At 37.9% G+C, this 540,718-nt stretch overlaps 1 protein-coding gene across 6 annotated transcripts; it reads left to right on the forward strand.

Annotated features, from left to right (window-relative positions):
* Positions 1-5,810: 5,810 nt before the first annotated feature.
* RALYL (RALY RNA binding protein like) lies at positions 5,811-485,089 on the forward strand. 6 transcript variants are annotated; one of them, XM_075213728.1, is made up of 10 exons: positions 5,811-6,250; positions 150,160-150,245; positions 225,273-225,550; positions 402,686-402,761; positions 434,483-434,530; positions 454,413-454,576; positions 461,878-461,991; positions 475,057-475,226; positions 476,876-476,931; positions 484,222-485,089. In XM_075213728.1, exons 3-9 carry the CDS (start codon positions 225,295-225,297, stop codon positions 476,915-476,917), a joined length of 870 nt encoding a protein of 289 aa, XP_075069829.1. In that variant the 5' UTR covers positions 5,811-6,250; positions 150,160-150,245; positions 225,273-225,294; the 3' UTR covers positions 476,918-476,931; positions 484,222-485,089. The 6 variants fall into 6 exon arrangements, with proteins under 6 accessions (XP_075069829.1, XP_075069830.1, XP_075069828.1 ...); XM_075213727.1 differs by lacking the exon at positions 5,811-6,250 and adding an exon at positions 6,268-7,095; XM_075213729.1 differs by lacking the exons at positions 5,811-6,250; positions 434,483-434,530 and adding an exon at positions 6,266-7,095.
* Positions 485,090-540,718: the final 55,629 nt, after the last annotated feature.

Raw genomic sequence — 540,718 nt, forward strand, 5'->3', positions numbered from 1 at the left:
AGAAGATTGCTGTTCCGAATAATAACATATAAGGTAAGACTCCAAATCCTAATTAGTCCGCTCAGCCTGACCATTGGTTTGCGGGTGGTACCCGGAGGAGAACTTTAGGCTGATACAGAGATGTTTGCAGAATGACCTCCAGAATCTGGAGACCAATTGAACTCCGCGGTCAGAGATGATCTCGCTCGGGCAGCCATGGAGGCGGAAAATCTCTTGGATAAAAAGAAGTGCTAGTTTGGAAGTAGAATGTAGTCCTTTGAGAGGAACGAAGTGAGCTAACTTAGAGAAGAGGTCAACTACCGCCCAGATGGAATTGTAACCATGGCTAGCAAGAAGGTCCATAAAAATCCATGCTAATACTGACCCCAAGGAATCTGGTACAGGAAGAGGATGGAGAAGACCTGCAGGAGATCTCCTTGTTTTATGCCGGGCGCAAACCTCACAAGTTAGATTGTATTTCTGGACGTCGGAGACCAATGATGGCCACCAATACAAACAGGACAGTAGAGCGACAGTCTTTTGACACCAGCATGTCCAGCGAATCTGGCATTTTGTTGAGACCATCTCAAGACCTTAATGCGCAAGTGAGCGTCCACGAAAGAATGGCTAGGAGGAGTCTTGATGGAGGGCTTAGCCAAAGCCAGAATCTTAGACGGGTTGATAACAGGTAGAAGAAAAGAGAGAAATAGCATCAGAGGAATCGAAAGATCTAGATAAAGCGTCAGCTCGGGTATTCTTAGTAACAGGCCAGAAGGTCAATATCAGTTGGAATCTGTTAAAGAATAACGACCAGTGGGCCTGGCGCGGATTCAAACACTGTGCAGACGAGTTGGGTATGGGTGATCCGTGCACAGTGGCCTAGTGGTTAGCACATCTGCCTCACAGCACTGGGGTCATGAGTTCGATTCCCGACCATGGCCTTATCTGTGTGGAGTTTGTATGTTCTCCCTGTGTTTGCGTGGGTTTCCTCCGGGTGCTCCGGTTTCCTCCCACACTCCAAAAAAAAACATACTGGTAGGTTAATTGGCTGCAATCAAAAATTGACCCTAGTCTCTGTCTGTCTCCCTCTCTGTCTGTCTTTGTGTGAGTGTGTGTATATATTAGGGAATTTAGACTGTAAGCTCCAATGGGGCAGGGACTGATGTGAATGAGTTCTCTGTACAGCGCTGCGGAATTAGTGGCGCTATATAAATAAATGATGATGATGATGATGACACCGTGGACTCCTCCAATTAAAAGCCAAATCTGTAAAAAAATGATTTAAAGAGAAGCATAGACATACCGATGTTGGAGATGTCCGACTGGCGCAGGATGCTGACTTCAAGTGACTCCGACTACTGATGTGTCCGTCAGAAGACTTTAAGGTCATTGCAACTTCTATCCCTTTTAATTTAAAGCAGCAATGTCAAACTCCGCAGGTTAAGTGTTTAAACACTTGACCAGACATTGGCGCTTTAAATTTTAAAAGTCATAGACGTCGCAATGACGTTAAAGTGTAGTGACGGACAAATCAGTAGTCGGAGTCACTTGAGGTCAGCGTCTTACGCCGATCGGACATCTCTAACGTCGGTATGCAAGTAAGTCTGCTTCTCTTTAAATCGTTTTTTTACAGATTTGACTTTTAATTGGAGGGGGCCATCGGTGTCGTTATGGTGGTAATCGTGAAAACAATTACCACCAGTGCAGAATGCAAGTAGTTAAGATTCTTGTGGTTTGTAAACACTGTGACAGGAAAGTGGGCACCCTCCAACAAGTAGCGCCATTTTTCAAGAGACACTTTGATGGCAAGGAGTTCTTTGTTGCCAATCCCATAGTTGGCCTCACTGGCAGAGAACCTCTTGGAAAGGAAGCCACAAAGTCTAGATATGCCTGCAAGAGTCTTTCTGAGAAAGAACAGCCCCTACCCCCAAGGAGGATGCGTCTCCTTCCAAAAAGAAGGGACTTCTGATCCGGTTGGGACAAGACAGGTGCTGCCATAAAGGCCTCTTTAAGAATCTGAAATGCCTGTATGGCCTCTTGGGTCAATGTTTGGTCTGTCCACCTTTCCGAGTAAGGAGCGTAATAGGATAAATAAGAGTGGAGAATCCCTTAATTGGCAAAAATAATTAGTAAAGCCAATAAAATGCTGGGTAGCCTTTTGACCAGTGGGTTGGGGCCAATTGCACATGGCTTCCACTTTGCTGGGATCCATCTGTAGGCTGGTACCCGAGACTTGATATCCCAAAAAGGGTACATGGGGGCAATTGAAGAGGCACCAATTCTCCAGTTTGCAATATAAATGACTACTTCGTAAGCGGGAAAGAACATCTTTAACATGCCTAAGATGAGACAAAGGGTCTTGAGAAAAGATCAAAATGTTGCCTAAATAGATAACCACCGACTGATAAAGTAGATCTCTGAAAATTTAATTAAGAAAATCCTGAAAAACTGTAAGGACATTACAAAGCCCAAAAGGAATAACCAGGTATTCGTAGTGTCCGTCTCTGGTGTTGAATGCAGTCTTCTAATTATCCCCTGTTCGTATTCTGACCAAATTGTAGGCACCTCTGAGGTCCAATTTAGTAAATATTTGGGCTCCACAAATACTATCAAACAATTCCAAAATACGTGGGAGAGGGTAATGGATCTTTACCGTAATGGCGTTTAATCTCTGGTAATCGATGCAGGGTCTTAGAGAGCCATCTTTCTTTTTAACGAAAAAGAAACCTGCTCCAGCAAGTGATGAAGGCTTACGGATAAACCCACAGTGTCCACAGGACAGGGTACAGCAAACAGGAGCAGGTTAGCAAGACTGGGTCAGAAACGATATAACCGGCAGGGAGGCTAAGCCCTCCCTGCCTTAAATATATAGAACAACCAATCAGGGCTAAGACCTGTAAGAATACACATGCCTGGACTAATTAAACAAGAGCCGCATTTCAGCCAAAAGGCTGGGGAGATTTCAGCGCCTGCGCCCGGCTGTCCTGTTTGCCGGGGCGCGCTGTGCAGGGAATCGGTGTCCGGCCATTGTCTTAGCAACGGTCGGACCAGCTGGCGGAAGTGATGTCCCGGTCACTAAGGATATGGCCGGGACGCTCAGCGTGGTAATAGATGAGTCGCGGTGGTGCACATGGCCGCCGCGGCTCCTAACATAAAGCACATTTGAAACATGTAAGACAGACGTACATTCAAATAAATAAAAGCCTTTGGCAGGGCCTGATGAAGGGTTCAGGCTGCCCTAGGCTAATATGCTTGTAGGGCCCCCTCGCCTCCCACGATAGGCTAAAGGTAAAAACATTTGAATTTCTTTATTTTTCTACCCCACCAATTTTTATGTTACTGTTGTTTCGAAACTCAGCTCCACTTGACTTTTCAAGTGAGTCACAGAAACCGTTGTCACTTATTTTGTTTTCATTAAAATCCGAACCGTATAGCGTAATGGAGGCGTCAACAAGCATTACTAAGGGTGAAGTCGTGAAGGTGGAGGCTGTCGTACCTGTGCCTGTGGCCATCATTATCTATTCTACTCGACTGTCCTCAAGTGCCCGTCCAAGGATATTTCATTGTCTTCAGCCTTTACCTTGCAAATGAGTCAAGATTAAAACCTTACTAAATTTTCTTTCATATTTCTTTATACTTTGGAGATAAAATATTCACTTATATTTTTAAATGAATTTCAGTTTATCTGAACATCTGCCTGTCACAATTTTGTACCCCAAAAAGTCTTGCTCCCCCCAAAAGCCTAGGGCCCTAGGCTGCAGCCTTGTCAGCCTATTGGATATTTAGGCACTGGTCGTTGGTGCACTTACTGAATGCATCAGCTCTTCTAAATGCTACACTTGATTCCGTCCTATGCAACACATTCCTTGTGCATCTTTCATCACCTTTATTTATTGCTAATCACTATTTTATTCATATTTTATTCATATAATCTGTCTGTTGCTTGACAGCTTTTCAAAAGGTTTGGCCTCTAGTAAAAGCCTGTTTAAGGGTTCCCTGGATTGAATGGAAGAGAGAGGGTGGGTCTCCATTCCTGAAGGCCAGTTTGAATGTTCTCTACTCCTAGTCAGAAAACAGGTTGATCAGTGACAGAACCTATACTGTTTTCACATTTTACGACGCAATAAAAACAGATGTTCCCAAAGACCATTTATAATGAAAGAAGTATAATTCCCTATATTTTAGTTACAGTATGCATAGAATTTTAATCACAAGGAAAACATGTTTGTTTCTAGAGTTACACACAAGCATCAGTAGGAGGACTTTGTTTTGTAAATTATTACTATTGTTATTAATAGTAAATTTTCACGACACTTCCGTAAGGTTTTACTAAATGAACTAGGATGCTTTTTAGTATATCTAATGCCAAATGATATGCAGTAGATCATCATATGAAAACACCATATACAACCTATACCTCTCCATATGTACACACAATATATTATCTTACTACATAAATAGTATTAACACTCTTGCAAACATTGTATAATATATATATATATATATATATATATATATATATATATATATGCGCATTAATAAAATACACAATCCAGCTCAGTAACTACTACATAGTAATACTGTATGTGCTGCAGTAACAGTTTCTACAAACGTGCAGACTACACCAACAAACTACAGAGCCAACTTTATCCAGATAAGATTATATTTTATTTTGAACCATCATAGACTCATTCAACCTAGGAATGTAACTTAGTAACTGATTTTGATTAGTCTGAAATATATTTGGGATAAATCTGGCAATTTATACAATGGTCCTGCAAATAGCACATGTAGATGTCCCACAAATCGTAATTAAAATTCTAGTGGGAAATGTGCAATAGCATGTGTAATAACTGGACTGTTCATAATAATTAACTTATATCCACCTTGCTTTGTATTTTCTGTGACCTAAGCACAGAGCCTGTACTGCAAAGTTTTCTTATAGTTGCCAGTGCTAAGACAGCAGCTAGATACTGCAAGGAACACCGGAAAATACAAGAAAACTAAGAAGTTAGTGCTACACCTACTGACTGAGCTGCAGAGGACAGCGACGACTCCTGTAATGAGATGTAACTATGATATTTCTACACACACCTCTCCTCCTTCTGCTGCACCAATACACTTGTATTTGTATATACCTAGGAATACAGATTCTAGCAATGTACACATGTGACCATATTGACGAGTGCATGCAGAATGTATCAACAATAAGATAAATACAATGCGAAAACTGATCTAAGCACAAGTGTGCTATGTCTGTAAATATTATTGTCAGATATAAACGGATGCACCTCCCTACCATTATTACTAAACAATAATAAATAAAACATTGTGGTATTACAAGATGCAACATAAACAAAACTTTATAAAAACAGAATAGAGAGAGAGTAGGGGGGTACAGAGAGAATGTTGATGGGAGAGGGGGATAGAGAGAAACATATAGTAAGATAAATGTTAATTTAATGTACACTGACAAGTATAGCTGTTATATAAATTATTGTAATTGCACTGCATAAAACTAACAGGTGTGCCACACACACACACACACACACACACACACACACACACACAGCCAGCTGCACAGTGATGCATGCTCACACTGGCACAATGTCCGGTACCCAGGCTGGCACAGGGATGAAAAGGGACATTGCAGTGAGCTGCATCTCTTCTGTACAGCTCTGCCTGTACTTGTGTTGCTTTTTTTTCCCACTCCACCCCTTCCTCCCCACAGCAGCCTCCGTGTCAGCATCAGCAGCACAAGGAGAAGCAGACACCGTCCGAGTGACTGGCAGCTGTAAATACCGTCACTGAGTGAGCGGGGATCTGAGACCGGAGGGGGGGGCTGTGTGGGAAACTTGTGCCGGACTTGTCTGATGCTCTGCTCCGTTTGTTTTTGCATCTAGAAGCTGTTGGTGGCAGCAAAACAAGAAAAACCAAAACAAAAAAAAAAAGGCACCTGCTTCCCAGTATCTCCCACCTCCTCCACTTCAAGGTGGCAGCAACCCGACCTGAGCACTGCCGAAGTCTCTCTGTGCCTCTATTCACCCACCTCCAGCATCTCATTACCTTACCCCTACCCCAAAAGCACCCCCAATACCTCCATCCCCTCATCCCACCTCCTCTGCCTGCAAGTCAGCCTGGCTCCAAGTCACGTGTCAGTGCCCGAGGCAGACACCGAGAGAGAAGCTGTTCATTCCTTCTCCCACCGCCATACTGTATTTTACTCCTAAAAAAAAATCCCATTTTTATTACAACATTTTACTCCCACTCGGTGAGTACCTTCTCGGTGACATTCTTGTCTTTTTTTTTTTTTTTTGTCTTTTTTATTTTTTGTTTTCTTTTTTTCTTGTTATTATTTTTTTTTAAAACTTCTTTGCTGATTGTTTAAGATGGGAGCTGGGGCATGCTTTTTAACCCTGAGTGCAAGTTTTTGTAGCAGGCTGGGTGCTAGAGAGAGAGAGGTGCTGAATCTGATAGCTGCTGGGAGAGAGATCCACAGCTCAATATATGCAACTGGTTTTCATTGACAATGTGAAGTAGATGTAGTGTTCTTATTTTTAATTAGTATCATTTTTTTTTTTTAAATCAAAAAAATGCCAAAGCATGTCTGTAAACTCTTGATTCTCTTTTTTGCTGCTTTGTCTTTTTGTATATATTTGGATTTGCAATACGTGTCAGTGTTTCCAAGAGTTGGTCTTCTTGTTACCTCTGGTGCAAGATGTTAAATTTCTTTTTCTTTTCTTGAAACCTTGGCAAAAGCACCATTTTTTATTTTTGGTTTTGTGTTTTGTTTTTTTTCTTCTTCCCTCTAAATTTCTATTTAACCCTTTCATAAGGTGACAACTTTTTCTTACAATTGTGATCATTTTTTTTTTTAATTATTATTCTTACCCCTTCACCCATTTGATTGCCATTGACTTCTACATATTTTATTTGTCCTCTCCTGCAATAATTTTGGGGGTAAAAAAAAAAATATATATGTCTGCTTTGTACACCAATTTACAATTCCAATTGATGCAAGTGGAAGGTATTTTTTTTTTTCTGGAAAAATGAAGTGCGGTTTGGTTTCCTTGTCAACAGAAGATGAAGGGAACATCTGAGACGCTCGCAGTGCAGGTACTTCATCCCTTGAAGGCGTTTCCGCTGTTTGCAATCACAAGAGCAGGAACTAAACTAGCTATTGCCTTTCATTGTATATGTTTGTAATGTATGCATATTACTTAATACTGTTGCAACATAGCTGATCAATTACTTTGTAACTTAGTGGCAGTATTTGTTTGTTTGCACTAGTGTTTTCCCAAAGAACAAATGAGTTAATAAGTTTAATGTTGGTCCAGTCCTGAGCTTGTTCTAGACTTGTATTGGACGCATATTGTTAATTCTGATACTCATTTTGTCTTTCACATGGACTTCACGTGATATGTGTAAGCCCTAACTAGAATATGCACCAAAGTCGCTCACTTTGTTAGTCCATCTAGAAATTAAGTGGCATTCTCTTAATTAGTATGATAGACAATCTTTCTGCTTTCTGTGTGTGTTTTTGTATTTTATAACAAGCTACAGCTCTGCTAAGGTCAATAGACATCTCAAGAGTTATGCTAACTGCAGGCTTTGTGAAATGCATCTCTAACAATCACATTTTTACCTAGTCTATAGAGGATGAATAGCTTAAGCATCATCTCACAATTGTTGGAATTGGTTTAGGAAATTGCTGTATATCAACATTAGATGCGTCATTTTGGCTGCCATGTATTGTGTAGTTGTCACTCTTTTAATATCCTTGATGATTTAATAGTATCCGGAGAACATACCAGCATATTACGTTCAGTGTTTCAATGCCACTTAGTGTTTCAGGGCTTGCAGGTGTATTTAACATAGCTGAAGCAAGCAAATAAACAAACAAGCATAGTTTACTTGCTATGCAGAGGTGCAAACCATCATTCAACAGGGAAGTAATGTTGCCCCAAGCTTTTTCAGACATGGATAGTGATGCTGTCATTTAAGAGGTTGACATATGACAAGCAGGATGTAGAATCAGATTTATGACACAAAATGCCTTTCCATTTTGAGACAGGTTTGCTGTAAATTATTATCACTGAATACAAAATAAACTTTTAGACATTGCAGTTGAAGGATGACACTGTAGAAAGTCAATTATAGACTTATTCTGTTGATAGGATACATTTGCCTTTTCTTAGAAGTACAGTAATGTAACATGTTTTATAGATTTCTCAGAATGATGCTTGACCATAGATAAATAAGGCACGCCAGCCTGTAAATATTTGTTGGATAAATGTAACTATAGTGTATGTGGTGGTCCTAACTTCTGTGGTCATGGTAAAGATCAGGTAAATGCATGCTATATATTTCAAGGAGCGGTTTGACAGTACTTTGGAAAGAATTGTACATTTATTTGCACTAACTATTTTGATGGGCATATAACACTTCACAAGTTAGTACCCACTGAACATGCATTTTACATAATGTACTGTATTCATATTAAACATGTTATAATGACATAATAATGGATGTCAGATATACGATAAGCACTTGTTACCTAAACTGGTTTATAATAGTTTGCTGGATTTTGTTGTTAATTAAATAAAGACTCAGTGGTGTTTACTAATTGGAAGCAATGGACAACAATTAGTGCTGTCATTGGTATATATTGCACAAGTGATGTTCATATATGTATAAACTCCTCTAAATAATATAAACAGTGAGTTCTGATGTCAGTGCTCATACTTGTCGATTTCTGTTGGCATTACAATGTTCATTAGGAAAATGTGTACTGTAAGGTATAGTACCCTCTACTGACATTAATACGGATAGGTGAAGTCACTTTGGATCCTTGAGACCTGTATAAAAGTGCTCTGCCTATAGCTTTTATATGGTCACACTTCTCCTCTGTGACTTCTAATATCCATATCATTTACAGTAGGGAATGCCTTATCCCATATGTATTGTAGTTAACAAATGTGGATATGTGGCTGGCATTTCATACCTGTAAACTCATCACGACACCCCACTGGGTTCAGTGGCTTACCACTGTGGCACGGCAGCAGAGTCTCAGACAATATAACCAACTTTGCTATATTCCGCTCTGAAGTTTTATAACTGCAAAGTGTCTTTCACGTCAATGAGCCTTAGGCATCAGATAATTATTGATAATTGCAAACTGCAACAATTCCAATTAAATGTATGATTGATTTATTAACAAGACCCAGAACCTGAAAGTACAATGCCATTATTTTCTTGTAATGTTTATAGCACAAAAGTTAGTCTTACTGCTTTTATACAATTAAAATATACTTTTTTTTAATAAATGAAAACAAACTAACATTTTTTATACTTAAGGGACATTGCTTTGACTATTCTTAAATATTAGGTATGTAACAGAAGACCATCGTTAATACCCCTTTCATGTTGCACATAAGTGATGGTTTAATTCCCTACTATACCAATAATCAGTCCTCACTGATCTGGAAAGTAGTGACTCACTGCTAGTTGCCAGTTGTGTTAAGAACAAGGTACAAAATAGAGAGCATGCCAATGGATAAATAGGAGAGTTGAGTAGTCATTAAATATATGCAATGAAAATATCCAAAATCAGGTTATAGCAAAAATAGAGACTGAAAAGTTGATTGCTAAAGACAGCAAATCGCAAAAGGTTTTTCAAGTGGATACATACACTAGAATTAGCTGGTAACTAAAACAAACAACATTTGGTCACTACAATATAAACTGTATAGCTCAATTTAAGGAGATAAATATAAAACGTCCCACTTAAATTTGTACTTTTCACCTGTTTTAAGAGAGGAATAAAACTCCTAGAACATATTTTGAGTTGCAGTAATCCAGGGACATCATTAATCATTATCTCTATTGACCACTGTATGACTGGATCAGATGCGCTTTGCAAAGGACCAGTCATGCCAAACTTAGCTGAGCAGTTTTTATGAGGAGGTAAGTTGCAGACTGGACCTTAGTGATGTGCTAAATGTGAGATATTTGGGGTTTTCAAAGGCCTTTGATATGGTTGTGTACATGAGATTGGTAGACAAGATTAGAGCACTAGAAAAAATACATGTATGTGTATGAATAAATAATTAGCTCAGTAATCAAAATCAAGGCATCATTTTATATTAAATCATATTCAGATTGAGTTAAAGTGGATTGGTACATACTCAGAGTTCAGTAGTGGGCCCTGTCTCTTCAATCCTTTAATTATCTATTATATGGCCTATATAGTAAGGTATTTGCATTCGACAGTTAACTATGTAAGAATTATTAACACAGAGCACATACCTGTAGAAAATGGTAGTTTGGTCACACATATGATGGGCAATGTATTAGTTAATGCATTTAAGCCGTGGTTATAATTATGATGGATTCATACTCTTTTCCTCACGCTTTTCAAATGCTATTCCTCTCTGCCTGTCTCTATACTGGCTGCCTATTATACACACAGTTTACAGTTCTAGTTCCAAGCTACAAAACCCTCAGTAAAGTCATACCTCCATATATCTCCTAGTCTCCAGGTACTCTCTGAAATGGAACTTCAATTCTGAACATGTTCTCCATCCCTCAGACTCACTGCTCCTCTAGGATATTTCCCTCACTCCACCAGGATTTCATTCACGCTACACCCATTCTCTAGCACTCTCTTCTTTACACCATCAGACATTCACAAAGTCCTGAAGCCTTTACATGATCCCTTAAAACTTATCTATTAAGACAAGTATATAATCTGATACAATCTGATACAATCTGAACACATAGCAACTCGCCTCACTGAAATGATCTGTCTGAACTTTTCTCACCATGATCCGATTTGCAATGTACACTCACTCTGTCTCCGTACATGTTTCCTCACCTCTTGTTTCCATCCCTTTTTCCTTAAGACTGTAAGATCTCTTGAGTAATAGTCTCAATCCGATTGTGCCTCCATTTATGTAAATGTTAACATTTACATAATTATTATAATGCTCTGTGCTATCTACTCTGTACAGAGCTGTGGGAGATGTTTACACTTTATGTGTTAATTAGTTAATTAACGTATTAAATTAATACTAATACTACTTATGAAATAAATTTGATATAGTCAGGGAAATCAGAAAGAGATCATAATTTAGAAAACCTAGTAGAAAGTAAGCCCTGTAGCAGCACTAATATTTCAATAGATTGTGGGGAAATAATGTCTGGAGATGCAACAAAATGTAGAAGAGAAGACACCAAATACTTTGTATACGTCACTGGTTCAACTATATATTGAATATATGATGTATGTTTAGAAACTTGTCAATAAGAAAGAACATAACAGAACCTGGGTGTATTTAGGGGCAGGTAACTTTACTAGTTAAAGGAAGGTACAGGTCAAGCTAAACATATTGGATTTGTTAATTTTTTTAAAATCTAACTAACCTGTAAAATATATTCAGTGTAACTGCAAATATATTATGCTCTAACTATGTTACACGTGTACTGTACAATGTCACAGTGCAATGTATCAAGTGAGGAATTGCCCTGGTATGACTCATTACTGTGTTCTATTAGTTATGTCATACTCCTTCATGAACTCCAAATCAGAACTGCATTGAGTTGTCATGAAAGCAACTTTGCTCTTAGTGGAAATAATTTACAAAATTCACCTGATGTGCCTTGCGTTTGCACCAGTAAACTTGGATAGTCCACCAGCGCAGTTCAAGGTGCATGCCTACTCTCAGCTTTCTGGAAATAGTCCACCAGCGCAGTTCAAGGTGCATGCCTACTCTCAGCTTTCTGGAGATAGTCCACCAGCGGAGTTCAAGGTGTATGCCTACTCTCAGCTTTCTGGAGATAGTCCACCAGCGGAGTTCAAGGTGTATGCCTACTCTCAGCTTTCTGGAGAGAGTCCACCAGCACAGTTCAAGGTGTATGCCTACTCTCAGCTTTCTGGAGATAGTCCACCAGCGGAGTTCAAGGTGTATGCCTACTCTCAGCTTTCTGGAGAGAGTCCACCAGCACAGTTCAAGGTGCATGCTTATGCACAGCTTTCTGGAGATAGTCCACCAGTGCAGTTCAAGGTGTATGCCTACTCCCAGCTTTCTGGAGATAGTCCACCAGCGGAGTTCAAGGTGTATGCCTACTCTCAGCTTTCTGGAGAGAGTCCACCAGCACAGTTCAAGGTGCATGCCTACTCTCAGCTTTCTGGAGAGAGTCCACCAGCACAGTTCAAGGTGTATGCCTACTCTCAGCTTTCTGGAGATAGTCCACCAGTGCAGTTCAAGGTGCATGCTTATGCTCAGCTTTCTGGAGAGAGTCCACCAGTGCAGTTCAAGGTGTATGCCTACTCCCAGCTTTCTGGAGATAGTCCACCAGCTCAGTTAAAGGTGCATGCCTACTCTCAGCTTTCTGGAGATAGTCCACCAGCGCAGTTCAAGGTGTATGCCTACTCTCATCTTTCTGGAGATAGTCCACCAGCGCAGTTCAAGGTGCATGCCTACTCTCAGCTCAGCTCTGGAGATGTTTCCTCAAACTAGAGGTGCTCCTCAGTATGCAGAGATTTAAAGCCGCAAATGTCACATTGAACTGCTACCACTTTAGTACCATACCTTTCAATAAAATAAACTATACTGACTTTATCACATGTCCATCTTTTGTGTGTGTGAAGCTTTTTATTATATGGAAATGCACTTCTCCACTGATGTGCAGTATGCAGGCACAAAATTTAGTTACAAGTATAAGATGAAACCATCTCATAATCTCTCTCCACCAAAGAAAATTTTAATTCATCACTGCTCCATGAACTGAGGCGCATCAGCGTCCTTACTCTGCTAGCAATCATCATCATCATCATCAGTTATTTATATAGCGCCACTAATTCCGCAGCGCTGTACAGAGAACTCACTCACATCAGTCCCTGCCCCATTGGAGCTTACAGTCTAAATTCCCTAACATACACACACAGACAGACAGAGTCTAGAGTCAATTTGATAACAGCCAACTAACCTAACTGTATGTTTTTGGAGTGTGGGAGGAAACCGGAGCATCAGGACGAAATCCACGCAAAAACGGGGAGAACATACAAACTCCACACAGCTAAGGCCATGGTCAGGAATCAAACTCATGACCCCAGTACTGTGAGGCAGAAGTGCTAACTACTTAGCCACCGTACTGCCCAAATGCCGTTATTCTGTCCAACTCCTCCCCTCTGTCTGTGCAAATTTTTCTCCACAAGTCCTACCATCTTGCTCCATAAACCTATTCATGCTGTATAATATTAATCAGGGGAATAAGCCCAGCTACTTTCCCCTTTTCCCCATAGGAAACACAATATTGGTTGCCAAATCAAACATAGAAAAACAACCCAGGTTCTTAACACACTATGAGATTAGAAATCGAGACTTGTACAGTGCATACACTAATTTCCAAGAGGATGGGAAGACCAGAATAGGCACTGAAATGGAGATTAGGGTGGCAGCTGGACTCTTGTTTTCATTTGGCAGAAAGTCAGCTGCAGGAGAATAACAATACTGTCACATGAGCCAAATTCTCAAGCTCTAGGGTCATCCCTTTATCTCATTGTCCAAAGTGACAAATGAATATGTTTATTACAATGAAGGAATCCCTTTTCCTTGGGTTTGAGTTTGTAGATATATACAAGAGAACAATATATAATGCAGTAAATATTGTTGGCCTAAAATAATAGAGTGTGGTGTCAGCATAGCAAAGATCATTTTTATACAGATAAAGATAAAATGCTCAAGGACAAACCTCTGTAGTACAGTTATTAGCATTGCACAGAGCAAATGCTGTATAATAATACATAAACCTAATATGTTAACCTCAGTGTTGCATACCTGTCAGATATATTTAATTCTCTTCTTTAATTTATTAAGCAAATACTATACTACAATGCAAAATGAAAACTGCTATTATTGCCACTACAGGATAGGTATTGTAGAAAACAAAAGTACAGAAGTGCAATGTCTAAAATGCAAAAGTAAATTAATACCTAATACACTAAGAAATTAAATGGGTTAATAATGTTATGTGCCAATTCTTAAAAAGGTATAAAGCACTAAGAGCAGTAGTAGTACATTGTGTTTTGCATTACATTAGCATACAAAGTGCTGAGTATAAACCTGTGTTCACAAATCAAAAATTAAACACAAACACTATAGAAAAAGAGACACACTCAGCTAAAAAAAAAATAATCTACAAAAGTGTAGAACTCATCCAGGTGAGCAAACTTCCAGGGAGACCTTATACTGCTCTGCATTCCAAACTGAACATGATACAACTTAACTAACGTGACATTACTGATAGCTACAGTTCTATTTGTAACTCAATGCAACTTCTACCTACAAAAAGGGGCATTTCTAGAGGAGCCCTTATATTGTTCCATGAAAAAAATCAATCTGACCGATATTTCAATAATATATGAATACATGCAAAGTTGATTTGTACAGAACACAAAAAAAATATATACAAAGAGGTCAAAAAGGCATTACAATTTTTACAGCAAAAACAGGTAGACATCTGATAAAGTGGTGGGATTGGAGGGGAAAGACAAATTTTGAAGTGTGCAAATCAATGGACTCGTCTATAGTATTCTCCTAAGTGTTCCACCTATTTCAATGACAGTTACTTATTGATTTTAATGATAGTAATTTTCATATAGAAAGTAATGGTTAATGCTTGGACAACAGTGATATTGATCCACATAAATATATTAAAAATGGGCAAAGGATACCAGAAGAATTGTCTTCACTGTGACATTAGTGTTAAAATTATAAACCGCAATAAAACTTGTAGAAGTTTAAAACTACACTACAGTGTGCTTTATAAATAGACAAATATTGTCATTTTGATTTATCATAGTGGAAAATATGTGGAAACACTATTTAGATGCATCCTAAATAGTCACTATAGATGTAGAGAAAATATTATCTGATACAGCTACTAAAATGCCGGCAAGACAGATATGCTGAGATAATGTACTGTAGGGCTGTCTACCTGGCAGTCCACTAGCCGATTATAGTCACCCAAAGCTTTTCTGTAGCCGTCTAACTACTATGCAGCCTCATAAAACTCTGTTGAATGACAGCATTTATGAATAATATTCCATCATAATGAATATATAACAGAAATGTGGCTCTCTTGATAAGAATAGAGAGACAGCACAAGCCTTTCAACTAAATCTGAATCTTTAATGGAACATTTGGGGCCTGATTCTAGTTAAAAAAAGAGCTTGAGTGTAGTTCTGACCGTTTTCAAATCCTAGCGTATCACAGGGCCATCTTTTCCATTGGGCACGATGGGCAGCTGCCCGGGGGCCCCACGGGCAAGGGGGCCCCATAGGCAGGGCCTCTTAATGAGAATAAATAATCCTGCAAAAGAAAAAAAACCTGCAAAAAAAACCTACAAGGGTCACTGAGCAAGTACATCTATCTATCTCTATATATCTATATCTATATCTGTATCTGTATACATCTATATATCTATATCTATGTCTAGGGGCCCCGGTGCACTGCTTTGCCCGGGGGCCCATAATGTTGTTAAGATGGCCCTGGCGTATCAAGATACTTTTCGATGTGAATCTGAGTGTAAGTACGCTCTGGTTAGATAGTACTTGACATATGTAGACATACACAACAGACTACAGTTTTATGCACATACATAAAGGTTACATCAGAATGCATTAAAAAATGTTGTAAAGTTTAAAAACAACTCTTAACAGTATAATCATGTATATAAATATTTATTTTTAAACCTTTTTTTTACCCTAAAATAAATAAAGGTGCTTGCAATGTGTACTGTACATACAATGTATTTTTATAGTGTACGTATATTACTTGCATACACATGTTCTGTGCTAGCTTGTGACACAAATATGTGGACTTCTTAAATCAAAGACTATGCCGTGTCAGTCATGACTATCAATCCACATGTACACCTATCTAATTTCTTGGGAGCAAATGATACGGGTGAAGCCAAGTAAACTTTTGAGAAACCCAGTGCTTGAATCAGCCACATCTGCGTCAGAATGCTCTTACCGTACATGGCCTATTCTAGGCCATCTCTTTCCTCCCCTGTTCCAGCTCCCAAATTGTAGTGTCATTAGCATTCAGTCATGAATTGCATGCAACTCTGTTTATTGGTATAAGGTCCGTTTCTGAGCATGCAGACAGCTATTTCATTCAAGAATCGGCACGCAAATGTCATGTATAACGCAAATAAAAAGGAATGGAATACATTCTCATACATTTTATGGCATTACACAACCATTCTAGTTGATAATATCTACATAATATCTACATTACAGCACTTTCTTTACCATATTTTATTATTTAACTATTTTATATCTATATATTTATATAATATATTTAATTAGTGATTTTTATCTTTTTATGTTTTTTGTTTTCCATTATTTTGTAACAAGAAAATTAACTTTTACATGTTAGGCATTACTGATAAACATAGTTTATCTTTTTTTTTTTTCCATTATTACATGTTTTCTTAGGTTTTTTAATTTTATCACACCCCAAAGAGGTGCGAGATAAAACAGCATATTGGCCTGTTTAACGCGCCGCGTTAAATAACAATTGAATAGCTTTTAACACGGCTGCCTCTCGCACAGCCTATACTTCCAATAGACCTTCTACTGGAGTGCGGGAGGACCGTTTCATGAAAAAAAACTGAGCGTTAAAAATGGAATTGAATTGCGGGTAAAGTTAACCCACTCGAAAATGATAATAAACAGCGTTAATATGACTGAACGCGGTGCTAAAAAATATCTTGCGGTCAATTGAATTCCCCTCTTAGGGCTAGATATACTAAGCTGCGGGTTTGAAAAAGTGGGGATGTTGCCTATAGCAACCAATCAGATTCTAGCTTTCATTTATTTAGTACCTTCTACAAAATGACAGCTAGAATCTCTGATAGGTTGCTATAGGCAACATCCCCACTTTTTCAAACCCGCAGCTTAGTAAATCTAGCCCTTAGTGTTTTGCCAAATTGATATAATTACAAAGTCTGTGTATGTTAAAGGGATGCTCAAATTTTCTGTGCTTTTGCGTAGCAAGGGTAATGTATAGTTTTAGACATAATTATATTTAACCCAAGGAGTATAGAATGAACAAACCAGGGCTAGTTGTGTCTTCCACTCTTTCCCTGCATTTCTGTCATATACTTAGACCATGATCTGGACTCTATGGCTGTTAGACCCCACTTCCAACAATGTTTCATGTATCTTGACCAATTAAGCCATATCTCCTATTTTATTGTGAGGCAATTATCATACCTCAATTAGACTAACAGAAGAGCTATGGGAGGTGAAAATGTGGAAGATAAAGCAAAAATAGCAAAAGTTGATCTCTGCAAGCAGACTTCCTAGAATAATTTATAACAACTAGCTAAAGTTATATAACGTTATATAACCAGAATGCTTTTATACATCATCCTTTAATATTTGTATCATACAAATACAAAGGAAAAATTAAAAAATAGAGTAAGAGTCTTATTATCTTAAAAATCTCTTGCATTAGAGTTGAGAAAGGATATTAATGTACATCTAAATGGATGAAGAGCAATTACAGATGGAAAGGAATCCTGTAGGAAATATTCACTGTGGAATTTTGTAATAATTTATAAGACAAATTACAGGGTAATTCTTTTGGTCCAAGCTTTAGTGCACAAATCAGAATTCTGAAAAGCATCTCTGGGTATCAGAGGCAAATGCAAGGTTATGGAAGTATTACTGACAATACCAAACTTAGTGAGATTATTTACTCTTCTTAAGAGCATGGTGAAAGAAGCATTGGGCCAAAAACAATTACAGGGCAAACCAATCCCCCGCCCCCTTTCATTCAGCATCTGTCAGTCTTCTTACAGCATGCATTGTTCACAGAGAGCTACATGTGACTGCTCACTGGCACTACAAAGCATTAGCTTCATACAGTTATTGCTGTGTTTGCCCCTACATGACTTTTCTCCCGGAAAGTCCAGGATACTTCCAAATTTTGGGGAGTCCTCCTGACATCCTGGGAGAGAAGGCCACTCTCCCACATGCCTCCCTACAGGGGTCATGATTGCACTATTTGCTATGAAACATGTCATCATGGTTCCGCTGCATAATGACATAAATTGCACCATTGCCAACCTCGCACTTATCACTTATACCTTATCTCAAAAAAGTTGCCATGTATGTATTTGCCTTAGCTGCGCATTTTCAGTCTTGATGGGGGCAGGAAAATTCTGGGTTGCACTATATTTTTGATAATTAATTTGATTAATGTACTTAATTGCTTACTTTTCAAACAACTTATATCATCTGTCTGTGTGGATTGGCAAAACAAATATAATGCTAGTTGATACATCATATGATAACACCAGAGTACCACTTTAACAGTGACGTTTTAGTGGCCAGGGGCCGTCACAAACCTTTATCCAGTCCTGCACTGAGCATGTGTGTTCTGACTTTAAAGTGAAGTCTTAACTTCTACCATAGTCTCTTCCCTGATTACTACACATTTTTTTCCATTTTCATCATCATCATCATCATTTATTTATTTATATAGCGCCACTGATTCCACAGCGATGTACAGAGAACTCATTCACATCAGTCCCTGCCCCATTGGAGCTTACAGTCTAAATTTCCTAACACACACACACACAGACACACAGACTAGGGTCAATTTGTTAGCAGCCAATTAACCTACCTATGTTTTTGGAGTGTGGGAGGAAACCGGAGCACCCAGAGGAAACCCACGCAAACACAGGGAGAACATACAAACTCCACACAAATAAGGCCATGGTCAGGACTTGACCCCAGCGCTGTGACGCAGAAGTGCTAACCACTAAGCCACCGTGCTGACTTTAAAGTGCAGTCTTAACCATAGTCTTTTCCCTGATTACTACACACTTTTTTCCATTTTGCAAGAGAAAATGCCAGCATATAGTCATTTCAAGTTTGTATCAAAAAGCAATAACAGGATGACCAGCTTGTAGATTCTTATCAATGCTCAGAGCAGCTGGTAAAGACCCATGAACATCTACTATAGATGGCACAGTGTGTACAGGCAGAAAATCTTCCTATAATTCTCTAGAAGTGGAAATGATGTCATATCTAAAATAGCAATGTGTAACACTTTTCTTACATCCAGAATGATTCAATGTAAGAAGGTGGTCAGACACAAAGTACACCTCCCAGTATCACCATAGACAGTCCAGATTTAGTTCAGGCATGCAAAGAGAAAATGTGATGCTTTTTCCACATTTCTAAAACATTTTACACTTAGCAGCATTAGTTTAAGGGAAGTGGAACTTCTTAAATATTCTAAAGTTGTTTAATTTTAATGATGAACTTATTTATTACATGCATTCAAACATTTGAACCAGTTTAAATGCATGTAATTGATATATTATATCAAACAACAATTTTCCCACTGCCTCTTTCACAGTATAACATAAACAAGATAAAAATAAACAATACATTGTTTAGAGTCCATGGGGTATATTTGCTAAACTATGGTAAAGTTGCCTATAGCAACCAATCAATTTCTAGTTATCATTTATTTAGTGCATTCTACAAAATGACAGCTAGAATCTGATTGGTTGCTATAGGCAGCATCTCCACTTTTTCAAATTTTTCCATTGAAAAGCTCAATTTTACCAAATTAAGATGCAAAACATTATATTTTACCCTATTTCTCATTTAACTTTGGATTTGTAGTAATATTTTCTCTTTGACTCAAAAAAAAAAAAAAAAAGAAAATTAAGGAAAGAACTGCCACTAAATAAATGTATGATGTGATTAAAAAACAGATCATACACTAGTATTTAATTTAAAAGTAAATTAAAATAATATTCGGTAATCAATTTATTATCAGGATGGTTTTGTCCAGACATTTTCTTTCACTGGGAATTTGAACGCACTGTGTTTATCACATTTTAAATTGAGGACATTATTATTTATCCATGCAAGTGAGGTTTGCTTGCTGTTCTTCCACCAAGCATAATTTGTAAACACTATGAAAAATATTTTTTAAATATCATGACATTTTATAGTTTGCCAGCAGTATATTATTCCTTTGCAAGCATCATTTGCAAATAGTTATCTGTGCAAGTGCATTTTTCATGCTTTAATCCCAAGGAAATGTTTAATTATATATAGCAAGATATATATTGCATAATAAGAAATATTTCCCAACATTTTAAATACTGACTGCAGAAAAATAGTCTCAATACAGTTTACAAATAATAAATTGTAACTAATTATTTGTTGCCCATATAACATAATAATCATCTGATCTTGGTGTGTAACATAGTAATAAACAATGTTATAGTAGTATACTACACACAAGATATCAATGATAGGAGAGCATACTGTTAATGATGTAGGATTTGAAAAGGATAGAATTTTTAAAGAAGACTGTTTTACAAAAATGGAAAAGAGATATTGTGGAGGACACTAACCGGTGGAAGGTGGTGTATTTTATTTATTTGAAAAGATTCTTCAGAGGCTTAAATCATGCGGTGATATTAGTCAAATAGTTCTATTTATGGTAAATCAAGATAACATAAGTAATATCAATTTAAAATGTAATTATGTTTTATGTGTTTTTATGTTTGATGTTTCTGATAGGATTTGGCATTTAAAAGAGTGATTTTGTTCCAAATCTGAATATTTTTTTTTTCAGTTTTTACAAATCTTTGGATAAAAAGCAATGAAATCATTCCATCTCAATCTAATTTTCAATCCTTGTATCCTTTTCCTGGTTAAAAGGGATAGCAAAAGTAAATGATCCAATTACAGATTTTAATAAGGGTATTTGGGGAGGTATTTTTGGTCTTTTAGGGGGCCTAGACATTTCCAAATGAAACTCAGATGTGCAGCCAGTTATCCTTGACAAGATTATATGATTTGATTGTCATCTTTAGATTTCATGGGGCCTGTCCTCATTTGGAGAGGATTATTTAAATATTTTTTTCAAGAGAGCATTTTTCTGTAAGTTTCCCTATCTTTACATATTGTTCTAGTGAGGATTCAGCTATGGCTTGTCACTTGTCCCAGCGATAAAAATCTAGTTTATATTATGAAAGTTATCTTGTCAGGAAAGCACTGGTGAAAAGTGTCTGTCTCCCCAGAGATAGCTTTTGGCGCTGCAGAAGTGTTCTCTACCTTGCCTTTGAAGAGCTGAGAGTATTTCAGCACCTTGGACAGTGGGAAGCTGGTGAGCTGGGCTGTGGAAAGATTGTTAAAGTCAGTAGCAAAGCAGTTTTGGCAACTTCCCCAGACCAGACTCCAATCTAGCCTTGTAACTTCTCATTGGCTCTCTGTGGAAATAGGTCCTTGAATCTCTGGACTGCATCAAGAGTAATGGACACAGCATAGCAGTAGGTTTGCACATCTTACTCCTAATTTGTATACCAAAAGTACTTGCTACAGGACGTACAAACATGCTTTGGATAAGTTACTACAAATTGTGCCTTATACAACACTGGGAAAAGTTTCCGTGGCTGTAGTAGAGATACTGGTTTATTTAACAAGTCATCAACATAGATTTGCCTTATAAGGTTTCTTATAAGTGTTGTGACAGTCCAATAAACCGTTTCACTGCCATTGGACTCACCTTGGGAAGCTAAATGTAATCATAAAAGTTTGATAAAGCTACATATCTGTTGCACTCTTGTCACTTCCTTCCTGCTTGTGACCCTCAGGTGAGACCTCACCTCACACTGGAGCCATCGGCAGGTTCAGTGTCTTTCCCACAGACCTGGATTGTGTGATATCGGGGAACTTGTTGGGCTCCTGTCAGCGAAGCACTGTGTCCTACGATATGAGAGCCTGTTGATAGTGAAGATTTGACATCTGCAAGGTGTGTTGCTTGGTTGAAACATGTAAATGGTTGTAAGCCTTGGAAGGCCCTGAGTAAATGGTGCTGACTAGCACAGACCTATTCCTGAAAGTACCTTGGCTTCTGTCAACTCTTCCTTCCCATATGACTGAGTCATGGCATCTTTGTCCTACACAAGGGGAAAAGAGCAGAGCTTCCCAGAGCTGCAGGATATGGTATATTATAGACTGTTATTCTAGCTAAAAGTGAATATTGAATGGAGACTCAGGACATGACAAGCACAATCATAGGTTATGTGACCCATGACTGTTCACTGTAAAGTTAGATTGGATTTTGTATTGTGCACCTCTATCCTTGACATTAGTTGTGGGAAGTACTTGTATGCTTTGTAGTTTATTAACACAAATCACTATACTTGAAAAAATTAGAGCTTTTTCAAGTGAAACTGTTAAGGATATTTTCTGTCTGATCCTATAAATTACTCAAGTTTTACATAATGCACCTGAAAAAGTACCCTTTGTTCTTATGTAACTGCATTAATTGAATGAAGCTATTCCAGCAATTTTTTAATTGTCTGTTATTCTTAGTTGTACTGTAACCTTGTGCTTTTATGTGCTCTTTCCTATCATCCATGTGGGCTCATTCTTAAAGAATGTGTTTCCTTTCCATTTCTCTTCAGCTGCCAAGCTGGTTGGACCTACCTAAAAATACATGACAGCTAGTCCTCGTCCCTTCTTCAGCTCATAAGGACAGTTGGGCTTCATAAACTCACACCACCCTGAAACACAGTGGAATTTAATAGTTATTGCCATCCATAATTGGCGTTATCTTTTCAAGAGAAAAAAATCCAAGTGATGAACATTTAAACTTTTCACCACTTGTTAAATTGACACTTTTCAGCACCCCATGGAGCTCTATGAGGACAGCTATATGCTGAAAAAAATGAGATAAGTGACAGAAAAATCAGTGCTTTCGTCTGTGATAACCCTTTAATAAATTGGCTGAAGCAAAAAAAAAATTGCCTTTCTCTGGTGGAAATGGCTTTTAAGGCTTTTTATCAAATAATAAATAGACCCATAAGTCTCCCTATCACTATTGTTTGTTCTATTAAAGTTAAATTACAAAAAAAAGCACATGTTAAAGAAAAAAAGGACTAATTCTTTGCACATTGCCTAGCACCAGCAGTATATATAATTATAATATATAATGAACCTATTGGAATTACTAGGTCCTGACAAAAGTAGCAGTAGTAGTTGTAGTTCTCCTTCATTAGTGTTATTTAAGGACATTATGGAGCAACTAAGTATATTGCAAGCTTGTGTATGGAGTTGGATCTTGGGTTTTTCAAGACAATAGCAGCACTCCATAAAGACTGCATTAGTTTGAGGCTTCAGGTAAACCATGGAAAAAAGGTATATATATGCTGTGTACATATATATATATATATATATATATATATATATATATACATATATACATATATATATATAGTGATAGTGACATGAACACCCTTCCGATAACGCACACATGAAAATTTCTTGCTATGACTTTGCACTTTTAAGGCCTGAGTCATTAAGGGGAGCGTTAAAACAAAAAGTAAATTTGATCCTCGATGCACCATGTTACAATGCAAGGGGTGCAAATTAGTTTATTATTTTGAACTTAAAGAAAATACTGGCTTTTTTGTCATGTTGCACACAAATACTTGATAACTTTATTTTTACTCTGTAATTTAAAGTTGAACTAGGACATGACCTATCCCAACTATACATCTGTCCTCACATTTCAAATGTACATTCCCGTCCAAAGCAACATGGTTTTGCCAAGGTGCAAATTACTCATTTTTATTGCTTTCCTCTCCTTAATTACTCAGGCCCTTATTGTCATAATGGCAGAGTAGTTCACAACACAATATACCACACCATTCCCTTGTGACCCTAATGCTAAGTTTAACAGAGACAAACTCCATAGTTACCAGTCAACTCGTTTGGCATCAGTCTCTCTGCAAAATGGACAACTCACGCTTAAATACTTTACACTATAGCCCCCCAGCTTGATGGACAGGTGACATTCCCACCTGGTCTTTATAGAGGAGGTCTCTTCAGGTGCTCTGTTTGATCAGCCTCACTGCAGCCACACCCTGTCAGCTGCTGTTAGCTGTGGAGGAAAAAATACACCTAAACCACCTCAAAATATGTAAGTTAAGTCACACTTGATACTTTTACTTTGTCACACATATGTCATCCATCTGTAAATCTAGGTGCACTGTTGTACAAAGGTGTAACCCTGTCTGCAGGCTTGCCCGGCGGACTGTCAACTCCAATCAGAGCTTAAAATGTACTGTGTTGAAATAAAACCTTGGGCTTCTCTTACCTGGGGAGCACCATTTGCCTCATATAAAAACCATTGTAATTCCTATACCGTTCACCTGATTTGGATGTAAATTCCCTCAAATTAAAGCTGAAGTTAAAGCACATCTTGTTAGTTTAATTTCAAATCCATTGTGGTGGTGTATAGAGGCCAAAATATGAGAATTGTGTCGATGTCCCAATAATTATGGACTTGACTGTTGATAGGCTCACAGGTAGATGGCTCGAGCAGCGACGTTATTCCTACCCCCATTGAGTGCTGTTCCAGCTGTATACACATGCATTTGCCCAATGACAAAGTGATCCAAGAATTTTTATAGGAGTGTTTGTTATGACGAGGCCTATGCAAAAATGATTATTTATGAAATTATCTTTTATACAGTATATTTTGTTATAATCAATTCAATTTTGTAAAACAAAATAGTTTAGGATCAACTAGTTTTATCACGAAATCCTAGCATTAGAATATCAGATTGAAGAAGCCACAGAAGCATAGATCAAGGACTGGAAGGACATTGGAGTCAATACTTTAGATTACTTAATGATGGGGAGACAATACATCAGAGTGGTCGAGGAAGCCAGCAAGGTGCTTTTTTTGTACAGTAAATGCAAACTGTATTATTGGCAGCTGAAAGCTAGAGGTGGTAATGTAATTTTATAGATCATTTGTAAGATCTTAAATTACTACAGTGAGCACTTCTGGAGGCTACATCTGCAAAAAGTCGGACTATGAAGCAATGAAAAGAAACATTATTAAGATAAATTATGGTCTGTACAAAACAGCTTAAAGTAAGAAAAACATACACAGCATGAAAGAGTGAAAAACAACAGGTAGATCATTTCAAAATGGATTGAAAAAAATAAATGACATAGAATATAAGTATGAATTTATTAATGGGTTTCAGTAGCTATTTTTGTCAGAAAATAACATTTTTAAACTACTAATGGTTATGATAGCAATTTAACATCCTTCATCTAGCCATTATAAAGTAATTTGACTTACTTTTTCCTGGTGGAAATGTCTAGAGAAACTAAAATGATTGAGCTGACTTATAATTCCTTTGAATTTAGCTGGTCTAAGGACCTCAAATGATCTTGGCTTTTGGGCCTGTTTGCTTTTAGTAACGACTGCAGTGGTTCGAAGTTTGCAGCTTACAGTTAAAACAAAAGATCTTAATATAAACTATTAAATGTTTCTTGTTTAAGCTTAAATAGTCACATTTTATAGTGCTTTAACATTATTCTAATTTGAACAGTAAATATTACTGTGTGTTCATATTTGTTCTCATGGAAAACCTTAGAAATACTTTACAACATAGCCCTTTTGAATCCAACCCATTCTCCTTGCTCAAATTTAGCTACATTTTTTTAGTTTATTTAAAGTTCAATAATTTATTGCAAATAAACTTCTAGAGCCAATTCAGCAAACTAGTTCGAAAATCACTTTGAAATGAATCAAGCATCTCTAAATAATGCTATAAGTTTAATACTTCATGATCACAATGACAATCAATACAGAGCAGCAAAGAGAGTATATATAAAATATTCCGATGTTGGATACAATAGAATAACTCCATTTATAAGGTTGTACATTTTATAATTCTCACTGTAGAGGTTGCTCCCAAGAGAGAACCACTTGGCTGGGATAGCCGTCAAAGACTCACCGCATCCGGCAAAGCTTCTTAGTCCTCAGAGGATGGTTTGTGAAGACAATGGTGAATTCAAGGAGTTGGAGATGGTAGAATAATGATGGATGAAGCTGAAGTGGATGGGTTGAAGAAGGTAGAATAGTGTGTATACGTATAATAGTATATGAGGTGCTTTGTTGGCCCACAATAGTTTATACCCGCACTTTGGTCAGTGACCAAATTTCTTTTATTTATGATATAAGTAATAAAACTTCAGGTTTTATTTACTTCTGTTCACACTTTCTATTAAAATGTAATGTAGATTCTTCATTCTGAAGTTACCATCAGGATGAAGGGCAACTCTTTGCAATCCATTCGTTGCAAGATACCTAAGAAACAGGTGAATTCAGCACCCACTGAGGCACAGTAGATTATTCACAGTTTTTCTTTTCTTTAATGACATGCAAGTTTTGATACTTGATATTTAAAGTTGATTAAATTATAATTTGCCGTGGTCAGAAATTTGTGTCGTCTTTCTAATTCATAAACTAAAAAAGCAAAAATTCAAATAGTATTTGGTGCAGTTAGAGCCTTTCTACAAACTACTTGCTATGGATGATATAAAATTTAAATATGATATGTTGTAATATATGAAAAATTATTAGTTATCTTTACTTTACACAAGACACAGATATCATACACAGTATAGGACCGGTGGACAAAATAATATTTCAATCTGCTAATTGGTTTAGTGGCTGTAAAGCAGTAGAATATATATGTAGCCTTTTCCCAGAATATAGTCATGTCATTAACATTAACTATTATATATAGCCCACATACTCCTAATCACTATAAAACAAACTAATGAATCAAACATATATTCATAGGAATATATTAATATAAACTGTGACCTAAATAAAGGGAGGACAGCTTGCTGGAGTTTGCAATGTTGGGGCATATTCAATTAGGATTACGAGCAGCTGCGCATGTAATGCATCATTACGGTACCGCAAAATAGGAGTACTCATGAAAATCTGCAATGTTGTGGTACTGGGACCCGTACAGCCGTGAATCCTAATTGAATATGCCCCTAAAAGGGAAAGGAAGGGAGTGAGGTTTATGGACATAAAGGCATGTGCAGTAAAAAAATGTAGGAGTACAAAATTGTGCTCAGGTGTACTCAACAGCGGTGGGTGGCACCAGAGGATTTCAAGCAATGAAATAAAGTACTTTTTTTTGGAGAAAATGTCACAGGAGGGTAGTAAATGTGAAAACTGGAAATAAATTCATCTGTGTGCTATTTTCTATTGTCTTTCTGCTTGATAGGAAGCTTCTGTTCTCCCTGATCTTGTCGTAGAATACCTGCGTTACGTTTTGACAGATGTTCCACCCTACTCCAACTCCCCACTGGTCCTCTACAATCATCAAAAATATTATGGAACAAAGATAGGTAGCAGTAGAAATATGGACTAGCTGGCTAAGCATTTTACAGTCAGCATTGCTGGCCACACACCTGATTTTGGCACCTGTGTGGTACCAAAATGACCACAAAGCCTGATAATGATCCTGTCATACTTTATAGGCTAATTAATAGGCATGTTGGCAAGTGAAATTAGAAAAGATACCTCATTGCCTTTGTGTGCCGTTCTTCATTGTCACTAACATTCCCTGTGATGCTGGAAATGATCAAGCATGGATGCTCATACATCGTTGCCATCTACATACACTCTGTAATCCCTCTGGTTAATGCACACGTGTTTTTTTTTAAGTTTGTAGTTGCAATGACATTTATTTTTGAGTGTTATTGGTAGCCCTTCTGTATAAAAGTACATATGTTATACTTTTTGAAGTGCTTTAATTTTTAAAACAATATCATTTTCGTTTTGAAATTTTTGCATGACACTACACATATGTCTGATCCAAAAATGTGCAATGTCTTGTAAGACCTGCTCACGCTTTAATGCCTGCTGATCTGGGCGGCTTTATACACATAATTTGAACACATCTGGTGTTTTCACATAGCTGGTGAGCTCCCTGCTGCATAGCATCAAATATTCAGGCTTTAGGCTCAAATACAATTTTAAGATATCTACAATAAGGTACAGAATCAAGTTACCACATACTGTATATGGGTGTATTGTAGTATAAACTTTGCTGCTAGAACTTAAAGTATTTCAACATCTGACATCTTCATGTCATCTAAAATGCACGATAGTGTATTTTAGTCAGTATCTTTATTTCTGTGTATAGTACTGTAAATGCTAAATAAGGGAAACAGACATATTTTATGTATAGTTTGTGTACACAATATACACAGGACTAAACTTGGACTGATAATTAGGCAAGACATACAGAACCACACATGCCCACATCTGTGTACGTGATCAAGATCAGTTTACTTATACTCCACCTAATATAATTACAGATGGCTCCATCATCCACTGAGAGGTTTCCAATTGCATCTACCTTCTGGCATCTTTCCATCCCAGTACAGTAATATGGGTGAGTGCAAAGAGTAAAGCACTAATTTATTCAAAAATAAAACAGTGCTAAGATGCTGACTAGAGCTTACCAGCCCATCAATATCCTCAGGCAGCCTGGCACTTCTGGTAGATGCCAGTGTTGCCATCTTGCCAGTTCGAGATGTCTACAATAATAAAACTACATCATATCATTTAGCATTTGTCACACAGTTCATGTTATATTATGTTATCCTAATCAGATTAAATGGCAGATGTGTCCTCTTGCAGGAATGCTTGGCTATGTTTAGCAGCGTTTTTCGTTGCTCTCCTATAGTTGTATGTCAAAATATGTTGGGTGACTGTCAGTAATCAGTCAGAGATGATGCGTTCACTCACACGTGCGGACACTTACACGCACACATACATACATACACAATTACAAAAGTGGAAGCTGCTCAAATCAATTTATAGGCCATAACAGGTGCTTGAAAGGGTAGGGTTATCCTGCAAGGAACATACACACAACATTTTTTCCCCCAGCACACTGCTATAGCCAGCAACAGATCTGCCATTTCTACTGTAGATAAAAATGCAAAAGTCTTTGTTGCACACATTTGCAAATGTATGTTTAAGCCATCCGCCACGCCAAGGCGCTTTTGCTAATAGGATGGTCCTACTCTAAACAATGAGAGTCCCATATATTTGGGCCATATATATGTGTTTTTAAATTGAGAGCCAACTTACCAAAGAGGTACCCCAGAAGCCTCCAAACAGCAATTCAGTGCCAGTACCCCCTCTCAGCTACTGACACCAACATGCCTCTCAGACAAATACAAAAGTGGAAGCTGCTCAAATCAATTTATAGGCCATAACAGGTGCTTGAAAGGGTGGGGTTATCCTGCAAGGAACATACAGTATTGCCATCTTGCCAGTTCGAGATGTCTACAATAATAAAACTACATCATATAATTTAGCATTTGTCACACAGTTCATGTTATATTATGTTATCCTAATCAGATTAAATGGCAGATGTGTCCTCTTGCAGGAATGCTTGGCTATGTTTAGCAGCGTTTTTCGTTGCTCTCCTATAGTTGTATGTCAAAATATGTTGGGTGACTGTCAGTAATCAGTCAGAGATGATGCGCTCACTCACACGTGCGGACACTCACACGCACACATACATACATACACAATTGCAGACAGTGATTGTAATTTGATGCAAACACTTTTTGCAGTAACAAAAGAAGCTCTGATCTATACTTCCCTTGGGAAAATAAAACAATATTAGAAAATGTTTTGTGTACCAAACATCAAGATCACCTCAAGTTTCTTTTATAATACAGCAGAGACAGATTGAAAAAGTCACTGGACCAGTTTGTATTCAGTCGCAGGTGCTAGTTTAGTAATAGAGCTTTGTGCCTCGTTTTTGTTGATTCCAATCTGTAGGTCAAGCAGTGGTGGCACACTGATGCCTATATTTTAAAAGGGAACAAACAGGAAATTATAGACCGGTAGCTTTAAAGTCAGTTTTCATAAAACTAACACAAGAGATGGGAAACGATTTATTTGAGGAATGTAAGATAAGATGGGTTAGATATAATATCAGTCCCACACACAGTTTAGTTCTGCTTGTATTATATTACTATGCTCTGTCCGTGAAAATATTTAAATCAATATTAAAGGCTGCATAGTTATCATATATATATATTTATATATACATATATTTATATATGTATATCCTACATATCATGTAATATTTTACTGAGATAATATTTCCTCATTCACCTCAGTATTGATTAATTCATCTGAAGCCAATTAATCTACCAGTATGTATTTTGGCTGTGGGAGAAAATCAGAGCACCTGGGGAGACGACATTTATAAGGATATTACTTCTTTGCCTCCAAACTACTTGAGTGATTAGTGTACAAATGCCTGTCTAACTTTCTCTTTTCTCACTCCATTCTCGACTCTCTGCAATCAGGCTTCCATCCCCAACATTCCATGAAACTGCTCTCACAAAGGTGATTGATGTGCTGCTTATTGCAAAGTCTAAAGGTCATTTCTCCATACTTATTCTCTTGGACCTCTCTGCTGCTTTTGACACTGTTGATTACCCTCTTCGCTTCTCCTAAACACACTTCACTCCATTGGTCTCCATGACACAGTTCTTTCCTGGTTCACTTCCTACCTATTGAACCACTCTTTCAGTGTTTCTACCTCTGGTACATCTTCCCTTCTACTCCCACCATCTGTTGGGGTCCCACAAGGCTCTGTTCTTATCCCTTTACTTTTTTCATTGTACACCTCTTCTCTTGGGGCACTAATTTGCTCATTCAGGGCCTCATTTAGAGTCGGACGCAATGTGCGCTAAGACGTACATGAAAGAGCAGGAGTGGGAGTGTGCTACAGCTTGGTAGGGTAATACGAGTGGCATGCAACCCCAGTTACGTCCGACTCCTAATACCCTACTAAGCTGCGACCAGTTTCCACAGCTAGCTAACTACTTGTGCCACCTAATTCCTGCTGCACTTTTTTGACGTGTGTTCCGGCTGCGTCTTGATCCGATTAGGGGGATTTTTGCGGGTAGACACCCATAGTATCTCAATTATTCTTGGTCACGCCTACAGAACTCCGTGTTCCGCTCTTTCACTTGTACTGAGACGCAAGCTGTTACAAGTGTACACTGCACCTGAAAAGCAGACGGAACTGCAGGGAACTGTTGCTTACTGCGCATGTCCGTCAGTGGAAATGTGCAGGATGTGCCTGAAATGGACTTTACGTCCGACTCTAAATGAGTCCCTCAGCCTCCAGTACTACCTCTATGTTGATGACACCCAAATGTATATCTCTTCTGTGACCTTTACCCTTCTGTACTATCTTGTGTAACCAACTGTCTTTTCAGCTATCTCCACATGAATGTTTCAATGCTACCTACAGCTCAACATATCCAAAACAGAGCTTATTATCTTCCTTCCTGCCAGAATCACCACCTCCCATCATATCTCCTTCACTGTGAATAACACCACAATTTCCTCAGTCTCTCAAGTTTACTGCCTTGATATCATACTTTGCTCTCTGCTTTATTCCTCACATCCAGACTCTCTCCCAGTCCTGTCGACTCCACCTTAAAAATATTGCCAGAATACACCGTTTTCTTACTCAACATGCTACCAAAACTCTTATCCATTCTCTCATCATCTCTCGTCTTGACTGGTGCAGCCTCCTGCTATCTGTCATTCCCGATACCCATATTTTCATACTTCAATCCATCCTAAATGCTGCTGCAAGACTGATCTTCGTCTCTCGCTGCTAAACATCTACTGCACCACTTTGAAAATCCTTACACTGGCTCCCTGTTTCCTACAGAATCAAATTCAAATTACTCACCCTTACCTACAAAGACCTTAACAACACCACCCCTTCATACATCTCAAATCTCATATCAAAATACTCTCCCTCCCGCCCTCTTAGATCTACCTCAGACCTGGTCCTTGTCTCATCCCTGGTAACCACCTCTCACTCCCAGCTACAAGACTTCTCCGGTGCTGCTCCCACTTAAGAAATTCCCTACCACGCTCAATCAGGTTTTCCCACAGCCTTCAAATCTTTAGACGCTCTCTGAAAACCCATCTATTTTTATAGAGCTTACCTTATCCTCGATAACACTATTCACACTAATACACCCACGCAACCATCCCAATCTCTACTCTGAGCCACATTTGCTCCTCTTGTTTCAGCTGTGCCCTCTTTCACTTAGAATGTAAGCTAATGAGCAGGGTCCTTCATACCATTTGTTATTTATGTCTGCATTTATTTTGTCTGCCTTGTATGTCCTTGTTTTATGTATGTCCTGTTTTCCCTACTGTACGATGCTGCGGAGCACTGTGGCGCTTTACAAATCTACGATAACAATATTAATTCTGATGATCGTGTCAGAAGCCTTTTTACTTGCACTGAAATAGGAGCAGGGCACTGATGGGAGGAAAGTGCCTCACAAAATGCTGTAAAACAAACAGCACTGCTAAACACAGATCAGTGGAAAGTGTACTTGCTCCTTTTATATTTAAGGTTCCTCTAACTAAAATTTTAGCACTTCTCTATGTGTGAGCAGCACCCATTACTTGGCACTGGGATTAATTAACTGTAGTTTTGTCTAAATTTTGCCTTGTTAGCATTTCACAAAGGGAGTGTAGGACAAAGGGAAGGAAAGGTGGGAAGAAAGGAATGAGAAGAAGGAAGGGAAAGACAGAAGGAAGAGAAGAAAGGGAAGGAAGGATGGACAGGAAGGATAATTCATGTGCCTCTTTTGAACACTTGACATGTATATCACTTGGAAAGGATTAAGAATTCTTCAAAAGGACTCTTTATAAGGATTGTCCAATGGTGGGAGGAGGAAAAGGTAAAATGAAAGGAAGGAAATTAATTTTAAACTGGTGGCTCTGTGTATGTGCTATGCTCAACATAGAGCTGCATATAATGTCATAGAATAGTATACACATAAAGACAATGTCACCTCCGGTATTTTTTAATTCCTCAATTGGTTTTAAAAATATCTGCAAACAATTTTATTAATATGCTTTCCTTTGTAGTTAAGAGTGAAAGTTATCAGTTAATCTACCGCTTTATCACTTATGCCTTTTGCAGAGAGCAGATTCATGGTTGCAACAGAGTAGTAAAAATAAAAATGAATTCTAGTCCTGGCATGAAGGGAATCATGAAGGGAACAGATTTGAGAGGAAGGGCTGTTATCATTTCAAACTGAATGGGTGGCATCTGAAATCTCCAGCCCACAAGTATATGAGACAGAAGCATCATAAATATATGGATTTTTTTACAGCTAGATACAATTTTTTCCCCCTTTATCGGGAGAAATTTTAGAATGAATGGTTAAATGGGATAGATACTATTGTCCAAACTGCATTACTTAATGCAAAGGTTAGGAAGTTTGGCTACAATTGCTGTACCTGACTCAAGGGGATGTGACATGAGTGGATGTGAGCCAATCATGTGATAGTTCCAAACAGGTATCCATCCCCTTAAGCAGAGATATAAGTGAAAGAATTACAGTGATATTTACTGATTTTATAAATCTAGGAATCATTTCCCAGGCACAGAATTTATAACATGCAAATAAAAAGAAACTTTCTTCTGAGCTAACTCAAATGAGATGATAAAGTGAAATTGCATTCTCTCCCTGATTGCCTAAAGGAATGATAAAATTCATGGGAAACTGACAGAGTCAAATTCAATAGAATGTATTTTGAGCGATGACACTAATGAAGGAATAGCTTATTTTTTATTTTGATGTAAAATGCATAATGTCTTTTATTGATATGCAATATGTTGATATCTCAGTGTAAGATTAAACTATTGTTCAATTTATCAACTGACTTATACTTTAATAGGAGATTTTTTTATATGATTTTCATAATTTTTTTATATAGCAAGATAGTATGGAAGATAGTATGATTAATATAACTTATAATAGGAAAAAGGGATGTATGGTTGAGGCCGCACTTCCTGATATGTAGGGGTGCTGTCACAAATGGACCTACATGATGTTCGAGGGGAGTCCCCAACCTCCGAAAGAAATAATAAATGCAAAATTGGGTTAGGTACCTGGGCGCATGGCAATATGTACATAAAACTTTGAAAGGTTAAAAACCAAAATTGGACGTTTTATTACATAATATGTCATTAACAGGTTCTGGCCAGAACAATAAAAACAATGATGAGGAAAAATATTGAAACATGCAAGGTGTATAATATTCAGCTGCAACAAGGTAAGTCCTGTATTGAAGGCAGATATAACAAGAAGCAAATGTACATTCAACTGCAATAAAGTATATTTTGTATTAGTTGCAGATATCTCCAAGAGCAATTATGGTTCTAATGGTTCCAATGATGGTAGAAAAGCAATGGCAAGTCTATCTGGATTCCAAACGTGTCCAGTTTATGTGTTTGGAGAACCATTATAGTACATTAGAAAACTCACAATTGTGTAGAGTCGTAGTTCCGTCAGCTAGGGGTGTCCTTCTCATGCAAATCGGGAATCCAATTACTCGCCCTGATCCGGGTAGATGTTTTTGTCGGACCCGCTGTGAGGTGTAATAGAAGGGTGGCGCATGAGCCCTCCGATCACCCGGACGCTGAGTGCGACTCTTCCGGTATTCTGAAAAAGTACTTGGAATGCCGATGATATGGCTGGCATGAATATTGAAAAAAAAAAAAAAAAAAGAAAACAATTAATAATAAAAAAATATAAAAAGTATGGAAATTAAATTTAGGTCAAACCAACGTGTTTCGCCCGTGGTATGCAACTGTGGGCTTCCTCGGGGATTTCTAAAGGCCAGTATTTGTAAGTTTCAGTCACTGTTTGCAGGTGCTGGTAATGAATGTTAAACGACTTTGTGGGTGAGGGGTGGAACAGCTGACTCCACATACATTGCACACCTGCAGTATGGGAATTGTCCATAGGAATATAAGTTATTGGTGAACACACAGGGCCTGATTCATTAAGGAAAAGAAAGCAAAAAAATTAGTAACTTTGAACCTTGGCGAAACTATGTTGCAATGCAAGGGGTGCAAATGAGGTTATTATTTTTCATATAAGGAAAATACTGACTGTTTTTTTAAGTAGGGCGCAAATACTTGATAGCTTAATTTTCACACTGACATTAAAAGTTGTTCTAGGACATGCTCTACCATAATTATAAATCTGTCCTCATTTTTTAAATTTACCTTCCCTTCCAATGCAACATGGTTTTGCCAAGGTTGAAAGTTACTCTTTTTTTTTTTGCTTTACTTTCCTTACTGAATCAGGCCCACATTGTTTTCATTTTAAATAGCTCACGCATATCTTCTCCCTTCTTGATTGAAAATACGTACTTCAAAACTTTAAAGGGCAGAGTCGATTGAGAAAAAATTTGTGGAGGTGTGCACCTCTATGCACCCCATAGAGGTGCAAGAAATAATGAGCGTTCATCTTTACCCTGCTACCAGTAAAATATGCTGGCCAATTGAATATTCCCCAATGAACTGTAGAACTGAACACTTACCATAATTATTCTAAGAAAAGAACAACATAAATTTTCAGATACATTATTTTAATGAATAATTATTGAAATTACGGCACATTGATATATTGATTAAAAATATAATGTGCACATTAATTCCTACAATTAACTATGTAAATATATTGTAGCAAGAGCCCGCTACTGCAGAAGCACACATGAACAACTTCTTCCTTTTTATGGTGCTTTATTGTCAGGATGGTAAAAGCTTTGACACCGTATACTTTCACAGCAATTATGGAGACCCTAAACGCTATCTATACATAGACCAGCTCTCTCTCAGGACCAGCCAGCTTTCCCAGCGTTGGTCTCAGTGAACAAATGGCACAAACAAGCTTTTATACATGATACTCCTCCCCCAGCCTTAGCTTGATGGACAGGTGACACACCCACCTTCTCTTTAAGAGAAAACGCCCATCACTGGCTCTGTTTCAACTAACAGACACACCCTGTCTGTTTGCTGAGAGGAAGCAGCTTTTAAGTCATGTAAGTTAACCAACTATAAACTACACATAAGTCTTTACTTGGTTTAACCTGAATCTAGGTGCATAACTGCGCCAATGTCTTACTCTGCTTGTATGTTTTCTTTGCATATTGTCAGATAAATGCCTCCCTTTGTCACAATATATACTTACTATATTTGCTGTATACTGTATGCATTATAATAGTATGCACCATATTAGATGTTTTTAGAAAGTCATGTTTTGTGTTGCTACATATGACATGTTTAAGATGGTGACTGCATGCCCATATGCAATTTCTGGACACACACTTTTAGATATTTTTAGTATATATTACCATTGGTGTTGTGTGATTATTTTTGTTTAATTTATCCTTGTACAGCCATGCACAGCAATAGTGGGCTCCAGTATGTCACTGGTTTCCAGTGTTTCCAATGTAACTCCTGTTTTTCCTATAGCCTCCTTCGCTAGAGAGAACATATAAAGATGTGTGTCCACGTGATTTAGTAAACGGCTCTACAGACTGTTAAGAGTTGTTCCCCATTAGGTATATGATCATAATATTGTTTTCTAAGCTCCAGAACTACATGAACTTTTATTCTTCCAGTTGTTTTCATACACTTGCATACAGTGACAGTCATAGCATTAAGCATGATGCTAAAAGAAAGACAACATGGGCATAAGTGTAAGCAGAAGCGGCTGGCCATTAAAGCTTTATCACAAACACTTAGATCAGGACATATCTCAATGAACTGATGGAAGGCATACCGTCATAAAAAGTAAGAATGGCAATCAACAAAAAGAGCTGAGGTTTACTAGAAGGTATCAGATGTATGCTAACTGCATGTAGAGTATGTAATATATCCAGTAGTCACATGATGTCAGAAAACATTTGTGCTTTTGTAAGTGAGCTTTAGTGATATGTTGTTTGTCTGTTTACTGGTTAAGGCTGTATGTCCACTTTCTAAACTTTATTTAAATACATCACATGGGTGTTTGCTGTGAAAACAAAAATAAATTGTAGATTTGGAAGAGAGTCCTGCGGTGTTTGCACTCCAAAATAGTGGTGATGCAACTATTCTCTTTTTGAAACTTAAACTGAAACTTATAAGAAGCAATGTAAGACAATCAGTGTTAGGACAAGGTCTTAGGGACGTCCACTGCTCCATAACATTAATTACAATAGAATTTAAGTTAAACAATTTGTTTTTATGGGCTGTAAAAATTGTGGGTGAAGTGAGAGTGCTGCGAATTGGGGGGACCAGATGTGAGGAGGCCTGTCTCTGATTCCTCGTTGATGCCCCCACTCTGTTCTCAAAAGAGCAGAGCAGCGACCTCTTCCGATGATGCACCAGCTGTCTATTGAGAGCAGAGAGGGGGGCCCAGAAGACAAAAATGGCCTCACCGGGCCCATATCCCTATAGTTATTCACTCCCTGCCTTAGCTTCTCCCTAGCCTTGCTGCTGTATTGTCAACCCAATGTGCTGACATAGTTCAAGACGTTAATTAAGGTTAGTAGCACTCAACATGCTGGTCAACCAGAGGAACAGGAGGCTATGAATCCTCGCATTCACCTGTGAGGGCTGCATACATGTCACGATCAATGTTTCAGCTCTCTTTGCTCTTTCTCCTGCCCTGTTAGAGCTGCTGGAACTGGCCACATTTTGATTCTCAAACTGTTTCGTTGAGTCAGTTCTAAAATATGGTGTTTTACACTTTTTTATGTTCTATGGTGTTACATTGGAATTTGATTATTTTTTATGTGCGCCAATAGGGATTCTTTTTATTTCTTTCCATTTTTGATTTAGAAGTCCTGAAGATAATGTAAATGCTTTGTAGTATCATGGCCTGTGATAACTAATAAACAATGGTAGGACTAAGTAGGTGTTTTATACCAGAGTTTCTCATTTTGTTATTTTAACATGTACCCCTGTGTGATGGCAGACATTTGCCAGGCACGCCCTACAGTGTGTTCTCATATGATTAATTCCCCCAAAATGTGTAAATGTATTCAAAGTCCCACTTTAAATCAGTGATCCCATAAAAAAAGGTGTGTTTTTGTTAACATAAATCAGGCTATAAGAATAATATTATTATTTACCATCTCCCCTTGGTTTTTTCTATTGGCTGCACATGGCACATGATCTAGTGAGTAGAGAGGCTTTGGAATGCCCCTCTGAACTCTGTCTGCTCTGTGATGTCCTTCTACTCTTTCTTCCCCCTCTGCCTTCACATGCAGAAAGCCTGTGTCTGTGTCTGGAAGCCATATTTGTCAACCCTGATTTTGAAAAGGAATGAATGGTTTGTAGAACAGTCAATACAAATAGATATATGTTTAAAAGGTACTTAACTTGGTAGTAAAAGAAAATCCTCTATGTGGGTTTACTGGTCTAAATATTGTATAAATACTCCTGATCAGTATTGTATATATTTTAATATCTACATATAAATACTGTACCTACCATAAATTGATCATCTATGTTTTAGCCAGTAACTGTACACAGATCATAGCATCTACCGAAGCTGCATGCTTCTCTCAGTGCCAATTCACATCTGCAAACAAATTAGATAAAACCCAGGAGCAAGTGAACTGGACTCCTGAAAGCTCTCCTTTTTATATCGTCATATGGTATTTACTGTTTTGTAAATGTGTTTATGGGGGAAAAGTGTAATACTATATTTACTGGAAAAATAGCTTCAGTATTGTGTTAAGATCACACACTGGTTAAAACATAAAATCAGTTAGTGTATAAATTGATTATTTATACAGGGATATGAGTTTGAACAATGTATTTAGTTCACCATGATTTACAGGTCTTCAGTTAAACTTGTCAACTTTATTGAGAAATAAAATATAAATGCAGAGTAAGGCAATTTAAAGGTTATAAAAAACACAGCATTGTGTGCTAACATTATCTTCTACTATTTAATAAAAATATAAATAAAGTTACGAAGACTATTATATACATTATGAAATCCACTGTATTTTAGCTGTGTTATGTGTTCTTCAGTATATAAGAGAATTCTCATTTGTAACCTTGTTGTTTCAAAATTAATAAATCCCAAATTCTAGCAGCAAGATTAGAGTACTTATTTTTAAGATGAGCAAAGACAGAATTTAAGATATTACATATGGATATTTCTGTGAAATACACATTCTAAAGGGTGTAATGGGTGCTGTAGGGAGACGGACGACACAACTGGGAATCCCTACCCTGCACCCCAGGTACTTATCCGATCCTGAGGGATGACTATGGGAAGAACCGTACACTCCTCACTACGTACCCCATGCTCCAACCTCATCATACAGACTCTTCAACATGTCAGTCTAGGAAAGAAACCAGACAAGTTACTGAATGGTAGGAATACCGGAGAGAGGGAGAGGGGGTGTCCAAGGTGACGGCAAGGAGTAGAAACATTCTACCCCGATTACCCACACCTCATTTTGTTCTGGGCCTGGACTTGAGATTATGGATAGTTGGGACAGGGAAGAATCTCGCCCAAATACCCTACTCATCATTGTATGGGTGAGGGCCCACCAAATGAGAGATGAAACCGGAAGATAATACTTACCAAGGAATGGTCGCCTCCTCTATATGGTCATCTGCAACCCTCCAAACCAGTGCCTAGGAAACGTGAGACACCACAGCGCTCCCACAGAGCTACCCACTGTCTAAGATGTTCCTCCCACCATAGTGCTATCTACAGAAACAACGAAGTAGCACCCTGATCCTAACAACAAAACTATGTGATCAGACACTATAACACTACTTGGACTAGGTGTTGTGCACTACCCTAGCTTGATCCCACGTACACATACACCAATATAAAAGATGCAGACAGAGAATATGGATACCAAAGTCTACCTTTAATGGGGGCCTGATTTCTGGATCCCCGAAGGGAAAATACTTAAACAGGCTTCAAACCCACTTGTACCCAGGTGTGACTGTGTCCTAGTCACTGGGGCTTACTGTGGAAGCTACCCCTCCACTCACTATGAGATGCTCACCCTCTCCAAGGTCCAACTGACACTCCAGACAAATGAGAGTCAGCCAAAACAGCACCCTTCAGCGACTGCAGTAGGAACTCAAATGAACATCACCAACATCTTACGGAAAATATCGCCCAAACTGGAACCGTTGAAATCTCCGCCGGAACTTAAAAATAGGCGCCCCAATTGGAACCACCAGCAACCGCCACTGAAACTCAAAGGGGGCTGTGCTGTACTGCCAACTGGGAACCTGCCCACGGGCTCTTCAGATGATGTGAACACCTCAGGGGACTAACAGGCCTCAGGGGCTTAACACTGGCCTGATTGGATATCCAGGCAGAGACTTACCGCTATCTATACAGTAACCTGTAACAGGAAACAGAACTAAGTACTGAATTACTGTTAGCCATTAAACCCAACAATATGGCTACCTTTGGACTATTTCAAAATGTCTGATGTAATAGAAAACCTAGACCTACTGCTGGAACGGTTTGGGCCACAGGCCTAAACCAGGAAGTTACTTGTCACTACAAGCCTAATGCCTGACTTAACTGTCCCACAGGCTAATCCTGAATTACACTAGTGCCTCAAGGATAATTCCAGAATTAAATTGGTGTCTCAGGCCTAATGACTGAATTAAATTGATGCCTCAAGCCTAATGCCTGACTTAATGCCTCCACAGGCTTAAAGCTCGAATTACAATGCCCCACGGGCCTAAAACCTTAATTTAACTGCTGCCATGGGCCTAATGCCTGAAATAATGCCTCCACAATAATCCTAAGGATCCAGGGCCTTGTACCCACTAATGCAGCTCGGGCCTAGGCCCAGATTTGGCCAGGTTCTTGTGCCCACTGAGAGAGAAGAGAGAGAAGAGAGCAAAGAGTGCAGTGGCAAGCCTGGGAGAGGTATGTCCACAAGGCCCTTACCAGACTCCGGCCATCTCAGATGGAAATCATCCCTGTCCTGTAGCCAGGATCCCCACTACCGCCATTCTCAAGGCTCCGCCACAGTTTATCTAGATCTCAATGCTGTCTGCTGCTTAACCCCACGCCTACTGTGGTACTTAATTGAATCACAGAGGCATTTACAAGGTGAATAATGTTGTATAACAATTCGTATATTAAAGCATTTTGAATTACAGTTACTGAGCGATTTGTTTCAGTGAATAGAGGCATTCATAAGACAAATTAGTGTCGCAATTAGAATAAAGTGTATAAAAAGGAGTGTTTGACCTTTGCTGTTAAAACAGTTTAGCAACTAGCAGCTAAACAACTGAATGGCTTTCTAGATACCTATGTCCTACTTGGTCATCTCCAATCTGGTTTCCACACAATTTACTCAACAGAAGCAAAAGTGGCCAGTTACCTACATATGACTGAATCTAAAGGGAATAATGCCATACAATTCCACTTGGACCTTTCAGCAGCATTTGATATGATTCACCACTCCTTTATCACTCAAGTTCTCGATTTCCTTAGGACTCATGGCACTTCTCTTTTTTGGGCAGCACGGTGGCTAAGTGGTTATCACTTCTGCCTCACAGCGCTGGGGTCATGAGTTCAATTCCTGACCATGGCCTATCTGTGTGGAGTTTGTATGTTCTCCCTGTGCTTGCGTGGCTTTCCTCCGGGTGCTCCGGTTTCCCCCCACACTCCAAAAACATACTAGTACGTTAATTGGCTGCTATTAAAATTGACCCTAGTGTCTCTTTCTCTGTCTGTGTGTGTATATGTTAGGAAATTTAAACTGTAAGCTCCAATGGGGCAGGACTGATGTGAATGAGTTCTCTGTACAGCGCTGCACAATCAGTGGCGCTATATAAATAAATGGTGATGATGATAATGATGTACAGTATCTCTTAACTTCTTCATGTTTTGGCTTTTAGCTTCCTCTGTGCAGGTGACATACAGGTCTATTTGACCATACCAAAAAATACACCTTCAAACAACAATTAACAAGTCAGGAATTTCATATACTATTAGTAGCGCTGCCCAGCTAGTAAAGGGTTCTCCCTACATTTGCAATCTGTGACTCATCCTTACTAATGTGCCTCATATATAATTTGTCAACTTGGTTTTGAAACAATTTCCATCTTTATCCTAGCTCAGTAATCAATGGCAGGCTTGGTATATTTACCGTAAATTGATTTAGCCAGCATATATATCACATCAAATGTTGATATTATTGTTCTTCATTCAGACAGGCATAGCGTTTGCTTTCACATTTTCTTCAATTATACAGAATGTGAGCCAATGTCTTATACAAATAAACCTATTATCATACTAAAATATTGCATTCTAGATTTATTTCTTGAAGGTTGTCCAGCATCCAAACCTGTTTGTTGTTTTCCAAGAATAAAATGTAATTTGATGGCAGTCGCTGCCTTTGCAGGAAATTTTTCTTAAGTATTTTTTTTTTTTTTATCTTCAACCCTTTTTCTTCACTGTTGAAGAGGATAAATAAACCAACGCATATGCATGTGCCTGCAAGAATACATATACACACATTATGATTTTCAATCATTTTTTAATATTTATACAAAATATAAAAATAGATATTCTTGAATTGTGTAAAAAGGTTACATAAATAAATTCTGTGTTTGCATGAATTAGCATGAAATAGGGTCTAGATTAGAATTTGTTAGGAACCAATTAGACTAAGGTGAAGCATAACATAAGTATGGATCCAGAATTTGGTTAGTGTTTTTTTTTTTTAATGACTTTAATTTGTAATTAGTCTCTGTTTTGCCAACCCAAGAACTGTATTTTAAACTCACTCAATTTGTATGTGATCCAGGGGCGCAGGTAGGATTTTTAATAAAATAATTTAAAAAAAATCTAGAGAGCGCTGCTGCCCCTCTATAGCGGCACTGTACTATACAGCAGCCGCGGCGCTGTCAAAGAAGCGTCCGCGGCGGTGCTGTACAGCACCGCTGCTGTATAGTACAGTGCCGCTATGGAGGGGCACCTCTTTAGCGGAGGGAGGGGTTTCTGGAGACCCAGAAACCCCCCCTGGGTGTGCCCCTGTGTTCTGTAGGCTTTCATTAAACATGTCTTTACCTTGTGTCACGTGATACATTTTTAAAGTGTTACATGGTAGAATGAAAAAATGTCTTATAAGAAAAAATATCTCCAAGATACATGTTACTGAAAGTACAACATTAGACATATGATTACCTACACTTGTCGATAACCTTCTGCAGCAGTTCACACTTGCAGGTGTGTAATTATTTTATGCCTTTATATGCATGCCTCTTTCATGACTTTTTCATATAAATCAACTCTTTGCTATGTTTTGGTCTTTTGAGAGGGGGGAGAGAGACACAAAGAGAGGGGGGCGAGAGAAAGAAGGGGGGGCAGCAGAAAGACAGAAAGAGAGGGGGAGAGAGAAAGAGAGGGGAAAGAAAACAGTATAATTTGAGTGCCTTATTGTATTTATTATATATATATAAGTAAATAAATCTTCTCACAATTCACTCTATAGTCCTCTTAATATTGAAACTGCATAAGTAGTTATACAGATGTTTAGCTTTCTCCTGATAATTGTACAAGGCATTTTCAGTCATTTCCCATTTACTTTATGTCTTTGGTCAAACAAAATAATGCCATTATATAGCTTTACTTGATGATCTTTATTTATTTACTTTTTAACCAACATGAACATGTTTATTAAACTGATTAAAGACAAAGATCTCAGTACACAGCTTAGTCTGATTCTCTTAAGTTTGTCAAGAAAAGTAATTCCTGTACCATGAAAAAGAACATGATTTCCCTGGAGTGTGGTGCATTCCAGACAGAGATCTAATACAACAAAATGTATTGGTGCCAAGTGTTCAAACTGTTATTTTGTTGTATCAATTGTATAACAGCATATCATAGAAAATGCTCACTTATTATAACTCCAGCAATGGGCCAGAACAAACAATGCCATTTTATAACACAAGGACAAAATGATTCCAATATGTCCAAGAAATCCCACCTTTCATGTTAGCAATACCCACGACCTCCCACTCACTCCCCATTTTACCATGATTATGCACCCAATACTTTACCATGATGTTGAACTCAATCTTTTACCATTATGATGTTCTTATGACCTTATAGTTTTATAAGTTACACTCCTTTTGCTTCCGTGAAATCTGAACTGTGCTGAAGAAAATTGGGGGTATGCAAATCAAACCCCATTAGGTTCACTACCACATTAGGATCTTTATATCATTTGAAGATGTTGGGGGTTATTTGGAAACAAAGTGCAAATATCCAAAACCGATACCAAGCAATCAAATATTTGACCCTAAGCTCATTTCTGGTTTCCCACAAAGTTGCACTTTTTTTTTTTTGTTTTTAGAAAGTAACCACAGTGTGTTAAGAATAGAAATTAATATTTACAATTGCAGCAGCTTTTCTTTACTTTCACTAAATTACAATAGGAATATATTTAGGTGCTGATTCTCTCTGAGGTACAAGTTGGTACAAATTGTTTATCTACTTGTGCTTGAGGCCAACTAAACTGACATATTGTCACTCAAGACACAGGAATGTATAGCCATAAATCTTTATGCAAGATATAAACCAATGGATTATGCAGTGTAGGACTTAGAGACTACTGTCACAAAATATCCCAAAAAGTTGTGCTGTTGTACTTATAAATGATCATTTAAGTGACAATGAATGGTTTAGCACACATAACAAAATTGCCATGTTGTGTCTGGTGTATTAACTAAAAAGAAAATGATGTGATAAGTGAAACATTTTGACAAATTTCAAATTTGTGTAAATGTCATTATTTCATGGTCATTGAATCAGTTTGCAAAGGCTGCAATGAAATAAATGATTGTCATTACAATGTTATATTTATCACACCGTATGAGATGTGCTCATCTGTAGTTACAATTAAAGAGTATTTATATTTCTTCAAATAACTAAATGTAAATCATACAATATATTTGATAACTTTTTTACATTAGGCTGCAAAATGTTGTAAGTTTTTGTTTTTTGAAAGTTTTGCCCCAAATCACATTATGCCCCATAGTTATGCCCCCAATCATATAATGCCCATATTTGTGCCCCCAGTTCATGTTCTGCAATATAGTTATAATATATTATGCCCCATAGATATCTATACAGCCCCATCCCTAGTTAACACACACACAAACACACACCCTGCTCATCGCGCCACAGCCCCGCACCATCTGCGCAGAGGGGAGCAGCCCCGACCCTACGCTGTGCTGGGGCGACAGCGCGTGCCCACAGAGAGGGCTCTGAGTGCCCCCTCTGGCACGCGTGCCATAATTCGCCACCCCTGCTCTATAGGAACTAATTCTAGCACCTAAAACCTAAATTTAGATGATGATAACTAATACAGGAGACCATAGAAAGCCTCATCAATATCTTTTATTTTACCATGTTAAAAGAAAATGTTAGCATGATTATTGAGAAAGGGCTTTTTGAACCGAAAAAAATTGCAAATACATCAGTTTCTCTACCAAGCACATGCAATCGCTATTTGGATACTATTTTCACTAACCGGACATAGGAAGTTTGGTTTCTTTTAGAAATCTGCATGTAGATTTACTTATGTTTTGCTGAATTTTTAGATTTCTTGCAAGAAAGCTGATGTATTGCATTTATTCTCCTTTGTGAAAATATTACATCTCCTATTAGTTTGATTTCAAAATTATTTAAATCTTTGTTTGCATATGTTAATATGTGTGTGGTGTACAAATAAATGGTTACCTTGGAAGCAAGCATGTGACATCAACAGTATTTAACTTCTAAGTTTATTTTACTTTAACCTATAATAATAATAATTAGAAGAAGAAGAAGAAGAAGAAGATGAATCATCATCATCATCACATATTAACCAATCATATTGTAGACACATTGAACCTTAACCTAAATTAAAAGACACTGGCAAATATAGAGTCTCCTAGAAGATTTTATTCAATAGTAAATTGATAATATAACAAATAATATAGTCAGTATTGTTTTAAATACATTTATGAACAAGTGGCATATGTCACACTGAATTTCCCCCAAATCTCTACTGAAATCAAATAGATTGTTCTAGAGAAGTATAATGACAGTCTGTTAGTTTAAAAAATGTATAGCAGGCAGTCTGACAAAGCCTGAATTGAAAAGATAAATTCTCAGCTGAATTTTCATAACTCCCCGTCTGTAAATTTTTGTGAAATATTTTAGATTGTTTTAATAATGGAAATAGCATGGAAAAATACAGAAAAACAGCACTGTTTATGAAAGTGTAGCAGACTAAACTATTTAAATGCTTCAAGCAAAATGTAAATTTAATATATGCCTTCCTTTATAATTTGCATTGTGCCTTAGGCGTGCATAAATTGACATAACATTAGCTGGACCTTTCATTTTGAAGGACATTCTGTGCTTTCACATATGCACAGTTCTTTATGTAAAAAACTTTGATACCAATGTCTATCTAAAACATTGAAATGGTATGCAAGAGAGATAAATAAATCCTCCATAAGCAAATCACAATCAACAAGCTATAGCAACAATAACTAAACAAATCTAAAAGCTAGCTTAACGTTTATACCAGTGGTCAAAGTGCAAATTTAGAATTTGTAGTATGGAAATTTAGAATTGGCGGAATGAAAAATGTCATGGGAATGTGTGAATTGAATTTGATAGTTTTACAATGAAGGTAGGAGAAGTGGCGGTATGGGATACCACAGTATACACCCCCACTAAGACCACTGTTTTATACTATATTATAATAAAAATCATAATCATAATAATTTGTATAATTATACAAACATGCACACATCAGTGTATGCTCTCCTGTACAAGTTGTGAAGAATAAAATAATTAAAAATGTCTACATAGTTCACAGTTAAGGGTGATCTGTCCACATGTTGCTAATATAATATATTAATAAAGCATCACATATAAAACATAATTAGTGCATTAAAATTACATACACAAAAATGACAATCAACACCTTAAGTTTAGTAGTTGAAGTTTAAAAATCCCCAAAGTAGAGTATGCTGTTTTGATCAGTTTTCATTACTAACAGGATTAATATTAATCAAGATAGTCAGTTTGACCACTTTCTAATGTTCTTTATTTTACATGACAGTTAATAATAACCCTAAACCTATATATTTTTTGGTTCCAGTCTAAGCCACTAACTCACTGAATAGCATTGGACAAATATAATAATGTACAATAAGCTTTAGATGGAAACAAATGTTTAAATCCATATCTATAAATAGTATTAGTGTCTAAATTTTGTTATAAGCTCTGAGCCACTGAGCATTATTGGGCCTATATCTGTAGTGGGTAGTGTATTGCAGAGGGAAACAAGTATGAATGTACAAATGTTATATTTGGTCTAAGCACTGGTATGCGGAGTCAAGTTTGACTTATTTCTACACTTATTCACTCAGCACCAGAGGAAAAATAATTGTATCTCTCTCTCTATGTACTTGACAATGAAAGCTCTGGCATGCTGAATAATATTGAGCCTAGTAATATGATTTATCTGTTATAATATATAGAGTAAAATATATTTAATTTAAATTTGCACAGACACATGTAGTAGCGTTGGGCCTATAACTAGCAGCAGCAACTGCTCCCAGGTCATAAGACTCTCCGTCCCTCAAAGCAGATTCTCCAAGGTGCAGGTGAGAGAGCTAATTGTCTGGTTGTAGACAAGGGCAAAAAAATAATCTGCCAAACTAGTGAGATAAATGCTAATTCTAAATTTTTACTATACATACTTTATGCAAATAGAGGCTTGTGTTAATGTTAATAAACCTATCCACTAATCGCCCACAATTACATATTTTACAATTGCTGAATATTTTATCTGTAATACTATATTTATGTTTGTATATATATATATATATATATATATATATATATATATATACAGTCAGAGAGAGAGAGAGAGGTAAAGAAGAAGAAAGAGGGTGTCTAATAGTGTAGTGTTTAGGAGGAGATGATGCTTAAGCATACCAGAAAAAAGGAATAAGAGCTCATCTGTATTAGTTCCTGATGCTGCTGTACATCTTGATCTTTCCAAATACCTCTAAAATGAGGAGATGATAGTTTTTACAATCACAAAAGTTTTACAATCACATAAACATAATAGTGTTACAGTCACAAACATAGTTTAAAGTTTTCTTATCTGGAATCCTGGACTAACATGCCAAACATAGTTGTTGAGGGGATTTCAGCTGTTAATCCCCTATGCTGGACCCATGGGTACTGTTTCCCAGCTCAGTTTCCACAAATGTCCAATAAAGTCCCAAATCGGTTGTGATACGCTCAGTCTCATAGTGTTTACCACAACATGTTTTGTCTTAACCGAGACATATCACTGGAAGCATGTCTCTCCCATTGGAACCCAGAGGTCTCCCTTTTCTCCAACCTACAGAGAGAACGCTATAATGAGAAAAAAAAATATTTTCCCCCACAAACAGCACAAGGGTTGGTTATGCTGTTTGGGAGGGGGTTTCACACCTTTTTTTTTTTAATGTAATTTTTTTCTTTATTTTTTTAATACATCAAGGTCTCTTACATCAGCTGAAAGCACCTGCAAAAGATATGTCTCCTAGAGACCTATTAGCGCTTGCTTTTAACTCAAAATAGCATGTACAGAGCGTGAACACGTCTTTACATCATACTTGCCAACTCTCACGGAAAGTCCGGTAGACTCCCGAAATTCGGGTGAGTCTCCAGGGCGAGCTGGCTTTTCTCCCGCATCCCAGGTTGACGCGATTCTCAGTGATTCACACCATTTTGGAGGGCGGGAGGGGGCGGGGCGAGGCCAATCACGTCATTTTGCCCCCCCCCGCCGTGACCCCCGCCCCCTCCCCCCCCACTGCAGGGCGGGGCCAAAATGACGTGATTGGCCTCGACCCGCCCTCCAGTCACGCCCCCTCTCCTGGAAACTTATTTCCGGGAGTTGGTAAGTATGCTTTACATTGCTAGGCTTGCCCACTGCCTCCCCCGTTCCACCTCTCTAAGGTGCAGCGAGGAGATCCGTCTCGGTTGGAGTGCAAACTGAGACAGATCTTTGGCTAAAAGTGCCTTTTGCGCTGAACATGAGGACTTGCGTCCGACTCTAAATGAGGTCCTATGTGCTTATAAATTTGAGAATCCATGTATGAGAAATTATTGTGACCTATACAAAAATCAACTTACATGAAACGGTAGATTACTAAAGCTAACATATGAAATGTATGAGAGGTATCAGCATACACTATATTACTAGTATAAAAAATTTGGGTAAATTTTACGGTTCCTCATTTTGCTTTGAGTCGGTTACTTTACCATAAAGAAGAAAGACCAAGGGCTAGATTTACTAAACTGCGGGTTTGAAATAGTGGAGATGTTACCTATAGCAACCAATCAGATTCTAGCTGTCATTTATGTAGTACATTCTGCAAAATGACAGCAGGAATCTGATTGGTTGCTATAGGCAACATCTCCACTTTTTCAAACCCGCAGTTTAGTAAATATTTCTGCAAGACTTTTTAGAATTTCTAAATACTCCATTAAATCAGTGATGGCTAAGAAAGTATGAGAATTCATATTATACTGTAATTAGATGGATAAACAACACTTACTAATTACTATTTTTCCGTCAGCTAGATATATTTAAGGTAGTTTTAATATTTCACTTTATAACGAAAGGGTTTTTTAAAGAGATTAATATAAGTTCAAGTTTTATTGTGTCTTTGTGTTTGGTTTTCTTGGAGTGGTCCTGTAATTAGACACATAGCTAGAGACCGAGTACTACACCAATTTAGAAGTTAATTCCTCACTTGACCCCAGGTGTGCCTCATCACATAAGTAGTTTCCAGTTACTCTCTATGGGCCTGATGTTAAGTTAGAAGCAGAGCAAAAATAAAAGGAGTAAATTTGCTCCTGGCCAAACCATGTTATAATGCAAGGGGTGCAAATTACTTTATTTTTTTGCATGCAAGGAAAATACTGGCTGCTTTTTTGTGTGGCACACAAATACTTGATAGTTTTATTTTTACAATGAAATGTAAAGTTGATCTAGAACATGCTCTATCCCAACTATAAATCTCTTATCTCTTTTTAAATTTACCTCCACCTCCAATGCAACATGGTTTTGTCAAGGTGTTCTTTTTTTTTTTTTTGCTTGGCTCATAAATCAGCATCAGGTCCTATGTATCTATATGACGAATCTACTACTTGAAAGAATCACTTTTCACACATTTGTATTCTCTAATCAGTAAATTGTGTATGTAGGGTCTCAGGTGAACTTCACTTTAACATCTGGTTCTTTAGCCATACTGTAGGTTTGCAGAATCATGGAGGAAAAATATGAAGGAAGGGAGATTAACCATGGATCTGTTAGCTTTGTGTTTCTTGTCAGTCACTCTGTGTCTGCTCTGTTAGTAAAGCACTTCCCTCCTAACATGCTAACGTCCGGCAGAAAGAGAGCATGGATAACTTTTTGATCCTCATTCACTTGTAAAATCAACTGCAGAATTCTCTCTGTTAAAAAAAGATTGTCCACTGCAATTAATGTGGTGCCAATGTACAAAGAGATTTAATTGCCAAATATAGCAAAGTATAACCAATACATTATACTACACACTGGATCCAGTAACCGTCATCAATCCTGAAGCCTGTGAAGAGACCGATACTGTGTCCAGTGGCCTGTTTTATACAGTTTTGAGTTGTAAAACAACAGTCATGATGTCACAATCTACACAAAGATACCACTAAGATCATTTTTCATAAGCTTCACAGTTCAGGATAGTTCAGTACAACGCAGGTCATAGGTCAATTCAAACAATGCTTCTCCAGAGGTGGGGGCAACTCACTCCAGCAGCTGTATAAGTTCTTTGCCTCAGGGAACCGCCGAAAAGTTTAAACTAACCTATTAGCCTCTCAGAGTATTATTGATTACCAATCTCATACTAATCATAACTAGCAATCGCAATATGCGATCACTAATCTGATGATACCAGATTCCTGATGGTGAAATGTGGATTAGTATAAGACCAAACGCAATACATTTCTTATGTCCTGAACCCTAAATATCTTTTTTATAGGTTTACCATATTGCAAAAAATCCCTAAGCGCTTTATATTAATAATAAAAGAATACCAGTTGAAAAGTTTTTTAAAGTGAACTATTTACAAGTGTAAGTGTGAATGTAAGTGTATTTACTGTGGTTTACTATGCAATTAACCTTTGTACGCCATTGCGTACTAATCGCAATCACTCATGAAACTATAACAACTGATATTTATTAATCTAAACGACTTCATCCAATTATTTGACTTCGACATAGTGTTAGGAGAAAAGCAAAAAAAAGTACCAAATTTGCACCTTGGCAAAACCATGTTGCATTGGAGGGGTAGGTAAATTTAAAATATGGGGACAGATTTATGGTTGGGATAGGGCATGTCTTAGAATAACTTTAAATTTCAGTGTATAAATAAAGCTATCAATTATTTGTGTGCTACATGAAAAAGCAGCCAGTATTTTCAAATAATTTGCACCGCTTACATTGTTCAGGAGCAAACTTGCTCCTTTTTTTTGCCTTGCACCAAACTCAGTGTCAGGCACTGAGCGGGTAAGTAGCCAGTTGCTGAAATTTAACAAATATAGGTCAAAACTGAAGTCTGGCTAGTAATCCAATATTTATTTATTTGTATTTGTGAATGTACTGAGGAGTTGGCATACTGTCAAATACAATTATATTCATTGTTTTGTGAACATATGGTAACCCAGTTTGTGCTATATCATTGTCAGGCCTGTGGCGCAGATACATTTTATATTCATTTCAGACTTTTTTTTATTATGTCTGAAGTGTATTTCTGAAGTGTTCTGTCCTTAAATTGGTAAAAATGAATATTATTAAAAGAATATGTACACGGCAGACTTCTGTTTTATCCATGTAATATGTAGTGATGCAATTAAATCAGACACATAATTCTTCCAAAATATCACATAATTCAAAATGAACCTTTTTGACAGTAATAAAAGGAAAGCTCTTATAAAATACACCTCTTATCATTAATTCTGTATATTCATGCTAAAATCTAATTACTAAAGGTGTTGTGCGGCTGCATATTGAAAATAACTGCAATTATGAACAGACCAGCTTGTCAAACAGTAGACTCAATTTATTTATTAGGAACACCGACTCATAATTGATCTATCTGTAGAAGGGTTCTCCGGGGACAAGAGAGCAATCAATACATTTCTTGTTAGTGCAAGCAGAGGAATGTGGATAGCTGCTTGAAGAATATAATTTTTCTTATAACCATTAATTTTTCATTTTCACCATTACACAGCTTTCACAAATTACATGGGAATTGGGAATGGAGACACTTTCATTCCTGTTTACCCAAAGATAAAACAACTGATACTAAGTGTTTCTACCTTATTGTCATTTTTCTTCAGCTGCTTAAAGCTCTTGATGTAAATAGAAAAGTCCATATGATTTTAGAAAGAATGGGTCTTCATTTAGTTAGAATAATAGTTGCTGCTATTGTTTATACAGCTGTGCAGAATATTTAGTCAGTTTTCTAATGTAACATTTTTGCATTGACTGTTATGCTTGCTGCAGAGGTAGAATAGTCCATTGCTGGGTGCCATAGAAAAATTTGGGTAGGGGCCCGGTGGTGCCATTCTCGTTTCCAGGGCCCCCTTGCTCTGCTCTCAGTAGAGAAAAGTAGGGCCTCTTCTGGGCATGCATGGTCTGGTACATGCACCTAGTGTGCATGCGGAAGCCTCTGGGGAGAGCCAGGGACTTGATGGGGGGGTAAGTCGCCATTGCTGGACACCCCTCACCTCCAGGCCCCGTTCGCTGCACCCCCTTACACCCCTAGCTTGCTGTATTACTGCTTACTGTTGAGTGATAAGTGAAGCAATTTGGTTTGAATTGTATATTTCACCATTTTGGACAGTCCATAGATTACAGCTATACATAAGTTTAGCATAGATGGAACTTAATGGAATATGGGGAAAACATATGTTACCTTTCTAAAATGTGAGTTGGAAAAGTATTTAAAAGTTAATTGGGAGAGGAAGTGACATAAACTGATTGTAATATTACACTAAAATGCTAGTTTTTTTTAAATACTATAAGTTTACTTAAGTGTTTATGGAAAGGAGAAAAATATGTAACTGGAGTATAGTTGAAATGATCTGTAAATGTATTTAATTGTATTATTGTTTATATATATATATATATATATATATATATATATATATATAGCACCACCATATTACACGGTGCTGTACAAATGATATTGAATCATTCACTTTAGTTCCCGTCCCATAGGAGCTTACAATCTAAATTCTCTACCACAGAAACACACACATTAGGATGCATTTTTATCAACAGCCAATTATCCCATCAGTGTGTCACTGGACTAAAGGGGAAACTCCATAGTAACATGAGAAACACTGTGAGACAGCAATGCTAACCACTGCACCACCATGCCACCCCATTGATTTGAACCATTGTCATTTATACATTAATACAGTACTACTAGTTTTAATAGATTTGCTTATTATACAATACATTAAGCATTGGATCTGTTAGTGATGGCAATTGTTTAGCACTTTGTCATCTTTTGTTTAGCTCTCTGTTTCTTCTAAACTTTAATATTTGAATTTTGCAGATTATTATTTTATTGTTTTAGACATCATCATCATCATCTATTTATTTATATAGCGCCACTAATTCCGCAGCGCTGTACAGAGAACTCATTCACATCAGTACCTGTCCTATTGGAGCTTACAGTCTAATACCCCATTCATACTACACCAAAAACCCAGGTTTTTGCCGGGTCGAGGTGCAGTATGAATGGTCCCAGGTCTAATTCCAGTGTCATCAGTCCCGAGAATTAGAACCGGGTCTTTTGGTGGGGTAATTCCCAGGTCTCCCCCGGGAAGCCTTCACTATAAATGGTGTGATGAGGGTTTTTCAACCCGGGTCTCACCAGACACATTGTTAAAGTAAAAAAAAAAAAAAATCACAAGAGGAGCCAATCAGAGCTCCTCTTGTGATGTTGCTATGGAGACTCCGGGCAGACCCGTGTTCAGTATGAACGCGGTCTACCCAGGAATTTGACTCAGGGGAGCCTCTGCCCCCCTTTGTCCCCCAGCAATATCCCGGTTTCATATACCCGGGATATTGCTTGGATGGCAGTATGAAAGCGGTATAAATCCCCTAACATACACACAGACACTGATAGAGATTAAGGGCAATTTAATAGCAGCCAATTAACCTACCGGTATGTTTTTGGAGTGTGGGCAGGGCCGCCGAGGGGTGGGGAGGCGGGTACTAATTACCCGGGCCCGGGCAGCGCCGAAATTTTTTTTTTTAATATTTTTTTAAAAAAAAAAACACATTTTTTTCTTTTCTTTTTTTTTTTTTGCGGTGGGGGGGCTTGGTCGTTGGTGGGAGAGCAGGGTAGTTTAAAAAAAAAAACCACTCACGTGAGCGCGGCGCCGGCGTCCCTCCTCTCTGCTCCTCTGTGCTCCATTGCTCCAGACTGACTGAATGCCGGTTGTGACGTCATCATGTCACGCCCAGCATTCAGTCAGTGTGGAGCAATGGAGCACAGAGGAGCAGAGAAGACCAAGAAAGAAGAGAGAAGAAAAGGTAAGTGAAGGCAGGAAAACGGAGGGGGGGCACAGAGGGGTTAAAAAACGAGGGGGGGCACAGAGGGGTTAAAAACTGAGGGGGGGCACAGAGGGGTTAAAGAAAAGATGGACAAGCAGCATGGCACAGGGGGTTAAAGAAAAGAGGGACAAGCAGCATGGCACAGGGGGTTAAAGAAAAGAGGGACAAGCAGCATGTCACAGGGGGTTAAAGAAAAGAGGGACAAGCAGCATGGCACAGGGGGTTAAAGAAAAGAGGGACAAGCAGCATGGCACAGGGGGATAAAGAAAAGAGGGACAAGCAGCATGGCACAGGGGGTTAAAGAAAAGATGGACAAGCAGCATGGCACAGGGGGTTAAAGAAAAGAGGGACAAGCAGCATGGCACAGGGGGATGAAGAAAAGAGGGACAAAGACAGCATGGCACAGGGGGTTGATGAAAGGAGGGGGCAAAGGCAGCATGGCACAGGGGGATGAAGAAAGGGGCAAAGGCAGCATGGCACAGGGGGATGAAGAAAGGGGCAAAGGCAGCATGGCACAGAGGGATGAAGAAAGGGGCAAAGGCAGCATGGAGGTCACAGTGTGATCATAAGGGGGCATAGCGTGGTGATGATAAAGGGGCACAGTAATGTGTGTGTGATGGCACAGGGAGCTTTTGGCAATGTAGTGTGTGTGTGAGGTAGATGGTGGCTAATTAATGGCTGCTATTTTGTTTGCGGGGTAATGGGAATACTATTTTAATGTTGGGGCTGGAGGAAGGCCTAATTATTAATCATGGATGCTATTGATTTAACGGTGGGGCTGGCTGTAATTTTCTAAATGTAGACATTTTTTTTTCCAAATAGGTCCTCCAACATTCCAGGATCCAGACAAGCCGCAACTAAAGAAACCAGCAGCCACATGTGGTAAAAGTGAGAAGAACAGGTAGGACAGAGCAGCATAGTGTGTGAAATGTTGTGATTCTAGTAGGGACAATGCCAATGTTTGGTGAGTGTTTGGTGAGCCCAGTGGGCGCAGGCCAAAACTGAACTCTTTCTGTACAGACTGCATTCTTCCTATACTACACAAGGGTGCTAGATGTCCTGAAAGTCAGGAGTGCTTGGACAAATGTCACGCTCCGGGAAATTTACCCTAGTGATTTTGTTGTGCTAGCCACGCCCCAATGGCTCATTGTCACGCCCCCAATTGTGTGACCATACCCCTAAAAAAAAATTTGCTTAATCAACTATAGAGGGGGGGGCCCCATCAATTTGTTGTACCGGGGCCCTGAATTCCTCTTGGCAGCCCTGAGTGTGGGAGAAATACAATTGGACAATAAACAAAAACAATTAGGCGTGACTTTGGTCTGCATTTGGCCCTGTTCACAGAAAATTCACTTATCAGGGATTATTTATACGGACATGTTCAGAATTGGTGCTTAAACTTTTTGAACTACTTTTTAAAAAAAAAAAAAAAAGAAAAAAGCAAATATAACTGTTCAGTTTTACCCCATCTCAACAAATTTACACTAAAAACACACTCAATGTATTTAGCTTGAATCAGGATTAAACATTTGACCATTAGCACAATATTCAAGCACGAGAGATTCATCTATCTGGTTTGTTAGGTAACATAGTATAGTGAGTGATTTGAATTCAACATTTTCTTTGAGTTTCCTGGTCACTACCTAAGGCTAGTTTGTATGACTGATGAATAATTCAGTTTATGCTTCTTTCAAAACCGCTTTGCCAGTCTCACCAGTGAGTCTAATAAAAATGGCATAATTTCGTGCAATCTTAAGTGCGGTTTTGTAAATCGGCACTTTATACATTTATACATTGCTCCGTTTGTATGTATGGTTGTAAAGCCGGAACTGCAGTTTGCAAAATGCCAAGTTGAAAAATTGCCACTTTTATTTTGTCAAATTGCATGGTTTAAAAAAATACACAAAAAGCTGCATTTTAGTTAGGGGTTTGGAAAAAAACATCTTTTATCATCCAAAGCTATAATGACTATGTGGAAGTAAACATTTTAGAGTGGTTTGTCACTGGACTTCTTGTCATCCACCAGTAAAATTTAATCATTGGATTCTTCATATCCAAAAGGTCAAAGGTGCTTCTATCAACTATTTAGTCATGTCTAGTGGCCGAAGTGGAAATTTAGAAGAGGATGTATGGAAAATGTAAGTGAATGGAATTTAATAGTCTTATACGTTCAGGTATGGCATACACCGGTATACCAGCCCACTTCGACCATTGGTCATGGGGTAGAAAATGCCATGCATTAGAATTTTTAATATTTTTAGATTTGGGGCACTGGCCTATTTCAGTGGCTCATTTGTTGCATCATCCAGGCACATTTTAGAAAGGAAAGCATATTTTTATGTGCAAACAAAATGCATTGTAAAGTACAAATGTGACATAAAATAAGTATTTAGGAGAAAACTGGAAAGTCTGTAATTGAGGGTGTGGCCCAAAAGTTATAGTAGCCCAAAATTTTGTTTTTATTGTTACTGACATGTGCAAAAGAAGAAATGGGGCATTTCACAAAACAAGGAGGGGGCGTGCACAGAATGGGAAAATGTGTGGCAAAAATGCATTGCATCTATGTCATTTCATTCTTATATTATATTGACTGGTGAGTCTACAAGAAATGCAACAAAAGCCTTACACAAGGGCACTGGTAAGTCATCTACATAACATTATATTAAGTAAAGCAATAAATATTATTAATTAGGGAATATAAAAAAAAAAGTCTTACACCTTGATCTAATAACATATAACTTAAAAAAAAAGTCTAGATATTCATAGTAATAGAAATAGTCTTATACACAGAGTTTCTTTCCTTTCACAATACATTTACAGTTTTAGAAATGTGGCTGATTAAAAATCACTTAGTCACTAAGTCACAGTCTGAGCACACCATGCAAAATCTTTGACTTTTAGGGAATAAGGCCCTAACTTGGCATTTAATGCCTTGCTGAGATTGATAAATTGTGCTCATAAAATCCCATCACTGGGATAAAGTAAAGTGATAAATGAGAGTTTTTCATTCTGATGCTTTTCCTACTTCAGTGCAATCTAGGTTGTTAATGCTTGATTCATACAACTGTCAAGCAGAGCAATTTATACAGAGAATGGCAACAGAAGGAATGCTGTGTTTGTAGAAAGCTGCAAAACATTGATAGCATGAGCAAATACCAAGGGGTTCTATTAAGGAATATTTGAATTGCATGCAAGGTTAAAAATAAACACTGGCTAATGTACACAGCAATTAGCTAATGTGTAAACTGAAATATTATTTTATGTCTTGCTTAATGTACGTTTATTTAGACGTATGGGAATATGCTGTATGCAGCCAAAATCTAGTTCTGAAATATAAGACTCACATTCACCTGTGTTTGAGCGGATAGTTTTATGTTTTATTGCTATTTTTATGAAATATTTATGACACTTTTCACTCTATGTGCTGTAACAAGAACAAAGGGAAAATCCTACTTAGGCAACCTATGGTGTGTAAGCTGTTCCTTGAGTTACAACTCCCAACATGCTCTGCCGAAGAATGCTGCCACAACCCAACCCAACCTTTTTTCTCTTTTTTTTATTCCCATGTCCACTCTATCAAGTTGATTGCAAATAGTGCTTCATTCAATGAAAGATTAAAGGGCTGATGCAGAGTGAGGTATACTGAAAGCCCTATTGTGGCTCCACTAGCATGCTCAGAAAAGTAAGGGCGTCTGCTGGCGCGTAAAGTAGATACACATTACTGGGTTCATCATCATCATTTATCTACATATCACCACTATTTCCTCAGTGCTCTACAGAGAACTCACATCAGACCCTGCCCCATTGGGGCTTGCAGTCTAAATTCTCTGGCATGCACACACACAGAGACTAGGGTCAGTTTTGATAGCAGCCAATTAACCTACCAGTATGTTTTTGGCACGTGGGAGGAAACCCACTCAAACACGGGGAAAACATACAAACTCCACACAGATAAGGCCCTCAAACTCATGACCCAAGTGCTGTGAGGCAAAAGTGCTAACCACTTAGCCACCATGCTGCCCATCCAAAATTTTACTATGGGGCCCAGAGTTACACCCCTGGCTCTGGGATAAACCTATTGTTTTTTTTTTTTTATTTAATACATTTTTTATCTAAATAACTGTAAAAAAAAACTAACTGTTCTAATTAAATGATAATTCCACCCGAAACAAAAAAATATAGATTTGGGTACAATTAAGTAAGAGCGGCCCAGGGGCTTTGTTAAATAGGGATTTCTTCTCTCCATTTGTTAAATAGGCAACATAGAGAGGAAAAGAAGGGAGAAAGATGAGAAATGTACCTAAATAAAGTAAAGGAATATACAATGGCTAATATATTTTTCCATGATATTTGATAAAATGCAATTTCATTAATGTTGGTTAGTTGGTTGTTGAAAGACTGACTGTTCTTCAAAAAATATTACATGAATGGAAAGGCAGATAATTTTTCCATTATGTTTTATTTTTAATCTCTTCTTTTTCGTGTAAACAGACTTACAGTGATACAGCTATGCTAATTTAAATTCCTTTGTAGTTAAAAGTCACACATTGTTAATGACAGAAAGATACAGGTCATTAAGTTTTAATTAATAGTACAGACTGATTAGCAATGGTTCAATAACATTGTGAAAAGTACTTAGTAACAAGTTTTTAATAATATTTAGGTGATGCACATGAACATTTGAGAATTATTTTTAAATTAGCTTCAAAATAGTTTATGTAGTTGACATAGATCAATTATATTCAGGATACATTTATGAAATGCAAATTTGCCAGTTAAAACTATGAACAGTTTTAGTTACCAGCACTTTGTGCTGAATAGAAGTCCAGTATGCTCATTGTATGACATAAAAATTGCACAAAATATGTTTTGTTGTACCTCCTAAAGGTTGTTTTGCTAGTTTTGGTTATCACCATCGCTGTAAAGGCAGTCCTGTAGCTGTGTGTTGGGTTTGGTGTTTTTTTCTACCAATCCAATTAATTCCCTGCAACCCTCATGCCCTTATAAAGATTGAGGCTGTCAGCAAACACTTTGATCTCAGCCATGAGATATGAGATTATGGTGTCTGTTTTGTGCGCTAGGCACAAGGTTTACTCACTGTTAGTTAAATACTTGTTTATTAGTAAGAGCAGGATAGGCAATGTTTTTATTTTCATTTTTTGTTTTGCACCTATTTTCCTACCATCACCTATTAATAAAACTAGATGCAAATTAGACAAACTTAACTGGTGGACTCTGCCAGTTTTTCTTTTGTGTCTATTCTAATGTGCCCTTTCTACACCAAGAGATAGGGATCCTAATAGACATATCCCTTTCCCTTAGTGTAAATATGATATAAAATTAATGGCAAATTGTTTTTCCAAGTGGGGGCTAAAGTTGATGGATTGGCCGCTGACATTTTTTTCCTTGTCCAGCTGGGCTCGTTCTGAGTGTCTTCCACAATTTACTTAGGTTGTGGGTTGGTATATTAGACAATATCGTGCTGTAATCTGTTTATACAGGCTTCAGTCTGTACCTAGTCTCCAGGAGGTGGTTCATTGATCAGTGGCAGAACTACCACAGTGCACGGCCTATGAGGTGAGGGGGGGCTGGCGATGCTAATCTGAGACCCCACTTCATTCTTCTGAGCAGACGCAAGGGCTTTTGTATGCGCAATGAAGCCCCATTTCAGTCTGAAAGCCCAATCTTTACCGTATATGTACCGGCCCCTGCACTTTTGTTCAGAAGAGCGGTCGGGCCCAGTGATGCCAATGGACTGGCACCACCTACAATTGATATCTTTTGGTTGATTGCAAAGAGTTTTTATCAGATGCTCTCTGTGGAATTTCTGGCTGCCCTTGGCTAGGCCCCTTGTTCTGTCACTTTATATTCTGGGACAAAGTGAACCACAATTAATGTATGGGAGAGGAGGGCAGGGGTTATCTCAAATCTTGAGTAACAACACTATTGTTTAATAGTTCAAGGATTCTTTACAACTGTGTACTCGTTCAAACAGTGGGTGGTGATGTTATTACACAGTGCTCCAAAAGTATATGCAATAAAGCTGATATACACTGGCTGCACCAGCTACTTGGTCCAGCCTTTAGGTAGCTCAATCTCTGTATATATGATTTGGTCATATATGTACATATATGGTAGATCTGATGGAGCTTCTTTATTCGCATACACAATCAGATGCAGTCATCATCCAACTCCATCTATTATAGTTCCTGTTTGAAATCTGACAGCTCCCCATGAAATGTAGATCAGGATCAGCTGTTTTTCTGTGCTTATACGCTGCAATTTGCAGCCAATTTGGTCATAACATCCTAACAGAGTGGATCTCCAAGAAGCCAAAGAGACGCCAAAGAGACAATGTTGTTACACAATTAAAGACACAACCCTTGTAGTATTGTGCAGTGAACCAGGGTAAGCCCTGATATGGTAGATATAGGCATTATAGGCTGAGCCCTTTAGTGCCCAAGCTGGGCCCCGCTGTATCTATCATTATTATAGGAGTGTGAAATTTATACTTCATGTGTGCTAATTTTATGATTCATAAAATGTCAATAACATTCTCTTATGTAATATTACATTTGCTGTCTAATTTTGCTTTCACTTCTTCAACAAGATTTTTTTTTATTTTTTTGACGAGTGCTTTGATCTTAGAAGTTTATCTGAGTTGTAGAGTTGCTAGTGGGCTCAAAAGGCTGGATAGAATTTATTCTTTACAAGGTAGAAAACAGAGATGAGATGGTAGACTACTGGGAGAAATACTGTAGCTTCTGAAGATAAAAATTGAGTGAGAACAAGAAATAAGACATGCCAGAAAATATCACTGTAAAGGGGGAATATACAATAGTAAAAGGAAAGAATATTATGTACAACTGGGATACAAATTGATTTGTAAAATATTCGTGGTTCCTGTTTACCGAGACAAGTGTCTGAGGCAAAAATCCAAAACTACACACAATGTAATAAATGTCATTTGGTTTGGAAAAATATGAATTTCTGGATTATTTAATATTTTTATTCTATAATGTGTTATAAAAGTAAGGAGCATCTCTCAGTACCCTCTCCTTGGCTACCATAAAGGTGTAATGTTCGTATTGTTACTATCAATAAATATTGTCCGATGCGATTAATGTGGTTCCAAAACACAAAAGAGATTTAATAGCAAAATTAAACAGAACACAATGATAGATCAAAGTACAACCGGTACATACGCTGCGCAGCCCCTGGATCCAGAAACAGTCCATCAATCCTGATATCTGTGGCTGTTCCTTAATCAGAGGCTGCTTTTATGTTGTTAGATTTAGAAAAAAAAACACTGATGATGTCATGTACACAAAGATAAACTTAGTTCTTTCTTCATTGGTTCAGGGGTCCAGTCAGTCCAGTACAATGCAGATCATAGATCAGTTCAAAGGATTCTTCTCCAAAGATGGAGGCAGTTCACTCCAACAGCTGAGCACATGTGCCTGAGGGAACCGACCTAACCCAGTTTAAACCAACCTATGAACATGTGCTACCTCCAGTATTATAGAGTATCAATCTTCTTTTATTCATAACTAGCTATCTCTAGGTGCGATCGCTACTCTTTTAACCCTGTATTTCTACTGGTGAAATGAGGAATGATATAAGACCAAACACCATACATTTCTTAGGGCGTGAACCATAAATACCTTTATTATAATATTATCTGTGTATAAATAACCTTTAATTAATTTAAGAAATAATCAAGTGTGAATTGGAGCTTTTAGAAAATGTGTACTATTTACAGATGTAAGTGTGAATGCAAGTTTGTGTGTGTTATTAACCTGTGCGATTACACATGGTGTACTGATCGCAATCGCACGGAAAACCAAAATTAATTAATTTAACCTGTTTGAAAAACTAAGGGATGTGATTGCAACATGGCTTATGCCGTTTGGACTCTCCTGAGGATATGTCATTTATGATAACGCCACCAATATTGTGAGAGCATTACAGCTGGGTGAAATGCATCACATTCCCTGTTTTGTTCACACAATCTACTTAGTGGTACAGAGCTTTTTGAAAAATCATAGGGACGTGCAGGAGATGCTGTCTGTGGGCCGAAAAATTTCGGGACATTTTCAGCATTCTGCAACATCATGTAGGAAATTGCAGCTGCTGCAAGAACAATTTATTTTGCCACCAACTGAAGCAAGAGGTATTAACAAGGTGGAATTCCACACTTTATATGCTTGTGAGGATGGAGGAACAGCGAAAAGCCATCCACGCTTACTCCACAAGCCATGACATTGGGAAAGAAGGGGATATGTATTTTAGTGGAGAATACTTTCCGTGTTGTGCAAGATGCTGAAACGTTTTTAAATAGTCACCTGTGACCTGAGTTCAGAAACTGATAGCTTGAGCAAAGTGATTCCCTTAATTCGACTTTTGGAAAAGCATCTTGAAAAATTGAAGGAGGAGACGAAAGAATTTATGCTACGTATGCTAAGTATGTCGGAATTGTAGATGAAGTACTTTAATCGTTTCACGATGATCTAAGAGTTATCAGCTCCTGGAAATCATATCACTACATTTTGGCGACTATGGTTTAAGAGCTATGTCTTCTCTTTATTTCTTTGTAAGATCCATTACAAGGGTGCATGGGAGGGTCGCAAGGACAATTTCATCTTGTACCACATTTCCTTTTAGCTACCACTGTGTGCCTATGTTACTTACATGTGCTATAAGCGCTGAAGTTTATTTTCAATCATCCTTTCAATTGCTTCTCTCACGTACATGTGACCACATTCTTTGTTTTTCACTGGATTCACAATCTCCAACTGTGGTATAGGAGTACTCTGGGTGATGGCAATCTCATCATCTTCATCTTCCAAATCTGGTGGGAGGACCCAAGGATAATTCCATCTTGCCCCACTTTTCTTTTCTGCCACTGCTGTGTGACAATGTTTCCTAGATGTGCTATGAACTGCCGTGTGTTTGTGTCGTTGCTCTGTCGCTCAGTATCCAGCCAGGTCGCTGTAGTCTTTGTCCAAACGTGGATGAAAATTGTATTGTGACTTGTGAGGAGGTCAAAATTGACTGGAAATTAGTGTTATTGAGGTTATTAATAATGTAAGAACAAAAAAGCAGCAAAATTATGTGATTTTAGCATATTTTAGCTATTTTTGTAAAAAATACATAACCAAAACATGAACTTAATCCAGATCAAAACCAAAACACGGGGGTCAGTGAACATCTTTACTAATAACGTGAAGTAATACACATAATTCACTGATGCTCTGGTGTATATACTTAGACTGGGCCAAGGATTAAAAAGTATATTAAATTATGAGAAACATGTGTTGAATAAAAAGTTCTCAGTCCAGTAGCACCCCGTTTCATTACATTCCTCACGCACTTTTTATACTTGAGCCCCAGTCTCTTCCGCAACCACTGATGTAGGTTTTATGAGGTCTCCTGCGAGATGAACCAATTTCCTGCTGGGCTGTGCAAGTGTTCACTTGTTGTACCTTATTGTATTCTTGTAGCCCTCAGCACCGGTCAATTCCCAGAGCCTCTGCCGGAAGTCTCGATCTCCTGCTCCAGTAGCTACTCTGAGACCTATTGCCTGAGAGATCTATTGACTGCTTTTCCCTGGTTGTCTGAGGTCCTGCCTGGCTACACCTCAACCTCCTCCAGTGCCTTCCTGCTCTGGAGTTACTCATTTTCCCATTCTGTGCCTGCTTACGGGTTGGCTTCTTGCAGGAATCCTAAAGCAACACTATATCCTACGGGGGCTACTGAGAGTAAAATCGTGCAGTCATCAATGTTCTGCTTTCTACACTGCCTATTCTCCTTCTGTCTCTAACTGTCACTCTTGCAGCCCTGTCCTTACATGTTCTTACACTCTGCACAGTTGGCTATGTAGCAGTCTACATCCCTTGCTAAGCCTAACCACATGAACTGCTGCCTGAGCCTGGCTCATGTTTTCCTTTTTCATCAGTGATCAGTACCCCCTTCCCCATGGGCCTGAGCTATGACCTGTTCCTGATATTCATGTGGGACTACCACCCTGTACTTATGATTTGTGCTGAACACCCTATACAGTAACCCATCCAACCAAGCACATTCATCTACCACCCCAGTCTTAAAAGACATATCTGCTAGTGCCCACATCCCTTCTAGATCCGGATCTAGTAATTGGGCTTCTTGTAGTCTAGATTTATCCTCCTCTCTCAGGATGGTCTTGGCTACTTACCCTCAGAGGACTGGAGATGGAAAAGAGAAGTTGCTGAAACCTGGTTGTCACTGGCGTGTAGGGGTGGATGTTCCTCCTCTGCCTGGGATTTGCCTTTCTATGGGGATTTTTTCCAACAAAATAATTCCCGATGTATTGCTTCAAATCATTGCCTAAAAACACCTCATTGGACATTCCCATTATAACTTCAACTTCCACCATGTTGTTACAATGGCCGCAATACAAGTGAACTTTCGCTATTGGAATCTCTACTCATTGCCCATCCGCCATCCTAATTTTAAAGTACTTGTTGGGGATAATTCATCTGGAATCCACCAACTCGGGACTTACCAGGGTGATGGCTCCCCCAGAGTCCCTAAGTCCTTGAGCTTTCTGCCATCCACCCATACAGGTTGCAAGTGCCGGTAAATGCTTCCTCCTGTTGTTTGCCTCATGCCAGCCACAGCTTTGCAAGTGACAATTACCCCCCTCGCCTCTTGCTCATCATGGTGGTAGTGTTTGTTTCTCCAGCGATGGCTCCTGCCACCAACCCCCGTCGGTTGGAAATTATCTGATTGACCTCCTTTCCTGGGACACTCCTGTCCAAGATGTCCCCGGTATGCACATCGATGGCACCACTTCCAGACTTGTTCCGAGTGTGGTATAGTTGCTCCTCAGTTGCTGGGTCGCTTTCGGCTTTCACTGTGCCCTTTTTCTTTTATTTCCCGGGACTGTGGGTTACACTTTGCCACCCAATCCTGAAGGCTGGGTAAAATCTCAGTCAGCCCTTGTTTTTCCAGCTCAAGTCCTTTTTTCCGGATCCACCAACCAAGGACTTTGTACAGCTCTTGGTGAAGCTGACCATAGTCATAGCTTCCACTGCTGACTGGCATGGGGTGAGGGATGTCTGTATGGTAGCTGCAATCTCCGGAAACCTTACTGGCTATTCCTGAAAGAGTAGGGCAAGGTCTAAGGGTTGATTGAACTAAAGGATATTTTAGACTTGGCTGTGGCCGACGGGGTTATATCCAGGGATGAAATGAGGTTTCTGTTTATTTTGCACCCAGTAACACCTATTTATTATAATTTATCCAAGATCCACAAACACCTCTCACCTCCAGGAAGACCTATAATTTCGGATATGGGTTCACTCATTGCTAATCTTTCCAGTTATGTTGATTTTTATCTACAGCCTCTGGTGACCACGCTAAGATCGCACATCCATGATTCCACCCACTTGCTAAACTTATTGCAAAATATATATATACACACAGCAAATTTGCAAACAGGCGCCAATCATCTGTAAGTTCACCAAAATATATAGAATCAAAAAAGTCCAGAAAAATATATGTATAAATGTAGAGGAAGTCCTATGTTCCAAAAGGCACAGTAATGGAATCTTCTGATCAAGTCAAGTGTTCCAATATTCCTCATAGGTCATACATGTAAAAAAGAAGGAGAAAAAAACATAGTGCAATCCACATATATATAGAGAATGTAGATGGAGGAGAAAAAAAAAAAAATCCCTATGTACTCCGTGCAATAGTAGATAAACGGGAACACCTCACGTGATGATGGGTTAAACTTAACCCCTCAGGGTTGCGCACTCACCAAATAGTATAATAAAAACAAGCCTGTACATAAGATAGAACTCCCCAGGCTCGTCGGTCCTCCAATCCACAATATCACTCGACAATAACGGACAGGCAGCGCAATCAGATTATGTCCAAGATGTAGCTCCCCACAAACATCGATCCAGCAATGCAGAGCTTCCTTCAATTAAATTGGACTCCAAAAAAGGAAAAATGCTCCATAGTGTGACAACATATGGGTAATTTATTACAGACAATTACAGATGAACAAATAAATAAAACGTCAGGCGGGACCTGATCAGTAGGGATAGATGGACCCTTACCGTGCTCAGAAGGGCAAAAAGCGTGTCTCAATGTAATGAGTCTAGTCCCGGGAAACTCACTACAAAGCTCCGTTCTGCCAGTAATCACCACTCGATCAACGGAAGCAGGAACACCTCTCACTGCAGGTCTCACGTCTGACGTTACAAATCTCCCGTCAGCCAACGCGTTTCGGCTCCTCTAGAGCCTTTCTCAAGGCATATACTCGGGATGGTAGTCTATACCACTTAAATAGTGGCCGGATTGGTGATACATCCAATCAAAATCTTCATTAAATAATTGGATGATTGACCTCCTTTCCTGGGACACTCCTGTCCAAGATGTCCCCGGTATGCACATCGATGGCACCACTTCCAGACTTGTTCCGAGTGTGGTATAGTTGCTCCTCAGTTGCTGGGTCGCTTTCGGCTTTCACTGTGCCCTTTTTCTTTTATTTCCCGGGACTGTGGGTTACACTTTGCCACCCAATCCTGAAGGCTGGGTAAAATCTCAGTCAGCCCTTGTTTTTCCAGCTCAAGTCCTTTTTTCCGGATCCACCAACCAAGGACTTTGTACAGCTCTTGGTGAAGCTGACCATAGTCATAGCTTCCACTGCTGACTGGCATGGGGTGAGGGATGTCTGTATGGTAGCTGCAATCTCCGGAAACCTTACTGGCTATTCCTGAAAGAGTAGGGCAAGGTCTAAGGGTTGATTGAACTAAAGGATATTTTAGACTTGGCTGTGGCCGACGGGGTTATATCCAGGGATGAAATGAGGTTTCTGTTTATTTTGCACCCAGTAACACCTATTTATTATAATTTATCCAAGATCCACAAACACCTCTCACCTCCAGGAAGACCTATAATTTCGGATATGGGTTCACTCATTGCTAATCTTTCCAGTTATGTTGATTTTTATCTACAGCCTCTGGTGACCACGCTAAGATCGCACATCCATGATTCCACCCACTTGCTAAACTTATTGCAAAATATATGCTGGAAGGATAGTTATGCATTCCTTACATTGATTGAGGAATCTCTTTATACCAACATCCTCCATGCAAAGGGGGTAAGTGTCATTGAAAAAGTACTTTCGAGCAGGACCTCAGCCCAGCACCAGAGGTTTCTTGTAGACTCCATTTTGTTTATTCTTACTCACAATCACTTTCTTTTTGATGGTCAACATTATTTACAGGTGAAGGAACAGCCATGGGGGCACGCTTGGCCCCGAGCTACGCCAACCTATATGTGGGCGAGTTAAAGGAAGCCCGCATGTGGGGTGGACCTTGTCCTCTATGGCCATTATATAGATGATTTGTTTATTATTTGGAAAGGTGGTGAAGCAAGAGCACTAGAGTTTGTAAATTTTCTAAATGATAATGATTATAATTTGAAATTCCCTTTCAAATATCACACTATGTATATGGAGTTTTTGGATGTCTCCTTGTCGGTCACGGACAACACTATATCCACTTCCACCTATTTCAAAAAAGTTGATTGTAATAACTATCTACATTTTTCAAGTGCTCCTTATTTCAAGTGGAAGAAAGAAATTCCGAAGGGGCAGTTTATGCGGCTCCTACGGAACTGTTCAAATGAGGATGTATTTTTAAAACAGGTTAAGTTTATGAGAGAAAAAAATTCTTGACCAGGGGTATCCAATTAAATTGGTTGATCAAGCACTTAAGGAAGTTGAATTAATGAATAGAAGTACCTTACTGTTACCGAAGATAGCATCTATGAATCCGATGGTAAATGAAAAGAATATCATTTATGAATCAGTAGATACCACTGAAGAAAATAATGATGCTAGTAATAAGTCAGAATTGACGTTTGTTTCAAAATACAGTAAAGCATCATTGAATGTTAAGAGAAGTATTGCCTCTAATTATATAATTCTGAAACAGGACCCATGGTTATAAACCTTGTTACCTGAAAAGTCAACGGTGATTTTTAAAAATGCCAATAACCTTAAAAATTTACTAACCCCAAGTTTTTTAAAATCCAAAGGCAATACTTGGAAATCTAATAACTCATTAAATGAGGAGTGGGATGAGACGGGTTCAACGTGGTTTTCCCCCACCCCAAACAGTTGCTATAAATGTGGTGGTCAACAATGCATTGCATGCAAACATATCTAAGCAATAGGTTACAATTTGTTATATCTGGTGATAAAGAACTAAGGATAAAGAGTTTTATCAATTGTAATTCTACTTTTGTAATCTATTTGTTAAAGTGCAGCTGCAATCTATTACATATAGGCAGAACAACTAGAACATTAAAAATAAGGTTTAATGATTTAATGATCATAGACGCTATATCTTAAATGGTTACAGGGCACATAGTGTCTCTCGACACTATGCGGTCTAACATAATTGCAACCCAGATTGTTTGTCTGTCACCAGTGTAGAACAAATTAAACCTATCCCAAGAGAGGGGGACAGATATAGGAGATTGTGTAAACAGGACGTTTTTTTGGATGTACCAACTCAATACCCTTTCTCCGGCAGGGTTAAATGAAACAATGGAATTAAATGAGATTGTCTAATTGTATATATTATAAAAGCTGTGGATATTTGCGATGAGTTTTAATCATAGTGACCCCAGAACTATAAGATGGAGTGTTCAGCCCATACTTTCCTTACTGCCCCACATTGGGAATTCTCAGATATACTGCTTGGTGTATGACGAACACTAATATTTAGTCTATTGATATTACACTAGATTTTCTAATTCTTTATTTTTGTCCCCGATATATAAGTCCCATTCACTATATTGGCTCCCCATGGCCTACAGAATTAAATTTAAACTCCTCACCTTCAAAGCTCTTAATCAATCCTCCCCTCCCTACATCTCCAATCTCATCTCTACATACACTCCTAGCCATCCCCTCCGCTCTGCCTGTGACCGCTGCCTCACTGCTTCACTGATCACCTCTTCTCACTTCCATCTCCAGGACTTTGCCCGGGCTGCTCCTCAGCTGTGGAACGATCTTTCAGGTTCCATCAGGTCAGCATCTACTCTCAAAGACTTCAAGCGTGCCCTTAAGACTCATTTCTTTATTAAAGTCTATCAGCCCTCCTCCTAACTCCCTTGTCCCGGCTCTCTCCCCCAGTTTGTACCACCCTATGTGTGTCTCCCCCTTTCATTTAGGGCCCTTTTTCCTTGTGTGCTCCTTCTACTATTCCATCACCATCTGTATCTCTTGGCCTGCTTCCCAAGCCCTGTTTTCTTAAGCTTTGGCCTACTTAATGCTGATTTCTACCATCATTTTCACTCATAGTCCCAGTAATAATTTGTTTTGCATTACCATGTTACCTGTGTCTGTATATATATATATTTTTATTCTTGTTTTGTTCTTTCTGTATCATGTATCGAGCTGCGGACCCTTTGTGGCACCTTATAAATTAAAGATAATAATAATAATAATTTAAATTTGAGTTTAATATGTTGCTTATATATATTTTTTGATTATCCTCCTTGTTCTTGTTTGTCTCCTAAGAAAGAAAGTACACATAATAGAGTCTACTTTGATTGACATTATGCTTATGCTCCACTGTAATTTTCTGTATTTAAAGAGTGGAAGCACTCAGTATGTATTTTATTACTTTTTATATACATCTTTTTAATATAAGTTATTTATTGTCTGTAGTGATTGATGGATTAGATGTATGCTTATTAATTGGTAAAAAAGAAATCCTATCAATTGGTAAAACTAAAGTCTTTACATAGTCTCATAATGTGTTTTCCTTACAAATGTATCAATCAGGTTGGTGGTCTGTGGTAAAACTGAGGGTTAGTGTCCTCAGGTGTGAAGGATTTTAATTAAGTGCTTGACTATATAGGGAAGTCTATAAATGAGCTCAATATGTCTCTGATGAAATCGCCCTATAGCGATGAAACGTGTCAGTCTGTGAGTGGATACTCTGAGAATGTGAGCGTTGAGCACTACGATCATAAAGCTATTGCTGCCAGCAAACTACCAATATCTCTATTGGGACCAACACTTATTAAAGGCACCAATAATACCTAAGTAGAGGCCTGTGCATGGACGAATTTGGATATATTATCAGGAACTTCCTGCGAGCGAGGGAGGAGGAGTTTTAATACAGCCGAACTTCTGCATAACCGAGGGTGGTCAATATCGTAATGCACACGGAACTGTGCTGAGTTCCATCACTGCTCTCCTCCCAATCTGTAGGTGAGAATATCGACTAATGTGACTATTACCTTGTTTGGAATTATTTACATTTGATACCTACACACAGTAAAGTTTCCATGGTCTTGGTGGCTACGTTGGTCCCTGGACATTATCTGAATCACCAAAGTATTTTTTAGTCCAATGTTGGCTACTTATGGAACATTATGCCTAAGGTTATTAATGACTGTGTTTAGATCCAATATAATACTTGGACTTTTATTCCACTTATTTGATATCTAAAAGTTTGCAGTATATATACCTTTTAGGGTTTTGGTCAATATTTTTTTGAGCTCATTAGGAATATTTATATTTTAATGTTTTTTTATGTTTTATACAATATATGAATTTATATGTGAATAAATATTCTATATTACCACAGTCTGTCTACATGATTGATGTTTGGTACATTACACACTGTTGCATATATTTTTTCTTGTGAAATTTCCATTTTTGGGGCTAGCAGACCTCTTGCATACTAGTGTGTGATTATATTAGCCTATCAATCGCCAGAGGGTATTTCTGTGTCAGATCTAAGCTACACCTCATGACAATGGACATTTGAGTAATTACCTTAGCGTTTCCCCCCCTGACCAAAAAACCCCAAAAAACCCATGAGAGCAGCTGCGGCGCTGCCAAAGAAGCGTTCACCGCTGTATACAATACATCACCTCCACGGATGCTTCTTTGACAGCGTCGCGGCTGCTGTATAGGACAGTGCCGATATGGTGGGCACTGAGTTAGCGCAGGGGGGGGGGTTCTGGATACTCAGAAACCCCCCCTGCGTGCGCCACTGGTTATATCAGTTTACTGAAGCACAGACACTCAGTTACAGAACATGAGGGAGCAATGCACTAAACAAACACAATCCAGGCATTGTAGGTAATCATCAGAATACAGTCCATGTGTGACAGAATCCGGGTGTGGCTGGATAAAAATAAACAGTCTCTGATCATAAACTGGATAACAGGTAATTTGCAAGAACAAAGAACAAAACTTACAATGCAATAGATTACTAGGAATAGGCAAATGCTGGGAACAAGGTGCTGAATGAGATATTATTTATAGAGTTTATACACCTCTGAATGTCACTTGTTTATTATTTTGTTATTATTGCCAGTAGCCCAGTATATTATTTTTTGTTAGGAAAATGTCTGATCCGTAATTAGATTTTTCACAGTGTCTGCCAATACTAGTTCTTGCGGGGTGCCCCTTTCTTAGAAACATGTTTGTTTTTACTAGAGATGGGCGGGTCCGGTTCTCCGAGAACCGAACCCACCCGAACTTTGGGTATCCGAGTACCGAGCTGAGCAGCTCGGTACTCTCCCGCCCATTCCGAATCCAAATCGAGGCCGAACGTCATTGTGACGTCGTCGGATCTCGGGACTCGGTTCTCGCGATACTTCAACTTTATAAATACACGCCTCCACAGCAATCCATCGCCATTTGACAGAGGGAGAGAGCAGGGTGTAGTCATAGGCTAATTAGAGCAGGGACAGAGAATACCATATTGTTCTTGCAATTGCTCTAACCAAAATCGCTAGTGCAGAGAGGAGGATAGAGGTTTATTATTTTTTCTTCATATTTGGCACTCCCCAGCGCTTTTGGGGTGTCCCCCATAATTGTGCATTAATATTTCTGGCTGTCAAAAGTCATATCTGTCAGCAGTATCTACTAAATAATTTGTAGCACACCTCAGTGTTTTTGGGGTGTCCTCCCTAATTGTGCATTAATATTTCTGGCTGTCAAAAGTCATATCTGTCAGCAGTATCTACTCAATAATTTTTAGCACTCCTCAGTGTTTTTGGGGTGTCCTCCCTAATTGTGCATTAATATTTCTGGCTGTCAAAAGTCATATCTGTCAGCAGTATCTACTCAATAATTTTTAGCACTCCTCAGTGTTTTTGGGGTGTCCTCCCTAATTGTGCATTAATATTTCTGGCTGTCAAAAGTCATATCTGTCAGCAGTATCTACTCAATAATTTTTAGCACTCCTCAGTGTTTTTGGGGTGTCCTCCCTAATTGTGCATTAATATTTCTGGCTGTCAAAAGTCATATCTGTCAGCAGTATCTACTCAATAATTTTTAGCACTCCTCAGTGTTTTTGGGGTGTCCTCCCTAATTGTGCATTAATATTTCTGGCTGTCAAAAGTCATATCTGTCAGCAGTATCTACTCAATAATTTTTAGCACTCCTCAGTGTTTTTGGGGTGTCCTCCCTAATTGTGCATTAATATTTCTGGCTGTCAAAAGTCATATCTGTCAGCAGTATCTACTCAATAATTTTTAGCACTCCTCAGTGTTTTTGGGGTGTCCTCCCTAATTGTGCATTAATATTTCTGGCTGTCAAAAGTCATATCTGTCAGCAGTATCTACTCAATAATTTTAAGCACTCCTCAGTGTTTTTGGGGTGTCCTCCCTAATTGTGCATTAATATTTCTGGCTGTCAAAAGTCATATCTGTCAGCAGTATCTACTCAATAATTTTTAGCACTCCTCAGTGTTTTTGGGGTGTCCTCCCTAATTGTGCATTAATATTTCTGGCTGTCAAAAGTCATATCTGTCAGCAGTATCTACTCAATAATTTTTAGCACTCCTCAGTGTTTTTGGGGTGTCCTCCCTAATTGTGCATTAATATTTCTGGCTGTCAAAAGTCATATCTGTCAGCAGTATCTACTCAATAATTTTTAGCACTCCTCAGTGTTTTTGGGGTGTCCTCCCTAATTGTGCATTAATATTTCTGGCTGTCAAAAGTCATATCTGTCAGCAGTATCTACTCAATAATTTTTAGCACTCCTCAGTGTTTTTGGGGTGTCCTCCCTAATTGTGCATTAATATTTCTGGCTGTCAAAAGTCATATCTGTCAGCAGTATCTACTCAATAATTTTTAGCACTCCTCAGTGTTTTTGGGGTGTCCTCCCTAATTGTGCATTAATATTTCTGGCTGTCAAAAGTCATATCTGTCAGCAGTATCTACTCAATAATTTTTAGCACTCCTCAGTGTTTTTGGGGTGTCCTCCCTAATTGTGCATTAATATTTCTGGCTGTCAAAAGTCATATCTGTCAGCAGTATCTACTCAATAATTTTTAGCACTCCTCAGTGTTTTTGGGGTGTCCTCCCTAATTGTGCATTAATATTTCTGGCTGTCAAAAGTCATATCTGTCAGCAGTATCTACTCAATAATTTTTAGCACTCCCCAGTGGTTTGCGCTCAGAATGGATTCAAAGCAGTCCACATATGATCTAAATGAGCAACCAGGTTCTGTCACCAGTCCTGATGTTAGTGTTCCCAGTACGTCATCTGGCCAAGGCGATGTCAAACAACAGAGTGTTTTCAAATTAGTGCAAAAAACAAAAACCAAAAAAAAATTTACTGTATTGAAGCGAAAAAGAAGTGTAACTGAGCAAAAGTTAAGTGACGATAAAAAAAAAATTGCAAGCATGCCATTCTACACACGCAGTGGCAAAGAGAGAATGAGGCCTTCACCTTTGGCTATTAGTGGCAGATCCCAAAAAGTTACCCAGGCTACAATTGGTGCACAACTACTGTTACGCGTCAAAGCTGAGCTGCAAGATACCAGTGAGGCATTACAGGAGAATATTTGCTCTGATTCACAAATGACAACAATCCCTGTGGAGAGTCCATCCAACAGTGGGATGTCTAATCGTGAGCATTCTGCTGATGTGTGCCTTAATAGCCCGAGTGTAGCCGGTGATACCCAAATTGAGGATGCCACTTTGGAATTAGAAGAGGATGAGGGGGAGATTTGTGTAGGCGACGAGGGCGCTAATGAGGATGTTGATGAGGATGAGGTTGTTTGTGTAAGTCCTGCACCAGTGGCAGCAGTTCTGGCACGTGACAAGAAAAAGGCCATTGTCATGCCTGGGCATAAAACAAAAAAATCCACTTCTTATGTGTGGAATTATTTCTACCCAAATCCAGACAACAATTGTATAGCCATTTGTAGTGTATGTGAAGCCACAGTCAGTCGAGGGAGGGACCTTAACCATCTTGGAACCTCGTCTATGTTACGCCATTTAACGAGAGTTCATGGCAAAGTGTTGGGAAAAGCTGAAAGTTCTTCCCAAAAGAATACAAGCACTCCCTCATCAGCTAAGACCCTCCGCTCACCGACATACCGACGGCTACAAAATACACCCACCACACCATCCTCATCAATATCCTCAGTAGCGCTCGGAGTTAGCCCGGCATCCCACTTAAGGCTGGATGACTCCGGCACTATTATTGATTCCTCTGAAGAAAGCGTTAGTCCTGCTGCTGCTGTTGCTGCTGCTGGGGGTGAATCGTCATCCCAGAGGCAGGTGAATAAAATGAGCAGTCCTACATTTCAGCAATTAACTGTGAAACAATCATTTGCGAGGGGAAGCAAATATGACAGCAGTCACCCAGTCGCCAAGCGAATCACAGACGCCATGGCTGCAATGTTAGTGTTAGATCTGCGTCCAATCTCCACAATAAACGCAGCTGGTTTTTCACAGTTAATTGAGGTTTTGTGTCCGCGTTACAGAATTCCATCGCGACACCATTTCTCCCGTAAAGCTATTCCACAACTATACCAAAAAGTGTGTAAAAATGTAGAGATTGCGCTGAAAAATGCCATTCTGCCCACTGTTCACTTAACCACAGATATGTGGACAAGTGGAAGTGGCCAAACCAAAGACTATATGACTGTGACAGCCCACTGGGTTGGTCATTCACCTTCACCAGCAGGAACAGCAGCAGCATGTACACCACTACGTAACATTTGTCACAGGCAGGCCACTCTTTGTATCACCGGCTTCACTAACAGGCATACGGCTGACAATTTGTTACGCAAACTGAGAGATGTGATTGATGCATGGCTTATACCACTCGGACTCTCCCCAGGGTATGTCATTTCAGATAACGCCAACAATATAGTGCGAGCATTACAGCTGGGTGATTTCCAACATATTCCCTGTTTTGCTCACACCATCAACTTGGTGGTGCAGAGCTTCCTACGAAATAACCGTGAGGTGCAGGAGATGCTTTCGGTGGCCCGTAAAATTTCAGGCCATTTCAGGCATTCAGCCACAGCATGTAGGAGATTACAGCAGCTCCAAGAGCAGTTTAACTTGCCCTGCCACCAACTTAAGCAAGAGGTGGTAACTCGGTGGAATTCCACCCTGTACATGCTTCAGAGGATGGAGGAACAGCGCAAAGCCATCCAAGCATATTGCACAAGTCATGACATTGGGAAAGGAGGGGGGATGTATTTCACTCTTGCACAGTGGGGAATCCTTTCAGTGCTGTGCAAGGTGCTGAAACCATTTGAAGTTGTGACATGTGAGGTCAGTGCAGACTCTGCTAGTTTGAGCCAAGTCATTCCTTTAATTAGACTATTGGAAAAGCAGCTTGAGAAAATGAAGGAGGAGCTGAAAGCAAGCAATTCAGCAAAGTATGTTGGCCTTGTCGATCAAGTACTTAATTCGCTTCACAATGATCCTCGAGTTATTAAGATCTTGAACTCGGATCAGTACGTTTTGGCCACTGTGCTTGATCCAAGGTTTAAAAGCTACATTGAGTCTTTACTTGTAAATGAGCGAGATGTGAACTTTTGCAAGGAGCTATTGCTCAGCAAGTTGGCCGCTGAACTGGGCCTCGGCTTGACGACGTGTCCTCCTTCACTTTCTCAAGCTGTTGCTCGTAAAAAATTAAATTTCCAAAAAAGAAGCAGGGAAGACACAGGGGGCAGACGAGAACAATTTAACATCTGGGCTGGTTTGAAGGATTTTTCAAAAAAATGTGTCACTTTGCCCATAACTCCATCCAATATGAGTATAAACATGCAAAGGATGGTGGAGGATTACTTTCAAGAGGTAGTTGATATGGAAATGTCAGACAGTCCCTTTCCTTACTGGGAAGAAAAGCAGGCCATTTGGAAACCCATGTACAAACTTGCTTTGCAATACCTAAGCTGCCCACCCTCCAGTGTGTACTCTGAACGAGTGTTCAGCACAGCAGGGAACTTAGTCAGTGATCGCCGTAGAAGGTTACTTCCCAAAAATGTGGAGAAAATGATGTTTATAAAAATGAACTACATCTTCCACGAGGAAGGCCTTCACCATCCAAGACATCCAAGCACTGACTGTTCTCTAATGGCGGATTCAAGCGGCGATGAATTGATAGTCTGTGATGATGACGTACACACTGATGAGGGTGAGGATGAAGCTGAAGATGATGCCGATAACATCTTTTTAAAACTTTCTATGTAAGTGTAGGGTGCAATCTACCCCCAAAGAGGAAAGGGACTTGTGGCATTTCCATATCACATACCATCTTGAAAGGCTGCTGTTAGGGCAATTTATCCTTAAGGGTAGGGTGTCATAGACAGAGTGACCCTAAACTGGCTTTGTCCATTTTTCATAATATTGTACAGTCTATAATGGCTGAATTTTTTAGTATTTTATACAAGTGGAGGGGGGCCTAGAGAGACAGAAACCAAACTGGCTTTCTCCATGTCAATTAATATTGTACAGTCTATAATGGCTGAATTTTTTGGTATTTTATACAAGTGGAGGGGGGCCTAGAGAGACAGAGTGACCCCAAACTGTCTTTCTCCATGTCAATTAATATTGTACAGTCTATAATGGCTGAATTTTTTAGTATTTTATACAAGTGGAGGGGGGCCTAGAGAGACAGAAACCAAACTGGCTTTCTCCATGTCAATTAATATTGTACAGTCTATAATGGCTGAATTTTTTGGTATTTTATACAAGTGGAGGGGGGCCTAGAGAGACAGAGTGACCCCAAACTGTCTTTCTCCATGTCAATTAATATTGTACAGTCTATAATGGCTGAATTTTTTAGTATTTTATACAAGTGGAGGGGGGCCTAGAGAGACAGAAACCAAACTGGCTTTCTCCATGTCAATTAATATTGTACAGTCTATAATGGCTGAATATTTTGGTATTTTATACAAGTGGAGGGGGGCCTTGAGAGACAGAAACCAAACTGGCTTTTTCCATTTCTTTACATATTTAACTATAAGTGTAGGGTGTAATATACATTCAAAGACGATGGCTGCATTGCCAATATGCATAGATGGAGAGGAAGACAATCTGTTTTGTGTGTAGAATAGGCCTACCAACGAAGAATTAAACTGTTTTTTTGGATGATTTATTACCTCAACAATTAGATTACTTGTCTCTAAAACAGTTGGAGCACTAAATTGGGTTAATTTAGGCCCAAAAACATGGATTTTCCCAAAAAATAGCAAAACAAAACCAAACAAAACCAAAACCAAAACCAAAACACGCAATGGCGGTTTTGCAAAACCAAAACCAAAACCAAAACACGACGGTAATCCAGATCCAAAACCGAATCCAAAACCAAAACACGGGGGTCAGTGACCATCTCTAGTTTTTACACAGCTGCCTGCACATATATTTTTCTCTTCAAAATGTATGTGATATTTCTACACATATACTTTGTACTTTGAGATTGATTTCATTGAGTTAACATTGCAAAATTAAATGAGGTTGTGCAAATTGTCAAATGCCATGTGCTCAATCTTTTGCTGTCTGTCTTATTCATTTGTGTGTAGTAATAAATTGATATTGAGGGTTACCTATTTTAACTGCAAGAAAAAAAGAATAACTTGTTTTTCAAAAAATCTAAACCTGAAAATGTAAAATTTTGAGATATTGCCAAACTGCAAATGTGTTTTAGCTGTATTAGCATCTGGGGACAAATAGATCAGGACAGAAGCCCTGGGGGCTTCTTCGTGTACTAGCTTTTCTGGGGCTCTGTGGCTTGTTTCACAGCTTCAGATGAGAACCTGGGCTATGTCATGATATGGAGGCAGGTATGAGTGGGAGGGCCAATCTGAAGACACAATCACAGACGTTGTGGCTTCTGATTGGTCCTCCCGCTCACAAAACATTCCGTGTTCACCACTGTACAGTAGATGGCAATGCAGCTATCACTTTTTCTGCTGTTTAATAGCTGGACGCTTTTTCACTAATTAGTAGAATTTTGGGCACGATATTACACGGAAGTTCCATTCTTTGAAATTATATGCTGTATTAATCTTGCAGTCCTCTGGGAGGTACAAGACTATGACATCCCTTGTGTGGGGGGAGAACTATGGTGCACTTTAGACCAAAACTGATTGAAAGAAAATTGTCTTTAGCAGAACAAAAGTTAAAATATAAAACATTAAGCAACCTATTTACTTATACACTGAAGCCGTCTATTTCCTGTTATCAGAAGCGGCTGCACATTTGAACGCATTACTCATGTCACAATGCCATTAGTATAAATAGTATTGCTATCTCTTGAGGTCTTTTAGTTTGGTGCTCTGAAATCATTAACATGTTGGGGTGGACCTGTTACAAAAGACATGTCTTTGTTGATAGCTATCTCACCAAACAAATTAAGTCTTCTGTATGCATGTCCGGCCATCTGCCTCTTGCACGGGAAACTGTCATCTCTTCTCTTCTCTTTTTTTTTAAAATAATAAATAAAACACTTAGCCGTTATTTGATGGGCTTTTACGTGTTATTTTTTATTTTGTTGCACAATTACTGTAGCAACGTGTAATGTACAGCAGCTGGTTATTTAATGTTTAGCGATGTTACATAAAATGACAGGGTGTTTGCTACACCGTGAATTTGCCACAGGCTGCTAGTATTGATAATTAGTATATCATAATTAAACGTATTGAGCTGTTACACAGTAATACATCATTTTTTGATTCTGTACAAAGAAGTAAATAATTTAGTATCTGCAATAAGACGCAAATGCTATACTTGTAATAATGAAATGTATGTAGCAAAATATAGCATATAAATGCAGTTAATAAACAGATGCTTGTACATTTAAAAAGGAAGAATGCAAGGGAATTTTCATTTGCTACGACACTCACGCCTCTATTACTGGGGAGCACGGTGGCTAAGTGGTTAGCACTTCTGCCTCACAGCGCTGGGGTCATGAGTTCAATTCCCGACCATGGCCTTATCTGTGTGGAGTTTCCTCCGGGTGCACTGGTTTCCTTCCACACTCCAAAAACATGCTAGTAGCTTAATTGGCTGCTATCAGAATTGACCCTAGTCTCTCTCTCTCTGTATGTACGTTAGGGAATTTAGACTGTAAGCTCCAATGGGGCAGGGACTGATGTGAATGAGTTCTCTGTACAGCGCTGTGGAATCAGTGGCGCTATATAAATAAATGGTGATGATGATGATGACATGACATGAGCAGGTCATTCCAATAAGGCTTTTCTTTTTCTAAATGTGCTTATTAAATTAAACTCAACACATAAAGAGGACTATAGTAAACGTAGAAAATGGAGAGACTCAAATTGTGTTTTCTTTCTTTTGCAATGTCAAATATATTTCTATCTGCATCTTTGTTTTATGAACACATGACTCTATGAGTTAAGATGGCAGCAACTCTAGGCGAGCAATATATTTCTCCTTCCGATGAGAAGAGCTGGATGGCCCTGGCATTCTATGCTGAACGCAGGGTAGCTGTGAGCTATATTCTATGGAGAAACGCAAAGGGAAATTCTTGCTTAGTGGGGCAAGATATTTCAACGACCTTCCAGGATCGAGGCTGCGCATTTTGTGAGCTGGTCCTGATTTAGCGTCTGAGCCTTTTTCAGATATGCAAACTTGACTTGATTTTTACACATCTTCCGATATGACAGTGATCGTGCTCTGGCCATCACTTTCAAGGGGACAACTTTTGCACCATTTAGAAACATTTTATACAGGAAAGCGGTGTTAAATATGGACATAAACCATTGTTACTAATGTAATGAAAGCATTAAAATGTAAGCATGTGACATACTATACCATTAAGACACAAATGATGCATTTATAGGCTTTATATTGTATTTAATTGCCAACTCAATTTAAGCTGCCACCCATTTACAAATATTGAGGGGACATCACCCCATAGATTCTCCTATTAGCCAAGTCTGTGAATAGGCAACATACAAAAATGTCAAATAAGTAAGAACAGAAAAATATACATAAACACTTAGGACCTCATTTAGAGTCGGACGCAAAGTCCGTTTAAGAAGTGTAGGAGTGGGAGTGTGCCGCAGCTTGGTAGGGTATTACGAGTGGCAATCAAAGCCATTTGCGTCCCACTCTTAATACCCTATCGAGCTGCGAGCAGTTCCCACAGCTAGCTAAAGCTTGCGCCACCTAATTCCTGCCGCACAGCTTTAGCCCTGTTTTGACGTGTGTTGCGTCTGCGCCTCACCGAGACTAGGATGTATTTACATGTTCACGCCTTCATAAATCCATGTTCCTCCCATTCTCTCGTAGTGAGTCGCAAACTGTCGCAAGTGTTAATTGCGACCAAGATGCAGGCGGATTTGGAGCTTTTTGCACATGCGTGGTAGTGTTTTTTGGTTAAATGCGCCTAAAACGGACTTTGCGTTCGACTCTAAATGAGGTCCTTAATGCTGTATAGTTGTATGACCTAGAACAATACTGGTCCAGAAGCAGACACAATCATACCAAGAGAAAGGGAAGCATTTAAACATACAGATAATTATACTGTGTCATATTTTTTAAAAATTATTTTTACATTTAAAACAGTTCATATATTGCATCACTAATAACATAATACAACAAAAAAACAGATGATACAAATGAAGTATAATAAATTGTCTGAACATTCAGTACAGTAACATTGTTATTGAATTTCCATCTAGTAAAACAGCTTGTAGCTTACTGCAACCAACCAGGGACTTGTCCAGATGAGCCTATAATCAGAATTTGCTTGCATGATTTAACAGTGTTTTGGTCTGACGCACAGTTCCTATGTGAACAATAGACACCTGCCAGCATAAGGATCAATGATCCCGAAGCATGCAGTATTTATCAAAGTGATTTGTTTGTGTCATGTTGCGTGAGCAAGTTATGTGAATGTCTACTAAAAAATAATCCTTAGATTTGGTATAAAATAAACTATACTGCAAAGCATGTTTATTCAATTGGTCCTTTATTAAGCTATAAAGGTCTTAACATTCCATTTATATTAGTCAACTCATTTTACAACTAGAAAATACTTCCTGTTCTTTAGATTTGATGCATCCATTTCAAATATGTGTCTGATTAATTTATTTTCAAAGATGTTAATCTTCAGTTATTTCTAACTGTTTTCCAATTACAAATAGCTTGATTTGGGGCGTCATTATTATTGAAATCATTTATCTGATATTCTTGACTTAACTGACACTAGCTGGAAAAGCTTTCCTTATTAAATGACTAGACATTCGGGATATTTTGCTAAGTGTACTGGGTAATTTGGGTATTTAATTTACATCTTTACATTGTTGTTATATAGGAGCTAATCAGAAATGAATTGATCTTGTGCAGCTTACACGATGAAAGCAAACATCCGGTCTGTTATTGTGGCTTACTATTGTTATTATTGTTGTTGATTTGTAAGGTGCCACGGTGATCCGCCTCACCAGACAGTTCATATGTAAAACAATGACATACAACGTAGACATAATAAATGCAGACAAGAAAACAAGGTAAAGGAAGGGCCTTGCTTGTTAGACAGCTTACAATCTAATGCGTTATTGCACATATGAATTTTTACTTTGTTCTTAATATCACCTTTTGTGTGTTTTGTTGTAAAAAATAAAAACTGCATAACACCCAGGTGTTCTGGTGTGCTTTTAGGCACGACTATGGTAGCACTTCTACTGTACCCATAGTTTGAAATGTTACTATGCATCTGCATACCTCCCAACATTTGAGTAGTCGGCATTGGGACAGGAAGCTGGCACTTCACAATGGGGGCGTGGCCACTCACTCCCTCAGAGGGCTGTCTAGAGCTGTGAAGCTCCAGACTGACCCTTAGAAACCTCCTTTACTCTCCAAAACACTTCAGCAAACACTGCGGCATCCTTCTGTAGCAGCTGTGAACAGAGGCTACCGCCCAACATTCCCACCCGCTGAACAAACATACCTAAGGGTGGGACAGCGGGACAGAGCTCTAAAATCAGAACTGTTCAGCTGAAATCGGGACAGTTGGGAGCTATGCATCTGCCAGACACATAAACTAAGAGAGAAATTATTACAATGAAACATTGTAGGTTCTTCACTTCCACTGCAGAAATGTCAACACATCTAACTGAAGGGATTTTCCATAGTAAAGATAATAGACCCATTGTCCGAGTATTGCTGTAGTTAATACTAAAATACCACAAAGAGGCCATTACCAAAATACAAAATATATACATTTTATCTCCTACATTTTTGCAGAATGATATCACACTGGGATGTTATTTGCTTAGTACATAACATAGAACTTTGTGGAAGACCTGCTTTCAATATACTTGGTGTTTCTTTTTTATCCAGGTGTTTCCAATATTTTGTCTGCTACCTGTCTGTAATGAAGTTGTATGCAAGTTTTTCGTAGAAGAATGGATGGTGATTTACTTCACGCAACGCACACTCTTTTTTAGGGTAACTTTATTGTGAAACGAATGAAGTCTCCAATGGTACGACAAGAATTTGGCATGTAAGAATTTAGTGAATTAGAAGAGCTCTTGAGAATAAAGTAGACGTGTGCAAATCCAACTTTTAGGTCTTTGCAAAACATTGTTTATCAGGAGTGTTATATTTCCTCGCTTGACAGGCTTAGAAGTGCTCCAGTGCCCGTGTGTAATCTCCTCAGGAACCTGTTCAGATACAGATGTAACTATACAGATGTATGCTCCGTGCAGCTGGGTATTGTCAGGAAAAGTAGTATTGGATGGCTGCAAGGTAATCACCTGAAGGCAGCTCATATATAAACTGCTACAGTGGCTGCTCGTGACTGTGTCGCTTTTCTATCTCACTTTACTGCAGATTTTAAATTAAATTAAAAAGCATCAGGCTCCAGATTGGTATTAGCTTCTGTGCTATGTGGCCAGCACCACAGTCATGCTGCTTATTAATTATGATTGCTTGTGATAAACAAAACCTTACATGTAGATAAAATAATGTATTTGCCATGGCTGCATTCCCAGTATATTACCTTCATTCCATAAAATCCTATATCAATAGTTGCACTAATCAGATGTATGCTGAATACTCTGCATTTGAATACAAATATGTTACAAGACATCATATAATTGTTCTAATCAACATTTTGTTGATATATTGCTAAATTGTCTCCTTACTAATACATGGTAAGAACTAGAGATGTTCACTGACCCCCTAGTTTTGGTTTTGGTTTTGGATCTGGATTAACTTCGTGTTTTGTCCTCACTTTTGATTTTTGTCTTGGTTCCCTATTTTTTTTTCTAAAATCCCTATTTTTTTTCTAAAATCACGTCATTTGGCTCTTTTTTTGTTCCTACATTATTATTAAACTCAATAACATTAATTTCTAGTCATTTCCAGTTAATTTTTGTCAAGTGACAAGAACACTGCTACCCCTCCTATTTCTGTATGAGCAATGGCACTGGAGACTGGAGAGTGACAAGAACACTGATGCCCATGTTTCTGTGTGAGCAATGTCACTGAGCAATGTCACTGGAGAATGGAGACTGACAAGAACACTGCTACCCCTCCTGTTTCTGTATGAGCAATGGAACTGGAGACTGGAGAGTGACAAGAGCACTGCTACCCATGTTTCTGTATGAGCAATGACACTGAGCAATGTCACTGGAGAATGGAATATGACAAGAACACTGCTTCCCCTCCTGTTTCTGTATGAGCAAGGGCACTGAGCAATGTCACTGGAGACTGGAGGGTGACAAAAACACTGCTACACATGTTTCTGTGAGAGCAATGGCACTGAGCTGACCTGTGGTCCCCTGCAAAGATGCTGAAATTTCACAACTACAAAAACAGATTTATTGAACCACCACTGATTAGCAAATGCCACCCTCTGTTAATCCTAATCTAACCCACTTGGTGCAGTGTAGTACCTGCTGAAATTCAGAGCTGCACTAACAACCTTGGGCTGGGGAAGGATAACACAATATCATGTTCCCAATCTATTTTTTGTGACCTAACACAGACTAATCATGACCTACTGCAACATCCGGCCAGGTTATAATAAAATATTCTTTGCCAGCCTGGATAATAATTTAGCTGTCTCTCTGTTACAGTTAGATCAGCACAATGTACCATCCCCCACCCAAATCTTGCATCCAACTGGTAAAGTATGAGGCCAGGCAACGTAATAACCATTTAGACTCCTAGCAAAGGTGAATTTCTAATTGATTGAGCCTTTTAAATAATTGTAGCTGCACAAGAGAAGAGAATCAGTGTTCATCTGCAAACGCTTTTATTGAAGGAATTTTTAAAACCAATTGGACAGCACTGGGTAAAGGCTGAGGTCTAAAAGATACAATCAAGCTGTTTTTTTAAATGATTGGATGGAATTTGCACAGTACAATATGAAATAAACTCTACTCTTCTATTAAGTATATACTGTAATATGTTGGTTAGATAATAGTGAAAGAGTTTGATCATAATCTTAATGGATCATATTTAGCTATTTGGTGTGAGGAGGAGACGATCTCTCAAATCAATTCATAATTTTAGGGGTGGTTAAGACTCAATTAGTCTGCATTGGTTGTGCCCCTTTAAATGCAGACAGCCAACATAGAAGCATTTCCCCAGAGGCAAAGTTAGTACTATACCTCATTACTAGTCCATCTGCTAGAGTTATTGATAACATTTCCAAGCAAGTATAACAAAGGAAGTGAGTTTGGTAATTTGGTAAAGAGTTTGGTTAGAGTAAACATTTGATAAGTTTTCTGACATGCTAAAGAAACAAAATCTATTTTTTAGTTGTCATAAAATAAATGTCTAGGGTCCATTATGCATGAAAGTGTGACCAGTTGTGGGACTGCAGACAGATGGGTATGTGCTTGCTGATAAATAAAAATACAAAAAAACATATATTACGTAAATTTTTATGCTACCTCATAAATACAACAGCCTCAGTTTTGATTAAAGTTATGAGAGTGAGAGATCTTTGGAAAAGTCTTTGTTGCTTACTTTAATTTTTTTATGTTTGCTTTAATTTCTTTTATAGTTTTTTTTCAACAGTGGTAGACATGTGCCTATAAATGCACTCTCCCATATAAAGTACTTCTAGTTGATACAAAAAGTACCCCAATGAAAGTATAGAATGATGTTCAACCTCCACTTCATTTTGTTGGGGGGAAAAATGCCCTGCTGCCATCATTTAAACCAGGAATGTACCCCAATGTGCTATCTACACACTTTGAAATCTTGTTTGCATGTGGGTGCAATTTGTTGAGCTGTCATGTGCCTCGTGTACATACAGGAGGCAACACCTCTATTCACCCAACTTCTTCTATCAAAAGGAGAAAAAATTGCAATCCTGCATTCCACACTCTGTATACACTAAACCATGAACTAACTCATACAAATGGACACATACCAAAAAAAACAAGGCAGGAAACTATTTAACTTAGCAGCAACTAGCAGCCTTATCAAGTATTGTGTTTGTGTTATCTGGTTAATGGGTAGTAGGTACACTAGAAAACGATATGATACTCGTGGTGCTGTATCTGCTTACTCAGCAGAATGGATGGATATAACTTTCAAAAAAGGCTCAGGATTTAAAAGGACTTTTTTGGAGCAAGATATGGATGATTGAAATCGCATATAATATTGACAAGTCTAAAGACAGATGTGACTTAATTTGTGAAACCTGGAGAAAGTACCCTTGTGACTCTAAACAGACATTGATTATATTTTCTCAAATCAAAAAGAATGTAAAAAAAAAGAAAAGAAAGCTCTCAAATTTTAGTTTTGAATTATTTAAGTTTTCACGTACAATTGCTCCTACAATTGACTTACACTTTTTAACCATATGAACAATGCTTATTTTTCTCTAGAGTCTTTTTGGTGGGGTTCAATTTGTTGCATATTTACACGAGGCATTATTTTCATTGTAATACAAAATCACCATCTGCAATATTCAATATCTTGGCCACACTAGCAGATGATAAGATGACTCAGCATATATATGATGCAGAAAATGTGACTGTCACAGGGACATGACATGCAGCTTTCATTTCATCAGTTTCCTTTTTAAGGTCTCAAGAGTCAAAGTTTCATGGTTGTAATCTGTTATTTATTTTATCATATATGATATATATATGATATATGATTTTATTATAATTTTATTATATGGTTTTTTTTTGCTATGGAATTATTACAAAATTGTATATTTCAGAGGTTTTTAATGAATGTACCAGGTTGTATATGTTGTTACAGTCTCAGTGATTTTTGAACCTATTTATTAAAAAGCAGCGATAACAATGATTTTCTTTCATGAAAATAGAAAATCTGTTATTGTTGCCATATCAGAGAAGTAAGCCTGCGCTCGGTTAATCACATATTATACATGGTACCAGCTGCATGACAATATCTACTATATAAATGCCTAGTGGCGTGTGTGGAAAAAAAACAACCAAGCTGCAGCGCCACCTGCTGGGCAGAGTTATACACTGACCTATATATTTCTTGAAGGAGAAGTGACAGTTGGGAGTGGTTGGTGGTTGCCGGGGGTGACAGTGGGGAGTTTTTAACACCTTAAGTAGCTTGATGAAGGATGTGGCGATGAAGATGAAGGATGAGATGATGGAGAAAAATGATGAGGTGGTGACATGTGGACAAAACCACGTTAAAAAGGGGCGCTTGCATCGGGAAGTAACGCTCTTCCCCTGAGGCCTGGGCTAGGCCCAAATGCATGACAAGAACCTTTTTAACACCTTAAGTAGCTTGATTTGACTAGAATGCATGAGTATCATGCACGGGTTAACTTGTGTATATATATATATATATATATATATATATATACACACACACAAAACAAAAAGGCAGTTGTCAGTGCTTATCCTCAACACTGCATATCTGTGTGTATCTAGCAAAATGAAAACATGGGGTATTGGTTCATGTTTTGATAAAAACATTTAGGCCTGCATCCCAGCGTCAGGGGCTCCTCACTGTATGCAGGTCCTACACTGACCTATATGCTTCAAACACCATTAAAATTCAGTTAAAATCATATGCCCCAGGTATAGGGGCTTACATCCAGCAAGGGCTGGCTTGTGAGCCACAGCCAAAAAGGACTTTTTTTTGTATTCCTGCCATATATCAATAAAATTTAGCTGGGGTAGGTGAGTGATACTCAACTGTCTTGGTGATAGTGCCCAGCAGCTATAAGGCTAAACATACCGCTTCTCCAAGCCAGTCTATGGCGATATGACCCTGTTAGCCAACTCGCGTATGTACAGTGGACCTGAAAGCCCAGGGATTTGATGACACGATTCTCAGTATTAAACTTCGGATGTCCTGATTCCAATTTATTTTGTTTGCTGTACCAAACCAATAAATATTGCTAAAGATCTGAGCAAAATATTTAATGGTAAGAGAACCATGAGGCCAGGATCTGGAATTAATGCATGAAATAAAATGTGGGGAGGTCGCTCATGTATAGTCTAAAAAAAAATTTAAGCTTAGTAGTGTTTCTAGTTTCCTTCTAACTCAGTGACAATAATAATATTCTCTCACAATTCTTAGCAGCATATTTTGATATATTTTTATATCCCATAATATTGCAAGGTGATCTTTCGATAGTATCTGTTACATTTGTCTCTAGTGATGTCCTCTTTATTAGTCTCTCCACAGCTAATTGCTGAACAGCTAGAAACCTTTATGGCCTTATACATGCACTTACACTATTAAATGTTCAGCACTTTCATGTAATCCTTTTCTGCCTCTTCACCTCCTATGTCACTGTTAATATCGATTGCTCTGCTGGCAGACAAGTTCTCTTCTAGTTTGACTACAGCTACATTTTTTTTCTTTGCTTTACTTGGCCAAACAGCAACTTATATTACAGCAATGCACAAGTGATGCTATAACGTATGTAAATAATATCTGTACATTGTAAACTGTGAATGGTGAGTTCTGAAGAAATCAAATTATATGGATTAATGGACCACCTAGAGTAAATTATCAATAATTGTAAATTATTATGGGTATTAGAAGTCAACTCAGAGATCTGTGACAGACTTGTGTCTTTATATGGTCACATAATTCCTTGTTGACTTATCATATCCTTATAATTTACATTAAATGCACACTATCTGTTGAGTGCTAGCATGTATTAGTGCGCCAGGGAAAAATGTAAAGAACAACATGCACACAATTTTAAACCCTCTTTCCTTCGCTAATTTTAAAGGCTGTCATTGTTGTCATCTTCTGTAACAAATCAGGGGGTAAATGTATCAAGCTGAGAGTTTTCCGGCGGGTTTGAAAAGTGGAGATGTTGCCTATAGCAACCAATCAGATTCTAACTGTCATTTTGTAGAATGTACTAAATAAATGATAGCTAGAATCTGATTGGGTTTTCAAACCCGCCAGAAAACTCTCAGCTTGATACATTTACCCCCAGGTCTTGACAACGTGAATGACTTATTGCTTTCATGGGCGACTTATTACTAGCTTCATTAAGAGCTCCGCCGCAAAATTAGCAGCAGTGCAGTAATATATATACCTGGGGAATATCCCAGGCTCTGAGCTCACTTAAAACTACGCAATTCCAGTCTCAGTTGATGGGTCTGAGTTATTAAGGGGAGCAAAGCAAAAAAAAAAAAAGGAGTAAGTTTTCTCCTGGACAACCCATGTTACAATGCAATGGGTGCAAATTAGTTTGTTATTTTGCACATAAGTTAAATACTGTCTGTTTTTTCATGTAGCACACAGATACTTGATAGCTTTATTTTTACACTGAAATTTAAAGTTGATCTAGGACATGCTCTAACCCAACTATAAATCTGTCCACACATTATAAATTTACCTCTCCCTCCAATGCAACATGGTTTTGCCCTGGTGTAAAGTTACTCCTTTTTTCTGTTTTGTTCTCTTTAATTACTCGGGCCCGATATGTGCATACGTGATTTGCCTAGCCGGTCTCTGCATTTCCAGGGGACCAAAAAGCCCAAGTTAAAAAAAAAAGTAAAAAAATAGGGTGTGTGAATTCTCTTGTTCCTTGTTAGCGCTTTGCTGTTTCTGAAGTATATAGACCTCTTCTTAGAGACTTGCAGGGGCATGACATATATCACCATTATAGCAGATGAAACTATGAACATATTTTTCATACTTGCCTCCAGGCGCGGGCGCGGAGAGGGAAGCCCGGGGGGTACACAGGCGGCCGCATCACATGAAACAGGATGCGGCCGCGTCATTGATGACGCGGCCGCATCGCCTGTCATGTGATGTGGCCGCCTGCGTGCTGACACGGCCTCATCTGATCAGATGCGGCCGCCGGTGAAAATGTGCTATATTGCACTCGGGGGGGGCGGCCGGCCGGCCTACCCCTGGGCCCTAATAGCAATCTGACCGTGCGGCCCGGGGGGGCGCTGCCCCCCTGCCCCCCCGGGCCAGCCCGCCCCTGCTAGTCTCTACATCAATATTGTTCAAGTTTTCCATGGTTCCTTATTGAACATGAACAGGTTGTTATTATTTCGTTCTACTTAAATAAATTCTTTTGTGCAAAATAAAGTTTATGCAAGCTCTAATATATAATACAGAGATAGTCCATTTTTACTCCTTGAGTTACAGTACTTTTCTTTCTGTCTATTATTTGCTGCTTTTCCAATCCTACCAGTGATATTTTATGCTATATTGAATATTCCGACAATTATTTTCAATATGAACCAATGCAACTTTTTAGCAGAAAAAAATTCAGTATTTTCATATTATACGTGTAGCTGAAAGTTCAGAACATTTAATACATTCATAGCAGATGTGACCTGAAGCAAGCATAGCTTGTGAACGCTTGTCAATATTAACTTTGTTATTCTGTGAAACTCAATGATTTCAGATTTTCTTCAGCTTATTCAGTTGAAGTAACGCAACCTGCCAAATATATTGCTTGTGTAACATTATTACAGTTCTTCTGTGCCTCTTGTATGGTATTATTACAATATTTTACCTTGTGAAGACTGAAGTTGCACATAAGATGTTAAGTATAATATTGCCAAGATTAAACTGTCTTAAAGGGTCCAGTGTCTGATTGCCAGACTCATGTGCTCTAATATCTTGGTTCTTGTTAGCTATGCTACTGCATACTAACAGCCCAAAGAGGTTTATTTGATGGGGATATTTTAATTGTAGTTATAATAATTTTTTATTGCTGTGATAAGCGGTGATAGAACATCTAACTTACTGCCGGTTATTGATAAATATACTCAAAAGTTAGATCATACTGGCAGCCACAAGGCAGAAAAATCATTAATTGAGACAATTATGGTTTATTATACAAGATATGTAAAACGAATTTAAGGCCTCTAGCATGGAATTTTAAAATATATAAGATAATGTATGTCCATATCATACTTTGAGGCTGCAGGACTGATTCTATTATCACTGGTCTCCAAGGTGACTTCTAATATCCATAATCATTTAAAGTAGAGGGAACATTATTCTTAGTAAGACACAAGTCTTTTAAGGAATACTAAAGCGATTACATAAGAACTGACAGAGTCTAAGCAATGGCATCAGAAATCACTGTTTACAGATTTTATCAATACTTGTGTAAAATGTGTTATAATGGTTTGTGTTTGGCTGCATCTTAAAAGCAGCATTAGAATTTGAGCTTTATAGTTCCTGTAAGTTATTATCCTTAATATAAATTAATTAAAAATGTGTTTGCTATGTTAATTTCCATTGGTGATATTAGAAGAACAAAGGAAATTTCTGTTGTGTCAGTACATCTAGAATTCAACACATTGCTGTTTTCGCTGGATTTAGGGCTTCTCCCTACTTGTCAAAGCCCCCAGGCCAGTGGAGAATATCACCAGGTATAGCCAGCAATAGCTTATGCTGGGGTCTCTCTCGAAAGCTTCCCCATGCAAAGCATGGGAAAGCCTGTTTAGCATGGGCAGCGATCGTACAAGTACTGCTGCTGTCCTCCTATTGTTATCGCCATCTCAGGATGGTGATAGCAGCAGCTCTGCACAATAAAAAATATGTTATTATTTAATAGAAAATATTTTTTTCCTCTCAATTTAAATATATAGAAATATTTGAAATATATTTAAATATTGTCACTCCTCTCAGTGACATCACACAAGGGGGGGCTAACACAAAGAGTGGTGGACTTTAAAAACCCTTGTAAAACTATCCTTGGTGTGACAGGACCGGTCACCATTGAGGAAATATTGTGCCACCCCGGTCTGTCAATCATGGGCCAATTGTGCTACATCGGCCTACTACGTTTATTAAATGCCACCTGGTGGCCGGATCCAGTATTGTTTTGGTAATCAAAGAAGGAGGGGAAGACAGCCCACAGGAAGCATGGAACAACTGGGGACTCTGCGACATCACAAAGGAGTGGAAATGGTTAAGAGCAGTAGCGTCAGGACTATTCTAAGATCAGGAGGTGGGATCTGACTATTTACTGACAATTGTCCCAGCTCATTCTAAACCAGACTTGATGGCAGGCGAACAGTTGGCGGGCTGCTGCTGAGGTCATAGTCTACCTCCACCCCTGTTACCATCTAGATTCCACCCAACACCAATGACCCAGGGGAGAAAGCAAGGTTCGGGGGATTTTGGAGAGAGACAAAAAGGTAAACCCTGAGGGGAGAATGGTTGTCGTTGCTGGGGAATTTGGAGATAGAAGACTTGGATTGATGTTGAGTAGCCGTACTCTATCGGGGCCAGAGGAGACCTGCTCAGCCAGATTGGGTGCTGAACCTCTAGGACTGATTTGTCATCAGTCCATTCAGGAGACACTCGCAGATTCTGTGGAATTAGTCCCACCAAGCTGGTGGAGAGTTGGTGTCCAGGATCAGCAAGACACGCAGGCTAACCTATCGAATCAGAACCCCTGGCTCACCCGTATTGCCAACTGTGGACTTTGTTGCCGGGAGTTGTGCCTTAGCTGGGAGGTAACCTGCTGGGGATTTTGTTGGGGTTTTTTACTGACACTTGGTTATAGTTAGTGGGGGAACACGTTTCTCCTTGGGGAGCAATGTTGCATTTACTTTGTGTGAACACTTTGATTAAATAAAGAAGCTATTATCTCTCTTTTTTCTTCCTTACCTGTGTGATCCATGAGCCTAGAGGGCCAGGTACCTAGAGAACTACGGTTCCAATCCTGGTGTCCTCAAACTTGGGTGTAGTCTTTTGTGTGATCAATCGAATTGAGAACTGACCTATTTCTGCAGTTCTTCATGCTTACTGAATGTACTTTGTGTCCTATTTTCTGTAATTGTATTTATTTTATTTTACCTAAATGTTGTTGCATTTATTTTGTTTGTTACTTGTTGGATATTTTTACTATATCCAAAAGTCCAAAAGTTTAAATTTTAATAAGTATGCCCTTGTTACTCTAATGAGTCTATAAGCCTTTTAAGAAGAGACGTATAGCTTAGCTTTTTTAACCCTTTGATTGTTAAGTGTTAACCCCTTTGACTACCAAATAGCAGTGTGTGCCAGCGTGTACATTTGTGTAACAGAGAGCTAGGGTCCTGTTGCCCTAGTACAATAAGTGATGGTAGTGATTACATTTGTATGGATGTGAGACAACCACTTTGTGGTGTGATTCAGCTAAATCAATAACGTGTGACAGGTGATTGTTAGATTGAGTAATAAAATTCTGTATAACCCCTTGCAGTAACATCCAAGTCACGGATGAAGTGAGTGTTGTCCGTATATTTTCGGTAGGATAGATCATAGTTGCCTACTCTCCTGGTTTGTCCAGGAGACTCCCGAATTTCTGGGAGTCCTCCAGGACTCTTGGGAGAGCAGAGCAACCTCCCGGTTCATGGCCATTTGTTAAATTAAGCGATGGGAGTGGGGCTTATGATGCGATTTGCGCATCATCGTGGCCCCGCCCCCTGCTGTAATAGGCCAGAACATGTTATGAAAACTTAAGAGCGGGCCAAATGACACAATTCGGCTAGCCCTGCCCTCACATGCCCACCTCACCCTCTATTTTGTCAAAGTTGGCAAGTATGGGATAGATCTGGTTGCTAATTATTATATTTTACAACAAATATGCTTAAGACACATGGGAGACAAGTCTTGTATTAAAAAAATATCCCTAATTTGTTAGTGAAGCAGGTGCTTTGACTAGCACTAGTCAGGGTCGGACTGGCCCACCGGGGAATTTCCCGGTGGCCCCAACGCCTGATGGCTCCGTCCTCTTCTTGATGGAGCAGAGCAAGGTATTAAAAAAAAAAGCTTACCTGATCGCAGTGCCGATGCCCCGATATTCAGTGAGGAGCGGGGCAGAGAGGAGCCAGCAAGCAAGAAGACAGAAGAGAAGAAAAGAGAAGAGAAGAAAGAAGCCAATAGGAATGTATGTAAAGGAATGGAGGCAAGGGGGAGAAAGCAGGATGACACAGAGTGATGAAAGGAGGGGAGAGGAAAACAGGATGGCACAGAGTGATGAAGGGAGAGGGAAGCAGGATGGCACAGAGTGATGAAGGGAGAGGGAAGCAGGATGGCACAGAGTGTGGAAGCTGGATGGCACCGAGTAATGAAGGGGGCGGAATGGCACAGAGTGATGAAGGGGGGCCAGGAAAAGGGGGGAGCATAAGTAGCATGGCACAGGGTGATGAAGGGGGGCCAGGAGCAGGGGGGAGCAAAAGCAGCATGGCACAGTGTGATAAAGGGGAGGCTGGTGAAAGAGGAGCAAAAGCAGCATGTAGGGCGCAGTGTGATCATAAGGGGGCACAGCGTGGTGATAAAGGGGCACAGTAATGATGGCACAGGGGGCTTGTGGCAATGTAATGTGTGATGGCACAGGGGGCTTGTGGCAATGTAGTATGTGTGTTTGATGGCAGAGGGGGCATGTGGCAATGTAATGTGTGTGATGGCACAGGGGGCTTGTGGCAATGTAGGGTGTGTGATGGCACAGGGGGATTGTGGCAATGTAGTATATGTGTGTTATTGCACAGGGGGCTTGTGGCAATGTAGTATGTGTGTGTGTGATGGCACAGGGGCTTGTGGCAATGTAGTGTGTGTGATGGCACAAGGGGCTAGTGGCAGTGTAGTGTGTGTGCAATGGCACAGGGGGCTTGTGACAATGTAGTGTATGTGTGATGGCACAGGGGCTTGTGGAAATGTAATGTGTGTGTGATGGCACAGGGGGCTTGTGGCAATGTAGTGTGTGTGAGGTAGGTGGTGGCTAATTAATGGGTACTATTTTGTGTGTGGGGTGATGGTGAGGCAATTTAATTTTATAGTGGGGACTATTAATTTAAGATGGGGTGGTTTGGGGGCTATTAATTGAATGTGGGACTGAGTTTGGGGAGCATGAGGTCTATTTATTAAATGTGAATATGAATTATTTAATCGCAGTGACGGTTGCGGAAAATAGGTATATTTATTACACGTAAATGCTATTACTTTATGGCTGGGAATGTTTGGAGGGAGGGAAATAGATTTATTTATTAAATGAGCATACTATTACTTTAATGTTGGGCTTGGTTGGAGGGATATAGATCTATTTATTACATGGGAATACTATTATTTTAATGTTGGGGCTGGAGGAAGGCCTAAGTATAAATCATGGGTGCTATTGATTTAACACCGGGGCTGGTTGGAATTTTCTAAATGTACCCATTTTTTTCCAAAATAGGGCCCTCAACATTCCAGGATCCAGAAAAGCCGCATCTAAAGAAACCAGCAGCCACAGGTGGTGAAAGTGACAAGAACAGGTTGGAGAGAGCAGGACAGTCTCCCAACTGTTCTGATTCTAGTGGGACAATCCTGATTTTTGGTGACTGTTCTGCCCAATCTCAGGGACAGGTCAAGACTGTTTACTTTTTATATACACACTGCATTCTTTATATACTACACAATGGTGCTAGCTTTCCTTCGTGGGCTTGCCAAACACCCTCTGGTGGTTTGGTTACGCCACTCTAGTGGCTGGCCACACCCCCTCTGGTGGGCCTCTACCATTGTATTCCCCCTGTGGGCCCTTCATGCCCCAGTCTGACACTGGTATTAGTTATACAGTTCGGAGTATCTCCACAATGTTGCCCTCCAGAACTGGAGCTGTCAGGCCTGTATTAGTGTTAACATGTTCTCCAGTGAAGATAACTTAAGCACACACAATGGGTCAGGTTGTTAAAAGACACTAAATCCAGGAGCAATGCTAGGTTCTAGATATACCTATTTCCTGGCTTACCATAGATGCTCAACATGTGACACATCTACCATGCACCCAGTTTACTAATGGTATTAAAAAATAAAAAAGCTCTGTTTGTTACAGCTACACAAATACAAGTATATTAAATAGTATGCTAAATATTTGATTTAAATCAATAATAAACCCCTTAGATTGTACGCTCCTTTGAGCAGGGTCATCTCTCCTCCTGTCTTCACCACTTTTAACTCTGCTCTCCAGCTACCTAGCCCACCTCCTCAAGGACCCTCTTCACCCTGTCCCCTCTCGCTCCCTCCTCTCCCCTCTGGGGTCTCCCTGTCATCCGTGCCCTCCCTCTTGGGCATCCGTTGTATGCGGACCTTACCCTCTCCCCTCCCCCGCCCCTGCAGCTGTGCTTTGAGCTCACTGAGTTACTGTGCTTATTGTTTACTGTACTGTGCTGTCTCACCTCGTATTGTTATTTCGTTTGTCCCTGTACGTCGCTACGGACACCTAGTGGCGCCCTATAAATAAAAATTAATAGTAAGAAGAAAAAGAAGAAGAAAATGCCATATTATTAGGATGTCCTTTTGATTAGCTCTGACAAAGATAGTTATTTATGATGTCATACGTCCCCCTAGAAATACATAAAAATCAGTAACTTCTTCCTAAATACATCCAAATCTACAGATACACAGGCATCGAGGTACTGTGGAGTCCTCAGCAAAACAGAGAAGACTTTGCATTGACCTTACAGCTAATATAGGTGGCTATTACATGGTATAAATGCTCTGAAACGACTAAGCTATAAAATGTGCCTTCTTTACAAGCTGAAACATTACAGCAAGCAAAGCAATATCAATTTCCCACTCAAACCTTTGCCTTCCAGCCACGACTTAATATTTAGGGAAAATATATGAAAACACATGCTTCATATTGCTTTCAGCCAAAACGATATAACTTAATATAAACAGGGATATCAAAAAGAAATTTAAATGCAACCAGAAACTTTTGTATTAAAGTAATCACCTTTTTATAGGGTAGTCATCTGCTTGCTCTGTGTGTGTGTGAAATGTGTTAGAATTGTAGTCACTAACCATAACTCTATGAATTAAGTCATGTGACTCGTCTAAGCAAATCGTGTTATGAATAAGTATATCTGTTTTGGAAGAATTATATTTTCTATGAAATAAGTGCTGTCATAAATGCATTACTTGGTGTTTCTGTTGGATCAAGGTAATGGGAAAATTAACATGTTGCATGACAATAATCCTTTGTTGAGTGAGCGTGTAGCAATACAAAATCAATTTGTTTTCCATCCTCCCAGTTAAAAAATTCATCTTATTTTTATATACTTTATATTTATATCCATGCAAACCTCATTTTACTGGTAAAAATGTGAAAACGCATCATAGGTTTTCAGAAAATTGAACAAAGGAAAAGTGTGATGAAAAGTAGCATCTGATAAATTAAATGTGGCATGTTGTTATCCTTACAAAATGAATTTTGAATGCCTGGTAATTGTGCATATTTGAGCAGTCGCTCTTGATGTAGATTTTGCCTTGTGTGTTCTTCACTAATGGGGTGTGAATTATATATCCTAATGTTAACTCACATCTTAGATTTCTTGAAATGAATTGCTTAATTGTGCAGGATGCAAAATAATTCCAGATAAAACAATAACCATTGTCTTAAAATTATGCACATTATTGTGGTTTTATCTTTTGCATTGCTAAGCAACAGTTTTGCTTGCCTAAAATCAAAACAATGACATTATGATGAATATTGGCATGAAGAATATATTTTTGTGTTCTGGGCTTTTAATTTTAAATACAATATGTTGTAATGTACTTTAACCTCTTGGCTTCTAAGGGCCTGATAACTGCAGCCCAAAATGACAAAAGGGGTCCCACTCACCCTGCAGTTAAAGGGTTACAAGAAACTCAACTATTCACTGCTCACCGTGGTCTGTAGGATTTCTTGTTGTGCTTCCAAAAGGAGACACACTGCAGAGCTACAAAGTGACAAAGAATTTGGGGGCCCCCGAATTCATAGTTGCCCACTCTCCAGAAATGTCTGGGAGACTCCTGAATTTCTGGGAATCCTCCCCGACTCCCGGGAGAGCAGGTAAACCTCCCTGGCCGACCATTAGCTTAGTGGCGGAGGCAGGGCTTATGACGTGATTTATGTGAATTTGTGAAAAGTTCCCTCTATCAATAAAGTATGCTGAGTTTAAAAAGATAAGCCCTGTGGTATTGAATCGTGTCATTAAGACCCTGTTGACCAACTTCAGAAGACAGTGAAGTATGATCTGGGACAATGACCTGCTCTGCCAGAAGTCCAGGAGGACTCCCCAAAATATGTGAGTCATAACACAAATGGATTTATATTCTGATACACTGATTAGTGTATTAGAAGAAAAACAGATTTTTTTTTTTTATTCAGTTAAAGGGCTGATTCTAAATGGTAAACCTTCACATACTTCTAGTCTTCTAGTTTAAAGGGCAGGGAGTAGGCATGCATCTTTAATGTGAACAGACCATCTAGACCAGGCCTGACCAACCTGTGACTCTTCTGTTGTGAAACTACAAATTCCAGCATGCTTTGCCAGTTGTCGGCTGGTTACCTACCTGCAAGGTATGATGGGGCTTGTATTTTCACAACACCTGGAAAGCCACAGGTTGGCCAGGCCTGATCTAGACTTATCAGTGCAAAACTAAAGCGGTTTGCAATACAAATCTAATGCGCTTGGTAAATCATGTTCATTTTGATCTGTAACGTTAAATTACTTTGAACTATAATTCATGTAGTCATGTTTTCTGTCTTACAGTTTTATTAAAATCAACTCTCCAAATTGCAGACAATTGGTGATTATGTAATTTATCACCTTTTACAACCATTTTCTTCTCTATTTGTGTTTTTCACTGGCTGGTGTGAAACACTCAATATAAGGTGTACACCTGCATCTATTTTTGTTTTTACTTTTTATTTTAAAACAACTTGTTCAGTAATGTAACAATTAAAAATATAATAATACAATAAGAAAATTCTGAAAATAGAAATAATAACTGTCAGTGTGCCTTTTTATTTGATTTATGGGAGAGTAAAAAGTAAGGCAGAAGGGGAAAGGGGGGTAAAGCAGCACCAAACTCATAATTCAGAAAGAGTAAATTGCACAATCTGCCATTAAATTATTATAATGAAGACAATTTAACTTATTAATTATTTTAGTAAAAGGTCCATACAATACAAAGTACCCAGTAGTTATGGAGTAACGGGAGTGGGTGAAGAAAACGTAAATCAAGGCTCCTAAATATAGAACAATTTGTCTACTTTTCTTATCCTGAAGAACCCCTGCACTGGCCACAATGGTGCTGAGTGCAATTGCAATTGACACCTTGGACTTATTCACCATATGAGCACTAACAGGGCATTGCTGTACTTTACATACACGTTACACTCACTTTGTCCATGTATGTTTCACCTATGCTGTCTAATTCTTTGCGGTCTTTCTTAAATATGTCCTTTGTTTCTTGCCTGCCCTTTGTCTCTTATCTGTCCCCTTCATATCCGACTTCTCTTTTTACCTAGTCTACTCTCTGTCCCTCTCAAGGTTGCACCCCTTGTCTCATTGCTTACCCCTCATGCATACACAGAATGCACGTAATATGTAGAAATAACAGCATGGGCCCTTGAGCTCAGTACCTATTGCTGTAATTGGAGTCTCTATTGCTAAGATCCTTACACAATACCACTTCTATTCTTCATATATTCATGTTACTTGTTTATTGTAGTTTAGGATCTATTCTGTTGGTCACATCTAGCAGTAGTGTAATGCACTCATTCACCCAAAGTTGTCACTTTGTGATATGCATAAAGTCACCCATCCATTAAATGCTTTGGTGGTATTGGATGGGATGTTGATAGGATAATTAGAATGGTGCTCATCAAGACACACGGTGAGTTAAGTGCACCATTTCACATTTAGCCTCAGGAAGCAGGATGTCTAGGATAACCTCTGCTAATGAGTACACTGTATGTAGCATATAGGGAAAAATGCCCCTTTGTGGATTAAAACAAAAACGGTGTTGTTAGTCTATGACATTTAAATGCTGCAGGTATAATAGCCAATTTATGAGACTTTAGCATCAAAGGGAGAATGACAGAGTATTTCTTTAACAAATTATGTGCTGTAAGTATTTTTCATGCATTAAACTATTTTGGATTTGCTGCATAAACCTTTTAACTGTATGCTCTGATCTCACAGTGAATTATTCAGCATACCAGCTAGAGAATCTAGGTCATAGAGTACAATCTGAAGCACTTTTTATAAAGTTTTGATTCTAGAACCTAACCTGCTTAGATCCTGTTTTATCAATACAATCCTAAAGAAAAAAAATTATGTAACTGTTGCTGTCAAACAAGAAGACATGATCACCAAACAGCTTTTTACTACAGTCACTATGAAGAGCGTGTTTTGTTAATATACTTGTAAATCAATTCATCAGGACACTGAAGCATGGGTGGGCACTGCTGAGCTCTTTATTCAGCCATTTGCAGACTCCGGGTACATTGCACACTGCCCACACCCACTTCCCAGCATTCCCCATGGTCTTAGGGACCATCACTAAAGATTCAAGCTTAAACATATAAGGGAGTGTCTACAAACATTAAGCATATCTAATGCAATAACATCACAGAGCGCTGGTACACAAGATACAACGAAGGGATTATCAAACAGACAGACATTACCACAGAGATCCTCCTCATATAATTCCAGTGAACCTTGGCTACATAAAATGCAATGTGTGAAATAGTGTAAACTCAGACATTATTACTGAGTTCCTCCTTCTACAGTCAATGTGAGGAGCACTGCTACATAAAATACAATGAGTGGAATGTCGTGTAGTTAGACATTACCACAAAGCTCCTCCTCATGTAGCTCCTTTGAGGAATACGGCTCCATAAGAAACAATCTGCTGAATAATATATGTTCAGATATTATTACAGAGTTTTTCCTTCTACAGTCAATGTGGGGAGCACTGCTACATAAGATACAATCAGAGAAATGTCATGTACTTAGATTATTATCACTGAGCTCCTCCTCATAAAGTCACTGCGCAAAGCACTTTTACACAAGATAATGAGAAGTCGAATTCAGAGGAAGCATGAGGAAACAAAGGTTTTATTTTAAATGTATATAGGAAAGATTTTAGGCAAAGTGCTTCAATTACAGGAAACCCCCTAATCTGGAGAACCACAAGTATTCTGGATGAACAATCCTACACCAACCATGCATAGATCCCATTGACAGAATTCCTCAAGTAATCCTGTATAAACAGTGGTATCTCTAATACACCTTGAGCATCACACCTGAACGACTATAATGTGGGCAAAACAGGATAAAATGTTTTTCGTTTAACCTCACTAATAATGTAGTTTAGCACAACCCCTACTCTTTTAACTACTCGTTAAATCCAAGTCTATGTTTAGTCCTCCCTGTTATAATTACAGTCTTTTTATAAAGTAGATTTTGTTACCTTGCACAAAGCTTTAAATGTAGATACTATGGGTCTCATTTAAAGTTGGTCGTATGACAATTTGTTTTATTAAGATATGCATTTCTGTACTGAGCATGGGCACCAAAAATGTGTCCGTACGGGTCATTAGTGCTTCTTGTATCATAGACTTGTATCCCCTTATGCTCGAAGAAGAGTCATGGGGGCGGGTGTAGGGTGTATATGGGCAAGCTGTTAGGTATTGTAAGGGCGTGTGCACATATTTGCAGCATATTTAAATGTAGATGCATGGGGATACTAGAGGGCTGGTACACAGATACGTGAGGATGTCCATCACCAGCACTATCTAGCAGCTTCTGATTGGCTGCTTGCATTTTCACCGCTCCAGCTGATAGTACTTAATTAATTCCTTTTGTATTTTTAAAATGGTAAATAACAGATGTGGAGGCGTTTGTATTTGATTACATTTTATATGGAAAATGTGACATTTACTAATGTAATGTCTTGTGTATATAAAAAACGTTATATATATTGTATGGGCAACACAGTGTTTTAGTTCTTAGCACTTCTGCCTCACCGCATTGGGGTCATGAGTTTGATTCCCGACCATGGCCGGGAATCCCGTGTGGAGTTTGTATGTTCTCCCCATGTTTGTGTGCGTTTGTATGTGCTCCCCATGTTTGCGTGAGTTTTCTCCGGGTGCTCCGGTTTCCTCCCACACTCCAAAGACATACGAGTAGGTTACTTAGCTGCTATCAAATTGACCTTAGTCTCTCTCTGTCTGTGTGAGTTCTCTGCACAGCGCTGCAGAATTAGTGGCGCTATAAATTGCTGATGATGATGTATATGCTAATGCGACTTTTGCATTTACTACTATCACAGTCAAGCTGCAGCTCTACATTATTGTTAACCATAAGTATACACACTTGTACCCTTGACATTCAGTATACATACATGTACACTTGGAGAAAATACTATGGATTTTGATTTGGACGTGTGCATCTGATACACATAAATACTTTTTTTGTGTGCATCTTTTCCTATGTACATTTGAGGCTAGATTTACTAAGCTGCAGGTTTGAAAAAGTGGGAATGTTGCCTATAGCAACCAATCAGATTCTAGCTTTCATTTATTTAGTACATTCTACAAAATGACAACTAGAATCTGCTTGCTATAGGCAACATCCCCACTTTTTCAAACCCGCAGCTTAGTAAATCTAGCCCTTGGTGTGCAAAATTATACATAGATATACTGCAGAATTCTCTTACCATTTTGTGTTGCCCAATTATATACTTGTATATGTGTGTGTTTATAAAAATATATGGAAATAACTTATTATTTTTTTTATCATCAATAAAGTTTTTATTGAAAAATTTTGCATAAATATGGGATACAGAACATAAAAAGGGAGTTAAACAATGAAGAGGGAAAGGGGAAAAGGAGGGACCCACAGGGACCCCCCACCAGGAGGGGGAGGAGTAGTTGCTCAATGAGTATTGTAACATAATATGCTTATGTAAATAAAAGATTAAAAACATTATTTGACCTGAGTAACAAGAATAGATATGACATAACCAAATGAAGAAGTATAGACCTTCCAAGGGGAGAAAATGGAACCATTAACCTAGTGATCGACCTGTGGAACTTCAAGTAGAGCTTGTGGTCAATGGGTAGTAGAAGGGGTAGGAGGTCTACCAGGAGCTCCGGCTCCTTCCATAACAAATATGTGCTACTTTAGACACTTCATGATTGGGGTTGAAGTGGAGGTAGAATAAGGTTGTCAGGTTAGCTCACAAATAATTGAGTGAAATCCTGCTGTCTCAATGAGCATTGACTAAACTTCCCTGGAGGCGCGGAGTCTAACAAAATGGGAGGTGTTCACCAGGGATTCCCGCAAGGGAATATGGGCTTCTGCGGCTCCCACCTTGCAGGTCGCAGCTCTCCAGGAAGGCTCTTAATGTGACAGTTAGAGAACAAGTTACATAGCAGAAGAATGATCCAATTCGGACTTCAAATGGTGGTAACGAAGATTACCATTTTATTATAAAACATTATTACAAGAGTTCAGTGAAGACTTGAGTAATTTGCAAATGATGATCACGAAGACATGCAAGAATAGTAGCTGTCAGCAATATTCATTGATACAAGCTGCACATGCAATAATCAGAGTCTCCATTAGTAGTAGAATTGAGGCACAGGAATCAATAAAGTCCAGACATACTCAGCCACGATAGACACAGCTTGTCACGGGTTGTAGAGCTGATAATGTTAGACAACAATGCAGGCCAAGTAGATAACAGATGTGGATCATAGAGTCACCACAAGCAGTGGAACAGGTATGCAGAGATCAAGACAATCCAGCAGCGATGAATAGCAGCTTACCACGGATTGTGGAACAGGTGACAGTATTCAGCAATACAGGCCAAGTAGGTAACAGTGTAGTTCATAGGGTTTACCACTAGCAGTGGAACAGGAATGCAGAAATCGAGGAAGTCCAACATACAGCAGTGACTAACACACAGTAGCGACGAATAGCAGCTTACCACGGATTGTGGAACAGGTAACAGTAGTCAGCAATGCAGGCCGAGTAGGTAACAGGTAAAGATCATAGCGTTTACCACGAGCAGTGGAACAGGTATGCAGAGATTGAGGAAGTCCAACATACAGCAGCGATGAACACACAGCAGCGATGAATAGCTGCTAACCACGGATTGTGGAACAGGTAACAATAGTCAGCAATACAGGCCGAGTAGATAACAGGTGTAGATCATAGCGTTTACCACGAGCAGTGGAACAAGTATGCAGGGATCAAGGAAATCCAACACACAGCAGCGATGAACTCACAGCAGCGATGCATAGCAGCTTACCACGGATTGTGGAACAGGTAACAATAGTCAGCAATGCAGGCCGAGTAGGTAACAGGTAAAGATCATAGCGTTTACCACGAGCAGTGGAACAGGTATGCAGAGATTGAGGAAGTCCAACATACAGCAGCGATGAACACACAGCAGCGATGAATAGCTGCTAACCACGGATTGTGGAACAGGTAACAATAGTCAGCAATACAGGCCGAGTAGATAACAGGTGTAGATCATAGCGTTTACCACGAGCAGTGGAACAAGTATGCAGGGATCAAGGAAATCCAACACACAGCAGCGATGAACTCACAGCAGCGATGCATAGCAGCTTACCACGGATTGTGGAACAGGTAACAATAGTCAGCAATGCAGCACAGCTTTCACAGGATATGCATCACAAAGCAGGCATAGAATCAGGTCAGGTATGACTTGAAGAAGCAGCAAGTGAAAGGTGAAAGGAGGGGCCCTATAAAGGGAGGCTAACCAATGGCAGAACTGACAAACACACATGTGAAGTAATCACAGCTGCAACTGTGGCTGGCAGGCTGACTAAGAAGAGAGATTTAGTGATAGTCAGTGTTTGAGGCTCAGGTGGAAATACACGGGGAGCGGAGTGTGACAAAGGCATATCGATCGTCTCCATCTTGAAACGGTGCTGAATTTTAGAGATGATTCTAGATAGCGTAGGAGGAGTAGCAACTTTCTAGTTTTGGGCTATCGCTGCTCTGGTTGCTAACAGGATATGGTTCAGAAAATATCTATCTTGTTTTGAAACAGAGGAGGGATATATATGAAGACCTCTCCCCAGAGAGAACGTGTGATAGGGCATGTCCAAAAAACGTGAAACATATTGGCTGTTTGGTGGCATTGACGCCAGCATAATTTTGTCTGTGAGGGCCATATAACATGGTGCCTGGCCGGGGTGAGGTATAATCTGTTAATCAATTTAACGTGCATCTCTGTGTGATTGATGCATTTAGAAATGTGGTGTGAAGTAGAGTGAATCGTTACCCATTGTTGTGGAGAAATATTAAGGTGTAGATTCAATTCCCATTTAGTTTGCGATGAGGACTTTGTGGTGATTGTGAGAGATTGAAGGTATTGATACCACTAGGTTATACCTCTCCTATTAGGGCTTTTCATCAGTCTGTCGACTATAGGGGAGGAAGGTAGAGCTATAGAGTAAGGTGTCTTGGAAGCCGAGCTTATCCAGTGGCGAATTTGAGCATATCTAAAAAAAATCTCTGGCAGGGATATTAAAATGCTCCTGGATAAGAGAAAAGGGGAGGAAAAGGTCCTGGGCATATAGATCTTTAAGCGAGGACACACCCTTAGAGCACAGGGTGGTGAGGTTAATGTCTGAGATGAGTTTAGAGGGCTTGAAGGGAAAAGAGGGACGAGCATTTTTAGGGGTCTACAACAGGTCTACTAGGGGAAAGGTCGAGTAAGAGCCCAGTTCTAGATCTACCCATGGCTTAGTATTAAGAGGGAGAAACCAATCTCTGAGGTAAGTTAAAATGCAAGCCTCTTGATATAGAACCAGGTGGTGAAGTGCCAGACCCCCCTGTTGCTTGGGGAGAGTCATACGTTGGTAAGCCAGAAGGGGGCATTTTTGTTTCCATACATACGATGACATCAGTTTGTAAAGAAGATCCATATAACATTTGGGTGCTACATAAGGAATAGTACAAAATATATACATTAATTTCAGAAGCAACATCATTTTAAAAGAAGCAATATGACCCAGCCAGGAGACCTCATAATTTATCCAATTCTTGGTTAGTAATAAAAGATGTTGGAGTAATGGGGCATAATTGGCTTAAAAATATCAGCAATCTTAGGGGTATCCTGAATACCCAGATATGGTAAGGATTTCTGAACCCACACAAAAGAAAACCTTTGTTGCAATGATGCAAGGGGGAGGGGGGATGTTAACAGGCAATGCTTCTGATTTAGTGACATTCAATTCATAAAAAGAAGCAGCACTAAATCGATCTAGGATGAGTTATAACAAAACAAATGACCCGCCAATGACCCAGAGATCCACAGTTCGACCCCCCCACTGGGGAGGGGGGTAGGGGAGTATGACCCACATCCCCATCATCCCACAGGAGGGGCGATGCAAGCAACACCCGGAACCTGAACCATATCAAAAGTATACAAATATATTGAATATATTGTCAGTCCAACAGACCCCAGAAGCATGGTTAAATAAACACAGAAATACCAAATCAGATCAAGGCAGGAACATGGATAGTCCCGGAGAGAGACATGATAGTTACAAGTCTCTTGAGACTTGAGTCCATTCTGAAGAAAGAGGTGAGTGTCGTGTCTCAGGAACCACAGGAAGGGACATCTTCTAATTCAGCCAGAAGTTTCAGACTAGCTTCTATTGAGGATATGATGTAGGTGGAACCTTCTCGATGAACCAAAAGCTTCACTGGTATACCCCAATGATAAGGAACATCATGAGCACGTAGGACAGCTGTAATGTGTTGAAAAGATCGCCTTTTATTGATGGTTGTCAGGGAGAGATCCTGGAACATCTGAAGATCGCCTAAATGATCAGAATTGTCAGGATTCCGGACCACCCAAAGGCTAGCTTCCTTGATGGGAAATAAGTGAACTCGTAAAAGAGTGTCTCTGGGCTAGTTGCTTGATGCTGATCATGGGCGAGGTAGCCTATGAATGCGATCAATTAGAAGATCTTTGTCGTCAGCTGAAGGTAATAGTTTTCTAAATAGTGATGTAGCAAAGCCCTCCAGATCCGTGGCCAAAACCGTTTCCGGGATGCCCCTTATCTTGATGTTATTCCTGCGGGATCGATCCTCTAGGTCTGACACTTTATCTTTGAGAAAAGAGACTTCGCTTTGTAGGTGATTGCGGGAGCTATGAAGGTCATTATGAGAAGCAATCCCTTCCTCCATCTTAGACTCAAGATGATCTGTACGGGCTCCTAATGCCGCAACGTCTGCTTTTAAGTTGCCAATCGAGGCCCAAAGTTCATTAGACAGATCTGTTCTGAGTGCAGTCAACATCTGGTGTAGAGTGCGGACAGTAAGTGGGGCATCCAGCTCCGGATCAGAACTCATGGCAGGAGGAGGAGAGGATATTGGAGAAACAACAGCCTCAGGAGCTGATGCGTGTTGTGAGCGGTCCTTGCTAGAAGTAGAAGCCTCCGATCTAGAGGGAGCTTTAGGTAGAAAACGGATCTGAGGCATAAGAGAATCAGGTTTGTTCTTCATAGGTGGCATAATGGGCTACAAGGCCCCATTGGTAGGCAAAAGAAGCAGATAATGGATCAGACACTATGACTGTAGAGGCGGTGGTGGTCACATGGGCGGGGAGAACAGCTCTAAAGATCAGGCATACTGCATCTTCCTGTAGAAGCTCCCTTCCAGGTATATAGCTGGTTTCGCCAGAAGCATTAACGATGAATTGTTATTGAGATGGAAAATAGATTGATAACTGCTTGCTAGAAGAAAATGTCAGGTTCTTGACATTATATTGCAATATGACAAAGACTCAGCTTCAATATATAGGTATTTATCAGCCCAATATGTGCAGAATAGGAACTCTATCAGGTCACAGTACCCACAGCAAGGTGTCTCGGGCACAGAGCACCAGAACTTTGCCAGCACAGAATCTGCCCGCTTGAAAGACAAGGGACTGGCTGTATGAATGCAGGATTTCTTCTATGCAGCCCAAGGAAGATCAAAAGGTATAGACAACTGCAGGCCCCTCCACTGAGCTGTGGGCAAGGCCAAAGCCAGGACCAAGTATATCCGATGAGGCTGCAGTGGTCCGCTGAGTCAGCACAGGTAAGCCACACGACCACCGGAAGTACCTCACCGGAGGCACCGCAGGCACCAGATACCGAGACTCGAAACCGGAAGTAGGCCTCACACTCCCTATGACCGCTGGAACAGCCAGGTACCAGACCGCAGCCACGGAGGAAGAGGATACCCGCCGGATCCGTCGTTCTGTCCCTAGAGGTAGGTTCCAAGAGTATAGGCAGCAACCAGGTCAGAAGGAGGGTGAACTGTGTGGCAGGCGAGTTCGGCCGGGTCACGCCGCAGGCAGCCAGGAGGGGGAAAAGATAGTCAGGCTCTGGTGATGGTCCACAGGGAGGCCGTGAAGGGGGTCTGAGTGGCGGATGCAGGTGATGGATGCTGCACCAGGAAGGCCGGAACCACCCAGGCTCATATGCTATATTACCAGTTGACACAGCGGTAATCACAGGAGCTCTACTGCTTACCAAATGTAGGGAAGGTAAGCAGGAGCGACAAATGTGTCCAAAATTCCTGAGTTTCATCCCAAATTTAGGGAGAATAGTCAGAGCACCAGGAATATGCGACCATGCAGAATGGCGTCAAGACCACGCCCCGGAAATAACTTATTTTAAGTTACATTAACTTGTACAGCTTTGTATGCGTGTCTGTTAAACAAAGTAGAAATAGAAAATAGAAATATAAAGGAATAAATAAATGTACACTTTGGTATCTGTTTGTTTCAGTGTTTCATGTAAAATCTGAACAAGGAGGTGGAGTAGTCAATCAATCCACTCATCAAATCAAACCCATTTCACTTATTTAATTACTGTAATCAACCAAACCTGCCTTTCTTCTCTATATTGGAAAAAAGTAATCAACAATATATTTTCCCTACAAGCCCCAGTTCTAAGGACACATATCACATAGTAAAGCATTTGCAGGACATTAAGCACTTGGCCAAAAGACTTCATTAAGATGGATTGTAGCACTTCACTTATTACAGCCAGGTATAGGGAAAGACAAGAAACAGAAAGACAATAATGATCAAAGCAGTTTAACCAAACCACAGCAAGATATTACTGCTCAGGCAGGGCATCTGTGTCTTCATTCTGCACTTCAAAGAGAATTAGAAAAGATATTCCTCAAATGCTATACACTATATTGTCTCATACTCATTAAATCCTGGCAGAATGTCTCTCCTTTTATATAACTTGACACTTCCATATACTGTATAGCTTATGTGCCCTATTCTTCCAAATCTTCTCTCTGCACGCATATGTCTTGTTTCGTAATTTTGCAATGTAGCAGAATTATTCCCACTTGTACTACAATTCTCTAATGAAGTATTTTATATTGACCTATGTCTTTACCATATAAGGGAACACAGTTAAACTAGATACAGGTCTGAACATTAGATTGGGAACAAATTAACCATTGCAGAAAGGGTTATAGAGAATATGATCTACTCTGTATATATCAAAGTAAAACTGAAGCACTTAAAACAAAACGGATGGCTTCCGATGGCTTACCAAAAACAAAGTATTCGTTTCGGAGGCACCTTTATTCCTTGTTACTGATTGATCATACAAATGGCCTTGTTTGTCTTAATTTGATTTCAGAGTTATTGTTAGTTGAGATACATTCATATGAAATGAAACAAGCTTGGAGAGAGAACGATACTGAGAGTTGCTAGATAGAGCATTAGTTATGCCAAGTCATCCCCAAAAGAACTCAACATGGACATAGAGTAATAGCAATCCCAAACTGATTTATCCGGCTACCCAGGAGAGTCGTTCTCGAAACCATTTCATAAGCTCTGCCTCAAGTGTAAATTAGATAAAGCTGACTAGATTAAATGATTTGGGATGCTTTGATATAACTAATGCTCCATCTGTAATTTATTGTAAAAATAAACAATTTCAGTGCCTGAGTGCTTACAATTCAAGTATACCTTGTGAGCAAGAAATCAAAAAAGATTGAATTGAGAAAAACAATAGGCAATAACTAAAGGAATATATTCGTTATACTGTATAAAACTCACAACACGCATTTTCTTCAATATGTAATTATCTTCTGTGGGCTGAAGACAAGTAGGATAATATGTCTTTTCACTATAAGTGCTGTAGATGGATAGGAGGTAGGGATGAAGGGGGAGGTAGTCACTTCTAAGTGCAATTTTAATATATTTTCCAAGAAAAAACAAAGGATGAAAATTGTATATGTTTCTACAACTGTCAAATAAATATAAATAACACTTTATTTAAATTCCATGAAGGTATCTGCTAGCAATAAAACTTACACAGCACAGGACATATGTGTTTACCCAATTTTACTTATTTTATGGGTTTAGGCACTTCCCTGCTATTCCCACTTATTTTATGTATAAGTCTGTAATACAAAATCTAATTTTAACAATAATTGTGTACACCTAAATGTCTCTGCTCTTTCCACATGGATGTCCCAAATCTACCTAAAGCTCATTATCTTCCCAGAGTCACCACATCCCCTCGAATCTGCTTCAGCATTAACACCACCACAAATTCTTCAGCACCCCAAGACTGCTGCCTTGGTGTCATAATTGACTCCATCCTCTGCTTTACTCTCTCAGTCTTGTCATATCCACCTTTGAATTATTACTAAAATACACCCTCTTCTTAACCAAGATGCAACCAAAACTATTATCCCTTCTCTCATCTCCCACCTTCATTACTGCATCTTTCTCCTATCTTGTCATCAATCTGTCCCAGCTTAAATCACAAGACTTATCTTCCACTCCCAGTACACAACATCCACTGCATCACTGAACAAAATCTATACACTGGCTCCTGTATATCCTCCAGAATCCAATTCCAAATACCTCCAGCTACAAGTCAACAATACCACCCATTCATACAGCTCAAACATCATATAGAAAGACTCACCTTTAATATCTCTTTGATTTGGTTCTGACTTGGGCCATGTATCCTTTAGAATAACCATCTCTTACAATTGCCTTTAAGATTTCTCATATCCTATTACCCACCTATGGAGGATTCTACTATATTTGATCAGACTTTACTCCATTCTTCAAATCTTTAAATGCACTATGAAAACCGACTTCCTAGCTAGAGCCTACACTAATCCTTAATTGTAAGCTGAATAGGGCTCTCCCGACTCCTTGATTTCACATCTACATATATTTTGTCTACCTTGTATGTCCCTGTTATATCATACAGGTAAAACTGGATTGTAACATAAAAAAAGGCAGATAACACAAGTACTTGATAGAGTACACAGGATTGACTGAGAAGCTGAAGACTTTTACTTTCCAGGCAGGTGAGGTAATCTGTAGGCACAGAGAGTCTGAATGTCCATGATAAGCTGGGAAGCTTGGAGATGAATATCAGGCATGTGAGATGATCAGGGAGTCAGTCAGGTTCTGTACACAGAAGTTTCTCAAAGAGACCAGCAACAGCAAAAACACTTGATAAACTGGCTCAGAAGGGTAAGACAGTCTCCTAAAGGCCAGCCACAGGTGATTGGGATCCACATTCAACAATGAGGAGTTAACCCCTTGCAGACAGGCATAGGGCAAATAAGCATCTATGGAGAAGATGCTGCAGTGTACCCAGAGACATATGGTGACAGTATATATTTTATTCACCATTTTCCCTGATGTGTCATGTTTTATCCACTATCCACAAAATGGACCTGATTAATGTTTAGGTCTAAATCTGTTTGCCGTATCTTTTTTGAGATAGCTCTGCACATGCTCAGAAAGAGACCGTACACCAATGAATACAATTGCATGCAATTCATGTCTGAACACAAATGACACCTACAAAAGCCTACAGCTTGAAGGCTGAATGGGGAAATGGAACGCAAGCAATATAGAATAAGAGCATGGTGCTTTAAGTCTTGAATTTGTCTTAAGTATGCTTGGTTTCAGATGTATCATTTGCCCCAGGTACAGGGCAGGTATAAGTGCCGACTGATGGTAATGACTGGCACGGCATAGTCTATTTTTTGGAAAAGTACACGTATGCGTGTCACTCAATAACACAGAACATGTATATGCAAGTAAGATAGACCATAAAATCGCTTTTTTTTTTTTTACTGAATAATTTTTATTGAGTTTTGCAAGAATGTCAAGTAAGGGTACAAAATAAAAAAGGGAGGGGGGGGGAGGATATTAAGTTAAAGGGTAAAAACATATTTTATGTACAGCTCGCATTAAGAACATCTTGATTTATGTATTTATTGTAAACAAAAAAATATTTTAGAAATTTTTTTTTTTTTAAACCAATCATATTTTGTTAATTATTATACTGTTTAGAGTTGTTCATGTTATAATCTACTTTTTTTTGTATGTGTTCACAAGTTATCTTATATTGAACACCCAGATTCAAATAAAAACATATATAGAGATCCGTATGGATTTGAATACAGTCGGAACTACACTTAAGTTTCGTGCTCTCTTTAAAACCACAACTTGGATTCCGATTTGAAGCAGGGCCAAAATTCTACTTTGTTTGAAAGGACAACAGGAATTCCTTTTAAACGGTAATGTCTACTTTTATCACGTGTCTCTAGTATAATTAAATACTTAATAGACATTCTTTGAGAAAACATTAAAATGTTTATATTATAATATATTATTAAAATAATAATAATAATAATAATAATAATAATAATAGTGGATAGCATTTCTGTCTCACAGCGTTGGGATAATGGGTTCAATTCTGACCAAGGCCCTATATGTTTGGAGGTTGGTTGTTTTCCCCGTGTTTGCCTGGAATTCCTCCAGGACCTTCAGTTTCCTCCCACACTTCAAAGGCATTATTGCCATTACTACGGTAATTTCTCTGATGATTTTTGCTCGCAGTTCTATGAACCGCAGGAAAAAAATCAGCGGAGATTTTCTGACAGATCCCGCAGCCACGTTGTTCTTTAATTGAATCTGCCCCAAAGAGCTAGAGACTGATGTGAATAATTAAATGTTTTCTGGAAAGCGCGTCATAATTTGTAGGTGCTATAAAAATAACTATTAATAAATAAGTAAATAATGCCTAATTTATTTTAGTATCCAGAAATATTAGCTTTGATCAGTGTAATCAAAGCAAATGTGTTAATATTTGCTTTGGGTTCTATTAGTTGCTCTGGGTCAGCGGCGGATCCAGGGGTAGTGGCGATCGGGGCTGCAGGTCAGGTCGCTGTCAGCACAGAGAATCCCTTTCTCATTGTGTTTTAAACACCGTCAGAGTGGCCGGGCAGCGTACTCTGACTGCCCGTCTGTTCTGACAGCGACACTGACCTGCACATAGTGTGCAGCCACAGGGAGCTCCCCGTTAGAAGTTAAAAAAAAGGGTGCGGGGCCTAAATCGCTTCCCCCCAAAACTGCGGTCTAGATCTGCCCTTGCTCTGGGTTACAGTCCATTTGGAGTAATTACACCATGTTATTACTAAGCCTTTAAGTTATACACAGTTATATACAGGATAATGCCGAAATGAGAAAAATAACTTTTGCCTCTTATTGTTCACAGCAGTTCTTACCCACGCTCACTAGTGCTGTCAACACTAAAATTCATTTGCTAAATACTGTAGATGTTAAACATAGAACCATGGAATATAAGATTGAAAAGTAATCGATTGACCCATCTATTCTGCTTATTTAATTTTTATAACTTGGTGAGATTAGAAGTCATCCCCACATCCCCACATATTAGTATTTCAGATGGAATTGCTCAACTTACAAGTTGTACTTCCATTCCCACTGTAGCCTGCAAACTACAGTTTAATACAATATGGTGTAATCTTTTTGTCTTCTTTAGCAAATAGACATAATTCATGTCACTACTAGATAAATGAGGAGAGTAGGTGACTGTGTTGATCTTTCTGGGAGAAGCAACACGTTAAAACTCACTGATCATGGAAAATGTTTCTGAATAGACATTTTATAATTTCATGGAGAGCATTCAGCCCTCTAGAAACTAAAGGGTTACTGGTATATAGAACATTTGATTATGATTAAAGAGACTTAGAGGCCTCCGACAGTGTGTGCATAAGGAAGTTTCACTCCATTTACTCTTTATCTGAATTCCTGACCCTTAACTGAGTTCTGTCTCTCAAAGAGAAAATGAAAAAGAACGTCTGCACAATGACACACTGGAAGAGTGAAACGTATCATTTTTATATTACTAAAAAAGGCTAAGACAGCTCAGCAACAGAGTCCTTCTCAGTTCAGAACTTTTGAATAACAATATAATGAAGAAAGAGATGTAACAAAAATATCAATTTACAATACGATTCACATAATTATTTTACATATTTTTATAGAGGCATCAATACAGTAGCATCTATCTATCAATCTATCAATCTATCTATCTATCTATTTATCTATCTATATCATATTCAGGGGCGTAGGAACGGAAATTGTCATGGGGATGGGCAAAGTCCAAGGACTACTATAGGGCTTGGAGCCCTGTTTTCTCAAGTTTGGTATCTTGTTTTAGGACAGCTGTAACAGTGACAGTAGATATACAAAGACTTCCAATCCTATGTTAATTTTGTCAGTATTTCAGGGGTTGGCCAACCCCAGTTTCATTGTTTATTTTTACTATAAAATGAATTTATACATTATTAAATAAATGATGTTATTAATATTAACTACCAATTAGTACAATTGCTGTAAGAAAGATATATAAATTCAATTGTTCATCTTAAAAATGTACATTTTTCATAGTCATTAACCTAGTTTTTATTCTGATTTCATTGACAGCCTAATCTCATTTGATTGGGAGTATTTTTAAATCTATAGTCACTCACTACTATATCTTATGTTTTTTACTGGACGCACCGCACAAAATTCAGGGTAAAAGTAAAGTGAATAGTTGTTCATCATCAATACAGGTTATTAAATGTTTATGAACAGAACACTTAAGAGTTTTTTAAATAAACAAATCAATCAATCTGTATTAAATATATTCTAAGGCAATCTATCTTAAAGAGCAGTTGGTAGTTAATATTTACAGGATAAAGTAAAGCTGATCTTACATATATTGATTTGTATAGCCAATGTGATAACTTTAAAATAAACTAGCCTCAAATTGCTGCCCAGAACTACCAGCAAACTCCGGATTAATCGCATGTTAATCTAAACTGTTGGAGAGTGAAGTTGAACAATGGTCACAATCATGAGCAAAATGCACTAATTAGGTACCATATGATCTGGCCGTTCAATCTGAACACCAAGGACAGGATTCATGTTTTTTAAATCCATGTTTTTTATTAATGATTATACTGTTCGGTGGCAGTCACAATTGCAACAGTGGAAATGTTGTCAGTTAACAAATCAACATAAAAATATTGGCAGGCTGAATGCCGACACTTCCATTCTGTGGTCAGGTTGAAAATGTCGACAGTGTGGTTGTGAACATTCATAATGTCGACAATCACAATGCCAACATTTCCACTGTTGCTATTTAGTACCCTACCCATACTGTTAATAGTTGTTCATTTATTTTATAATATTTTTTTTTATATATGCGGTGTATTGCTGATACACTTGTACATATACTGCAGTCTGTTCTACATACAGCAAGTACTGTGTAGGCAGAATGTACTTACACCCAGATTGAAATGGAATGGAATCTTGAGATATCCATGGACTTGAATATGTTCAGAACTACGTTCACGTTTGTGTTCTTTTTTAAACACAACTTATGTGCAAAATGCGTTCCGATTTGAATCCAATTTAGTCACATTTGTGTGAGGCCAAATTGGACATCTTCAGAATGGTGATCTCTTCTATTGTGCTTTTTGCAAGCCTTTATAATATAAATACTCTAAACTGCTGTGATTATGTCTTTAACTTTGATATCTGTCCACCTTCCACTTAAGTACTGTGACCCATGTAACTTTGGAAATAATATGTTAATTTACAGAGACTATCCTAGAGGACGGCACTTCTAAAAGCTGAACATTTCCAGTAGGAATTGCTGATCCGTTTTGCAGAAAGCTCTGTTTACAGTATCTATTGATTACAATAATTCAAGGATCTGTCAGTCTTTGACAAGCATTGTAGAACAGGCACTGGAAAAGAAATTGTTTATAATTGTGGTTTAAATTACAAGACCAAGAAAGTCAACAGAAATTGCATGTCTCCTGAGTACAGTATATTGTATCTCTATCATCTGTGTAAGCATATTGTATTTCTATTTTTAATTCCTCCATTGAATAGCTCACTTCCTTGCCCTTTTGACACTAATTTACCAGACAATGCGATGAATGTGTCTATTCTGCATTAATAGTATGGATTTAGGGCCAAGTTAGAGATAATTGATTCTAGCAATACAAGATATTTATGGCTGTCTATCAGACTGTAACATACCAATGGTAAATATATGAATACTACAGTTCTTTACAAATAAAGATACTTATGAGTTATTTGCAACATGATTGTATAACAATAGAACTGTAAATATTGTCAATTAATAAAGTTTTCATGTGAAGTGATTAGTTTACATAAAAGTGCCTGGAGCAGTTTGTAATATTCACAAATGTGCTCCCTTCTATTAACAAAACATAAAAGACTTGATTCAGAGTGAAACCAAAGCATATGCATAACGTACGATTGAAAAAGCCGCACTCAAGTGTATGCGTATGTGCGCTGTATAAGAGTTGAAGAGTTGAATACATCCAGGTCTGAAGGAGTTAGCAGATGCATCCACAACTATCATTGTCATGCCCCCAGTTCCTGTTATCCCTCATAGTTGTGCCCCCAGTTCCTGTTATCCCTCATAGTTGTGCCCCCAGTTCCTGTTATCCCTCATAGTTGTGCCCCCAATTCCTTTTATCCATCAGAGTTTTGCCCCCAGTTCCTGTTATCCCTCATAGTTTCCCCCACAGTTCCTGTTATGCCTCATAGTTTCGCCCCCAGTTCCTGTTATCCCTCATAGTTTTGCCCCCAGTTCCTGTTATCCCTCATAGTTTCCCCCACAGTTCCTGTTATCCCTCATAGTTTCGCCCCCAGTTCCTGTTATCCCTCATAGTTGTGCCCCCAGTTCCTGTTATCCCTCATAGTTGTGCCCCCAGTTCCTTTTATCCCTCAGAGTTTTGCCCCCAGTTCCTTTTATCCGTCATAGTTGTGCCCCCAGTTCCTGTTATCCCTCATAGTTGTGCCCCCAGTTCCTGTTATCCCTCATAGTTGTGCCCCCAATTCCTTTTATCCATCAGAGTTTTGCCCCCAGTTCCTGTTATCCCTCATAGTTTCCCCCACAGTTCCTGTTATGCCTCATAGTTTCGCCCCCAGTTCCTGTTATCCCTCATAGTTTTGCCCCCAGTTCCTGTTATCCCTCATAGTTTCCCCCACAGTTCCTGTTATCCCTCATAGTTTTGCCCCCAGTTCCTGTTATCCCTCATAGTTGTGCCCCCAGTTCCTGTTATCCCTCATAGTTTTGCCCCCAGTTCCTTTTATCCCTCAGAATTTTGCCCCCAGTTCCTGTTATCCCTCATAGTTTTTCCCCCAGTTCCTTTTATCCCTCATAGTTTTGCCCCCAGTTCCTTTTATCCCTCAGAGTTTTGCCCCCAGTTCCTGTTATCCCTAATAGTTTCCCCCACAGTTCCTATTATGCCTCATAGTTTTGCCCCCAGTTCCTGTTATCCCTCATAGTTTTGCCCCCAGTTCCTGTTATCCCTCATAGTTTCGCCCCCAGTTCCTGTTATCCCTCATAGTTTCGCCCCCAGTTCCTGTTATCCCTCATAGATGTGCCCCCAATTCCTGTTATCCCTCATACTTTTGCCCCCAGTTCCTGCTATGCCTCATAGTTTTCCCCCTAGTTCCTGTTATCCGTCATAGTTTCCCCCCCAGTTCCTGTTATCCCTCAGAGTTTTGCACCCAGTTCCTGTTATTCCTCATAGTTTTGACCCCAGTTCCTGTCATCCCTCATAGTTGTGCCCCCCAGTTCCTGTTATCCCTCATAGTTGTGCCCCCAGTTCTTGTTATCCCTGATAGTTGTGCCCCCAGTTCCTGTTATCCCTGATAGTTGTGCCCCCAGTTCCTGTTATCCCTGATAGTTGTGCCCCCAGTTCCTGTTATCCCTGATAGTTGTGCTTCCAGTTCCTGTTATCCCTCATAGTTTTGCCCCCAGTTCCTGTTATCCCTCATAGTTGTGCCCCCAGTTCCTGTTATCCCTGATAGTTGTGCTTCCAGTTCCTGTTATCCCTCATACTTTCCTCTTGAGTCAACATCTTGTGTTCCACGGGAGCTGCTTCACTAAAGCAGCCGAGGACAACTGATACAGCTGCTGCGCATGCGCATCAGCTCTGTTTCAGCCATCCTTGGCTTCTTCAGTTTGACAGCTGTGGAGCTCCGGTGTGCCAGACAGAAGAGGTCCGCATGCCATACAGTATCAGAATCAATTGCCACTTTCTTACAGAGAAAACATGCAGAGGTCCTGGAAAGCAGTGTTCTAACATTTTCAAAAACATTGTTATCACAATGAATAGCTGCACGTAGGTATATTGCAACTCCCAATTTGTTGTAATTTTTTTCTTTTTGTATGGCACAGTGATTCCTATCAAATGTATTAAACCAAATCACATTTGCAAGTGTTGAAATGACTAAAGTGTCTTTCACGCACTTAATGTATAAGCCAGATTTAGGTGACATGTGACAAGCTATTGTGGAACTACAAGTTTCAGCATATTAGGTGAGCCTATCTAGACCTAAGCAGCTGGAAAGCCAAAGGTTGTCAGCATCCGGTATAGCCTATATAATGTGCAGTATAAAAACACCTCAGAGCTTGCAAAAATATGAAAGTTAATGAGTGATAGACGTGCTCCTTGCAGTAACAAGTGCTCATTGATGTAAAAATTTACTATGTATTCTAGTTCTGTAAATGGGATTAATTTACAATGTGTTGGCTGCTCTGGTGTTTCTTGACTGCGTGTTTGACAGTTTAGATTTAGAAAAGGGAACTAAAAGATTATCCAAGTTTTCTAAAATGTATCTCTTGAAAACTAAGTGGTATAACTGCAAACTTTTTTAAATTACTCAGCTCCATCAGTTTAAATTCAGTTTTTATTTAATTTCTGCCAGGTAACTGCTCATTATATAATGCAAGCATTTCTTTAAAAACTTTCTCTAACATTTAAATACATATCCAGATGGATAATGTTAATTAATATATTGATTATAATTTTGTCTATAGTACATACATTTTTACACTCTGTGGGCCTGAGTCATTAAGGAGAGTAAAGCATAAATAAGGAGTAACTTTGCACCTGAGCAAAACCATGTTGCATCGGAGTGGGAAGTAAATTTTAAATGTGATGGCCGATTTATATTTGGGGTAGGGCATGTCCTAGATCAACTTTAAATTTCCGTGTAAACATAAAGCTATCAAGTATTTGTGTGTTACTTGAAAAAACAGCCAGTATTCAACTTATGGGCAAAATAATAAAATAATTTGCACCCCATGCATTGTAACATGCTTTGTCCAGGAGCAAACTTACTCCTTTTTTAGCTTTGCTCTCCGTAATGATTCAGGCCCTGTGATGACAATTTTTCTGAGAGTTACTGACTATCAGCCGCCCACTGTAATAACGGAGATCTGTTTGGAATCCATCCCACAGTAACTGGGGGTGGGGGTGGGGGGTTGGTGTCCAGGCCCAGACTGGGACAATGTTACTACTCTGCTGCCCCTATATCACCAGGGGTTGTAGTCCTGGGTCCCCAACACTAGTCTTTGGATTATTAATTTAGCCAATCACTAGTTTTAATAGTCTAGCCTCTTACTACTTATGTTGGGGCCAGATGGGAGCCCAGCAAACAGAGCGCATTTTGTTATAATAACTAGACCTCACACCTCAACATGTAGCACTGGGAAAGGTACCTTAGAAATAGGCTGTGGGAAATTATACTTTGCCGTTCCCCAACTCACCAGGAGGTCAGGTAGACATCACACTACAGGCTGTCCATGGCAACAGTGGGTACCAGGCATTATGGCACCCAGTGTTGATGGCTTTAGCAGCAGGAGAGCATGTACCACAGGTTAGTAAGTGGCACCAACAAATGATGACCATGATGTTCTTCACTACTCATCACTGAGTGATGCAATTCTTCCATTGACTACTAATAGCAACTCATATCAGGCCCACCAGATATTTGTTGAAGAGGATATCAGACACATTTTTTGGCTATAGGTGGCAGCCTCTGGTGATACACAAAAAGTGGTTGTGTAGCCATAACTCTAGATGCATTATTGTGAAACACAACAAAAATCAAAAGCCAGCATCAAACCTACCTAATTTTTTCTCCAGATTCAACTGAGGTTACACTTAAGTCTCCATAAAAATCATGGCCCATGGCATTATTTTTGTGCTACATTTAATTTCAGCATATCCTCTGTTTCTAATAATATCAACAAGCATATTTATCAAACTTAATCAGCCGTTCACAAATGATTAATAAAATACGGGGATGAGAAAGCTTTTGGAGTGGAGATCACTCTTGTGTCTTTGTCTTTTATTCTTCATGTAAGCATGTTTTCCGAGTGTAGCACTAACTTGATTTAACCTTTTAAATGTTACTCACTGGAATTTTGGATGTCCCAAATTAACAATTTACACGCTCATGCTGGGTAATTATCAAGTTCATGTGAAAAAAAACAGGGGAAGGTAACAAGTTAGATGTACAAGCTTTGTTTTCTATACAGATGTGTTTGACATCAGAATCTTTCAGCACCAATGTTATATGAGCCTCAAATCACTGCTTTTTGTCTGTCAGGAGTACTCTGCTCCTTTCATAATCTAACTATCAGTCTGTGGCTTGTTCCATTCCTCACATCATGACCACAGGCCCTGTTTTATGCCCACTTGTCTTCAAAACCAAACACATGAGCTCCCCTCTGTCTCCCCCCTCTACCAATCCCTTCACTGGCTCCCCTTCCCCTACAGAATCGTGTTCAAGCTCCTTACACTTACCTTCAAGGCCCTCTCCAACTCCACCGCTCCCTACATCTCCAGCCTCATCTCCATCCATGCTCCATCCCGCCCTCTGCGTTCGGCCAATGACCGTCGCCTCTCTTCCCCCCTGGTCACCTCCTCCCACGCTCGCATCCAAGACTTCTCCCGTGCTGCCCCACTCCACTGGAACCAGCTCCCCCGCTCCATCAGAACTTCACCCAACTTGTCCAGCTTCAAACGGGCCTTAAAAACCCACCTCTTCCTTATAGCCTTCCAGTCCCCCACTTAACTGCCCTCCTTCCTGTCTCCCACCTACCTTCCTCCTCGTCGCTCTCCTCTCCCCCCCTCCCCTCCGTCTTTGCCTCCACTCTCCCCCTCTCCTCCTCCTACCCTTGCGTCTCTGTCCGTCCTACCCTCCCCTTAGATTGTACGCTCCTCCGAGCAGGGCCTCCTCTCCTCCTGTTCTCCACCACCTTAACTCTGCTCTCCAGCTCCTTGTCTCTTCTGTGAGGCCCTTCTACCCCTCTAGCTACCCCGCTGGGGCTCTCGCCTGTCATCTAGCTGTACTTTGAGCTTCTGAGTTACTGTGCTTTTTGTTAACTGTTCCGTGATGTCTCACCCTGTACTGTATTTCTGTCTGTCCCTGTACGGCGCTACGGATACCTAGTGGCGCCCTATAAATAAATAATAATAATAATAATAAAAAGTAGTTCACAGATTTTCCACCATCAGGCAGCCTAAATGTGTTGGTTTGTATATGACCATCTGCTGCCTTTATTAAATATCTTCAAATGTCTTCATCATTTGAAATACTGTTATTTAATAGTTAGATGATCATGGGTAAAATAAATTAAATTAACACAACAATGACAAGTTGGGTGCCAATGGAAGCTGTGAGAGTGCAAGAATAAAATAGGAAAGAAGAGGAATATTGGAAACCTTGTAATTGTTATGTCAGAGATCTGCAACAAATTCATTACACATAGAGGCAACAAATTGTCAAATTTCATGTTTCAAGGTTTCATAGCTAACAAAACTGCTCACAAAGGCTAAGCTGAGAAATGTTTGTGAAAAAAAGAACTAAAGAACTAAAAAAACATTTAGAACACTCCGTGTCATTCCAGTATAGAACAGTGACAGGAAAACATTGTGTTATTGAAACGTTGTACCACAGGCATGTGAAAGCAACTGTTTAATTTGACATCCAAGTATGGACACAGAACTGTATAATATGGTCTGTAAAACATTCTGTACAACAGCTGTTTTGGTGTATTCTTTGCATTTTGTTAAATATCCATGTTTAACACAGGTTGCGATTCAAACTGTGCAAACTGATTTTTTTTTGTATCAACAGCAATGGGTTCTAAACAATAACAAAAAAAAAAAAAACATTGACATTTTTGAGCTTATAAAATTCGGCATGTTCATCTTCTCGGAATATCCCCTTATTCTTTTATAGATAGCTCTACCTAAACAATTATTTTGGATATAATACTCTACAAGAAAATCCAGTTGTCATTGGTTAGAATGAAAGAGAATGATTATGAAATATTAAGGGAAAATATAATGGTAGACTGGTGCAGTTTTGAAAAGATTTATAGGCTGGTGTTAGAATTATCCACTTCATTCTGTAGTACCTGGAGAGCAGATGAACAGACTATTTAATCAGGAGCCTCCTGTATACAAACAGGTAGCAGTAGCATTTCAGATTCACTAGTAGTGCTAATAATGGATATATTGGCAAACGTATCCATGACAATCTTGCATTAAGGTGTAAAATAGGATCTGGTGTTATGTGCTTAAACAATATAGTAGGTAAAGCATAAAGTATTTAAATAAATAAATACAATCACAAGCATTATGTTTTTTGTGGGGTAAAATAGTTATATTGATGAAATAAATGAACATTGATGACATTTATTATTAGAATAAATTTCTAATTAAGTACAGTACTCATATAAAGGTCACAAGTCTCAGGCTAAATTTAGGATAAATTTGTGGGCTTGCGTTAAGGGGTAAGTCATGTTAATGTGTATTTTTACCTGCTGTATGTTCCCCCACAAATAAACAATAAAATCAAAGCAATCTAAAATGAATGTAGGTTTTCTAAAAAATGAAAAAAGTTTTTGTTTTGATTAAAATCTGAAAGTTGGTCTTAAGTGGGGGAACACCTATAGTCATGTAGGAGCCATGAACAAATATTTTGAAATATGAATATATCAGAGTCTTTACATACTGTACATACACCACACTTTGGTTGTTACAAAACACAATTTAAAAGACATCTATTATTGCTTATTTAGTTTTTGTTCTTTCTCTTTGGCTGCAATTTCATTTTTTTTTGTTGCCCAAAGCTTTTAATATCTCTTAGAAGATTAGAAAATATAAAATCTGTTAAGCTCTGCTCTTCTCCTGGGTGGGCAATGTTACTTTTAGGTCTTCATTCTGATATGTATCTGTATGTTTTTTTGTTCTTCTATTCATCTTTTTACCATTGTGGCATTATCTTGTCCTTTTTTCTGTATTGAGATCTACTTTTATCGTATGTCCTCAACTGTCCAGGGATTTCATTTTTATTTAAGTCATAAACCTTTGTTTTCTGAGATATATTCCCCTCTCTCCTTCAAATAAATTGTTTTCCCGTAGGTGTACTTTGTTTTCATACCTACGATATGCCCGTTATCAATTCTTATTCTCAGAGCAATTGTCAAATTTCTTGTGCTCATTTCCAGTGTGGATCAATAGTTGCTGTACTTTTAGATCTGCAGACAATGGCACAAGGCTAACTGAAATCAAATACACATGCAGTTTCTTTTCTTTTTCATTTACAAATTGGAGGCATCACATATATTCCCAAATACAGTACATTAACCGCTTCACTGGTACTTAATAAGTCTTGTACCCTTTATTGTGTGAATTCCCCTTTCTAAAATGGGCAGTGTATGGATTTGCAGGCCAGGATGGTGGCATCTTCACGGGCAAACATTTTGCATCTTGTCATGGGATAAACTGGGTGGGTCAGGGGTGAGCCTTGCTGAGTGCAGATAGGCACCTAAGTTTACACCATACATGCCATCTCTCCCGGAATGTCCGGAAGACTCCCGAATCCCGGGTAGATCTCCCGGAATCCCGGGAGAGTAAGGCATCCTCCCGCATCATGCTCCCTGCTGCAAAAAGACCCTTAACATACATTACATCATGGGGGGCAGGGTCAAAATGATGCAATTCTCGAAGGCCCACCCCCTCAGCCCATACACCCTCCAGCCCTCCTGGACGTGACCAACATAAAGTTGGCAAGTATGGTTTACACCCACATGCAAAGACAAGATTTTATTTTTCAGCAGAATTTTTAAATAAGATTTAGGGGCGGAGTAGATTCATTTGAGGGCTGGATCACTGAGCATTTCTTTCCCCCGAAAAGGACTTTCATTTTACATGTCCACGGAGATGATAATAACTTGGCCTTGGCCTATGTATACAATGGGATGCCTTTTATCTGTAGGAAAGAGCAGTGCTAGGCACACTTCAAACAATCTAATAAAATATTCAAACACTCATAAGTGACACGAGTAATAACGTTTGCTACAATATCCTATCACTCTCATTATTCATTTAAGGCATTAATGAGTATAAACTGAGCATAATTTCCAGAGGAAATAGAAAAATTAGAGTTAAGTGGTTCTACATTGGTTGTTTGCTGGACTTTGAAGGGATTTTTTTTAGTGTTCCATAATATATATTTCCAGGCCTGGAAAAAAGGTTGCACAAAGTATTTTTATGGAGCAGTTCCAAAAAACAATAAGACACTTGTAATGTGCAAGATAGGTGCATTTGGCAAAATGAAAAGAAGTTCACTTATTTTGTGCTTTGTAAATTGGCTTTATTGTCTAAAGATCTTATCAAAGAAAGCTTGACCTGTAAGACATTTGTGCCCAAAGTTAGCATCTATGCATGAGAAGATGGCATCTTTGTAGATGTGATCAAACCTTGCATGCAAAATTGGGATTGTTGACAGGTTAATATAACTGCCTATGGCAGAACAATGGTGGAATTCCCTTCCCGTGTAAGTGGTCTTTTTCTGAGAGCAAACAGGCAGAATGCATATCTGGTCTGGAGATAATGTAAAACATTTTCAATGGGATTCTGTTTGCGTTACCAAGACATATGCTTTGTGTTAGAGGCAAACTGTGCATTGCTGGGTCCCAAAGAAAAATATGGGTCAGGGCCCAACTATGCCACTCTGCCCTCACAAGTGTATTTTTCTGGTTTGACTTTGCCAGGCCCCTCTCATCTCTGAGTCTGTATTGTGCTTTCCTTGCTCTTGTGCTCACTAAAAAAGATTGTGAGTAAAAGATTAAAACACAATTATCTTCCACATTTATTAAACACACCTCACGGTGACTACCACTTGAATGGGTCTGAATATTACGACTATTGATCTTTATGGGAGCTGCATGGTTTGTGCCCACTGCTATTTGTTTCTTGCATTCTCCAAAAGCTGCATATAGTAACTGTGTGGTTCCCACAGAGACAGTGGCAAAACTACCACCACGGTGGAGTGTGGCTGCTATTGAGAATGGGGGTAATGGGTGCCCAGTATGCCATTCCACCTCCTGTCCTGCTCCCTGAAGAGAGGAATGAGAATAATTTTAACTGTGGTTGGGAAATTTACCTTGACTGTCTGTGAGGAATCTTACTTGAGGATGTAAAGTAATTGTGTAAGGCTGTGCCACTACACGGGCATGACTTTGAGCAAAATGAGAATGCTCTGCCTCTGAGTTTCCAGCTTATTCTTATCCTGGACCTTTATCCTATCCTGCATTGCCCAAATGTCCTGCTCTCTATCCCTTCAACTAGATGAGCACATCATGCTGAAGTGTGGTCTTTAAAAAGGTGCAGTTTTATGTAACACAGACCCAAAAATGCCAAGAGACTTACTTACCCTGTAGCTTCTCCGACATCTCCAGCCCTGGAAACTCTATTATCCCATTTGCTGCTCGCTTCATAGTTGTTTGGATTTCGACACACACGATCTCTTGGAAAGTTACTCCTAGCTTTTACAGTATTCCAAATTTTACGTTGCTTTAAAATTGAGGAGTTTCAGATTGCTTTTTCGCTCATATATGCAAAGGATCACAGAAGCTTAATGCCAAATATCGGTGGTTGAAAATATTTTCAATCCTTTCCTAAACCAAATGTCTGATTGCAGGTAACTAGACTTTACAAAAGACAGATGATCTGAAAAATAGGACCAGGAGGAACAATGTGCTTTGCCTCTCTGAGAAGGCCAAGTGATCGAGTCCAGAAAAATTCTTTGAGGATTGGGGAAAATCAGCTTTTCTGGTGGTAGACTGGGACCTTACAGTGCCCACCAGACCCCCTGCTAAGTTGTTAAAATTCAAGTAAAGGAATGTAGCCTCCGTTATGTTCAGCTATGGGAGCCTGAAAAGAAACAATGACAATGTATCCTTATTCCCAGTTAACGTTAAAAAATTACCTAGGCAATTAGCTATAAGTTCTCAGGAACTTTTAGTGCTAATGTTGTTACTATATTTCTGATAATAGTTAAGACTGTAAACAAGCACAGTGTTATTTCAAGGTTGCGAATATAGATATCTTCATATAGGAGAGAGATGTCTGCTAGTGGGGTTTTGCACTAATGTTTACTGCACAAAGGACTTGTTTTGTTTCCCTAAGTCCTTTTCTCCTTACCTACCTTGTCTTCCACCCACTAATTGTGGCTGGGTAAAACCAGGGTCAGATTGGCCCACTAGTGTACCTGGGAAGTCCACAGTCACACTGCCTGAGGGCCCTGCACCCTGCCATAGGGGCCCTCAGGCAGTCTGTCCATGCACTGTATTTACCAGGGCAGTGAGTAGTCTCTTCTTCTGACATAGTGCCTGGCCACATGCATCATTCCCCCTGTGGAAGTTGCATCTAGTGACGAAACGAATTAGACCCTTTTTTTGACTATGTTAATATACAACCACAAACTTGTGGTTGTCCTTGGTGAAACAATAAAGTATGTCAGATATTGATTCCATGTTAGTAGCAGGCATATCGCATGATCTTATATGCGGTTGCAACACAATTATTCCTTTTGAGAACACCCTGGAGGGTAATGGGTCTGTCTGGTGGGCGTGTAATGTATTTATGGAGTCCTAGGGTTATATGTACTAAACTGCGGATTTGAAAAAGTGAGATGTTGCCTATAGCAACCAATCAAATTCTAGATTTCATTTATTTAGTGCATTTTACAAAATAACAGCTAGAATCTGATTGGTTGCTATAGGCAACAGCTCCACTTTTTCAAACCCGCAGTTTAGTAAATATACTCCCTAGTCTCAATAGACACGATGTTTGAAAATATATAAATATACGTATTCATGGTAACCGACTCAGAAGTACTTGGGGCTCTGAAAGTAGGTTGTCATTAGAATTCTTAAAGAGTTTCCTCTAATTACGTTGCATTTTAAATAAATCAACCTCAGCAGACAATGGTTTTAGAATAAAAAAAATGGAAAAAACTTAGTCCCTTATGAAGAACCTGTTCCTAAATAGGGCTTAATACTTTAGATGACAAATGATATGCTACTATTTGCTTATTCCTAAAGGTTGTTTCTGTGAATATTTGTTCCAAAAAAACAACAAAACCACCCTTGATATGGTGCCTAAAAGAAATATAACAGACAAAACAAACAAGGTTTTGACCAAAAGATCAAGCTGCTGCAATAGGTATGGTGGCTGCAAACCACCTAGGTGAAAGCTACACAAAAGAAAAGGATTGCAGCGCTAAAAACCAAACTGGTCTGATATTAGCTATATTGAATATACCAATAGGCAGTCACGAATCAGTAAACATAGAATTTACTATCCCATATAAAATATTAAAAATGTAATATACATCTTATCTACATATAACGATGAACAAATGCATAACACATAAATGAGAGCTATCACATTAATATAATCACAGTGCACTGTGATAAAATAATCACATTTGGGTATGCATACCATATAACGCTACTAGTAGAATATGTACCAGCTGGATACAATGTAGCTATATAGCACAAAAAGATACAATAAAATATATTGAGATAGCTCCACAAAAATTGATATTAATATGCCTCAAATGGCACAATAATATGCCATTTGAGGCGTATTAATATCAATTTATGTATTATGCATTTGTTCAACGTTATATGTAGATGAGATGTATATTACATTTTTAATATTTTATATGGGATAATAAATTCTATGTTTACTGATTCGTGACTACCTATTGGTATATTCAATATAGCTAATATCAGACCAGTTTGGTTTTTAGCGCTGCAATCCTTTTCTTTTGTGTAGCTTCTGTGAATATGTATTTAGAGCCACCCCTCTTCAGGACCTGTGAGTGCTGCATATGTTGCCAAAAAAGAATCGCTGTGAGGACTGTGTAAAGATCACTCCTTTGTTAGTGGTACCAGATTCACCCTCACTGGTGTCCAAGTACATAGCTCTCCGCTTGTTAGACTATCTGTTAAAGCGATTTTGTCTAGTGTGTTTGTCATCAAATATCCACTGATTGGCTCTATGATAGTTATAGTCTAAGGATACATTCTGGAATATAGATATTTTTAAACACAACAAGATTCTTAGATGAATCTTGAGAATTAGCCAAAGAATCACCATGCAGATAGTTAATTTTAGCCATCTCAACTTTAGCTTCAATTACATTTTTACGTTCTTCCACTATAACCAAGAGCATAGGATCAATAGAACATTTGTTCAAAATAGCACACCACCTCCTGCAAAATTCAGAACTGGTAAACACTATAATAGGTTTATTTTTAACCCTATATCCTCTTGGAATCATTTTAGCTGTGCAGTAGTCCGAAAGGGTTCCTGCATGAAAGTGTAGATCAAATTCCCTTTTTAAAGTCGTAAAAGGCCATTAAAAATGTCATATGTATTAGCAGCACCAGTGTTCTCTTGCAAAATTTCAGATAATATAATCTGATTAGCCTCTGCTACTGAGAAAGATAACAATTCAGCTTACTTTAATTAGCTCCAGCATGTTCAGCAAAAGCTTCCATTCCGCCTAAACAGTATTTATTTTGTTTTAGAGTACAAAAACAGTCATTGTAATAATTATATTGTAATAATTAAAGTTATAAACATAATATGTAAAATATAGTAAAGCAATAAAAAAAAATCAAATATCAAAGTTAGCTGGTGGTTTTGTAAAATTAATCACTTTTCAGCTTTCACCAAAACGACATCCAGATCCTCTGCCTTTATTATAGACGACCTAGTTAGATTAAATCTACATTGTCCATTCCATGCAGAAAAAGTACAGTGGGCACTTAAGTGCAGTTTATATGCATTGATTACAAGATAGAAGAATACATGCTGCGTTCCTGCATTTATAAAGGCAGTGTTTTGTTAATTATTCATCCTTATCCGCTAATGTAACTATAATTGCTTCCCCACGGTGAAAACATTGACGCATTGTCCCAGTCTTGCACTGTTTATTTAAATAGTCTTAATGAGCTGTTAATTTAGGTGTAATTGTTGTGCCACAAATTACAATACTTGGAGCTACTGATCTTGCTAATGACTTTGCTACCATGGACTAATCTGCAAAATGACTTACCTGAAAGTAGCATCTTTTTGTACATGAAAATGTTTCAGTGTGTGGCATATGTTTAGGAAGAAATTGTTCTATTTATACATTGGGTTAATTTTCTATTTTATGGGCAGTAAAATATATGTACGTCATTGTTTATGCGAGAAATTGTATTTTCTACAGATATACAGTCAAAGTAGGCAAGTATATGTTAGTATACTATACAGCCACTACTTCTACTGCCTTCACTGTGAGAAGCCTCAGAGGTGACAGCACTGTGAGAAGCCTCAGAGTGCGGTTCAACTCAGGCTGAACTGCAGTAAGTGGCAACTCAGGCTGGACCATATTGACCGGCAACTCGGGCTGGACCGTACTAACTGGCAACTTGGGCTGGACCATACTGATCGGCAACTCGGGTTGGACCATATTGACCGGCAACTCAGGCTGGACCGTATTGACCGGCAACTCGGGCTGGACCGTATTGACTGGCAAAGTCTGTGGAACAGGCTGTAGGGGCAGTGCCCTCTCTGGAACAGGCTGTAGGGACAGCGTCCTCTCTGAAGCAGGCATTAGCTCAGGAAGACAGCGGCTAGCGACTCAGACCTGGAGACAGTGGCTGGCGACTCGGAACTGGAGGCAGCGACCCTGAACTGGAGGCAGCAACTCGGAACTGGAGACTGCGGCTGAAGACTCGGAACTGGAGACAGCGGCTGAAGACTTGGAACTGGAGACAGCGGCTGAAAACTCTGGACTGGAATTAGAGGCAGAAGACTTGGGTGCAGAGGCAGAGGCTCAAGGCTCAAGACTGGAGACTGTGGCTAGAGACTCAGGACTGGAGACAATGGCAGGAGACTTTGGACTGGAGACAGTGGCAGGAGACTCAGGAGTGGAAGCAGAGTCAGGCACCTCGGAAATGGAGGGAGGGCTGGTATCTTGGAACAGGAGGCAGGGGCTGGCACTTTGGAACTGGATGGCACCTGGAAACTGGCAGCAGAGCCTAGAGACTCTGAACTGGAGTCAGAGGCTGACACCTCGGAACTGGATGGCACCTCAGAACAGGCAACAGAAGCTGGCACCTTGGGACAAGCGTCCGAAACTGGCACCTCTGGACTGGAGGTCAAAACTGACATCTCGAGACAGGCAGCTGGAACTGGCAGCTCTGGACTGGTAGCCGAAACTGGCACCTCAAGACAGTCAGCTGAAACTGGCACCTCTGGACTGGCGGCAGAGACTGGTGTCTCGAGACAGGCAGCTGAAACTGGTGCCTCAGGACAGGCAGCTGGAACTGGCACCTCAGGACAGGCAGCTGGAACTGGCACCTCAGGACAAGCAGCTGGAACTGGCACCTCAGGACAGGCGGCTGGAACTGACACCTCAGGACAGGTGGCTGGAACTGACACCTCAGGACAGGTGGCTGGAACTGGCTCCTCAGGACAGGTGGCTGGAACTGGCTCCTCAGGACAGGTGGCTGGAACTGGCAGGCTGGGCCTCATCCCAGGGAGCAGAAAAGGCTCTAATGTGGGAACGGGAAGTGAAGTGCAAACAACTCTAGATTGAGGAGGGGAATAAACAGAAGACGATTATGTAGGCTGTCGTGGTCTGTGGAGAGGACAGTCTTACAAAAAGTGTATGTTACTGGCACAGAGACATGATTTATTAGTTCTTCTGTGCTGCCTCTCCTCTTTGGTCAGATGGGGACGTGGATCACTTGTGAACCTGGAGTTTCTTACACCATAGTTCTTGGTAAACAGTACATTTGTAGTAGCACTATTAAGAGATGATGTTTGCACTGGTACAGCAGCAAAGAAGGTTGGATGAGACACATTTACTGCATCAGAATTGGGATAGACAAAATCTGACAGTCTCCGGAGGGAGTGGGTCCATAAGTAAAGCAGAAAATTGAGCCAACTGAGAGTGTAGTTAAATTCTGTCTGTTTGTAGAGTCTGTAGCAATGGTAGTTCAGTAACTTGTGAGGCAGACATGTTGCAAAAGGAAACAAATGAAAAACAATTGCAAAAAGAGTCCCAGGAGAAAATCTGAAACAGGACCTTCACACGGCTCCAAAGCTGTCTTTTGGGCTGGTCATACTGTCATGCAGGGCCGCCATCAGGAAGGTACTGGGGGTACTCTTGTACCGGGCCCGGGGTCTCCAGTGGGCCCGGCGGCTCTCTTATATTTTCATTTTCATTCATTCTGGGGTTTTTTTTTATGCATGTTGTTTTTACTCCGACCACAAGGGGGCACCCCGACGGCCGACAGTAAAGCAGTCCTGGAAGTAAATCACCAGGCTGCTTTTCAGTGAGGGTGGGCTGCAGCACAAGCAGGAGGGAGAGAGATCCCATGTAGCTCAACATCCTGGAGCTCAGATAGGCTGCTCACAGCTCTTCTGTTACCCAATGAGGAACGGACAACATCAGTGTGAGAGCTGAGTTGACTCACATATAGGACTACAGAGCAGTTTTTAGTGTTTATAGTGTGTGTGTCACAATATGAATTGGGGCACTACTGTGTGCCATATTATCATCTGGGGTGCACTACTTGGCATAATATTATCTGGGGACATTACTGTGTGGCATATTATCATCTGGGGACACTACTGTGACATTTTATAATCTGGGGGCACTACTTAGTATAATATTATCTGGGGGCAATACTGTGTGGTATATTATTATCTGTGGGCACTACTGTGTGGCATAATATTATCTGGGGATACTACTGTGTGGCATATTATCATCTGGGGGCACTACTGTGTGGCATAATAATATCTGTGGGCACTACTGTGTGGCATAATATTATCTGGGGACACTACTGTATGGCATATTATCATCTGGGGTGCTCTACTTGGCATACTATTATCTGGGGACACTACTGTGTGGCAAATTATCATCTGGGGCACTACTGTGTGGCATAATATTATCTGTGGGCACTACTGTGTGGCATAATATTATCTGGGGACACTACTGTGTGGCATATTATCATCTGGGGACACTACTGTGACATTTTATAATCTGGGGGCACTACTTAGTATAATATTATCTGGGGACACTACTGTGTGGCATATTATCATCTTGGGGCACTACTGTTTGGCATAATATTATCTGTGGGCACTACTGTGTGGCATATTATTATCTGGGGACACTACTATGTGGCATATTATCATCTGGGGTGCACTACTTGGCATAATATTATATGGGGACACTACTGTGTGGCATATCATCTGGGGATACTAGTGTGACTTTTTATAATCTGGGGGCACTACTTAGTATGATATTATCTGGGGGCACTACTGTGTGGCATATCTGTGGGCACTACTGTGTGGCATAATATTATCTGGGAGCACTACTGTGTGGCATATTATCTGTGGGCACTACTGTGTGGCTTATTATCATCTGGGGGCAGTATTGTTTGGCATATTATCATCTGGGGGCACTACTGTGTGGCCTATTATCATCTGGGGGCAGTATTGTTTGGCATAATATGTTCCGAGGGCACTTGTTTGGTGTAATGTGATTTATTTGGGGGCAGTATTGTTTGGTGTTATATAAATTAAAGGCACTATTGTTTGGTGTTATGTGAACTGGAGGCACTATTGTTTGGCGTTATATGAACTGGGGGCACTATTAGGCACCCTCTCCCTAGATGTTGCTGTACACGCCCTTCCAGCAGCAAGCTGCGGCACAGAGTATCCCTCGCTCTGTGTCCCTGGGTGCACACCTTAATGAAGTGTTCTGCGCACTCCTATGGGTAAGTGACCTGAACTGAACACTCTGAGAGAGTACTGAGCTAATATCAGATCATCATTGGCAACAGAATTTCCTTGTGGAGTAAATCTGCTTGCCAGCCTACTGCGTCATCTTTCTGTGTCTTATAACATCCAAAATTGTATTTCATCCTCATTATTTGGTAGTATTTAAGGATTCTGTTCTTGTTATGAGACCATGTTACACGTTTATGATCTGATTCTACTGCAGAACAGTGGTACTCTCACATCTGACAGTGCTGCTGTCTTTGTAGAATGAAAAAGAAGAACAGTACTACTTCCAACGAAGGCACACTAATGTGAAATAATTTCCCAGTATTGGATTAAATATTTACGTCTTTAGTATGCCTTCGTTGGAAGTAGTACTGTTCTTCTTTTTTATTCTACTGTAATATATATCTACTAGAAGTAGCACCTAATAGAACGACCTCAATTTTTGCGCTGCCCTTGTGTGTAAAATACTATAAGAGAAAAAGAGAAAAAAAAATTCTTGTGCGGGGGATATTCTCTAATGATAGTGCTGCTGTCCTTGCAATATTCCAGCACTGACATCTTTCTTTTATTTCTCTACCTGGTCACTTTTAAGTAGGTATTGTAAGTAAATTCATTAGGTATTGAATGGATTATCCTGCAAATTTGGAAACTCACAGTTCCTTTCTGCAGAGCATTTACTTATTATTTTAACTCTTTATCATCATCATAATCATTTATTTATTTATATAGCGCCAACATATTCCATAGCGCTTTACAATTGGGGGCAAACACATTAATAAGCAAACTGGGTAAAACAGACAAAGAGGTGACAAGGCCCTGCTTGCAAGTTTACAATATATGGAAGGCCCTGCTCGCAAGCTTACAATATATGGAAGGCCCTGCTCGCAAGCTTACAATATATGGAAGGCCCTGCTCGCAAGTTTACAATATATGGAAGGCCCTGCTCGCAAGCTTACAATATATGGAATGCCCTGCTCGCAAGCTTACAATATATGGAAGGCCCTGCTCGCAAGCTTACAATATATGGAAGGCCCTGCTTGCAAGCATACAATATATGGTTTAAATATTATGAACATGTTGTACAGCTGTATGGAACACCAGTATTTTATTCATGCATATCAGTCCCTTAGTAGATTACAATATAATTTACCTACCACATACTCGCACACGTGAGAAGCAATTTAGTCAGAATTCAATGCTTGATGGTATAGGAAGGGGAGAGGGCTCTCTGAATGAATGCCTTTCTTATAGATAGGAGGCTGGCATGGCCTGTCTGTGCGGTGTGTCAAATGTCTTTTTGTTTACACAATATAGTCACACTCCTCTTACAAGGCAGTTTTCAGTTCTACATTAATAAATACTTGGGGTGTAGCACAATTCTTTATAACCTTTCTTTGTGTCTGCTTACTGTGACTCCGCCTACCACTGCGTGTTCCGTTAGCCTCACCTGCCACTGATAACTGATGTAGTTATGGATAATTCAGTTAATCCCGCCTACTTTTGTGTTGGACCAGCCCACTGTTTGGTCCCGCCCATGTGAGGCCACTTCCAGATTTTTTTCCAGGGCCACTCTTAAGTTCCCAATCCGTCCCTGAGTGATGGTGTGGTGTAACCTGACGTCACACTGATGTTCCCGTCTCCGCTGTAAGAATAAGGAGCAAGGAGCAGCAGCTGCAACATTTGGGTAAGTATATTTTAAAGATATTTTTTTATAACATTTTTTTAGAGATTAGGCTTCCAAGTATGATAATGGGTTAAGCTGTATTTCTTGAGGGATATGAGGGATAATAGTTATTTTCTCCCTTAAAGTCATAAATTAAGTTTTTGTTGTTTTTTTGGGGGAGGGGGGGGGGCATTCACCAAGAGGGGTGGGGACATTCATCAGGGGGGCCCTGCCTGTTTCATTTGTACTGGGCCCCACGATTTCTGATGGCAGCCCTGCTGTCATGCTTCAAGAAAGTAACAGCTATGGAGCCCAGGATGTGATAAAGAATATAGGTGATTATTGATCAAAATGCAGATAAATAGTACGAACCAGATAATGCTGAAACTGCACAGGAATATCTGAGATGACTGGATACGATACTAGTTGCAAGGGATACTGCAGATGCAGGAGGAATGGTTAGATGAAGAGGGATCTGGAGTAGTAATGTGAAGTCCAAGAGCACAGGAGAATCAGGAGACAAACCAAAGGGGAAGGCAACAAAACAACAATGTCCAGCACAGGAAAGGCAGGTATAAATAGGGAACACCCAGGTGCAGGAGATAATTAGTGACACAGGTTAACCCCAAGCAATAACAAAGGAAAAATGCACAATAGCAGCACCTTTGGTGAACAGAGATACTGCCACATAAACATAATATAGCATGTCCAAAGTCCAGAAGGCAGGAGCTGCCAATGCAGAGCAGCTTGCAATACAGGCTGCAGGCAGAACCTGACACAAGCAGGCCCGTGCCCCGGTACTTTGTACCTGCTTTCCACACTTCTCGACGCTCCTGCCTCACTCCCTGCACACCATATTATTACACCCCTGAATGGCACCAATTTATGTACTATACTATTATTAACAGCATTATAAATATTCATAACATTTACAATATAATTTGATGGCATGACATACATCTGACAAGAAGACTTTTAAAAAGTAAAAGAATAAAACATGTAGCGTGATTCATTAAAAATAAGTAAAGCAAAAAAGGAGTAATTTTGCACCTTGGCAAAAGCATGTTGCATTGGAGGTTGAGGTAAATTTAAAATGTGCAGCACGGTGGCTTAGTAGTTAGCACTTCTGCCTCACAACACTGGGGTCATAAGTTCAATTCCTGACCATGGCCTTATCTGGGTGGAGTTTGTATGTTCTCCCTGTGTTTGCATGGGTTTTCTCCGGGTGCTCCGGTTTCCTCCCACACTCCAAAAAACATACTGGTAGGTTAATTGGCTGCTATCAAAATTGACCCTAATCTCTCTCTCTGTGTCTGTGTGTGTATGTTAGGGAATTTAGACTGTAAGCTCCAATGGGGACTGATGTGAATGAGTTCTCTCATTCTCTCAGCGCTGCGGAATCAGTGGCGCTATATAAATGGGGATGATGATGATGAAATGTGATGGCAGATTATCAGTTGGGGTAGGGTATGTCCTAATTTAACTTTAAATTTCAGTGTAAAAATAAAGCTATCGAGTATTTGTGTGCTACATGAAACAACAGCCATTATTTAACTTACGTGCAAAATAATAAACTAATTTGCACCCCTGGCACTGTAACACGGTTTGTCCAGGAAAAAATGTACTTCTTTTTTTTTGCTTTACATTCCTTAATGAATCAGGCCCATGTAGGCTAAAGTGTATTCAGGTAGGTACCAATGGTTCACACAATTTTTTCTAGTTTTAAACAATTTAAATTTTGTCATGTTATGGAAAATGTTACACTAAAATATGTGACTTTTACGTGATGTATTTTGTTACTGTAATTCAAGGGCAAAGCGTACTGTGATGAATATTAATGTATTTATATTATCCTGCCTCCCCTCTACAGAAAAGCCTTTCTCATATATTGGCATCATTTTCCAAAAATGATTAATAAGCATTGTCAGAATACCAAAGAAAATGGCAGGATTTCGAGGATGGTAGAGCTGGAGCCCAAAGGAAAGTCCTGGTATCTAAGGGTTCAGGGTCACACAGACAAAGACATGGGATGGACAGAAGTGGATACAAAAGATAAAAATTGAATGTAATCAGCAGCCAATGAATAATATATAACAAATAAATCAATCCCCAAGTGCTCACAACACTTCAAATGACATCCAATAACCTCCCGGTGCTTTTATTTTATACCTGCTATAAAAGGAATAGTATTTTCTGTATACAGACCAAACTGCACAATACTGCTCTCTTTGGCCAATCTGTAGTTTTCGCAGTTGATGTAGTTGCTGTGGAGATGCAATGGTGATACATCAGTACGGAAGGCATACCCAGCTCCCAGCCAAGCTGTCAGGTCCTATACTTTCCATGATGGGCAGGGCCTGATTAAGGGTTCTGGCCGCCCTAGGCTAATACGGCTGCAGCGCCCCCCCCCCCTCCTCCGAATATATAGGTGTATAGGAACACTCCTGAATATGAATGTTCAGGTGTATTCTCCAGCATTCAAATTTAGACAGATAGTGCCATTGTCTCTTACCTGTTCTTGCTCTTCTCTCTTGCAACTTTGTTATCCTCTCGCTGGCTTCTGGAAAGTTGGCGTCCTGTTTTGAAAATGCAAAAATGTATTATAATGCAAACCCTGAATGATTAGGCCCTTTAGTTAAAACAAAACACTCCATTATGGCCAGCTAAAAGTACCCCATTGGACAGGCATATATAAGCAATATCTGAATATTTGTTGTCAATCAAATACAAACCTCTACCAGCCCCATCTCACTAATATTTAGTATTCTAGTGATTGCTGAGACCACCCATGTGACCACCACACAATCATGAGATTCTGCCCCCCAAAGCTGCTGTATTTTTTAAATACCCCCTGCAGCCATTTTCCTTAACCACAACCCCCCCCCCCCACAGCTATTTTCCTTAACCCCTGCTGCAGCCATTTTCTTTACCTCCCATCCTGCATCCATCCCCCTTGCAGCTATTTTCCTTACCTCCACTCTGCTAGCTAGCTATCCCCCCCCCGTCACATCAAAACTCCCACAGTCACATATATCAGCCCCCCTCCTCTGCCCTCCTTCATACATATCAACCTCTCTCCCTCCCTATAGCTTTTCATGGCAGCCCCCCCCCCCTCCCACCCTATAGATTTGTATGACAGTCCCCCTCTCCCTCCCTATACATATGCATGACATTCCCCCCTCTCCCTCCCTATAGATATGCAGGGTAGTCCCCCCCCCTCCCTATAGATAAGCAGGGTAGTTCCCCCCCTCCCTATAGATATGCAGGGTAGTTCCCCCCCTTCCTATAGATATGCAGGGCAGTTACCCCTCCCTATAGATATGCAGGGCAGTTCTCCCCCTCCCTATAGATATGCAGGGCAGTTCCCCCCCTCCTTATAGATATGCAGGGCAGTTCCCCCCCCTCCCTATAGATATGCAGGGCAGTATCCCCCCTCCCTATAGATATGCAGGGCAGTTCCCCCCCTCCCTATAGATATGCAGGGCAGTTCCCCCCCCCTCCCTATAGATATGCAGGGCAGTTCCCCCCCCCTCCCTATAGATATGCAGGGCAGTTCCCCCCCTCCCTATAGATATGCAGGGCAGTTCCTCCCCTCCCTATAGATATGCAGGGCAGTTCCCCCCCTCCCTATAGATATGCAGGGCAGTCCCCCCCCTCCCTATAGATATGCAGGGCAGTTCCCCCCCTCCCTATAGATATGCAGGGCAGTTCCCCCCCTCCCTATAGATATGCAGGGCAGTTTCCCCCCCCCTCCCTATAGATATGCAGGGCAGTTCCCCCCTTCAATTACCTGTAGTTGTGCCAGCGTCGCTCCTCTCCTCAGATCAGCAGATAGGAAGTGAAGACGTCCTGCTTCCTGTCTGCTGCACAGCAACAGGCAGCCTGGCGATTGGCTGTGTGTTGCTAACCACTGACCACCATTGCTTTTGATTGTCGAGCCCTCCACCCCCCCGCGGCGACCCCCCCTCCCCCACCCCCAAAAAAAAATGAATGAAAAAAAAAAAAAATTTTTTTTTTTTTAAAAAAAAAATACCCACAGGCCAGCGCCCCCCGGGACCCAGCGCCCCAGGCTGCAGCCTGGTCAGCCTAGTGGTTGATCAGGCCCTGATGATGGGCAGGTTGCAGGCACATGCAACAAAGCTCAAGCCAAGCTGTTACTTCCTATATCCAAGTCCTGCCAAGCTGTAGCCAAGTTGATGGTGATGCTGTTGCTGTAGTAACAAACCCTTTGGGTCCGCTAGGTCCTTCTGAAGTTGAACTCCCAGCCAAGCTGCAGAATCTACACTTTCCCGACATTTAGCTCATAGACAACTCAAATAAATTCCTGGCCAAGTTGAATACGCTGTCTTCTTTGACTTGCTGATCCCAGTCTCTCAGCTAAAGCTCTCTACTGATTTGGTAGGGACCTGAACCCCAATCACCCTGCTACAGCAGGCCCAATAAGTGGATAGACCCAGAAGCCGCTCCCAATGGATCAGAGATTTTGGGCAGCAGAATGTGGTGAACAAGATGCGTATCAGACAAAGTCTAAAGCAGGAACTATAATGGAACTGGTGTTAGACAGTGCTCTACACCAAGATCAGTAAAATTCTCAAACACACAGGATGTCCAAATTTCCCATGTTGGAAATTCCTCCCTGCTGAGTTATTCCCAGTTGAGCTGCAGCAGGATTGGCCAGGATGGGTCTATGGGCAGGGATCAGGATTCTCCCACATTCTGTTCTCCCCTGCTGGGCTGATGCCTCAATATCTAAGTCCAAGGGAGAACAGTACTGGTCAAATCTGGTTAATGAAAGACCTAATCCCATATAATGAAGAGCAACTCCTCGTTTTGTCCCCTTTATAGCTCTTGTAAGGTGGAAAAGTCTACTGTAGCTGTCAATTTCCCGTATGTCCGTAGAGAGGGGGATGTTAGCCTGAAATAGAAAAATCACTATTTTGTAATTGCAAGTAACCCACCTGGCTCTATTTAAGAACCTGGTGGGCATAAATCTCTGTAATAGACCGAATGGTTGGCAGGTAAAGTTCATGACCATAATGAAAACAGAAATAAACATTCTTTTAACAATCCCAGGAACGGAGAAAAGTCCACACAATTCAGATGATGCGAAGGGCAAGATGAATGTAATATTCGGTAGTCTGTGCCATCACAAGCAGTCAATTTCAGGTTTCATAGGCAAGTAATGGTGAAAGAAGTGCCATATCTTTCATATCAGACATTCACCCTGGGCTAAATGGTAGTGTGAAATACTATGTATAAAGAGGTTGGCCCCAATGATCCTGCACAAAGGTTGACAGCTTAGTTAAATTAGTAACAGTAAAAAATTAAGCAAACATTTCACTGATCACTAAAAAGAATATTAATCATTGTTTCTTTCCTTAAAACACACAGAAGTATCATACCAATGATTGTGACATATTATATTATTATTATTTATATTTGTAAGGCGCCACAAAGTGTCCGCAGCACCGTACAGGAACAAACAATAGGACAGTACAGGGTATGACAGTACAGTACAATAAATGAGCAGCACAATTACTCTGGAAGCTCAGAGCACAGCTAAAGAAAGGGTGAGGTTGAGGGAAAGTCAGTACAGCAGGACACCTGGTGTACCCAGGAGTGTGGGTGCAGCAACAGGTGGAGTTGGTGAGCAGGAGGCTAAAGAAGGAGGTGGGAAGAGTAGCTGTAGAGCAGAGTTAAAAGTGGTGGAAACAGAAGGAGAGAGGACCCTGCTCAGAGAAGCTTACAATCTCAGGGGGATTATAGGTCGTAAATCCTGTACTTACAACCATCAGGTCCCCATTTGTTATAAGTACAGCTTTTATTTATGCACAAATTCTGATATGGTGTGATAATATGTCAGTAAAAATATTAAAGCCATCAGAAGATGATGAAAATCATTTTCAAAGGTTGTCACTTATGTCATGTACTCTTCCAGCTCACCTGGTCTCAGTGTTATTGATCACAGATAATATTCTGCAAAACAGTGCCCTCATTAAATCCTTGCTATTGGTTGACGATATTTTAGATATTTTAAGTTACACAATACATTTTGAAATATGTGCTCCATGCTTTTGTAACTAGTCTTTAGCAAGCCTGGTGGATATTTGTCAAGTGGTCAGTGGCAAATCTAAGCCATTGTGGTGGATGTGGCCGCTGCACAGCCTGGAGGTGACTAACATAACAATAACATACCCCATACCGCTAGCCATGGTTTTGGCTGGATTGTGCTGATTATTGGCTCTGAGTGGTTGTGTCCTAGCTGAAAGTGCATGTGTATGATTATGAGTGTGGTTGAGTGGATATAGGCAGTTCAGGGGTGAACTTTTTGGCCTTATCAGAGATGAAGTTTAGCTTGTTGTCACAATTTTGATCTTTACAATGTTTTACATATGCAATAATGGTTGCTGAATAAGTTAATATAATATGTTAATAACATGTTTACTGACCTCACTGCAAGGCTACTTAACGAATATATATATATATTAATCGAAATACTTTTTTCTTATATAAGATTTTGTATTATGTTTATAATAGAATGCTTAGTACAGCAGTAATATATACAAAGACATGCACTGCATTAGGTATACATTTGTTTCTGTGTTAAGCAATATAAGTATTATTTAATCCTTAATATAAGTGATCGTCTTTCCTTTAATTGCCTGGTTGTGATATAGTTGCCTGGCAACCTCTGTACTTTCAGTCAGGTCTTTCTGTTTGCATATCTGAATGAATTTTTAGGAATTGCTGTAATATTTATATAGCCACAACTTAACTTTTGATTGTAAAATATTTAGTTTTTCTACAGTGTAGCAGTGTAGTTTTTAAAGTAAGGGGATTAAGTTTTGTTTTTATGCTTACAACATGATTTTGTAAAAATTAATAATGATGTCCCTGATTAGAGAAAATAGAATTGGATCAATTTTGGATTTTCCAGATTTTTGTTTATTCAGGCTCCCTAAAACTTATGAACTTCTCAATATTAGGGTAATTGTATATCTCTTTCCTGATTTATGTGGGGCAGTTGTATAGTTGGAAGGTGTGCCCCGCTGATGAGTAGCCCTTCAATGCTATGCATACTAGTAGGCCCCCAGGCAAAGCAGTGCACTGAAGCCCTACCTATACAACCACTCACAAAGCTACTGTCACATCATAGCCTCCAAACTTCATTGCGCTCTGTACCGTTTCTTTATTTACGTTTAGTCCGTAGCAGCAGTAGGCAACTGACATGGACTGTTAGTAATATTAGAAGAACTTTATTATAGCTTTACAGCTTCCAAAAATTATGTGGTTTGATATTGTTTTGCTTATGTACAATTAGTATGTGTATGTTGTTTTCATCAAGGTCAATATATGTATTCGCAACAGCAAGATCGCATTTACAGAACAGCTGATACTGAGGTGATTAGTCCACCTAAACGTTTTAATAACGAGGGTTTGAATTTTCTGAATAAATCTCCCGGAATAATATAAAGTTGGCAAACATATGTGGCCCCAAAGCTCTTGAGGCCCTCAGGCAACTGCCCAGCGTGCTCATGCGTTAAGACTACCCTGCTCGAAAAAGGGAATTGATTTTTTTAGTTGAGGGGAATTAGGCTAGCGTCAGCCCAGCACTTTGAATGAAAAGGACTATACCCGGGGGGAGGTAGATCCCCACTAACATGATGTGACACATTAGTTTGTTGTTGTGGCGCCTGAATTTGAAAATAGAAATTCTGGAAGATATGGTATAGATGTGATTAAAGAAGGCGTGTAAATATTTATATGGAAGCAAAAATATATATATATATATATATATATATATATATATATATATATATATCAAGGTCAAAATGGTGAAATGATGTTCTTTTCACTTCCAGGTTATGGCCCCAATAGTGCTCACTGGAACATTCAGCAGTTTAGAGATCCTTCTGTAACCAATGCCATCAGTATGTTTTGCAAAAAATAAGGTAGCGAAGGTCTTGAGAGAGCTCTTTGCTTTTACCCATCATGATATGTTTCTTGTGTGACACCTTCATAATGAGACATCTTTTTATAGACCATCAGTTGTGGCTGAACCAGCTGGCAGAATTGTTTTCTAATTACTGGTATATTTCAGCTGGTGTCTTGGCTTTCCATGTCTTTTTGCACTTCCCTTTCTTCACGTGTTTAATACTTTTTCCCTGTGTCATTTCACATTATTACACAAAATCTAAATTATGGACATCTACGGTTTGATTTACTTTCATGTGTGGATTGCAGGGGTTGCTGCTGACATTTGGTGTAAATTTCACTACAATAGCCACATTAAATATATATTTACTGAGACAAATGTTGTTGTGTTCAATACTTACTTCACCCGCTGTGTGTATATGTGTATATATATATGTGTATATATATATATATATATATATATATATCTACAATGTGCCATTTTTCCACTGACATTTTCTTACCTGTTAAGGCACCCCTCAATGGGCAATTGCTCTCCCTCCCTACAGACTGCTGACATTTAAAACCCAGTCATAAGTCTACCCTAGTTTAGAAGCTTCAGCAACATTTTACCTGACCTCTGTAGAGTAGTAATGATTAGTTAGGTGACTTTGGTTAACGGACACAGTAAGAGGCTTTCTGGCCTGCACCCTCCACTTCAAACTCAATTTTGCGTAACCTCTGCAACAATCAGCTCTGAGCAAAATAGGATTTAAACACTCGCTTGTGTACTCAAATTGCTGGCGGCTTGTTGGGGAAGTCAAAGGCAAGAGAGACAGGTACTTTTTGGTGCTGATGTAATTCTTGTTGAGTTGCAATAGATAATGAGAGGTGTAGTTTACTGGCACAATAACTGCAGCCTGGCTTTCCCCCCACCAGGACTGTATTTTAAAAGATACAAAAATAGAAAATTGTTACCAGGATTCACAGAAACTCCTACAAAAAAGTATATCTAGGGGTCACAATAATAAAACAAAACAAAGACACATATTATCTATAACTATTATCTTTATTACAGATACTATTTCCAGAGCGAATTATCCCTTAACAAGTAGTTGTTTAATTATTTTTTCAATTTGGACAACATTGTATCAATAAAAAAGAAAATGTTTTTATTTCCCATCTGGACTATGACAGATCAATAAATTATTATATTATTTAAATTATTTTATAATTACTTTATTTTATAGTTAATGAAGTGGTGAAGGAGGATTTGGGAGTAATTTATTCAAATAAAGTTTATTTTAATTTGTGTGCATGTAGTTTATTAAATTTGACTCTTTTAGTTTAATAGGCAGGGGTCTAAGAGACCCCATCCATTATACTGGGATCAGTGAACGTACTGTGGTGGGAAATTTGCCAATCCAAGTGTCCCAATCTTGTTAATTGTCCCAGCCCTTACAGCCCAGGGTGGTTGCTTTTCACTGTGGGGCTGTTAGACTCAGAGACGGTTAGTATGCTGTTTGATGCCTGGCATACCGCCTTATAGAGGCACAAGACCTAAGTGGTTAGCACTTCTGCCTTACAGCACTGGGGTCATGAGTTCAATTCCCAACCATGGCCTTATCTGTGAGGAGTTTGTATGTTCTCCCCGTGTTTGCGTGGGTTTCCTCCAGGTGCTCCGGTTTCCCCCAACACTCCAAAAACATACTAGTAGGTTAATTGACTTCTAATAAATTTACCCTTTGTCTGCGTGTCTGTCTCTGTGTGTGTGTGTGTGTGTGTTAAGGAATTTAGACTGTAAGCTCCAATGGGATAGGGACTAATGTGAGTGAGTTCTCTGTAGAGTGGTGCGGAACTAGTGGCGCTAAATAAATCGTGGTGATGATGATGATGATGATGATAAAGACCTGCATCAACCAGTCTGGGGCTTGTTTTCATTGTAGCACGGAACCACATGCTCATATCATAGCGGGAACCAGCCCAGGCTGTCTAGCGCTGTAGTTGGCCATGAGGTGTGGTGTTGAGGTAGGGGTAGCAATTAGAACATGGACCTGGAATCAAATAAAGAATATTAACATTTACTTTATTTTACAATCAAAATGAGCTTCTATAAATAATTTGACATTTCCGTGTCCAAGATACAAAGCAGAAAATACACTGCTTCTGCCTTTACCCTCGTTTTCAATTCTTACCAATGGCCTGGGATAATTGTGGGTACAGGCTGGAAGGTAAATGCATTAAGTAAAAACAAGTATTTCTAGAAAAACATTGTGGTAGTTTGTGACTCACAACTGAATTATCAAAATATAATTCCTAGTAAGATCAATTTCATGGCTTAGATAGATAGGAAGAAATTGTCAATTTACATCAAGTAATTGACTTTATTGATCATATTGATTATTATTTTTATTTTACTGCACTTAGCTAGATTACCCAGTAACGCCTCATGGTTATTCCCATTCCATGACTGTACATCGGTTTGGATCCATTTAATTTCATTCTGCAGTTTTTCCATTGTAAAATGACTGTGTTGTTCTTTTCTAAACAACAGTTAATATTGCGTCCTCAAACTAAAGTACACAAACTGGTTGAGTATTAATTTCAAACATTATCATCATCATCAGCAGCTATTAATATAGCATTACTAATTTCACATTATAAATTGTAGAAAAGTAACATGTTATTCTTTTTATTACTGCACATTTCAGACACAAATTCTTGGTAGATGGAAGCTTTGTGTAATTTGCAAAAGTTTAGCTTAGTTTTAAGCTGAACAAATACACTTTAAGAAATATTAGCCACATACTTTTCAGCTTAGAGGCACGTATCACCTAGGAAAAAGATTTGTACTGTTCAACGAGTCACTTAGGTGTATTATGAACTCAACAATAGACATACAATATTAATCTTTTCTAAATATGACCCACTGTAAGTATCTTAGGAAAAGCTCTTGTAGGAATTTAGCTTGTAGGAATTAGTCAAGTGTAAATCTGCATGGAATCCTTACCCTCCACAGGAAAACAGTTTCACTATTTAATAAATTTAAGCAATGTCTGACAATATAATATTCCTTCTTGTGGCAAGATTTCAAATATAAGGATTACGAAGATTCTTTTTGTCCCAAAGCATCGGTGGCAGTTTTCAGCAGGGAACCACAATTATTCCCTGTCCTCAAGTTTTACTAAAAATGCAGAGACTATCAATTCAAAGAACTGAAAATGTAATCTCAACAAATACCCACTGGATATTTACCATTCATACATTCTAATTATCATTCTTTTAAAGTGTTGACATATTACACTATGCGGTACATTGTGGGGATTTTGATGTGCACAAATTATGTACAATGTACAATCATATGAAACAGAATGTAAATATGGCCCTACCCAACTAAACTCCAAAGCTAAGAAGTTTGGGGAACAATTGATACATAAGGAGCAAGAATTGTAGCTGCTAGTGGGGAAAGAGTGGATAAGAAGGCAGAAGCATAATCAGTCATCAGTATTAAAACAGCCATTGGCGACTGACACTATAGGTGGTGTGGTACGATTGTAATGTGAAAATATTTATTAGACATTAGAAATTATAAAGCCACTGTATGCAATAAAATGTTGAACAGAATCAGTACTTCAGTTCACAATTAATAATGGCCAAAACTGATATATGTTTCTAAATAATTGGCATGCAACAGACTCTTTTTCTACTGGGTATTGCTTGAATAAATATTGCCTCTGCATTTCACCGAAGAGAGACAATTTCTGCTTCTGACCTACACTTCTTTTATATTAATTACATGCATTGAGAAAATGTCAAATCGAAGAATCACGTCTGATGGATACCAAGCTAATTCCATATGGTGGGAAATAACACCGCTTATACTGCATTCTAATAAGTATAACTGAAAAATAAATGATTTTCTTGTAACGTTCATAAACGTGGAGACCTTCTTTATTGATTGATATAGCATGCAACAGGAAGCTTCAGGAACTAACTTGACTCTTAAGTAGCAACATACTGCAGATGACTGTAAGGGAAGAAAACTAAACATTTAAACCATTGAGTGACAGAGGTTTTGGAATATTTTCTCACTAGCTTGGTCAAGACAGTTTATGAGATTTTGATATTGGTCTAGGCCAATTGACACCATCCTATATCCAAAGGTGTTCTCTTACTAAGCTGCCACCAGATCACATGGAAAAAAAACTATGTCCGGCTTATGAAGATCCTTTATCTGTGTTGACATTTCATTTTATCAATGAACTGGTTTACTGCACTTCATTTGCACAAGCAGCCTTTGTTTACAAAGATCTAATATCTCTGGGACTCCACTGCTCAGTATCTTCGAATGAAAGATTAGCAATATGAGCACTCTTACACAATCCCCTGATTGGGACCTTATAGGCCAACTTATGAAGGGGGGGTGAGATATAATTTTTTTAAAATATCTAAATTGGCCACCTCCCTTGTGTTGTAGGTGGTGACGTCTCCCAGCTTCATGTGCTATTGTGTGGGACCAATTATTAGTAAAACAGTACTGGTGGGGGGAAGCCAGGATGCAATAATTGTACCTTCATATACTTGGGTTCTTCCCAGTCTCCTGTAGTAGGTGGAGAGGGTAATACAAAATACAATCCATGCCCTTATGGGATTTTTCCAGATAAATCTAGTGCATTATGGGGTTGCATTAATTTAAAATATACCCCAAATACCCTTTGGGGGTTTCCAAGTCTGGGAGAACAAGATGGCTCCTGGCCTAATGCTGGAACCCTACCCATATCCATAGAGGAAGTGGGTGATGGAGAAGATAAATGGCCCCCACCCTAGTTCTGAGGGCCATATCCATCGTCATTGGGTAGGACATGGGGAAAAATGGGCCCTTCCCATCCCCAATTGGTGCTTTTTTAAACACCAGCTAAAGAGTGTCAAACCAAGTACTCTGGTTCTTGCACACGTTTATATAGGATCATGTTTTGTAGTGTTTATAGCTTTACTAGCTCCATATTTCCAGTGATCATTGAAATGCAAACATTGAACATTTTGACATTTGACAGATGAACACTTCTATTTACATCTGTGGCTGCCCGACTAACAAACATTACATTAAAATAACTTAAATGTAGATGGAATTTCTAATTTTAGATTGTAGTATTTGGGATGTGAATAGAAGGTAAAAAAAAGTTGTATTTGTTGTTGACAGTCGGGAACATCACAAATTCCTTTGTTACTGAAGTCTAGCTGTATGAATGGAATAGAAAGATGAGATTATCCTCCTTGATTATATATATATATTGTGAATGCTGTCTTAAAGCCATAAGACACGACTGAAAATGTACATTTATATATGAATTCCAAGGGGTAGATTCAGTTCCCCACCTTGTTCTTTAGAACAACGTGGGGCGTGCATCGTTACCATTACCATGGTAATTGATGCACATTTTTACTGTCAGTACAGTAATTTCAACGCAGATTTTTGCTCACAGCTCCCAGAATGGTAATGATGGGTGCCCCATGTTGTTCTAAATAACAAAGCAGGGAATTGAATCTTCCCCAAAGTATAATATTTGAAAATATCTTCTAAAAATCTAGTCATGTATAGAAGGTTCACAATGATGTACATTGATATAGGCTACTTGATCATTTTTGCATAATGCCAATTATCCAGATCCAACAACAGTGGGTGGTAGAAAAGTCAAAGGGATAGGGAAACTCCTGATTACTAGCATCTTCTGAGCACCTGATAAAGAAGTCATATTATGGGAGGTTATGGAATGCCCTCTAAATGTAACCTCATGAAACCTAAATATCTTGTTCTACAAATTGTAATCTTGTCTTTGCATATGGACACAATACTAAGTGCAGGAGTGCATGAATCTTGCATTTCAATAAGTACGCCTCAATCCACTCAGCAATTCCACTAAGATTAAAATATTTGCACCTCTTTGGCTGGGCACACACTACTGTGTTTTCAGCCGATTATTGGGTCAATCAGACAATAAACGACCGGTTGGCCCGATATCACAGTGGTTTGGAGAATTTAAAGCCCCCAGCAAAGTTAGAAGTTTGTAATAAAGTAAATGGCACCTGCTTTCACCTTGATCCCTGTATGCAGTAGGGGACAAGGAAATAATACAAATGAACCCCATCCAACCAAGTATGTGGGGATGATGCCTTGTGTTTGATGTTGGGGCATGAACCAAGTTAGACTCACCCATGTAGTGAAGACAGGAAAATACAATAGTCCCCCCTTCCCCCAGGTATTGAGAATGCTAATCTTCTTAAAATAAACCTAGCCTGGCATCCTGGTATTGTGGGTACAGATGATCACAATAGTCCATATATTACTGTTGGATCTCTGGTATGATGTCCCTCTGGTGCTGCAAGTATATTTATACAGGATCGCCCTCAGCCTATTTCTCAGGGTGTTAGAACTATAATTGAAACCCCCTGGTAAATCAGGAGACTAATGTGTAGACTACATGGCCCTTAGCTTGCTCCTGGTATATATCATCATCATCACCATTAATTTAAATAGTCCACTAATTCTGCAGCGCTGTACAGAGAACTCACTCACATCAGTCCCTGCCCCATTGGGGCTTGCAATCTAAATTCCCTAACACACGGGGAGAACATACAAACTCCTCACAGATAAGGCCATGGTCGGGAATCGAACTCATGACTCTAGTGGTGTGAGGCAGAAGTGCTAACCATTTAGCCACCGTCAATGGCAATTAAAAGTTAGTGTATTAGAATTGTTGAAATCTTAACGCATTTCTCCATCAACCATGACAATTTCATCATAATCGTAATATATAATATATAATTCATGTCTGAAGTATATTTAATGAGTTAATTACTTTCTTTATTTTTTTGGTTCCCTAAAACTTTTACAAATCCATATTACAAGCTTAAACAGTTAAACAATTTATTTACTATAATAACACCCTCCTCTCGTTAACCTATTTTAAGTATTGACAACATATGATAAACATATTTGTTTTCCCTATCATTGCCCTTTGGTCACGTGATATTGTTGCAAACTCTGTTTTCCAAACCCAAAGTAACCTCTGATTAACTTCCTAGTAAAATCGTAATTGTTTTCTAAATAACACATTAAATTATGCTGCACATGTTTTTCTTTTATTTAAACATATAAACAGATCATTACACAGAATCCTGATTCAGAGTTGTCATTTTTTTTACAGGTTATTTGAAAAGTACAATAGAACTATTGTTGAATAAAACTGGATTCTCGAGCGAGGAGGGTACAGTAACTGGGATTTCAAAAAAGGTAAGTGATCAGCCTAAACATATTTGTAAGTAAATAAGTTAGTAAATAATCTATCATGTTTCACAGTAACTAAACACACGGCTAAAAGGGTTACTTCAAGTAGCACATTTTAATATACTTATTCTATTGTATGGCACATCTGTTAGATATGGTACCTCTAGAACCCAGAAGCAAAATAAACTGTTTTTATCAGGTACAATTGAACATTGACTGAACTAAATGCTGTAATTCCAAATTCAATTGATTGAAATTCAATTAATTTCTTAATTGATTCTTTTATACAATGTAATATTTTGTTCGATGTTAAGGCAAAGCAAACCCATTTTTATTTTTTTTTAAAGCGTTCCCATATAATTTCTCAAATGGTGCTATAAATAAATATATTTATATAAAACTGTGCTGAAAGACTATGGGGCTAATTCAATTGGACCGCGTTATTCTAGGACTATTACCGTTACCGTGGTAAAATTGTACAGTATGACCGTTAGTACGATAATTTTAACACTGATTTTTGCTCACAGCCCTCAGGGCCGCGAGCAACAATTCGGGTTAAAATTTCCGTATTAACGGTGATACAATTAGCGCCGCATTATTCCTACACTTATGTGGCCAAATTGAATCGGCTTATATCTGTACATTTTGGAGGTGTAACTACTTTACTTTCTTATCAGATATTTGTTTAAAGGGGAGGAGGATGAGGAGGATAATAGAGAGCACCAGAAGAGACCACTGAAAATCTCTTAAAGGTTTTAATTCAAAAACAGGGTAAAAAGAACAAGCTGCATTGTCAGAATTTCTTTCTTGCACACAACACAAATAAAGAAAGAATTAATGTTGAGATTAGAATCCCGTTTAAGATTGATACATCTGGTTGTTGGTTAGTCATGTAAAATAGCCTTTTGCCACTCTACAGTTTAAAGTTACAGTAATAATGCAGTGCTGTTGTCCCTCATAGTCCTCACGTTTTCCAAAGCCTATCATCATCCTCATCACCACCATTTATTTATATAGCTCTGCCAATTCTGCAGCCCTGTGTAAATAATATTTATGAATTGAAGTTGAGCATTAGGAGCTGCCACTAATCTTGCCACTGTAAAAAAAAAGATTTTATCATAGGCTTATTATTTGTGCTTGGTGATGGGCCCATACAATGAATGTGACTGGTTTAATGAGTGATATATCCATGATTATAGGCTTAAAGGCCCCTCTCTGACAGGGACAGCGAAGATTAGTTTGGATTGCTATTGCTTGAAAACCTAAGCTTTGTTTCAGAGTTTTATAAGATTGACAGATGTTTTGTAGAAACATATAAAAAATTAATGTAGAAAGATCATGTAAAAAAGAAAGCCAGCAGTAATAATATGAGCTGTATAGAGGCACAAATTTTCCACAACTCCTAGGTAGCTTTTTTTTTTTTTTAACTAGTGTGGCTAATCTGAAATTAGAGAGGGTGTTTTCTTTCCACCTTTGCAGTCTACATTTGATTTACACTTCATGGATTATCTACAGGAGTTAGATACCTAGTTCATAAATCTATTAGTTATTTTGAGTATATTGTCTGTATTAAACTAATATCCACAACTACCTAAGAATAGTGATGTTGGCACTAAGCTTTAACCAATGAAACAATGTCCTGTGATACATTTAATTTACACTTCTTTCAAAATATGCAAAGTGGCAGCCATTGTTTTTGAAACTATTATTTGTCAGTTTGGTTGAAATCTGCTTATAGTGTAGTAAGAATCCTTCGAATGAGATAAAGGTACAATTATATGCATACCAAAAGTGAATAGTGATATGCTGATCTGTAATATTTCTTGAGGTCATCAATGTCCATTGCTTAGAATTTGTAGAAACATCTTCTCATGCATAGAATATAAATAGAGGACTATATAGTGTAGAATTCTATTTATAATTCTAAATAAAAACTAATGTGTTGGGGAAATTGCTATTATTTGTTTTTCAGTGTGTTTAATTAAATACTATGGGAAGCCTACCCTTCCTCTGTCTATCCTAGCCCCTGCCCTCTACTACCTACCCCTTCACCAGTCTTAGTACTCTTCACCCTCTTTCTCTTTCTCCCTCTGTTCATCTTACCACCTGCTCTTTTTCATCCCCCAGCAGACCTCTACTTCCCTCACCCTGACTCCCTGCTTTGTGTCTCTAGTTAGTCTTCCCCTCCCTTTTAGATTGTAAGCTCTTGCGAGCAGGTCCTTCTTATCCTCGTGTCCTCCTCCTTTTGTTTCCTTTCCCCTCGGCTCCTCTACTTGATTTCCTCATCACTAGGCTCTTGCCCTTGGTCTCATCTTCTCTCTTGTCTACCCATCTCGCTGGCTTTAATCCTGTTAGTTGCGCCCACACTCTGGGGCACAGGTAAAGCTTGTTTTATTCATCTCTCCCCTCTCTTCCTTGCTTTAGTTCTGTCATCCTTCCACTCTCTAGCTTCTTAGTATCCTGCCCTACACTTATTCCTCCTTAGTACAAGTGGATTGATAATTTACTGTGTTTATTGCCCAGTATGCCATACCCTGTTTTTGTTTTGTTTTGTTTTTTCACATGCTCTATGTACACTGCTGCGGACACTTTGTGGTGCCTTATAATTAAATAATAATAATAATAATAATGATGATAATAATAATATCTGGACTATTTATACTACTGGGAGATACCAGGAACTGCAGAAACCTCTTTTTGGAACCACTGGCAACCCCCTCGGATGTTTGGTCCACATAAGCTTTTTAATTTTATTTGGTGTACGCTTAACTCGTATAGTATATGTTAAAATTATGTATTGAATACACTATAAGTTATCATTTCATTTAGTGAAAGTAGCTAAGCATAGAATCATGAAAAAGCATTTTTTTTTATAAAAATCTTTCCCCTTTCCCCAAATAATGACTGTACAGTAAAAAGATATTATTTCATTACAGTACCAAAAGAAAGCCTTGTCTCTCCTGAAAAAAAATATTGAACAATTTGCTTGGGCAGAGTATAAAAATAAAAATAAAGCTATTCCTTGTGAAAATAAAATGGGCACAGTCTGAAAATGAGTTGGGCATCCAAAGGTGCAGTTTTATCACATATCCCTGGCAGCTAAAGTGTTAAGGTTCATTTATGACATAAAAAATGAATCCTTGACAGGTAAAATGTACAGGACTCTTTCAGAGTCTGTCTGCCGCCTACGTTGATTAGATGCAACCCGTTTTTGGGCTAAACCAATGTTCTTGTGAATACAGACTATCACTGTCTGTTACTGCCTCCTAGTGAATTGATAGACTGCATTCTTACAAATTTTCAATGCCTCCATTATGTGCAGATGACAAGTGCAATTTAAGCCTTTAGATAAAGCCCTGCTCTTGGGACATATTCTTATCTATAACTATGTATTCCGTTTAGATGCTCCAGAAGCTTTTCTTATCATCAAGAGTTTTCAAATTCAATTGCATTGGGAATAGAGATCACACTTAACGTGTCAGTGGGCAGCCTGAGCTACTGTGATCCTATATGGTGCTAGAGCGTTAGTGGTAAGGTCTATAGATAAATGTAATCATAATGCTAAAATTGCCTATTATTCCAAATAAATCTAAGCTATCAAACAGATTATGCCTCTTCAGTCCATTTAATGTGCTATTTATCCACGGATGCTAGAAGCCATAGAACATCAGAGTCAACTCAATTATATTTCACCAATAAATGCTAACCTGACAAACACAATGCATCGAAATCATAAATAATTAATGCCAGATTGCCATGCAATCTTGTTTATGTGTAAATATGTGACACACCGTATAGATTTCTCTTTCCTATTCATTCGGTTCAAAACAAATAAATTGCTATTGTTTAGAACACGGCTGCCTTTTCATGAGGTTGAAAAGTATTGGGAACCACTTTCATGCCATTACTTTGTATTGTGAAGTTCACATTAAATCTTGATTCAGTCTGCAGATAATCTATGAATTATTCATTGTTATTACGATTCACGTTCGCCTATTTGCTTTTGTGGGCTTATTGTCTGTAGGAACAATTGGTAAATGCTCTGAATTCTAAGTGAATTGCTGACTTATAAAGTGGCAGACTCCTATCCTGTATTTGTAGCGCAGATAAAGATGTTGAAATGTTAGCTCAATACTCTAATTCACTGACTACTGTCTATAACGATCTTATTGAAAACTAGTGCCAGCTCCTTGTGACCTTGGACAGTTGACTTTGTGTGCCGGGCCCAAAAATGTAGATTGTAAGTGGAAATTTGGGCAAATCGAATTTCATGGTGGAACAGATTGTGCATTATTTTGGCAATACAATCTTTAAGTTACAATGCCCATTCCACAGAATATTTGTAAACTCCACATTTCCTATAGTATACAAATAGGGCAGGGAAAACAATGGTGTCAATTAATTCTGCTCTGTAATGCACTTTGATGTCCTAGTGGAACAAAATAATAGGAAACAATAGGAAGAATTCTATGTGGGGCACTTAAGACCAAATTCTGTCTGAGAAATGTGCAAAACTCAGTTTTGTAAATAAAGATCATCTCTCATTGTAAGCTTGATTGAACGATGAAACTGTCTCAATAAGTTGAGTTTACCACACTGTGTAAAATTGTATATGCTTTATAAAAAGAATAAATAGATAGATACATGGTGTCTTCATATTCCTGATTGGTGATACCTTGATCTGAACATATTGCTTTAAGTCTTTATGCTTAACAATATTGAGAAACTGTCATGAACTGTTCTGAAGCAATAAGGATGAACTGTTTTGCAAGGGGTGGGGTACGAGTTTGCGAAGAGCAGCAGGCGACAAGACTTGGGGTTAGATTTACTAAGCTGCGGGTTTGAAAAAGTGGGGATGTTGCCTATAGCAACCAATCAGATTCTAGTTGTCATTTTGTAGATGGTGCTAAATAAATGAAAGCTAGAATCTGATTGGTTGATATAGGCAACATCCCCACATTTTCAAACCCGCAGCTTAGTAAATCTAGCCCTTAGAGCGACAAGAAAATTCCGAATGGTGTAATTCCAATATAGAGTTAATACAGATATGTGAAAAAATTAGCTCACAAGAATCCCGCCATCAGGACATAGCGGCAGCGAGATTTACGTTTCTCGAAAGAGCAAAAGTTATATTCATGCTATTAAGGGGGCAATGCGTGGATCTGGCGGGTTTGTATTGCTTTGAAGGGAGGGTTGGACAGTACACAGATGCAGGGGTCCCCGCATTGCCCCCTTAATAGCATCAATGTAACTTTCGCTCTTTCAAGTGATGTAAATCTCACTGCTGCTACGTCCTGATGCTGGAATTCTTGTGAGTCAATTTTTTACATATCTGTATTAACTCCATATCGGAATTACACCATTTGGAATTTTCTTGTCATGCTAAGTCTTGTCAGCATGATGGTCGTCGCTGGATTGACTACCACCGTTTACAAGGTGCAGTAACACTGACTATATAGTATAATGGGCTAGTTTGGGCTTTGGGGTAGTTCAGAGCCTAATTGGCATAGATTCACACTAAGCACCCAAATATAAATGTTGTGTGAATTGGCCACTATTGGAATATTGCAGCTCTCCCTAGAACAGGAAAAGTGGATTTGGGGCCACAATTATTGATATTACACAGTGCTCAAGGCAAAAATAACCATCAACTTGACAGGAACATCACCGTCATTACTCTGTGCTGCTGTTAATGTTCAGGTGCTCAGATTGGCTATGTGTGTCCCGGATCACCACTTTCCTGCCATTACTTTGTATTGTGAAGTTCACATTAAATCTTGATTCAGTCTGCAGATACTCTATGAATTATTCATTGTTATTACGATTCACGTTCGCCTATTTGCTTTTGTGGGCTTATTGTCTGTAGGAGCAATTGGTAAATGAATTCTAAGTGAATTGCTGAAATATAAAGTGTCACACTCCTATCCTGTGTTTGTAGCACATCCTTCTACACTCAGTTTCGAAAACTGATGACAATAGTTGTTTTGACCCTACTGAAGCTCACTTAAAATTGACTCTCAGTAAAAACTAAAGAATAAATAAAAACAATATTTGTTAATAGACCTCTTGTATGTAGACTGCTCAGAAACAAACAATTGGAGGTGTTGGGCCAATCAGAAGTTTCTTGACAACTTTTACATGTCCTTTTAATTTCAATATTTTTCAGGCACAGTGGCCTGGAGAATAGATCAAGCCAGGGATGGGTAATACCTTATCCTTCCCGGGAAAGCTGTGGTTATACTGGTTGAAAGGATTAGAAGGATTTTGGCACATGTATAAGGAAACTGGATTTCCCCTTTAATAACTAAGTCAAGTTTTGCAAACGGCTATTTCACGCACGTCTGTAAATGTGATTCTTTTGAAATCATCAATAAAAATAGAAATAGTGATGGGATCCGGAAATAAATTACACCATGAAAAAAACTCCACAAGAAAAAAAAAATGTTCCAGAGTAATTGAAAAAATAAATCACCTTACATGTGAAGTAATAGAATATGTGTTTGCTAGCAAAGCAAAGCGTATTTGTTTTTCCTTAGAGAGGAAGTTAAGTGTTTCTAAAAATTGTCCTATTGTTTGTTTAGACATGATTTCTTCGGCAGCTGCTATTATGCCTGTATTCTTTAAAGCTGCAGTGTTTTATTCCAACAAATCCAATTTCCATGTGAAGTATGTATTTGAAAGTTCTGTTCCCTGGAATAAATTGTTTTTGCAGCTGAAACTTTCCCCCTCTTACAAAAGCAAGTAAAAAGTGACATTGGCAGTGATTTTATTGCTTGATGCCTGTTGAGTGTGTGCTGTTTAATTGATCTTTAATTGCTTATCTTTTGTGATCACTGTAGCATTCCCCTATGAATTATGACTGGTAAGTGGCTTTTATCTGCCCTGGATTAAATGGGTTTTGCATTTATTGTGAATTTTCTTTTGTTGTAACCTTCCATTTTATAAAGGTACATTTTTTTTTATAAACTATGAAATTAATTTAAATATAGAAGTAAATGTTTGATGAAATACACGGGTGGCTATTCAAGGCTATTCATAAAGTGAAGTTCAGTAACAATAGTAGACGACTAGTTTTAAAAGACAGCATTGTAACATTTAATGTGCAATTGAATTTGAAGCGTGCGTGCACTGTTGTTAGGGTGAGGCGGGGCAGGGACCCCTCTGTCCTCAGATCCAATGTGTGGGGTCAATTAGGGTGGATGGCATTATGCAAAAGTCATTGTAATGTGGCATAACCGACTGTGCACACATTGCACCTACTACCAGCAATGGGTATGGGGCTCAGCAGTAAGAGGACTCAGCAGTGTGGAGTGAAACATCTCTCTCCATCCACAACGCAGGTCCCCAATCTGCTCTCCTGAGCATGAGCTGGGACCGATGTTTGCACCGTGAAGCCTCAAGTTTTACTACTGAGCCCAGGGATTGGTGGATACATCCCTAGTGACAATTTGGTATCTTTTGTAAAGGAACACATATTTCCTCAAAATGATGGGTTGATATGGGGAAATAAGGGCACTTCTTATAGACATCCACAGTTATGTCACTGATTCAATCTAATTGCCAATAAAAGATTTTGTTTAAGGATGGGAAATTAAAATGAGCTAAGAGGGATGGAAACACCACATACTTGATTTTGCAAGGCCAAGTACAACTTAGTAGTAGCACTAAAGGCCCAGATGTTAATATCACCTCAATGTTGGCATTGTTACTTACTTACCATTTATTTTTAAATATTTTGCCGTGTTTAGGCACATACCACGTTTGGTCTGTTTAGGTTTTTAAAATGGGCAAGTGCATCATTTTACAAGTGAAATCTTGGGTTAAATCCTAAAATGTAAATTGTGATTGTTCAAGTAAATGCATTCCTTATGCTTCCTTGCTATCCTGAGTTATATAATAGCTTCATGGGGGGTTCAAACACAAATTTCAGGTTAACTACATGCCAGCAACACACCACATTTAATATGGAAGCACAGTGGCCTTTTGAATGTGAGCTGTTTAAACTAGTAGTCACAAAATGCTGTCAGTGCTCCGATGAGAGTGCTGACATCGTAACCTGATCCCAGCACACAACATTCAAAGTAATCACAAAGTATTCCTTTTGTCTTTTGAAGTGAAACTTGTGTGAAGTCACAGCAAATATGCCACAAGGGCTTTCCCAGAGGTCAGTCCCAAGGTGGTGCGAGAAAGATCTATATCAGGTCAGGTCTTCCTTGACAGCCAGTGCTATCAGATCCATGGGAAATGGCTCAAATAGAGGCAGCTCGATTATACTGTATCTGGTTTAAACCAAATCCACAAAAAAGAAGATCAATCAAACAATGTAGGGTCTCCTCAAGTAAAAAAAATAAGAAAGGATTAATAAAAAATCAGATTTTCCAAAGAATATAAATAAGCCAAAATTTTAAAAAGTCATATTTTAAAATAAAAAATATGCAATTGCATATACAGTCCAATATTTTATAATAAACAACATATATTTAGTATCATTACACTTGGGAGAGCTAGCTACAATTTTTAATTAATGTGCTTCCTCTTAATGAGCAAACGCTATAAAAAGCAAAATCTTTGAAATGGTATTTTTCCCTTAATCCAATGATAATAATTAAAATGATTAAAAATAAACTTTACTGATATTTTCCAAACCACACCTGTCAATAAGATCTCTAAATTTCAGCAAACATCCACTATATACCCTAATGTTCTGTTTCGCCTCCTGACAGTTATCCTAACTAATGTGCTGTCTTCCCACATCAAAGTGTTGCTATAGTGCTGTGCACTACACAGATAACACCTGCATAAAAGTCAATAAAATAGTAATGTATCTATTAATATGTCTAGGAAAATGTATCTGTAGGTAAACATGTTAGCAGATATTTTTACATTATCTGTTTTGCTACTAAATGACTATATTAGTGCTTTAAACCTCATGGCGCAAGCGATTGCTGACAGATCTGCAGGAGACGCTTTACACAGTAAAGCACTGCAGACACATTGGGCAATGAAGATAAAATATAATATCTCAGATGCCTCGCTGAATGATATTTTGTTAGCTTCCAACTCTATATACAAATTTAGTTCAGTAATTGGATTAGGCAGCTGGAAACAGTGAGCTGCTGCATAATCAAATTGAGATGAAAAATATTTATAAGTCTTAGTAGATGAATCATGTTCCTTCTATATTTTAGCTAAACCTGACGTGTCACATTTCTGAGACCTGAGAGTGTGATACTCTACCGCAGACCAGTAGAACCGATTGCTAGTAGGCAGCACAGGATGTTGACAAGGGAGATTCCAACTTGAACGTTAACCAATAAATTCATATGCTATGTATAAGCATACTCTATGAATGTTATATATAGTATATATACACTTCCTGCTCTGGGAAAGGCATTAAGTCACATTACCCTACATAGCAGAGTCAGAACTTGTACAACAATCCTTCTCCAAATTTTAATTAATCTGGTCTAGAGGGGTGTTGTATAATAGATAAATGAGGGTCAAACCACAATTGGGACAAAACAAGAGAACCTAAAGTTAACTACTTTCCAAAATGGGGGCACAGTGGCCTTTTGAATCTGAGCTGTTGTATAAAGGCAGGCAGAAAATGATATCATTGCGCAGCTGAGAGTGATATAACCACTACCCACAGAAGGTGCCAGGAACCATCTCCAGGTAAATTATCTCTCTCTCTCACTCTCTCGCTATATATATATATATATATATATATATATATATATATATATATATATATATATATATATATATATATAGGGGTCAGTGCTAAAATAGGACTGCAACAATTTTTCTCTACATTTTATTCGATCTGGTCTGAACGCTGGTTATGTTGGTTATGGGCACGTGTAGTCTCTCCTCATTTCTTGTGCCTAAGACTATAATGCTGTTGTAAATGATGATGTATTTTTTGTCTGCAAATATAATTCCTTGGACACACACAGTGGGAATGGAGGTACTGCACTAAGGAAAGCTGGTGCTCCGGCTCCTGATCTAATTGCCAGCTCCATGACCTGGAAATATCGTTGAGCTGATTTGAATTTCCAGCTAGAGCTGAGGCTGGTATACTGGAGGCGGAACAAAGCTAATACAAGAAGGGAGCAGGGCTCTGTCTGAGCATGGAGCTGGAGCTCTTCTTTTCCTGTTTCTGCTAGCATAAAATGCAAAATTAAACTAATATTCATATCCAATAAAATTAACTAGCATAGTAATATATATATATATATATATATATATATATATATATATATATATATATATATTAGAGAGAGAGATAGAGAGTCATCATACCCCCAAGAGCATGCAGACATCGTCTTCCAATCATGGCTAAGGGTACAAGGGTATTTGTAGATCATAAAATGGATGTGCTGTAAATGGTAACTCAATATAGGCTTCTTGTTCACACCAGCCTTATGCCAGTTACAGCTCTGGTTTATTACCTGACAAGTTCAGTTCTCCAGTCCTCTCCTCCATCTCAAAGGAACAACTTCTTCAATGTCTATAGCATACAAGCACAGGGCCGTAACTAGGGCTGTGCGACAGGGGGCGACCGCCCAGGGCGCAACGCTGAAGGGGGGGGTGCAATTTTGGAATATTCTAGGTTAATTTGGTTCAAATTGAGGGCTAGAGGGGCAGCATTTGTCTTTCTCGCCCACGGCTCTGTACAAGCACTGTGAGACTCCACCCAAGATAATGGATGGGAGCTGAAGATGAACAATGTATACTTCACCCAATAAGGCTGAACTCAGATCTCAGTAACATGTGTATGCCAATGGGGGGTATCCCCTAGACAAGTAACTCCAGGATGCTCCACAAAGGCAGTGTTCTACCCAGCTGAACATTCTGTAAATAAGTGTTAAAAGCTTAATCTATTAAGTACTCCACCTTTAAAGATGAATTTAAAATGTAACCGTTAGCCTTCAAAAGGGTCACACATTACCATTAATCGCAGTAATAAGTTAAAACATTACATTTAATTAAAGAAAGAGCCACCTATCTGGAATAACATATCAGCAGGCATTTTAAACAAGTGTTACAAGCTGTAACATCAAATCCAACAATAAAGCAGGTAGGAGCTGATAGCAGAAGGCTCGGTGGGCTTCACGCACGCTTGGGGCCGCCTATTACCCATCACTGACATAATACTTTTACATTAACTTTCCTCCTCCCAACCAGTAGCCTATTGGACATTTATCAGAGCAGCTGATGGGATAAACTATGGGCAGCTGTCTCATAAAATGCATTAGAACCTTTACACTTCTCTGAGTTTACGTTTTGTCTTCTCGCAACTGTCAAACTTGGAGAAATGTTTGTTACATCACTGACAGGCGAATGTATCTCCCAAATCATGGGTATCCTGGGCATATGACATTCAGGGCTATTACTGGTTGCAGGGATTGGGATGTTGTGAACATATGTGTAAGTGAAGTTTTACTTTAAAATGATCCTTTCCAGTGTTGCTCAACTTGGAGAAAAACGTGTTTTACTGCTTTAATGTTGGTGGAGAAAATAAAAATTCTCTTGTGCATGGTTTAATATGTTTAAAAACTACACATATTGCTGTCTAAGCTCTTTGCATGTCTTTACAAATCATTAACAATCATATTAGCAACAGACATCGAAACTTGTGTAACCAGCAAAAAAAATGATCAAATTAGAATAGAAGATCATTGCCAGTTATATAAAGCAAACATAAGTTTAACACTTTAAGTTATGTTAAATTAAGTTTAATCACATTTGTTTAATATCGTGTAATGTCTGCCTATGCCGGAATACCTGCAATTTTTTTTGCCATCTGTACAGAAAAACTCCACTTTGGTAGATGTGTAAAATTGTCAAAAATGGTAAATTTTGGAAATATAAACCCAATCCCGCAGGTATTTGTCATCTTTTAATAGATATACCATATCTATATACCAAATTATATTATACAAAACTCAGTTCAACTGAATGATACCAGGTTTGTGTCACGTTGCAGGGGCTATACAGCATATGCATATACTGTATGTATATATATATATATATATATATATATATATATATATATATATATATATATATAGTAAATGATCGTACCAAGTATATAGGATAGGATAAGGGTTATGTTTAACTTCCAATGGAAACTCCACAAACCTAGACTTAGACTTTGATTTGTAATTTGTTATGCTAATAGAACCCTTTACAAATATTGGGCCTGATTCATTAAGGAAAGTAAATTTAAAAAATGAATAACTTTGAACCTAGGCAAAACCATGTTGCAACGCAAGGAGTGCAAATGAGTTTATTATTTTGCACGTAAGGAAATACTGTCTGTTTTTCAAGTAAGATGCAAATACTTGAAAGCTTTATTTTTACACTGAAATTAAAAGTTGATCTAGAACATGCTCTACCCCAATAAAAAATCTGTCCCCACATTTTAAATTTACCATTCCCTCTAGTACAACATGGTTTTGCCAGGGTTTGAAGTTACTCATTTTTGTTCTTTACTTTCCATAATGAATCAGGCCCATTACGTTTAGCATATTTCGTATTTCAATAAGGAATACGTATTTCCAGTTACTACATCTGCAAGGAACTGACAGAACAAAGGTTATTGAAGACATGTTTAGTCAGTCTGTAATGTGCTTGTCTTTCTTTCACAGTGACAAATGGCTGCATTCTACAGTTTGTCACTAGAAATCTAAAACATTGTTACTAGCTATTAACCTTGACCTAAACTCTGGTCGACTTAAATATCTTCTGACAGGATATTTGCTCTAGTTAATCCTTGACTTGCTTCCACAGAGAAGCTGATAAATTAAGTTTAGAGGCAAATAAACATTTTTTTAGATTTGCTTGTCTGTTTTGCTTTGCTTTAGTTAGCCCTGTTTTGGTTGTGATTATTGATTATTAGTTCTGCAGCGTTCTTGATTTTACGATGTCTTCAGAGTACTTGATATAGCTGTACTGCTAATGCTGATCATTTTGATTGGTTACATTTCTTATATACTTTCACATGCAGCAAAACTGACTCAGCAGATGGTGTGTCTCATCCAATGTTTAATTTCTTTAGGTCAGGAATTATTATTTTTATGGCTCATCAGGCTGTATGGTAGGTTTATCATTTGATACAGTAAAGTAGTGAGTCAGCAAATTTGGTGCCTTTCATATAGCTACAGCTTAACATTAAATTTTTAATTGCATTTCACCCATTAACAAATGATTTGCTACATACTTGCAATCTGGGCTGTATGCATAATTCAAGCAAAACGTACAAATTCAGTTAGAATACATAGATGTCTGTACACAGTTGAACTATGTTTTGTTTTACTTTCATTTCACTTGTTTGCCAAAGAAGGAATAATATTACTTTCTAGGATATTGTACTTTGTTAGAGCCTTATGATTATATTGGGCAGTAACCAATAGCAACCATTTACAATTCCTTTCACCAGTTCATCCGCCACTAAACGGATACAGGCAAATTTCTGTTTAGTCACGTGTTAGAACATGTTTGCTCCATGGTATTAAAGAAGACTATTAGTTTAGTGTGCCAAGTTCATAGCCAGAATTGAGGACATTGGGTAACCATCGCTAAATGCCTCTGTTTCACCCCATCCCCCACCCTTCACCATTACACACATAACTGAATTTGTAATGCATGCAATATCTGGAATCCCCACAGGAGAGAAATGTTGACTGGGTTTAAAAAAATAAAATATAAGTGTACAGTAGCTGCAGGTGCACATTATGGCCAACAGGTTGTCATACAGAAGCAACGATTTGTGGGCAAGATGAATATAGTTGTTAAACAGTGAAGAGAGAGAGAGAGAGACATGTATAGTTATAGATCTCTGTGTGTGTATGTGTTTGTATTATATATTTTGTATGCATAGCAGTTTAATTGAATAAGTTGAGATGTGCTTGACTACAATAACTTACTCAGATCCTAGTCAATCTTAACCACCTGCTCTCCCAAGTGTGTGTTATTTATTTTAATTTTGCAAGGAAAAATGTCCAAATTAGGAAAAAACATGCAGTTAGAGTAAACTCACATATGCGTTACTAAATGTATTCTAATAAAATGTGTATAAAGTGTGTGTTTATGTGTAGTCTTTTTCTTTTTTCATTTCAAGAAAATCAATCTATGAGATTTTTGTTTCTTTTAAAAGAAATAGCATATAGGGAATAACTTGAGCTTAAATTCAGTCACATCAAACATTATGTTACATTATCAATACAGGCAGTGAGTGTTATGCTCAAGGGTGGGTTCTTTCAGTCAAGTTGACAATGGCCTACCAAGGCACGGAGTCTAACGAACTCTCTGGTTTTCACCAAGAACCTCCGCAAGGTGGGATGGACTTTGCTGCCGGGAATTCGCAGGTTGCGACCCTTGGATCAGCCCGCTGATCCAAAGAATCAGCCCGCTGAGGTTTCCCCTATGGAAACCTCAGTGATATAGTCACAAGGATTTTCAGAAGAAGCAGAATGTATATTGATCATCACAGGCACAGGGTTCCCTATAGAATGCTGTGCAGGAGCCATCTAAGAGCTGGGAACCATATCAACTGGTCAGTGACAGCCGGTGTCTGTGTGCAGAGCTCAGAACACTGCACCACCCACACTTAACAGGGCATAAATGTGTACTAATGCACAGTGCAACAGGATACATTTACGTTTTGGTGTATGAACGGATTAAATACAACTATGTGTTTTTTAATAAAAACAACAGACAACAAGAGAATACATTCCGGACATATTTATAATGAGTGCCATAAATATATTTATCAAATTTTACAAATGATGTTTTCAGAATATTTGAATCCAGACGCTCCACTGTAATCATAGTATGCATCATACTGCCAGTTGGTGTACTGTTTGCAGAAAGGATCATGTATTACTAGCTATGCATAAAGCTGAGTGCATTATATTTATTTATTATTAATGTATCACCTATTAAAACAAGTACACATATGTAAGCATTGCTAGACCAAATGTACCAGTTTGCCACTTGAAAACAAAAATGTTATCTATTAAACAAAGTGATTGCACTTTTATTTATACGTTATATGGCTTAGAAGGAGTAGCATTCTATTTTTTCCTAATTTCCCATAAGAAATATAGCAAGGAAATGTATTGATATTATGTTATTTCAGCACATCAACAATCCTGTGATTAACTTCTCTGCTAACCTTATGAAGTAAATTGACAAGAACCTCAAGCTTCTTTTATTAAATCAATAACAGCTGTCCAATGCTTTGAGGATTATAGAACATGGAAGAGATTCATTTTTTTCCTCCAAATACCCAAATGTTATGTTTATGAATTGACATGATACTTGCAGCTAAACTAATTATTCAAGTTGTTTTAAAAACATAGGTCTATCAGCCTGATCCAACTGTCCTTCTGTTAATATATACATATAACAATTCTGCTAGACCAGTGATGTTTTGTTAACAACACACAGAGCATGCATTCATAATACTGTAGTCTGAAAGAATGTTTTACTTAATTCAAAATTTATCAGTTTTCTAATAAGATATTTTTTTATACACCACTACCTACTCCTGGGGCATCTGATTCAGATGGCAGGTGCTCAAAAACAAGAAAAACCCAATATTAAAAATGTTGATTTATTTATTATCAAGACCAGTTGTTGAAGTAGAAATTTAGAAGTTGCGTCAATGAAAATGTAACTGGGGTCAGATGGCTTATGAAGCTTTCATAGGTTTAAATTAATTTTAGCACTAAGTTACATGTTTTTAACACTGTTTAATAAAAAACAAAAGATATATTAAGTGATGCAAGGCTATCCACTATGTCCCCCACCATTACCATGTCTTACATACACACATACATGAAGGAACACATAGACATACACCAACACACATGATCCTGTTTGGAAAAAGTGTAAGTATTGTGCTGCTCTTGGAAAGCAGAGTAACAAAGGAACACATCTAGGCCTTTTTCCCCCAGTCATTCCTAACATTAAATCAGTAGCAACCATATTTAAAAAATAGGCTTCATTTCCTGTAATTAGCCCTACAATTAAATTAGTAGCTGTCACATTTAATATAGAGAACCTAGATTGCATTATTAGCCTTTACAATATATTGATAGCTCTCATAAACCCCAATTTACATTAATAGATCCACATGGGTGTTATTGATTTAGAGTCGAGGCTGGTTGGGCAGATGGAGGTGTAGAGTGCTCGATGCTTAGCTTTCCAAGAGCTGAATAGTACCTATCCCTATTCTAAACAGGGCCCCAATATTCCAGGATCAGGCAAGCAGAAACAAAGCTTAAGACACCAGCAGCAGTAGGTTGTGAAAGTTGCAAGAACAGATAGGAGAGCAGCTAAGTCTTACAACTTTTCTGGTTCTGGCAGGGCAGTCCCAATTTTGAACAGTCAGGATGTATGTCCCACTTCATGCTGCTCTGCTCATGAAGAGAAAGTCACATGCTTATAAAAATAAAGTGAGGGGCATATAGGACAAGGGAAGAGTTGGGGGCATGTGTGACAAAGGGAGATAGGAGGGCATAATGTTACCCAAGACCAGGAGAGCAGTGCATGCAGCAAGCTACATGAGTCTTGACTTTGTATAAAAAATGTACACCAATGTATAATGTATGTAACTCGTGTAGGTAAGACTTACATGTATGGTAGGGACACATGGCTTATGTACATCCCAAGGCACCAGATCATGCTAATTCACCACTGGCTCCAAATGGGTGGGTTTATTGGAGAAATTCACAGCAAATGGGTGCTTTGTCAATAGGCATATGTCATCTATGCCAAGTCATAAATGGGGCACAAATCTCATAAATTTGACTTCACTCCATTATTGTACAGAGAGCTGGTAATGCAATGTAGTAAAGTACTAGTAATTATATAAGTAAGTATATCCAGTATGTTTATGTTTGTGTTTAATCAATGAGCTGTTTCTATATATTTAATTAAGATGTATGTAAAATATAGGCAATTTTACACTCACATCATTTAAGAACCTAATAATGTTTGTACAATAGACCAATGATGTTGTTATCTAGCAGTTTACATTTGCATTTCTAAATAATTATATGTTTAAAAGTGCCCATAAGACATCTGAAAACTTTGACAGGGAGAATCTCGGTGTTCAGTCCAGTGAATTAAACAATGGACGGCAATATTATGGGCTGATGCACTCCATATAACTCTAATGCCCTCCGTGAAGAAGAAGATATAATTTAGTTAAATACAGTATGACATGAAATAGTAGAAGTGCTCATTATATCTGATTGCTAATTACCTCTTTAAATGATTCAGCTAGCCTGCTACTAGATAATTAGTTTAGTAATTTATTGCTGCAGAACCAACTAGCTGCATTTTACAGTTTAGAGATTTCACTATGCGTACAGTACAGTATGTTTTTTAGCTTAAAAGAGAGGATGCTGTGGAGCTTTTGTAATTAGTCTGTTAAGGTTAATTTATTTGATTGGTGATGAAAATCTACACTTCACATGCTTACTGGATTTGGTTGGCACTGGTTTGACTCTTTCACTTCAACGGTTTCAAATACAGTCCGGCTTCCAAACAGAGACCCTTCAGCATTCTGTTTAGAGTTTTTGCTTAGGTTCTGTGTTTTAAAACTGGATGGGGAATGTTATGTTGAAACTTGAGATATTGCAAGAGACATTTTCGGTGTGTCTGCTTTTTACACAAAATGAGATATAAATGTCTGTTAGTGTTTACCATAGGGATCAATGATCTGTTTGCCTGGGGTGATAACTCCACAAGCAAATGTTTGAAGATAATTTGTAATGTGAACCAGCCAATATAAAATGTACCATCGCCATCACAATGATTCCACAGTCTCAAGGCAATGAGAAAAAAAGAGATGGGTCAACAATCTCAAACAGTAAAGGAAAACATAATCTTCAAATCATGGGTCAGTTGGTCATACGCCCTAGGTTTGGATTCACTAATGTACTGTGTAATATAATGTGGTGTGAACTGCCTAAGTTACACTCATTTTGGGTAAGTCCACATCTTTTTTGAGATACCAAAACCAGTACCACAAAAATTGGTACTGGTAGGAAGTATGTGTTTGTTATTCAGTGCTCTGTCCAAAGTACAACACATTCCAGCAAACAATGCATGGATGACACATGGATAAAACAGTATGCATTAATATTGTTTAATCAGGTATCTGTGTAATGAGTCAGTGACTAATGGTAGCATAAAATAATATGAGCTTCCTACATGACATAAACTGCATCATGAAGATTGAACTGCAGGGTCCGGCTGCCAGTTTACTAACCTCAATGGTGACAATAACCACTTACATACAGGTAATCTGTGGACACAGAACTATGACCTTTGTTGTTCCATTTTACCATGTAGGGTAGTTGTATAGTCAGAGGGTTACATTTCTTCTACTGAATTAAAATGACATGCGAAAAGTATAAGTAAATTAGTTTTGAGAAACACACAGTGACTTAAAATAAAAACAATGCAAAATCATTTCTTTAAGTATAATGACTGCAATTCGATTATCTCCCTTGAATTTAATGAATCTTAATATTTATGATTATTATTGTCTTACGAGTAAGAGAGTAATGGTTGAACAGTTTCATAGCAACTAAAAGCTTTCCATCTGATTTCCCTATAATGTGTTCCCATCTCCTGTACATTAATAAGTATGGATTAATTAAAATGCTGGTCAGGGGATGTTATAGGTATATAAATACACACACACACATATACAAATATATATATATATATATATATATATATATATATATATATATATATATATACAGGGTGGGACATAAAGATCTCCCACATTTTGAAAAGGTATAAAAAAATGAACAAAACTATTTAGGAAAACATTGTATTTATTCCTGAAAAGAACATAAAAAACAGTTTTGTTTTAATGGGTTTTAAAAATCATATCAGGCAAATGTCGGCTATTGCTGGCAAAACATTGCTGAAGACGTTCCCGGAAGAGATCACAGTTACTATTGCACCACCTTCCTCAAAAAAATAAGGGCCGATCACACCAAAGTCGGTAACTGCACACCAGAGTGGAGTGGTCGTTCGTGAACTTCACGAGTGTTATGTTCAGCCCAATAGCGATAATTCTGCTTCTTTACGGCTCCACTGATATGGAAGTGAGCCTCATCGCTACTCAGAAGAATGGCTGCAGCAGGAACCTGTTCAAGAATTTTCTCACATAGGGCTCTGCGCTTGGCATAATCTCCCTCACTTAATTCTTCAACCAACATCATTTTGTAAGGATGTCATTTTAAATCGTCATGTAAAATTATCCTCAATCTCCGACTGGATATCCTCAGTGCCATGGCATGCTTATGAGCGGAACACCTTGGTGATTGCTGAATGGATGCTCTGACTGCTTCCATATTTTCTGGCGTTCTAACGATCCTAAGTCTGCCAGGTGATTTTCTTTTCAGTGTGGATCCAGTTGCCCAAAGATTAGAAATCCATAGCAAAATCGTTTTCCGATCTGGTACAGATGCATTTCGACCTAGCGCGAAGCGTGTATGGAGCGCTCTCTGCATCGTTATCACAGAAATGGTGTTCTCATAATACATAAAACAACAAAGCCCTGGGGGTAAATGTATCAAGGTCCGATTTTTTTCAGCGTTTTAAAATTGCGGAAAATTGCTGGTGATTACCCACGATTTTAGTCGCCAGATGTATTAAACTGTGATTTTTACTCTGATCTTAAACATCGCTGGTCTTCTCTGGTGATTTGCTGCAATGTCAAACACTTCCATGTTTAGCTAACACTCCTGTGTTGTCCTCGCTGTCATGGGAAAACACCTTATACTATAAATAGACCTCGCGGCTGAGCTAAGTTCATTGCATATCGGAGCTTGTACACTGTACAAGTTGTTTAGTGGCGTCTCTCATCTTTTTTTATTTTTTATCCAAACATGTTCCGGAGTGGAACACAAATATGGGGCCCCCTGTGGACTGAATATAAGAAGGCTGCAATCAACAAGGGGGCCCTCCTGGTCAGAAGAACTGAAGACTTCTACAAGAATGAACTTTTGAAATGCAAATTTATTTATGGACATGGTTTTCAAGCCGGGACTTTGGAATTACGAATTGGGACATGGTTTACACGCATTTTTGGATTAAAAACTGCTGACGAAAGAAGAAGAAATCTGATTGGTGAGTATTTTTGGGTTTTCTTACTTTTAATACATATATGTGGTATGAATGAGGGTGTTTACTGTATTTATTGGGGTTTTATTATTTTTATTAAATATATGTGGTTTTAAAGATGGTGTTGTGTTTTTGTAAACATTTTGTTTTGTGGAACTACAGGTCTCCGCCTGCCATGGGTGTCAGAGCATGCTGGTACTTGTGGTTCGCCAAGTGCCAGCATGCCCTGGCTGCCAAGGGTATGCTGGTGCTTGTAGTTATACAAGCATCAGCATGCCCACACTGTTTATGGCAGCCAGCCTGGGCTGGCTGGGACTTGTAGTTCCACAAAACAAAATAGCGTCCGTTTATTTTTTTTACATTATTTTCGGCGTTATTACTCTACTACTCACAGCTTACAGGTATAGGAAGAGCCCTAGTGCTTTCAGCACTGGGCTGGTTATTCCTAGAGGGGGGGCACGCTTGTTTTTTTCGGCGGACCCCACTCCCTAGGGATTCCAGCCCAGCGCTGAACAGCCTGGGGTTGGTTGTCATTATGGCAGGGGGACCCCTGTCGCGGGTCCCCCTGTTATAGTGCCACCCACCCAGGCTGGTTTGCCTAGTGCTGGTTGAGTTAAAATCGTTGGGACCCCACGCACATTTTTCCATGATTTTCATGTAACCAGCAGTAGGCTGGCAGCACTAGGGTTAATAGTGGCCGGACGGGGGGACCTAACTCTTTTTTTTTAAAAAAAACCTTTTATCTATTTTTACACTTTTGACAGCTACCGGACAGTGTGACAGTGATGTAGTTACTAATCACGCAGCTAGGATGCAGCGTGTTGTATTTAGTGATTTTTAAAGCAAACTCAGGAGAGTTTAATCGCAGCTGCATACATTTGAGACCTGTATAGCTAGAGTGGCAAATAGTCTGGACTTTGATCTCTATCGATTTTGTAAATTGCGATTTTGACAGAAACACATCCCTGACGATTTAACAGCAAATCTCACTTTAATACATCTGCGAGATGAAACACCTGCGAGAAAATCACTGGATTTTTCAAAATCGGACCTTGATACATTTACCCCCTGATGTTCATCGATCCAATCCATAATGGGTACAAAAAAATGGCAGAGCCTAACCTACCAAATTAAATCTATCCCATCTCTTTACCCCCACTACTTCCCACCCTGTATATATATTTATACATATATATATATATATATATATGTATATATATATATATATATATTTATACATATATATATATATATATATACACATATACATATGGCCAATAGGTTATATAAATAACTGATGATGATGATAATATATATAAATATATATATATATATATATATATATATATATATATATATTGTGGCAATGAGTGTGGCTTGCCACAGGCCTCTCAGAGTGGAATTAGCTATGGAGCTAACAGTCTGCAGGTAAAAGGCTGCAGACCAGGTTATACACAGGTGTAGCACTGTGCTTATGTACAGGTCTGAGACATGTGATAAACTAAATGTAAAATCTGATTTACATACATGCTTTAAAGTGTGTTTCCACAGCTAGCAGCAGAGCTGATAGGGGTGGCTGTACTGAATACTCGTTACAGAGCACCTGAGGAGACTTCCTTTAAAGACAAGGTGGGAGTGTCGCCTGTCAGTCACCCAAGCCTGTGGGAGGAGACCTGTGTATTTAATCTTAAATTGTGCTCTTGTTAGGGGTGACTGATTGCTGAACTAGTTGGCCAGTCAGTAGAGAGCTGGACTGTGTATAGTTAGCATTAGGGTCACCAGGAGGTGTAAGCAAAAGGTATTGCTTGCTGGTGTCATCCTGACAGAAGAATTGCCATTTATTGTGATACAAACAATAAATATCTTTGATTTACAACAAGAAGTTCTTTGTGTTGCTGATATCTGCTGGTTGTTCTTGCAACAGAAGGTGACAAACTGCCACAAGAAAGGTGCGGTTTGTTACAATATACATATATATATATATATATATATATATCCTGACACATTGGGTCTGGTTTAAGTCCGACCACAACTTACATATACGCTGCGTTTGAAAAAAGAAGCACAGAACTTGTACGTAGTTTCATCTGTATTCAAATCCAAACGTATCTCGCGATTCTGTTTTTATATGAATCTGAATGGATGTAACACTCTGCCCACACAATACTTCCTCTACATAGACACACAGAACAGACTGCAGTATACTCATAAGTGTATGTACAATAAAAGGTTACATTAGAACAAAAAACTTTTAAAAAAAATAATACAATAGGAGCTATCATCAGTATAATCGTTTATATAAATATTACATGTCAAATATAAAAAAAATGTTTTTAATTTTTATTATTTTACATCAATAACATAAATATAGATGTTTTCATTACATACATACAATACATACAAGCATATTAACAAAAAACCCAGGACTTGAATAGCCCACATTGTCAGAATGCCTTTATTGTACATGGTGTATGTTAGTCTGCCCCTACCCTCCCCAGTTTCGCCTCTCAGGTGGTAAGTGTAATTTGCGTTCAGACATGAATCTTGTGTAATTGCGTTAATAGGTATATTGTCCATTTCGGAGCATGCACAGAGCTAATTCATGTAAGATATGGCATGCAAACGTACTTTAGAGAGCCAGACTATTTTTGTTTTCACACACACAGTGCTCCTCACTGTCCCTGCAGCATTTTCTAAAATGGTTTTATTCACTTGTACATATACTTAATATATATATATATATATATATATATATATATATATATATATATATATATATATATATTAAACTTCGGTATACTATACATATATATATATATATATATGTATATATATATATATATATATATATACAGCCACAACATTAAAGCCACTGACAAGTGAAGTGAATAACATTGATTATCCCGTTACAATGGCACCTGTCATGGGGGTTGAAAATATTAGACAGCAAGTGATCAGTCAGCTCTTGCAGTTTGTGTGCTGGAGGCAGGAGAAATGGGCAGGTGTAAGGATCTGAGCGACTTTGACAAGGGCCAAATTTTGATGGCTAGATGACTGGGTCAGAGTATCTACAAAACGACAGGTCTGTGGGGTGTTCCAGATATGGAGTGTACTGGCTCGGCTTACCTTGCCACCATCCCCTTTTTTTCTCCCAAATGCACCCTCTAACCATAGTAGGAGGAGCTTTTGCTGCTGCCACCACTAGGCTCCTCAGCGCACCTAGAACCACGTCCTTCTGGGTATCTCTCGCTGCTAGTATATCCCCCTGCTGAGCACCTGGGCTGGTACCCCTGACACTGGTCAGAGCTGCAGGTAGCGGACGAAGTGTTGGCACTGGAATGCTGGGTCCCTACCTCAGAACAGCCGGATAGTAGATTAGATTGGTCTAATCTGTGGTCACAGGAATTACAGCAAGTAAATAGTCTTCAAAGCAGAATCTTGAAGCAAATGTTGTTTTATTAGCTCAAGTAGCCCTTATAAGGACAGTTAAACGCCAGTTTGTGGCACTATCGATCATTCAAGAGTTATCTTGGTGCCAGATACCACAGAACACGTTCAGGGGAGTCTATGCATCGACAGATCAGAGCTGTTTTAGCGACATGAGGGGGACCTACACAATATTAGGCAGGTGGTTTTAATGTTGTGATTGATCCGTGTATATATACTTAGCACATTGCTATAATACAGTCATAAGTTTATTGTATCGTCTAATGATTTTCATTTTCAGAATAGTAAAAAAAATGATATTGTTTCTATGCATCCATTAGTCATTTCCCATTGTGTTTTGGTAATAGTTATTTGATTTAGTTGTACTTTTATAGAATTGTTGACCATTACACTAGCATTACATTAATTCTATAGTTTTGTCTAATCCTAACTAAAAGTGTCTTTAAAAAGTCTATTTTTTTGCAGTCCAAGATGAATTCGTATCTAGTATTGCCACACCTTCTCTTTGCTTGGAATTTTCTAACACAACATATGCTATATGGGTTGTCATGGAAGCATGGACCACACACAGGAAATAATCAACGCCAGTAAAATATACAGTAGAAGTTGTTATTTCAGGTGACCAGAAAAGCCTTCAGAGAAACAGAACAAGTCAGAGATGGGTTATAAGACTGGTGTAGATGGTATATAACAAAATCATTGTTAGGAAAGAGTTCAAGCTTAAAATGTACAGAATTGAGGATTGAGTACAATAAGTTCTACCAAGTTGTTTCCTTCACTTTGATTATTCAAGCTCTTACAGCATCATGTTACATTTGCTTAAATATATCTTGATTTGGCGTTATATTTACCACATTAAGCACACTAATTAACATTAATAAAACATACATTCATTGTTCTCTGTTATTACCCTCTACTAATTAGCCTTCCATTATGCCTTTCCTCTACTTCATTTTAATTGCAGTTGCTGTAATGATTTTCAACACTAACTATTTTACTAATCATGTGATCTCTGTCAGTCAGTGTGTTGGCTGCCTGTTTCTCGCAGAACACAATATAAAAGTCTGTATATCTACAAACACTGCACCTTTCAACATATTTCCACTACTCTCTCTATAACTCTTGAATTAGGCTGTCTGATCTCAGGCCTCCCTAGGGTTTGGCATCAGAGGTCTGGGAGTGTCATTGACAGTGTCTCAAGTCAAGCTGTAGAGGAGAGTACCTAGGTGTGTATTTCCCAATGCATACAGTGCTGTGACATACTTTATTTTATAAGAGGTAGGCAGGAAACACAAATAAATTGTCTGTCTCAAAAGCCAAGCCGTTTCATTGGTTGAAATTGTAGATTCCTTCATCCTTGGATGTGTAAACAATCTTGGACATGTGGGATCCCAAAGTAGTTTTCCACAGTCCATTTAATGCGTACAACCACTGACTAGAATGGGAAATCAAGGTGTTGAAAAAAGAAAAATAGTGAATCAAGGACATCCTTCTTTGAAAAAGAAGAAAAGAACATTGAAATTTAAACAATTTTTGAGACCATTTTGTTTTGCATGGACACTATGGGCCCGAGTAATGTTCAGACGCAACTTACATGCAACTTTTAATAAAAAAGCCCAGAACTTGTGTGTAGTTCCAACCATATTAAAATTCAAGCGTATCCCTCGATAAGTTTCCTTTTGAATCTGGGTAGAAGTGTGTTCTGCTTAAACGTTACTTCCTGTATGGAGATACACACACCAGACTAAAAGGTCACATCAGAACACATAAAAAAAAAAAAAGAAATGAACAACTGTATCATTGATAAAAATATAGATTTTAAAAAAATAATTTTCATTTTTGTTTAAATTTTTATGTTAAATACATAAAGCAAGATGCTTTTAATGCATACTGCACATACAATTCATTTATACAGTCTGTCTTCATTGCATATACATGATCTGTGCTAGCTAGTGGCACGCATATGGGTAGTTTGTAGTACAGAGACTGCCATGTCAGTCATCACTATCAGTCAACGCTTATACCTGCCTTGTAGCTGATGCAAGTGAAGCAGGTTCAACCAGGTGTACTTACGAGAAACCCAGGACTTGAATGGGCCATGTCTGCATTGGCACGCCCTTGGCACACTCTTACTGGACACAGCTTACATTCAGCCACCCCTTCCCTCCCGTGTTATGCCTCTCTAGGCAGTCGTGTCATTTGCATTCAGACATGAATTGCATGCAATTATGTTAAATGGGATAAGATCCATTTCTAAGTATGTGCAGATCGATTTCGCGCAAGATACAGTACGTAAATGGACTAATGTCTGAACATTAATCTGACCTTTGTTGAGGAGGGTGTATACATACATTCTTGTGAAGAAAGAGACTTGATGGGGGTTGGCAATTGAAATATAAAGATGAATCTAAAGATATAAGGGAATGTTTAGAACTGTGTGTCAATGAATTTTGGAATTTTGTGAAATGAGTATTGTTATAGAATATAATAATGAGGTACAAATACATTCCACAAAGGCTCTTTCTTATTTTGTGTAGAGCTCCAGGGCATAAGCTTTGTGAAGGCACTGAATGGGTATTTTTGTTATTTAAGGCTAACACAAAAGTTGCAAAGGGAGCCCTGGAGTGAGTGGCTCTGTGTTAAGTAGGACAGGCACTTAATAGGTCATTCCAGGTTTTGGATTACCAAGCCAAATAATTGCCAGCAGCTTTCGGGCCCTATAAAAGTTGAGGCTGTAGAGGTTTTGCTAACTTAAGAAAACAATCCTGTGAGTAAAAGGTGCATGTACTTGTTTTGTAAGCTGGGCAAAAGATCCACTAAATTGTAGTTTAAGTTGTTAGTGAGAGCTGGAGAGAGGTTTAGTTTTAGTGGGTTATTTTTTTTTGCTACTGAGAAAATCTGCACCTATTGCCTACTATCCCCTTTTTATACAAATTGATTTTTTTACACAAAAAAATTATCCTGGAAATGCTTTTTACAGCATGGGCAAACCTCATGTCAAAGTATGTCTTAGGTTCTTTAAAAAAACCAGAATCCCTGTCTGTGTGCTGTATACATGTTTATTAGCCAAAAAGTATTTCATCTAATTATATATACACAACTATAACATCTGTGTCATATCACTTTATTGTTATGTATGATTTATGTTATTGTTAGGACTCTGTTATATATATTCCCTCTGCAGTACCCCTGTCTTACCAGAGGTGCTGCTCTTGTGGACTTTGTGGACTATTTGCACATACCTAGTATTATCTAATCTAATATATAAAAGAGAAAATTTGTCCTTCTGTCCTTCTGTCCTTCTGTCTGTCTTTCTATACAAATCCAAATTTTTCAAGCGAAGATCATGAAATTTTGCATACGAGTGTATTAAAACATGACAGAGGCAACTAAAAAAATTTAAAATTGAAATTCATTACGGGGTGGGGGTGGCGAGGGGGGTAACACCTAAAAATCATCGAAAACGACCATAACTCTGGAATGTCTGGAACAATTTACACCAAACCTGGTACACATATGACTTACAGTCTGACAACAAATATTGTGGGGGCAAGACACCCCTAGCACTCCTAAGGGTGGGGGTGGCGAGGGATCAAGTTGTTACTTGCTAAAATTCGAGTACATTCCAAAATAGCTATTGCTGTCGCCTCTTCTGGAATTGCTGCAACTTTGCTCCCTGGTGGAAGAACAGCACATTCAGCTTTCAAGTTACCGCTTAATCTGGCCCGAAGTGAAACTCCCGTCTGCAATATCACTAAACGAACAGAAAAAGCTCAGATTCTGCAGGAATGTCAGGTCATTGTATGGAATCAATGCACCATGTCACACAAAAATGCTTTACAGGCCCTCAATCAAACACTTCAATTTTTAAGAGCCAATAATTTACTAATGGGTGGAGTCACTGTTGTATTGGCTAGAGATTTTCGACAAACATTGCAGATGTATTGTATAAGCGTCTACAATTTCCAGTTAGTTTAGCTTTTGCCATGTCTATCAATAAGGCCCAAGGACAATCTTTACATGTAGCTGGAGTCAACTTGGAATCACCTTGCTTTTCTCATGGACAATTTTACGTTGTGTGCTCAAGAGTTGGATCACCAAGAAATTTGTATGTATTTGCCCCAAATGAAGAAACAAGAAATATAGTTTATCAAGCTGTTTTGAAGTAATTGTTTATCGGTTCGTTCCATCATATACAGTTCAAATACAGTTTGACATTTTCATTTTTCACCTTCTACTGGTCCAATTTTAACATGATATTTACATGTATGTTTAATATTTAGATTGATTTTTGTAAATAAACATTCTTTAAATCCCGGGCAACGCCGGGTATTCTGCTAGTATATAATATACCTACCATATTTAGCAGACTTAATAAGAGGAATGAATGTTTCTGCTAGCGAAAAATAAAGGAAGTATGCAAAATAGATAACAATCTTGTATCTGCATTCCCTATAACTAAACGTAACAAATGTGTGCTACTGGACTACATAGATAACCTCAATTACTTAATGACTTTTCATTGATTTTTCAAGATTTTAACAATGTTTAATCTTAATGTAGAAAGCATTTCCAATAGCAGAACATTTCACAATTTTTTTAGCTGCATATTGCTAGTGTATAGGAAAGCATGAAGGAAAGAATGGTACAATCACTATTCTGTGCTGTTAGGGAATCCTTTTCATTCCACCATCTAAATCTCAGTCTTTGGCTTCCATTCCTCTCCCTACATAATTTTACTGCCGCTGTCGCATGCAGCTCTGTTCTCACTGACATTTCCGCACAAGTGGACTGGCACTGCCTCCCACAAGATTAGCACACTTATCTCCTTCCAAATAATCTGTGTTTATGTGAACATCCTGGTTACAGGCTGTTTAAATTTTAGTCCTACCCACTGGTTACATACAAACATATAGTAGATGAAGAATGAATACAACAGGTGTTCAGACACTAGTATAATACTCCTAAATTGGATGTTACAGTATAATATTAGCACTCTGAAAGCTCTTGCACTGGTTTATTTTGTGGATTTATGATAACCAGCATCAGCTGAATAGTTTTTTGGACATCCTGGGAGGATTCACATATATGGTGCATATTGCACCCCCCATTTAGTGTTTGAAATCAAGCGATGTCAGCGGGAATGAGGGCCCATATACCTGATCCATCGCTGTTCAGGGAGAGGTAAGAATATATGTTAGGTACACACTATTTGGACATGTATCTATCCAATATTAATGGCAGGTAAATCATTATTTTAAAGAAATTAAAACTTTTTACATTTACATTTTGTTATAGTGGAATCAGCCTTTAAAAAGTACTGTAATGTTTTTTAAATCATGCAGGCTCTTAAGGTATTTTTACAGTGCACACATTCATGCCATCGTCATCATCATCACCATTTATTTATATAGCGCCACTAATTCCGCTGTACAGAGAACTCATTCACATCAGTCCCTGCCCCATTGGGGCTTACAGTCTAAATTCCCTAACACACACACACACACAGACACAGACTAGGGTAAATATTTTAGCAGCCAATTAACCTACCAGTATGTTTTTGGAGTGTGGGAGGAAACTGGAGCACCCGGAGGAAGCCCACGCAAACACGGGGAGAACATACAAACTCCTCACAGATAAGGCCATGGACGGGAATTGAACTCATGACCCCAGTGCTGCAAGGCAGAAGTGCTAACCACTACACCACTGTGCTGCCCATGTTTGCTTCTGACATTAGCACTGATTTCTCGATTGATTAACATTGACTAATGGAATCTGTCAGGTCGTCCGAGTGTTTCAGGCATTGTTTGTGTAATATTTGCGTTTCCTATTATATCACACCTTGTGTGGAGATTCCCCACTACTGTGTTAGATTTTTATCAGGTATCAAAATTGAACAACATACAAATATATTTAGAGACCTACATCCTAACCTGTGGCGTGGAGTCATTGTATACCTCAATAATTCATGCTGAGGGTGTGAGAGAAGCAAGGCACCCTTTAGGAATGAGTCAATTGGTGTCTCGTTTAATTGAATCCATTTTTTATTTTGTTTGTATTTGTATTTTTTGTTGTCAAAGATCTTTTTTTCTCCAGTTGAGGAGCAACGAGTTTGGGCTACCACAGCTCCTACTTTGTTAATGTTTTTTTGAATTATGCAAAAGAGAGGTTGTGTTTCTAGTCTAATATAGATTCAACATCGATATGACTGTGGCTGCTCTACAAAGCATCCCCCAGGCAATTCTTGCATTTGTCTATAACCTTAACAGCAGCCAGATTAACCTTAAATTCACAAGTTCAATAAGTGACATATGTGGAAGTTAAATTTTTTGATTTTCACCTCTCCCTGGAAACACAGAGTGATTTATCAATAGATGTTCATTGCAACAAATACATCCTGCAGTTTGATATTACACACCTCTTCTTTCCATCAACACTCCAAAATATGTGCTACCCTTATTGGACACTTTCTGAGAATAAAAATAATGTTCTCTATGGAGGAGAAACAAGACACAGATCTTATTCAGTGATTCATGAATTGAGGTTATAGTAACCAAATGATAAAAAGAGGTTATCAACATTCTCCAAGTATATCGCAGCATTCATTGGTGCAAGATTAGGGCTAAGATTAGGGCTAAAGATCAAGTTAATTTAGAATCAAGAGGAAGTGCTATGAAGAAGGCTATTTCACAGAAAGAAAAAGTGCTTTTGAATAGTGTAGTTTTGTATGATGGCTCCAAAGGGTCTAAATCAATATTTATTTTTGATAGGATCCGGCAGAGACATGGGACTGTGTCAACAGTCCGTGCGACTGTTATAAGCCTCGTTCGCATCAGTAATGTGACTTCAGATTGTTTCCTTGGTGATCAGTAATTCACATCAAAAGGAGATCAGTAGTATCGTCACTGGGTGCACCGACGATGGAATCAGCTGTTTAATATGTTCAATCATTGCAGCTGTCAATCATTCAAATAGGCTGCTTCTATTGGATACCTGTACCTGTTTCCTGTGCTGGTTATCTCTGTTAGTGTGTGCTTATCTCTATAGTTCTCTGTTTGGATATTGAATGTTGACCTATGCTTGAATTTTTGGTTTTGCTCATACTCTGCCTGAATTTTGACTTCACAAGAACTCTGCCTGCCACAGCCTTGGGAATGTATTTTGAACCTTGCTAGAACTCAGGTTGCCCAGAGTTTGAATTTTCACTGACTTCTAGTGACTTAAGCCTGCACTACTTAGAGTTTTAAGACCTGTGGGCACCCAAGTATTGGTGAGCATCTCGCACTCTATAAAAACATGGAGACCTCTGCAAGCTGGTTCTGCAGGTCTTAAAGTTGGCATACCATGGTCGTTATAGTTTTATAGTGTTTTTATAGGTCATTAATACTGTGATTATGCAGGTATAGGTTTTCTATAATGTTTATGTAAATCTATCAGTGTTAATTAATTTATTTTATCCTCATTGTCTCTAATTGCCATTACAACGGCAGAGCTAATACCAGTACTCTTTGTATTTATTAGTCCTGTCCGCTGTGTATTTTTAGTTGTAAATTATATGTTCTGTTTAGTCTGATATCGTGTTTCACTTTATTCTATTTCTCTTGTCACACCATTGGACCTAATTATAATGTATCACATTTTTCTATTTTTAATTCTTTACTGTTTGGTAGTTTAAATCTCCGATGGATGTACTCTAACTGATCTCATTCCACTTCACTTCATTTACTTCAAACAGTATAGCTAGTATTATATAAATTAACTGTTTTTTACCTTATTAACATGTAATCTCTCTCTCTCTCTCTCTCTCCCTCTCGATTAAACTTGGGTTTAACTGCAGTTTACTTAAATGAACAGTATATTTTGACTTGCAATTACATATCTATATGAAGAGTTAGACTTATATGACTGTACGAGGTATGTCTATTAAATAACAAGGCTGTGATTCCACCTAGTAAACAAAGCAGTCAGAACCAGTTATAACTGCATACATAGTAACCTTGAACCTGTCTGAACCTGCATGACAAGCTGCAACACTCTATGACGTTCAGTTGATTGTGAGTCTCCATTTAGTTTGGTTGTGTTTTCTGTAGAGTGCCAAATTTTTTATTTTTTTTTTAAAAAAAAAGTTTAAAAGTTGAACAACGTGTTAAATTGACATTTTTAGTAAAATTGCACAAAATGCCAAGAGAATGTTTTCAAATGCTTACTACGGCCTATGGGAATGACTGCCTGTCTCAAGTGCATGTATTTGAGTGGCACAAAAGATTTAGCGAGGGATGTGAGAATGTCGAAGATGATGAACGCCCTGGACGACCTTGCACTTGAAGAACCGAAGAAAATGTAGAAAAAATCAGTCCGATTGTTCGAAAAGACCGCCGACTCAGTGTTCGAATGATAGCTGAATTTGTGAACATTAGCAAAGACACCGTATGGAAAATTTTGCGTGAGGATCTTAACATGACGCAAGTTTGTGCAAAGATGGTTCCAAGGGTTCTCACACCAGAGCAAAAAGAATGTTGCAAGGAATGTTGTGTTGACATTCTGCAGCGACTTGACACAGATTCAAACCTGTTTCATAAAGTAATCACTTGTGATGAGACTTGGATCCTCCAGTACGATCCTGAAACCAAAAGACAGTTAATTCACTGAAAAACACCGTCATCAACCAAAATGAAAAAAGCTTGTCAAAGCAAGTCAAAATTCAAAGCAATGCTCACTGTTGTTTTCGATATCAAGGGTGTAATTTTGGAAGAATGGGTTCCAGAAGGCACAACAGTTAATCAGCATTATTATAAGGAAGTTTTGCAAAAGCTGAGAGAAAGAGTCAGAAAGAAAGGGCCGCAACTGTGGAAAAATGGTTTCTTTCTTCACCAGGACATTGCGCCTGCTCACACAGCACTTTCTGTTAAGCAGTTTTTGACTGACAAACACATTACTACACTTGAACATCCTCCATATTCGCCCTATTTAGCACCTTGCAAATTTTATCTTTTCCCAAAAGTTAAATCAGTGCTTAAAGGGACACATTTTGAGTCAGTTGATGCTGTAAAGAAAAAAACGGCAGATATGTTGAAACAAGTGACAGAAATTGATTTGCTCCATGCATTCGACAAGTGGAAAACAAGACTACAGCGATGTATTAGTGCAAATGGGGAGTATATTGAAGGGGACAAACATTAAGTTTGTAATACCAATAAATAAAGGTGAGTTATTTAATCAGTCTCGTTAATTATTAGACATACCTCGTATCACTTTTACTTGTGTTCAAAATGATGTACAATATGTTTTAATAAAAAACATTCATGTAAGACTGACTACTCATACAGGTGTGTATATATATATATATATATATATATATATATATATATATATATATATATATATATATAGAATAAACATAATCATGGATACAGCTATCATCACCTGGGGTAGAAGTCTGAGACTGTGTCCCACACTCAAACGCCAAACATAAGGTTATTTTCTCACCCTTAGCAGGTCCTCTCAGGAGACAGCCAGCCTTCTCCCCATGTGTGAGAGACACAGTCTGCAACCTTTTGCAGGCCCCATCCAGGTGCAACTCTTAATTAGTCTGCTGTGAAACATACTCTGGCAAGCTTTTCCCCACAGGGCTAAACGATCTCCCTGTTGTTAGTGTATACAAGGCAGGAGACCTCAGACAAATATCTCTGTGATTTAGCATTAATCCAGTGACTTTGTCACTACATATCTATAGATAGATAGATAGATAGATAGATGCACAGTATTTTGAGCTGATTAAATTTTGCCTTCTGAAATAAAAAATTACAATCTTATATTACCTATGTGACCGATTACCTCTATATTATAATTAATATTAGTTTGGTTATAAAACCAATAGTGCTCACGACTTGTTTGTTTTTGCAATATTTAAGTTGTGTTGTATTAATACAAATCTGTTCCCTTTTCCAGAATTGCTATATACAGAAACATAATTTATATAGTAATTAAAATCCCTAAAATTCCCATTTTGCATTCTTGCCTTTTTTATTTGCATTGCTGTTTTTGTAAGGTCTTTCTTACTTTGATACTTATAATAACAAACCCCAATCAACAATTTATTGGTGTCTTTTCCTCCATGTATATGTCCATGGGGACATATCTTTTCATTTTCCTCCCACAAAGTAGGGATTATACACAATTTTCCAGAAAGACAAATCACAACCCTTTTCTAACCTTCAAATCCATCTTTAGCATCTATACCCTTTAAAATGTACCGTCTATGAGTCTCATCTAGCCATGTTTACTTCATACCCACTTATATCACAATTCTCCTGTGACATTATTCAGTCTAGTTTGCATATATTATTTGAAGATTTCTTGCATTCGTTACCATACATTTCATGTTTTTACTTAATTTTTAATTTTAAACACGTCCTTACTTTCTGCTCAGCTCACACTCCTCTCTTACTGATCTGTCCTCTACACTATCATGCACTGTCTTCGCACTCCCCCCCCCCCAGTTTCTAGTTTAAATCCCTTCCAGTTTCCTAACCATCTTCTAACAAATGTATTACTGAATGTTATTAACATATATACACATTTTTATTTATTCCTTTTATTCTTTTTTTCCTCAAAGGCAAAATGTGCAACAAAAGTGAAACACAATAAATGTATAAAATGTAAAACTTTTGACAAATGCACATAAACAGCCTGTCATTCATATATTGTAGCTAATTTTGAATTGGAAAAAGTAGATAATGATTTTATTGACTGCATATGAGACAAGGTCTAATTACCACTCTACATAACATATGTGTATGTACAATGTATGCCATGAATAATTTGTCAAATCTCTGATAGTATTGATATTGTCCAGTTAATTTTGAATTAATAAGGTATAATATGATATTTAGAAGATTGTATTTATTCCAACATATCGACAGTGGGGATGGGTATTAAAGTAATGTCACAAAGAGCTACAAATCCTTGGTATTTTACAGCTAGTTTTAATTTATGCCTTTCCCTCTCCATTATTGTCTATGTAGAACAGTTAAACACTCTGGCGTTGGAAAAAACACACATGAGAGAAACTTAGATTCTACATTATGATATATGTAAAATAAAATGCTGGCATTTGGGATTGGGAAGAACACTTCATCAGGTGTAATAATATTCCTGATAACACAGGATAGGAAGGGCCACCAGAGGAAGCCAGGAGCCACATGGAACCAAGGAGGGCCACCAGGGGGAGCGAGGAGCCACATGGAACCAAGGAGGGCCACCAGGGGGAGTGAGGAGCTAGTTGGAGCCAGATGGAGCCAGGAAGAGCTTCTAAATCTAGTTTGGAGATTTTCATATTTATCACTACCAATAAATATTGTCCAATGTGATCATTGTGGTATAAGAAGGTTGTCACTCACCGGACTGTTAGTGCCTCTAGGTTGGGACATGGGTCTCTCTCGCTCCTGCCGGCGCCTCTCCTGAGCCGCGGCCGTCCGCCATCTTGACTAAGATTGCGCATGTGCAGAAACCCTGAACTGTTAATACCTTGCCTCTAGTCTCATTGGTTAATTAATCACCTCTCAGTACTTAAGGCACCTGCTGCCCTATTACCTTTTCCTGTTCTTGGTTCTCATTCCTTGAGACTCTGAGGTGTTTCCTGTTTCTGCTCGTGTTATCCGTTTGCTCTGGACAAGTCTTCTGTCCACATCGGTAGTAGAACTTACCCGCTGCAGACTACTCTCGCTACCTCCATTACCTGCCTGCTTCTGGACAAGTCTTCTCTTTACATCGGTCGTAGAACTTACCCGCTGCAGACTACTCTCGCTACCTCCGTTACCTGCCTGCTTCTGGACAAGTCTTCTCTCCACATCGGTAGTAGAACTTACCCGCTGCAGACTACTCTCGCTTACTCCGTTCCACGCCTGCACCTGGACAAGTCTTCCCTTCACATCAGTGGGACAACTTGCCTATTGCAGACCACTCACGTTACTCCGTTCCACGCCTGCACCTGGACAAGTCTTCCCTTCACATCAGTGGTACAACTTGCCTATTGCAGACCACTCACGTTACTCCGTTCCATGCCTGCGCCTGGACAAGTCTTCCCTTCACATCGGTGGTACAACTTGCCAATTGCAGACCACTCACGCTATTCTGTTACACACCTGCGCTGGACAAGTCTTCTCTACATATCCGTGGGGAAACTTACCATCTGTAGACCATTCATGTTTCCTTGTGATATAGCTACTACTCTGTATGGTACATATTAGCTGGACTAAAGTCTACAAGTGCCTCTGTATTGTAGCTGCAAGTCGCTGACTCTTCTACTATATTGTTGATTGGTCTTTGCCTAACGTTATCCAGTTATCAAGTACTGGCCTGCTATATGCTACCTGCATGCTAAGGAACTTGGACTCTTTCCTCATTTTATCCTGTTTACTAAACTGCTGTACCATCACTGTTCCACGGTGCCAAGACTCAGCATTTATACTATTGACATTCCTTTCCTCTATTCTACTGTATGGTTCCACTGATTCACCACACTACCCAGAGGTCCGCACTTCTGGTAAGTGTAGCTACACCTGGTGAATTCTGGGTAAAACTCCTAGTGCCCGTGACAAAGGTATAACAACATACAAGAAAGTATAACCGAATACATTGCGCATAGTACACTGGAATCTAGCAATCACCCATCAGTCCTGAAGTCTGTGTTAGCAAAGAGACTGAATGATACTGTCCAGTGGCTTTTTATGCAGTTTGAGTTAACAAAAAAACAGTGATGATGTCACAGTGTACTCAAATATAAACTAAGGTTTTTCTTCATTGGTTCAGGGTGTAAGTCAGCCCAGTACAATGCAGATCATAGGTCAGTTGAAAGGCTTCCTCTTCAAAGGAGGGGGCAACTCACTCCAACAGCTGAGCACATGTCTTGCTTGAAGGCATCGACTGAATCCAGTTTAAACCAACCTATTAGCATGTGTTGCATACAGTATTATAGAGGATCAATCTTATAATAATCATAATTAGCGATCGCAGTGTGCTTAGCCGCTGATACCGGATTTCTTCTGGTGAAGTGAGGAATAATATAAGACCAAACACTATACATTTCTTAGGACCTGAACCATAAAGACCTTTAATGTAAATTTGTTTTAGTTTAAATAACCTTTAACTCTTACTAATAAATTGATATGAGTTGGGACTTTATTAAATGTGTACTATTAACAAATGTAAGTGTAAATGTAAGTGTGTGTGTGCTATTTACCTGTGCAATTGCATTACATTGTGTATATATATATATATATATATATATATATAGATTAGGATTCCCCAGTGCAGTGTAAGCAGTGTAAGGATACAAATGTAGATATTTTGGTCAAATAAATGTATAGTGCAAATGTGCAGATAGTGTATATACAATGCACAAACAATTCTTATAGAGTGATCGCTCAAGATATAAAAACAAGGCAAAAACAGCATAAATAATCCAAATTAACATATTTGTATGCTCATACATGGTCTTATTATGGTTTTCCAACCTAAAATGTAGGGGATGTAAGTAGCCTAATTGGAAAATGTCTATCAAGCCCACATATAGGTCCTGGTATGCTGATAGTCCAAAGACGCCCGATAGAGAACCAAAGCTATTGGTTCCTATTCCCAAACATGGCAAAGTAGCAGTATAATTCCTTTGATAAATGTAATAAATGTTTGAATCTCAGTCCACGATAGATGTAGAAACAGAGGGATAGATTCACAGCGGTCTGGGAGGTGGGTAAACAGACTTACCCCTCTTCTTGTTCGGTGGATTTCCTGAATATTCCGATCCTCAGATGCTCCCCCTGTTGTAGACTGCTGTGCTATCTTCTCCTTCTAGATGTCAATTGAAGTTCCCGGCTGGGTTGGATGAAATGTGCTCATGCGCATGCATGTGGCGGAAGTTCTGCCAATGAGACCGTGGTAATGGTGTCCGTTACAGGAATAAAGATAATATCCAACGTGCTACACCATAAGAGGGCCTCCTCAGGGATAAATAACAGCAATATATATATATATATATATATATATATATATATATATATACGCACATAGTACTGTTGCAGTTATATACCTTAATAGAGATTTAGGATCTAGACATAAAAGTAAAAATAAAACCAATATTGAAGTATTACAATTTAAACAGTAAAAAGAAAACTTTTAAATTCTGGGTTTCCTCCTATAGTCCACACATATACTGGTGGGTTAATTGACCTCTGATAAAATGGACCATAGTGTGGATAGTATAGAATTTATATTGTAATGAGGGAGTGCTGCATAATATGATTGGCGCTATATAAATAAACAAAAATAATACTAATAATCAGAATTCCCCCATCCCTCGTCAACTGCTTCACTGGGTAATTTTTTTTAACTTCTTCTGGATAAGAAAAACTTGAACTTATAATATGTTGAATTTGACATACTTTGATCTTTTTCAACCTTAGCATGGAACTATGCTACACAACTACAAGCCGGTATTTCCTTTTTAATACTTTGTAAAGATTCCGATCAAAAAAGATGAAATGGAAACCGGGGTGAAAAAGACGACATTTTGCAACAGAGCCAAACAACTTAGAAAGAAAAAGAAAAAGAAAAAAAGAAAACGGCACCCTAGACATTTGTGTGTTGTTGGGTAACACATGTTTGTGTGATGTGCGGTATTAACAGAGAAAACTAAAAGCAAAAAATGCTTGTATGTCCAGTCCTTTAAAAATCTGGACTTTGTAACATAAAGGTATTGGCCATCTTTATTCCATCTAAATCCTATATTTACACTAATTATTTAGGAGCTAAGTAAGCTCAGAGATATATCATAGTCATAAGGGGCTAATGTTAATGAATAGCAATTTAATTCCAACTTAAAAATATCTGTGATAGGGTTGTAATAGATTACACAAAATCAAACTGAAAGAAGCGCCAATTTAAAAAATAATTGGTGTCTAATAACCAAATTAATATAACTTACAATAAAGATGGCAGAATGAACACAATTTATTAAAAAATCTGCAAATACATTTTTTAAAAACACATTCATAATCATAATTATTTATTTATTAATACGATCTAATGGTCATGATGTTTAAGTGAATATGATATCTAACAATCCTAACCCCACATTTTTGTAATTGTGTTCTTATTGTGGATGTGTTATAAAGTTTTTTATTTGCAGAATTTTTTATTGTGATATTATGTTTAAGCTAGGAGCCCATTGTGTTTACTCTGCCACATTCATTGTAAGTTATATTGATTTGGTTTTATATACTAAGTAATATTCAAATTGGTGCTGAACTGTTTGATTTTGTGTGATGTTAAACTGAGGGAGGAGGCACCCCCCCCCCCCCACCACCACCACCTTTATAAGGAGCTGACTTTTATTATTTAGGAATATTTATTTTAACTACCTAGGACATTTCTTTGGTTTGTAATAGATTATGTATGTTTTGTATTATCATTGTGGACCCATAAATCCCTTTTGTAGACTTTTCTGTGAATCCTAATAACAGTTTTCTGGGTTTATATCTCTTAAAATGCACTCCTGGTAGGGATCGAAAACCTGCAGTTACCATCACAGCTTTTTGTAGGACTGTAGTGGCAGTAAACCGTAACATGCTTGCCAACTCTCCCGGAATGGCCGGGAGACTCCCAAAATCTGGATAGGTCTCCCAGGAGAACAGGCAATTTTCCTGCTTCACGAGGAAGTGGGCAGGATAAGAACCGCAATGATGCGATTTGCGGTGAATCGAGTCATTTTGGCCCTTTCTCATGCGACAAAATGTTTACTCCATTGCAGGTAGGGGCCAAAATTATGCTATTGGTCATGTCCCGCCCCCTACTGCTCTCCCCCACCACACCCCCTATCCGGCTTCTCCCAGAGATCCATTATTTATTGCAATTTTGCAAGCATTACAGCGCTACACAGTATCTGTCTCTCTGTAAAAACCTTCCCAAGCTGCCTGAAGTTTGGGTGGAGTAGCTAGTGTTTGAATCCTGCTACATCCTGGTCTAACTGTTGCAGAGAAGGTAACACAAAATGGACTTTAAAGTGGAAGGCTGCATAGCAGTGTGTTACTCGTAGGCATCTAACTAACCATTATTACTGCACAGTAGGCTACATAGAGCTGTATCTTCTAAACTAAAAATCAGAGGTATCATGTAGTATAGGCCAATACTTTATGTATATTTGGGCCTAGTAGGTTTAATAGAAACAACATTTTTGCAAGTAGAAGTGTCCTTTAAACTGCTGTGAGCTCCAATTTGTCTCCCTGTCATTCGGAACTGTGATCAAGCAGCTGAAATAATCTGCATATTATGCAAACTATGTTCTACTGTTAAGTTTGTGTTGTTTATATTAAGCAAAAAGATTAAAGTAATGGTCCAATGTCAGAAAGGAAATTGGATCCTGTCACTACAGATTCTTTCTGCTGTCTTACAGCTGGTGATTAATTTATTTTAGGCAATTAAAGATTCTGATAGAACAAGGAGGATATCTGGAATGTCTTGTGTTGTGAGTGACTTTAGCTGAATGAAAAATGACTCTGCTTGCTTCCTCTTCTTTGCTCCTTGCCTAATTGGATTATTGCCTACCCCACCAGTGTAACCATGGGTTTTGGGCGTAGCAGCTGGGGAAAACGCCAGGTTTGTAGTGAAATGAGCTGTTAGCCAAAGCAAATTTCTACAGGGAAAGGTTAGCTCAGCAAGTCAACTGGGAATAGAACGGCAACAGAACATGTAACTTTCCTATTACAATACTTTCATGCTTGTGGTTCTGTTAAAGGTCACATTATTTTATTTGCAGCATTTCTCTCAAAATAATATCCGTTTTGTTGTAAATCATGGGAAAACATTTAAACTGTTCGAAAAACCAAGATGATTTATGCAGTACAACATGATCCTCAGGTTTGGAAATGGTAGTGGAATAACAAATGGTAACTTTGTATGTGGCATTCAGAGCTTTTAGCATCAGGCTTTTTAGCTAAACATCAATTAAGGAAGCAGATCGCGAGCCAATAACTCACTCAAGAAAGGCAATTTTATTTCTCAGCTGTGCCTGGTCAAGCTAGACGTAAATTGCACATCACAAAATGAAAAAAAAACAGCATTTGGACATCTGTCTCCTTTGAAATCCGCACCATTTGTTTTCATAGCAAAAAAGCTTATTTGGTAAAATTGATTGTATGTGTCTATGTATGTAAAAAGGTATGTGTTATTATGTATGTGTTGTTAATATTAATGTCTTTACATGAGTCTGCAATGCTCTTATGTTTCATGTAGTAAACACAATCAGCAATTTGTTCCGGCACATAGATTATTATTGGAAGTAGAAAATACAATATATCAATGGACTATATTGTATCAGTGTAGTTAATTGCGGCTAGATCCCACGTGGGCTGTAGCTGATTCAAACCAATCAGCTTTCTTCAGCTCTGAACAGACATTCTATTGGCTAGTTAGCGGCAGGCCCCCCTGGCTTGTCATTCATGAGGGAGACTGCAGGAAGCAGTATATTATTTTCTTTTCATTTCTATTTCTTAAAGATTAAAAGTTGAAGAAAAAAAAGAGGTATCCACCATGGATTTAGGTGATTGATAAATTGGTAAAGAGGGTTTCTGGAAGTCTTTATTTAAATAAAATAATTTTTCGCAGTGTGTGTGGTTTTTTTAACAGTATTGCTTATGTGGCACTGCAGATCTCAGTGGGCCATGGATGCCAAGCCATGCTTGTGCTTGTAGTTCTGAAAGTGACAGCGTGGTCTGGCAGCCATGAGTATGCTGGCACTTGTAGTTCTACATGCCGAAGCATATCCTAGCAGTTTATGGATGCAACGGCTTGCTGGGATCGGTAGTGCCACATACAAACATGCTTTCTTAAAATATTTTTGACTATTACCCTCCTTACACCAGGCGTGTTGGGAGGACCCACTATGCTTTCAACATAGGGCTGTTTTTTTGGGGGGCGGGCCCTATTTTTTAGGAGAGACTGCCCTGAGGAGTTGAGGGGAATTGTGCTGAACAGGCTAGGGCTGTGGCACATTATGTATGACTAGCCAAGCCCATCATAACGGGGTGCTAGTTGTGGCTTTTGCATAACTGTTTGTTACCCATCCCCACCCCCACAGTCAGCATCCAGCCAGGCACTAACCACTGGTGCTAAGATTACTTTGAGGGGTGGGGAGGGTAACATTCTTTTTAAACTTAAAACACCAGTCATTGTCATCAAGTTGATGATGATAACTTGAGTTTCAACAGCATCATGAGACACTTAATGCATTTCACATGCTTTAATCAGTCTGACATATTTAACATTCGACTGTGTTTTGGACGCAAATGTTTTCAAACTCGGCATTAGGTCGTATATGTCTAATTATATAAAACAGATGCATTTAGTTCTCATTGTGGGCCTCATTTAGAGTTAAGAGATATCTATTTAACCACAAAGATTGTTTATTGGTAAACAAATTTTATTAGACACTCTTTTATTTCATATCAGCATTAATAGCGAGATACTGTGATACTATAGAAAGTATTACCAAGGTGTGGTCCCGCAAGCCACTAAGGAAGCACTGGGTGTGTGAAATGTGCTTAGTATGGTGAGCTTTACTTCCACTATAAATAAATTGATTTTACTATAACTCTGGTTTTACTACCCCTTTGATTTTATGTTGGATGGATCTTCCTACTTTACAGTGCATATCCAGATCCTGCGGGAACAGAACAGAGCAGGAGATATACCTTTCAGTAATATTAACTGCCTGTGATTTAAGTTAATTTTATATCCAGTTTGCGTTGTATCTATTAGTGATTAAAAATAGAATGTACTTTATTCAGTCTCTGGGAAAAAAAGACAATAATGTACATCTATATTTCTGCTCCATAAATAGCTCAGACCTTGATTAAACTGTACACATATGGCATGCCTAGAGCCAGGAAAACAAGACAAATACATTTCAAGGTATAGATAACTAGGGGAAAATACGGAAAATGTAATTGTTTGATTTTGTTTGCCTGTTTTTCCTATTCATTGCCCTCAAAATAAAATGCTACTTATTTTAACATGCTACCAAATGAAACCCCTAATTTGCTTGTGTAAATTAAGGAACAATAAAGTTACATTTGTTGAAAGCAGTGCACAACACAACCATGGAAATTGGTCTGCTCTTGATGGGGTAAAAGTGATGATACACCGTGGGACTCGTTTGTAGATGATGAGTAATGAGAAAGTGGTATCAACATTTCATTACAGCACCCAACTATCACTAAAGAAACCTTTCAGGTCCGAAGCTCTAAGGAGACAAATAATTCAAACCTCCAACATTAGCCTGTTTATAGTGAATGTGGTGCCTGATTGGACAGGTGAGCATTTTTCTCATGGGTCTAACATGCATGTTCAAATGTTCTGTATCACACATATGGCAACAGTAATTTAAGATATAACCATTTTTGAGTATTTCCTTAATCAAGATAACGTAATATTTTTTCTGCCTGTATAACTTGTCCACTATCTGTTCCAGAAGTCATTGCGTTTGTAATTATGTTTTAACTAATGTCTGTGGTATTCTATGTACGTTTAATGTAGGGATGTGCACCGGCGACTTTTGAGGTCTCGTGTTTTGTGTTTTGGATCCGGATTTTCGTTATTTTTGGGGTTCGGATTTGTCTCGCAAAACACTTGACGAAAGGTCTCGGTTCGGATTTAAGGTTTTGGATTCGGATTTTTTTTTAAAAAAACATAAAAAGTTTAAAAATCAAGTTTTTGGGCTTATTTTCACTCCTAGGCTATTATTAACCTCAATAACATTCAATAACAAGCATTTCCACTAATTTACAGTGTATTCTGAACACCTCACAATATAGTTATTAGTCCAAAACGTTGCAACAAGGTATCTTTCTGGACTGTGTAGAGGAGTGGGTCACCACAATATATATTAAAAACCCTGAACTTTTATGATTCGCACCAATAAATGTACCTGGACTGCGTAGAGGAGTGGGTCACCACAATATATATTAAAAACCCTGAACTTTTATGAATCGCACCAATAAATGTACCTGGACTGCGTAGAGGAGTGGGTCACCACAATATATATTAAAAACCCTGAACTTTTATGATTTGCACCAATAAATGTACCTGGACTGCCTAGAGGAGTGGGTCACCACAATATATATTAAAAACCCTGAACTTTTATGAATCGCACCAATAAATGTACCTGGACTGTGTAGAGGAGTGGGTCACCACAATATATATAATAAGAAAACCATCAACTTGTTTGATTCGCACCAATAAATGTACCTGGACTGCGTAGAGGAGTAGGTCACCACAATATATTAAAAACCCTGAACTTTTATGAATCGCACCAATAAATGTACCTGGACTGCGTAGAGGAGTGGGTCACCACAATATATTAAAAACCCTGAACTTTTATGAATCGCACCAATAAATGTACCTGGACTGCGTAGAGGAGTGGGTCACCACAATATATATAATAAGAAAACCATCAACTTGTTTGATTCGCACCAATAAATGTACCTGGACTGCGTAGAGGAGTGGGTCACCACAATATATATAATAAGAAAACCATCAACTTGTTTGATTCGCACCAATAAATGTACCTGGACTGCGTAGAGGAGTGGGTCACCACAATATATTAAAAACCCTGAACTTTTATGAATCGCACCAATAAATGTACCTGGACTGCGTAGAGGAGTGGGTCACCACAATATATTAAAAACCCTGAACTTTTATGAATCGCACCAATAAATGTACCTGGACTGCGTAGAGGAGTGGGTCACCACAATATATTAAAAACCCTGAACTTTTATGAATCGCACCAATAAATGTACCTGGACTGCGTAGAGGAGTGGGTCACCACAATATATTAAAAACCCTGAACTTTTATGAATCGCACCAATAAATGTACCTGGACTGCCTAGAGGAGTGGGCACTGGGCACCACAATAAAATATATAAAAAACCTTCAACAGGTCTGCATTACACTACACATACGGCTGCTCCTCCATCCTCTCCATCATATACATGTTGGAGTTTTAGCGTGTGACAACCTCTTGTTTTTGATAATGTCAGTGCATTTTGAATATTTTTCAATTTGCCCCATACCACTGAATGTACTTTATCTATGATACGCATCTATCTATCTTGACTGCGTAGTGGGGTGGCCCCGGTACCCAATTTGATACCGGGGCCACAATAAAATAAATACACCCTCCACGTGTCAGAATTCCACCAAACAAGTATCTGGACTGCGTAGTGGGGTGGCCCCGGTACCCAATTTGATACCGGGGCCACAATAAAATAAATACACCCTCCACGTGTCAGAATTCCACCAAACAAGTATCTGGACTGCGTAGTGGGGTGGCCCCGGTACCCAATTTGATACCGGGGCCACAATACAATAAATACACCCTCCACGTGTCAGAATTCCACCAAACAAGTATCTGGACTGCATAGTGGGGTGGCCCCGGTACCCAATTTGATACCGGGGCCACAATACCTCCTCCAAACATGGTACAGACAATTCGTCATTGAGATCCCATCAAGTATGTTAAAGACAGACAGGGTCGAAGTGTTATTGGTTGACTTTGTAAACCACAAAACTGTCCCTGTTGCACATAGTCGTGCAATGAAGACTGACTTTTTCATTTAAAGGCACCATCTTTCAAGTGTAGTGTTTGTAAGTCTAAGTCATATTATACTTTTGGTAAAATTGGTTTATTTTGTTCCTCTTTATGGTAACTACTAATAGAATTAAAGTATTAAATAGAAGTGGCAGTTCCTCTTTATGGTAATTAGTAATAGAATTAAAGTATTAAATAGAATTAAAGTATGAAATAGAATTAAAGTATGAAATAGAATTAAAGTATTAAATAGAATTAAAGTATGAAATAGAATTAAAGTATTAAATAGAATTAAAGTATTAAATAGAGTGGTATAGAGTTGTAGTGTGGTATAGATAGAGTGGTCCCCACAATATAATAATAAAACCCTCAACTGGTCTGAATTCCACCAAACAAGTATCTGGACTGCGTAGTGTGGTGGCCCCGGTACACAATTTGGTATCGAGGCCACAATATAATTAAAAAATTGGGCATCAACTGTCACCGTTGTTTAATATCTGATACACCTAAATATGGACTGCACAGTGGAGTGGCCCTGGTAGTAAATTTGGTGCCGGGGCCACAATACCTCCTCCAACTTCCAAGTGTAGTGTTTATAAAGACAGACAGCGTCGAAGTGTTATTAGTTGACTTTCTTAACCCTAAAATTGTCCCTGTTGCAAATATTCGTGCAATGGACAGTTACTTTTTTATTGAAAGACTCAAGCTTTCAAGTGTAGTGTTTATAAAATATAAACAACAATACAGTAGTTTTAGAGCACGTCAATACCTCTTGTTTTAAATTATGACAGGGCATTTTACTTTTGGTTTAATTTCTTGAATTTTTTTAAATTTGGTTTTACTTTTTGAACATGGCAAACGACTGTTGATTGGTCATATAATGCAAAAAAAAAAGTTCCAAGATGGAATTGTCCTTGGGCCCTCACACCCACCCTTATGTTGTTGAAATAGGACATGCACACTTTAACAAACCAATCATTTCAGCGACAGGGCCTACCAAACAACTTTGGCTGAAATGATTGGTTTGTTTGGGCCCCCACACCAAAAAAGCTATTCATCTCTCCCTGTACAGACTAAACAGGCTCTACTGAGGCAAGATGTCGTCCTCATCCTCAACCTCTGATTCCTCTCCCCCTACAGTGTGTACTTCCTCCTCATCACACATTATCAATTCGTCCCCGCTGGACTCCACAACCACAGGTCCCTCTGTAGTATCTGGAGGGCAGTGCTGTACTTCATTGAGGAATTGATTATTCATTTTTATAAACATCATTTTTTCAACGTTGTGAGGAAGCAACCTCCTTCGCCGCTCACTGACCAGGTTCCCCGCTGCACTAAAAACTCTTTCCGAGTACACACTGGAGGGGGGACAACTCAGGTAAAATAGAGCCAGTTTGTACAGGGGCTTCCAAACTGCCTTTTTTTCCTGCCAGTAACAATATGGACTGTCTGACATGTCTACTTGGATGGTGTCAGCAAAGTAATCATCCACAATTTTTTCTATTGTGACAGCATCCAATGCAGCGAGAGTAGACATGTCTGCAATGGTTGGCAGGTCCTTCAGTCCGGACCAGATGTTATCAGCATCCCCGCCAGTGCCTCTTTTGGGAAAACTGAGCTTTTTCCTCGCAGCCATAGATGTGGAAGAAAATGAGGGTGGAGCTGTTGGCATGTCACGGTCCTCTTCAGAGGACAATCTCCTGACCAGCAGGTCTTTGCACCGCTGTAGACTTGTGTCCGCCGGAAACAGAGACACAACATACGCTTTAAACCGAGGATCGAGCACGGTGGCCAGAATGTATTCCTCTGACTTTAAAAGAGTGACCACCCTCGGATCCTGGCAAAGCGTACGAAGGGCTACATCCACAAGAGCTACATGCTTGGTGTAATCGCAATGGCTTTCCAGCTCCTCCCTCACTTTCTCCAGCTGCTTCTGCAACAGCCTGATCAGGGGAATGACCTGACTCAAGCTGGCAGTGTCGGAACTGACTTCTCGTGTGGCAAGTTCAAATGGCTACAGAACCTTGCACAACACGGAAATCAGTCTCCACTGCGCTTGACTGAGGCGCATCCCCACTCCTTTGCCTATGTCGTAGGTGGCTGTGTAGGCCTGAATGGCCTTTTGCTGCTCCTCCATCCTCTGCAGCATATAGAGGGTGGAGTTCCAGCGCGTCACAACCTCTTGTTTGAGGTGATGGCAGGGCAGGTTCATGCTTTTTTGATGTGCCTCTAGTCTGCGGTAGGCACTGGCTGAATGCCGAAAGTGTCCAGCAATTTTGCGCGCCACCGCAAGCATCTCCTGCACACCCCTGTCACTCTTGAGGTAATGCTGCACCACCAAATTAATGGTGTGGGCAAAACATGGGACGTGCTGGAAATTGCCCATATTTAATGCCCGCACAATGTTACTGGCATTGTCTGACACCACAAATCCCCATGAGAGTCTAAGTGGGGTAAGCCACTGGGAGATAATTTCCCTCATTTTCTCTAATATGTTGTCAGCGTTGTGCCTCTTATTAAAGCCTGTAATACACAATGTTGCCTGCCTTTGCACGAGCCGCCATTTTGTAGTTGCTGCTACTGATGCAGCTGTTGCTGTTGCTGCGGAAGGGGATGCATCTACCCAGTGGGCTGTCACAGTCATATAGTCCTTCGTTTGCCCAGAACCACTTGTCCACATGTCCGTGGTTAAGTGGACAGTGGGTACAACCGCATTTTTTAGAGCACTGAGGACACTTGATCGTACTTCTCTGTACATTTTTGGTATCGCCTGCCTAGTGAAGTGGAATCTCGAGGGGATTTGGTACCGGGGACACAATACCTCCATCAACTCTCTAAATCCCACTCCACTGATGGCGGACACCGGGCGCACGTCTAACACCAACATTGCAGTTACAGCCGCAGTTATACGCTTTGCAATAGGGTGACTACTATCGTATTTTGTGGTCATGGCAAACGACTGTTGGACGGTCAATTGTTTTGTGAAAGACTTAGCGGTCTTACGACTTCCCCTCTGGGAAGATGACCGACTAAAAGCAGCAACAGCAGCAGTGGCAGTAGTAGGCGTACCGCTGCAGGATTCCTCGGATGAATCCCGTATTGAGGAGGACTCAGTCTGGCTGCTGACTTGGGCTGCAGGACTGAATCTGATGGAGATTGTGGAGGAAGTTGACGAGGAGGGTGTTGCTGGTGTGTATCCAACTGGACCACGGGATTTAGGTGTCCCTGTACCGATGAGGGTCCTAGCCCCAGTTCCTGAACTAACCACTGAACTATGAAGGTTATTCAGGTGACGTATAAGGGAGGATGTTCCTAGGTGGGCAAGATCCTTACCCCTGCTTATTTGAGCTTTACATAAGCTACATATGGCCATACATTGGTTGTCTGGATTTGGATAAAAATAACTCCAGACCGAAGAGGTGCATTTTTTGGTCTTCTGACCAGGCATGACGATGGGCTTTTTCATCCCATGGACATCAGCTGTTTCCCCCCCTGGTGCCTCATTTACAATAACCACATCACCATCCTCATCATCAAGTTCCTCCACAGCGCCAGCTACATCATCAATAGCCTCCTCCCGAGCCACCTCTTCCCGTACAGTGATGGGAAGGTCAGGCTTGACAACCACCAACATCCTTGGACTCGCCTTGTGGATTTGTGATAATTTCTCTTTAGAAGGCAGAGTTGTTTGCTGTTTTGTTGCTGACAGCATAACTCTCTTCAATTTTTTGTAGGGGGGGGGAGGAGGAGGAGGGCTAAGATCCGTGGGTGAAGCTGAACCACTAGTCATGAACACGGGCCAGGGCCTAAGCCGTTCCTTGCCACTCCGTGTCGTAAATGGCATATTGGCAACTTTACGTTTCTCCTCAGATGATTTTAAGTTTCTCTTTTTGCTACTTTTTCTTAACTTGGGCTTTTTGGATTTTACATGCCCGGTACTACGAGATTGGGCATCGGGCTTGGAAGACGACGTTGATGGCATTTCATCATCTATGTCATGACTAGTGGCAGCAGCTTCAGCATTAGGAGGAAGTGGGTCTTGATCTTTCCCTACTTTATCCTCCAAATTTTTGGTCTCCATTATATGTAGCACAAGATACTGCAGAATGTGTGAACTTGGTAATATTGCAGTACCAATGGACTTATACTGCTGTATTGGTTTTGCGAATTTGGTTATAATTATTATATTTTTTATTTTTTTTAAATTTTTTATTTTTTTTTACTTTCTTTTTATTTTTAAAAAACTTGGGAATAATGGGGAAATAACTATGCCCTTAGAAGCACAGAGCACAGGACACAGCACCACTGGACTGAACAGGACACGGCACAGGACCCAGCAGCACTACGGAACTCAGCAGGACAGAGCACAGGACACAGCACCACTGGACTGATACTGCAGAATGTGTGAACTTTGTAATATTGCAGTACCAATGGACTTATACTGCTGGATTGGTTTTGCAAATTTGGTTATAATTATTATATTTTTTTTTTTTTTATTTTTTTTTTTTTTTTACTTTTTTTTTATTTTTTAAAAATTTGGGAATAATGGGGAAATAACTATGCCCTTAGAAGCACAGAGCACAGGACACAGCACCACTGGACTGAACAGGACACGGCACAGGACCCAGCAGCACTACGGAACTCAGCAGGACAGAGCACAGGACACAGCACCACTGGACTGATACTGCAGAATGTGTAAACCTTGTAATATTGCAGTACCAATGGACTTATACTGCTGGATTGGTTTTGCAAATTTGGTTATAATTATTATATATTTTTTTTTTTTTTAAATTTTTATTTTTTTTTACTTTTTTTTTATTTTTTAAAAACTTGGGAATAATGGGGAAATAACTATGCCCTTAGAAGCACAGAGCACAGGACACAGCACCACTGGACTGAACAGGACACGGCACAGGACCCAGCAGCACTACGGAACTCAGCAGGACAGAGCACAGGACACCGCACCACTGGACTGATACTGCAGAATGTGTAAACTTTGTAATATTGCAGTACCACTGGACTTTTACTGCTGAATGTGTGAACTTGGTAATATTGCAGTACCAATGGGCTTATACTGCAGGATTGGTTGTGCAAATTTTGTGGTAATTAAAAAAAATTAAAGTAGTTTTTGGTATTTTTTTAAAAAACTTTTTTTTATTTTTTTAAACACAGGGGAATATTGGGGAAATAACTATGCCCTTAGAAGCACAGAGCACAGGACACAGCACCACTGGACTGAACAGGACACAGCACAGGACCCAGCAGCACCACTGACCTCAGAAGGACAGAGCACAGCACACAGCACCACTGGACTGATACTGCAGAATGTGTAAACTTTGTAATATTGCAGTACCACTGGACTTTTACTGCTGAATGTGTGAACTTGGTAATATTGCAGTACCAATGGGCTTATACTGCAGGATTGGTTGTGCAAATTTTGTGGTAATTAAAAAAAATTAAAGTAGTTTTTGGTATTTTTTTAAAAAACTTTTTTTTATTTTTTTAAACACAGGGGAATATTGGGGAAATAACTATGCCCTTAGAAGCACAGAGCACAGGACACAGCACCACTGGACTGAACAGGACACAGCACAGGACCCAGCAGCACCACTGACCTCAGAAGGACAGAGCACAGCACACAGCACCACTGGACTGATACTGCAGAACACAGCACAGCACAGCACAGCACAGCACAGCACAGCACAGCACAGCACAGAACTAAACAGCACAGCACAGAACTAAACAGCACAGCACGAGATCTACCAGGACAGAGGACCACCTAACACACCCTCCCTCTACCCTGATCAATGCCCGAGTGAAGAGGGCGGCGACTAGCGGGGAATTTATAGGATCCGAGTATCGCGAGATCCGACAACGGGATTATGAGTCAGAGCCTCAGTTTCAGATTTGAATTTGGCGCCAATACCTGGATCTGTCTCGGATCCGACTCGGATCCGCAACGTTCGGGTGGGCTCGGATTTCATAAATCCGAGTGCGCTCATCCCTAGTTTAATGCAGGTCACTAAGGTGCTTCTACTACTATCCTTATAGGCTAAGGTCTGCAAGTGTTGCCTCAGAAATGACAAAATTCCCAAAAATTACCTGATCGAAACCTGTAAATGTGGTTGGCAGATGACTACCAGTTTGTGAAGTCTTCTTCCTCTTGATACCTATATGTGTGGTCATACTGGAAAGTGCTTCTGTCTCTTGGCACTTGGGTTGAACAGCATATGGACATCCTTAGACTCATTTTACTACACGTGTAGTAAAATGAACTCTATTGTAGAGGACAGGATGGATCACTGTGAGCTGCACCTGCACTGGAGCAAAAATTAACACTATCAGTCTCTGGCTTCCAGTATTGAAGGTGTTCTCCTTGGAAGACCCTTCCTATATGCTATTTGTGGGGTGGGGTATAAAAGGTACCATGCTGAGCAGGACACTATCTCTATGAAGTTTGTATGTTCTCCCTCTGTTCATGTGGGTTTCCTCCAGATGCTCTATATCCCTTAGAGTCAGTCCAGAAACATACTGGTAGATTAATTGGCTTGTGGAAAAACTGATCCTAGTGTGTTTGTGTGGTAGAAAAGTTTATACAGCAATACCCACTGGGGCAGAGACCGATGTGAATGATTATACATTCTCTGTAAATCGCTGTGTTTGCGTAATTCAAAGAATAATAGTAATAAATAATAACAACGTGGACAGCCATTTGAAAAATAAACAGGTTTTATATGGAGGTGGTAGGGACAACTTAATGCCATTTATCAGGACACTCTGTCCTTGGAGAACATTCCTGTTTACCTCTGACTTGTTGGGTAGCTCACATGTGTTATTTGAATACAAATATGCAGATAATATATATGTATGCGGTTCACTATGCCCATTAAAATAAAATTTTACACATTTGCCTTTCAAATGAATGTAACATCTGCCGCTGAACGGAGATTAAAACTAAATATAGAAGCCAGTGCTGTCTGGGACTACATATCCCAGAGTCCCCGATGGCAGAAAGATATTGTAAAATCGCACCAGAACTGACAAGGCAGTGTATCCGTTACAGTGGAGAGAGGATGAATAATACCAGTTTTACTGGACACCAGGGTAAGGAGAGAGGAGACAGACCCATGTGAGGAGGAGAAAACTGATTGAGACAGATCTGTGAGAAGACAGATATATATATTAATTAGATTGACCTATTAAAAGACGTGTATGTAAAAGGCTGTATTTGTTGAGATGAGCATTTATGAGAAAAAGCATATCATGATAGAAATATATGCAAAGAGAATTATTTATGAAGCCAAAGCTGTGAGGAGAAATATCATTTTGAAAAAACAACCCTCTGAGAAAAAAAATCAGTGAGAAAAGTGGTATCGGTACAATCAAACCCTGGTTCTTGTGAGTAAACCTGAAAATCATATCCTTATATTACATAAACCTGAAGTGAAAGGGAGATATAGAATTAACATGTGCATTAATATAAACATCCATTCAAGATATCATCTGTTTCAGTATAAATATTTATTTCAGAGACTGTGATATAGATTCATTCAAGATATCATTTGCTTCAGTATAAATGTTTATTTCAGAGACTGCGATATTATATTAACTGAGTCATTAGAAATACTTATTTCGGAGAAGGAATTATATATAAATTTATTATATGATCTGCATCGTTAGTGATAGAAATTCAAATACATTTTTTGAGAAAATAAAATACATGTGTTATAATATTAATTAGTTAAAATTTATTTTAAGTAATGAGTCAATTTAGTATTACTTTCAAGCTACTGAAAAGTAATTTAGTGTGATATGATCTATATATAGGTGTTAGACATAATGATATTTTATAGTAAGTTAGAATTAGTTTATAAAGGGAATTTTGTAGTCTGTTAGAAATAGTTAGCATAATATCAAAAATACATAGATACTATAACATCCAAATGTATTAATATATCTATAGTAAATCTAATGCTCAACCTCATGCAAATGTTTGTGATTTTAATTATTATTCATTCCCTAATTGTACAATGTATAATATATATTTGCAAAGTAAATATTGTTATATAAAAGAACAATCTCATCATGTGTCAGAGTTGTGCGAAGTGTGTGTGGTTACAGGGGGTCCCCAAGTCGCCCCTAGTGGTCATTACATCTATGTCCATACATATCCAGACTAAGAAGACTTGGGGGAGACACTGAGCATGAAGAAGTAATACACACGCAATGGTTTTACATGTATATCCGTTAGCAGGAGTAAGGGGGTGTTACATGATGAAGCTTGTAAAATGACTGAAAGTAAATATTATTGATGTATAGTTGTTGACATAATAGATTTGTCTTATTGCTATTCAGTTAAGTGTAGAGAAGGCTAGACATTGTTTGGGTCAAACAGTCAAATATCTACATTGTGTGAAAAGTGGCAATTGGCCTTAACATCAATCAGATGGAAAAGGTTTTTAAGAGCCATGTGTATTGTTGTAGAGGGCAGCATATGGTTGATTGTAATGACAGTGAGTGCCTCCTGTCTTTCAAGGCTCCCCTGGCCAATCATGGCCATACCAGTGATCTGTATGTACCACAACGAGGTGCTTAATTACTCATTCATTCCATTTAGAATTTAGGGGTAAATTCAACAGCTTTTATATTTTGCATATTAGGATGCGCTTAACTAGGGTCTGAATACCTTATTGTATTTAGTCTTCAACTCTTGCTCATCCAGAATGTCCTCAGTTTTGAATTGGGCGAGTATGGAGCGAAATGTAGTCAACTTGATTATCAGAATGTTCACAGCAGTAGGATGTAAGTTTATGAACTGTAGAGTAGTCATGTGAAGCTCCTATCAAACTGGTACAGGAAAACACTTATGTCAAATGCTCTCCTATATGAAACAAACTTGTTTAGTTTTACATTAAATATAAAACAATTGTAAAGCTTTGACAAATAAAATCTAGATTCGTTAATCTTTAGACAGATGTTTGCACATGGTCTTGTTATTTTAGGATTAGGATTAATCAAATAGAGCCAATTAAAAAATATGTGTATCATGTCGAGAATATCCCAGTATTACAAACAGTATTAAATGAATAGATGGATTATATGTGATCTCCTCTGGTATTCACATAATCAAATCAATTTTATTCAAATATCATGAGGGCTTTGATTGGTTCTGTTCCAACAATATGAAATCTTAAGAGTTTGATCAAATAATCCTTTATCGGATGTTTGTGGATTATACAGTATGTATGTTCAGTCACCCGATTAGTTTTTCAAGCAAAAATAAGAACTTTTTCTTAAAATGTGGTAATTAACACTTGGAAGTCTTTGGTTTCCAGTATCTACAAATCTGAAGATTTTTATCTAAAGCACTTTTTAACAAAGTCATTTTTCCATGATACTAACATGTCAGAATATATTCTTTACTGCAAAAAGTCAGTCTATGGCAGTAAAAAAACCTCTTCTGAAATAGAATGTATTCACATAGTACCTGTTATAAAAAAAACAATAACATTCACAAAATAAAAACAGGTCTAACTCTAACTTTAGAAATAATGGAGACGTGTGGGTCACTTTTTATACTACTGTTTATCTACTACGCATCCAGAACCCACTGTTGTTATAGTGCACTTAGATACCAACACATATTGATAGCTATAGTTGTAAAAACAGCTTTATTATTAAATCTCAAATTTAGATTAAATATGGAACAATGAATTTCGAGTTTTAGGACATCCTGCATATCCAAGCATAATTAAGGATGGGGTGGAGGTGGACTAAAAAGACTTAAATATCCTATACTGTTAATAAAATAAAAGTATAAAATAAATATAAAAGCATTTTTAAGACAGAAGTATTTACATGCTTATCACAAGAGTCTGTAAAGCAAGATGGCAGTGTTTGTATCGATGCATAGGATGCTCCTTGCAAATCACAGAGTAGGTGTATAGAAACACCATAGAAAGGATGCATTTTTATGGCTGTTCTTTGCTGTGCAAAGGGGACATAGCCATTTCCCCTCCGTCATTTTTATCCCAGTTCTGAGCTAGCAGAGATCTCATTCTTTACTTTTTGAATGAGATGCATCCTGTGCCTTCCAGGTACAGCACATGTAGGAGGAGAAGTAGTTTTTTAGGCACATCTTACCCAACCTCTTGTAACTGCATATATATTGTAGCTCCTACTATTGTGCCTAGGATTGTAATCATATTAAATAATGATCAATCTTTTATGATCTGCCTTGTATCTTTGTGTGCATTTGCCCTGTGTTATTATTTGCCTTGTTTCCCTGTGTGCATAGTACCCTGCAGTGACTGTGATTCTCCTGGGGTGCTGCTGTTCATCAGGGGTTAACTAGCACTGCTAGTTAATCATCCACACCTGTCTGTGGCCTATGTACGCCTGCCCTTTTCAGAATCCTTTGCTGGTCATTGAAGTTCCTAGCCTGCTCATGTGTCTTTGTTCCTGGATTACATGCATGTTTCTGGCTACTACTGCAAACTGGTTTCAGTTAAGTTATTTGCTGCATTTCATTATTATTTACCAGTTGTTTGCCATGATCTGGAAATCCATTGTTCCATTCAGCCTGAACTGTTTACTGTTTATTTTGCCTACCCTGGACTATACTTTTCTGCAATAAACAGTTTAAAACGTTTATATCACGTGTCTGGCTCCATGGCTGTAATTAAGGAATTGGTTTTGAACAGAACCATAACACTATCTACAAATTATACTCTTTATTTTGTACAAAACTGTAACATTTATAATGTTTTTGTGTAATTATTAACCTGTTTGATGTCCCCTTGCTCTCAAGCTTAATTTAAGCCATAAATTAAGATAAATTGAGCAACAATTTTACGGAATAAATGAAAAGTTTTAGTTAAAGAAGGCGGTATTTCTAAAGTGGTAGGAGGTTGGACTTGTGCTTAGACTTTTTCACACACTCTCCTCAGTGTGAAGAGTGGATGTGCTCCTTAATGTGCACTGTCTGGACCATCTGTGTATAAAGTATCAAATCAGAGAGTGCGCTTCATTAATTACCTGCATAGTTGCTAGAATTTAAACATTTTTTTCCAGGGACACTTTGCATCTAAGCCACGTTACAAGAATCTGTCTTGGATGGACATTGGAGTTCTACAATTCCTATCATGTTATGTCTACAGGAAATTGTTTTCATGTCCCTCTGAACAAACCACCTGGTAAGGCGAAGACACATTTTGAGGGAAAATGAAAGATTGATTTTTCGTACCAAAATCGAGCCGGACATTGTAATCTGTTACATCATGAATTTCTCACTGTGCATTAAAAAGCCACAACAGTTGTGCCGACTGTCATAGTGGAACTGTACTTTAATATTTGCATTATACCAATGAACAAGAGAGAGTTTACCGAACATCCAAATAGGATTCAACATTGGAATGGGAGTGATCTTCCTAAGGAGCCACGGTTCTGTTACCCCACTGAAAGATTCACGGCAATAGCCTATCCTGGCTGGTGGGAATACTTACTAAGGATTTACAATACATCTGCTCGGTTATCCCCACTGCGACTGAAATGTCTATCTGGTTCTCTTATGCAAATCTGACCTTTACATTACCACCGCTACAGGGATGAACATTATATAATTGTATATCAGGCAAACTGATATTTTAAATGAATGGCTCTGCACAGCTATATGTTTTGTTGACTTCTGCTGAAGACCTTAAGACTCTACTGTGAATCTGTGTTTGTCTATTATATGCAGACACCAGTGGAGCATATTTATATATAAATTTCATCTTGAGATTTGTGTATCCATTTCTGCTACATTGTGAACTGTTGAAATGTATAAAATGTTTACCATTTACTTAGAAACATTAAATTATTTTTAACTGTATGTCTCTTATTTTGTCCTATATCTTTAATGATCTGCACACCGCAATATATATGAATTAATATATGACCATATAAGTTAGATGTTGGAAATGTTTAAAGTTTAATGAAGATATTATAATAAATATAACAAGCAAGTTTATGGCCCCAGGGCGCGGGCAGGGTCAGTCAAGCTTATGCAATAATTATGATGACTATTAGCAACAGTATCTAGCCAATTCTGATTGGCTGATTACAGTAGGGGTGATAGATTAATGGAAGTTACTGTGGGGATGACAAAACATGTTGCTGTCGTTAAGAATTTTATATAAAATATATATATTAAAAAAAAAAGTTAAACATTGAAATCGACAGTGAATACCCCTAAAATGTCCTTTTAAGCATTGTGTTTAATTTGAACTTTAATAAAATAAATAAAATTAATTGTATTGGACCAATGTCACTACAAATCCACCTCAAGAGATTCATCATTTCTTTAGTGGCCTCCTTGGGCTTAGTGTCTTCAGAAACCTTGGGCGTGATTCATTAAGGATCTTAACTTGAGAAACTTCTTATTTCAGTCTCCTGGACAAAACCATGTTACAATGCAAGGGGTGCAAATTAGTATTCTGTTTTGCACATAAGTTAAATACTGACTGTTTTTTCATGTAGTACACAAATATCAACTTTAAATTTCAGTGTACAAATAAGCTATCAAGTATTTGTGTGCTACATGAAAAAAGTCAGTATTTAACTTATGTGCAAAACAGAATACTAATTTGCACCCCTTGCATTGTAACATGGTTTTGTCCAGGAGATTTAAATAAGAAGTTTCTTAAGTTAAGATCCTTAATGAATCAGGCCCCTTGTCAGCAAGTTGGTACAAAGAAGAAAGGAGACCACTAAAGAAATTATCAGCAGACAGAAGCTGAAAATGGACAAGCTCACTAGAGGAACCTAATAGGGAAAGATCCCTCAACTAAGTAAATAGAATGTAATAGAAAAGATACAATCTTTGTTGTTTCCATTAACCCTGTCTGTCAACCATTAAAAACTGAACTATTAGATCAATGCTCTTTATCTGTTATAATATATTTTGTATTTTAGGTACAATTTAATTTACCATATTATTGTAGCTTATCTAACTCTAATCTTTCTACAGGCATATTTTACATGTTGTTAATAAATTAAACAGAAACTACAATTACCACTTTACATTTTAGGCACTTTAAAATGTGAATCTATTCATTGTAGAAGGAAGATGTAAATAAATAAAAGGTAATGTAAAATATCTAGTTCTCGCTAGTTTCCAGGCACTTCAACCTAAGTCTACATTGCTGTGCATGTCTTTGTAATGCTGCAGGAAGCTAATTTATCAAAGTCTTCTTGTTGAAACCATGGTTTATAAACAGCAACAAAGTTATTTAAAATGCAGTCTTGACAAAGAGAATTGATATTAATGAATTTAAATCTACTTGGGAGACTGGTTTATTGCACAAGCATTCTCATTGTTTAAATATCAAGTTTAACAAGACCTGAATTGTTTGCTATTATACAGTATACGCTAATATATTATGTAAATCTATTAATTTAATCAAATCTTGTATATAAATTGTTTAATTGTGCATATATGTGAGTGTAGTTTTGTAGCTATTTGTTGTTACATGTATTTTTTTGAAAGTGAATTTTAACTACTAGGTTAAAACTAAGATAAGTGTTTGCTAAGGGTTAGACAGCCAGGAGACCTTTGAATGAATACAGCCCTTAGTGCAGATTACCTATGTATACCGGGGTCAGGTATCTTGAGAACTGCAAAAGTTCTGGACAAGGAAATTCCAGTGGGGAAGAGGGCGTCTGAGCTGTAAAATAAATAGATTTGTTTGGAATTCTTTAGCATGATATTTGGAGTAGCATCAAACAGCAGAAATTCCATGCAATCAATTTGACATATTGTTTGAAACAATTTACAGTAGAAGACGTCCCTCAAAACTATTTGCTACAAACGTTCTATCATATTCCTACCACATCATTTTAAGGCTTTTTTTTATTTTACAGAATAGAAGTTCTCTCTTCAAACAGGACTTAAGGATCTAGTAAAGACAAAATTTGAAATTGATAAACATGAAAGTTTGTATAACTGAGCTGAATGTATTTGAAATAACTGAAACATTTATACTGAGCAATTATGCCGCCACACTATTTTCACCCCTCTGCAGCAGGCTTCAATATTAAGAAAGAAGTGGTTCTCTAACTGAGCAGCCAGAAAGTGACTAACATGTTGGCACACTTGCTCTGTAGAAATGCACTATGGGCATTGGTGGATTCATACACAGGGGATGGTGATGTCACAGCAGCACCACTGACTGCAGTCTCAGCTGTGTGACCTTATAAGGACATTATCCTAGACATGTGGGATGTGACATCACCTGTCTGTAATAGAGTAGGAATATAATACTCTATAACATTTTACTTTTCACCCCATAATAGGGGTATTTCAGGGTAACATTGTACAACATTTTTTACCATACAACTTCAAGTATAAAAATGAAAACGTAGGGTCTTTGTGTGTCTTAGTATGACTCGAGTTACACTTGATAGCGTCATAACTTCTAATATGTCTTAGTAAAAAAAACATATCTACAGGGGTAACGGATGCATGTGCAGTTCAGAAAAGTCTGTGATAGATACAACCAATACAGCTCTAGCTTAGCTATGTTCTATGATTCTGAATACACTCACTTTCTATTTCAGTAACTTGAGGATCATTACCAAATTCCAATGTTAAAATTGTATTCAGTGTCTTTTGCAGCTCTTGTTCTTCATGTATCTCTTGCAGCTGACAGTCAGATTACCATGGCAACTAACTGTCCAGACGTATCTGATTTAAAGATGTTTTAACCCCTCTTACAAACTTCCATAGAATATATTGTATAATGAATTTTAGGTACAAGCATTTTAAATCTTTACTGTGTTCCATATGAAAAACTTGGACAGCACTGCTATATATAATCTACAGTATATATCTGCTAAGCTAAAAAATAGGAAATAATGGCCAAATAAATACTATTGAGGAGGAAAAACTAGGAAAAAATGTAAAGTTTGAGATGAGTGATTCTTCTTTTCCTGCTAAATCAGTTTGGATCTGGCTACCACACCAAGATCTACCAAGATTCGAAGTAAAGGTTTTGCACATTACATCTGAAATTAGGTATTGTTCATAGTTATTGATGTTTTGACACAAACTTACACCAATATTATAAGTCTGTTTATAATATAAATATAAACGTTAGATATGTTATAATAACTATAATATATAATCATTTTTATAGTCAGAATAAAAAGAAAACTGATTATTTTACACAAGTAGCTCCTTTCCTCTTCATGAACATAATTGGACCTAAAAGGTTGTGGAAAAGAAGTGCTCTATCCTAAATTTCCTGGCACCAAAGGAGTAAGATGTATGGGAGCCACAGCCAATTCACAACTAGAGACATAAAACATATATTTATTTATACAGATTTAAAAAGCAAAGATCTTAGAACCAAATCCAAACACTGCATTATAGAACCTGCTTGAATTGCACCAGTGTGTGAGATGAAATTAATGTACCCCTATCAAAAATACTAAATTGAAAAGTTGGCAAGTATGGTGCATAAAATTTGATTAAATAATATATATGAACCTATGGTTTCTATCAATCATATACAAGCAACAAATCACAATAGACTGGTGCAAACACATGAGCCAATCCTGTCGTTCGACCCAGTCGAGCAGTATTATTATCATGATCAGCGCAAACACGCCAATAGGGATTGTCTCCCTATTGCATTTTCCACCGTGCCCAATAATGAAACTCAATTTCAACAAATCATTATCAAACATTGGCGTTGTTTTGGACCATGCTGCAAAACTGACCCAATTTCCCAATATGGGGCGCAATATTTCATTGTGTATGGCCAGTTTAAGAATGAGACAGAAAATGTTTCATGGTGTCAAATAAATCATATATAAATAGTTTAAGTATTAGGATGTAGTGTCTGTAATGTGTACATCTAAAAGGCTTCAAGTAAGTTGATGTAAATGTTTCTCTGCCACAAGGTAATATGCAAGTGTCTCATAGTCATTCTGTATAACTGAACTGCAGCATGGACACAGTCCAAAAAGTACAAGACCCCTGGTCAAGTTCTTATTGTTTTCTTGTTTAACTTAAGTATTTATGGGGCACATGAAATATTACCTTTTGTGGCCCATATGTCTGAAGGTCCATGTGACTTCTCCAATATAGAGCACTTTAATATATACATACAAAATTCTGTGTTACAAGTGAGCAATTGATAAAATTGGTTTCCCTGAAAAACAATGATTAAAGCTGTTCTACCAGTTATTGAAAGGTAGTAGTGCAGGGTAATTGGGGCAGAATTCAATTCTAAAAACATTACCACGTAGTGTCCCGGAATGGCCCCAAGACACTACGTGGCGATTGTTTTTCAGTGAAAATACCACTCACTTTTGCTTGCGCCTCATAGAGGTCCAAGCAAAAGTAAGCGTTTCTTTTTACAGTATAAACGGTAATAAAGCGCGGCCGCGATGTTCTCAGGAACATCACGGCCAATTGAATCTGCCCCAAATTTCACATCTGCATTCATGTGGGTCAATACGGATGGTCATTACCCTACATAATTCCAAAATCAACAAACCTTGGGTGGTTACTATACATTCAGACAGAGTAAGGTACTGCAATCAGTACTTCTACGAAAGAGAGAGGTATCCAATTTTCCACCAACAGGTGGTGCTTGTTTGAATGTAAATAATTCAGTTACAAAGTTTCGGTGAGTAACTCTATTCATTAGGAAAAGGAAAAGTTTTCTTTTGAATAAAGTGCTGCAATGCAACAAGCCCTTTATTAACTTACATATTAGTGTACAACCTGTAAAGCTATAAAAGCCTGGCCAATAAAACCTCTGAGATAGACAATGTTCTGGACCACAAATTGAAAATGAATTCCTCTGTTGGGCCTTACTTCTCCCCTTCCTTGTTGTTCAACTTCTGCACCTGCTGGATTGACTTGCCAGGAAGCATACTTACCAACTTTTCAAGTCCCCACTCTGGGAAATTCCAAAGCGGAGATCAAGGGGGGGACAAGTTCCATAGTTCCATCCACTGCCATTCAGTGTCACTATTAACGGCAATTGCATTATAAGCGCTGCCTCTCCTCTGTATCTGGGAGGGTGTCTGCTCTCCCTGGCGGACTCCCCGAAATTCGGGAGCTTCACAGACATTCCAGGAGAGTAGACACATATGGACGGAAGTGAGAACAAAGAGGAAGATACAAAACTAATCAGTAGAATAATGGAATGTTCGGGTCTATGCTGCTTCGAAAGTTTCATGGAATTTGAAGAGAAGAGAAGATTTGCAAAATAATAATCATGCTTCCTACATAAATATAAGTATTGGCAAATTTTAAGAAATATTTAGTGACCTTTATGTGAACTGTACAAGTTTTTTAAACTGAAAAAATATGCATTAGTAGCCTTTGATATACATTTCTCTATGGTAAGGGCAGATACAATGACGAAAACTTTGCTCCCATATCCAAAAATCATTGAAACATATTTTTGTATACAGTAAGTAATCGATAACGATTAATGGGTTAGCATTTTTTTTTGTAGGAGTTAACACATCATTGGACAGCAGCATCATTGAGAAAATTTTACATAGTGTTAATTAAACTGTCAGTATACAGTATGGGATAGGCTTGATTCTGTCCAGAGCATTATCTGTGTGGAGTTAGTATGTTCTACCTGTGTTTGCGTGGGTTTCCTCTGAGTGCTCCGGGTCCATCCATACTTCAAACACATAGTGATAGGTTAATTGGCTCTGTATGTGTGCAGGCACTCACATATATGTGTTAGAGGATATAGATTGTAAGCTCCACTGTGACAGCGACTAACGTTAATGTTTAAATCTTCTCTGAAAAGTTCTACGTAATATGTAGGCGCTATATGAATAACAGTTAATATTTATGGACAACTTGTAACCAATGGGAAAATGGCATTGTGCCCCCAAATGGAATATCCTTACATTACCCAACTCTTTTTTTATGTTTTGTGGTCTGATAATGAGTTTATCTTGTCAGTATAAATATTTATCATTTAAAATGTAAAGTGGTTCATGTAAGTAGCACACTAATTAAAATGAATGATCACTGTGCTATTTAGTTAATCCATTATGAAAGAAAGAAACTTTGTAATTTTCTCAGTGCTTTCTGCTGAAGATTGATTGTGGCCTAGACTGGAACGTTTGTTTCATAGTTAATTACAGTAAGATGTTTAAGTTTAAAATGTATGCACAGATAGAAAGAATAGGAACATCCTAGTCTATGTTAGACCCGATCAGTATTTTCCTTTTGTGCAAAATAATAAACTCATTTGCACCCCTTGCATTGCAGCATGGTTTTGCCAAGGTTAAAAGTTACTCTTTTTTTTTTTTTTGCTTTACTTTCCTTAATGAATCAGGCCCATAGTCTTTTACTACGTACTGTAATAACTGGCACAATATACAATGCAGTTCCTGTATGCACGCTCTGTATCTCCACTGGCAAACAGATCATCTCTGCTTCTTAATGAAAACAGTACTTGCAAACCCATTATGGGTTGCATAGAACTAAATTATCAACATTGCTTTTTCAGTAGATCTATGTAAGTGTTTATAAGCCGATAGTATAACAAATGCTGGTCAAATGCTTCTCTGCCGCTGCTCCCACTAGAAATGCTATTGGTGCACAGTAGAAGGGGAGTTATCAAAATCTAAATTCATCTGATGTATCCAGTATTCTAATGGTGTATTTTTTTCCCAAAATAGAAAACAAAACCTTTGTCATTGCAGATTTCTAAAAACTTGTAGAAACATGAATCTTGCCAGAGCATTTTGTTGATCTTCATATGGAAATTTTTACATATTTCTTTCTGAATGTTACAAGGTAGTTTATAATATTTGCTCAGTGTATACTGCATTTTAGGATCAATGGTACATATCGCTCTTCTATAAAATAGTTTTTATAATACACACAATAAAGCAAACTATATAGGCTAAAAGATCTTTTCATAACCATAGACTAATTAATTACGATTGAGTTAAAATGTTCCCTTTTAAATAATATATTTGAAAACATGATTAGAAGTCACAAAACTGACTACATAAATAGTATCTATTTTTGATCTGAGATATCATGTCCATAATTATCATGGTTAAAGTATTAAATTCAGTTTGCTTACTTGCTGTTAAAAAGTTAGCTAGTAAATTTTCAGATATAAAATATAAGATCTTAATTTGGTCATTTGCAGAAAGTATATTTAATCCATCATGTTTCTTCCACGGTATGGAATAAATTGGTCAGATAGTGTGAAGTTCATACTGTAGCCATCTTTCTGTTAATGTAGTTTTTCAGTTATGAACAATACAATCTGAATTATAACTAAAAAAGTGACTAACTTTTGCAGATTCAACCAACAAATGCATGTACAGAAATAAATAATTGATTTGGTTTTCAATTTGTGGCCAAAATAATCAGTGATACCCCATGATACCTTGTATCCCCATGACAGTTCCAGCTACCACTTATACATAGGCTCTTGTCTTTATTATATTATGTTAAGTAACTATATGTATATAATAAACCAATAGAAAAATATACAGAACACTGATATGTATGTTATCAACTATGGTATCTAATACTAGAGTAGATATTCAGATACCTGACTATACTAGGAAAAGCTTAAACCTCCTATTAAAGCATAGTTGCCTACTCTCCCAGAATGTCTGGGAGACTTCAGAATTTTTGGAAGTTCTCCCGGACTCCCGGGAGAGCAGGGCAAACTTCCACTATCTACCCACTTCATTGGTGAAGTGGGTGGGGGTGGGGATAATTGCGACATCCTGCTCTCGCCCCTGCTGTAATTGGCCAACATTGGAAAACTTTCACAGGGGGCGTGGTCAGGATGACGCAATCCACATGGCCATGAACCCAGGATGCAGTTGCTTTGGAGTTCTCCCGGATGGCAAGTATGTACTAAACCTATTTAGCCATTTAGCATAGTCTCCTCTAGGGCTACATCTCTCCCCTCAAGACAAGATTCTAGTAAGGGCCAGCATTCTTGTAAGTATCTGGAGACTCAATAGATTTGTATGTTGTTCCATTATTATGTAAAATATAGTACGAGCAGCTGCTATCTGGGCTCTCCTTGCTGAATGCAGCTAACTACACCAATGCTCCTGAGTGAGATTTCATGTTGAGGACTGTGATCTTTATATTAGGTTACAAGGGTGGAGAGCGAGTGTGTAGAGGTATGATCCCATTTAGCAGCTTTTTTTGATTCTACAAAACTATTTCATTTTTACATATCCACAGAACACACCCATTACTTTAAATGTAATACTTTTGCTGCATTCAGGTGCTTTTTAGTTTTGAAAGCACATTTACCAGTGTAATCACAAGATTAAAATGTACACATACAGTATATGAAATAGGTTTGGGCAGCACAGTGGCCTAGTGGTTAGCACGTCTGCCTCACAGCACTGGGGTCATGAGTTCGATTCCCGACCATGGCCTTATCTGTGTGGAGTTTGTATGTTCTCCCTGTGTTTGCGTGGGTTTCCTCCAGGTGCTCCGGTTTCCTCCCACACTCCAAAAACATACTGGTAGGGTAATTGGCTGCAATCAAAAAAATTGACCCTAGTCTCTCCCTCTCTGTCTGTCTGTCTCTGTGTGTGAGTGTGTGTCTATAATAGGGAATTTAGACTGTAAGCTCCAATGGGGCAGGGACTGATGTGAATGAGTTCTCTGTACAGCGCTGCGGAATTAGTGGCGCTATATAAATAAATGATGATGATGATGATGATGATATGTAATATAGGTATTCCCAATGTTCCTTTGCTGCCACTACTTACAGAATAAGACACATGTGAGGCTTAGACAAGTGGGGTTTTACAAGAAAAAGATAACATAATTAAAATAACTCACCTCCTATCTGGTTACCACGTCTCACGCCCCCACATTCAAGATTTCACCCGTGTTGCCCCCCTTCTCTGGAACGATTTCCCTTATTCTACTAGGATATCCTCTAGACTGCAAATGTTCAAGCGATTTCTCAAAACCCACCTGTTCAGGAAATGGTACTTTTCCTCTGTCTAACCTCCTCTGTCCCCTCGTCAACCCGCCTCTTCATGATCATTCTTCACCAATCATAGTGCACCTCCCCCTCTTTCTTCCTCCGCTCCTCACACTACCCTCTTGTTCATCTCTCCCTTCAGAGTTCTAGTTTCCTCACTCTGACTCCCCTCTTTGTGTTTCCTGTCAGTCTGGACCTTCCCTTTAGGTTGTAAGTGCCCGCGAGCAGACCCTCTAGTTCTCATGTCCTCCTCCTCCTGTTTATCTTTGCCACACTAGGCACCTGCCCTTGGTTCTCTTCTTCTCCCTTGCATTCCCATCTCCATCACTGCTCTGATCCTCTTAGTTGCACCCACAGTGCTGGACACAGGTTTAGCCTGCTCTAGTTCATGCCCTACCTCTCTCCTACTTCCCTACCCTTGTTTCTCAGTGTTCTGGAATTCACTTATACCTCTTTGCCTTACGCTCTGTTCTCAGCTGAAATGTCTTTTTATTGCACTTTGTTTCTGTTTTTGGACTACCCTGTATGCTGTGGTCTGTTCTGTCCCATGCTATATGTACGGCGCTGCGGACTCTTTGTGGCGCCATATAAATAAAATACGATAATAACATAATTAATTAAAGAAGTCTAAAAGTGATTATAGACAAGACTTTAAGGTAACTTTTTTACTTTTTCCTGGCATGAGCAGTCCTATCAATGGCTGGTTGCCATAAGCATCTACATGGCGGCACTTCTAAAAGGGAAATGGACATATAGGGGCTGATGCAGGGTTGTATGCAAAATGGGAGTAACTTACTGTTAAAAAGAGACCACAGAAAACATATTTGCATCTGGGCTATAGCAGGTGCAAAACATACGCCTCCTAACAGGTGCATGTTTCCGCAGGTCTGCATGAGTCGCATTTGCGTGAAGTTTACCCGGCCCGCGTTTGAGCTCCTCTTCACTCCCCAATCCCAACTCTCCAGGTGCAGGTGGGCACAAGGGCCAGAATCACGCAAATCTGCACAGGTGGCTGCACAGTGGCCTAGTGGTTATTACTTCTGCCTCACAGCACTGGGGTCATGAGTTCGATTCTCGACCATGGCCTTATCTGTGTGGAGTTTTTATGTTCTCCCCGTGTTTGCGTGGGTTTAATCCGGGTGCTCCAGTTTCCTCCCACACTCCAAAACAATATTGGGAGGTTAATTGGCTGCTATCAAAATTGACCCTAGTCTCTGTCTGTGTCTGTGTGTGTGAGTGTGTGTCTATATTAGGGAATTTAGACTGTAAGCTCCAATGGGGCAGGGACTGATGTGAATGAGTTCTCTGTACAGAGCTGCGGAATTAGTGGCGCTATGTAAATAAATGATGATGATAGGTGCATATGCGTGTGCCTGCATTCTGGGTATGCACAGAGCGATTTGAGCCTCATAATGCATTTCTGCACATTCTCTGGTTCTTGTAAATGACCCTAAGTACCTTTTAAAAGTGAGTGTCTTTCTAAATCCTCAGATTTTTTTACGTATACAATTATTATATAGTTCAAATTATGATTTTAAATAAACCCATTTCCCCACACAGTTATTGTTTTGATTGTATAGGGCGCTTTTAATTAGCAATGACTGTAACTTGAATATATTTGTCAATTTCAAATGAGTTACACAGTCAGGTCTCTTTGTGTCAGGTGTCTGTCGATTTCCATAAAATAATTTGTTGAAGGTACTTTGTGTATCTTTCTTTCTGGAAAAAAAAAAAAGTATTTTTGTAACAGCTGAAGTTTCCCAGAAGCAATATTAAGATGCCTCATTTAAATTGGTGTGATGTTGCTTACTCAACCAACTTTTAAATGACAACTGATTTAAATGAAGGGTGTGCAGCTTGAGGCAAGTAGGATTTGCAAATCTCCATTAAAGGCCTGCTGTGGCAGCTGCAGTAAATTAGGGACACTGGAGAAAAGTTAAGTACTAGGAATATTTTGGACAAATAATTGCAAATATATTTAAATGTATTAATATTTGGTAGCTCATTTACAGGTTTACAATTACAATGAAATGTGCAAAGCATGACATATTCTCAGAAATTGTCAAAAATAAGCTTGTAAGCTTTTTTGGTTAAGCATTAACTTATGTGCAATTTTACAGAAAAATTCAGGATGGTCTATCTCTTGAGACGAGCGAAATTCAAAACTGTGATGCAGAATATTGGCCTCATTCTAAATTTGACTGTAGAATTTCACACATTTCTCCGATAGAATTTTAACTGTTACATATGAAAGTACAGCTCTCATTCTTGTTCCATTCCATTATTTATTCCGTTGTGCGCCATGACACGAAACACACTATAAAAGAGTCAACCACACTAACCGCTGCTGCGAGCAGGCTGTGGATTTAGGGGTCTATTTATCAATAGGAGAAAAGCTGGATTTCGGTCTTCTCGCTGTTTACCAAAGCTCCATTGGAAATCATCTGAGAGACTAACCTTCGCCTGGGGCCTTCTGCAATGTTCCCCTATGCAGAAAGCCCAAGACATAGTTTCCATGGGGTGGTACAAGTAATACCGCTGTACTCCTTATCACTATGTCAAGCTGCTTCTGGCTCACACAAGCGCAAAGGGACGTTTGTACTTCTGCTGCCAGCCAGTATCACCACGGTACTCTCAAAATGGACACCTATAGGAATGGTAAAGGTAATACTAAGGGGAAAATTTATCAAGATGTGGGATTTTTGGCGGTTATCCAGCGCTTTGGAGGTTGTAAACGCAAACTGCCATGAGATGTGCAACAGTTTCTAAAACCCTAAATCGCATGTGGTTTAACCCAAACTGCATGCGGTTAGGGGTAACCACCCCTTAGTAATGTGTAAAAAGAAAACCTCTTCCCCTTCTGTAAAGGTCTGTGCCTCTAGAAGGGCCCAAACAAACGTGTGGGTCCCTCTTGGTACCTCTGGCCAGTAAAGTACCAGAGAAATAAAATATATATTGTGTCCCCATATAGTTAATATTGTCTATTAATGTCCCCGTCTATTAATGTCCTTGTATAGTTACAAATAAATCAGAGTGCCCCATATATTTAATAAAAAAAATAAGAGTGCCCAGTATAGTTAATGATAAAAAGAGTGCCCCCATATAGTTACTAATAAATAAGAGTCCCCCATATATTTAATAAAAAAAATAAGAGTGCCCGGTATGGTTAATGATAAAAAACAGTGTCCACGTATAGTTAATAATAAATAAAAGTGCCACCTAGACAAAGTAAAATATAATTAATTTGTCCACAATATTATTTTTAATATTATTTATTTAATTTTATTATTTTCTATAGTGCAGTGGTTTTTCTGAGCTAATCCATTCCTAGACAAGAAAAACCCAGAGAAACAAACCAGACTACTCCCAAGGAGCTCTCATCGACAAATGAGTTAATTTCCGGTAATCTGGCCTACTTAATAGACTGCAAGCCAGTCAGAAGTGGTCTCTTGTCTGTCAGAATTTTCTCCTGCAGTGTGATATAGGAGCCACCAGGCAGAATCTGCAAATGTCAACAGAGATCTCTTGGTGCTTCCTGCCAGGTTGCTAGAGAGCAGCAGTTTATTGATTATATAGGCTGAGTGTGGTCTGATGGTCATTGTTATTATGTGTATTGAAATAAAATACTTTGCTGCAAGCAACTGTCAACACACAGGGTGGTCATATCCTCTTGGTTAACTTCAGTATTGTGACATGTGTAGCTCTCCTATTAGTGGATTAGGAGAGCTTGATAGTAACAGACATAGAGGTAAGGGCTGGTCTGAACAACACCATGGCTAAATGAATTTTAAATGAATGGGCACTGTTTTAGATTTGTTCTGGGTGGTGCAGTGTGTCCTTGGGAATATGGGCATCCACACCCTATATATGGATCATCTAAACCCTTCTTGTGAAGACAGGCTGAGAGGAAGCAGTAACAGATAGTTTGTGTGACAGTTTGTATTTGGGGATATCTACACGTATGTGTGAACTGTTAAAGTGTGCTATAGGCACAGAGAAACCTCTGGGGTAAATGTATCCAACCGAGAGTTTCCATTAAGTTTGAAAAGCGGAGATGTTGTCTATAGCAACCAATCAAATTCTAGCTATAATTTTGTAGAATGTACTACATAAATGTCAACTAGAATGTGTTTGGTTGCTTTAGGCAACATCTCCACTTTTCTTTGCTACTCGAGGGAGGAAGGATGCCCTCTAAAATTGTCATGCCATGAAGCACTCCCACATGCTTGACTGCATTCAACTGATAGTAAAAATTTAATAGATTTTTATTAATCATTTTTTTTTCACAGATGACCAAATCAGCTACATTTTTTATAAACTACTGTAAGTCAAGGTATTTGTATTATTTAGGATTCTTACACTCAGTAAGAGTGATAGGAGGGCCCCTATAATCTATTTTGCACGCAGCGGCTAGATTGATTTCCCTTTCAAATCGTTTTACATCTGCTAAGTCACTTTGTCAGTCTCTACATTGCCTGTTTTTCAACTAATCCAATATAAAATTATTCTACAAACATGCAAGGCCATCAACAATATTGCACCAACACACATCTCCTTACTTGTCTCAAAATATCTCTCTCCTCGACACCTCTGTACTGAACAAGATCTGCGTTTCTCTTCCACTCTCATCACATCCTCCCATTCCCAGTTACAGGACTTTTTCGGGCTGCACCCACTTTATGGAATTCACTCATTCGCACCACAAGACTTTCCTCTAGTTTTCAAACCTTCAAGCGTTCTCTGAAAACCCACCTCTTCAGACAAGCTTATAGTATTCCTGTACCACCCTCTTAATATCCCTAGGCTACCATATTACCACCCTCTACACAGCTAGCACAAGACAACAACCCTCTGACCAACATAGTTGTGTGACTGAGCATACAGCCCACTAAATATTTTGTAACCTTTGCATTCTAGCTGGACAAATATTCAATACGATGTAGCAGTTACCTTTGTGTATCAATCCATTGTCCCATAGATTGTAAGCTTGCGAGCAGGGCCCTCTTACCTCTACGTATGTATTACCCAGTATTGCTTTATTACTGTTTGTTCCCAACTGTAAAGCGCTACGGAATCTGCTGGCGCTATATAAATAAATGTTGATGATGATGATGATGAGGGCTCTATGAGATGACAGCGTTATTAAGAGGAAAAGAAGACAAAGTCATGAGTACTATCAAAGAACCATGGTAAAATCAATCAATATATTTATATATTCCTCCCTTAATATTTAGTTTAGAGAAATACAAAGGAACAATACAAAATATTTTAAATATAAATGATTCACATTTACTTATTTACTTATTATTTTAATTTTCAATTGTTGTCTAGTAGTACTAGGTTTACTTGCTCTTTAAGATCTAAACTCTAATAAAATATGTTAAGTATGAAACATCAACTTAAGCAAAAAAAAAATGTCGGGTAACTGTATGGTCATTATTATTACATTGATATATTGCTAGGTTTGGAAAACCCACCAACATCTGAAAATTTATGTTTGGCATTTGACTTTTAGGGCAGTTTCTACAGATATTAATGAATAAAACTCTTCCTTGGCTGGATCTTTAAAAACTTAAGCTGTCTTCTATGTTTTTCCTACATTTTTTTTAGAGATATTCTTGATTTGGTCCACATATGAATTATAAGAACAACAAAATACAAATTAATTCTATTTCATTTTAATAGAGATGTGTCCACCTCGTCTAAAACGTTTTTTTTCTTTTTGCTTGCTTTCTCACTACATGCCTTTATCAAGTGACGAAATGTACCCATCCAATCTATTTAAAATACTTTGATTGTCAAAATGCATAAAAGGAGAAGAATAATAATGTGCCCGGGCCGCGCATGCATAAAGAAACGGAGCGTGTGTTTGTGCATCTTTGCTATGGAATGTAGGACACAGTGTGCAGTTTACAGGAACTGACACATCACATGATACATAAAACTGGGACACAGAGGTATACATAAGAAGCTGCTGCCTTTAATTCTGTTAAAAAGCTATGTTATTCTGGTTCAACTAGCAACATTTTTTTTTTTTCTCTGCTCTTTGTTCTGCTGTGTTGGAATAGGAGAAAATGTTAACTTGTGTTAGCATTGCATTGATTACAATAAAGAAGCGCACAGTAACCTTTTCTACTCTAGATAAACAGCAACCAATGGAATCTAACAAGATAGAAAATATAATGCACTTTAGCTGCTATGTACTGGACAAAGGGACAAAAGACTTTTATTGTGACCGTTTGTTCTTTATGTGGCCTTGATTGCCAATGCAACTGATTATAAAAATCTAAGACTGTATTTTGGCAGATGGAAAAGTACCACATATGCACTTAAAAAAAAATCAATAAGTCCAAATGTTCATTCTCCAATAGGGCTCTTTACAGGCACTTTATCTTTGATAAATAGTATATTTTGTACAGTTAAAGGACTAATAGATTGTTCTCAACATGCACTGTACAAATAAAGAGACATTTGTGGGCCAATTTAAGCAAATCAAGATGGAGCATCAATTATCCCAAATGTTGTATCATCTAATCCATATAGTTATCCAATTGTTTTAACATTATTTCCAATATCAGTTAGATCAGTACAGCTCAAAGTAAGCTAAAGTATTTGGGATAACTGATGCTCCATCTACCCTTAAATATAACTTTCTTGAAGGTCTGTTCCTTTTTGTATGCAGTTAGTGTACAGTGTATTTCAGAGACGGATCTGTTATGTCACAATGTGATTTTTGCAGCTAACTGAAATATGGCAAGAAATACAAAACTGCAGCAAAACCCAATTAAATGTCATGGCTCCTCTTTATTAATATGCAGTGATAACACAGATTTTCTATTGCCACTTATTGCAGCAATGGAAAAACTGTTATCCCTGCAATTTATTATTACATTATTGCAGGTGTAGCGGAATAATATTCAGCTAGGGTCAGTCTTGGTGGATCTGGGCATGAGTGACCAGGCTAGGTGGTTCAGGCATGTCTAGCGGAACTGGAAGTCCTGACTTGGGCATTCAGTTCCATTTGTAAACAAAATTAAATAAAATGTTAAAAAATATAGGCTATAAATAAATAAAATAAAATAATTATTGCTAGTGGTCCAATTTGAAAAAAAAAGCTTTATTTAAGTAAATAAAGCATTTTTTTTGCATTCAGTAATCCTGTTATCCTGAGATGGTGAAGAGAGGGTTGTGGCGGTAGATGTGCCACCGTGGTCCTAAAAATATAGGCTTTCCCATGGTTTGTATGGTGAAGCTTTCTCCAGAGAAACCCTGTAGCCTTTGATAGATAGGGATAAGCCCTATCTCTGGCAAAACACCTGTTTTATAAATATATATAGATACCAAAAGATAGATTATACTTTTCATTTAACCCTTATCCATGGTCCAACAGTCACTGCTCTTTCTGTACGTACGTGTGTATGATATAGGTCTTTATGTATATGACCCTTCAGTAACTGTATGGCCCACAAATTCAACATAGTGGTATGTAACATAAATGCTTACTAGTACTTTATGGTGAGTACATTGATGTTTACATATGAAATAGAGTTTACCTCTCCTCTCCTTTCGTCTCAATGCAATGAAGTCTTTGCCATGTTTAATATGTTTAAACTTTTGCATCATGCCAAATCTATTTTTGAATTGGACAAATGGATCCAAAAGTCAGGAGCCAGGGCCAAAAGTTAGGTACCAATGATATGGTAATTAAAAACTTGTAAGTCTCACAAAATGTCTTAGAGGCGTGAGCCATGCAGATTGACAGTGATTACACAACGCCAAAATAATTCCAAACCAGACTGTGATTTGATTACACTCACCTGTATCCCCACAAAAGCAGTCCACACCAGGCTGTTTGCTCTACAAGTACATTAAGCATTAGTCTTTATGCCCCATAAAATCAGTACACACCACTCCTCCTGCTCCCACAAAAGAAGTACACATCAGCCCGCATGCCCCGACAACAGCATTGCACCATCCTACAAACATTACACCAACCCGCATGCCCCACCAAAAAGCATTACACCAACTTAGGTGTCCCCACATAAAACCATTACAGCAAACTGTCTGAGCCCACAAAGGCATTAAACCAACCTGTGTGCGCCCACAGGAAACAGTACATTACACTATCAGGTGTTCAAGCAAGTGTTACCTGCTTGCGCCCACAAAAAAGCATTATTGTAGCCTCATTCCCTTGTTTGGAAATTGCAACATGGCTGGGAGACAGTGCACATCCTCTTTGATAGTGGTAAGTTCCTTGACTTAAGCTAGTGCCCTTAGATTATCCTCAAAGCACATACGTTTATGGCACAAACTGGCAGCCTTTACTTAGGAACAGAAGTTTGCATGGTCTGATGGAAAGAGTTGACAGTGTAATTACATTCCCTATGGAGTAGGCGCACAGATGCACTGGTTTGAAGAGCAGTGCAAATATTAAATTTTATCTTGTAGAACAAATTTATTGAAATGCCACAAAGGGGTGGAGAGGATGCAGTTGGTGCGATGTCACTTGTTGTGTGTTGCTTGTTGGTCAAAATAACTTGATTTTTGCACTATCTTTGAGCTGTCAGAGATTGTGTCACATTCCATACTTGTAATGGGACGCAACTTCTACTTTCCAGTGGCACGGAGGCAGATATTGGAAGCACAGTTCCAGGCACACTTAGTGCAATGTAAAACAAAGCTTCAAACAGACAGAAGTAAGTGAACCTCTATATGGAATGAAGTTCATTTATGCAATTTTTTTCTTTATTTTCAATATCATTACAGGTGACAGGCGACACATACAATAATGACTGGCAAAACACAGACTAGCAACGTCACAAACAAGAACGATCCAAAGTCAATCATCTCCAGAGTCTTCATTGGAAACCTTAACACCGGCATTGTGAAAAAAGGTGACATTGAAGCAATATTTGCCAAATACGGAAAAATAGTTGGATGCTCGGTTCATAAAGGATATGCTTTTGTACAGTACGTCAGTGAAAGACACGCCAGAGCTGCGGTCGCAGGAGAGAATACACGGATTGTCGGAGGTCAGCCGCTAGGTAAGACACCATATTATGAACTAGCTTCCTTTTAGATGCCCTTTTGCCAATAAATGTATTTTTTTGTTTTATAGTTTATTATGTATTTACCGTGCATTGTTTTATAAGTATGTGTTCCATGTTCTTGGTTGACTTAAGATGAATTTGTGATCAGTCTGTGACTTGTCAGGATCAATCTTTTCCTGTTTTGGCTTTAAGATTTTATTTTATGGCATACTCTTCTCGCACAATACCAACTTTTAAGCTACACTGTTTTGATTATACCGATTTTGTCATATATTATTTGGACTACATAAGAATATTCTCTTTTATGACATTTAATAGACATGTGATGTATTCTGTATTTCTGCAGTCCTGAGGAAGTCACCATGGTCCTCTAAATGTCTTCAAGATGAGAGAATCATACTTGGTGATTGGGGACAAATAATTGGTGATTGATGCTAATGGGTGTGATTTTGGTGTTTGTGTGGATGTGTAATCAAGAAATACCGGAAATACCGGAGTTTATTTTTAATAAATAAAATGTAAAACTTGAATACTATAAAAACTTATGATTTTAATTATTCCGCTACCCAGTTGTTTGATTTTTGCTGGTTAGCATTTACTAACAAGGCAATAGCAAATTTTTTATAATTCTTCATGGGAAGGGAAAAATTTATCAAAGGGAACTAGTTGGCTTAAGGCTAATGGTACATAAGCTTAGGTACTCAACAATCAACACTGCTTGGAAAATTGTGAGTATCTGAACATCACGTTTTATATCCATAATCAAAATTGCCAATTTAGGTTTTTTTTATGTTTTAAATATCTCAATGGAGTTTTATGTTGGAGTCTTTGCTTCCTGTTCCTATCCTCAGAGTTTGTGTCACTTGTCGGCATTGCAAATGCTTTTGCTGTCAAAATCAAGGTTGGGTTGGTGTAGTCTCTGCTGTCTACAGTAACGTCTGTGTTTGCTTTCATATCTCCAGTCAAAATGCATTCCAGTAAATACAAGGGACAAATTGTCTATGCATTTTACACAACATTTAAAATGCAATATTGAGACAAATAAGCCCATCCATGATTTGTCTTGCAGAAAAGGATACTCCGACGTTCTAATATAATAGGCCCCACCCTTTTCCGATCCCAAGAATCTAGACAATTCTACCAAAATCAGGACTATTGGTTGATATGCATATACCTATATATTTTATACATACCATTACTGGAAAATACAAGTAGGGAATAATTTAAGAGGATTTAGAAAAGATGTGAATACTGTTTATATCCTCTTCTCTGTTCATTCACCTCCTTCTTAGAAATATTATTATCCATGATTATAGTGCCAACATATACTGCAGTGCTGTACGATCAGAGAGACTCACTGAAAGTACAATGTTTATGATACTGAAATAGGCTTCAGAGCAGCAGTGAATGAGACATATCTCCCAACATTCTAATACATAGGACAAAGGAACAGAACTTAAATTGGAACAGCTGGAAGTTATGGTGTACACTTATGTTTTTGAGGTTAAGCCTTAAGGTTAAGAGACAGCATAGTGAAACATATCAAAATAATACATTATCAATGTAATTTACAAAATTACAGATGTATATGAGTTATCTAGAGTTGAAATAAATTTTCCTAACTGTACCACCCCTACACACCCCGTAGGGGTGCGCAGAGAAATCTGCGATGTTGCGGTACCGTAATGACACTTTACATGTGCAGCCATGCGTAATCACTGGCGCGAATCCTAATTGAATATGCCCCTAAGTGTTCCCAGTCCTACAATAAGCACACCACACAACAGAATTAATTGACCATAATCATTCCTCCTCTGTTCACAGGGGTCTGTTTCATTCAGAACTATTAGTGGACTTTGTGTGGACACAAAAAACACCCCTTCCACTTATTGGGCACGAAGCATTCCTTAGTTTAATGGAAATGCCTACTCGCTAGAAATGCATGGTTTGGTGAGCAGGCAGGAACTCTGTGGCTTCTACCCGCTGTTCCCAGCTGTTTTCTACAGCCTTGCTCGTCCAGCTGTTCCAGCATACACCAACAGTCAATGAAAGTCCTATTTTACTCCCTTGAGAATGAGAAAACAAGGCAATGAATAGTGTGGAGGTAGAAATCTAGCCCGTTTTGGTAATCCTCACGCTGGAAAATAGGTATTTCAGTAGCCTCATAGACTAAATTCTGCAACTTCTCACCTTCCGCAGCCAAATTAGATAGGCGCAAAAGTTTGCTGCAACTGTGCACACGTCTATAGGTACCTTAGTTGCACCATGAAAATAGTATTGTCCCTGAATATGTGGGCATCTTGCTTTTAAAATGGTACCTATTGCACTCAGAATGACAATTGTGTTTTCTGCAATGTGGATGAGATCTGAGCAATTGAAGAATAAATACATTTATATTTTACTGCTACAATTACATCAACATTGTTCCTGCATTTATCCAAATCCGCAGTATTTGCAGCAGGTAAAAGTACATCCATTTCCTTACAGTGGTAATGTTCATTTAACAAGAGGGCCTGGGAAATGGATTTTAAGGAATTGGCAGTATCCCTATAAATTCAACAAAGCTGTGGCCATATAGACCAGTGCTATAGCATCTCTGATAGTCATCTATGATTTATACCTTTTGTAGCAGATATGTGTATTCTGAACTACAGAAAAAAATAACAGGATATAAACATGACGTATAACCACAGTCACTTTAAAATGTATTTCAGTCCTCATTCATAAAATAATATATTATAGTGCATAAGATTTTACTTATGAATATGACAAACAAGTTATGTTACAAGCCAACCTCACTGTTTCCATCTTCCTTAATGTAAAATGAGACAATCCTTTCTAGAGTCATTACATCATTCTGAGTATATTCACAGAGACATTTTGTTCTGTTCATATTTGACTGCACTGCACTAAGACATGGAACCACTTATAAAGTATGTTTTATTGTATTTTTTAACCATAAAGGTTTTTTGATAAAAGGAAACACTGTTGCACTTCTAGAAATAGGAATAACAAATATAAGATTTGAATCCCACCAGCGCTCCATACCGAAATTCAGCTTAGCTTCACCCCAAAACAACCATCCACTAGTTGAAAAACAACCATAAAAATACAGAAGAAGAAGTGATTTAAGAGCTTTTGCTCCCTCTAACCATTAACCAAGTGAAAGTGTGTTGATAGACAATAAAGTACTAAATAGTTAATTTGTTGGGCTTTCTTATCTTGAAGAAACTGTGATTTCCTGCTCTCCAAACCAATCATGTTAATAAAATAAACATCAAAATAGTGTAATACCATTAACACAACAAATAATCACACATTCTATGGACTGCAATGTGGAAAAAAATCCAATGAAGTGTATGAAAAGAGTTTTAAAACTATTCCACTTCATGCTCCAGAAATAGGGTTATCACATCCGGTGCCCCTATTGGTAATGAACTCACCAGAGTTATAATGAAATAAGGCGTTATGATTTAGTGCTGGTCTGCGTCCAATATCCAAGTCTTCCTCATGGATGCAGCATACTCAGCATTCAGGTGTCCACATTCAGAAAAATAAAATGTAGAAAGGAAAAGAATCTAGCTGAATGGATGGGTTGTCCACCATTGGTACAAGATAAGACAATTTCATCTTAAATTGATGTACACAGCATTTGATTAGTTAATTGCTTGGTACCTTAAAAATACTGCACTATTTTGTGCTCTTCTTTTCCTTTGCATGTATGGTTGCAATAGGTCCTGTCTTTCTGGTTGGGGACTACAAGGGAGCGCATTTGGACAACTGAGACTTTTTAAAAGATTAGGAACGGAACTCTGTTGGTGGATGGTGGAGCAGAGATCGGTTTTGCTCTCTAAAGTCATGGCCAAAAGTTTTCAGAATGACACAAGTATTGGTTTTCACAAAGTTTGCTGCTTTTTGTCAGATGTTGCTATGGTATACGGAAGTAAAATTACAAGCATTTAGTAAGTGTCAAAGGCATTTATTGACAATTACATTAAGTTTTTGCAGAGTCAATATTTGCAGTGTTGACCCTTCTTTTTGAAGATCTCTGAAATTCGCCCTGGCATGCTGTCAATCAACTTCTGGGCACATACTTACTGATGGCCGCCCATTCTTGCCTAATCAATGCTTGGAGTTTTACAGAATTTGTGGGATTTTTGTTTGTCCACCCGCCTCTTGATGATTGACCACAAGTTCTCAATGGGATTAAGGTCTGGGGAGTTTCCTGGCCATGAACCCAAAATTTTGATGTTTTGATCCCCGAGCCACTTAGTTATCACTTTTGCCTTATGGCAAGGTGCTCCATCATGCTGGAAAAGGCGTTGTTCATCACCAAACTGTTCTTAGACTGTTGGGATAAGTTGCTCTTGGAGGATGTTTTGGTACCATTCTTTATTCATGGCTGTGTTCTTAGGCACAATTGTGAGTGAGCCCACTCCCTTGGCTGAAAACCAACCCAACACATGAATGATCTGAGGATGCTTTACTGTTGGCATGACACAGGACTGATGGTAGCGCTCACCTTTCCTTCTCCAGACAAGCGTTTTTCCAGATGCCCCAGACAATCTGAAAGGGGATTCATCAGAGAAAATGACTTTACCGCAGTCCTCAGCAGTCCAATCCCTGTACCTTTCGCAGAATATCAGTCTGTCCTTGATGTTTTTCCTGGAGAGAAGTGGCTTCTATGCTGGCCTTCTTGAAACCAAGCCATCCTCCAAAAGTCTTTGCCTCACTATGCGTGCAGATGCATTTACACCTGCCTGCTGCCATTTCTGAGCAAGCTCTGCACTGGTGGTGCCCCGATCCCGCAGCTGAATCAACTTTAGTAGACGGTCCTGGCGCTTGCTGGACTTTCTTGGATGCCCTGAAACCTTCTTCACAGCTATTCAACCTCTCTTTCTGAGGTTCTTGATGATCCGATAAATGGTTGATTTAGGTGCAATATTACTAACAGCAATATCATTGCCTGTGAGGCCCTTTTGTGCAAAGCAATGATGACTGCATGTGTTTCCTTGCAGGTAACAGAGGAAGAACAATGATTTCAAGCACCACCCTCCTTTTAAAGCTTACAGTCTGTTATTCTAACTCAGTCAGCATGACAGAGTGATCTCCAGCCTTGTCCTCATCAACACTCTCACCTGTGTTAACGAGAGAATCACTGACTAGATGTCAGCTGGTCTTTTTTGGCAGGGCTGAAATGTAGTGGAAATCTTGTTTTTGCGATAAAGTTCTCTGTCATGGCAAAAGAGGGAGTTTGAAATTAATCGCAATTTATCTGATCACTCTTCATGACATTCCGGAGTATATGCAAATTGCCATCATAAAAACTGAAGCAGCAGACTTTGTGAAAAATAATATTTGTTTCATTCTCAAAACTTTGGCCATGACTGTACATCATGTGTGGCATGTGTGTACAGTTGTCACGGTAATCCTGAACAATAAGCCATTAATAGCAGCTTGAAAGAAATTAAGGAAACATGGTAAATACCAAGATTCTTCTTACAGCCCGCCACAGTGATTTATGGTAAAAAAAAAAAACACACCTGATTTTTTTCATGTGATTGCTGCTTTACTGCTTTAACACACAAAACACAAGAAATGCCATAATTTTTCTTCACTAAACTAACGTGAATAATGGTAGACAAATGCTGTCTGTGTAGCTATCAAGGAAAATGCAGAGTCAGAAATACTGCAAGCAAGAGAATGGAGATTTTTGTTAAACAAAAATCATTGTATGTTTGAAATGTTTAAGATTTTTGTGGTAGCTAATTATGAACGTTATCTGTTTTACTTATCTTCCTTCCCTTTAGTACATGAATGAAAGAAAGTTTGTGCGGCTTTTGGAATTATCTGTATTCCTGCATTAATTTGAAATAAATGTGATGTGATTTCAATCTAAATTCCAATAATAGATACAAATAATCTGATTAAACACAGCCTGCGGCCTATTTACTTATCAGGTCTTCATTGAACATGTTTGTTCTACATTCCCTGCCTTTATAGGGAAAAAAAACCCTGCAAAACAATGTTTAATCATCTCTATTAAGAAAAGATTTGAATCCACCAGTGAGCCCACCTTAAGGCTAATACTGAGCAAGTGTTGTATGTATTGGAGGATACAATGGAGACAACCACTGATGTACATTATTAGCTATCTCAAAAGTTACCTGGTCGACAAAGGTTCAGATGTACCAAAAATAGAACATAATAGCAAAAGTGGAATAAAAAATGTGTGACAAAAACAAAACAAAATAATGCCTTACAAACAAAATAACCTCAATGTGAAACATAATAATGCAAATGTAATCATTTGGGCTACTTGGCAGTCTTAGGGGTATATTTACTAAACTGCTGTTTTGAAAATGTGGAGCTGTTGCCTATAGCAACCAATCAGATTCTAGCTGTCATTTTGTAGAATGTACTAAACAAATGATAATTAGAATCTGATTGGTTGCTATAGGCAACACCTCCACTTTTTTCAAACCCGCAGTTTAGTAAAAATACCCCTTAGACTCCTAATCAAATTATTGAAGTGATAATGAATTCTGAGTTGTTCTATCAATAATTCTTCAGGAGGATATTAGGGTGTCTATCTATGAACTGATGCAGCATGACCACAATAGTAAAACAGATACATTTTTTCCAAATGGCCATTTTAATGCAACCTAAATTTTGTGGCATTGACTATAAGAGAGTAGTTCAAGGAATTACTTAATCTAGAGGTTCAAATACTTTTTTCCCAAGAGAATAAAGATCATTTAAAAAAGACATATTTAAAAAGACTCATTGCCATAATGAAAGCAACAGTTGCTTTCGTAAAGTATTAGTTTTGGGGTGTGCAACATCAAACCCCATATACCACACACTTTATATGCTGGACAGTTTCATATACTGTATGTCCTAACCAATTACATCTTTGATAGTTACCATGTGATTCACACATCACTATGCAATTAAAGAAACGGTACAATTAACACCTTCTTGGTCAAACAATATTCTAAATGTATGTCTATAGGGTTATTAATATTTGCAAATTACTACTTACCAATACATGCTCTGTAATGACATATAAAAAACATTATCCTATTATTATAAAACTGTATGTTTAGCATCTGAGTCAAAGATCAGGAGTTACCAAAAACAATATTACGAGATACACTCAGTGGGCACTTTATTAAGCACAGCTTTCTAGTACTGGAAGAACCCCCCTTTACCCTCAGAACAGACTGAATTCTTAGTGGCAAGTATTCAACAAGGTGCTGTAAACATTCCTTAGAGATTGTGGTCCCATGTTGGGATAATAGCATCACCCAGTCCCTGCGGATATGTCAGCTGCACAATCATGCTGCGAATCTCCTGTTCTACCACATCCCAAATGTGCTCTATTGGATTGAGATCTGGTGACTGTGGAGGCCATTGGTGTACACTGAACTCATTGTCATTGCCAGCTTGAGGTGACTTGTGCTTTGTGATAAGGTGTGTTATCCGGTTAGAAGTAGCCAATAGAAGATGGGCAGACTGTGGCCATAAAAGGATACACATGGTCAACAACAACATGGGTAGGCTGTGGCTTTTTCACAATGCTCAATTGGTTGTAAGGGGCCAAATGTATGTGCCAAGAAAACATTCCCCCCACCATTACACCACCACATCCAGCCTGTACCTTTGACACAAGGCAGGATGGATCCATGGAAACCAAATCTGGACCCTACAAAAAGCATGTCACAGCAGAAACCGAAATTCAACAGACCAAGCAACATTTTTCCAATTTTTAACTGTCCCATTTAGTTGAGTCTGTGCACACTGTAACATCAGTTTCCTGTTCTTAGCTGATAGGAGTGGAACCCGGTATGGTCTTCTGCTGATGTAGTACGCTTCAAGGGTCGACATGCTGTACTTTCATAGAAGTGCTTTAGCATTCCATTGTTGTAATGCCTAGTTATTTCAGTTACTGTCACTTTCCTGTCAGCTTGAACTAGTCTGTCCATTCTCCTCTGACCTTTCTCATTAACAAGACCATTTCACCACAAAACTGACGCTAACCATTTGTGTTTTGTTTCTCGCATCATGCTCTGTGAACTCTAGAGACTGTTGTGTGTGAAAATCCCGGGACGTGAACAGTTTCTAAGATACTCCAACCCTCCTGTCTGGCTCCAACAAAAATCTACAGTCAAAGTCACTTAGATCACATTTCTTCTCCATTATGGTGTTTGGTCTGAACAACAACTGAACCTTTTGACCGTGTCTGCATGTTTTTAAGCATTCTGTTGTTGTTACACACTAATAACAAGTGTAACACAATAGAACAATGAGTGATTTTTATATGCATCGATGTTATTTCACGCCTTATTAATTTACTTTTACCTATTTTTTAGGTAGTATACTTTAAACTTCCGTTATATGGGTGTTCAGAAAAAACTAATGTAACATTAAACATCATTTTCCTGAAATTCCAAGCAAGATGGAATTATTTGTGCACATCTGTCAAGATAAGTTAATACTAAGCATTGCTGACTGGCACACAAGGGTACGGCATTGTTATTCTAGTACCAGAAGGCAGAGTAAACCTTTAAAAAAAATCTCTAAACTGACAGTAATCACAGAAGTGACAGAAGTATAAATCAGAAAGGTTTCTCTCCTGTTCAGCTTTGTGTTGTTATTTCAAGCTGTAAATATGTATGTGTGTATGTAAATGTATCACTATGGGGATGTCACACAGGAGCATGTGAGGCTGCTAGTTTATTTACTCCATGCATTTATTTAAATCACGTATGAAGCTTCACTTGTCACAAAATGCATGAAGTAGCTGCCTTAAGAAACTGATGATATGATGGATAGAATGTCAAGCACAATTTTATCAAATGAAATGAATCCCAGTGAAGGTGTACATTCCACTGCCGTATCCAGGGACTCATAATATTTCACACCTTGAAATTCTTAAATATTTTAGGGCCTGTACACACAGATGTTGATAACGTATAGACACAGCCTTATACTTTGTCCTTATTTTTACAAAATACTGAAGCAAGATGATTAATGCTTGTCTGGGGAAGGGGTAGTTAGGCAACCCCTAGAGGTCGGTGGTAGCATACAATTCCCTTTCCCCTGGTCTTGTGGAGCATGGGCCCAGACACAAAAGCAATATCACCACAAGTTCATTAACGCGACTAAAGACGATGACTTGCCGTTCATGTATGTATGCCGTCTCTATTGCTCCACTCCTACTTGCCTGATATCCGAGCACATCAGGTCATTTTCTCTGCACATATGAACCCAATCTATTTATTGTGAAAGCTGATTAGGAGTACACAGTGATGTCATCAAACCTCTATTTAATCCATTGTGCCTTTTGACCAGTGCCTCAGTTATCTGTACTTCTTTATTTACTGACTTACTTTGTACCAACATGGCCTGTTTGACTACTTTATTTGCTGGTAAATCTGATCCTCTATTTTATTGATTGATAAACTGGGGCTGGCTTTGCTGGGGGGGGGGGGGAGGGGGTCCCTTTGTGGGCTACCTTGGGCTGCATCACTGGGCCACCTGCATTTTTTTTTCTTTAAAATTTTTCTAATAGGCTGCTGAGTGGAGTCTTGCCCCCAGGGCTAAAATTTGCCATCCCTCCCCTGTTTATAAACCTCTCCTTCCTGCATTGGATTCTGAATTTGTACTTGAGCTGCCATCTTTGACCTTAAGATATACTCTAGTATTTCACAACCTCCTGGCAAGAATATCCTGGGGGCCTTGACCTTTGGATTGGTGTAGTCCATCACTCTCAGTGGTTCACAGTAAAGACTGGGGTTTGCAATAGGCTCTGTGTCATGTGTTTATCAGGCCTAATGCTAGCGGGATAGTTTCTACACATTTAGACTTACACATTAATAACAAGTGTAACACAATAGAACAATGAATGTTTTTTAGCTGTGACAAAACTTAACTAAAGATTTCTATATCACTTTATCATAACAAGCAGAAGCCAGTTTAACAATATAAAAGGATATTACTTTTGTAATGTATTCAAGATTAATATATATTGGAAAACAATTACACGAACATTGGTGCATTCTCCCTCACCAGGGCCAGGATGAGTAAGTTGGTCTGTGCATTATACTATATACGTAAATATACATAGAATGAGAAACTTAGTGCTTGTATAGTCATTCACATGCTTAGAGTACATTACCCAGACTCTGAATTGGTGGACTGTGTGAGCATGCAGACAGCTCTTCCTGACAGTCTGTCTAAGTAACATGACGCTTTACAGATAATTGCTTAGGACAGCATACTCTGCTGTTCCACAACTTCATGGTAGGCAGGAATGCCCTGAAGGTTTCCTCAAACAAGCCAATTGACCACTGCAGTCTTGCGTCTCTGATAGACAATAATCAGCGTGTTGTTCTGTCATATTACTCTGTCATGTTAATGTTTTTTCTTTCCACATCTTTTTTCTAGTTTTTTAAATACATTGCTTTCCATATAATAGTTATTAAATTGAATCTATAGATTTCAGTGACATATCAAACAAGTCAGCAGCGTTACATTGTGAAGCTAGAATCAATGTAAAATTAAAGTTAGGGTGCTACCTAGTGGTTAGAAAAATAAAATAGCTGCAAACACATTTTTAATGTTGTAGTGAATTGAAAATGTTACAATTAATCCTCATGGATGGAGTAGACTGACAAACATATACATATACATATACATAAGTAGCATTTTTAATATAACAACTAAACGGAAATAGTTAATTCATTGTGACAGATGCACTTTAGGTGTAAATTAATACATGTTGCCATTTTCCATTCACGTTACTGTCAAATATGTTGCAGAAGGAGAGTGCCTACTAAATATGCATCTTTCAATACTGATAGGTATTATGAGGGTCTCTTAAATCACATACTGTATTTTATACATATTTATATCATTTCAGAATTTTACATGTAAAAGAAAATAAAAACAGCAACATAAAAATGTAGTATGCATGGGACCAAACCCTCTGCTCACATGTAGGATAATAAGCACATATAATCAGTACATCAACTGTAAAGTAACTGGTTCTTAAATACTACTACTGAAATATCTGGAGGTGCATAAAGTATATGTATAGTTGTTTTTAGAGGGTGGAACTAAATTCCTAATGATTTGAAAGTGTTGGCAAGGCAGGTTGCTTCCATTGAAAGTCTATTGCCTAGACATGTTTGGCTGGACCTGTGGCACAGCCAGCTTGTTTTATCAAAAGTGGTCCAATAAGAGCCCCACAGATCATGATACGATAGTTGGGTTGAAGTGTGTAAAAATGCTGCCAAAGTAGACAATACCTCAGATACCCTTCAATAAGAATTGATAATCTCACTGATATGCAATAATGTTTTAAATTGCAATACACACAAATCTACATTCACTACTCACCCTGGAATACAGATTAACCCAGATTGGGTTTTAAGCACAGAAAGGTAATTTTATAACAATATGTTTCCTCACTCCACATATAATGACAGAAACCTTTGTATTCACACTTCTAGAGCATTACTACATCCTTCTCCTACCTTATTCGTCTTTTAGACGTACTAGCACCTCCAAGGAAAACCAGCATAGAAGAGACTGATTAAATAAAAACAGATACATCTAAAAAAAAAAATACTTTGTAATAAATGCCATGAATGATCATTGGGTTGTTTTATATACAGAACTTATAGGGATACTATACTATAATTTTATATCAATAACCATATAGACTATAGAACTGCAACTTTGTGTCTGTTTATGTTATACAGGTATAAGGCATTACAGTGTACTTGAAGAGGACAAAAAATAGAAATCCCTCTGTAAATGACACCAAGCATACTGAAAGCAAGGGCTTCCAGATGGGTGTTACTCATGCCTTAACTCAGTGGTTCCCAAACTGTGTGCCTAGGCTCCCTGGGGTGCTGTGGAGATCTCACAGGGGTGCCTCGGCCAGGGCCAGTTGTAAGCAAGGCGGGGGACTACTTGGTAATTATTTTGGCTTAAGGGTGCCTTGAAAAAATGTTGGAGACCCTAAGGGTGCCTTGAACTGAAAAAGTTTGGAATCCACTGCCTTAACTAAACAAGTATCATCCCAACATTAGCAGGATCATGTTTAATCAATCTACAATGACGGCAAGCATAGCTACAAGAGGAGAACTCAGTTTGAAAGAGAGGTGATTGTTGTGGAATGTTTGGCAGGACCTGTGGCACAGCCAGCTTGTTTTATCGATAGTGGTCCGATAACCCTTGGCAGTTCAGTAGCTACTGACTAATGGAGGAAGATGATATGGAACTCTCTCCCTCGCAAAATAAGACTCTCCTCTGTTCTACAAACTTTCAAGCGTTCTCTGAAAACCTACCTATTCAGACAAGCGTATAATATTCCTCAACCACCATCTTAACCTCACTACCTTTAGCCTGTTACACAATTTCACACAAGACAACTACCCCCGGACCAACATTATTGTGTGACAGGATCATTTAGCTTATGAGTCACCCTACCTTTGCAGTCTGGCTGGGCCAAGATGCAAAATGTATACTTAACCTCATGTGTCAATCTCCCATTGTCCCATAGATTGTAAGCTTGCGAGCAGGGCCTTCTCACCTCTTTGTCTGTTTTACCCAGTTTGTTTATTAGTTTATTACATTTGTCCCCAATTGTAAAGCGCTACGGAATATGTTGGCGCTATATAAATAACTGATGATGATGATGATGATGATATGGTGAGATGAATCATACTTCGTCTTGCTCTTGACAAACGGACAAGCGCACACATGGAGCCAAACTCTACAGCCTTAAGTGTTTTATACCAACAGTAGAGGGTTTTCTTGCTTACATAATGTTATGGAGCACATTTTCTGTGCATGGTTTGGGCACAGTGCCCTATTAAGTGACTTTTTATTGGTATTTCCATTTTTTTGGCCATCTACCTATACTTCACTATATCTGGAAGTCAGATTCTTTCCTAAAACTTTTATAATCACAGAAATTCACTTACTGTAAGTGTGAAATTATACTACGGCTCATGCTTATGTAAGAAGCTTTCAATTTATCTGATATACATTACACAAAAAATGACTACAATTAGGTGTGCAGAAGAACTGCACACGAGCTTGGTACAAGAACTGTCTGTGAAATGTGTGTTTAAGTCTGCTTGCAATGTGCTTTTGAAATCGCATAAAGCATTAGAAAATAGTAAAAAGTATGTATGCAATTTACAATGCTCCCCCCACATTCTCCAGCCTCAGGCACACCTTAATATCTGAGAAATAGAGCAAGCACTTGTATACTGTATATATGGAAAATGTCAATATGAAATCTTAACATGTCAATTGTATAAAGCTGGGAATGTTGTTTTTATTCAAAAAACATTTTTAGATTTTTGATTTATTTATTTAACTTTTCTCAACAATTGTTTCATTGTTTATAAGAGTATGCTGTCAACTCAGTACAATAAGTACATACAAGGAGCGTTTACATGGTAATACATAAGAAAAGAAAATATCACTGTGCAGCCTTCAACAGATTTAGTCCAGAGGAAAACAAAAAGAATACCTGAACCATTTTCCAATATTACATTGTCAAGACAGTTAAATAAGTAACTTAATTTCCAATGGATAAAAGAAAAATATTCAGAAAATCCTTCCTTACTATCCACATGTGATGCACGGATTTAGTTTCACATTTTGGTGCAGATACGCGTTAAGCAAATCCTACAGTTATAAAATTGGATATACTTTAAGCATATCTAATGAAAATGAACGCAATTTGGTACTGTTCTGAATCGCACGTATCTTAAGATACGTGAAGCTCAGAATTTTAATTAAACTACGGAACGTTGATATTAACAGGTTATCCCAATCTTAGGTATAGACAGTGATAGGAATATTGAGGGACAGTATATGTAACACTCCTTTCCCAGATGTGCTTATGAGAATAGGTGTTTGTAGTTTCGGTAGCTCTCACCGTTATCTCTCCTATGCAGTGCATCCACCTTAATCAGAATAATGTGGCGTCTTCCTTGGATAATGTCCAGAAACTCTGCAACACCAGAGGGAGACTAAAGAAACATTCTGCCCCCTCCTATCTATGACCTCAGTCACAGTAATTAAATAACGTCACTTCTGGCTGGTCTTTGGTAGCTATACCGGCATGTTTATTTCAAAAATATACTTTTTCCAAAAAAGGCTGCTCTGAAATATGTACATAAATGGGTGTTTATTTCAGTGCATTGAAATAAACACAACAACAACATATATGAACAATGTTTTATACCATAGAGAGTGTCTCTAGCTTTTCTCGTCTTCTAGGCCTTATTGAACTAAGAGTTACTTCAGGTCCACTTATCTCTATATTCACCAGCTAAATACTAGTTGCTACTAGGGACGTTCACTGACCCCCGTGTTTTGGAACGCTATTAACTTTGTGTTTTGGTTTTAGCAAAACCACACTCATGTGTTTTGGTTTTGGTTTTGGATCTGTATTATTTTTTAACTTTTAAAAAAAATTGTTAAAAAATGCTAAAATCACATAATTTGGCTCTTTTTTTGTTCCTACATTATAATTAACCTCAATAACATAAATTTCCAGTCAATTTTTGCAAGTGACAAGAACACTGCTACCCCTCCTATTTCTGTATGAACAATGGCACTGAGCAATGGCACTGGAGTCTGGAGAGTGTTAAGAACACTGCTACCCCTTTTTCAGCAATGGTGTCTGGCAGTCTGACATACTTTTCTCCAAACAATTGTTTCCTCACACTCTTGAAACTCTCCTCTTGTCCCTTCCTCTCCTTGACTGAGCCCCTGAAATATGAACCTCACTCCTTGCTCCACAGGACATCTTTCAATGACTCTGGCTCCTAGTTTCCCTCACACAACCTCCTCTTGGCTCTCTAGCGCCTCCTCTTCCTGTATTCCAAGCCTCACAAACACTTTTCCGCCCCTGCCAGCCTCTGTGTGTCTCTCTGAACTCTGTGCACTCCCAAGTCTGGGGGATGTACTTTCCAAGCAGTCTCTATGTGTTCTGTTTCACATGCACCAGAGCTACCATCTATAGATGGTGGAAAATGCTGAAAGCTAATAAAGACATTGCAATAAGACAGTTAAAGTATTATGTACTGCATTTTTCTTTATTCTAAGCAATGGCTCTAATTTTAAAGTGCACATTTTGAATATTTATGAAGCAAACATTGGCGTCAACTACATTTGCTATATGCCAAAAACAAGTTTATTTGCAAATAACTTATTGCCAATTTCCTTTCAGTAATATATCTTAAATTCTAATGCAATCAATGAGACTAAACAGAGCAATTTTACAATCTTAAAAAGACCTGTGACTTTGTAGAATTGGTATTTAATTAGGATAATTGGAGCAATTGCTGTTGTACACATCTTCAAAAGATACATAATAATGTAACAAACTGTTAACACAGATGATTTACATGCTGTAAATACTAATCTAATATTGACTGTTTCTCAGGCACATTACGTTAGTTAAGTAACACCTAAAAGTTGTCTACATTATTTTGAAAAAAAATATCCTTAAACATTAAACAGAAGCCATAGTTCCTGATATTTATTTGCACACTTATTATGCACAAGTATTACTATTACTTTTATCAGACTAGACTAGAGTTTTCATTTAATGAACAATGGGCTTATTTGTGTTTTTGTTTACTTGTTTTTATATACCTGTTTCAATATGCTTCCAAATGAAAATGTTAATTCTTCTGAGCAAAAAAGAAAACATTCAGTATGAAACTCCAAGGGTTGTGCAGTAACATGGAAACCTAGAATTTGATGGTGGAAAATAACCTACAGGTCTGTCTACTATGCCCTTTTGTGTCTGTCTTTGTTTCTTTTTTTTAATTGTATAGAAGATCTATGGAGTCTATTTATTAAAGGAAGATAAACCCTTAATCCTGTGAAAAGGTTTCTTTTACGCAGGATTTAGGGCTTCTCCCTGTTACAGATAGATAGCCTTCGCTGGCAGCCAATCAGAATCGTATTTACCAAGGAAGTACCGCTGCTGTCCTCTGATTGCTAACCCATCTCTTCTTGTTAACGCCATCTCAGGATGCCCAAATTAAAAATTGTTTTATTAAAATAAAACATTTTCTCTGTTATTTTTTTAAATTAATTTTTTAACTTTGTTTCTATTTTCTATTTTCTTTTATTTCTTTTTAAACATTAATATATATTTTTTGTAGAATCTGGGATGGGCTTCCAGTCTCAGTTCATATGCCTAAGCCGGCATGCCAGCTCATGCATGCCCACAGGCTCCCAGGACTAGCTCGGGGAAGTGGTAAGAGGAGTCTTACTGCTCCTTGCCAGTATCACAGGGGATCTGAGAATCGCTCAACTCTCCTGGGGATATTTTTTCATAATAAATTGCACATTAAAAGCTTTCTTTAATCTATGAATTTGATTTATCCCTTGTGGGGTGCTAACCCTGTTAATATGTGTAACATCTTTAAAGAGACATATATTCCCTTGTAGACTACAACTAACATCTATAATGAATACATTAAACAAAGTAGGAACCAGGACAGAGCCATTTGCTACTTCACTGGTTACAGTCTTCTTCTGAACTTACACCGTTTACTACAATACTCTGTCGCATGCGAAACAGTCAAAACCGGAGATTTTTAGTTTCTGAATTAATTTACTCTGGTATACGACATGAAATGCCTTGGTAACATTTAAATAAGCTACATCCACTGATCCACCCTGAGCTATCACTTTAGTTACAGACAGTGTCGGACTGGGGCATGAAGGGCCCACCAGGAATGCAACACTAGGGGCCCACCAGAGGTGGTGTGGTCAGCCATCATAGAGGCGGGACCAGACACTAGAGGGGGAGCGGTCAGCCCACAAAGGACAGCTAGCACCTTAGTGTAGTATATAAAGAATGCAGTGTGTGTATAAAGAATACACAGTCTTGACCTGCCTCTTAGATTGGGCAGAACAGTCACCAAAAATCAGGATTGTCCCACTAGACCAGGTTTGGCTAACCTGTGGCACTCCAGGTGTTTTGAAACTACAAGTCCCAGCATGCTTTGCCAATATATAGCAGCTTATTGCTGGAAGGGTATGCTGGGACTTGTAGTTTCACAACACCTGGAGTACCACAGGTTAGCCAAGCCTACACTAGACTCAGAACATTTGACAGACTGTCCTACCTGTTGTTGTCACTTTTACTACCTGTGGCTGCTGGTTTCTTTAGTTGCGGCTTGTCTGCATCCTGGAATGTTGAGGGCCCTATTTGGAAAAAATAATTGGTACATTTAGAAACGCCAACCATCCCTGCCATTAAATCAACAGCACCCACATTTAATAATTAGGCCTCTCTCCAGCCTCAACATTAAAGTAATAGCACTCACATTTGATAAATAGATCTATTTCCGTCCAACCAACCCCAACATTAAATTAATAGTATTCCCATTTAATAAATAAACCTATTACCCTCCCTCCAAACGGCCCCAGCAATAAATCAATAGCATTTACGTTTAATACAGCCATTTCCCACTACCATTCCTAGCATTAAATAATTAATATTCACATTTAATAGATAGCCCCCCTCCCCACACTCAGCCTCCTCCCCACACTCAGCCCCACATTCAACTATAGACCCAAACCAACTCAGCATTTAGTGTTCTCTGTGCAGCTATAGTACTCTCAATTCACACTATATATACATATATATTCTTTATTGTTTCCCAGGAGTTGTGGTGTTTTTAACAGTGTATAGAACCAAAGCAGGGGAACTCTCTTGCTAAGCCTTGTGACAATACCGTTTGGCTAAACCATCTACAGAATTTTACAATGATAATGTTTCCGTGATGTATAAAACAAAAGTTTTTCATTAATTGTGTACACTGGTATTTTCACATCCAGGCAAACATCTGAATAATGAAAACTTAAGTTTATTTAACACAACGGAGCTATAGTACTTTTTATTAAAAGGTTAAACAATTATACCATAACAACTGAATACGTTATAATTATCAGTCTCTCTTTAGCCAACCCCTGGGCACAGTCCTGTGGTTACTAGCATTCTCCCCCTCTTACAGCCAGCAAGGCAGTCCTGCTCCAACGACAGCCTGTTTTTGGGGCACACGCTTATACAAGGCTCACAGGCAATGAGGAAAAAGATATCTGGTCCTTGCAGCCTCTGCATCTTGTTGGTACAGCATGAGTCGTAACCTCTTGCTAGTACTGGTTAACCTGGATCCCCCTCCTGTGGAGGCTTCTGGGTACAGGTTGGGCACTCCCAATTCTGGCTCCTCGATTGGCAGGGAGTGAGGTGCTACGCATTACTTCTGGACCTCACATTGGTTGTTGCTCCACAAATTCTGAATGTAATAGACTCCCACAATAAATGTCAACAAAGGAGTCTAATCACTGCTGATTTTACTTAACCCTTTATAGCTTTTTCCTAAGATCCAGAGCATTGTACACACTTATGGTGAATGCTAGTCAGCTATCTGTGTGCAATTTAACAGTACCTGCAGACTGCAGTACAAAGAGGGGGAAAAAAAGAGGTGAAAAGTAACCCTCATTCACTGTGGGAAACGAGTAGTAATAGTAACCCCTCTTTTTGCCACTTACCTTACCTTGAAAAGCTCCGGCATCCTGCTCCTCTGGGCGGCGCGGCTAGTGACAAGAAGACAGCCGCGGTAGAAACTCCGTCCTCCTCCCCTGCTGAAGTTCACAAAACACTACCGCGCAGGCGCAGAGAGCCAAGGCACGGCTCTCTGCGCCTGCGCGGTAGTGTGTTTCTTACACAGACGACCGTCTACGAGGTGCTCCCTGCAAGCTCCGCCCCAATGTCGGAGGGGGCGGGGCTTAATCGCGGCTGGGCCTACCGGTCTACAGCCCGGCTGGCCGGCAGGCCAGTCCGAGGCTGGTTACAGAGTCAAACATCCTCTAGATTTGTTTGACATGATCTCTCAGCAGCAGATCTATGTTGCCTTGGATCTTGTAATTTGCTTGACAATAAGTTGTCAACAAATCCTTTTTTTTCATTAATACCATGCTATTGTTGTGAGTCTCACATGTCTACAGTTATCATAATCTTCTATACTATCCTGTTTGTGAAGTGAAACAACATTTGCCATTCTCAAATCACTTATAATTACACATGTCCACAGAGATTGGTTAGAATTGCTGGTTAATGACACTGCAAGCACAATTCTTAGCATTTCTATACCCTTGGGTGCAGACCACCTGTAACTAGTTACTTTTAATTTTGAAAGTTCAAGTAGCATCTGTTATGTAGTAAATGTACTGTGTGCCTACAGTACATTAGGGTGTATATCTTTCCCCCTAAAGTAAGTGACCGTTTTGAACTGTATACATTAAATACAGAGCAAAATTGTTATTTAGGCAGTCTGCAATGTACTGAATATATCTCCACACCTTCTATTTTATAGTCTTACTTTTCCTACCATTGTATTTTTCCTTTCACTAATGTCTGGCTTTAACACATTTTATTGTGTGTTTAGTTTATTTTAGACTGCTTTATATGCTTTTATCATTCTCTGATTGGGTATGTCTGTATTTATTAAATGCAGTTTTCTTAGCACTTACAACTGCAACATTCTTGGAGAACCATTATTGCTTTCTCTTCCTTTTTATAAATATATCTGCCACAAAGCTCTGTTGCATTTAATAACGCATATAATAGTTTATTTCACTATTCCTACACCTTACCTCTCAACTTTTGAAGTTGGGGAATCAGGAAGGGACAAGGTCATGAGTCAAAGGGGCGTGTCCAGCACTTCTGAAGTACTGGACCACCCCCAACCCCTCCCCTAAAAGCAACTCTTTCAATTCTGATTGATGGCTGACACTGGAGTGTCACCATCAATCAGAGTAGTGAGAGGTCTCGACACACTGATTGGTGAAGAGTCGGAAATATCCTCCAATCAGTGCAGGATGCTCTCACATGCCCTGTACAGTGAGCCCAGAGACAGTGAATGACTACAGGAGGGGTAATTATTGAATTGCTTCCCCGCTAGAGATCTGAGGTCTGATTTTTACACCACCTTATAAACAGGAGGGCAGAAACTTTGGAAAAAAAAAAAAAAGTAAACAGTGACTTTCTAAAATGAAACTTCCCATTTAATATAGAATATATTATAGTCAATAATAAAATAGCTGCTGTAGGCTTTACAATTTCTAATTTTATTTTAATGACAGCGTTGTCAGTGGATTAGATTCATATGCCAGTATCATGCTGCGTTCATGGGTCAGTGAAAATATAAAAGCTGTCTAACAAAAAAAAAAAACCAGCAACTCTTGCTGAAATGTATCCACATACATGTTTATAATAATGATACTTTCTATAAAAGGGCCACCGAAATGTAGAAATTGTGATAGATATGATGTGGCATGATATCACATGCCTTATGCGTTTGGGGTCTGCTATTTTGTTACTACAGAGATTAGGGTGAAAGACGGGCACATATAATAATGCCATCAGAGATTTGAGGTCTGATTTTTTTTTATTACTGCAGTGATGAAGGGGGCTCTGCATTATAATGCCACCAGAGATCTGTGGATTTGATTTGTTATTACTACAGAGATTAGGATGAAAGGGCGCACATATCATTATATAACGGCATTTATGTATCGCCACTAATTCTGCAGCGCTGTACAGAAAACTCAATCACATTACTCTCTGCCCCATTGGAGCTTAAATTCCCTAACATATACAAACAAAGACAAAGAGAGAGAGAGACTAGGGTCAATTTGATACATTTGATAGCAGCCAATTAACCTACCAGTATGTTTTTGGAGTGTGGGAGGAAACCGGAGCACCCGGAGGAAACCCACGCAAACACGGGGAGAACATACAAACTCCACACAGATAAGGCCATGGTTGGGAATTGAATTCATGTCCCCAGTGCTGGGAGGCAGAAATGCTAACCACTAAGCCACCAGTATTCTGGGGTCAGATTTTGTATTACTACAGAGTGTACTGTGACAGGGAATTATGCATTATAAAGACATCCGAGATCTGTGGTCTGCCTTCCTACCCTTATTTTTCCACTCTGTTGTCATCCATATTAAATGAGGACTGTAATGTTGTCACCTTATAAATTATTACTTGTATATAAACTAATCCTGTATATGCACACTGAGTCAAGACAGAGCTATGCATCTAATGATCAAGGTGAATATTAAGCCCATAGCAATATCAGGGTAAGTTTTAGTAATAGGATAAAGGTAAGAGCAGTGTTTCTAATACCCAGTCCTCAGGACCCCTAACAGTGCATGTTTTCCAGGTGACAAGGGAAATAATTATACCACCTGTGGATCTGTTACAATGTGTCAGTCAGTTCAGTTATGAATACACCTGTGCTAAAGCAAGGAGATATGGAAAACATGCACTGTTTGCAGTCCTGAAAGTACACTTAAATCATTGCTGTTTTTGAATAAAAATGGCTTGCAAATGGTTTAAATAAAGAATGCACTGTGTATTGTAAATTACTTGCACAGATATTATCACACCCCTTTTTCCATTGCACCACTGTGATAGAAAAGCTTGGCCCACTGGCTTGTCTATGCACCCAGGGTATAAGTTGACAGCAAGCCCCTGGACATAGACTGTAGGAGAACTCATCCCACTTATAAAGTGGCAGAAACAGCTAATATAGAGAGTATAAGTTTGTCTCTATTGCCCTCTTTATAAATTAAAAATAGACTAGGGCTGGGAACACGACTTCTGTCTTGAGAAAAAAACAGTGTACCGCAATACTTTGGAAATGTTAGACCTTTGTAATAGCCTGTGGGCATTTTTTAAATCCCTTCGGTGTCTGCACACAGAGTTGAAACCAGCAATGTAACATTGACATTTCACTTTAGTTTCTTAGAAATGAATGATTCAGAAATTATGTTAATGTTTCATTTAGAGAGACTACGTAGGTTTTACCAGATCATTTCATAACTTATTCTACAATAAATTAATGTTAAATCATCAATGAAATGAAATAAACACCTGTAACCTGACTAAATGTCCCAAACTCAATTTCCCAGAGATGAAGGTCAAACATTCTTTCTGATTGAAGCAGATCCTATGAGAATCGTAACATTTCCCATGAGTTTGGGGTTCTCACCTTGCAAACGCAAAGATAAATTAAGCCAGTCACCTTTACTGTAAGCATCCAGACATGGAGCTACATACCAGTGTAATGACTATCAGACCATATTAATAAATATCAACTTGCATACTTACTAAGCAGTAGCATATATTATACATATATCATATGTTCCTTTTAAACCATTGGGTAAAATAAATATTATCATCATTAGGTTGGAAAACAACTACTTTTTTTTTACTTCACTTTAATTAATATAATTCTAACAATAGGAACCCATTAGCTGTTCAGTGTTAGCAAAAAGATGAAAAGAGAATGCAACCATGGCAAAATTTTGCACAAATCGAATTTTGGTGTGATGCATCCTTTGACTTACACTCATGATTTTCCTCTCTACACTGTACATGTAAATTTGCATATTGATAAATGTATATATATAGTCTATCAATGTAGAACTGTAGAATCTATGATGGCCAGTTCATTCTGCTGTGTGGTGTTCTTAGGGAAGGATTGGGAAGTGTAAGGGTCAAGTTCCGGTGGTAAAAGGTGCAAAGATTTACAACCAATTGCAGAATAAAGTGAATATTTTGCAGAACAGTTTTTTGAATGGTTGCTGGCCTGTAGTCTGAACCTTTTAAGAGACATGAACGTGTATCACGTTATTTTTATTTATTATGTCACTTAATAGGGAGATGGTTGGCGGCACTAGCGCAGCACACAGAGAGGGCATGATGTGGTAATTAGGTTACAGCAGGCACATTAAATACACATAAAAATACAATTTAGTGGTATAAAGATTGTTTTGGTGTGCAGCCATTTGCTGTTTTAATCAATGAACATATAACAAAATCTGTGACGTTTTACTAAGGATAAGTTGGTTTTATTCTGTCTACCTGTCTTGTGTCCTTTTTTGTTTTGCTGTTGTCTCTATTTATTGTGTAACTCTAGTTAATGTAGAGTCCCAGATTTGAACCCTCATTTTTGTTCCTTTAACCCCTTCATGACCATGTGCATTTCATACATTCTTGCCAATATCACAATTCATAATTTTACTATATGTCAGTAAACTGAGAATACTTTTTAAACTACTTGTGGGACCTATTAAATGTCAGTGATTTTTTATTTTCTGGGATAGAGATTTTTGTTTTAAGTGCATTATATAGGGGTTGGGGAGGGGGTAAAATTTGCAAAAAAAACAAACTTTTCATAGTTATTTTTATAATTGAAATCATCTCATCGCTGCATGTTGTTCTCGTCCAGTTCAACCAGCTGCATGGCTCCTTCTACCGACTGTGAGCTTTACATGGTGTTCCAGACATAAGTCTGTTGCCATCCATCACACCAGTGGACCTAATTGTCATGAACAGCCCCTTTATGGTGATATTTAGTATTGAAAAATCCCTTATTGTCGCAGTAAGAAAACAACAGGGCACTGATTGTTGTGTGATATTGGCTCACAGGGTTATGATTGACTCGCCTGGGCAACCTCTACATGCGTGCATGCGTGCGTCAACTTGCACATGTGGACTTTGTTTAAGTTCCGTGGGTAAAAAAAAAATAAAGTTTAAAAATAGTTCTAATTTATTTTAAAAATGTAAAAAAAATATTGCATACAAAATACGTTATTTAAAAACAATGTATTTATAATGTTTTTGGGCTGTTATCGCTACCCTGAGATGGTGACAACAGAACTAGAATGATAGTGATACAAGTAACACCACAGTTTAATAGGATTTCCCAATAGGGATTCTTACTCTTTAGTAAACCTATCCCCAGGGGATACACGTTCTCATCTTGGGACTTTTATACCTCTTTACTGCACTATTGGAGTAATGTCCGCTTTTTCTTGATTATGTCTTCCAGTGTTATTTATATGATTCAGATGTCGTCTTACTAAACTGTGATACAGCTGATCATCACTACCAACTCGAAGAAAAAAAATTGTCTAGTCTTTAGTTGTTTTAACAATTAATTTTTATTTTTAAATCAAACCTTACCAAAGTGCAGTGCATTTCGAAATATTATCTTACAGAAAATAACTCATCGAATATGGATATTATGGTGGCTAAGTGGCTAGCACTTCTGCTTTACAGCACTGGGGTCATGAGTTCAATTCCCAACCATGGCCTATCTGTGTGGAGTTTATATGTTCTCCCATGTTTGCGTGTGTTTAATCCGGGTGCTCCGGTTTCCTCCCACACTCCAAAAACATACGAGTAGGTTAATTGGCTGCTATCAAATTGACCCTAGTCTGTCTCTGTCTATCTGTTTATGTGTTAGGGAATTGAGACTGTAAGCTCCAATGGGGCAGGGACCGATGTGAATGAGTTCTCTGTACAATGCTGCGGAATTAGTGGTGCTATATAAATAGATGATGATGATTATCTCACAGAAAATAACTCATCCAATATAGCTATTACACATAATGGTAATATTCAGTGATTATGTTAAGGCTAATTGGTGACATTCATCATGTCCACTCAGCTAATGTAATACAACTGTAACTATTGGGCTGTTTGTCTCCCAGTGACCTACATTGCAATCCTGAGATACTTATTAAACATTCTCAAAATGATAAAGGATGTAGGTCATTGTTTATTCAGATTATCACAGACATTGAGATTTGGCTTTGGACGCCAGGACATATTATTGAAATGAGTGTAAAAACACGAATAATCTTCACCCATGAGTTACAACATTGTGCATTCTGTCAAAATTAGGATTAATCATCAGACATGAGCAAAACGTTTTGGAAAATTTTAAGCTTCTATGAAAATCTGTGTACTGCGGCCACTGAATCTGCTGAAGTCATGCTGCAAATTCAAAGCAACATTTTCCTTCATAAAGCTATTTTTAACTAAACCATTTTAGCCAGTTGTCTTTGAATGTATTATTTTTTAAAACAAATTCTTAAGCACATAAAAAAGCACATTAAAGAAATGTACATTAAAACACATTGAGCCTGATTCATTACTCAGAAAAATTGAGTAACTTTTTAACTTGGCAAAACCATGTTGCATTTAAGGGGGATGTAAATTTAAAATGTGATGACAGATTTATGGTTGAGGTAATTTAGATTAACTTTCAATTTCAGTGTACAAATAAGCTACCAAGTATTTGTGTGCTACGTGAAAAAACAGCCAGTATTTAACGTATGTGCAAAATAATAAACTCATTTGCACCCCTTGCATTGTCACATGGTTTTGTTCAGAAGAAAGCTTACTGCTTTTTTTTGCCTTACTATCCTTAATGAATCAGACCCAATTTGTTTCTACCATTTTTAAGAAATGTTTATTTTTAATTGAACTAATGTAAAATGCTTTGGGATGAAAATTGAGCTACTGGCCCCTAATCACTTATTGACCCATGATCTGAACTGCAGGAATTTTCAGTCATCTATCTTCATTTCAGGGCAATCACACATGTTGAATCTGTGTCTCTGAGCTACTATCCTCTAACTTTCTTCCAAAATGGTATACAAACCTGTATCCATATACCCTGATGAAGAGTATATAAATAATCTATTATTTTATACATGAACATAACATATAACAGATTCAGCCGCAATTGAATTAGATAGGTGACTAGAAACAAACCCTCCCTCCCCCATTGCAAACCTATGGCTTGTGAATACCAGATGAACAGGTTTTGGAGCAGTAGGTCAGTATTTAGCATATGAAAAACTGTAGCCTGGTTCCTGTGGAAGGTAGTCTCCGCCCACAAGAAGGGTTTACACATGATTCAAGGAAACAGCTCTGTCTCTTCATGCTTTGTCCCCAGACTGATCACACATGCTGCCATTGCTCCTAGGTGGACATGTAGGGAAGTGAGTTACCTCACTTCCACAGGCCCTGACAGGTAGGAATGATGGAATTTTTGAATGGAATGAATGAAAGGTGAGTGAGTCTGGATAAATAAATGTTATAAATGTTGTAATGTGTTGTTGAATGGAAGATGGTCGAATCTGGACGCATATGTGTAGAGTATATGAGACTGAATGATCATTTGTCGTAAGTGATATGAAAATTTGAATACAGATGATAAATGTGAACGGAATTGCCTGAGTTTAGTGCAAGAGTTATTTGGAGCTTGTGTTGGTTTTAATAGTGAAGACTTTGGTTTGGTATGGATAGTGTTACATAAATGCATGCCTTGTAATAATGTTGCAATGCTGTGTAGATATAACATAGGTTTGGTGTTAGTCTGATTTGTATGTGATTGTGTAGTCTAACAAGACTGCATTGGCAGTAAATTAGGCCATTGCGAGCACATGTATTAAGATGATTGACACTGTGTTTGACTCCTATAGTTCTGTACAATTCTTGGAATTCCTGTTGTGTTTGGGATAGATTGTTGATTTAAATGGAGGCATTTGTGTTATACATGGTTTTGTGTTGGTTAAGTGTTGGTCATGGATGCATGGAGGGTGATTGGATGGTTCAGGAAGTGGTGAGATTGTTAAATATAACGTTGTTGTACTGTTGGTTTAAAGGGTAGTTTGTGGCTCTGAATCTCTGAGATAATGTGGTTGAAATACCATGTGTTAAAATGGCTGTTGGACCTTGAATGAGATATGTGAGATGAATGGAGTGTGTCTGTGGGGTCTCCCCCACCCCCCTGCACATACACAATGCATTCATACGCCTGGCACAATAGGTATAGCTTAAAAGACACACACACACCTTTTGACAATAGTTAATCAATGCACACACACAATGACTTGTATATTTATAGAACAGGCAATTAATGATATATGGCACCAAAATCTATACTTTGTGTACAATATTGTTACGCTGTTTACTGTTTCATAATATATACATACGTTTCGCAATTAGAATGTTAACAATACAACAAGTTTTAAATGAAACTATATTTTGTGCGTAGTCTTTCTTGAAGATAGGAGCATAAGCTATTATATCAATATTGGTCCTGTGGATTTAAGGGAATATAAGAATTATATTCCTTAGATTAATTTAGAAGTACCTTTGCGAGGAGTTGGTTGACGGTAATAGTCATATATAACGGTATTAAATGGTCATCCATATATTTGCCGATTGTTAAGTAGATTAAAACCCCATAATCATCGGAGAAAATCCTTTTACATACCCCCTCTGTTTTTAGTAGACTGTAGGTTGGGCAGTTTAATCGGAGCTATGTCTAAATATATTGGTCCTAACTAAAATATTATAACATGTTTATTTAACATTTTCAGTTGATAGATCATCCTGGCTTGAAGTAAAACATATTCTTGAAATATTGTAAGCTATACTAGTCAATAATTATTCTTGTTTTAATGGCTTGTACTCCATAGAAAACAGAAAAACACAAGTGTTCTCAAGTGGAGACATTCTCGGTGTCCAAAATTTAATTACTACTACGTTAAAAAAATCTAGCCCTTATCCATAATTAAAATTCAAAAGGCAATTATCCTTTATTTTATATGTCTCCTTGCAAAATATTGTTTTAAAAAAGTAGAGGGAATAGTACGAAAGAAGTTATATAGAGGTTAAAAAATAGATACAATATCTCAGATTATATATATATATAGGTCTCCCTACCATAGAATCAAATTACTCTTCTCTAATTAGAAATAAATTATTAATTCATATTAGTTATCCATATAAGAATGTATTATATCCTAAAAATGTATGACTTAGATAGTTAGAGTGTGAATGCTCCACAAAAATGCAATTATATTTAATTAAAGATACTGTGTATCAAAAATAGAGATACACATTTCCAACAAGGATTCAATTTGTTTCAGGATGCACTATGGCTATATCAATTGTAATCTCAAGTAAAACATGCAGTGTTTGTAGAGTTGCCTTTGAGAGAATTGAAACTGTAAATGTGTTCCTTTATATATTGGATGATTGAACATAGACTATCCATATCACCAAAGATATATGAATTGGATTGAATCCTGTGATCATATTGAGCTGCCCTGTGATTAAAATATTTATCTATATTATATTCTCCATTGAGCCTTTTGCTTAGTATTACTATCACTGAAGAGGGCACATACACACACACAGGAATTGTGCTATAGCCAGATCTGGGGGAGTCATAAGGACCACGAGCCTTCATCTGGACTGGTGGAAGGCAGACTCCAAGTATCAGATGTTACCATAGTAAGCTTGTCTCTGCAGCTGTCCGCCTATCGACATCCTATCAGAATCCACTGTAATCTGGTAGAATATACAATATGGGATATACCGAGTGCAGGCTTATTGCCAAGCAGCTGGTACCATATATAATGTGGGATATTGTTTTTTCTCTGGTTTTGTTTCAAAATATTGCCTTATTGTCATAGCATCTGACCATCAAGCCTATTTAAGGCACATTTGGGTGTGGCTCACTAGCCAGCCTTTGCTAGATGTAAACCCCTGTACCTGGGAGATGAGTGCATCTGATTTTAACTGCATTTTAATGGTGTTTAAAGCATATAGGTCAGTGTAGGACCTGCCTATAATGAGGTGCCCTTGACGCTGGGATGCAGGCGGCTTAAATGTTGATCAAAATATGAACTAATACTTCATGTTTTCATTTTGCTAGACACACACAGATATGCTGTGTAAAGGATAAGCACTGACAACTGTCTTTTTGTTTTGTATATATATATATATGGGCATGTATATTGCCACACAGCTTGTACCATATACAATATGGGATATACCGAGCGCGGGCTTATTGCCAAGCAGCTGGTACCATATATAATGTGGGATATACCGAGCGCGGGCTTGTTTTTTCTCTGGTAGATTATGCAGCCTGTCCAAATTTCAGGCATGTTGTCACTGGAAGCAAATTGTCACTGTTAGCCTCTGATTTCAGTATTATTCCTGGGAACCATTTTATTTGGTTTCTGGGCACACAGTTACTTAAACACAGCACTCATTTACCATGAAAATGTCATTGTGATACCCTGCTTGATTGGCCGGCCCTTATAGGGCAGGAAAGAAAGTCCATGTTTCTACTGCTCCTCTATAATAGAAACGTTGCAGTGGGATTTCATGCAAGTTAAATTCTATGGCCAAACTGGCCAGTTTCCAGAGGTATGAAATTTCAGCAATACAGTCTTTTGACTTACACTTTTGCTTCACCATCTTGTAAAATAGTAATTTCGCACAGTGTTTGTAAATTTATGAGTAGAGCTGATTCGAGGTTGATGAAATAATTCTGCTTTGTAGATGAAGCAGGACAGGAATCAATTAAAACTAAATTCCACCAGTGAAACAATTTGCATCAAAATGTGTAATGCTGTGAATATTGTGGGGAACATTTTTGAACGCTTCACTCATTTCTAATCAGGAGCAATAAATTACTGTTAACAGTGATTTAATGAAAGTGACAATAGTAATCTAACATTGCTGAGAGGCTTTGGAGACATGGATCAAGTGCAAGACTGTGTCATACCTTTCTGCATTCCACAAACACATTGTGCACGGGTATCACAGTCTCATGCAGTAATACGTGTCATCCTGAACTTATGCTACTCCATAAATAAAATCAATACACCAAATTTTTGTTTGTCCCCCCTCTTCACCCATGCCTCCTAAGTGCCAAACTAAGGGGTATATTTATCAAAAGGCAAAAAGCCTTATGGCCAGCAAAAATAGGTGTTTTTGCCAGTGATAGAGCTTCACCTTATACATCCAGGGATAAACCCTGTTGACAATAAGATTTGACAGGTCGTGTTGGCAATAGATCCTCATACAAAGCAATACTTATTCTGATATCACCATCCCAGGATGGAGACATTAGTAGATGTTTATTCTTAGAATCCTTAGTCTTACTTTTTTTTTAAATGGACAATACTGTTTAAATATTTTTTCATATTTTAATATATGCTTTAATCTCTTTTTTTAACAGTTTATTCTATTATTTTTTTTGCTAGTGGAAATGAAAGCCCATGGCTAGCCGGATCATGCGTGCAGATATCCACTACGACTGGCCCAGCAAAACAGTAAATTAACCTTTACAACTCTGAGCCAGTATCTCTGAGGTGTAGCTCAGTTGCCTCAGCGAGATTTTATTGTTAAATTGCAATGATAACACATTTTTTAAGAGTGTAATAAATTAAAAATTGCCTGTTCCGCTGCTAAGCTCAAATTACAGAACATTTCACCATAATTCCACCTTAAAATAATATGTTTATTAGCGTACTGCAATATATCTGGATCCATACTCTATGCTGTGCATTATTTCGACTTATAAAAGCATATATGTTATCTAGGATTTTTTATTTGTTATATGGTCAATTTGCTTATCTTATTTTTGGTTTAAAATATCAAGACTTTGTTCATTTATAACCCTTTATATGTTTTAACTGTGGTGTTCATTAATGTGTTTTTCTCAGTACTTAAGATTTCTAACAGAAATGTTGAAATTTGATTATAGCAATATTTGTTCATTATTTTAATTTTTTGGAAAGTTAATGATTTACATGCTGTAAAGTCTTATGGGTTTTGGACTCTCTGTTAAACCTGAGTTACTTTGTAGGGTTACTTTGTTCTACACAATTTTCTAAAGCTGGTATACACATATGATAGTTTATGCTTGGAATACTGTACTTTGGGTTTAATTTTTAAACATAATTTTTTATGATTTATGGCAGTAACACTTTAAGGATAATTTCACTTTATATTGCAAATGTATTTTATGTATCATAATGACGATGGTAATAATGATGACAGTTGTTCCTACCTGTATATATATCAGTATTCCTTGCAACATCATTCTTTTTTTTTCCAAATGTAAAATAAATATTTATTCCACAATGTAATATAAACAGTTTGCTATGTTTTAAAAACAATATGAAATATAATGCATTCCATGTGTGCTTGTTTCTCCATGAATAGATTATAGAATTTATTGAGTTTTTCAAATAGGAATTTGAGGGTACAGAAAAAAAGGGAGGGGAGGAAAGCATATAAGAACAGGGAAGGTATTACAAGAAAAAGGGGAAGAGGAAAGGATGAACAATTATAACAATATCAATTACGTACTATACAATAGCATGTAGTACAACATTGTAACCTGTCAGAATGAATAACCTAGTCAACCATAGTGTCACGATCTGCCTCTGGCTGTGGTTCTGCATCTTCTCCTTAGATGTTGCTGTGCCTCTCCCTGATCCTGCCTACTAAGGGTTAAGCTCTCATCGTTGGATCCGAATCATGTTCACCTGTATCTGGACTTTAAGAGACTGCCTCTCCCAGCAATCTGGGCCAGTTCATCAATTGTCTTTGCTGCGGCTGGTATCTCCGTGTAACTCCTGTGTTCTGATTCTGACTGACTCCCTGATCATCTCACTGGCATGGTATTCAGCTCATAAACTTCCCAGCTTAACTTGGACATCCGGACTCTCTGTGCCTGCAGATCATCTCCTCTGTCTGGTATTTAGCTCACAAGCTTCCCAGCTTTATCTGGCAATCCAGACATCCAATATCTGCTGATCACTGTCTAGTTTTGAAAAACAGAGTCTCCAGCTTCCCAGACAAACCTGCTTACTTAGACTTACATATGTACCTGAAGTTAGCAAGTTGTGCCAGGAATCCAGTATTCCTGTTTTACCTGTATGACCTGTCTTTAAAATAAACCACTTTGCTTCATTCAAATTACTCTCTGTGCTGTTCATACTAGGAATCCTGACACATAGTAAACGTTATTGTTGAGAGGACTCATTTAAACTGAAAGATGGGTAATCTGGGTTTGGAGTAGAGCCAATGGCAGTCGAACGTTCCCCGTCCATAACATACTCATGCCATTTGAACCATTTGCCAATTAGAGAAGAAGAGAAGCAGAAGAAGAATATGGCATACCCAAAGTTTCCATTTCAAAGTGAAAGAGATATAATCTTGCCAAAATTGGGGGGGGGTGAAGTTTTTTCCAATTCTGGGCTATTGTTGTGAGACACAAGTGGAGTGTTGTTTCTTCAGGAATAGGGGTGACTAGTGTCTCAATAACGTTGGAGGTCTAGCAAAACACTTCTCTCTTGGTTTGGCCGCATTTTGTGTAACTTAACTGGAGTAATGTAGTACACAGTCAGAATGAATAAAGTAGTTAAACATAGCATAAGTTAGTGTTGATAGAATTCATTAAAAGCTGAAAGGTGGGAAATTTGGGTTTGGAATAGAGCTAATGGCAATCGAACCTTCCAGGTCTGGGACATACTCAGGCAGTACCAAACACACGCATAATATCTCCTGGTTGGGTACAATTACGCCACCAGAGGTTCGATTGGTTTGGCCACATTTCATGTAACTTAATTGGAGTAAGGTGTAATCTATTGGGTACTTTGATCTACATTTCACTGTGGTTAAGACACTTAGAAATGCGAAAGGATGTAAGATATATTTGTTCCCATTGTTGAGATGAGAAGTTTTTATGTAAATCATTCCATCATTATATATTTTTCATCAGGAAAATTTTCAAAGCAACAACTGGGGAATCTGAGTTCCCAGCTTGTCAGCCACTGAATTAGGGAATTTTAACTGATGAAACATAATCGTTTTCTCCAGTTTAAACTCAAATAGAAATGATTAAACACCTAAGTAAATTAAAATCTGTATGGATATCAATGTTTTACAGCCACTGGATTGATTTGCAAAAAATATACTTTTTTAAACATACTGAATACAGAAATGTAATTTAAAATACTGTTTTAATAACACATTAAATAATTATACACTAAAATCTAATTTTTATACCATAACAACTATTTTTCAATTACTTTGTTTACACCACTAATTAAAGATTAATTAATCAATTCACTAAACAATCAAACTATTGGCCCAAAAGCACATACTACATGACCCGAAGGAATTGCTGTTATTGATTGTGGCAACTAAAATCCCTCCTTAATACATCTCACATATTAGGATTTATGAACCAATAGGAGATGGCTGCATAGAAATAATAGTATGTGGTCTGTCTAATGGTGACATTACAAGTCACTTTGTCTTAGACATCTGTAGTAACAAATACAGTTAGCTGCATATACTGGGTGCACCATATAGTTTGAATAATTTGTCATCCAAGACAAAGAAGAGTAAAACTTAATATTAAAATGAATGAAACCGTGTTAGAACCTCTTTATAAACTGTGAGAAAATAGAATGTCAAAAATAAGTCATGTGGACCATGTTAACCTTTAAAACATCTATTCCATGGAAATTGAAAATTAAATGTACATCAATGAGCTAACATAAACCCATAAAATCTTAAGACTATGAAGTTGTTAATATTTGGCACAAAACATTAAATCAAAATAGCAATAAAGGCTGCAGACAATCTAATATAAGACATTAAATTAGTTTATGTGGTATAATAACATAAATGAGCCCACACGAGAATAACTCATTTAATGAGATAATGGATTAGAAAGTCAAAATGAGCTTTCATCTTCATAAATAAAACAGGAGGATACGCAATGTAGACTTGCTATTTTAAATTTACATCTATAAAATGCACACATTCACTTCTGTGAAGATAAGTGATCTTTCATGGCTCTTTCTAAAATGTTGGTTTGGTATACTCTATAAAGACCTATGATACATTAATAGATTTTAGAAAGAGGGAAAGACTTATGTATAACTCCCAACATTGTACTATAAAAATTGGGCCAAAACTGGCCACGCCCATGATCTGGACAAGCACACCACACCCAATGTTACAGTTACCATATACTAAAAAAAGGCTAAACTATATCTTTTGGGCACCACAAATTAATACCATTGTCTGAAAAAACAGGACCATTGAGTGGTATGTTCATGTATAAGGTTTTCAGATTCCGACACCTATAGTATAAAATATTGCATACATACCTCATGGCTGCACAGCAAAATAGTTGTCTTATTACAGTTTACTTATTGTTGACTCTTTTGTGAATCCTTGTAGCAGTTTTTTGCCTCTTTTTAAAATGCAATGCTTGTAGTGAAAGAGCATCCTGCAGTTGCATCATAACTGTGGGCAATGTTTTAGGCAACAAATAGAAATGGACCAATTGATTTGGACAAATTTAAGCCATTTGCGAATCAATTGGCAAATGAATCTCTGAAAATTCATCAAATAATTTATGCCTACAGGAGAATTTTGCCAATCATAGATCATGGAGTATAGGAAAGCTAATTATCAAGAATCAATAAATGATAGAGATCTATTACAGGCACCTACAGGCAGTCTGACACTCATTCTTTCTGTATTGTATTCTGTATTACATCCTTTTGTTAATTTACATCCTAATTAGTTAGTCCAATAGATTTTTGATCCCTCCATTGTACAAATTGTCCATATCTTTGTACCCTCCATGCTTTTCATTCAATACTGTAATGAAACCAATGTTCCTTTTCTTGTCACTAACCATATACAGTATGTATTCAAGTACCCAGGCAATACTGTTGGTATCACTTGTCATTCTGCCATCCTCTATAATTGAAGGCCTTACTGTATTAGAAAGCCATGAACATGCCATAGACAAGTGACAAATGCGTTAAGAAGTGACGAAGAGGAAAGAGAAGAAGGAGGGTCCTGCTCTTGATAGCTTACAATCTATTGGGAAGGGGCGAGTGAAAGATGAAAGGAGGAAACACTGGATGAGAAAGTGACTGTAGCGAGGGTGGCATAGCGGAGGTGGAGTTAGAGGAAAGACTGATAGGCTTTGATTAAAGTGGGCTTTTATGAAGTGTTTGAAGCATTAGAGCCTGTGGAGAGTCTCATTAGATATAGGAGTGTGTTTCATAGGTGTGGAATGGCATGGGAGATATCTTGGAGATGGGATTTTGATGCAATTATCAGTGGGGTGTTGAATCACTAAAGAGGAAGGGAAGGGACCGGACAGGGCAGGAAGGAGTGTGTAGTAAGATGAGGTTGGAGATATAGGTGGGGAAAGATTGAGGGCTTTTGTAGCCAGAAAACATATTGGCAGATTTGGGAGGAAGAAGCAGAGCTGTGAGAGAAATTAGTTGTGGCACAGTGATGAATATGGTTTTAAGAGGGGAGAGGTGGGTGAGAGGAAGACCAGACATGATGAGTTTACAGGTGTTGAGTCTGGACATAGGAGTGAGAGATTGGATAAGAGTTTTGACAGCACTGAGATTGAGGAAGAGTCTAACCATGGTGATTTGTCAAAGTTGGAAGCAACAGGCTTGAGGCACTAGATGTGGGAACTGAAAGAGAGGGTGGAGTGGAGGATGACACTCAGGCTTGGACAAGAGAAACAGAAGAGAGCATAAGAAGAGGTGGGGACACTTGGAGACTGTATAAGGACAGTCACTGTTTTAGACATATTGAGCTTTAGAAAACACTGGGACATTCATGAGGAAATCGTATAGAGTACACGACATGAGATAGAAGAGAAGGAGAGAGTTCAGAGGAGGAGAGGTAGATTTTGGTGTAATCAGCCTATGGTACTAGAGACAGAAGGTGTTGTTTATTTCAACAAGGGAGGAGAGAAAACTATTGATGAGCAGTCTCCATGGAGTTCAAGGTGGCAATAAGGTGATGGGGGTTGAAATAGATTTAGTGGCAATGCGAGATTTAACATAGGTTTGTTTGGTAAGTGAGGGGAGAGTTGTTAGATGAAAAAATAAATATGAAATGGAGGACGTCAACATTAGAGCAAGATTTCCTCCAGCAGCACTCAGCAGTGCAGGAACATTTTGCAAGTAACGAGTCTGCTTGGAGTCCCACGGTTGAGGTTTAAATATTTGCTTAAACCAAAACAATAGTGTTATGAATATGAATCAAACACATGAAATTATGGACTGGTTAAGTCATGTTGGCATTACAAATGATTGTGAAACTTGTAAATCTCTACAATTCCATTAGAGCTTTTATTTTTTATGCACACCTTTGCAGACTTTGAGGATGGTGTGCCAGGTATTTTGGAAATAAAGTTCATTACTCATTTATCATTCAATAAGCCTATTTTTGGGCATGGGTTAATAAAGGAAAATGTGATCAGACTACTTTCACATCACTATAAGAAAGGAAGCAATGCTAGTGCCAGTGGTAATGACGCTAAGATAAGTAGCACTGATGCAGTGCTTATATAATGTGGCATTGTACAAATATACCCTTTGTGGTGTGAATAAAGGGAAATAGAGGGGGATTCCTTGAGACTACATTTAAAAGCTCCCATGCTGGCAGTGTAGTGCTCACTTGAAATATGCGAAGAAATCTTGTGTCAGTAAAAAGGGACTTGGCAGTTGGGTCTGTCTCTGGCATTTGGAATCAATGTACAGACTGCAGGAAAATGGTAATCCCAACTAATATCAGATGTTGAGCATTTTTTGTCAGGGAGTGTGTGTTCCAGTAATCTTTTATATAGACTTAATCTTGCCTATTAAATAAATAACATAATAGACTCGATCCAAGCAGGTTCAGCCTTGATTTACACTCTCTTATCTTTTCAAAGATAGCTCACAATGTACATTTCCAAAATATTACCCACATCACATGGCAACTTTCTAAATGTTTTTCATATCTATTATTTACATATGTACTATAGAGTTTATATTTAATCTCATTATAGAATTATTAATATTGGAATTAAAATAATAGTGTTTTCATTCAACGTACAAAGAGGTACACTATATTTTTTTTTAAATAAAGTTGCTAATTTGTGTAAATATATGTATGTATGAATTTTACAATATCATAAGAAGTATGCTAAGAAAATGTTTCTTAGTATAACGGAAAGGCTTTTAAATGAAAAGGTCCCCAAAGACCCTAAAGTTTTTGTAGCGTAAAATATTATATTAATTTGTATTATGCTATTCTTTAGGGAAGCATTTTAAATGAAAATAGTGACAAATTTAGTTATCATATCAATCCACTCCTCTTACTTTTGGGATATAGTCTCATAATATCTCTCCCTCTCCTAGATTTCTTTACTTCATCTAATACCAGAAAAATGTTACTCCTATACAATTATCTTGAATGATCCAATACATTATGAGTCTTTCAAGGAGTTGGAATCCCTCAGCTCAACCATAGTGTTTATTAAGTTTGGCAATAACAGGCAGTACTCGAAGGGTGCATCCAAGGATTCAATGTGAGATCATGTGACACTCACATCCGATTCTGAGCTGCCCATTTCAAGCAGGTATGCCCTGTTACTGCTGAACTTCCCAGACAACTTTGATACATATTTGACTGGGAGTTTCAATGCTATTATCCATTCTTTATTTTTATGACAGTAATAATTGAATAATGTATGGTTCAGATATAAAAACATCCCTCTTTGGAGGCATGGTTTGAAGAGCATGGAGTAAGCAGCAAAGTGTCTTCTCTCTTGCCATAAATCCAGGCAATTATCCTATTACCCAAGGAATTCCTGTGCAATTCAACTGCCCAGCTTTCCAGCTATATCTTGACTACCTGACTATCTGCACCAGGGATCGCTGTAACACTCCTAGACAGTGCTCTTAATCACGGACTGCCACTGGCTCTTTGGATTTTGGGGGCTGTCTGGAGACACAGTCTATATAATTGTGTCAATGCATAATGACACAGAAGCCTCATCCTCATAGCTGAGCGACACAGTAGTGGTGCGAAACAGAGATTGGATGGCCATTGCCAGCTTGTTTCCACACTGTGTTGCTTGAACTTACTTTGGGTGATTGCCCTGTATGGCTGCAACAGGAAAATACTGAAGACACAATTTTCCCCTGGAACTCTCCTCTTCACTTATATGTGCTAGTCTGTTGGAGGTGTGAATTTGACTCCAGGTGGCTGCCATTACCAGCTGGCATACCTGTACAATAAAACTAAGCCCATGTAGTACTCAATTCACAACACTGACTGAGCGAAATCCCGTGTTTTGCATTGGCTAATACCTGTGGGCATAGTTTCTGATTTCTCCTGCATCTATACTCCTGCAAGTACTGTTGCATGGGAAAACAAGTCCACTTCATACACTAAGCAGGCTTGGAAGGTGTACACATAGGAGCTCTTACTACGCAGTGTGTTGTTTGCTTCTCCTTCCTTTTAACCTATGGGACCACCTCCTAGACTGCTAATTCATAACCTAAATTGTGTGCCATTTTACCACTGTAGGAACTTCTAGCATCACAATGAGCCATGGATAGTGGGGTTACATTTTATTGAGGGTCTTCGAAATGTTTATTTGCACATCTGGTTGGTGTCCAAAACAGTTGGTGGCAGCTGGGCCTTGGCTAGAGGGATCTACCCTACCCATCTGCATAGCATAATCACCAACTCTGTTGGTGAGGCCTCTGGACTCTCACTACAGCCCCCCTTCTTCTTCTGATACTGTAACCTCAGGTGGTTCTCCCTCTCTACACTCATCTACACTCAATTACTAACTTGGAAAAGATAGTCATTGGCAGAAGTGAAAATGTGCATGCTGACCTTTCCTTATTCCGTCAGAACCAATAAAAAATAAGAGAACAGGTGGGTGCAGCAGAGCACAGAATCTTAAATTTAGAAGGTATCATGGCCCCAATCAAGGGGGATATTTCAAACCTGGGCACATAAGTAAATCTCTGCTAACAAAAACTGTCTGACCTGGAGGAGAGACTGAGGAGAAATAATCTCTGTTTTGTCAGCCTACCAGAAAAGGCTGAAGGATTCCCCCGCATTCTCCACAGCCCGGAGATTACTGGCTATCTATTACTGATTTACTATATTTTAACGATCGAGACACAGTATTTAGGCTCATAAGACAGAAAGGGCCACTGTTTTTATGGACTTTGCAGTGGAGGTTTAATAAAGGTGCGCTCAGTATACGCAGGTGAAGAGGAGACTTTGTGACCCGCAACTCCCTTACACCATGCTGTTTCTGACAAAACTGTGGGTTTTGGAGAATAGGATGAACTCACTTCTTCAAAACTTATCGTGAGGCAATGGATTGACCCAGCGTTTGGCCACAGGGCCATGTCAGGAATGAACACTGACTGTTAAAAACATACTCATGTTGTTTATAGATTACATTAGTTTTGCTAGTTTTATATGAGGTTTTGTCTGGTCCAGAATGTTAGGAAGTTCTTGTCTTCTACTTAAATTGGACTTTATAGTTCTCTATAGTTAATCCAATATATAGAAGGGTTCCTTGCTACAAAGCTAGTCATTTCTAGCCTCCTGCCCTGATTCTTATTATCCCCCCCATGTACCCTTCTTAACATCTAAGTTGGACAGCTTGGTAAGTCTTTGGGTGGAGGATACTTGGGTAGTTTGATGGTTGGGATGATGGTGGCATTGAGAGCTTTTTGTTATCACTGTTAAGGGATATAGGTATACCTAGGTTGGTTAGCGATATATAGGATGGGCTGGGTAAGGAAAATATTCTTAATAGATTTGCTATTTGACAAATTTTTGCACCTGTTTTTGCTTTCTTACTAATATTTCATCTGAGACTGTTAATGCATCTGCCATTTTTTTTATCTCTGTGCAGGGCTGGATGCCTCTGCCACTCATCAATCTGATATTCTGCCTTGTTGGTCCTCTTCTTCTGTGGCACGAAATATGTCTGTTGAAACGCTATGGCTGTAAGTAGACCTGCTGCTGGGGGGGCTCCGACTGCTCACCTGGAATGTTAGAGGGTTCCATGATAAAATGAAAAGATCTTTGGTACTAAGCCAGATTAAGAAAAACAACCCAAATATGGTAGAGGCACGTCTGATAGGTAGCAGGGTCCTAGGCCTCTAAAAACCCTTGGTTAGTTGGGTATATCAATCCACAAACTTTCTGAAATCAAGAGGAGTATCCATTCTCATTAATAAAAAAATCTAAATTTTGATCCCAAACAAATCCAATCTGATAATTACTGTAGCTTCATATTTGTAAGGTGCAGTATAGACTAACATCTGCTCTTGATTTTAGAAATTTACATACTCTGTCCCTGCAATAGCGAGATCCTAAAGATATGTGTTGCCCTTATGTCTATGATCCCAGACTCGCCTGTGGTATGCATGGGGGATTTCAATAAAACCATGGCCACCGATCTAGATAGGTGGAGGGAAGGGACTGGGTCAGAGGGACCTAGATGTACTTCCCTGGCTAAGTGAACAGATGAGATTGGTTTGGTGGATATTTGGAGAACTAGGCACAACACTTTTACGCAAATTTATCTAATCTTTTTGTCTTATAAACTGGCACCTCGGGTCTTAAGTCTGGAATATCTTTCAAGGGGCATTTCTGACCATTCCCCCATATCATTAATGCTATACCTTTTTTCAAATAAGAAAATACGCTTCTGGAATCTTAATCCCTTTTGGGTGACCTCAATCCTCATGGATGGTTAGTTGGGAGACAATTTTAGGAAGGTCACCCTGGAGTTCTGTAGTAAACCAACAAGGTCTATCCTAAAGGTACTTTCATAACCAGAGTGGCTAATCTTAAATCATTTTACAGAAGAGATTAAGCCACCCTTAAGGGAAAATGAACTAGAAGGCATTTATCTAAGATCCCGCTCTGAAGAAGATAGGCTTGATTGGCTGTTCTCTCAGAGGGATTGGACTGATCGTTGATTTGACATGGCCAGACTTTTCACTGGGCATGTTCAATATACCTAATCCGATATTGGGGTCAACTCTATTGTTTGTCTGGCTAGAGAGGAACTGTGAAATCTCACTGTCATGGTTATTCTGGCTAATAATAATGTTAAATATTATTCAGGTAATGGAATTGCAACAGTATTTTTTGAATTCTATAAAATGCATGTAATCACAAGCAAACTATCAGGCTTCTCATCTGCTCACTTATCTGGATACAATTGACATGCTTTATTCTTGAGTAGAGTGGAGTTTCTTGAAGCTCCAATAACCGAGGAGGAAATTGACCTGGCAATCACATCATTTCCCAAACAAGGCCTCTGCCACCATCAATTTCAAAGGCAATTATTAATATGATCCTAAAACCTGGAAGACAAGATAGGTTTCATGCGCAGGAAGACCATAATGATCAATCTGAAATGATTATTCATCATGCACCTGCAGACACAACATTTCTCCGATGAGGAGGCAGGTGTCTTTGGGCACCGCCAAAGCATTTGACTTTGTGGAGTGGATATATTTTTGGGAGGTTATGAGGCACCTTGGCATTGACCATGATTTTGTTGATTACTTTACTTTGCCCCAGCAACAAGAGTTTCTGTCAATGATCAAATTTCAGACCCTTTCAATTTGGAGAGGAGCATGCATCAGGGTTACTCTCTATCATCTGTATTATTGGCATTGGTCATTGAACTGCTGGTTTGTCTCATTAGAGCGCATCCCAATATCCATGGATTACATCATAGATAATATTGCTCTATATGCTAACAATATGTTTCTGTTCTTGGGCAACGCGAATGGTTCACTCGATAATCTCCGTAGAATTGTAGATGGTTTTGGTGGTTATTCTGATTTCAGGATTAAGGGATTAAATCCCTAATGGCATTCTCTTCAATGAAGCACCAAATTCAGGTATCTTGGGATATAGATCATCACTGATGGTTCAGATTATGTTACTTTCAATATAGATCCCATAATAGATTTTTTAAAAGGTAAGACTCGCACTTGGAAAAAATTTCCTCTGGGACGGTCAACCTAATTCAGATGCACATCCAGCCCAAATTTTTGTATCCACTTCAGCATGCCCCAGGCTACATCAGCATTTTTTAGGACATTAATAAGCATGTCTCCTCTCTGGGGGGACAAGAGGGTAAGAATTACAATTTACAACCGGTACCAATCCAAGGCTACTGGGGGTCTTACACTCCCTAACTTTAAACTGTATAATTATGCCTCTCCGCTGGCTCATTTAAAGAAGTGGGTGAGGAACTCCCCTGATGGAACTTTGGTGGGTTTCCTGGGTGAGCACACGGAGTCCAAACCTTTGCAGTTTCTGTTTGCAGACATGGGATCCAGGCAGGCTTCCCCAATCATCAAACAGGCAACAATAATTTGGAAAGTACAGTGATACCAAGTCAAACAGCGGCGCAACAATGATAAAATCAAAGGCAGCTTGTAGCAAATTAAAATAGGTAACACCAGTCCCTACTAACAATTGACATTAAAACAACAGAAGTTTGCTGACAGACGCCAGAAATATGGGAAACATTGATCCAGAGACCTCCCTTTGATCTTGTAGAACATTTCCTTAACTTATTAAATTTGATGGCGGTAGTTTATGGTTCAGATCTGGCACATTCTCAATTGGTCAAATCTATACTAATAGTTATCTAAAATCCTTTGGCTAACTAAAAGACACCTTTTTCTTTAGATACTTGCAGCTGCAATTCACCCTGTTGTCCTGCTCAAGAACCTTCTCCAGGCTACAAGTGCACACAGACTGATTTCAGCTATTTATACATATAGTCTCCCACTCAGATGCCCTTGCAGCCCTGAGACATAGGTGGGAGGATGATATTAGACGCTTCTCAGATGAAGAGTAGAACCATGCACTAGGTAGGGCTAAAGATGCTACCCTAAGTATTAGATTTCAGCAAATTCATCTTTATGTCCTCCTTAGGGTTATCCTCACCCCACTTGTTATTAAAGATAGGTAGATGTTCCTCTGCAATGTGCCCTAAATGTGGGGACCCTACTAGTTCTTTTCTTCATATGTTATGGGAGTGTTCCCCAATATTAAGCCTTTGGACCTCTGTCTTGGACTCAATCTGGAGAACAGTGGTAGAGGGTCCCCCTTAATTCCAAGAAATGCCTCTTTAGTTTGGACCTTGAGGAGGGGTTGAGTAGCAGTCTCACTAACAATGTGTTTAACTTGACCTCTCTGGTTAAGCTGGTCATAGCTAGATCTTGGATAGTGGATTGTTCCCCACGTTTCCAGATAATTTGGTCTATAAAACTATGAGGCACCAGCACTTCACCTACAAAAGTAGGGTGAGCTCTCAGAAATTTCATAAAATCTGGTCACGTTGGTACAATTCCAGATTGACAATATGTCCTCCAGAGGACGATATCGATAACCTGATCCCTTAGGGTATCCAACCCTGCAGAGATTACATTTTCTAACTATTCTAATACCTGGCAATATAGTGGTAGAGTGTTGTTAGGATTTATAAGTTATCTTCAGATGTATCACATGTCAACTTTTCCTTTCTTCTCCTTTTTCTTTGTGCAAATCTTGATATATATATTGACTTGGTTGTTATGAGACAAGAAGATAAAGTTATCGATCAGAATTTTATCAAGCCTGTAGATACCAACAGTTATTTGCACTATAAGAGCTCCAATGTTAAAGATGGAAGACAAACATTCCTTTTTCATAATTCCATCGTATCAATAGGAAACTGTAGTGAAAATCATCATATATGCAGAAAGATTCCGAAAAAGGGGGTTACCCACAAGATTTACTCATGGAAACTATTGATAGAACACAAAAAATAGCTAGACAAGATGTCTAAACATACTCAAAAAGGAAAGTAAGAAACATGATATCTCTTTTATCTCCACATATGATAGTGTGGAGTATAAAATTAGATCGGTCATCTCAAAACATTGGGGTATCTTGAAGAGAGACCCCATTTTGCATAACATTCTTCCGGATAATCCCAATGTTATTTTTAAAAAAAGTCAAAATTTAAAGGATATTCTGGCTCCTAGCATGTTGAAAGATACTAAGGTAAAACATACCATGTTTCTTGATATTAAAGGGAGCATTAGATGCAACCATTGCAATATATGCAAATATACGGCTCCAATTAATAAGGTCTTTTACAATTATAATAACAGTAAGAGTTTCACCGTTAAGGGATTTATGAATTGTGTATCAACCTCTGTAATAGACCTTTTAGAGTGTACATGTGACTTACAATATGTAGGTAAAACAAAAAGAACACTTAAATTACGTATCCAAGAACATATAAGGAATATTAAAAATAAAGAAGTAAGCCACTCTGTCTCAAAACACTTTATAGAGAGACATAAGGCAGACTCACAGTATCTGAAATTTATGGCCATAGAACATGTAGAATTGGGCCCAAGTGGTGGGGACTTGCATATACCCTGATATATACCTTGATATACCCTTGTGGTGTACACTAGCAACACAAGGTTTTAATGAGAGCTACGACATAGCCCCTTTCTTGTAATATATTTTATATTCAACTAGGTACCCCTGTAACTTTTTATGATATAAATATATATTTTTATATCTTACATGATGGTCTTTAGCGTCTCTATGTATTTATGTTTTTATATATTAATGTATTTTATGTATCACTATTATTCTATGTATCTTATGGTCTTAAATTTTAACTTTGTTTTAATACTTTCTATACAATCCTGTTCTATATATTTATTATTGACTAAAATGCCTGTACCAATCTGTTAATGACATTATTTATGAAGCAATATGTAATATGTAGATATTATGATATGTCTCTATATTTATGAGAGATATATATTTCTGACAATAGATTAGGTTAGGTCATATGATCGTCTCTGTCCACTTAATGGGTACATAGTCTAATATAAATGTGAAACAACGATGTTCGTTGTTATTCTGGTCGTGTGACCGATTTGTTTACAATTCTTAGCTCCTTTCACGCATGCGCAAAATGGCGCGTTTCTGCGACAGTGCGCAGGCGCAAAATGACCCTGTGCGCTTTATTAAGGATCACGACCTGAGCGGTCGCATGTTCATTTCCTCTTGATGAAGTCTAAACTTAGCAGCCGAAACGCGTTGAGGATTACTATATACTTTTGGATTTTCAGGGATACTCTGTCTGGGACTTATTGTTATTCAGCTGTGAATGGACTGGTTGGTATGCTTTACCCGGGATTCATTTGTGCCAGGTCTAACACACAAGGCAGTAACTCAGATAAGCTAATCCCTTTATTTTAAATAACAACAGTGAATATGTGAAGATTCCATGGCTACAAACAGATAAGCGATAAAGTTCTTATTTCTGGTACACACAAATCACTATTGTCGAGGCTTGGTGCACATGGGATATGCATGAAGCCTACACTATTTTCTATATATAACATATGTGGAATATTCTATCTATTGGCATGCACAATTTTATTAATAGTATTGTTCAGGGTCTAACAGTACTACACTATTTCGGCGCCCTATCCCATCTGTTTTGTTTTTAGATCATTTTCAGAATTACCTTCTGGCTTAATTGGGAATTGGCAGCCGCCTGGACATCAGCAAGTTTTTACAAACTACTATTGGGACATTTAATCGTTATTGAGTTACGTGCCATTGTGCATCTATTTTATTGTTCTAACTATGTGTGTATATACATATATATATATATATATATATATATATATATATATATATATATAGATGTATATATCTATTTATATATATATATATATATATATATATATATATAATTATTATTTTGTTTCTTTATTTTCACCCTGATTTTCCAAAATTTTGGTTTTACAGGTGCTGTTAGCAAGCTGTAAGTGTGAGACATTTTATTAAATGGTTATTAGTTTGAACCAACAGCAAAGGAATAATTGAATAAATGATGAACTGCCTGGCCTTCTTTGGTCATTATCTATTATTTTGTATACAACTAAATTTAATTATCTTCTCCTGCCGGTACATTAAATGTTATTCATTTAGGACTGGGAGAGTGAAATAGATAACATTGAAGCAGGGTCAACCGAACTGTATTAATACAGCCTATAAATGGAAGTATACGACTAGTACAACAGTCCACCTCCCCTTTTAAGAAGATCTATTCTCTGTGGGTAGTTATATAAGTGGACCAAGGGTGTTGTCAAATGAGTTTTTAAATATTTTATTTAGTTTGGTTGTAATATAAAGGACCACTGAACCTCAAGTGTTTTTTTTTCACATATCAACTATGAACGTTAAACACTTGTTCATTGTTAACTTGACATTCCACTACAACTCTGTATTAACTCCCCACTCCACTACAGATAACTGAAGGTACCACATCTTTAGAACAGTGCTTTAATGGAATCTGATACATGTGAAAAAAGCTTGATGCTGTCACAGCACTGGCCTTACCTTATGTATGAGTCAACCAATCTACAATGGACATTTCCGCAAAGTAAGTTTACCCAGTTGTCAGTCTCTGTCTGCTTGTTAAGTTAGAGAAACACATCCCTCCTAACATGGAAATCTGCCATGGTATGAAAGAAACCAATTAACTAAGTGTAAACGTTACAGTTATTCCATGTGATGTATGCATATATACATTATTAAGCTTAATAATATGTTTAGTAAGTTTTAATATATTTACATAAAATAGTGGTTTTACTTCTCCTTTAAAAGATTTTTAGCCTTTGTACTGTGGTGGTCAAATGGGCCGATTCAATTCTGCCGCGAATAATGTGGCCTTAACAGTATTACTGTTAATACGGAAATTTTAACCCGGATTTCATCTCACAACACAGGGAGCCGTGAGTAAAAATCCAGCGTTGAAATTAACGTATTAAGGGTAATTATGCACAATTTTATCGTAATAACGGTTGTTTTTATTTCTTTTGAGGTTTTTTTAAGATAGGAAGGGGGGCTTGTCTTTCAGCACCCCATTTAATTTTGGCATTTGTTAAATTGCAACTTCTGTTGACCTATATGTCCATTTTTCACTGAGTGTTGTTGGGACCTGTTAACCTATTTTACAGTATAATTATTTAATTTCTACATGCAAGACATTGTGTCCGAGTGGAGATAGGGTTAACCCACTTGTCTATTCCCCGTATTGCCCCTTTGGATAACCCACAGACTCAGTCCCTCAGTCTGGCCAGTGTGCGTTCACACATCATGCTTCTGCGTTTACTCCTGTCAGATCCTGTACTTAGGAGATGAAGGCTTGTTCTGTTACTACATCGCTTCAGGCCCAGGGCAATGGCTTTGACTTGCAACTTCTTTTGTGCATGTCTTTAGATGTCAGTGTAGCTGAGCTCTCCCTGAAACACTTGAATTATTGTTACTTGAATAATCAACTGGAAGATTCCTGTTATAAGGGCGGTATGCACCCTGAAATCTGATCGTCTAAGAAAAATGAGTGACCCATCTGTGGCGTCTTACTTTTTCGATACTAAATAACTATGTAAGATTTGGCAGCTCTACCTTGAGAGTAGTGGAAGATATTTGCCAACAAACAAACAAGCAAAGAAATATAACTAAATATAACAAATAGAAATATAATGTAGTTTCCCCAACAGAATAATATATAGGCTTGCATATAAAGCCTGTGGAGTTTGAGTGTCATTTAACAGCTGAATTGATTATCCAAATACGTTTGAAGAAGATGAATGTTAGAAAACAGTGAACTCTTTGCAAGGACTATACGACTGTGGGGTATAACCATTGTTCATGTTTACTTAATAGATAAGTGCAGCTTAGCGAGAAATCAAACAATTGCTTTTGACATTGAAACATGCCAGACAAATATGGTTATTTTTACTGTTCTTGAAATATGATTACTATGTAAGTTTACATGCTATGTTATACAATATCCATGAGCTTAACCTTGTTATAGAAGACACCGTTTTTTCCACTCGGAATCCAGACATAAAAAGGGTATGCATGGCAGCTAAAGAACAAAGCAGATGACAAACTGAATTAACTCTTAGGGCTAGACTTACTAAACTGTGGGTTTGAAGAAGTGGAGATGTTGCCTATAGCAACCAATCAGATTCTAGCTGTCATTTTGTAGAATGCACTAAATAAATAGCTAGAATCTGATTGGTTGCTATAGGCAACATCACCACTTTTTCAAACCCGCCGTTTAGTAAATATACCCCTTAGGGGTAGATTTATCAAGCTGCAGGTTTGAAAAGTGGAGATGTTGCCTATAGCAAGCAATCAGATTTTAGTTATCATTTATTTAGTAAATTCTACAAAAGTACAGCTAGAATCTGATTGGTTGCTATAGGCAACATCTCCACTTTTCAAACCGGCAGCTTGATAAATTTACCCTTTAGACTTTTTCCCTGTTATTTTCATTTTCGCTTATTTGAATGTATACAGATTTGTTGGATGCAATACAACAGCTACTGCGATGTTGTTGCTATCCCTGCATTCCTGTTCACTGAAATAGCATAACATATGAATTTTTTTTTTGTTCTTGTATTACATTGTTATGTGTGCTGGGTTCATTTGGAGTATGATCTGTACAGATGTAATGCTTATGTAATAATTATGCACAAAAGGCATCAATCCACTATGCTAACTGTGACAATTTCTTCAAATGTGCACAAGGAACATGATCCTTTAATGCAGCTCGCTGAGACAAATCTCTGCCTGACTCCATATGTATACATTGTGTCATTAAAACAATTGCAATAATAATAGGCTTGGGCATCGCATTTTGGTGCAATTTCTTTCACATATGATCAGTATTGTCTTCTACACTTGAGTCTGTCTTTTTACTTCAGAAACTGCTATGGACATGCATCTAAGATTGCAACGCTGTCTAATTATCCATTACATACTTATGTGTTAATCTCTATTAAATTATAATCACGGTTAGTCAGAACATTGTGGTACTATACTAAAGACATTCATTATAATGATGCTATTACAGTGCATTGAATGACATTATATAGCATTACACTATGCATTACATAGCTTTGTATTATGAAAGATCCTTGGTGGGACTACAGTATTTTGCTGTACTTTAAACAGTAAATTTAGTTTATTCTTGTCATTCTCTTATTCATCAGTACCGTGTACTGTATAGTAAGTGTTTATCCCAAGTCTATAGTGCAGCAGTTGCAGAAGAACTGCAAAATGCCACTGTCTTCTGTATGGAATAAGTGTTACCAGGGCATCAGTAATACACATTATTTATGAATAGGTGTAATAATAGGCATTTCAGTCCTTTACTCAGTCTATTGTCTGAATAGCTATTACTTGGACAGGTAGATAACCGGTGTTGAAAGGCTGTGGTGAAATTTACTTTTTTACAAGTACTATAATATTACATTAAATAGGTTTGAGTATTTGTACTTTATACATATTAACTATATATAGTGTATTACTGTAAAGCTTTGTGATCAGAAAATATATATTGTACAGAAGTACAAATTTAACAAAATAAATGTGCTGTTCATTTCTATCGAATATTAAAATACAAGTTTTTAACTTATTTTTGCAAAAACATACCTAACACTACATTTTCAACATCTAGCAATTTGACATTTAATATACACAGAACCACTGGGATAAAACACAGTAAGAAAAAATACAGCAATACTAAATATGACTATGCAGTGTCAATATCGCACTGCTCCCCCACTCATGTGATGATGTAGCTGTAAGGGCAGCTATAGCTTGAGATCCTCAACTGCTAGAACCGCTTCATGTGATGATCATATTTAGCAACCACCTTCCGGAGAAACTAGTTATGTTCCACAGTACTCTGTTGCCCCTGGGACTTAAGCTCAGGTATCAGCTGTTGATCTAGCACTTGCATGGTGGAGTGGACAGAATGCAATAGGAGGTAGTAAGCAACCAGGATGTTATTGGCAGAACTCAGAGTCAGACAGGCAGGTGTTAATACAGAGTAACAGATAAGCCTAGGTCAGGAGCAAGAGAACTCAGCAGTTCCTTTTAACAAGCCAGAGGTCAGATGAGGTAGAGATATGAGAGCAAATTGGTTTAAAAAGCTGAGGTCAGAATGTAGGAGAAGACAGAGAATCCTTAGAACCATCCAGGTCAGAACTTTAACAGCAGAATGGGTCAGGATACAACACACATTTGGTCAAGCAGGAACTATAACCAGCAGTGGACTGGCAACAGGAAATGGTTTATAAAGCCAGCAAAACCAATCAGAGGTTGCTGGAGGTTTGGCTAGATGAGTGCAACAGTGATTGCACACCTGATGCTATAAACTGAAACCTGAAAAGATGCTGGATGCTATTTACATAGCAACCAGCTGAATGAATGAGACGCTGACTAAGTATATGGAGAATGCCAGCAAGAGATCGGATATGCGGCTACACATATAAGAGCCCCAGACATTGTGAACTAACAGGGAAATAATGCAAATAACGGATCAGGTATGCAGATGATACTCTATTTCTTAACAATAACCATATCTAATTTACATAACCTCTTTTATGACTTTATTTTTCTTCATTTAAAAATGGGTTAAGGTGGAGTCCCTGGACGTCCATCTTTAATCACCACCATCAACTGCTCCCAGTCACTGTGGGCCTGAGTCATTAAGACACGTCTACTGAGCGCATCATGCATTTGTTTCAAACTGCACATAAATCGTCTCTGCATGCTCTCTTAGTCAACAAGTAATGGATCTAAAGATACGTGTGGTGATGACTATGAGTGTAGATTTACTCTGCTCTACTAGACCAGACACTGCAGGTTAAGTACAATACCTAAATGACAATTAAATTTCCAAAGCACGCACAGAAAAAAAAATTAAGCAACTAGGGTTAACTGTCAATAATATAGTCATTTATGATTATACATGAAATCTAAATATTTTTTTTCCCCTTGGAACATTTATTAGGCTGTCCTTAATGCCTACTGTACATAACAGACATTTTTACAGTTGCTGGTTTAAATGGCTTATGTCCACTGATCAGACCCCAAAGTGAAGTCTGAAGCCGCTTTCCTCCACTCACAATCGCTGTAGCCCTAATCTGGCGCAGCACTTCCCTAGAGGTCAGAAATGTGGTCAATACGTCTTGGGCAGATCAACTAACTAACTAACTAAGATGCTGTCACCTGAAAGTACTTTTTAGAACACTCCTTCCGTTCCCTCAATACATAGCCTTACTATGAACCTAAGCCTCTTTATGAGTTACCTCATCCAATCTCAGGTCTTTACCCTGCTGTGTATAGTTTAAACCCAAGTCTACTTATTCCTAGATCAGTCATGTTCCCCCTTTGCTTGTTCCAGGATCTACTATAATACACATCCACCTTAAAGACTACCTATGTCCACCCCCAATTTATAAGCCTGCACCCTGGGCCACTCCCTCTTTCTCTTGACATTTCAACCTGTACCATAAAAAACAAACTGGCCCTTATTGAACTTAACAACTGTTTGCGCCATATCTTCTGTATGTCACTGTGGTTCAACAATGAAGATAAGGGGGTATATATATTAAACTGCAGGTTTGAAAAATTGGAGATATTGATTATAGCAACCAATCACATTCTAGCTATCATTTATTTAGTACATTCTGCAAAATGACAGCTAGACTCTGATTGGTTGCTATAGGCAGCATCTCTACTTTTTCATATCCGCAGTTTAGTAAATATACTCCAAGAAGTGAGTTTAAATGCCAGCATGAGCATGAAAAGTCACTGTCTAAAAAACAAAAATAACAAGAAATTAATTTGTCTTGAATTTACGCTGCCACAACAGTGGGGGAATCACAAGTTGTCCTTACTTCTGCTGCAGGAACATAATTTCTACATTTTTCCTGACAAATCATTAATAATAACCATGAAAAATATACACTTTTTAATATACATATTATTTATTATAAAAATAATAATAATTATTATTATTAATTGTTAATACATAGGGCCCTAAGTGTATTAAAGCTACACCTTATCATAGTGACAAGTGCATTTTTTTTGTAGCCACTTATTGCAGTGAAAAAAGTTTAACCACAATTTAAGAATATTTTATATATTAAAATAATCTATGGGATCAACATAAAACTACAATACAATTCTCATAATAAAAACTCGTTTATCTAATAAATGTGTTTTATCTGGATCATTTATCTTGAGCCACTTTGTACTTTAGTTAAACGTGAACTTGACTGATTTCCTGAATTATGATAATTTCAATTGAGGGAGATATGACTGTAGAGGAAATGTAATCTAATTCAGATAAATAATGTATTGTGAGCTCAGATAAATCTACGGAATAAAAATGCACTGTCCATAAAACAATTAGTTACAGATAACAGTGGCTACATTGTACAATTATTGTAAATCATGAAATTATGTTATTTTCATTTACCGAACGTTGCTGCGTCTGACACAGAATATAAAGCAGCCTTTAGCACATTTTTAAAATAAATAAAATTAACAGCTTGAATTTATTGGCGGGTTAACACTACTTTATCTTATCTTTTACTGGTAACTTACATTTGAAGTAAAATTATAATTACAGGATGAAAACAAGATAAGTAGGCCCTAGTGTATGTGTGATCTTTGTGTGCCTGTGATGGAGAAATTAGAATGTAAGCTCCATTCAGGGCCGGATTAACCATAGGGCTAACTGGGCTACAGCCCAGGGGCCTATGGCATCCAGGGGGCCCTTGAAAGTGCTCAGCAGCAGTATTGATCGGTCAGGGGCGGGGGCGCCCCCGGCGCGATCAGTGCTGCTCGGATCACAAGGGGGGGGGCCCTCGCGGGGGAATGGAGGCCCCCTTAGCCCAGGGGCCTCCATTCCCTTAATCCGGCACTGGCTCCATTGGGGCAGGGACTACTGGTAGTGTATAAACATCAGGGGCCTGGTTCATTAAGGAAAGCAAAAAAAAGGAGTAAATTTCCCTTGGACAAAACATTATACAGTGCAAGGGGTGCAAATTAGTTTATTAGTTTGCACAAAATATTGGCTGCTTTTTCCTGTAGTACACAAATACTTGATAGGTTTATTTTTATACTGAAATGTAAAGATGATCTAAGACATGCCCTATCCCAGCTATAAGTCTCACCCCACATTTTAAATTTACCCCCCAACCCTTCAATACAACATGGTTTTGCCAAGATGCAAAGTTACACCTTTTTTTTAACGTATGGCTTTTTAGAGCTTACTCTATGGACCAGTGGTCGAAATGGAAATTTAGAAGTTGTGGTATGGAAAATGTAAGTGGATGGAGTTTTACAATGACGGCAGTAGAAGTGGCGTTATGGCATACCACCATACACCCCCACTTCCACCACTGCTTTGGATACATTTGAGTTCATCTCAGCAGGAGCCCCTATGTCTTTAAATCTACCTGTGAAGTTCAAAAAAACACATGAAGGTTTATTATAAAAAGATACATATAAAGAGCTCAAAATAAATAATTATATATATATATACAAATCAAGAAATAACATGTCATTTGGCATGTTTCTACCCTAGACTAAGGATATGGAGATAGATGTTAGCAGGTCCAAATTAAAGTGAGGCCTGGTAATGCCTATCTGTATTATTACAACGAAACAAAGTTGGTTCACCTCACTCAGACTGTTATCGCTACTCCTTCGTTTTTAATGTCTACCATGCTTAATCCTGAATTTCCTCTGCTTGTGACCCTTGACCAGTCCTTAACTTTACACCATTGCATCATCAAAGCCTATTTATTTTTTGAGAGAAAAATGAATTATGAGAATTTATTAAATTCAAACTTTTCAGTCAGATGAAGTATGTTGCTGAAGTTCTGGATTAACTATTATATTTGAGCTTTAAAATCCAAAAATCCATTTTATGAGATGACCGTCAGAGCATCCATGGACCATTCTTTGTGAGGTTTTTTTTTTATGGAACAGTCTCAAGGATGAGCAGTTGGTTCAGATATTCAAAAATATGTCTATATATTATCTGATTATCTTCAATGAGAAGCATTTTGTAAGATACTTCCTGGGGGTAAATTTATCAAGCTGGGGTTTGAAAAAGTGGAGATGTTGCTTATAGCAACCAATCAGATTCTAGTTATTATTTATTTTGTACATTCTACAAAATGACAGCTAGAATCTGATTGGTTGCTATAGGCAACAACTCCACTTTTTTTTAAAACCCCAGCTTGATAAATTTACCCCCTGGAATGTTTCTGTGCAGCTCCCATTTTAATAATTAACTCCCTCTACTTCATATGTAAATTTTGAAGTGTTAAACTTATTGGCTGACGCATTTTACAACTGGAGGAATTTCCCTCTGGTACAGGAGACATTGAAGCGAGCTCTAGATTTACATGTGTGGGCTGTTATGATAATATATATAGTACCTGACGGAAATAAACATCAACATAAGGCAGCCTAATGTGCAGCACCAAGATATATCTTGGCCTCCACTTGAAAGCAACAAACTACCCACAAAGACTCATAAATATAGTGTGACCATTCTTTTGTTGAATAAGAAAATAACGTGTTCATTTTGGGTGTAATCTCCATATATTTAATATGAGAAGGGTTGCTCGTGTTCTGATGATGGCTTCTAGAACCTTCTGTCTGTATAAATATTCTAATCTTAACCTGACAGCCTGAGATATTCTCTTATGTGGTGAACTAATTTTATAACTTCCCTCCTTTCCCTCTCACCTCTTTTCCTCTGCTTACATACCTGTTGTTATATTTGTGGGTTAGTTAAGCTGGGTACACACTACACAGTTTTCATCCAATAATCGGCTAAATCAGCCGACATACGACCGCTCGTTCAAAAGTCGGGTCAGTGTGTGCAGTGAAACGATGGTCGAAAGTCTGCCCAAATGGACGATTGTTGCGTCATTTGGTTGGTCGTACTGTTTAATATTTTCGTTCCAATCCTGTTTCCGCTGTGTAGTGTGTATAAACTTCCGACCGATCCACAACAGTGAGTACGAAATTACAGTCATTGCTCACGACAACATGGCTGTAAGAAGTCGCTAAAGGGACGTCCGCTCTTCCCTTTATCGTCCTAAACAAGGCTAGTGTGTATGCAGTCCATGGACTGAGCGATCGGACTATTGATCGCATGTAAAATCGCTCAGCATAAAAGGTTGGTTGAAATTTCTGTAGTGTGTACCTAGCTTAAATTTAGTTTGATTAATATTAGTTTAGTTTGATTATTGATTGACTTTACTTTCTAGTTTAATTGTATAAAATCAAAATGTTTATATTTTCTCTATCCACTTTATTACCAATAAAAATTGATTAGTCTAAACAATGACTACTACCAGAGTGTGAAGACATATATTCACATTTATTTCACCCGTATAATCAAAGCATGCATACTGCTCTATGTATTTCTATGTTGTGTAAACTGCAAATAAAATACTGCAGGGCAATAAATGGATTAAAATGTGATCATAACTGTGCGTGTATGAAGAATTGCTTAGACTATAACTTAACATTCTCCTTTCTAACTGTATAAAGATTGAATGTACCATTTATGATGACCTTTTGTCCACTCAAGCAGAAAAACCATTAATCAAAAAATTGTTTCTACATTTGGATGACGTTACTGCCCCAAAGCCTAAGAGGATACCAACTCTATGAATCTTACAAAACAGATGACCTGGCTGACATCAAGCTGCTAGTGTAGAGTATTAAATGTTAATGAAACCAAAATGGGGACTGTACAATATCTATTTACATGATGAGAATTTAATTATTTTTTTGTAATTATAAAGAAAACTTTATTTTAAGTTTAGCAATGACTTCTAAAGCAAAAATCCGCAGTGTAGCTGTTTTAATTAGTACATATATACTGTATATGTTTACTGATTGCCCCATTATATGCCTGGATTTTGTGTGTACATATATACAGACAGAATTTAGGCTTTCATAAAGACAAGAAAAAGAGAGAATCTTTGATCTCCCCAACCTTATCATCATATAGTCTTAACGAAAATTTCAGAGAAAATATGTTTTTCTTTAGGAATGATTGCCCGTTCCTACATCTAGCAGAATAAAATGACCCCCACTGTCAGGGAGATAATCACCCCCATCAGCTCTTACACCACATGGTTTACTAGGTATAAGAGCCTGACAAAGTTAGAATTTAAACTCTGTGTAACAGAAGGTTGTTGATGCATCATAATTAAATAAATGGTTCTAAATAATAAATCTGATTGGACAAGCACACTGCACAGGGTATACATTCACAATACCCCAACTGTTAATGCTGGTAAAGCATCGGGTGTAGACACTGACAAGGGTCACCCATAATGAGATGGTATCAAGCATGGGATCTTTGTAGTCCTGAAGATATATATATATATATATATATATATATATATATATATACATACATATATATATATATATATATGTGTGTATATAGATATAGATATATATATATATATGTATATATATATATATATATATATATAATGTTCTTGGAGCTTTCCTTTAACTAGTGAAGGGGGGATCGTGAAAGATTAGCACTAAAAACTTGGTCAGCAGCTCCTTGTCACTTACCTGTGATGTAGTCCATTGCTTACATTTAAAAGAACTAATTCATTTATTGAACTGTTAGAAAGTTCACTACAATTTCATATGTGCTTCATCCATCAATCTAAAAACTGCCACCTGCATTTCCCTTTCAACACAAAAGATCTTTTTCTCTGACTTCTTCTTTCAAAGTATCAAAGTAGTAACTGTTCTTGAGATTGCCAAAGGAAATTGTGCTTGTTATAGTAATCTACTTTGATGCAAAGAAAGCCAGGATTTTATATTTTAACTAGCAATGGTCCTGGTTACAGTAGCATTTCACATGAACCGAATTTGACAATAATAATAATAATAATAATAATAATAAGAAGGGCTATCTCCACTATATAAAGTACATAATTCTGCTTTGTGGTGTGGTTGGGGTACGATAGGGAAATTGCAAGTAGAAGAAACATTATAGATGGAAGTCTGCACAGAACACTGAAGGGGGGATTGAATTTGATGTGCTGTTGAACAGCACCATGAAGTTTGGCTGCACGCATCTCCAGATACTACAGTACCCCAACATTGCAGATTTTCCTATGCACATCTACCAGATGCGAAGCAAAATACTCAATGGTGCATCCCCATTGAGTGCCACCACAACAGTCCTGGAGGCACTCGGTGTCACATTGAATCAGTCGCACAAGGTCAAATTCCACTGAACAAATGTGCGAAATTTCATACTTAAGTGCAGACTGAGGCTAATATTCCATGGAACAAGTTTGTGACGTTCACTGATCTCTCATTTTAACAATAGCACAATAAAATGACCATTCAAGTCTTCATACTGCTATTTAGTCATGGAAAGCCATTATCATATTTATTAAAACCATATTGTCTATAAAATGTGGGACAATGATGTGTTGACTAATCATGTAACTATATAACTACATACACTATAAAGACAAAAGTATTCGGATGCTTGGCCATTACACCAACAAAGACTGTAATGACATTGTATTCAAATATATATACTTTAATATGGAGTTGGCCCCCCTTTTACAGTGATAACAGCTTCCACTTGTCATGCTTCAATGTAAATTACAGCTATTGAGCCCAGGATGTGATGAAGCATAAATGGGTTTATTGATCAGAAAATACAGATAAATAGTAGGAACCCTATATTGCTGAAACTTCACAGGGATTTCAGATAAGCCTGCATTCTGGTTGCAAGGAATACTGCAGACGCGGGTAGAATGGATAAGTGAAAAGAGATCCGCTAAAGTAGTGTTAGCAGTAGAATGTGAAAGCCTGAGAGCTCAGGAGCAACCATACGGAAGGCATGAAAACAACAATGACCAGCACAGGAAAGAGAGAGAGGCAGGTATAAATAAGGAACCACCAGGTGCAGGAGATAGTTGGTGCAACAAGTAACCCCTAGTGATGAAAAGGAAAGGCACAATAGAGCACCTTTGGGGAACAGAGGCACTGCAGGAAATACATTAATGCAACAAGTCCAAGGTCCTGGAGGCAGGAGTTGCCAATGCAAAGCAGTATGCAATGAAGAAAGCTACTGGCAGATCCTGACAACCATTCTTCTTGGAAGGCCTTCCACAAGATTTTTTTTAATTGTTATTCTTCATTGTTTTATGATGAGAATTTTGTACTTAAAATGTTAAAGCAGAGAAAAGTCACCAAGGTCTTCCATGTCCATAGTAGTGACATCACCACTGTACAAATTTAAGTGATGACATTACTACTCATCAGATATATTTAACAGGATACTTTACATATATTCATGAAAAAATAAATAAAGAAGTTCATACTGCGCTCCACTATCAACTGCAGCCCAAATAAATCTTAAATAAACCACACACCAGTTTAACACACACATATAACAATAATAAAAAAAGAACATTTGTAAGTACTGTATTCAGTATGGGCCTGATTCATTAAGGAAAGTAAAGCAAAAAAATGAGTAACTTTGAACCTTGGCAAAACCATGTTGTATTGAAATTAAAGCAAAATACAAAAACATTATAGTATTTTTTTCCTTTTTCTGTATATCACACTTTTATTTTACATCTATTCGTGTCACTTGTGTTATATCATCATGTTTGATAAGTTGTTGTGTGAGTTTAATATCAGTCTAGCTGTAATAAAGTGAGATGTCCTACTTTTTAGTTTCACTTTTTTACACCCACCTGAATGAACACAAATACACCTGGATAACAAACTAATGGTCTTAAAGTACACACAATGTATGGTCATTACTAAGAATTAATAAAACTATATATAAAAGGGTGTAAAATATAAAGCAAAGTAGTGTAAAAAGTGAGCGTATAGATATGGACAAAATCCACAAATATCACAGAATAATTTTACACTAAAATAAAGTAAAGAGCAACAAAAGCTTTAAAAAAGTATTGAAACATTATAGAGTGTGAACTGTAATATATTGTATTTCATTCAATGTCCAAACTCTATTGGGTTAGAAAAACATAATCAAAAGTTGGACACTTAATTATCCGTCTTGCAAGCAACCGTTTATATAAATAGAGAAACGGGGCAAAACCTTTCCCTTATTATACACTATTCTTTTCTCTCAATAAATGAGGCACAAGACCACCCAATCTGAGGGAGCGTGTCATTAGAGCTATCAGTCAGCTAAGAGGAACAATGTGTGCTGGGCGACCTCGAAGGCTGCCCAAATACAATACAACTACCACAAAGCAGATTCCGGCCATGGAGCCTTCACCTAAAGGTTCCAGGATTTATACATCTGATTACATTGACTTGCTGGTAATCTGGGGTTGAATTCAGATATGTTTAAAATTTACATTTTCTAAACAAACATAAGGAGGAAAAAAACTATAACTTCCTATATAGTATACTATAGTATAGAGGTAAAACAAATGTCTATGGTTTCTAAGCAAGCTGGCAGGCACCCATCTATAACACCAGGGGACAGTTGTCTGAAAATGCATAAAATACATATACATGGAAAGAGGACCTTGGGTAATGGTTTTATATTTACTAAGATTACTCACAAATAGTACTGAAGTCTCAATGCCAAGTGTTTCAGAGCTTCAGGATGTATATAACTTTACTTTGTACAGATTAAATGTGAAGAAATAAACATTGTTTTAAAACAAACAGGGAAGTAAGGGGTTCAGCTACATCTGAAGAACCATCATGTAAAGTATGTTTTGGCTTTTATACCAACAGGTTGTGTTCTTTGAATTTATTGCTTGGTTTATTTCAGTTATATTGCAAACACTTCATCAGGGCTGGCTAGCAAATTTTTAGCCAGTGGGGGCAAGTACAAGGCACAGGCCCATGAGCAGGGGCCCATCCCGAAAACTGGTCTTATTGCTTTTCTCCCTTTGCCCTGTATATTAATGGGGTTACCGCTGGAGATATGACCTGTTGGGGGAGCCAGTTTGTCAAACATTGAGGATGGCAACACCAGACCCGGATGTGTTACTGTACATTGTGCCAGTATTATACCTAGTTGGAGTTACCCATTCACAGGTTGCTGTCACCTCCTTCCACGGGTGCAGCCAATGACATTGTCCAGACTGGGAGGTGTGTGAAATGGACCAGAGCCAGTCACAGGACAGAACAAGGACAAGCAAGGAAAGAATAATTATAACCCTTATGCAACCAGCACTCAGGGGCAGACGCAGGATTTGTAGAGGGGGGGTTTCCACACCCTGCCGCCAGTGGGCGTGACAAGCATCCATGGGGGCGTGGCTATAATTTTAGACAGTGCTTGGCTGCTATCCAACTCTTCCTATCCCCATAATATACATGGCCATTGCTGCGTGCACTACTGTTAGTGCACGCAGGGTCCAGCCACCTCAATTATTAAGTGCCCCAGGCTTGAAGGGGGTTTCCAGGCACTAGGAAACCCCCTTGGTTTGCCTATGAGCACTGATACACAAATATTATTAACCCCCTAAACGGCCAGCACTGAAATATACAACCTAATACCATTAACACAGCCGGAACCTAATACCATTAACCCTTACATAGCCAGTACTGATGAATAGCAACCTTATTCCATTAATCATGAGTCAGTCAGAACTGATACACTTTACCCTAATGCTGAGAGATAGCGCAGTCCTTTCATGCAATGATATAATACACAGTACATATTTTTACACCATTACCAAAATGCAACTAACGCTAAGACTGGCAGTTTAGCAACTCATTCAGCCACGATGCCAATGGAGGAAGCAGTGGGGAGGAAGAGAAATGCTCAGGTGCCACGTGGCCCACTAGAGAAGGCATCATCATCATCATCATCATTTATTTATATAGCGCCACTAATTCCGCAGCGCTGTACAGAGAACTCACTCACATCAGTCCCTGCCCCATTGGGGCTTACAGTCTAAATTCCCTAACATACACACACACACACACACACACACATACAGACAGGCATAAAGGTGGGTCCTGCATCTCTACTCTTGCTATGTAACCCTAGTAGCCTCATGCCACCTCTGTATAGCAATAAGCACCACCGGTATGCTGTGCTCCTGGACAGTTGCCAGATCAGCATGCTTTAAGCTGTTACTGGCTACCAGGTCTTATTAATTGCATCCTACATGGCCACATCATTCACTATAACAATAACGGTACTATGGGACTCCCATAGTACCAATACTGTAAAAAGAATGATGCCCCAGCATAAGCATGATTAATGAGACCCATCCGAACCAAGGTAATCAATAAGATTCTCGCCCTAGGCTGCACACGCCCCGCCAGCCCTACTCGCCTCTGACTTCTATCAATGTGCAAGTAATAACATAGCAGTCTGCCCTAAAAAAGCACATTTTATATTATATATCATATATTTTATATCTGGAACTGCAATTGTATTTTTTACTGGTATAATGAAAACAAGGCAGGGAACATGATTTTTACACAGCTGAAAAGCATTTATACATTTTCCTCTATCTATCTATAACAGTTTTTGTCGACAAAGAAAACCAATATATTTTAGACTGTAGGGAAAAAAATGGGTGATGGTTAATTTCAATTTTCTCTTTTATGATTGAGAAATTATTTTTTGTGTAGACATAAAGCTGTCGCATTCATGTTCAATTGGAGGCCTTTGGCGCCATCTTGTGGGCCATGTTGAAAATGCATCACAGTATGTGGAAGAAGTTTCCCATTGAGCAATACAAGTATTTTCCAGAAAAATAACAGACAAAATACATGTTTAAATGCAAATCTAGGAAAACCAAATTCATTTTATGTTATGTATTTTTTACTGGAACTGAGAGGGCTCTATGTTGATAGAAAAGTACAATGAATATCTAATTACTTTATAAGCATTATAAGGAAAAGCAGGCAAAAATAAGGAAAACATAGTTTTATATGACTATTCCCCTAGATACTATTGTTCCCTCTAAGCTGAGCAATCTATAAAGAATGCTGTTAAAATTTTTATTTGCTAACTGAAATTTGCAATATGTGACTGCATCTGTGACCTTTTAAGTTTTTACATAATTTGATTTGCACAAAATTCCTGGTGCACTCGCAGTGTGCATCGTTGTGGTCATTAAAAATATGTTTTCCACCTACCTATGTGACAGTCGATAGACTGACAGATATGAAGTGGAGCGTTCTTTTAGGCGCTATTCTATTATGTTATGTTAAGTGGCTGTCCACCAGGGTTTGTATAACCTCACAAAAATAAAAAAATAAAAAAAAAGAAAGAAAAAAAATGGGGACTGCGCTGTTATTCAATCTACCACTATCAGTATAAGAAAAATTGGTGTTGCAACTCTTATTGCATCAATAAATTAATTTAATTAGATTGCAGTTAAATGCACGTGGTATAACAGTTTATATGTAAGATATATGTGTTCTAATAAATGTATATTTTTTATGCAATAAGAGTCATGACACCAATTTGTTATACTGATAGTGGTAGATGGAATAACAGCGCAGTCTCCATTTTTTTCAATTTTATTGTTTTGGTCATGTAGAGTTGGAAGAAAAGTGTAATGTAATGTATAATACGCTTTTTACTTCTGCTCATGTCCACAAAGCATTAGTTATGGTTACGGACATATGTAGAATGAGCTGCATGTTGCGCTTGCGCCCGCTTGCAGCCTCTTATTATTGAAGAAGTGGAGCAGGGGGAGGAGAGGGCATGTTATTGTAGACGAAAGATAATATGGCTGTGTGGGTGCAAATGTAAGTTATGTCAACTGAGACTCAGACACACATTCACCTGTCAAGAGGTGAATGTGGTGTAACCTACAAAGTGATAGTGGTGCTAATCCGCTGAGATGCATCCAGTTCAACAGACCCCGTAAGATGTGTCTTCAAATGTAATTTCCATCAGCACTTTAGACAGAAACTGCTCCTATTCTTCATGAAGCCCTGTATCTTTATTAGGTTACATTCGGATACATTTATGTGAAAGTAAAAGCACTCAAGTTAGAACAAGATGGATAATGGGAAGAATATATTTTATTACATTTCCTCTGATGAAATCACTTCGGTGAAGAAACGCGTCAAGACCCTTACAGCACAGCCAATTCCACTCTTTGAATACGAATACAGATGTAGATTTATCTGTTACCAACTCTCACTACCACGGAGACAAGCGCAGACACGGCCGTGTTTGCCGATGGTCTTTAACTTCACGCTGACACGGAGCTGAATGACCCATACAGGAGATTGGTCTGGTGAACCCTGTGTGAGTATCGTGAACATAATATTGGCATCTACTCCGGGGCTGTTGATGAACTAGCTACACATTCAGGAAAGTAACGGAATATATATTATCTCCTATTGCAATATTGCTAATTATCAGAACCTTCCTGGTGCAGTTTCTACTACTATTTACTACTTTTACTCCGATGTGTAGTGAGAGCATTGTTAATTGATTGACTATCAAACTGCTATGACTCCAAAGGAATAATACTATTCACATCAATGTATCATTTCTGTATTTGGTGCATCTTGAATTATCAATATGGTATGAGGAGCCATCATATTTAAACATCTATCAGGATTTAATGGAAACAATCCCTTTTTAATATTGGAAGGATTTTGGGTCTATGAACCACCGACATCCCTATTCATTTGAATAAGTGACTAGATTACGCTATTTTTATGCTGCAGGCTCATTAACCTTTCAATTCTATACTGTGCCTGCAGTTTGTAGCGGAGTGGGATTTGCTATCAGTGAACTGATATTTTGTTATTTTTATGTTGTGTATTGGATTGTTATATGATATTTAAATAAACTATTTATTTATTCAAACGTGGATTCAATACTAGGTTTAATTCTAGGTCTCAGCGCTGTTCCAATATCCTATAGAATATATTTTATGTCAGAAACTAATGGAATAATATAAGTTACATGTAAAGAAAGTGTTTCTCTATATAATAGGTTTAACTCCCAAAGTGCCTCATAATGTGAATGGGTTTTTTTCTCTCTTTTCGAGGTTACGAAGTTAACAGAAATGGTTAGTAGAAAAGGTGAAGGCACCGAAAGAACCATGGACCTGATTTATAAAGGGGTGAAAACTCTGCTGCCAGTAAAGTTATTTGGCATCACCCTACACAGTAAGGACCTGGTTCATTAAGGTATTACGCAACAAGGAGCAGAGCTGAGGAACCATCGGTTGTTGAATACGGCTCTAAGTCCGCTCTGCTCTAACAGACACAATGCACTGCAGGGTACATACTACACATATGTAGAGTAGAAGTCCCAAAAGCACACAGAAAAAAAAAATATTCAATTAATGTCACCTGTTAATAATAATTAGTAATAATAAACTAATTTACAACCTTTGCATTGTAACATGGTTTGTCCAGGAGCAAATTTACTATTTTTTTTTTTGCTTTACTCTTTTTACCTTAATGTATCAGGCCCCTGATGTTTATACAAACATTTAACATTTGTTTATTTCATTTTTTTTTCCATAAAATACATTTATTAGCATGTTATAAATGTTTACTGTACATAAGATTGCTTTTTACGGTTGCTCCTGATTGCAAACACATGTTCTAGCTGTATACACAGCCATCACTAGTAATCGGCACTTACACCAGACCTGTAACTGGTGCAAGTGATATAAAAGAAAAACTCATATGTGAGGGATGCCTAATGTTCGAATCAGACATTGCTTTGTGCGCTCGAGCATGACATGCCCTTACTTTACAGGCCCAGTCCCCCCACCTCCCATTCTGGCCATGAAATCATAGGATATTGTAAGGGTCCTTGATGCTTTATGATGAATTAAATGTTGCTGCATTCATTAGTGTATGGCCCAGTTCCACAATAGGAAGCCTACTTAACAAGTATCGTAGTAATACAGGTATCGCTGCAAAAGCTGCAGCTGTTCTGTTACCGCTATCTCAGAAGGACTAAAGCATAGTAAACCATTTTTAAAATGCTGTCTTCTTTGACTGCATAATGTGTGTATATATATATATATATATATATATATATATATATATATATCTGTGGATGATATAATGGAGCGGCTTTATTCTGGACTTTAAGGGGCATATTCAATTCTTTAGAATCCCCGCAGCGTTAAAACTAATACCGTTATTACGGTAATAGCAAGAGGGTTTCAGCTCGCAGCTCCCTGAGCCGCGAGCTGAAATCCAGTGGGAAAACTACCGTAATAACGGTATTTACGCGCACTATTACCGTAATAACGGTATTTACGCGCACTGTTACCGTAATAACGGTATTTACGCGCACTGTTACCGTAATAACGGTATTTACGCGCACTATTACCGTAATAACGGTAATAGTGAGCACGCCGCGAGATTTTTGGCTATAACGCCAAGAATTGAATATGCCCCTTTGAGTAATAATAAAATGTATTTTTATATGGAGTGCTGGTTTCCAGTCTTGTTTGACAGGAATTTATGTGCAATACATTGAACCTGGCACCCGTAATCAAGTTTTTGGATGTGTTGTGCGACTCTTATTGACCTGTGTATATATATATTTATATGTATATATATATTCCACATTCCGCCATCAAGCTGGCTTACGCATACTCGCACCTCCACCAAGTGGCCTGGCCTTGTATACATCATGTTTCAGAATGTTAAAGTAGATGAGGAACACTACTTTTAAAATGATGTAATTAAGAGCGAGATTATAACGGGATAGTGGATAATGGATTTTGTTTCCATGATACTAAAGTGAAAGGATGCTTTCGTTTTAATGAAAGCCGATGGGCAGCTATTCTCAAGAGAAAAGAATCCCTGTCTGAAAGGATATCTACTAAAAGTAATTTGAATGGAAATCAGACCTCAGGTAAAGATTTTATATTTACTGTGGATGCAAAATAAAATATTTTATCAACATTGCATTGCCTTTACTTTTTGCCCAGCAAAGGACTTAAGAAGAAAGTGCAACTATATTTTTAATTTGATAAGCGAAACATTGAAGAATGCAAAATATGTCCACAGGGAATTCTGGTTGTCTGGTTTGAGACTTCTCAACTTCTGGAAACTTGTAGATGTTTAACTTTATTTCATACAGAGAAGTTATAAAAAACAAACAGACTTTTACAAAACAGGAAATCTACATTTGGTGATAGAAAACATATATTGTCTTGGTTTCAACAGGAACACATTGGGTTCTTAGCGGGGAATTCAATTGGCCTCGTTACTGTAAAAAGTACTGCAGCCGTAGCATTGGTAATAGTGCACGTAATTACTGTTAATACGGTAATCTCAACGGCGGCTTGTTGCTCACGGCTCAGGGAGCCGCAAGCAGAGAGCAGGTTTAAAATGACTGTATTAACGGTATTAGCTTTAATGCCACGTTAGTCCCGGCTGAATTGAATTCCCCCCCTTAGAATTCATTATTTGGTTTTATTTCCATAATGTTTGGAACGCCCCTATCAATGGACAAGTCTTATCGGAGATGTCTAACTTCAATAACATTTTCCCTAAGAATTTATAACCCCAAAAAACAATAGAATACAATACATTTATACAACTTGATTTTGTATAAAGAAACATAATTGTAGTTAGAGATGAAGAGACGTGCGCTGTATACCTTACAGAATGATCCATGATTTTAGGCCAATAGTGTTTTCTTCTGCGAATCAACTCACAAATCCTTTATTAGTGTTTTAAACAGAAAAGTGTAAATTACAGTGAAAAGTTTGTTGAAAAACGTCATTTTATATGACAATTATTTCCTGAATTCCCTTATGTGAGGGATGTGAGGAAATTTATATCCCTTTAATGGACATTACCAAATATAATTTATTCTCATTTTCATTTCAGGTTCTTTAACCCCTTCAAGACCAGAGGTGGTTACACCTCTATGAACAGGACCTATTTTGCTGGGTTTAGAGAGTAATCAAATTTTTACTCCTTAAATGTTATATATTTTTTCTTTAGTTCATGAGGGGGTTTCTTTTGATAACATATTAAAGCACAGTAGGTAGTTAATAGTGTTTTATTATTAGTTAGGACAACCAGACATAAATGATAAAAAATATATAATTTTCCCTGAATGTTTCCCATGATTACTTTTACATATGTTCAGAGTAATGTCCGAAATGTACACTGATATGTATTCATCTAGTTCCCTTGAGTACAGGGATATTACATATACATACTTATCGAGGTCTTATGGAGTTATAGGGTCAGAAACATGGATATGTTTTACCTTTTTGTTTTTTGTTTGTTTTGTAACCTCTCAGAAATGCCCATTTATGCCACATTAGTGCAATATTTTTAATCTTGCTTAAAAAGCCAGTACCTGATAAAGTGAGTGCTGCTGATGCTCTATAGAGAGCTGCAATCACATATCATAAGCCTGGGATTAATCAATATGGTTCGTAGCAATGTGACCACTGTGGCAGCTACTGTAAAAACTTGCTGGTAAATACATGAAAGTTCTGTAGCCAATGCTATCTCTCACTCTCAGGTGTATTTATCAAAGGGTGAAAACAGGTGTTTTCACCAGTGATAGGGCTACACCCTATCCATCAGGGGGTTCCTGTTCAAATAGCTGTACAATTCATTCAACATTTACAAATCGTCAGGGAGGAGGGGCACCTGTCCTACAGAACCAGACAGATGATGCCCCTGAAAACTCTGGGTAGGAGCCGTCGGCAGACAGCACCAGGGTCATTTTTGAGATCCCTTAAAACCCACAGAAAGACAAAGGGTGTCCCAAAAAAAGATGTAGGGTTTGCTCCAAAAAATTGAATAAGCCTTAATGGAGGATACCATTGCCCAGATTGTCCTTCATATCCATAAAAGAATGTTTTAGAATGTACATCTATATAGTAATAAGTGAGCCATTTTATTTGTAATTTTTAACACAGTAACATTTGTATGGTTAATACAACCATCTCACTCCTGACACTTCTTTGTTCACCCCTGTGCTATTTTGGCACTATTGGGCTGGTCAAACATTAATGTTAGTCATTTTTCTGTGAAGTACCTACAACAATAATACTTTGCTTTTTTAGAAGACATTATATTTTCCAAAAAAACACTTGACACGGCAAACAAAATCTACCCAAAGTCGCACAAAAGTGTGTTTTTTTTTAATTAAAATTTCAAGAAAGTGAACTGTGTGTGTGTGTGTGTGTGTGTGTGTGTGTGTGTGTATGTGTGTTTTGTTTCTAAACTTTTGCAGTGTATATATTGTCACAAGTTTCAAAACTAGGGAACCACTGTACCGGGGTGGGGAAGATCAATGTATTTTAAGATCCTACTTCCAAACCTGGGCACTTTGTTATTGGTTGGGGACAGGCCAGATCCTTTCCACTTCACCCAACAGTGCCTAGAAGAAGTATTCATTGGTTTAATTGACAGGTGAGTATTTATTTTGCACCAGTAACTCCATGCACTTCTAAGTATGAGTGGGATCACCCCTAGAAGTCATGAGGGTATATTTGTTCCACATGGGCCTGAATTTGTGATGCCAGTTGCTTCAATTGCTGTTGGGCTTTTAACGCCTCTGTATTCCTCATCACCACGAAATATTCACCTTTCATGATCAAAAGAAATAGCTGAATTAATTTTTGGCTACATTTAGTATCAATTAACCCTTATTTTTTGTATCCAGCTCCACATGAAAATTTCCACACATCATTTAATTAATATTCTTGCTAAATATAATTGTTTTATTCCAATAACAAAGATATATGAATTTGTTAGCAAACGTTATTATAGTTTTCCAATTATTCATGCTTGAGAGGTCATTTCTCCAAGTTGCTGTTTCCTTGTACATTAATGATTTGCTTGTGCTTGTTAGAAGGCAGTTGGATAAACCACACTGTTAATTGGCTTTTATTTATTTTTAAATAGTTATGTTTAATTGGCTTTCAGAAACACCTACATTTGCTGGATAATTGTCAAATGTATGATCCTATTGCCAAACTATTTGGTAAATTATAATAAATAAATGTTGCCACGTCCACTGCTCTTGCAAAAATGATGCTTATATAAGACAAAATTTGATCCATTATGGGGTGATTTTTCTTTGTGACAGATGTTGCTTGAATGCAGTTCACTAAATAAATATAGTGCATTTTAAATACTCCTTTAAATACAATGGCCTTCTTAAAACAATAGCATTTTCTCACATAGCTAACAGAATGAGAGGTTTAATCCTTATTTAATGAAATTATTGAACAATGGCCAAATACGTATTCGATCAGTGCTGGGTTATAGGTGGGGGTCACACAAAGGAATTGGTCCCTCTTTGATTCGCTATAAAATAGGGTTGGAAGGTGACTGCATGGACCAATAGGAAACCTTAACCACTTTTATATATATAAAAGTGGTTTATAATGTTGTTTGATTTGGCTTTGGCTCCAAACGGGGGACTCAGCATATTATTGAGCTTGTATGTTCTCTGTGAGTTTGTGTGGCTTGCCTCCAGAAAAATCCCCCAAAATCAAACTGTTGGGTTTATTGTCGTCTGACAAAAAGTATCATTGTGTATGTGTTTGTGGTAGGGAATTTAAACAGTAAGCTTCAATGGAGCCGGTACTGATGTGAATGATTCAATATTCTTTGGAAAGCACTGTATAGTAAAATGTCATTACAATTAAAATGTGTGTATATATGTCTTCAATAAATACTTATTCTCATAAGTATGTCAGCCATCAGGCCATGATTTTAATATGATATGCTATGCTAGATTTTTAAAAACTATTTAATAATAGAATCTCATCCACCTAAAAATAAAAAGATAGTGCTCTAATTCCCTTATTATTATACATAATACAAAATACATTACTTAATAATACTGTAATATATTTTATTTCCCCATGCATTTAACAGTTTAATATACTCCATATATATGTGATCCCCACAGCCTCTGGACTACAACAAAATGGCATCATCTATAGACTTCAGCAAAATGGCAGTGCCAAGTTTAATGAGTTGTCTGCATCTCTCAGAGCAGTCTAGGCTGCTGGGTGGAGGAGGAAACAGAGGAAGTCACCCAAGGAGCCTTTCTGCTCCAATCAAAGGAAGGGAGAACATAATAAGGAGCTAGCCCAGAGCCAATGGTAGGGTGTCATTTTGTAAGAGAGTATAGCTGGTGAAATAGAGGCTGAGTGTTACAGAAGAGTCTGAGCAGAGCAGATAGGCCATTCTTAGTCCAGCCAGTGAGAGTAGTTGGAGAGATTTGGTGAGCCAAAAGTCATTCCGAGTTGCTGAGAAGTTCTACCGTGAAGCATTTGTTTTACAAGTAACCTGTTGTCAGTGAACGTCTGGGTGAGCCCTATAAAGAGTTGCTATTGAGGGCATACAAAGCTAGTCTCTGCCCACAGAGGGAGTCTCCTTGTTGGAGTGCATTGCAGGTGAGAAGAGAGGACAGCAAGCACTAGAAATTTTTGGTCCCAGTGGATTGCTGTTGCAGCCTGTCCATAGTCTTGTGACAGATAAGTGTATTCATTTATTTAAACACATGCATACATTCTGCAAAGAGACTGATAGAGAGTGTACTTTTCTACTATTGTGCTACTAAAGACTTGTGTATCTGCATCAGTTGAAGACACTGAGAAGTTTAATAAGTGTTACCTCATTTGTGGAGAAGTGCGGAAGTTAATCAATGCAGCAATATCATCATCACCATTTATTTATATAGCACCACTGATTCCGCAGCGCTGTACAGAGAACTCACTCACATCAGTCCCTGCCCCATTGGGGCTTACAGTCTAAATTCCCTAAGATACACATACAGACAGACACACACAGACTAGGGTCAATTTTGTTAGCTGCCAATTAACCTACCAGTATGTATTTGGAGTGTAAGAGGAAACTGGAGCAAACCCACGCAAACACGGGGAGAACATACAAACTCCACACAGATAAGGCCATGGACGGGAATTGAACTCATGACCCCAGCACTGTGAGGCACAAATGATAACCACTTATACACTAGAGACTATCCCATAACACAGGTTATGCAACAAGTGCACTAATGGTACCCAACATTATATATATGTAAATGTATTATATGCTCAGCTAGCCAGAGTGAGAGAATTGTTAGGAAATCAAGATGTATGTTGTAGTGACAAACAATATGGAGTTTATTGAAGAAATTAACATCAGACAGGAAAAATCTGGTAGGATGAATAAGCCACAAAGTTATGTATGTATCATGCAGTAATGTGATAGTCTGATGTAATGTAAAATAGTATATAACGTCTCTTGTAGCAAAGCTGGTGCAGATATTCACAGAGTCCAGTCATCACTGCAAAGGATAGTTACAGCAGTCCATGTCTGGGGGATTCTGAGTTGATGCAGACCAGAAGACAGGTGCCAGGAGACAAACAGAAGCAGAACCAGGTATCAGAAATCCAATATTAGCAGAGCCAGAATCAACAAAGCTGTATGGTGCAGTCCAGAAGTCAGGATAAAAAAAAAAATGCTGAAATAGGAACTGGTGCAAAGTCAGGAACAAACATGAAAAGGTGCAGGAGCCAAAAAGCATGTGTGGGAAACGCTATCACTGGCAATGAGTGCATAACAAGTGAGGGTTTAAATAGTGACGTCATCTAGTCAAGTCACAGGGGAAGGCACAACTTCACTGCAACTCAGAACTAATTGAAAGCAGAAGCAATTCTTCAGAGGGAGACAAACTGACATGTATATGGGCAGCACGGTGGCGTGGTGGTTAGCACTTCTGCCTCACAGCACTGGGGTCATGAGTTCGATTCCCGACCATGGAGTCATCTGTAAGGAGTTTGTATGTTCTCCCTGTGTTTGTGTGGGTTTCCTCCGGGTGTTTCGGTTTCCTCCCACACTCCAAAAACATACTGTTAGTTTAATTGGCTGCTATCAAAATTGAACCTAGTCTCTGTGTCTCTGTTTGTTTGAGTATGTTAGGAAATTTACACTGTAAGCTCCAATGGGACAGGGACTGATGTGAATGAGTTCTCTGTACAGCGCTGCGGAGTTAGTGGCTCTATATAAATATATGATGATGATGATGATGAGAGGTCTAAGTGGATCCTAAGTCGTGACCTGGTAAGACAAGCTCCCCACATCCCCACATTGTCATAAAGGGAAACTAGTTAAAAACAGAGCTTGCAATATGAAGCAATAGTACAGAGTGTAAAATTACTACACAGTTTAAGAATTCATAGATAGATTACAATTTCCTTTAATTTCCCTGCTGGAAAGTCTCCCTAGCATTACTTGTTATTTTAGTGAGGTTGTTCTTTTGTCTCCTCTTACTGTTGATCAGAAAAACATGCCCTGCACAATGAGACTGAAATAGACAAAAATGGATCTGTCAGCAGATGGATCATCACATCTGGACTGGAAAATGAGAGTATTCACTCTACATGCAGAATATCACTGTTTTATGCGCAGATAGCCCAGACCTCTTTGGCTGGGCTTCAGGGGCAAAAGTGAACTGCAGGGAATCAGATGAACTGCTATTCAGGGAGTTTCATCTGTCCTCCATCACATCTTTCCCATGGCCATCAAGCCATACTTCATGAAGATCCAGGGAGTCTGGTTTGGAGAAGGTGCAAGTCTAAAGTGCTGGGAGGACTGGTGTGCAAAGATCAAATAGAAGATGGATCTATAGAGCCTCAGAGACTGGATCCATCTGAAGGATCTGCAGAGACATACTTTCATGTAGGGCTCCAAAATGAACAAAACAAAGAGTGCAGCAATATATAAAGAGTGCGTCAAATGTAAGAAAGCTATTGACATTCCCATCATGATGTGGGACCTTTGTATTGTCAACTGCATCCACCTTACTTTGAAAGACCACACTGAAGGCTCTGTGGGCAACTTTATGTATCACTCGTCCTTCTGCCCTCTGAAGGGGCCTTGGCTGAGATAAGTGGGACAACTGCTAGACTTACAACTCTGATCTTACCTGGTTGTTGTTAACTTTCTATGAGGCTATTAAATGGAGGGAGTGCCCGATTTGTGGAAGCTATAAGCTCATCAGGGCTACAGACACAATGGAGTCCATTCCAAGGCAACCTGCCACCTGTATGGAAAAATGTGGGGTGGGGCTGCATTACAGGCCTCTCATGCTTGCCAGGATACTAACCATGGGGCAGTGGAAGCATCTCTGCACCCCTCCTGGGAGTGCGCAGACACTATTGGATGCCCTTGTGATGTCAAGGATTGAGGAACAGTCATTCATACTGTATAACGTGAGAACAAGCAGAGTCACATCTATGTAGAAATCAGGTATGAATAACCGTGCAGGTTACTAGACACTCTCCTTTACCTTATGTTTATTGTGAAACTATGAAAAAAAATCACATGGTACATGTGCAGTACATAGTCAGATATAGCTGAGAAACAGTTCTCTTATCAGTGCACATTCCATTCTTCTTGGTAACTACACCAGTCTCACATATAAGCAGAGCCATATTAAGACACTGTAGGCTCCTGGGCTAGGTATACTGTGGGGCCCCCATTTGTCAAGTGACGTATGCTCAATCTGATATTACTGGGGCCCCCCAACATTATCGGATTGGGCATATGTCACTTGAGAAATGTTTATTTTAATATACCTGCCCTGTATTTTCAAAAAATAAAAAAGAACACGTCCTCTCCCCCTCATAGTGACTCACATGTCCTCTCTCCCCCTCCTCAAAAAGACACATGCCGCCCTCCCCCAATGCATCACCTCCGCAGACTAATATGTCCATGTATATGGCAGCAGCTAGGGATTAAAGCACAGTCCACATCATCCCATATTGCAAATCAACGGAAAATTCCAGCGCTCACTATTATACCCCAATATCTATGGATTAATGTACCTTATGTATGTTCCACAATTGGTAGGAGTGCAATAGTTTGAAAAGAAATGGTGGTTTATTAAGGTTAAAACAATGCGGACTGGTTTTGGCATAGGTAAATAATAAATGGTTGTTACAATTATAACCAGTTAGCATTGTTTTAACCTTATTAAACCACCATTGGTTTTCAAACTATTGCACTCCTACAAATTGTTGAACATACACAAGGGTCATTAATCCATAGATATTGGGGTATAATAAAGAGCGCTATCTACTTGCTGTCTTCTTCCTCTCCGGCTCTTCGCTGCAGGCTCCAGCGGCTCCTCTGTCTTCTTGCCCTGTTAGTGCAGACATGGCGCCATTGCACTGCTTAGTGTGGTCAGGTCATGTGACCTACTAATTTAGCAGTGCAGGGCGCCCCATGACTGCACTGGCAGCAATCGCCGCCCGTTTAAAAAATATATATATATATAACGCTGCCGGCTGAATGCCGGCAGGTCTGATTATTACCTTCCTTTTACTTTTCCCTCTTTCCCATCACATTCTCTGATGTTTGTTGATAATGCTATTGCCAGCTCCGTGTATGATGAATGGTATAGGGTGTTATACTGTATACTATAGTCTGTATTAGGGATGTGCACCGGCGACTTTTGAGGTCTTGTGTTTTGTGTTTTGGATCATTATTTTTGGGGTTCGGATTTGTCTCGCAAAACACTTGACGAAAGGTCTCGGTTCGGATTTAAGGTTTTGGATTCGGATTTTTTTTGGAAAAAACAGAAAAAGTTTAAAAATCAAGTTTTTGGGCTTATTTTTACTCCTATGCTATTAGTAACCTCAATAACATTCAATAACAAGCATTTCCACTAATTTACAGTGTATTCTGAACACCTCACAATATAGTTATTAGTCCAAAACGTTGCAACGAGGTATCTTTCTGGACTGCGTAGAGGAGTGGGTCACCACAATATATAATAAAAACCCTGAACTTGTATGATTCGCACCAATAAATGTACCTGGACTGCGTAGAGGAGTGGGTCACCACAATATATATTAAAAACCCTGAACTTTTATGATTCGCACCAATAAATGTATCTGGACTGCGTAGAGGAGTGGGTCACCACAATATATATTAAAAACCCTGAACTTTTATGATTCGCACCAATAAATGTACCTGGACTGCGTAGAGGAGTGGGTCACCACAATATATATTAAAAACCCTGAACTTTTATGATTCGCACCAATAAATGTATCTGGACTGCGTAGAGGAGTGGGTCACCACAATATATATTAAAAACCCTGAACTTTTATGATTCGCACCAATAAATGTATCTGGACTGCGTAGAGGAGTGGGTCACCACAATATATATTAAAAACCCTGAACTTTTATGATTCGCACCAATAAATGTACCTGGACTGCGTAGAGGAGTGGGTCACCACAATATATATTAAAAACCCTGAACTTTTATGATTCGCACCAATAAATGTACCTGGACTGCGTAGAGGAGTGGGTCACCACAATATATATTAAAAACCCTGAACTTTTATGATTCGCACCAATAAATGTACCTGGACTGCGTAGAGGAGTGGGTCACCACAATATATATTAAAAACCCTGAACTTTTATGATTCGCACCAATAAATGTATCTGGACTGCGTAGAGGAGTGGGTCACCACAATATATATTAAAAACCCTGAACTTTTATGATTCGCACCAATAAATGTATCTGGACTGCGTAGAGGAGTGGGTCACCACAATATATATTAAAAACCCTGAACTTTTATGATTCGCACCAATAAATGTACCTGGACTGCGTAGAGGAGTGGGTCACCACAATATATATTAAAAACCCTGAACTTTTATGATTCGCACCAATAAATGTACCTGGACTGCGTAGAGGAGTGGGTCACCACAATATATATTAAAAACCCTGAACTTTTATGATTCGCACCAATAAATGTACCTGGACTGCGTAGAGGAGTGGGTCACCACAATATATATTAAAAACCCTGAACTTTTATGATTCGCACCAATAAATGTACCTGGACTGCGTAGAGGAGTGGGTCACCACAATATATATTAAAAACCCTGAACTTTTATGATTCGCACCAATAAATGTACCTGGACTGCGTAGAGGAGTGGGTCACCACAATATATATTAAAAACCCTGAACTTTTATGATTCGCACCAATAAATGTACCTGGACTGCGTAGAGGAGTGGGTCACCACAATATATATTAAAAACCCTGAACTTTTATGATTCGCACCAATAAATGTACCTGGACTGCGTAGAGGAGTGGGTCACCACAATATATATTAAAAACCCTGAACTTTTATGATTCGCACCAATAAATGTATCTGGACTGCGTAGAGGAGTGGGTCACCACAATATATATTAAAAACCCTGAACTTTTATGATTCGCACCAATAGATGTACCTGGACTGCGTAGAGGAGTGGGACACCACAATATATATTAAAAACCCTGAACTTTTATGATTCGCACCAATAAATGTACCTGGACTGCGTAGAGGAGTGGGTCACCACAATATATATTAAAAACCCTGAACTTTTATGATGCGCACCAATAAATGTACCTGGACTGCGTAGAGGAGTGGGTCACCACAATATATATTAAAAACCCTGAACTTTTATGATTCGCACCAATAAATGTACCTGGACTGCGTAGAGGAGTGGGTCACCACAATATATATTAAAAACCCTGAACTTTTATGGACTGCACAGTGGAGTGGCCCCGGTAGTAAATTTGGTGCCGGGGCCACAATACCTCCTCCAACTTCCAAGTGTAGTGTTTATAAAGACAGACAGCGTCGAAGTGTTATTAGTTGACTTTCTTAACCCTAAAATTGTCCCTGTTGCAAATATTCGTGCAATGGACAGTTACTTTTTTATTGAAAGACTCAAGCTTTCAAGTGTAGTGTTTATAAAATATAAACAACAATACAGTAGTTTTAGAGCACGTCAATACCTCTTGTTTTAAATTATGACACGGCATTTTACTTTTGGTTTAATTTCTTGAATTTTTTTACATTTGGTTTTACTTTTTGAACATGGCAAACGACTGTTGATTGGTCATATAATGCAAAAAAAAAAGGTCCAAGATGGAATTGTCCTTGGGCCCTCACACCCACCCTTATGTTGTTGAAATAGGACATGCACACTTTAACAAACCAATCATTTCAGCGACAGGGCCTACCAAACAACTTTGGCTGAAATGATTGGTTTGTTTGGGCCCCCACACCAAAAAAGCTATTCATCTCTCCCTGTACAGACTAAACAGGCTCTACTGAGGCAAGATGTCGTCCTCATCCTCAACCTCTGATTCCTCTCCCCCTACAGTGTGTACTTCCTCCTCATCACACATTATCAATTCGTCCCCGCTGGACTCCACAACCACAGGTCCCTCTGTAGTATCTGGAGGGCAGTGCTGTACTTCATTGAGGAATTGATTATTCATTTTTATAAACATCATTTTTTCAACGTTGTGAGGAAGCAACCTCCTTCGCCGCTCACTGACCAGGTTCCCCGCTGCACTAAAAACTCTTTCCGAGTACACACTGGAGGGGGGACAACTCAGGTAAAATAGAGCCAGTTTGTACAGGGGCTTCCAAACTGGCTTTTTTTCCTGCCAGTAACAATATGGACTGTCTGACATGTCTATTTGGATGGTGTCAGCAAAATAATCCTCCACCATTTTTTCTGAATCAGTGAACTTTGTAATAGCAGTACCACTGGACTTATACTGCTGGATTGGTTTTGCAAATTTGGTTATAATTACTTTTTTTTTTTAATTTTTTATTTTAATTTTTTTTATAACTTTTTTTTTATTTTTTAAAAACTTGGGAATAATGGGGAAATAACTATGCCCTTAGAAGCACAGAGCACAGGACACAGCACCACTGGACTGAACAGGACACGGCACAGGACCCAGCAGCACTACGGAACTCAGCAGGACAGAGCACAGGACACAGCACCACTGGACTGATACTGCAGAATGTGTGAACTTTGTAATATTGCAGTACCAATGGACTTATACTGCTGGATTGGTTTTGCAAATTTGGTTATAATTATATATATTTTTTTTAATTTTTAATTTTAATTTTTTTTTTACTTTTTTTTTATTTTTTAAAAACTTGGGAATAATGGGGAAATAACTATGCCCTTAGAAGCACAGAGCACAGGACACAGCACCACTGGACTGAACAGGACACAGCACAGGACCCAGCAGCACCACTGACCTCAGAAGGACAGAGCACAGCACACAGCACCACTGGACTGATACTGCAGAACACAGCACAGCACAGCACAGCACAGAACTAAACAGCACAGCACAGAACTAAACAGCACAGCACGAGATCTACCAGGACAGAGGACCACCTAACACACCCTCCCTCTACCCTGATCAATGCCCGAGTGAAGATGGCGGCGACTAGCGGGGAATTTATAGGATCCGAGTATCGCGAGATCCGACAACGGGATTATGAGTCAGAGCCTCAGTTTCAGATTTGAATTTGGCGCCAATACCCGGATCTGTCTCGGATCCGACTCGGATCGGCAACGTTCGGGTGGGCTCGGATTTCATAAATCCGAGTGCGCTCATCTCTAGTCTGTATAATGTATGGTTTATGTATTTAGGTGCATTAGGTCTCAGCTGTGCTGATATACAATTCACATTTCATGTTATATATCTGTTTTATGTATTATATGTAAATAAATTACATTTCTCATCTGACTGCAGGTGTATGATATTATTCAGCAGTAATCTGTGCCATACTCTAAACACCCACTCGGTGGAGCATTGACTCAGTGGTCTGCTATGCAAATGCCATTTTGTAGAAGTCCCTTCATTTTGCGATGAGACTTGACTGAAAAGTTTCCCATTTTCTGAGAGTCTCCATATCACTGCTGATTGTTTTATAGAGGCTGTTTGTAAGGTTCTTCATATTGCTGACCAGTACAACCTGACATGCACCGATGGGGCCAAAGAAAGGTGAAGCAGATCTCTGTGCCGGTGTCTGTGTCAGCAGTAGCCCTTGTCATGCTCTAGTGGGCAGCACGGTGGCTAAGTGGTTAGCACTTCTGCCTTACAGCACTGGGGTCATGAGTTTGATTCCCGATCATGCCAGAGAAAAATAAGCCCGCGCTCGGTATATACCACATTATATACGTACCAGCTGCTTGGCATTAAGCCCGCGCTCGGTATATCCCATATTGTATGTGGTACCAGCTGCGTGGCAATATAAATGCCCATATATGCATACAAAACTAAAAGACAGTTGTCAGCGCTTATCCGGTCAGGTCAGGTCAGTGTAGGACCTGCATATAATGAGGTGCTCCCGACATTGGGATGCAGGCTTAAATCTTTTGATCAAAATATGAACTAATACCTCATGTTTTCATTTTGCTAGACACACGCAGATATGCAGTTTAAAGGATAAGCGCTGACAACTGTCTTTTTGTTTTGATTCCCGACCATGGCCTTATCTGTGAGGAGTTTGTATGTTCTCCCCATGTTTGCGTGGGTTTCCTCCGGGTGCTCCGGTTTCCTCCCACTCTCCAAAAAACATTTTGGTAGGTTAATTGGCTGCTAACAAATTGACCCTAGTCTCTCTGTCTGTCTGTGTGTCTGTGTGTATGTTAGGGAATTTAAACTGTAAGCCCCAATGGGGCAGGGACTGATGTGAGTGAGTTCTCTGTACAGCGCTGCGGAATTAGTGGCGCTAAAATAAATAAATGATGATGATGATAGTGGTTGGGATATTTCCTAGCAGGGCTGCCCTGTAAATGACATTTTCCAAAAGCCAAAATTTCTCCTTTTGGATACGGTTATTTTAATTAAATGAAATGCTCACTAGGTGTCAGCATAGCACAACAAATACATCTTGTTCAACTATTTATCCTCAAGTATAACATACTGAGTGATTTATTTCCAAATCATCTTACTAAAGGTCACACGTGTAACTTGGCAAAGGCTATAGTAATTGTTTTTTTCTGCCTCAATCCTAATGTAACATCAGCAAGAAATAAGAACTGAATCATTGAAAATCATCTTAACTTCTAAATAAGACTCCTCAGGTCTATCTAAAAAGTATATATTAATGGTATAGAAGTATAATATATAGTGGATTCATTGCTAACTGCACACAAATGTACGGTAGGCTGCAACAACTAATCAGCAAATAGCTTTGATCAGTCTAGTATAGGTACATACCCACTAAAAATATTTCTGCAGCTCACTTGTCTTGTGTAAGTATGCTGATTGGTGATTACAGGTTAATACAAATGTACTATTTTAAACTTTGTAACTAAATAAACCCACAAAGCGCTATGCAGTATCCTGGCGCTATATAAAGAAATGTTAATAAAATGAATAAAATAAAACCCCCATTGTGAGTCAGTTGCTTATTCAGTTTTCTCAGGTCTCTATAATCCAAAATTAGGATGAGTTATTGCACTTATCGCATCCAGCAGATAGCTTGTTCATGAAGAAATACATTAATTAATGCAATTAATATAATAATAACAGTAATAACATTAATTTAAATAATAATCTTATTTATCTGGATCAATAGCTGCCAACTGTGTCATTTACTTGTTGCAACGATTGATAACTTTACTAGTAAGAAAGGTGTCCAATCTATTCTTAAATCTATCTAGAGAATTGATATCCCACCACCCTTAGGGAATTCCCTTAGACGAGTAGTAAATATAAATGCTGGTGGGGAAAACATAACTCTTTAGTTGTAGTGGATTTTCCCGAAACACCAGTACCTGTGTAGATACTTTGTTCGACAACTTTTGTATTGATAGTGGGTCAGTGGGTCTGGGACCCCGCGTTTAACTTGTAGAGGTTGGGTACAACTTATTCAATAGATTCAGTAACTGAGGTCATGCTTTTTTATTTCCACATCCACATAGTTTATTATTCAATTGAGCAAGTCATATAATTAGCATAACAATATCAACATGTGGACTTTTATTATGGTACCACATTTGGCTGGTGCAACATATTTTTATATATATATATATATATATATATATATATATATATATATATATATTGTAACAAAAGGAGGCATTTAGCTGGCAATATGCAGAGAAAGCAGGGAAGTAGAGTAAAACATTGGCACAATTATGTACCTAGGTGGAGATTAAACCAGGTAAAAACATATGTGTAGTTTAAAATTGGTTTACTTACATGATTTAAAAGCTGCTTCCTCTCAGCAAACAGACAGGGTGGGTCTGATAGTCTAAACAGAGCCAGGGATGGGCGTTTCCTTTTAAAGAGAAGGTGGGTGTGTCACCTGTCCATCAAGCTAGGCCTGTGGGAGGAGTGTCAGGTATAAAACCCTGCTTGTTTCATTGTTCAGGGAGATCAACGCTGGGCTAGCTGGCTGATCTGGACAGAGAGCTGGACTATGTATAGTAAGCGTTGAGGGTCTCCATAATTGCTGTGCGAGTATACGGTGTCAAAACATTATTACCATCCTGACAATAAAGAACCATAAAAAGGAAGAAGTTGTATGCGTGTGCTTCTGCAGTAGCGGGCTCTTGCCACAATATATATAAAACAACATATAAGACATTTTATGCAACTGATTTATTATTTACACCTGTTTTATTTGTTACAATTACCTAATTAACCATTTACAAATAAGGCAGTAGACAAATGGCGTAGTCCCTGCTATGTCCCACCACAGAGAGCACACTCCAAAAACATACTGGAAGGTTGATTTTCTGCTATCAGAAAATAATGCATGGATCTACTCACATCAGACATAAAAACTAGAGAGCAACGTTATTAAAGATTCTCAGTGCATTCCTCTTACCTGATCTACATGTGGATGAACCATTAAATATCTAGGATGTGACGTTCCTCTCACATTTTGTTCTCCTTTGGATCTGCTATTCAGTTGCAGCACTCAGTGTGTTGATACCTGTATATTATTTACCAATAGGTTTATTCGGTGTAATCACTATCTTCCTTGAGGAAGTCTTAATGGTCATCATATATGTACATTGCTTTTTTATCCATTAATTACCTGCAGCATTATACCCTACCCTCTGTTCTCATATATATATGATAATCTATTGTCATATGCACCACTTATTTTGATTAGGAATTGGTCTAAGTGTAATACAAAATTTCGCTGTTAGCATTATTGGGGTTATTTGTAGGTTTATCCTCAATAAATAGCAGAAAGTCAATAGAGCAATTATTTGTATTTATGAGCTTGCCATCTACAAAACGTCAGCTGCCCCTCACTGTCAATCGTTGCACAGGCTCAGGGTAAAGGTGTCATAGTGAAAGAGAAAAAGGGCGCTTCTTTAAATTAATGAAATGTGTACAAGTGTATAAAATCATTTGAGACGGCAGCCAAGGACAAATAAGACCAATGTGCAAGTGCAAATAAAATAAAAATATTGTCTGGCGCTCAGAAACGAACAAAATATAAAAATCACTGTGTCAGCATAAACATAAAGGAGAATTTTGTGCACAATAAAGCTATATGGGGGTTAAGCTCACCTGCCGGCATCAAGGCATCTCCTGTAGGTGAGTCCCTAAGCTAGTGATACAAATTTACATTCAGGGTGTTCCATTTAAAACCTTCCCCTGAACCTCCCTCTTATAAAGCCTGCAGCACCTGTAGGGAGTGGTCAACTCCCAGAAAACAAGCTAGAAAATAGTGAAAGAGAAAAAGGCACACCTCTTTAAATTAATCAAATGTGTACAAGTGTATAAAATCTATGTAGCCATCCACAGTTGCGTCCCATCCTACATATTCATCCTCATATCTAAGTATTCTCCCCACCAAACACTGTGTTTGTCCTAAGACCTGTTGCTGACCACCATTCTTGTTACCGCCTCACATGCATGTCTACAGGACTTTTCTGTGATAGTTTCCCTTCTCTGGAAAGCTCTTTTACACCCTATTAGACTGTCCTTCTTCTCAACCTTTGAGTCGCTGAAAATACATCTAAATTAGACTGTTCCTTCTTCTCAGCTGTTGTCACTGATAACTCATCTTTTCATAGAAGCTTACCATGACTTCTCTTCCTCTTCCTCCCACTTCCATTGATCACACATTGAAGCTGCTTACCCACACCTTGTGTTTCACTTCTTCCTTTTTTTTCTTTTTGATTGTAAGTTGTAGCGATCTCTTCACTGTATCGGCTTATTTGAAGCTTGTAATGACTGTTTACTCTTTCTGAATAATTGCACTGTTAATATACAACTGTAGATAATCGTTTACAATGCTTCAATTTCACTGAAATTTTTTCTTACTCATCTTTGTTGTCTAGTGCTAAGAAACACCCCAATGTGGTTTTCTGTTTGCAACTATTAAGGTCCTTGTAATCCGAAATCCCATGGGATATATTTTTTGTTTACAAATTTAACAATACTTTTAAATAGTGATTAATTTTTTACTTCACTTTTACTGTGGAGGAAATGAGTTAAATGCAATATTTTCTCCACATCTAGAGAGGTGATATTTTTTGGGGGTGGTGAAAGTGCCTAGGACCTTTACCACTAAAAAACTTGATTGGTGAGCATATGATAATATGGGGACCAATCAATCAATTGGGCTAATAACGCTAATAGCCTAAAGCAGGGTTGTCCAACCCGCGGCCCGCGGGCCGCATGCGGCCCAGCACGCCTGCAAATGTGGCCCAGAAGGAGTTTTGGTTGTGGTAAGGGGGCAGCACTGTTAATGGGAAAAAAAATCCTGGAAAAAAAAGAAAAGAAAATACTTACCTTGCGGTCACGTCAGCTGGTACTCCGGCTCCCTCCCTTGTCTCCTCCTCCGTGCGGTGCTCGCAGTGAATGTCGGGCGTGATGTCATCACACATAACATCCATTGCAGAGCGCAGCACAGAGGAGTCACCCGCGCGAGAAGAACAATCAGCAGCACAGAATTGGAGAAAAGAAGAGAAGAACACATGAGAGCAAGCCGATTAAAAGGTAAATTAAGGGGGATTTTTTTTATTATTTCAAGGGACGCTGACCAGTAAATAAAAGTCACCTGGTCCTGGAGCATCATGGACCTTATCTCCCTGCTACATACTTCTACTTGTAATACTAATGGGGTATTATATATTATTCTCTTTGGCCCATTATAAGTTGTTATCCCTTAGCTAACATAGTGGTGTAATTAGCAAAACAGGTCACAATTTGGGGTCACAGTGATGTATATGTCAGGTACTGCAGGCCTGGTCAGGGCACCCTGATATACAATGCCTGGCTTAAATGCACTTTATTGATAATATTGCATCGAAACAATACAAAAAGTGATTATAGTATAATAACTAATGAGGATTTTTTGAACAGGGCGATTGAAAGTTAAGTATAGGGGGATTTGAAAAAGAAGTGATATATATATATATATATATATATATATATATATATATATTATATATCACTTTTTTTCTCATATATATATATATATATATATATATATATATATATATATATATATATATGTTAACTATGTTTTCTATGGTTTTTTGGATGATCAGCTATCGTTATTGTTAGTGCGGCCCAAACCAACTCGTCGTCTTTCAATGTGGCCCAGGGAAGCTAAAAGGTTGGACACCCCTGGCTTAAAGGCTATAAAGCGGGAGAGCCAACTGGCTGACCACATCTGTATATATGATTTATCCTTGAAGAAGCCCGCTTGCTTTATGCGTGAAACGCGTAGATTTGCTATACTGCACTACCCAGACTCAACAACCTCCACACTGTGCAGGATAATCCCTGCTCTCCCCTCACTCCATACACTGTTTCAGAGATCTAGGAATGGGACTAAGAGCCTCCTTTCATTGTTAGTGAAACCGCTCAATGGATATCTTACTAACGGGCCTTGAAATTACTGCAGTATTGCACAAGTCTGGAAGAACGGCTCCACCCCCTGCCTAACAACTGGGGAGTAGGAGTTCAACTGTGCACATAATGCATTAGAGACGACACTGGGGGCTTAGTCACTAAGTAAAGTAAGGCAAAAAAAGGAGTATATGTTCTCTGGGACACACCATGTTACAATGCAAGGGGTGCAAATTAGTTTATTATTTTCCACATAAGTTAAATACTGGCTGTTTTTTAATCTAGCACACAAATACTTCATATTTTTACATTGAAATTTAAAGTTAATCTAGGACATGCCCTACCCCAGCTATAAATCTGTCCCCACATTTTAAATTTACCTTCCTTCCAAAGCAACATGGTTTTGCCCAGGTTCAAAGTTACTCCTTTTTTATGCTTTGCTCTCCTTAATGACTCGGGCCCTGGGTGAATGTTAGAAATTATTTACATTATTACATCCTCGCTGTTTGTTGCTAGTCTGACCCTTTGGAAAAACTTTATTTTCTGTTGCCTGGTACCCGCACATTTACAAACCCTGATCATCTGGTTTTCTCTCTTACATGCATGATTCAGACTTTCTATTGTTTCAGCAGTGCCCTCGTTACATGATCATTTGTTTAATTGATATTGCTTGTTTGTTGCTTATAAGTATGGGAATTATACCATTGTTTTACTTGGTTTATAAAGTGTGTGTTATAAATAACTAGTGGTTTCTCTATTATCTATTTGAATGTACTGATTATTCTGTTTTTTCATTTATAGATATGTTAGGGAATTTAGACTGTAAGCTCCAATGGGGCAGGGACTGATGTGAATGAGTTCTCTGTGCAGCGCTGCGGAATTAGTGGCGCTATATAAATAAATGATGATGATGATGTTGCACCTTGGGAATCTTTACTTTATCTTCACTGTATTGGGAGAAACTGAAAATCTCTCCCCAGATATCAACAGCATTTCTACATTATCATCATCATCATCATCATCATTTATTTATATAGCGCCAACATATTCCATAGTGCTTTACAATTGGGGAAAAACATAATAAACTAATAAACAAACTGGGTAAAACAGACAAAGAGGTGAGAAGGCCCTGCTCGCAAGCTTACATTACAACACAGGGCAGCATGCATAGTATATTATTAGCAGGTTTATTTTATAATTTAATCCCACTGTTTTCTTTATTAATAAGCAGCCCGTTTTTGAAACCTCTCAAATTCTACTATGTCTTTCTTATAGACATGTACAAAGGCAAATTCTCTTTCCCTTTTTTTATGTTTAGGGGTAAAAGGGATGATTTGAGATAATGATCCTCATACCTGCCACTTAAAATGTCAATGCTTAATATAGAACATGCAAAAAGAAGCATCAATGTGAACAAACTAAATTCCAAATAGAAATATAAAAATACTATTACAAAAGAGAACATCATAACTGTGGCTGGATCATCTAGAAATAACTTATTGTATACATTTATTTCAATTAGTGGCAGAGTGCGCCATTGTATATCATTGCAAAGGTACTGATTTTTGTGTTGGAAATGTAATGATTAATGATACAGTAGGGATATGTTGGAGATAATTTGTTTTTGTAAGAAAGGAAATCCCATGCTAATTAAGTCTTTTCATTTGAGTGACCAAGACATCTTTTAGCCTGAATGCACAGGAGGGGGCCGTTAGCCTTTCATCCTGTGTCTTAGAGAGATAAGGAACAGCAAGTAATTTGGGATATCACAGATTGATTTTTGAGTTTCATTAAGTTTAAATTGCACTAAATTCAAGTTTAGAGAACAAATTACATCCTGCTAAACATTGAATGTAATATCTCAGACTTTGTGGTGCCAGCTAGGATCAGGGGCTGGGTTACCCCCTGGGTTACATTGACACTATAATTATTCCAGTAACAAAATACATGCATACTTCTGTAGCAAACATCGCAGCAATTGCATGTTTTGTTTAGTCCTGGTGCCCAAAGGTGTTTAATTGCCATTTCAAGGGGAAACAATTTGCAGACCTAGATGCAGTTGTGCCTTGTGCCTTTCACACATGTAGATGCACTGAAAAGATATTTATGCATACCTCCAAACTGTCCTGGTTTGTGGACCTCAAAGGGCTTTGCCCAAAAGTGAGTGATTCTAGTTGGATCAGGGGAAGGCTTATTTTGCCCCGACTTTGCATGTCCAGATTATGGGTGGTATGTTTATGTAAAATATTAAAACTGAAGATCCTGTCATATAACTTACTTCTCAAAAGACTATTGAATATAATTAAGTATCTTATATGGTGTTTTAATAAATGTGTTTAAGGGGTCATTTTAGGCTTTATGTAACCTAATTGAAAAATGAGGTAAGGTTTGTACTCAATATTCTTTTGTGTTTTTACTTAAGTAATTTAGATAGTAAGATTCTATTGACTAATGCGGCAAACTTGAATTTTTTGAAAGGACACATGCGGGGTGGTTGGTACACTGATTGGACATATATTTGTCTATTTAAAATGACAGTCAGGTTTATGGATTTTCTCTACCTGTGGTTTCCTATGCAACCAGATTAAACAACTCAATAATGTTCTTGGAGAATATGCCCAAATTCTATAAAATAATAAAAACAAAACTGCAATTCTCTTCTGTGGCCACATGATGGCGAACACATATCATATGTTCTCATTTGTGCTTTTTTAGAAAACAATAACTAAAAGAAGGTAAATCAGTTGTGTTTATACTTTATTGCTCTATTTTTTTAATTAAATTACAGTATGCTATGAGGCTGAAAGTTCTGATATCCTTTAAAATAAAGTAGTTATTCTGTACTTGATGGGTATTAATTAGTTTTATTCCAACTTTACAAATAGTGTTTTTACCCGTAATTTACATAGTAACATTCTACCAGATATTTTTTAAGAAAACTTGAAGTTTAAATGTAATTAAAATTATAGCCTCTATATAGAGCTTTATATTTACAATGATGGAGGGGTTAATTTTGCTTTTTTATTCATTTGAACTTTACAACTTTGATATTAATCACACTCCAGTTTACTTACATCAATCCTAAACTTTGCTAATCTGCTCAGCAGTGCTCCTGTCGCATGAGGATTAATTATCGAGGGACGAGAATGAAATGTTGAGGATGATTGATATGTTAAGCAATAAGAATTAAATATTAAGCATGAGGATGAAATGTTGAAAGAAAAGGATGAACTGTTGAAAAATGTGAATGAAATATCTAGGGATGATAATGAAATGTTGAGGATGAGAATATGTTGAGAATAATATGCTGAGGTTGAGAATGAGGATGAAATATTGAGGGATGTGTATGAAAGGATGGGTAGAGGATGACATATGAAGGGTAAGATTGGAAGGTTGAGGGTGAGAATTATATATTAAGGGGTGAAGATGAAATGTAGCCACAGTTAGACAATGCTTAATGAAAACAATTGGAAACAAAAGCTTTACACCCTATCAAGTCAGACAGTACATGTTTTGCAAAGGAGTAATTTCCTGCCTCAAAAGTATCTGCTCTCTCCCTGTGACACACCCTTTGCGATGACAGCACTACATTAACAATAAAACTGCAAATACAATCTCATATAAGACAATTATTCACAGCATGTACTTTCCAGTCTGTTCTCCTCCCATTCACCTGCTGCTTTACACTTCTCCATTGGATCACACTGCTTCTTCCTTCATCCACCCAATGATCTCCTGCACAGCTAATCCCTGCCTTCTGCCATGTCTAAGCCCTGCCATCTGTGTCATGTTAGCCTCAGCCACACACAGTGTTTCAGCAGACTATATATTTAATCCCAGTTTAGAAGACTACAATGACACACCTTGCACATTGGAAACAGTACTCCCAGGACCAAAGTAATCATCTACACCCTCATTACATATCATGTCTCTATCTCTTTACCTTCCAATCCTCTTATTATAACTCTCTCATTCTATCTCCTGACTTTTCCTGTGATATTAAGTGGAAAGCCATTCCAAACTGTGTTTGTAAATTTTCATTCCCAAAGTTCCACTTATGTCACTTTATGTTTCTCACTTCAATAGATTTGCATGCTCGCCAATCCCCATACAAAAGGTGTGAGTTTAGCAAGTAGGAAATTTGATGCAAAACTCACCCAGCACTGATTTCCCAGCTGCTATTAAGGAACTGCTGCGCCAGCTATTGTGGAACTACATGTTCCAGCATGCATTGGCAGCCACTGACTGTAAGTGGTTGTGACATAAGAATTCCTCACACTACAGAACAGGATAATATACTACTTACTATGATATAACTACATATTTTCACTTTTCAGTTAGTTAGAGGTTCCAAGCAATACTTTTTCATACATGTGAAACAAATCAAAATAATTTTTCTCCACTTTGAGGAATTTCTTCTTGACATCATTTATTCAATTCGTTAAAATATTTGTTCAGCTTTGCCATCTTCTTGGCCACACCCGTTCCATCTCCGGCAGTCAGAGAACTATTGGTGCTTGGCTCCTCCTTAACACCGTCACTGCATTGACAATATATCAGTCCACCAGCATAAGTTTGAGGTATGACCATCTTTACTTTACTGCAGATTGTCACTCTGTCCCAAAAGGCAGCCTCTCACTCCAGCCCCTCCAATTGGGATATGCTCCAGTATATTTAGTCTCTCTGCTGTCTTTCATTCAGTGCTTCTCTGTCTCTTTACTTTCCTGGTTGCACACTCAGCTCTCTCCTGACTCTGTCTGATTCCTCCCTTCACTGTCTCCTCTTTAGTGTCCCAGCGCTGGTGAAGCCTGCTGTAAGATATAGTTTTGTAGGCTGATTGACGCATGCGCTGTTTAGATTCACCCTTGAACTTTTTCCAAATAGCTCACAATTTCCTTGTAGCCATAAATTGAAATTAACAACAGTATTTGGACTCTACAATTCTTCCTCTGTTAATATTACAGAACCTTTATTTTAGATTCTGAATTTAATTCTGTGTTTCCTTTAAATCAGAAAATGTATGTGATGTTGAATACTTTTGTGTCAAAAGAGACAAAAGTATTATAGGAGTGATACCTTTATTGGCTAACCAAAATAAATTTTTATATTTGCTAGCTTTCAGAGCACAGAGGCCCCTTAACCCTCAGGCCGCCCAGCATATCTGAAATGGAACAGCTTTCACCCATAAAGAAGTCCATCATTTACAGCCAACTCTGAGATACATTTGGATTTGTTCAGACAGTGAAGACAGAAATCAACACCTGCTATCACTGAGGAGTACATTCCTACAACAAGGATACCATTCAATAGTTATAGATGAACAGATCCACAGAGCCACAAGAATCCCAAGCAGTAGCCTCCTGGCTTACAAACAGAAGAAGGTTAACAACAGGGTGCCCCTAGTGGACACTTACAATCCTCACATAAGCATCTCGGGGAAAATTGCTGATGATCTTCAGCCCATATTTCAGAAAGACAATAGCCTGAAGGAAATATTCCCAGATTTACCTCTCCTTTCATACAAACAACCTCCGAATTTAAGAAATCTCCTCGTAGAAGTGCCCTCCCATCACCATAAGATACTGGCACCTTCCCTTGCAAAAACAAAAAATTCAAAACCTGCAGCCATGTCCTACCAACAAACACAGTCCACATACCCAATGCACAACGGGACTATAAAATCATTGACACATTCTTATGTACATCCTCCAATGTGGTGTACATGTTACAGTGCACAAGGTGCCCTGAGGGAATCTACATTGGGGAGACCAAGCAGAAACTGCAATCCAGGATGAATCTACACAGACACTCAATAAAGAAGACTCTGGACACCCCTGTTGGTAAACACTTCTCTGGACCAGGACACAGTATGACAGATTTAAAAGTCTTCATACTGAAAGGTTTTCTTAAAAATGACAGGGAGAGGAAAGTCTAGGAATTCAAGCTGATAAGAACATTCCATTCATTGACTCAAGGACTCAACCTAACACCTGGATTTATTACCCACTACATGGACACACTTCACACCCCACAGCAAAGTGACTCCAGATCTCTGAACTCTTAGGACTTTCACTCTTCAATCCATAACAAAACCCTCCGCTTTATTACTTTAGCTTATCCTTATGATGTATCCCCCCCCTGTACAAATTGCTTGATGTACCATCTCTTAAATATTGTGCCCTTTTCTCAGTCATTCATTTGTAAAGTTGCCTGATGAAGGGGCCTCTGTGCTCTGAAAGCTAGCAAATATAAACATTTATTTTGGTTAGCCAATAAAGGTATCACTTCTATAATACTTTTGGGTTTTTTTTGACACAAAGGTATTCAACATCATATAGATTTTTCTGGCTGACACAGTACTGCAATAAAAATAAATAAATCAGAAAATGAAAAGAAATGACATTGACAAAATTATTGACAAACTAAAATTACAATTTGTTATCATAGTCATTGCTCAAAATAATTGCAATAAAATACTTCCAGTAGCTTAGGTGTGCTTCCCACACCTCTCTACTGGTAGTTTAGTCCACTCTTTTTGTGCAAACTGCTCCAGTTCTCCCAGATTTGAAGGTTCCTTCTCCCAACTGCTGTTTGCAGATCTCTCCACATGTGTTCTATGAGCTAGAATTGCTGGCCTCTTTAGTACAGTCCAGCATCTTGTCTTGAACCAGTCCTTTTGAAGTGTGTTTGGGGTCATTGTCCTGCTGGAAGACCCATGACCTTCGACGAGAGACCCAATCTACAAAATGGCCTGGTTATCTCCAAATTTCATGATGCCATGTATATGTCCAAGGCACCCAGTGGTAGGTGCAGCACAGAAACCCCAAAACATCACTGAACCATATTTTATGTAGGAAACGTATTCTTTTCTTTGAATGCTTAATTTTGTTTTCTGTAAACATAAGGATGTTCATCTGATCCTGGGACATTTTTCCAAAAGAAATTTAGCTTGTTCAGGTCTGTTTCTGTCTCCATTAAGGCTTTCTATGTCTCTTTCTCAGAAGTGGGACCCTCCTGGAGCATTTCAACTTGCACCATTCATTGCTAACTTGATGAAAGGGGGTTTCTTCCAGTTGGCAACAAATGGTCCAAGTGGAAACTGTTGTATTTTGTGTCTTTTAGGTCAGCTTGGATTTGTTTTGCAAACGCCCATTCCCTTCTGTGTTCTGCACCTGAAGTCGTAGGCTGTCGTAATTGGATGTTGCTGCGTTCACTGGCCTATAGTCCAGTTCTGGCATTCACATTCCATAATGAATCAGCCCCAGTGACTCTATTCAAGCTTGTTTAATGAGTGGTTTTAATATTGCAGGTGCCTGCTCCTCACCCCAGGTGGGTGAGATGCAGGTGCCTGCAATATTAAAAGTGAAAAAAGTGTTCCAAAGTGAAGGAGAATCACCTGCTTGAAATCTAATTATTTCTATCTACTTCTAAAAGGTGCCAATAATTTGTCCTAGTTAAGGATTTCTGTTAAATACATAAGTTGATATGAAAAAATGTTCAACAATTTTCTGGAAGAAACTGTTCATTGTTACAAAAAATCTGCAAGGGTTCCAATATTTTTGGCCATGACTATATTTAAATGCAGTTTTTATATAGAAGAATCAAAGTAAAGCTTTTTGATTAATCAATAATACGATCACAAAGAGCTACACTGAAATCAACATATTGTACGTCTTCCTTTTCTCTCCTCATTTTCTGCTTCCCCAGCTGCAGGTACATTTTACATAATTTAAAAAATAAGCTCTTGCAAAGCATATTGAATATTTAAAAATTGCTCATTGAGAAGAGTATAATGTGCTTTGAGAATCCAGAGGAACAAATTAAAATAAGTTGCATTGCTTAGCAACAAGAGCATTGAGGAGCGCTTGTTTCCTGAGCTATATACTAAGTAAAAATGTCTAAGCAAAAAAATTCCCAGTTAGTAGAACTTGAAATCTAGCATTGATTTCTATACAAAAGTTATAATTTTTTTAAGTTTTGGGAGATGGTATTAGTGTACTACCCTAATTGCCGGAAATGTGCACAAAGCAATGTCCATTTGCCACATCGCCGACAATTGAGTCTCCTCTGAGGAATATTATATGAGAGTTTGAATATTAAATGTGATAATCCGAGCAGTATGAAATATGAGTATATCTGTAGAATTCTAAAACACTTTTACTGACTTCCAATCAGCCAACACATCAACTTCAAATGCTCTACATACATCAATCTAGCACCTAGTACACATGTACATTGCAGTCCGTAACAACAACCTATAACCACTAAAACCTTCTGGATCATTAAATTTGAACCTGCTCAAGATATCAGGGTTTAAATTAATGAACATTGGGAAAAGACAAATTCTACCCCAACCCCAAACCGTCTCTTACAGTCACTTTGAAGAGCACGGCTACATACTGCAATGAGGAGAGCAATTACAAGGGAATAGTGTTGAGAAATACATGGTCATTTTAACTGTCTTGTAGTATAATTTAGGCATGGTGTTTCAGATAATGGAAGAAAACCTATATATATGTACATCAAATGTTTCTGTTGTGTTTGGGGCTTGTAATCCACTGTGCTCAGTGGCGGAACTACCATTGGTTCAGCAGGTGTGGTGCTCCGGGGCCCGTGGAGATAATGGGACCCACTGCATGGGGTACTAGCGAGCTGTGGGCCCTGGTTCCCTCCTCCCCGCATCCCTGCATCGGGGCCACAGCTCACTAGTTCTACTTCTGACTGTGCTCTTCTATATCCGGGTATCTAACTCCGCTCACCATGTTTTTAGAAACATCTGTATATGGATTGGGTAAGAATTAACAGCGCTGATAATACCGACATCATGTATTTAAACAATAAAATGCCTATTACGGAAATCCAACATGGGAAATATATAGACTTACCAGAACACTTACAGTCAATATGTCCGGTACAGATGTTATCAATTCCGGCAGCTGAAAATGACAGCAAGTGGGATGCCCGTTATTTAGATATCTGGCAGTGAACTTTCTGATTTTAAAGCAGCAATACAAACAGTCGCTTATATTATGTCCAACTCCTAACCCTATGCATAACCCTAACCCTATGCATAACCCTAACCCTATGCATAACCCTAACCCTATGCATAACCCTAACCCTAACCCTATGCATAACCCTAACCCTATGCCTAATCCTGACCCTATGCATAACCCTAACCCTATGCCTAACCCTATGCATAACCCTATGTATAACCCTAGCCCTAACCCTAACCCTAACCCTATGCATAACCCTAACTCTAACCCTAACCCTATGCCTAACCCTATGCATAACCCTAACCCTAACCCTAACCCTATGCATAACCCTAACCCTAACCCTAACCCTAACCCTATGCATAACCCTAACTCTAACCCTCTGCATAACCCTATGCATAACCCTAACCCTATACATAACCCTATGCATAACCCTAACCCTAACCCTCTGCATAACCCTAACCCTATGCATAACCCTAACCCTAACCCTAACCCTAACCCTAACCCTATGCATAACCCTAACTCTAACCCTCTGCATAACCCTATGCATAACCCTAACCCTATGCATAACCCTATGCATAACCCTAACCCTAACCCTCTGCATAACCCTAACCCTATGCATAACCCTAACCCTAACCCTCTGCATAACCCTAACCCTATGCATAACCCTAATCCTATGCATAACCCTAACCCTAACCCTCTGCATAAGCCTAACCCTATGCATAACCCTAACCCTAGCCCTATGCATAACCCTAACCCTATGCATAACCCTAACCCTATGCCTAATCCTGACCCTATGCATAACCCTAACCCTATGCATAACCCTATGCATAACCCTAACCCTAACCCTAACCCTATGCATAACCCTAACCCTAACCCTATGCATAACCCTAACTCTAACCCTCTGCATAACCCTATGCATAACCCTAACCCTATGCATAACCCTAACCCTAACCCTATGCATAAACCTATGCATAACCCTAACCCTAACCCTATGCATAACCCTAGCCCTAACCCTAACCCTAACCCTATGCATAACCCTAACTCTAACCCTAACCCTATGCCTAACCCTATGCATAACCCTAACCCTAACCCTAACCCTATGCATAACCCTAACCCTAACCCTAACCCTAACCCTATGCATAACCCTAACTCTAACCCTATGCATAACCCTAACCCTATGCATAACCCTATGCATAACCCTAACCCTAACCCTCTGCATAACCCTAACCCTATGCATAACCCTAACCCTAACCCTAACCCTAACCCTATGCATAACCCTAACTCTAACCCTCTGCATAACCCTATGCATAACCCTAGCCCTATGCATAACCCTATGCATAACCCTAACCCTAACCCTCTGCATAACCCTAACCCTATGCATAACCCTAACCCTATGCATAACCCTAATCCTATGCATAACCCTAACCCTAACCCTCTGCATAACCCTAACCCTATGCATAACCCTAACCCTAGCCCTATGCATAACCCTAACCCTAAGCATAACCCTAACCCTATGCCTAATCCTGACCCTATGCATAACCCTAACCCTATGCATAACCCTAACCCTAACCCTAACCCTAATCCTATGCATAACCCTAACCCTAACCCTATGCATAACCCTAACTCTAACCCTCTGCATAACCCTATGCATAACCCTAACCCTATGCATAACCCTATGCATAACCCTAACCCTAACCCTCTGCATAACCCTAACCCTATGCATAACCCTAACCCTAACCCTATGCATAAACCTATGCATAACCCTAACCCTAACCCTATGCATAACCCTAACCCTAACCCTATGCATAAACCTATGCATAACCCTATGCATAACCCTATGCATAACCCTATGCATAACCCTAATCCTATGCATAACCCTAACCCTATGCATAACCCTAACCCTATGCATAACCCTAACCCTATGCATAAGCCTAACCCTATGCATAACCCTAACCCTATGCCTAATCCTAACCCTATGCATAACCCTAACCCTATGCATAAGCCTAACCCTATGCATAACCCTAACCCTATGCATAACCCTAGCCCTATGCATAACCCTAACCCTATGCATAACCCTAACCCTATGCCTAATCCTAACCCTATGCATAACCCTAACCCTATGCATAAGCCTAACCCTATGCATAACCCTAACCCTATGCATAACCCTAGCCCTATGCATAACCCTAACCCTATGCATAACCCTAACCCTATGCCTAATCCTAACCCTATGCATAACCCTAGCCTTATGCCTAACCCTAACCCTATGCTTAACCTTATACCTAACCATAACCCTTTGATGAGATAATGCATGCGGCGGAATACAGTGGGTCCAAAGATTGCCGCTTTAAAATGAGAAGTGTCAGTGTCGCTCTTGTAAATGACGTCAATCCCAGCAGCCATGATTTCCAGCAGGCAAAATAATTGTGAGCCGTGCCGGAGATTTTGTCTGTGTGTGTTTTAGTAAGTCTATATATTTTGTATGTCGGTTTATTTTAATCGTTATTTTTTTGTCTTCATATGTGGTGTCGTTATTATCAGCATCGCTATAACGACTACCACCGCTGTGTATATGCTTTGTGAAATAACTTAATGTTACTGATAAAATATTAACACAATACATTTGATAAAGTTTGCAGAAGCTTCTAAATCAATACTTGTTTTGTTTGTGAGATTTCTTCGCTTTTCTCTCAGCAACAGAATTTTTTGGCTGAACTAAAATGCTGTATGAAAAATTGATCCCCTTTTTTTCAAGTTTCTTTGAAAAGCTAAACAACCTGGTTAAATCGAGAATCTGTGTTCATGGTTGTTTCCAACTTCCTCTTGGTTTACTGTATAATCATTTTAACACTTCTTGTATTTCTTAAATCTCATTTATTATCTATTCTAAAGCATTTTCCTTCCAGAAGATAAAAGCTTTTATTTGGCGTCCTACTGGGATTTTTATTAAGATACAGCAGCTATACTTATTCTTTGCACCATGATTTATACATGATTTAAGTAGAATGTTATTAATTAAAGGTATTGTTGCGGGGGGGCATGGCTGAGAACACTACTTACATTACACTGTAGATCAGCAGATAGGAGACACATATTGGAAGTAATTAGCATGTGCAGAACACCATAAAGCACTCAGGATCTCCATAAGATACATGGCATTACCGCTTCAGTACATGAGCGACCTTTATTCACAAGGACACTAATAAAATCTTCAGAGAGACAATACTTTTAAGACAGGATTCTTTTTATGAAACAAGTATTATAGATTGAACCGTGAGACGAACTGAAGAGATCATCCTGAATATTCAAAATCAATTGATCCTCTGTGCAGAAACGCAATACAGCGTTTGTAAATGTCATTAGAAAACAGCAGGAAATGGGGCCATGACGCTGCAGATTGACCAAGGAGCTATAAACAAATTAATGTTCATTATTGTAATTTAGACACCACGGACAAGTATATGAATTTATTAGTTTACCCTACAAATTATTTTTAAAGGCAAATTCAACTAAAACTGGAAATTCGGGTTTGTGGGGAAGTCAAGAAGTTAAACATAAAAAAGCAGAATGGTACTTACCTGAGATTGGCTGAAAGAAACAGTTGAAATGATATATGAAATCATGCAGATAATTGGGTAACATTAATGTCAACCCCTCAGCACATTTTTAGCCCACAGACACATAGGGCCTGATGCATTAAGGATCTTAACTTGAGAAACTTCTTATTTCAGTCTCCTGGACAAAACCATGTTACAATGCAAGGGGTGCAAATTAGTATTCTGTTTTGCACATAAGTTAAATACTGACTGTTTTTTTATGTAGCACACAAATATCAACTTTAAATTTCAGTGCACAAATAAGCTATCAAGTATTTGTGTGCTACATGAAAAACAGGCAGTATTTAACTTATGTGCAAAACAGAAAACTAATTTGCACCCCTTGCATTGTAACATGGTTTTGTCCAGAAGACTGAAATAAGAAGTTTCTCAAGTTAAGATCCTTAATGAATCAGGCCCATAGTTTTTTTTACTTGACCACTTGCAACAGTCAATTATCTCAATATTGAAAATATGTCATTAAGTGAGAGAAAGGTGTTAAGGATGCAGTTGGTACTATTGAGGTGGAAAAGGACAGTGGTCAATACTGTTCTCTCACCAATAACTTTAGCCACCCTGAATATGTCCATTATATGCTTAGCCTTTGTCTTATCATTTAGTCAGTACTCTACTCATGTACATTCTTTCCCACGTAGACGTAGTACTCTTGTCTTACTTACCAAACTGGAACTGTATCAAATGCTTTTTTAACGTTTTTAAAATCATCATCTAACGTCTTGACTATTGCAACCTCCTGCTATCTGGTGTCCTTGACACCCATATATCCACACTTCAATGTACCCTAAATGCTGCTGCAAGACTGATCTTCCTCTCTCAACACTCCACGCACTTTGCAAAACCCTACACTGGATCCCTCCGTACTCCAGAGTCAAATTCAAATTACTCACCATTACTTACAAAGGCCTCAACAACACCACCCTGCATATATCTCATATGAAAATACTCTCCCTCCCGCCCTCTTAGATCTACCTATGATCTTTGCCTTGTCTCGTGTCTGATAACCACCTCTCACTCCCACCTACAAAACTTCTCCCGTGCTGCTCCCCACTTATGGAATGCCCTACCATACTCAATCAGACTTTCCCACAGCCTTCATATCTTTAGTCACTCTCTGAAAACCAATCTCTTTTTTAGAATTGACTTTATCCCCGATAACACTATTCACACTAATGTACCCTCACAACTGTCCCAATCTCCACTCGGAGCCACATTTGTTCCTCTTGTTTCAGCTGTGCCCTCTTCCACTTATAATGTAAGCTCTCTAATGAGCAGGGTCCTTTTTTATGTACTGCTTTCCCTATTGTACTTTGCTGTGGAGCACTGTGGCTCCTTACAAATCTGTGATAATAATAATAATTTTGCAAAATCCAAATATATCACATCAATTGCAATAACAAGATCCAGTTTAAAACTTACATCCTCATAAAATCTAATCAGATGTGTTAGGCATGACAGCTCCTTCTTGATATCACACTGATCCTGTATTTTCAAATTATGTTCTACAATATATTTTAGAATCAGAGCCCTCGCAATCCTTTAAAATAATTTACCTGTGCCAGAAGTCATGCTCACAAGTCTATCATTTCTTGGATCCAATTTTGTTCTATTTAAAAAGATTGCTTTCTGCCAATCTCCTTACACTGACCAGATTAGAAGGTAGATCCATAATTACAATGCTTAGGTCCTTTAGCACATATGGTTCTTCATATGTCTTAATGTTGTTTCGGTGTAACTTAACGTCCTCTTTTGTTAGACAAGTCATATTTAAATGTTTAATGGTGTCCATAAGTTATTGCTACGCAACCTATTTTCTGGTAGTTTTTCCTCTTTTGTGAATACATAAAAAAAGTTAGCATATTTAAAGTTCAGCTTTCCCTTTATCATCAGATATTGTTCCTATGTTATTCTTTTAGTGGCTTATTATTTCTTACTTTTCTTGCTATTTATATACTTAAAAACCCTATGGGATTAGACTTGTAATCTTTTATAATCCTTTGCAGCTTCAGTCTTTGCTAACCTGATTTACATTTTATGTATTTTGCAACATCCATAATACATTTTTGTCCCTACTTGTTTTATCAATTTAAATGTTCTCTTATTTTACCTCCAATACTTTCCTCTTTAAATGCATTGGTTACGCTTTATTACAACAATGTTATGGTCATAAGGTATAGACTTGCAATAGTATTTATTTTAAATATTTGAAAAAGATCTCATTTGGCCTCTGTGCTTTTATTCAAGAGTACACTTTTCTAATATACAGGTTCAATGCTTTTCTGAGCTGTTTGAACCTTATATATCATCATCATCATCATTTATTTATATAGCGCCACTGACTCCGCAGCGCTGTACAGAGAACTCACTCACATCAGTCCCTACACCATTGGAGCTTACAGTCTAAATTTCCTAACATACACACACAGACAGGGAGAGAGAGAGACTAGGGTAATTTTTTTGATAGCAGCCAATTAACCTACTAGTATGTTTTTGGAGTGTGGGAGGAAACCGGAGCACCCGGAGGAAACCCACGCTTATATAGATTTTGTACAAATAAAACGTTTGTCAAATCTTATCATGTTGTGATATCTATTGCCTGAATTTACCCCCTCACCCGTTCTTTGTATATAATGGGGCTTATGTAGAGTGAATACTATACCAGTTTGCATAGCATATCTTGCGTGAAAACACATACATATGTACCTATGCAGATTTACATCATTCTGCTACTTACACCTGTTTGCGTCTGTAGAGATGGTATAGAGTGGGACAGGGGCATTCGAAAATAGGCCGAGTACAGTAAAGCTGTTTTCGCACAATTGCGAAAAAATGCAAACCAAGACAAAGGTGCATTTGCGTCTGAGAGAGAAGTATTATTTGTAGAATCAACCATGACAAGGACCACATTTTTATTTTTATATTACTCTTTAACCAGAGTTATTATAAATTAGTGTACCCTTGTATAAACATAGATATTAAGGTCAGCATACAAACCAACAGGCATACTGGTCATTGTTTTTTCTTAAAAATAGTTGTTCAGTAAGAGATTAGAAATTATTTCAACACTGACCAGTATTATATATGCAGAGGTGTTCATAATATAATCTAAAATGTTAACAGAACTGAGAACATTGATGGAACCCAAAAAATGGGATGGGTTCAAATTAATTTTACACCCTTATATCAAGCCCACCTATACTGGCAAATACAAATAAGAAACAACTATGATTTCAAGTGCAATTAAGTGCAACTTTCAAATATTTTGTTTTTAACAATGACTCAATAGTGCTCGTCCACCACAATATGATTAATTCAAGTCAAAACAGTATTTGATATTCATCTATTAAAAACTGTGTGTTACTGAGATGAAAAACTGAAGTGAAATAATCTGAAATAAGTGACATGTTTATATTAACAGAATATGTCCATCATGCTCTTTTTCACCTCTTAGAAGCCAGTTTACCATGTTAGTACGCCCACGTCCTTTGTAACTGTCCTCAGACTGCACAGACTTGCAGGACTTCAGGTCGGACTGGAAAGTTTTACTTTCCCTCCTGCATAACCCAGACCTGTACTAGATCATCATCACCATTTATTTATATAGCGCCACTAATTTCGCAGCGCTGTACTAGATAAATCACTCATATCAGTCACTTCCCCATTGGCGCTTACAGTCTAAATTCCCTAACATACACAGAGAGAGAGAGAGAGAGAGAGAGAAACTAGAGTCAAATTGATATCAGCCAATTAACCTACCAGTATGTTTTTGGAGTGTGGGAGGAAACCAGAGCACCCGGAGGAAACCCACACAAACACGGGGAGAACTTACAAACTCCTCACAGATAAGGCCATGGTCGGGAATTGAACTCATGACCCCAGTGCTGTAAGGCAGGAGTGCTAACCACTTAGCCACCATGCTGCCCAATAAGATATAATAATAAAGGATGGATGGCTAGCAAACAAACACATAAAAATCACCAAGAGGCAAAAAAATTCCACCTTCCTCTCTTTGTGTCACTACAGTTGTGCACTAAGGGTTCCATGTGTCTAAAGAAAAATGCACCAATATGTTCCATATCCACAGTCAATGTGATTATGAAAATGTCATTAAAATCTAATGATTTTTTATTATTCTCACTAGCCATTATTGTTTTTGCCAAACACCCAAGGTTTTTTTTGGTTAAGACCAAACAATATGGTAGACTAAGCCACAGAAAGCTTGCTATCTCTACTCATATGAAAAGTAATTGACATAGAGGCCCTGATTTATCAAGGAACGTAAATGGCGTACGTGCCGTATTTTGCATAAAATCGCTCTGCGCATGCCCAGATATGGACTATGCGCCAAGAACATCTAATTCATCTTTGAACGTAAAGGATACTTACAACAGCCTATGATTTCATAGGCGGGACAGGGGTGTATGCACAGTCAGCGTGCAGTAAGGACGTGTCGAGCTGGAGCACATGCAGCAGTGTTCAATTCAAGCTTTGAGCATCTCAAAGATACACTATTTTCAGTGGTATCACTTGCACCAGCTACAGGTCAGGCGTAAGTGATAGTAATGACAGTCGTGTATGGACGCTAGAACATGTGTTTGCAATCAAGAGCAACTGTAAAAATGCATTTTATGTGTAGTAGACATTAATCGCATCCTGATAAATGTATTTCATGGGAACAAAAGTGGTAGCAAAAACTATATATATATTTTCATTAATGACTATATATTATTAACAGGTGGTAATAATTTATTTATTCGCTGTGTGTTTTGCTAGGTCTTTATATTCCACGTATGTATTGGACTTACCCTGCAGTGCACTGTGTCTGTCGGAGCAGAGCCTACCTAGACCTATATTCAACAAGAGATGTTTCTTCAGGTCTAGTTGAATACGGACTTGCATGTGCCTGAATCAAATCCATTTTTAAAACACAAAATACATTCGTTTTGTGTGACTTAATAAATCAGGCGCAGACTATTGAAGGCAGACATTTCTGTAAAATAATGGTTTAATTTCAGCTACAAATGTATTTCTAATGTGAAAACGCTCTCTCTTTTTCATTGTCCTATATTTGAGGGAAATATATTTTTATTGTTTATTTCTTCTACTCAGTCACCAATTTTAGCCAAAGTCCTGTGCTCTCAAACCTTGTTGATATCTACTGAAATGTTTTAAGCTGTCCATGTTAATCTCTTTGAGTCGATCATTGTAGCTTTGTTCTTACGACAATTGGACTCTGTCTTTGGATGGTCCTTTGGTCAGGTTCTTTCTGACGACTTGGTAAACTACAGAAAGCAATCAGTAGAATTACTGAGATAAAGACTGGAGAGCACACACATTTGTTAATGGGGACAAGGCTTATTCTAGTCATGTAAATAATGTATGTTTGTATGGTATTTATAACCCTTAGTAAAGAGTACATTCCAGAACTATAACCCTGTTTTGAGGTCTTTGTCTTTTGAGAGAAATATTTAATTCTCTCTTTTTTGTATACAGTACATGACCTAATTTTTTAAAAGGATTATGACTGCGATTGTATGAAAACATCTATGAATTACTGTACAAGGATGCGTTTTCCCTCATTTATTCAAGTTAATTATGGCAGTATGAGTTGTTGATTGTACTATGGGAAAGTGCTATTACTCTCTAATATAATTACATTTCATGTTACTTGTAAGGATGAATGAAGAAGCAACTTAATGATACCCCTGGGTGCATTCTCAGTCCATTTATAGACTCAAACAATTTCACCCATTGTGATAAACACCGAAAAACTACTTGCGTACGTAAGAATTTCCAGACTAGAGGTTTTTCACATCGTGCTCAAATGAAATAGGTTTTCTGACAGAGTGACATTTCTATCAACTTCTGATGCAGGTAAATTGCTTATTGTGTAGCAAAGGTTATTTATTATTGATGTAGTTATTTGATAGCAAATGCCCTGAATTGGCTTTCTTTAAACGATAGTTTTCTACAACATAAGGGAATCAGTGGACACCAATGTAAGTAAAAAAGGTGGGTGCTGTAGATAAGCATTATTTAAAATATTTTTAGGGACAACATTATATATACAGAATATTAAATATGATTATCATTATTATCAGTAATAAATTAAAAATAAAAACAGTTTGTGATTTATTAGAAAAAAATAATCATTATGTTTGTTGCTATGTAATGATGTACTTATATTTTCCAATATGTTCAATTAATTATTATTACCCAAGTCCCCATTGCCCAACTGCTTATGGCTGGTAGTTTGCATCTGTAAATGAAGTTCACATGGTTAGGTCTCCTTCTATTCCTAGTTACAATCCTACAGTTTATGGGCTGTTCACTAGTAACCATGATGGAGGGTTCTATCATTTTACCAGGCTGCAGTTATTAACACTTGGGGCTAGATTTACTAAATGAGATGTTGCCTATAGCAACCAATCAGATTCTAGCCGTCATTTTGTAGAATGTAGTAAATAAATGATAACTAGAATCTGATTGGTTGCTATAGGCAACATCTTCACTTTTTCAAACCCGCAGTTTAGTAAATATACCCCTTGGTGAGAAGGGTCATTAGGGTGCGAGATCACTGGATTATCTGAATAGTAAATATTATTTTTGATCTGGGTTGGTCTTCCTATTGTAGAGAAAGCAGCAATGCAGTGTGCAAGTAACATTGTTGCAGGGTTTTGTCTTAGTAATGGCCTGTTGGTTACAAGGTCCAGATTGACTGTATGTCAACAGCTATCAAATTTTGCTTACACATCGCTCGCTGTCTAATAAGCTGCCCCAGGAACAGCAAACTATGATGAGCACTAACAAGCAATAGTAGTGTAAGCAACTCCTAAGTAAGAAGACACATATACCGTAACTATTATCCCCAACATATTAAAATGTCAAAAATAGAAATGTAAAACATAAAATATAATGTATATCTTGAATGAGTTTAAATGAGAACTCTAATCCCAGTGTATCATTCATTCACTAGGATGATCCAATATGAAAGACACATTTGGAGATAGCTCCTCTCTACATCATGCATGTAGCACCATCTTATTATCGTAGATTTGTAAGGCGCCACAGTGCTCCGCAGCGCTGCGCCATAGAGGAATACATAGTAAAATCACAACAATCTCTAAAAATCAAGAAGAGCTATTGACAAAAAGTATAACATTGTATGGTTACCTTACTGTAGGCCATTGATTCAGATGAACATGGTTCCAAAGAAGTTGGGTTTGCTGGCGTTTGCTACAGGTGCAAAGAGCACAGGCAATGGAGTGGACTATTAAGAAGTAGAGGAAGGTGATATGGTCAGATAATCATGTTCTTAACAACCATGCTTGCAGGGTTCTGACACATTTCCTGACTTGGTTTTGGTGCAGTCATACCTTTAGAAGGCAAGGTCAGTGCTAATCGCTAGTTAATAGTACTGCGTTATCATCTTCATCTCAGCATTTGTTTAGTGTCTTCCAGGATAACAATACGCCCATCCATGTGGTTGCGCAATGGTTTGATGAACATGATACTGATGTTATCGATATCTCATTCTCATTCACAAGATATGATATCAATAAAGCATTTATGTCATAATCTGGAACAGCATTTGAGACAGTGTTTACCACCACCATCCACCAGGAGTCAGCTGAGTGACTTTGTTACTGTATAACTGTGGTGTTTCCTCCTGCACAAGTCCACACATTGTAAGACTCAATGAAATGGCACATCCAGGCCAAACTGAACGCAGATGGTGGCCTAGCACACTTTGTTCAATACATGTACATTTCTGAAAAGGAATCACAATATTCAGTTTTACAATTAGTTTATGAGGTGATGGAATTACCGTATTTGCCGGCGTATAAGACGATTTTTTTGACCTGAAAAACATGCCTCCAAGTGGGGGGGGTCGTCTTATACGCCGGGTGCCAAACTCAGGGGTCTCAGGGGTGCCGCGGGCCAGCCATAAAAAAAACCAAACAGAAACACTTACCAATCCGCGCGGCGCCGGGACCCAGCATCCTCCTCTCTCACGCAGCTGTCATATCAGTGACAGGCTGCGTGAGAGAGGAGGATGCTGGGTCCCGGCGCCGCACGGATTGGTAAGTGTTTCTGTTTTTTTTTTTATGGCTGGGGCGCGGCAGAGGGGGCAAAGTGAGAGAGGGAGAGAGGGACAGATGAGAGTGACAGGAGGGGGACAGAGGAGAGTGACAGCAGAAGAAGGTAAGTGTTATTAGTATGTGTTATGTTATGTTTGTTTTATGTTATGTCATGTCAATGCAGAGTGTGTGATCAGCATATATGAGTGTGTGTGTGTGTGGGGGCCAGTGACTTCATGCAGTGTGTGTGTGGGGGCCAGTGACTTCATGCAGTGTGTGTGGGGGCCAGTGACTTCATGCAGTGTGTGTGTGGGGGCCAGTGACTTAATGCAGTGTGTGTGGGGGCCAGTGACTTCATGCAGTGTGTGTGTGGGGGCCAGTGACTTCATGCAGTGTGTGTGTGGGGGCCAGTGACTTAATGCAGTGTGTGTGTGGGGGCCAGTGACTTAATGCAGTGTGTGTGGGGGCCAGTGACTTCATGCAGTGTGTGTGGGGGGGCCAGTGACTTAATGCAGTGTGTGTGTGGGGGCCAGTGACTTAATGCAGTGTGTGTGGGGGCCAGTGACTTCATGCAGTGTGTGTGTGTGTGGGGGCCAGTGACTTAATGCAGTCTGTGTGGGGGCCAGTGACTTCATGCAGTGTGTGTGTGTGTGGGGGCCAGTGACTTAATGCAGTGTGTGTGGGGGCCAGTGACTTCATGCAGTGTGTGTGTGGGGGACAGTGACTTAATACAGTGTGTGTGGGGGCCAGTGATTTAATACAGTGTGTGTGGGGAAGGTGTGCGGAAGAGGGGGTAGTCTTATACGGCGAGTATATAACAAACTCTATAATTTTGAGTGGAAATGTTGGGGGTCGTCTTATACGCCCAGTCGTCTTATACGCCGGCAAATACGGTATGTATGCACTCACATAGCAAACTTGGATTATTCCAAGAGGAAGTGATCAGGGGAGGGCTGGCAGATTTCAGCCCGGGGAGCAAGACTCGACTCAGCAGCCTATTAGGAACATTTTAAAGGACAATGCAGGTGGCCCAGTGACCCAACCCAAGGTAGCCCACTATGGGACCGGCCCAGGGAGGGCAGATGTCCCCCTGCCCCCCAACCCAGCCTGTCCTTGGAAATGATTCAACAGCTGCTTACTCGTGAGTTATCTTTAATTCTAGTTTGAAATGAATTTGCCTTTACACACTACTGAAACTCAACGAGAATGATCATTTGCACATTTATCTAAGACCAAGGGGCAGGTTTACTAAAACTTCTATTGGAGGTATTGCCTATAGCAATCAATCACTTTCTATAATTTAGTTATTTAGTACATTCTATAAAACAATAGCTAGAATCTGGTTGTTTGATGTGGGCAACACCTCCCCTTTTCCTTTGTAGAAGTTTGAGTAAAGCTGCTCCCAAGACTCTGAACACGTAGTCTTAGCAGGTAATAATGTCTAAAGCTTTTCATCTCAGAAAGTACAAGTGATCCTTGGAGGTTTCATACTTTACATATCATATGAGAGAAGAGAAAATATTATACCACCACAAAAACTGTATGAAGTGATTGCTGGTTATATTAAATATGATGTGTGCAATATATTTGCTTTGGACATGGTAATCAAAATATATTAAGTCATATTGGGCCTGATGCTCAGTTTGGAGCAAGGCAAAATAAGGAGTAACTTTGCCCTGGAAAAACCATGTTATACTGCAAAGGGTGCAAAGTAATTTATTTTTTTGCACTAAAGGAAAATTCTGGCTGCTTTTTCATGTAGCACACAAATACGTGATAGCAATTTAAAGTTGATCTAGGACATGCCCTATCCCATTTATTAATCTGCACTCTAATAAATTTACCCCCCCCCCCCTCCAATGAAATATGGTTTTGCCAAGGTGCAAATTTGCTCCTTTTTTTGCTTTTCTCCTAATGCAGCATCAGGCCCATTGTTAGTAATGTTCAAAACTATAGTTTAGAAATATATTGGTTTTCCATGAAGATTCACTAAGTAAATAATACAAATTTAAAATTAAAATGTGGGTCTATAGCAGTTTCCCAACCAATGTGCTGAGACACATTTGTGTATCATAATATAATTCTGCATGTGTCACTGAAGAGTTCAATAATGGAGATCCCTTTTTTTAGAAAATAGCATGGGGATGATGCATTATATTTCAAGGGAAGTTAAAACAATAACAATTTGTTTTAGCTTAATTTTTATTTATTTTTATTCAACATTTTTGAATGATGACCTCGTATTTTTTTTTTATTAAATAAGTATCAATATTTGCTCATATTTAATTTTTCATAATATGCTGAATCTATTTTTATAATCACATAATAACTCTTTATTTTACAATGAGATTAATTACAAAGCTTATTTACAATTTACAGTTAATTTATAAGAAACAGGGAAAAATATATTTTGCACTGTTTATATAATGTCAGAAGAACCAAATTTTTTGGAACTGAGACAACATTTTCCACCACTATCCATCAGACGTGGGTCACTATATATATATATATATATATATATATATATATATATATATATATATATACATATATATATATATATATATATATATATATATATATATATACAGTGCATCCAGAAAGTATTTACAGCGTTTCACTTTTTCCACATTTTGTTATGTTACAGCCTCATTCCAAAATGTATAATAAAATATTGATAGGAGCGCAAGTAGGTCAGACAATCTTTAATGACTAATAAAAACAGCACATAATATGTATCGATAAAATACACTCATCTAGAGTACATAATGTATATAAAAATAAAATGGTAAAAAGTATTAAGACTGCAATATTCCAGAGAAAAGAAAGCCAGATTACAGCTACCTGCTGATATTAGTATTTTATATACATAGCTAGATATTTGAACATCCATGTATTGCAAAACCGAGGTAAACTCTCTCAGAGAATGTATATGGCAAATTCCAGTGTACACGTGGATAATATAGGAGTCCTAGAGAGATTGTATGGATAGAGAGAATAACTGTTTGATTATCTTGTAGATATAGTATATAGGAGTCCTAGAGAGACTGTATGGATAGAGAGAATAACTGTTTGATTATCCTGTAGATATAGTATAAAGTCCACTTTCAAATCATGGTTCTAATTATCCATTAATAAGTGGATACAGCAAGGCTAAGGAACTGGTAACAATCCTGTTAGATCCTAGGATCCTGTGCACCTTTGGGTAGCCATCCGTTATATCAGTCAAGTGTATAGCATAAATATTTCTGTTGATATGTGCACACACAACTGTTAATACACTTATCTTAAGCTGTGGATGCCGTTGCAGCATGAACGATCTCCGTCTAACTTGTCTAAGTGAGTAATAATCTGTGTGCATGTAGCGTTATTTCCGGATATGTGACGTCACCTAATGTGTTTCTCCACCCCTAGGTGGCAGTTTCATCAGAAATATACAAGTACCGGTAGGTAATTGGCTGCTATCAAATAGACCCTAGTCTCTCTGTGTGTATGTTAGAGAATGTAGACTGTAAGCTCCAAAGGGGCAGGGACTGATGTGAATGAGTTCTCTGTACAGTGCTGCGGAATTAGTGGCGCTAAATAAACAGCTGATGATGATGATTATATATAAATAATCATCATCATCAGCTATTAATATATATATTATATATATATATATTTATATACATATATATATATATATATATAGATAAACAATTACAATAGATAGTACAGCGCGTAACTCTGTGAAGATAAACAAGTTCCAATTCAAATATTGTCCTTTGGAAGAAGTAGGTATCCTATGTTCAGGAGGCTGCCAAAATTCCCACAAAGCCAGATGGTGGACTGGAATAAATCTAAAACAAAATAAGTAGGAGGGGGCGCCACACAGTATAATACTGTATTCAACAATACAGATAGGTGTACCACAAGCCAGAATTTTAGATCACCAAGTGGATATAGGCACTCAGGTGTTAGGAGTGAATCAGTAAAGAAAAAATTTACATTCAAACCAGCGGAATACACGAGCTGACAGTGTGGCGACTGCAGACACCAGAGACCCTCTGTGGAGACAGACGAAACGCGTTGAGAAGCTGCTATTAATACTCCTATTGCACTGGGAGCTGATCTTTGTGACTGCCACTTGATTTCGTGGTAGCGTGTTCTTTGTTGAACCTCGCTGAGGATTATCTTCCTAAAGACTCAGTGACCTGTATCTCTGGCAACGAGGTAGCGTGATAGCTATTGGATCCTGCTGTCCTGTTCCAGCTTAAAGATACCCAGATAAGCATATATCTTAATCTTTGATGTAAGTGGACATCTGTATTTTACTCTGCAATAAATATGTAATCATATGGTATTACACTATGAGAACCTTTTTTCTTCATATAAACATGGTTATTACTGAGGATATATGAAGTGCCTGTCTGTGATCCTGTAAATGTTGAGCAACAACACTCCACCAGCCTGAAGGGGAATCAAAGTTATTCTAATCTATGAAGGGACCAACTATACCTACAGATAAGCTTTAAAGTTCTTTTATCTGGTACGCATATTGGTATGGTGCTGGTGGTCTTGGAAATATTTCCTCCTGTGTTTGTGTTTTTTTCTTTACTGATTCACTCCTAACACCTGAGTGCCTATATCCACTTGGTGATCTAAAATTCTGGCTTGTGGTACACCTATCTGTATTGTTGAATACAGTATTATACTATGTGGCGCCCCCTCCTACTTATTTTGTTTTATATATATATATATATATATATATATATTTAGAGGTGTGCGTAAATCATATTATATTATAACTAAAAGCAGTAGAAGGTGGTCGCTTTCTATCTAAAATTACACCTTCACATGATGGTATGATATCATCCTTAGTGACACAAAAAGTGTCTTATAAGGAAGAACCTTTAGAACATGTGGCACAGACAATCTCACCTGATCCAGGAAATCAGTATGTCCAAAATCCGCAAAGGAAAGAGAGTCCATTGATGGTATAGAAATACATTGATGGAATAGAAGTACATTGATGGAATAGAAGTACATTAATGGAATACAAGTACATTAATAGAATACAAGTACACTGATGGAATAGAAGTACATTGATGAAATAGAAGTACATTGATGGAATAGTACATTGATGGAATAGAAGTACATTGATGGAATAGAAGTACATTGATGGAATGGAAGTAAATTGATGGAATAGTACATTGATGGAATAGAAGTACATTGATGAAATAGAAGTACATTGATGAAATAGAAGTACATTAATGGAATACAAGTACACTGATGGAATAGAAGTACATTGATAAAATAGAAGTACATTGATGGAATAGAAGTACATTAATGGAATACAAGTACTTTAATGGAATACAAGTACACTGATGGAATAGAAGTACATTGATGAAATAGAAGTACATTGTTGGAATAGAGGTACATTGTTGGAATAGAGGTACATTGATGGAATGGAAGTACATTGATGGAATAGTACATTGATGGAATAGAAGTACATTGATGAAATAGAAGTACATTGATGGAATGGAAGTACATTGATGGAATAGTACATTGATGGAATAGAAGTACATTGATGAAATAGAAGTACATTAATGGAATACAAGTACACTGATGGATTAGTACATTGATGGAATAGAAATACATTGATGGAATGGAAGTACAGTGATGGAATTAATGCAGTAGGCAAGTATGAGTATAACTACTTTTAGCTTTTATAGACTCAATGATATTGATCTGATTTAATAGGGTTAGAGATCATCCACTGTGGTGGGAAATATTTTAATTTTGAAGTGCCGCTTCTAATTATATTTGGAGAAATTATATATCCAGAATTAGTGATTGAACTTTCGAACTGATCCACCTTTATTTACACATTGAGAGGTAGGATTATAAACTGTACAGTATATTAAATAGAAACAAGGTGCAACCAACACATGGTGATGATGTGAGATAATATAACAGTAGAATTGAATTACATTTGATTATTAGTGATCAATACCGGAAATGGCTTAAGTAATAAGATACTATAATTATTCTTCCCTAGTCCATCCAACAGGATCTATGAGAACATTTATAAACATTCTTTGTCACTTCATCTTTTACTTTCCTTCACATACTCTGTATTATAGTTAAATATATTGCAGTTAAAGGAAAAAAAATAATATATATATATATATATATATATATATAACAAAATGTTTTTAATGAATAAACACTATAATTTTACTTGATTTTACAGACTTTTTGAGGACTGTAATGCCCTGTTCTAAACATTCTGATCTTATAGTATAATTAACACCCAACTTGCACCATCACCACCTTAAAGCTAGTTTAGTTAGGCTGCAGTATGGACATCATCACTATGCACCACAGTTTAGTAAATCGTGGGTGTGCCTTCATTACAGTTTAATAAGATGGGATATTGGTGTTTTGTTGCATTGCGGGGAAGAGCCACAGAAACCTTAATATGCCACCTTTTCAGGCATTGGTTCATTTCTGACATTAAGCTGGACCTGCAAAAACTTTCTAAATGTGTAATGTCTTCTTATAGTGAGCAGCAGAGATGTTGTCTATAAATATCCATATATAAATAGTCAGAAAATGTATTCTATAGGAACAATATAACAAAATATGTAAACAAAATTATGTATTTTTCTGTCTATTAAAACACTGACTAGTTTTACTTTATAATACTTCAAATACAACTTATTATTATTTTTTATTGTGTAATGCCCCCAGAGGTGTTAGAGTTTGCTTTTTTGTCCCCTGTTATGCATGAGCAAGTGGGATGCCTATAGGGTCATGGTGAGAGTTGCGCGTATGTTCTGCATGTGAGTCAGATGTTGGGAGTGTGGCTTATTGCTCAGAGAGGTACCAGAGACAGACTTTGAGATTGCAGCTACATACTTCTCACTGCAGTTGTGAGAAAGAGTTAACGGAGAGCTGAAATGTGAAATTGTGTGGGTGTGCTAATGTGGAAGCTGAATTGCAAACAAGCTGAGAGTGAGGAATAGAGTAACAATCCCAAGATGCAACATACATGTAGCAATGCCAATAAGTCATTGTCCTGGAGAGGAGAGACATAGGTCACTGTAAGAAAACAATAAGACTACCTTGTGTATTTTACCTGCAAAGATGACCTGACATCCATTAATTTCATCAGAGGTTAATGATCACTGCTACATCTTCTGTATCTTATCTGCATCTACTCTATTGTGCAGGGGAACCTGTTTTCTCACCTTTTGAATGTCCCAGATGGTTGACATAAAGGTACTAAAGGTAGGGGTTGTGCTAAACACATTACTAACTCAGGCAAACATGGTTTGCATTGATATATTTATATGGATTAAATTGTTGTTCTTAAGCACTCTATATGAAAATGTTTTGAACATAAGAAGATGGTTTTCATTTTATTACCTATAGCACTGTTGCAGAACTTTTTATTGATAATAAAAAGTAAATGTTGCATTTCGCATACATCAGCATTAAGTTGGTGAATATTTATTCCCTCATAGCGTACTGCTACAAGCAGCAATATTTCTATTACTTCTTAGGCAGCTCAACAGAATAATGCAGCAATAGTTTCTGCCTCCCTACATTTTCAGGTAGATGGAATATGTGCTGTAGAATGTTGGCGTTATTAGGATCTGCTCAAAATCATCAGGACACTCTGACTGCATAACAGAGGCAATACGACCCAGGGACTTGTACATACCAGGCTATAAACGTCACTTGGCAGGATGTGAGACAGTCACTAGTGCTGAATGAAAATTCAGATATTATCTTTGTTGTGATTTGGTTGAAAATTGTTGAATGGCGGAGGATTTGTTTTTTACCTGCTGATTCATTTAATGAGCTATCCAGAGAAGGAGGACATACCAAGAAGAAGACACAAGACAAAAAAGGGATATAAAGGAAACAGAGGGAGGCAGGGAACTAAATTGGGAAAAGGACACACATGAGGATGAGAAAACCAGTGGCATGGGACTGATTGAAATGTAGGACATAGTACATAGGCAAACCGAGGGGGGGGGGGGGTTCCTAGTGCCTGGAAACCCCCTACAAGCCTGGGGCACTGTATAATTGAGGTGGCTGAACCCTGTCCCTGCTTCACATGGCTCTGCTTGAAAAGCGAGAGCTTTGTGCACCTAATACTAGTGCACGCAGCATTCCCCATGTATATTATAGGGATAGGAAGAGATGGAGAGCAGCCAAGCACTGTCTAATATTATAGCCACGCCACCTTGCATGCTGGTCACGCCCATTGGAGGCGTGGTGTGGAAACCTCCCTCTACAACTCCTGCATTTGCCCCTGTAGTACACATGTGATTGGAATGCTACATAGGATACAGGAGTATGGGACACAAACTCTAAGGCCAGGAAAGTTGGGGTCACATTTGAGTGGGGAGAAAAGTGGGAAAGAAAGCATTCACATAATGAGGATAGTAACAAAGATTAGTCATGGAAGTGAAAGGAGCACACGTATATGAAATAGGTATACAAGAAAGAGCAATGACATGGTTACATGCCATATTAACCTAGTGCAGCATATTTAGCACGAATGTTCTAGGATGTATCCTGCCGTCCCTCTGTGGCGGTAGCCAAGGCTGGTTTGGAATATGAACATGGAATTATTGCCAATATCAAGTGACAATAACTGTGAACTTACAGTTTACATTTTAAAATCGAGGTGGAGCTTCAGCCCCAGAATGATCAGCATGAACGTATATCGTAACCATAATTAGCATCAGGACAACAATGCTAAATGTATAATTAACATGTTCATTTTTCGGGGACAGTCATTTTTAATATTTAGTTTTTACTTGTTGTGTGCCTGCTGAATGAACACTGCATATACTTGTTTCTACCTGATCATCAACACTTGATAGAACTTCAGTAAAAATTGGTTGTTTCAGATTTTATGTTGTCAGTTTGTCACTAGAATCTGCAACATGAGATTGCTTTGCATTGTGCAGAAATGACAAAAGTTTACCAACCATTAAAATCTTTTAAATGCAATTCTGTATAGGTTAGATGAGGATAAAGATGCATCAGCAGTACTTTTCTTCATTACCACTGCCACTAGCATTGCTTCTTTTCTTGTACAAAGTACAGTGTAGTGTGGAATGGGTGAGACAATTTTATGAAATTATTTTGGAACCATATATAATTGATGGTTATAATTTTTAGGTACAATTTGCAAATATATGGAGAATTTAGCTATCCGTTCTCATGTGGCTGCTCATACTTCTCTATCGTTTAAATAACCGAAGTCCCTCAACTGGTTCTTCTCTTACCTAACAGGAGATTTGGGTATGGGGTGCTCATTAAGATACATAGAATTGAGATGAAGTGTTTACATGCAAACTTGGTTACGCTTGAGAATTCAAATTTTGTTGTGAATCTATATGTACAGGATGAAGGCGTAGGGCCTGACTTCCAGAAGGCTGCGTTTTGCGGTCCAAGCATAATCCTCTAAAGCAAAACTGTATTTAGAACACAAATGTTAAGTAACAACATTGTATTCAACTCGGGAAGCAGGCGGGGTCTTCCCAAATGGGAGAAGAGGAGAGGAGAGAGTATCGGGCATAAAATTATTTTTTTTTAAAAACAATTTTTCCAAACCTGACATGTGTGTTTGATGCCGTGGGGAACAGTTAGTGACTGAGGTCTGTATCTCCTGGATAGGCACAATGGGCCTTAGTCATTAAGAAGAGCAAAGAAAAAAAAAAGAGTATTTTTGCTCCTGGGCCATACCTCTTGTAACCATGTTACAATGCAAGGGGTGCAAATTAGTTTATTGTTTTGCACATAAGGATAATACTGGCTTTTTTTTTAATGTAGCACACAAATACTTGATAGCTTTATTTTATTACACTGAAATATAAAGTTGATCTAGGACATACCCTATCCCAACTATAAAGCTCTCCCCATATTTTAAATTTACCTCCCCCTCCAATACAACATGGTTTTTCCCAGGTGCAAAGTTACTCCTTTTGTCTGCTTTGCTCTCCTTAATGACTCAGGCCCAATGAGTATAGAAGGCAATTGGCTACCAAGGTAGGCTGCTTCCAAATCTATCCAATTAACATCATCGGGAGAGGATCACATACAAAACACATTGAATTATAATGATGCATATATAAACGAGGCACTTTATTTAGGTGTATTTTATAGTATTAATAGGCATGAAAAAGCCAATTTAAATAGAAAAGCAAAATGTAAAGTTGTGACATTTGAAATAAGTTTACCCACAATGTAATAAACAAGGATTAAGTGAGTAGTATTTTAGGTGTAAAATGTAATTAGGAAGTGGTCCAAATACGAGGGGATACATTTATGTAAAAAATGACAATTGATTAAAATTCGTAATTAGCGCATGCTCCACTGTATGCCCATTGAACACAAGTAGGTGATCTGGTGCTTAAAACTATGCCCTCAACTTCTGCATATTTTTTTTATTGCCAAATGCTCCAAATTAATTTTAAATTGTAAAATCCTTTCTACCTTTATATTTTCTGTCCTCCAAGGAAGACATTCTAGTGGTTAAAGAGGAAATTGCACTCACAATAAAAAAAAAATGTTATTAGAATGCATAATAAAAACACAATATCATTCTGTTACGAATGTATGTTTAGAATAACATACATGGTAGCAATTATATTTATTGAACTGTTAATAACATTATTTTGTTTGGTATTTTCATTTGTCTGTTATTTTAGTTAGTCTGCTACTAATAGCTCTCAACAGGTAACAGTACAGAGAAAAAAAAATGTGAAATATTAACCAGACGCTGTAAGCTTTTCTAATTAAACGCATTGGAATTCTAAATTATACTGAAGGAATTGAAGAAGAAAAAATAATTACACTAGTTCATATCTGTTTTTAACACACAGTCGTCTAGAGAATTCATTACTTGTTTTAAAATAGAACTAACATAAATTTCCATATGTAAGTGAGGGATTTAAAAATCACATTTTCAATTTTATTACGTGACAAGAAATGGTTGTTTACTCAGAAAAATCACAGAAGTTGTTCAGTACATGTTGCCATATTTCCGGGAAAGTCCAGCTTCCATAGTCACTGACTTTGCCTCTTTGACAAACAGAGTATATCATACAGATATTATAGAACTGTATTTTCTAATGATGATGTAAAGCACAGTAAAATCAACTCTAAGAAATATTATCATGATAGGACTTAGTCAACAAAAGCTGAGATAGCAAAGCATTCATTTGTGACCTTCACATACATATAGAGATACCACAAACGTGGAGTGTTAAAGTAAGTATTTTCATTTGTTGAATGTAGTTTACTTTATTGGCAGGTATAATTTCTTTAAATCTTTTTCTGATATACAGTCAAGTTGTGTATACAGAGAAATGTAAAAGAGCAGAGCACTATGGTGTATCTTGAGATGATCACATTTTTCAAAACTGTTCTGCTGGAAATTTGCCTCGTTCCACATTCAGACTGAGAACTTTGAACGTTTCTTCGTCAAATTCGTGTTCCCTTCGGATTTCTCTCTCATTATACCCCCAAACAAACCACAGAGTAGAATAAATCAAGATCATTGTGGTCCATCCCTATTTATAAAATAAATAGCTGCCCACTCAACCAGAACATCCATGTGACTCCTGGGTTTTAGGTATGCTGCTAGACTGGTGAGTAGGCCACCCTACCGGACCCCGCCTGCCCCTCTTGTCATCAGGCCAATCCCTGATGACGCAATTCACATTATTACGGCTCTGTCCCTCATCACGCCCTTCCCCCCCGCAGTTGCCCTTTGGATCTCCCAGAGGGGACAGCATAAACAATAGACAAGTTTGATCAACAAAACTTCATTCATTAATAAGTGCATAATGTAAAGAAACAGGTTTTTCTTGTGTGATTATAAACAACATGAAACCACTGATTGATGTTTATGTCTAGTAGGCTCATTGTATGTGAGCTATCCTGACACCGACAGTTTATAGCTTGAGCACTTCGTCCTTGCCCTATCACAGGGATGTAAGTTAAAAAATATGATGATGCATTTCTGAAATTTAAGTTCAAGCAGCAATTTCACTTTTATTTCCTAAAAAATCCTCAAGGCGAATGTAGCAGTCATTTATTTTATTTTTAGCTGTCCATTAGTTGCAACATTATTGGTGTCAGCAAATTATTTTACGTTAAGGAGGTCAATAATGGTAAAGTCATTGGAGTACAGCAATGTCCTGAAGCAAATAAGCTACATAAAATGAGTTTACAGTTTATATACTTTGTTTTCTGAATGAGTAGGCTTCAGATTTCTGCTTTCCTTACAGCTCTGCTTAATGTACACCACCTGCATTTCATAAGCTAGAAATTCACCTCTATTAAAAAAAATAGCATATAGAAGAAATAGTTCAGGTATGATATCAATTACCCAGAAATTCTGGTGCTTGGGAATTTCTGGGTAAGGGATTTATTTGTATTTTGGAGCCACATGCCTAAACTATAGCTAACTGTACTAAGTTACAGGTGATTGCTTCTATGTGAACAATATTTTCAATCAACAATTGAACGATTATTTACTTTCCTATCCGATATTCAACTCTTTCTGGATAGCAAGTTTCTGGGTAAGAGATCCCATACTTCCTACATCTAAGACATTTTACACCATACTTCATACTTGCCAACTTTGACAAGTTGGCATCTGGCAGGAGATGGGCAAGTGGGGGCGGGGCTTGGTGAAACGCGTTTGGCCCCGCCCCTAAACTTACATAATCAATTCTAGCCTATATTGACTGGGGGTGGGGCCACGATGGCGCAAGAATCGCTTCATAAGCCTCGCCCTGACCACTTAACTAAACGCAGTGGCCAGGATCCGGAAGGTTGCCCTGCTCTCCCAGGTGTCCGGGAGGACTCCCAGAAATTCGGGAGTCTCCCAGACATTACGGGAAAGTAGGCAACTATGGCATACTTGCCAACATTTTTTTTCTCCCCTCTGGATGATCCCAGAGGAGAGATCCTGCTGCCCAGTTTAGGGGGTAATCATGTCATTATGCCATATCCCCTGCTGCTTAATGTTACGATTTGCAGGATAATACAGCAGGGGGTGGAATCAGGATGATTACATTATTAAGCACCGCCCCCACCCACTCAACTAAGAAAGTGGTTAGGACACACAAGGTTGCACTGCTTCCCCAGGAATCCAAGAGAATTCCTAGAAATTCAGGAGTCTCCCAGAGATTCCGAGAGAGTAGCTAACTATGTATTACACTCCTCTGCATATCAAAATGTGTGTATATTCATATTATTTTCTTAATTAGTTATTAACTAGATTGTGAATGCTATCTTTGTTTCACAGGGAATAAATGTAACTTCTTAGGGCCTCATGTAGAGTTGGACTCAAGTCCAAATATAATTCAGCCAAATCACATAACAGCCCTTCTAATCACTACCCTATCCAATTATATTGAAATATGTTTGAAATATATTTTTCAAGTGGTATATTTAATAGAAACCAATGCTTGCTGCATGTTATACACTAACATGATCTTGTTGTATTGTTGTGTTCTATATTTTAATATTTTGCTTAAGAGATTTACAAGAATAATGAGGGAATTAAAAAATGTTTTTAAATACCGTATTTATCGGCGTATAACACGCACTTTTTTCCCCCTGAAAATAGGGGGCAAATGATGTATGCGTGTTATACGCCGATATAATGTTAAGAAGCCATGTTTTTATAGCGTGTGAAGTGTGAGGCAATCAGTAGGCAACGGCAAGCCGCGCCTTCCTCACGTCTAATTCTCGCGGCCATCGGAGCGTAACCACGGCAACGCTCTGCACTGCGAGAGTTCGCTGTCTGAGGTAGGAGAACTTGTACCCGTCAGGTACAAGTAAAGTAGTGAAGTAAAGTGGGGTTTTGTGTACGGCGCAACAACGAACTAACAATTAAACAGATAAAATACGGTATATAGTCATTTTAAAATAATTATATAAAGTGCTAACATGCTAATTCCCATATGTGAAAAACTGGTGATACAATAGTGCCAGCATGCTGGATCCAATATGTGCAAGTAATAAATATTACTGTATGTGCTGAAAATATTCTAAAATTATTTCTATAATATATATATATTTAACAAAGTGCTAGTATATTACATAGATGTTGTGCAGCAGTGTGCACAGATTTAAAGGAGACCAGAATGGCAAAATAAATCTTCCTGAAATTTCCCTCTTAAAATGAAGATGCGTGTTATACGCCTGTGCGTGTTATACGCCGATAAATACGGTAATTAAATTAAATATTGAGTGAAATTTAATAATCAATAAAGTGCCCCCATCATACGAAACACTTTTCTTCTTATGTCTTTTATTATTTTTTCTTTGGAGGAGCAACTCCTGCCATATATATGAAGACAACTTTTGAATTTATATATGAGAGATATTGACTGAGCGGTTGTTTCACAGTATTAATAAAATATAGGATGAGTTCTGTGCGTCTGTCCACTTAAACTTGTCCATTAACTCTTATAAACATGGCAAATCCTGTTATACATTAATTACACAGTATTTCCTTCTGGTGTTTTCTCTAGAGAACTGACATATCCTGTCCTGCATAGAATATAATAATTAGGCTCAGTGATATATTTATCTTGCAGGAATAAAATTTGTACTACAAGAAAATGGTCGCAACGCTCCGGCACACAAGTCATTGCTTACAGGAGCGCTACAAGAAAATGGCCAACACTCTCCTACACTTTGAACAGATGAAGGAACAGTGTCTGTTAATCTTATGGCCACATGCTCTGCAAAATGCCTGCTTATAGAGTATGTAACCAGTTCAGATGAAGTGTGGTGAAGAAGTGCTGGTATATCATACCAGCACATAGTGGCCCATTTCAAGCACCTATGGCAAAAGAGACCTGCTGCAAAAATTACATTTCTAATAATGAAAAGGAAAGGGCATCTGCCACACCCAGACAATAATATCAATATGCTCTACAAAGCAGGAACCATTTCTCTTGAGAACCAAGCTTGTCTTCAGAAAGATAAAACAAAACCAGAACCCCAAATATGTCCAACAAATTAAACCAAGAATGTACAATACTCCTAATTTACCACAGAGAGACCAAATAACATTGTATCTCAAATATGGACGCAATCACTCAGTCAGTGTTAAACTCTGACTTAACATTCTACTGGGTCTCGGACTTTGCATACAAAAAATATTACACATGATGATAAAGCAATAGTGGTTCAATAACACTCAAAATAAATATGATATTAGTCATGAAAAGTCAAACATATAACACATTGTTTTACCAGAAAAAAACAACCACACCAAAGTTAGTGCATCACAATATACTATCTTGCAAAATCATTGAAATTTGTGGATATAAAGACATATGAATAGTGTAACAGGATGGACCTCCTATGCCATCCTGTCTGTTGTGTTGCTGAGGACCGGCTGGGCTTGCCTTGTCTTTCTCCCAAATGCGCCCTCTAACGGCAGTAGGAGGTGCTTAAGTTGCTGCCACCACTGGACTCCTTAGCGTCATCCAGAACCACGTCCTTCTGGGTAACTCTCGCTGCTAGGGTACTCCATTGCTTGTACAAGTGGGCTGGTATCCCTGACCTCTCACCTTCAGATCAGGGTTGCTGTGGGTGGTTTCCCCTGGCCTATCACACTGGCCAGAGCTGCAGGTAGCGGGCAAAGCATTGGTACTAGAATGCTGGGTCCCAAGCTCAGAACAGCTGGATAATGGATTAGATTGGGTCTAATCTGTATGTAACAGGAATTTCCGTGATAAGTAGGCATCAAAGCAGGATCTTGAAGCAGTAATATTCTATTAGCTCAAGTGTCCAAATAAGGACAGTTACACGCCAGTTTGTGGTACTAGCGGTCTTTCCAGAAGTTACAGATGGTATGATACATTACATGGTCAAACAGTGCTCGTTTTTATACACTTTTGGACACAGCCATGCAGTGAGTAAATTAGCCCCCTTTGCCGACCAGTCCCCAAGAAATATTCAATTCAAAGATTAACATCACGATATGAGATGTTCTTTAAACTTGGATTTTAAATGCAATTTATACTTAACAAAATTTACACTAATCTGTGATTTCCCATACCACATGCTGTTTACAATGTTCAGACCGGTTCTAACACACTGGATAAAAACTACACATGAAAGGAAGGTAATGACCTCCTGCGGTGCATTTAGGCCAAAGCAAGTGTTTGTCACTTCACATGAAAAAGGTCTAATTAGCCTTAATGAGGATTTCCATTCGAAGCTACACAACCCAAACATGACATACTGTCTCAGAAGACAATACATTTCAATACCTCAGAAATGAACATATTTCCTATAGAGAATTACAACACAATATAATAAAATCAGCACATCTGCAGTGATACAAATCAGCGCCTGCGCTACTAATTTAAGTTAATTTATGCATTAAGCTATTTATAAGCCAAAAATAGTATTAAACAATTACACATCAATCAGTGGAAAACAATAGCTACATATCTCAACAATATTAAATAGAATTGAAAGAAAGTAAAACTACCATAGAAAAAATAAGTAATTATACCTACAACAACATACTGATCTCGAAGCCATATAACACTCTTTTATCACTTTTGATAATGATAATTGCACATTTAATAATTTAAGCAATTCAATCACAATCTAGATCCAGATTTCTGCCCGATTTTACAATACTGATTTTTTTTTACATATTCAGCAATAAATACTTCCACATTAGTATGACTTCTGTGTTTATTAGTTTTGGAGGAGTTATTCTTTATAAAGGGCACAAAATCTGTGCTTTACAAGAAATAAAGTACTCCTACCAATAAATAAACCAGTATATTAGAAGTCTGCCGCCTAGTACATTTATATGTTTATGAAACACCTCTATGACTTATACTGTTGGTATCATTTACTGCAGGGAATATACTATGCCATATATTATCGCCAATCAACCTGAACAAATAGTGACAAAGCTGAGGTTGTGGTGTAAAAGCTTCCCTTAGAATTATTTATTTGCGTGGTTTTAAAATAGACTAAGATATAAATACAAATGCATTGTATTTTATTGCCAATAATTCTGAGCAATCATAAAATCTAATAAATATATATGATGCAATAGAAGTATTTCAATTGGGAATGTAGATGTGACTGAGCTTTAATTAAAGAATAAAATGGGGCTGGTAAAATGTAAACACTGCAAAAAGTATAAAGACATTCAAAGCAAAAGTAACAATAAAAAATGTTAGCAAGTAAAAGAAAAGAAAAGGAAAAAAACAAGGACCGGTCTTCATCTCCCTCAGAAGAACATTCAAAATAGTTAACAAAGACATTCAGGTTTTCTTGAAATTAACCAGAAAATAGCACACATCTATATTCATGAGAACCAAGGTCAAACTAATGTACATATAAAATTGCTGTGGCAAATAAATCTAATTAGTCAAAACTATTATTTTATGAATGTTACCCCATATAATTATATTTGTTCTCAAAATCCCTTATTTTTTATAGCACAACACGTAATTACAATCTAAATTCATGGGTTCATTTATGTCATTTTCCTACTCAGTAGTTAGATGAATCATGGCTGCTGTATTCTTAATATAAGGTGTTAAATGTACATTGTGCTGATTGATTTAACTCACATTTAATTAAGTCTTTAAGAAGACAAGTCAATATATTCATAAACAATAATCATAATATCATATAATATTTTCAATTCTTAGAATAATAGAATTAGACTTCAATAATTATCAGAGATGAAAGTATAGCATTCCTTACCTATGAGCGCACAGTATCCCAAATAACTCCTAGACCATCTTATAGGTTATCCTAGATCTGTGCTTACTCCGCAAATAAGATTCCTTTAGTAAGAGATTTCCTTGTGTGCCAGATTACAACCTCCAAATGTAGGGCCTGAGTCATTAAATAAAAAAGGAGTAAGTTTGTCCCTTGGCAAAACCATGTTGCATTGAAGGGGGGAGGTAAATGTAACATGTGGGGACGGATTTATAGTTGGGGAAGGACATGTCATAGATCAACTTTAAATTTCAGTGTAAAAATTAAAACTATAAAGTATTTATGTGTTACATGGTAAAACAGCCAGTATTTAAATTATGCATAAAATAATAAACTAATTTGCACCCCTTGCATTGTAACATGGTTTGTCCCGGAGAACATTTACTCCTATTTTTGCCTTACTTTCCTTAATGACTTAGGTTCGTAGTGTTTTATTGTTTGTATAGCTTTTGGAGGAAGATATTTTTAAATACTATATTTTTCTATATTATTACTAATACTAAATACTATTTTTCAACGTACTAGAAATAGTCTGTCATTGCAAACAGAAACAGGTATAATTGACATTTAGGGGCATATTCAATTGTCCGTGCTACTTGCAAAAGTAACACGGCGTTAAAACTATTACCGTTAACGCCGTGTTGCTTTTGCAGGTAACACGGACAAATGAATATGCCCCTTAGTCTGGTTTTATGCTCTGACATATTGTAACATAGTGGGTATAAAGGAGGATAGGTAATACCTAGAAAAAAGCAAACACTGTAGTCCTCTTACCCAAATCCTGACTCCTAGATACAGGACAGATTGGGTGATGGTGGGAAATTGGCTTTATTGTGTTTCCAAGTGGAATGTTCATATTTCAGAAGACACGCTATCCTTACTTGTTTACTAGTGCATTTCAATGGGATAGAACCCTTAGCAAAATTCAAAATGACAGTGCTCAGACTTCTCACTACTGGTACACTATATTTGATGCACTTTTAGTGCAAACCAAGTCTCCAGGCTGTATGGAGTGACACAGTTTATCAGGTCCCATTCCTTGAGTCTCACAGACTGATGGGTGAAAAGACACATTTGATTAGTGCCTTACAGTAGTCCAGAATAAATGCATCTGTCAGTTGCAGGCCAAGAACAGACAATGTACTGACAGAGATGATGGGAATCCCTATCAATATATCATGAGGGTTTAGTCCAATCTTTGTTTTGGTGGTGCCAATACATCAAAAATTTTAACCAATTTCTGTACGAATTTTGGTAAGTTACTTTTGTTTAATGCAAGATTTTGGGGTATATTTACTAAACTGCGGGTTTGAAAAAGTGTAGATGTTGCCTATAGCACCCAATCAGATTCTATCTGTCATTTTGTAGAATATACTAAATAAATGATAACTAGAATCTGATTGCTCGCTATAGGCAACATCTCCACTTTTTCAAACCTGCAGTTTAGTAAATATACCCCTTTGTCTTTCTACTTTCCTCAACACTTATGAGTAATACAGACAGTAACATTTCAGTTTGCTTTTAGAGTGGTACACATATCACATTTTACTGTCAGTCCTGTGAAATGCATACATCTTACCTCATTTTGTCTGTCTATTATAGTATATGCTTTAAGCACATATAAACAATTACCAAAGCATATTACAATATGCAATATATACCCAGAATTGGCAGGAGAGAATTGGTCTCTAACGCCAATGTACATGTCATTTTGCAGAATCCCATAAAGGGTGCTATCTTAGTACCATTGCCTTCCACAGTGTTCCTCCAGAGACATCAGCATGATCCGTATGAGCAGCTCATTTGATAATGACTATCACAGATGGTAACATGATAATATCTAGTAATTGATCTTCAAAAGGAGCATTTTTCATTTGTAGGCTTCCAGACGTAAAATTGCCGATTTGTTTCCAGAGCTGGAAAAACCGAAGGTGTATCTAGAGTCCGTGAAAATAGTAACTGACTAGTGTTTTGAAAACATACGGGCTCATGTTAGGTTTATCTGCTCTGTATGGATTTACCTTCATTTCTTAGACAAGAACAATTGACATTGTTCAGGTGAGAAGAGAAGTGACTTTAATACACTAATTTCCTACCTGCTAATCCAGGGAAAGTAGCAGTAAAATATGTATAAGTATAGAGCATTTGGAGCAATGTGAAGACAAGAGTAATAGCTCACACTTTTCTGTTTGAGATACAACAATAGTGAGTATAGATCCTACAACAATATTAACAAAGGCTTCTATTAATATAGCAGCAGCTTTTTCTCCTTTCAAAGAAAAAGGGAAAATGATTGTGCTACATGGTCGAGCTGTACACTATAGTATGCTATAGGACTTTGTCTAATCCTATACTTCTGTGTCAGCAATTATTTTTGGCAAAAAAATAAATGTAAAATGCTTAGTGTAACTTAGTAATAAACCTGGAGTATTAGAAAGTTACTATGTAAGGGTTCAACAATGCTTATTCTGTTTTATCCATCAGGTGAACAATAATTAGTACAAAATGGTTAGCACATTATATGTTTCCCTAAGAGATTAATTGACTGGAAATGAAAACACGTTTATTGGTTACAGGAAGCATATTAACAGATACAAGCTGAGTCATTGGGTGAGCTATGGGATGATTAGAGAACCCAACTGTAACAGTTTAACTGTTAGAGGGAGAGAGAGAAAATTAGAAGCTTTCAGGACATATTTACAATCTCATTAATAATCTTATTAACACACATCTCCTGCCAGCCCACATTATTAGTTTTAAATTGGGTCTTGACAGGTGTCAAAAACCATCCTCAGCAGCTCAACAACTACAGCTCAAGGAGCCGGAATAAAGTCTAAAAACATAAGCAAAAAGAATGTACAAGCACACTTCACACTTCATTAAATGTATATAGTCACCTTGAGATATATATATATATATATATATATATATATATATATATATATACACACTACTCACCCAAAAGTGATGTTTGCCAATCCACATTAAAAACTATAAAACCAAAATGAAGGGAAACGCACAGTGTATATCTGGAACTTATATACTAATATGTTATATTAAATTGTCTCACAGAAAGGACATCACAGAAAAAGTCTAAAAATATTTTTTCTTAATCTGTAACTGACCATTTTATCATATTTATATGCATTTGTCTTAGATCACTTTGTGCAGCTCTGCATGAATAAGTTTATCAGAGAAGTTGTAAGAGTGCGTTTTGGAGGTCAATAGGTACATCTGGCATTAATTATGTGTTAGTTTCTTTAAAAAACTCTAAGAGAAAATTGTGAATAAAACACCTTTACCGAATCATATTCAAGTATTCTAGTCCATTCCTGCTTTTCTCATCCAAAAACAAACCTTTTGACCTTCTAGGACATGCAGAAAAACAATCTAACTCGTGCAATTGCCATGTGAATAGCCAGTGAAGTCTAAAGCATCCTGTCAAAATGCTGTAATCATTAATTAAAAAGAGTCTCCTTCACTTATTATTAACATTATTGTCAATTATCTAAATAATGTCAGCATACTTCATAGAGCTTTACAATTTTCCACTCTGTTGTCAAAAAGTTTTGCATTAATATCTAACAGTACAAAAAATATCTACAAAAAGAACCCTTGACAAGACGTCTAAATGCAATTGCCCTGCAATATTATGATGAATAGCATGTATTTTAAGGAAATAATAAAAAAGCAAAAAGTAAAACAATACTGGTTTAAAAAGAAATAAATACTTATCACCAGATGGCAAATCTTTACTATAACCTCCCGGACTCAAGACACGTGTCTTAGACAAACCAGAATACCTGGACTACTACTGAGAAATAAAAATGAAGGTATTCAAGGAAGATTCAAATTGAACTTAATGAAATTAAAACCTTTAAATCTTAGCATGCTGGTCATAGCAGAATATACAATCTTTGATTCCCCAGAATATAACCAGACAGTTTTCTCCCCGTGACAGACCTAGTTAACCTCCGTTCACTTAGGCAGTTGAAATAGGTCATGGTCCTTATTAGGACAATTCATATTGGGATAAAGATAAACAGTAGTTGCCACCCACCTTCAGCGGACCTTGGTGTTCAGTGTAGACAAGCCCACGTGTCGTTCCAGAGCTGGTCAATTCATTTACTTTAACACACAGGGACTCCTCAATTCATACAACATGCCTTCATCATGCCCTTAAGCGTGCCCTTAAGACTCATTTCTTTATTCAAGTCTATCAGTCCTCCTCCTAACTTCCTTGTCCCGGTTCTCTCTCCCCGTTAGTACCACTAAGTTGTGTCTCCCCTTTCCTTTAGAATGTAAGCTCTCAGGAGCAGGGCCCTCTTTCCTTGTGTACTCCTTCTACTATTCCATCACCTCCTCTACCTCTTGGCCTGCTTCCCTAGCCCTGCTTTCTTAAGCTTCGGCCTTCTTCTCGCTGATTTCTACCATCACTTTCACACATTGTCCCAGAAATAATTTGATTTTCATTACCATGTTACCTGTGTGTATGTGTTTTTTGTTTTTGTGTTTTTGCGTTTTTTGTTCTTCATTTTTTGTTCTTTCTGTATCATGTTGTGTCATGAGTCACTGTTTTCTGTATATGTCATGTATGGCGCTGCGGACCCTTTGTGACGCCTTATAAATTAAAGATAATAATAATCATGCTAACATAACCTGTAGTACTAATTTTTGCTTTCAATTCATAAAATGTAAATATTCCTGGTATTAAAACAACAATAAATCCTTAACAAGAGAATTAAAATATACATTCAGGGTCAAGTAACCACGATACGAGAAACAATCGGACCTACAAGCCATATTCAAGAAGGTCTGTCATCAGATAGAAGATAGAGTACAGGCACTGTGGAGAGAGTTTGTCTTACCTACTGGCACAGCTGGTGTTAACTCGGCACGGTCCAATATACTGGTTATCCCCCACTTCAGCCATTATGCATATCACTTCTAGTAATGATCAGAGATTCCTTTTAGAATGTTTATTGATTTACTGTTTAATAAGTAAAACAAATTGTAAAAGACCACTGAAGAAAGAAATAAGGCACGTACAATGATCTATTGCAGAATAAAGATAATGAAGAATACTGTCAAAGATTGCCATTTTGTTCAAACACATCAAGCCTTTCAGCATAGTATAGGCACAATATCATCAGTTTATGTATTGATTGGCCTAAAGCTCAAGGGAATGTCAATAAATCATATTGCAATAGGTTAGTAAATTAACATCATATTGATTGGGAGGGGGTTCTATAATGTCAGATAAGTAAGGAAATGCCCATAGAGACCAAGTAGATGTTATCTGTGACCTTTGTACATATTACAAAATTGGTGGATCAATATTCTAAGATACTGACTCAGAAAGGAGACATTGCATGTATTTGGGTATATTTAGCAATTTCATTACCAGCAGCAGTTATTTTTATAGCGCCACTAATTCCGCAGCGCTGTACAGAAAACTCAGTCACATCTGTCCCTGCCCCATTGGAGCTTACAGTCTAAATTCCCTAACATACACACACACACATCACACACAGACAGACACACACACACACAGAATGAGAGAGACTAAGGTCAATTTAATAGCAGCCAATTAACCTACTAAAATGTTTTTATAGTTAAATGGAATGAACGGTTGGTAAGTCAAAGTTAATCAGACCCCTTCTACATCTAAAAAGTTGGACATGGAGGGACATCCATTAAGAAGTAAAATATATATGGACACAGAAAACAGTGGTATGTACACAGGAGAAGTAAAAGGTTGGTGATGCCTTAGTATGTACACACATAAGATGAGAGGATCCCATGAAATGGGCAGGGGCAGAAAAGATTCAAGCTAAGCAATTAGTTATGGCTAAAATTTCTAATATCGTGATGACTATAAATGAGGTATTTATATATACAGGGTGATTCAAAAGTCGCAGTACACCCTTTTATTTCAAAAACTCTACAGGAAATTGGGAAACCTGAATACTCCAGTAAGGTATGGGTGATGTGGTCTATCTTTTACGGTATGTACCAAACATGGGCGCCATCTTGAAATCGGCCAATCGGCCCAATTCCTGTAGAGTTTTTGAAATAAAAGGGTGTACTGCGACTTTTGAATCACCCTGTATATCTAATATATATAAGCCTAGCGGCGTGTGTTAGTGTGTGTGTGTGTGTGTAAAAAACTATTTTCTCAAAAAGGGCTCATCCAATTGACCAGAAATTTGGTATACTGACATTATTTGACAAAAAAATTATAATAGTGAAGTCAGTTAACTTCCATCATCCCCCTTCCCCCCTAGGGAGGGGTAGTAAAGGCTAAATTTACCAGTTGAGGGCTTAAACTCTTGACCGTGTGGGTATTTATTTACCAGAGCCTGAGTTTGGTCATGGACAATTGTATGTCGCATTTTCAAGAGTACGGAGAAGCAGTGACGTGAAAGTGCAGGTTGTGAATACTGCCCTTCAAGGAAGACTGATTGAGCACAGCGATAAGGTGTTTAGCAGAAACGTTGTGTATCGAGAGGTTTTAGAACAGTAAGACGATGGAGATTAAGGATGTGGCGATGAAGGATGAGGTGATGGAGAAGAATGATGAGGTGGTGACATGTGGACAAAACCACGTTAAAAAAGGGCGCTTACGTCGGGAAGTAACGCTCTTCCCCTGAGGAGGCCTGGCCTAGCCCCAAATGCATGACAAGAACCTTTTTAACACCTTAAGTAGCTTGATTTGACTAGAATGCATGAGTATCATGCACGGGTTAACTTATATATATATATATATATATATATATATATATATATATATATATATATATATATATGTGTGTATATATGATGTCTCATCATCTCTTCCAGAATTATTTATATTAACCCACCATTAATATAATTAATATAGTACCAACATGTATGGCAACACTTTACAGAGAGTGTTTAATCATTCACGTCAGTACCTGCCCTAGTGTTGTCTAAATTGTCTACTATACGAACACATTTACATTGACCAATATGTTTTTGGACTGTGGGAAGATACTGAAGCACCTGGAGAGAGCCAACACAAACACAGGATTAGAACATACCAGTTCCACAGAGGCAGTGTCCTGGCTGGAATATAGCCCATGGCTCCAGTGTTTTGAGGCAGTCATGATTCCAATTATATCACTGTGTCACCCATCTAGGAGAATTGGGGGGTATTAAGGGTATCAATATTAAACATTTGCACATGTATGCTCTGATTATTATTAATATTTGAATAACTCCATTCATAGCCTGTGTGAATAATTGATTAGAGGCTCTTCCATCCACCTCCCATGACTCTTCAGAGATATTCCCAATATCTGCTGCCTATACCAACAATGTTCTCTGTAATTAGGGACTGACGGGAGCATGCAGCAGATTATATAGTTTAGAGATGAGTTTGATACCATGGCCTCTGCTAAGCAACATTTCTAATGCGGAGGTAATTAGAACAGGGGGCCCCCAGGTTCCCATTCTGTGCAATGCCTTAGCTAGGGGTATCTAGCGATACTATATTAGTTTATCAAGATTACAATATTGAAATACTAGCACAAAGAAAGGATAATAATTGACAAATAATATGGGGATCCCAAATCAGTCAGCAGGTCTGCGCCACCTTAAATGTAATCAAGATAATGTTCATATCAAGGAGACTAGGGCACGATATATTTTTGTCCACTAGAGGAAGTACAATGATCCACCCTCCTCTGCAGTATTTTTTATAGTTTTCTCAAGACTCAGAGATAATTGAGATACAATATTACATCTAGACAGATACAATACTAACTTTAGACAGTAGTCCTCTATCTAACCACAAAATGTGAACAGTATGTGGCAAATGAATGCCTACGATATAAAGATGTATTTCTTACACATTCTAGCAAAACAAAGGATCAATATATAGTCTATTTATAATTGGTCTTATATATCATTTTAATCAGTGTCACCAACATTGTCTAGTAATGTGCAAACATTCACTTATCTCTCTGATGTCTGAATTGCAGAATCTTAACAATATATGATTTTTTATACATGTAATGTTCAACCAATCAGATATTAGCTATCATGCATCTACTACATTCTAGAATCTGATTGGTTGCTATGGGCAGCACCTCCACGTTTCCTCTTTAGAAGGTTTGATAAATCTACCCCTTATTCCCTTTATGGGTTGGGGACGGATTATTGATGACCACAATTCTGACATCCTTCATCCTTACAAAATAAAAACGATTGCACAAAAAACGAAGTAAATACAAGCAGACTTGCCTGAAAGCCGAAGATGCAAATGTCCAATGGCACCGCAGGCTGACAGGCAGTGATTCAGAATGGACAGCTCTCCGGCACTTGAGTGTGACGTGTGCGCGACTTAGATGAATGTTAATTTAAAGCGGCAATGTCTGGACCCCACAGACTAAGTGTTGAAACAAGTTTGCTTGCATTTACTTCATTTTTTTGTGCAGTCATTTTTTTTTTGTAGGGAGGAAGGATGTCAAAATTTTGGTCATCGATAATACGATCACAACCGCCCTTTATAGCTGCATTGTTCCTTATACTTGTTTCAAGTGGCTCTGCTGCTATTGAATCTGAGGCCTTAGCTGCCTCTAACAACAGCATAGTACAAGTTCCCGCTGTCATGACAGATTTGCAAATTCATCATTAAACATCTAGGGGTAAATGTATCAATCTGCGGGTTCTTCAACACCCGCGTGTTCAGCCTCTTCCGCGATTAAATTTCAAGCGGCGCTGCATTGTAAAGGGTTAACTTCCCTTTACATTTACCCCCTAATGTTTATGGAAGTAGATTTACCAGGCATGCAGCCTGATTGATCCCAGTGTATAAAGGTGTGTATGTATGACAAAGTTTAAAATAGTTGCTAATGCCTTGGTAAAAATTTTGGCATTCAAATTGAGAGACATGGGTTGGTAAGATCCAGAGTTGGCAAGTTCTTTGCCACAAACAGCACCTCTGACATAGAGGGAGGTAGGGCATTTATTGCAAAATATTGATCATGTCCGTCAAGCAAATGGGGGCCAGAATATTGGAAATGTGTAATATATATTACCAGGAAGAAGCTAGACAACAATTTGTCAGCCTTTCCACACCAAATGGGTCCACATAGCCTGCTGACATTCTCTGGTTTCCCAGACAGTGTTCCGGGAAAGGGGGGGGGGGATTTGGGGGGGTTGGATGCCAGTGGCGGAACTACCATTGGTGCAGCTGGTGCAGTGCATCGGGGCCCATGAAGATAATGGGGGCCTACTGCATGGCAGATGCAGAGAGTCGGAGGCCCCGGTTCCCTTCTCCACACCTACCTGCATTGGGGCACGCAGCTCGCTAGTTCCGCTACTGTTGGATGCGCATCCTAATTTCCAAATATATTATAAGGTGGCGCACTGCTGTGACTGAAAGTACAATACACAATGCAAGATGCAGATGCACACTATAATACATAATTAAAGACAGATAATGTATATGCATGCTCAGTTTCAATTAGTTCTCTGGATAGAAAGTGTCCATGATGTGTTTTTTCTATATGATAATTTTGAAAATGGTAAAGCTTTGAAGATGAGCCTTAGCCACCTGTGCTATATACATATATATATATATATATATATATATATATATATATATATAAATAAATATATCTATGGAAAAAGCATCATACATGGCCTTGTAACAAGAGTATCATCTGTTTGACAGGTGTCAGCTTTTTCATATGTCAACAACCTGTAGACAATGCATGTAAAACATAAACGTAATGGACACATGTAGGTTTCCATAGTCCCCTCTCACATAGCCTTAGCTACGTCCCTATTTGGCATATTTAATATTGCAAAAGCAAAATGAATTATTTGCTACACTGAAGTTTGCCCTTAGTATTACAATATTCTGATTATTATACTTCAGTGGGTGAGATAAGTTAGATAGCCCTGTTAAGGAATTTCAGGATGATGTTTTTTTTGAGAACTCCAGGTGGAAGGGGACAATCGAGTAATATATGGGCAAGTTTAACAGATAACATTGGTTAAAAGACATGGGCCCCAAATGTGTCAGTGAGCTGCAGCTGGGGGACCCACTTCTCCCGTCAAAGCCCCGTACTTATATGCAGTTTTTTTTTACTCTTGTGTGGTACGTGGGACCCATACAAAATCTTGCCATGGTACCCACAAAAGTGTAATTCAATAAAAAGAACTAGTGCCCCTTCCCTTTATTTATACAAAGAAACCCACCAACTTTACCTAGTTTCCTTTCATACAATTTTCTAGATAAGCCAACTTGTCTTTCAAGACCCCGTTGTTTTGAGAAAATGAGTTTATTGATGTAGCAGTGGAGTGAGCTGAATCTTCTAGTGTGAATCGTCCTTTTTCCGCCTGATTTCTCCTGCCTGGGTTCTAGACGCTCTCCCTTATCAGCATGAGACCTGATTACACGTGATTATTTTTTTTCCAGTAGGGGATTTGTTACAATCTAAAATACCTCGTAGGAGCATAGTCATCGATCAGTAGGAATATTCATATCCTCCACCACTTATTCTTGTTTCTGAAAATCCTCCGTTTCTTTTTATTATTATGTTGCTTACAATTTAATTCACTCTTAAAATAAGTGTTTAGATATTGTAGGTGAAGAGAGCAGCCCCACTTTAGATCATTTGTGTCCACATTAATATATGTTTTCCTTCATGTTACATTACAATACAAATTCAATCCCATAAACACTGGTCACCAATGCTGCCTGCACCAATCATTCTCATAATAATGTCTATTGACTTTCAGCCCTTTTTGACATTTTTTTTTCAGTCAGTCTCTAAATACAGCAGGATGGATGTCTGAGGATTGGGTGGTGAGGACATTGCCGCATGGGGGATGACCGAGTATAGAGCTGAGGGAGATTGGCCGCTTACACTCAGGACAAAGAATAGAGAACTGAGGAAGGATGAAAAACGGATAACAAAAGGATACAGGGCCGAGGGAGAGTGTAGTAATGAATGTAGAGGAGAGAGAATAGAGGACTGATAATGGGCAAAACAGTGTGCAAAGTCCTTCCTAATTAGACTGGAAATACTGCTCAGTGAGACAGTTATAAAGTCTAATTTGGGTTGCAATGTGCTTTATAAATCCTTAAAATTAATTCAATTGGGATTCAACTGGGAAAAAGACAGCGATACTAGTTAACACAAGCTTGGTAACAACACTCCGTGCCATTCAATGGCTGTAAAGGCAAATAAAATATTGGGATGAATAAAAACGGGGATAAATACATGTTAAGCAAACATAGTATTCACATGTTATAAGTATTCACATAGTGTAAGTCACATGTCAAGTCACATTTTGAATATAGCTTATAGTATTGGGCACCTCACATAGGAGAATTTAGAGGGTGCAGAGGCAGGTAACCTTATTAATACAGGGAATGGAAAGGATAAATATAGAAACTGTGTTTGTTCACTTGTGAAAAAACTGCCTTAGATTTGATGTGTAAAGTGCATTATAATTTATAAATAAACCAGATAAATACAAAATACAGTATATGAATCTTTTTATCTCAAGGATCACACAGGGAACAAGGGGCTATCTATTGTGAATGGACTTCTGTAGAAATGTAAATCCTGATGAAGCCAGATGCATACTGTCTATGAGGTACATTCATTCTAAAGAACAATGTTGGGTGCGCATCCTTACCATTAGTGCAATCATTTTAACACAGATTTCTGCTCCCTCTGGGAGATCTCCAAAGCTGCTGCATCCTGGGGCCCTGGCCAGGCGAATTGCATCATCCTGGCCCCGTCCGTCTGTTGAACTATACCAATTTTGGCTATTACTGTAGGGGACAAGGCCAGAATGGCACAACTAGCCCAACCCACTTCTCTAACCAAGTTCGCAGGATGCAGGAAGTTGCTATGCTCTTCCAGGATCCCGGGAGAACTCTCAAAAATTCATGAGTCTTCCGGACATTGCAGGAGAGTAGGTAACTATGAGATAGATATATGGATACTAGAAGCCATAGGCGACTTCCATTACCCTATAAAAGCACAAGGCTGCAGGCTGAGGTGCTTAATAGTAGCTTTTATTTATACTTGCCAACTTTTCCTCTTTGGCTTCAGGGAGATCCCGAGGGAGGTGGGCATGCGGGGGCGGGGCTTGATGAATCGCATCATGTTGGCACCGCCTTTTAAACAATTGTCACAATTTTGGCCAATTACAGCAAGGGGCGGGGCTAAGATGGCACAATATTTGCATAATTAAGCCCTCCCCCCGCCACTTATCTATCGCGGAGGCAAGAACGGGTAGGTTGCCCTGCTCTCCCGGGAGCCCGGGAGGTCTCCCACAAAAGTGTGAGTCTCCCGGACATTCCGTGAGAGTAGGCAACTATGCGTTAAAAAAAAGCAGCTAATGAATCTCTAGGAACTGAAGTTTATTTTACATTTCTGTCTCCATTACTGAAGTCATGTTGTCTTACCTGTCAGTCTTTGATTAAATCTTGGTCTCCATGAAAATGGCCACCTCCATAGCCATCAATACATGGACATAGGACACAATTTCTGAACTGTGTCATCATGCCACAGATGGCAAAGCCAACCACGTCTTGTACTGGCTCAGCATCAGGAAGGATGCCAGACTCTTCAGGGAGTGAGGGAGATCACCCCTATTTCAGGGAGTCTCATTGACATTCAGTGAGAGTTGGCAAGTATGCTTTTATTATTTTACAGTAAGAGGAGTTGCTTCTATGATAGCATCCTCATATTCAGTGGTGTAGTACCTTCACCCACAGTTATGCATATTCCATTATCAAACACTAGCAAAATAAGTCATGTGACACAAGTGACATCCCTACTCTCCAAATATATTATATTTTCCAGGAGTGATATAACACTACTTCACAAATATATATTCTGCAGGATATTTTACACACATATATATATATATATATATATATATATATATATATATATATATATATATATGTATATGTATTTGAGTCTTCTGTTTATAAGCAGTCATATCTCATGTTTTGTGTCACGTTGAATAGATGCAAGACTCCTTGTAGAAACCCCCCTGTTTTTTATTAGAATGGTCTCAACCATGCTCACAGTGTGAAATTGCTGGTTAGCTTTCATCAGCACTGTGCCAAGTGTCTCGCTGCAAAGCAGAAGCACGATCTGTTTCCTTTGTGTTTATGTTTAAAGAAAATAATAATAATTTCTTCCTGAGAGTCGGATACCTCTACAATGACCATGTACAAGAGTAAACGCAGAAATCAGAGATGTAAGTAGATTTCATTTTTCTATTTTTTTTCCTCCTAGTATCCTTAGAATCTGAGAACTGTGATTCCTTTTTTTTTACTGTGTAGTAAGACATGAATGAATAAATGACATTCATCTCTTAGAAATACTTGCTAGGCTTTGATGCATCCTGCATAACATTAAAATGATGCTGTATAAATGGATTAGGGAAATAGTTCCATTGTTACTATGGAAACTCTCTTAAATAAGCAGCTATATAGACATACGGAAATACAACATAGAGAACCTGAATCTGCTATAACAAACCTTAAGATGTCACACAAAGTACAGCAATGAAAGCTAACCAGCATCTTTAAGTTAGATATATATAGATAGATATATAGATATAGATAGATAGATAGATAGATATAGATATATAGATAGATATAGATAGATATATAGATATATATAGATAGATATATAGATATATATATAGATAGATATATAGATATATATAGATAGATATATATAGATAGATATATAGATAGATATATAGATAGATATAGATAGATATAGATAGATATATATATATAGATACATATATAGATATATATAGATAGATATATAGATATAGATAGATATAGATATATACAGATATATATATATATATATATATATATATATATATATATATATATATATATATATAGATATAGATATAGATATATAGATATATACAGAGATAGATAGATATATCTCTATCTATCTATCTATCTATCTATCTATCCATCTATCTACCTATATATGTACATACATATGTACATATATATATATATATATATATATATATATATATATATATATATATGTATATGTATATATATATATATATATATATATATAAATATATATATATATATATATATATATATATTGGTGTGTATATGTATGTGTACATTTGTACAAGTGGGCAATCACAACGTAGCCATAATAACTTTAGATATGCACCAAGAAAGCAATGGTTGAAAGAGGTAAGAGAAGTTTAATGTTGTTTTTTGTTCACATGTTTCTATTTTACTGTGAAACATTTTAGTTCTGTGTGGTTTTCACTCATGTCTTGAAAATTCATCCAAATTCACTGTCTATTTATCATGGTGTTATAACTTAAAGTAATATAAAAACATAATAACCTGACACAAAAGGACAACTTATGCCTACGGCACCTGTTATACAATTGTACCTATCCAAATTAAAATATATTGTAACGGATGACTAAATAGTTATTTTTAATGTGATAACAAATACGAAGGGGGTATTACATTGGGCTCTATACATTCAGAATAAAAAAATGTCACACTTGAATGTTATTATGTTCTTGTACATTATGTTTTAAACAGTAAATTGTATAGTGGTAAATTGCTGCTTGAGTAATTTAGCTCCTTCCTTTTTAGTATAGTAAATCAGTCTGCCATAACAATAAAACAATCTAATCAATTTAAAAATTAACTAAGCAATTTTCAAAATATAGATGGTCTTGTTTTTTTTTTAATAGCTCATTTGTTGTTACTTACATGTGTTTAATGTAATAGGCAGGACATATAATCATGTTTCTACACAATTCTGACCGGTATTCTAAATGACCTTTAAATTAAATAACATTAATAACATTCTCTTTACATGTATTGTTTGGACCTACTTATCATTCATATATTTTATGTCTGACTTACAGTAAGAATAAACACTTATATATTTGGTTTCTGAATGCCTTATTTTGTTTTTTATTTTTAACGAACCATAATCATTTTTACATGATAAGATATAACAAAAAAATAAGTAAGTATCTGACGGTTCGAGGAACTGTCTTTTCTGCATCAATCCAGTATCATTCTGTTTGGTTGCAAGTAACCATGAAACAGCAATGAATGGATCTCACAATGTCATCTCATCTAGAGATGCACTACACACAAATCTATTATTTATTGTGTTACAGTGTATCTTGAATCACAACTGACTCTAGAATAAATGACCATCAGAATAACAAAAATCAATGAGTGTAAATGTGGAAGCAATGTGCAAAGTATGAGCGGTTTTCTTAGTTTACCATTTTTTCAGCATTTTTCTTTTAGTAAATATGTATATGGATGTATTTATTATATAGGGCAAATACACAAATGACTAGGGGAGAAATGTTCAGGGTCTATGTATATATTATTGGTATTGAATATTTCTTGATCACCCTCCACAATACACAGTGCTTTACAGAGAATAATGAATCATTCACATGAGTCCGTGACCCAATGTAGCTTGCAGTCCAATTTCTCTACCACACAAACACACAAGGGTCTGTTGTGTCAGTACCCAGATGTCAGTATGTTTTTGGACTGTGGGATAAAACCAGAGCACCCATTGGGCATGCATACGCCACACAGATAGTGCCCTGGTTGGAATCAAGCTCATTGCCCCATTGTGACACCTATGATATTTGTACTGTTATTTTAGTGTTTAAATACTCATTTCTTTTAAAAAAAAATTGTCATTAAATTTAATAATGCATTTCATAATATCATCATCATCACCATTTATTTATATAGCGCCACAGATTCCGCAGCGCTGTACAGAGAACTCACTCACATCAGTCCCTGCCCCATTGGAGCTTACAGTCTAAATTCCCTAACATACACACAGACAGGCAGAGAGAGAGACTAGGGTCAATTTTGATAGCAACCAATTAACCTACTAGTGTGTTTTTGGAGTGTGGGAGGAAACCAGAGCACCCGGAGGAAACCCACGCAAACACGGGGAGAACATACAAACTCTACACAGAGTTCTTGTTTATTTATATCACCTGGTATGTGAGGCAGACAGGGAAATGGTAACCCTGCCTGTCATGCAAGTAGAGAGTCTTTGCAGCCCTAAGTGAGGTGGTATGGGCATAGGGTAATATTAAGCCCCCAGTTCTCTGTTCCCAGCAGATGCAATGGGGACAGGACAAATAAATGACCCATAGCCTAGAACTGGGGGCCATACATACCCCTCGCTGCTGCTGGGTGGGGAGCAAAGCAATGCTTATGGCTTCGGGTAGATTTAAGGAACCTGTGGATTGACAGATGTTGTGGAACTGCAGGTCCCAAAAGCTTTAAGCAGCTTTAAGCTCTATGGCGGACTAGTGCGGATAGAACACTGATTGTTTAAAACCTTCAACCAATCAGAAATCCTTTAAATTTTCCACCAATACTTAGGCATCTAATTGACTGAAGCTAACATTTGCGATCAGAGAGATTAAATGTTGTGGGTCACCCCAAAATCTGGTGCTGGCCTAGGTTGGGTAGCACTGGAGATGCTTTGGCGTTGGGCATGGCGTTCTGTAGGCCCCATGGCTATTACACAGTAGCACTAAAGACCTGGCAGGGCCAGGTTCTTACCTGTCACAAATGTTACTAGCGCTGCTACCAAATACAGTCGTTTGCAAAATCCATGTTTAGCATAAGAAGGAAGGCAGGAATATTTACATGAAAACAATGGTTATTGGTAGATTGTGAAGCCAAAAAATAAATAAATTGTTAAGTGGTAAAGTCAAGAAAAGTTCAAGGAAAAATATGCAATTGACTAGTAGACAATTCTGATTTATTTTAATTACAAGGACACAAATGAGTAATTTGGTAGCAAAAATGAAAGAGAAGACAGGGGCCAGTCAGCTGCAGACACAAGGTCCTATGAATTAAAAGCAAAATAACATAAAATGCTTTCGGAGATTAAATAGGAAGAAGTGGTAATGTAGTAACTGATGACAGACTGTTTCCTGCTATTGGTACCGCTTGCGCTCCCAAGTGAGATATATATATATATATATATATATATATATATATATATATGTATATATATCTTCACTGGCTCCCCTTCCCCTACAGAATAGTGTTCAAGCTCCTCGCACTTACTTTCAAGGCCCTCTCCAACTCCACTGCTCCCTACATCTCCAACCTCATTTGCATCCACGCTGCATCCCGCCCTCTGCGTTCGGCTAATGACCGTCGCCTCTCTTCCCCCCTGGTTACCTCCTCCCATGCTCGCATCCAAGACTTCTCCCGCGCTGCCCCCCTCCACTAGAACCAGCTCCCCCACTCCATCAGAACATCTGCAACTTGTCCAGCTTCAAACGGGCCTTAAAAACCCACCTCTTCCTTAAAGCCTTCCAGTCCCCCACTTAACTGACCTCCTTCCAGCATCCCACCTACCGCCTTCCCTTTCCTGCCCTCCTCCTACCTCCCTCCTCATCATTCTCCTCTCCCCCCCTCTCTGTCTCTTCCTCCGTTCTCCCCCTTTCCTCCTCCTACCCTTGCGTCTCTGTCCGTCCTACTCTCCCCTTAGATTGTACGCTCCTTCAAGCAGGGCCTCCTCTCCTCCTGTTCTCCACCACCTTAACTCTGCTCTCCAGCTCCTTGTCTCCTCCGTGAGGTCCTCCTGCCCTTCTACCCCTCACCTCTCATCTAGCTGTACATTGAGCTTCCGAGTTACTGTGCTTTTTGTTAACTGTTCCGTGCTGTCTCACCCTGTATCGTGTTTCTGTCTGTCCCTGTACGGCGCTACGGATACCTAGTGGCGCCTTATAAATAAAAATTAATAATAATTAATAATAATAATAATAATAATAATAATCTATATCTATCTATCTATCTATCTATCTATCTATCTATCTATCTATCTATCTATCTATCAACCTATCTATCTATCTATCTATCTATCTATCTATCTATCTATCTATCTATCTATCTATCTATCTCTCTATCTCTCTGGGTTTTTAATTTTGTGACATTAATGTTGCAGCTGCTCCTATTAGAATCTAAACGGGACTAATTTGGCAACTCAGTGCCGTGCAAACATTAGATCCAGTTGAGGGGATGAGGGACTATTCATATCCGCTTTATAATCAGAACTGATAGAAGAAAAATATGGAGGCTTAACGACATATCTGCATAAAAATTTGTTTTCTACATTTATCTCCCTGCAATCTGCAGATAACACTCAACGGAAAGATCCAGCTCATGGTGTGAACAAAAAGTTATCCCTTCTGCTTAACCCGTGTTGCTTTAACTCAATTATACATATCGGATAGTATGAGCAGGGAGCGTATAGTTCCATCAAATGTTTCAAGGAAATGAGGCCAAATTTTGCCAATTTTATATCTGCACAGCACATAGGACTGTAGGAATTGCAAATATGACAATATAACTGTTGGTACCCTATACCAAAAGTATACAAATTACTATACACCAGCACAGGGGCTTATGTTATACATGCATGGATTATATTATAATAATTATTATAATTATAAGCTAACAGAGGTGCCCATATGTTTATATACTACCAGAGATGGTCATAGTATATACATAGTATTTTATAGCCTCCATTCACAAGCTTCCAACAAGCCCACATTGATAATTCACCCACCCAGAGTGCATTGCTTCTGGTGTCCTTAGCTGCAGAGGTGGCTGGGGCTACTGAGGGGAAGTAGCTGTGTTCTCTAGCTTTGCACAGACTGTGACTTGCAATATGTGATGTCACCTCTCCAGAAGCATTGGTTCCAGCCCATGCTCATCGCATCACTAGGCCAGCTGGATTGATAGTCTAAACTGTACCAGATGTCTTGTAAAAAGCACATAGGTCATACTTGCCAACTCTCCTGGAATGTTCGGGAGACTCCCGGATTCAGGGCGGGTCTCCGGGACTCCCGGGAGTGTATGACAGTCTCCCGCATCTGCAGAATTAGGTCCAAAATGCCACGATTCTCTGGGAATCGTGGAATTTGCCCCTGCTGTAAAATGATGCGTTTGCATCATTACGTCATGACGTGATTTTCGGGTCCCCGCCCCCTGCATGCCCACCTCCCCCCGCAGCTCCTGGAATCCAACTACAAGAAGTTGGCAAGTATGACATAGGTAAAACATGTAAATAAACAATGTGATGCAGCAAAGATGGTCATTTTAATTTACAAATTACAATAATTTGCAAGATTGCAAAAAAACCCTCTTATTCTGCATTTGACCCAAAAATGTTGCGCATTTCACAGATTAAATGTGACTTAAAGAGTTCCTACCCCAAACCCAAAAAACAGCAGAGTAAATTGTCGTCCCAACTCTATTCATGGATTATAAATTTCCCTTCTATGTAAAATTACCATTACAGTGTGAAATGCAATCGCTCACAATGATGGGACAAATGAGGGTAACTTTATATCTCTATGAAACAGCTTGTTCTGCTGCGAAATCTGATTTGTGTTAAATTTCGCCATAACTTTGCTTAACTCTAATTTAATGATGTTTTCCAGCCAAAATGCAGCAGAAATGATGATGCAAATCTTTGGTACTTTTACATACACACCTTTTACATACACACCTTTTACATACACGCCTTTTGCATACACACCTTTTACATACACACCTTTTACGTACACAGCTTTTACATACACACCTTTTACATACACAGCTTTTACATACACAGCTTTTACATACACACCTTTTACATACACACCTTTTACATACACGCATTTTACATACACATCTTTTACATACACACCTTTTACGTACACACCTTTTACATACACGTCTTTTGCATACACACCTTTTACATACACACCTTTTACGTACACAGCTTTTACATACACACCTTTTACATACACACCTTTTACATACACACCTTTTACATACACGCCTTTTACGTACACAGCTTTTACACACACACCTTTTACATACACAGCTTTTACATACACACCTTTTACATACACACCTTTTACACACACACATTTTACATACACACCTTTTACATACACGCATTTTACATACACATCTTTTACATACACACCTTTTACGTACACACCTTTTACATACACGTCTTTTACGTACACAGCTTTTACATACACGCATTTTACATACACATCTTTTACATACATACCTTTCACATACACACCTTTTACATACACATATTTTACATACACACCTTTTACATACACATCTTTTACGTACACAGCTTTTACGTACACACCTTTTACATACACAGCTTTTACATACACACATTTTACATACACAGCTTTTACGTACACACCTTTTACATACACAGCTTTTACGTACACACCTTTTACATACACAGCTTTTACGTACACACCTTTTACATACACACCTTTTACATACACAGCTTTTACATACACAGCGTTTACATACACAGCTTTTACACACACACCTTTTACGTACACACCTTTTACGTACACACCTGTTACGTACACACCTTTTACGTACACACCTTTATCGTACACAGCTTTTACGTACACACCTTTTACGTACACACCTTTTACGTACACACCTGTTACGTACACACCTGTTACGTACACACCTTTTACGTACACACCTTTTACGTACACAGCTTTTACATACACAGCTTTTACATACACACCTGTTACGTACACAGCTTTTACGTACACAGCTTTTACATACACAGCTTTTAAAATGTCTTACAAACCGGGAACATCTTCAAATTTGCCTCATCTCTATTCCTTTTAGCTTATTTTCATGTTTAATGCACATATGGAATCTTGTTTCTGTGATTTCGGTGTGCACACCACTGCATAATTGCGACCAGATCATTATCTGTTGGAATACCTTCTTTTTCCCCGTCAACCTATGACCTGGATTAAAAACTAATTAATTTACAAAAGATACCATCTGCTGTGCCAATCCGTACCCTGATATTATTATTTTTTTGCATCCTAAGTGATCCACAGTGACTGCCTTATCTAAATAATCTGAATTTATATTTATATAATGCCAATAAAATGCATTTTTGTGCGTATGCTATATTTTCCCTTATTGCAGCAAGTATTGTTAACATGAGTTGTTCCATTAAATATTGAAGTGTTGTCACACTTAGCTGCACTTTTATCTTTCCCCTTTTTCTTGGTGATTGGATTCATTGATTGCTGCTGCAATGAGGAATACGGATGGCAGTAATGACTGGATGATAGCGGGATCAGAGATGCTTATTAGATGAAGGTAGACAGAATTAGTTAGAAATAAGGCATGTACATACTGCATTATAATTCATGTAAGATTTTAGTGTCTACGTACATCATCTCTTCTATTTGTTAAATCTTAATGCATTCTGTACTCTTATTTTACACCGCAGTTCATTTAAAAGAGTAAGAAGTGCGTCAAACAGGTTTTAATTTCATCTGGGGGAGAATTCGTGAAGCGTCTGTCAAGGTCCTACTATCTGAATACTGGGCAAACGGAACAAGCTGTGCAGTTTAGCTGCTAAAGTTAAATGATCACAAATATTAGCTATTGGTTTTTTATTAAGAAAACACTTTAATACAATGGGATTTATTTATTAGAGAGATTAAATATAGATTTTGTTGGATATAGGGCTTCGCCGGGAATAGCAAAGCTTAAGGAATCTTTTTTAACAAGGATCGCTTGCCACTTCAGTGCTTCTTCTACTGTTGCCATCGTAGTAGATATTCAATGAAAAAAATACATTTTTGTAGCTTATAATAAAGTCATTATTTTTTTTTCATTATTTTTTTTTATCTATTTATAAACAGTTAGAACTGAAAGCCCAAGTCCAAGAGTACCGGGCATATATTTGTGTGTATATATTTATGTGTATTCGTTGTTCCATTTTCCTCACTGTTACTTCTTCACTCTCTGCCTTTATACGATACTTTATTGAAACATACCTGCCTCCTGCTTCAATATTTTGGAAGCTTGAAGCACAGTTCATGAGAATGTAGCCGATCAATTCAATATGAAAAGTGTCAACTCTGAGGCATGAAGCTGACTACATCTACTGCATGTAGATGACAGGTGCTCATTCAGTAAACTACAAAGATCTCTGCTTGAGATTTTCAAATAATTAAATTTAGTGATGTGATTTACAGTATTACTACACTATCTTATTATGCTTCCTGAAACTAAAAATGGTACCATGTAGGGTAGGTATTGATCAGCAACGTACTTTCCACATGTTGTAGCATTATATTTATGTATTAAATTACTTAGGGGTGTATTTATTTTAACGTGGTGGTAAAGCTGATTTATGCGGCAGATAATATGGCCTGTAGTCGCAATTTGTCATTAAAATAAGGCGGGGGCAGCTGAGCCTCGGTGATACTGACCCAGAGCGTTAAGAGTTAACTAATGTTTAAATTTCAAACACACTAAAAATCTTCACTCTTAAAGTGGGTTGTAAACATACCTGGCATTAAATGTTGGCCACTGGTTTTGGTGGCAAGGGTAACAATCAATGCCATAGACGACGGCCTCTGATTAGTTGTGTGTCCCCCTTTTGGAACTCAACACTTCCCATATTTCAAAGCATTCCGAGCTGATCACTGTCGGCATCAGCAGTCACCATTAAACTCAAGGCAGTTGTACAAAGGAAATTATTTCTTGATTTCTCAGTGAATTTAAAACAAATCTTTCCTTCAATCATGGTACTGACAATAGCCTAGATTATACTGTTATTTTCAATTCATAGCTTTCAAAATCTCTACATTAATATTGAACTGAATACCCAATATGTTCAATTTATTACAGAAAGCTATCTATGTGTTTTTCTCTGCATTTAATCTATCTAGGGCCAGGGTACTGCTTGAATGCATTTTAATGCATTTTATACTGCCGAATGAAGGAGATTGGTCTGAACACTGGTATTTCCGATTGCTTTCTGCACTAAAGGATGATTTACATTTTTTTTTATAACTGAGGACTACGAATTACATTAAAATGACTAGAAAACTTTTTGGTCCTAAATGAAAGTGGCATTTTATCTTTGCAACACAGGAAGTTCCGTAGCCAATACTCCCCGCCAGGTATTTATTAGGTTTACTCTTCAGTGTCACACAGTCATATTTTAATTTAGAACACTTTATCTTATTTTTTTATTTATATAGCACCTTTCTCTCAATAGGACTCAAAACACTTTACATTGTTGCAAAGGGTGAGGCAGTCATCTTGGGCTGGTTCAGCTGCTATTCTATGGAATCACTCACATCAGTCCCTGTCCCATTGGTCTTACAGTTTAAATTCTCTAACACACACAAGGGTCCATTTCTTTTTTAGCCAGTTAACTTAGCAGTATGTTGGTGGACTGTGTGTGAGGAAACCGGAGCATCTGGAGGAAACTCACTCAAACACAGGGAGAACATACACACTCCGCACAGATAGAGCCATGATAGAAATGGAACCCATGTCCCCAGCAATATAACAGAATAAGTCACTTGGGAAGACTAATGAATAAATAAAAGTGGGAGTGTGCATATAATTGTTTGTAATAGTGATTATTTTAAAACATTAGTCAGTGGTGGATATGTACAGTCACTATTTCCACAAAGAAGAAATAAATGTAAAAAAAGAGAGAACACACTCTAAAACAGAGTTTCTTAACTCCAGTCCCACCGCACCCCCAACGGCTCATGTTTTCAGGATTTTGTTATTCATACACAGGCGACTTGACTGGGTCAGTAATTATCCAACTTGCTTCCACACACAAAAATTCTAAAAACATGAGCTGTTGGGGGTGTGGGAGGACTGGAGTTAAGAAACATTACTCTAAAGTATTAAAATCAATAAAACAGGTAAAATAGAGAATTTTACATTTATAATTAAAAGCAATAATAAACATTTTTAAATGACCGAGTCCTGAACACTGTGGAGCTTATTTTGAGTAGTACGCAAGGGCCGTTTTTAAGCATAAGAAAAACTTTTTTATACTGTAAATGCACACGAATAATGTGTATCCCTGCATCCAATTTATGCTTTTTTTTGTCTTGACATTTAGAGAAGTGAAACAGTAGAAGGGAGGGGCGTGAAATTGTCGGCAGAGTACAGTAGAACCATGTTCACGTTATTGCTCTCTAATTAGTGGTGGACACAGCCACAGATACGCCGGTCAGGGAATATACAGCATAACTTGTTAAAAGTATGAGTTGTAAAATGCATTAGCGATATATGGATATAGATATAAAGTTTATTGATCAGCCTGATAGAGGAGTAGAGTGTTTAATAAGTCTTTGAAAAATATAACCAGTACTTACATGAATAAGTTACTATATATTGAGTAGGCAGAAAAGGTATTTTTATTAGAAAGATGCAAACATTTAGTGTCCACTAGAGATGCTCAGGCTCAGTTCCTCGAGAACCGAACACACTCGAACCTAGGGGATCCGAGTACTGAGCCGAGCCGGCCCGGTAATTTTGCGCGCCCTCGGAATCGAAAATGAGGCAAAATGTCATTGTTACGTCGTTGGATCTCAGATCTTGCAATTTTTTGATTCCTTTTAGGACCCAACATCACGGAAGGTGGGAGGGAGAGCAGACCACCATTTTTCTTTTCTACCACTGCTGTGTGCCAATGTGTCCTAGATGTGGTAGGAACTGCCGTGTGTTTGTGTCATTGCTCTGTCGCTTACCATCCAGCCAGGTCGCTGCAGTATTTGTCCGAATATGTATGAAAATAATATTGTGATCTGTAAGGTAGTCAAAATTGACTGCAAATGACTTGAAATTAGTGTTATTGAGGTTAATAATAATGTATGAACAAAACAAGAGCAAAAATATGTGATTTTAGCATATTTAAGGATTTTTAAAAAAAAATCCAAAACCAAAACACACAAGGGTGGTTTTGCCAAAACCAAAACCAAAACACAAAGCTAATCCAGATCCAAAACCAAAACCAAAACCAGTTCACGGGGGTCAGTGAGCATCTCTAGTTTCCACTTACTGACCTTTTGTCAAATTACTGTGGTATATAGACGTGGCACTTCTCTCACCAGAAGTGGGGCTGAATAATGGTAAGTACACTTTGTATTTGGGAACACAATCAGAATTATGGCTGGATAGTAATGGAGAGACATAAAAACAATTTGGGAAAGCATCCTGCTTCTCCGGTTCACTAATGGCGGTGAGAAGATCCGTTCAGCAGCCTTTCTCACTTAAAAAATTGAAGAAACCCAACTCAATTTTCGAGTGAGTGCTTCCCAAGTGGAAACTAGTACCATAAATCCTGAGAAGCAGCTAACATTAAAGTCTTTACATGTGGTTAATTCATGCATTGATTAATGTGCCTCTGAAGAAAACAACTTTGGCTTTCAAAACACAAAACAAACAGTAGGATTATCTCAGTTTTAGTTTTCCAAAGGCAGATATCCTTCATATGTATAATAAATCACATGCTATTCACTTATTATTTTCAGAATGGATTTTCCTTCTACAGTAAATATTAATGTTCACAAATTACAATGTGATACATAATCAAAAAAACAAAAGAGAACTTAAAAATGAGTGAGCTGTCTTACAATACTGATCCATAACATGACTATTACTAGTGCAGAACATCATTAACTCCAATTAGCAAGAAAGGGAATATTTAATCAACAGTGCAGCAATAAGCGCAGTAAATATTTTAACTGTTATAAGGCAGGAATGCCTGCGATGAACAAAAGAACAACTGCCTATTGAAAAAGATTGTTGTAAATATAAGAGGCCATGTTTCTTAAAAGCAAGCTCTAATGTTAATTATTAATTTAAATGTGCAGTCTAGCAGAAGCTATTATTAATCAGGAGCAGCTATTCCTTCATACCCAACTACTATGCTATTGGTAAAATGAGGTTTGTCTAATTGCCAGTTCATCCTCTCCCATTTCTAAGTATAATTCTATATTGTTTGAAACATAGAAAATGAGCAGTATGATTTTATAAATGCAGAATCATTGTTATTATTAAAATAGCTGTGCTCCATATGTTAGCTTTAGGTGAAAAGTTTATTTAACAAATTAGTTCCCTATCACATTGTAATATTTAAAAACCGTGCAAGATTGACCTTTCTTTATTTGAATTGCAAAGCTCGTCTTTCAAACTTAACGGAAAACTATAATTCGACATTGTATTTTATTTTAAATCAAAGTATATTTTTAAATTACTTTAATTAATAAAACATTTGTGAACCAATTTGCCTAAATCGAGTTATTGGTCATTATTGCAAATTGTTCAGTAAATTGGACGTTTTGCTCATCTGTAATCAAGATAAGGATGCCTTAATATATTAGAGGGCCAATGAAACATTTTCTTTCTCTCATTTTACACCTTTTTGCATCACATGTGGATTATTTTTTTGCCATATTCCAGAAGTATATCCCAAATTTTTACGAGATGTATGAAGATCCACAAAATAGAAAATGCATATTGTTTATTTTATTGTTTATTTTAAGTTATACTCTATGTAGGTTTTTGGATGGCTTGGTATGAACACGTTTAGGAATAGTTTGTCATTGTTTGGGACAGTTTAGGTCTAGAATTAAGTCATGATATAATACTTTTGATAGGTTTAGATCTTGGGATAGCCTTGTGAGGTTTGACTAAGGGTATGGATTAAGATAACCGAATTAGATTGAAGTAGGCATTCTTTCTGAAGTACTTTGATTCAAATGATCTGACTGAAGCTCCGCTGTTTAAAATCAGGGAGTTTTCTCTGAGATATATTAGTTTATTGCTAAGTAAGAGAGAGAGAGGATCCTTCAGAGAACTACCCCATCCATACTACATAGCTGGCAATACTAATGGTGGGTCCTGGGAAATTGCACCTTATGACAATGTATTTATTAAACACAGTGACAAACAAAGAGGTAAGAGGCCATTGCTCACTAAACTATACTCTATAGGAGTATGACTCATGAGGTTAAGAGCCACATATTGCTTATTGAATCAGCAAGATTGCAATGGAAAAAGTGCTTAGTGGGTCCATTGGATCCATTCACCCAACAATGGTGGTTTGGGTGTCAGAAAGTATAGGAAAAGAATAAATGTAATTATTTAGTGAACTGTGTGTAGTAGGGGGTTAGCTTGGTAGAAAAGCCTAGGGCTGATAAGGTTGTTCAGTTTGAGAAGTCTGTATAAAGAGTGAGTTTCCATAAACCACTTTGAGGTTTGGAAGGGAAAGTCTTGTTATACAAGGGAGGAAATTCTACAGCGTGAGTGTGAATACAGATTGGATTGGGCAGCAAATGACAGTTCTGAGTCAAGGATGAGACCTAAGCCATGAACTTGAGAGGTTGGGTTTGCCTTTGTGCTATCAACATAAATAGAAATATCAGGTAGGTAAATTCTGTTAACTGGTGCGAAGATTGTTAGCTCAATTTTGATGTTGCGAAAGGACATCCAAGATGAAAGGGCAGAAAGACATTCCGTAACATGGACCAACACATTATGTGAGAGATTCGGAGAGGATAGATAAATAAGGGTGTCACCCAGTGGTGGGATTCAGTTGGTTCACATCGGTTTACCGGCAAACCGGTGGCTCCAGACTGAGTCCACCCTCTTTGTTGGTGGGGGGAGCAGGGTCCTTTAAAAAAAAATACTGGCCTGTTCGCGGTGTAGGCACTCCTATTCCCTGATCCGTCCGCACTGAATGATGGGCGTGATGTCATCACACCTGACATTCAGTGAAGAGCGAAGCAGTGAGGAGTGAGCAAGCAAGAAGACAGGAGACAAGAAGAGAAGAAAAGGGAAGAAAGAAGCCGACAGAAAAAAAAAGGAAAGGAACGGAAGCAAGGGGAGCAAAAGCAGCATGGCAGAGTGTGAAGGTGGGTAAAAGCAGCATGGCAGAGTGTGAAGGGGGTAAAAGCAGCATGGCAGAGTGTGAAGGGGGGTAAAAGCAGCATGACACAGTGAAGGCGGGTAAAAGCAGCATGGCATAGTGTATAGGGGGTAAAAGCAGCATGGCACAGTGTGAAGGGGGTAAAAGCATGGCACAGTGTGAAGGGGGGTAAAAGCAGTATGGTACAGTGTGAAGGGGCAAAAGCAGCATGGCACGGTGTGAAGGGGGTAAAAGCAGCATGGCACAGTGTGTAGGGAATAAAAGCAGCATGGCACAGTGTGTAGGGGGTAAAAGCAGCATGGCACAGTGTGAAGGGGTAAAAGCAGCATGGCACGGTGTGAAGGGGGTAAAAGCAGCATGGCACAGTGTGTAGGGAGTAAAAGCAGCATGGCACAGTGTGTAGGGAGTAAAAGCAGCATGGCACGGTGTGAAGGGCATAAAAGCAGCATGGCACAGTGTGTAGGGAGTAAAAGCAGCATGGCACAGTGTGTAGGGGGTAAAAGCAGCATGGCACAGTGTGAAGGGGGGTAAAAGCAGCATGACACAAAACTCTTTCTTATAATCTAGTTTTGTGTACCTATTTTATTGTTCTTATTTGAGTAATAAATGCATGAAATATTAAACTGCCATTCGGTATATCTTTTTGTATACTTAAAATGGTCATTATGGCAGAGAACCGGTTGTGAATTTATTTGAATCCCACCACTGGTGTCATCCATATAGAAGCAATTCCAAAATCCATAGGAGCTTATTAGATTTTCAAGAGAAATGGTATAGATAGAAAAGGGTACAGGGAGTAGGACTGAGCATTGTGGTACTCCAATTATTACAGTAAGCAGGGAGCAGATGGATCCAAATAAAGAACACTAAAGGAGCTGTTTGATGAATAGAATGAGAACCTTGATAGGACAGTGTCCTGAAGACTCAGGCCTGACTGATTGGACTCTTTGTCCTATAAATTGTGTATGGACAGAAATTGCGAAACGAGCATTTGCATGCCTTTCAAGAAGCTTGGAGGGCATGGGAGTTAAGAGATGGAATAATGAGAGGGACTTTGGAGATTTCAGAATAGGAGTACAATGCTCGAATAATAATGGGTAGATACCAGCAGAGAGAAACAGTGGTTACAGATGTAAGTTAAGACCGCAATGAGCACAGGAGACAATAATTGACTGATTTATGAGGGGATCAGAATTAGACAGGTAGTAGAGTGGGAGGAGAAGAAGAGAGTAGATGCTTCATCTTCATTTGTGAGATCAAATAAGGAGAAGATGCAGGAAAGGAATAGTTTGCTGCTCTGGGAGGAGGATACCATTCAATATTGGTTCTTGTCAGTATTGTCCTTGAAGTAGGAGATCTTGGGCAGTGATAGTGGTTGAAGGTTTAGTCTGCAATGGTTGAGAAGAGATTTAAATGTACTAAAGAGACGTTTGGTGTTAGAAGCCTGAGCAGAGATGAGATTGATATATCTGTCTAGTGAATTTCGGTAGGAGTACTAGATAGCAGTATATTTGAGGAAGTCATGAGAGGTATGAAACTTTCACCAATGCTGTTCTACTTTAGTTTTTGAAATTCAGTGCACTTCTTTAGTGTGCCATGACTGTGAACGGGGTTGGAGTAGCTGCAACAGTTGATCTAGGGCTGTTGCTATGGTGTGATTGCCAGATAAGGACAAGAGAATGTTTGAAATTGTGAAGAGAAGTTGCAGAGAGGTGGATAGTTGTTCTCGGTAGAATTGAGGAAGCTTGAATAAGTTAGAATGTAAAGAGTTTAAAGTGATGGAAAAGAACTTGAATTTATAACAATCTTCTGTGGTTTATGATACATTTTCACATGTTATGTACAATGAAGTATAACTGAACTTTGGAGTGTATGTTTTGACAATTAAGAAAGGATTTTTATAGGACAGAACCTTTTGCTTGTGTCTATTACTGTTTAAATTAAAATTTAAATCTAAATTTAAAGATGTATAAATTTTGCTCTTCTGAACTTTTGAGAAGCTGATCATAGTATAAACTAGATATAATGATTTAGTGTAAAATAAATTATTAACAGGCAAGTAAAATATGTACAACTACAGTATGCGTATAATTGTAGTACAGATTTTGTAAACCATATAAATAAATGAATACAACAATCTTCCTTGTCTGCTTTGTAAATAGGAAAATGGGCGATAAAGAAGACATAGCGTGTGCAATTGTTTCGTTCATAGATGCTCTGACATTGTGTACTTATTTCATTAACTTGAATTTATTTTCCCAGTTGCACTATTTAAACCTCATTGCAATAAACACTGTAATAATAAAATCATCTAGCATACTGCATACAACATCAAGACGTCAAATTATCTATGACACTAGTTAAAACCTCACAGCTCCTGAGCATATTCCACAATGCTGTACAATGTGAGAGCTGTAGTAATACACATCAGTGCTTATTAAAATCTAAATGCCATGTAGAAAGTCACACACATACACACTGCAGGGACAATTTCAGTGACAATCCAGGTAGCCTACCAATAGCCGTGCAATAGGAGAACCTGGAGGAAATCCGCTTCAACATACAGAGAACATACAAACTTCAGATAGCACCTTGGTCATATACAAACCCGAAGTCCAAATAATGGGAGAAAGCTATGCTAATCACTGAGCTATACATTTTTGCGTAAGTAATACAATAATTGTTAAACTCAAGTCAGTTCTTTGGTAGTTGGTAAAATAGTTTGCAGAACTCTTCTTAAAATGTAGTATTGGTTGCATTTAAGTACATTAAGATAAACATTATAGGCAAAGGTGTAAGTTTTAGATGACGTTCTTCTTTAATGCAACAATCAAGAGCAAAAAAGTATTCTGGATATGCTTTATTAATCAGCACAGTGGCCTAGTGGTTAGCACTTCTGCCTCACAGCACTGGGGTCATGAGTTCGATTTCTGACCATGGCCTTACCTGTGTGGAGATGGTATGTTCTCCCTGTGTTTGCCTGGGTTTCCTCTGGGTGCACCGATTTCCTCCCACACTCCAAAAACATACTGGTAGGTTAATTGGCTGCTAACAAATTGACCCTAGTCTGTGTATGTATGTGTGTTAGGGAATTTAGACTGTAAGCTCCAATGGGGCAAGGACTGATGTGAAAGAGTTCATTGTACAGCGCTGTGGATTTAGTGTCGCTATATAAATAACTGATGATGATTAATCTTTTAAATGAAATGCAGTAACATAAATACACAAAGGTGAAAAATCTATTGTATAATACTGATGTTTCTTCATATATGTTTGCATTCACAAATTTGTAGAACAGGCATAATCATGTTTAGAGATCAGCATAAATTATAAACATGTTTCACTACCACCTTCCCGTCATCAAATACCCCATGCTCTCAATCAACATGACATTATCCCAATATTCAGTGGGCTGATATACCGAGGGTGACGTGAATAACAAATACAGAGCTGTGTAATATGGTGGCATTATATAAATAAACAATAATAAAAATATGTGGAATTGATAATGATGTTGAGGGATTATTGCTGATGGGGAATTGATAACACAAAAGTGATAATGGGGCACTAGAAACTTTAAGAGCCTCTTCAAAATTTTGTTGTGGGACCCAAATATTTCTAGTTTCACCCCTGATGGTAGCCCTAGACAAAACATTATACTGGAATATATTATACATTATGTTTAGTAAGGAAATAATACACAATGTGCAGTTTTCTGAATATCAATTTAGATTCAAGAAACACTAGAAGGTACAATGGTTAATTATTCCTATACTGTACTTTGACAATGAGTAAATGTTTTTAAAGTCAATATATCATCATATCTAATAAAGCTCATCCATAAATTCCCAATTTTACTCGTGCAGACTACCATAGTTTCATTATGTACACTTATTTCTTCCTTACAAAATATGTTTTGTTTTGTTTTCTTAATAAAAGCAAACGTAAAGGAGCAAATTAGTATCTATAGCAAAACAAATATATGCATAATTATAAACATTAAAACTTTTGCATATATTATAGCTATGTATATCTTTAAATAATAGGGTCAAGTCAGGGGCGGATCCAGAAGTTAATTGTACCGGGGGCGATTTAGGGGGGGACGATTTAGCCCCGCCCCCTTTTTGACACCTAAGGCTGCTGACGGCTGCACACTATGTGCAGATCCGTTCACCAGAGAGAGTTAGGGAGAGAGTCCTGCCCGGCTGCTCTGATTGTGTCAATCAGAGCAGTTAGGCAGGACTCTCTCCCTAACTCTCTCTGCCGAACGGATCTGCACACAGTGTGCAGCCGCCGGCAGCAAGCCCCTGCTAGGGGGGGGGCGATCGCCCCGATCGCCCCCCCCCCCCCCCCCCTGGATCCGCCACTGGGTCAAGTAGAGGCAATGAAAGGTGGAACATTTGGGTTTTATGACCTGTGTTCAATTAAACAAACCAATAGAGCATGTAGATCACTAAACTGGTTGAAAATGAGCCAATGGGCCCAGATTTGCTGACAATGTAGGTTGCCCCTAAGGGTTCCATCAAGGAAATTCATTGAACTATTGAATGGCTTGATGGATGGACACAAGTGATGATCTCCAGTTACGGGCTATTAGAACTCTTGCAGCTGCAGATATACATTTAACTAATATTAAGTTACAAGGGTGTTTGGATAAAGTTACACCAAATAGCCGAGCTCATCAAGGGTAAATCACTGGCAGTAGGATAAAGGTCTGGCATTATATTTTTATATTGGATTATGAAAACATTGAACTCTGGGACATGACCACAGAGAGTGAAGGTACATTACTTGTAAACTTGGGAACATGCTTTGTAATTTAAGGGGGTTAGATATCAACGATTAAAGAATTAGAAAAATTGCTTATTTTAGATATCAAGTTGTTCCATCTAAAATAGTGCTCAACTAGTGGTTTCTGTTAAAGGGGTCAGATTCCCACCAGCTACAACTTCTTATGGTTATTTGGTTGAGCCTTCTGTAGCTGTGACAACCTCACTCTGGATTTGACACCTAGGGGTATATTTACTAAACTGCGGGTTTAAAAATGTGGAGATGTTGCCTATAGCAACCAGTCAGATTCTAGCTGTCATTTTTTGTAGACTGTACTAAATAAATGACAGCTAGAATGATTGGTTGCTGTAGGCAACATCTCCACTTTTTCAAACCCGCAGTTTAGTAAATATACCCCCTAGACTTTACCTAGCACTATATCAAACGCTGCATTCGCTATTGTACATTTTGTAATGTGTTTTGACGGGTCTTACAGAACCTTATTGTATTTAATTTTATCTCTCAGTCCTTCTTATGCCAGGTCATCAGAAAATTCACAGAAACACAGATTATATAAAGGGATAGTAGTGTTTGTGGAAGGCAGTGACCTATCCATTGGTGATTGAGTATGTTAGGACAGTGCTGCATGAGGCAACGGCAGTCTCAGTACTAAAGAGTGAAGAGAATAGATAGGAGAATAGATAAGCAGTAAGCCACAGCAGCGGAAAGAGTAGGGACCCCACATCTACAGAATAATGACATCAAGCTCTTGGTAATGTGAAGCAGATAGATTATGGGGTCAAAATCGGCTATATATGAAATGGAATTCATACATTTCCTTGGGAGAAAATTGTATGTGCTTGCAAGCAGGTTCCTCCGTTCAATTTTATATCATCACTGCTAAAGCTTGAATGTACTCCTTGCTCAGTAGAAGCCTGCAGAGTATGTTGGCATTATAAATTCAATGTTTAGTAATAATTATTATATGCATCCCTGACACAGAAGACCTATTCAATACTATCAATATACTGTAAACCAGAGTCCCCATCGCATCTTTGTGTTAGTGCAAATGAGGCGACGCTACAGTCAGTATGAAAACGTTGAAGCGTATAGAAATTTTAAAAGGTCAATGAAATTCAGTCAGTTAAATAATCTCACGGTTAGCACTTCACTTATTGTCAGCAAACTGTCATTTAAACTACAACAGCAATCAAAGCTTATCAGCAAAATATTTCAGTTTGTTTATGCAATTCTTTTGTGCGCTCTCGAAAAAATGACTTACATTTACATAATCGACTTTTGCATTCTATTACATTTCAGAATCATTATAAAGAAATAAGGAATTTCAGAAAAGCGTTTGCATTTTCCTTTTAATGTACTGTAGACTTCTCAAGTCCAAACAGTTTTGAAGATATGAAGATTTTTTTTTCTCAGATAGAGGGATGGTAAATAATTACTCATCTGTGCAATAGCTTGATTCTCAAAATATTAATTGTTGGGGGGTTTTTGAGGACTGTAGTTGAGAAATATTTGTCTATTAAAAAGAATGGCTTACAAACCAAATATTAGACCTGTCCAACAATTCTTGTGGAATAGTATCCAAAACGTCTAGCGAAAGCAATAAAATTGGTGAAGTTAGTGACATAATGAATATGATTTGTACCTATGTACATGTAGCTACAAGTGCCATATTATACATCTTATTGTGGGTATGGTACAAACACAATCCAGATTTGAAATCTGTGACAGGATGGACCGCCTATGTCACCCTGTCTGTTGTTGCTGGACTTAGTGTGCCACCGTTCCCTTTCTTTATCCCATATACGCCCTCTAACCACAGTAGGAGGGACTTAAGCTGCTGCCACCACTGGACTCCTTACTGACATCCAGAACCGGGTTTCTTCTGGGTAATTGTCACTACTAGTTTACCCCCATGTACCTGGGCTGGTACTCCTGACCTCTTACTATGGATCAGGGTTGCTGTAGATGGATCCCCCCTGGCCTATCACATTGGCCAGAGCTGCTGGGTAGTGGGCAGAGCAGTGGTACTTGATGCTGGGGCCAAACCTCAGGACAGCCGGCAACGGATTAGAGTTAGGTCTAATCTGTAGGTCACAGGAATTTCAGCATGGAAGAAGTTGGCAAGCAGATCTTTGAAGCAAGTAAAGTGTATTTGCTCAAGTGCCCTGATAAGGACAGTTCACAGTGGTTTAAGGTACCAGTGATCAAAAGGTCAGAAGAAACAAGAATGATACATTTCAGTACAAATCAGTGCTGTTTTATACAGTTTTGGACACAGCCTCGCAGGAGGTAAGCCAGCCCACTGAAGTCTGAGTTATTTTCAGTATTAGGATGTAAAATGTTTCCCCAAACATGGAATTAAATGCAATTTATACTTAACAAACTTTGCAGTAATCTGTGATATCCTAAATCACATTGCCAAAAATTTCCTTTCACTTTAAACAGGATACAGGCAACGGCTCCCTGCTGGACCTTCAGGCCAGAGCAGGCATTTGACACTTCACATCAAAAGACTTAGTTAGCATTTCCTGCTATCAGCAAAACAGACTCCCTCCCCACATATGCCTAATTGGAGATTTCCTCTAGCAAAGTTACAAAACCCCAAACAAGACATTTCCTATACCAAAATTCACACAATATAAAAAATAAGGACATTTGCAATTGTATATAATAAGCGCCCTGGACTATTTCCTTTAAATAAATTTATACCATAAGTTATTTATAAGGGATCCAGCTACAGTACTCAACAAGCTAGAGTCAGGAACCAGGACAGACAGGTGTGGTACCAAAACACCAAGTCAGAAAACTGGGTCTGTATACCAAGCCTGTGCATGGTTAGCAAAGTTAAAGATATATGATTTTCCCTGTTTCAGTAAATCTGCACATCAGCATAAATCGCTATTGTACACAATGCATTGCTCAAAACACTTTAAAAATAAGCTTTACAGACAGTATAACAAATTAATTCAAAGATCGAATGGTGACTGTTGAAAAAGCATGTAAACCCACTAACAAATATTAGTACATCTAAAGGGCTTTTCATTACTGAGTTGAATTAAGGGCTCATGCTGTAGTACACTCCCATGCAGCAGGTTGCCATGGTAGCAAGGTGCAGTTCTAAATAAACATGCAGACAGTGGATGACAGCTATGCAGATCTACATTGTAAAAATGCAGTGTGCTGATTGGTGGATTTATATACAGTGGCAAGCTGTCTGAAAGATGTAGGAGGATGTGAGGTTAACACTAAGGGCTAGATTTACTAAACGGCGGGTTTGAAAAAGTGGAGATGTTGCCTATGGCAACCAATCAGATACTAGCTTTCATTTATTTAGTGCATTCTACAGAATGACAGCTAGAATCTGATTGGTTGCCATAGGCAGCATATCCACTTTTTCAAACCCGCAGTTTAGTAAATATACCCCTAAGAACGAACGGACTCTGCATGAGTCCACAGATCGTTTGGCGACTTTACTCTCATAGCTTGGATTTTCCACAAACATGCACTGCTAACATTAGTGGAACATGAAAACCATGCTCTTGCTTATATAATTTCCTCCTATAACTTTCTGTACTGCAATAAACCAATACTCTATCAATTTCTGGCTGGATCAATTTTAGTAACAGTGACTACTATCAAACCCTTTCCCCAATTTTTGGCATAGTGCCTGGTGATCCCGTACTATGCCCCTGGTGATCCCGTGCTATGCCCCTAGTGATCCCGTGCTATGCCCCTGGTGATCCCGTACTATGCCCCTGGTGATGCCGTACTATGCCCCTGGTGACTCCGTGCTATGCCCCTAGTGATCCCGTGCTATGCCCCTGGTGATCCCGTGCTATGCCCCTGGTGATCCCGTACTATGCCCCTGGTGATCCCGTACTATGCCCCTGCCGCTGAGTACTGTACTATGAGGTTTAACTAAACAGCAATTGAAACATTATAAGAACAAGCAACACTTGCAAGAACATAAGGGATACATAACACAGCATTAAGTGTTTCTTTTACAAAATGCACTAAAAAAGGTTTTTATTCTTATATACAGTATAAGTATGCAGGGGCGCACGCAGGATTGTTAGGGGGGGTGCCTTGTATGTAAGGCTGAAATGTGATAAAATGTGAAATATAATAATTGCATAAAGAATTTAAGGCATCACACTTACTTGCCTAGAAACACAGACTTTAAAATACAAGTATATGTTCACTTCCAAGATGCTTTGCTATAAGGTCGGAGTTCAAGTTGTGTATGGATGGATGTTTCTACTCAGCTAATTTTTGTATCGTGGCACTTTTCAGAGTCTAATAAGACTGACCTCATTGCGAGACTTAACAGCGTAAAACCTTCCCCATTTAAGAAATTCTTTTCCTTATGTCAGTGGTTTTATTTGTAGCAATAGTCTCTGGAGGAATAAGGGAATTGCTGAGTTTTAATACACTCCGAGACATTGATCTAACTACTATACACCAGTTTTTAAAGGGAGATTATTTGGGATGATGGAGGATATTTATAAAGTTCTGCTTTTTCCAGTATTTTTAAATGCAAATTACATTTTCAACTGTTTTTTCTATGTCTAATACTTTACTTAATACTTACTTTACTTACTTTACTTTTAATTGAATCATTATATACATATACTCCTGTTTTTTTTTATTGCTACAAAACGACATCACAGTTAATACAAAAATATATATATTCCCCTATTCATAATGGTGCCACATGAGCGCCATTATAAAAAATTTCCCAAAAAAGGCACAAGCTTAGACTAACAATACCGTATGCCTTATTCATCAAGGCACGTATCTGCCAATTTTGGCATATCGTACACAAAATCACTCGGTGCATGCCCATAACTGGCGGAAACGCCCATGAATGCAGTCCTGTCCGTGCGCCTGCAAGCATAAAGGACACTTACTACAGCATACGACTTCGGGAAGTGAACTGGGCGGGGAAGGGCATTCTGCCATAGTCAATGTACAATAGGGGTGTGCCAAACTCTAGCGCACGCCACCACGTCCGAATCAAGCTTTTAACGTCTCAAAGTTTCTGTTTTTTTCTGCCTTGTCTCTTCCTCCAGCTATTAGGCTAGTCTAAGTCCTGATCAGTAGTGATGACAGTCTCGTATGCATGCTTTAACATGTGCTTGTAATCAGGAGCAACTGTAAAAAATAATTTTATGTTCAGTAGACATCAAGAACATCATAATAAATATATTTCATTGAATAAAAAATATATTAAAAAACACTTTTTTAAACTGTTTTATCATAAATGCCTTTATTATTAATCTGTGACATTAATTCAATCATTTGTGTTATTTTCCTCTGAATTTATAATCCACATAGGTGGATTATAGATATTGGACATATCCTGCAGTCTCTTGTGTAGCAGAGCACAGCTGTCCCCAAATTCAGGGCAAAGCCAAAATACGTGTGTATAATACTAAATGCGGGTTGCGCTCAGAATACGTCCATTGATGAATCAGGCCCAGTCACTTGACTTAGAACTTGCATTATTTCATTTGGACAATTACTTTATTTGCTGGGTTATTTTGATTTTGCTTATACTGTACACTATGACAAATGACTGTTTACCGTCACTACACCACGCCATAGGACTTTAAACCATATTTTACGCTAAACTTTACTTTTAATTTCATTTTAAGCTGGAATTTGCTTTCGCAAAATAGTTTTCACTAATGCCCAGGGAGGTTTTAACTGGGTTATTCCTAACATGCAAGAAGAATCCTGGCTCACAGAGCTGTCCTCCCACAGTTAATCAAACAAGGTCTTATATTGTGTGGAAAAATATGCATAAGCTGCTTAGCTGCACCTTGAATAGATTTGTTTGTTGGTAGAACTGGTAAAGGAGATTATCAAGTAATGTCTAGAAGCTAATACAATGTGAATGCATTACATTTCCAGCAAGGTCTGATGCAAATCACAAGTATTGGATTTTTAGCACCAAGGTATGGACGCAAAGCTGTCTGTGAAAGTTGGTGATAAAGTAATCGGATGCATATTATTTATTTGTTATCTTAATCTGCAATGCGCTGTGGCTATGGCTTATGGGAATTAGCATGAGTGTTTGAGAAAAATGTTTTAGTATTTTTTGTTTCTTGTACCTTGAAGAGTTTGTAGATCCCCCTGGTAGATCACAGTTTTATGTGTTTTCATTCAGAGGTGTGGTAGCACTTACAATGTGCTCCACTGGGGTCACATTAAAAGTTGGGACATACAGTAAGGAGATTAAACAAATTTAGTCTAAACTATCGGAATGGGATATAAAGGCTTATGAAAACAGGATACTGTGGTCTATTTATGAAAATGCCACCAGGATAAATGCGTGTGTTTTCTATCACAGCTCGTCACAGCAATAAAAAATAACCTATCGCTGCAATTTACCATTGAACCAGAGATATATGCATGTGTCACCCGTCTTTTGCTATGACCGTCATCCTGGCATGGCAATAACAGAAGAAGGATCGCGGCTTCCCCATGCCTTGTATGGAGACGATATAGCCTGAGAATGTTACCTCCAGCAGCTTATCGGTGACCCTTTGATGTATATACCACAGTAACACTACACAGAAGCTACACTGTTGGTAGCATCCCTCTCTGCTGGTAAGGTGTGAGTGTGGTCAGCGATCATCTCTTTCCAGTTAGAGTCTGATTGGTGAACTCAGAAGGCTTGATTGCCTAAGGCACGTAAATGGCAAATTTGTGCATATAATTCACACAATAACGATGCATATGCAGAAAACCGGACCATACCCCACAGCATGTAGCAATGTTCAATTTGTCTTTGAGCGCAAAGGACACTTACTACAGCCTATGATTTTGGTGGCCAATGTACAGTAAGGACATGCCAAACTCAAGTGCACACAGCAGTGTCCGAATCAAGCTCTGGGCATCTCTGTCACACATCGCAGTCTGACAGTTACTGTTCAAACCCGCTGTCTGGCGCGTTCCCTCTATTCGTCCCACCTCTGTTACTGCCAGGGCTAATCCAGGTGGGCAAAAGAGAATCCACTTTATCTGCTAGAATTGTGACAATCTCTCAGGTACTTGTTATTCAGCCGTTTCTCTTGCTCCAGCTACAAGTCTAGTCTAAGTGCCAATTATTAGTGATGACAAGTATGTATGCTAGGACATGTATGTATGTATGCTAAGCAACTGTAAAAATTTATTTTATATAGAGTAGATGTTAAGAACATCTTACTAAATGTATTTCTTGGGGAGGAAAACTAAAACATTACAACATTTTTTATTTTTTTTCATTAATGTTTATATTATTAACATGTGACATTAATTGAATAGTTTTTTTCTGTGCATTCTTTTTTAAGTTTATATTCCATATAGGTTTTTGACGTATCCTGCAGTGTTTTGTCTAGTAGAGCAGAGCAGACCTACACCTCTCTTCATCACCACTCTTATCTCCAGATCCGCTCCTTGTTGAATTCAAATGTGTGTTTACCCGACTCAGTATGAGTCCCTTAATGAAGGAGTCCCGTAATGAAGGAGTCCCTTAATGAAGGAGTCCCTTAATGAAGGAGTCCCTTAATTAAATTACATTCAGTAAGTGTCTCTTAAATAATTAGGCCCAGAGTGACTAGAAGAGTTGGGATTGCCCACCGAATTCAGTTTGTATGGAAGGAAGGGGTAGGATAGAGTCACAAATTGGGGAATTTAAACGAGTGGCTCCGGCAAAGGAAACTGATTTTAAAAGACAACTATCTTTCGGAAGTTGTTAAAGAAGAGGGGGAGCTCTGCTGGACTTGGTATTATCTAACAGAACAGATAAATCTAATGTACAGTTGACATTTAGGGATAAGTGATCACAGCATGGTAATGTTTGAATTTAATTTCAATAAACCATTTTGTAAGGAAGCTACAAAAACTATAAAGTTTTTAATAGAGCAAATTTTAAATAGCACAGATAAGCATTGAAAATTGTAGACTGAGAAAGTGTACTTGTATAAAAAGCATAGGGACCAAATGGGCAATTTGTCAAAGTGTCAAAAGCTTTTGCAAAATCTAGAAATATTGCACCAGTCAACTGTTCCCTTCCACACTGAATGTCATTACAGATTTTTAATAGGGTTGTTACTGTTGAACGGTTTGGTCAGAAGCCAGATTGAAACAGCCTCAGGAAATGTGTTGTTTTATAAAAGTTGCTGATTTGGGAGTGAAAGCATTTCTTCGTGACTTTGAATACTAAAGGCCGTACAGGGAGAGATCTATAGTTTGAAATAATGCTTCTATCACCACATGACATAACAGGATTTAGTAAGGAGGGGACACATGTTTTAGCAATGACCAGGACACTAAGATACAGGAACCTTTACTGCAACTGGTTTGGCCCTTGTTGGTTGTTTACTAGATTGATAAAAGATCATGTGTGTGATTATTTGAATTGCTAAAAAAAAAATAGATTACAATTGTCAAATATAAGATTAATAAATTGAACAAATGTTTGTTGTAAACAATTTTTCTTTAGCTTCAAAGTATATCTTGGATCAGAAAGATTTGGAAATCAGTTTGGCATATATAGAACTTTTGAATAATTGGCCGAATATCATAACTGAAGCACCGTCAATAAGGTTCTCAGCACCAGCTAGCACCATAGTCACAACCCCCATCATCATCATCATCTTTATCTATATGGCGCCACAGGATCCACAGCGGTGCACAATCACCAAAAACTAAACTGAAAAAAATACAGATAAGTAAGGGACAAAAGAAACAAAAGAATCAGTAAAAATCAATACAAAAAACTATAGAGAGAGCAACTGCATATGAAGACACAACTATAACAAAGGAAACATTACAAAGAGGAAGAGGAGATAGGAGTTAGAGAGGGCCAAACTTGTGAGAGTTAACATTAGAGTTAAGAGGATTATGGTAGTAAATGGAGACGATAACGGTGGAGTGATATTTTCAGGTGGAGCACGAGGAGGGAATTGTTTTAGGATGGGACCCGGTAGGCATGGGGCAAAAGGTGAGTTTTGTGGGAGAGTTTGAAACATTTGAGGTTGGGATTGAGAGAGACAAGGTCAAGAAATGGTTTCTTGAAAATGGCCGTGATGAGGGCGCTTTTGAAGGAAGAAGGGAAGATGTCTGTAGAGTGTGATAGGCTGAAAAGATGAACTAGGTGACTGCATGTGTTAGAGGAGAGAGAGTGGAGAAGGTGGGACGAAGCAGGGTCGAGAGAACAGGTTGAAGAGGAAGAGGAAGGGAGAATTGAGAGGACTTCAGAGTGTGTTACAGGAGTAATGGTGAACAGAATGGTAGGGGCTTTAGAATGGTCTGTGGTGGGGAAAGGGAGAGCTGTAAGAATGAGACATAGAGGTGGATGGAGTCGATAGTAAGAAGCATAGTTGTGGTCCATAAGGGTGGGTAAAGGGGTAGAGGCGGGAAGCAGAGAAGGGAGTTCATTATGGAAAATAGGTGACAGGGGATTTTTGGACTGGAAGGAGATAAGGACTTTGAAGTAGGACCATTTGGAAAGAGAGATGGCAGCATAATAGAATGACAGGATGAATTAGAAATGGATAAAGTCTGCATCAAAGAGGGAGAGATGAAGGTAGGGAGAGGTGGGAGGAGAGGAGGTAGTGGTCAGAATGCAGGAATGATGAATTAGAGAAGTCTGAGAGGTTAGGGAATACAAGGTCAAGGGAATGCCCATCACATCAAAGTTAGTTGATAATACTCCCAACCAGTACCACCCTTAACAGAGAATTGGTGCAGCTAGAGAACTGCTATATTGCTGAAAATGGTCCATTCAATAATAGTGCCGATATGATTGTTGCTCTATGTCAAAAATAATAATATCATTCTCTACAATAAATTGTAACCTGTTCTCTGTATTCTATTAAACATTGCTGAATGTTGTGAGTTATTGTACAGGTAGCACAAATAGCCATCAGGATCTCATAGTCCACAATTAGAGTAACCAGACAAAGACAGGCATGTGTTCCAATAGTTGTTGTGCAGACGTACAACAGGCAAAGCAGTATTTCACTTTTTGAGGTTTATTAAGTCATTATTCAGGTTAAATACAAAGGGCATTACTGAACCCCTCATTGTTGTGCTAAGTTCTACCTGTGCATTAAACATGGGAATGTGTCTCTGAATGTTAAGTGCACAGTTGCTTCTGTATCACTAATAGATCAACAATGAGGATGAAACAGAATATCATTCAATGCTCTAAAAGGGTCATATGTTGCACTTGAAAACATCTCTGGCTCCACATAAAATATGTATGTATAGAATTCACTTATTGCATCCTCCAAGGTTATGTTTCTGCATAAGTTTCAGAAATTCAGTAGCAGACAATAAGTTAATGAATCACTTCATCAGTCAATCAATCAATATTTGGATGTGTACTAAAAAGGAGACATTCAGACACCTCCAGAATATGATTTAGTTATTTAATAAAGGAGGGTTGTACAGTCTGACAATCGTATGATTGTAGGAGGAACCTGAAGATTATAGTGATATATTAATGTTTTATACACAGCATTTTAGTGTATATTTGTATCTACACTTCTGCCTGCAGTTCAGTATTTTAAAGCACAGTGGGCAAATATTGTATCGAATATTAGTAAAACAACAGTTAACAGTTAATATCAACATGTGTTTAAACGGTGTTGTGAACCCAAATTTGTGTGTGCGTGCAAAGCTTCTCAATGTCGTTTTTTGTAATATAAGTCTGTTTTTTTTTTATCTACTTAATTGTCTCACAGGAATTTATATTCACATTAAAACAAACCAGTCAAACCCAAAATTAAACTGCACTGGTATTTTTATAGCATCAAAAAATAATTTGTTTAAATGACAGAAATAATCTGTTGTAATTAAGTTTTGTTCCCTCTCCCCATAGCAAAGTGGCAAAGGTAATCTTTATTGTTAAACTATGAGAGTGCCTGCAAAAGAAATCTGGAACAATTATCAGTAAATTAACATTAGCGCATATATTATGAATATAATATGGATTGTATTTATTATTGAATCAGAAAATGTTAACTGGTAAATATAACTAAGCTGTAATCTTATCCAACATCCCCCACTGCTCAAAGTAGAAAAAGTGTGGGGGTTGCAAGCTTGAAACCCCAAATAGCGTTGCCATGTCCTCAAATATATTTTAATAATATACATATGATTTACTAAGGTTCTATGGCTAGATGATTGGAACCAGGTGAGATGGTGAGATGGAGACTTAATCCCAATCATCCTGTATAAATCCTATGTAAGGAATTTGCAGTTGCGTCTAACTCTAGTGAATTGGCTGAACGGAACACTCGTAGCCATTGGGGATGATGGTCGCTGTCTGCGTATTGTGTTGATGACCCTACTCTCTGTGATTGCAAGAAATCACAATTGCCAGCGATTCAACACTTCTCCCACTCAACTGCCCCTCTCCCACTCAACTGCCCCTTATATCTCCAACATCCTATACATTCACACTCACTCCTCCTCCCTGCACTTGGCCAATGACCGTCGCCTCTCCTCCACTCTGATCACCTCATTCCATTCCTGAATCCAATATTCCTCCCGAGCTGCCCCACTCCACTGGATCGATCTCCCACGCTCCAACCTACTGTCCTCTAATTTGTGCTCCTTCAGACGGGCACTTAAAACTCACCTCTTCCTCAAAGCCTACCAGTCAACCACCTAACCCTCTCTCCATACTCATTCTCATCACTTCTCTCTTTCCTGTCCTTTCTTTCTGTGCTTGATCCCTACTGACTCCCTTTGTGCCAGATGTCTGGTTGCCCCTCCTTAGGATGTAAGCTCTTATGAGCAGGGCCCTCTTCCCTCCTTTCTGTCTACCTACTCTTCTGCTCCAGCTTCACTATAATTGCTGAGCCTGGAGCTCCTGGAGTCCTGGTAGTACTTGTTTATTGTTCAGTACTGTTTTACCCTATATGGTCTACTGTTTTGTATTTTGTACGGTGCTGCGGAACTCTCGTGGTGCCTTATAAATAAAAGATAATAATAATAACACATATTATTATCCTTTAATATATAACAGAGGCAGAACAGTGCATCACCAGGTGCCATAGCAAAATTTGGGTAGGGGTCCTTACATGCAAACATACAAACTCCACACAGGAAGAACTCTGGTCGGATTGTTGGAACCTATGGCCTCAGTGCTATGAGGCAGCAATTCTGACCACTGCACCACCCTACTTATCTCAGTGTTGACATTCAAGTAGCTAATAAATTAAAACAATAACTGTGTGATATATACAGGTGCTGGTTGGACTCGTCCACAATGCCCGATTTGCAGGAGTCTCTGGTACTGTCTTGCTATTTGGTGGAGCTGTTGTATGTTTGGTAACATTTTAATTTTAGCTAGAGTTACCATTTAAATCATTGTGACAGGTGTGCATTAAATTAATATACACATTCCTATAGCTAAAATGTCTGGCAGTTTTCTCAGACACGGAGCCTGATTCATTCAGGCACGTAAATGCCATTAGTGCCTTATTTTGCGTAAAATTGCTCTCTGCATGCCCAGGAACGAACCCTGAGCCAGAAAACGCAGCAACGTCTAATTCATCTACTGGATCCTACGATTTCATAGGCGGAAAGGGGAGAAGACAGGGCGTATGCACATAGTAAATGTACAGTTAGGGCGTGCCAGGCTCGAGCGCACGCAGCAGCTTCCAAGTCAAGCGTGGGGCATCTCTAAAGTACGTGGTTTTCAGTCGTATCATTTGCACCAGCAACAGGGGAGGTATAAGTGGTGATTACTAGTGATGACTGTGTATGTATGCTAGAACATGTGTTTGCAATCGGGAGAAACTGTAAAAACTTATTTTATGTACAGAAGACATCAATAATATCCTAAATTAAATATTAAATTAATATTAACAGGTGACTTTTATTGAATAGATTTTTGTTTTCTTTTGTGACTTGATCTTCCACATATGTATTGGACGTATCCTGCAGTGTCAGTGTCTTGTTTGTTAGAGCAGAGCGGACCTGGACCTATATTTATCGGCAGACGAGTTTTCAGATCCGCTCCTTGTTGAATACGGATGTGCCTGATATATGTGTGTTTTTAAAAAGACGCACAATGGGTCTGATTCATTAAGGAAAGTAGCACAAAAAATTAGTTTGTTTTCTCCTGGACAAGCCATTTTACAATGCAAGGGGTGCAAATGAGTTTATTATTTTGCACAAAAGATAAATACTGGCTGTTTTTTCATCTAGCACACAAATACTTGATAGCTTTATTTTTACACTGAAATTTGATCTAGAACATGCTCTACCCCAACTATAAATCTGCCATTACATTTTACATTTACCTCCCCCTCCAATGCAACATGGTTTTGCCAGGGTGCAAAGTTACTCCTTTTTTTGGTTTACTTTCCTTAATGACTCAGGCCCAATACATTTGTTTTGCATTCCTTAATGAACCAGGCCCATGACCTTTATATTATGTTTCCGTAGACAAACTTGACTATTCATTTTTTTATCATTTTGTAGCAGTTACATTAAACACATCCTAAATATATTTGTGGGATCTCATAGGATAAATCATTTTTTTTTCTTGCCAGATTCTGTATGTGTTCAAAGCTATTAGGCAATTAAACATGTCCTTCACAATGAAGTCATGCATGGAACAACTAGGGACATTGTATTCTAACACGTTCTATTTTTAAACTGTTCTCTGAAAAAATGATGGATTATATGTGATTAACATTTCTATTGTTGGAAAGTCAAATTTGATTGAGGTGATAATATGCCAGAAAAGCAGATTGCCTATAGTAATTATTTCACTTGTTAAATATCTAAAGATTGTTTAAATGGTACAAATGAGAGTTTTTATTACTGATAAAGAAAAGGTAATAATAAGATAAAAGAGATAAAAGATAAAAAAAACCTTTAGGCAATATACCTAAAATATCTCCAACCTGTTTGCTACTCCTCCATATACAGACATCTATAATTACACGTATATATGAGCCCTTTTTCTGAGTACCAGTGGTTCATTTATCCCACATTAATCTGTACCTGTCATTCCCAAATAAAATCACACTGGCAACATTAAAACATCAACTAATGATTTGTCTTGTTAAATATGTGCTGACAAAAAGGCAATTACTTCTTGTAATTACTTTTCCAATTGACTACTGAAAGCCATAGTTTTTAGGCACATTTGCCTAGGATCTGAGTTCTCATTGTCATCATTCTTCAAAAATAGGTGTAAACTGACAAGCAGTGGGTGAGGTTAGGACAACCAGCAGTCCCCTCAGTACACTGTTGACAGCAAACAGAGCAGTTCTGCTCTGCAACTCTATTCTATCTATGCGTGGCCGACTTTGAACTGTACGGCTGGGTACACACTACAAGAAAATTCTATCAATGCAATAGCTAAGCGATTTTACCAAGGACAGAATGAAAAAAAAGGTCCCAATTAGCATGCCAATTCATGTGTACACACTATACACGATTACCTTCAGATCTGTGCTCTACCATCTCTCATACCCCTCGGCTGCAACTCATAGTCTCCTCTCTGCCTCTTCTCTCAGTGACAGCACACTGATAGCTAAATTGTTCCAATTCTGCAGAGTGCATAGACACTGCAGAATTGGAACAACATCATTCCATCGTTCAATGAGATTTTTACTTCAGTTTAAAAATCTCGTTTAACGATATGATGTACCATGGAACGATAATCGGGGCCTCACAGTACCCCTAACCCAGGGGCCTACAATGTCTTAATCCGGCACATGAATCTAATTCCTCTCCATATTTTCATAGACTGACAGAATGTTCTTTCTAAAGTTTTGACTCATGTGAGGTTGACTTTTTACTCAATTATCTGCTTCCTATATCTGTGTATCACAATCTTTTTGTACTAAGTCAGTACATTATTTGCTGGGATTAAGTTATAAATGACAGATATAACATTTATTGCGAGATTCATAACTAACAGTTCTATTTTTCATTTACTGAAAATATTTATTACTGGTTAAAATAAAGCAGTCACATAAAAACATGTTTAAGGGTATGGAAATGTCATTTATTATGTACTTTTTTCAAATTTGTTTTTACTTATATTTAATTAGCTGTTCAAATAACATTTTAAAAAATGATTTTGGTCAGAATAATAAAATTACCTAAATAAACAAAAATTTGGAAGAACTCAAAGTTTGCTAAAAGTTCATGCGCTCATAGAAGTGTGCTATACAGGGCGGGATATATGTCCTATTTATAAAATTTATCATATTTATATATATTTGGCAAGTTTAAACGGTTTAAAACATGATTTAAATTTCAGTAATTTCATACCTGTGAAAAAAGCTTCAAAATAGTTTGAAGGAAAAAATGCAAAGATTAATTTGTAACATAGTCTCAGAAGTCAACATATGTCTAAAAATTTGATTGGGTTGAGCAACAATATATGGCTGAATTTATTTCTCCAATTTTAATTTCCTAAAAAATATCTCTATTCTAATTCTAAATAACATGATCCAAAATTTACCATTGCCAAACTAAACATTTAAATGATATAAAATTAAAATAGTCTGAGTAAGAGAATTCTTATCACATAACGTAAACAATTGTGTGTTCTTAGAACAGATACAGTATATGATTGGACAAGATAAGGTAAACTCCAAGACCTTAAGGACTGATACGCCTCGCATTTGATTTGCAAATATACTCCTGCCTGCAAGTAGCAGAACAGTGGTGGTCCCCTAACAGAAACCTCCTCTGTCTATGAGAACTCACCCCCACCATGCTCCAACAATAAGGAGGAGTCAAGACAGGCTCTAATTTCACAGACCAATGGCTCTGGCCTCTGATAGAATCAAGCGTAGGTTGAGTACAGTAAAAACTCCACTCAACTTAATTCAAAAGGTTTGAAAAAAAAAAAAGAAACTCTGATAAACATGGAACACTTGCTTATAGCGGAGCCAATGTTTGGAAGGAAGAGCAGGGGGCCTGTCTGCAAATAACCAACGAACACTGGCTTCTCTCTCTGATTGGGTAGAGCATGAGAAAGTCACTCTGATTGGTTATTTGTGCCTAGATCCCATGTGACTCCATGCTGAACAGACTGTGGCTGTCTCTTACAGTGTGACCAGCCCATCCTGTCTTAACCCGGTGATGGTTTGTGTTTTCTGCAGGGAAACTCACTCTGTTCCAGCATTAGTTATAACAAGCAGAGGCTACAAGCGCCGGTGTTTAGTTAACTTTTTGGGGTGGCACACACAGTTCTATGTATTTATTTATTTATTTTACTTGTACAATAAAAATAAAAAAACACATCATCATCATCATCATCAAGTTGATGACTGGTGTCTGTAGTGTGCAGCTGCATGACCATAAGCTGAAAACTTCATGCAGACACATTTAAACACTATGCTTAGTTGCACGTATCTTAAGCTATGTGCAACTCAACAAAACCACGTAAATGTATATAGGATGCATATAAGTCCAACTCTACATGAGATCCAACAAGAGTGTGCATAGTATTTTTACAGAAACTATTACAGGCAGCTAGCTTTCTACAAGGATGCACCATAACAGGCTTCTAACATACCTCAAATTTAATTTTCCATTATGCCTTTCTAAATGTGATAAAAAGACTAATAAATTAGATATATTTGTTGTTTTGAAGAGCTTTTGCATTACATTTTTGAAAGGCTAAAAACATGTTACTGTAGAATAACTTATCACACCTCCATATACACAATAACTATTTTTCATCTTATTTGCAATTTATTATTATTATTAATATTATTATTATTAATATTATCATTTATAAGGCACCATAAAAGTCAGACAGTGGGGAAGTAGAGCATATAACAAAGACATACGAACAGATAAAGTAATGGGCATACATGAAGCATAATAATATGTGTAAGACGTAACAGGCATGGTGTATAACAGGTGTCGTTAAAAACACTCAGGAAGCAGGAGGCAAGAAGACAATAGGGAGGAGGGTCCTAAATGTGAGAGATTACAACCCCATATCTCCCAACATTCAGAATCACAGAATCGAAAATAAGGACAAAATAAGCCCCACATCTAATCCGCACAAACCTTGCCCATAAACAATCGCTTCCCACCAGTAATGCCCACTTGCCACCCACTTTGGGGTGAAAATTCACCAATTTTGTAAGCCCTGCCCCCTTTTATGGCCCTTGAATCTGGACAGTTGGGAGGGATGCAATTCATGTCCTCAAGAGGAAAGATAAAGATTATCCTACAGGGATATATATATATATATATATATATATATATATATATATATATATATACTATATAAATGCCTAGTGGCGTGTGTGGAAAAAAAAACCAGGCTGCAGCGCCACCTGCTGGGCAGAGTTATACACTGACCTATATATTTCTTGAAGGAGAAGTGACAGTTGGGAGTGGTTGGTGGTTGCCGGGGGTGACAGTGGGGAGTTTTTAACACCTTAAGTAGCTTGATGAAGGATGTGGCAATGAAGATGAAGGATGAGGTGATGGAGAAAAATGATGAGGTGGTGACATGTGGACAAAACCACGTTAAAAAAGGGCGCTTGCGTTGGGAAGTAACGCTCTTCCCCTGAGGAGGCCTGGGCTAGGCCCAAATGCATGACAAGAACCTTTTTAATACCTTAAGTAGCTTGATTTGACTAGAATGCATGAGTATCATGCACGGGTTAACTTGTGTGTATATATATATATATATATATATATATATATATTACTAGAACAAAGCACAGGCAGGGCGCCTCATAGTGTAATACCAGGATGTTAAAGGACAGAATGTGTACATATATGCGTACCGTCAGGTAAAGATGTATGATCTTGAAATCGAGTGGATCCTCTTCGAGAACTATAACTCTGGATCTCAGGTGCTCCTGAGGAAGTCTTGTGATGATCAAGACGAAACGCGTCGAGCCTTATTGTTGATCAGCTGTATTCCTTGAACTACATGTGAGTTCGGTGTTTATCCTTTTTATTAAATTTGTATTGCATATTACATTGTATCCTCTTCCACTTTTATTATACCGCCGTTGGAGGGGTGTCTCTGTACTGGAATATGGCTATCTACAAGGAAACATCTCCTGTTTATTATCCTTGAGGTTACTAGAATTTCTGTTGAGATCCAGAGTTATAGTTCTCGAAGAGGATCCACTCGATTTCAAGATCATACATCTTTACCTGACGGTACGCATATATGTACACATTTTGTCCTTTAACATCCTGGTATTACACTATGAGGCGCCCTGCCTGTGCTTTGTTCTAGTGACTATTTTCTTCTGGATTGACCATCTGGATACAGGCTTACACGTGGCTGCCACTCACACATGAGTAAAGTGACTGTGGACTATTTCTTATTTATTCCATTTGATTACTACACTTGATACTATCTAGTGTATGTATATTTTATAATTCTATAATACTTATCGATGTGGTAGATAGCGCCAGAGTATATCAATTGTTGTGTTCCATATATATATATATATATATATATATATATATATACGCAGTGGTCGAATTTCAAATTTAGGAGTGGCGGTATGAAAATTGTAATAGGAATGGAAGTGAATGAAATTGTAGAGTTTGTCAATGAACACAGTAGGATGAGTGGCGGTATGGCATACCACTGTATACACCCCCACTTCCAACACCATATATATATTGGATCACGATTGTAATTGTGTAGTTGAACTTAATAGCTAATGGTGATTAGTTAAAATTATAAATGAAGAAATCTGCATCTACATCGATGTTGCACTTGCTTAAATAATGTGTAATTAATAGAAAGTACTGAAAGGCAACAGCAAATAGCACTGCTTTCTTTTTTTGTCGCTGTCAAAAAGCACTGTATTATATTATAACTTTATACATTCAGGGTCATGTCAAGATTACAGCTTACCATGTCCTAGTGTTTCATATTGACAAGATAAGTGAGCCTGATTTATGGAAGTCATTGACTTTAACAGAGGACAGGTGACTTATTATTTATGGATTCCAAATGGAAGACATAAGACAAGATTGTAGATCGTTTTAGTTACATGTTTCCATACACTTTAAAAGCAATTTACATTTTTACTGTAAATAATGTGTTCATTATTATATAAAAAATATGAAGTTTGCTAGTTAAGTTTTTTTTAAAAAAATACTTTATTTTGATTTTCGCATACAGCAAACCAAAAATATTAACATGCAAGCATACATGAAAGATGGCAATTGAACACAAGTTAATAGGGATTAACAAAGAGTACAAGATTACTGTACTGCTCAAAAGCCATTCAGAAGCATAGGTAACCCAAGTGCTTGCCTGTACAGAATGTAATATAAGGTATAAGGTAGGAAAGGAAGAAAGGGGAATGAATGGAGAGACAAAGGAACTTGAGGCTGGTTCCCAGGTCCCCAGTTGGCTCAGGGCAGAAGAGCGTACAATGAGTTAACCCGTCAATCATCAACAAGTAAATATAAGAACAAATATGCAAAGACTAACAAAGAAGGTCTTTAAGTATCCTATTGACGGAGATTTAGGAGGATGATTTGTTGTAGTACCGTACGCTCCAGATCTGGATGAATTTATGTGATTTACCGTTCAGATAAACAGATTTTTTCCCCATGATCATTAGGTGCTGTAACTTGTTATGTACCTATTGTAAGGAGGGATGTCACATATTTTACAATGGCTCGCAATAAGCCATCTGGCCGCATTGAGAATCTCATAACTTGTCAGCGGGTTCATCTAGGCCGTCAATCTGTAAGCTGAAAAGAAAGGACCAAGTAATTTCGGGGATAAGAATGGATATGTTGTCCCAGAATTTGGTTATTTTAAGGCAGATCCACCAAATGTGATAGGAACCTAGCTCACAACAACCTCTCCAAATATCCTCTGAAGTCTAGTTGGTACTAGATACCTCCGAAAGTTAATCTTATACGAGTTTTCCTTGGTGTGAGTTGAGATGGAGGACTTTGACAACCTTTCCTTAATCATTGTATTCCAATCCTCATCTGGAGCCTGCCCTTATCTGCTTCCCATTTGATTTCATGTTTGGAAGTGCAGGGCTGTTTGTATTTACTAGCAAGGTATAGAGGATGAGATCATACCAAAGAGGGGGCTGTGGAAACAAAAAGACTAAAGATGTGTCATGGGCCTAGAGATGTACGTTTTAGGAAAAGTGGAAACACAGTGTCTTATGTGTAGTTTATCAAAGGGTCTCGCCACCCAGAGCTCAAATCTTTGTTGTAGTTTTTCCAATGGAGCGCAGACATAGGGGTATATTTACTAAACTGCGGGTTTGAAAAAGTGGAGATGTTGCCTATAGCAACCAATCAGATTCTAGCTGTCATTTTACAGAATGCACTAAATAAATGATAGCTAGAATCTGATTGGTTGCTATAGGCAACATCTCCACTTTTCCAAACCCGCAGTTTAGTAAATCTAGCCCATAGTTTTCTGAAACATCTACTACCATTCTGATGCTTTTTGAAGGACCAGTGTAAAAAATAGGAAGAAAATTGACCTGAATTAAACTCAAAGTTGTTTCAGAGTGGGATGAGAAGAGAGGGGTAAGAGGTAGTGTTAAAGTGAGATTTACAATGGTCCCATATTTGACATGAAAAACTAACTATTGCTTGTGAAAGCACTAAGGAGGGTCTTCCCTTGGCCCTGATGTCTGTAAATGTTGCCATGGAGGAGATTTTGCAGGAGTCGTCTCTCAGAGCTATCTAGGGATAAGGTTGGTCATAAACCAGGTCACCATCTGTCTTAAATGGGAGCCAGATAACATAGGAGAATGTTCGGGAATTCTCTACCACCATTGGAGGAGGCACGTCTTAGATTTATGAAACTGATTCTCGGGGACTTACTCTTCCAGATGAATAGAACAAACCATTTGTGTAGTTCATTTAGGATGTGATTAAGCCCATGTACCGACAGGGACTGGACTAGTTATGTATTTTTTTCATCATAAGCCAATAACACTGGCCACACATACGGGTTGTTTGCTAACATTGCTCAAACTTGGGAATGACCAATGGCAGACTATCAGCACTTATCTGTCTAGTGCAAGTTTGACAATGAAAGCAAATGTCTGATTGATTACTATAGTTTACTGTAATTTTGCACCTTTTAGAAATGTTTGGTTAGACATTGTACCATGTTTTGTCACACACACACACACACACACACACACACACACACACACACACACACACACACACAAGGGTCCATTTTGTCAGAAGCCAATTAACCTATCAGTATGTTCTGGACTGTGGGAGAAAATCAGAACACCTGGAGCAAATCCACTCCACACAAATAGGGCCCCAGTGCTTTCCACCATGGATTGTATTTGATTGTGTATACTAATGCGATGCAAGCCTGATCTTAATCAATAACTTTTCTTCAATTTAATTTGTTGATATATCGTATACAATGTACAAAAGGACTATTCTGATGTCAGAGAAAGACCTATGAGGATTTCTTTGTAAGCCCTCTGTTTAAGACACTAAGTTACATCCGGCTATTGAGTCATCATGTGATTAAGAGGAATCACAACATGCAATAAAAGCATAGCTAAAAAAATACAAATACATTCCACCTCTTTTGGTATAAAATAAATAAATGAAATAAAATAAATACTAGACTGAAATTCTAAATGAATTCGATAATCTGAGTCCACGTGTTTATTTTTCACTAGATATTTGGTTGTAATGTTTTGCCCAAAAATCTTAAAAAAAGACTATTAATATAATATGTTGCTTTTTCTAATAGCAAAATCTCTTAATTTTCTTACAGACATCAACATGGCCGGAGAACCAAAACCATATAGGCCAAAACTGGGAACTAAAAGACCAATTTCCTCTTTGTACAGGTATGTCCTTTATATGTCATCCAACTAATCCTGCCACATCTGCTGTTCTAAATCAATAACAATGTTTAAGGGTCACACCTGGAGCAATGAAAGGTCTTGTTCAAGTTATATTTTCAATTTACATTATTTTTTATGTGGCTTATTATGTTGCATGACTTTCAAACCCAAACACTGGAAATAGCAATTCCATTGGTTGTCGAAGGAAATGTACCATATGTAACATTTCATTGATTTAATTTCATTCAACTTTCCTATGATTCTAGAGTGCTGCCAAAAAAACACTGTATGCACTGCACCTTCTGGAGGGGTTTAGTTTGTGTATTGGTTAACTAAAACCCATATAGATTTCTCAATGCTATGGATGATCTCTGTAAGATACCGGAGTACAAGATGTAGTTACTTTACTTGGCTGAAAGTTTTAAAGTCTAATTTGCAATAAGTTATTGCTGTATTCTACTTTTCCATCTAAGAACCAGAAAATGACTCCAGCAAATGACTAGTGTACACAATGGAATGAAAATTAATTTTGTGATCAAGAGTACTTCCCTTAGCATATGACCCACTTATATATTATCTAATAGTTCACAACACGTTCCCGGGTATCACTTAAAGCTTTATAGTCCTGTCTGGTGATGACAGGTTCAGCAGCTAGTGACTTCTACGGGCAGCTAGTGATTTCTACATACTTCTTTACATGATATTTTATGTATAAAACATAGGTCCATGTTCTTTTATAGAAAATCATGTTGGAACTTATTTATTCAATGCACACAAGTAAAGTAAAATCCTGAGAACTTTGAATGTTTGAGAAAACTATAGTATATACTTACAGACTACTTGCATTTTGCAGAGATTACATTTCTAAACCCTTTCATAAAGTGTAGATAAACATAGGTGTCCTTACATATATGTTCATATGGAGTTACCATTGAATTAGACAGTGCACTTACCAGCGCTTACTCTTCATATGTGGGAAAGGCCTCATTAAACTAGACATGTACCAGGGTCTTCAAGGAGGGGAAGATGTCTCAAAAGACTCACTGAACAACAGTGTAATTGTTGCGTCAAGTTCCAACCTCCTAACAAGTCTTCATTAAATTGAACTTTCCATTCTTGTCCTAAACTTCTGCTCTTTTTGGCCTCACTTAGTGAGGAGACATCAAGGCTACCTTAATGCATGTGGCATTTATGTGTGTTTGAGTAATGCACCTAGATATGATATTCTCCATCGCATTCTGGTCTGAGAAAGGATCTTCTGCTCAATAAGGAGTGGCTACAACTCAACCACTTCACTATAGTTAAGGTACATATTTTTTCACAGGACAGACCACTTTTTCCCCACCCAAAATAGTATTCCACAATGTTTATTTTCACATTCTGACTTCAGACTTTATGTTCCTATGTTCCTAGTCTATGTTTTACCTTATTTCTATCCTAAACTGAAGCATGGGGAAGATTGTATGGCCTAACCAAATTTTAGGTTACATAGGTGGCCCAATTTTAACTTTAAAAATCACGGGAGCCCAGAAGAGACAGATAAGGAATTTAATGTGGCCCTGGGAAATATTGTGGAAGTGACATACTCTTGTGTCTGTCTCCGAAGCATTCTCTGCATATGTTGGGGGCGCCGGCCCCCAGCCCTGCTGCTGACCGCTGACACTGCATGGTGGGCTCTCAGACAGTGTGTGTGTGGGGGGGGGGGGCTAACCCTCCCAGACCAGAGCCTTGGGTTCCCAAATGCCCATTATCCTCCCAACTTGTAGCTTCCTGTTGAAAAAAGCTGTGAAGAAAAATCAAATAAATGTTTCAGATGGCCCCATGACACTATAGGGGCCACCGGTCTATCAGGAAAACTGTTGGGGAGCCAAGCAATAGTTTCTGAAATAAATTCTACATCATTTGTATAATTTCCTAAAGTTCATCAACAGTGAATTCAACTGTTCTATTCCTCAGACTTTTTTTTCTACTACTAACATAAATTAAGAAATAAAAAACAAAGGTGTTAACAGTGCAACCAACAAAACCTCAAATAGATTATTTAAAAACTCTTAATAATATCAATACATTTAGAACCTCTTAAAACTAAAGAACCTCAGTTTGCTAACCTAATTACACAAGGAATTTGGATTTCTCTTGAAATGTAATATCCATCAGCTAAATTTTTTAGCATGCAAAGCGATGATTATGGTTTTTCCTGAAACACTAATACATTTTCCACTCACCAGTCTTTGAGCATTGTGTCACTATCGATTAGCCTCTGACTGTGAAGGTAACAGTCAATGATGGTGAAATTAAAGAGCAACTGATTAGTCTTGAGGGAGAGTGACACAATCAACATTGAAATGACACGTTTGCCGTTGTGGTCTTTTTTTTTTGAAGCTACATTCAAGTTTGTTATTGACCAGAAATACTTTGTTTATAGTGCAATAAAAACTGTGGTCACATATTCAGTGGAGCACATTTATGAAGTGCAGTGGATATCTTGGTTTTGCACTGATGCATCTAGATGGTCTGCCCAGGGCATTTCAAGGTGGACACCTACTCTCTGCTTTTAGGAGATGACTCTACAATTTAGAAGTGTACATAGGTTTGAAGGAGGTGGAAAATCTCAAAAAAACTCTATTAAATGGTGTAGACCATACATTAAAGTCCAAACTCCTACCATTTTTTGTTTCAAATAAACTTTTGTTTTTCCTCTAGAATACTTAAACCTCATTTAAGGTCTAAGATCATAAGTGTAAGTGGACATTGGGGCTGCCGTAATTACTGCACATGTGACACTTATGTGTCTTTGAAGTTTTTTTGTATGTTGGGCAAAGTGTGCCTAAAAATAAGCGTCTCCTCTGAAGTGCAGGAGAAAGGTATAAAATCAGTTCCATTGTTTTTGCGGCATGGAAATGGCTGTGCCTGCTTACACACAGCAAGGAGCGTTCCTAAAAATACACCACCTTCTTCACAAAATGAAATCTAATTTTTGCACTGCTTCACAAAACTAGGCACACAGGTCCATATATAGGAAACACCTACTCTATAGATAACCCTGATTTCATCCAACTCCTCCTTTTGGCCAATTCAAAACCTCTGCACCCCCACAAATGCTGCTATCTTCTTCCGCAAACCTATGCACTTTGGTGAAAATCAAGGGGCACTGTGCAACCAAAGAGTATTTATCCGTTTGCTATTTATATATATATATCCATTATTTAAGTCTGCAACTCCTAGCATTTCCAGGGATATCAAATATGTATACTCTGTTGGAGGTTTGGTCTATATTTTGGGTCATGGCTTTAAACACAGTGAGAGCAAGAGCCACCCCACGTAAAATCTATATATGTAGCATCCAACGTGTGGGATAGTCCCCAATGCTATAGGTGCTGGCTCCAGCAAATGTAGAATCTCTATTCATCATTGGCGGCTAGTGGGCAGCAGTAAGATTAATTTTATATCGCTGCATTCTGTAGTGATACAAAATGTACTGCAACTTGAATTTCTTGAGCTAGGGCTCATTGGTGAGCTTTGGCAAAACCCCACTTCATAAACAAACTAAAATCTCCTTCACCAGAAGCCTAAAACTGCCTGGGAATGGAGGCTCTGACCCCTGTGTAGTTATTGGGTATGCGTGGCTAAGGTTACGCATGCACATAGTAACATGACCCGGTGATAGATGAGGAGCAACTTCTCCAACAGCGATGGAATTCTATGAATTCCATTAAAAAGGGAAACTAACGCCATCTTGAGATGGAGTTAGATATTAGGGTGGCATTGAAAAGCTTTGCTTGTTAAATTCCATCTCAATCCCCATAAAAGTCTGTGGGGACTGCAGTGACCAACATTAGACAGGTTAAATCTCTAATTTATCCTGCTTTACCCCCTTGATAAATTAAAAGAAGAGCTGTTTTCTCCAGATTTTTGGCTCATCGCAGCTTAGTAAATAGAACCCTATGTCTGTAAACTCCTAATTGTGAGACAAGCCTCAACAGAGATTCTATGATGTTGGAAGCCAACTCCTGCAGCTTAGAATGGTAACAGTCACCGGTTAGACATTCATTTGGTCGACATTCAGTAAGTCGACAACATTAGGTTGACAATTCAAATTTTGATTCTATTATTAGACAATTCACATGGTCGTTAGTATTGATAAGTCGACAATTCGAATGTAGACATTATATAGTTAGAGTTAAGGTTAGAGATAGGGTTAAGGTTAGGGTTAGGGATATTACTGTCCACCTAATAATACTGTCTACATTTCATTTATCAGCTTAATAATACTGTATACATTTCAATTGTCGAAGTAAGAATACTGTCAATGTCATTATTGTCGACTTTCCAACCCTATCTATATTATGGTGCTGACCATATAAATGGCAATCAACTATTCCTCTTTTCAGGTATTTTCTAAAATTATACAATCCCTATAGACGAGTGATAGGCAAACACTTAGGGGGCCGCATGATACAATTGGTGTGATGGGGGTGCTCCAGTTTCCTCCCTCACTCCAAAAAACATACCGGTAGGTTAATTAGGCTGCTATTATGTTAGGGGATTTAGATTGTAAGCTCCAATGGGGCAGGGACTGATGTGAATGAGTTCTCTGTACAGCGCTGCGGAATTAGTGGCGCTATATAAATAAATAGATGATGATGATGATGAGGGGTTAGCAGCATAGTTTAGCTGTGAACTCTACTGAGGCAATGAGAGCTATAGACCATAAACTGCCATTGAGGGCTCTGGTCCCGGGTCTACCTGTTGTAGAGTAAAGAAGTGTTTACTGCCTATCTCCCATGGTGTAGTAAAAGGTAGACAATGCAACTGCCTCCAACCTAATGCTTGGGGTTCTGACCTAGATTCTCCTGTTATTGGAGGATAGGGTACTGGGCAAGGGGTCACTGAGTAATCATTTTCTTGTGTGCAGCTAATCATCTTCCACTTTAAAATCCTTCATCCTCAATTTCATTAGTAATCAGTTTAGTGATCAATGGTATGAAGAATAAAAAGAGATGGATGATGACATTTTAGCAGTATTAGCATAGGCTGGGTATTCCCTGCACCCACCCATCAACCCTAAACTTGTGACTTTTACGTTGTTCTACCCACCATATTAGACATTTCACCAAGATCCCCATTGGATCAAGTAGACCTGAGATTGAACCCCAACTATTAACGGGGACTATTACATTGTATAACCTGTCTCTGTACTAGCATTGTTTAGAGGCAACGCATTCATTTTAGCAAATTGTTTCAGTAACTTCCCAGCAATGGACACTGCAGCAAGAGTTTTAATTGTATTGTAATGCAACTGTGATAGCTTGATGTCTGTTGTTTTCTGCCACATCCGTGATGTACAGTAAAAGGTTATATATTGCTATAAAATTGCATTCTACTGTATCACAATTTCTATAAAATAACACCATATTGTTTCCTAACATTGTGCAAACATAATTTCTAGAAGACATATTCTTTCCTAAAGTTTTTTCTATAAAGCTAGTGCAATCCCGTTCTGTTCCATATTCATGTATGTGGTGCTTTACATTTCAATTCTCCTGAATGACTCAAACAGATGTGGAATTTTCTTAGGTTGGCTTTTAAACAAGGCACTGCGTTAGAAAAGCAATCAAACTGAAAGTATATTTTTAAACTCCCTGTGAGTTGGAAAATCAGCAGACGGTGACTGAAAAGGTTTTTGATTGTAAGTGTACTGCCTGTCATAAAATGTGTGTGGCAAGAACTCCCAGCAACAGATGTGCATTTGAAATGGGAAATGGTTTGTAGTAGTAACATGCTACACAAATTAAAATAAATAAAATTACCTTAGAACAACAATAATAAGTGTAAAATATTTATTGATATTTAGGAGTAAATTCAGCTAGAAGATGCAGTTTCCCACTATGGCAAAATCCTATTGTACTACAGAGGAGGGCAAATGTAAAATGTGCAGACAAGTGTAGAGTTGGCAGGTGAGGCACATTCCAGCTCAACTCTAAATTGCTGTATAAAAATAAAGTTGCCCAGCATTTGTGTGATACATGTGAAAGAGGGCAGTATTTTTCCTGCATGCAAAAAAACCGAAACGATTACATTTGCACCTCTTGTATCGTAACATGGGTTGTCCAGGTGTAAATTTGCACCCTAGCTTTTAGCTGGATTTACCCCTAATTCTATATGAGGTGCTTTATCTCTTATAAAAATATTTGTTGCATCAGGACGTTCCATAGATATCATCATATGATGGCATAGATCAGATTATTGTTATTATAAAAATAATACAAATAGGTTTACTCAATATACATCTCTTCTGTGCCTCAACTTAAATTGTAAGAAATCACTTGCCATCGAGTACAATGGAAACCAGTCAACTTTGCTTTCAATTAAACTAATTAGAATGGATGTATGATCAATTTCTAACTGAATTCATATTCAGTAAATGGTTGAAAACCCCCAGCCCAAATTCATTATATACCGAATATACTGATTGGACGTAAAGGTAGTCATATGAGTGGCTGTAAGCCGATCACATGACGCTCACATCCCCTCATGTGACTTCCTCTTTAGACAAGTATGCCCTGAAGCTACCAAATCTCCCAGCTGATCAAAACAATCACCCCTTTAAGAAATACACAACTGTGATGATTTACCTCAAATTCCTTCCACTGGACCGCAGTTTTAGGAGAATGGGCAAATATTGTTATACATGTGTTTTATAATTTATTGGTTATTTAAATTATCTATAAAATATCTGCACACAAAGTCAGACATGATGTGGACTGCTCCTGGTACCAGTGAAATAAAATAAATCTAATGCCCCCATATATTTAATAATAGAATTTAATGTCCCCATATTGTTAATAATAAAGTCTAGATATAATATATAGAGCCCCTTTAGATATTAATAATAATAATTAGCGCCCATTTATTTGAACAAATAAAAAAATATATATTCTGGATGTTTTTTTTTTAAATAACATAGTGCCCCCTAGTGTTATCTGTAGAGTGGTGGAATTTTTGAATTTTTCAATATTTATTCTCAATTTCTTGTCTTGATCTGCCGTAATCCTTTATGAGAACCCCCCTCCCTCCCATAGAAGTGATTAAACTGCTCCAGAGAAATTCCCGTCACAAATGAGCTAATATCCAGGATGTCCGCCTACTTAATAGCCAATAAGAAGCAGACTCTCATCCGTCACATTATCCAGTGACACATGAGAACTGATCTAAAATTATTGCATCTCTGCAAGCAGCAAGCAGATGGGTGATCTTATTTTGTGTTTAACAAAAAATAAGTACTATGGTACCTGCCAATATTTATTGGACCCCTTTGGACTGGGAGCCATTACCACACAAACTTAAAGTCCTCTTTTAAACCTTATTTGACTGCATGCACAGTGAACAAACAAGCAAAAAAATAATTGTCCGAAAACAGATTTTGCTATTACTGGCGGTACCCCCTTGCTGTATACTGCAAAGCTCTTTTACCAGTGAACACAGGGTTTTCGCCAGAGATAAATAGACCCTTTAGAAACTGAACATACACTTAATAAGTACTTCTAATGATACATATTTTGCATAGGACATTGCAAACATCCTTTCTATTATACTTTATGGTAATAATATTTAACCTGTGCTAGTGATTATGATTAGAGATGTTCACTGGCCCCTGTGTTTTGGTTTTGGATCTGGATTAACTTCGTGTTTTGGTTTTGGCAAAAGCGCCCTCACGTGTTTTGGTTTTGGTTTTGGATCCGGTTTTTTTTCTATTTTTTTTAAATCCCTATTTTTTGGCTAAAATCACATAATTTGGCTCTTTTTTATCCCTACATTATTATTAACCTCAAAAGCATTAATTTCCAATAATATCCAGTCAATTTTTGTCAATTGACAAAAACACTGCTACCCCTCCCGTTTCTGTATGAGCAATGGTACTGAGCAATGTCACTGGAGACTGACAAGTACACTGCTACCCCTGTTTCTGTGTGAACAATGGCACTGAGCAATGTCACTGGAGACTGACAAGTACACTGCTACCCCTGTTTCTGTGTGAGCAATGGCATTGAGCAATGTCATTGGAGACTGACAAGAACACTGCTACCCCTGTTTCTGTGGGAACAATGGTGCTGGATCTCCTGGGGAGGGAGGTACTTATGGAATTCAAAACCTGCGAGATCCGACAACGCAATGATGATATTTGCCTCGATTCAGATCCGAGGACGCCCAAAAGTAACGAGCCGGCTCGCGAGCCTACTCGGATCCCCTAAGTTCGGATGGGCTCGGTTTTCAGAAAAACCGAGTCTGAGCATCTCTAATTATGATACGCAGAAGCCATTCCAAATACTGGGTTATCTTAACTGAATATATATATAAAGCTATTGTAAGATAATTTATATGCCTTCACTTTTACATGCTGTGAAAATCATTTTTTTTATTATGCAAGCACTTATCTAAGCATGGTGTTATTAACATGCAGAGTGAATTTTACTTTGACAGTGAACTTTTGTAGTGACTGAGCTGTCATGTACAATTCACTACAAAGTAAAAATAGGCCAATATTTTCACTGTACAATAAATTGCAATTATTTGACAAATGGCATTCAGAGAGCTCTGCTGCACTGTGTCCTAGAACTCAGGGTGCCTCTGGAGGATAAAATAGATTTAGACCTTCAGTTAATAATGGCTGGTAAAGTTTAGATTCCATTCCTCATATACAATCCACAAACAAAGGAAAGTTAAGGAATTTAGACACAGTGCTTCATTGTTATGATGAACAAAGCTTTGTTGAATTTACATAATTCTATAATAATATTCACATAGAGTCACAATCCAGCTAGTTCTTGATACAGCACTGGGGTCATGAGTTCAATTCCCGACCATGGCCTTATCTGTGAGGAGTTTGTATGTTCTCCCTGTGTTTGCGTGCGTTTCCTCTGGGTGCTCCGGTTTCCTCCCACACTCCAAAAACATACTGATAGGTTAATTGGCTGCTAACAAATTGGCCCTAGTCTGTCCTGTCCGTCTGTCTGTCCGGTCTGTCCTGTGTGTGTGTTAAGGAATTTAGACTGTAAGCTCCAATGGGGCAGGGACTGATGTGAGTGAGTTCTCTGTACAGCGCTGCGGAATTAGTGGCGCTATATAAATAGCTGATGATGATGATGATGATGGGGTATTTTTGTAATTTCGAGCACAGTACCCAAGGATGCTGCCCAGACTGCCCCTTGATTCCCCTGCTTGTTAATTTGTGAAGCACATGTAAATTTATTACGATCATATGTGGTCATCTTGTAGTGGCAACACCCTCGATGTGAAGTTTTGCTTGTTATGCTTCTCTGATATGCATGATCTTCAAATAGATACTGTAGGCAAGATTGAATTTGATACTGTTTCCTTTTCCCCTCTAGTAGTATGTTGAGACAGCATGTACTAATGATATTAGTGGTAACAAACGATGCTAGTTTGAGCAACGGATATTAAGTTGCAATTTCACGCTAGCATTAGGTTAAGAACAGTGTGTCACTATTTAGGCTTGGATAGGTTAGAATTATACGTGGCCAATTTTCACAGTAGAATGTTTAGGCAGAGTATTATATAAACATTTCGGGTATAAATCATGTTAGTGTAAACAATAGAAAATAAAGCTGTAATGTTCTCAATAATATATAACTAAATATCATAATTCATGATTGAATTGGATGATTTCAAGAGGTGATGCAAGACAACTGTCTGAATAACGGGGTTTGTAGATGCAACAAATAATTTATACCAATGAAAGAGATCCAGGGGTATATTTACTAAACTGTGGGTTTGACAAAGTGGAGATGTTGCCTATTGCAACCAATCAGGGTCTAGCTGTCATTTTGTAGAATGCACTAAATAAATGATAACTAGAATCTGATTGGTTGCTATGGGCAACATCTCCACTTTGTCAAACCCGCAGTTTAGTAAATATACCCCCTAGTGGTAAATTTATAAAACTGTGATTTTTGGGCGGTTTTGAAAAGTGGAGATGTTGCCTATAGCAACTTATTAAAGCACAGCACACCAGTACAATTCACACATTTTGGTTTCCCTAAGTTGCACCTATATTTTTCTCTTTGCTTTATTTTTTGATGCGTTCTGTGATAATACAAGTGTGATTAAATTCAAATGTTTGTGTTTACCTATATAAGAACAAGTTAGTACAGTCTCAAAGTCGTACAGCTGAAAAGTAAATGGTATGCTGTCCTTGAACATTGAAAACCAGATTTCAAGAGGACATTGCATAATCTCAGCCTTCCACAGATAACAGGTCTGTACTAATTTCTGCTAATAATACATTCCACGCATCAAGGATGAATTCAAGTCTATAAACCTCATTTACAAAACTAGTTTGGATGAATAGTTTAAGCACAATGCATTTGTAATCAATCACAGCAAGCCAGACACAGACATGTCTTGAATTCATAAGGTTACTAGATAGCCATGGAACATAGGATGATCATTTCTGCCTGGGATATACAGGGTTGGATAAAGCAATGTAAAATTCAGGATCCAGTTAATCAAATCTAGGAGCCAACGGGAGCTTTTAAGGAGCCAGGGAGGATGTGGATTCAATAAAAATAACTCACAAATTTTAGGTGCCAGCAGTAATTTTTTAGCTACACTTCCTTCCTGGCTTCTCGACTTGTAAATTATTGATATACAGTTTGTGGTTATTCTATACCAGTAGACGAAAACCCATATGAAAGCCAATTTTGCACATTTATGGTGTTGTTGAGGCTGAAAGAGTAATTTATACAACCGCTACAAGTGTGAGCCTGCACTTGTTCTTTAAGTACAGCTTATTGTTCACTTAACGGTCCTTAGAAATGCTGCCAGAAAATCAATTGACACATAGCTTTGCATGTTTGCCGATGCTACAATATACACATATGTGATGGTGCTCTTGCTTCCATCTAATAGTAAAATAATAACCACACTACTAGAATGTACATGAAATATTATCTAACAGAATCTTAAAGTTCCCCATTTCACATGTGTAAATTATACTCCATTGATTTCTTTGACAAACTTGTTGAACTTCACCTTAGTGCTTTGTTAAAAAAAATCAAGTTGAGCCAATGTTAAAATCCCACCATATGGGGAAAAAAGTGTGTAAAAGACCCTTTAAAAACTTGTATATTTAATACTCAAAAAAGGTTACTTACATGTAATACATAAAAAAATAAGACATAAAACACATATTGTGTGTTAGTTACATCCCAGGATTAGGCAATTACCACTACCGGATGTCCAAGGTTTATCAGCGTGAAAACGTAATTGTTTTTCAAATCCCGGGATCTTCCACCTACTGTAGATGTTCCCTTGACAAGGAACATCCCAGGTAGGCTCACAATTCACCAATGAGCTTTTTGACCACCAAGCTTCAGTACCCAGTGGTGAAGTGTGAAGTGTGATTTTATTCCATATGCAATCAAACATGTTATTATTTCAATGTAACATCAGACTGGATAATATCACAGTATTAAAGCAGCACAAAGGTAAAAAATATTGCATCCTGTATATAAGGGCTGCATTCCCAGATGTCATCCATACATCTGACTGTCAAATCAGAGAGTCAGTATGAAGTTAGGGTTTAGTCTTAGAGTATTTATATCCATTGTTGAAAAGGAGGACATTACTTAAAAAGGCTGCACACTCCCACAACAAAGTGGGTTGTTGTAAACAAGAGTCCAGCTTTGAGAAATAAGAATAATTATAGACAAAAGGCATGGAAAAAAAGGTATTTTAAAAAATATATATATCTTTTGTATTAAAAAAACTGATGGAAAGTATTAGTAAATCACCCACACGTTTCTTAGAACAGCAAATAAGGACCTGCCCCCAAAATGTGGAGTTCCTTTTTTTGCTACGCTCATAAACATACCCCTATGGGAGTGATTTACTAACACTTTCGTGAGCAGCATTTAAATCATTCTTTTAGTCACTCAAAGCAACTGCTGGATCCCTCGGCACTTAGTGCTGTAGAGAAAGTAATATGTTCTAATGAGTACAGAAAATAAATAAAAAATAAGAAACTCTATATATACAGTATGTCATATGGAAATTGTCAATTTTATTATATGAGTTTTAGCACTTAACAAACTGTGGTTCTAGTCTAGTCTGTTTTGCAGAACCTCACACTGTAGTCAATTTAGTCAACAGAGCAGAAGGAGAGAAAATAACATTTTAAACTATTTCCACCTCTATTCCCTATCTGCATTAGAACCACATACTGGGCTCTTGTAATTTATTTTATTTTTTGGAATGTAGATTGCTTGCAGTAATGTCACCAAGTTGGACACTGCCTACACCCTTCTACTGAACCATGCAACAAAACTTTATACAGAGAAGGTTTAAACTGTGTCTGTACCCAAAGTTGGTTGTTTACTTTCTCGATGGTGCTTATTTCTTCAACTCTTATTCTTCAACTATAATATTAATTTATCGACCTGTCATTCAAAATAGAATGCAGTAGCATCTAAGTGCTTAAACCCATCACTTGTTCCTGCAACTGTCACAGACACCCTTTTGCACTTGTCAAAACCAGCGCAACTGAACTACAGTGACAGGTACAATATTGCCAATAAATTGGATAATCAATCATGCATGTGTACAGCTTGACAGCGATGTCAAGAGCACCTGAGAACCTGGGCAATTATTAAGGATAAGAACCTATTACTTATCAGCCTTAAAATGAAAATCATTAAATACTGTGCACAAGATTGATTTATGCGCTTAACGTGAGCTTGAGAATAGAAACTGACAAATGTGTTTTTAATTCCAGGTATAAAATCTTTAAAGGTTATTTATGTAATGGAGCATAGGTAAAACGTATGTATATGAAACAATGCTCCCTTATCACTGAGTGTGATTGTAATTGTGTTATAAATTCTAAGACCTGTGGTGCCTCTTCTTAAACATATGTAAATATGTTTTAAAAATAATTTTGTGAACAGTATAATTATCCCAGATCAGTATTTGGAAATACTATGTAAAGTTCGGTACTTTTGATAAACACCATTGGACTGCTAGAGGCGCCTGCAGCAAACCGCAATGCAAATGAATTTAAATGAGTGGCGGAATATATTAAGAGCCAATAGTGGTAATTGCAATATTCTATGCTAATTAAAATTCAAAATAAATGAGCTGAATACACAGTTTAAATTGGATGATTATTGTAGCTTATTTTGTGATATGCCTGCGAGCTGAAAGCATCTGATTCAATCATATGAAAAAAAAAATATGAACACGAAAGATCTCATATCTTTTAATAGCATTTTGGTTCCCTGTCATCGGAAGAATAGAAGAATTTGTTGAGCTTTCCTCCTTTTTTTTCTATGGTATGTGGTTGTAAAATGCGGATGCCCCATCAGTATGTAGAGTGAAGGTTCTGTGTGAAGGATCCATTAGCAAGCATTCACATCCATCGTTTACATTAAAAGGCTTTGCAGGATTTTTATATATGCGGCTTTCATGGTAGAATCTGTGTACTAGACTAAAATAAAAGTGAACTTATAACACTGTTTCTATGGTTACCAGATATAATACAAACATATGTCATAGATAAACTCTCCCTGGTGCTTTACTTGTTTCTGTGTTTCATTTGGAATGTAAAGTAAGTGCTCACAACACACTTAACCGAACATCCCTAATAATAATATAATACTATAGTGTACAATGCTAAAGTTGATATACTGTTACTGAGATGCAGATTGACCCCAATATAGCCGCCCCTACCCCCCCCATAGCTCAAGCACTCAAATGGTCATTTGTCATTTAAATGCTAACATATGTTTTTGGTTATTTGTGTATATTTTGGCAAACCCAATGTAAAAGTTCTGTTTCTGCTTTAGGAACTCAGAGTCCCTATTGAAAACTGTGCTTAAGGAATTGAACATCTGGCATACCCCGAACCGTTTCAATGGGACAGTCCCGATTTTAGAGCTTTGTCCCACGGGTGGCAATATTGGGGGAAGGGCGGTAACTAATGGGCAGCCTAGCAGCCCTCTGGGGGTGTGGTGACGCCCCCATTGTAAAGTGACCACGCCCCCTATCCAGTTGCTGGGAACAGACCTATTGGGAGGTATGATCTGGGAACTAAATTAAATACAATCCTGTTTCACTGCTAGCAAGAGGGGGGCCAGAGTGTACTGCCATTCTGACACGATTTCATAGGCAAACCGAGGGGGGGGGGTTCTCTAGTGCCTGGAAACTCCCCTCCAAGCCTGGGGCACTGTATAATTGAGGTGGCTGAACCCTGCTCCCGCTTCACACGGCTCTGCTTGAAGAGGAATAGCTGCATGCACCTAACAGTAGTGCATGCAGCATTGCTCATGTATATTATAGGGATAGGAAGAGTTGGAGAGCAGTCAAGCACTGTCTAATATTATAGCCACGCCCCCATGCATGCTGGCCACGCCCACTGATGGCATGGTGTGGAAACCCCCCTCTACAAATACTGCGTTTGCCCCTGGATTTTATGCTGTATGTGACCTGTTAGACTGCACTGAAGTCTGACAGCCTTTATATGCATAGCAGACAGACAATAGCTGAAATACTTTTATTCCTGTTATATAGAAATATTAGAGTCTCACATTACCATAAGCAAGTAGTTGTGTTGCTGGGCTTGTTGTGATAACATGTTGTATTACAGTGTACGAAGATCAATACCAACAATGTCATCCTAGCAAACATAGAAACATAGAGTTCGACTGCAGATAAGAACCACTTGGCCCATGTAATCTGTATAATTTTTAACCTATTGTAACCTCAAACCCTATTTAATCCTTTATTCTTTGTAATAGTCCTTACTTCCCTCCAGTGTCAGTGCATGTCCTCATGTTATAATACTTCTCTTCCTTTGAAGAATGTTTCCCTCCTGTAACTTATTTATTTGGAAGTTTCTATTAAATTCCCCTTTTCTCTTCTCTGCTCCAAACTATACATATTAAGATCTTTTAGTCGTTCTGGGTAAGTTGTGTGATGTAGGCCATGCACCATTTTAGTTGCCCTTCTTTGTACAGTCCCTAATGTATTTATATCCTTCTGGAGAACTGAGCACAGTATTCTAGATGAGGCAAAGCATTATACATGTGGATCTACCTCATGCTTTTATCCGTAGATATGGATTTTTATTATTAATTATTATTATTATTATTATTATTATATACATTACCAACATTATTAAAAAGTGTGCAGTGAATATGTAGTCACTCACATCAGCTCCTGCCCCATTGGAGCTTACAATCTAAATTCCCTACCAAACACATAACCCACACATGCACAAAACACACACACACACACACACCACACACACACACACACACACACATACACAAACACACACACATACATACACATACTCACACACAAACACACACACACACACACACACAAACACACATACATACACACACACACACACACACACACACAAACACAGATACAAGAAAAAGTAAAATTGCCATTTGAAAAAATGTGACACAGCAATATAATTCTGCTCATGTCACTAAAATGGACTTAGGGAAGAAGGTTATGACATATTGTCTGAGTTTGTGGAACTGAACGAAAGAGACATTTTCTGGCACTCAAATAAAAACTACAGATACTTATAATTGTGTCTGGCAGGTCCATAAATCTACTTTAAAGGTCAAGTCAAAAGCTGAAAGGAAAGTTAAGTAGCATTCTACTTCCACTCTCGGATTTGAACGTCTGAATATTTGCTCTCTGTTCGCTAAGCCCTATATAGTGTATAACAAAATCTCATTTGTAAGTCACATACTTTTCTTTCTGTTCCATTGTACTTTATATTTTCTACATTAAAACACTAAAATTGGAGGTAAATAAAGGATTACGCATTTTTGTTTATTGTTAGAAACACACAATGGAAATAACTGTAGCGGAGGAACAGGCAGCTAGGAACTGGATAGTCTGATTTCATTATATAACACAAAATAATAAACCCACTAAAAATACAACGGTATTTAAATTAGGGATGTGCACCGGCCACTTTTGGTGTCTCGTGTTTTGTGTTTTGGATTCGGATTTGCTTGAGGTTTTGGGTTCGGATTTGTTTCGCAAAACACCTGACGAAAGGTTTTGGTTCGGATTTAAGGTTTTGGATTCGGATTTATTTTGAAAAAAACATAAAAAGTGCTAAAAACTAGTTTTGTGGGTTTTTTTTTCACTCCTACGCTATTATTAACCTCAATGACATTCAATAACAATCATTTCCACTAATTTCCAGTCTATTCTGAACACCTCACAATATTGTTTTTAGGCCAAAAGGTTGCACCGAGGTAGCTTGAGCACATAATGCCAAAAAAAGAGGTACAAGATGGAATTGTTCTGGGCCCTCCCTCCCACCCCTCGCGAGATTCGACATGAGACTTGGACAACAGAGCCTCGTTTTCATTTTTTTGTCCGCCATAAATATCCGAACAGTGCTCGGATCCCGTTTGGATCCGCACTGTTCGGGTGGGCTCGGATTAGCGGAATCCGAGCCCGCTCATCTCTAATTTAAATACATTTATACATAGTGGAGCTTTTCCTGCTGAAATAAGCATGATGCGCATTAAACGGAAGGCCTTTAATAAAAATGGCAAAACTAGAAACAATGACTTAAAGAATTCAAACTTTTGGGAGTATTGTGGGAATGGTCAACAATTATCCCCTAAGGCAGGGGTAGGCAACCTGCGGCTCTCCAGGTGTTGTGAAACTACAAATGCCAGCATGCCTTGCCACCTATCTGCTGGTTATCTACTGGCAAAGCATGCTGGGACTTGTAGTTTCACAACACCTGGAGAGCCGCAGGTTGCCTACCCCTGCCCTAAGGGATCCCCCCGGCGCTAATAGTCAATAAAGAGTGGATTCCAAAATGAAAAATGGAAATAAGTAGATGACCCTGCAGCTAGAACACGGTTCACCAAACCGTTAAATCAAAAGAATGCACATTGTAAGTCAAGCGCTGGGGCACCCACAATACAGATATTGCTCTATTCCTATCATAGGATACAATTTTCGATGAAGCCAAATTAAAATATTAAATTTGAAATTTTATTCATACACCATCTAATATAACAAATATATGAAAAATCTGAAATATCCTCAATTTGGAATACAAAGCATCACATAAGTTGGTAAGTTCCACTCAATATATGAAACAGAATATATTCCTTATCTCATGAGATCGTTGCAGAGAGGAACAATTACCTACACCTTCTATATATTCATAACAGGTGAGGCCAATCTTTATATAGATGAAGATATTCTTGCATATGGATCCAATATGATACAGATACCCAAATAATAATTAGAAATTAAAAAGTATACATTTCCAATATCCAGAAACCGAATACATGCATGATTCAAAAATTAAGTGAAGGGGAGGGATTAAAAATAGATATTGGATAATATCACCTGTTATGAATATATAGAAGGTGTAGGTAATTGTTCCTCTCTGCAACGATCTCATGAGATAAGGAATATATTCTGTTTCATATATTGAGTGGAACTTACCAACTTATGTGATGCTTTGTATTCCAAATTGAGGATATTTCAGATTTTTCATATATTTGTTATATTAGATGATGTATGAATAAAATTTCAATTTTAATATTGTGGGAATGGTGGCTATTTGTGTAGAAGTATGTAAGTCGAAAGGTGGGAGAAAGTTTTCAAACTAAAGGGTGATACTACCCCTTTTAATGTGATTGAATTCGGCTCGAGGTGTCTCCAGAACAGCCGCGGAGACACTTTGCCCATATTCTAGCTGGAATCTCCGCTCATTTTCCTAGCTCTTCTGAGCGGAGATTCCTACCATAATTGCCAGCAATGTGCTCGGCGAAAAATTCGCTCGCCAGATCCCCTGCAATTGAATCCCCCACCCCCCAAGAGTATTACAGCTGCAAACATGGCTCATTCTGTGATCTTATTGCATAAGTTACAGAACAAAATAAAAAATCAGAAATTTTTTAAATAAATAAAATTATTTTCATAGCAAATATTTAACATGATATAGGGACTGTTATTTAATATTGAACACAAGGCCACAATTATTTGAAGTTCTGAGATCATTTTATATGTCATAATTTGTAAAAATTATTATGAATTTGTTTGTGGTATCAGTTACAGCTCTTTATTATTATTATTATTATTATTATTATTATTATTATTATCATTATTATTAACATTATTTTTATTTTATTTTTTATTTAAATGTAAGACAATTTCATGGTCATGATTGCAACTTTACTTTACTTTTGTTAACCCATAATTCCCGTATTATAATCACTAAAATGTAATGGAACCTATTCTAAATAATAACTCTCTAAATGGTTCGTCAGTTAAAAATGGAATGAGTCATATTTAGGCTGTAGATAAGGCTGTGGAGAGGGGCCCCAGGGCTAGAGGTCTCTCCAGACCCTCTCCCACTTATTCATCCATCACTTCATTATTGCTGTGTTATGGCAGAGTTTGGCTGTTTTAGGCTGCACTGTTCTCTCTAAGGGCCTGGGCTTGACACCTGTGGTTTAGTGCAGAAGTCCAGTTCATGCCCAGGGAGAGAACAGCTTCAGCCCCAGCTACTCCCTCTTATTGGGCCTGGATGTAGAACCTTCAAAATCCAATCTACTACATCTGATAACTTGATAACTCTTGAATGAAACATCTCCTACCATTAGGAGTATCCTTTACTTCAGCAATGTCAGATAATGCAAGATTTCCAGCACCCTTTGCAAAACTAAGCCTCCCCCAACAGTTGTTTGAAACCACCAGAATATCACAGAATATAGTGCCACTATAAATTATAGGGCAGCAGGCGGTATCACATACAGAACATATTGTTATAGAGTATGGATGTAGAGCACTTTTTTAATTATTGGGCACAATCTGTATATGGCCACGGATCTCCACTCCACTGCCAGGATTGTGATAAGGTGTTGGGATAGTTCCTAGTAATTAGCAAACTTCTGTCATTTTATCTTACAAATCATTATCCCAATATGTCTAATTTTATTGAATAGCAAAAGAAAATCTGCAGAATTGAAGATGAACCGGATTCCAAACCCATTAAAAGAGAGGTGTCAGTAGGATATCATAAGTTTTCTTATGATCCATATAAGTGGACTGCCTGCATTACTTTTAATTAATTGCTCATAGAACCTCAAACCTGCCAAAATCTGATGTATTAAGAAAATGAATAAATTGTTTTTGGCCATCGATAGTAATCATATATTAAGTGACAATAGTTGTTAGGAACAGCAGGTAATTGCTGCTGCAGTGATGTTGTCAGCCTGGGTGTGATCACATGACTTCACTCACCTGCAGCTCATTCTGACACCTGCCCTGATTGGCTACAACTGCTTTAAATACCTGTCAGGTTCACTGAACCTTTGCTGGTTACAGCGTTCACATGCTTTCTTCTCCGTGCTCCTGTTCCTGAGAATATTCAGCTCCTGACTGATACTCTGTTTTGACCTCTCTCTGTGACCTGACCCCTGATCGCTGCCTGGATAGACCTTTTGCTTGTGACCCCGACTACTTATATCACTGCCTGGACCGAACCCTTTGCCTTTTGTTTGACGCTGCCTTTCCTCTACTCTGCCTTTCTTCTATGAGACCACCTCTCAGCCGCAGTATCATGGTGCTTGCTATCCACTACACCGGACGCACTTGCGTCAGCTGTGTTTCACCATCCAGATCTACAGCTCGATCTTGCTCCTGCTCCTTCCCTTGGACTGTGTTGCTCTCTAGCTCCATCATCTACTGTACACTGCCAAACTGTTACACTGGTGGAGATTGGTACTACATCCTATTGCAACTCTATGTCTGCCTTATCTGGTCCTGGTGCATCCTGCATCTCTGTTGCCATAGAGATCTCTGCTCAGGATCTCACTGCCAAGTCCTCTATGGTGCCCACCTACCTGAGTTAAGGTATCACTACTCGAGATTAAGTCCTGGGTATAACCGAGTACCTGCGAACATATCTGGTTCCATGGAAATGGGGAGTGAAGCTCTCATAAGCAACAGGTTCTGATAACTTAACTCACAGGATGATTTGTGACAATAGTTAATTTGTTACCAAAAATCATACTTTTATCATTTATATTTCCATAAAATTCATGTGAATTTTCTCTATATTGAATTTTGCTGTTAACTGGATGTTTCTTTCTTTCTCAAATGGTCATTTTGTAATTTAAATGTTAACAAGTTTTTCTCTTTTCTCATACTCACTAATCCTCTATCACTTTCCTGCCCACTCATCAATTATCTCTTCCCATATGCAGTTATTACATGTCCCTCCTTCCCATCCTTGCTCGTCACACGTCACTTGTCATATTCATGCATTGACACTGTTATACTCATGTAGCACTGTCTTGATTGAAGGGTTTTGTTTATCCCAAAATTAATTTGAATAATATGCATGAAATGCAAAGCCAGGGATCCTTTTCAAATTTAACTTCTCACTCTGACTCATTGCACTTCTCAAAATTATTCATCACACTCAGCATGTAATCATTCATCACACTTTAATATTATTACTCACTCATGACATTCACTTCTAAGGCTCATCACTTCTCATACTCATTCCCCGCTCATACCCCACATGTCACTAAGATTTATTTAATGGAAGATGGGGGTCTAAAGTAGTGGAAGGTTGGGCGTTGATGTGACAGTTACACTTTTTTCACAGTTTTCCTTTGCAGATTTCTCCACCTCTTCCCACAATTGGGCACACTGTGATAGAGGCATCATCCGAGAGTGGGGAGTAGGTGTGTACCTGATGTGTATTGGGCGGACCATCCAGCGCACAGGTGTAGAACCTGGATGCTTTGCAGTGTGCATCAAGTGTGCTTTGTAAATTAGGCTGAATATCATTTAATAATAATTAACAATATTAACAATAAATACAAACTAAACTAAGCAGTAGAGTAGTATTTTTTTTTCTGCCATCATGCTCTGTTTATATTGATTATATAATTGTTTTAAGTTTAATTTGTAACCCCTTTTTTTAACCTCTTTATATATAACCACAACCAATACCAATATAAAAATTTTGCAAGGCATGGATAGCATCTTGTAAACAGAGATAATTGCACAGGTACATAGAGGAACAGTTACCCTATGAAGTCCCTAGGGCCGGCCTTCTGGGACTGGTAATGTACAACTATATAAATATCCTTAGCAGAATTATATTAAAGAAAAGAATAAAACCATGTAAACTGAGTGACTACCAATTGTTCTTATATTATGATTTATAATGTTTTAATGTGGAAAACTAACAATGAGAAGGGAAGGGTGGGAGTGGGAGGTGGTAAGCAGAGTGGGACTCATGGGTAAACATGCCGATTCCATATTTTTTTCCCTGGTAGATATTACATATTTCCATAATTATATTGTTAAATTATTACCAAGGGCCCCAGGTGTATGGAAGGTTTTATTGTACAATAAACTAGAGATATATTCCATAGATGCAGTATACCACATTCTGTTAATGACTGCACTGACAGCTGGCTGTGATAGTTTTTTTTTCCAGCCGTTAGATAATTGAAGCTTGTCCTCATTACATATAAGGGGGATCAGTCTATCTGTGGGTTTGGTAATGGAGCTAACCGGTTTACTAAATAATACTATCAGTGGATCATGTGGGAGTTGGATGTTGGTGATTTGTGTGATAGGACAATTAATCATTCTAGAATCCAGAAACTAACTGACATTCTCACCACAATGGACCTTTGTGTCCACAGTTCCTCCAACACAGAATGGATGAATGAGAATTGATGCTATGTATCCTAGAGGGAAACATGTACCATCTGGTATAGACTTTATATGAGTTTTATTTAATTGCTTTGATGATTGAGGATTTAGCTATCTGCTGATGGATCATTGACCATAGCCCTGAGTCCTGTTCCAAGGCCCCACGTCTCCCAGGGTTGTAACTACACAATCTTTCAAATTGGGTCAACTTTCTTAATCTAGAAGATGTAATATGGGTCTGAATGAAACTTTTTGATCTGAATGTAGTGAAAGTGGAGTGAATTTGGCTGGTTATACCTCTCACAGAAATCCGTGGAAACATTCATTGCCAGGGTAATATATTCTGAACTCACATAATCACAAATAAAAGTATATCTTTGATGACCCATGATCAAATTCATCCTACATACTGCAGCATTCCATATAATGGATAACAGAGGATATGAAGGCATTTTCAGTAATTTATATAAGATTGCTAATTTAGTCATTTCTGGCAGTAGGACCATTTTCTTATGGATGTGTTGTGAAAATTTAGACAGTAGAATTAGGGTTTCAGAATGTAATGTACTATGACACATATGTAGCCAAATAATGCAATATTTTTTTGCATAATATTAAAGCTTCTTAAAAAGCTCAAGTTATTGTTTACTTAGTTAGATTCAAAATCGACATATTGTTTTGTTACGTGTTTCTAAAACCAATAAAAATGCGTTATCAAAAAAAAGCTCAAGTTATAAAACATATAGCACATTCTGCATAATTTTTCTGCAGTCAACAGGGCAGGGTTAGCAAAAAATATATATCTAGATGACAAAAGACTGACAACACAAATTTATGTGGGGTTTCTAAAGTGGTTTGTTTTTGCTTTATTTTGTAGGGGGTTTCTTATCTTTTAGTTTTTTTTAATCTACGCATCCATTCACCATCCTGTGCCTCCTGGCCAAGTTATCAATGTAACCAGATACTCTGATTACTAAGCCATGGCTTTATAACCGGGACTATGTGCAGGTAACCTGAATTATAAATGTAACCAGATGCTCTGATTACTAAGCCATGGTGTTATAACCGGGAATATGTGCAGGTAACCTGAATTATAAATGTAACCATGTGCTCTCATTACTAAGCCATGGTGTTATAACCGGGACAATGTGCAGGTAACCTGAATTATAAATGTAACCATGTGCTCTCATTACTAAGCCATGGCTTTCGGACAAGAATGATGTTCAGGTTACCCCCAGTGACACACTGTGTAACATTCAGTTTTTATATACCTATTTTCCTCAATAAGCTGGGAAGAAGACAATGTTGAATACATCAATAATTTATATACAGTATCTATTTGAGACTAAACTTTGCTAGACACACAAAGAAACACTGAGCTTCTGTATAACCTTTATTTGTAATGAACTGCAATGGAAAAAAATAATATATATCAGTATTTTTGTCTATAACTTGATTTTTAATGGCAGATGTTCATTTAACACAGTGCAAGCAAATCATCATTTCAACCACACATAAAGGATGGTTAATGTTACCAATCACGTTATTACTGTATTTATAATAAAATATCTGTGTTTATTGGTTCCTGTGTCTTAATTTTTCATTGGTTCCTTGTTTGATTTTTATTTTTATGAATCGGCACAAGATTTGATAGGTTCAAAAACACTGACAATGAAAGTGATTCATTATTTTGCTCATTTCTACTCAGCAGTATGGGGGGGTGGACATAGAACTTGTGCAGTTGTATGTACATTGTTTTGAAACAGTGGAGCTATTAGTAATCAGATTTATAGAGAAAAGGTAGGAGAGACATAGGGCTAGATTTACTAAGCTGCGGGTTTGAAAAAGTGGGGATGTTGCCTATAGCAACCAATCAGATTCTAGCTTTCATTTATTTAGTACATTCTACAAAATGACAGCTAGAATCTGATTGGTTGCTATAGGCAACATCCACACTTTTTCAAACCCGCAGCTTAGTAAATCTAGCCCATAGTGTGGGCCAGCTGTCCTAAATTGCAGACAGGAGTTAATTTTCTTTAGATCAGGTATGTTTTCCCCATGTTTGCCTGGGTTTCCTCCAGGTGTTCCGGTTTCTTCCCACACTCCAAAAGCATACTGGTAGGTTAATTGGCTGCTATTAAATTGCCGTTAGTCTCTCTCGGTTTGTGTGTACACACTGCAGGAATGGAGCAACATTCTTCCATCGTTGAAAGAAATTTGTAGTCTGTTTATAGAATCAAATTAAATGATACAATGTGCTTTGGAGTGATAATCGTTCATCATTGGAGTGTATACACTAGTGCAATATCGGGGCGAACAGCTGTTTATTGTGTGATTGGCCTAACACTCAGGTTAATAACCTGTGGTGTGTACCCAGCCTTACTGTGTGTAGAGACTTTTACACACAAACATCGAAAAACAAAATCAAACAAGGCTAGTTAAAAGCATTGACACAATGTACTCTATCCTTGCTTTAACAGGGTGTTAGAGTGTTTCATTAACGCATCTCAAAGCTTTGCTGCAGCATTATGTACTTACTGAGCATTCTCTGAGAACTCAGTTGTACTTTACCTAGCTTCAACATTTCCGAACACTGCAGTCAAAGTCAAAATTGACGCTACACAAAGAACAAAAGTTCATTCACCTAAAACAAATGTTTTGCCCATTATATTTCTGAAATTAACGCCCATACGTATAAGCAACTGTCAGCCTGACACTGATCTCTACAGAGTGCTGCAGGGGACAAGTGACTTAAACAGTAAAACTAACAGCAAAAGAGACAGAGAGAAGAGAAAAGGGCAATCAGCCATTATCAAGGGATAAGAAAAATAAAAAAAGACGGCTTAGAGCAACAGACACAGGCTGCTAGAGAAAGGCTGGAAAAAAGAGACAGCCAGTATCATTACAAAAGAGATCATTGTAGCAGAAGAGACAGTTTGTTTATCCAATTCCCTCTGATAGAATAAACTGTAAATGGGTATTTGTGGTGTAACAAAGACATCACAAAAAACAAAACACCCCTAAGGGTTTACCAGTGAAATCATTCATTAATCTACACAGAGGAAAAATGTAAATATAAAGGTTGGAAGTATCTAAAAGAATATCAGATTAAATTAAAGGTGTTATCAAAGGATAGCAATGCTAAGCTGAGCGGGCACTTAACAAATAGCTAGGAACTATCAATATTAATTTAATTTCAGTGACAGATTAAAGTGTTACATTGCTTATAAATGGAACACTGGTCAGGTTACGGTGCCCAATTGTTTCTGTTTTCCTAGGTGAGTTCCATATTTGGACCCTGAATATCTATAACTTATATAGCTCTTATTCTTAGAATTCAGACTTCAGAAAGATTATTAATATTACTGGAGTGTAAGAAACAGATTTTTGAGCTACAGCTTTTTGTAGCTTTTATGAACTCTAATTCATGTCAAGATCAAGGGCGTAGCTATCGAGTGTGCAGGAGGTGCTGTTACTATAGGGCACAGAGGAGGGGTGACCAGACAATGCTGGGTCATCCCCACCTCCGAGGCCCCCGCTTCACCCTGACAACCCACTCTCTGCTGTCAAAAATACAGAGCGGAGGTCTCTTCTGATGGAGCACCAGTATGGACTCACTTGGGGCATGTGTGGTACAGAGCGTGCTCAGAAGATCCCCGGCTCTGCTCTACTGAGAGCAGAGAGGTTATCCTGGGAGGCAAGACTGGCATCATTGAGCCCCTACCCAATTTTTGCCATGTTGTTCAGCACTGCACAGTTCCACCACTGGTCAAATTATCTTACTATTTCAATAAAATGGGAGATCTAGACTTTATGAAAAAACTCCATCATGGTAAATGAAAATTGCTCCAAAACCTAAACTTTAATTAATGTAAAATCAATCAATAAAATTAGATTTTTTTTGTGAGATAGAAATCCTTTTAAACTTGGCAAACATTTTATCGGGAATTAGACTTTTAACATTTCTGTTAAATTTTTAATTACTAGGTATCAAATCGGGAGTTAAAGCATTGTTAACACACATCAAGGAAACTAGTAAAAGTTCTTTGATGACGGGTCTCATAAGTGCTGGAAAAGTGTTTGACGGCAGATATGTATCTCACAGGCTTCTGTCTTGTATGTTTTAAAACCCCATGGAAAATGTTGTGCTTGGGAAAACATGCTCAAAGTTTGTTTTCAGCATTAGGAAAAACTGGTAAGAGTCCCTGGGGTTATGAATGGAGGGAAGGGTGGGCTCCATTCATATGGCCCATTTCTGGTTTTCCAGAGACCTAGTAAATTGCTGGCTAATCATGAGTTGTACCTGATGCTGATGAGATGCTGTTAAAAGGATACTAGGCAGTTCATTGAGTCTCTCATTACCTAGGAAGGAGGTCAGATGTTTCCTGAGAGACACTGCAATCTATGACCAGTAGGTATTGTTGTCGTGTGTGTGTGTGTGTGTGTGTGTGTGTGTGTGTGTGTGTGTGTGTGGGACACAAGGTTCTTCACTTGAGAGAGGGTGTTTCTGTGTAATAGTTATAAGCCAAACAGGCTAGGATTTTGTTTTATGTTTTGTTTATTTATCATGCTGGTGAATAAAACTAGCTGAGTTTGGTTATACCAAAACACTGGACTGGTATAATTTATCTGGCTGAAGTGGGTGAAGTGCAACCGTCTAACCCCAGGAGACAGTAATCCCAATACAATCTTATGACAGCAGATAGATCCGTATAATGTTCGTGTTACCTGCAACATTGATAATTTATAAGACTCAGTAAAGTTTAATAGAGTTCTATGGGAATGCCTGTCAAAGCACCAAGCACTATGTGAAGTATATAGTACACTATGCTGCAGTGCAGCTTTAAGATGTGTTAATGAACAGGTCTCAAAGCTCTTTTGAAGTGAGGTCAGATTACTTACACTTCGATGAGGGTGTATGGAGCCCTAAAGGGGTAAAAATATGCTGCGCGTTTAACCGTGAACTTGCTGATAGCAGTTTAGGGGAATAAGACTCCCAGTGCAGCTCAACTCTGTCTTCTCCATATTTTTCAAGAGCTTCTTCTTATACATCATCAGCAACCTAGTTACACAAGCACTGTGATAAATATCCACCTGAGCACAGTCTGAAATTATGTTCTTATTGTTATACAAACATCATGCAGAAATTAAAGTATTTTAAACTCACAAGAAATGAGCTCATATTGTATGTTCCAAGTAAGCTGAAATAATTCTAAATATTAGTTTTAACGTTGCTCTATTGTTATCTAGTATTTAGGCTGTCATGAATTTTCAAATTATATGATGCTGTAAAATTGTAAAATAAAGGTATGCCTTTCAGATTATAAGATTAGCTCATAATCTTGTTGGCTAAGCACACTATGCTCATACTTACCAACTGTTTAAAGTTTGTCTGCGGGAGATCCGGGTGGGAGTTGAGCGTGCGATGATGGATCATGGCGAATTGCGTCATTTTGGTCCCGTCCCCATGACGCAAATGCATCATTTTACCATAGGGGGCTGGGTCACAGTGATGCGATGAAGACTTGAAATCTGCTCAGTTCACTAGGAAGTGGGCAGATGTGGGAGAATGCCCTGCTCTCCCTGGAATCCTGGAGACCTACCTGGATTTCGGGAGTCTCCCAGACATTCCGGGAGAATAGGCAAGTAGGACTATACTGATTGTCTATGTGAACCTATGCAGAGTATTACTTTTTCCTATATGCTCAATATCTGTTTTTATATTGTGTGTATTACATTTGAATCCCGAATATACTCAGCAACAGAAACACGTAAGGAAAAGCAAATTTATGTGCATATATTCAGTTGCAAGCATTTCTAGTACATCAGGAGTAACACGTGTCTATACTTAGACACCACAAGAGCATAGTGAAAGCATAGAGATGTGGCTTGACAGTGTTAGTAGTAAATGTGAAAGCAGCATAGTCCTATTTTTACACAATATAGTAATGCAATGAAGTGTCATATATGCTATGAAGAATAGTGTCTTTACAGTGTTAATAATGGGTGGTAGTCATAATTCCTATGGCAAAAATGCCGACACCAATAACAGTGAAAAAAAATCCTGATACGTAAAATAATAACAAGTAAGAAATACTTAACGTTAGAAACAGTGACAGTCAATAAATCCCGACAACATAAAAACCTATATGTAAGAAATGCAGATACACATAAAAACAGCTGTATACAATAAAAATCAGATGAATTGAGAAAAAAAAAGTGTGGGGTCCACCCCTATAAACACTATTAACCCTAGTTCTGCCGGCCTACTGCTGGTTGCGGCAAAATCGTGAAAAAAACTGCATGGGGTCCCCCTGATTTTTCCGCAACCAGCACTAGGCAAACCAGCCGGGGTGGGTGGCATATATCAGTCGGACATGCCGCAGGGGTCCCACTGCCATAAAGATAACCAACCTCAGGCTGTTCAGCATTGGGCTATATTACTTATAGAGTGGGGTCCGCAATTTTTTTTAGCTGTAAGCACTAGGGCTCTTCCTACACCCCTGGGGCAGTGGGCGTAGGGTAATAAAGTGTAAAAATAGAGCGAAAAATTATAAAACACCATTTTAGTTTGTGGAGCTACAAGTCCCAGCCAGCCAGGGCATGCTGGTGCTTGTAGAACTACAAGTGACAGCATGCACTGACACCCAGGGCTTGCTGCGGCCTGTAGTACCACAAAGTAAAATGTTAAATAAAACACAGCACTCTCGTTGACACCACATTACTTTAATAAAATAATAAAACCCCTGAAATGAAACACAGCACCCTCTTTATAACCGCATCTGTTTATTAAAAGTTCTGAAATACTTACCATCAGATGCCTTCATCTGTTCTTCCAAGCTTGCATTCCAATAATGCTTGTAACAAAGGTCCTGTAGCTGTCCAAAAAAACCTCATTCCAGTTCCAGGAGCAGTTCAAAAATAATAAAGGCCTAAATAATTGATATTTCTAAAAGTCCATGAAAACAATCTTCTTTATTCGGTCAAAAGACCCTCTTTTGTATCCAAAATTGCTTGAAAAATCTTCTTGTCTTTAGTCACAAAGGACCCTTTAATATTCCTTTGGAACTTGCTTGAAAAAATAGCAAACCACTAACAAACGAACGGACTGTGTTAGGCTACGGACCAACACCGCGGCACAGATGAAGAAATAAACGCGAAGGTCTATTTACACTATACAGGGGCTTTCTATGACAGCGTAAGTACAGTATAAATAGACCGGCATTTTCGTCATAGGAAATTCGTATCCCATCCTTATTAATAAATATAAAATTGCATGTTTCTTATAAAAATGTAATTATATACGAACCAAATTACAAAACACAAGTACAAATCAAATTAAATACATGTTTTTTTTTACCTTTATAATTCCAATGGGAATCTTCTTCCCTGCAGTAGTACAAATGGAAATGTCAATTAAGTAATGCAAATAGACGGCTGTGACTTCATATGATATAGATGCAATGCTAAAATGATTTGAGTAGTTAGCTGGAGGGGTCAATATACAATCAGCCAATCAGAAGCGGCTAACTAGTTGCTGATGATATTTCTAATCATCAATGCATCTTGTTGCTCCAGCATCCTTAAGAGATACACCTCCTAGCAGGTGGATCTGTGTCTTAATCCAGGGGGTAAATGTATCAAGCTGAGAGTTTCCCGGCGGGTTTGAAAAGTGGAGATGTTGTCTATAGCAACCAATCAGATTCTAGCTTTCATTTTGTAGAATGTTCTAAATAAATGATAGCTAGAATCTGATTGGTTTTTCAAACCCACCGGAAAACTTTCACCTTGATACATTTACCCCTAGGTCTACTTGGGTTGTAATTATTTTCCACACATACTTGCTTTACATGGCCTACGGTTACCCACCCCTTCACACCCCTGTTCCACCTCTATAGGTGAAAGTAGTAAGTGTAAAGTCTTCATAGAGACATTTGCATATGTTTTATTGGCCTGTATACGCATTATGGAAATGTGCATTTTACTAAAAAAAAAAACGTACATCCAACTCTACATGAACCCTTCTCTATCATATCCGCTAGTTGATAATACGATCATACTGCTAGTTATTGTTATTAAACGGTGGTGAAGTAATAAGCATATATTAAAGCTGTTTTTTAACTACCCACATTTTTTAAGTGGGTTTTAAAAGATAGTAATCTGGGCTCTCACATCCTCCTTTCTTGCTATTTGCTTTTATTATAAACTAGCTGGCAGCAACCACTTTTGTTAGTTGGTTGCAGATTAAGTGATTCGTTTAATTTATCTTTAGTCCATAAGCAGACAAATCATGTAAATTAACATTGGTTCGGGATGGAAAAAAATGTTTGACCATCTCTAAACAAAAGCCACATGAAAACATTAATTAAATTTTACAGTTCAGTGACACCAAGGTGCGCTCCTAGAAATGAATGAAATACATGTACAAGTGAAGTGTTACCAGAACAATTAAGACCACTGTGTATGTGAAAACAACAGAAAAAATAGGTGCTCATGAACAAACAGTATATTAATCACTATGGGCTAGATTTACTAAGCTGCAGGTTTGAAAAAGTGGGGATGTTGCCTATAGCAACCAATCAGATTCTAGCTGTCATTTATTTAGTACCTTCTACAAAATGACAGCTAGAATCTGATTGGTTGCCAACGTCAAGGCATGTCCTGTAGGTGACACCCTAGTCTCTGTAACAAGTATACTCAAAGTTTACAGCACTGACTCCCAAAACAAATTAGAAGTCAGTGAAAACAAGGTGCATGCTTGCCAACTGTCCTGATTTTGGCACGGGTTGCAAAAGGGGCAGGGCTCAATAGAAAAGTAGGTGGAGTTTATCCAAATATATCCATCTGTGGGCAGAGTTCGGGAGCAGCGTGGGGGGAGGGGCTTAGCATTGTCCTGCTTCCGGGATTCTAAATGTTGGATGGTATGAAGGTATGCTTCATTAAATTACTGAAAAATGTGTAAAAGCAGCTAAAATCATTTGAGAAAGTGCTGCCATGACAACTAACAGGGAGTCAGACCAACAAGTAAGCAAACTTTACATAAATTAGCACAGTTCTCAGAAACAGCCGGCATATTTCATTTATAGATTATTATTATTACTATCATTTAGAGTTACAAGCAAAGAAATTAAAAGGGAGCAAATTTACACCTAGGCAAAACCATGTTGCACTTCAGGGTGGTGGGGTAGGGGGTCACATTTACAATGCTCAGATAGATTTAGAGTTGGGAGCAGTGTCCTAGCTCAAATCTAAATTGCAGTATAAAAATAAATCTGTCCAGTATTTGTGTGCTACATGCAAATGCAGCCAGTATTTTCCATGCAAAAACAATTTTGGAGAGAACAAAGGATTGCAATATGGTTTGTCCAGGAGCAAATTTGCTACATTTTTGCTTTACTCCTAATTCTAGAAGACTGTATATGTTATTTCTTAACCATTTCTACTTTTGTTGCAATTGTTTCTTTACCGTAGACAAAAGAAAATAATTCAACAAAAATTAGGACAAATTTTTTGCTTCTCCAAAGTCAGCAAATTTGAAATGAATATTCTGACAGCACACGTCCCTCAATAATTATCACAATGTACAGGCAAAGTGTCATGCATATGCGTACAAGAGCAAAATCTCTTGGCTGTCAGCCACATTAATATTCAGCTGACAAGTCCCAGAATTGATACAATATGTAAATAATTTGTTCTCCCCCATAAATGTTTTTTGAGGGCTGCCTAAACGATCTATTATAGATCGCATTCAGTGGCCATAATGGTACTGTAGCGTGATGTGAAATTGTAGAAGGCTCAGAAATTACCATACTTAACTAATCTTATGTGTACCTCCAGATAATGGCTGAAAATGATGTCTTTTAGTGTAGAGCTAAATTTTAACTTTGATTCAGCAGACATCAATGAATGTAATTATTTTCGGCACCAGATCATTATTCCTCTTTGTTTTCTTTCCACAGCAGTTATGAGTTTGATTATGATTACTACCGTGATGATTTCTACAATCGGTATGTGTGTTTCTTTATTACCTTTTTAATCCTATATATATATATATATATATATTCTATGTCTGCAGTACAGTTTTCAGTCAAATTAAGATCTAGGAGTAAATTTATCAAGCTGCGGGTTTGAAAAAGTGGAGATGTTGCCTAGAGCAACCAATCAGATTCTATTTGTCATTTTGTAAAATGTAGTAAATAAATGACAACTAGAATCTGATTGGTTGCTATAGGCAACATCTCCACTTTTTCAAACCCGCAACTTGATAGATTTACTCCCTAGTGTAATGTCAGTTAAACTAGTAATGTAATCTGGGTGAATATTTAGCAGGTTTGAACATTTCTCTTGTCTCTAATTCACAGACATGACAAGTGTGAGTGATTGTGAGGTGCATTGCTAAACAATTTATTGGTGATCAAATTGATGATCCAAGCTAGGGAAAAACCCTTTATCCGGAAAACCCCAAGTCCTAAGTATTCCAAATAGCATGTTTATATGTCAATCAGGGTCGGAACAATACTTTGTCAGGCCCCATGGTAAAATATAGGAAGGATCTCGGCAATGTCACTCAAGCCTCCAGCTCAAAAGAGCAGAGCGGGGGCTCTACCGGGCATGCTCCAGTCAGAAGACCATACTTGCCCTACCGGAATATCGGAAGAGTAGGCATCCTCCCGGACATGATGGTGATGGGACTTAATGACACTATGAGATGCTGTGATTTTTGGTATATCCTAGCAGGGGTTGGGGCCACACCCCTTCCTACTCTCTGTCAAATGATCTCTCCTCCGGGATCTGACAGCAAATATGCAGAAGACAGCCCCGTTCTACTCCTTTGAAATGGGGATGTCTGGCCAGGAGCCATTTCCGCCCCCATTATCCCCCCGTCTTCCCTCCAGCACTATAGTACTGCCACTGATCTTAATATTTCAACCTACCTCTAAAATATATGGAGGAACTGAACTTTAAATATTTTATTTTTATTTTTGAATTTTCCATTTCATATGTGCATCACTACTGGCTAAGGTTTATATTATTATTTACACATACATGTGTTCCCCAAAAAATCAATAGTCGTTTTTACTAACATTTGTGCACATTTGCACAGTGCAGGAACCCGTAGTGGTAACCAAACAGTCATTTAGTGCTATATGACTATACTACTTGTACCTCTGTTAGTGAGTAACCCCCCAGAGGCATGCAACAAAAACTATGGTTATTCTGAGAAAAGATGGGGCTACAGAAAAGCCAGGGAGCATCCTGCTTGATTTCATAATTTGTTTTTTTAGGTGACTCATTTATTGCTAAAGTACATAGTATGCTTCACTGTTAGTGCTATATAACGATATTTTAGTAGGGTAATTGATTTCTACTTTAATAATATTTTTAGACATTATACATGTATTAATACTGAACCACATAAAGACTGCTTAGTACAGACTGTAAAAAGCCTGTATTGATAAATGTATCTGTACCTGGATAATTGTAGGAACAGATAACTACATTAATAAAAACAAGTCTATACCAATAGGTAAGTAAGTGTTGGTAAAATACTGTGTGAACAGCGCAAGGCTGGCCTCTTATTCCCCCTGACAAATCCCATTTGGCCTCATTGACTTTTTTCCACTGCTTTCCAGCTCTAGGAAGATCTTTCATCACAGGAGCTTACTAGGTTTTCATTTTTTAATAGAATCAATATTTTCTCAAACTATTCCAATAAGTCCACCCAGATCAGAATTAACTTGAAAGCAACTCTAGTGGATTTTATTTGGGTGGAAAGGAGAGTACAAGTTCTCAATTACGTCATTACAAAACATAAACTGCAAGGTCGGCTGGGGCTCGCTGATAGGGGCATGAATTATAAAGCATTGGTGCTTCCCGCTCAGTTATTATAGTGTTGGGATATATACATTTGTGACACTATTACAGAACATTTTGGAATAAAGGGGATTTACACCGGTCATTATCACCAAATGAATCAATTTGCTGCACTACAACTGCACCCACACTACTGATCTTGTATTCTGTACTACTAGACTACATACATGGCTCACTGATGGCATTAGCCAGAAAATAGGAAGAGGCGATAGGTAGAGTTATACCAGATGAACAATGGAAGAAAGGCTTCTTATTAACACATGGATTCTCATTTACAATTAGTATATAATAGTGTGCTGTTGTACAAGTGCCAACTTTCCCAAGCAAGTCTGACAATTACTGGTGATGCTCACAAGTGATGTTGTGTATTTGGAAGGGTTTTCAGAAAACATAATCATTCTGGCCTATAGTCCTTAAGTTATTTCTAAAGCTAAAACACTACTGCAGAACTCCTGTTATTGACAATGTTACTATGGTCAATCTCCTTATATAAAAAGGTCTCCTCAGGCATTTGGTTACCACCGCCTGGCTGATTATACCTGGTTATACTTGGCCAGGCATTGAATATCCTGAGTGGTTACCAGAAATAAGGGTGGAAGAGCTGGTCCTCACTGCTCAGGACTGAGGTGTTTAGAAATATAAGTATACATTGAGTCATGTTTAAAGAAGTCAAGGATTACACTTTTATACTAAATTAAGAACATGGGCCTCCACCTGGCTGATTATGTAATTAGTGAGATCTGCTGAACTTAAGTATAGTATATGTAGCAATGTATACAAATATGGGGCTCAGTTAGGCAATAGGTAGCTGCTATCTGGAGAGAGATTTACTCTCCTTTACTTCTATTTCCCCCAATAATGTTTTTAGCTCACACCATTTATCGTTTTCACCTAGTCTGCACTTTTTAGGAATTAGAAATAAAATCTAATTAAAGAAAACATCAGTTGGATCTTCTCAGTTACTATGGAGATATGGATGGTAGAGTCAATCTATTAATCAGACTATGGTCATTTTGGTTTATAACAGCCCCTCAGCTGGTGTAGTGGAAGCTAAAGAGTATTAACAAATGCCACCTCCAGGGATCTTCTCTTCATTCGTGCTGTTGTGGACCAGAGGGACCTGTGCACTAGTGAATGCGGTCAACGAAAAATTATAATTATGAGTAACTTTACATTTCTATTGGTTTCCTCCCGCAGCCTAAAGCCATACTGTAATAATATTAATAATTTTGGAATGAAAAATGTAACATCAATGTGACCTGAAGTTTGTTCAGGGTATAAAATCCACCCCATATTTAATTTTATGTGTCAAATAAAGTAAAGCAGTAATAAGTATACCCAGAAAAATTATTGCGGGGCTCTTATTCCCCTTCTTCCTGAGGACTGAAAACTGCCATGCAAAGAAATGGTTAGTGGCAGTGGCAGCACAAATATTGGGGGCAATCAGGCACCCACAATTTATTTGGGTACACTAGTCTTATTTATAAGAAAATAAGTATTATGAGTTAAAGACTTTTAGCAAAAAAAAAAAGGAGACTGTCTACAGAAAATGCAGGAACTAATAAAACTGGATAATGTTCTCTGATTGTACTGTGATTGTTCTGCAACATATTTTGACTATAAAAAAAGCATAAAAATAATAGTATTGAAGCAAAACAAAAAAATAAATTAAGTTAGTGATCTCATTCAATTGAAAAATCAAAGTACTTACTATTAGGGATTATTTATAAACTGCCAAATCTGCAAACCTACAATGTGTATGACTACTTGTGCCCAAACGCATTTCATGAGGCACACCTACTTCACCTTCTTTGGAAATACCCCAGTGAAAGCATGTTTCACCCAGTATGCAAGGTCGGTGGATACACCTGAGAAGGTTTATTGTCGGAACAGTGAAAACATCACATTAAAGTGCAAGCTGTTACCTAACTTTAGGCCCACCTCCATCATTCATTTCAACATTTTTCCTCCTAAAATACTGCCCGGCTCAGTCTCATCATAGACTAATCATAAGAGTGAAGGGACATTAAGGAGTAAATGTATCAAGGTGCGATTTGGGATTTTCAGCGATTTTGATAGGCGAGACTAGCAAACACATCTGCTTTCCACTGCTGGCCAATGTTAACATAACAGGAGACACAATACAAGTTTCAATTATATGGGTAAACAAGTGGCAGCATGCACATGAGCACAAGTGCATGCTGCAACTTGTGGTGCCACAACTATGTACTTTAAATGGATCTTCCCCGTCTGGAAATATTAAGTGTTGCCACATCAGAAAATATAGTTATTGCCCCACTAGTAATGAAATAGTAAGCTACTATAATATAATAAAATAAAAATACACTTCCATATAATTATTACTGAAATTTGACCCATTCATTTAATCATAAAGTAATTTTGCCCCTGTAAGAAAATTAATAATTTTTGTAAGTATAGTGATGAGACCCAATCTCTGCATTCACCGCCCCCTCGGAGGTGGAGGTGAATGCAAGGCCATCTATTGGAAGAAAAGGCTGTGCACACTCCCTCAAAGCAGGAACTCTCCTGTAAGTGGGACTTCCCTTAACATTTTTTTTCATTTAAATAATCCAGTTGTGCAAAATGAATTCTCATTTTTGCACTGTCGCACTTAACAATTAACGCGTTTCACCCACCTAATATCTGTTCTAGGTTTTCGAATAATCTTTAAGAAATCAGGCAGCTCTAGGTGGAACACTATGTATTTTCTTTCAATATAAGCTCACCTTTTCTTTCTGCTTCAAGAAGAAATATTATTCCTTACAAAACTACATACACAAACTGACAGTTACAAAAATAACATGTCTTTAGTTTTTCAGAAAGAGAATATCTTTCTATGAGTGCAACGTCTGGAATTTCTTTGTTGTTCCGTGACAATGGCGAAGTTCATGTTGAAATATTAGTAAAGCAATTCTCAATAGTAGTGAAACCTTCAGATATATCATTTCAGCGCCCTTTCTCCTATTCACAAAAGACATCTTCTACTGTACAAATCATCTTGCTCAATCCTGACACTTGTACAAAACAAAAATGAAGGTTTTATTTTTAGCAGAATGCTTAGACAATTTGAAAGGGTTTGAATGCTGTAGAATATTACATTAGAGGTAGTTGCATCAATAAAATGCAGCGTCAATTAGACATTTGTTACATTTAACCTAAAGTTATGTAGATGTTTTTGCGCATTAGTATAGTTTTAAATTATTGTTTAGTACAACAGATACATTAGCTTACGAAAATATGAATGTGTATTTTAATATCATGCTTGATACTAATTTTGAAATTCAATATATTAAAAGGCTTGTTCTTTTGAACAAGTTACTTAATCCATTGTAGCAATGTAGTACATGAAACCAAATTCCTTCCCACTGATTGGGGCAAGCTCAGGATTTTAACAGAGCTTACTCCAACTTTGCTTTTTACCAAAATATTCATACTTTATGTATACACTACTAATACACATACTTGCCTACTTCCTGTAGGCGACGTCCGGGAGAGGGGTGTGACCAATGGGCGGGAGGGAGCGGGGTGCTTCGAATCGCGCCATATTGGCCCTGCCCCCACGAGTAAAAATGCCGTTTTTCTGTGGGGGGGTGGGGCCAAAATTACACAATTCTCAGTGAATCGCGTCATTTTAACAAGCTAATTCCGGGATACGGGAGAAATGCCAGCTCTTGTGGGAGCCCGGGAGACTGACCCGAATTTTGGAAGTCTCCCGGACTTTCCGGGAGAATTGGCAAGTATGCTAATACAACATACAGAACATACTACAAACATTATATATATGTAATGATCTGGAAAGGTGAAGAGATTGCACTGCAATATTATTAATGAAAATGTAAATGATACTAATTTCCGAGGACAAACCGATGCAAAAAAAAATGTGTCCCTGTAAACTTTTGCCTCTATTTTTCTTTCACTATCTTGACCTACTATAAAATTCCTCTTGCTTTAAGGGGTTGATTCAATTAGCAGCGAGGTTCTGTAGTTATCCATGCGGCTATGTCTCTGCAGGAAAAATGGCAATTACTGTAATGGAAACATTATTAGATTTTTCTCGCACCCCTATGAGTTGTGAGCAAAAGTGAGCCAAGATTATTACACACAATTTACCCTCATTCTTTTTTAAGTTGCTGCTGATTTTAGAAATTCATAATTTAGCATTAAAAAGGCTGGGAAAGAGTGGTGGCCTTTAGATGACTTAATGTAATGACAGCCTTGTTTATGCTCAACCGATAATAAACAACACCCCCACCCCCCAAGAAATCAGATAATTGTAGTGCCCCCTATAAATAAGTAATTAATTGTAGTGTCCCATATATAGAAAAAAATCATTTGTGTTCCCCGCTATAGATCAACAACTAATTATTCATCCCCTTGAAATAAGTATTTAATATTGTCTTCTTTTTGAAAATATATACTTGATATTGCTGCCTGCATTGAAATAAATAAAATATATTTGCCCCTTCAGGTGTTCACTGACCTCCGTGTTCTGGTTTTGGTTTTGGATCTGGATTAACTTTGTGTTTTGGTTTTGGTTTTGGCAAAACCACCCTTGTGTGCTTTTTTTCCCTATTTTTTTTGCTAGCATCCCATCATTTTGCTTTGCCCCCTCCCTACATTATTATAAACCTCAATAACACTAATTTCATGTCATTTGCAGTCTATTTTGACCACCTCACAGATCACAATATTATTTTTATACACTTTCAAACAAACACTGCAGCAGTTCTTGCCAGTAATAAGAGAAAGGCCATTGTCATGCCTGGGCATAAGACCAAAAAATCCACCTTTTATGTGTGGAATTATTTGTACACAAATCCTGACAACAGTTGTCTATCCATTTGTAGCATTGTGTAGTCACAGTTAGTAGAGGTAGGGACCTTAACCATCTAGGATCCTCATCCTAGACCATTTGAAGTGAGTTCATGGAAAGCTTTTGTGAAAATCAGAAAGTTATGCTTACAAATAACAACAAGTAGTCCAGCATCAGCTACCTCCCTTCTCTCAGCTAGATCCCAGCACCTGCAATCTACACCCCCAAAACCTTCATCATGAATATCCTCACAAATGATCGGAGTTAGTCCTGCATCCAGGTTTCTAAGGCGAGATGACTCCTTCCTTATACAGGACTCCTCAGAAAAATCCTTGAGCGTTAGGCCCGCTGCTGCTGCTCCTGGGGTAGTTTACAACAATTGACTGTTAAGCAATCCTTTGCAAGAGGAAACAAGTATGAAAGTCACCCAGCTGTCGCCCAGCCGCAAAGCAGATCACAGACGCCATGGGGACTATGCTAGTATTAGATCTGCATCCACTATCCACTATTAATGCAGCTGGTTTTAGACAGTTACTTGAGGTCTTCTGTCCCCGTTACCAAATTCTATCATGACACCATTTTACTAGAAAAGTTATTCCTCACCTCTACCAGAAGGTTCGTAAAAATGTAATTATTGGGCTACAAAATGCCATTCTACCCACTGTACACTTAACTACAGATATGGGGACAAGCGGAACTGAGCAAACGTAAGATTATATGATTGTGACAGCCCACTGGGTTGGTGATTTGCCTTCACCAGCAGGGACAGCAGCAGCATGTACCCAAGAAGATCACATTTTTCAGAGGCAGGCTACTCTGTGTATCATCTGCTTCACTAAGAGGCATATTATTATTATTATCATAGATTTGTAAGGCACCACAGTGCTCCACAGCACCGTACAGTAGTGAAGACAAGGACATACATAAAACAAGACACACATAAAACAGGAACAGACAACGCAGACAAAATGAATGGAGACGTGAAAATAAAGGGTATGGAGGACTCTGCTCATTAGAGAGCTTACATTCTAAAGGGAAGACGGCACAGCTAAAACAAGAGGAGCGAGCGTGGCTCAGAGTGGAGATTGGGATAGTGGTGAGGGTGCATTAGTGTGAACAGTGTTATTGAGGATAAGGTCACCTCTAAAAAAGAGATGGGTTTTCAAAGAGCAACTAAAATTTTGAATTTTGTGGGAAAGTCTGATTGAGTGTGGTAGGGAATTCCATAAGTGGGGAGCAGCACAGGAGAAGTCTTGAAGGCGGAAGTGAGAGGTGGTTATCAGAGGCGAGACAAGGCGCAGAGGTAATACCGCTGACAACCTGTTTGAAAAACTAAAGGATGTCATTGCAACATGGCTTATCCTGCTTGGACTCTCCATGTTTCTTGTGATCACATGATTGAGTTTTTCATCAGAAGCGCAGAAATTAATCTGTTTTTTTGGTTCCATGCAATAGACTGTAAATATAAAGCTTTTGCAGTGTGTAGGGTATATTTCACCAATATAATTTCCAGTATCTATGCATGTACATGTTGTATCAGTAACTTAAGTAACAAGGATTTTTCATAAGACTTTTTTGTTATTACAGCAGCTAAGTGCTACTTAGTAGTTAATATCCTCAACATGTAATTCTAAAGTCATTTCACATTTGGTTGCTAACAAGTCACTGTGCTGACTGCTGATAGCAGTTATCTAGAAGATATGTAATTAACTTGACAAAGGATTTAAATGCATGCATTAATTTTTAGCTGCTGATTTTCACTTCAAAGCTATTTTCTCTTCTTCAAACTCTATTAATTTTTTTGTATTAGAAAACATTTGTTTCATTAAATGTCTCATCAGCATATAGATTGTTGTTGCCAAAGTGTTTGGATTATCTGTCCAATGTTAATAATACATGGTGTGTATCAGTATTAAACTGGAACTCCAGGGCACAGAGAGATGGTGACCTTCTTTATTGTTTATACCCCAGATGCTCAATGCTTCATTAAGTTTAAGGAAACCATAAAAAAAGACTTAGGTACAAACATAGAAACATAGAATTTGACGGCAGATAAGAACCCCTTGGCCCATCTAGTCTGCCCATTTTTAACCTATGGTAACCTTGAATGCTATTTGATCCTCAGTTCTTTGTAAGGATATCCTTATGTCTATCCCAAGCATGTTTAAATTGCTCTTCTGTATTAGCTTCTACCACCTCTGATGAGAGGCTATTCCACTTATCCACTACCCTTTCTGTGAAGTGGTTTTTCCTCACATTTCCTCTGAACCCACTTCCCTCCAGTTTCCGTGCATTTCCTTTAATATGTAGCTATACTCTTTGCAAATCATTAACGTCTCATCATCATCATCATCAACATTTATTTATATAGCGCCAGCAAATTCCGTAGCGCTTTACTATTGGGAACAAACATTAATAAGACAATACTGGGTAATACATACAGACAGAGAGGTAAGAGAACCCTGCTCGAAAGCTTACAATCTATAGGACAATGGGAATTAGAAACACAAGGGCATGTGCTACATCATATTGCACAATGGACCAGCCAGCCTGCAAAGGTAAAAGTACTGAGTAGGCTATGTGTGTTGCAATGTTGGTCAGAAGGTTGTTGTCTTGCGTTAGCTGTGTAGAGGCTGGTAATAGGGTAATCTAGGAAAATTAAGATGGTGGTTGAGGAATATCATAACCTTGTCTGAAGAGGTGGGTTTTCAGTGAACGCTTGAAGGTTTGAAGACTAGAGGAAAGTCTTACTGTGCGAGGGAGGGAATTCCACAAAGTAGGTGCAGCCCGGAAAAAATCCTGTAACCGAGAATGGGAGGATGTGATGAGAGTGGAGGAGAGACGTAGATCTTGTGCAGAACGGAGGTGTCGAGTAGGGAGATATTTCGAGACAAGTGAGGAAATGTATGTTGGTGCAATTTTGTTGATGGCCTTGTGTTAGTAGAATAATTTTATATTGGATTCGTTGAGATACAGGCAGCCAATGTAGAGACTGACAGAGTGGCTCAGCAGAGGAATAACGGTTTGTAAGGAAAATCAGTCTAGCCGCTGCGTGAAAAATAGATTGTAGGGGTTCAAGTCTGACTTTGGGAAGACCAGTAAGGAGGGAATTGCAATAGTCGATGCGGGAGATGATGAGTGCATGAATTAATGTTTTTGCGGTGTCTTGTGTCAGATATGTGCATATTCTGGAAATGACCTTTAGGTGTATGTAACATGATTTAGATATAGAGTTGATGTGGGGAATAAACAACAGTTGTGAATCAAGGATTACACCTAAGCAACGAGCTTGCGGGGTTGGATTTATGGTCATGTTATCGACAGAAATAGAAATGTCAGGCAGGAAGCTTCTGTTTTTGGGTGGGAATATTATTAATTCAGTTTTTGAAAGATTGAGTTTGAGTTGGCAAGAAGACATCCAGGATGAAATGGCAGAAAGACAGTCAGTAACGCGAGACAACACAGATGGTGAAAGATCAGGAGAGGATAGATAAATGTGTGTATCATCCGCATAGAGATGATACTGAAATCCAAAGGAGCTTATTAGTTTTCCAAGAGAAGTGGTGTAGATAGAGAATAGGAGAGGACCTAGGACTGAGCCTTGTGGAACTCCAACTGATAAAGGAAGCGGAGCAGAGGTGGATTTAGAGAAATTAACACTGAAAGAGCGATTAGATAGGTAGGATGAGAACCAGGATAGGACAGTGCCTTCAAGACCTAGGGATTGTAGCGTTTGCATGAGGAGAGAGTGGTCAACAGTGTCAAATGCAGCAGAGAGATCCAGGAGAATTAGAAGAGAGTATTGGTTAATATTTTTTGCTGTGATCAAATCATTGACAACTTTGGTCAGCGCAGTCTCTGTGGAGTGTTGAGAGCGAAAGCCTGACTGAAGAGGATCCAATAGGTTGTTTGCTGTAAGAAAGTGTGTGAGGCGAGTGTAGGCAATTCTCTCGAGAAGCTTGGAGGGGCATGGGAGCTGGGAGATGGGGCGGTAATTTATGAGAGAGTTAGGGTCAGAATTCTGTTTTTTTAAAATGGGAGTAATCACTGCATGTTTGAAAATAGATGGAAAAATACCAGTACAAAGAGATAGATTACAGATTTTAGTCTCTTAGGCAAAGCTTGATTGCTAGTTAACGTGTTAAGTAAGTCACTGCCTTTACTTAAAAAGCACCACACATGCACAGAGCTGATCATTTAAGTAGCGCTCTGCTGCATATATAGACCTCTTTAAGTAAAGGAAGTGCGTTTCCTAAGGAGTAAATCAGTTCTGGCTTCACCCTGAGCACCTTGTGATAGCGCTCATAGAGAAGGGCTGTGATGTACGGTTACAGCAGTGAGCTCTATACCTCCCTGCTGTGACTGATGTCATCACATGCCCTTGTGACACACTACATTGCAACCCGACCTGAAGTTCCCCTCTGTCCACCCCTTATACTCTGCTGAGTTCTGTAATCGGAGAAGACTGATGTATGACCATCAGCCCCCTCTGACTGCAGAACTCAGCTCCACTCAGCATTTTTATAGAGGGAGTTGTTCATGATGGGGTATTGATGAATGGGTTAAGATGAATGGGTTAAACAATGGAATGGGGTGATGAAGGGTTTAAAGGTGGAATGTAGAGATTAATGGGTTAAAAGATAAAATGCAGATAATGAGAGAGGCATAAGAATGAGCAGGGGTGCCTAAGGGGGCGACGGGGGTAGCAGGCACACAGTACCGGGGCCCGGGCCTGCCTGTGGGCCATGGCCTGGCTCTGTTGTGGGAGGAGCCACCAACCTGGTGTAGTCATGTCCCCTGTGGAGGCTATGGAAGAAGCCCCAAGAAGTTGTTGTACCGGGGCCCGAAAGTGTTTGAAGGGGGTAGAAAATCATCATGATGGCTGGAAATGATCATTATGAGGGGAAAAGGGAAAGGTGTCGGGGGAAGGGAGGGTGATGAACAATGGAACTGAAAGCACAGATTACTGCTTTCACGACCATTGCTTAAATTAAAAAATAATATAGGAAATATGTCAAACATATAAAATAGTTATAGTTTATAATGTGATATATAAAATGTTGTTTTTGTAAAAACACACATATATAAACATTTGTATGTATGAATAAGTAAATAAATACATACCCACATACATGCAGTCAATATGCTATAAATATACATAAATATACATGCATTAGAGCAGTGATGGGCATTCGGCTCTCTGAGTCTTCTCCTACAGCCCCAGCTCCTTCCTGTTTTATTATCAGATCTTTTTGATATAGCTTGTAACACAATATGTCTGCTGATATGTTATTAGATGTCTCTTTATTTGATTAAATGTATTGTTTTAAATTGTTACTGAGATTAAGAGTAGTTTTGAAGGTTATAGGGCCAAACCATTTGGCCCCTGAAGTGTTGCATGTTGCCCATCACTGATTAGAGAAATAGGTTCACCTAAGGATGCAATAAGGTGACCCTATTGAACTCAATGTGTTACTTAAAAGCCTCTTATGAGCTGTAATGACATGTTTAGGTATTCCTTAAATGTTTGACTTTATTGACCTTACTTTAAGCAGAGAGGAGATTAGAGCATGCTGTGGCTACTAATGTGCTATATTTGCATATCATTTGCATCCGTCTTTCCTTATGGTCTCTTACATTAACAATCACTTACATAAGAATCACTGAATCGCTACCTAAAAAGAAGTTAGGGGTACCTTGCTTAGAGCATAACCTCTTAGTGTTAAGTAGACCTTAAAGGCATTTACAGCCTACCAACCATCCACTTAACCCCCATCTCCTCCACTCATTCTCCCCTCTCTCCCATTCCCTCAACTGGCTCCTCTTGTGCCTGGTCTGTTTCACCCTCCCTTAGGATAAAAGCTCGCTTGAGCAGGGCCCTCTTCCCTCCTGTCTCCTTACCCGTTCTTCTGCTCCGTGTCTATTGCATCTGCCTGCCTGGAGTTTCTGAAGTATTGGTACTTTTGTTTATTGTTCTGTACTGTTATACCCTGTATAGTCTACTGTTTGTACTATGTGCGGCGCTGCGGAAACCTTGTGGCGCCTAACAAATAAATGATAATAATAATAATTTACAATCTGGTTAAGTCTCCCTAAATTTAATAATGAAGTTTAGAGTATCTGTGCCAATGTTTCTTTATCAACAGGGACCTACTATCTGGATACATTTGTAATATTAAAAACATACTAGTAGGTTAATTGGCTGCTATCAAATTGACCCTAGTCTGTCTGTGTGTATGTTAGGAAATTTAGACTGTTAGCTCCAATGGGGCAGGGAGTGATGTGAGTGAGTTCTCTGTACAGTGCTGATAAATTAGTGGTGCTATATAAATAAATGATGATGATGTGATGAGCCAAGTCATTCCCATGCTATAATGAAGTCAACCAGACAGAAATCTGAGGTTAGAGAGTTTTCTATACCAGCATGACTCAGTGGTAGTGAAATATAAACTTTTATTCAAACTCACTTCTCTATGTGTATAAGGTTTATTGTTGGTTATACATAGTAAAATGCACAAACCCAAAAAAGTTTTCACAGTAACATTTTTTAGCCAAACTACTCTTAATATAATGCACACATGTTAAAAAAAAATGTAAAAATGTCCACTAAAAGCACCGCCAACTAATAAAACCGAAGAATATTAGGTAAATATGTTTGTTTTGTGCTGATATCACAGTGTGTGTGGCCAGCTTAAGATACAGCATAGAGTCCAGTGGAACATGGAAGTCACTAAGGGGCACATTTATCATTATTCACATAAAGTGAAAAGTAGTTTTCAATCCTTATCGCAATGATAAGGATTGAACTACTTCTCACATTTATGTACAGCCGTGCAGAGAAACAGCAGTTCCGAAAAACTGCTGTTTCAGTGATAAAAAAAAACATACTTACCCCCCTCTTCGGAAGCGCTGTCTTCAGGTCTTCTCCTCACTCTTCAAGTGCGCATGTCCAGTACACAGATCCCCTCTCTGTCTCTGCAACTATCATTGCAGAGAGAGAGAGCTGTGAGTGACAGGGAGGGATCATGTGATCCCTCCACACATGCGCTGTCCAGCTCTGCTCTCCGGAGCAGAGCTGACAGCATTAGATTTCCTCATGTACGCCAGCTTCAGCATTAACATGACAAGTTCCCGAAAAAAATGTTTTTTCGGGACTTGTTAGATTGCGGCCAGGAGCAGTCACCATTCTGTTGAATGGTGACTGTTAGAAAAAACGAACTGCAGTGAAAATTAGTGGTTTTGAAGATTGAACAGTCGAACGGAGCTGTCATAAATATCAATTGCAGACTTCCTCCACCTATTTTCACGGTAAGTGCACGATAGTGCAATACCGTCATTTGTTAAATGTGCCCCTAAAGGAGAACAAGTAAATTATGAATTAAAGTCTAGGGCACTACAGTCAAATTCTATCTACTACAGGATGGTATGCACCACCTCATATCTGTACAACTTATTACAGCAGCTACAGTATATCTTCATACAGGAACCCTTGTGGATAAATCTATTTGAATGCTTGTTTGAGCTTGTGAGACCAAGTACACTGTTAAACAGCCATGTAGGATCTCAGTTTCTAAATACACTAATGCAGCAGCCCAACCAATACTCAGTGTAGCTTTGTAACAGTAACGGTCCTTAGAGCATACAGGAAGAAATGGTGTTTATATCTAGAGATCACCATGAGTTTTCTCAGAAACTTGTCCTTCTGGCTGTTGTTTATAGAATCCAAGGATTATAGTAACATGTTAGAATCCTGACACCTTCCTCCTGCAGTTCTATCTCATCTCCTGGTACCTTGGGGGAAATTCCTGCCTTCTTCTCTATGACAATTTAAGTATATAAATTGAATAGAACCTCAAGTTGTGGTTTTTTTACAGTCGCTTGTCAAAAGAGTATACTTGTCAAGTATTTTGGGGTGCCAACTGGGGAGATGGGAAGTGAATAGTTCTTTGTCTTGAACTGGCATCATCTCTACCTCAATTTATTTCTCTTTTTCTTTCTCTTCTCTCCTTTTCAATGTTACTTTTACAGGTTCTTCTTTTGCTTTTACATACAGTATTTACTCCAAATGTGTTTATGTTGTTATTGGTACAAGTTTGCAAAGATGTTCTCATCCTAACACAATGTTTTCTTAAAATTGTAAGATTTGAGAAATAATTTTGAAATTTACAATTTAAAATACATTTCAGCATTTGAAACTTTTGAAAACTTAAAAATGTATTGTCTCCTAATCTACTAATGCTTGTGCGGGAGTAGTAATCTACAATTCTGATCTCCTTTGTTCCTGTGGATGAATTCATGAATCTTTAACCACTCGAAACAAATGGACATGGGGAATTCAGAAAATAATTTCAACCTTCCTGATGTAAAACCCATTGAGGTAGAGCAACAAATCACAAAAGTGAATTATAATGTCTTCTTACAAATGCAGCCATTAAGTGTACTGACACTTAAATCCTACATTCAAATGGCTTTCAGAACTGCCTACTGTACCATGAAGTACATGTCTACCGCTCTGAGCCTCTGATTAGAATCAAGTAGCGTTCAATTGTGAAGCACTTTATAAAGAAGAACACTTCAAATAACAGTTATCTGTAATAAGGTATAGTTTCTAGGGGTGAAAAAACCTTAATTGAATATTTTTCGGATGTAGCAAAAGACAATTATACTAATTAGCACTGAAAGGTGAAATGTATATATATATATATATGATCTTGTTACAAAAAAATTAAATAAACTGGCTTAAAGTAGAACTGTACACTGCATTTCCTTTTTGTACTTTGAGTACTTAGATGTAGTTTAATTAATATGACATTTTTGCTTGTTCAATACCACCACTTTAAAATGTCTTAACAATTTTGGCTCGTTACTTGAATTGGTCATGCAAGTCATCCTACGCTTCAGAGAATAGCATAATAGCTATGGATTGTTAAAAGAAACACACAGATTAGTATTGCCATACATTTCACACAACATTAAAGCATCGTGCCAAACATCACCAAAATGAACATTTTAAAGTTCAGTCATAGTACTGAGAGAAATAAGAACTGAGGTGTAGATAGGAACGAAGGATAATAAAAGCTTTGCTGTATCTTTAACTGAATTATTCTCTGGAGTGTTAATAGTTAACTATTGGGTACGCCCATCCGGTGTCATAGGGGAGGAGAGCAGAGGCTATAAGTTGGATGGGCGGAGTGTTTTTCAGCCTTGCAGATCTGGATGTTGCCCACCCACCCTCCCTGCTTCGTTTGGTTCCTGGAAAATGGAACCGGCTGGATACTGTTTAGGATGGGTATCAGCTACTGACGGCAGACATGGCTGTCCGCGAATCTGGATGGAGTTTTGGCTGGAAAATGCAGTACAGTCGACGGCCAGTGGGTTTTTTTGCGTGCACATTTACGGTATTGGGCACAATGAACCCACCTCTCTTCGAGTGAATCGGCTATAGTCTCGGTTCAGGTACCGCCCCTGTGGGTTGCCCTGTGGTTGCTTTCCGTTTAGCCCAGAGGATTGGCGGGTTCTGTTAAATGGGAACATGGTGTCCCATCAAGGTAGATATGTGCGACCGGGGTGTGATTGGTTGGTCCCCCACTTGAACCCAGGGGTTTGGTTGTTCCCCAGATGATAAAGTCCTAATGGTTATGTTGGGACAGTTGGGTTTTGCCTGGCACATGTCTGACTGACTGCTTTATTCTCCTCCACCATAGTTTAAATAAATCATTTAATTTTTGCCACACTCAAGTCTCGTGTCGTTACTCTAAGGTAATAGTTATTTAAGAGTAAGAAGGTAAAAGAGGTTAAGTTATCAGACATAAGCCTTTTAATGTATGAGCACTGTAAAATGATACATATTTCTGCTTTAACTTTGCCTAAACTTGGAAAATAAAGACTATTAGCTTTACTAACTGGTAGGTCAACTTTAATTGATTAAATTTTATTACCTTGATCAATTCCACAGATTTTAGAGCTCATTACAAACTGTGAGCAGTAAAACCTGCTCAGCTTTCCAAGCTGCAATAAAGATTCTGCAACAAATAAACATGGGCGCTTCTGAAGCTGAAAAGGCGCTAGCGTGAAAAGCTCCCATGTGACCCTACCCACCGATTATACATTTATATTTATAGAAGCATTCCTAGCCCTCTTATAGGTTTATTTTTCATTACTTCTGAAGACATTAGCATGTAGATCACTGAGGGACTATCAGTTTAAATTTAAATGTGAACAATAGCCTGCTATAAAGACAAAAATGATTAGACTGACTGCTCTCCCTAAATGACGACACATCTGATTTAATGCCCTGGCCATATGTTTCAGAAACTTTAAAAATAAGTACTGTAGAATTCCCTGAATACATATTCTATCCATTATCTTTTAGAAAATTGAAGAACATATGGTGCCAGCTGATCCCTTTAGAGCTGTCATATGTCAATCAAACATAACTGTAGTCTATTGTGTGGGTGAATGCAGTTTTCTACTAAACACTAGAACCTCTATCAGCAAAAATCCTACTGACACTTTTATATTTGCTCAATGGTCCATGCTTGCATCATATAGATAATGAATAATTAGCAGCGTAAATATAAACAGTAATGGACAATCGGGAATAAAGCGAGAAGGCAAAATACGCAGTCTAGTGTTGAACTGTGTAGAGCTTTAGTTATCAGTTTCTTACTAAAAAGTACACTAAGCAAATACAAGCAATGAAACCATAGTTAGATCTGGATGCATGTTGGGCCTGATTCATGTGACCTGATTCACAGGTCACAGATCTGCAAACTGACTTCTAATACCATGTTTGTTTTACATTATGGTAAACAATATTCCTTATAATTTGTGTATTCCAGTACATTCTACAAAATGACAGCTAGAATCGGATTGGTTGCTCTCAGCTTGATACATTTACCCCATGGTGTTCTGCATAGATTCCATACTCTTTAATCTGTTTAACAAGAGGAGCTGAAGAAAGACTGAGAAGATTAGATTTGCAAACACATCCAAATTGTAGTATCAGTAGGATGACAAATGTGTATTCATTATATCTATGTGCAGACTTCCTGCATTTCACTTATGAAATGATTTGAGAGCTGGATCTGTTTTATATCGGGCTGTGGACCTGAGAGAAGCAAAGCCTGAAATAACTGGTAACAGAGGATGATAGTTTGCACCTGGCTGCATGAAACTTCATTTATCATCATCATCATCATTTATTTATATAGCACCACTGATTCCGCAGCGCTGTACAGAGAACTCATTCACATCAGTCCCTGCCCCATTGGAGCTTACAGTCTAAATTCCCTAACACAGATAGACAGACACACAGAGAGAGAGAGAGAGAGAAAGAGAGACTAGGTCAATTTTAATAGCAGCCAATTAACCTACTAATATGTTTTTGGAGTGTGGGAGAAAACCGGAGCACCCGGAGGAAACCCACGCAAACACGGGGAGAACATACAAACTCCACACAGATAAGTCCATGGTCGGGAATTGAACTCATGACCCAAGTGCTGTGAGGCAGAAGTGCTAACCACTGAGCCACCGTGCTGTATATTAAGTAATGTACTGTATATCTCTGAGTGGTACTTTAAAAATTGATGAGCCGTTTCTTTTATTTCCATTATGTGTCTATAAGTAGAATAAAACTAAGCGTATGTACTGCATCCACGAGTGTGTGAAGCATCCTGTAAAGGTTATGAGTGGGAACAATACAGGAAATGGGAAACAAAATGGATCTTGATTTTAATTTGCAAGCTGTTAGTCCTATCGCTGATGTGCAATTACTTCATCTAGAAGGATGAACATCAACAGACAGCAAGAGCACTACTGATTACTATTGTTAAATCATATCTGGTTGCTGTAAAAGACAAGCAAGCAAAGGAGGTGTTGTTTTAAAGTGAAATATGGCAAACGAGTGTCTTTCCACTCACCCTAGCCTGCAATAAGTAAAAGTATTTATAATGAAATATGAATGTTATTACAAACAAGCAGAGAAATGTATCTTTGCGTTTGTAAATGTATTTTAGGTGTATTTTCTACTTCCATATGTCATTCATTTTGCATATAATGTATGCCATTCTGATATAAAAAGCACATTTGTACCTTTACCTTTTTATAGTTTGTGTTATTTTGCATTTGTATTTGTTATTGTGCTGCTGTTTTATTGAGGTTGCTCTCTTAAGAACTACACTAAGTGGAATAAACCTAGTGGGTTATAAATGGGATAATGCAGCCTTACTATGGAATGATATTAGAATGCAGACTGGGCCTAATTCATGTTCGGACGCAATCTGCAGTTAAACAAAGAGCTTAGAACTGGTGCTGAACATATTCAAATACAAGCGGATCTCAATATACGTTTCCATTTGAGTATAGGGGGTATATTCACTAAACTGCAGGTTTGAAGAAGTTGTGATGCTGCCTATAGCAACCAATCAGATTCCAGCTGTCATGTTGTAGAATGTACTAAATTAACAGAACTAGAATCTGATTGGTTGCTATAGGCAACATCTCCACTTTTTCAAACCCGCAGTTTAGTAAATATACTCTCTAGGTGTAAGTACGCTCTGCCTAAACATTGCTTGCCATGTGTTAACAGATAGAACAGACTGCAATATACTGTATGTGCAATATAATACTGATGATGATAATGTGATGATGATGATGGTGATGATGATGACGATGATCTTGATGATGATGATGATCTCTTTGCAGTGAAGGCATAGTTTTGTGAAAACCAGCCTGGCTTGCTCAGTTCTTATTGGGTACATTTGAGTAGGCTCAGAACATCTATTACATTCATTGTTCAAATACAATTATCATAGATGTGTAGGAAAAAAAATGGTGGAGACTTGTAACTAGTCAAAGCTATATAATGTTAACAGCAGCATAGAGAACTTCAGCTTATCTGGTTTCTGCCTATGCACGAATATTGACAAGGAACTAAGCCAACATGTAGACAATGCATGTATTTATACATTAACAGGGTATTGATGTATAGCCTTGTGAAACTGAGGCAGTGAGTGTGTGGCATTAAACACACCCCCATCTATATCAGATATATAAATGTGTGTTTGTGTGTGTGTATATATATATATATATATATATATATACAGTATATATATGCACAAACTTTCTTACATTATTTTCTCTTTTTGTATCTAATCTAACATGATATTATTATTTTAAAGGTTGTTTGATTATGGACATGGACGCGTTCCACCTCCACCTCGTGCAGTTATCCCCCTGAAACGTCCCCGTATAACTGTGCCAGTAACACGTAGAGGCAAAGGAGTGTTTTCTTTAAAAGGAGGGACAAGATCTGCCTCTGGTGGTGCTTCCTCGGGATCAAAATGTAAGTGCTTGCAATTAATTCTGAGTTTTTCAATAAAACAACCAAATCCTTTGAGATGAATTATTAATATTGCTTATTTGAAAACTTTGTTGACATTCCTTATTATAATATTATTATTATTATTATTATTATTATTATTATCATGTCACATAGTGAAAAATGTAGGGTATACCTTACAGAGATTAACAAGGGCAAATTGGAACAATGTACCCACTATTGTAATATATATATATATATATATATATATATATATATATATATATATATATCTATCATTAGCTACTTAGGAGTTTAATGACTATACAGGTTCACAGATCTGCAAACTGACTTCTAATACCATGTTTGTTTTACATTATGGTAAACAATATTCCTTATAATTTGTGCATTTCAATGTGTTTTTTTTTAACTTAACTAATAATGTTACATATTACATTGCAGAACACTTTCAAAATAAGTCACGTGACAAAAAGTGATATCACTGTTCTCCAAAGATAAGTGTTGAATCACTATTCTCAGAATATAAGTATATAGTTTACAGGATATTTTTCACACATTGATGTCACTTCAGTTGTTCATACACTGTGTTTAAACAATGCCCAATGCATCTCTGATTTCTTCAGCTCTTCATCCTTCCTCACAGTTACCTGAACCAGAAGTGACCATGCCCACAGTCTGTGCCATACATGCAGTTGGTCCCACCCCCCTGCAGCAGCCTACTCCAGATAAACACAAGCATCTTTAAAAAACACAGCTAACTCATTTAAAAAAGCAACCTTCAAAATGCAAATATGCCACTTAATAAAATTTAATAAAGCACAGAAATATGTTTTATTTGTCAAAAACTATTACACACGTATTATAGGCAATAATGCTACATGCAAAAGCAGCCAGTATTTTACTGCATGCAAAAAAAAATTCACTTTGCACCTCTTCCATTGCAAAATGCATTGTCCAAATGTAAATTTGCTGGATTTGCTCCTAAATCTAAATGAGGCCCTTTATGTCCATATTGTCTCGTAACATAGAATATCCCTGTTTTATCATCTATTAAAAAATAAAAATGTGCAGTTCATTAAGCACACATGAATTAAAAAGCAGAAAGGAAAGACTGTAAAAAACTAATAAAAATTCCATTTGTTGCTCAAGTGGCTTGAAACAAATTGTATACACGTTGGAAATATAGACTGAAATATAGACTTAGAATAGTAATTTTCTTTCACGCATGATCTCATTATGGAATTGACTTTCCTATTTGTTTCTACGCATGTTTGATGTTTTCGGATTTATTAAGCCAAGCATGTAGCCTATAATTTGATTCTTGCACTCTGAGTCTAAAGATATCAGCATATTTCAATGTATATGAGCACACAGCTCTAAAGTGTTACATTAAATGTTGTATTTTACATGTAAAACCATGCTTGCCTACTCTCTTGCAAAGTCTGGGAGGCTTCCGAATTTTGGGGAGCCCTCCAGCACTCCCAGAAGAGCAGACATCCTCTTGGTTCCTGGCAGAGGTTAATGACCCAAATTTTGTCATCAGGCATCATCCCCCACCGTCCGATGCCGTGAATCTCGGCATTACATAGCAGGACAGCGGTGACGGGATCTCGTTGCCATGTTTTAAGCATATACAGGCCTGTTTTTTGGCTTTTAATTCTCCCTTTTCTATCTTCCACTAAACTTTCATCTTAAAGCGAATGTCCAACTTTATATATATGTATATTGTATATGTATGTGTATGTATATTTTCTTTTTCTTTGCCCTTTGATTCCACAACAGGAGAATTTATTTCTGTACATTGGATACAATTGTATATATATTTATTATTGTACTTTAAGGCAACACAAATACACATATGCATGGATTATAGAATCTCTAAAGTAGACTTAACCTTTAAATGGGGGTCTATGACAAACTTTCTTGCAATAGTGGGCTCCAGGTATTATGGTATATCTAATAACATACATTAAGATTCTTTGGGATATCTATGCCCTTCGCAGAGCTTGGAAAGTCATGGGAACTGATGTTGTGTATCTTCCGAACCATGGGAGTCAACGGATCCCTGTTGTTCTACAATTGTGGGAGCTAAAAAAAAGCTGAAATATTTTTACAATGTTCTCAGTCAGACTTTGTTAATCTGTCTCACAAAATAAATTATTTTACACAGAATATCCATCTGGGCACATGATAAACAAATTCTTATTTTTATATCTTATATAGTACATTTATATAATAAATCAAACTAGGGAGAAAATGTTTCTGAGTTATTTGTAGTTTACTTAATCCCATTACCGACACCAATATGTTTTCAGAATGTGAAAGTTTTTTGATTTTTGCAATAAAGTGATTTGTTGAATCCATTTACTGTATTCAGAAATAGATACAACCAAGGGAGTAACAGACCAGTACAAATGGCAATGCCCTCTTCCCTGAATGGCAGTATAACAAAAAAGGTTTTCATATAAAATCTGCAAACTATTAAAAGCATAAAGGTTTGTTGGACAACTGACAAGGCACACATACGCCAACAACCGCAGCAAGCACTTATTAAATGCCATTGAAATACCTTTGCATTTACAAAATACAGTTGCTTACACTGGTTTGTAAACATAGTTTGAGACAGAGGGAAAAACTCAAAGTCACCCTAAACAATTCAGAGGTAAAATATGTATGCAATGTATTAAATAATTTTTATAATAGTGTTTGTAACACAGTAAACTAGGCACATCCTTATTTCATTTCAGGTTTATTTGACTTAAAATTCTAATTTAAGTAAAAAAAACTTATTAAACAGTATATCAAATTATAGATAGTGAGTAGCTAAATGTATTGGATTGTGCTGGCATTAATAGACCTGCTAGGGCAACAGGTTGGAATTCCAGTGTCACTATCTTCTGCCATCGAAAAGGCAATGAACGTAGATTTTTTAAAAAGTGGAGGTGTTGCCCATAGCTACCAATCAAAATCTAGGTATTATTTTCTAGGGCACACTATATAAATGATAGGTAGGATCTGATTGGTTGCTATGTACACTTCTACTTTTGCTTTTTAGAAAGTTTGATATATATCGCAACACCTTTCCCTGTATCCCCGGCACCTAAATAGGACTGCTGAGTGAAAGCCAGAACAAACCTAATTTCAACACAACCTAATATAAAACTATAAAATAACTGATAAATAGAATAACAATGATAATAACACAATAAACGCATCATTTTTTTTACTTGATTTATGATAAATATGTCACTTGTATAGAGACCGAAACTTTGTTGCTGACATAGGAGATATCTGAATGGAGAGGAGCGTCAAGACTTTTAAATTCCTGTACCATAGGATGTGGTCTTCTTAGCTTCAATTTCCTAGTGTTGGTTGTCTGGCCACTTTACTCTCATGGTAGTCATAGCTCAGAGTGTAACAATATGGTGTGTGCATGGGCCCAGAGGTGATGGAATCTCGGCAACGAAGGTTCACTCCCCCCCCTCCTGGGGTCGGTGGTGCAATGCTTCTTCTCTGGCCGTCCCCCACTTAAGTTTTACAAGAAATTTGGGAGTGAAGTCAGCCTTTAAGACTCTTTTATAACTCCTGTGCAAGGCACTACTTCCCTCTTAGAGTAATTTTCTTTGAATAATTGTTCAATAATAGTCTTTTATAATGGCAACTATTTTAATATATATGAGAATAACTATATTTATATGTTAAATCATCTTATTTATTAAATTTATATTCATTTCTGTAACATAGTCATACCTTCCCCTATATATGTTTTTTTAAACATATTTTTAACAACTCTTACAAACCAAGATTTCTATTTAAGCGTCATAACCATTTGTTCATGTACTTCTGGTTGATTCCTGCTTTTATTCCCTACTTTCATGGCACTGATAACAATACAGGAAATGATTGTTATAATCTGCTTGTGCTAAAGTGTCTATTCATTCTTAGGTTATTCATTCCATTTCTGCAAAAGGATTTGCCTTTTGGATGAAAATATATTTAGCTAATATAAAAGATACTGTACTCCAATGCCATTAATCTTACAGAAGTCATTTCTCTCAGATCCAGAAACGTACTCCTTTTCATTAAGCATCTTTTGAAACTGAATTTGCACAAATTCACAGATCACTTATAGTATTGATGAGTTTTTCTTCTAAAGAAAGAAACAATGACTTCAGCTAAGATCCATTAAATGTAAAAATATTTTGAATAGCTACATAAAAAAATGACTCTCATTACTAAGAGCAGCATAATAATGGCATGGAATGGAAAACTGAATTGCAAAGCAAAGCTTTTTATCGATTCTCAAGGATAAACTGGCTCAACAATGTATGAGGAACTTTAAGAAACCTCTCATATGTATCTGGAAACAAACCCATCAATATATTATGTCCTCTAGCCATATTTATGTATTCTTTACAGTTATCTACTTTTAAGTTACAGTATACATTGCTATTTCTAATCTGTGGGGGAAACCATTTTAAGTTACACCACAGACTTCCTATCTGTATACCTATTAAAGAACACTGATAGGAGCTACACAGAAACTATCATTGGCTGCTTGAAAGAACAAAAGTTTTTAGTCATTCAGCTAACAAGTTTACCTAAAATGTCAATTATCTTTTTTAATTGCATTCTTTAGATATATTTTTATAACAGTTTTCCTATTAGACTAATTTGTATTTATGTTTATGGACCATTTGCAGCATAATGTGGAATGCAACTCATCTTTGGCAATACTGAGACATTTCCACAGAACACTCAGAACAGGCATATTGAATCAAAGGAAACAACTATTATAGCTTCCTGCACAAAGTGTATTCACCCTCTCAGGAGTGTCTTGCATTGCAAATATATATTTGTACATGTACCTGGCATATGTTTCAACATTTTGGGGTATATTTACTAAACTGAGGGTTTGGAAAAATGGAGATGATGCCTATAGCAACCAATCAGATTTCAGCTATCATTTATTTAGTACATTCTACAACATAACAGCTAGAATCTGATTGGTTGCTATAGGCAACATCTCCACTTTTTCAAACCCGCAGTTTAATAAATATACCTCTTTGACTTGTCAAATGCATGTTCTGAAGTCTATTAAATTCAAGAGTAAGCTTACACCATCTGTGCATGACATATGGCCATTTCAACTCTTCAAGGTGTTGTCCATAGCAACCAATCAGATGCTATCATTTTCAAGAATGTATTAGATAGATGATAGCTAGAATCAGATTTGTTGTTACAGGCCACACCTCCAGTTTTCCTTTTTAGAACTATTAATAAATCTACCCCTTAGATTCTCAGTTCATCTACGATATACTTTTGTTACACTTAAATCAACAAGTATTCATACATAAGATATCGCTGAAACTGGAAAACATTTCTTGATAGTCATATTTAATGTTAAGGCCATTGACAATGACTTCCCTTAGGTTCTCCAAAAGGGATTTGTATGTGGTAATAAAATTGTTGTTTCTGGTTATCAATCAACTGTGATACAACAGATCTGCAAAGATAAAGTTTAGTAAAATTATATCTGAATATAAGTAAATTGTGTGAAATAGACATACGACATGGACTAATCTGCCTATATTTACTGTTAGACTGAATGGACGTGCGATCACTTCCTTGACAAATTTAAAAATGAAGAGAATATTATTTTATATTATTATATTATTTAACCCTGACCCTGGAACTTCATTTGACCCATGCTTGATTTTGTGTTTACATTTGAGAAAAATGGATTTCTGATTAGAGCCGTAAATATATACACATATAACAGCGTACCTGAATCTCAGAATATACAATCTTACTTTAAAAAATTATTGGAATTACTGACCTCATAAATAATAATCACATAATTACCTACATCAATCACTGCTGTTGTGTAATTTGTTATATAATTGTTATTGATACCTTTCCGCTACAAGAAAAAGCCACCAATCCATTTAGAGAATCTGCCATCATTATTTCCCCTCATCATCATCAGCTATTTATATAGCACCACTAATTCCACAGCGCTGTACAGAGAACTCACTCACATCAGTCCGTGTCTCATTGGAGCTTACAGTCTAATTTCCCTAACACACACACACACACACACACACACACTAGGGTCAATTTGATAACAGCCAAATAACTTACCAGTATGTTTTTGGAGTGTAGAAGGAAAATGAAGCACCCGGGGGAAACCCACGCATACACAGGGAGAACATACAAACTTCACACACATAAGGCCATTGTCGGGAATTGAACTCATGACCCCAGTGCACCCTTCCTATGGTGGTAGTAAAAACTTTGCTTCTTTGCTTTTAGTCTGGTTTTAGCTGGTGCCTCCTTGTCATTGTTACATTCCTGGGTATCTTCATCATCATCATCATCATCACCATCATTTATTTATATAACACCACCAATCCCGCAGTGTTCTACAGAGAATATTTGTCATTGGCATCACTCCCTGTCCCATTGGAGGTTACAGTCTACATTCCCTAACCAATTAACCAACAGTATGTTTTTTGAATGTGGAAGGAAACGGCGTAAACACAGGGAGAACATACAAACTCCACACAGATGGTATACAGTGGTACGCCATGCCGTCATTTCTCCTACTGCCTTCATTGAACAACTATCAAATTCCATTCACGTCTAGTTTCTATACCGCCACTTCTAAATTTCCATACCATCACTTATAACTTTCCACTTCGACCACTGTAGCTACCTGAAAACTGTACCCCTTTATCAAGATGTGGTTTATACAAAGCTATATTTGCAGTGACAAAGCAATATAGTGTAATTCTAAAGAGAGCCTATGTATGGTTGGCTGCTGTGGGTCACAATACCTGTTCTGTTCTGTTCTGATTGATCGCACAAGACCTATGGACACACACACACCTTCCTTTCAGACACATACAAACACCACTTACTGTGCAGTTACAGGTAATAGAATTCAGAGCAGCGTACAATATACTGCAGAAACACATACAATTATGTTGCATTTGGCAGCCAGTTGGCACTTGGATAAAATAAAGGCAGTGTTCAGTTATGTATAGCAATGTCATTTCTAAACATAGTTTGTATGATAGATCTTTATTTTGAAAGTGACATACTTGGTGATTCTCTACATGAACCCTATTCTCTATTGCAAAATATTTACTGACAATCGCCTACAACATAGGAAATAACAGGCATATAAATTATACCCCATGACTGCACCGTAATGCACAGAACATTTCAGATCGTTGTGTAGTCTGTCTGTTGGTATACAATTATTGTTTTCAAGCTCTTCTCCATTTTTCTCTCTCCAGTGAAATCGGATGAGCTGCAAACAATCAAAAAGGAACTGACCCAAATCAAAACGAAAATCGACTCTTTGCTGGGCAGGCTGGAAAAAATTGAAAAACAGCAGAAGGCTGAAGCAGGTTGGTGAAATGATTTATGTCACCAGCTAGGGAATCTCATTAATAAGGAAATTAAACCTAAGAAAAGCATAAATCAGAGCCCTGGCAGTCTTCTAAGAATGAATAGAAAATCTCTGAGCATTCTGCAGATCGTGAAGGGAGCAGGAATTGAGATCAAATAAGCAAAACCATTATTGATGGTGATCTGAGTTAAAAAAAAAAAAACATAGCAGGGTTACAAACGAGTGAACATTTCTAAACTGTTCAGCAAAATATTCATCTCATTCCATATTTGGCTGTGAAATTGTGCACATTTCACCAATGGAATTTGAACTTATGTTTTCCCAGTATTGCTCCAACCCAACCAAATTACGCAACAGAGCGAATTGACCAATGGTGCTCCAGCTCTACTTTATAGACTATAAATTTACTAAGAGTCTGGAATTAAATTCCATGTAAAGACAAAGCAAAAGCTGAACTAGTGATTATATTGGCAGAACTTTGCACCTTCCCTGCCCCCCTACAAAACTCATTGTCGCTCATCTCTAGTTATAAACATAATACAATAAGTAATGTTAGAGATTTACGGTACATATAAGGAAATAATGCTCCTGACTTTTTATTTGTAGATAAATAAATTGGTTTCAGTAGTTGCTTAAATTTTTAAAGAGAACCCAGTTCAAGATGTTTTAAAACATATTCCCTTGGGGCAAAATACAGTTATTGCAAAGATATGTTTCCATGTGAGCTGGAGACTTCAGCTGACATTTATCAAATGAGTTTGAACAGATTGTGATCCGGGCTCACTATTCACTACAAAATAACCTTTTTTTCTCACTTTGTTACAAAAATGTTGCAGCTGTTTTTAAAATGGTTATAACCCTTAGCGCTGCAGATAAGCTGATGCATGTAAATGTGATCAACCATACAACAACAGAATAATAGATATTTTGGATGTTGGGGGAAGGTAAAGTGAATAGGCTTTTATGGAACATATCGACTAGACTTATCCTTTCATCATATTGGTAATAGGCTAATGTAACAGGTTGGGGACGGATTATTGATGACCACAATTACGACATCCTTCATCCCTACAATAAAAAGACGATTGCACAAAAAAAAGGAAGTAAATACTTGCAGACTTGCCTGAAAGCCGAAGATGCAGATGTCCGATGGCACCGCAGGTTGACAGGCAGTGATTCCGAACGGACAGCTCTCCGGCACTTGAGTGTGACGTGTGCGCAACTTAGATGAATGTTAATTTAAAGCGGCAAGTGTGCTTGTATTTACTTCGTTTTTTTGTGCAATCGGTTTTTTTGTGTAGGGATGAAGGATGTCGGAATTGTGGTCATCGGTAATACGATTACCACCGAATGTAACAAGTACCTTGTCAGCAGTGTTGTATATGATTTAAACAAGACTAAATCATATTGTTGGTGATATATATGTGACCCTTGAACTTTACTGTGAAGTTAAGATATACATGTATATGATGAAACTTGAATCAGCGTGTGACATTTAATTTGACATTTTGCAAAGAATAATGTTTTGCTTGTGTGGCATCTGAGAATATAAGGTCTCAATTCCAAAAAATGTAAAAGCTCAGTGTAAATGTCATTTAGTAACTACTTTCGCTCAAGATGGTGCTGGGAGGGTTTGGTTGGTTCCTTGCGAAGTGTAAATTAGGTGCACAAGAGAGCCTTGTTTTGTGAACTGGAAAAACGAAATTTCATTCAGTGGTCTGGGATTAGTAAATTGAGCCAGTGGTGGAAAAGGTGCATTTCCCATTTAATGGGTGAATGTGTAAGCTTTCCTCCATGCAAAAGGACTTTAATTCTCCAACAAGTCTGAGGTGCCACAAACAAAAACCTTTAAACCTTATACCTATACTTTTATTGGGAAGCATCTTGTAAGTTCCAACTGCACTTTTGTGGAAAAAACACATTTGAAGACACACTTTAACCAATGTAAAAACAAAAATTAAAACGTAATTTATACAAACCAGGAGGTAAATTTATCAAGCTGTGGGTTTGAAAAGTAGAGATGTTGCCTATAGCAATTAAACAGATTCTAGTTGTCATTTTGTAGAATGTACTAAATAAATGATAACTAGAATCTGAATGGTTGCTATAGGCAACATCTCCACTTTTTCGAACCCGCCACTTGATAAATTTACCACCAGGGGGTAAATGTAGCAACCAATCAGATTTTAGCTATCATTTTGTAAAATTCCCGACCATGGCTTAATCTGCGTGGAGTTGTATGTTCTCCCCGTGTTTGCGCGGGTTTCCTCCGGGTGCTCCAGTTTCCTCCCACACTCCAAAAACATGTGATGTGTTAATTGGCTGCTATTAAATTGCCCTTAGTCTCTCTCTCGGTCTGTGTGTGTGTGTATGTTAAGGGATTTAGACTGTTATACACAATGTAGGATGATGTGGCGCTTCACTAAGATTGCAGCCTAATACGTGGAATGAAGAGTCCACCTCCCTCCAAAATACAATATTATAAAATCATGGACCACGTACGTTCAAGCGCAGACTTTCAAACACATAGAAGATGTTCAATATGGATATAGGCTTCTCCCACTTGATGATAAATGATTTTCCTTGTTTATAGGTGGGTACACCAGACCTATAACAAACTCAGACAACACAAAACAGGGACAATAATAGTGCAATATGTTCACAACTTAATAATGATAGTCCCAAAAGAAGTCCCAAAGATAGATCTTCTATATTCATTCACTTTGTGCAGGGAACGGAAACGACACCAAACAAAAATTCTGTGTTGTTCATATCCAACTCCCCCAATGATGTTATGCTTACAAGAATGCAAATGGTATTGGGCATCTCGTATATGTATACTCAGAAAACTCTCCTTCACATCCCATCTCAGAGTAAACTCCACTGATTGAATAATGCAAAAAATAATAATAAAGCACAATCTGGTGCATTAACTTTTAAAAAACATGTTTATTGCATAACCAGCATGTCATGCTTAACAGATTAAAACATGTATAAAAAGGTAATGTGTATATTCGTACCAGATTTAGCTGTAATCCTGCGTGTATAATCAAACGTCCAGTCATATCAGATAAACGTCCAGCAACCTTGAGAAAGACTCTTGCCTTGAGTCGAAACGCGTAGGATGTAAGCTGATTCGTGTTCCTGTTGCTGGATGTATAATGTTAGGGGATTTAGATTGTAAGCTCCAATAGTGCAGGGACTGATGTCAATGAGTACTTTGTGAAGCGCTGCGGAATTAGTGGAGCTATATAAATAGATGATGATGATGATGATGATGTACTAAACTCTCAGTTTGATACATTTACCCCCAGATGTCCATTCACTCTCAGTAAAGCTACTATTTAACATTAATACATTTTAAAGGCTGTATATTATTGAGGTGCATAATACGAATGAAATAAATGGAGTGTTTATAATTAACTAAATAAGCCCACCATGTTTCCTTTCACTCCTCTGCAGCAGATTGACATGTTAGGAGGGAGGTTCTTATCTAACCAGGTTCTTATCCTTTCACTCCTCTTCAGCAGATTGACATGTTAGGAGGGAGGTTCTTATGTAGGCAGACAATGACAGCTAGGTACACTTGCTTTGCAGAAATGCACAGCATGGATTGGTTAATTCATACACAGGGCCAGTGATATAACAGCAAATCAGTTTCACAGTTTCGGCTTACATCAGACCTCATCAGCTCACCATCCTAAAGATGTAGGATGAGTTACAGCTATCTGTAAAGTTATGGGCAGGTAATACTTTACTTTTTAACAGAGGGTAACAGTGAACAATGTATTTTATCTTCACGGGCCATCTCTGAAAATTGCTATTTTGCAGTTTAGTGCTCCTAAACCTCATTATGCTTTAGGGCATGAAATTTTGCACGTCTTGCTGGTGGAATTGGGCCAAAATCGATGCCAGTCCTAACCCACGACACATCAGAATGAACTGACTGTCGTTGTCCCAGATCTATACATGCAGTCTTCTTTATGTAAAATGTAAATTTGCAAATATACTGCGGAACGGCAATGCAAAAGCAGAACTGACAGATTGTAGCCTTAAAACTTTGCATCTCTGCAAAATTTCACCATGATGCTGCTCATCCCGGTAATTTGTACCACTAAATAACAGTGCTGAAATGTATTTTGTATGCTACAGTAAATGAAGTTGTAAAATGTTTCTGTTGTTACTGTTTAATTAATGACTTTGTTAATAATTTAACCATTTTAATTACAATATTACAAAAACTACCTGTCAGTTTTGCTGTGCTCAGCAGACCTTTGTAACTGTATATGTAGATATAATAATTATTATTTATTGCTTATATCTAATGCCAAACCATCCACCAGGACAGAGGACCAGGCTCCTGGCCTGACGAACCCGTTCCCTGGCTGAGGCTGCCGATCCTATCTCAAAGGAGAAGGGGAAGCTAGAGCAGCATTGCTGATCTATACCCAAATTTTGCTTTGGGGCCTGGGGCCTGGCGACGCTCTCTTTAAACTTCTCTGCACTTTCCTCCCCTCTATGGTGAATGGGCTAAATGAATTGTAAGTTGCTGTGAAGTCCACAGAAGAGATAGGACAATGATGTATTTACAGGGCAACACAGCAATGTATGTCTCTCTGATCTCATGGGTGTGATACATACTGTATGAACGAAAGACATTTATATGGTCGACATATAGAAAGGGTTTGAAAGTCGACAAAAATGACATTGTAAGTATTTTTAGGTTGACAATTGAAATGTAGAGAGTATTATTAGGTAGATAGTAATATCCCTAATCCTAACCCCATCCCTAACCCTAACCATATATTACTGTCTACTTTGGAATTGTTGACCTAATAATACTGTCGACATTTGAATTGTCAACCTAATTTTGTCAACTTTCTGAATGTCGACCAAATGAATATCTAGCCCTAATACTGTGCCTCACCGCTCAGTGATGTCACTAGTTCATAGTTCCAAATTGTATGTTAAACATTGAGTTGTGATACTACTTCTAGTTTTAAGTAGAAGTAATATTGAAGTAGAAGTAATAATATATAGTAGAAGTTATAGAATGTATGAGATACCTGAAACTTTAAATATATACATTGGGATGGGAAGTGATTATCATGAAAAAAAAGAAAGCTGCTCTGTCAAACATGAAACTATTATACAGCACTTTCTCAATTACCTGGGCAGCACGGTGGCTTAATGGTTAGCACTTCTGCCTCACAGGAGTCATGAGTTCGATTCCCAACCATGGCCTTATCTGTGTGGAGTTTGTATGTTCTCCTTGTGTCTGCGTGGGTTTCCTCCTACACTCCAAAAACATACTGGTAGGTTAATTGGCTGCTAATAAATTGCCCTTAGTCTCTCTCAGTCTGTGTGTATGTTAGGGGATTTAGATTGTAAGCTCCAATGGGGCAGGGACTGATGTGAATGAGTTCTCTGTACAGCGCTACAGAATTGGTGGCACTATATAAATAGATGATGATGATGATCTATCCTACTGTAATATTTTTTTTTCAAGATTTAGTCCTCCTTTACACATCTATCTTAATCACTTTTCCTAGCAAATGATGATACAGATATTCAGAATTTATCAGACACTTCCACAGTTAAAAATTTACATGCAATAACAAATATCTGGTACTTAGTGCAGGATGTAACAATTTTGCACATTAAGGCCCCTTATCCACTGGTGTTAACATTTTGCTTCTGACTTGCATTTTAACACCTGTGCAATACAGTATAACTGCATACGGCAGTAAGAGCCTTTCATTTTTGACACTCCTTACTTCATTTCAGTGTGTTCAAAGCATGTTACTTAATAAGACCTATCATCTCCATGGGAGCACATTCTGTGCATATCCTCTAAACTGTTAACAAGAGCAGTTATACCAGCGATTTTTGCTGTTTCTCATTAATTTTAATGGCCCATTTATTTCAATGGTATTTCCAGTGCATGTGAAGTCACCATTGAAATGAATGGAACTCAATAATATTGTCAATTGTTTTTTTTCTCCATATAACTAGAGATTTAATTAGTCTCTTTTGATGTGGGAGTAAAGCAGTGGGTCCCCAAGATCTCCCTTTCACCATCAGTCCATCAGAAGTGGCCAGTATTGGAACTAAAGGGTATTCTTTGATCATTTAGCAGTGGGTAGCACTAGTCTTCAAATGTGCCTTTTTAAATTATTTATTTATTATAGTAGCTTTTTACATTCATTTCAATGCCCTTCTTTAAGTGGTTTCTAACAGAATGGATAAACCATTGAACTGAATGGGGAAAGCTCTCTACAGTTTGATACGGCTTGCATTCTCTACGCATCTGCAAATGCATGTCAAAGCTTTTGAATGCATCAGGCACATGTCTCAAATTCTTATCGGACCCATGAGTAAACACATTTATTTGTAACATTTTGTGTTTTTGATGTCCGTTAGGTTTCCATTAACCTACAGTTATTGCTCATTGTCAAGAGACATGCTAGCCTTGGCCGCACATGGTGTATCAGATCATACTGTATATTAAACACCACTCCATGTCATTTAGAAGCCTCCACTACTGCTGCACCTCTCATCTCTCTCTAATGTCCAATCTTCACACTATGGACTGCAGTCACTAAGGAGAGCATGGCAACGAAAGGAGTAAATTTCATCCTGGACAAACCATGTTACAATGCAAGGGGTGCAAATTAGTTTATTATTTTGCATGTAAGGAAAATACTGGCTGTTTTTTCATGTAGCACACACATACTTGATAGCTATATTTTTACACTGAAATTTAAAGATCATTTAGGACATGCCCTACCCCGACTATACATCTGTCCCCACATTTTAAATTTAGCTCCACCTCTAATGCAACATGGTTTTACCCAGGTGCAAAGTTACTCCTTTTCTTTTCGCTTTACTCTCCTTAATGACTTAGGCCCAATGGGTCTGTTTATCAAATAGACAAAAGCCCTAGATAATGACTATTGCTGGTGGTAGCCTTCATTCAGAGCATCCAGTGATGCTCCCTATTTTCAAACAGGTTCAACAAACTGGTTGTAAAATTTGAATGTTTGCTCCTAAGTGCAGACAAATGATGTGAGCACAAAAGGTTTTTCTTCACATGCTCAAAATACACCAAGAGTACAATCAGAATTAGCCTATTCTCTCTTATTCTTGCCTTCTGAACAGTACATTTCTGCTGAACTCCTTATACGTATTTCTCTTTTCTCATAACATAGCTAACAAATGTTCTGCTTTTATATAATAAGACTACAATTTAAGTACATCAAACAGATAAAGATCAAAGAAGAAATGTCCTTTAAATAATTCACATAGCTAATAAGGCTTTTCAGAAGTAAGTGATTGCCTAAAATAAAATGGTATTTCCTTCATGGTCACCTATTAAATCAGTGCAGTGTGGGTACAATTGAATACATTTATATGAAAATTAAGCAGAAGGCATTTTTCTATGAAAGGTCACGCAAGGCTGTAAAAGTGGAATGAATAAAGAAAAAGTTGATACATAAAAACTTAGTGTAGTTAATGATCAGTGAATCTTAATCCTGGAGTCTTATGACAGTAAGTGATAAAAAGGTAAAATTAGGCAAAGGTTACAAGAAAGGAAGATCCGCAAAGTAGATTCAAAAAAGCAAAGGTGTGTGAGCAATTTATGACATAGCTTCTTTCTCCATGTTGCTACATATATTGTGATGAATTTTGACTTTTATTGGATATTAGAATGTTTCTGAATGTGTTCTAACTTCTATTTGAAAACCTTGTTGAGGAATCAGCCTGAATATTAGAATGTTTCTGAGTGTGTTCTAACTTCTATTTGAAAACCTTGTTGAGGAATCAGCCTGAATATTAGAATGTTCCTGAGTGTGTTCTAACTTCTATTTGAAAACCTTGTTGAGAAATCAGCCTGAATATTAGAATGTTTCTTAGTGTGTTCTAACTTCTATTTGAAAACCTTGTTGAGGAATCAGCCTGAATATTAGAATGTTCCTGAGTGTGTTCTAACTTCTATTTGAAAACCTTGTTGAGGAATCAACCTGGATATTAGGATGTTTCTGAATGTGTTCTAACTTCTATTTGAAAACCTTGTTGAGGAATCAGCCTGGATATTAGGATGTTTCTGAATGTGTTCTAACTTCTATTTGAAAACCTCGTTGAGAAATCAGAATGGATATTAGAATGTTCCTGAGTGCGTTCTAACTTCTATTTGAAAACCTCGTTGAGAAATCAGAATGGATATTAGAGTGTTTCTGAGTGTGTTCTAACTTCTATTTGAAAACCTTGTTGAGGAATCAGCCTGAATATTAGAATGTTCCTGAGTGTGTTCTAACTTCTATTTGAAAACCTTGTTGAGGAATCAGCCTGGATATTAGAATGTTTCTGAGTGTGTTCTAACTTCTGTTTGAAAACCTTGTTGAGGAATCAGAATGGATATTAGAATGTTTCTGAATGTGTTCTAACTTCTATTTGAAAACCTTGTTGAGGAATCAGAATGGATATTAGAATGTTTCTGAATGTGTTCTAACTTCTGTTTGAAAACCTTGTTGAGGAATCAGCCGGCCTCTTTTCCAGCTCCGGAGCTTCGCTAATCATGTAAGCTGATTGACTGCACCTGGCAGCGAGAGTTTGAACGCTCTTGTGTGTAAAGGTTTGGGGTTTGCATTAATGCAATTAAAAATAACTACTTTAATGCAAATTTCCATTAATTTATGTAGTCATATTATAGCTAGTTATTCACAATTTCACATTAGTTCTTCTCAAAACTATTGTGTAGTAAACCTGAGAATATTGTCAGAAGGAAAGCCCTGGCAACAGGAGCTACTGAATTTACTTCACCTGCACAGTTTGGCAGAATTAGCTGGCATAACCCCACCAGATAAGAGCTAGTGGGCAAAAGAGGGAATCCATCCAATAGAAATGCTTACATTCCGCTCTGCATACTTTATGGGTTAGATAAACAGCCTAGTCCGGTGGCAAACCAGGTGTCCTGAAACTAAAAGCCCCAGAATGCTTTGCCAATTGATAGCCAGCAAATAGCTGTCAGATTATGCTGGGACTTCACAACACCTGGAGAGCCACAGGATGTCTGGGCCTGGTCTAAACACTAGGGGCCTGATTCATTAAATTAAGAAGTTTCTTATTTAAGTCTCCTGGACAAAACTATGTTACAATGCAAGGGGTGCAAATTAGTTTTCTGTTTTGCACATAAGTTAAATACTGACTTCCGGGAGAGTAGACAAGTACGTTTTATTTTAATCTCTCATTGCTTTGATATGTTTGAAAATAATTCAGTGTCTGTTTACTGTATCATTTGTGCTGCATTATCTTTCAGCTCTCTGCATATTGTTATTTTCCATCCTTATTTACCCCCATTTTCTAATTTATATGTGAGCTATAATCAGTTGATTTTTGTGCTGTTGTATTCCCTCACCTCCATATATCTGTTTTCCTTAAGGACAGTGTTTTTTTCTTATGACTCGAGTGTGTGTTTATCTCCTTTCCATTGCTATCATGCTATGTTGCTCCCATCTGCCATTCCCTTTGTATCCTCTTTTCTTTATGGTTCTCGTCTTGTAGGATGAATTACAGCAAGATGTTTCAGTAAGGAATTACAAGTCATTTCCGTTTTGCTCAACGTATTAACATGGTACCTTTACCAGTGTGGTATTTAAGGATTTTGCAACACAAATCAATGTTAATTTTACTTAATAGCTCTAGTTTAAAAGAAGCACACTATTTTAGTAAAAATTATCATCATCATCATTTATTTATATAGCGCCACTTATTCCGCAGCGCTGTACAGAGAACTCACTCACATCAGTCCCTGCCCCATTGGAGCTTACAGTCTAAATTCTCTAACATACACAGACAGAGACTAGGGTCAATTTGTTAGCAACCAATTAACCTACTAGTATGTTTTAGAAATGAACTGTTGGTATTATAAAAATAATATATGGCAAGGTCAGTGGCTCTAGAATAAAGCTGGGTAAACACTACAGAAATTGACTACACATGAGAGTTCTGTAATGATTTTACCAACATTTGAAAGTCCCGATGAGCATGCAGATTTATGTGTACACACCTACACGATTTATCTTCAGATCCGTGCCCTTCAACTCTCATAACCATCTGCTGAAAAGATTGTGACTCATCTATAGAGATCTGTCTACACTGCTGTTCGTGCCTACGTACACACTTCCATGTTTGCCTGACATTGTTCCATCGTTGATCGTGATTTTTAGAAACTTTAACAAATCAAATCAAGCGATAAGATGGGCTTTGATACAATAAACCATGATCGTGGGAGTGTACACACTAATGTGACATCTTACCAAACGGTCGTTTATCGTGTGATCAGCACGATATTTGTTAAAAAACCTGTAATGTGTACCCAGCTTAAACATAATTTCCTAGACTCCATTTATATGTATGCATTCAACAATTCACAAAGTGTATTTCAGAGCAAGTCTGTTACATTCCGATGTCTCCAAATGATTTACGATAGAAAAGTGCAAAGGGACAGAAAGAGCACCCAAGGAACAGACTTAGTTAAATACATACATTTTTCCTAAACATGAATCAGCTCATTAATTCCATTTAAGCTTCAGATACGCTGCAAACAAAATCCATCTGGACTTACCCTTAGGGTTACATTTGGTAATGTGTGATTTACAATGTAACTGTTATTTTCCAAGATCCTGCTGTCTTTTGCAAAATATTGTGCAACTACATTTAGTTAGACTTTGCTCATACTGCATCCATTTCAGAGTTATTACTAAGGGCAAATTTTAATTTGTTAGTTTTCAGTAACCAGCTCTCCGTAATCAGCTTTGTGATGTCACTTTTAATAATATATTGTATCTATTTATTCCAAGACAAACCACCTACAGTTCATGCAAGATATACTGATACATTAATTATTTGTATAAGACTGAGAACAAGGCAATTGCCGTCTTGTCATCTCAGACAGTGGCTAAATAACCTTTTGCTAATACCGGGATCGGTTATCTAGATTATCTGTTCCCTGAATCTGCTGCATTATAATTGTTTATAGCAACTGTATAGGACCAGTCTGTGAATAAAGTTTTAGGAGGAAAAAAATAACATGAACTTTCTGGCAATTTCCAAACATTCTCATGTTAAAGCTTCTGCAGCTGAATTCCTTTGCCGGATATACTCTGTATGCATTGCTAGGCTGGTCTCTAAAGCTTTGCAAAGCATTCAAAGACAGTTTGAAAAGCTCTTCCTTTCTTTACAGTGGTGCCGTTGGCATTATTGAATTATTTATGACAGACACACAAATTTTGAAATGCACATTTCATGCAACAGAATGTTAAGAATTCACAGAATTTTTCATCCTCAAATTTATTTAACATATTTATATTTTCAATAATCATTGATTGATAGAATTGTTTTCTATGTCAATTTGTATTTTACCTGTTAAGGGCTGCATGGTGGATTAGTACTTAGTAGCCCTTCTGCCTCACAGGTCATGAGTTCAATTCCCGACTATGACTTTATGTGTTTGGCATTTGTATGTTCTCCACGTCTTTCAGTTTGTTTCCTCCGGGTGCTCCGGTTTCATCCCATACTCCAAAAACCTACTGGTAGATTAATTGGCTGCTATCAAATTGACCTTAGTATCTCTCATTGTGTGTGTGTGTTAGGGAATTTAGACTGTAAGCTCCAATGGGGCAGGGACTGATGTAAGTTCTCTGTACAGCACTACGGATTTACTGGCGCTATATAAATAGATGATGATGACAATGATAATAAAGGACAAGTAGAAAATTAAAGTGAAACGGTCATAAAATCTTAGATGAGGAGCAGTACAATGCACTATACTGCTAAAGCATTAAATGTATTGACATTCTACTCTAACCAAGAAATGCATCCTCCAATATTGGATTTGCCTTTTTTGAAATTTGAGAAAGTTTCGTTGACAACTACATATAAAGAAATACTTTCAGTTAACTGGCTGGTATAAAATCAGAATATTGTTAGAAGACCCACCAATCTTGATATCGTATATATACTGCGCCAAGATATAACTGATAATACAGGTTCTTCTTATCTGGGTATTCCCACTGATGCTCCCTTTACTTAAACTATTGAGGAGGGAGAGAGACAATGGGGTTCATGCTTACCTAAAAATATTTGTTGTTCTTCTTAAGTGAAGAATACAATGGTTGCATTGACTGCCCATCTATTGTTAACAGCAGAAGTGATGGAAGCACTTTCCGCCAGATTCACTGACCCTGCACATTGGGGTCATGCACCACTGCCAAGCAGGCTGCCATGCTGATCAGTCAGCATTTTAAATACGCTGCCCACTGGGTTGTTCATAGTGTTGATCCCTGTATAACCTAGGCAGGCGTGAGTAGATCAGGAACTAAATTTTGCTCACCAGGGCTTGATAACACAATTAAAAAATTAGAGTTCATATTGACTTATAGGTGCAAAGGTCTGAGAATGGAGCAACTGGAGAGATGCTGATGGAAAGCATGGGGGTAGTATCACATGGGAGATCTTTCCCCTGGGTGTTTCCTGCTGCACTTTTTTTAAAACTCTCCTATTTAAATGGATTTTGCCTAGATTGTGTCACACAAGCACGTTATCTGCTCTCACAGTTTGCATACAGTACTTATATGGCCAGCAGGAAAACAGCTCAAGCAAACGTTGAAGTTTGTTTTTTATCCTGCACCTATGCCTTGAATTATTACACAGCTTAGATGTTATAGACCTATTTCCAAAGCTATTTTTTTAATTGAGATTAAATAACTTGTATAGAAAGGACGGGCAATCGCATTTTGAAAGAACTGAGTGATTTAAAAAAAACACAATAATTCCCAAGGTAGGTTGCCTTTCTTACTATGGCCCATTTTTTTAAGACATTAGACTATCTCTGTCTACAGTATAAGCATAGATAATAGGATTTTAAATCGTGATAACTCCATGAATTTGTCTCTAAAATAAGCAATATAATTTACTTAGAGTCTTAAGGCACATTTATTGTGCTAAGCAAGTGTGCAGAATGTTGATCATTTCAGGACATCAATGATGTGTTGTATTCTAGGTCAAAAAAAGCTAATACAAGATCATACAGATTTGGCTCAAGAAGAATGCAAGTCGGAAACTGCTGATAATTCCATTGAAGAACACGTTGAAGGAGGACATGACGCAGATGGGGAAGAGATGACAGATGGGATAGAGGAAGATTTTGATGAAGATGGAAGCAATGACTTGGTGTGACTCAATTTTATCTGTATTAGATCTAACTTTCAAACTTCCATCCTGACCACTTAACTATGAAAAAAAGGTTAACAATATAGTAACAAAATTATGTTTAGTAATGAAATATAAAATATAATATATAAATATAATACAATATAACACCTTCATACGGATATTTACAATATGCATACAGTACGTTATCTACAACTAATACAATTATCTGAAAATTAACACATTTATGAATAAATCACTTTTACATTTGAGATGTCTAATATTAATGTTTAATATAAGAATTTCCAAGTATTAAATGTAACTTAATTTATGTGATAGGATAAAAATAAACTATCAACATACAAATGCTTCTTCTCTAAGCTTCTCAAAAAGATTTTAGTAAATGTTATCTCTATGAACTGATTAATGCATTAAAACATATATGTATCCTTAGCATGGATTAAGAACCAACTAAACTTGTGGCACGCATGCAATCCAGTTTGTTCACACATTTCTGACTTACACAGGGGTTTTAATAATGAAGTGGCAAACACATGTAATAGCGGTCATCTTCTAACCACACTTGTTCAACATGCGCTATAATGATCAGATTTCTATCACACATCAAATTTGTTTTGGGTCTACACACTGGATTATTTTTAGGTTATCTTTGTATTTAAAATTATGTCTATTACTTCATATATCCCTATCAGTGAGATGGAGTACGACATTTGAATAACGACAGCCATATATTATTTAGCAGTTTTATTTACATGAGCCTTTCTGTCTGTTATGTTAGGAGCATATATCTTATTACAACCTATAAGCAAAATAATAGACATTGTTACATTTATTAGGTGGCTCATAAATTAGTTAAAGCAACTGAAAGGAAAACAGCACAATTTGGATGTATGAACTTGATAGGAGCCTCATATCACTGCTCTGCGCTGTTAGGGGACTCTGTTATTATCTAACTTTCATTATCTAACTTCCATTATCTAACTTTCAGTCTGTGGCTTCCTGCTAGCCTCCATTCTCCTCTTTACATGATGACACAGGGGGGTAAATTTATCGAGCTGCGGGTTTGAAAAAGTAGAGATGTTGCCTATAGCAACCGATCAGATTCTAGTTATCATTTCTTTAGTACATTCTACAAAATGACAGCTAGAATCTGATTGGTTGCTATAGGCAACAGCTCCACTTTTCAAACCTGCAGCTTGATAAATTTACCCCAGGACCTGTAACATAAGCCCACAATTAGAAAGGTCCTTGTCTCCCAAAAGATAGGAATACTAATCTCCTTCTACTGCGAACATTCGGATAACCTGATTGGCTACTGGTTAATCTCTCCTCACCCACTTAGGAACTGAGGGCATCCCAAGCTGTTGTGGGATTTTGTGGAAAGATAAATTAAAGCCAATCAAGGCAGTACCATGGACCCTTGCATAGTTTGGTATCTGGAGTGCTCCCTATGTGATAGAGACAGATAACAAGCTACTTTCGAATCAACTCTTATTAATGGGGTTTGGCCAGTACAGTTACTTGAATGGTGTTTAATGTCCAAAGAAAAACAATGTGAATATATGTCTCATGTCATTTAGCTCTTACATTCAGGAGTTTCTTTGACTAAACTCATAGTTCTTTTCCTCTTTGCTCTCTCTTTACTTCAGATGGAAAATCATGTATCAGACATCGAAGATACAAGTAACTGAATTAAAAATTTCTGGTAAGTTTTATATCATAGTCTGAGATTTACACATGTAATTTAGGTTATAGAAGGCATGGAAGGCGCTACGGAATTTGATGGCGCTATATAAATTAAAGTTTAGAAGAAACAAGCAGTTCTCTAGTAAACAGGGTAACTTCTTTGTAGCCTGTTTACTAAATATCACAACAATGTACATCACATATAAAACACTAATGATAAGACATTCATTAAAAATGGTAAATCGTGCACCTATATAACCAATGCTTTTATCTGTAGACCTATTATGGTCCTTGAAGCAATAATTCTTATTAAATACTGTTGACATTTATATTGGTGATTCATGAGAGATCTAATAAGTCAGGTTAATAATTAGAGTAATAATTTGGTTCATAAGCGCTGTAAAAATATTTTTTCTGTCTTTTTCTATTTTGGAGGATTGCAGCCGTCTATTGTATAGCTGCTTGGCCATTGTACTGGAATCTGGTTAATATAATGAATTATTCATTATTATTGTGTGCCATTATCAAGGGGTTTTTCATTTTTTTATATAGCTTCTTTGAAGGCCTTAATGAAGCAAATCCGTTGCCCCTAGCTTTTTTTTCAAATGACACTTTTGGTATACATATTTTTCTATGTCATGAAAATAATATGAATATCTACAATAAATTCACAGATATTAAGCTATATAATTATTGTAATACAGTTTAATAGCTGCAGGCAGCATGTAGCTTTTTACAGAAGACAGTAATGGTGGCGCAGTGATCGGCATTATTATGACAGTGGCGTTATATATATAGCTGATGATGATGATAACAGTACTAGGCCATGGTTTACATTTAATCAGGGCATTATCTGTGTGATTATGTGGATTTCTGCTGGGTACTCTGGTTTCTGGCGCTGGAACAGATGTGAATGATTAAACAAAATCTACGAAGCGCTGCCTAATGGGTTAGAACTATATAAATAAATATTACTAATAAAACCAGATTATAATCCCAAATTGATCAGCAATATAAACAAGACAAAATACCAACTAGAGAATGGAAAATGCATTACCAATGTAAAATTAACCTATTAGCAACTTGCAAATATAAGCTAAAAATAGCAAAAGTAGAAAAAGAAAATCACAAAACATAAACAACTTATAGGTAGAGCAAGATTTAAGAAGGGATCGAATCTACTCCCTTCATCTAAATTAATTTATGTTTGACAACAGATATTTTGCTGCTTCCTATTCAATATTCAGTTTATACAATCAATTACAGTCAGTTGATTTTATTGTTACAGGGATCAGGTGATTGGCTGTTAACGTCAAGGAAATGTAAAAGTACAGGCAAATGCAAATTTTATTTAAATAGCTAACATATTGGGCATGGTTCACTGTAAGCACTCCAGGAAAGTTTCCTGTAAAACTTTACAATGGATTTTTGCGCAGCTCTGTCAGAAAATTGTTATGTGTTAGTTTGTTGAATTTTATGTAAAAAAAAAATGAAAAAAAATCTTATGAGCAGAAATGCCAATGATGCACCAAAAATTCACATTTTATTTCAGGTGGAAAGGACACAATTTAAAAACAGACCTCATATTATCTTACTGTAATTTCAGCTCTCACAGTTATTAATATCGCAAGTAAATTTATATTGCACACTTAAACATAAATCTACTAGTATAAGGTATATATAGCACTACAGGCTTCTATTTATATAATGAGACCACTGTAATATTGACATTAAAAATTGCATATCCCTCTAGAATGTTACATGTCCACAAATCTTTTGTTTACTATGTTTGTACTTCTCCCGTGTCTTGTTCTTTTTTATGTCTCAGTTCAACTTTTATAATTTTAGTGTGCTCTCTTATACTTCTTTTGTATTATGCTCATGTTTTATTTTGTTTGCTTTATATCGCTGTCTGTCTGACACTGCAGAATCGGGGACTCCTTACAAATAAATAATAGTGATTTTCATAAAGCAAGTTCACATTATAATTAAAGATTTATCTACCAAGAGTACCAACAAATATACGTGGATCCTTCAACTCAGATTATTCCCAACAATAGACCAGACATAAGCACAGAAGCTTGTCATTATTAACACTACAAATGTACAATAACTGATAATCCCACTAGGGCCTGGTTTAACAGACTATGTTACTGAAATAACCAAGATAAGACACTCTAGCCGAGCTCTGTTGCGATAGGGAACTTCTGCCTCTGAGTTAATAAATCTTTCTACAGTCTCAATGCATGGGGTTTCTTTTCAAACTACTCACACATGTTGGAGCTTACAAACTTTCACAGTGTTGCAATGCTTTAAGTAACTGCTCAGAGCACAGCTAGAGGCAGGTACTTAAAGCAGTGCAACAGGTGCAGTTCTAATTAGCATCAGACAAGGAGATTAACTCCTTCAGGCATGTTGCAAAGTTCAGGAGCAGGACAGCAGCACCTCTGATGGATTATAGGTACTGCTGCCAGATACAAAACAAAGGCAGTCATAACAGCTATCACAAATTGCTCTGTGTAAAAATACTCGCTGTTGTATGCTTCAACCCAACAATGCATTTGGCATGGTTGTGTTGGGCCTTTCTATGTTCAATTGGTGAAAATAAATAATATAGAACCTAATTTTTTGTGGTAATGTCTCTTAGGGGGGAAATCTCCTAAAAGTTCCATACATAATACATTTTCATTAATTTTTTAATCATCCTTGTCCCTAGAAGCATATTGTGAAGCTTTGGCTTTCAAAACTTCTTAATATTATTATCTGCCTAGGACCGGTAGTTAGCCATGTCTATGTAATTTATTTATCTTACATGGAATTTTTCTTTCTCTTTGTCTCCTGTTTAAAATATAATAAATGACTGAACAAGTAAAAAAAATAATGACCGAAAAATTATAAGGCAAAAATACTGTCTCATAATATTAATATAATATAATATCCATACAATATTAGCATGAGACCTTCACATTTTGTGCTAAGCTAGGAAAATTGCCCATGATAAAAGCTTCCTCCTGTCACTTAGAGGAGCATATAAATGTCGACATCTGAAAAAGGGAAGCAGAAGATTGAATGCACGCCCTAACACTGAGTAGCAAATGAGTATTCATTTATTTTAAAGACTGCTATCTTATCTGTAATGCATTTAGAAGCACTTTGTTATTATGGACATAAGCAGTCACCCAAAGTCTCATTATGTGATCTGTAAAGCAAAGATGTTTGTTCCTAGTGACAGGCAAAGTGACATAAAAATGCTAGGTAAAAGGTTATTTTTTGATGTTGCTAGCAGAATTGTTGTATTTAAATCTCTTTGTCTTGACTAGAGAAAAGAGACTCATGGCAGTTTGGTCTGACAAACTGGAATGAGTCTCTTTGAATTAGTAGTTCCAGGTTCGTTGTATTGCATCAGAAATATTTTGCATCACAAATCTTTCGTCCCTGATTTAACCAGAAAAGGTGCCTTAAAAACACATTTTAAAGATTAAAAAGGGTTTTTGTAAAGTAAATTTATTTATTGTGTATTTTGTGTAGAATTAATCATTCAAAATGACATACAATCTTCAGTAATTCTACTTGTTTAAATAATTTCCTATAAGGAAGCCTTCCAAATTTTGGAAGTTAAATTGAGAATCCTGAATTGCTAATAATCTAATGAATTCAAATCAAAATTGTTTTGTTCTCTACTGTTGTTATTTGGTTAATACTACTTTCACCCAAATATTTATTTAAAAAATTAAATCCCTCTTGTATGGGTCCAAAACTAAACCTTGTTTTGTTTTTTAAATCTCTTTATTTAAACATGATTGTATTTACATAATCAAATATTACACATATACAGAAGAAATGGTTACAGCAAAGAACAATCCAAGGATATATCAATTCTGCGTGATTAAAATATAATTCTAAGACAAACAAAATTCAAACAATTCATATGATCTACACATGCAATGAGATATAATATGGATGGTGTGGGGGAAATAAAAACTAATTTAACTAATTACAGGGAAAACATTTAAAATGTTATTTGGACAGAGAAAACTGAGCCACGAGTGACCTATCACATAGTCTCACTTGTGGTGCTTTTTTGTTAAACTACATTGAAGAAAGTTAGCTAAACATGGCCAGATAAGTTATACTGAGTACATCCAGGGAGAGCTGTGGATCAATCTATACTTGCTTTATTTTCTTGAAATGACAACTGCTTAGATGGACTTGTAAATATTCTGATACTCAGCCACATAACCTGACTGATACCTACAGCTGTCTCTTGATAAATGAAGGGCCTGCATAAATAAAGTCCCCAGTTTATCTCAAGGTTACTTTGCTATACAATTAACCTATGAGCATTTTCTGGATCCTGGATATGGATATTTTTTATATTATACTTCTGTGCTGCCTGCATTTGACCTTGTTCCTGGATTACTGCAATCTTCTTGACTTGGTGTTAGGGCTAATGGCTGCCAAGACAAATTTTTGGAACATATGGTATAGGGGTCTTCACCTTTAGCAGCCGCCTTTCCTGTAGAGCTTTATGTACTCGCAGGTACTTGGATGCCCCCAGGTCCTAAGCTCTAGTGTAGTAAAAGTTTATCTATTGCGGGCGTAGTGCCGCTGGAATAGGAGGCGGTAGCCAAGAATTGAGCGGGTGGTCAGAAGCAGGTCGGTGTCAGTGGTCAAGGTTGGCAGCGAGCAGGGAATTTCAAAAACAAAGCCAAGGGTCACAACGGAGATTTAGAAGAATATACACAGGAACAGAGCTGGTCAGCAAAATGTGTAGCACATAGCATGTTATAACCGCAGGTCCAATCAGAAGCCAGACATCCAATAAACAATAATTAGCCAACCAGGAGATAGTTAATTAATACTTGCAAATTTGCGCATGTGCCTGCCTGTCACAGATGCCGGGACACGGCGCTGATTGTGAAGGCGTCCCAGCCGATGCCCTGGCAACAGCCGGGATGGAGATAGCGGAAGTGATGTCCCGGCTGTTGTCATGACAGCCGGGACACAGGTGAGGACAGCCCGACACGATCCGCAGCTCGTAACACTTGGTACTGCATTTGTCTGATATAAGCAGCTTTCTGCTGAGACTCCTTTGGTTTCCTGGCAGTGGAATCCAAGTCTCCAAGCCGGGAACACTGATAAAGATGAACAATGTCCTGAGGCTCCGCCCACAAGGAGCCCATCATCTTGTCAAACGTGGCCAACTTCTAACTGAACTGTTCATGGCAAAACTCTTGCCTTTACAGTTTTATGGGTGTCTAAATCAATCATTTAACATGCTTAATGTCAAAATCAATATGTTTGTCTTATAATTTAATTAAATAGTTACATAGTAATTTTCTATTTTTTTTTTTTTAGGCCAAGCATATTATATTTATGGATTGCACGTGTATCATATAATTTCAAGCCTGATATTGTATTAGGATATTAGTAGTAAATATTTTGTACCATCTACTATGGGATACATTCTGTGTGAACACTAATCATTCCATGATAACAATGGTCTCTAGGATAAAGTGTTAAACAAGTACAAAAGATGAAATAGATTTTAGAGGTTGGGAAACAGCAATATAAAGAGTGCTGTAGATAAATGAGACTTTTTTTTCCTTTTTTTTCCATTCATCTAAAAGCAAACTTGTCTAAATTCCCCGTGGGTAGCCTGAGGGCATTTTCTAGTCTTAACCGTATTCCAAAAACAGTTGAACAGATTCTGCCGTGATGCTGTGTATATATAGAGAATGTGAGAGTATGTTATGGCACACATCATTTCCTTATCCTTATTACCTTTTCTTTCTTTGGTTTTAGATTAGAGAAGTCAGATTAAAACCTACGGTTTGCTGTCCTAATTATTCCATTCTCACATAGTTTTAGCTGCAAGGGGGACTGGTGTGGAGAAATTTTATTGCACCACTGTTGTGGTATTTTGTGCACATTTAGATCAACACCCCATTATAAGGTTTGAATATATGATTTGCAGATCCAGGAGTGAAGCTTCGGCTTTCCCATTGGCACATTAGGGGTTAAATGCCAAATCCCTTGACACACTCTGCCATCGCTCACCAGGGCATACAGCTTCATTCTTGTGTATTCCATCTGGTGCCTGCAACATTATACCATATGCACAGGAATCAAGTCATTGATGACAGCCACAGATTCCTGTCTAATGGCCAGAAACCACTTGTTATGATCAGATTATTCCTCTACAGTGTTTACTATAGAATGCTATGCTCTGTCATTTCCACAATCCTCCATAGAGAAGGCAGAGCCCCTACTAAGTCCAAGAGGGGCTCTGTGAACCCAACATTAGTGTTAAAGCCTGGATTAATTCTGTATGTTCTAAGTTTAACTTAGATGACCTGACATGTAAAATAATGTCATGCAAACATTTACTGTTTGTATTAGAAGTGAGAAAATGTTAGCTCTCTGTTGTGACTTTATTATCTGCTCCAATAGGATGCATTTCATATACACAACACAGATATTTAGTTATAATTAATATTTTAAAAACCTTCAATTCGATATGAAATTCAATTAGAATCTACATAGCTTTCCAGTGTTTAAGGGATGCCTAAAACATTGAATGATTGACATAACCTCATTCATCATTGTCTTCATTCTCACTGCCCCCTCACTTTCTGTACATGGAGGAGCAAGAACTGGCAGCTTCTTACTTGTGAAACTGCTGGCTGCTGCTCCTCCTCCATGTTGGTAATGGGCGGGCAGTGTGGCGGTGGGCTATGATGTCAGAACCCAGCATCACAACCCAAGAGAAGATGCCACCCTAAAATACACAAAGAAAGGCATACTCTGTTTACTAATATGCAACCATTGTTTATTTATTTTTTATAATAAAAAAAAAAATCTAAAATTTAAATTGTTCTGGTTGACCAACATCAATCCATATATCTATTTATCAAATCAAAGTTTTTGGGGTTAAAATCCCCCATACCCCCCATCTCCCCCAGGGTGTTCAGCTGTACTGACATAAACAAATGGATACTGGTGGAAATCTGTTAGGGGGTGTATTTGAATACTTATCAACTAGACATTCAGTCGTAGGTACAAGCCTTTATGATCAACTAATATTTGGTTTCTGGTTTATTGACTTAAAACTAAGACTAATATTTGGTTTCTGCTTTATTGACTTAAAACTTTTTTTGGCAATGGCAGAAGATAATGTATTTGAAGTGTCCAAATTACAATTCATTATTACTATATATAAAGTTTGATTCAATTATTTTAAATGACAAAACGCTTGAAATATACAAATACTAATTTATGTGATTTTTTTTGTGTGTTCATTCATCAGGTATTATGTCAATGAATTAATGATCCTGAGGATTGTGAGAAGAATATGACGTTTATATAAATGGGTGCACAAATACCTAAAGAAATATTTGCTTTATGTTTTCTCTCAACCCATGCTTTCCAATTGTATCACTGTATATTTTTTGTTTAGATTGTAAATGTTTGTTTTTTTTCTTATTCTTTTCTGTTTTTTTTGCATACAGCAATTTTTTTCCCCAATGATTATACATATCTTTAATCTAGTTGTATTATAATTTGGATAGAAGATTGAGAGATTGTACACATTTGTATATTTGTACCAGCCATTTTTCATAACTAGCACATTCTCTGTATGTTGCTACAATTGCATTTGGTTTGTGTGTGTGCATCTTTACCTGTTGTTTGTCTGTACTGAAATTTATGTATATTAGTATATTTGCACTGCTGTGCTTAATTCACAGATTGACTTATTTAAATGTAAATAGTTGAGATAATTAATATCAGTCTTTATCAGTAACAGTAAAACTATTAAGTATCTGTTGTGGTTTTCTTTACTTTTGCTTATCTGTATTTTCACAATAAAATGTATTTGTTACAAATGGATTTATTTGGCCCCGTTCCCCATCAATAGATATATTTGAAACATTCCTAAGTCACTTTCTAATATTAAACACATATTTATGTTATTATGCCCAGTTTATATGTATCAGTATAAAATTATATTAAAACGTATAAATTCATAATTTATTTTAAAGTCTGTTTTATTTATAAATTGTCTTCAAAATAAAAATAAAATATGTCTTACAGAAACAATATGAAGTAGTATAAATACATACCAATGGAGGAAATAAAATCTTGTGGCATTGTCATGAACAGTTTGAGGGAGATGTTTTTAATTACTGAGAACCATGGAATATTATATGAAGACATTTTTCATACATGAAAGGAATCTGAACATTTTTATTACATTTTCTTTTATTTGGCTAAAGGAAATTGGAAATCTGTATTTTTACTCATCCACAATATCTAGTTTATTAAATATATTATTCTTATTATTATTATTATTGTTTAATAAAATAAAATTTGTATTCCCCGAATGATAAACCAATGCTTGTATGCCTCTGGGTATAATTAATTATTTAGTTGATAAAACTCCATGACCTTTTTCTTTTTTATTATATTATTATTTATTCTATGTTTTTGTATTTATTCATTACAACAAAATTATCCAACTGCTGACCACAAGCTTGGAGTTGGTCCAAAAGGCTATTTGTCCCCAGCCCCAGCTTTTCAGCAAATTGGCATACTGTAGCATCTAGCGTATGGCTTGATATGGCTTGATACTTTTTGTATAGAATTTGCATCTCAAGCATGTATTTATAACATGTATATTCCCCCAATTCCATGCATAGTTGGATATATTGATTATATAATAGTAATATATACACTTAACTTTAGAACAAATTCAGTTATTTTAAATTTTGTCAGTTCAATCTTACCTCTTAAAATTTCCTCGGTCATCTGTAACATGATTTTAAAAAAAAGACATTTGTATAGAACTAGCTATGTGTTCAATAACATGAGAAATGTAATGAAGTCATAAACGATGAGGAAAATAGTTTTGTGTGTATAACATTAATACTATTTTTACATCCTTCCCTTCATGTCGTAATTGTCTTGGATAAGTCTCACTGTTATCAGCCCAGCTCCAATTTCACTTAGAGACAAGTGGAACATGATTAATAATACTATAATAATTGTAACCAGCATCTACATTTTTAACTGTGATGTTGTTTATACAGATAATAATGTATTTTATCCCAGTATTTTCCAAGTGGTAATTTAAAAAAATAAAAACTGTCCAAAACCTTTGCTAGTCAATAAAGTCTAATTATCCAGCAGACAGATTTTATATTGATATTGATGTAATCAACATTTTTACAGCTTTGGACAGAAGTGCTCACTAATCAAGATCTCTGTGCAAATAAGATTTTCAATGTGTGTGATTTTCTTTTAAATAAACATTTAAATCATAACATTATGTTTCTGCATTTAGTTCCGTATCATGACAAGTTTCTTTTATTCTTAATGACAAAAATACAGTTCAATTAAGTAAATTTAGAAAATGTTATGTATGCAAGAGGCCGCTGTATTATTTTTGTTCAAATGTGTAAAATACTTTTTAAATGTTTGTAAATAAATATTTTCTTGACCTTACATACATGCTTGTTTTTTATTGGATGTGCTGTGGAATCTTAAAAAAAAATATATTTTGGTTCTATAGTTGGAGATGAGCAACTTAATACACTTCAAGGGCCGCATGTGTGGGTCTGAAACCTTCAAAAGGGCCACACAAAACCTTTCATTCCACTAATAACTTACTAAACCTACATTCAATCAAAGAAATAGACAACCTAATAACATATTAGCAAGAATTTTAATGTAGAGTTAATAAGTGTTACAAGCTAGAGATGTGCACAGACCGCCTGTGTTTTGGTTTTGGTTCTGGTTCAAAAACCATCTCTATGTTTTGGTGTTGTTTTATGGTTTTGGACAAAAATCGTCATGTGTTTTGGTTTTGAATCTGCCTTTAATTATAAAATGGGAAAAATAGGTACAATCATATGATTTTGATCTGTTTTTGTTCCTAATTTACTATTTATAGCATTAACATTTATTTACAGTCATTTACAATCTATTTTCTAATGACCTCTTCACAACTGTCAAAATTTTCATCAATTTTGGCCAAAGGCTGCAGTGAGCTGGCTGACTAAAATTAATGACAGTGCAGCTGCACAAATACATGGCAGTTTAATAAAAGATGCAATCCTTATGAAACGTAGTGGCACAACGGTGTGCATAAAGTGGGGAATTCTAACTTATAACAACCTCTTGCTTCACTTGGTGGCACGGCAGGTCATTTTTTTTGCAAGTTGTGGCAATGAACTACATGCGGTAGCTGAATGCTGAAAATGTCCAGAAATGTTATGGGCCACAGATAGCATCTCCCACTGACCTTTGATTCTGCACCATCAAGTTTATTGTGTGTGCAAAGCATGGTACATGTTGAAATTCACCCTGTCATATTGCACACTCTGTTATAGGCAATGAGAAATCTGGATAGTCTTAGTGCGGTTGTGCCATTTTGCTATGACATTCCTGAGTGTTTCCAACAGATGGACACCGCTACATTTCTTTGTGAAACCAGAGATACAAAAAGTGTGCCTGTGAATTAACTGGCATTGTGTGCTAGCACTACTATGCTGAAAGAATGAGGAGGAGGGTGATGATGAGCAACCAAGTTTCATGTGCAAAGTATGCTATAATTCCTATGAAACATAGTGGCAGAGCACTGGTTGATGGAATAGTCATTTTAGACAAGTAGATAGACAAAGGTGGGCTGCATTTTTTTTCCATTTTTTGTTTTGTATTAAATCTACATGTCAAATATTTCTTTAAAAATATAAGATCTCATTAAGCAGAATGTCTACAAATTTCGAAACTTTACAGTGTTCAAAATGTATACACAGCTAGTGATAAAGCGAGAGGATTTATAAGTGTTAAGAGGATATCAGCCACATACAAGGAAAGCTTATATTGTCCAGGGCCAGTACATATGCCTATGATATTGTGGGTATTGCAGATCCTAGACACTGGTGGCTCCATCAAGAGAGCAAAAAAGAAGAGGGAAAGGAACCGAGGTGGCAATGTTAGTAAGGACGGCAACAGAATGGTTATGGTACAATGCAGCAATGACGCATAAGAATTGACCTTGAAAGCGTATTTCTTTAAGAGTGCCTCCCATAAAGAGCCAGGAAACGCTGTCAAAGGCTTTTTCATCATATAGAGACACCACCAGAGTCGGGGTAGAATGCTTATTAGCTAAAAAAAAAACAATACCGCCGACCTCTTGTTGTCAACGGCCTGGTGGCCTGGGATAAAGCCCACTTGATCGGGATGGACCAATGTGGGATCAGAGGGGCATATTACTACATACTAACGTCCAACACACCATGAACACTGCATGCAGCTCTGGGGCAGAGGTCAGAGGAGATATTTATCGTGCCTCTGGATACCATGATGTGGTCACCTTCTTTGTGACTCCCAATATTTTCTGTTTTTAAAAAAAAACATAGAACCATGAAAACCATGTGGGTTCTTCATCAGGGGCTGTCTGTCAAATTTTAGCCTCGGAGGTGAGACTTGAATCAGCAGCATATTAGGATCATTATAAAGGAAAATAAATTCATGTAGCCAAGTGACCCAGTCCAAGGTAGCCCGCTATGCGACTGGCCCGGGGGGCATATGCCCCTCTACCCCCCCCCCTGCTCTTGATCATAGGGGCAAACTAGTTAACAATGTATCGCTATTCCATCAACAGCCACAAGGCCACCATCTCCTTGGCTTGGTCATATTGGTCAGTGGTATGAGGTTTTCTGCAAGCAGCCAGGAATAGCCAGTGAATGGAACACAATGTTTTGATATTACCACCCAATAGCAAATTCTTAGCCACCCACAAGAACCAAGGCTCTGGAACATGATTTGGTAAACCGGCTGGCCCAGTTTCATTCAGTCACAGAGGAGCTGAAAACACTGAACGCCACTCAGTGAAAACTTAGCCTGTTTAGTCTCAGTGCTCCATATTTGAAGGAAGAATGCGAAAGTATTCCAGACTGCAGTTTCTGTTTCACTGTGGGCTGCAGCCTGTCCACACTGAATGGACAGCCATAGAGCACCTGTGTTCCGTCACACAAGGATTTTTTGCCCATGGTTTTAGATGGCAAGGATGTCTCTTGGGCATCCTGGATTTCATTAGGGGTGTCAGTTTGAATTGGAAAATTGGATGTTAGACTACATACTAATGAAGAGGAGTTTGATGATGAAGGTATTTACAGTGAAGATTGCAGGAGGTGTTTTTCCATTTGACCTCTAGCTGATCCTTCGCTGTTTGCTACTATACACAATTTGCTAAGTTTTAACAAAAGACTTGAATGAACTTGCTGCAAGTGACGTAACAGAGAGGAGGTTCCTAAATGATCAATGTCCTTACCTCTACTTTTTGTGGCAAGGCTACAGATGCCTTGACAAATGTTGTCTGGGTTGGGATAAAAATATTTTCAAGTACAAGAGGTGTTTTAATTGGTCTTATGCCATGACATGACATTTATCATGCACTTATCATGGGCATCAGCTGGTACCACTGGTGACTGCCTTACTTGAACACAATCACCATCATCCTCCTCATTATCTTGTTCAAGTACAACACATTCATTTTCAGATACACAATAATCTCCCACATTCTCTTGCACATTTGCAAGTTTCAAGGTAGCATCCTCAATTTCTATTTTTAAATCAGCATAATTACTACTCTTCCTCACATTTCCAAATGGTTGAGAAATTTGGCAAACAGGCTGCTCTATAATTACAGTGTCAAAATGTGAATTGTCAGACTTACATGTAGCACTCATAGATACCCTTAGACTCTCCTGAGCATTCTGTGATTGTCAAAGTTGTTCTTCAGCCTCGTGTTCTTTTCATGCACTGATGTTGCTGTTTTGGAGATGGCAGACTTACACTCTGAGTGAGAAGGTGGTGCATGGGAAGTTAAGGAAGCTGCATGACCGTGTTGGGCACTCCGTTTTACCATGGGTAGTCCAGTACTTTAACCAGCAGTAGACAGAAGCCTACTAGTGGGCATGGTCTGATCCATTTCTTGGCACTGCGGGTGATGTATGGAATTTTAACTATTTATTTTATGAACAAAACACCACATTCATCAGAAACTTGACTAACAGTGTTTGTATTTTGTATTTTGAACACTCTTTTTTTGACTTTGTTCCCGCATGACCATTTTTACTAGTGAATGTCAAAAAAATATTGCTACTGCCAGTACTGTATTAAAGTAATTCTATCATTTTCAAATAAGCATTGTCTAAGCGATTGTGTTGTGTTTCCAAAGCACAAAGTAATTTATTTTAGCAGATGCAAAATTTATCAGTGCAATACATAATTATATTACAGTACAGCCAATACCAGAAGATACATACATACCGCGCCCGCATGCGCTCACTAAGCTGCACTCCAACTGGTACCAGCTTACAGTACTTCACTCCAGAATACTGTGGTCAGAGAAGACTGACTTGTTACCAGTTAGAGCTGTATTATATACACTCAGAGTTACAGAGAAAACAATGCAGATGATGTGGCTTGCTTCTATTGGTCCAGGTTTCAGGAAGGTCCAGTGTACAGCAGGCCATAGGCCAGTTCAAACCAAAATATCCAGAGGTGGGGGTCATCTCTCCAGGGGTTGTGCTCTGACTTTCCCGACAAGACTCCAGTTTCAACTAGTCAATTAGCATTTTATAGTTAGTATCACTCTGATCATTTATTTCCTAACATCACTAACTAGAGTGTGCAATGTGCGATCTCTTCGGCGTATGATGAATAGGTGATTAAAATGATACCAGACATGACACATTTCCTATAACCTGAACCTTAAATAACACTAAAGTGTACATATAATCATAATATATAAACTAATAATAAACTAAATACTATCTGCTCATAAGTCACTGTAGAACGGAACCAATATGAATATGCAATATATAAATAACTAAATGTTATAGTGCGAGTGTGTGCGTGCGTATTTTACCGTGCGATCTCGCTATGCCACGTAACACGTGGCATACTGATCGCAATCTCACGGCAAAACAATATTAACCAATATACTTTCGTTCATCCAACTATACGACTTCGACAACTGGTACTGGGATGCTACTGATCTATAGACTGATCCATGATTGACAAGAGAAGTAATGCTACTTGAAGTTGCCACCACATCAGGTGAACGCCCAATAAGATAGGGAAAGGAGAGAAAGTTTCCTGACACTGCTTCACAATATAATAAGAATTTAGATAATTGTTTGTTTTTTTAGTATATTTTAGGCATGGTGCTGCAAATTGCAGAAAAATACAAGTAATCTAGATAGTACATCTTATACCTTTGTATACATTTCTTTAACTTTAAATAACTTTGTATAGATGAAGATTTTCAATTAGAACACATGTATTTTGTTAATGCCAGGAGAGCTTTTTATCTTCACTGATTAGGAAATAGTTTGTTATTTGAATGTCTTCACATGAACAAATGTATTTATATACAATGAAATCTGCAAAATTCTTACCCCTTAACTTGCCTAGAATGTTCCTCTAAAAGGAATTGTATTTTTTTTTTAAGAATTGCTAGATATCTCTCACGTATGCTTAGCATTGAAGGGTAATCTTTAGGGTTTTGGATCATTTCCATGCGGCAAAAATAAAAAGTTCAGATTTATCTGTAAAAGAAAAAAGTATACAGATTGCTTTTAAAAGAAACAATGAAACTGTAATCAGTCAGCACAAGTAATACATTATTCTATACTTCTCTTTATAATGATAGCATAGCCAGTGCTGCATTCTATTTACACAGGCCAGTTAGTGCTAAGATTTGTATGGCAATATTTTATCATTTGCATATAAATGGATTTACTTGGATCTTCATTAATCATTCTAAGGAAAAGAACCTTGGCAAAGAAACATTGAAAGCCACCAATACTATAGTACATTTCTTTTCTATATCAGTTTATTCTGTATTTCAAAAAATAAAAACAGTAATGTTTCGTTATACATTTAGGCCAGATATTTTTTTTGTCCTCTGTTCATTTTTTTTTTTTATTACTATGTATTCTGTTAGCCAATATATTATTTTAATTTAAAACACATTGGGCCTGATTCATTAAGGAAAGTAAAAAAAAAAAAAATGAGTAACTTTGCACCTTGGTAAAACCATGTTGCATTGGAGGGGGAGGCGAATTTAAAATGTGATGGCAAATTTAAAGTTTGGGTAAGGTATGTTCTAGATCAACTTTAAATTTCAGCGTAACAATAAAGCTATCAAGTATTTGTGTGCTAGATGACAAAAACAGCCAGTATTTAACTTATGTACATAATAATAAACTAATATGCACCCCCTGTATTGTAACATGGTTTTGTCCAGGAGAAAACTTACTCATATTTTTTGCCTTATTTTCCTTAATGAATCAGGTCCATTGTCTGCAACAATCATGTGCAATGTATGCAAATTGTAATGAAAAAGATCATAGATCAAGAAATTTTGTAATGTACCTCTAACAAACTTTTAATTAGTTATGCAGGTCTCAACTGATATAATCCTACTTTTTCAGGAGTCAACTAGCACAGAGCCCTTTTGTTTAGACTTATAGCCCAAATAAGCAAAACCCGTACTGTTTGCAAATGTTTCATTCACTTGTTCATTCAAAAAACAAAATAATAATACAGTTGTGGTAAATTATAAATGTTATAAATAGGACAGATTTGGAAAGAACTGTTCTACAAAGTATAGATCTTCAAATTCACTTGTGATGACCTGGGACACTAGCAAGGTTTGAATGATAGCTGTCTGCTATCCCCTAAATCAGGGGTGTCCTACCTTTTAGCTTCCCTGGGCCACATTGGAAGATGACGAGTTGGTTTGGGCCGCACATAAAATACACTAACACTAATGATAGCTGATCATCCAAAAAAACATAGAAAACATAGTTAACATATTAAACTTACTTGGAAATGAAGTTAGTAAGAGTTAGGAAACCTGTTGCAGAATCATGATTAAAGCAGTAGTCCCATTACCAGCTGCAATTTAACTTACCTGCATCTGCCCCTTAGTGGGGTTCGGGGAATTAAATGCCAAACTTTTTTTTCCTTTCTTTCTGCACCCATGAATCATTTTTTTTATTGACCAGTTTGAAATGGTCACCGATATAGGAGCATCAGGAGGACTAATAGAAATCTACAGAGATTTAAAGATAGGGTGGCGGGAAAAATGGCTCATGGAGCAGCCTCCGATGAGGGTAACAGTGGGTGATAATTTCACCCTACTCAGCACTGCACATTTAAAATGGTTTAAAATATTAAAAATACAATCATCTCTTAATATTTATATTAGATACATACAGACAACACAGCTAGTTCATAATTGCATGGTGCAGAAAGTCCAAATTCAGAGTAACAACAATAAGATACTAGATAATCTTTCACTGCTGCTGATAGTTTGCGCGGGTGACTCCTCTGTGCTGCGCTACGCAATGGATGTTGGGTGTGATGACGTCACCCCCGACATTCACTGCAAGCACCGCACGGAGGAGGAGACCAGGGAGGGAGCCGGAGCGCCGGCTGATGTGACAGCAAGATAAGTATTTTCTTTTTTTTTTTTTTGCAGGATATTTTTTTCATTAACAGCGCTGCCCCCTTGCCACAACCACTGGGCCACATTTGCAGGCGGGCTGGGCCGCATGCGGCCCGCGGGCCGAGAGTTGGACAACCCTGCCCTAAATCAAGCAAGCTTACCAGTACTCGATTGCCCCAGGTCTTAGGCATGTAGTCCCAGATGTTCACTAGTGAGGCAGATACATAACAAAGCAAGTAGACAGGTCAGTAGCAGGGGCGAACGGAGGAAAAAACACCCCCCGCGAGAGCATGCTGCGTATGCGCAGCAGCTCCGTTTCTTCAGCGCTGTCCTATACAGCAGCCGCAGCGCTGTCTAAGAAGCGTCCGCGGCGGTGCTGTATACACTACAGCAGAGCCGCGGACGCTTCTTTGACAGCACCGCGGCTGCTGAATAGGACAGTGCAGCTATAGGGGCCACTTAGTTCACACAGGGGGGGGGGGTTTCTGGAGACTCAGAAACCCCCCCTGCGTGCGCCACTGAGTAGCAGTTGAACAGCTTTGCACATATTACAATAAAAAGCAGAATCTTCAGGTTAAAAGCGAGGGTCAAGGCAGGCAGCAGTCAGAGTGAGGACTGATGCAGATGATGGTACACGGAAGAAGACAAAGAAGTCACTGAGTATGTACATTAGATGTGCCTATCCGGACCAATCCTTACATTCCTAAAGTACATTGGAAATAAAGAAATATGCACTAGTCATTTTAGACAGTCCATTTAATGTTCAGCAGACATTAAAAAATATATTTTACATGACATTTTGCCTAATCAAAATAAGCAGAAATGGGTTTAGAATAGGGTTCTTCTAAATATGTGTATAAATATCTATAAATATGTCTTCTGCTCGTTGATCCATTTTCCTTATTCCACCAAATAACTCCTAATTCACAAAGTAATTACGTTTATATGGAGGGATAACAATCTGTAAAGGGTGAATGGGGACAAAGGCAGGATGGGCCTCTGGAAACTATAGCGTTAAAAATGAAACCTATTAGTAAGAGTCCATTGTGCTGCAGTGACCAACAGACTTTCAAGATATTTATTAATGCTGGTCTTATATTGCAGCCGATATCAGGCAATTGGAAGCAAACTCAAGGTCCAATGGTGATTGGACAGGAATGATGATTGCTATGGAAATCAATAGGATAATTATTGAGCACATTTGTAAATTTCGTCAGAAGATGACTACACCTATCTGCCTGTAGGCGCGCTCTGAGATAGGCTATACTGGCCATTAATCCTGCCCTACAACACTTAGGGCTGGATCTGTATGTGTGACTGACTTACGCCAATCTCATCAGATCAAGTACTGCTTCCATCTAACTCTTAATTTCCAGAGCCCGCAAATGAAAGAGAACAAAGGTGAAGATGTTAAGCCCAAAGCTTAAGATTGTTATGAGAGAGTGGATGAAATATTAACCCTTTAACTCATGTTCAGCCATATTAAATAGGTTACCACACCTTCCAATCTTTTTTCTTTTAAAAAAAATGTGTATTTAAATGAAAGGTCATAATCTCATCATTAAGGGGAAACTACTTTTTTTACACTTTAGAAGTGCTTTTAGCCATGAATTAGGGCTTTCCTCACACAGAACTTAGAATATAGCTTCAGGTCAAGGACTAGATTCCTTTCTCATCACCAGTACTTGGCTGGTAAATGTGTCATTTAACTTTTACTTTTCTCCTAAGAATTTATGAGGCTATCAGATCGTATTTGTTTGTCAAATGTGGAGAATGGGAAGTGGAAGCTGCCGTAGAAGGAAAAAACATGAAAATTCTTTAAAAAGTGTTTAAAAACATGTAGCAATATACTGCTCTATTTAATGACTTTATGACATAATTATAATACTTAAATTATATACTGATATACATTTGACCAAAAATAATATAGTTTTCATCTACAGTGTTTTTGATAGTCAAGCCCTTTAAGTAGGTCTGTGTACAATTGCTCATATAGCTATCAGTGGCTGGATCACTTATAAATTGTCACACTATTAGTTACATTAACGCTTTATTTTTTGTTGTTCAGTTTATTTATCACAACAGTTTCAGAAATGCTTCTAGAAATGTATCTTTAATAAAAAAAATCATATCCAAGTAGTAATTATTTTCTACTTAAACAGTATTTACCATGGGTATTCTTATATTCTAATCTTGTACATTTTGCCAGATGTTTAAGTCTCCCTTATTATGCTAAGTTATTCAGGAATAGTTTTGCCTCACAGTTTAGCGGAATGATCAACAACATTTTCACTTTTTAGTTTCTCAACTCCCTTTACACCAAGCATCTGAACTCACATTGAGGGCAGATTGCTGCTTATTTGAAGCTAGTCGAGCTCTAAACTATTATTAACTAGCTGCATTTAGTATTGTTAAAAAATAAGAACACATGAAGAAAATAAATTAACCACTTCAAAACTGAATTATTGGGGTAAAATTATCAAGCTGCGGGTTTGAAAAAGTGTCTATGGCAACCAATCAGATTCTAGCTGTCATTTTGTAGAATGTATTAAATAAATGATAACTAGAATCTGATTGGTTGCTATGTGCCACAGTTTAGTAAATATACCCCTTGGACTTATAAATAGACTTAAGTTGAACGTCTAGCTCAATGATTTTGAAGTTCAAGAAATTATCTACCAAAATATAATATTCATTGGGCCTTAATGGTCTTGACAATGCTGTAAAGACTATAGCAGATTTTATACTTGACTAACCAAGTGACTTTGTCATGTTCAGATGCAATGTACTTATATAGAAATAGTCAAAGGCTTTTTGTTTACAGAAAAATATTGTAAGACAATGGTTTGTTTATCCTCCTTGCTTTCTCCTTTCATTTTTCACAATATATTCATTTATTTAAAAGAAATAAGCTTTTTAAAATAGAGGTTTCTGAAAAAAATCATTGATAATAAACAAGCTCTATGTCTGACAAAAACATCACAGAATGTTAAATTCTAAATTATGGGTATAAGGGCTAATTTACATATTTATGTTTTTTAGTTGGATTTTTATTTAGCTTCCCCGCATGAAAAGTTGGTGAAGACGTGATTATCAAAAAAAACAAACATCTGAAAGTCATATAAGCTGTTCCAACTTGTTCAGTAAACCAGTGGTTCCCAAAGTGTGCGCCACGGCTCCCACAGGGGTGCTGAGGCCAGGGGAAAAAAAATAAAAAATCTCACCAACCCGGTGACGCCCAGGGCCCAGCATCCTCCTCTCTCCTCGCTTCTCACTGAATTTCAGGCGTGATGTCATAATGTCCGTTATGTTCAGTGAGCAGCAGCAGGAGAGAGGAGGATGCTGAGTCCCGGGCACCGCCAGCTTGGTAAGAAGACAGAAGAGAAGACAGAAGAAATAGAAGAAAGAAGGCCAAGTATTCAGGGCCATCTTAACAACATTATGGGCCCCCGGGCAAAGCAGTGCACCGGGGCCCCTAGATATAGATATAGATATATAGATGTATACAGATATAGATATATAGAGATAGAGATAGATAGATGTACTTGCTCAGTGACCCTTGTAGGTTTTTTTTGCAGGTTTTTTTTCTTTTGCAGGATTATTTATTCTCATTAAGAGCTGTGCCTATGGAGCCCCCTTGCCCGCGGGACCCCCGGGCAGCTGCCCATTGTGCCCAATGGAAAAGATGGCCCTGGCCCAGGGCATATGAAGCTAAGAGGTGGCATTGGAAGCTAAATGATGCTTTGAGGGACTGTATTATGGCATAGCATGCTATATTGTGGATTATAAGGCTATATGGCATACCGGGCTATAAAGTAACATACGGACACAACATTGTAGCAATATGGTGGTTCGTAGTGGAGAATAAATATTGTATATGGGATGTTTATGATGGACTGTTGGACCTAATGTTCACAGTACATTACCCTTTGCCATACTGTGCAAAATAAACAATTGCTATAATGAAATATTATATCACCCATATGATACAATACATTATGCTACAAGACGTAGATGCCTTTTAGCCATACCATAAATATACTTTTTACCATAATGTTATGCTTCGTATAGTCACTTCACCTGCAATCAAATGAAGATAGAGGCACTGATTGGAGAGAAAAGCAATTCCAATTATATCAAGTGTTTTTGTCTGATGAAGATGATCTTGAAACACGTAGGGAGACTATTGACTGATCGATTGGGTCTTTCACTGCTGCATTGTGGAGAAGCCATAATTATTTCTATTTTCATAATAAATGGATCTTGTGTAAATGTATTGCTTTCCCTTATTAAACTTTTCTGCTCCAATAGCACTTGGGGCTAGATTTACTAAGCTGCGGGTTTGAAAAAGTGGGGATGTTGCCTATAGCAACCAATCAGATTCTAGCTGTCATTTTGTAGAAGGTACTAAATAAATGAAAGCTAGAATCTGATTGGTTGCTATAGGCAACATCCCCACTTTTTCAAACCCGCAGCTTAGTAAATCTAGCCCTTGATCTATTTGGGGTTGTTTCTCGCTGTCAGTATTCAATGCCTCCCTATGGATGGTGTAAATGACGGCTCCAACCCAACCTCTGTGCAGATAGTAGTGCAGTGAACGGGGTTATTACTAACACACGATTGGTTGTGATATGACCTTCATTTGACTTCATTACAGCATAAGATTCTTGATCTGTATTTATTTTTTAACTTAATTTCTTCTTCTATATCAGGAAGCGCAGAGATGAGTTTAGTGTGCTAATTCCTTCATTTGTAATCCCAGCCCAAATTTTCTTTGAGTGGCGTGCTTCAGTCATTTTATTCACTAATTTACCAGGATATTCTACTGCAAAAATTGTTTATTAATGTATTATTATTTCTTTCTTTAATTTTTAAATTACAGTAGCCTCAATTCTGACTAGTAGGATAGTATATGCTGTACCATACCCTCTTCATTGGTAAAGAGTCACACAGTTCAATAAGAAGTCTAAGTGATCTGCATAATAAATTATTTTCAAAGCGTTACAGTAAATTTTATGGGGTATATTTACTAAACTGCGGGTTTAAAAAAGTGGAGATGTTGCCTATAGCAAACAATCAGATTCTAGCTGTCATTTTGTAGAATGTACTAAATTAATGATAACTAGAACCTGATTGGTTGCTATAGGCAACATCTCCACTTTTTCTAACCCGCAGTTTAGTAAATATACCCCTATCACCATTTCATCACCATTTATTTATATAGCGCCACAAATTCTGCAGAGCTGTACAGAGAACTCATTCACATCAGTCCCTGCCCATTTGAAGCTTACAGTCTAAATTCCCTAACATACATAGACAGACAGAGAGAGAGAGAGAGAGAGAGAGAGAGACTAGGGTCAATTTGATAGCAGTCAATTAACTTACTAGTATGTTTTTGGAGTCTTATGTTTTGGTTGCATCTGTGGAGGAACTGAGAATGATTTGCACCTGTACCAAGAGTGTTCTGATACTAAAGGCAGAGATGTTCTACTGCAACCATCTCTCACGGCAGATCCTAAAGCTGCTATGTTGCAAAGTTGTGGATATTACAATTGCTGTCTGTTCAGATGACCTTATATCATTCTAACAGGCCATGGAAAAGTTGTCAATTATCCTTGTTGATTGTGCTCAGACGCAGTCTTCACAGTGAAAACACAGTTCTCTGTTGATACTACAATAAAAGTGAAAACAACCAATTAAGTTGTGGGGCCCCTGTCTAGATCTACTCTACTTTGTAAGCTGATCTTGTTATATATAGCCAAAAACTCCACCATCACTACAAATCCTAATGACAAATAGGGTGTTTATTTAAATTATAGACTATCGGGAGTCATTGAAGTTGTGGATCTATGAAGAGCTTTGTAATAAACCCAAAAGAAAATCAATTAATACATGAACTTCGCTCCTTCCACTATTGCTCAGTTGGTGGCATATTGCTTGTCTACATTATCCTCCTCCTGACACTAGCACATGTCCTTAGCCCTGCCATGTCCCACAGACCTGGGTACGCAGGCATGAACAGGAGATGAAGATTGGTTGAAGTTACATAAGAAGCATTGGCTATAAAGTGCAAAGCTTAATATGTACTATGTAAATTAGGTTTGATTTCTTTAGGGGTCCCGTAGGATTGACATATGTGCACAAAGATCTTTCAAAGACAGATAATTGTAATTGTTTTGACCATGTAACTTCAGTATTAAAAGTTTATTTAAATGGCTAAGGGCAATGAAGATTATCAATTATTACTTACTAGTGGATATATTGGCTTACGCATTCATGTTACTTTTACACTTCTTTATCTTTATCAACTTGAAGAACAGAAATGTAAAAATCGAGAGCGATAGTAATTATTATAAAATTATTATAAAAATAAAAAAAATGATGCAAACACATAACATTTGTAATTCATTATTAACTGATAGTGCTTATGGATTCACTTTTGTTTGTACCACCTCATTCATTAGTCACAAACTCACTAAATGCATTGACTTTTTTATTGTTTCTTAGTAATTGATTCCCAGTCCTAGTCCTATTAGTCAAGAACAAACCAATTTTCTTATGCTCTTATTATAATACTCCCATAGTCTCATGTTCACAAAATGTCCAAAAAGAGCTCAGGAACTCCATAAATCAAACTAATTGTTTAATGCATACATGCTGTTAGTACATTTCTTAAATAGGCCTTACTAGTGGATAAACTTTTGAAAACTTGTATATTGTATATTAGTATCAGTTTATATGCTTCGTAGTTGCCTTATTGAGTGTTAATGTATCTGGATTCCACAGTAAATTCAGCCGAGAAGCTCCTCAGGTGTAAGAGGAAATGGAGCTCAGACACACTTACATATTAATCCTCGGCCACACAACACATTCTTCTTTATAGTTATAAAACAAATCCACGAAAATTGCCACCAATTGTCATACAGCATAAAGCTAAATCCCGGAAGTTTGTCAGTGCACCAAGTCCTTATGCGTTTCTCTGCTCACAAGTTTCATTGCATGAAAACTTCATGTTTTCGGTTTCCTCTAAGCTTTGCAATTTAGAAGTACTAGTGCTGAAATGTTATTTGCTAACAGATTGTTAATGCAGCCATTGGTAGCGGAGTACTCATTACATTGACCTTTTTACTTCTGTCTGCATTGCTCAGCTTAGAGGGAACATTGCTCATAATGAACATTTCTGACATTTCTCTAAGCTGACTCCTGTATTTTCCATCGCTTTGCTCAGACAATGTTTGTAATGTAGCCATTGGGAAATGAAGACAGTTCAAGTTTCTTCTATTATCTCTATATGTATATTGATCTATTTCTTACAGTTGGAACCTTTAATTTATGTAAATCATTACTATAAGTGTAAGATATTAACCTACTTGGCTCAAATATTAGAAATACATAGTTAATAGATTTAAGTGTCATGTGTCTGCTAGTGACCACGTTTTGTGTGGTAACCATTGAATTGTAAAGAATAGATTACACCTCCATTGATTGCCATTTAGTTCATGTCACTAATATTTATTACTTTAAGACAACAGGATCTCCATATATGGTCATGAGAGATACTACACACTCTCCACTACACATGACGTAGAAAGCAGATGTGTAGATTGTGCACAAGAAGAGGGAAATAGATAAAAGATAAAATAAGGTTCTAATCTTGTGAGCTATTTGTTTGAATACAGCCCTTGACACAGATGTTCCTGTATGAGACTCTTATATGGTAATGATAAAGTTCTGTTTGTATTAATTGTACTACTGCATTTGCAGATACCGGACCTGAGTCATTAAGGAAAGTAAGGCAAAAAAAGGAGTAAATGTTCTCCGGGACAAACAATGTTACAATGCAAGGGGTGCAAATTAGTTTATTATTTTGCACATAAGTTAAATACTGACTGTTTTTTCATGTAGCACACAAATACTTGATAGGTTTATTTTTACACTGAAATTAAAGTTGATCTAGGACATGCCCTACCCCAACTACATAGCTGTTGTTAGGAACTCCTTCAGTCAGCACGACAAAACCTGGAATCTGCTCCGAAGTCTGGTGTTCGCTGGAGCCCCTAGTAGTGGGGACAGACTTGGCTGCAGACGAACGGAGGGTCGTGTAATGTGCACTGACTGGGGAGAACCCTGGGGTAGCGAAGTAGTACACAGCAATGTGAGATCCAAGCAAAGGTCAAGGGCCGGAAGCAGGCAGCGATACCAGATAACGAGCCGAGGTCAGGGGTCACAGGCAATACAACGAGGTCCAGAAACAAGCCAGGGGTCATACACGGGAAATCCAAACTATAAAACAGCACAGGAGCAGGGAAACAGGAACAGGAGCCTAGCTACACAGGAAGCTATAACTGGCAGTGAGGCTCTGTCCTCACTGCCTTAAATAGTTAGAGGAGCCAATGGGAGTAGAGTGCCAGCGAGACCCCTCCTACTGACTAATAGCCAGTAATGGTAATGAGCATGGAACCTGATAATCCTATCCTGTGCCAATATCCAATAGTATCACAGACTAAATGCCTAACACACTGAGGACAAGTCTGTGCTAATACAATAAAAAAGAAACAGAAGCTGAACGTTATTTTCTTCTGCGCGCATGCGCCCGGCTGTATCTCCCCCTCCAATGCAACATAGTGTTTACCAGGTGCAAAGTTACTCCTTTTTTATGCTTTGCTCTTCATAATGACTCAGAACTCTATTACACTGTTATACAAAATGTAATTTTTCGAACATTAAATTGATCTGATAGGGTGTTTCTTATAGTATTTTTGCACTGATTTCAAATCTGTTTGCCAGATTTATACAGACGCTGGGTTATTGAGTAACATGCTTTTAAAAATAATTTAAATTTGAATTTTCCTTCAATATTCACTATATGCAGTTAAGACAAATAAAATGAACTTTTAGGGGGGTATTCAATTTTCCACGGGTTCGAGCGCGGAAAAACTAATACCGTTAATACGGTAATCTCTCGCTGGATTTCTCAGGGAGCTGTGAGCTACTGGCTTAATCTCCAACTTTTACAATTTTTTGGTGGCATTTCGTCAACCTGTCTAAGACCGGTATGAACTGAAGTGGGAAGAAGACCTCAATGTGGCGCTGGAGGTAGATGAGTGGTCCAAAATCAGGACAAGGGTCGCCAAGAGCTCTATCCGTGTAAGAACTAAGTAGAACTCATATAAACTACTATATAGATGGTATTTGGTCCCCACCCGCATGAAAGCCATATATCCTGATTCCTCCAGTCTATGCTGGAGCTCCTGTGGACAAGAGGGCTCATTCCATTATATTTTGTGGTCCTGCCCCAAGATCATGAGATTTTGGCAGAGGTACATAATCTAATCTATAGAGTCACCTCATTACAACTCCCCCCTGCCCTTACTATTCTCTCCTACACAGACCGGGACCTGATATTGACAAATACACGATAGCGCTTGTGGGCCATATCCTTAATGCCGCCAAATGTGCAATAGCAGCGAAATGGAAGCAGCACGAACCCCCAGCGCTGCCTGAAGTGATTAATGAAATATGGCAGACTTACTGCTGTGAACATATCACAAGCATCATTAATGACCGCCCCAACAAGTTTCGAAACATCTGGAAACCCATTACCTCTTATGGAGCAGACCAACCAAGACCCTCTTAATGCTGAAACTGATGCTTTTGATTCAGTTATAAACCACATACTGAGTACCTACCGTTCACCAAGGTGCCAGGCTCCCTTCCCCCCTCCTTTTTTTCCCTCGCCAACATGCTCTTTACTTAACTATTTTCATAGTAATTTTCTATTGATTGATTGTTCTTTGCAACTTAACCTGTATACTGTTAAAATTTTGGAAAATTTCAAAATAAAGTGTGTTTAAAAATAAATAAATATATATATAAATATATATATATATATATATATATATATATATATATATATGCAAAAACAGACATAGATCCTCTGCACTCACCATGTACAGACTGGGGTGAAAGAGGGGGTTGCCCACATTGTATAGACAGAAAAACAGGGATACTCTGCACTCTCCAAACACATAATTAATGCTGTACTAAATACTGTTCTATATTAAAAACAGGGAATATTAGTTCCACATATTGCAATATATGTTAAGCTGACTAACTCACGCCAAAGTCTTCCCAATCTGGTCAGTCCTAACATGATCAAATGCTATGCTATTTTATCTGGGCTTAAGGTTTACCTGCACACAGCTTTTAAAGGTAAGTCTTTCCCAAGCACTAGCAGCCATGGGAGACCTGGGACTCACCTGACACAAGTTGGAATTAATTAATGTAAAGAATGGGGTGCAAGAGTGATGGGACATAAATTGTATAAACTCTCTCTCTCTCTCTCTCTCTCTATATATATATATATATATATACATACATATATATATATATATTGATGACAGCAAAACCCCCCTTCCCCCCTCCCCCCGCTCACTCCCCGAAATTGTAGGCTGGAGTAAGTGTCCTTTGCATTCGAAGACGGAACGGACAGGGCTGCTTATTCCTGGATATATGTACTGGTTCTGGTGAGTGGTTTTGTGTATGACACATGGAAGATTTGTGTGTTGATGAGCTTTAGTGCTTCTCAGCACATTTGCAAAGAGATCCGAAACAACATGTCTTATTAAAAGCCTTAGAGTTACTGTGTCTGATCTACCCTGATATGGACATACCAAAGAAGCATTGAAGACGATTACAAGAGGTCCTGCCTAGATGTGAGTGGAGAAACTTTGCTAAATACAGAGAATAAAGGTTGTTTGATGGGTAGGAACCCCACCAAAGTACTATTATTGGGAATGTTTAGATTTTAATAAACTTATAATATACAGTGGAAACTCTCTTTCAACTGTGGATTATTTTATTACAATTATATATAAAGACAGAGCACGACTTAGATGGACAAATGATGCAATATTGAAGCAACTGCAGCGTAGTAGGCTCATCAGATCAAGCTGCAATAACTTTTCTCCCATGCTGCATCACTGTGGCATGAGATCGACGTTCGATCCAGATAAAGCTTTCAATACACTTGTGTATGGTGCACTTTGATTGCAATGAGACAAGTCTCATATTTAATGGAAAGGTTAATAGGAACTCAGATGGTCATTAGCCTATGCACTGAAGAACAAAAGATAATTATTACGGCTGAAGAATTTCAAATGATTTTTCAGGAGAATGGCATGCATCAGAGAAGTTGAATTGAAAAAAGCAGGAGCAGCAGTAATCAAGCAAGATAATGAACATATTTCAAATACATGTGACTTAGAGTTAAAGAACAGTATAAAATAATTGAGTACTAGGAGAAAAAATATACACAAACAGACTCACAGTACAATGCCTGCATTGCTAGAATGTTTAAGCACCCAGTTTAATATATGTGTAGTAATACAGGCCTTTGCCCAGTTACCTACAGATCCACAAATTGGAATTTGACCAGCTCAGCAGAGGGCAACTCCAAGACCAGGGGGTAAATGTATGAACATGCGGGTTTTTCAACACCCGCGTGTTCAGCGTGTTTGGCGATTAAATTTCAAGCGGCGCCACTTGAAATTTAATCGCCGAACACGCTGAACACGCGGGTGTTGAAGAACCCGCATGTTCATACATTTACCCCCAGGGGTCAGATATAATGATTTACTGCCGGGGCGCACGACTAAAATTTGTTGAAACGTATGTGACTTCTCATAAACTAAATACATTGTGTTAAACACACAATACAATATATAGATCATTGGAGTCTTTACTAAGGAGGAGTATTAAACTGTCGCAACTGTATATATAGTGTAACAGTGTTAAGGTTTCAATTAAAGAGATAGACAAATAAAATAATACATTGATTTTGAAAAGGAGGAAGGAGAAGGGAGTGGGAAAGAACACTAGCTCCTGTTTTATTATGGTTTATTTATATTTATCCAAGGAAATCTAAGAATGTGGGTTGCAGCCAAAGGCAATGAATTAAACAATTATGCAACTATAAGCATGGAAGATGAAACCTGTAAGCAGAACTACAAACATTTCTATTTTTCACCTAAGATACCACTCAGTTTACTTTTTGCTTATCTTATCATGACAGTGAGGGGACATTGGGACTGTCTCTATTACACAAATGGAAAGTGTGTGTGTGTGTGTGTGTGTGTGTGTGTGTGTGTGTGTGTGTGTGTGTAATTTTTTTTATTATATTCATCATAGTGTAACAGGAAACGCTCTTCTGAATCCAAGTGCAACTTGATATAGTTTTTTGTAAATAATTAACAAAAAATGATAAAAAAAAAGGACTTAAAAAAAAATCTGTATTTAAATCAGAAAATTCATTTTTTAGTAGTAGGAATTAAAAGATTAATGTTTCCTGAAAATAAAATATATTTATACCTATTGTATAAAGTGGAATACATTCACAATATGAGAGAATGATTCTCTTTCAGGATAAATACTTTTCCAACATTATTTTTATGCAATTAGTGTAAACCCATTCAATTACTCCAAACCTTCCTTGACTACTGCATCCAGGATTAGGATTTGTGTACTATATGGATGTCTTGATGTAGTTATTCTCAGAAAACATAGGTTCAAGTTACTTTTCATTATATTTATTTTATATTTACATTTTTTACGTGATCTTTTTTTAACAAAGGAAGAACTTAAAGAATCACAGGTGACTCAAATCATTCTTATTTTATTTCACGGCAATGTCATACAGGTGAACTAACGGTTGTCTGACCAGGAATACACGTTGAGATACACTCACCCGGTGTAATACAGAGGTAAATAATGAACAGTGTTCCTCTCTCATAACATTTCCGCCTTCAAAGTGCTTCATGTAGCATTTGGATAGTGGATTCTATGTAATATGATGGAAACAACATTACTTATTCACTTCCATGTTATTTTGAGTGATTGCTTCTCACTGTATCATCGCATTAAAAAGCTGCAACGTCATAGTCAGATAATCACAGGAAACAGATACTCAAGGAACTTCAGCCTTTTGTCGAAGTCACAAACATGTTTATACGTTCTAGACGTAAAATAATGTGATCTGTTCCTTTCCATTGTGAATTGCATTGATTCATTACCTTCTCTGACTATACCATTGCATCTGTGCATGTGCACGGACCTGCGTGTGCAGAGATCACATGGAAGTTGTATTGCAAAAATTCAGCATTCATTTCTGTAGCCTCAATAAACCACAAAACTACTGTTTTAATTAACAACATATGCTTAGTCACACCTTGAGATATTCCTTAACAATTTTGTAAGACTGATCTCCACTGGTGAGAAGTTACTGCTTCCAATAATAAACCATGTGTGCCGTTAACTAAATATGGAAAGTGATATACAATGCAAGAAGATTTGGGATCCTTGGCTGGACAGTTCCTATGCAGTGAGGTGTACATTCTGTCATTTTCAGAATTAAGACACTATACTGTGAAATCATTCATCAATTACTTTATTAACATTGTAAACAAAATAAACTGTCTGTGTGGTCTGCTGAGATTTATTTAATTGAAATATCAACAGCAGCAGCTTTTATATAGCGTCACTAATTCCGCAGCGCTGTACAGAGAACTCATTCACATCAGTCCCTGTCCCATTGGAGCTTACAGTCTAAATTCCCTAACACACACACACACACACACACACACACACAGACTAAGGTCAATTTGATAGAAGCCAATTAACCTACTAGTATGTTTTTGGATTGTGGGAGGAAACCGGAGCACCTGGAAGAAACACACGCAAACACAGGGAGAACATACAAACTCAACACAGATAAGACCGGGCAAACTCATGAACCCAGTGCTGTGAGGCAAAAGTGCTAACCACTAAGCCACCGTGCTGCCCCAATATGCGTGTATTTAAGTATAAAAATGTGTGTGTCCACCTGTGTGTTTATGTAATTGATAAAATTAGGACTGCGCAGATTACGGATGCAGGAACCTCTGAATGCAGACCATCAATAACATGGGGTAGCGGGGTTCTTTGGATTTGTCTCAGAATCCATTCCTAATTCAGCCCCTTCCTTAGAGGGTCCTACACTTTGAAGAAATAAGAATAAGATATTATGTTCTCTTATCTGATCTGTACTCATTGACAATGATGGAAATGCTGCAGTATAAAAAACTAGCCTAGGGTGGCCCTATTGGAAAATAAAGGAATATGTTATAAAAATGTATGTGGGTCAGAAGGAAATGTGTAAGTGCTTCATCAGTTCTATCACAATTGTATAAATTATTGGAGCATACAAAGCATTGACGCTTATTACTGAAAAAGATCAATTTTAAATCATAAGGGAATACATTCACCACAGAAAGCTGTGTATTTTACGCTGAAGGTGACACTTATGATCAATGTATGAAACTGTTATGTTTTTGCAAAGTTGTTTTGTTGCAATCATTCTACCTGCAGGTGATAAAAGTCTAAGAATTATATAAAAGATAAGAGTTATATTTAGCAGCTACAGAGTTTGAAGAGAGCTAAAACAGACTGCAAGAATCCTTTTCCAGAATTAACTACAACTATTAAAAAGCATTTGTCCATGTTTTATTTATTTTTTGTGAATCTACAAGAAATAAATTGAGTAAAACTCATAATATTTATTATTAATGTATTTTTCCCCCACATGCTGCATTACAGTTAAAAACTTGAGTGGTACAGAAGTAACTGAAAAATATATCTTGAAAATCCAAATCAGCTTATCAACACTCATAAAAAAATATTATTATTGTAATAAAATAACTTACATAAAAATAAATATATGGAAATAGATTAAAAAAACTTCCAGTAGTATTTTTATAATTCACGGTACAATGTCACAAACTGCCCTTTCTTAAAATGTTGTTTAAAGAATCTTGTGATTGGGGAAGAAGAGGTACAATCAGGCACTTGGCATTACAACTTGGTTGTGCAGGTGAATAGCTGGGCAAGGCTAAGTGGCGCTCAACTGCATCTGGCTGAACTTTGAACAATACTTTACCATGGAAGCAAAATTGTCCTTGAACAAGAATGAACTAAAGGGAAACATGAAATATAAAAAAAATATATAAATGAAAATTTGCATTACATTGTTCCGCAAACAAATCCTGCACAATGATAATTTTGTATATGATACTTGAATATGATCAGTATCATGTAGCGAATGTATGAATGTAGATTAACCATTTGCCGACCACAGGAGTTTCCCTTCCTGAGATCCACATTATAAAGTCATTTACACTTCACTTTAAGGCCCCTTCTCCCTCTCTCCCTCTAGACTGGTACCGCACGTGTGTTCAGGGCTGCCAAGAGGAATTTGGGGCACCGATATAGCAACTTTCTGGACTCCCCTCCACACATAGCAGGAGAAGGGGTGTTTGCCGCCGCGCAGCGGCAGCGCCGCTGAAGGGAGCGTGGTCACATAGGGATGGGGGCATGGCCAACATGGACTGTGACTGCGCCTCTTTACACATAATATTATGGGGGGCATTCAATTAGCCATGAAGTGTCTCTGGAACATCTGTGAGACACTTTGTGGTGGAAATTTTGTCAGAAATGTTCGCGTGCCACATCACCGGCAATTGAATTCCCCCCATTGTGTATTAAAATGGTATTGCTCTCACCTACCTGCTACTGCAGCTTTCACAACCTGGTACTGGATTCTTGTCGGGATCCTGGAATGTTGGGACCCGTTTGAAAAATGTACAGATACATGAAATATGGAAAATAATTAGAGAACACAGTACACAGCACAGATCATGCAGTATCTACTATATAAATGCCTAGTGGCGTGTGTGGAAAAAACAAAACAAGCTGCAGCGCCACCTGCTGGGCAGAGTTATACACTGACCTATATATTTCTTGAAGGAGAAGTGACAGTTGGGAGTGGTTGGTGGTTGCCGGGGGTGACAGTGGGGAGTTTTTAACACCTTAAGTAGCTTGATGAAGGATGTGGCGATGAAGATGAAGGATGAGGTGATGGAGAAAAATGATGAGGTGGTGACATGTGGACAAAACCACGTTAAAAAAGGGCGCTTGCATCGGGAAGTAACGCTCTTCCCCTGAGGAGGCCTGAGGAGGCCAAATGCATGTCAAGAACCTTTTTTACACCTTAAGTAGCTTGATTTGACTAGAATGCACGAGTATCATGCACGGGTTAACTTGTATAATTATATAACAAGCAAAATATATGTGATAAAAATAATCACAGATACCTATATATTTGGAAATGGTCAGATAATGAAACACAATTGTAAGTGTATAAGAAAAATGGCTGCCTCTAGGGGCTCTGCAACCCATTACAAAGATAAACACACAATAAAAATTAAAAGGCGCTCAAAAACCCTTAAACACACACACACACACACACACACACATACATATATATGTTTAAGAGTTTTTGAGCGCCTCTTAATTTTTAGCATGCAATATATAAGACATACATTATAATAAAACATAAAATTTAACATGCCACCCCCGAGTCACATCACGCCACCACCACATTGCAACCCCTCCTAAACTTATCCTGGTGTGATAAACAAGAACTGAGTACTCTCTAATTGTAAAAAGGATTCCAGTTGGCGTATATCTGTAGGACATAACTAATACAATAACAGTTCAGTGAAACTAGTTATATTTTTCCCACCAGTATAATCAAAATGATCATTTTCAAATACATAAAAAATATAATTATTTTAACTTTGCTTCTTTTTTGCAATTAAATGCTGGGGTGTTTTTCTTTTATCTTTATTTTTCAATAAAAATAATTATTTCACGATTTTTGACTATTTATTATACATCATTATTTGATACTTTCAATATTAATTTCACCAATTTATCAAGGAGCTTACATGCTTATGATGTTGATTTCAATGGTTTTTCAAGGGAAAAATCAGCCACCTCTGACAGGTGAAATTAAATAGCCCAGCACTGATCCTACATTAATAACTTTGCAGTCAAATTGAAGCTGAAGAGATCTGTTCCCATTTTCTGCGGTTTAATAAGTGAGTTTAGTCTCTCAAAGATTTACAAATGTATATTTTTGCACTAAAAAATCAGTAAAAAAAAGAAGGTAAAGAATAAATAAGTCTATAATTTCCATTATTTATTCAAATGCAGACTTTGCCACTTCCTACCAGTGTATGGAGTGGATTGGTCAATTACATGACATAAGTACATATGTTCACAGCCTTCTTGCTCCCAAAATATTAGTACAGTACATGTAGTGGTGAAATGGAAAATTTAGAAGTGGTGGGATGGAAATTTAGAAGTGGTGGGATGGAAATTTAGAAGTAGGGGTATGGAAATTTAGAAGTGGTGGCATGGAAATTTAGAAGTGGTGGCATGGAAATTTAGAAGTGATGGCATGGAAATTTAGAAGTGGTGGTATGGAAATTTAGAAGTGGTGGGATGGAAATTTAGAATTGGTGGTATGAAATGCGTAATGGGAATGTAAGTGGATGAAATTTAGAAGTGGTGAAATGGAAAATTTAGAAGTGGTGGCATGGAAATTTAGAAGTGGTGGTATGGAAAATTAGAAGTGGTGGTATGGAAATGTAGAAGTGGTGGCATGGAAATTTAGAAGTAGGGGTATGGAAATTTAGAAGTAATGGTATGGAAATTTAGAAGTGGTGGTATGGAAATTTAGAAGTGGTGGTATGGAAATGTAGAAGTGGTGGCATGGAAATTTAGAAGTGGTGGTTTGGAAATGTAGAAGTGGTGGCATGGAAATTTAGAAGTAGGGGTATGGAAATTTAGAAGTAATGGTATGGAAATTTAGAAGTGGTGAAATGGAAAATTTAGAAGTGGTGGGATGGAAATTTAGAAGTGGTGGGATGGAAATTTAGAAGTAGGGGTATGGAAATTTAGAAGTGGTGGCATGAAAATTTAGAAGTGGTGGCATGGAAATTTAGAAGTAGGGGTATGGAAATTTAGAAGTAGGGGTATGGAAATTTAGAAGTGGTGAAATGGAAAATTTAGAAGTGGTGGCATGGAAATTTAGAAGTGGTGGTATGGAAATTTAGAAGTGGTGGTATGGAAATGTAGAAGTGGTGGCATGGAAATTTAGAAGTAGGGGTATGGAAATTTAGAAGTAATGGTATGGAAATTTAGAAGTGGTGAAATGGAAAATTTAGAAGTGGTGGGATGGAAATTTAGAAGTGGTGGGATGGAAATTTAGAAGTAGGGGTATGGAAATTTAGAAGTGGTGGCATGGAAATTTAGAAGTGGTGGCATGGAAATTTAGAAGTAGGGGTATGGAAATTTAGAAGTAGGGGTATGGAAATTTAGAAGTGGTGAAATGGAAAATTTAGAAGTGGTGGCATGGAAATTTAGAAGTGGTGGTATGGAAATTTAGAAGTGGTGGTATGGAAATGTAGAAGTGGTGGCATGGAAATTTAGAAGTAGGGGTATGGAAATTTAGAAGTAATGGTATGGAAATTTAGAAGTGGTGAAATGGAAAATTTAGAAGTGGTGGGATGGAAATTTAGAAGTGGTGGGATGGAAATTTAGAAGTGGTGGCATGGAAATTTAGAAGTGGTGGTATGGAAATTTAGAAGTGGTGGGATGGAAATTTAGAATTGGTGGTATGAAATGCGTAATGGGAATGTAAGTGGATGGAATTTTTTAGTTTTACAATGAAAGCAGTAGAAGAAGTGGTGGTATGGCATACCCCCGTATACACCCCCACTTCGACCACTGCATGTAGCAATGTGGAAAGCAAGTATAACTGTTTAAAAGAAGTGTTGTGAAGTGGGTTGTAACCAGTCCTTGACTGTAACTCCCCTTCAATGTATGCATCTGTAGTTACATTCATATGTGTTACAGGTGTAAGCTCAAGTTAATAAACGCTCACAAATGTTGATAGACGTTTAACTCCAATATACTGTATTAAGTTCTTGACACTGTTATGTTTAAAAGAAAAAAAATAAATGTTGTAGCGTTTTTCTTAAAATAAAAATAAACAACATATATATCATTTATCAGAGTTTGAAATGAGCATTATCTTTATTTTTCTTAAAAAAAATAATTTGGGCTATTTATTATACATCACTGGCCATTATTTGATGCTTTCATTTTGCCATTTACTAATACCTGGAGATAGGGCTGGCTTACTAATAGTAAAACAAATAGTAAAAAATAGATAAAAATATTTTTTAAAAAAATACATTTTTTAAAACTATTGTTGAATGGAAAAATGTTGTACTCAAATAATTAAGCTTATTTTCATTCATTATCTTCTGCTGTAGTCATCCAGTGCTGATGATAACAGACTTCCCTATGCTCTGCCCAGCAAACCTTATCTCTGGCAGTGCTATTGCCATCAGTGACCTTTTAATGCATAGGGTGAAGCGCTGTCTCCAGAGAAAACACCAGTTTTCACTGACCATAGGGCTATTCTCTGTTTAATAAATAGAGATCTAAATGAGAACATATTTTGGGTACAAATGGAACAGGAGACCAGGCACTTGTCCATACACACAGAATAAGAAGACGTGCGGAGAACTAACCCCAGTGTCCATGTATACAGAGTACGAACAGCCCCTGAAAGTGAAATTCAACATATAGAGCAAAACAATTTATATTTAATGCAATAAGATTAGAAGGGAAATAGAAAAAGAAATGGCAAAATAATAAACCCTATAAATATAAAAAAATAAAAATGACAGTTAATAAAAATAAATAAATGTTACCTGGTCTTTCTGCCATGTTGGGGAGTGGTATTATTTGCCATTGTTCTGGTCAACTCCAATGATTTCCTCATATTTATTAAGCTTTCTCTGGTACAGGTAATGAAGGGTTATTATACAGGGTATATCACCTTTATTATATAGAGGGGATTAGGGTAAGCTAATGATAGCGAGTGAAGGGGACGTGTTCTGCATCCTACTTCCCCATTAATGATAACACCATGATTGGCTCAGCTCAGTTACGTGGGCTGCAGCTTCTCAACGCTGTTTCCAGATTGGGTCTGAAGTGAAGGGTTGGCTGAACTGAAGGGATTTTAAGGACTATAATTGGCAGTTCTGGGAGGAGCAGGTTCTGATGAGGTTCAGTGACATCTGTCTATTGTTAGGTGCAGCGGTGAGAGTGGAGTGATAGTCACATCGTTAGAAATGTTTAAAAAGATGCAGGTCCATGACGTTCAACCTTTAATAAATCTGTAGAATAAATATCAGGAAATATTCAAGTGCTATTTATTTTACATAGATTTTCAAAGAGTGTAATATAAAAATAATATGGATGCTTATATTAACATGACAACTTGATGGTTTCCACAAATCCCAACACTGCGGTCCAAGAGATGTAAGAAATTAAAATACACAGATAATAGTGCAATACTCTATATATAAGAGAATGTCCTATTAATATGATTTATGATGGTATATATTCCAAAGTGATCTCCAAGGTGTAGATCCCCTTATGTGAGAGAACTTACAAACCACTAACTTGTAATCATGCCGTCATAATATGAATCCTGTTACATGACCATCCAGCAAAAATTCCCCCCTGTAGGTATTAAGCTTAATGAGTGTAGTCTTGAAAATCACGTATATGTAGGGTCTTTATATCCTTAATGGGAGCGATGTCAAAAATAAAGTCTCCTCATATGATGGTTCACAATGTAAAATAAAATAGAAAGAATCTAGTGCAATATGCTTTATAGAAAAGCACAAATAATTGTATTCATTTAGACACTAGACATAAAATTCTATTAAAAACAAAGTGCATGTACTTCTACCGGATAGAGATCAATGATGAGCATATCGCAAAGATGTTCGTTCAGTCCCGGGATATAGGTGACAGCCAACAGTTCTCTTTGATGTAATGATTCTAAGTAGGTCGACCTGTAGCCCATTTCTTGCACTATCCTGGATAGTGTTACTATTTCATGGCCAATTTTGCCATTTGGTCTAAATCCCTGTTTCAAATGTTTATCCGTCTTTGTGTTAATAACCCTACATAGCTTAGTGTAATCAGCAAATGTGGAAACCTTACATACACCCAGGGGCGTAGGAACGAAAATTTTCCTGTGGGGGCAATAGGTCATGGAGTATTATAGGGCTTGGAGACCCTTTTTCTTGTATTTGGTATCTCATTTTACGACAGTTGTAACAGTGAGTGTAGATATACAAAGACTCCCAATCCTATGTTAATTTTTGACAACTTTTGTTAAATATATTAATATATTATTAAATAAATATTATTATTAATATAAACTACCAATTAGTACAATATCTGTTAGAAAGATAGATCAATTCAATGATCCATCATAAAAATTTACATTATCCTTAGTCGTTAACCTACTTTTTATGGAGGCTTCGTTGACAGCCTAATCTCATTTGATTGGGAGGTCAATCTATAGTCACAGTCTCACTGGTTATGGTACATGCTATACCGATTCCTACACCCCTGCCTACACCTTATGTTTCTGTTGTTCCACAAAACTTATAGATCATAAGCTCCTTTGAGCAGTGCCTTCTGTACCTTCTGTTTCATGTCATTGTATGTAATTTGTTTGGATCTTGCTCTCTTCACTGTTAATAATTTTTAATAATTGTTACAGGTGTACAGTATTGAGAACAAATAGAAGTAAAACACCCATATTTTCAGGAGATATCTGGCATTAGAGTATTTAAGGGGGTTGCCCTGCACCACACCAGACAATGGTCCCAATCAATCAGGTATTAGCTATGTATATGAAGAATGACATTGTATTGTGGAGAGGCAAATAAACAGTTATTTACAAGCATATTCAATTAAAAACTTCCCAGTCCATTTCTCTCCACCAGCAAGCACATTTCTCCTGCAACATTCATGTGACTCATACTTTATCTCACATTTCCACCAACCCTCCGCATGACGACAATTAGACTAACATTCTACCTGTCACTTCCATTAACCATCACACACCTGCAGTTGTTTTCTCACTAGCAGATTTGAACCACTTCAATCTCTAGACTTCCCAGTGAACATACATGAACCTTCATCTGTGAAACTCGCCATATCTATTCTTGTGGTTTATTACCTAGCATTCACCTGTCACTAGTCATCCTCTCTCTTCTTCTTTATACACACAGACACAGCTTTGGTTATATCTACCTTTATCAAAACATAAGCAAACTTTTTGAAGTGCATACATCCCTATATTATGCAAAAGTAACATATGCAAAAGAGGTCATAGAGGAAAAAACTCCAACAAAACTCAATGACTGGAACGCACATTAATCCAGGATCTTGGCATTTTCATTTTGTCTGATACAGGTACAACTGCTCAATAAGAGATTTAACTTTGTCCCAGGGTCTGAGTCTTTAAGGAGAGCAAAGCAAAATAAAAGGAGTAAATATGCTCCTGGACAAACAATGTTACAATGCAATGGGTGCAAATTAGTTTATTATTTTGTACATATTGTTATGTTCGTTTGGTCGCTATCAGTAAATACTGTCCACAGTGGTCAATGTGGTTCCAATGCACAAAAGAGATTTAATAGCAAGATGTAACAAATAACAATTAGATAACATAAAGTACAGCTGATACCTATGCAGCGCACTGGATCCAGCAAATAGTCATTCAGTCCTGAAGCCTGTGATTAGAGTAGACTAAATGATGATCACAGTGCCTGGTTTATATACAGTTTGTAGTACATAAAAACAGTGGTGATATCATGGCATTTTCCATTGGTTCAGGATTTAGGACAGTGCAGTATAATGCAGGTCATAGGTCGGTTCAAATGATGCTCTCCAAGGGTTGGGGCAACTCTCCAACAGCTGCCTAAGTGTCTTCCCTCAAGAGCCCGCCAAAATACTGGTTCAAACCAGCCTATTAGCATTCCAAACAAAATATCATTTTGAGCAGTAATCCTTTATCATCCATAACTAGCATACTCAGGGTGCGATCACTTAGCCGATTGTAACGGATGTCTGATAGTAAAAAGTGGATTAGTGTGACACTAAACATGGTACATTTCCTATATCCTGAACCTTTGATGTCAATAAAGTGGTTTTAACATTATTATATTAAACTATTAAATCTATTACATTTGATTATAAAACAATATGTGCTGGAACGTTATTAAGGTGAACTATTTACAAATGTATGTGTGAGTGTAAATGTATGTAGAAGTGTTCACTAGTCTTATTACGTAATAAGCCCTTCCACGTTGTAGCGTGCTATTTGCATATTTTATATAAAATCAATTAAGTTGTTGCTTATTAATTTGAAACAACTTTATTCAATTATTTGACTTCACAATAAGTTAAATACTGTCTTCTTTTTCATATAGCACACAAATAATTGATAGTTTTATTTTTACACTGAAAGTTAAAGTTGATCTAGGACATGCCCTACCCCAACTATAAATCTGTCCCCACATTTAAAATTTACCTCCCCCTCCAATGCATCATGTTTTACCAGGTGCAAAGTTACTAATTCTTATGCTTTGCTCTCCTTAATGATGGCATTTTTTTCATCTTTCACAAAATAATCTGAATATCACTTCTAAAAAAATACCTGTAACGCCTCTTTCAATTAAAAGTATTTATAGATTATTAACAAGCTAAATTTCCTACTATAGGGATTGAATGTACTCTTAACACTATACATACCTTTCTAAAAAAAAAAAAAAACCTCCCCTTTTTATTGGTGCCAATAGTTCTTATATTGATACAGTTTATCACTTTATAATAAATTATTTTATTGTACTGCTAGACAGAAAGACAGATATTAAATGTTTTAAGGAACAATATTTATCTTGTTTTATTAAACTATGTGGCATACCGTGCAGAATGTCGTACATTGCTAAATGATAAAAAAAATATTATGAACAACTATAGCAGAGCTCCAATGACTAATGACACATTGCTTAAATTTACCCCAAAAATGCATTAATAAATAATTACTTTATATGAACAGAATTGAATTATATTCATATGTTTATATTTATATTGATGATCCCCACATGTCACTTTCTATTACAAAATTAATATATATTACACAGGAATATATATATTAAACTTCCTGCTTGGCCAGGTTTCTAGATTTCCTTCTTAATCCTATTGTACCTAATTGTCAATCATTTCTGAAAGCTTCCAGTGAAATTACTTTAATTTGTAATGTGGAAACTTAATTTTTGTCTTCAATCATAGTATGCTATTATTAACCATCATCACTGTTTATTGGAGGGATCTTTTTTTTTCTTACACATACTATGCTCCGATGATAGAGGTCATTTATATAAAATGGCATTGAATTTATTTTGTCTTATAATTATTTTGAATTATATAATATGTTTTAATGTCAGACAGAGGCAGTAAGTTTTGGATTTACCATGGCCCCAAGTCTAGCCAAATTATTCCTAGGACTTTGGGAAATTGACAATACCTGGGATAATAAGTAATCTTCTTCTTCTGTACAAAAATATTTTAGATGATATAATTTCTATTTTGAATGATACATTAGACAATCTAAATATGATTATATCCTATTTGAATAATAATTATTTAAACTTAATATTTTCTCATACTTTTAGTTCTTCATCTATTTCATTTCTAGATTTAGGGGTATATTTAGTAAACTGCGGGTTTAAGAAAGTGGAGATGTTGCCTATAGCAACCAATCAGATTCTAGTTGTCATTTATTTAGTACATTCTACAAAATGACAACTAGAATCTGATTGGTTTCTATAGGCAAGATCTACACTTTCTCAAACCCGCAGTTTAGTAAATATACCCCTTAAAATTTACAGTGGATCCTACTGTAAATAAACTGTTTACTAGCACACACTTTAAAACTGTGGACTGCAACTTGTTTTTACATGCTAAATTAGGCACAAAAATATGGCTCAAAGGTATTTCCGAAAGCCAATAAAAAGAACAGACTGACTTTCTAACAAAACCATTTGTTAATAAAGTATATGACAATAAAGAAATTAACACCATAAGAAAACAAATTGATGGTTTAAGTGAAACTAGTTCATTTAAAAAAAAAGATTATATCTAAAGTAGATTTAAAGTAGAGTTTTATCATCAACTATAATACAGAAAAGAATTAATGTATTATTTCACAACGCTATGAAACATATGGAACCCGCTTTACACCTAAATGTAACACCTTTCCCTACAATTATTTACAGTTGTGTAATTGGCAAAAATAGATGTTCTCCTCCTGTCAAAAAGGAACCAAATAAAACATTACGTAATAAGTGGCAGAGATGTGGAACTTGTAGTACTTGCAAGTACTCTGCCCTACTGCTACAAACCAGTTTTCTTGTGATAAAGATGTTTAAATGTCCTGATATCGATAAAGCGTTATTCATTTATTATTCATTTATTGCAATAGAGAACGGCTCCAGAATGACAGAAATACGAGAAAGATATACCATGTGTTCATGTGCCATATAAGGAGCAAACAATTCATTGACCAATATTAACAAAGTTGAAGGAGGGTTTGTAATTCTAAAAACAAATAACAGAATAGTAGACTTCACAACTACTGAATAATTATTTTTAAGCCAATTAACCCTTACCCTGCCTCCTTACCACAGCAGGGGTCAAATTTGTACTTTAAAAGAAATATCGTATGTTCATCCACATTTGCTATTTATCTACCTTGTATCTTCAGTAGAGGCCCATGTGACTATTGGACAAGCATCTAGAAAGTTAAAATAAAAGGTTGTATGAACATCAGTGCTACAATAAATTAAATACCCCAACCCATGATACTTATAGCCATTGTCATGCACCAGTGACTGACTCTCTAGAGGAGACAATAAAGATTAAACACTAAAGGTTTATAGGTGTTAAGCTGGGTACACACTACAGAAATTTCGACCAACTTTTTATGCCGAGCGATTTTACATGCGATCGATGTTCCGATCACTCGGTCCATGGACTTCATACACACTAGCCATGCTTAGGATGAGAAAGGGAAGAGCGGTCCTCACGTTAGCGACTTTTTACAGCCATGTTGTCGTGAGCAATGACTGTATTTTCATACTCGCTGTTGTGGATCGGTCGGCAGTTTATACACACTACACAAAATATTAAACGGTACGACCAACCAAATGAGGCGACAATCGTCCATTTGGGCAGACTTTTGACCATCGTGTCACTGTACACACTGACCCGACTTTTGAACGAGCGGTCGTATGTCGGCTGATTTAGCCGATTATTGGTTGAAAACTGTGTAGTGTGTACCCAGCTTAACACCCACCTCACACTGAGTGGGCAGGGGCGTGACCACGCAATTAGAAAATCACACCGCCCTGCAAAGAGATGCTTCTGCATGATTAGAAATTACAGTACAGCACATTTTATTAATATAACAGTATACTGTAATCTCCTCCTGTGCTTGCCTATGATATACATAGAGTATTACGATATAAAATACTGTCCTAGCCTCCGCCACTAGGTCTGAGTTGGGTTATACAGCCCAGGTTTTCATTTATTAATCCACTTTTCATATTCAATATTGCACTATGTCCTTTTATTTTTACATCCATTTCAGCATTACATAGCTTAACAGTAAAAAAATTCTGTATGTCACTAGATCTTAAATAAAATGGACTTTTATTATGAAATGTTTGTAACCCACATCATTGCAGCTCCTGGAGTCTCACTTGTTAAAAAGAATAAATGTATCCTTTATTAAATGATATTTAATTTTATTAATCTATTTTAAAATCCCTAAATAATAGCATTAAATCTAAACCAATATATGCAACGTGAACAATCATTTCCAAGGACTACTGTACAACAGGATACGGTAGATATTTGCACATTTCTGATCCCAACTGATTTTACGTTTTTATCTAAGTTGTCGGCTGACACTAAGACTGGGTACACACTACTGTGTTTTCAGCAGATTATGGAGCCAAATAGATGATAAACGACTTATTGGCCCAATATCACAGTAGTGTGTACCCTGGAACGATGAACAATTATTGTTCCAAAGCTCATGAATCATTGACCAATATTTTCAAACTGAACTGAAAATCTCGTTCAATGATAGAATAATATCATTTCAATTCTGCAGTGTGTATATGCACCCTGCAGATTTGGAACGACAATATAGCTAGTTACCATACATTGACAGCTGATGTCCAGAGGTGCTGTCAGGGTTCCTGCAGTTCTGGATGATGGAGGTGGATAAAGTTGCATTGCCGACACACTGAGCATCACCATGACAGCACGTCACATTCAAAACAAAAAAAACTTTATTTTGTCAGATTGCTACTGCACATACGCACGTTTTGGCTGCCCGGGAGAGCAGGACGCTCGGTCTTGTGATGGCGGAAGACTGGAACCAGGATACAGGGGAAACTGTGTACAGAACCCAGGATACCATCAATAACTACAGTTCTGGTAAGGGAGATGCCCGAAGCTGGTCAATAGCATTCATTAAGGAGCTCGTTGGGTTACATTTATGTGTTTCCGCAAGGTACTGCTGCAACGGCTGATGTGAAGCTAGCATAGCACGGAGGAGACCCAGGACCATCGATCAATGCTCCAACAATGAACGATTATTGTTCCAAAGTATATCATATTGTTTTATTTTATTTTATAAACAGACTAAATATCTCTTTCAACGATGGAACAATGTCGTTCCAATTCTGTAGTGTGTATGCACTCACGTCCAGATCTCCATAGAGTTTACAGAGCCACAATCTTTTTAGCCAATGGATAGGACAAATGAAGAGCACAGATCTGAAGGTAATTGGGTATAGTGTGTACATATGAATCGCAAACAGATCGGGACTTCAAACGATATTGTATCGTTTGACATTTTTAGTAGTGTGTATCTAGCCTAAATTTTATCACTAATCCTGATTATAAAAATCTTGAACTTAATTCTCACAATATAGGACAGTTCCTGCCAATTGGGTGGAGGAAAAGGACCCATTTCCAATTTGGCAACACATGTAGTTGACCAAACTAGATAGATCCACTATCCGGCACTCTGGTCTAGTCTCTCACTGCAGAAAAAGAATAAAACCATAGGCCTAAACCTAAAAATTGGACATTCTGACATTTACTTGGATGAAGAATCTGTACAATATAAAGCCATTGTATTTTACATAAAAGTAGTCCATGGGATCTCAGAAAAGCTAGAAACACTGCACAATCCAGAAATAGTTGTTGCGGTCTAACTCATAAATCAGGGATATGAAAGTTATTTAAAATAATAAAGCGTTTTCATTAACATTTACATAAGAATGTGATTAATGGCTTGCTGTAATTAGAGGCCCAATGTTTCATGTAATGAAAAATAAAATCATGTTCTTTGAATTAAAACTAACTTTAAAAAGAAAAGAAAATGTAATACAACAGCCACAATTTGTCAGACAAGGCAAAACAGTCTAAAGGGAAGATCAATTATGGACTATTTTGGTAAAATAGTAATTGTAATGTAGTTCTCCACTTTTTTATCCTCCAAAACTATCCCCATATTTCTCACGATTACAGACATCAATTCCTGCATTGCGAAGTGTAGAGCAGGGAGGATCTAGCACAGAATGATTTACACCCTTTGAATGCATTGTTTACTTAAATTCTAGGGAAAAGTGGTGACTTAGCACAGCAAACTAAAATCGGCCAAAATTGTCTGAATTTAAAATAAATTAGTTTTTTATAGATTTGAGAGTTTGGAGAATGAATAATGTAAATTTTGAGCAATTTTAACTTTGATTTAAATTTGAATAAAATTGCAAAAATTGCCCATTGATAGATCTCCCCCTTATCGTGATACAAAAGATGGCATCAGTATTATCAAGCTATATTCTGAAAAAGAAATTCTCATGTAGATTCATACAGTTGTAGATAGTTTTACTACAAGTTTTCCAAATAAAAGGTTAACGTCCGTGTGTGCCATCCAAATCATGTATTTGAACAACATTAATATTTGTATATATAATTAAAATACCTATATACATCAGGCTATATGGCTGTTTATGTAATTAAAGGGTTCCCATGTACTTGGCACTGCCTAAGTGCTCAGATCCACTGGTCTTTGGCCAGTGCATTAACTATATTGTTTTTTAATGTACTATGCAAGACACTTTTCACCGGGTCATTAAGTTAATTATTTTTTTCCACATAGTGTACACTGTGCTAATATTCACTGTGGTATTGTAATGTCCATAAAATATTCACATTTGCATGTTTGAATAAGGAATTATTTAAATACTCTTAAAGTGAACATGGTTATGTTCCTGCTATTTAATTGTGTTATGGCAATACGGTTGATGTGTAGGGATTAATAGATTGTACATCATCACCTTCTTTAAATGTCAATCATATGCACTCTGTCGCACTTAACATATCTTCCTCCTTTGGAAAAACATCAATTAGCATTTGAATTGAAAGAACGTGTTACTTTCCTTTTAATCTTCATGTTTTGAATTCTCCTTCAGTGCCATAGTTTTTTGCACTGACCCTTTTTTAATTGCTATATTATTATAATATTTAGATTTTTATTATTTAAAATAAAGTGTCATACAGGAAAAAAAATGATATATCACTGCAGCAGGTTGAGGCAACTCTGTAGCCCTCCAGTTGATGTTCAACTACAGGGAGTAAATTTATCAAGCTGCGGGTTTGAAAAAAATGGAGATGTTGCCTATAGCAACCAATCAGATTCTAGCTATCATTTTGAAGAATGTACTAAATAAATGACAGCTAGAATCTGATTGGTTGCTATAGGCAACATCTCCACTTTTTCAAACTAGCAGCTTGATAAATTTACCCGCAGGAGTTAGAACGTCCTATTGTTTCCTATTTGGGTGTAGCATTACGGTGTGGCACGCTCACACAGGTCAAACTTTCCTTTAAAATATTGGATTTAAATTAATAAGAAATATCTACATGTAGCATTTTACAATAGAATCCATTGCAACCATTTTTTTTAATGTCGGCAGAGGTATTGCTTAATGAGTTAATATATCACCAGGTATCACTATCAGTAAAGTCTGGTGGCGTGCCAAAAGAGTAAACAGGTGGAATTATCCATACTAATATTTCTTTTATATTAGTGTGGATAATATTTTTATATTTATATTTTAGTGTTCTTACAATACACTTGTAAATTATCCCTCCAGATTTCTCTCAGAGAGAGTACTGTGAAGTACATGTTAGATTTGATTCTTTTTTCGAATTTATCTGAATATCCAAGGGAGCTGTATTTCAGACCTAAAGCTGAGTATAGACAGTAGCCATCCTTTACATAATTTATATGGCAGAAAACCCCCCTTAGCCTTGGCAGTACTTCAACAATATCACAGTCTCTGAAGTAATTGTAATCCTCTGTCTAACATGACGCATTTTACACATTTTACTCAGCTTTATAAAAATAACAGCGAAACACACATACTATAGGAAAGCTCTTTGGAGAAAATACAACTTTAAATTGCAATTCCCTACTGCAAAATATAAAGTTCTTCCTTTTAATAGATCTATCGAAAAAGTGCTATAATAAGTACCAACCAAACTTTTTCCTCTCAAATATCGTTAAATAGTTGATAACGAAAGCTCAGGTCAGAATGTGAATAACATTATTTGTTCTAAGCAACATACAGTATTATAACTACAAACTGAATTAACAATTATTTTATTGCAATAAAATATCTGCCATATTAAATAATTTATTGCATGCAATAATCAGCCATATATAGGGCATTCCTAGATCTAGACATTTGTCTGCTTGGGACAAGAATCCAGACCACTTTTAGTGTCATTAGAGCCTGTTATTACTATTAGAATATTATTGCATATGATAACCAAAGGAGGTCGTCTGTTATTATTTTCTGACCATATTTATTAACATTCTCAAATATTATCCCATTGATGGAATTAATCAAATTATTAACCTGATGTAAAAGGTTTATTGCAGATCAAATGTTTCAGTGAGCCTAAATGAATTAAATTAAAATAGACCAGACAAGACCACTGTCTCCCTGATGAAATGAACCCTAATAGCACATCGGAACCACTGCAAACTGAACTTACCAAACATCGTCATCATCAGAAACAGAAAAAGGACATAGAAGGTTGACAGAGAAGGTGCAGACATGAGAACAGAGGGCTCCTGAGAGCTTAAAAAACTATAGAGAGATGCTAATGCTGAGACAATAAGAGCTAGAGGGGCAGGATGGAAGCTGGTAGTGTGCAGAGGCAGTAGTATCAGGTGGGGGCAGAGTAGGCCATAGTGCAGAGGTGAGTTTAGAGAGAGCGCTTGAAAGAAAGGTGCACGTCAGAGTCAGATCTAAGAGGCAGAGCAAGCGAAAGGAAGATCAGTTTCACCACAATATTTAGGACAGATTGGAGTAGTATGATTGAATGGAAGACCAGATAGAAGTAGGTTGCAGTATATTGAGCACCACTGGATTAAACCGAGTAAGAAAAATATTTTATTTAGATTTCTCTACACTTTATTGCTAACTTTTAAATAAAATAGCTCTGCATTATATAAACAGTTTCTGTTTTTATGAAAAAAGTAAAGTCATTCTTAGTAAGAAGCGAGTTAAAAAAAAATCAGGCTAGCGCTAAAAGTTTTAATTAGTGTGGAGGAGGATTTCTCATTGCTTTTTACTTTAATGTGTGACAGGTGATTAAAAGATGAAGTATCTGCTTGTACTTATCCATATGTAAAGGAGAAAAGACAGGTAATTGAATGCTAGGAATACATGCTAGACATGCTAGAAGTACAAAAGTTTCATACTTTACTTCTGTAAACAATGCAATTGTGATTCTCTCTTTCCCCTGTGACATAAAGGGGAAGATGCAAAATAATTTGAAATAAAAAATATAAGCAGCAGAACACCAAGATTAGAATCTGATTCATGTTTGGTCTCCAGGCAGTGCCACAACTACCAGGGTATCAGCTTCTACAGCCCCTCCCCCCGTACACACACACACACACACACACACCCTATGCAGCTGCCTCCTGTGCTGCGCTGTGGCCTGCTCCCTTCTGCAATGTCCACAATCAGCATGAGCTTAGGAATATGAAGCCGGGGAGTACAATACATGTGAGCATTCTATCACTCCAAATTCTACTTACGTCCCTGATTGTTTTTCAGGAGCAAGAGAGCTCTGGCGGACCAAATAATTACTAGAGATTTGGTTGGCCGGGACAGGAGGAGTTGAGTGAAACAGAATGCGGTACCTGATTTCCTGTTATCCAGTGAAGTGGCGCATTCACTTTCACACTCCAGATCTGGCGGTTTGAGTCTTTAACCACAGTCTTCATTCAAGTTCTTACAGCTCTTTCTTCTCTGGGCTGTCAAATGTGTGGCTTGAAGCAATGACTGGGTAATGGTAGGGATGGCAGGATGCATACATCCTACATGATATGCTCTAAGGGAGGAGGATTATCATAAAGGGGGGAACCCTTTACAATGAAAACATGTAAACTATATGTGTGACTTAAGATCAGGGAATAAACAGCCAGGGATATTATAATGAAGCAAAGCCTAACAGAGGTGCAACCCCAAAGTGCTCTTTATTTTCTAAGAGCTTTTACTAAAGTGCTTGCAAATAGAAGAGGATAAATATGTGCAGAACATTAAACGTTTATGTAGTATAAAATAACTGGTGATAACAAAGTGTAATGGATGTCATCTATATACATTGGATTTACATGTAAATCAGATAGCACATGTAAAGAAAATCTATATTGTAACAACAATAAAGAAAGAAACTATAAGTAGTGCACAAGAACAAACTTAGAACTTAGGACATTTTTGATTCACAGGTCCAGCATTCTAGTGAAGCAGAATTCTCATGGCCAATAAAATGTCACATTACCGCCAGCTGCTTTTAAGTTGTGTTCTTTGTAGTTTATTTGGTAAGCCTCAAAGGCTGCTTTTAATCCAGGCTCCCAATAAATTGAAATTTATGATTCCTACTAACAGATCCTCTCTTCTTAAATATTATATAGTGTTCACGTTAATAGTTACATAATACGCACAGCTTAATCATGCTTTAATTTCCTACAAGAGCTATCATAGATGCTATTAGAATAAGAGTAATCCGAACTTTAAAGTATAACATGGTCCATGTCGATATTTCACAAAGGAAATGTGGGATTGGGTATGTTTTCCTGAGACCTCCCGAATAAGCCCAAATACATCCTGCCACAGTTACATATAAATCTTACCCTCTCACCAGAAATACAGAAATACAAAACTGTAACAGTCTGATAACAGTGTCTTCAACATGTATCAAACCTATTTTCCTATATTTTGTGTAGTCAATATGGGGTTAACCACTTCCGTAATAACTTCCCTGCTGTTTCAGTATGATTGAAATGCCGTGAAGCTGCCTTGTTATTGTAATGCCGACTGCTATCCATAAATTATGTTTGCAGATATTTTTCCCAACGTAATATGGCAAATGATTTCTGAAAGCAGTCTCCATCGTTAAGCATGTCATAAGATATCAAAATTACTTTGTTTATTGGAATTACTAAGTAAGACAAATGCTATTTAGAGGTTCTAATTCATTAGTATCTAAAACAATATTTATTCTCGATTTTTAATTTGTCCAAAGGCAAGCATTGCATTCCCATCAATTATATCTGAGATGAAATTAATGCAAACATGCAATTCTGATATTGCTGGTTCTAATGATTCTTGTGGTATGTACTTGTAAGGAGGGCTAAATTATTTTTTTGCTAAACTTCAACCTGTTTCTATATATTAATTAAGAGATGTATTGAAGCTAATTCTGAAAATATTTATGCACTAAATAATAGGGTACATTTGTGCATGTAGGAATCCAATGGTGCATACACAGTCTAGATCAGTGTTTCTCAATTCCAGTCCTCAGGACCCATTAACAGTGCAAGATTTCCAGGTGACCAGTGAAATAATTATACCACCTGCTACACTGTGTCAGTCAGTAATGAATACACCTGTGCTCCAGCAGGGAGATATGGAAAACATGTACTGCTAGGTGGTCCTAAGGACTGGAGTTGAGAAACACTGGTCTACATGGAGAGCAAAGTGTCCTGATGTCTTCTTCCCACCACACCTTAATTTCATCCAAAATCACAGCTCTTTTTTCCAGGCAATGACTACTAGCACATAAAAGCTTAATTCTAGAGTATTGCTGATGGTCAATTGTTATATATCTTTAACGAGAGAGTTCAAATTATTATATAGGAGAATTTAAATTAATTCCTACATAAGCAATAGATTTGTATGCCCATATTAAAGGGAGAGAGAGAGTGCTGAAAATAACTTCCTCTGCCATCATCTTGATTTTGTATTGGGACTGTTCTACCTTTATATATTCTACAAGTTAACCCGTGCATGATACTCATGCATTCTAGTCAAATCAAGCTACTTAAGGTGTTAAAAGGGTTCTTGTCATGCATTTGGGCCTAGCCCAGGCCTCCTCAGGGAGAGAGCGTTACTTCCCGACGCAAGCGCCCTTTTTTTAACGTGGTTTTGTCCACATGTCACCACCTCATCATTTTTCTCCATCACCTCATCCTTCATCTTCATCGCCACATCCTTCATCAAGCTACTTAAGGTGTTAAAAACTCCCCACTGTCGCCCCCGGCAACCACCAACCACTCCCAACTGTTACTTCTCCTTCAAGAAATATATAGGTCAGTGTAAAACTCTTCCCAGCAGGTGGCCCTGCAGCTTGGTTTTTTTTTTCCCACACACGCCACTAGGCATTTATATAGTAGATTCCTGATTAGATCTAATGGTTTTGGAGAGGGGACCCTTTACTGATGCAAAAATGTTTGGAGACAGGAGACACCGCTGTCTTGTCCTATTGTTAATGGAAAGGGGATCTGAGATAAAATCTGATGTATAAACCCACGCAGAAGGAGCTGTCTATCAGGGCCATCTTTTCCATTGGGCACGATGGGCAGCTGCCCGGGGGCCCCATGGGCAAGGGGGCCCCATAGGCACCGCTCTTAATGAGAATAAATAATCCTGCAAAAGAAAAAAATCTACAAAAATACCTACAGGGGTCACTGAGCAAGTACATCTATCTATCTCTATCTCTATACATCTATATCTATATCTGTATCTGTATATATCTATATCTAGGGGCCCCGGTACACTGCTTTGCCCGGGGGCCCATAATGTTGTTAAGATGGCCCTGCTGTCTATAAAGCCAGTTTTCATTTAACCTTTAAATCTGTCCAAAAGGATCTCTATGTAACCCATTAAAATCTATCAAATGACTTCTTTGGGTCACGGTTTATACAGAAGGAAATGTCATTCCAGTCTAAAGAGCCACTTGAATTTTGCTATTTACCTTGTCTAGATTCCAGTCTATGTGTGTAATTTAGGTTTAGTTCCTTAAAGCATATTCAAATTAATATAAGTTTAAGACATGTAGCTTTTGTTTCAAAACATAAATCTGCTTACAAATACAAGAAATCAGATTTTGTTTGTTTAATCAGATTTTGTTTGTTTAAAACATGTAACTAAGAGCAAATATTGGTCCCACCTTCTTCTTATTCCCCCATTGATGCTAAATGCATAAACTGCTCTTGTATGTAAGTCTTATAGGCGCACAATAACATGGTCTCCATGGCCTCTAACTGCTCATAATTAACTTACGTAAATCTGTCTTTATATTTGCATATATTTACTGTCAGTCGAGCTAATGAGAAAATGGTTAATACTCCAGGGCACCATCAAAATTGCCATTAAAAATTATCTGAATGGGAACTTGATGGTTCGAGCAACTTTGAATTTTTTGCTAAATTCATTTATGTGTAAACATAGGACCAGTGTGAGATGAGCAAAACATATAATCACACTCATCAGGCTTTAGTAGTTATTGCAAACTTATGTCATTTGGCTAAGGTAGAAGCCAAGAGATCCTCAAACACAGAATTATGCCTAAATCCTTATGGGAGCAAATCTGGTTCTTTGGTAAGCTTCCTAAATCTCCCTTCTGTTTTATAGATGCTAATTCTAGACATAACATCCCTTGGTAATACTACTGGAATGAATTTAGGATTAAGAATTTAGTGATTTATTTCGATTGTCACTTGCATATTATAGAACTTAGCCATCAATACTGTTAGTAAACTGTGACAAAAACACTGGAATAGTGTTTTTGGGCAGGTATGTTTGTCCCAGGTTTCTGATCTACATGTTTTAAAACCACAGGAAAATGCCTGTGCTTAAATGACGTGCTAAGGACTTTTGGCCTTTGGTAAAAACTGGTAAAGGGTTCCTTGGGTTATGGATGAAGAGTGAGGGCGGGATCCATCCATTAGGCCCATTTTAGGTCTTTTGGTCCTCCAGATTAAGGATAGGCTAATTAGCACTTGCACCTGTGGAATGGTGATAAAAAGCAGTCAGGCTAGACATCCTCTCTGCTATGCCTGGGGGAAGGGACTGCAGAGTCTCTGTAAGAGAAAGCCTGATATTCTTTGTGAGTACAATAGACGTGCTGAATCTTCTAATGTTTTCTTTTATAGTTTGACAGTCACTAACGACTTAGGTTTAGTTAGTGCCGGACAGGTAAGGTGTTTATTTTGAAATTTTTCTTTACTTTTTCTGCTTAATAAAACTGGTTTAGGTCAGTTGTACCAAAATCATGAATTTGTGTGATTTCTCGGCTGCTGTACACTACCGTCTACCCCAGGAGGTGGCACCTGTTCCCCTAAACCCACTACAAATCTTTGATTGTAATCTTCCATTCTTTGCTATGTAGTATTTTTTACTATGTCTCTGATTTTTACATTATTGTTGCAAGATATATACTCCAGGCCATCCACTCTTTATAAGAGTTTATTAATCTGCTCTTCTAGAATCTCAATGGCATCCACAAAGTCATTGTGCAATTTGGCAAACGTCTCCATTTTATTTTCAATAGGTGAGGTGTGCTCCTCGTTTTGTGTTAATTAATTATATCTGTTAATTAATTAAACTATTAATTAAACTATTAATTCAATATATAATAATTATATCTGCTCTGTAAAAATATGCTTACAGGCCCCAAGAAGGGAGGATCTCAGTGAAGATAGAGGTTTTGTCATTAATTAGAAACTGTTAGAGCTCTCTTACCTGTGTATCACTGTGGCTGGAGCTGAAGCCAAAGATTTTTTGAGCTTATGCCATCATGGAATCTCAATGTGATGTGTTCAGCCAGAGGATAAAACTCTATTCCTTTTTTCAATCTGTGCTTCTTGTGAGCTCTGGTCATACTGGACCAGTTGTTTTCGCTTTATAGCTGTGGTCAACTTGTGAAATAACTGGTTTGAGCTGTGACACGGCTTCCTGAAGACAAACTTGTACAACTACAAATCTAGGACCTGATTCAGTAAGGATCTTAACTTGAGAAACTTCTTATTTCAGTCTCCTGGTTGGTATTTGTGTGTTACATGAAAAAACAGTCAGTATTTAACTTATGTGCAAAACAGAATACTAATTTGCACTCCTTGCACTGTAACATGGTTTTGTCCAGGAGACTGAAATAAGAAGTTTCTCAAGTTAAGATCCTTAATGAATCAGCCCCCTACTCTTTATGGTATCCAAGCCACACAGTCATTGCATTTTATAAACATCGGTGTATAGAAGTAGCGGAACCAGATTTATCTTAGTTCAGCATATTTATATAAAAGGATTTTTAGTGTATTTTAACTGTGTGGAATTATTTTGTGTCACTACCCATAGAGCAACTGACAGTGTGTCTTCAATGGTTCCTAATGTCACCCAGTGTATCTTGTTTTATGTAGGCATTTCTGTAACAACCAATTTGAGGGTGAATATTGCTATTAAGGATGTGAGCAAGCTGTCCTTTTGGCAGGCCAGATTCTGGATCTAAAGGAAACTAACCATCACTGAGTAGGCAAAGGTTGGGGGTGAAGACATGCAAGAGCAGGATTCTGAAGTAGGTAGCTGGACAACAGCATATAGTGTATGAAAAGCTAGTTCTGATTTGTCCTGTTCCAATACATATGTCACATTGTTTGACATTAGGGATCTCAGTTTAGGAGTCACATTACTGGTGCAAAATACTTCCATTAGCAATCTGAGGCTTGACCACTCTAGTTGGAAAGGGAATAGGCGTGCAGTAAATTCCTGACTGATGTTGTTGGTAGGGGATTGAATTACAGCTAAGCAGAGTAATGTTTCTCCGGGACCATGAATGTGAAATGTATGTCTCTAGGTCTTCATATTATATATTGTGTCGATATATTGTTGGGTGGGTGGTCTTGGTAAACATTAGCAACATTGACACAGTTAGGTGGAGATGGAAGGTAAAATTATTTCAGGGAATTATGCTACAACAGTGTTTCCCAAACCCAGTCCTCAGGGACACATAACAGTGCAGGTTTTCCAGGTCACAAGTGAAATAATTAGTACAACCTGTGGATCTTTCAAAATGTGTCCGTCAGTAATGAATACACCTGTGCTCCATTAAAGAGATATGGAAAACATGCACTGTTAGGGGTCCCTGAGAACTGGGTTCGGGAAATACTGTGCTAGAAGCTTAAGGCAAGGACTATCAAGGTAGAATGTTGTTTATATGCTAACCTTGCCATGTAATGAACCACAAAAACATTAGAAGCTTAGGGAGGTTAATATGTTGCTGTTATTATTTGAAGGTGGGTTTTTGGTCTGAGAACTGGATAAATTTGTCTTTTGTCTACAGTCTCTAGTGATATCTAATAAAACATATATTACATCTATTGGGGACATTTAAGAAATAATAATCATAACATGGTAACGTTTGATTTGTGTTTTAATAAAACATTGTCCAAGGGTGCTATAACAACTATTCATTTTAGAAAGGCCAATTTTGATCAGCTCAGAAAGACATTAAAGTGGATCGACTGAGATACTGTTCTTTCAGAGAAAAGCACAGAGGCCAAATGGGAAACTAATTATTTTTGCAGGTATATACACTATGGCAACAAGAGTTCCAGACATAAAAAGAGAACAATGTGGCTAAATATTAAAATAGTAAAGCTGATACAGGAAAAGAAGAGGCTATTTAAGGTTTTAGAAGCAGAAGGTACAGAGAGGTCATTACTTAAATATAAGGAATATAAATAAATTTGTAGAAGAGAAATCAGACTTGAAATGATAGAAACTCAAAAAGAAATATGTAAAGAAAACAAGTCTGACCTCAAAAAGTTTTACAAATATATAAACAGCAAAAACTGAAAAGCTGATAGCATTGGGTCACTATAGGACAAACTAGGTAAATTGATTGGGTGGAGATACAGAAAATGCTGACTTGTTAAACATGTTATGTCACAATAATCAATGTGCACTATTGGATATTATTATTGTAACTTAAAGAAAATGAATTTACCAGTGAGTCTGACATCACTACTGAATAAAATGTATAAAATAATTCTTAGAAATATATTACAGAAAATAAATGAATCTATTTTCTTAAGGGGCCCGTATGCCAAACAAATCTGATACGTTTCTATGCAGAAATACATTGTAGCCAGTTCTTTACAATGCAGTTGATGTTGTTTATTTGGATTTTGGGGAAGTATTTCATACAGTTCCATATAACAGATTGGTACATAAGATAAAAAGCACTGGGACCAGGGGATGTAGATATAAACAGGGATAAAGAATTGGTTAAGGGATACAAAGCAGAGGGATGTTATAAATGGAACATATTCAGTTTAAAGCCATGTTATTAGTGGATTGCTTCAGAGATCAGTACAGAACCCTGTCTTTTTTTATTAATGATCTTATACAAGGTCTAAGAAGTTGTCCATACTTGGAAACAACACTGTGCTTAGCGAGTTTATTAAAACACAACAGTATATTAAGTTACTACAAATTACTACAGAAGAATTTGGATTATACGAGGAGTTGAGCAGAGAAATACCCAATGACGTTTAATGTAGAAGATATAAGGTAATATATTTAGGTTGGGATAATAATAGTGCTACCTATACATCAATGCAACGCAGTGACTTACAAATGACATCACTAATGTCTACAAATATATTCAACAACCATAGATAGATTTATCTGACAAGATGTTTACACTCAGCAGTGTACAGGTGACATCCACTATGAGGGGCAATGTTCTCACTACCAACATAGAGAGGGAATTTGTTCTGTGATCAACTTAAAAATGGATTTGATGCTTTTCTTAACAGGAATGGTATTAATAGTTATAATTAGAAAATTAAGCAGATGGGGTTATTGATCTGTGAAATTAATCTCATTGTCATGTATGGGGTCAGGAAGGATATTTTCCGACCCTGTGATGTTATATTGGCAGATACTTATTGAGGTTTTGTTATGCCCTCATAGATATAGAAGGCTTAAACCAGATGGACTGTCTATTTTGTCAACGCCACTAACTACGTAAATATTCTGTGGTATACTGTTTTCTAATGCAAAATGCAAAAAGCATATTATAACTTTGATTTCCTGACTATACTGTATGGCAGCTTCCATCTTTGGGTATCTCTGCCTCCCCTTCTACTAATAAGATTTAAAAGCAATTAATACAAAAAAGTTCTCAGTAGAGAAGCTGTAGGACTTCTTTACAGAGAGACCAATAACAAGTCTGGTTCGGAGTCGGATCTGGAGATGCTGTTAATACTGCTTTACTGTTCAACAATGTTTCCACAGCTCACAGACTTGTCAGTCACCGCCACTGTCCACTGTGAAATAAGTGGAACTAAAAATATTAGTGACTGTTGAAATCTGGGGAACTTTATCATCAAGGATTTTCCTCTTGCACCTCGCCTATACAGTTATTAAGTTGAATTGGGAAGAGCTATTGAACTTGTTATACTTTCAATGTGTTAGGTGTCAAAACTGAGGAGCACAGTAACAGGAAATTAGGGAAAGACAAAAGGGGAAATTGGCTCAATTAAGGGGACTCATAAAGATGTATAATAGAGGGAGCGCAAATAAGAAATAAAGATGAGGACAAGATATATGTAAGCTCCTAAGAAAAGAAGAGAAAGACTGTAAGGGAGATGAATAGAACAGAAGAGTGCGGGAGCAGTGAATAGATAGTGATTGCAGCAGATATAGCATGACAAACAGTCCAGGGTTGTATGGGACCAAAAGAAAAGGAGCAGTTGACAGATACAAAGAGTGTGAGCTGTCAAGTGGATGACCTGGCATGTGTTCACCACTGAAGGTGAGGGTTTTAAGATGTGATGCCCACCAGACTTGTTGACCACTGCTACTTTTGACCCTCTTGTACAGCTTCTCCAAGCTCCCCCATGAGACATTGGTCCTAACTTATTTATATGCCTGAAGTTTCCCTTGTATATTAACCCTCATGCAGTAATGCCATTTCATATTTTGATTGTATGTATCTTGTGTATTTTTCTGCTCCCCGCTATGTACCCCTTCTGATTCCCTTTCTTTTTTCTGTATCCCTTATACCCCAATAAAAATAATTCTGTTAAAAAAAAGTGTGAGCTAGAGAGGTGTTGGAAGCAAAGGTAAAAGTGATTATTGTCAGAGAAAGAAGGTAGTTTGAGAGAAAATGTGGGGTGATATTAGTGAGTTAATGATATCATTAAGGAGAGAGAGAGAGATGTAATTTAGAGCAGGTACAGAGTTTCCTCTTCAGGACCACGGAGAGTAATGCAAGCTTCTGGACCATGAATCACCAACTCTTCCCCAAATCAACTAGACTTCAAAGCTTTGACAGCCAGCCTATAACACACTCAGTGTCACTTTACAACCTGATTATCTCTCTAAAAGTATTGGCCAGGCAAATTGTGGCATCTTTCTTATGATCACCATTAAGAACCAGGAACTCTCAACATTGTCAAAGTTTGCACTGATAATCCTAAAACCTAGGAGCCCGCACTTAAGAAACTGCAACACTCTGACATTTATGGGTTTGTTAATGGTCTAAGGCCAATAGCTAAATGCCAGAATAGGCTGCAGCAAAGGTTAGTTTTAAATTATAGAGAACTAAAAGGACAATAGCTGAAATAACACAGACACTGGTAAAAGTTAATAGAGTTTATTGACCTTAATCCTTGAGGCCCATAGTGAATATATTGCTAGACACTGTTAATTCACTTAACCATTTTTTATGTATTTATTATCAATGTATTATTAGTTGTAATCATATCACTAATCATCATCATCATCATCATTTATTTATATAGCGCCACTAATTCCGCAGCGCTGTACAGAGAATATTTGCCTTTCACATCAGTCCCTGCCCCATTAATGTTTAAATTCCCTAACACACACACACACACACACACAAACACTATAGTTAATTTTGTCTAGCAGACAATTAACCTACCAGCATGTTTAAGACATGTTTAGTCCTTTGAGTGGACAAATTGTACACTGATCCTGTTACTGTGCACCTGGGCAGTGTGGAAGGATTGTCCTGTGTCTACTGATGCTGGTTAACCTGCTGGATGTTAACAATGTTCCAGAGGTGACGCTTACTTTGGTAACATTCGGCCAGGGACAGTGATTACCGTGATCAGCGTGATGGATCATGACTCTGGGAATGACAGCTGCAATACAGCCAAAAATGTTGCCTTACAACACTCATCCTATAAAACATTACACACTGGTGATCACCAAGGTTCTCAGTAGAGAAGATGTAAGAAACCAATAACAAGTCTGGTTTGGAGTCCGATCTGGAGGAGCTGTCAATACTGCTCTGCTGTTCAACAATGTTTCCACAGCTCACAGACTTTTCGGTCACCGCCACTGTTCAGGATGCTGAAATAAGTGGTACTAAAAATATTAGTGACTGTTGAAATCTGGGGATTTTCAAGGATTTTCCTTTTGCACCAAACCTATACAGTTATTAAGTTGAATTGGGAAGAGCTATTGAACTTGTTACAATTTCACTGTGTGAGGTGTCAAAGGAGGAGCACCGTAACAGGAAATTAGGGAAAGACAACAGGGGACATTTGCTCAATTAAGGGGAATCATAAAGATGTATAACAGGGAGCGCAAATAGGAGAAAATGAGGAGCACAAGATATATGTAAGCTCTTAAGAAAAGAAGAGAAAAACAGTAAGGGAGATGAATAGAATAGAAGAGTGCGGGAGCAGTGGATAGATAATGATTGCAGCAGATATAGCGTTAAATACAGTCCAGGGTTGTAAGGGAACAAAAGAAAAGGAGCAGTTGACAGATAAAAAGAGTGTGAGCTGTCAAGTGAATGACCTCGCATGTGTTCACCACTGAACGTGTTATACCTACCAGATTTGGCGACCACTGCTACTTTTGACCCTCTTGTACAGCTTCTCCAAGCTCCCCCATGAGACATTGGTCCTAACTTATTTATATGCCTGAAGTTTCCCTTGTATATTAACCCTCATGCAGTAATGTCATTTCATATTTTGATTGTATGTATCTTGTGTATTTTTCTGCTCCCCACTATGTACCCCTTTTGATTCCCTTCCTTTTTTCTGTATCCCCTATACCCCAATAAAAATAATTCTGTTTAAAAAAAAGTGTGAGCTAGAGAGGTGTTGGAAGCAAAAGTAAAAGTGATTATTGTCAGGGAAAGAAGGTAGTTTGAGTGAAAATGTGGGGTGATATTAGTGAGTTAATGATATTATTAAGGAAAGAGAGGGCAGCACCGTGGCTAAGTAGTTAGCACTTCTGCCTCACAGCACTGGGGTCATGAGTTCGATTCCCGACCATGGCCTTACCTGTGTGGAGTTTGAATGTTCTCCCTGTGTTTGTGTGGGTTTCCTCTGGGTGCTCCGGTTTCCTCCCACACTCCGAAAACGTAGGTTAATTGGCTGCTATCAAATTTGACACTAGTCTCTCCCTCTCTGTCTGTGTGTGAGTGTGAGTCTAAATTAGGGAATTTAGACTGTAAGCTCCAATGGGGCAGGGAATGATGTGAATGAGTTCTCTGCATGGTGCTGCGGAATTAGTGGCGCTATATAAATAAATGATGATGATGATGATTATGATGTAATTTAGAGCAGGTACAGAGTTTCCTCTTCAGGACCATGGAGAGTAATGCAAGCTTCTGGACCATGAATCACCAACTTTCCCCCAAATCAATTAGACTTGAAAGCTTTGACAGCCAGCCTATAACAAACTCAGGGCTAGATTTACTAAACTGCGGCTTTGGAAAAGTGGAGATGTTGCCCATAGCAACCAATCAGATTCTAGCTTTCATTTATTTATTGCTTTCTACAGAACGACAGCTAGAATCTCATTGGATGCTGTAGGCAACATCTTCACTTTTTCAAACCCGCAGTTTAGTAAATATACCCCTCAGTGTCACTTCACAACCTGATTATCTCTCTAAAAGTATTGGCCAAGCAAATTGTGGCATCTTTTGTATGATCACCATTAAGCACCAGGAACTCTTAACATTGTCAAAGTTGGCACTGACAATCCTAAGACCTAGGAGCCCGTACGTAAGAAACTGCAACACTCTGCCATTTATGGGTTTTTTAATGGTCTAAAGCCAATAGCTAAATGCCAGAATAGGCTGCAACAAAGATTCGTTTTGATTTATAGAGAACCAAAAGGACAATAGCTGAAATAACACAGACACTGGTAAAAGTTAATAGAGTTTATTGGTCTTAATCCTTGAGGCCCATAGTGAATAGATTGTAAGTGTGTTGAATTACTAGACACTGTTAATTCACTTTTTATGTATTATTATTGATGTATTATTGGTTGTAATTCTATCACTATTCAGATGAATTACTCCACCATTCCCTTCCTTATTCTTTAACTATTACCCCTTAATAAAATCTTTCCCTTTGAACAAGTAATTTTCTTTGGTACCACACCTAATTCTGCAACAGAATTGATGCTATTCTCCCTACTCAAACCAGGTAAAAGGAAGTGTCTGCCCAGGAGAGCCCCATAAGAGTATTGCAGACTATTCTACAATCTAGGCATATTGGTATGCCTCCTCTGTGCTTAGCAAGGAATTGTAAAGCGCTACGGAATCTGCTGGCGCTATATAAATAAATGTTGATGATGATGATAAAGTGCTTACTCCACCCATCTCCTCCCAGCGTCCAATGCAACCATTTGGGCCTCTGCTAACATTCAATTCTTGCTCCGCAAACTCATGTGCTTTGATGGAAAATAGGTGCATCTTCGCAAATCAAGTGCCACCAAAGAGAATCTTGCGCTGTGTCTTGCCCATTTTGCACATCATAAATGTGACCCACTGCATCTTGGGTGTTCAATGTCTTCATGTATTTCTCTTGCCAGTCTAAGAGGGAGACTTAACACTGGAAACAGCAAAGTGAGTGAGACACACAGACTTAAGCTAAACAAGAAAACTATAAACAGCCACAACATACTTCATATTATACTGTTTGTAAAAAACGTGCTTTGTTAGTATTGAAACATCAGGAGTGATTGATGATATTTCCTACATTGAAGATAACATATATGGAAAAGGCAGCTGTGATAAGAACAGGAATAAAATCAGTTAAAGGGTTTATATAGTATTGTACAACCCTTACTAGTTAGACACCTCCACCCATGTACCAAGGAGGAGAAAACAGTCAGCAAAGGAAGTGAGAACTTGAAACACACACTTAAACCTATCTACGACTATACACGGCGGCACAGTAGTTAATATTGCTACCACACAGCCCTGGGACCATGGGTTCATTTCCGCCACTATCTGTGGGGAGTCTATATGTTCATGTCGTGTTTGCGTGGGTTTTCTCTTATTGCTTCGATTTCCTCCCATACTCCAAAGACACACAAGGTAGGTCAACTGGCTTCTGATGAAACTAACCTTATTGGTTATGTATTTTGTATCTGTGTGGCAGGGATATAGAGTGTATTCTCTATTGGAGAAACGCTCCATAATATGTAAAGTAGGAGACTTTATTTATTAACGGTGCAACAAATGTGCTGTAACACACAGCAACCATTTATAAGCTGCAAATTTTCAGGTACAATTAAGAAGTTTGTTTTAAAAATGAATTGTATTGGTTGCTGTTAGTTACAGCGCATGTTTGCACCAGACGATTAAACAAGACCATTAAGGTAGACAATCTATGTCATATAGTACAACAGGTATAAAGAGCTGCACCATCTATATGTGTGTTTTGCTAAGCTTTTTGTTTACTCCAGAAATCTTACATTGGGTGTAGATTCAAGACCAATATTCTCTTACAATTATCAATGTCAGACAGTGTTATTATTTTTCTGAACATTGCCTCTTGCACAGGTCACTGTGAGTTGAGGCCTTTCTATTCTGTTTTAAAAGCTGCCTTAAAAATACTAAGACCTGTTTAATGGCGAATGTCTGCTGGAAGTTATTATGGTATAATCTAAATATTATTATTTTTTTACTATCAAGTTGAAATTAGCTAATGGTATCGTAATAACTAATGTTCAAGCAAGCTGATTCCACTGACATATATCTCTTTTTACTCAGATGCCAGGTACATCTACCCGTTGAATGTATTTGTTACAGTATTGCATTAATTGCTTGAAGAAATTAAAGTATTCTTTTTTAGCATAGGGTTTAATTACATTTTTAGACTCTATTAACTCTTTCACTGAACTAACATTCCTGTAATCACCAACTGCCCAGAGCCAGGTACTAGTGCAATGCCTGTAGCATGAAGCCTGAAACTGGCAAATTGCCTGTAATCATTAAGTGCCCAGAGCCAGGAGCTAGCACTCTACCTGAAATTATCAACTGCCTGGGGCCAGAAAATAGCAAAGTGCCTGTAATTTCCAAATGCACAGTGCCAGGAAATAATACAGCGCTGGAACGAGGATGGGTAAGTCGTGACTGTAACCCCTGCCATAAGGGTGGACTCAGGACACCCTAAAAAGGTTTGTTGGGAAATTTTCTGTGAAACTGCTTAAGAAGACGGGAAGCATGTGTATCCTAAGCTTTGATCCATAAACACTCCACTGGATCGTAACTTTTCCAATCCACAAGAAATTGTGCCATACCTCTGGACATGCGGGAATCCAAAATCTCCTTCACCTCATATTCCCATTGATCTTGGATCCGCACTGGAGGTGGTGGGTTTGTGGAAGTAGAAAATTGATTCCGGACGACAGGTCTCAGAAGAGAGATATGGAATGTGAAAAGACGGTGGAAAATCTAACCTGAAGGCTGCCGGATTAATGATCACCGAGATCTTGAATGGACCAATAAATCTGGGTGCCAGTTTCATAGTAGGAACTTTTAACCGGATATTCCTAGTGGACAACCACACCAAGTCTCCGGGGTGCCAGTTTAGGAACCTTCTTTTGTCAAAACTCGCCTTGGAACGATTAGAAGCTTCCTTCAAACTAGTTTTGACCTGTGCCCAAATAGAAGAAAATTTTCGGAAAAGAGGATCTACTGCTGGAACTGGAGAACTCAAAACCTG

The sequence above is a fragment of the Mixophyes fleayi genome, chromosome 5 (genome assembly GCF_038048845.1).
Source record: "Mixophyes fleayi isolate aMixFle1 chromosome 5, aMixFle1.hap1, whole genome shotgun sequence".
NCBI lineage: Eukaryota > Metazoa > Chordata > Amphibia > Anura > Limnodynastidae > Mixophyes > Mixophyes fleayi.

Excerpts from the sequence above, each read along its gene's own strand:
- RALYL (XM_075213728.1), top strand. The coding sequence starts at position 225,295 with ATGACTGGCAAAACACAGACTAGCAACGTCACAAACAAGAACGATCCA. Across the intron at positions 434,531-454,412 it reads CGTGATGATTTCTACAATCG|GTTGTTTGATTATGGACATG; the intron begins GTATGTGTGTTT and ends ATTATTTTAAAG. Across the intron at positions 475,227-476,875 it reads AAGATGGAAGCAATGACTTG|ATGGAAAATCATGTATCAGA; the intron begins GTGTGACTCAAT and ends TCTTTACTTCAG.